The sequence below is a fragment of the Fusarium sambucinum genome, chromosome IV (genome assembly GCF_050947815.1).
Source record: "Fusarium sambucinum isolate potato_lamoka chromosome IV, whole genome shotgun sequence".
Lineage (NCBI taxonomy): Eukaryota > Fungi > Ascomycota > Sordariomycetes > Hypocreales > Nectriaceae > Fusarium > Fusarium sambucinum.
Window position 1 is genome coordinate 7,668,243 of NC_139291.1, and position 549,132 is coordinate 8,217,374.

Consider the following 549,132-nt stretch of genomic DNA (forward strand, 5'->3'; position numbering starts at 1 on the left):
GAGTTATTAGTTAGCATTTTCTTGGTGATATCTTCCACCCCGCTCTAAACCTGGTTCAACTACGAGATCTTGATGCCGTGCCATGACTAGCTTGTCAAGGTGCCAAGATACATGCTCGAGTTCTCATTTGAATGACTGGGTTCTGTTATCTTTATTGCCGTGAGTGAAAGCCGGTCGTTTATTATCCGCGGAGTAGTCTTGACCGCTGTTTGTGTTATATATGATAAGATTATTTATGTTAGTATCTTTAGTACCTAAGTGGAATATCCAGTCATGAGACATTTAAATAGAGAAGCTTATGAGATGTTTATATACCATCCACTGAGTAGTATCCCAAAGAGACAGTGATCCTTTATCTAAAGCATCGTCTCTTCTTCACATATAAATACATATCACTTTATTGTATTTTTTTTTACTTCGAATCAAAGCCTAAGCCTTTTTAATATGATCGACATTTTCAACTATTACTAAGAACACATATATACACAGACGCACGTCTATGTGTGTATAGTCTGCTTACCTCTATGAAAGTCTAATTCTTGTCGATATACCTGCCTCTGAACTGCACAGTTGGTCCATCTATGAAGGTCAAAAGCTCAATAGTCCATGACAACAATATGGCCATCACAACAAATGGTTTTCGTCAAGATGGCATCTCCTTCATGGCTGGATAGATGGGGTATACAAGAGGAATCAAACTCTTTTATAACTCAGGTTGCACGTCCCGGCACTTGGTGTTACCCAAATATATGCAGTCAAAGACTTAGTAATATATTTGAAGCCTCTCCTGCAAGTAAGATATGTATGCATGACTGTGCATGTATGCACATTCGCCGAATTCCGAGAGATATCAGTGAACTATCCGTCTTATCCGGTACAACAGGGACCAAGTTACATTTCTTTCGTTGTGAAACATCGCCTAACAAAGCACGCTTATAGATTGCCCGCACACCAAGCTTAAATCCATGCTTCTCACCATACCGACGAATGCCCGTTGGAATAATCAGCCAGGTTGCCGATCTAGTATAGAAGGCTGAATAATCTCTCAAGTGCCGAAGTCCCGTCGGCTCCTGGAAACCAACCCGCCAAGCGATCTCTCGGGCCGTCCTTACGGGGCCTAAGCGTGGCCTGGAGCAAATGCTATTGGTACAATTGCAACCATCCACAGTCAGCAACACCAAAACTTGGATCTACCAAACAACGACAACTTGGTTTTTTCGTATGTCCGAGATTAGGCATACGCGGCTTTGTCCGCTTGATTAACTCTACTGACTTTGTGATACTACACAGAATGAGCGGAACTTTTGTTCAAGGTGCTAGTAACAACCAGGTCAAGGCCAGCCCTTTGCGCTGACATCACGACTTCGGCGAGCTCGGATTCAGGCAATCACTACGATGATCGTCTCGATAATCCGTGCGCCATCGTTTTTCGGTCCCGAATTCGGCAACAACCATCATAACCAATCCCACGAGGCTGTTACGATTATACTATGGCGAAGGCCTGGCTACTCAGAAATGGCTATAAGTAGCAGTTTAGTACGTTTGTCGTTTCTTTCCAAGCATCAAGCTCATATCATCAATCTCAGTGATCAGAGAACTAGCCTTCCTCCACCATGACACTTCGAAACGCTTTGTTCAAAGCCTTGCTGGCTTCTGCCTCCATCTCCTCGAGTCTAGCCCGCCCAGCGCCCCAGTAAGTCCGTCCATAGCTTAACCACGTTATTCTACAATCTAAACTCGTACCAACAGGATGGGAGATTATGGAGAGAACAAAGGTCCAGTAGGAGGAGTTGATCCCCCGACTCCGACCGTTACCTCGACGAGCGGTTCTTTGTATGGTGACTCGAGTCTACTAGGTGGCAACGCTCCTCTGCCTGACCCCGACAAGTCTGATTCGGCCGTGGTCAAGGATCCAAAGCTTGTCAACGGTCAGGAAGCAGATGCCAAGCTTGGATTGTATCTCGACTTTGACGATGCTGATGTTCCTCAGCCAATCCGTGGTGGACTAGGTGCCACTGATCCTGGCCCTCGAACATATGAGTACGAGAAGCTGAACCCTGATCTGTATGCCCCTCCAGGCACAGATTCTGGAGATGTCCCGAACGCCATGTGGCCACTGGGTCTTTCTCACAACCGTCTTGGCAGCGAGCCTGGCGCTGGATGGGCGAGACAGCAGAACCAGGCTGTGCTTCCCGCTGCAACCGCCATGGCCGGAGTAGACATGCGTCTTGCTCCTAATGCCTACCGCGAACTCCATTGGCATACCTCGGCTGAGTGGTCTCTTGTCACCAAAGGCTGTCTCCGTATTGCTGCCATGAACGAAGAAGGCAAGAGCTTTGTCGATGACGTTTGCGCAGGCGATGTCTGGTTCTTCCCTCCTGGTGTTCCTCACAGTCTCCAGGCTTTTGATGAAGGAGTCGAGTTTCTACTCGTATTCAACGATGGCCAATTCTCCGAGGATGAAACATTCCTGGTGTCTGAGACGTTCCTGCGAAACCCTGTTTCTGTTCTGGCCAAGAACTTCAAGACCGACACCTCTGCCTTTAAGAATATTCCGAAGGATCAACTTTACGTGAGTGTCTTACCCTGAACTGTGTGATCCCATGCTAATACACATTGACTACAGATCTTCAACGGAACTCCTGCGCCCAAGGATATTAAGGAGCAGACCGTGACAGGCTCAGCTGGTAAACTGGAAGGTAACGAGTCATACACGTACCATTGGTCTCAACAGAAGCCACACACCGTCCCGGGCGGTTCTGTCAAGATTATCGACCCTACAACGTTCCCCATCGCCGAGGGCTTCTCAGCCGCTCTCGTGGTCGTACAACCCGGAGCAGTCCGCGAAATCCACTGGCACACAACCTCTGACGAATGGAGCTACTTTCTCCAGGGAAGCGGTCGTGTTACAGTGTTCAAAGCACCCGAGTCGGCTCGAACCTTTGATTTCACAGCCGGAGGAGTGGGATACATCCCAGCTGCCAACAGTCACTACGTCGAGAACACCGGAGACACGGATTTGATTTTCCTCGAGGTTCTCCAGGCGCCCAAGTTCTCAGACATCTCTGTTGCGCAGTGGTTGGCTCTGACGCCGAGACAGGTTGTCAAGGATCACCTTCATGTTTCTGATGAGTTCTTGGATTCTTTGCCAAAGGAGAAGGAGTTTATCAAGGTTGGAGATGTGAATATGACAGCCCTTGCGGGTGAAGGAGAGAACTAGGCACGGTTGGCTTTGTTTGAGATGGCTTAGTGAATGATTAGAGTATGGTGATTGAGAGTACGAGTTTATTCAAGTTGATATCATCCTTACAGTCCAATAGAATGCAACATTATATGATGACAATCTGTTTAGGCTCCTGGGATCACTCCCCCGATGGCGCGGTGAGGTCAAGATAATATAAATACTATATTTTTTAAGTGTCTAACTGGAGAGACTACAGCCCATGTATCATCTGGGATCTGTAAGTGCCCTTCTCTAACAAATCAAATCCAACTTGCCAGTCGTCTTGGATTTCGACCGCGTGGAAGATGTGAAAGTCCTCTTTGTACAGCGGTTGACCGCAGCAGCCTGAGTACACCGACAGTTATATCAAAGAATGTCATTCTCTAGATTACTTGTCACATTCAATTTGACTCCCTCAGCAGTTGTCTCGGTCTGGAACTCGATTGTTGATAGTTTGTCCGTACCTTGTTGAGGTGCGTGTCATCGCCGGTCTAGGGTAGTTGAGGTTGGAAATCGCCAGACCAAATTGAAGCAAACATTCGAGCATATTATAGTTTATTTGTGGCATGAAGAGATCATAGTTACCTTGTGTCATCAGAAACCAAGTCCCAAGGCTGTTGTGGTGGACAATGTTGTGCTGACTAAGGATTTGGTGATGTGATTTATGGTGTTGAGGTGGTTGGGACAAGCTAAAATACAGCCGCACGCAGGTTTCAGCTGTCATAATCATTTGACTTTAAAGGGTCGACCAGTCGGCATTGTTCCAGTATTGTAGCCGTTATCAGAGGTGTTTTGATGTTACCATATTTATTTCACGATATTAATACTGTTGATTGGAGTTGGTATCACTGTAGAGCTCAGCCGTTCAAGAGCCAAACTCAACAGCTGGTAAAAAATCACTTATCTCTAGAATGAGTTCAGCCTAGGATATTGTCAAGGATGAGTTTATGTATCCGTATTCGGTGTGATAATATTTGTTGATCATGGCGCTTGCCCAAGACATTTCTGATAAAGCGGTGAGATAACCATGAGGGGGATTCTTTGGGGTTTGCTTTTGGTGGGATGACTAGCTAACGTCGCAATTTGCCTGCGGTCTGGTTTCTGGTCATGATAAAAATTGCCAGTAGACAATCAGCAAAATAGATAGGTAATTATTGTACCTATTTACTTGCGATACTCGACTTCAAATCGGTCTGTAGTTGAGAGTCAAGCAAGACAGTTGTTGACAAGGTTCTCGTTTCCCTATCTTTAGCGCTGTAGGTGGAGCCACTTCCCATGAGCCCCAACCAATTGGGGGACTAGGGGACCTAGAGGGGGGAGGGACAGAGCATGGGTCAAAAAGTCCAAGTCACACAATTGATCTAATTTGCCACAAAAAGGAGAAGCGAGATAAACAATTTGAGGAGAAAACAAACAACAAGACCATAGCAACAAGGCAACGACGAAAACAAGAGATTTTCAAGGTAACTACGCTACATATCTACTGACAGTCACAATTGACTGCACACCACAGTTTCAGTTATTTCGTAGCCTAAAGAAAAACAACTGGTAGCCATAGCTCCAGAGCTTGGGTAGCTTAGCTCACCTTAGTTAGCTACCCCCATGAAAACATGGACAGTGGACATACCCACATAATCGATTGGCAGACAATTAAACACGAGCTCTTCTTTTCCCACTGTACATTACACTACCATCATCCCCTGCTCTACTGTAAGACCCAGAAGCCCATAGCAACTGAAGCAGACAAGAGAGAAGAAAAAAAAGAAATTGCAATACCAAATATTCAATTATCCGACACCAAATAAGTGACCTCTTTCCATCCAATTATATGTACATAATCATGCCACTAGTACCTCTACCGCCTCTTTTCTTTCCTTCCCGTTCCTAACCCCCCCTTTGTCTTTCCCCCCCCTCCCTTCTCCTTCCCCAGGCACCGGAATTCTCCTTCATTTTACTTTTAGGCACCATTTTACGTGTGTTTTAAAGGAGACTTGTCTTTTCTTCTGCCTCATCTCACTGAACTGACTGTTTGGAGTTACCACACACACGCGACACGACACACTCAACTAAAATCCCTTTAATCATACAACAGTCAAGATGCGTGAGATTGTAAGAATTATTCACCTTTGACTCTCTTTGTCATCATCCAAACTGACTTTTTTCTCTCCAGGTCCACGTCCAGGTCGGCCAATGTGTAAGGGCGAACCCACCACCAAAAAAATTGCTTTGAGGGATATGTATTGAGTTGATGATTTTTTGCAGGGCAACCAAGTCGGTTCCAGCTTCTGGTAAGTATTTTTATAAGCTTTTTAAGCTCAATTGAACCTTGAAAACCTTGAGCTAACCATATTTCCAGGTCTACCGTCTCCAAGGAGCACGGCATTGATGGCAGCGGCGCGTGAGTCAACAACGTCACCGACTTTATGCCTCACCTTTTTTCTGACATCACTTTAGATACCACGGTACCAATGATCAGCAGCGTGAGCGCATCAACGTCTACTTTGCTGAGGTGAGTCCCGTTTGCGATCGCTAACTCGCGATGCAAATTTCAATGTGAATTCTAACTCTCTCAGGGTGGCAACGACAAGTACGTCCCCCGTGCTGTTCTGGTCGATCTTGAGTCCGGCCCCCAGGATGCCATCCGCGCCGGTCCTCTTGGCCAGCTTTTCCGCCCCGACAACTACGTCGCCGGTGAGGCCAGTGCCGGAAACAACTGGGCCAAGGGTCATTACACCGAGGGTGCCGAGCTCGTTGAGGAGGCCATCGACGTTGTCCGCCGCGAGGTCGAGAACTGCGACCACCTTCAGGGTTTCCAGCTGACACACTCTCTGGGCGGTGGTACCGGTTCCGGTATGGGTACCCTTCTTCTGTCCAAGATCCGCGAGGAGTTCCCCGATCGCATGATGGCCACCTATTCCGTCATGCCCTCGCCCAAGGTTTCCGATACCGTTGTCGAACCTTACAACGCCACTTTGTCTCTGAACCAGCTCGTCGAGAACTCTGACGAGACTTTCTGTATCGACAACGAGGCTCTGTACGATATCTACGAGAGGACCCTCAAGATTGCCGACCCTTCGTACGCTGACCTCAACTACCTGATTTCCACCGTCATGGCCGGTGTGACGACATGTTTCCGATTCCCCGGACAGCTCAACTCGGATCTGCGAAAGCTCGCTGTTAACATGATTCCTTTCCCCCGACTTCACTTCTTCATGGTCGGATTTGCCCCTCTGACTGGTCGCAACATGAAGACCTTCTCCCACGTTACTGTGCCCGGTCTCGCTCAGCAGATTTTCGACAACAAGAACATCATGGCCGCTGCTGATTTCCGCAACGGACGATACCTCGCTTGTTCCGCCATCTTGTAAGTTTTGGAACTGTCGAAATTTCAAAAAACAGTCACTAACAAACTTCCCAGCCGCGGTCGTCTCTCAACAAAGGAGATCGAGGACCAGATGCTCAAGGTTCAGACCAAGAACTCCGAGTATTTTGTCGACTGGATCCCCAACAACGTCCAAACTTCCGTCTGTTCCGTGCCTCCCCGAGGCCTCGACATGTCCGCCACTTTCGTCGGCAACTCTACCGCCGTCCAGGAGATCTTCAAGCGTGTCGACGACCAGTTCTCAGCCATGTTCCGACGCAAGGCTTTCTTGCATTGGTACACAAGCGAGGGTATGGACGAGATGGAATTCACCGAGGCCCAGTCCAACTTGCACGACTTGGTTTCCGAGTACCAGCAATACCAAGACGCCGACATTGACGACGAGGCTGAGGAGTACGAGGAGGGTGAGCCCGAGGAGTACGAGGGTTGAATATTGGTTGGGAACGTTGGTTAACATCATGACTATCTGGTTTATATCCTCACTACCCCAAAATGTTTCTCATCCCCTTCTTCGTTATACACACATTTAAAACAGAAATTGGTTCATTAGGCCCAACTAAATTGGCCATATTAATATCAGGCGTGTTTTCAGAGCACGATTTCTAAAGACTCTTTCCCAAATGGGTTCCCAATCTTTAATTCATAAGACTACTCTATTATTTATGCTCAACATACATATTCTCGAAGCTAATCTTCTTCCATTCTCCAGTCTCGGTGTTGAGGGTAAAGTTGGTGTGAGTGATTTCTCCATAGCGAAGGGCACCAGACTCAGCACGGCCGCCAGCAACAGGTCGCTTCAGATGGTTCTCACCAGAGACGACAGTAAAGTTGGCCAGGGGGATGTCCCATGAGTTGCGAGAAGCGACAGAAGGAGAACCTGAAGAGATTAGTACTTGTTCGAGCTGTTCAAGTTGAAAACTCACCATAGAATCGAGATGACACCTGCTTAGAGTTGACGTCCAGAATAAAGTATCCGCGGTAGTAGCCCTCCTGCCATTGTAGCTCGGGGTTCTTAGCAATTCGAGATCGAGCGGCTTTACCAGCGGCGGGCTCGATTGGACCGTCGATACCACTAGAACTGACAGCAGTTCCAGCAAACTCAACTCCGATGCTTCCAGCGCCGGTCTTGTTGTCGTATTCCTTTGGTCCCAGCCAGACAAGGTCGGAGACCTGCAGTATGTTAGTCAAAGCCAAACAACGTATCGTCAGACGTACCCAGTTCTGGTGGCTGTCACCAGCGAGGAAGATGTTGTTGCTGATGTCGTTGTCGTACAGATGCTCGAGGGTTCGGTTTCGGTTTGCGACATAGCCCTGCAAGAGTTAGACATGGAACAAGACTGCATTGTAGTTTGACTCACACTCCAATTATCACCAGAAAGAATTTCACCAGAACCATAATTCTCGGTGATACGCGAAAAGATGATTTGGTTGCCAATGATTCGCCAAGCGGCACCTCGCTCCTTGGACTCGCTCAAAGATCTGTAAAACCAATTCTCTTGACGACTTCCCATGAGAGTTCGGCTGGGATCATCTCTAATCATGTCGATATATTTATCGTTCCAGTCGAGCGAGGTGATACTTCGGTCATAGTTTCGTGTGTCGAGAATGATAAGGTCGAGGAGCTTGCCCATCTTGAAGGATCTCCACACTCTGAGACCATCGTCCAAATCGGTTTGGCTGTAATAAACATTAGTGACATTTGAGCACAACGAGCAAAGGGTAGCATACCGGATAGGCATCCACTCAAAGTAAGCTCGTACAGCGTTCACCTTCCGGGTATCGACGCTGACTTTCTTTCCAATTTTCAGAAAAGAGTCCTCTGTATTGTTGAGGCCAGAGAAACCATCTCTGTAACCGTTGTTTGCAAATTCTGCATCTTGGTTAGTTTGCTTCCCCTGACAGAGTGCTCAACATACCGTGGTCGTCCCAAGTTGAGATCCAAGCAAAGTCCTTGGACAGAAGCTGGAGATCCGGGTCGGTGCGGTACTATAATATATATCAGATTCCGGCTTAACATATGTAGTGACGGTCCGGCATACCTGTCCATGGCGGGTCCGGTAGTCGTGAAGCGTAAAGATCTCGTTGATAGGATTGCTGGCTCTTTCGCCGTCTGCCGCATACTCGTATATATAATCTCCCAAATGAATGACATAGTCGTGCTCATCCTTTCTAGCAGCATTTCCATAAGCGTTGAAGTAACCATTGGCTGCACTGGTCAGCGAATTTCAAACTTAGAGACGACGGGTAATACTCACGATAGTTACTGCAAGAGAAAACCGCAAAGCTTAAATCGGAAACGTCGTCATCCGCAGTAGGAGCAGTCTTTGTACGACCGATAGGGCTTTTGTTGTTAGAGTTGCAGACGGAAAATTGATAATAATAAGTGGTAAGAGGCTCCAAGCCATCAGCTTCAACCTGAGGGAGTTAGTCTTGTTCAATGGAGCCATACTTTGGTCCTCACCTTGATGGTATAATCGATATCAGATGTAGTGTAGGCTCGACCCTTAGCCACCGACTTTACTTCATCTCCAGAGGGCTTAGAGTCAAAGACGTTCCATTCCACGCAGATAGGATGGGGATCGGCCTTGATGTACTTTTCAGTCTCGTGGCTGTATAGTCCTGCAGTACCGTCGACGGCTTTGGTGCTAAGGCTGGAATTAAGATGAGGGGCGATACGAGTCCATAGGATAACGCTTTCAGGCCAGGGATCTCCAGAAGCGACACCGTGAGTGAAGTTTAGGTTGAAGGCGTCGTAGGGTGTGTTACCGCGTTTCAAGGAACGGCGCTTGATTAGAGGAACGTTCATGCCAAGTCGATCATGACGACGAGACGGACTAGCATAGTTCAAATTGCCATCAAACTCGGCCATGACAGCCGTAGCCAAAAGGCCACCGGTACAAAGGAGCGCAGCAGTCTTCATGTTGAGTTTGGTGAAACCGTTGACAAAGAAGGTTGGAACCGTTTGCGTATCCGTCTCGTCTGCTTTTAAACATGAGCCGTTGCCATCTAAACCCCGCGCTCGTCATTAGTATGCAAGTTTCCATAGAGAGACCGTTATCAACAGCCAACAAACTAACCAAGCTTGCACACGTTCCATGCAGTCTATTGCATCACCGTTGGTGTTCCCCATCTGTGACACCCTGTGCAACTGGGCCCTGGCATCTGCGTTGACGAAAGAGGTAGAGATGTGACGTTGTGAGTGACCAGTGGGAAAGATAAGAATTGTAAGCATCGAATGTTATAGTCAGTTGCAATCCACGTGCATGTTCGGAGGTTTTTATCGTCGAGAAGGTGCAGTAACACCGTGGTGTTGTTCCCCGCGCTCATTGGTTGTGTGACTGATACAGAGAGCTACCAAATTAACCCGCTCAAGAAGCTTGATAAGTGGCATAAATTGATTTACGAGTCACTATCTAGTCGTTGAATAAACCTCTCAGTCCTCTAGCAATCAATTTTTCTGATGCTCTAATACTAAGCACTCTCTGCGAGTCCATGTCATTAATTCACATTTGAGTTAGGTACGTACGAGCCTCACCATAAAAGTTGGCCGCCAGAAGCATAAGAGACGACATTAGCAGGCCTAAATTATGCCACTTAGACTACAATTCTGAGGACATTTATTCTTATACTCTAAGCGATTAGACTTTGAGAAGCCCCCCCATCAGATTCTTATGCTCTAAGATTCAGTAGGCCAGCTTTTCGTCTACCCATTGGGGTACATAAATAAATGTCCTAAAATATGACCTAAATGTCATAAATGACTGCCATAAACTGACCTACTAATTTCGTCTCTTATGCTCTGACATTGGGTCTCAATTGCCTCGACTTGTTATGCGAGCCGGCAGGTGCCTCAGACCTATCTAGTCAAGCCGCCCTTGCGGGTCCCCCAGTTAGCCTCCTACAACACAACCGTCACAATGGAACGACCCACGGAGTTCGACAACCTTGTCCATCAGTACCCTCTAGGCAGCGATGTTATCCGCACGTCCGAAGGAGGTGTCTGCCTGTATAAAGTCTACAAAAACGAGTATACGTCTTCAAATGGCGAATCTGCCGCCTTCTCCCTTACTATCAGACGTATCAATTATAACGGCCAGATCTTTGGATGGGAGCATTCGCGACTCGTTATCCCAAATTTCACGGGCTTACGATCTGCCTGTGAACTTGACCCTTCACCTTTTCCGGTATACGAAAACACTGACGGTGCCGTCATCAAGAACAGCTTGGAGCAACGAGGCCAACATTTTGAGAACCTCAAAGATATCCATTGCGGTATGTACTCTGGTCCATTCATTCTCGCAGGTTCTTCTACAATGTTGAACAGAAAAGAGGCGAGTGAGTGGCCTTGATTACCATTATTAGTTATCTGACTTGGAATAGTTGAGAAACGCAAGGATCATGATCGACGCCGAAGCGTTTCTGCAATACGCAAAAGCCGGAGAATTGGTCCTACTCCCCCTCGACGAGTCCGAGCTTATATCTCAGGATGCCGGCAAGGCAATACCCGACTGGCCTAATCTGTGGCAATACTGCCCAGATTATGTAATGGGGTTTCACTTGGAAACAAATCAATGGGGTTACTTCTATATCTTCAATATCGAAGCCACGAACTAGCAGTTGCATACCTTCGAGCAAATTACCTTCCACAATGATCGCCACAAGAAATACCTCCAGAACCTTGTTGGATTTGAGGACTCTGCTTTGAACGATATCCTAAACAAATTCGCAAAGGGATTGACTATACTTCTGACAGGCGAACCTGAGTCTGGGGTCACAAAGAGATATATAGTCACAGCTGGTAAATATCAATACACCTATCCAAAACCTTTTTCTGTTATGCTGACAAAGACACAACACAGTTGCCGAAAGGATGAAAAGGTGCCATTTTGGCATGACCATCGACGAATTGGGCAACCGCAACGAAGCCGAAGATAATCTAAGCCGGGCCCTTCAGCTGTCGGAGAGATGGGAAGGAATCTTTTATCTTGAGGGCTGTGACACAATCCTCCCCGATGATAGCGGCCACGTTGCCTCCGTTGTCTTTCGAGTGCTCAGTGATTATTGCGGCATTGTGTTCTTATTAGCCAATAAAGTCTCAAGAGTCAATCCGACTTTTGCCTATGGAATCAATCATACCTTGAACTTCGATCTTAGATAGTGGTTTATTTTATTAGTGGCCTCACAACCTGACAGTTGGTATATGTAGAAATAAGAAATCACTACTGCCCAAGTCTCATGGTCCTAAGTTCCTAAGTACCCTAAGATATCTGGTCTACCTAAGCATCCTAAGAAATCTGATCTACCCGCCGGTCGGGACAAAGTGACGACCCCCTCTCCTCTGTAATCAACTCAGACCTACGGGTAAGCACTCTAAGAAATTTGGTCTAAGTGATGACCTACTGTTTTATCACTTGCTTACATAGACCAATTATCTACTGTGCCCGGCATCAGCGTGCCAGAAACGTTGGCCGCTGGAAGCATAAGAGACAAAATTAGTAGGCCAGCTTATACTACTTAAACCACACTTCTTAGACTACTTATTTTTGTACTCTAAGACTTAGGAGGCTAACCCGGACCCTGAGGCCAACCCCTGCTGCGTGTCAACACGATACAGCCAGTCAAAGAGGCCACGGAAGACCCATTTTGGATAAGCGTAACATCCCGGCAGAAACATGACGACTACCTTCACCCATCCCCCAGGTCTATATATGCATACCGCCCTCTCTTCGTATCAGATTTTGGATTACACAAACGTTGAGGTTGGCTTTGCACAGCAGTCACGTTTTGAAAGGCTCCAAGATCTCGTGAATAAAGTTGACCAAAAATCAGGCATACAGTATCCGCCGAAACCTGGAAAATAGTATCTTCCGCATCAACAACACAAGATGAACTTGTCAAAGACGCCCCTAAAGATTATTCGAATTCGTTCCCTCGAGGAGGCCTATAGACTCGTCGATCTGGCTTGCGAAGCCTTTGCAGACGATCCCCTCTACGCCCTTATCCTCCCAAAGCGCTTGGAGCAGCCTGAATGCTTCCGAGAAGCTTGGTCAACAAACTTCCGTGAAGAATATGGAAAGAAGGGGTCAGTCATACTCGCGGCCAAGAGGGAAAGTGATGGTGAGCTTGTTGCCTTTGCCGTTTGGGCTCGTTATGGGACTAGCTATCTCGCTCAGAGCTGGCAAGGAGATACCTGGGATAAGAGTGAGTGGACTGTGAGGAATGGCAAGGAAAAGTGCTGATGGAATTTGAAACAGAACTCATGAGACTTAAGATGACAATGGAGAATTTCTACGGCTCTCTTACCGGCGGTCCCGATCCCAACATCGTTTCGACAGATGCTATGAGCTACCTTGTCGCTAGCGCAAAGGAGGCCGAGAAACTCTACCCTGCCGAGCGTTGGGGTCTTTCGTGGTTAGGGGTATCCCCAAAGTGTCAACGGACCGGTATTGGAAGACGTCTCGCACAATGGGGTATCGATCGTTCTGAAGAAGAAGGGGTTCCAGCAGTGCTTGTGTCAAGCGAGTCCGGTGTACGGCTTTACGAGAAACTGGGATTCAAGGAGATCGGTCGAGCTGCTTATGATAAAGATGGAAATACTCAGCCTGTGATGCTGCGGCCGGTGGATAAGAGGGAAGACACAGATGGCGAAGAACAGTAGATGATGGCAGTTCTTCTGGTATGGACTGAGGGGATGATGAGGTGGCTTTCAGCGATATTCACATATGTTTTCATTCCATGGACTTTGGCCGGGTTATCTGGCAAGGGGGATTTGATAGACGGCGCTCAGGCTCTATGTAACGGTATGTAGACCTCATTTGATGATTTGTACCCAACTGGACTTTGTTTCAACCTTTAATATTTAGGCTATAAGATAAGTAGACTAAGAAGTATAGTCTAAGTAACATAAACTGACCTACTAATTTCATCTCTTATGCTTCTCCTGGCCATTTGAGATGCTCTGGGGCCAACCTATATGCTTTCTGCCGAGATGTTACGCTTATCCCAAATGTACGTAGAACGGGTCTTGTCTCTCCTGAGTAGCTGTGTCGCATTGACACGCGCCAGGGACTTTAGCCTCAGGATACCAGAAAAGTTGGCAGAAGCAAGAAGACTCAATATTAGGCCGACTCCAAGGGTACTGCGGAGAAAGGAAGGTCAGGTGGAAGGCACGCCGAGATGTTTCTATGCACCGAGGAATCCTTGATATGATTCTTGATTCTTGTATACTCGGTACTTCTCGATAACAGCTCGTGTAGGTTGTGTTGTCCTGAGGAAGCGAATCCCGTGAACACTAGCAAATCTTTACTGGTTGACAGCTCGATGGCGACCACCAGACGGCACATACTGCTTCTTCCCCTCTTCGCCGCTTGGCTGTGCATGTATCGCTCTGGTCTTCAATACTCGCGGTATGTGATACTTCGTGATGGATTTAGATGTGGTTGAGCATAGATCACTTCAGTTAACTAAACCAGAACTCTGATGTTGTAAAGTGAGGGTGATTAGGCGGAGAACGAAGGTGTATGAGTGCTTTGTTGTATTTATGGAGGGCGGCAGTTTCTGTGATGATATACTTGTTAGCCTCTTCATTGAAAGGAGCTGTATATAACTCGACCATCTTACCCACAGGAGGTATTCATTGTATTTTCGGTATTAGATGTTTCCTTGGCGCTTAATTATCAGTTGAGCTATGTGGGCAGTAAGTAGTTCAAGTTGAAGCTTTGCAATAATGATGAAATCTTGGGTTTGAGAAACTGTATCTTGAATTGTTTCCTATGACAATGTACCATTCCTCCGTATAAACGATTTCCATATCAATCCCATGCTTCTGATAGCTTCAGAGACAGACTCGCCACCAGTTATGACCAAGATCGTGTTCCATATCTGTATCGTCCATCAAGTTCAGTTGCATTGCCGATTCAAATCAAACTATTCGAGGCAAAGCGATGTTAGTTAAAATCCAATTCGAACAGGCCAAACTTGATAGGAGCAATAGGGGTTTTACAAGCAGAACTTACTTTGGTATCGGCTGACCTGTTGTTCAAGATGCCATAGTTCGTTGGGTGATAGCGGTGATTTAGTAAGAGGGTATGATGATAGTTTGAAGCGGCTTCGGCCAGTGGCATGCTCAGTCATTTATTTGATAGAGTGGATGTAGGGTCGGTTGTATGGGGTTGGGAGACCATTGACATCGAGGTTGATGTCAGCGCCAAACTCGGTGATCATCCTTAAGAACAAGTTCTCAAGGGGTTTGCTACCACTAGCAACGTGGTAGTTAATAATAGCCTTTGCAATGTACCGGAGTACCGTGTTTCCGTTACAGTCGGGACGGCCCCGGAAAATAGGGTGCGTGGGGCTGATCGTCGGGAGGTTGCCGGTTGCCGTGTTTGGGGAATAAGTTCCAGCAACCTCCCCAGCATTCAGCCGGTCGCCAAGTTCGCTAACGAGGCTTTTAAAGCGCCTGCGGCCAGTTGAATGGCCGGCTTTTTAAACCGGTTGTGGCCAGTTGAATGGCCAGCCATCCATTTGGAATCACCCATGCACGCTTCCACAACCGTTGAGACACCACCGCATATTTGAGAAGCGAGACAACTTGATTTTGAGTTTGAGCCCACCACCCCGAAGGGGTAATGGGACAGCAAGCCCGGCACCAAGCTGCCTCGCTTCTCAAATATGCGATGATGTCCCAACGGCTGGCCGTTTCTAGGAACGGTAAGGATAGTCCTTAGCCTCTTGTTGGGCCTTTCCACTCCGCATCGATCGACCATCACGCTACACCTGAAAAGCAAGACAAATTGATCTTGAGCTGAGCCCACCACCTCGAAAGGTGATGGGACAACAGACCCAAGACCAATTTGCCTCGCTTCTCAAATATAGCGCGATAAGTCAACGACTGGGAGTTTCTAGAAACACCAATGATTGTCTCTCGGCTTTTACCTGTGATAGTCCAACCACTAAACCATTACAGCACACCTGAAAAACGAGACAACTTGATCTTGAGTTTGTCCAAAACGATGGCCGAAGCACAAGGTAGTGGGGGTACAAACTCGAGACCAAGTTGCCTCGCTTCTCAAATATGCTGTAATGGTTCAGCAGCTGTGGAAGCGCGTAGGGTGGTTTCCCGGGAGGGTGGCGAATGCCAGCCTTTGGAAGGCGGTTCGGCAACCGGTTTTTGCGTTACCCAGACGCCTCTGACATGCCGATGTAGTAAAGGCAAGAGGATGGGAGGGCCGCTGAAATTTGACCTTTGTTGAGGTCATCTCTGGCGGGCGTGGACGGCCCCGAGGTAGTGACTTGAGCGGGCTGCTGAGGGGGTAAGACAAGACGACTTGAGCATACGACTTCTGACTTACTTTCTAAGGCCGGGAGGGCCATCTGAAATTATATAGAGGATTTTGTGCTTCAGGGATCGCTAGGATCGCTGGTGTTTGGGTGATTTGGGGCGTGGCCCCCAGGGTCAAGGCCGGTAGGCATTTCACTGCCGACTTTTGTATATATAGAGAAAAATCTATAGTGATACTCAGGGCTTGATGGAGGTGATAGTGGAGGATGTTTCATCTGAAATGAAAAAGTCAGCGAGGCAGGATGAAGTGTTTCCCCAAGTGAATCGTACCATCAGGGAGCCGGTGACACTCCGCGTTTGCGGCGGCATTCTTTGATTTCAAGAAAAGTCTTGACGAGGAAATAAAATCAAATGAGTTTCTGTATCGTTTGTGATTTTTGTAACAAGTTTGGGTGTGTTTGGGAAAAGTAATTTTTTCAGACAAAGGATGTTGTGGGAGAACTCGGGAGGGGAAAGCCACAGAAGAAGAGGGAGGGAACGGGGGGAGAGCTTGGCCAAACTTGGGGGCCACGCAAGACAGGGATCTACAACCAACCAGAGAGCAGCTTCGACGATTTGATCCACTACAGCTTGACGACGTCTGACAAGACACTTTCAAGTTTTGATACTGAAGCATATTCTTATTCAGATGAAATTGCTATTACTTTACCAACAAGTGACACATTCATCCCATCTACAATGCCTCGCATAAGAGCCCCTTCAAACCTTCCTGAACTCGTCAAGACGACTTTTACAAAGGCCAGATCAGAGGGTGATTTGCACTACTTCCCCACCCAAGTCGCCGTTCTCAACGTCGACTCTATCCCAGTGAGAACATCTCTAATCTCATCCATCAGACATATACACAGAGACGTACTAACACCTCTCAGTTTCAACTACGCTTCTCTCCGTCCCTGGCCAACAAACCCAAACCTCCGCCGAAAGACATCTCCAAGCCTCAAAAGCCATTTGATCCCTTCGAGAACCCCTTACCCGCTCTCAAAGTCTCAGATCTTGGCCCTTTTCACTACTGTGTCTTGAACAAGTTCGCCGTTGTACCCGAGCACTTCATCCTTGCCACCAAAGACTTCAAGCCCCAGACTCACGTTCTTGAAGAGTCTGATCTAGAAGCTACACTGGCTTGTATCGAGGCATACGAAGCTGCTAGAAGAACTGAAGCCGAACAAGGGCACCGAGACGGAGCATTGGGCGGCGGAGATGGTCTTTACGCTTTCTTCAACTGCGGTGATCACTCTGGTGCTAGTCAACCTCATCGACACATCCAGCTACTCCCAATTGCACGAATGAAGGATGGCTTCGAGATCGATACCCCCTGGGCTGTTCTAGCCGACCAGCTCAAAATCAAAGTTGCACCTTTTGCCACCTTCGCCGAAGACATCAATCTCAACATGACTGGCACCGAACTCCACGCTATCTACCTCCGACTCTACCGCAAGGCATGTAAAGCCGTTACCTCTTATACCAAAGACACCACCCACGAAGGTGAAGCGCCCGCCGATGGACCAACGCTGATCAGTTACAACATGGCCATGACCAAGTCAACACTTGTGATATGTCCTCGTCTGGCCGAGGGAGTCAAGCTGCAGAGTCAGGATGGTGATATCTTGGGTACGGTAGCTTTCAACGGTACACTGCTTGCTGGTACGGCCTTGGTCAAGAATGAGTTGGAATGGGAGGTCTTGAAGAAGGATCCTGACACACTGCGTAATATACTTGGAGATATTGGCGTGCCTAGTTCCTTTAAGTAGATCTCATACTTCTTTATTATATAACCGGAAATCACATTAACTGTAGTCTATCAAGAGTAATAGCTCTACATTTGTCTAGCCTGTAGAGTTTTCGGTTTTACCTAAAGACAATAAACATATAAAGAAATAGACTAAATACCTAAATAAGGACAAAATACCTAAGAAGACAAGATGAAAGAGGGTTTAGAAGAAGGGACGATCAGGAACAGGTTACTAGCCAAATGTGCAGTCTTGGCAGTAGTCAGTCTGCGTTGCAACAGAAGCATATTTGAAATACGTTTACTTCGCATAGCGGAGTGCTTTATCTTGCAGTTAGCTATTCTCAACATGTCTATTCCCGCTGGTTCTGCCGTTGCTGGTGGTAGTGGAGATGGTCCGATTCCTCCCCATACCCCTGGTGGTCTCTCTGGGCATCGCTCCGAGCGCGCCATAGGCAATTATCTCGTTAAAGGTGATTCCGACGATGAGTCCCTTGATCTCCCGGACGATGTATACTGGCCGTGTTCTGAGTGTATCGCCCGTCTCATTACCAACGGTTCGGAGCCGTCCTATCTCCCTGGTAAGCGCGCCTCGTGCGCAGAGTGCACGAAGCATCGCACCAAGTGTCGTTAGAAAAGTCACTTATTCGCGACCCAAAAGAAATCTTGATAGTTAGGTATAGTCACGTCAAAGTCAAAGTGGTAAACAGTTTGTGCAAGATTGATTCCTTTAGCTATCTAGCTATAGCCTGCCTTTGTCCCTCATCCGTTTCCATTTCAAATGTCATTGCAAAGAATATCAGTAAAACCAAACACCTATTATTACTCGTTCATCAATGCCTTGTAGTAGCGGGAGACGGCCATAGGAGAAAACTTGAAAGAGCCCGCTGGGAGCGAGTTCGCCATCATAGTGGCCACCTTGGTCCAGGGTACCGCATTCATTCCTTCCACAGTCGTGGTATCCAGACCCTCCCTGTGCTGAATAATGTCGACACTGAGACGCATGGCGGCAATCTGGTAAACGAAATAATCAGTAAAGTGTATTGTAATGAGTTTTATAAAGAATAACTTACATGCCGAAGAGTCCATTGGTCGCTTGTGTCTCGTGGGCGCTCGGCAGCGGGACGAGTTGCATTTCTATAGATGCCTCGCACCGTCGATGCGGTGATTTCCAAATCACCCAGGATGACAATGTTGTCGTAGGACACATCGTACTCACGAAGCAGCAAAATGTAATCTCGTCGCTCGTCTCGGTCCGTCTTCGAAGGGATGATGATGCAATTGTGGAAATCCTCCGAGTCAATGTCAGGGTTCTCCTCAGTGATTCGCTCAGCAATCGCACGACGCTTGGGGGACATTTGAGACATCATGGCAACAATGCGATCCTTAATAGAGAGCTCGGCAGGCTCAGGGGACTCCACCTACATAACATTTAGTAACTGTGCTGAATCCCAACGTCGCAAAATGTAGTAAATTTGACAAAAGGAAGTAGAGCATAGATGAAAAATGGACACTTACATTGGTGTGGACGTAGGGGTGGGCGACAGGGTAGCCAGCAAAGCCACCAGAAGCATACATGGGATCCATGCAGGCGCAGTACATAGGGTAGTACTGGGAAACAGCGTAGCCATTGTAAGCGGCCTGGTAGTCGTCGACAAAGGGGGCCAGGTAATCGGCAGGAGAGACAAAGTTGTAATGAGCCATGTTGAACTCTGAGGGCTCTTGTTTGATTTCAGTGTCTTGTCTAAGTCAGCTCTGAGCAGGTGGTGCTAAAGAGAGGCAGATAAAATTAAGGAAGAGAGGAATTACATACCTGGAGAGCTGGGAGATGAAGCCGCTGATGATGTAGAGGATAGTGGTGATGGATGAAAGCTTGTTGTATATGAAGCAAAGCTTGAAAGATGTTGTGACGAAGATGGGAAAGCTGAGAGCTGTTGTGATGAAGACAAAGATGAAAAGGCTGAGTGGAAGTCTTGTGTGGGAGAAGAGTCAGGAAAGAAAAATGCTGAGCTGGTGGGCGAAATATATCCAGGCCCAGGAGAGTAGCTGTATCGATTCATATCTGAAAGCTGCATTGTTGAAGAACACCAACACTTTTGAATAGGAACCATATCGTCAAAGCTCGTTTAATCTGGTCCAACCGATAAACTGTTGTGGATACAGACCAACAACTCCTCGCTGTAAGAGGCCCTAGACAATTGTCAACTTGGGGAATAGAACCAATGATAAGGTCAGGAGACTAAGAACAATATGCACAGAGAGTGCAAAAGTGACAGGGGTCTAATAGAAGTGGGCAGTGCTAGTAGAGACTTGAATGTTGAGGAATGAATTGGAGCGTTTTCAAAGAGGGGGCTGGTGCCGGCTGATATAGAAGATCAGAGCAGACACTGGAACACTTGGTCCAACGCACAATGCAGCATTGATATGAAGAACTGCATCTCAGTACGGATTACACAAGCCCCTAGTTTCCAAGTGTCCAGAACAGGCTATTTCAGCGCTCAAAATGGCAATAAAAATGGTCTGCGAACTTGCAGTAATGACGGGTAACTCAAGCAGTATGACTTTCACAAAAGCACCGGGACATGTAGACATGGGCAAGGGTATAAGCATGGATATAGACTTGTGTATATTGTGGGCGCCGGTGCCATGCATTGCAACCATGAATAGGCTGCCAGCTGCCAGCTGCAGCTGAAGATCGGGGCTAAGACAGGCACAGGGACTGGACAGGGGGTATAAGAAACGCTTGGATGAGGGGTGCCATACGCCCCTCTGATGTTTGAGGGGTGACGTAAAAGTAGTTGACGTACCTTTGGTGGGATGTAACGATACAGGTGGGCCTCTACAGCGAGGAGGATCATCATTGTGGTTGATGTTGATGAGAGGAAGAAGAAAGGAAGAAGACTAGAATAGAATGGAGGAAAGAAGAGTCTATATAGATGTGAACTTGACGATGATTCACGATGGATTCAGATTTGAGAATGATTCATAATCAGTTTGAACTCGTTGGGTTTTAATGATTCACTGCTATTAAACGTCGAATTAATTGACAGACCTTTGGTGGGATGTGATGCTGGGGTGGGCCTCTACAGTGAGGAAGGTAGTACGATGGTTGATATTGATGGTAGGAAGAACGGAAGAAGAGTTGAATGGTGGAAGGCGAGTCTATACAGCTGTTATGAAGGCAATGATGATTTACGATCTATTTGAATCCATTCAGTCTTGATAGTTTGCAATCGACTGAAATGATTGAGACTTGATAATTTGCCGTCACTTTGTTATCTTGAGTTGGAGGATGATTTACGGTTAGAGATTCTATTTTAGAGGGAACTAGAACCTACTATTACTTACAGTTGGTGATTCTATTAGAATTAAATGGCTAGATCTCTGGGTGGAAAGGTCAAGGAAAGACTTGGTGTTGAGGTTATTACGGGCGGGAAGGCGTAGTCGGGAAGGCATCTCTAATCAAGGATGGCCCCGACTTTGATTTCCTCAAGACAACAAAACTCCAAAACACCAAAAACACCTTGTCGGAGTACATCACCAAGCTTGGACAGCAAAAAGTACCCCTGGACGAGAAAAGACAACAATCTTGGTCAGTTCACTCTTTGCTAAGTCAGAAGTGAACGCACAAACAAGAGCGCAACTAAAAGCTCGTCCTCCCAAACATCAGTACAAGTCACTAACCAAAACACCAAGCAACAGGTATCAGGCGACATCAAGCAACCATGTACACAACGAAAAGACCGCAAATTCGGCCTGTACTCCCTATTTCGTTCTTCGTCTGGCTGCATAACAACCCCCACTACACTCCTCAAATCTCAACCCAATCGATTTCACTGTCGAGATACAAAGCATCACGGTCACTGCTACAAGGCCGGCCTCAAGCATACCATGTAACTCAACTTTCCAGATCGCTAGAACCAAGTACAAGCTCCCAAAGTGTCTTCTACGACACGTTTCTCATTGTAGCGTTATACAGTTGCTAATCTTTACTTTACAGAAACGCCGACTGAAGATCCTTGTTTCCCGTAAAAAGGACCCTCAAAGCAAACTCAAGCAAATACCATCAAAATCATACTACAAACCCGTTTCCGTCCCGTCGAATCGCCTCCTCCGAATATTGCCTCATCTCTCTTCTCTCAGCGGAAACTTGGGGTACTTATCAAAAGAACGTAGCGCCGGGTCGTCCAAGGCCGCTTTCCTATCCTGAGAGAAGACTGCATACCAAGTGACTGGATTTTAAAGGTTTCACGGCATTTGCATATCAAGCCCGCCTCGTGGGGGCCTAAGCCGCCCCCGTTACCATCCAAGATGTCATTTTTGGGCAGTTGTGGGTGGTCTATCCCATCCATGTCAGACGCGGCTACTTACTGCAACGGTCGTCTACCAGGATGGAGGGAGCTTGGACAAGGTACTTCAGGGACTGTACAGGTGTACAAAGGGTGAGGCTGAAGGGGGAGGGAGTGTTGGTATATGTTTCAGTTCCTCAGCTTTTGTGCTCTCAGCCACACACTGAGACAGAACACACACTAGCTAATCAACGACATCCTACCTGCCGGTCACCTTTCTTTACAGTATTCGGTTCATTGACTAACCAGGCACTGGGACTCTTCAGGAAATACAATGATGCGGCCTCTCTTAGCATTGGTCTGGAGCACGGGAGCGAAGACAGCAAGCAGCGACAGATCCGGAAAGGCTCAACGGCGATGAGATTGGAGTGGACGGCAACTACGGGTTACAGATACTGTTTGTTGAAGATCTGGGTTTCCTTTCCAGGAACTTGAAGCACCACGCTATCACGACGATGTAAGAGAGATGAATACACACAAGCTCCCGAGAACCCAAGAACTGTATTTCCATGTTTGTCGACATGAATTGGCTATCATTTTTCCCTAGATGATACCCTATGATGCATCACCTTACACGATGGCTTCACGGAAAGACGGAGCCCGTTCCCCTCAGGCGGCTCAACAAGCCAGGCTTGCACCAGCCTTGGAATTCTTTTGTCGGAGCGCCGCTGTTCACAGATTGGGTGCAGCTCATACGCAAAAAGGAAAGGAATAAGTATCAAGTATCATGTTAACAACACAAAGAGCCGAGCCTTATCTGGTTTTCAAGAAGAGTTTTACAATTGGCTAACATCGCCAAGATGCAAGGAGTTTCTGTCGTCATCTTTCACTTTGCTCTTTTCTTTTTTGCAAAGGGGACCTTTTTTGAGGCCCTTCAGCTCTACGAAACGGGATAATCCCCGAGATACCGAGATGGAACACATGACCTGTCAACTTAGCATTGACATACAGATCGAATGCACAAGACACAAATCACTTGACCCAGCAGTGCTGCAATTGCACGTATTACGTACTATGCATCAAATGTACCACCTACTACATCTCAGTTACCAGAATCTATATTTCCGTATACCGAAGACATGGATTAGAATTGCAGGGCAGACAAGCAATCTCAGACAGATTCCCGAGTACCGTACCGCGGGAAATCTTCCCAGGTAGCCAGGGGCCGAAACAAGGGCAGCCGTTGCACGGGAATAAACGACTAAACGCTTTTTGGGACCCGCCGCCTGTTGAGACAACAAGGACTTGCAGGGGTCTTTACTTTGCGCGTCGCAGGTAATCCAAATGAGAAATGAAGTGCACCCTGCCCATCTCAGTTTGCTTTGCTTGCATATCTGGATCGCACCGGGTCCATGGTTAGATGGTCGATTGGATCTGGGATCTTGCTTTGTATCTAACTATTCCCCGAGGATCGGTCACATCTGGGCATCGAAGTCGTATGCGTCGGAGCAATAACATTTAATTCTACTTTGAGTGCCCTGCAGTGTTGATCTGACCGGAGAGTTTCCCCGTCCGTTGATCTCTTGGACGCTGATCAAACACAAGTCTACCTATGATACTCAGCCGGACATGAGTGGCCTTTTGTTATGTGGGGGCACTTTTGAGAAGATAACCTTTCTCTTTTCTACCAGGACTGCATCAACCGTTGACGTTGTCGCTTTCCCTCGTGCAGCGGCTATCCCAAGAAGAAGAAAACCAGCCTCGTCATGGTTCTGTCAATCTGTCATGTGGCACGTTGTTGATCTCTGATAGCGAGTAATTCTTCTCCTCGTTTTCATGCTACTGCAGTTCGTCAGCAGCCGCATGTTTGTGGGTGCGCAAACCCACGAGATACCTACAAACCTCCCCCAATCGCATTCTCCGTCGTTTTTGTGGCTGCCGTCAGTTCTGAAATATGTGGGTGTTGTCATTTCTGGATTGTGTTTTGTACTCGCTTTTGCTTTTTCTGGAAAAATTTAGTTGAATGGTTGGAAAAGGGGAAGAAAAAAAAGGAGGCTAAAGAAACTCTCAATGGAATGGGCCGTGCCGCTCACACTGGACTTTGACACTTGTTAGTCTACGTACTTTGTTTTTCTTAATTCTCATGTGGCTGAGTGAGATATGACAGGAAGTGACAGTCCGAGGAGCCACGATGCGAATATGCATGCACCGTTCTAAGACCTCCTGCAAGTCTCAGGTCTCGTCTGTAAGATGTCATTTTTCCTTGCTACAGTGGGGTCTTTTTGAAAGGCTATCTCAAAGTACTTGGTTTCGCTACCTCAGGGTCTCTTGGAAGTACCAGTGGGATGACTCGGTTGGGGATTGTATGCCAAAGTTGATAGTACAGGGTAGCGGAATTACAAGTCCAGCTTACAAGCTTACAACTCAACAAACAAGCGACGGTTAAACTGACAAGGGCTGTTAAGGGAACAAAGACAATAACATCAATGGCACCAATGGCATCAATGGCATCAATTTTGACGTGTATTCTACGAGACAAGACCATCTCTAAAAACTCAGTTCAATGTGTGACCATTATCGTGCAAGCCGTAAACTCCTTCCATGTTGTTTCTATAGACGATACGCAAACCCAGACCTCCCATTAAACAGTAAAGCACCACTCTCTATCCGTCTATAACTTAATCTTCCCACTCCTCATCAAGTTGGTCGATCAGCCGGTTCTCGGCATCTCGGTCCTGCTCTCTCCGGCTAGGACTTGAGTGCACTTGTTGATAGCCACGTCGAACAGCCATACGTCGCAGACAGGCCGTGAAGCAGCAAGAACAAAGTTCCTATAAAGAAAAAAGGCAAAATCCCATCCGTCAGCCCCATTTTCTCTCGCCGTTGTATTTCCCAGTTTTACAGACAGTTCAAAAAGAAAGGGGGAGGATAAGAGGCAAAAAAAGATATTAAAAAAACAACTCAGGAGTATCGCTCGGGTTTAGAAGAGGAACCAGAAAAGGATTGACGCACGCAGATGAAACTCCAGATGCCTGCCCAGAGACTGTAGTTGGGAAGCTGGCGCCAACCGCGCGCGTGAGTGACGGTGCGGTTGTAGAAGATGCCGCCGAGGAAGTAGACGAGTACGGCAATGACAACGATAAGACCAAAGATGCTGCCAGGCCCGACGCTACCGGGCTTGTGCGGCTCGGCATGGGCGCAAGCGTGAGAAGATCGGACTTCAAAGAAGTAGGCGCACTCGTCAGGGTCCGTGCCAACAAAGGAGAAACTGGCCGATGTCTGACCAGGGTCTCTGTCGCAGTGAAAAGAGATGGTAGTCGACTTGCGTCTTCGGGTGTCTTTGGGCTTGGGCTCTTCCTCCACTGGCTCTTCGGGCTCGGGCACGGGCGTGTAAGCGGTCGCATCGTCGTTCTCGTCTTCGAGGGGAGAGTCGCGCTGGGCGGATCGCTTGTAAACGGGTTCCGTCTTGTTGGCGTCGGCGCCGCAGGGTGATCCTCCCGTGTACTGAAGGACCAGCTTACGACCTCGACTCTGCAAGTCCATTGATTCGAAACTGTTTTTTTCCTGTTAGCCGGCGCATTCTCCAATTGGCGCAAGAAAGACACCTGGGGGAGAGTATTGTTCAAACCAACCCTATCGAGAAGACCTCGCCTCCCACCTGATAATATGCGCTGACGTTCTGCCACAAAGGAGGTTCAACACCATAAACATTGGTGACGGGCTCGACGACGGCGCCGCAGAGGTTCAGTGTAAAGTTCTTGCCATAGTCGTATCCCTTTGAGGAGTAGTCCTTTGTCACAGCCCACTTGTTGGTGTTCTTATCGGGAACGACGGCCATGTCTGGTCGTAGATCGTAGAAACCTCCCATGCCGGTATGCGATGTTGCGGTACATGCTGGAACTGGTACTGTCGTCGAGGGTACCTCTGCCATATCTGCGCTGACGGCAGCGGCAAAGGATAAAACGAATGGTAACGTTTGGAAACGCATCGTGAATCGATCGTGTTGTGTTATCGTAGGGAGACAAGTTGTTGAAGAGAATGAAACTAAGGGAGTGAGTCGGAGTTGGAATGGATGTCGTTCCTTCCAAATAGACCAACAGATCTACTGTCGGCTATTAGACGAAGGGGTTAAGAGTAAAACGTCTATGAATAAATGTCGCCAAAAGAGACAAGTTAGAATAAAACGATCAATACAAAAGACAAGGTCAAGATGATAATAAAAGAAGTGTTTCCTCCCTGATTACGCGTTATGACCCTGCATCCAAAACCTCAAACTGTCCTCCATGTCACTTTACGGATACCTCAAGGGGCTTTCTTCCGAGCTTGTGATTGGTTCATCCATTATTAGAACTCTTTGTCAAAATCAACGGGTCTTTATTTGTCCGATGACAGCATCATTCATCGTCGGAGAGTCGGCTATAGAGTCTCCGTTGGTTACACTGAAACCGAGTTCCACACAAGCTCTGATTTGCTGTAATCCGATGACGAAGAGACAAAGCCGAATACGACAAGGGTTTCACAGGAGGAAAAAAGCGAGAATTCGATACCTGGTCCCCAGCTCTCAACGCTATACGCCAATGCCCATGGCGTATAGGGGACGCTTAGATTAGATCAAACTAAAAGTCGTGTAATTTCGTCAACGACTCTCTCCCTGATGGCTTGTTTTGTTTCTCTACGTTTTAAAAACTTAAAGACTTGACATTGTCTTTCCAACAGTCTTGGTTTTTAACCAGTTAACTAACTGTTTTTAAGTTAATTTTCTACGGTTGTTCCTCAATTCACAACAACCTTAACCATGGCCGTCAAGCCTAAACAGCCTCTTGCGCAAGAGCAGCACGGCTACGAATTCTTTGGCCCGTAAGTCAATCCTACTTTATCTCTTTTGAGTCAAGTGTAACTAATACAATTATAGTCCTGGAGCTTTTGCCATCTCATTCTTCCTCCCCGTTCTCGTATACGTCTTTAACTTTGTCTGCAATGACATCTCTGGTTGTCCCGCGCCCTCTCTTCTACAACCCAAGACTCTTTCGCTCGATGCGCTGAAGCAAGAAGTTGGCTGGCCTCACAATGGAGTTGCTGGTCTTGTTAGCTGGAACGGAACAATCGCCGTCATCGGATACAATGTTTTGTCTTTGATCCTTTACCGCGTCTTGCCCGCAATCGAGGTTGAGGGTACTGAGTTGAGCTCCGGTGGAAGACTCAACTACCGATTCAACAGTTCGTCATTCTTCAAAGTCCACATATTCATAACTAACCTCTGTTAGCTTTGTACTCTAGTACTTTCACTCTCGTTGTCCTTGCCGCCGGAACCTTTGCTCAGGGCGCCGAATTCCCTGTTTGGACCTTCATGTCGGAGAACTTTATCCAGATCCTTTCGGCCAACATTATCTACTCGTATCTCGTTGCGACATTCGTCTACGTCCGAAGCTTCAGCGTTAAGCATGGCAACAAGGAGAACCGCGAGCTCGCTGCCGGAGGCCACTCGGGTAACATGTTGTACGATTGGTTCATTGGTCGTGAATTGAACCCCCGTATTGAGATTCCTCTCATCGGTGAGGTCGACATTAAGGAATTCCTCGAGCTCCGACCCGGCATGATGGGCTGGATCATCATGAACTGCTCCTGGTGCGCTCAGCAGTACCGCAACTACGGTTTCGTGACCGATAGCTCTATCCTCATCACCGCTGTCCAGGCTTTGTATGTCTTTGACTCTTGGTGGAATGAGCCCGCCATTTTGACGACAATGGACATTACCACCGACGGCTTCGGCATGATGCTTGCTTTCGGCGACATTGTCTGGGTGCCTTATGTATACTCGCTTCAGACCCGCTACCTCTCCGTCCACCCCGTCTCGCTCGGTCCTCTGGGTCTCGCCGCGATGCTCGGCCTTATCGGTCTTGGCTTTTACATCTTCCGATCGGCCAACAACGAGAAGAACCGCTTCCGCACCAACCCCAACGACCCCAAGGTCTCCCACCTCAAGTACATCCAGACCAAGACGGGTAGCAAGCTGCTTACAACTGGCTGGTGGGGTATGTCCCGACACATCAACTACCTTGGCGATTGGATCCAGTCGTGGCCTTACTGCCTTCCCACGGGTCTCGCTGGCTACCAGATCATGAGCGCCGGAGCCAACGTTGAGGGTGCCTTTGTTATGCGCGACGGTCGTGAGGTCGTTCAGGGTGAGGCCAAGGGATGGGGCATGTTGATTACCTACTTTTACATCCTCTACTTCGGCATTCTTCTTGTTCACCGCGAGCGCCGCGATGATGAAAAGTGTCACCGCAAGTACGGTAAGGACTGGGAGGAGTATCGCAAGATTGTTCGGTCTCGAATTGTTCCCGGCCTTTACTAATTAATGTATGGAGACAAAAACTGGAGAGAGGCCTAGGAGACAAAGGTTCTTAATGATCTCGGGCGGTTTACCGGTTCGAGGAATGTAATGTAGTATAATGGGGTCATTGATTAATATGGCTGGGATATCGTGAGGTTCCCTGAGAGAAAAATTTGCACGATGAGAGCTTACACACCTTCCTGTATAGGAATTGAGCTACTGCGTCATCTAACTAATAATGTTTGTCGTTTTTAAACATGTGCAGTATGCATACAACCCAAGGCTCGTGTCTATCCAAGGCCAATTGCCTCTTGCATGTCATGTCCATGATCCCCAACTTTCAACTGCGCCACTTCTAGACCGTTACATGTAAACCAAGGCACAACCGAGCAATCCGTATTTATGTCGTAGCGGAACAAAATCTCATGGATCAACTACGGTAGAATAGAAATAATATCACCAATATGGAATAGATGGCCCAAGAAACGCATCACAGGATCAACGGGCCGCAATCCCACGGGCGTTTGTCGGACACAAACGATCGCTTTTGACTAAGAGACAGGGATCTCTTGGTCCCATTTTGCGGGGAAGAATAGTAAGACCCGACCCTCATCGTGGGGAATGGGGAGAGGCATAACAGCTTGTAGACAGTCGAATCGAACCGGTCAAGATAAAAGAGGAGACGTAATTTTGTGCTACCGAGGCATATGTCGTGGGATCACTTAAACTTTGACCTAAATAGACAAAGTGAAGCAAAAGGTAAAAGCATAAAAGATTGTACGACCTTTTTGGGAAATTTAGCTATGCCGATCCATGGCGACCCGACTCTGACCTCGAAGTGATGAGCTGGAAAACTGTAGTGTAACGTTGTCAGACTTGAGTTACCATGATTCACAGAGTATCCGACCATAAACTCAACCTGTAGATGTATAGATCCCTGTTCTTAATTGTGAGACGGGTAAACAAAAGAGCATCAACCAGAAGGGAGATGAAAAAAGAAGACAAGACGATGTGACGTCAATGATGGCCCTGCAAGAATGCTACCGCGTCTTTTCGATGCAAGTCAAGGCTCAAGTCTTCTGATCAGTCTGATAGAAAGATGATTTCTCCTCTTTCAACATCGGCCCTTTTACCCCACGACCTAGCATAAACCCATAAACCCAAGACCCTGTTCAATAAGCAATTGTCCAATCCCAACCATGATCGACCCTCCAGCGGCGTGTTTTTGCTGATTTGTGGGGTAAAGAGAGACAGACGACTTTGATGACGATGTCCATAAACTCCCCATTTTTTGGGTATTCTTTGTCTTTTTTTGCACGGGAGAACCGGCCTCGGGTGTGATTAAACTCTGAAAGGAAGGGATTTGCAAAAAGTTTACAGTGGAGTGGTCTCTACATGGTTTAAACTCAAGGTAGTAGAGTAGCATGCATGGATGCGCGCTGAACTTTGTAAAATGACCACAGCATCTGTCGTGCGTTTATTATTTACATTTTGACTCTGCATGGGACAAGCTTTGTCTGTTTAATATAAAATCGACTATCCCTCTCCCTCTTTTTTCTCGTGTTGACCTACATCTTGTGTCGTCTTTAATATTACAACCTCCAGGGTCAATAACTAGCCTCCAATATATTGGACTAGCCCTGTAAACTCCTGTCAGTCACTATTTCCCTCCCTCGCTTGCTCTCCTTAAATAGAGAAGCATTTATTATTCTGTTAGACCCAAATTACTCACTGAATATTATTATAGTCGCTTTAGTTATATCTACAGCAAGAAACCGACAAGATGAAGGCCAATTGGCTTGCCGCAGCCGTTTATTTGGCTGCTGGCAGTGATACTGCAGCTGCCGTCCAAGTCCCTGATACTTTGGCAGGAGTCAATGTAAGTTACTCCTTTCATTTCATCTCACCTCAACTTTTGCCAGGCCACAACCATTTTGCTTTTCTCACGATATTTGTATTGCAAACGCGATATCTTCACAAAAACAAGCCTCAAACATGTCTCTACTTCTGATCATTGAACTTGTCTTCCTCGCTTACATCGCCATAATCCTCTACTTCTTCCCTTTTCTTGTTCTTCTCTACGCTTTTGACTGGCTTTGTAGCCTTGACATTCTTCTCGCATCCCGTTCCGATCTCTAGATTACTCCCCGAGGCGCTTGATCTACTTGTAGAGATGCGCCTCTCATTTCTTGTGTCGCCAGCTGCGATGGTTGCTGGAATAATGGTTCTTGATCTTCATACTGACAGTCAAAAGCTCGTTGCGCGCGACACACTCGCTTATTCTCCTCCTCACTATCCTTCACCATGGATGGACCCTGAGGCTCCTGGTTGGGAGGAAGCCTACGCCAAGGCAAAGGACTTTGTGTCCCAACTTACTCTTTTGGAAAAGGTCAACTTGACCACTGGTGTTGGGTAAGTAATGAGCGACAAGACATACTTCAATCCCCAGCTAACTCGGTCTTCAGATGGCAAGGCGAACGTTGTGTAGGAAACGTGGGATCTATCCCTCGTCTTGGTATGCGAGGTCTGTGTCTCCAGGATGGTCCTCTCGGAATTCGCCTGTCCGACTACAACAGCGCTTTCCCCACTGGTGTCACTGCTGGTGCCTCTTGGAGTAAGGCCCTCTGGTACGAGCGAGGACGATTGATGGGTACCGAATTTAAGGAGAAGGGTATCGACATTGCCCTTGGCCCTGCTACAGGTCCTCTTGGTCGTCACGCTGCCGGTGGACGAAACTGGGAAGGCTTCACGGTCGACCCCTATGCCGCTGGCCATGCTATGGCTGAGACCGTCAAGGGAATCCAAGATTCAGGAGTCATCGCTTGTGCTAAGCATTACATCGCCAACGAGCAAGGTATGTTGGAGTTACTTTAAATCGCTATAGGAACAAACTAACCCTCCATAGAACACTTCCGTCAACGTGGCGAAGTCAAGTCTCGCGAGTTCAACATTTCCGAGTCTCTGTCTTCCAACATTGATGACAAGACTATGCACGAACTCTACAACTGGCCCTTTGCCGACGCCGTCCGCGCCGGTGTTGGCTCTATTATGTGCTCTTATAACCAGGTCAACAACTCGTACGCTTGCCAAAACTCCAAGCTCCTCAACGGAATCCTCAAGGACGAGATGGGTTTCCAGGGTTTCGTCATGAGTGATTGGCAGGCTCAGCACACTGGTGCCGCCTCCGCCGTTGCTGGTCTTGACATGACCATGCCCGGTGACACTGAGTTCAACACTGGCTTCAGCTTCTGGGGTGGAAACCTCACCCTCGCTGTTGTCAACGGTACCGTTCCCGCTTGGAGAATCGACGACATGGCTACCCGAATCATGGCCGCTTTCTTCAAGGTTGGTCGATCTGTTGAGGAGGAACCCGACATCAACTTCTCCGCTTGGACTCGAGATGAGTACGGCTTTATCCAGCCCTACGCCCAAGAGAACCGAGAAAAGGTCAACTTTGCTGTTGATGTTCAACACGACCACAAGCGCCATATTCGCGAGTCTGGCGCAAAGGGAACTGTCATCCTCAAGAACTCTGGCTCGCTTCCTCTCAAGAAGCCCCAATTCCTTGCTGTTATTGGTGAGGACGCTGGCCCCAACCCTGCCGGTCCCAACGGTTGCGGCGATCGTGGATGCAACAACGGTACTCTTGCCATGTCATGGGGTTCTGGAACCTCCCAATTCCCCTACCTCGTCACCCCCGACCAAGGCATTTCGCTCCAGGCTATTCAGGACGGCAGTCGATACGAGAGCATCCTCAACAACAACCAGTGGCCCCAGACACAGGCTCTTGTCAGTCAGCCCAACGTCACTGCCATCGTCTTTGCCAATGCCAATGCTGGTGAGGGTTTCATTGAAGTCGACGGCAACTACGGCGACCGCAAGAACCTCACTTTGTGGAACCAAGGTGATGAGCTCATCAAGAACGTCTCCGCCATCTGCCCTAACACAATTGTTGTCCTCCACACCGTCGGCCCCGTTCTGCTGACCGAATGGCACAACAACCCCAACATCACCGCCATTGTTTGGGCCGGTGTTCCTGGACAAGAGACTGGTAACGCCATCGCTGATATCCTCTACGGCAAGACCAGCCCTGGACGTTCCGTCTTTACCTGGGGTCGCACTGCCAAGAGCTACGGTACTGAGGTTCTTTACAAGGCCAACAACGGCGAGGGTGCTCCCCAAGAGGACTTCACCGAGGGCAACTTCATCGACTACCGCCACTTTGACAAGCAATCCCCTAGCACCAACGGAAAGCGCGCTACCAACGACTCTGCTGCTCCTCTCTACGAGTTCGGTTTCGGTTTGTCTTGGACCACCTTTGAGTACTCTGACCTCAAGGTCCAGTCTGTCAGCAACGCCTCTTACAGCCCCCCTGTCGGAAACACCATTCCCGCCCCCAGCTACGGCAACTTTAGCAAGAACCTGGATGACTACAAGTTCCCTGCTGGCATCCGTTACATTTACAAGTTCATCTACCCCTTCCTCAACACCTCTTCCTCCGCCCAAGAGGCTTCCAACGACGTCGAGGGTAACTTTGGTGACACCGCCGGCGAGTTCCTCCCCCCCAACGCTCTCAACGGCTCATCTCAGCCCCGTCTTGCTTCTGGTGGTGCTCCTGGCGGCAACCCTCAGCTTTGGGACGTCCTTTACACTGTCACCGCGACCATCACCAACACTGGCGATGCTACTTCTGACGAGGTTCCTCAGCTTTACGTCAGCCTTGGTGGTGAGAACGAGCCCATCCGTGTCCTCCGTGGTTTCGAGCGTCTCGAGAACATCGCTCCTGGTGAGAGTGCCACATTCACCGCTCAGCTTACTCGTCGTGACCTGAGCAACTGGGATGTCAATGCCCAGAACTGGGTGATCACTGATCACGCCAAGAAGATCTGGGTTGGTAGCAGTTCTCGCAATCTGCCTCTCAGCGCTGAACTGTAGTGGAAAAGGGATTCATGGGGTATTTTTCTTGAAGCTGAAAGGTTGTCTACGGATATGTAAACGGTAGAATAACCTTGTGCCAGTCACGTCAATGGCCAGCATAATTATTTTGATAAAGCATGAAAATAAATTTTTCGTTTATACATATGATGATATCCCTTTTGATTTGTTCAGCAGTACCCTTAGTAACGACATCAGTAATTTGTAGAAGTTTCAGATCTCGATACGTGATATGATGACTGCCTCGCCTCGAATCCTTACCATCGGCTACCAGATATAATAATGTATAGCCTCCAAATTATTACTCGCCATTGCCGCCGGCGCTCGACAGTCTCTTCCCCGCCCTCCCCTTTATCATGCGCACATGGAGGAGAGATTGGCAACTATTCATACCTATATAAAATGCCTATTGACGCCCCCCTCAGTTGCCAATATCTAAGAGTGGTTGGCAATAGGGAGCATAGGAAGGGGGCACTGGATGCATGGCCTGTCTCCCGGATAAGAGACATTGTAAAGTTCACTCTGTAATAAGGAAATATTGCGGACATCATCCTGCTGCCAATGGAAGCGATGGGCCTGCTGTTGACCTTGAAAGACGAGCATCCCAACCGCCCAACACTGTGAGTTTGGGACAATACAGAGGTTCACGGAGTTCAAAGACTATTAACAAGATATCAATGATGACTCGGGTTTACCTCTCAACCAAACCTCGTTATCTTCGGAAGCGTATCGAGTACAGTGAGGGTTGAGCCAACTTGAGGATCCATGTTTGGAAATCTTGAGATGTAATATTGTTGATTCTACAATCGAGAGTGCCATTGGTATAGGCAGATATGGCTTTGGATATGATCGTTGAGAGAGATACGAATGTAAAAGGGGAAAGGAGGCAAGGGCTAGTCTCGATTGTCGGTATTTCATTGGGGAAATCTAGGATGAGTCATAGGTTAGTACATTTCTAACAGAAGGCAAAAATGATACCTGTTGCATTATTATTACAAAGGACGTAATGATGAATCTGACGTAGCAAGGGCAACTGGCGACGGAACTTGACCTGGCAGTTGTTGGAAAGTAAAGCTCCATCTTCACTCATACGGCACAGGAAACCGAAGCCTTTGGGTGTTGTATTGTATTTGTGGCAGCATAGAAAAGTATCACGATGCTCGGGGAGACCGGTGATACTTTAGTATTCTACATCCTTGACATACAGGACCAAGTACCGGCTTCTCGTAGATGGGACCCTGGTCCACCAGCACCAATGCCATGTGCACGAATGACAACATGTCATTACTAAGTAGACGTTATAAGGTGGCTCGCAAGTATATCCAAATAGAGACAGATGCAACGAACCTTTGATTTCTGTAGATCATCCCGCAAATCCAAACTAATCGTCAATCTTTCTTTTGTCCTTTGCTGGCTTTGGTGTTATAGGCCGGACAGTCATGCACAAGCCGCTGTTTCTGTCTTCGAATGCAACAACTAGCCGGTTCGATGATGGTAGCTTCTTCTTGCACCGCTTGCACTTTTGCTCTTCTGCCTTGAATCTCGGCAATCCCATGAAAAGAACATTCTCAGCAAGGCGGCTAACACCACCACGGTAGGCAGGGGGTAGATAGTGCGGAACGAGCATTGAGACTTCTTTAGACAAAACGTCAGTGGATGGTCACATGGTTTGTGTTTCACACTCCTGAGACATGCGTCTTGAAGAATCATGAGTAGATTTCGGAGATGACGCACCTGTGTAGATATTGCCTTGATATCGATTCTTGCCTGTGACTTGAGTTCGTAATGATGTTTAGCAAATTGACCAAGCTTTCACGTAAAGTTTGTCAAGATAGATGCTTGAGGGAATCGAGTTGATATTAGGCAAATCACAATTTACCGGTCAAGAAACATGATCACAAGACTGTGCATGTACGTCGGTAACGTTCATCCGTAGACGGTAACTCCTATGGTGCTGAGCATCACCCGTATCAACACAGGATCCCAATCACACAGCGGTGATATCAAAGCAATTTCAGGTGGTAGTCAACTGACATGTGCCCAGATGCTCTCTTCCATCTCTTGTCAAAAATGCCACCAGATTAGCTGGTATCGTGGTAGATCTGCCGACACTCAGTGTGAAGCCCGTGATGTAAGTTGTCCTTTGATGGTACAAAACAATTGCCGATGAAACAAACGTCAGCCCATTGTCCATGTGGATGGAAGAGTAGGAAAAAGAGCAAGTCCTACCGAAAGGGTCATTAACGTCTTGGTGCTACGTTGTATGTTTGATTCTAAGCTTTTCACCCAGAAATAAGAGGCAAATATGCTGCTTGCCGCCTGAATGCTTCCAATCGGTCCGAAACTGGTTTTGAGTAGCAATCAAAAGGATGATATTCGAGATACGCCTATCGTTGAGATCAGCTGGGTGCACAGTCGCTTACCAAGGATACTGACTGGCTGGAAATTCCTAAGTTTCCATCGTATATCACGTCAGGCAAGCTCAAGCCCTCGACAAGCAGATGATAGTGATCCCAAGTTGGTAAATGTTGCGAAGGTAGAAGGGAGTACATTGTGTAATGATCAAGGTCATATTTAAATGCACTCGGGCCCTCGTTCCAAAATGTCGATGGTCTTCGAGAGACAGAGACAGATCGCGGAGGACCCGAATCTTGCAAGAATCAGTGGTTCACTGTCTTGCTTGTCAAGGTGAGCACCATCTTTGTCGTGTTTGATGCTGAGTTTGCGTATGACTGATAAGCTTTGGAAGTAGGGCTGACAGGCGAGGGCATCTTGGTGAACCAAGTTTGTGGATTGTCTGCAGCAGATCAGTACTTCTGTTACCTGTTATTCCAGCAGCCTTCTCTTGTACCTCTGTTGGATGCGGGCGAAACATGCTTCGTCAGTCTGTCTGCTGATGGTTTGCGTGTTCGGTCCTCCCATGTAGGGGAAGCCTTCGATCCTCATCTTATCCTTCGACGTAGCATCGACACTGGTGCCGTGATCGAACATCTTGTCCGCAATAACGATGAGATGCTTTGACACGATGGGTGAGACTGTTTCGACTGTCAGACTAGATGCCTTGTCGACTCCAGCTGCGTCAATGTTAGCACACTGTATTTTCTGCCGGCAACACGGCAAGTAAGTACGCCTTTGAAATGGTCACACTCTTTTGCTAATAAGAGTAATTACAGGCGAAAATTCATGTAACTGCATTGTATGACACAGTCCCATACTACCTTTTCTGCAGAGAGGGCGTCGGGCGTTTAGTTACCTTTGACAGCGAAGATCCCGACGTGAGGCAAAGTTGATACCAGAGTTGAACTCGCGCAACTTTGCATCAGAGTCTTGGAACGATCCAGAATCTGGGAGAACATGATTTTGGTTTGACTGTCAATTTTGTTGAGCTTGGGATGGAAAATGCGTTTAGGAAAGAAGGAGGGAGCAGTTGACAATTCGGATGGAAGGTGGAACTCGCAGCCTGGAGAATAGAAGGAAAGAACTGTAGTGAGCTAGCCTACGTGTTTTGGGCGGGTGAATCAATTAGAACTTGCATCATTTCCTTTACCAAATACACTTGTTTTGTTTATTCCACGATCCTGTTTTATCGACTTGATTTCTACGAGAAATAACTTGATTTTTATTACTGTAACAGTGGGGTTTACATCTTTCAAAAGCGTCCAAATCGCATTGCGAGTCTGATTCAACAGTTCTACCAGCAATTTAAATGTATTTACCCTTAATTCCCTCCTGAGGCCTCCAGCTGACCTTGAAGAAGCTGCCTGATCTATCATCAGTCATGGCCCAGACAGCGACATATACGATGAGATCAGTAACGAGAAGTACGACTAAACACAAAACCTGGACTCATTTACCATGGTGAGAAAGCTCCGGTCGGCTCGCTACTTGGCTACCCCTTGGCGAAGCTGCAACACAAGAAGAGTTGAGTTAGTTCTTTGAACTAGAACCTCACTTACACAATCACAGGCCTGCAGTCGTTTGTTGGTCATTTGACGATTTCGCCGTTCCTCCGATAGACACCAATCACCGCTATCTTCGTCTACGGCTCCTGCGCACCGCAAACAGTCCACAGCATCGCCCGGTTTACCTTGAGATTTCAAGGGATAAGAGCCTCACAATCTCACGATGACAAACCTTTGAGTTGTGCGCCAAGTATTTGGGTTGAAAATAGTGTTCAACAAACGGAATCGGTTACAACGTACAGCGTACAACTTCGGGAAGTGCAGCCACAATCGAGGCTCATCAAATATTCAGACTTCAACGTCATTGTTTCTCTGAAACACCGGTTCGCTTTTCCTAAGGAAGCAACTGTTTGAGAGGGAGCCTGATTGCCCGAGACAACTCGAGAGGAACACTGGACTGATATGCTGTCATAGTTTGAGAGCGATGGTCATGCGGCGATTGTGGTCCCATATCGTAAATGGTTTCCCGAGAAAGATGTCATCCCACTATCAATGGAAGAAGAGGATGGAGGAACATACCTCAATATGGTTGAAAGTGTTCTCCATTGTATTTCCAAGTGGAATACACGCCATCGAGTGTTTGTTTTATTCCTATTGTGATTATTGACAACATCTTTACTAACCTTTATGCTTTTCTAGGAAGTCAAGTTATGAGCACCCGTTCTAACTATACACTTCGGAACGGCAGCCATCAATAAAGTACGTCACTCAACAGGCATCCAGTCTCCATCGCATGGCAAGCCGCATCAGCTTCCGAGGTGTAACGAGCCCACGTTTTGCTAAAAGGTGTCAAGATAACATCCAGGGTGTAACGAAAGCTTAAACCGGGCAACACAAGCCAAACTATATAAAGCTGCAAGCGAACTGCGGCTACGGCTCAATCCGTTCGAGCGACTGTCATTCTGTACCAGAACCTCTGCTGGCAATATATAAACCTCGGGCATCCTGCTGTCGAACTACCTTTCAGTTCAAGTTGTTTCATCGAACATTGGATGCTCATATTCTATCATCCTTTACTTCATCTACTTCAGGAACGCAAACCCTGTTGAGCGATCTATCAGCTCTAGAATTTCTTCTGGTATTTTTATTCGATCCTGATAACACAGTATCTCCTATCAACCTCACGCTGTACTCTCACCTTCACTATGCCTTTTCATTCCAGCAGTGGGAGTAGTTATCGATCGATTCGCAAGTGTCGAAAGAGGCACTGTGATAGAGAGGTAGCGTACTATCAAAGTAGTGACAAGAGTTCCTATTACTGCTCTAAACGTGAGTATAGCGTCGAATAACCAAGAAGAGTTCCTAACAAGTCATTAGACAGCTGCCATGCTTCTTACAAATGCCGCACGCCTTCAGAAGACGGAGAGAGGTTCTGTGAATATCGTGAGTTATAAGTCATCTTATTGACGCAAAAGACTGACATATACAGACGCAATTTGTGGCAGCCCGGGATGCAGCAAAAGAATATCAGACGAAGACAAATCCTTCCGTTTCTCCAAGGGAAACACTACGTTGTGGATTTGCTCAGAGCGTAAGTGCCATGTACTCTGATATTCCAAAGCCCAGCACTAACGCAGTTCAGATCGTTGCAAGGCAGATGACTGCTACAAACATCGCCGCGACTCAAACACCAAGTACTGTGAAGATCACGCCAAGGAGAACAAATGCGAGGCTTCGGACTGCTCTTCGGATCGAAGTTCAAAACACTACTGCGACAAACACTCTTGTCAGCATCCTCACTGCACTCGGAAGACGTTGGCCTCGGGCCGGAGCAAAGGAAAATGCCGTCACCATCAGTCGTGTGCGTCGTCGGGATGTACCAGGCATGTGGACTTGGATTCCAATAACGATCCGAAGAAGTTTTGCGCCTACCATTGTCAATGCAAGATGGCACGATGCCATGGTATCGTCCAGACGGGATCGTCGTTTTGTGCCGAGCATGAGTGCTCTATTCCAAGCTGCAATCGACCCAGAGACCTTGATCGTGCCCCTGGCACTCGGTTCTGTCACAGACGTATGTATTCTTCTCTTATCATCTTCAGGGGCTAACTTTCATCTTAGACAGGTGTTCTGTCATCGAATGTAGGAGTTCTTATGTCGACTCCAAGGGTTTCAACTTCAAGAGGTGCCCTCGACACACTTGCGAACTATCAGGATGTAATCAAGAAGCCCGGACTCATGGTTGGAGATCCCCTTTCTGTTCTGATCACCGCTGCCTCAACAACGACTGTTTGAATCCAGCCAAGATCAAACATGGTTTCTGTCGGAAGGATGCATGCTTAAAGCCCGAGTGCGGCCTGCCTAAGGCTGACGGATATCAAGACTACTGTCTCAATCACATACCCAAAACCCCCTCAACCCCAAGTGGTTATTCGACACCAGCTCTTCCACCATCTCGGTCTACTGGAAGTCCTTGGGCCTTGAGTAGTAGTGGAAGTAGGCCTTATGTGGTCTTTTCTCCGAAACCCATTAGTATGAGTGAACTGCTACGGGGTTCTAGCAGATCAAGGTCCAGGGAATTGCGGTATATGCAGATGAACGATGCATTTAGAGATAGTACTCCGCGGCATCAGCGACATTAGGGTACAGTTCCAGTGGAGGGTTTGAAATTGAGGCCACATTGAATATTGTATCAATTTGAGAATGTGGGGGAAGAATAAATGTTGGGAAATTTTGAGTTTGTTCAAGGCTGAGTTTTGGATAATTTTTAATCAGGATACAGATAATGTAATCTGCACCATTGGACCATATCCTCATTGATAAGGCTGATTTAATATTTCATCTGTCAGCCACCGAATCACGCTTGGGTTATATATCACTCACCTGAGTGTAAAAATCAATCACACAGAACTCTAGGTGCTAGTGACTGGCTAATTTCGCCTCCTCTCGCTGGACAAGTGTGATTATTGACCTATTTCTTTGTTAGGATGGAGCACGGGGTTCAATATGCTTTGGCCTGGACGCGTATAACCTTCCAAGTACGCGTCGATAAACTTCAAAAAATGCACCGCAGCAGGATGGGGAGGGAAAGTGATTCCCCCCAGCTTTTGGTTCCTTGGGCTCATCTGTTGCCTTGCAGAATTCTTTCTCTTTTTCGACTATAAAATCTAGAACAAAGCATTGGGTAGATCCTGTAATCATATAAGTACTAAACAGACATTTGTGTGGTCCTCCTTAACAACAACTTCAGATTCAAACAACATGTCTTCCACACTAGATCGAGAACACTCTACAGACGAGTCCCTCTTCGGGTCATCACCATCTCCCTCACCTCCTTCTCGAGAGCCCTCCACAGATGAGTCTCTCTTCGGGTCACCACCATCATCTCCCTCACTACCCGTTGAGCCCTCCATAGTTGAATCCGCTGCCTCTGGTTCACCCGAACCACAATCACCTATCTTATCAGATGGAACTCCCGACGAGATGTTGGAATCCTTCTGCTCTGTTGAAGAAAGTGTGGTATGGGATCTAGCCAACGACAAGTCGCACGAGATGGACTTTGGTGTTGAGAATTGGGCACCCAATCAGGAAGCACAAGACACCTTCAAACAACAGGCCGAGATAGTCAACGCCGTATACGCCCGTATCCCAAAGCCGGAGAAGGGTAGAGATCTCAAAAAGCTCACAGACGACATACTCCTCGAGGCGTATGAAACCGTCAATGGCCTCAGAATTCGAAAGAGGAAGCCGAAGACCTTTGGCCAACTAAGCGGAGACCATCAAAACGGCGCAAGGGTCCAAGGCCAGCAGTTTATTATGGAAAAGCAGGCAAGAAGGGACAAGAGGAAGCGGGAGGAGGTAGAGAGGTTGGAGGCTATGGATACGAGTAATAGGGCGAGGACGTGGCAGAATGGGTTCTTGCCTAACATACAACCGCAAAGTCAACCTATGTCTTTTCAACAGAGTCAACCCATGTTTTTCCAGCAAAGTCGACCCATGTATTATCAACAAAGTCAACATACGTCGTTTCAGCAAAGTCAGCCCATGTATCATCACCAAAGTCAACCCATGCATTTTCAACATAGCCAGCCCACGCATGTTCATCAAAGCCGACCGATGCATCTTCAGCAAAGTCAACCTAGGCCTATCCAACAAAGCCAACCGATGCATCTTCAGCAGAGTCAACTGATGCATTTCCAGCAGAGCCAGCCTATGCCTTTCCAACAAGGTCAACCCATGCCCGTCCCCTCTTTTGGAGTTGGAAACGCCCAGAACATACCTGACGGAGTCTTTGATAATGGAGTTTTTGATAATGGAGTCTTTAATGGTGGATCTTTTGACGATACAATCTTTGATGGCATAAATGGTTTAAACTGGTGGTTCCTGCAATAAACAGCCTCGAGGATATAGTTAAGATATTAGAAACTTTGACCATTAATAAAAGCATTATAGATAATATCTGCAGGCCAGTTTACATTGCTCTACCCTGAAGCTTGTAGGCCAACTTTTCTATTCCTCGTGAGAATAGAAATCTAAAATCTTCAGATTCGTGACGTGACAGTGGGACTTGTGATGGGCATCTTGAGATAGAAGGTTCCAGATAATTGTGATGGAAGTGCGTGTTGATTAAAGTTAATAGCACGCGAGTGGTACAAAACCTGGGACTATAAAGTGGTTGATGCGAGAAATGTTAAATCAGCCTTACCAGTGATGTTATGACTCAATAGCGTAGTACTAGAACCCTAAAGATGGGAGTGGATAACAGAAATGGCCACCTGACGTACTGTTTTGTTTTTGCCTCTATGACTACTTTTTGTCTTTAATTCCCAAGAAAGTTCAGGTGTTGTCCTGTAACCTGAACTGAAAAAGATGGGCCGGCTTGAGATGAGCCCGACAGAGAGGGAAGAACCATAAGGAGAAGGTGACAAGTTTCGGATGACAAGAAATGGTCAAGCCAAGAAATAGTAATCAATGCTATACATAAAATGGTAAGACTTTACAGGGGTTTAATCGAGAAATCTGCATCACCCTGTTGTTTGGATGTTTGGTCTAAGGGTTTTATCATGGTTACATCGGGCCATCGACCGAGGTATGAAACAAATCTGAGATGGTGCCAGGGGATGAAGAGAATAGAGTTGTTGTTAGAAATACAAAGAATAAAGAGTAAAAGAGATGGAAATTAACATATGCCATGCAATCAGCTTAATATCACATCTGTCAGCTCACTATAGATAGTCGTATGTGCTGTGACTATTAGATACATGCCGCGCGCTTAAAGAATACATCAATTGGTCCCTTGTATCTATAGTTGCACTTGTTTCAACCAACGAGACGCATCCGCGACCGGGTCGTCTTGGCCCCGACCTCAAAGAGTGTCTTGTCCGTAAGTCTAATTGGTCACTTCCCTAACCCCTGCTTCATCCCATGCATCAAGACATCCCATCTTGTGCTCTTTTGTTGGAATGATTCGCTCTTTTAGAAAGCACTCACTCAGCTCAGTCTCTCTCTCTCTCTTTGTCTCTCTCATCTCATTCTTTTATACATCTCCTCGCTGGCGAGTGAACCTTTTCCCCAATTTATATTTCTTTGTAATACCAGAACGAACCTCTCTTTAATTTTACTCTGGTTACACTGTCAAACAACCACAAACCCCACCAAATCTACATACCTACTACAAAATGGGCGGCAATCTTTCCTCCACATTCGTTCCAGACCTTTCGGGCGTCGTCCTCAGCCCCGAAGACAAAAACTCAGACCTTCACCTCGCCGTCTTCTGGGGCGCCTCTCTCTACGCTTGCGCCATGATCTTTGCTACATGCGCCCTCGTCGACCGCTGGAAGGGCCCTTACGACCGCATTCGGACGACGGGAGGTTCTGTAATCGGAGCCCTGTTATTATCCACGGCTTGGCCTGTCGTCATGGCTTATTTGCTGTTTAATCCCGCGTATGCCGATTGATGAGAACCCAACACTTTGGCAAATGGAAATGGGAAATGGGAAGCTGGTTATGAGCGATACGGATGGACGGACGGCGCATTTTGGGAGATGATGACCTTGGTTACTGATGGCAATGGATAGCATATTAGGTCAGACCTGGAGTTTGAATGCATATCACATCGATATTATAACATCTAATACATATTCTTTTCTATATCTCCCATCTTGAATCACCCAGGTAAGGTCAGCCCACAAGAGTATTACGTCGACTTCTATCCGACCGAGCATCCTTTCTCCCGATGATGGTCTCAAGAGCTTGTGTCAAAGCTTTGGCATCATACCTTCCACCACGTCCTTTCTCATCCTTGGGTCCATACAACCGCGTCGCGTCAATACCCAGCTGTCCAAACTGCTGCTTGTCCACCTTGGGCGACGTCGGACCCTCGATGTAAATCACATGCGACACATACTGGTTATAATCTTCCTCTGAAGGTTTCGGTAGACCGCGTGAGTCGGCGAGAGCATTGGCAATTGCCCCGACAAAGTCCAATCCTGTAAACGGCGCCGTAGAAGGACCTGTCTCTCGGTCGGTGGTGCCGTTGAGAATGAGGATCTTGTTGCGCACGTGCGGGCTTGTGATGGCGTCTCCTACACCGCGCAGAACAAGACTGGGGATTAGTGACGTGAATAAAGATCCGATGCTGTATACTACGCTGTGCACGGATCCGAGGGCGTCCAGGACTCTTGGGTTGGCGGGCATCTTGATCTCTTCACCGTATGGATTGATGTACCACAATCGCGAGATTCGGGCCGGTAGGTCTTCCTCTTGTTCTTTTGAGAATGCAATCGCTGGTCGTCGCAGCGCTGGCAGTGTACCGGGTAAGTTTGCATCCTCTACATGGTGATGATCGTGATGCCATGGTCCCTGTCGCGACACAGATGGACTATGCACGCCAGCTGATGTCCCCGGTACGGCAGCCGTGGGTGCACTCGGGTGAGAAATGTCATTCTGACCAGTAATTATGGTACCATCTTCAAGGCTGGCAGCAATATGGCTCGCAAAGTTGGTGTTGAGCGCCGGAAGGACAGCTATTCTATCCGGCACAGAGCAGATAGAACTCAAGAGATAGATGGCAGCTTCAAAGCTACCAGTGAATAAACGCGCACCGGTAAGAAAAAGGTTTCCAATACTGGCACCAGAATAGTCAAAGCGACTACTCGGTTTCATGCGCTTCACAACTTCAAGGTTGAAGCTGTTGAGGTAAGATCGGATGAGCTCCCGCTTGGGCGATGAGATGTCGTCCCACAGTGGATGAGTAGCTTCTAGAATCTCAAACCATTCCGATCTAGCAATGGCGTAGTTCTTGGGAAGGCGGTGATTGAAGAAGTGCTTGATAGCAACGGTCTCGGGGTTTCCGTTGTCATCTGGGATCAGGCGAACGAGACGAGATCTAACATCTCCGATACCTTATTTGCTGTTACTACTAGGACCAGGACTAGGGAGGGAGAACCCTGCCACGTGGTAAAACTAACCTGGTCCACCAAAGACGCGAATGATCTCACTACTGCTACCTCCGTTATCAGAGATGGGGATCACGTAACTGAGGGTACACTGATTCGCTTCTCGAACGCTCTCGAAGACATCGACGAGATTGTTGGCGGCGCTACCGCCTGAAAAGACAACTATGCCTGTAACTGACGGTGGGCGGGGGGTTCCACTGGGGGAGTATGGGAGCTGGAGACCCAGATTGACGGTTAATTGAGATGGAGTGTGAGCCATTGGGGGATGGATCGGATGTATTATGTGATTGTTTTGAAGGACCAAGGACCTGGGGAGTTTGTCAATATGTTGATGACAGATGACAGTTGGCGGGGGCAGAACAATAAGCCCCATTATTGTATCACCGATTGATACCCTAGAGTTGTTTACTTTACAATCATGAACCTCATATTCTTGAACGTCATTAACTGTAAGCTACATACTGTACGATGTTCAAATGCCATATTCGTGTTATGTCATGCAGATAGTTGCTGTAATGCAATGCACACGAGTCATCAAACCAACGTGGCATAAAACTCACTGACAAGACATACCCATTCTTCAATCAGACTTTTGTCTACTATGTAAGAAACCCGGCGGTTCTACTCTAGAAAAAGACAGGCATTGACAATCTCGGATCCGCGTGGACTCAATGTGGATCAAGTTTTTTCTGAATGGCTTCATCGGGATTCTTAGTCCAAAGCCCGCAATTGGTCTCCATTCCCTAGTCCACTTAAAAAAAAGAATTCTATCGGCAGTTGAAGATTGTCGCATTGAAACAGTAAAACGTCAAGTATCCACTGCTTGCCACTAGATACGGGTTGGTTACGTCAGTTTCAACACTCTAATTCGCATCTACATCGAACCACGATTCTTACAAATCGGCTTCTTGCACGGACATCAATTTGTTGTCTTACAAATCTCCATATTTGAGTCTTTGCTATTATCTAAAGAGTTTTATCCTACGGTTGTCGGTATAGATTATCGAGATATATAAAGACCACATCGAACCGTCACTAACACCACTTTCCTCCTCATCAACAATCTTCATTCTCGATAACTACAAACACCAACAAACTTCACATACAATGTCTCAGTCTATCCCCCAAACCGTTAAGCAATGGATCATCCCCTCTCGGGATGCCAAGGACTTCAGTGGCATGAAGTTCGAAGAGGCTCCTGCTCCTGAGCTCGGTGATGGCCAGGTCCTCGTCAAGCGTAAGTCTTTATCAACACTCAATTGTATACAAACCACTAACCTCTATTAGTCCAGGGTGCTTCCCTCAACTACCGTGATCTGATCCTCCCCATTGGACGCTACCCCTTCCCCGCCAAGGACGGCGTCGTCCCCGGCTCTGACGGTGCCGGTACCGTTCTCGCCGTTGGCAAGAACGTCACCCGATTCCAGCCCGGCGACAAGGTCGTCACTCTCTTCAACCAGGGCCACATCGGCGGCTCTCTCGACAACCTCAGCGTCCAGACCGGTCTCGGTGGTGTCATTGACGGTACCTTCCGCTCCGTCGGAGCCTTTGACGAGCACGGTCTTGTCCCCATGCCCAAGGGTCTCGAGTTCCACGAGGCTGCCACTCTCACCTGCGCCGGTCTGACCGCCTGGAACGGTCTCTACGGTCTCGAGGGCAAGAAGCTCCTCCCCGGACAGTGGGTTCTCACCCAGGGAACCGGTGGTGTCTCCATCTTCGCCGTCCAGTTCGCCAAGGCTGCCGGCGCCAAGGTCATCGCTACCACCAGCTCCAGCGAGAAGGCCAAGCTCCTCGAGAAGCTTGGTGCCGACCACATCATCAACTACAAGGAGACTCCTGAGTGGGGAGCCAAGGCCAAGGAGATCACCGGCGGTGCTGGTGTCGACCACATCATCGAGGTCGCCGGTCCTTCTTCCATGAAGCAGTCCCTTAACGCTGTCAAGATTGACGGTGTCATCTCCATCATCGGATTCGTCGGTGGTACCGGCCAGAACGACCCCGGTTTCCTCGACTGCCTTTCCAACCTCTGCACCACCCGAGGTCTCCTCGTCGGTAGCCGCGCTCAGATGGAGGACATGTGCCGCGCTGTCGAGGCCAACCTTGAGAAGCTCCGCCCCGTTGTCGACTCCAAGGTCTTCAGCCTCGAGCAACTCCGTGAGGCTTACGAGTACCAGTGGTCTGGTCAGCACCAGGGCAAGGTCTGTGTCAAGATTGAGTAAGCGATGGAATAATGACAAAAGCGACGCCTTAGCAAGGACTGCTTTGGCTTTAAAGTTTAATATATAGAACCAATTGATACCACATTTTCACATGAATCACAATGACAAAGGAATCTTGAAGTGAAAAGTCCCCGAATGCGCGTTAGTGTCCCATTGATCAATAAATAATTACATGCCGCCTGGCATTTACCGACGCTCAATTGCCTTTCATAGTTCCTCCTAATGCCAACCATCTAATCCAACAATCTATACCAATAAACAAATGAAACCGAATGCCATTTAGAGAACGAGAGCGGCGACACCAGCCACAATACCACCAAACATGCTGTATCTGTTGGATGTTCCAGCGTTGACGACGACTGAGCTGGGTGTAGGAACCGGGACGACAGGAACACCGGGAGTCTGCGGGACGGGTAGAGGAACGGGAGTACCGCTGGGAACCGGGAGAACAGGAGGAACAGGAGAGCTGGCCATGGGAGTGTCGACAGGGGTGTCGACAGGAGGAACCGGAGAGCTGGCCATGGGAGTGTCGACAGGAGTGTCGACAGGAGGAGGAACAATAACGGCGGTGGAAGATCCCTCAAGGACAGGAGGCTCCGTCGCAGCCGTGTTACCACCGCCTTGAACGACAGTAGTAGCATCGCCACCAGCCAGAGTCAGAGTATCGGTCGAACCACGAGTGCTACCGCCTCCCTCGCCATTGCAAACGCTTCCGTTGGGACAGCAGCCGTACTGCGCATTGGTGCCGACTTCGCAGTACGCCGTAGGAGGACAACCGCCCTGTTTACTAGGGCAGCATGTCCAGTCTTGCTGAATACAGCCGCTACCACAGTCCTTGAGACTCTGCTCCGAGCAGGGGACTTCGACGACTTGGCGGACCGAGAGAAGAGGGAAGCTGGGCGAGTATTGAACCGAGGCGAGAGCGCCAGAGGCGGAGAGGGCGATGAGAAGAACCTTGTTGTACATTTTGGTTGAGTCGGAGCGAAAGTGTTGTTAATTCTTCTTAGCGAATGTCGAGTGAGGCTGTAGTGTTGTACTTATACGAGTGAGTGAGTGAGTGAGTGATGGTGATGAGAAAAAATTGAGACACATACCAAGACTTGGGGGTTTATATGTCTTGCACCGATCGTGTATTTTGTCCTTATAGATCTTAACTCTAAGTTAGCATCTCCCATTTCCATGGTTCTCTTCTTTTTTTCGTGCGTAGGTTGCCGCGTGCGGCGCTGGTGATGTCGGCTTTTGCTTTTGGTTAAAGACATGTAAGACATTCCAGCCACGATTGCATCCACTCCTCCCGGAAGCATCCACTCCCTTTTCCCATACCGGTGATTTGTTTCCTAGCTTTATTCTAGCAAGCAATCTTTGTCTCGTCTCATCTATTTGTGCACAATCCGATCTCCAACATGGATAGTTGCCTGTGCGACACCACGTTTCCTCTTATGCGTCCGGCGCTTTGTTCCTTTTTCCGTCCCCGGGCGTTTCTTTTTAATGGTCGTTGATATTCAGGGCCAATTGCCTGAATGTGTGTAGGTGACGGTATCTGTGGGTGGCTGTTTTCGGTAGTGCTGGGGTAACCAAGTTAGATCAGATCGGGAGCTTGGGTTTGGGGCTCGATTGTCTGGACGTCAGAATATGGGACTTCCTTGTTGGTGAAGAGTTGCCGTACGAGATGGTTTATGCCAAGTCGTATGTTGATGTGGTTGATGTCATCTCAGGCAATACTGACTTGGCACTCTCTGATCCTGTGAGCATTCTCGTATTATTAGTCAGGTATATGATCAATCGATGTCATTAATTAAGAGACACCAAGTAGTTATTTTTAATTCATCCTCAACACTACTTCTAAGGTTTTTTTTTGCACCCATCTCTTGATATCAGGAAGACCCTTGTTCAGAGTCCTGCTCTCCTGAATGTTGATACCACATTCAATGTAGAATCCGTAGACATCTGTAACTTATTTTATTTATTGTCTCTATTTGTTCCCATCAAGATCTATCTAGTCTACGTTACTACTTATTCCCTGAATGTGGTGACAGAATGCGGCTCAACCCTCGCTCCCAACCCCAGCTTCTTTACTGTTGCGCATTAAAGACAAATTCGACGAGGTGTCAATGTAGGATCTCAACTAATGGCTAAAAAAGAGACCCGTCGTCAGCATGGACGCATTAGGAAATCGTCCCTGCTTCTAAATTCCAGTGCCTGTCGAGCTCAAGACACCAACCGAATAAAGTTTCAGGGCGGCAAGCTTTAGGTCTGATCGATCTTGACTAGTGAAAACTATTAGAGATGTCGGCCAGGAACAAGATTTATGAACATGCCGTTGCTTTCCTGCCCCTGGGCGTAAACTGCCACTTGGATTGAGGGAACTGGTTGAACGGTGTGGCGAGAGAAGATTGATATAACGTTCTCTGCTTGCTGTATATCTGGTTAGCTATTTGGCCTTCTTGAAGATATCCTGTAAGTGCAAGTGAAAGTGCAGGGCAAATCTGTCTCGCAGGGGAATAAAGTGCATGATTCATCGGGACTTGAGTGCAACTGGCTGAGACGTCTCAAAGGAAGGAAGTATGTCTCACAAACATACTCACAAGAACAATCTCTTCTTTCTTGATCGGCCGTTATCCTTCAGGTGTCCTTCTTGTCATGATGTTATTCAAAGATATTGGCCAAACTATCATTAGCCTAAGGGACAAACACTACCGCACCTTCTTTGTTTCGTCTTGAGAATCACAAGATGAGTAATTTCAGGTTACGAGGAGAGTGAAGAAACACCCAACCAGAATCCCTTGTGTAGTCGTCTGTGTCTGTTAGTCAGCCGATATCAACACCAGGCAAGAGCCACCAACCTTTCATCGACCTTCCCAAGTACCAGGCAACAATCCCAAACAATGGAAATTCCCGATTCCTTCTCATGCATACAACTCTCAAGTCTTATTCCTCAAAATGATCATAGATTTGCTCGCAGTCACATTACCGAAGCGGTGAAAATATCTATTACTCTCCCATGACGACAGTATTCCAACATATCAAGTCATTTCTAGGTCAGTTTTCCTCAGCCGTTTTCAATCCGGTCAATTCGATTGGATCCCAGAGATTTATCATTTATACATTGCTTAGCACCATGACCTATTCAATCTGTTTGGCTGCAATCAATGCATCCAAGCCATGCACCCCGAAACGACGTGTCAATGATCCGGAGCTTCCTCCGGCTCAGGTGCATTGTTGATATTGGAATGAAAAGATGGAAGTATCAAGGCGCCTTGAGGGTCTATAAAACAGCGTTTGTCCCCCTCATCCCCCTCTTGCTACGCCGTCTCTCGATCCTTTATTCTAATCTTCAAATAGGCCATATGCCAACCATCTCCACCATGAACAACTCCAACCAACTTGACCCTCGTCAGCATCCTCTACAAGCCATTGGCGCTGCTATTGGTGCCGAAGCACAGGGAGAACGTCGGGCTCCTCGTTCGAGTCATTTTCAAGGTGCCAATGAGGGGCCAGCCGATGTCATCGCCAAGGTCTCGGGTGCACAGGGCGGAGGGAAGAGGGAAGATGATGGCCCTTACTTTACCAACAACGAAGGCATTCCTTTCCCTGACCCGTATGTATTTGATATTCGTATGCCTTGACGTATGCTTACCTTTATCCAGAGCTCATAGCAAGACTGTTGGGGGTTTGCCTCTCATCAGTGATACATTCTTGTTGCAGTAAGTCCCCCTCCCAGCTACAATTTCAAATCTGACCTTGAGATAGGAAGCAGCAGCACTTCAACAGATCCAAGAACCTAGAACGTATGTATACCGGTTCTTCCGTTGACCACCACCAGCTAACACATGTCAGGCATGGTTCATCCTTGCGGCTCTGGCGCTTTTGGTTACTTTGAATGCACCAAAGATGTCACTGAACTCACTGTAAGACAGATAAACTATGCACATAAAGACATGCTAACTGATCTTAGAAAGCCAATTTCCTTTCTTCAGTTGGGGAAAAGACACCTGTCTTTGTCAGATTCTCTACCGTCACTCTTGGAAGAGAGTTCCCAGACGAGGCTCGAAACCCTCGAGGCTTTGCCATCAAATTCTACACTATGGAGGGGAATTATGACCTTGTAGGCCTCAACTTTGTAAGCTGTGTTCTTGACCTCCATGATTCCGACCTGACCTTCTAAGCCCGTCTTCTTTTGTCGTGATCCTATTCAAGGACCAGATGTCATCCGCTCACAGTCCCGCAACCCGAGCAACTTCCTTCTGGATCATGACGCCCTCTTTGACCTTCTCGCCAACACTCCCGAGGCCAACCATGCCGGACTCATGTTTTTCAGCGACCACGGAACTCCCCAAGGATGGCGCTTCAACCATGGCTACGGCTGCCACACGTTCAAATGGGTCAACTCTGATGGAGAGTTCGTTTACATTAAGTACCACTTCATCGCAAAGCATGGCCAGAAGCAGTTTACCGACAGTGAGGCTATGCAAATGTGTGGTGAAGATCCGGATTATTCCAAGAGGGATCTCTGGGAGGCCATTGAAAAGGGCGAGGAGATTGAGTGGACAGCACATGTTCAAGTCATGGACCCCAGACAGGCGGACCCTGATAAGCTCGGCTTCGATCCTTTCGATGTCACCAAGGTCTGGCCCAGATCACAATTCCCAATGAAGGAATTTGGAAGACTCGTGCTCAACAAGAACCCTGAGAACTTCCACAGAGATGTGGAGCAGGCTGCTTTCTCGCCTGGAAGCATGGTCCCCGGTATTGAAGACTCGCCTGACCCTCTTCTTCAGTTCCGCATGTTCTTCTACCGCGATGCTCAATACCATCGTATCGGCGTCAACCTTCATCAAATACCTGTGAACTGTCCTTTCATGGCCAAGTCCTACGCCTCACTCAACTTTGACGGTCCTATGCGTGTAGACGCCAATCACGCGGGCAATAAGCAATATGCTCCCAACAGCTTTGCTCACAAGTTTAGACCTGATACTGCCGAAGCTCCCTATCAGGTCAACGATAATGTTGTAAGCCGGGCGAGCCACTACTGGCATGAGGGTAAAAAGAACGACTACGACCAGGCCAAGGACCTTTGGACGAGAGTCATGAGTGATCAAGAGAAGAAGAACACTTGCTACAACACGGCCAAGGGTCTCAGACGTGTCAAGTATCCCGAGATCCAGGTAGACAATCCCATATTCGACTGAGTATATGCAGAGCTGACATTTCTATTAGAGTAAGTATCTGGCGCAGGTATACAACATCTCGGAGGACTACGCACAAGGGATTTACAATCTTCTAGGTAACCCTCAATTCGAGTTCTCCAAGGTCAAGGAACTTGCTGAGACTGCGCAGGAATGGTACAAGGAGCCAAAGTTCAGACCCGGCCCTGGCTCGAAGCTTACAGGATACCCTCCTGAAGTACCAGTGTATCAAGCATGAAGAATATCAGGGTTGGATCAATAAGGTCCATGGATCAATTGAACGTTGCTTCCAACACAATCGTATCATTTAACGTGACTACCAGGAATGGAATCTATGATGCTCACAGCTTGAACCCCTGCAATATGCACACTGTTGGAGTTAGCGGGGATAACTAGTTGTCGCGACAAGCTCAAACATGAATCGGGATAAAATCGCGACTTTCTATAAAGCCGAATAGAGGCACTAAATAAGAACGAAGGATTCGAGTGGAGATTCCATCAACGGTAAGCCTGAGTCGAAGTCGATTACTCAACTGTCATATTCACGGCTAGGTGTAATATAAGAAGACCTTGCATCTTCTTCAACTTGGCTCTCGAATCCATGCCAATCAATCTCAGAAACAAAGATGGCAACAGACGAACTCAAGTCCATCCTCCAAACCGTCATAGACGACTTCCGAGGGTGGCCTCTCGCGCCAATAATGCACTTCCCCAATGAAGCAGGCCTCGATTTTGAAGATATCTACTTTCCTTCCGACGATGGCGTCCCTCTGGAAGGCTGGTTCATCCCGTGTAAAGGCTCAGACAAGATCATCATCGCCAACCACCCACACTGGTTCAACCGCGCAGGATTACCTTCACACCTGGAACCTTGGAACAACCTCATGCCTGGAAACGACTTTGAAGTCAACTTCATTCCAGACTACAAGATCCTACACGACGCGGGGTACAATGTCCTGGCGTATGATTTGAGGAACCATGGTTTGAGCGGGCAGGGGAACCAGGGACTGTTTGGCTTCTTTGAGTGGCGCGATGTTCTAGGCTCACTCAAGTATGTGCGGGGACGTGAGGATACAAAGCATATGACTATTGGACTCTTTAGTCGCTGCGCAGGCGCAAACGCGACCTTTTCAGCCATGAGACATCGACCTGAAGCCTTCAAGGGCGTACGTTGCATGGTTGCGCCACAGCCGATATCCGCAGGGTCTTCCATCGGAAAGCTCATCAAGACGATGGGTGCGCCAGAGTCTTTCATGGAGGAGGCTGACCGGATGTTCTTTATGAAGACGAGTTTCCACATCAACCAGCTCAATCCTCCAATGGATGCGAAGCACACCAACGTGCCAACCTTTTTGTATCAGGTGCGCGACGATCCTTGCACGACGCCTGCGGATGTACAGTCTATTTACGACAATATTCCAATCGACGAGAAGAAGTTGAAGTGGATTGAGGGGACGGATAAGCGATGGGATGGGTATACTTACTTTCAGAGGGAGCCGGATCAGTTTGTGGAGTGGTTTGCAAAGTATATGGACTAAATAGTATGGTAACCAACATTACAATGTAGTAGATTATTTATTCTATGAGGTCTAGTGAAAGAAATGGGTATCGTATATAGGTTATGCTAAAAAGGGAAATCCAGTCTATGGTGCTGTGAGAATGGCAATTTGAGAGCTCCGACGCCTCTTTGGTTCCGGAACCTATTGCAGTTAGACCTCCAACCTGATCATTCATGATAGATTCAGAAGCTTCATACCGTATAAATATTACCATTCCTCAGCGGCCTCATCGACTCTCCATCGCTGGGCACATCCCGATCATCGCTGTCAGATGGTCTATTCTTGACCACCACCTCAACTTCTGTTCTCGTCGTCTTCTGAATACCGCCTTCCATCCTATTCATCTCGATGTCATCATCGCCAGCTTGGCAAAAGGTCAAGTTTCCTCCGATGAACATGGCTGAAGGGACGTGGCTTTTTCCAGGTTTATTGCTGCTCTTTTGTTTCGGTTGGGTGTTGCCCGACTTGGAGCCAGAGTAGTCGTAGCCGTTGCCGTTGCTGGCTTTTACGACTTTGATGATGAGATCGGCCATGTTCATTTCGATGTGGAGTTTGACTAGGTAGGCGAGGGGGTGGAATTGAACATAACTAGAAATTGTTAGTGAGGAAATGGAGAGAGGGGGTGAGGTGACTTACACAATGTCGTTGGGAAGAGACATCATGGCAATAAGAAGGACCTAGTTCTGAGTTAGTATGCTGTTTCCGTGTGTCGGGCGATGGTAGACTTACATCCATCGTCATGGAAATAGCAATCATGCCCAAGTTGTACCGAAACAGACGGGTATACTTGGTGAGACCATTCGCGATAAGCCTTGATCGCACAAGATGGATAAAGTAGAGATTGAGTCCAGCGTCGACGAGCAGAAAGATGACCTTTTCGATCCGATCCCAGACTTTGTTGATGTTTGCCCACGTATCATTGATCTGCAATCTCGCGGGGATCCAAATCATAAAGACACTGACGTTAATACAGAGTATAATCAGAAACGACCAGATCTTGAGCCATTTTGCTTTTTGTCGATTAACCATGAGTATCGTGATTCTGTTGATGATGATTTGGATAAGGGCTTGGATTTGTATACACCAAAGGAAGACTACAATACTGTTAGCTACTGCCGTGACTGAGTGACATGATAGACATACTCAAAGCGAAAAACACTGGAAACCCGCCAGGTATGTAATTTCGTAAATAACACCAGGTGACAGCACTCATGGCACAACTGCTCGTCCACTCTAGCCACACTAGAATAATGTAGTGATTCATCTTTCGACCTCTACTCCACGAGTCCATCGTTTGTCGAATGGCTTTTGTAGAGGTAAAGATAGCGACGCCGAGCGATATGCCCCAGGCGATGCTGGCGATGTTCATATCATCTGAGCCAGCGTTCACTTCTGTGAACCCTGGACCTTTCCACAAGTTGGTCATGTTTGTTGAGGGTCTGCACCGGCAGATAAAAAATGACAAGGAAATAAAAGAGCGTGATCCGGAGATGTAAAAAGAGACCCTAGTCAATAGGGAAGAGAAGCAAGCAAATGGCAGAGGAAGGAATGTCTGGAAAGGGAAGAGGATTTGTTGCATACATATTAAATCAGGAATAAAAGCATCGACGCCAAGTGATCTGATTAGATCTTATGGAAGGCTGTTGATCATATTGAAGGAAGAAAGCACGGATTAGAGCATCCATTTTGCCGTGAACGAAGGATCCTGGTTCACAAGGCGATGTCCGTGGTTGGTTCGGGGATAGATACAGACTATCTGCAGTGATGTCAGCTTCATCTTAATAGCATGACAGCCCTGTACTGGGCACTAATAACGTTCCAGAAGACTGTAGTCTGTTTCCAATATGTCGACACGGAGCAGCGAGTGTCACTGACTTAGTACTCACTAGGGGCGAGTCATGGTGGATCCCATGTTGGGCGGCCGCATAACACAGCTTCATGAAAGTACGAAAATAAAAGGAAATACGGAAACTAAAGCCGAATGATGTTCGGTTAAAGGGAGGTGTAATGATGAGAAGTTGGTGATTCTTTGACATTGGATAAGGCTCTTATCAGGCAGAGAAGCAAGCCATTGTCTCGGCTCCCCCAAGCCATCAAAGACAACACAATCGTCTCCAAGAAGCAAATAGATTAAATATATCGGCTATCACAACTGATCTGGTCTCGTCCGATTAATTAGTCGACATCTATAATTATCTCCGGCCAAATGGAACCTTTTGTCAGGTCCTGACCATCAGTACCCGTGAAATGCGATTGGCGCTGCAAGATTAGTGTCTAACGGGCTTACAAGCCTCTTATACAGACCCTGTCCTTGCTGCGGATCCGCTATAGCTTCAGAAGGATGAGACGGATCGTTACAGAAAGAACAACTAACAAAAATTCGGTCATGGCCGTAGCTTTGAAGGATTGTTGATTACATGGCCAAAGCCCCTAGTATTGGCTAAAACAAAGATGATCGACAATCGGCGGAAGCTGGAATCCGTACAAACATGAAGAAGGGTCTAATCTGCTGTCAGTACAGGGTGACTTTCCTACCATCTCTTCGATCAAGATGCAAAATAGTCTTCATCTTGTACTTCTCATATCATGAATTATTAATTATATGATGCTAATTAAATTACCATGAATCGTTCGATCAATACACACGCCGGAACGCTAACATTAATCATGACGATCACCCCGCAGGAACCTGACTACAACCCTCCTTCCTTCCAATACATCACAAATACAACCTTCAAAGTGCTAAGCCACTCTCGCTCTCACCACTTAAAAATTCCACTTCTTAATCCTTCATTGCACTCTTTCTAGAGTCTACTCACAAATTATGCCACCATGACGAAAAGATCTCGCGCCTGCGAAGCCTGTCAGGCTCTCAAAGTCAAATGCGAGTTTCCCTCTGAATCATCAACTTGCGATCGATGTACTCGCTTCAACATCACCTGCGTTCCTGCCGCTAGGAAATGGCAGAGAGATAGAATCTCAGAGCTGGAAGATCAAGTCAAGTCTTTACAGGAGAGATTGGATGGGGCTTCAACGCAGGCCATGTCGAGTTATGCTGCTTCTACAAGGGCCACTTCAGTCTTTTCCACCGAGGGGAACTGGTCTACAACAAACACTCAACCGTCTGATCTTGGGTTTCTGGATGCCCATCTAGATTACGAGTCCCAGATCAAGGGCCTGAAGGCTTGTTCAACCACTGCTGCACAATTCTGGTATCTTATTCCCCTCGTGGACAACAGTTCGGCACCGTCACGACTGGATTCTCTGAGGTCTGAAACACCCGTCAAACTCATGGCCTTGTTCGCCGTCTCTCCCTCGGAATCCGAAATCGATCCCCAGATCCAAGAAGAACTACGAACAAAAACACTCGAAATCCTTGGCAAGGCCGCAGTCGGTCTCAAAAGCCCATCAGTCGACCTCATCCAAGCTGCCCTAGTCATGAGCCTCTGGATACGACCCTCTCTCAGCATGAACCACGCAAACCCTATACAATTGGCTTTTATTGCCCACGACCTCTGCGTTGAACTTGGACTGGGAGGTTCAGAACTGCAGACTTCCGCACCGGCATGGTTCTTCCGCATACAGGGACCCCCGACTCTCGAAATGCAAAAGACATGGTTGGCTTCCTGGATGACTTCAACCATGGCTGCTTTCGGTCTCAGAAGAGCGCATGTGTTTGACTGGGGAAGGTCGCACTACGAAGCCCTCCACGCCCTAGAGGCTGACGGCTCGGAACCTTTGTTCTTAGAGATGCTTCACACAGCAAGGCTTCACGCTCGAATCGCTTCCGGACTAGAACTATGCAACGTCCACGCCTTTCACGATATCGACTCTGACGTTGCGACCAACACGAAAGCCCAGATGTACAACGATCTTGATGCCCTGAATAGCAGACCACTTGCCCACGATGTTCAACTTTTCTTTTGGCAAAGGCTAGCTGCAGTCTACGTCAACGAGCCAGTTCTTCACACAGCCACCAACAAGATCCTCTTTGGATCTCCGTATGTCGCTGAACGCATCGGCGTCAATGACTTTGCCTGTCCGGCCCAAGTGACACCAAACACAGCAAGGGCACTCATAGCCCTGTTGGAAGCGTGCCACTTCACCATCGATGCGGTACTCATAATGGAACCCAGCCTGATGCTCAGCCTACCATCTCTCTGCTTCGGACCTGCGGTGAGCTATACGCTTTCGATTCTGGTCAAGTTGTTTGTGGCAGTGTCTGCGCCAGGGAACACGTATAGCCAGGTACTAACCCGCGAAAGGATACACGTCAGAGAAGCCATGAAGAAGCTCATCTCTGTTAAGGAAAGGCTACTTCATCTCGATCCGGACATGGGCAACTGGAACACGAGGATCATTGGGTCTGTCGAATGGTTGAGCATATGGTTGGACGACTACGAGAGGATCATCAAGCAATATGAGTCCAATCTGGAAAAGGGAACAGCCGAGCATGATATTGGCGTGCTCAGCCCCAATGGACATTTCTAAACATGCCATTATATCACATATTATCACATTTTTAATAATTAATTCATTGTCAGTTGTTCTGGAAGCGAGTTGAATGGCGAGCCGTCCAATGATATTACAACTTACTGCGCCGCATAAATTCCCCGTCTGCCAAAAGCCCAATGACGTACACGACTCTCAATACCGTTGCAGTACCGGCATTAGGATTGAGGCAGTGCCAGCGAATCAACCACAAGGCTACGGAATTAAGCTTGTCTCTTGTCTTTATTTTCTTCCCTTCAGGGTCTTTGTGGGGACGGTAAATTTTGGCCGTTGAACGATTTCAAGTTCAACATCAAACACCCTGTATCAGACAAGCAAGATGAGAGTATTTTGCTTACAGACCTCAAGTCGATGATGCTTTGATTCAGGGGATATTGGAATTTGGGATTGGAATTTCGAAAGGGGATCGTGACAGGCTTCAAGATGCGACAATGTTGTGTATAAAGCTTGAAGAGAAGCTCTACAAGTGTCTCTTCAACTCATCAGCTTCATAGTCATCTCCAGCTTCACAGCCATCTACAGCTCGCTTTATAAACACCATCCAGCAAAATCTCATTCACAATGAAGTTCTTCAGCCTCGCAGCCCTTGCAACCGCCGTTGTCGCACAGAGCGACCTGGCCAGCATCATCGCTTCCCAACCAGACCTCTCAACTCTGGCCGAACTTCTCGCTCTTGTGCCTGACATCGCCGAGACTCTTGTGTCTGCAACAAACATCACTATCTTTGCTCCCACCAACAAGGCTTTCGATTCTGTCCCCCGTGACATCCCTGAGGGAGAGGCCATCTCTCAGAAGAACGACACCATCGCCATTGGCGCTCTTCTTTCCAACCACGTCTTCAAGGGTTACTACCCTGCCAGTGCTGCTTCCGACATTCCTGTCTTTGTGCAGTCTCTTCTCGACAGCAGCTTTGTCAACTATCACCAGCCTTTTGGTAATTTTACGGGTGGCCAGTACAACGGTATTGTGAAGGATGGTGATGATGTTGTTGTCATCTCTGGCGAGGAGACCTTGTCCTACGTGACTGAGGCCGTAAGTCATACCCCATTTCCAATACACACGCCTGTACTAACAATTGGCAGGACATCAAAATCGGTGACTCTGTTATCGTTCACAAAGTAGACACTGTCCTCAGCTTTGGCGCCCCTCTGCAACTCTTCACCCGCCGCGACAACCTTCTCAACTTCAACGCTGCCGCCAACGCGGCTGATCTGCCCTACAACCTTGGCAACATTGGTTCTGACGAGTCCGGTCTCCTCAACATCTCCGACTTTACCGTCTTTGTCCCTAACGACCCTGCCTTTGAGAACATCGGCTCAGTCCTTGAGGGCGCTGACCTCGAGACTCTGCAGCAGGTTCTCAAGTACCACTTTGTTGACGATGTTCTCTTCTCCACAGACCTCGCCAATGTCAGCGTTCCTTCTTTCCAGGGAGCTGACTTGACTTTTACTGTTGCTGAGGACGGAAGTGCTTGGGTGAACGGTGCCAAGATTCTGTTTACCAATGTCCTTCTCTTCAATGGTGTTGCTCATATCATTGACACGTAAGTCGCTCATTCACAACTTACTTTTGACCTATACTAACATATAACAGTGTCCTCAATCCTGCCGATGCCCCCTTTGACCGTGCTGATATCAAGCCCACCGCCGAAGCCACCGACCGTCTGGCTTTCCCCTCTGCCACACCCGTCTCCAAGCTTCCCTTCTCCGTCATCACCTACGTCGGCGAGACTGGCACCTACACCACCCCTGAACTCCTCCGAACTCTCCAGGCCATCGACGTTGACGCTCTCGCAACTGCCACCGCCACTGCTACCTCTGACGCTGGCGAGTCTGCTTCTACTCCTACCGATGTCACCCCTGTTGTTAATGGTGCCAACACCAAGGTTGCTGCTGGTGGAGCTGGTCTGTTTGCTCTTGTTGCTGCTATGATGATGGCTTAGATGTCTGAGTTGAATGATGCAAGCCTGTTGTAATGGCAAGCCTGTTGTTACCCTTTTGGCTAGATAATACGTCTTTCTTTCAAGATCCCGAATTCCCCTGGTCCGGCTAGATAGATTAGTACTTAATATTCTGCAATTGACTTTTTCTTACAACTTTCTCTACTATGAGTGAACGGCTATGTCCTAGTCGAGGTGTAAAGGAACAAGGGCTGAAGATTGGTAATCCAGACCGTGGTCGGAGATCTTGGATGTCCGAGAGTGGAACCCCGGGTTCGGTGACGTGGATCTACGGAGTACCGAGTTGGATCATTCGATCGCAACATTTCTTCCTACTTTCCTCCCTGGCTAGGTACTTCAATCTAGTTGTTGTTTTATCATATAGAGATTACTCAGACTGCCCGGCATTATTTGTTGCGAACTCAATGCCCTCGTTCTAGAAGTTTCGCCATGAATATCCCTCGAGCGCAGGCCTATATGAAAGCACCAATCCGACCCTCATCAAGCTGGAGCGTTACAGCTCGTCGTGTAGCATGTTGGTCGCTCTTTATATTCATTTGTTACTGGAGTGCTGAATGGTTATCAGATCGTCGTGGTACTCTTTCCCAACTTGGCCCATTTACTACAGTACCGGCAAGACTCTACCAAAGCCTGGCCGCAGCATCCAGGTCATCGAGTCTAAAGCTAAAAGAACAACTTATTCCCAACATGGGTTCTCGGGGAAAGAATGTGGACAGTCTTAAAGAACATCTCACGTATGACAAGCTGGACAGACTACGCAACTTCTGGTTTGAGCATTTACCGCAGGATACTGATCGTATCATTGCTGGATCAGAGTATCAAAAGAGATGGTTCGTTTCGGATAAGCAATTCGATGATGTCTGCGTGTAAGTCACTCAGCGTCCAATCAACCGAGTCGTCTAACAGGTTTATAGCGCTGAATTTAGCCCTTTGCTAGAGGCCATTCGCAACATGGGTGTGACGTCTGGAAAACATCTTCTATCCATCGTCAAACCTCGCAATTCTCTAGATTGGTTAAGTCTGATCATTCTACTTGATCAAATCCCTCGCAACTCCTACCGCGGCGACAAAGCTTCTGTATGCTTTACTTACTTTGACCCTCTCGCTGTCCAAATCTCCCTCGAGGCAATCGCGCAGGGTATTCCGGACAACGCACCAGAGATCCGCTGGGTTTTTTCGCATCGCAATTGGTTCTACATGCCATTGATGCACTCTGAGGATTTATCAGTGCATGATGAAGCTGTGTCGGCGTTTAACCGCATGAACGAGGATATTCTGAGTTTGACAGAAGGAACGGGAGGTTCGGATGAGTATGAGAGAAAGGCGAGAAAGGTTGTACAAGCAGATCAAGACAAGGCAAAGAATGTAGGACAAATGAGTTTGGGGTTTGAGGAGAGACATCGGGTGATTATTGAGAGATTTGGAAGGTATCCGCACAGAAACAAGGTCCTCGGACGAGAAATGAGATCAGAAGAGGAAGATTTTCTCTCAAGTGGAGGAGATACATTTGGAAGTTAGATAGTTATACTCTTTGTAGTATAAAGGTATTCTCGTTCCCCAAGATGCGATAATAGGACATGACCACGTATAATCGTATTAAACACGTCAAAAGACATAGACCAATCAAATTCAAGAGTGTGACATCCTTTCCAAATGCCGAGAAGCCACTAAAACCTTCCCCCCTCCAAAAGAAGCAATTTGGAGGGGTTGTCCGGAAGTTTAGTGATCCGACTTTAATGGGGAGGGGCTTGTGGGACAGTTGTTTACTTTCAACGTGTTGTGTTGTGTGTGTTGTTTGTTTTCCAGAAAAATCATGAAGAAAAAAAGCCACTTTTTTTCCAATTCTCTTTTCCCACACAAACACTTGATTGACAGATTCAAACTACAAAATGGTGGTCACTACTAGAGCAAGTTCCCGCGGCGCAAGCGTCGGACCTGACTTCGCACCAGAATTCAATACCGAACTACCTACAATCCCATCAACACCAACAACACGCAAGAGAAGCGCCGCCAAAAACTCTTCTTCCAACGGTACAACGGCCTCGGCCAAGAAACGTCGTCTATCCGTCCAAGAACCTAAAAAATGGAATCACGCTCCCTCTTCAGCCACCGTCTTCTGGCTCGCCTTGTCTCTACCGCTCGTGGCTTGGGATAGCGGTTATGTCCTTGGTCGTCCGTATACCATGCCTGGAGGTCATCTTCAGTGGCCTTTGTACATGCCATACGCTCTCTACGGACAGGTTGATCATGTTTATGGCTGGAAGGCTTTTGAGGCCAAGAATGGATTTACGGGTGCGCAGACGGCTATGAATATTGTTGAGATGATCTTGTACTTTATGTACTTGTGGATGATTTGGAGACGGGCTGATAAAGTCACCAACAAGAAGGAAAAGAAGAAGAGGACTGTCAGTGGAAGGAGTGGTGCTTTGGCTGTCCTTATTGGGTTCAGCGCAGCTGTCATGACTCTGAGCAAGACTGTTCTATACTGTAAGTCAACTCGTACATCTACCGTCAGCAATACTGACAAACATCCAGGGGCCCACGAGTACTTTAGCGAGTTCAGCAACATCTCTCACAACACTCCCGTCGACATTCTCACTCTCTGGATCATTCCCAAGTAAGTACACAATTTGTCAATACAGATTCAACCAACTGACCTTCTCCAGTGGCATGTGGCTTATTTTCCCAACGTACATGGTTTATGCTTTCGGAAAGAATATTCTCGATGGATTGACACTTGCTTCTGGCCAACCAGTGAAGCAAAGGACTGAATAAACGTTCAGGGCTGAAGGGACTATTGTATGAATAATGGTAATGAGGGATGGCTTGATGACGTGAGACCTTGATACATCAATTGATCATATAAGTTCTTTTACATCCACAGAACTTACTCTCAGGCGATGAGACAAAAGTGATATAAAGTCCAATTGCTAAGCAGTTGGATTGTAGAATTTGCTATCTGACCCTCAATCATTGCCACCGATATGTTCCACCAAGCATAGTAACTAATAAACTCATCTAGACGTCCAGCATGTGTCCTATCATCTCATACAGAAATATAAAAAGGGGTATTCGCTAATAACAAAAAAAGAAACATAAAAAAGAAGACACGCGTAAGCGTAGAATGTTTTTACCACCACTCTTTTTCACCTCATATCCGTCAATCCTCCCAAATCAGCATACTGCTCCCATGCTGGCATCGTATCATCATCCGTCTCGGACATCTGTCCAGGGCTATCCATAAACGTCTGCATCGCCGCCCAATCCGCATCTTCGTTAAGGATGAAGGGTTCGTCCACTTGCGTCTTTATGCGCAGTGGTTGAGGAAACATGCTATGGCGTCGATTCGTCGTTGTTGTATCCTTCTCTACAGAACTGTAGCTGTCGGAGAACATAGCGCTGATCGGTCGTCCGCCACGCTTGGAAACTCGGCCTGACATGGAACGTCCGATCATGGAAATAACGTCGCGGCGTCTCTCGCGACAAGCTCTGACGTCCTTGGGGATTTCGGGCTCGATGTAATGTTCCACCAGGGGAGAGTCTAGTGTGTCGAGGGGAGAATCGAGAGTGTCGTCGCTAGTTTCAAGACTCTCAGGCGAGGAAGAAGGTGAGGGCGATGATACAGCTAATCCAATATCATCCATATTCAACTCATTGCTGCTGTCAGTTCCGGATTCTATTCCCAGACTGACGTGGTTAGTTCCGTTGCCATACCCATGGACGACAATCTCGTGATACGTCGGACGAGACGGCGCGATGGACTGCGGTGGTGTGCTGCTAGGCGACTTGAACATGGCGATAGAACGTCGAAAGGTTGAGGAACGGCTGAGAGCCTGGGAGAAGGAGTTTGAGCGTGAAGGGCGTGATGGCATCGAGACTCTGCGCTCGCGGTACCCACTCTGTGTCTGGGGACGATCCCGCTGGGTGAGTGCAAAGTAGTCAATGTCGGGCTTAATCTCAATCTTCCCATCATCTCGTCCATGGATATCATCTCTGTCTTCGTACACAGTCCAGTCCATAGGGCCAGTGACATACTGCGTCTGGCGCTTCAACATATGCCCAATATCGCGAGGCGTGTCCCATGGCGGAAGACCTTCTGTCAACGCAGACAGACTATAATAAGCCTCGTGGATCTCGTTTTCTCCCAACTCAGGCGCCAAATCAGTTGCGTGGCGAAGGACCTGATATGTCGCGTAGATGAGAACCCATCTGACCTTGCGAGCATCCACCAGCGACACCTTGTCCTGCTTGTCAGCCTTGTTGGGAGACATGATAGACTCCTCTTCGAAGCGCTTATACGCCCTGACAAGATCATTCTGTGATACACCAGGCTTTGTCAAGTTCGAGGCGTTAACCAGCGCTGCGTGCGCCGTCACCTTGCGATCGGACCTGAGGGAAACACGTCCATATAGCCACGCCTTACGCCGAGAGTTATGAGAGTTTGTATCTGGCAGTCGCGGCAGAGGATGCGTAAGAGTCTGGTAATCGTGTTGCGAGTCAAAGGACTGGACTAGTTGGATAGTGCAAATTCCTCCATGAGCCGTGGGGGGCAGGGCATAAGATTTGGTGCACTGGTCGTCAACCAGAAGATCATATAGCGCCTCAAAGTCCTCGCGCATAATTCGTAGAATGGCTGGGTCAAACAGATTATTGTCAGGATCTGTACCAGCAGGTGGATAATACCCGAGCTTGGCCGTGTAGAATGATAACAAAAAGCTTCGGAACCGCTCGAGATGGGCTCTCGCACCAGCTGCGACGCTCAAGTGCGCCTCTGAGAGTTCTTCATCGAGAAACGTCCTCAACATTGTCGACGATCGTGTCATGCGGTGATCTAGTTCGAGATGTCTTTTTCGAATAAGTTTGCGTGTTGCAGGACTGAGTTCCTGCAAGATACAAACGTCAGTGGCTTATTCCCCAGCATTCCATAAGAAAAGAGAAACATACCATGAAACCGGGATTCTCAAACAAGTATTCGCTCATACCTACGCAATGAGAAAAAGCCCGAATGTAAAGCTCCCGCATCTGAAAAAACTCTGCCAGCTGCAACATGGCCAGCGCATGATTAGGCTGGTTCGCCATATCAAGATAACCCTCCTCATCAAAATATTCCATCATATCCGTAACGTTGTCTTCCACGCCGCAGCGAAACTCGTGCATGCTGTGTAAAAGACCAACCGCTGCGCTGCCTAAACTCGTCCCGACCATTGATCTGCGAAAAATCCAGGCGAAGAAGTTGCGAGTGGCCAGGTGGTAGTTGAGCGCCTGCGTTTTGTCGGTAGAAGGTGGCGGTGGGATGTACAAATCGATTCTGCGCGTGGGGTTTTCTCTACTCCATCTTAAGAGTTCGCGAAAGCTAGGTTTCTTCTGGTCGGTTTCCCATGAAAGAAATCTTTCGATGAGAGGATAACATTGGGCGTCGAGGAGGGATGAGAAGGGGACTTTGAAGGATGGGCCTCGTCTAGAATGTCCTTTTGCGTGCAAGTGAACCATGCAATTTCCATTCCGAAACCATAATTCAGGGTCCTATTGAGTATCAGTTAGATGATCAAAAACAAAAAACTCTTTGTAACTCACTCGACGAATGTTGTCCCAGTTGGTACAGGCTCTTGCAGCACCATCCCACCGCATAACTATCGGACGGTCATCCATTCTCCCATTCACCATGGCACTGAACCGAAGAGAACTCTGTCTAGAATTCAACATGGTCACAGGCATGGTGAGGGGGTGTTGTATAAGTGTAAATATGTATGTATATATGTGATATATTGGCGAGCCTTGTCGTCAAACGCCGCATATAATAAATATCGATTTAGCTGAAAGCGGCTGAACAATCAATGCAGCGAGCCGTGTCGTCGGGATATTGCAGCAAGCCTTTTGTCTGTCGTTTCTTTCGTCTCGTTTGTTTTGTTTTCAGCTTCAAGAAATGTCTCTCCTATGTCGGCTGTCTCGTCTTTTGAGTCAAACCAGAGCTGCGACACAAAAAGTGAGTTTCCGTCGAATGAATAGCAGAGTTTAGCTTTCTCGTCATTGAACATCAAGTGATAGGGCCATGTTGAAAGAAGAAGACGTCAGGCACAGGGTTCCATGACGGGTCCTACGTAAGAATCAAGACATTCAGTAACAGAATCAGATCAGATCTCTCCCCTCCTCTTTGATTAGGTCAAGGGGGGGAGAGATGTTAATATTTCGTCTCTTCTACTTAGTACGGCCAACTCGAGCTCGTCAAGGCGGACCCTGGACCTTGGTTCAATGTCCGGGAGGACAAGACAAGGGCCCCCGGTCAGTCGGGATTTGAGTGGGAGACTAAAGTCCCAGAGAAGAACTTGTGAGACACTAACTATCAAGCCATTGCGTTTAGTGTAGCGCTGGTGTCGTCCATTCAATTCAAAGTCATGACGATCCCTGTCAACCAGAGGTAAGCTAGACCAAAAGGCTCTGATCAGTAAGATGAGCTGTCTTTTTCGGATTTGACAACAGAAGACACTGCATCTGGTGGTCTCGAGAGTATCTCCATGCGATGTTACAGAAGTTGATGGAACAAGAGTCTTGTTATGGCTATGGTCCTCTCAAGGATGAAGGTGTGAGTTGTTCGGTTACAAGGTATCATTGAGGCCAAGTCTCTAATGATATGTACATCCACCATTCGTCAGCCCTCGATCCAATGGAAATGCCAAGTTAATGTCTTTATCAGACTCTTGGATCCGATAGATCGGAGCATCTTCAACACCACTACAGCTACCTAGCCCATTACATAGTTTACCACCCACCACCAAGCTACCTAGTAAAACTCAATGGTGTGTTTCTCTGCATCAACAATCATGTAGGGCAAAGTCACACAGGATGGGCATCACAACATAAATGTTGATCATCATTATCAATCCAACGGAACCGGTCTTTCCGGGATGAACTAATGGGATGATCGGATCGTCCATCGGGAGAGAATTAAAGAAGAGAAAGTGGCTTTAATTTCATAACCGAGAACATGGAAATTGGGTATCCTGAATTAATCTGTGACGCACCAGGTTTTCGGGAATTAATAAAACCAATCTTCTACGCAAATCCTTCCTCCACGGGTCTTGTCTTTGTTGGATTGGACTCGAACTTGACTTCAGTTAGAAGAAAGAATGGAGTCTGAAGATTTATGATCCACTTGATCTCTTTCCTTTCTTCTTTTTCCCCAAAGACATGGACATGGATTGTAATGAATATCCCTCTGTCTCTGTATTGGAGCCTGTAGGCTATCGAGTTCTCAACGGCCACTGAAGAATTGAGTTGTAAGCTCAGCCGCACCGAGTCCCAAGAGGCGTTCACAGTCATGCAACAATTAAACCTTTTTGGGTACTTCAGCCAAGCCTAGTTTATTGCTTTGACCAAGGGGCAGCCGCTCTCCATCCCAGGGGCATGATGAGATGCAGCCAAGCTAAGACCATTCGATAATAAGCTAAGGCAGTATCAAGTAAGCATTTACTCAACACTGAACCAACAAGTGGTGATTCAAGCATGAGGTGTTCTTTCATCATAAACTCAAACTGCCCCGCATTTTCGTCGTGTACAAGACAAGACATCAAAGCCGAGACAATACAAACAAAAAGCCTTGAATACGGATCCCGAGCTCGGACAAAATCGGTCTCGGACACAAACGAGAAGCGAGAAGCGAGAAGAGAAGGAAAAAAAGAGTCAAGTTTCTAACACAGACCAGCCTTGTAGGGATCATCGTTGATCATTATCTCGAGGTAAGGCGACAGAGAGAAAAACTTTGTTGGCAAGGTTAACCTAGTCGGCAAAAACTGTCAAGAGCTGAACTTGAGACGGCCACTAAAATGATACCGTTAAACCAAGCGTTAAGTTCCTCGCATTATTAAGTTTAAACGGTTCCCTCCCTTTAATTGAAGCTGAATGAAGAGGATGCAGACAAGACAAGACTTAAAATCTGACATCTTTTTGCATGAATTTTTAAAGATCAAGTTGAAACAATAAGGGTCTTGAAAAGATGGTATGACCCGGACAGAAAATACTAAAAATAAGGGTTGTACATGGTCAGCGCTCAGGTCTAGACTAATTAATAGAGAGTGTTAAAGGTAGGGATAACTATAAGGCTTAAGAAATGGCTTTTCACTTTAGTTTGAACTTCAGTTGACACAAAGGAAAGAACATTTATGCATAGACGGCTACAACATGAGTGTGGCGTATAAGTTGTGTCTGACACCAAAGTACGACCTGAGAGGAGCGGCATGAGAGCAGTGGCGCTGTGGTTTGGACTTCATTTGAAGAAAGATCTTTATTCAAAGACAAGCTTAATATGAATTCAACTGTCAGGTTGTCTATATACCTGTTTTGTCAATAGTGTGCTGTATAAAAGCAGAACAGAGTATGACCGGAGATGCCACTACAGTACTTCAGACACTAATTCGACACCCATCTTGTAGAGTAAATAAAACACAATAACATCTTGTACAATATTCAATTTAATATAATCCCAAAACATCACAGAGCTCCATAGGTCATCTAACCTTGAATTAAATATCTCCATAAGTAGGCTGTTGTTGATCGCAGTGCACATGATTGGCTTCTCACCGAGTCATGCTGGGCCTTGGGTACAGTATAGCTAAGCTCACCGAACCCAAGACCCTAGTTTCACTTTCAACAAAGCTCCCCTCCAAAGTCAACACCACAACATCACGTCACCAATGCAATCACAATGGCGCCCGTGATACCATACACATACATCCAATGCCCATGTTCCGATAACTCTCCTGCCGACCAACAAACCCCTCAAACACCAACTTCAGCCTCCGCCGAGCATACCTTTGACCCCACCGATCCTCGCTCAAACTACAGCCTCTATCCTCTCGAATACCTCCTCTACTGCGAAGACTGCCAGCAGATCCGATGTCCGAGATGTGTCAACGAAGAAGTCGTCACGTATTATTGCCCTAATTGTCTCTTTGAGGTTCCCAGCAGTAACTTGCGAAGCGAGGGTAACAGGTAAACACCAACCAAACAAGAAACGAAAGAAAAGAAAAGCCTGACAGAATACCCGCGAATAGATGCACTCGAAGCTGTTACCAATGTCCCGTATGCATCGGACCTACCCAGGTCATGGCCTTGGCCCCGACCGAACCTCCACCACCAGGAGCCGACCCTTCAGCCCACCAGAACAGCAGATTCGCTCTGTATTGCCAGTACTGCAACTGGACTTCGACCGAGATAGGTATCGACTTTGACCGACCGAGCGGTATATTCACACAACTGGCCAAGGTCAACAATGGCGGCCAGCCTAGACTCACAGCCAGAGAGTTCAAAGAACGTCGCAAGGATAACCCAGATGAGCCTCCGCCAGCCGACAAGGAAATTTATGCCGAGCTTCAATACGCCAATCTCAAGTCATTCTACCAGTCGCAGCTGGCCGACACCAACGCCTCTGGTGCTTCTTCGCTTAACGATAGTCTGGGCTATGGCTCACCTGCTGCGCTGACGCGGATTATGGCCATGTACACCGGTCACGGACACTCTCGCAAGCGCAATGGTCCTTCAGACGTGATGCGTGAGGCTCTTTCAACCGAAGAAGGTCTAAAGCTAGCCGATTTGGATGATTCCGCTCAGATTAAAAAACTACACCAAGAGGGGTTGGATTCGACTGCTACCATTGAGCAAAACCTTTTACAAGCAGATGTTCAGAGATTCCAAGATGGTCTACGTCCCATACCGTACCTCCTCCGAACGAAGCGCTCCAAGCGTTGTTCTATATGCAGACACATCATCTCCAAGCCCGAGAACAAGGTCACATCCACACGGTTCAAGATCAAACTCGTCGCAAAGTCGTACATACCTACCATCACCATCAGACCCCTCAATCCCACTGCTAGTCCTGTTCCCACCACGCAGCGTCCTCAGATCCAACATGAGCTTCCTCTCAAACCTCTTACTCCTCACCACTACATCACAACCTTCAAGAACCCCCTGTTCGACGGCATCAAGGTTACACTTGCCACACCAAACAGCACCCCTGGCAGATTCTCGAGCAAAGTCACCATTCTGTGTCCGCAATTCGAGATCGACGCCAACACGGACATGTGGGACGACGCTCTGAAAGACGACGACAGGGACAAGAAGCGCAAGGGTGAGGAGAGCAGCGGTCAGCCTGAAGCCGGTAAGATCTGGGAGCGAGGGCGTAACTGGGTCAGTATCATTTTGGAAGTGGTGCCTTCTTCGCTACGACTTGATGACAAGGTCGAAGACAAGAGCCCCATCAAGGAGGACGAGGACATCCTCGAGATACCCATGTTTGTTAGAATGGAGTGGGAGGCAGACTCCCAACAAGATGTGGGTACAACATCAGCAAAGGAAAAGGAAGGCCAAGAAAAGCGAGAACTGGCTTATTGGTGTGTGTTGGGAGTTGGCCGCATCGGTAACGATTAAGAATTTACATAGACACACATAGACATGCACATGAGACACGTAAATCTAGATACCCAGATATTGAGAAAAGTCATGGACAGAAGTGTTTAGGTTGTCTTGTCAAATCATACGCAGCTTGTACCATTTATCAAGCTACTTTCTTTAAAGACGCCGAGCCCCTTTTGATGACCAAACCAACCATGTTTAAAGAATAGCACTCCCAGCCCTTGAATTGATGTGTAAAGACATTTGGTATTTTGTTTTTGCCTCGTACTACTAATTCATCTCTGAAGTAGACGCACCGACTTAGTAGTCAGCGGGACCGCTCTGAGGGAACTCGAAGTTGACGTTGCGGCCTGTCAAGCGACGGTAGACCTCAGAGTAGGTGTCGAGGCGGTAGTCAACACCACCACGCTCCTTCTCGTCAAGGATGACCTTGAGGAGCTTGGAACCGTCCTCCTTGGTGCGGACGCGCTTGCCGACGATCTCGACGGGGTAGGTGAGATCCTCGAGGATGGCGTCGTGGACGGCGGTGAGAGTTCGCGAACGGGGTCGCTTCTGCTTCTGGTTGTTGCGAGAGCGGGCAGATCGCTTGGGGCGGGGCAAGATGCGGCGAGAAGCGAGGATCAGGACGTGGCGGTCAGAGAACTTCTTCTCGAGCTCACGGGTGAGACTGGAAATTATTAGTTGGTGGTTCAAAGTCCAGGAAAAGGGATATCTTACCGCTGCTGGACGCGGTGGAAGCCCTGCAGGGAAGGGACGGGGACAAAGATGACAATAGCCTTCTTGCCGTGGCCAACCTCGATCTAATTAAGATCCCAAGTCAGCATGCGAGCTCCAGGACGAAACCTTGGACCGCTTCCCGTCCTGTTCCACAGAAGTCAATGATACTCCGGCTGGACACTACCTCCCCGCCCCGACGACATGGGAATATGTGCACTCAAGCTTCTTCCATTTCCAGTCTTTGAGTCTCAACAGATTATTACATCTTTGAGAACCTTCTCGACGAGGAAAAAAGCAGTGTGTGCCGCGGGTCGTGAGGCGGGAAAAGAGGAGTGGACGCTAGGGTCATGCCATTGCAAAAGGACAATTTTCTTGTGTGGGAACAGGATTTCTCGAAACGAGTACCTAGGTTTTTCTGTTTTGTTCACGGTATTCTCACCTCACGAGCAGAGACGATCTGGAGAGGTCGGAGAGCGACCTTGAGATCGGAGGTGTTGGACTCGAGGTCGAAGAGAGCCTGGGCGATGCTCGACTCGAGCTCGGAGGGGTTCTGCCTCGAGGGGCTGTTGGGAGCGATCTTGTTAAGGGCCTGGGCGCTCATTTTGACGGCTGGTTCGACTACGTGGATTGACGACGACGGAGTTGAGTGGTGTTGCGAGGGCCGTTGTAAATTTTGAGATGGTCAAGCCAGAATGGATGGTCGCTAAATTGGGGTTTTCAAACCCTGTGCGATTTGTGCGTGGTCCGTGCGCTTATCGCTAATCTTAAATCTAGATGCCTGAGGTTTGAATCTTGATGGAACTTGTTAGATCGTTAGTGGGTCTACTCGAAATAGATATCACATCACTTACACGGCATACTTCATTTCATGGCTTGATACGATTCACGTTCATGAGGTAACTCGTAGTACAGGTTCTTTCCAAGACATGATTTCAAATCAACTCAAACTCGGATCTAAGACATGAATGCCGTGCAACTGATGCAGCTCAACCATACCCAAGACAACTTCAATGGGATACCTTCTCCGAAACGTCCGACAACAAATCAGGATAAAACAATGCTTCTTTATAACAGATCGCCATGAAAATGACTTTGTCCGGTTTCTAGTGTTACACATTTAACCCTCACCGCCCTCGGGGTCCTCCTCATCCTCGTCACCGAGCTCCTTATCAACATCCTGCTGCACCTTTTCGCCTGTAGTGTCTCTTGCGATCTCGGCAGCCTTCATACCGCCAGCCGTGAGCCACAAGAAGTGATTTGTCTTGAACTGGTCGATCTGGTTAAAGAACATGTGGAACCTGTAGTATCCTGTTAGCGCCTGTCCAACAACTGTATGCGTCAATACTTACGAGTTGTCCTTCTCCTCCACACTAAAGATTCGGGTGTAGATCTGCTTGTCCTTGAAAGCCTGGATCTTGTCATCGTACTTTTCAAAGTCAATTCCCTCCTTTCCAAGTGACTCGGTCGCCTTTCGGTTGTAGTTGTGGAAAACGGGTCGCTCGAGCAAAAGTCCGAGACCAGGGGCCTTGGGGATAGCCATCTTCTGGTTCTGGTAGCTCTCCTTCATACGCTCCATAGGGGTACCGCAGCGGACGATCAGACTAGCCAGACCAACCATCTTGCGGATCTGGTGCATCATGAAACTCTGTCCGTGAACCTTGAGGGACAGCCATTCCGTATCGTTGATAATAATGGGCTTGGGATTGACAATGAACGACTTGATGTGTCGCTTTGCAGAGGCGTCGAAGAATGACTTTTGAACAGTGTAGTTGTGGAAGTTTCTTGTGCCGTTGTACATGTCGAGGGCCTCCTGAAGGCGGTTCAGACGCTCAGTGCTGACTCGGTATCGTCGCTTCGCGGCCATGTAAGCAGCCTTGATGTCCCGAAGAGCAAAGTCAATGGGGCCAAGCTCGCGGTTCTTGGGCTTGTGGCTCTCCAGAACAACGGTGGTTTGGGCCTCGGGCTCAGCAGTCTTCTCGGTAGCCTCTGCAGCAGGTGCTTCAGTAGCGGCCTGCTCCTCAGTCGGCGCCTCGCCTGTTCCTCTTGCAGCTGCCTTTTGTGCAGCAATCTCTTCATCATCAGTGACGTGAACCTTTTCCAAAACAGCGGCTCTAGTCTCGGGATCCAATCGAGCGAGGATAGGCTTGATCTCCTTCTCCTCCACCTCGGTCCAGAAGTCCTTGACATCCGCCATTCTAGCAGTAAGCTCGTCCTCAACGCCGTGCTCCTTGGCCAACTCGACCAACTTGCGGCCCAAGAAGGTCTCGGGGTGAGGAGGAAGAAGGCAGTAACTGGGCATGAGGTACTCGTACCATCTTGAATCGCAAGTCTGATAACAGCTGAAGGCGTTGTTGGTTCGCTGGATACCCCAGATTCGGATCTGGTCTGGGAGTTCGGCGTTGATCTTGTCGACAATGTCCTCATCCTCGATGATGAGCTTCAAGCTGATAACATTTCCAGCTGCGTGCACACCCTTATCCGTTCGAGCGCATCGAACAAGACTCGACTTCTTGGGGTCGTCGGCGTTGGCCTTGGAAATGGCGCCTGCAGCGACAAAAGCCTTGAACAAGTCGGCCTCGATGGTCTTTTCGTTACCATTGACCTGCATTCCCTTGTAGCCAGTGCCTGCGTAACCAATCATGACAGCAACCTTTCGCTTGGGTCGTCGTTCCTCGGCAGCAATCTCATCCTTGGAGAAGGGGTTGTTGCTCGATTCGCCATCCGCAGACTCGCCCTTCTTGTTCAGTTTGCGACGCTTGAACTCCTTGAACTCGTCATTCTTCTTGCGCTTGTCGCCTTTCTCACGACTAGTATCTAGTTAGCGCCGTTGGCAACTGTACTCAATCCATTAATTGAGAAGAAAACTTACCCCCACTCTCCTCGACCTTTCTCTGAACGTCCCTTGCCGGGCTTTCTGTGGTCATGGCGCGGGTTGCGACGGTTGCCATTCTCATTGTTCTGAGCGGCATTGGAGTCGCCTGACGGGCGAGCGTCATTGGTGCCACTCGTGGCAGGACCTTCGTTATCTTCCGCCATGCTTGCATCGGTTGCGACAAGTATGTGGTAGAAGATGGGAAAGGAAAAGTGTAGCTGTCGCGTTTGACACTTTTTTGGTGGAGGAGATTTTCGATGCGGGTGAGTGGGGCTTCCCGTTGCGGTCCCGGCGGGGGATCTCGTCATTCGTTTTGGAGCTACCCTGGATCTAAGTTGTTGTGTAAGTGTTGTCGTCAACAATGGTTGTATTTCCTGATTTAGTGTTGTTATTTCATTATTACCTGTTGTATAATTACCTTAGTTGTTGTTGGACTTCTATCACGACTACAAGATGAGCTCAGAAGTAATCTCTTTAAAGTTGGTCATTATCCTTTACAAAGAACAACCGTTTTAAATCATGCTGGCTACATCACATTGTTGAAGACTTGATGGTCATGTTATGCCATGAAATACACATGGTTATCGCACGATTGTCAGCGTGTGAGATGGATGTTTATCTTAGGATCATAAGACCGTCTCTCAATTACCTCGGATCATATTGATGATCATAGCCAGTCGACCAGATAGACAGCCTCAATGAAGTACAAGGTCAAGGGCAAGACGACCACACGATGTTGTAGTCAGCAGAAGCAGTATAAATGTTATGACAAGCAAAGGTAGGGTCTTGGCCGAAACAATTTATATATTTCATCCTTGCAAAAGTTCGCATGAACTGTCACTATTCCCAGATCATATAGATTGCAAGTACTCATTCCATTTCAAAACATCTATTATACATGTAGACTCGCTCATTTATCGCTTTAACGCTTCAGTAACTCGTCTAGACAGAGCTTGTTCCGTCGTCAGAAGGAAGACCCTCCTCATCGCCAGGCTCCTGGTATGTGCCTCCAGGCTGGGCAGCACCTCGAGTACACTCCTCGATGATGTTGCTCTGATCAATGGCATCCATCTCGTCGCGCTCTATCGTCATGTTAGCATAGTTCGATTAAAATATGGAAAGTGTTTGACTTACCAAGCTGAGCATCAGTGTCAGCCTGCTCGGCGTCGATGGGATCCTCAACTCGATCGGAGTCGGCTTGGACAGCAACGGGCTGGTCCTTCTCACCAGGGCGAGAGACGTAAGAGTTGTCCTCGTAAGAGGCAGAGGGGGCGTTCTCAAGGTCAGACATGATGGTTGTTGTTGTTTGGTGGTTTGGGAAGGTGGTTGTTGTGAGTGAGAGATGGGTGTTGATGGGGTTGATGGGTGCTGTGATGAGGAACTTTTATTCTCATTTGAGAAGAGCTCCCATCTTATACATCTCAGCTCTACCCTTCAATTGTCATATCCGTTCTCACTAACCACGACAGTTCCGTCATTTCTCCTATCGCAGCTCGATCTATCCATGACGACATCAAACGATGGCCGATTCAATGAATCATCTTCCAGGAACAAACAGCACAGAGCGCTCCTAGCCCAGCTGCAAGCACTTCCGAACCCGATCTCTAGTGCCCCTGATCTGTCCCATCAACCAGGGGCGATCTCCGATCCGAGAGCTTAATCGTATTTTATTCAGATCAGTCGCCGCATGGCTGGGAGGATGTGATGCAAGTGGCAATATTCCAACCGCGAAAGATTCGCGTTTCATCACATTCGACGCGTTAAGTGGTGGTTTCATGATCTATTGTCTGGTGGAGTTCGATCTTGGATGTCGTTAATGAGACAACGGCAGGGCGATTTGTTAGTGGTATCAACGATCTATGATGCTGAGGTGCTACTAGTGTTGATATTGAGGCCAGTGCTTCCATGCGCTGAAGTCATTGCTGTGAAAGATAAGGCAAGGGCTGGCAGAAGCAAATTACAGACAAAGACATATTGTCTAGACACGATTGAATCATGAATGAAGTCATGGTAATAAAAGCGCAAAGACTGATATGGGCAAGGAGAGATATTGTGTCTGTGTCTCTGGGAACCAGTCGCATCGGGGGCCAGTGTATTTAGAATCGCTCGATCATCTTATTCTAATAGAAACCATACTGACAGGCAATGACAACAGATGAAAGAAACAAATATTGAAACCTTGATTGCAGTATTGATTGAAGCTTTACTTGAAGCTTTACTTGGAGCCGAGGAAGACGAGGTTGCTGTGGCCAGCAGCAACCACTGGATCTATCTTCGATTGGTTGAAGCTCCGATGCTATTAAAGCTTGCTTATTAGTTATTACATAGTAGTAGTTACCATTTCCCGCCCATGAACATTGTCTAGAGGTGCGACGGCCTTCACTGCAATTTTAACCCCCCTCCGGGCCAGTAGTCAGTCAATGTTGTGGCGGGCACGTGAAAGTATCCAATCGCTCTTTCGTTCACTGCAATTTTAACCTCACTCAAAGCCATAGCCAAGACCTCGTGGTTAACGCCGAGTGGCTATGCATTTAATCGTCTCATTAATGTGAGAGATGCGTGCAAGATATACAAGGGACGAAGAAAAAGAGACGAGGATAAAAAATTTAAGAGATAGCAAAAGAAATATGATGAGACTGGGACTCGAACCCAGGAGGATTGCTCCACCAGGAAATTGGTGTTAAGGTTAACCTTAACCTGGCGCCATAACCAACTCGGCCATCTCACCGAACTTGTTGATGGAGCAACAAACTCTAAGTTTAGTATACAGTCGCTTGACTCACACGCATCTCGTTGTAGGGTGAGTTGATATGCATGTCAGATATCTTGAAAGGCACCTTCAAAGGGGCTGCAGTTGTCATCGTTCGCTAATCTTACTGTATCATCCCTGACTTGTCATTTGCTTACTCCTTGGATGGCTGTTGATCCAAACAGCAGGTACTCACTCAGTTACCCTGTTCATCTTGCAAGTCAGCATCTCATCAACTTTAACACCACACCCTATCCAATCTCAACCAAAACACCATGCGAATGGAACCAAACTATCATCTAGGCATGAAAACTCTGATCAATAAGTGACCAACTTGCTGTCAAAACCTCTAGTTGCATGAAGACGCCCGTTGCATATGTTCCGCGTCTCAGCAGTCGAATCACAGGCCTTGATAGGACAAGATATTTGCTTTGCCTTAATTTCACCACACCGACACAGAATGTCGCAAGACACTGAGTACATGCCAGTCAGGGGCTACAGGGGAACTTTCGGTGGTCTTGGGGCCTGAAAATACTCTCCTATGTTCAGGACAACTTCAAAAGTCTCCGAAGTTGAAGATTGCTATACTATGATACGATGGCCATTGGCCATGATGCGCTGTCGCGTACGTGTCGTTGCTGGGTTTGATCCTGCAAGGTCCAGCAGAAAGTTGAGGAAATACTGAAATATGATACACTGAACGCTTACGGAATCAGTGTCCAGCAGGGTTCCCATAGCAGAGAGTTGGCACGGGCTCACCTTATAGTTCGGCGTAACAACTCATCTACGATGATGTGATTAGAAAGTAAAGTTAACAATGTCGGACTGATAGCATATTGGCTGCTTTACTTGGTCATGTCAGTCCAAGGTAAAGCTAGATCCCTAATATGCCGAGGTACGCTCCTAGGTGAGGATTGTTTGTAAAGTGTTTCTCAGGGTTGATAAGCCAATGTGTCGATTCGGACGTCGGAATGGCGAATCATTGATGACAAAGCTTAATTCTTGAGTTACGACCATGGAAATCACATCATATCAAGGGGCAAATTTTATATGACTCCAAAGCTAGATAGTTGGTGACAAAACTCCAAATCCAGTCTCGAGATATCCGGTGTTGTGGCTGTCTGTGGCGCATAATTCGGTCCAGAACCACATGATGCAAAAATTTACTCTGACAGGTTGCCGGAGAGAAAACACGACGTAAAAAGAGGAGACACGAAGTGGAAATTTACGACGATGGGGGCATTTTATGTAATAACGACGAGGATATTGCGGCAGTCAAAGACCCATATTCTTTTCCATCTGCCGACAACCTTTAGTACTGCTACACTATAAGCGATACTGCAAGTAAACATAAAGTGGATTGGATTCACGATAAATGATAATTGACTGGGTATTAAGTAGATATCTGCTCGCTATCGTCAATTGAGGGTCTTAGGATTCAGAGAAAAGGGTTCAGATAGGCCCATCAGTGACCCGTTCTCGTGCAGGACCTTGAGAGCCCAAGCGCGAATAGCGTCAAGTCCCTTGATGGAGTTTTCGTATGGCTTTCGGAAGTCCGTAGAATAATTTGTTGTTGATGTTGAAGCTTTGGATTAGTTAATCTAATAAAAACTTCAAGTGGCAAATGTCACCATTTTGAATCTCAAATAAGCAGAGCCTCTAGACTTACCAAGACCGACTACCGTGTTCTGTACGGTAGATCCGCCGTTTACAGCGAACAGCCCCCAGACTATCCGGCCGATCGGTCGCTGATAACGCCATCCAAGTCTCAAAATTCGAAAGAGCTTCTTGTGAAATGATTGGACGAAAGACGCCTCAGGGCTCAAATCAGTGCGGACATGGAAGCTGATGACTGGTGGGGTTACACTGGAAGTGTTGGCGCATATCTCAGAGGTACTGTGCTGTACTGTACTATGTTGATATAGGTAGGTAGAAGACCAAGACAGGAAATCGATTAGATAGATAGAAGATAGGAAGTAAAGCCATCGTGCTATGCTGGGGTCTGTCAAGTTCTAGCATGGATAGATAAAAGATACTGCACCTATTGAATCGATACACTGTATAGCGAGAAAAGACCCCTTGCTCCCCCGCCATTTCCATCAAATACCAGGTATCGATACGTAGAAGTACCAAAGGGGAAATTTGTCACTTTCCATTCGGAAAAGAGGGTCCCCTCCCCGACGACCCGAACTTACTCTTTTCTCTCCCTCACAAAGGTTGTTGTTGCTTTGCCTCCAAACGTCACATCCTCTCCCACTTACACCTTGACACTTGACACCACCTATCGGCCAGACTGTGGTTTCAATATTCATTCGCTACAACAAAGTACATGCGAGGCCACCTTCGGAGACAAAAGAACAAATCATCGCCAATTTCATCTCCTTCCGTAATCCAATTAGCGTCCAAAAAGGCCAAGGACCACCTATTGTTGCACTGTTTCAAGTGGACCTTGGACATAGCGCTTTAAGACTCAGCACGCCATCCACCAGTCACTTTGCCTCAGAATAGATCCCTCCAAGCCTCCCCAGATTCAATCACAACCCCGACTATCCGGTTACTCTTCAGACAGGGCGTTGCGATATTGAACCATATCATCGCGCAACTTTCAATTTCCCACCCCTGGGTCTTTGATAACAGTCCAGTACATACATACACATACCTCTGCGCCATGGACAGCCCTGCGCTCGTCAACACTGTTCGGGGCCACTCCGACTCTGTTGCAGCCCCCGAAACCTCAACTCTATCTTTGAATCATATTTCTACTGGATCGTCTACATCTCATTCCTCCGAGTCAACAACAAACCCCTTACAAAGACATGCTCCTGTTTCTTCGGTGGCACCCGATACAACCTCGTCACTCTCCTCTACCACCAACGGTGACTCTTTGAAAGTCACCGACACCGATACCGATCTCGACTCCGAACAGCTTGAGGACAACTCACAACAACCTTCCAAGAATAACTGCGACCGACAAAGATCCGACCAAGAAATCAACCCACGACTCGTCAAGATGCCTTCCGAACTAGTTGGCAAGACTGTCAGTCCGTTCCTCAAGGAACACATTCCTGGTCTCTATGCACCCTTCGGCAAAGCATCGATGCCTTTATCTCCTCCTCCCACCAATGATACAACCGTTGTACGAAAGAAAGATCCCAACAGCAAGTTCTGTTACCGTCACAGACCCGATTCAAAATGCCGGCGCGCAGCTGATGAGTCCAAGATGGGCTTTATCCAAAGTGTGAGTGTCTCTTACTCAAGCTTAGCTATTGTCTTGCCGATCGCAGTGACAGCTGCTAACTCACCGCTAGGAACTGAACAGTCTATCTTCCGCCGACCAGGAGGCCATCACCCATGTTTGGTCTCTATTCTCGGCTGCTCCATCAAAACATCGTGACTTGATGCTACAGGGAATTATTACACAATGCTGCTTTCCACAGCTCTCTACAGTATCACGCGAAGTCCAGGAGCAGCTCAAGATTGATTTCCTTGCTGCACTTCCTACCGAACTCTCCTACAAGATCCTATCCTACCTCGACACAGTCTCCTTATGCAAAGCCGCTCAGGTTAGCCGTCGATGGCGAAGCCTTGCCGACGATGATGTAGTCTGGCATCGTATGTGCGAACAACATATTGACCGCAAATGCACAAAGTGCGGTTGGGGTCTGCCCTTGCTCGAAAGGAAAAAACTTCAGGCGTGGAGCCGCCATCAACAAAACCACCGACAACCGAATGCCGCCGACGTGGTTGAGATCAACGACGAGGCTGAGACAAAACCTAGCGACTCACGAAAACGTCAGGCCACCGACGACGAACACGAAGATTGCGATCGATCTGTCAAGCGCTCTCGGGCGAATCCTTCCAAATCGCGACAACAGCTTGAAGCAGAGCGCAAGTTTCGCCCATGGAAAGACGTATACCGCGATCGCTTCAAGGTGGGGTACAACTGGAAGACAGGCCGTTGCTCTATCAAGACCTTCAAGGGTCACGAAAATGGCGTGACATGCCTTCAGTTCGACGATAACATCCTTGCGACCGGCTCTTACGATACGACCATCAAGATCTGGAATATTGAGACAGGGGAAGTTATACGCACGCTACGAGGCCACACGTCGGCAGTTCGCACTCTTCAATTTGATGATTCCAAGTTGATTAGCGGTAGCTTCGACAAGACCATCAAAGTGTGGAACTGGCAGACTGGAGAGTGCTTGAATACGCTCCAGTGTCATGGTGAGGGTGTGTTGACGGTCCACTATGATGGTTGTACCGTGGCATCTGGCTCCATCGACAAGACGATCAAGGTTTCTAGCTTCAAGACCAAAGAAACATTTACTCTCCGTGGTCATACTGACTGGGTCAACCATGTACGCATGGACTCGCCCTCTCGTGTTGTCTTTTCGGCATCTGATGATCTCTCGGTCAAACTCTGGGACCTTGAGTCTAGGCAATGCATCAAGACATTCCTTGGTCACGTTGGCCAAGTCCAGCAAGTTCTCTTGATGCCTGCGGATTTTGAGCCTGATGAAGTGCCCAACTTGGATAACACCGATGCCGTTTCAGTATCTAGTGGTCGAAGCAACACCCCTCCCGCAGAGCCTTCGGAACAGATTGCGGATGCTCGGGCGTCATATGGTTCGGGGTTCACATCCAATCCCGACCGGCCCCTTCCTCCGCGCTATATGCTCACTGGTGGACTTGATAACACTGTTCGCCTGTGGGATACTGTCAGTGGCAAGTGCATCCGCAGTATGTTTGGTCATGTCGAAGGCATTTGGGGTCTCGTCGGTGACACTCTTCGCGTCGTTACTGGTGCCAATGACTCCATGACCAAGATTTGGGAGCCTCGCTCTGGAAAATGTGAACGCAGCTTCACTGGCCACGCCGGTCCTGTCACCTGTGTTGGTCTCAGCGACAGCCGCATGGCCAGTGGCAGTGAAGATGGCGAGGTCCGCATTTACAGCTTTGAGGGCGAGCGTGTTGAAGAACGCGGCACACCTTCATGAACACAGACGGATATTTAATCCATGACGATGACGAACTGCTTTTAAAAAATATTTGCCATGCCTCAACATACCAACAGCATTGGCCGAGGAACATGTGTCATTACTTATTTTTATTTTCTTCTACCGGCCTTTGATCTTCAACATTTAAAACGGCAGCGGGAGTACTTTAATCGCGACTAAAAGTCGCCTTTTACGAATTTATTGCATTCAAGGGTGTTGGAAGGGAACAGACAAGTCCTTGCTAAGACAAGGACCAGAGGTCTCAGGTTATTGATATGGGATGGTTTACCGGTGTTTAGGAGTGACCCAACAAACATTTAAAAGCGACAAAATGAATTAGTTGGATGAGTCAATATATCGAAGATTCTTCGATTGAAATAAAGCAAAAATAAATTGATCTAAACTATCACGCTGTCTTGTTCATGTGAAATCTGAGTAGAGCAAGATGTCTCTTGTCTGCCCGAATCCATTGCACCACATAACTACTCGTCAATGCATTGTACAGAAAGATTACTCGTTATGCGAATCTTTATTACAGTGCCTGTATTGGTGGTTCTTGTAAAATAACACGATCGTTGAGTTTGATGCTGTATCGTGAGATGCTCATTGCCTCACAATATATCTCATCGCTGTAGTTATTAGAATTTCATACATTGTTCAATGAATGACAATGAATAGAACCGTCAATTCATCAAGTTGCCCATAATTGTCTCCTTTTTGCTAGGCAACTACATAAGTAGGTCTGCCTATTGTCAAGGCCATACCAACTCATTGTTCACGAATCTCCCCCCGTTTGTAAATCTTGGTGCATCTCCCCGAAATCTTTCTCTTCAGCACCCCTAGCCGTTTGCTTTCCCGCCCTCGGTCGTTCATTTTCTCTTTGACACTGAGTGTGATGCTGTGTTGACTACAAACACTGTTCAGTGCCTTTGAGTGCAATGATGCATTGAACAAACTGCAACGATTCTTTCTCAGAGGGCATTTCAGAAAAGAAACACCAGGGATTCACAAGAGTCTACTCTCTTCCTTTCGGTATATTTCTTGGGATTGGTGAGTTTCGACTTTTCAATTCTCCAGAACTACAAACCTTGACGATATCTTCTTTTACCAGACTATTTAATTCAACATGTGCAAGCCGGTGCGATACGTTTACCGTAACTGCGGTCATCCTATCGTTCAAGACAAATATGTCTGGTCCGTCGAACGATGCCTCCTTGCGCAATGCTGCGGTAGAGACTGCTGGATTTCGAACGATACTCCCCAGCATTTGATCCAAGATACACCATGGCCTAACAACAATCTCGAGCCTTGCCCTATGCCTCATGAGCCTTCTCCTACACCTCACCAGCCTTATCCTACACCTCAACAATCTTGCTCTACATCCCATGAGAGGGGATATTCGACCGAGAGCGCTACTCTCCCTGCGAGTTCTACCAATGGCGATCAACCCTCTTACGTCGAATTCATGTTTTCACCTCCTACGCCTCAACTCGAATGGCTAGACGACGAGGAAGTGGACCGTATGATCCAGGAGTTCTATTTTCAAGAGGATTTACCTGCTTTAACGAGCGCCGCAATTGCCGACGAGAATGTATCCTACTTGGATGGGGAGGATTTTACCCTCTCAGACGACCTTCTTCTCCTAAACCAGGATGATCACCGACAACTCGAAGCCAGCTACGGAGATTATGAAGCAGACCCCTTCTCCGCCGAACAACTCGCCTACTTTGATGAGATCGTTGCTCAGACAGGTGAACAACTCTCGTTTCCTTCGGTACAGGATAACATTGAATGGGGGCAAGTGCAAGCTGTGCAGGCGCCTCTTGACCAGTACAATTTTGGACAGGATATGGATTTTGAGTGGTGCTTCGACGAATGGTTTTAAAAGAACGACTTGGGGTGACTGGCGAAATGGATATTGGAATGGGAACATGGACACTATAGGCGCTGGGTTATAATGATAATGATAATGATAATGATAATGGGTTTGGGCATTGGGTCGGAGCATATTGGCAGGCGTTGGAGGGACACAATGCTTTGGGTGGTGAATTGATACTCTTGGGTTATACCTCGTCCTTTAGGTCGATGCAGGTTCATACCACTCATCAACTGAGTGCTTCTGGAGTGCTCAAAAATAATACATGCACGGTGAAACTAAAGACAACTCACTTCTGAATGCCTCGTCGCTTTGAATGGAGTTCAATTAGGGCTAGCAATCATAAAAATACATAATAGCCGGTCATCGTCAATAACAAATAACATCCAATCCCAATCAAACACACCAACGTCTTTGTTCGTGTCCTGCACCTTTTTCACACTTCTCTTCGATTCATTCTTGTAAGCTTCCTCCGCGTCATCCATGGCATTAAACGATCGTCATTTCATATAGGGTATCGCCCGAAAGAGTATTCCTCCCAGTCGACTCACTCTATTTACAGCTCATCCTTACGCTGAAAGTTCTCCTTGACAGCTTCGGTAGCACCGCTAGCTGCGCTGCCAACCCGGTCGCCAACAGATGAGGCAGCTTCGTTGGCTTGGCTCCTGAGGCTTTCGGCATTGGCAGCGGCAGTAGCGTAAGCTGCTTGGAATCGAGAGAGGACACTGTCAGTGAAAGAAGGCTCCTTGCCACTGATGAGCTCAGAGACAAGACCGCTTACTGCCTCGTACTGCTTCATGGCCTCGGCGGAGGCGGTTATGGCTGATGCTGCAGCTGCCTCAGAGGCAACAGATGCCTTATCAGAAGCAGCGTCGGTGGCCTTGGAGGCGTAGGAGTTAGCGTCACCCCAGACATGCTCGTACCAGGCAATCTGTGTTTGCTCGCCATAGACCTGGCCACTGATTTGCTCAACAACGCTGTTCCAAGAGTCACCAATAGCCAGACCAGCGCTGGAAATTTGCTCGTTGGCAGCATCGACGACGGAAGAAACGGTATCATCCACAGCCTTGACTACAGACTTGACAGTATCATCAGCAGCCGAGTAGGCAGATCCAGCCGCATCGGCAGCAGCTTGAGCAGCTGAAGCAGCCGACTCACGAGCCACAGAAGCAGCGGAAGAGGCAGATCCAGTAAGGTCGGTGGGAGTAGGGGTGGCAGTCAAAGAAGAGAGAGCAGAGGATGCACCGGCCAGGAAGCTAGAGTATCGGTCTTGAGCCATACCAAGGCCAGCGAAGTAGTTGAGCTTAGCCTGCTGGAGGTACTTGTCAGGAGCTGAAGAAGGAGTAGGTGTAGCAAGTCCTGCAGCGATGAGAGCACTCTGGTACTGAACCTCAGCCCACAGACGGCCTTCGTTCAGTCGCTGGGACGCAATAGACTCAATGCGCTCCCAGTCGAGCCAGGTGGGAACAGTTGTGGTGGCAGGCAACTGCGAAGCAGCGGTTGTAGCGGCAGACTTGGCCTTGTCGAATTGATCACCAGCAGCAGAGACTGCCTTATCATAAGAGTCCGAGACAGAAGACAGGAGCTGCTCATGAACTGGCTTGGGGGTTCCGTAAATCTGAGCAGAGACGACAGAGAGGGCGCTCGAGTATTGTTCAGACGCACGAGACACAGCGTTTGAGTACACGGACTGAGCAGCGTCGGTGGCGCTGGCAATCGCATCCGTATCGACGTAGTCGTCGAGGACAATCTGTCGGTGAGGAACTTCCTGGGCAGCAGCGCCGAGGAAAGCAGGCTTGACATGCTCATACTGGTCAGACAGAGGGGTTTCGTCTCGGTGCATCACAGGGTCCTCCTCGATCTCGACGAGTGGCTCCTTGCCATCAGCCACAAAGGGCTCTTCACTACCATTGCTGACTATCGAAAAGGGGTCACCGATAAGCGCTTCAGTTGCTTGCGAGGCAAGGGGGTTCGACATACTGCTGTCATCTGACTCTGCGACATTGGTTGCTGAATCAATCACTTCCGAGAGTTCACTTGAAGCTTCTTCGCTAACGGCGGTGGCGGATTCGGATGCTGTTGAAGACAGCGACTCAATGGTCTCTGAGGCTTTTTGGGCGACACTGCTGACGCTCTTCTCGCCCTCAGAAACAACACTGGAGGCGCCGCTGGCGATAGATTTGGCACTGTTTGATGCGGCCTCGGTGGCCTTCTCGATCACGTTAGGTTCGTCAACAATGGACGAGGCGCTCGAGCTAGCAGCTTCGGCAACTTGGGTGGCTTCTTCCTTGACAGGCTCAGCATTCAATGAGCCCCAAAAGCTATCCCAGCTTTCCTCAGCGACCTCTTCAGCCTCGGCGGTAGCTTCTTTTACGGCGTCCAAGGCGCTAGAGGCAGCGTTGTCTTCCTGAGCAGGGGTCTTTTCGTCAGCTTCCTTTGCTGCAATAGCTTGCTCGGCAGCAAGCTTCATGGCATCGCTATCAAAGTTGTCTGATGCGTCTCCGGCAGTGGCCTTCCAACGAGCGACTTCCTTAAGTCGAGCCAATTCCTTGGCAGCGACAGAGGCGATTTCCATGCCTTCGTCTTCGACTCGTGCGGCGGCATCCTGAGCCTCGAGAAGACCAGGGTGGGTAACAACCAATTGCTTGAGCTGTTCGGTCCACTCGTTGAGAGTAGCCTTGAGCTCATGGTACTTGGCCCAGTCCTTGTAGGTGATTCCGTCAGTCCATGCCCACCTCATACCGATCTGCTGCAGGGCGAGGTTTCTAGTCTCATCTAGCACTTGGAAGTGGACGTCGGCAACAGTGACAACAGTTTCCTGGAGCTCCTTGTCATACGTTTGGCGCCACTGTCGAATAGCTTGTGCCTTTTGCTTGATGGTCTTACCAGAAGCTCGCACAGCGGAAACGATCTCTTCATCTGCACCTTCTCCCTTTGATCCGGCGAGAGTTGAGATCTTGCTTCGCAGACTCTTGAGTTCATTATCAATTGTAGCTTCAAGGTCGTTGAAAAGCTGCTTGCCACGAGTGTTGACCTTTTCCTGAATCACACGCTTGGCGATTTCACCAACGCGCTCTTCCAAATCGGTAGCACCTTCATCGGCCTGTGTGGCAAACTTGGTTTGCCAAGTCTCCAGGTCCTGAGCCACCATCTCCCGAGCCTTGCGTCGATTCGCGCTCTCATTCTCAGTGGCAGGAGGGGCCTGTACGGGGTTGATGTACTCCTGGGAAGGAGGCTCGACCACAGGTTCAGGGCTCTCTGTGGCAACAGGAGCTTGAGATGAGGATTTAACAGCCTCAACGGAAGCAACAGATGTGGTGCTCTGCGTAGGCTTCTGGAAGGAAGAAGAGGCTGTTCCGGTCACGTAGCTGCATGAGTTAGAAAAAGTTAACACTTGAAAAGTAGGATATCATACCTGGCAGCATAGTTCTCTTGGATAGACTTGGACTTGTTCTTGTAACGTCCCAAGCGCTCACCAATGCGAACAAGTTGCGGCTCAACGCTCTGAGCATAGACAGATCGAATGTGGGGCCAGACATTGCTGTCGAGGAAAGAGTAGGTCTTGTTGTAGGTCCAGTAAGCGGTAGGAAGCGCAGTGGTCTTGGTAAAGTCTGAGGCTGCGTCGTAGCCTCGAACAGCGTACGGGTGAACGTAGGCATAGCCTGGCTGAAGATATTCGTAGTAGACTTGCAATCCATTGGTACGAGCGATGTCATAGTATGGACCAAGCTTCTCGCCAGCTTTGTTCACATGGGGTCCAACAGACTGGTCGTAATGCGCACGTGCAAGAGCCTGGTACTTGACGAGCTGGGGTTGTCCGTTCTTCTCCCATTGAGCCAGAGTGTGCGCCCGCGCCTTCTCGGCCCAAGGAGCTCCATACTGAACAGCATACGCACGGGTGGGCTGCCAGACCTTGCTATCAACGGTGTCGTAGTAGGGACGAGCAAGCTCGACGTAGGGTGCTGCGTAATTGTCGTAGTACGGTTGAACTTGGGGTTGCACAGTGTTCTTGATCTGGAAGTAAGGTTTGCAGATAGAGGGGGAGGTCTCGTTACACTCCTCGAGTGATGAGGGGCATCGGAAAAGGACAGTGAGGATGGCGGCCCATGTCGCGAGTCTAAGATAATGTGGTCAGCTTAGGTGGACGGCGATGCACTGACTGCAAGGATCGTGAAAAAGCAGCCAGATAGCAAGATAAAGCGCATTGACGCGTAGAGAACATACCTAGCTACGACATTGAAAGTCCATGCCAAAATACTTCTTCTCTGCTTGATTGGTCTTCTGCGGCCAGCAATAGGCTTTCCATTCGACTTGCCGTTCATGTGGCCGTTGCCGTTCATGATCGAGCCGCCGGACTCGGCCATGATAACGAGCTAGCTAGACGCGCACTGCGGAGGATGGTTGATGAAAGACGTTGAACGATAGCCGAGTGGGCAAGCGAACGGTAGCAATAATCTCAGCGACAATGTACGCGAGAAGTTGCGCCGTAGAACAAAAGTGTCCTCTGAAATGAACAAATGGCCTTGAGGAGAATCAGGTCAGTTCGGGGTTATAGAGAAATTTCGGCCTACGAAAGTTTTGGAAGCTTTGGATTCAATGCTGGCTTGGCTTACCTGTGGTGGGCTACCGAAGGTGCAGCAGGGGTCGTGCTGTACTAAAGTGTCGAGTATTAAGCAAGCGAAAGGGAAGGGGAGCTATTCTGCGACACTCTCGAGACAGAAGCGAGACGGTGAATAAAGCGACCGAAGAAATCAATATAAAGCTCTTGGCTTTTGATGATGTTGAAGAGTGAAATCAAAATAGAGGAGAAGGAAGGGATACAATTCACTGATTGACGTCGTTTACAGTTGCCTTGCCTTGATCTGGAATCAATCCTAGGTTAGTAGGCACTGTTAGTGTTAGCTCGCACATCACTTCTGTGAAGTGGTGTCATCCAGTACGCCATGTCCCTATTACTCCACCAAGTTCAGCCGGCAACAGATAAGCTACGCTCAGCGATTTGCATCCTTTACTGCAGCTTCGAAACAGTTTGCATGGTTGCGACGTCATTAGTAACTGTCCAAGCTTGCTTTACCCCGGGCCCTCTTTGATGTCGCAGACAAGAGAATTCGTCATGATTGGCTCGTCTGGGTCAAAGTCAAACATAATACGTCAGGGAGGCTTATAACAGGAGTCAACAATGGTTCTTAATCGTTGACTAGCTTTGCCAAGAACAAGAAATAGTGTCGGCTAAGCTTATGAGAGGCTTGAATGGAAGGTTTTTGACAGTTTTTGGATGCTCGTGTCTGCTGCAGTGACATACTGAACAGGCCTGAATGAAGCGTGCATGGGATGAACGGTATAGCCGATAAACATTCCCATGTGATAGCGATGCTCCAAAAAGTGACAGCCAGTTACCCTAAATAACATCATTTATTCCTCTGTCTAACATCCAATATAGTGAAGTGTTAAACTGAACTCCAACTTGGTTGGTATCTGCACAATTCTGTTGATAGTCAATTATTTTACAGCATTTTGAAGAATCTTTGATGACACTTCATTGCCTACGTAACCAAATGACGATATTAGGCCCTGCAGCTAATCTCAACCACGTTTCCATCCTACCTTAAAACAACATCATACCAAAGGCATGGCCACTGTAGAAACTGTTGAGTAACTATACAACAATCTCCAATTTTATCAAAATAGAAAAGAAATTGCTTCATCAAAGAAAATTGTACACCTTGGATCTTCATCATGACATCAATCCGGATTGCTAGCACGTGAGGTCTTAATCGCCGGAATATTACTGCCCCGACCCGCAGGCAATAAGGCCAGACACTTTCAGGTGGGTTCATTCAACTCAACTGTGGGGTGGCGGTTAGTGGCTCCTCCTACAGCACGGGCAATTATTAACAACCACGTCTCTCAACACTTTGATCAACTCTCTTTATTACGAATAACTCTTACGACACTTTGCAATATCCGGCGCCTGACGTACAGGAGAATTGAACTTGTACTACACCTTAGGTCTCTAAGAAGGTTGAAGCCTCCAGCTCAACACTCAACACAGTTGATACTGTACTTCCTCACCGGTACATTTTCCCGTTCTGGAGTCTGTCTCTCCCTTCAGACCCCTCGGATACTATCCTGGTAGCTGGCGCATGCTCCTGTCGGCAACCCTCCAACAATAAGCCCCTTGTGGGCGCGATCGATTTCTCCCGATTCGCTTTCGACGAGTTGTTACTGCCATCATGGAAGACCCAACTTCGGTCCCAAAGGCCAAGAGCCATACCCGTAATTCGACTCGATCCGACGACTTTCCACAGCCATCCGATGGCGCCCTTGGTATTTGTCGAATATGTCGAGGCGAAGGAACACCGGAGGAACCATTGTTCTACCCGTGCAAGTGCAGCGGTAGTATCAAATATGTCCATCAAGATTGTTTGATGGAATGGCTCTCACATTCACAAAAAAAGTACTGTGAGCTTTGTAAGACATCCTTCCGGTTCACCAAGCTATACGCACCCGACATGCCCCAATCTCTGCCCGTGCACATCTTTATTGGACACATGGCAAGATATCTGTTGCAGAATGTTCTCGTATGGCTCCGTGGAGCTTTGGCCATTAGTGTTTGGCTATGCTGGTTGCCGTATTTTATGAGAACCGTATGGTCCTTCATGTTCTGGATCAGCGATGAAGGGTTCGGCAACTCTGCGGCGTCTCACGCCAATGCAACCTTATCATCCAGCACTGAAGCTCAAATGGCCTCGGCTCTGGATGCCGATACATGCCCTTCGAGCCCCTTATTTGCACCCACGACGACCTCGGCGGCTGCCAAGGCGTTATTCGATGGTTTGTCAGATCAGAATATTAGCGATTTCCTTGTCCGAGTTTTCCTGGGAAGCTGGGGTTTGTCTGGCAAGCCCGAACGACCCGATGAACTTGAAACCGCCAACACGACTACTTCTGGATCTGCGTCTATACCGCCAACACTGCTTGGGGAAGTAAGCTTCTTGAACAATCTTACTCGCAATCCCACAATCAACCGAGCAGTGATTTCAATTCTCGAAGGCCAGGTAATCACTGTTCTAGTCATAGTGTGCTTTATTTTGGTCATACTGGTTAGAGATTATGTGGTCCAGCAACAACCGGAGATGAACATGCGTGCAGCATTTGCAGCCCCCGAAAACCCTTTGGCGCAACAGGAACCAATGCTAGTTCGACCTGAGGATGTGGAAGATCTACCTGGCCCAGACGAATCGGACGATGAAACTCTTGATACTGGAGAACCCATTGCGACCGCCAACGATGTCGACTTTGCTGTCGAGGTTCAGGCCGAAACACGACGACGCAGGCGAACAAACTCTGAGCTCGTACCTCCTGAGGGTCTTGCAACCGGATATGCCGAAGCAGATGCTGGAGCCCATCTTCCCACAGATATCAGCCCCGCCGAGGAACGTGCTAGTGTCTACGATTATCTACGTATCTATCGCCAAGCCAACGGTGACCATGAAAGGATTCTAGAGATCATCCACGAAGAAGGGCTTGAAAGGAAACTGTCATATTGGGTTGATGTCACTCGTCGGGCTCTTCGAGAAGGAGACGATACTCCTGGTATCAACGCCCATGGTACAGAATCTATTCGAGGGCGTGCAGGGAGCTTTGGTTCAACTGCTGCCAGCTCCTCCCGAAATGCCTTCACACCTGGTTCCGATGCATCCCCCACCCCAATGGATGCACCTGTCGAACATTCCTCCTCCAAAGGCAAGGAAAGAGAACAGGCGCCATTTCTTCCTGACGCAGAATTTGATTCGGCCCCTATTGGATCGTTGACAAGTCTTTCCCGACCTCGGGCTGTCTCGGATGGCCCTCAACTACAGGATTCTGTAAACCCATTAGCCAACAACAGCTGGTCGTTTGCTGGATTGCCCCCTACTGTTCAAGATGAGCCGTCATCTGATGACCGTCATGCCCAATCAATTTTCGCACCTGAACATAGCGAGAAATTGATCCATGATGCAGGGGATGAAGCTGGTCCTTCGAGCCGGCCTGGTGCCTCCCTTGATGAGAGAGATGTCCCTGAAACTGAATCGTCTGAACCGCTTCAACCGCTTCAACCGGAACTTCAAAGACCTCAACAAGTCGATACTGTCCCAGCAGCCGAAGATGACCGACCTGCTGGCTTGGTCAACCGAGTGACAGATTTCATGTGGGGTGATCTGGATGATGTTCAACAAGATATACAACGTGAAATGGCAGTTAGGGCTGTGGCTGCCGACGTCGCCGCCCAACTTGATGATACTGATGGTTGGGAAACCGAGCTTGAAGATCTTCATCCAGAGGTCCCACCTCCTGAACTTGGTGTAGCCGAGAATCCCGAAGAGCCTGAGGATATGGGTGATGCCCCCGGTGCCGGAATTGACCAAGAGGCCATGGAAGACCTGGAAGATTTCGAAGGCGTTATGGAGCTCATTGGCATGCGCGGTCCTGTCGCGGGACTCTTCCAGAATTCCATCTTCTGCGCAGTTCTCGTCTCTGTGGCAATATTTGCTTGCATTTTTGTCCCCTACAATTTCGGACGTGTCAGTGTCTGGATTCTTGCCAACCCCACGCGCCTCCTCCGCTTGATATTCGAGTTCTCAAAGCTCTTGCAAGACGCAGTTGTCATGGCAGTTGGATTCGGTGTATGGGTTGTCATCAACCTTGTCGACATGTTTACCGGTATCATTGGAGGTTTTATTGGCGCCAAAGTCCTGTTGGCGAGGAAGGCCTCATGGGCCCTCTGGACCAGCGCTGGTTCACGAGTTTTGGACTACACTCTTATTGAATTTCCCATGTCTGCTGCAGAGATGCAAAACTTTTCCGCCATCAGCCACAGTGCACTCCTTTCTGTCAAAAGCAACATTGGCACACTCTTTACAATTGTGAGCAAAGCCTTGGGCTTTATCCTTGGCGGTCACTTCTTGAACAGCAACTTGTCCATGGAGACCGTCACCTTGGTAGCCAATACTGCCTGGGCCCAGCTGGCTGCTCTTTGGTCTGCGCTATTGAAGCCAAGCTCATGGGTTATCAATCTCGGCGAGTCTGAAGGACCTCTCATCGTCAACCCCGAGCTGGCCCACTGGTCCGGACTAGACCGATTCTGGGCTATTTCAGCAGGCTACGCAACAATCTTCTTTTTGGGTGCACTTTATCTCAGACGTGGAAGCCCATTCTCTCGAGGACACATCCTGCAAGCCTGGGAAGCTGGTATCATTGATACTCTGCATCAAGCGAGCGGCATTATGAAAGTCATCATGATCATAAGTATCGAGATGCTTGTGTTTCCGCTTTACTGTGGACTACTCCTGGACGGCGCTTTGCTTCCCTTGTTCGAGAACACGACCTTCAAGTCTCGACTCCTTTTCACCTACAACTATCCCCTTACTTCGGTCTTTGTCCACTGGTTCGTTGGTACTGGATACATGTTCCATTTCGCACTCTTTGTATCGATGTGCCGTAAGATAATGCGTCAGGGTGTTCTCTGTGAGTCCTCCAGCGCCATTTACGAAGACTTCAACTAACATGGTACAGATTTCATTCGCGATCCAGATGATCCCGAGTTTCACCCCGTGCGCGATGTTCTTGAGAGAAACCTCACCACTCAACTTAGGAAAATTCTCTTCTCAGCCTTTGTGTACGGTGCACTAGTCATCGTTTGCCTGGGAGGAGTGGTGTGGGGTCTCTCATGGGCAGTCCCTGGAGTTCTTCCAGTCCACTACTCGTCTAATGAACCAGTGCTAGAATTTCCAGTGGACCTTCTGTTCTACAACTTCCTTATGCCGCTTGCCGTCAACTTCTTCAAACCAGGAGACGGACTCCACGCCATGTACACATGGTGGTTCAGAACCTGTGCCAGAGGCTTGCGACTCACTTATTTCCTCTTTGGTGAGAGGAAGATTGATGAAGAAGGAAGCCTGCAGCTTGGAAATCCCGCCGGACACCAAGAACTCCCCTGGTACAAGACCTTGTTCCTGGAGTTGAATAACACATACAATGTTGTACCCAAGACATGGACCGACTTCTTCGATGGCGGCGATGCCAAGCCAAGGACACCTCTCAACAATAGCGAAATTCATTCGCTTACTCGTCATAAGAACCACCTGAAACAAGCAAACCAGCTCGTCGAAAGTGGGCATTTCGTTCGGGCGCCTGCCTCGGATCGTGTGAAAATCCCTAAGGGCAGAAAGGTTTTCCTCGAAGTCGACGAAAATGGCCTAAGGAGTGACGGGCAAGACGATGCTGATATTTACGCCGGCAACCAGTACCAGATGGTATATGTCCCACCACACTTCCGGGCGAGAATATTCCTTTTCATCTTTTTTATTTGGATTTTTGCGGCAGTAACAGGCGTCGGCTTCACCATCATTCCGTTGGTGTTTGGCCGACGAATGTTTAAGATGTTGATCCCGCAACACATCCGAACGAACGACATCTACGCATTCAGTATTGGTGTTTATTTACTGGGCACTGCAGCTTATCTGGTCTTTCACCTTCGCAGTGTGTGGACAAAGATCCAAGACGGCTTCTCAGCTGTCCGTGCGTCCCTCACTGCTGGTCGTCTTGAGCGCCGGACCGCTGCAGTTTTGTTGCAAGGAGTTAAACTGGTATACGCCTACTTTTTTCTATACATTGTTTTCCCCCTGCTGGTCTCGGGACTTATGGAGCTATATCTTGTGCTACCTTTGCACACCTACATGCACCCCCCTACAGCAGAGTCCGTTCAAGCATCAAGAGCGGGAGGCCCTGAAGCAAGCCGTCATACGGTTCGCGTCATCCAAGCTTGGACACTTGGCTTGCTCTACTTGAAGCTCGCAGCTCGAATGGTTACAGCCATGTTCCCGGATAGCCGCCCTGCTCTAGCTGTTAGGACCATAACGCAAGGTGGCTGGATGCGACCCGATACTGGTGTTTTGACCCGAGCTTTCATCCTCCCTGGCCTGGCGCTTGCTGGAACAGCCATCTTTGGACCTCCAGCAATCGCTGGCACTTTGATCAAATATAATTTGATTCAGGGCACGCAGCCTGGAGAGAATGAACTGGCGGAGGCTGCACGACTTGCAATTATATATCGACACTCTTACCCAACCGTGGCGCTATTTGCGCTGCTGATCAAGAATACAATTGGGTTAATCAAGGTGTTTAACGGTTGGTCCGCTCGCATCCGCGATGAGGCCTACCTTATTGGGGAAAGGCTGCATAATTTTGGTGCCGCTGCTGCAGGAGCGGGAAGGGTTAGAGGTGCATGGAGAGCGGGAGGGGCAAGACTATAAAGCGAATATGAAGACTTGGCGGGTATGATAGACGTCGATTAGAGATATTTTGATGTTTCAGCGTTTGTTGTTTAATTCATCAACATTATTAGAGCGTACAAGAAGGCACAACATATGTCACTGTGCATTTGGAATGAAGCCACAAACATGTTACCCTGCACGAGAGTGGGTATCATGACTTGAGACAAAACACATCAAAGTATTGATTCGTTCAGATGACCTTTTGTGTGCTGTTGTGTATTTAAAAAATGCCTCTTTCTTTTTGTATTACCCTGATCCTGGCCTGTCATCTCAACTTAGGGCAAAGCGGTGAAATATGTGTGCATCATATTGATCAATGCTGGCATCTTTTTATAGCCCTTTTATGAAACTCGGGTCTTAGACATAGTAGGTGGCAGATCCCTGTCAACGTCACAGAAGGACAATGCGTGACCCCCAGAATAATGCACAAAAGAAAGTAAAAAATAAGTGAGAAATATAGATGGGCTGCAAGACATGGATCTACTAGTCCAGAACACCTGGGTCGATGCCAACGCATACATGAAGGTGAAGGATTATCAAGTCAGGCACAAAGAGTCATAAGGAGAGTCACGTGTATGGATCTGTGACACTTGATTGCTGTCCAACAGTGGGGTCCTCAAAGGAACGAAAACGCTCTTGTTGCCCATGGTTCCCATATACCATTCCTATATAGGAATAGTGCATGATGCTGGCGTAAGGAGAATGGGGGGGCTGGTTGGTTCTGTGAAGTGTCGCATCAACAGACAGCGAGGGTCACAGGCTAAACATTCAACATTCAACAACCTTTGATATCCCGCCGCGCGACGTTTCCTATCCATGGAACTTCCGCTCTTCAGCGGCCGCGACTACTAACTAACAAGCAGCAGAATTCTAGCGATCGACGCAATCTAGCTGAGACTTTTAGCAAGTGCGGTTGCGACTCGGCTTCATTAACATCCAAAGTCTCTCCCAGTCTGTTTCCCTTCTGATCAACGCTGGGTCCTCTTGGAATCGGTGAGCGACATCTGCCCGCCACTTCGCCCAGGAACAGGGCGACTGACTATGGCGACAGTTGCGCAGTGACAACATCAAATCACTCAACGAATTCACCGACGACTTTTTATCTTTCTTGTATTTCGTATCGCCTGCGCCACCTTTCATCCCGTCCCCGACATTTCTTCGATAACGATCATTACCTCCTTTTCGGCTGTGTCAATGCGATAGACAATAGAAACGACCACCACAACATTATACCCCATCTCTACCACCCACTATGACTTCTGAGCCTCCGTCGTCTCCGCCAGGCGCTGGGGCCACCGTTGAGGACACCCTTGGATGGTACAAGGCGCAATATGAACAACTAGAGTCCGAACTCGCCGAATTCAGAGATTCCAGCAGAGAGCTAGAGCAAGAGTTGGAGAAGGATATCGAGCGAGCAGAGAAGCAGGAGCGTTATCATCAAGAAAAAGCCGAAACTTTGGGATTTGAAGTGGAAGAGTGGAAGGTATGTCATGTCGACCCATTATTCCCCACAGCCTCCGAGACAACAGCTATGGACATTTGGCTGACTCTACCGCTTTGCTTGCGTTGTACAGAGGAAATACAGGGAATCCAAGACCGAGGCCAACGCATCTCAGAATGCGCTCGAGAAGGAAATCACAACTCTTCGAGATACAAACCGAACTTTGCAATTGAAGCTGAGGGATATCGAGGTTGCCAACGATGACTTTGAGCGACAGGCGCGCAACACCACGTCATCCTTGGAGGATATGGAATCCAAGTACAACCAAGCGATCGAGAGGGCGGTGCTGATGGAGGAGGAGATTAAGATGGGTGAGCAGGAACGTGAACATCTACGCATCGAGTCGCAGCGTCTGCGTGAGGAACTTGGCGACCTCAAGATCGAAGCCGAGGTTCTCCAGGACAAGATCAAGAAGCAGGAGTCCAGACATTTGTCCACCATCTCGACCGACCTTTCTGTTCTTGCCTCGCCAACTTTCGATGGCCATCCCGCCTCTCCCGGTTCTACCGCCAGCTCTCCTCTCATCACAACACCTACCGATTCCAAGTCACTAACTGAGGACGGTGATACTCTTTCCGAACTCCCCGATCCGCCTTCGCCTCCCATGTCTGATGTTTCTGCGCCTCTTCCCAAGGTGGCAGCCTCAAGACCTTCGGCCCACCGCAGGACTGTTAGTCGCTCTCGTCTGCCTTCGACCGATGTCAGCACCACTCCCAGGCCTTTTTCCAAGCCTCCTACTGCGACGACCCGTGCGCCTGGCAGCCGTATCTCGACCGGTGGCACCACCACAATGCGCACTCCTGCCCAGCGAGCCGTTGGACCTCGCTCTGCTTCGAACAAGCTTCCCACCTCAAACTCGCTTACCCACATCCGAACACTCACAGCACAGATGCAGCGACTCGAAGCTCGCGTGCACTCTGCACGATCTAAGCTTCCCGGGCCGAGTCGCACGCCGCCTCGAGCTTCACCCAGGACCAACGTATACAGCGCCACCAACATGCCTGCATCGATTACGGTTCGATCTCGCAAGCGCACTAGTGGTTCTGCTGCGTCTTCGGTAACAGGCGATGATCCTACACCCGCCAATATCCCAACATCAACACCGAGGGGTAGCCATGTTCCCCGGCTTAGCACGTCCGGAGTCAGTCGCCTATCGTTTGGAACATTGCCGAACCGTGGAGCCTACGATGAGATCAGCAGGCCAAGCTCACGTGCTAGTGTCACTTCGTACGCTAGACCACCCTCACGGGCCGCTGGCGAGGGAATTCCACGACCAGTTTCACGGGCATCACTTACAGGCGTACGAACACCTATGGGCCGATCTCGTTCCTCTATGGGATTCCATGGTCACTCGACCAGCATTAGCCAGCTTGACGTAGAGGAAGAGGAAGAGGGCGAATTCCGAACACCAAGCCGCCGAGGCACATACTCAAGCCAAGGCGGCGAGATCAGTGGTATTCCCATGCCAGCGTCCCGTCGACGAAGCGGCAGCCGACGGATCAGCGCCAGCACAATGAGGTCCAGTGTCTCTGGACCTCCGAGAAAACAACTGAGCGACCTGGGAGAGACATACTAAGCAGTTGACATATAACTCTGCAAGTCTTTCAGGTCGCTTTTGTTTTATTTTATTTTACTTTTACAGCGGTTCGAGCGGTTCACACAAATTGGTCGCATTTCACCACTCACATTTGATATCCGTTTCTGCAAAGCATATGGGTTGGACGGTACGGCATACTTTTACGGCTGGCGCTTCAAGACGGCGAAGACGGTGTTGACGATGGTTACGGAATTCCGATTCTTGCTCTCTGGCAGACTTTTGTTGCTAATACTTCTGCTTCTTTGGGTACATGGGATTTCGGCACCGGGGTTTATGGAAGTTATGAAGAAACGGATGGCATTTATCATTTTTTATTTTTCTTTGTGTTACTAGAATGGAAGGGATGAGAAGGGGCCTGGCCAAGGTGTATATCCGAATCACATCACCTACACAAGGGGCCTTGGAGAGACGGGGGTGTACCGCTCCGAAAGCGAGTCATCGACCGGGCAGATTTGCTTGGATGGTCTCTATTTTTCTAAAAACGGCTTGCCAAAAAGGAGCGGGTAATACTGGGGAAGAAAGCGATATGCGAGGCTACTCTTTTCTTACTGAAGTAAGGTTGCTCGCACTCGCGGGGGGGATGAGCGGACATCAGTGGGGAGTCGTACGATGTCTGACAAGGCTGAAGCAACGGCCCGCGGGCTAGTTCTAGGATGGCCTGGACTATTATTATACCTTGAAAATATTATTTCCTTTGTTCAGAGAGAGAGAGGGAGGTGTAGATACAGATTGTAGAGGCGTACGATACACATACATTAGTACTTAGTTTACTGTACAGTAGTATCTTCAATTGGCTCGAGATCTGGGGTAGATGAAGCCTAGACTGGGTACGCCTAATACATGCTGATCAAATTCATGACAATTTCACTAGCCATATGTGATGTGAAGTGCAATTTATTTAGACATGTTTTTCATACAAGAGATTTGGGTTTTTTTGCGTGGAATTCACTTTACGAATCCTAGATCGAACTGTGATCTGATCTCACTATCTGAGATGCGGTTGAGAGGATGCAAGGTGTTGAGCCGAGATAAGTCGGTAGGAGCAGCGGATGCAACGTTGACTGGTCAAACATGGATCTTTATCGCTTGGTAAATGATGTATGCACACAGTTGGAGGATATAATAGTGTGTGGTATCAAACTATGTAACAAACCACACGGCTTTGTCCGACTCAACATTAATGCGAGATGTGTGTGCGTATGCGCGTATGCATTTACTACTCAAGGATACGAATTACGTATCGCCGAGCTTCGGCTCCGCTTAACCACCAAGTACCAAAGATCTGGGATTCAATACTGACACAACCAGTTGCATTACCGACATTTCGCGACTGTTGGGGATTCGGTCAACGCCCGCGGACTGCGAGGCTGCGGCTCTGGAGATTGAGGATCAAATAGAAAAAGAAAAAAGGGACCCCGAAAAAGAAGGGGAGCTGTTTAATTGGGCGAAGAGGGGGACAGGATTGGGGAACTCAACAATTGGGGAGGAGGGCCCTTTTTTTTTCTTGTCTGAGGGGGGTGGGATAATTAAGGTAGAACGCTAATGGGAAGTGGGGGACTTTTTTATTGGTGGTGTTGGTGAATCTTAGATGCTGTATCTTATCTTGCGTGGAATGAGGAATGTTTGGTGTTTTGTATGAGAGATTTGACAGACAATCGTGAGTATTGTACAGTGCTTTAGATCTACGTAAGCTCGAAATGCTGGGAAGACAAGTTTATGTCTGGAGATGAGATGTGATGCCAAGACAGGGATGCTTGGGCAAGGGAAGTGGAGGTTAGGCTGAAGTTGTCTTGGTTTAGATGAGGCTCAAGAACACCCTCGGACTACAAACTGAAAAGTACCCATTCCAATAGTATTGCATAATTTATTAAAATTATCAGGCTTCAAAAGAAGTAACAATATTGTTGCCCAAATGACTGAACGGGCAATTGATCACTCACAGTGCAGTTCAGCTAGATACTTCTTCAAACCTTCCATATCAAAACCCCTTGTCCCTGAGCCGAGCTTTCTCGATCTCGCTCCCGCTCGGTAAAAGCTCAGGTCAACGGTACCGGATCACAGGAAGTGTCACGACGTCACCGGAAAGCGTTGGAGTGCAGTCTCAACGCCGTCATGAGTAACCACTTACCCCTGACTGGTTCTCAACATGCGGCTTGCGTCTGTGGCTTTAAGTCCTTTTTTGGAGATTGATAGATGATAACGGGTAGGGGTGTGTATGTACATGGGAGAAGAGATGGTTCAGCCTTGGGGAGTGGGATACAAGGCTGTCATGCGAGGCACCACTCTGCTGACAAGACCAGAGCTTTGGATGAGCATACCCTGCTGGCATTCTCTGGCGATGACGGCGATACAGTGCAATTAACTGAATATGTTTAACGAAGTGCTTAGCTTTACTTACTGCGGAATGAGTCTGACCTACCCTCTTTGCTCTTGCCTACCAAGGTATTAACTGTGCTTTAGAGGCTGATGATATGAGAACACCAAGGGATCAAGGCTTGGGACAGAGAATGAACTAGTTTGACGTTTAACTGTGATTCCAAGTCAGCAATTGTTGTGCATCTTGACTGATATGGTGACATGTGGTATAAGCTGGTGGTCGGGTTCCGAGCATGTAAGCCACCTGAAGATACACATTAGGTCATGCATCATGATAAGAGTCTATCGAGCACAAAACTTCAGTATATCCAATTGAGCCGTTGAATTGTTAGCTGATATATTAAATTATTACATCACCGTCTTTTAAAACAAATAGCCTTTCGTGTTTCTATCATCAAGGAGAGTACCGGCTTACTATTCATTACGAGGATATCGTACAATGGACCAAACTCAATTGTCATGATGGTTCCCTTCTCCAATAATAGCATACTGAAATCATGATACCACCCGGCTTCCGAAGCGGTTTCCGGCGTATTGTTCGGTCTCCGTATGAAACTGCCTTTCTCAACCAACCCCAAGTATGGACCAATGCTCGCAGTATTGTGTACTAACTAGAGTGTCATTTATTATCTTTACCCCATCAATCAATATCATGGAGACGCGCCATGGCTTAACTGGGAATGAATGAGATGAATTGATACTTACTGTGCTGCTGTCATGATGGTTGTGTGTGGTTGTTTACGGCCCCACCTTCACCCGCAGCAAAAATGCCGGCCCCTCAACCTCTCTCAGCCTCTTCATTAGACCCTGGAGTATGTTTTTGCCCCTCCACGACATTTCGGGTTTTTACAAAGCCGACCAAAAGAAAAAGGATCTCAACTCCACTGTCTAGGTAGTCTACAGTATGTAGTGCGTAACTAAGATATTTCCATTGGGGAATAATGATTGCTGGTCTCATTTCACTGGACGACAGGGGTATACCCAGGCGGGCTTGTCTCCCAACAGTTCTAGTTTTCCCACGTTTCCCTTCCCCGCCAGGTGCCGAGAGGAGCTTCCTAGGCTCGCCAGCAGCCAACAGCAGTCAACAACAGCAAACCAACAACCCGCAAGGGGAAAAATGGAGTGGGGAAGTATTTGCAGATCCATTGAATTGGTCTCCATCCTTGTACAGTGCAGATGGGAGTTAGTGACTTGGTGGCAGTAGCTTCCAATGGCTTCTTTTTGTACTTGTGTTCAACGTCTCCCACCTACTTTACGACTTCAAGAGTTCTCTTCTCTTTCTACCTCTCCTCCATCCTCACCTACAGTCGGGCAATTCAGAAGGAAGACGAACAAGTCTAAACTCTTGTTCTCTCCACATAATCAAGTTCTTGGTCCTCCTCAGCCAGAACCTGTCTTCCTCTCCCTCTATCTTAATTTTACCTTCTACCCTTCTGTATTTTTAGCGCCTATACCACTCAAAAGGGACACCTGCTTTTTCCCTCCCCAACAGCAAACCTAGAGACCCCGTCTTTGGTTTTTTCTTCGGCCGGAGCTACCCCTGCCCGTGATTCCCCTTGCGCGCCCGCCCGCCACTTTACTTTGACCGGCTCATGACGATCTGAGAGAGACGATTCTTGATCAATCTCCTCAAATTTTCGACTTTTTTCTCCCACGAATCTCCTCCATAATCTCTCCTCTCCTCCTTTTCTCTTCTCTTTACACATAACACAGCAGCCATGACTGAGATCTCAGCTGGTGCCCAGGAGGGTGCCAATGGGCGGTCGGTGCCCTACGTCAATGGCAAGCAGTCGTATGCAGAGAAGTTCAACATCGCAGACCACTTCATCGGCGGCAACCGATTGGCGAATGCTCCCCCGAGCAAGGTCAAGGACTTTGTTGGCCAAAATGATGGTCACACTGTCATCACCAACGTAAGAAAATTCCCATTGAAACAAGATTCAACAGATTTCCGACAACCCCGCCAATCTGATCTTTTGACGACATCAACTAACACAATCTTTTACAGGTCCTCATTGCCAACAACGGTATCGCTGCCGTTAAGGAGATTCGATCAGTCCGAAAATGGGCTTACGAGACGTTTGGCGACGAGCGAGCCATTCACTTCACTGTGATGGCTACCCCCGAAGATCTGCAAGCCAACGCAGAATACATTCGAATGGCGGACCACTACGTCGAGGTTCCCGGCGGCACAAACAACCACAACTATGCTAATGTCGAGCTGATTGTCGACATTGCTGAGCGTATGAACGTCCATGCCGTCTGGGCTGGATGGGGTCACGCCTCAGAAAACCCCAAGCTGCCAGAGTCGCTGGCTGCATCCCCCAACAAAATTGTCTTTATCGGACCCCCTGGATCTGCCATGCGATCATTGGGTGACAAGATTTCCTCCACAATTGTTGCACAGCACGCCGCCGTGCCCTGTATTCCTTGGTCAGGAACAGGCGTCGAAGAGGTCGCCGTTGATGATAAGGGTATCGTTACCGTTGCCGATGATGTCTACGCCAAGGGATGCGTCACATCATGGGAGGAGGGTCTCGAGAAGGCCAAGGAGATTGGCTTCCCCGTCATGATCAAGGCTTCCGAGGGTGGTGGTGGTAAGGGTATCCGAAAGGCTACCGAGGAGGAGGGCTTTGAGGCTCTCTACAAGGCCGCCGCCAGCGAGATTCCTGGCTCTCCCATCTTCATCATGAAGCTTGCCGGCAACGCCCGCCATCTCGAGGTCCAGCTTCTTGCTGATCAGTACGGAAACAACATCTCCCTGTTCGGCCGTGATTGTTCCGTTCAGCGACGTCACCAGAAGATTATCGAGGAGGCTCCCGTCACCATTGCCAAGGCCGACACATTCAAGGCCATGGAGGATGCCGCTGTCCGTCTCGGTAAGCTCGTCGGTTACGTCTCTGCCGGTACAGTCGAGTACCTCTACTCCCACGCCGACGACAAGTTCTACTTCCTGGAACTTAACCCCCGTCTTCAGGTCGAGCATCCTACTACTGAGATGGTCAGTGGTGTCAACCTGCCCGCTGCCCAGCTCCAGATTGCCATGGGTATCCCTCTCCACAGAATCCGTGACATTCGACTCCTCTACGGTGTCGACCCCAAGACCTCAAGCGACATCGACTTTGAGTTCAAGAACGAGGACACTGTTTCCAGCCAGCGACGACCTCAGCCCAAGGGCCACACCACCGCCTGCCGAATCACCTCCGAGGACCCTGGTGAGGGCTTCAAGCCTTCCAACGGTGTGATGCACGAGCTCAACTTCAGGAGTAGCTCCAACGTCTGGGGTTACTTCTCCGTCAGTTCTCAGGGTGGTATCCACAGTTACTCTGACAGTCAGTTCGGTCACATTTTCGCCTATGGTGAGAACCGTTCTGCTTCAAGGAAGCACATGGTCATGGCCCTGAAGGAGCTGAGCATTCGTGGTGATTTCCGAACCACCATTGAGTACCTCATCAAGCTTCTCGAGACCGAGGCCTTCGAGGACAACACCATCTCCACTGGTTGGTTGGATGAGCTTATCTCCAAGCGTCTTACCGCTGAGCGACCTGAGACCATGCTTGCTGTCACCTGTGGTGCCGTTACCAAGGCTCACATTGCCAGCGAGGCTTGTATGACAGAGTACCGAGCCGGCCTTGAGAAGGGTCAGGTGCCCTCCAAGGACGTCCTGAAGACTGTTTTCACCATCGACTTCATCTACGAGGGTTACCGTTACAAGTTCACAGCCACTCGTGCCAGCGTTGACAGCTACCACCTTTTCATCAACGGTTCCAAGTGCCATGTTGGTGTCCGTTCCCTGAGCGATGGTGGTATCCTTGTCCTCCTCGACGGACGATCTCACAGCGTCTACTGGAAGGAAGAGGTTGGTGCCACCCGTCTGTCCGTTGACAGCAAGACTTGCTTGCTCGAGCAGGAGAACGACCCTACCCAGCTCCGATCTCCCAGCCCTGGTAAGCTTGTCAAGTACTCTGTCGAGAACGGTTCCCACGTTCGTGCCGGTCAGGCCTTTGCCGAGGTCGAGGTCATGAAGATGTACATGCCTCTCCTTGCCCAGGAGGATGGTGTTGTCCAGCTCATCAAGCAACCCGGAGCTACCCTCGAGGCTGGTGATATCCTCGGTATCCTCGCTCTCGATGACCCCAGCCGCGTCAAGCAGGCTCAGGCTTTCGTCGACAAGCTTCCCCCTTACGGCGAGCCTGTTGTTGTCGGTGCCAAGCCCGCTCAGCGCTTCTCTCTCCTCTACAACACCCTCCAGAACATTCTTCTCGGTTACGACAACTCTGTTATCATGGCCAGCACCCTGAGGGAGCTCATTGAGGTCCTCCGCGACACCGAGCTTCCCTACAGTGAGTGGAACGCTCAGTTCTCCGCCCTCCACTCTCGTATGCCCCAGAAGCTTGATGCTCAGTTCACCCAGATCATTGAGCGCGGCAAGTCTCGCAACTCCGACTTCCCTGCCAAGGCCCTCAGCAAGGCTTTCCACAAGTTCATCGAGGACAACGTCGATGCCAACGACGCCGGCCTTCTCAAGACTACCCTCGCTCCCTTGACCGAGATTATCGATATGTACATTGATGGTCAGAAGAGCCGAGAGCTCAGCGTCATCAAGAGCATTTTGGAGCAGTACTACGAGGTCGAGGCCCTCTTCATGAACCAGCCTCAGGAGGACGCCGTTATCCTGAAGCTGCGTGACCAGCACAAGGATGATATCATGAAGGTTGTCCACACTGTTCTGTCTCACAGCCGCGTCAGCTCCAAGAGCTCTCTCATCCTTGCTATTCTTGAGGAGTACCGACCCAACAAGCCCAAGGCTGGAAACGTCGCCAAGAACCTCCGCGAGACCCTCCGTCTTCTTACCGAGCTTCAGTCCCGACACACCTCCAAGGTCTCCCTCAAGGCCCGTGAGATCATGATCCAATGTGCTCTCCCCTCTCTTGAGGAGCGAACTTCTCAGATGGAGCACATCCTTCGCTCTTCCGTCGTTGAGTCTCGATATGGTGAAACTGGTTGGGACCACCGTGAGCCTAGCCTTGATATCATCAAGGAGGTCGTTGACTCCAAGTACACTGTCTTTGATGTCTTGACCATGTTCTTTGCTCACGATGATCCTTGGGTGTCTCTGGCCTCTCTTGAGGTTTATGTCCGCCGAGCCTACCGTGCGTACCTCCTCAAGCAGATTGAGTACCACCAGGACGAGAACGACAACCCCCAGTTCGTCTCTTGGGACTTCCAGCTCCGAAAGCTTGGCCAATCCGAGTTTGGTCTTCCTCTTCAGTCTGCTGCTCCTTCTACCCCTGCTACGCCCAGCGGAGGCGAGTTCAACTTCAAGCGAATCCACTCCATCAGCGACATGTCCTACCTCAACAGCAAGTGGGAGGATGAGCCTACTCGCAAGGGTGTCATTGTTCCTTGCAAGTACATCGATGAGGCCGAGGATCTCATTGGCAAGGCCCTCGAGGCCCTCGCTCATGAGCAGAAGCAGAAGAAGAAGAACACTCCTGGTCTGATCCCCGACCTCACCGGCAAGCGCAAGCCTGCTCCTCTCAAGCAGAACGAGGAGGAGCTCTCTGCTGTTATCAACGTTGCCATTCGTGACGTTGAGAGCCGCGACGACCGAGAGGCTCTGGAGGATATCCTCCCCATTGTTGAGCAGTACAAGGATGAGCTCCTTGCCCGTGGTGTTCGGCGTCTGACATTCATCTGTGGTCACAGCGATGGCTCTTATCCCGGATACTACACTTTCCGTGGACCTGAGTACAAGGAGGACGACAGTATCCGTCACAGCGAGCCTGCCCTTGCTTTCCAGCTTGAGCTTGCTCGTCTCAGCAAGTTCAACATCAAGCCTGTTTTCACTGAGAACAAGAGTATCCACGTTTACGAGGGTATTGGCAAGAAGCATGACACTGACAAGCGATACTTCACACGTGCTGTCATCCGACCTGGCCGTCTCCGAGATGAGATTCCTACTGCTGAGTACCTCATCTCCGAGGCTGACCGTGTTGTCAACGATATCTTTGACGCTCTCGAGATTATCGGCAACAACAACTCTGATCTGAACCACGTCTTCATCAACTTCTCTCCCGTGTTCGGACTTCAGCCCAAGGAGGTCGAGGAGAGTCTCCAAGGCTTCCTTGACCGATTTGGTATCCGTGCTTGGCGACTCCGCATCGCTCAGGTCGAGATCCGCATCATCTGCACTGATCCTCAGACTGGCGAGCCCTACCCTCTCCGTGTTGTCATCACCAACACCTCTGGTTACGTCGTCGATGTCGACATGTACGCTGAGCGCAAGTCGGAGAAGGGTGTGTGGGTCTTCCACAGCATTGGAGGCACTCACGAGAAGGGTCCCATGCACTTGATGCCCGTCTCTACCCCTTACGCCATCAAGAACTGGCTCCAGCCCAAGCGCCACGACGCTCACGGTATGGGAACTCAGTACGTCTACGATTTCCCCGAGCTTTTCCGCCAGGCCATCCAGAACACTTGGACCAAGGCCGTCAAGGCTCAGCCCAGCTTGGCTTCCCAGCAGCCCAAGACCGGTGATTGCGTCAGCTTCACTGAGCTTGTTCTGGACGACAAGGACAACCTTGATGAGGTTAACCGTGAGCCTGGTACCAACACTTGTGGTATGGTTGGTTGGATCTTCAGGGCTCGCACCCCTGAGTACCCCAACGGCCGACGATTCATCGTTATCGCCAACGATATCACCTACAAGATTGGTTCATTCGGTCCCAAGGAAGACGAGTTCTTCCACAAGTGCACTGAGCTTGCCCGCAAGCTTGGTATCCCCCGTATCTACCTGTCTGCCAACTCTGGTGCTCGCCTCGGCCTTGCCGATGAGCTCATGGGCTACTACAAGGTTGCCTGGAACAACCCTGAGAAGCAGGACGCTGGCTTCAAGTACCTCTACCTTGACGACGAGGCCAAGACTCGCTTCGAGAAGGATGTCATTACTGAGGAGGTTACTGAGGATGGCGAGAAGCGACACAAGATTGTTACCATCATCGGTAAGGAAGAGGGTCTTGGTGTTGAGTGCCTGCGTGGCTCTGGTCTCATCGCTGGTGCCACTAGCCGCGCTTACAACGACATCTTTACCATCACTCTGGTAACTTGCCGATCCGTTGGTATTGGTGCCTACCTTGTCCGTCTTGGTCAGCGTGCTGTCCAGATTGAGGGTCAGCCCATCATCCTGACTGGTGCTGCTGCCCTCAACAACCTGCTTGGTCGTGAGGTTTACACCTCTAACCTACAGCTTGGTGGCACTCAGATCATGCACCGCAACGGTGTCTCTCACATGACTGCCAACGATGACTTTGCTGGTGTCTCCAAGATTCTCGAGTGGATGTCTTTTGTACCCGAGAAGCGCAACAGCCCCGTTCCTGTCAGCCCCAGCGTCGACGACTGGAACCGTGATGTGACTTACTACCCTCCCCAGAAGCAGCCTTACGATGTCCGATGGTTGATCGGTGGTCGTGAAGGTGAGAACGGCTTCGAGTCTGGTCTCTTTGACAAGGACTCTTTCGTCGAGGCTCTTGGTGGTTGGGCCAAGACTGTTGTTGTCGGCCGTGCTCGTCTCGGTGGTATCCCTATGGGTGTTATCGGTGTCGAGGTCCGATCCGTCGAGAACATCACTCCTGCCGACCCCGCCAACCCCGACTCTATCGAGCAGGTCAGCAACGAGGCCGGTGGTGTCTGGTACCCCAACTCAGCCTTCAAGACTGCCCAGGCTATAAACGATTTCAACAATGGTGAGCAGCTTCCTCTGATGATCCTTGCCAACTGGCGTGGTTTCTCTGGTGGTCAGCGCGACATGTACAACGAAGTCCTCAAGTACGGTTCTTTCATCGTCGATGCCCTCGTCAAGTACGAGCAGCCCATCTTCATCTACATCCCTCCCTTCGGTGAGCTTCGTGGTGGATCTTGGGTCGTCGTCGATCCTACCATCAACCCCACTGCCATGGAGATGTACGCCGATACCGAGGCCCGTGGTGGTGTCCTTGAGCCCGAGGGTATGATTGGTATCAAGTACCGCAAGCAGAAGCAGATCCAGACCATCATCCGCATGGATCCTACCTATGCTGGGCTCAAGAAGCAGCTTGAGGACTCTAGCCTGTCTACCGAGCAGACCGACGAGATTAAGAAGAAGATGGCTGCCCGTGAGAAGGAGTTGCTGCCTGTTTACTCTCAGATCGCTATTCAGTTCGCTGATCTTCACGATCGTGCTGGACGTATGAAGGCCAAGGGTGCCATTCGCGATGTTCTCGAGTGGAGCAGCTCTCGACGCTTCTTCTACTGGCGTCTTCGCCGCCGTCTCAACGAGGAGTACATCCTGCGCCGCATGACTTCCACCATCATCAGCACTTCACACCAGGCTGCTGCCAAGGACAAGGAGACTCGCGAAAAGTACCTCCACCTTCTCCGCAGCTGGTCAGCCATTGTTGATTGGGATTCGAACGACCAGGCGGTCACTGAGTGGTATGAGACTGAGCGCAAGACCATCAGCGAGAAGGTCGAGGCACTCAAGTCTGAGGTGTTGGCAGCTGAGGTTGCCAACGTTGTCCGAGGCCACGCCAAGGCTGGATGGACTGGTGTTCGTGAGGTGATGAGAGTCATGCCCGTTGAGGAGCGGGAGCAGATTCTCAAGTACCTCCAACAGTAAAGGAGATGGAACATATTTGAGGAAGTTTTATGAAATGGGATTAATCCCCTGTGTTATTTTTATTGGCGATTTATGTTACTCATGGTTCATGTCATGTCATTAAGACGGTTAGAAATGAAGGATCATAGACAGGGGAATGTGTATGAGGCGTATGGTACTGGAATAGTTTCAATCTGTTCAATATCCAATTTACTAGTTCAAATTCATTTCAAACTCGTTCTCCTTGTGATTGTGACTGAAGACTTGGTGGAATTTGTTTTGAGAATGCATCGATGGAGACATGCCTGGTATAGTGTAGTAAATTTTGATGAGGAAGTACATCTGCACAGCTCTTTACCTCACTCCACGCTGTATCGAACTGCGATGGTCTTTGTTATATTGTAATATCATAGAGTAACAAAACTTGTCCATATTCAACAAACTATTCATAAAACTAGGGTATTTAAGACGATTCCACCAAACAAAGTAAATCCTACTGTCGCTGTCACCCACTAACGCCTATCCCAAAACTACCGCTCATACTCAACGTCTCTTCAAATCGATTTGACAATCCTCCCAGATCACTAGACGTATCGAGTCGAATAGGACTCGAAGAGTTCCTCTCACTCGCCCCAGAGCTATAATTCGATTGTGGCGATTTTCGTCTACCGGCAGTCTCCCTCACCGGATCTGGAGAGCCCATCAGCTGTGGAGGCAGATCCTGTTCTTCTTCTTCCAGCAAATCTTCCAAATCATCTTCGAGAAGGTCCGCATGCTTTTTGGAGATGGCGCTTGTTATTATTGTGTTTCCTCCTGGGAGCTTGACTTCGTGAGCTTCGAGTGTATCTGCAATGTCTTGGAGGAGTATGTCCATGGGGCAGATGTAAGCTACGCGCTTGCGCTGACTCCAGGCGAGGACGTGACCACATAGCTGTCCGTCGTCACGGCTGACGATCCAAGCTCCACTATCACCAGGGATACCAAGAGGGACCCTGTGAGGGGAGTCTTGCTCTGCTTCCTCTCCACTGGTGACTTGATAGGCGTGGCTAGGCGAGACACGACCGTAGATCTTGACACTGGTCAATGCAGGCAGGATCTTGCCGGTTTGTAAGCCACTCGTGCGAGCCATGCACTGAACCTCCATATTCGGCAATGACTCTAAAGGAACTACATCAGTAGGTCGTAGTGATGTGGGATTCTTTGTGTCAATGCGAGGGATGGTGTTGTCGTCGGGCAGTCTATCGTGAGCAAACTCAAAAAGCGCCCAGTCGACTTCGTGCACAAGACCAGAGGCTTGCTTTCGACGAATACCACTCGAGGCATATACCTCGCCAACACTGTACGTGTCAATGTGGTCTTCATCTTGAGTGTCGGAGTCAGGATAGAAGCCTTCTTCCACATCGTCCAGAGCTGGTTGCGTCACGATGTATCCATCACCACATCCAGGCTCGATGCCCGGAATGTCACCTGGCTCATTGTATTCCTCGTCCTCGTCTTCCTCCTCCTCTTCATCATCGTCGTAGTCGCTCGTAATATCGGAATCAGAGTAGGCCTCTGATTCAGTGTCGGATAATTCGTAGCCAAACTCATCATCGACAGTACTGTCGTCGCCGGATTGCGCATACCAGTCCATATCTGGCAAAGCGCTGCATCTCAAAGTGTCGCTTGGTCCAAAGTCGCGGTCTGGGTCATCGAGCATGTGATGGACTGTCATACCGTAGGGCTTATCATCGACGATGACGAGACCTCCAAGGCTCACAGGTGGTAGATGGCGATCTCCAATCCAAGCTCCGATGCTTGCTCCATTTCTTGGGCGTTCCTGGTATTCGGGGTTTATAGCATCCACATCATCCGCTTCGCCGAAGCCCTTGGCACTTCTTCTAGCCATAGATCTAAGGACAGAATTGGCTTGTCGACGAGATCTCAAGACGTGGCCTCGGCACACTTTAAGTCCAAAGCCGGTGGACCCTTCGAAGAGATCAACAATTCTCTTCTTCAGGATGGCGCGAACCTTGCCAACAGAGGTACACACAACAAGGACAGTGGGCTGTGTCTTTTGAGGACTCGGTCCGACCGATTCGAGGGAGATCTCGACGGATTCTGGGTGCTTGCGATAAAAGTGTCGGAGGGCGTGGTTGATCTGAGGCATGACGATCTTGTTCCACCTATCAACGACCTCTGGTGCAAGGGGCACATGAGGATAAAGGCGTATCTTGGTCTCGGATTGTTTGTCCATGGCATCTATAACATAGTTAGAACATTGCACGAAGCATTTGATGGTGAGCATTGTTGCATACCCTCGTTATCAACAGCGCTCTCAACCTTGGAAGCAGGGTTCTCTGCCCCCAAGGTCGGCGCCGAAACTGACATTGGTTTCTCGCTTGGAGTTTTCAATGGTGGCTTGAAGTCCTTTACGTCTTTTTTATCCTTGTTCATCTTCGTAGGAGGGATCTCAGCGGTAGACGCAGTCGCTTCGCCTGGGTTAAGCTCCTTGTCGAGTCTCTCCTCCAAGCCACTGACGCCGTCCAGAATACAGCATGCTTCCAAGAAGCGACTACATCTGACTTGAACCGAAGACAACAAAGACTCGCCGGAAGATCGTCCCGCAAGCTCGTCATCGACTGAGGTCCAACATGCTTGAACTGCCTTGGTGTATAGACTACCACATCTGATTGAGAGCTCTTCTAGGGCTGAGTCGGGAATGCTGCTGGAGTTATCGGGTACAATATCCTCGAGTTTCTTCCACAAGCCGACAGAAAGTAGCAGCGTGGCCAAAGAGTACAAGTCGAGAACCCTCTGGTCGGGATTGTTGGCGAGAGGGGATGATTGGGCGTTGCGTGGATCTAGCGGATGCTTGAAGAGAATTGGTGACGACGAAGGGGCATCTTCGGAGAAGAGGTCAAATGACGAAAGGAAGGGACGTCGGATGTCTACCTCGCCGTTGACTGCGCCGGGTTGTGATGTCGCTGCATCGCAGAATGAGACAGTGGTTGGTACAATGTTTCCGTGGGTAATGCCGCGAGCATGCAGATCGAAAATGGTGTTCATGAGATTGTGAGCCAGTCTGAATTTGGCTTCCAACTTGGGCTCTGATCCCGGCGTTGAGAGGAGATCTCCCAGAGTAGGCAGATTATATGAGGGGTTCTTTGCAAGACCCTCGAACGAAACGACGTTGAATGATGGAGGAAACCGGTAAACAAGACCGAGTCTTGAGTTCTCCATGTCCTCGAAATATCCGAGTAGTCGAGGTAATCCAGTCCATGTGCCAGGGGACCTTTGAGAGTCTTGCTGCAGACCGGCAGAGAGCTTCTCGAAGCGCGCCATAGGAGGCATGATACCTGTACTAGCGTAGATGGAGTCAAAGGTAGCATACTCAAGTAGTAAAGGCGCCCATGGCTCGCGAGTTGTACCATGTGTGAGTTCAGAGTAAGCAGTCTTGCTCATAAAGACAACCTCTCGAGAGGAGCTTTCGTCGCCCTGCTTGTGGCGCAAATGTGTCAATTGCTTGGGGTCAATTTGCTGGGGTGTTTGCATGCGGGTGGATTCAAAAGGTCGATAATCGTCTGTCGCCGTGGATTTGAAGGGTGTTTTGGACGATCTCCTAGGGATTCCGGCTGCTCGTGTGCGTGAAAGATCGTATAGTGTATCAATTGATGAAGTCAAGTCATTGACCAGGTCTTCGAAATGGTTCTTATCCCATTGTATCAGCGGCGGCTTTGTGTCTTTTGATCCAGTTTGCGGTGCTTGAATCATGCGTTTCGAACTCAACCAAAGAGGTTCCGCCTCTGCTAGGGTATCTTTGATGGTAGACATGATGCTTCCGACGACTTCGCTCAAACCAGCTTTGGATAGAGATTCGTCAATCTCGGACTGGTTCGGGTCAGACCACTCAACGCCCCAACTGACAAGACGATCTTTTTGGACACGCAGCTTTCGATGTAGAGCCTTGATTTGAGGGTCTTGTTCATTTTGAATGGGTTCTTTGACAAAGTCGCTTGACTTTTTAGTGTCGTTGTACAGTCTGCTGAGGCGTTTCTGGAAGGGTAGCTGGAAGCCACCCAAGGGTAGAAAAGACTCCATTTTGATGATCTGTATTGTATGTTGCCAGTATTTTTAAAGTATGAGATGGAAATTGGTTTGGATATATGCAGCTGTTGCCAAGCCGATGATATAAGAATGCCTTGCTTGATGTTGAAATTGGCGATCTCGATGCGGGGCACTTTGGTCTGGGTCTAAGTTGAGACTCAGCAGTGATTGGTGTCCATGATATTTCTTTAGTTTGACAAATAAAGCCACATGGAATGGGAGCAGAAAGGTAGGCAAGTAAATGTGTTGATAACTTGGATTGATTGTCTTATTTTTTGTTGAGAGAATCAATTAATTCGGTTGCCTAACTATAAAGCGGATCTTGGCAGGTGCGGCCTATTCGCGGTCTCACAATAAGAGAATGCTGCTGCCTGAATGATCTACGACTATCTCATTGGCTGGGATCCCTTGTCATATTACCTGCAGGTGTATCACGTGATATCCCTCATGAAGAATTCAGTTGCCTATCATCCTAACCCTTGTCCATCATCAGATATTATCTACTAATCCACGCTGTAAGACATTATCAATTTGTTTATCTCTTGATATCTTATCTATGGTACGAGGTGGGGTTTCTGCCAGGTCTCATCTCATCGTCTTTACATCTCAATCCAACATTGACCTTTTCTCTCAAGTCAGTTTGACTGAAGAATGACTTGTAAATTGCAGTCATGGGTCACCAAGGATTTCACTTTACAATCTTGTACACAAATTAACTCGTCAGTGAGGGGAGAAAGACATACGTAGGCATGGACGTTGGTCCTTCGGACTAACACAACTGCGCCCACGTATTTTACATCACCATCATTGACGCGCAATACAACGACACTCTTCATCGTAATCGCCGCGATTCATCTCCCGGACTACTCCCACATACCATTTGTTCTAGATATCGTGGTGTGTCCAGGCTACTCCTTCACGCCCGTAGCCCAACACTCATCAACGCCCAACTATGCCTCGGATACTTCCATTACAGGAGCCTGATTGAACTTTACCCGTTGCCTGTATCTATCCAGTCGTGATAGGTTCTTTTATAGAAGCCTGATCGTACTCCGCCCGTCTTGGCTGACTTGGGCAGTTGGTGTGTAGCATGCCCAAGCAAGCGGAACTGGCGGGATGTAGAGTCTTGTGATCAATTGAGAAAATTACGATACAAGAAAGGGGGGTCTCGATGTAAAGTAGGACATGTCGTTAACAGAAACCTACACGTCGAGTATGTCCAGATTAAATCCTTGGTTAGAGTCGGAGATACTGCAAGACGATGCTTTCCTTAACCCGCTATGTTGTGTACGCAATCGTTGGCTCAGTAAGAAAGTAACAATAGGGAATAAAGGATAATCGTTCCAATGACTGCTAAATCTAATATCCGGACATGCAAGCTAACGCTTTTGTACTCTATATGGACCACTAAATTGGAAAACAAAAGTTGATATCGCAATTTTACCACTGATCATTTATACAGACACCCTTCACTAGCCTTCATTTTCTTCATCATTACTCTGACTCGGCCGCTTTCCCTCGGGAATCATATTGCAGGCAACAGCAAACGCCATGGCAAAAGGTACAAGAACCACCCAAGCCAGATGACCCCCAAGAATCTGGCCGCGAACACCTACAGCGTAAATAGCCGTCGCTACACCAGGTACAATAGCCCTGATACCACTTGCCAAACTCAAAGCAAGAGCATTCAGTGTACCCACAACCTTTGGATCGGGCGCTGCATCGTTCAGAGCCAGTTGCACACCTGTAAAAGCCATGGAAACACCAGGCCCAACGACACTAACTATAGCAGTCAAGATCCAGAAGGCGACCGTGGCGTCATGCGTATGCGCGCGTAGGAGTGTGTTGAGAATGATGAAGCCGACGAAAAACCCGGGGTATGCGTATCCGCAGAGCTTCATCACGCCGCGCGTGCCGAAACGACGATGAAGAATAGGGAAGGCCACCAGTAGCCACACCGCTTGGCTGGCGCCTTGAACAGCCATGTATATAGAGATCTGGAACGAGTCGAATCCTGTGCCGCCGAGATCAATAGGGGTGTAGAGAACGACGGGGATAATGGCTGTGAACGCAAACGCGAGGAACATGGCGTGGCCGTAGACCCAAAGGACAATAGCCACGGCAGGAGACTTGATAAGCTGCCATGTAGATGACGGTGGCTGGGTAATTATCGTATGGGGCGAATGTTTGGGCTCGTGGAGGGTCTCTTTTAGGAGGAAAAAGCTGGAAATACAGCCCGTCGAGCTAATCGCACCAACAACAAAGCCTTGTAGTGCGTAAGGATAGTCGATAAAGAACTGGATACCCCCAAAGACCTTTGGGAATTGATGAGCAGGGTCTGCAAGGGCACCACCGATAAGAGGCCCCAGAAAGATTCCCACGTTTCCTCCAAAAGCGAACCAGCTAAATGACTTGGCTTGTGTGTCGGGGGTGCTCAACTCAGAGATCATGGTCCTGATGACAAGACCTGAACCCGAAAACACACCTGCCATGCATCGAAAGAGAATCATCTGCCCGATAGTCTTGGACATACCGAACAACACAGGACCGACAGCGGTGCCGAACATAGTGATGAGAAGAACGGGTCTCCGACCGATCCGATCGGCAAGACGACTCCAGCTGATCAGGACAACCATCTGCGTAGCTGAGAAAAGAGACTCAATGAGTCCACTGTAGAAACCCACATCACTCTTGGGGAGATTGCCGTTCTGCTCTACCATCTGGGCGATAAATGGAAAGATGGAGAAAAAGGCAATAGGCTCCATCACACGCGCGTAACATAGCAGCAGGATCTGGAGTGTCGGGAAAGGCTTGGACAACGGCTTCGTGTCTGCCGGCGCCGTAACACCTTCGGCGGCGCCATCCCCGGAGGTCCCAACGGTTCCGTAGTCCCCAGTCACGGAAGCAGCGCCGGACGACGCGGTGCCGATGAGAGTGGAAGCTTCAGTATCGGCATCAGGGGCAAGTTGGCCGCCGACAAGTAAAGGCATTGTTTCCGCCGCATTTCCGCTACTGCGCGAGCCGGGACTCTGGGATCGGGGTGATTCTGCAGCCATCGCGTGGGGGAGAGAAGACAAAAACGCGATCTATCTCTATTCCTGCCTTCAGAATGGTGTTTCTCTATGACAAATGCCAAGAAGTAAAGCACATCGGGTTGGGTGGACAACTTTCGACTATGTGTAACGCTTGGCTCCTCGATCCTGACCTTGTTTTCTGCAGTAGCTACGGATACAGGAGTTTCCGCCGTCTTCAAGATCGATGATGATCGCGATTCTGAAGGAGTAAGATTGAATGCGACATGTTGGCGACAGTTTTTATGGATCTCCCGCAAAGGTGCCGACTTGCCTATTCTGGTAGACCTGAAGGGATCATTGTAGATGATCACGTGCTCTATAAAAGTGCAGGGTAAGCTGATTTGTCAAGTGATACGTACCTACCAAACGACGAAGACGTTAGACGTTGAGCATAAGACATGCTAACTTGATCGAGAGTTTGGCGTTCAAATAAAGTGATGCTCTGGAACAAAATGATGCCCTAGAAGTTCTTCTAAATGCAGTACCTCGACAGTACAAGACCTACATGGTTCGTAGGTACCTATGCAAAGTCAGCAACATAAGCGTGCATCTAATTCCTGTCGAAGCCGCCTGTTCTCATTCGTATCACTCAATCGCAGCGTGATTGTGAAATCTCAGTTGAATTTTACACACAGAAAATAAAATGAAAATAAGATGCCGCGGAAACGCGGGATTAGGAACTAACGAACCGGCGGGATTCTAGCGAGTCAGTATTGTGATGGACCAGGTTAACCCTTGATATTGAGCCACACAATGACAAGTCATATAGTGACACCGAGGAAAACGTGCTGCCTGGTCTCGTTAGCACATACAAATCAAACAGCTCAGCTGCTATGCAGCCTCTCTAGAACCCAGGGCCGAAGCACTAAGACCGCGGTTACCGACAACAGATGCTACCGTATTCTTATTGATAACCATCCTAGTGGGTAGCAGAAAAGTTGGCCTCCCAAGTCTTAGGGTAGAAAAATAAGTAGTCTAAGGACTATAGCCTAAGGAGCATAAAGTGACCTACTAATTTCGTCTCTTATGATTCCAGCGGCCAACTTTTCTGGTACCCTGACGCCATCCAAGCACTCACCCATCTGTGGCCGTTTACTTTATTTTCAGGTCATCTAATAAATGGACTGGCTTCCATAGAGCAAGGCATGTCGATCATTTGTGATTCACGTCCACCCCAAATGTATTCAACCTGCAAAATGCCATTGGCATCCCGCAAAGCTAAGCAAAAGTGCATCTTGGCCAAGATAGCTATCGAAAACGATACTACTCCTCCCTCGTCGGCTCCAAACCGCCGATGCACATGCCAACGGTGTGCGCAGTAGTGTTAAAGATCCGGTGCATATAGCCTGGGATCTATAAGCAAGCGTTTACTCTCGTCTCAAGATCGACAGTGGGCTGAAAACGTGCCACCCATATATAGATACCCATGCATTGATTTAGGCACATGTCAGATGTTTGTTGCACACCAAAACAAGGATCTGCTGCAAATCATGTCTTGGTGTTTTCACGGTGAAGAATACCCAAACCGAATGAGCTTGTGTGATGCAAAATGCAAGATGCAAGTTTGGCAAACCACTGACCGAGGTGGTTTTATATTTCCTCTTTGGTACGCGACAGTTTCAGCTACCTGTCATGTGTGGTAGACTACGACTAGGATAAGTTAACTTGGCCATGGATATGTTTTTCCATTACTTGACGCACAGAAAACGACAACATATGTCCGTAACACCGATCGAATCGGCTGATGTTATTCCGTAAATGCAGAACATCCATGTATGACAGACAATACCTTGCAAGGGATCCCCTTGTACATGCGCTACCATCACCCGCCCTTCCTTCATCACTGCAAATCTGAGAGTCGGGCAATTGATAGCGTCCGACTGTGCATGAAAGTTCGCCTAAGAGTCTTCATCGGTGACATAAAAACTTACATTGTGTGGAGCATAGCATATCCATTACAACCTTGATTTCTTTCTACAACATAACATGCAGCCCAGTGAGTAGTGTGTTGGGAGTAAACAGCTAACCAACCCTACTCTCAACAGTCACCTGCATCATTCATCAAAGAGCTGTCCCTTGGCGGCCTACTTACTATCCACAAATATTATCTTATAGCCGAGGGAATACGCACGTTTGATGAGCATGTTAGCCCTGTTCTCGAAATGACGGCCGGGACGGGAGCTGTACCCGTGTCAAGGCAATCGAGACTACTGCACCCATGCCATGCCCCAAAGGTCTAAACGGGAAATAAAGCGAGTGTGGAGTTTGATGCTGGACACGCGGACTAGGATTGTGGATTTATATTCAGGGTCTGTTTGCCTATTTGGCCGTTTACGTCTAGTACCGACATAAAGACAAGAAATTGTCATGTACTGATAATTTGTACAATGGGTTTCTTCCGTAATGGTTTCGGGTGATGCCTATGGTAGCACTAGCTCTCTAGCTAGCAGTAGCGTCGTCTTGTAGTCGAAATATCTTCATTACGTAGCGAAATTGCTCCCCTGTCCGGCATAGAGATGACATTTACATATGCAGGGTCCATAACGACCTTGAGACAAGACTAGTTTAATGTGTTACGTAGGTAGTCAGTACGTAACGTAAAGCAAAGACAAGAAAAGAGAAGAGAGAGAAAAGTGACTGATCGGGGAGTCGGAGCGACAAGGTTAGTGTTTGCATGCATATCACATTGTTTGAGTTGTTTTTATTGGCCATCTTAATCTCTTGGACTTGATTTATGACATTCTTTCTTAGCTTGGGTTATTCATTTATTTGTTGAGTTGCTGTGCCTCTTTTCTTGTTTCCTTGCAGTTGCGGAACCTAGTCTTTTCTGGAACTGCGGCCCGTCTTCTTCAACGGCCTCGACCAGGTTCTTTTTCTTGTTACTTTTTTTTTTTATCTCTTAGCTAAAAGTCATGGCTGTCATAAACTCTGTTCCTGAATTCCAATTAGGTTCTGTACGTAATCATGACGCCGTGTCACCATTGTTCTAGAATTTTGGGTCTTGGTCGTATCCCGGTCTGTCACTGTTTTGGACGAGTCTCATGTTGCATGGGGATCACATCGCTTGCAGCTGTCACTGACAGCCCCAGACTTTTTTTCAGCCAGGGTTTGATAGACTCCAAGAATTATGCCCCCAATTCCCAAACACTATCTATCTCTATTTAGGTAAAGTGATCAACTTGGCAGACACGTAGCAGTGGTAAAATTCCGTTCCATTCTGTTTTGGGCAATGACTCATTTTCCTTGTTGGGAATGATTCCTTATTACCGACTGGTGTTGCCGACTTGTAGCGCCTTGTCAAGCAAGACAAGACTGCTTCTTTACAACACACAACCCAACTGCATATGCGGCATACTCAGCGGGCCAACTTCCTATTGGATTATCATTCTGTAATGCAGTTTGCAGATGTTGATGCCATTCATTGCGGCTGGGCATCGGATATCGCCTTACCCGAGGTGGTATTTCGGTCTTTCTTCTTCTTCTGTCCATAACTACAGTCTCAATGAGAGCCAAAGGTGACCCATTTCAGTCAAAAGTGTGGAAATCGGAATTGGCGCATGCGATAAAACGGAGGAAAAGAATAAAGTTAAAACTCACAGTGATACTCAAGCAAGAGCCAGTGATATCACAACTTTGACTGTGATGGACTGGGGGTTCGGACCTTAAGCTAGGCGATAGGACAGGGATACCCCCTTGCTTCAGATCCCCTTGCCGAAGATCGTTCGACTGTCTCAAGCTCAAGGCCAGGCCAAGGAGAAATTCCCGGGGAACCACTGTACGTACTATGTACATATGTGCTGCAGAAATATGGAGCTAATTAGCCGAGCGCCAATTAATGAGACCAGGAATCCGGTCTTGTCTTGTAGTGTCTGTGTCTGAGCACGATGGAATTATTCCCGGATGTGGCCTAACTTGTTGTTCTGGACTTGGAATGAAGCGACGAGAAGCTAGTCTAGCAAGGTAGTCGGCGCGAGAACCCCTGAGCCTCACTCGCACTCATGTAATGTCACCATACATGTGTTGCATGCTTACATATCCGTGCCAATATCCGTTTGCGCGTTTCGTTAGGTGAGGCTATCACCGCTCGACCGGCCGAGCAACCGGTGGGAGAGAAAGCCTCATTCTTGTTGTCTCTTTTTGCTGTTCTTACGAATGGACCACTCAGAGACAGTAAAAGTAATCGGACTCCGATGGTTCCTTTTTTCTCTTGGCTCACCTCGGTAATGAGGTCCAGGTAGTACATGATGTCAACAGCCACACATTATCACGTCCACAAATCGGAATCATTCTTGGCTATCGCGCCAAATGAATGCTGTGCTATCACCACCTAAACTTGTTTCGGATTCAGCCTTTCAACGACGCCATCTGCACGTGGCTGCAGAGTTTACTGTGCTGCAAATCCTCTAAAGAACCCTGGCAATTGACGTGGTAAGTAGGTACCCGGTCAGCCGCTGAACCGGTCAGGGCAGGGCGGTAGACAGGGCTGGAGCTTTATGTTTACTTTTTTTGACCTTATTTTTTACGTGAATCAAAGACAACGGAGATAGTGATCACCCTTGTCTCAAACGTTGCAGATCTTGTTTTTTTGGTCTACTAGTCAAACCCGATCCAAACGGCCTCCCGAGACATTCAGTAGGGCGACAACTAATCTGAGGTTACCTCCACGACTAGGTCCAGACTGTTTGCCTCTATAGTTACAGGGATTGTGGAATAAATTGAGCTGAGCCGAAACAAACTTGACAGAGATGAGTTAAGGACATTAGTACAGGGATCGGCCACACCCACAGGCGTTGGGGGCTTAAACTTGACAGTCAGCAAAGCAGTACTGTACTTACAAGAAACTACCGAAAGACACCGTCCCACTACTAACTTCCTCTAGGCCCAATACCAATTCTGGAACTACCTACTGAATTATAGACTACTACCTCTTCGTTGAAATTATTGATGGTGTAATTACACAAGGATCAAGACGATCACATGACATAGTAAGAGGTCTAGTCACGTGACTCAGTTTAATTAACTATAGCATTAGGTAAATTTATTTTACTTTAGTATTTTAACTTCACACTAAACTCTTAACTGCATACACAAATTTCTTCCTTTAACTTTAACTTAAATAGAGTTTTCTATTTAGGCCACTATAGCTAGATATATAAGAAAGCTATTACTTAGAATACTTATACTTATCTTTAATAGTCTAAATAAATACCTTTAGTTTTATTAACTATAGCTTATATTAACCTATTATATTATAAAATATAGTCTCTCTTATTATAAAGGTATTCTTTCTCTTAATCTTGCAATATAGTATATAAAGCTATTGCCTTTCTTATTAAATTTACTATAAATCCCTCTAAGGGATAGAAATACTAAGGAATTATAAGACCTTATAGCTAAATATAGCTAGCGCTATACTATCTTTAGTTAAAGGTTTTTAGCCTATGAAGATATATCTTAGCTTTATTATTATAAGGTTATATAAATCTTAAAATAAGGCTAGGCTAATATATAGTATTTTAATAATTTTACTATATATATAGTAAAATTACCTTATATATTACCTAGCTATAAGGCTATAGTTATAAGGTTAAATAGTATAATAATATAATATTAATATTATAATTATAATCTAGGTTAGCTTATTAAGGGTAAAATAATTTATTTTTTTATTATTATTTTTACCTTTTTTTACTAATAGTTTTATTATATAAGGAAAAAGAAAGTATTTACTATTATTTTATTATTTTATATAGCTTTATTTTAATATAGAGTTTTATTAAAAGCTTATCTAAAAGTATAGCCTTATAGCCTTATAATATTATTAAATTATTAGATATTTACTATTTAGGCTATCTTATTTCTTTATAAAATAATTAAAAGTCTCAAAGATATAAATAAATAGACTACTACCTTCCATTTCATTCACGGCCTCCCACCTCATCTTATCATCGTTGCCTCATTACAACCCAGCACATCATCCACAACCAACCAATTCTCCATCTCCCTATCTTTCCGCTGCAAGCAATCACAAAAAACGAGTCCAAGATTCACCGACAGGACCACTTTCGACTCAATTGTTGGTGATAGAGCAGACCCAAGAAGAGCTAGCAAGGTACTCCTCCTCTTAAGGGTCTGATCCCTCACGCCATCCACTTCATCCTTGAACCCAAACCAAAACGCCAACATATAGCTCTGACCCAACCCCATCACCGAAAGAATCAATTTGTATCGTCCGTGCAATCTATCCGAAGAGTTACATATTCTACCACGCCAAAGCCTTGATCAGAATACCCAGAAAGGAAGAGATTTAATGTGGACTTATATATCATCATCATCATTTCGTTTCCCAGTTATGCTTGACACCTTTTTGGATACAAATTGAGACTGGGCATATCAGTGCTGCGTACACGAAAGGCTTAATACGACCAAGAACTCACTATTACCACTACTATCTACTTAATTGCATAATCATGCCTGCGATATCTATCGCCATCCAACCCCCTTCTCGCGCCCAGGTATCCACGATACTATATCCTCCCCTGGTTGCAGAGTTTAACTTTAAAGGGTCAGCTCCTGGGTTCTACTTCTTTGCCATGGCTGTCCTTCTTACACGAAATGGGGACATTGTAGAGCACGGTCTATCAGGGACTACATCGGTGACTGGTATGGACGTCACTTCACATACGGGATCTTCAAGAACTACGATTTATTTCCCTTTTACCGACCTCAGCCTTCTGTATGAAGGTGCCTACAAGATTCGAGTCGATGTGTACAAGGTCGCGTATGAAAATTCGGATGGGTATATTTTTCAAGATCAGATCAAGACCAGCCGCATTACTGCTGTGAACGAAGATGTGTCATTGGGAACTGCCAGTATGTCCTTTTTTTACTTTGATACTTTTGAATTCATGGGTGTACTAATTACTGCCAGGTTCTTCTGAGCGTAATGTGCTTCGAGCCCTTCAAAGCGCTGGCGTACAGATTCCTTAACTAAAGAACAGCTTGCCAAGGCTACTGAGTCTTTTCACACCACCTTTCATTATCACGAGACAATGGATATGAAGGGAAACAAATACACACTAAGATTTCACGACTTTTCTATTTTACAGCTGGTGTAGAATCTGAGCATGAGTTGGCTATCAGGCATGTTATGCTGTGCACATACAATCAGGTTATTGACGAGCACTACAGTGTGTTAGATTAGTGTTATAATATGGTTTATAGACCAATATGCGACCAGCAGATGATTATTGAAATTGACTTGTCACTCATCGTAGTTTCATTTTATGCAGTCAGATTTCAAAAATCATACAAAAAGACCCTGCCAGCTGTCCTCTGAAGACGCCGACAAAAGGCCTGGCTTATGCGTCATGTGCAAATTTCGGGCCGAACTAGGTAGTGGAATAACTAGAGTGCCCTACCCTGACTGCCTAATCTATGCTAATATGTCTTCCATGTCATTAAAGAGCGAGATCCAGGGGGAAATCACCCCATATGACATGTCTGGTACGTCCCTTTGATAAATAGGCGCCTGCCGCGCTATGTTTTCGAAGTCGACGAGCTACGGAGACTTTATTCCGGTTCCGTGAAGGGCTTTTAGGCGAGCTTTTATGGAGGGGTCGCTGTGTAACTCGCGGCTATTAAGATTGTTAGAACTGAGCACTAATCGAAGCTGTAAACATCCGGACGATGCCCGAGGGTTGTGAAACTCTTTGATTGGTTCATTACAATGAACCGGACCAGGATCCGAAGAAAAAGGAGGGGAGATTACATGCTGGTAGAAGACGAAGAAGAAGCTGCAGTATCGTACGTTGAGAAGCTTAAAAAGAGTATATGTTGTTATGTATTAATGACTGGGAATAACCGGAAGCAGCCGTCCCGAAAAGATTAAATATTCTTGGCACTATTTCATCAATACGAAACAATTATGACATGCGTCAACCTTTTGGCAAGTGAAGACATACACAAGATGGTTGATGGTCTCGTTGAGTCAAGATCTCATCTCGGTGGATACACTTTCAAGATCGAATAAGTATACAATTCCATCAAACCCGGGGATTAGTTCCGATCTTTACAGATCAAGGGTGGATCAAACGTCGATCTGCGCCACCATAAAGATAGTTTGTACCATAAAATAAAATAAAAGAGGGCTTGGTGAAGGCGTATAAGTTCAAAGTACATAGCTATTGGCCTACTTCTACTAGACGCCAATACAACCGCAAATAGGTAGAACAAGGGACTCCTATAGGTCTCAAATTATCGGTCCGATAGTCTGCATCATCTCCAAGTTTTGAATTTAGCTGAAAGATGTCATAATGAGATAAAAGAGAGGCGGAATATTTCCGGCTGGCATTGATGTTTGACTTAAAGTGCCTGCTAGGTATTGCATCATTTGGCCCTGGTTTGAACTATTTTAACTTAATCGGTTACTAGGTATTAGTAATAAAATATTCTTAGTATAGGCGTCCATCATGTAAACTCTTATTTGGCTGGTTAGTAAGTAACCTTGTCTTGTCGTGAATCGGCTTTTACGATGATGTTGGATAGATCACGTGAGTTTAAGACTAAGATCGTGCCTGCTTTGGTGGATCTTCCGGTACTTCCGTGCCATCTCAGAAGCATCAGATTATGCCCGCTTTCTGTTAACACTTTTGTACCCCACCAAACCGAAATTTCTCCAAGATCCCCTCACAACACCAACCAATTCACCAAACGAGAAAAAAGGCCATATCGTAGCCTACGTATCCGGCATTTTTAATCCGAGGTTAGGGAAGACAAGCCAACTTCCTCAAGATGGTGTACTACTTCACCTCCTCCGTCGTCGAACCGTCGGGCTTCGTTTACGTCGGCAAGGACAAGTTCGAGAGTATGATCTGTACCCAAAAGTACGAGCGTTCCCCGCCGGCTGAGACTGGATGTTAGATGAGGACCTTATTAAGTTTGGCTGGGAAGAGGATATCTGGTAGGTCTTCTGTGCGCGGATCAACATGTCGTTTACATGCTAATGAAGTACAGGGTGAGATAACAATGAGCTCTCACTTGAGAACAGTGGTACTGATTCTGTTTATTAGTTTCACGCAGATAAACTCTCCAGCGCACATATTTACCTACGTATGAGAGAGGGTCAGGCATGGGACGACCTTCCCGAAGAGTTGATCATGGATCTGGCCCAATTGACAAAAGCCAACTCTATCGAAGGTACCTCCTGTTTCTCACTACTCATCCAAGCACCCGTCTAATCACCACCAGGCAACAAGAAGGACAACGTCACAGTCATCTACACACCATGGTCCAACCTCAAGAAGGATGGCAGCATGGAAGTTGGTCAAGTCGGCTTCAAGGATCCTCGCAAAGTTAAGCGCGTACTCGTACCCCAGCGCGAGAACCCCATCGTCAACCGCCTCAACAAGACAAAGGTGGAGAAGAAGCCCGACCTGAAGCAGGAACGTGATGATCGTCTCAAGGAGCTGAGACAACGCGACCAGGCTGTCTTTCAAGCAAGGGTAAGCCAGCAAGAAGACAAAGAAGCCTTGAGATAATGTTGACTGACACATCCTTATAGAAGAAAGAAGAGGCCAAGCAAGCGCAGGAGTGGAAGGAGAAGAAGTGGCAGAAGGACCACGCTTATGATGATATCTTTACTGATGATCTCATGGCTGGTTCGAGTAACCAGGACCGTGACGAGAACTGGGAGGACGATTTCATGTAGGCTCGTTCGAGGGGAAAGAGAACTTTATCGCCGATACAAGCGCATCTATACATGGTGTTAGCCCTAGAGTATTCGAAGGGTGGCAAGCCGGAGACAATGGCCCATGACTCTCTTTACTTGTCACAAACGATAAACATGGTATTGCTGGCACTGATATGTGATGCTTATTCCTGAATTGTTTCTACTGCTGAGCGCGCATCTATGCTATCTAATCTATGCTAATTATCCAGATAATTAACCAAAGCTCATATCTTGTTCCAAATTGATCATGACCAGATCCATAACATCGCTAAAAATACTTTTGTACATGAATTAATACCTCCTTCATAATTGCCCGCGAAGGCGTCTACTTCTTATACTCAATCCCAAACACAGGTGAATACGCCTCGTCCCAATCCTCTTTCTTCTTCTCATCTCCAAAGATTCTCAACGCCTTGTATCGAACGACGTACTGTCCCGCAGGCGCAAATTTACCGTTGGCAAGCTCACCAGTAAAGGCCTGGGAGTTCGCACCCATGGCGTTCCAGAGCATTGGAAAGTCAACGGGTTCACCGATAACACGCGCTTTGGTGTCGCCAGATGGTTTTTCGGTGGTGACGGGGATGATCTCGGCGTGTAGCTTGGCTGAACCGAGAGCGAGGAACCACGTCAGACCGGGAAGAGTGTCGGTTTGGTTGTTGGCTGTGCCCTGCTTAGGCAGAGTCCAGGTTGTGTTGGCAGGCATGGGGAAGCGGTTCGGATCAGTTGAGTTTGCGATCCACGTGTCTTGGGGACCGAGAACCTTGGAGCCGTGCAGCGAACCACTAAGGCCTTGGTATGGTAGTGAGAGAGAAGTGCCGTCGGTGCCATTGATAGCTACGTAGCCGGACCAGACGGGTAGACGAGTTTCGTTCAGACCCTTGGGAGGAGTAGCAAGGACTTCGATGACAATACTTTCGCCGGCGTCGATCGTCACCTTGGATTCGCTGAACTTGATACTAGCCTGCTCTGTTGCGAATTCGTTGGGAAAGTCATCGGGATAAATGGTGTTTTTGACGAGCGTGAACATGGTGACAGCAGGGACGTGAGAGATTTGCAAGTCGATCTGCTTTTTTCCCGTGTTCTTAAGCGTAAAGTTCAACGAGTCTGGGAAGTTATCTGTGTCGTTGAACGAGATGCTTGAAGGAGACAAGAGAACCTTGGCATGGGCGGCATCGTGAGCCTGAAGAATACCAGCACCTTGCTGGGGAACAGGCGCAAGAAAGTCATAAAACGCCTTTCCATCGTTAAGCAACTGCGGGTTGGCGTTGGCCGAGAGCAGGTTTTCGATGAGAGCTGGATCGCGGGTACCTCTGACTTCAGCGATGAGAGCCACGATACCGGCTACGAGAGGCGAGGCCATCGAAGTACCCGACAAGACGGCATAGCTTCCCATTTCGCGCGGGTACGTGGACAGAATCTTACCGCCAGGAGCACCAAACTGTGGCTTCACGTCCATCTCCCACGTAGGACCCCATGAGGAAAAGGCACTGACAGCACCGCCAGTGGCATTGTTGGGGTTTTGTTCGAGAATGACATCGCCGTTACTGCCGTCCGACATGTTCAAAACAATCTTCTTCTTACTCTTGAGAGCCTGAATCCATTCCTTGCCCTGTTCTGGCGAGACGATACTGGCTGCCTTGACACCCTCGACGGAAGACACATCAAAAGGTGACAATTCCTCCTTGTTACTGTAAAACAAAACATACTTTGCGCCTGCTTTTACCGCATTGGCAGCTTTCGCATTGAATGTACAGGAACCTCGTCGGAGAAGAACAATATACTTGCTCAAGTCGGGTGTGTTTTTGGGGAATTCATCACAGCCATCGTCGTGGACACCCGTATCATAGTTGAGTGCCCATAGAGGAAGCTTAACGTCTTTCCAGGCGCTGGGCTTACCAGCCAAATGACCAAACTCATGCTCAGAGCCGCCATCGATGGAGTAACTCGAGGCGTTAAGCAGTGACAAAGACTTAGTATTGTCAAAGGATCCGACAGCAGTGACCTTCTTTCCATTCGCCGCCGTGCTGGCGTAGAATAAACCTGCAGAACCTGTATTTCCAGCTGCGAGAACACAAGGAACGCCTTGCTCAACGATTCTAGACACGGCTACAGCCCAAGGCTCTTCGGACCAACCAGATGGGCCACCGATAGACGCAGAGATAATATCTGCGCCGTCTTCAAAGGCTTGGTTAAATGCTGCGATGAGGATGTCATTTCCAGCCTCGCCATTGCAGCCGAAGGCACGGTATGATCCGAGTTTGACTCCGGGTGCAGCGCCTGTAAACCCCATAGAGTTCTTCTGCGCTGCTAGAATACCAGCGACATGTGTGCCGTGGCCTGCGCAGTCCATAGGATCATCATCGGGTTTGGCCTGGTTGAAGCCGTCGTAAGCGTCGCCTACAAGATCAGTGCCGAAGGAGACAAGACATTTGGGACCGAAACAGCCTCCCAGAGCTGGGTGTTTATAATCAACCTGATCATAACATGTTAGTTGCGTCAACTTTAGAGGGTACGTCTTGACTTACACCACTGTCAACAAGGGCAACCTTAAGCCCCTTGCCCGTAACACCCTCATCTCTCAGCTTATCAATCTGCGTCATGACATGAGGTGTATATGTATCATTCGAAAGATCTCTCTCCTCGAACCCTCTCTTCTTAACTGCATTGTACTCCATTCCCGGTGTACCCGTCCAATGAACCTCTGGTTTAGGTAGACTAAACACCTGAACGGGCCATTTCTTCTTGATACCAGGCATCAAAGCCATCTGTGCGGAAATATCCTCGGCATTGTCGATGTCGTTGAGTTGGATGGAAGCTCCTTTGAACAGCTTGTAGTTGTACTTGATGCGAGTCTTTCCGGCTGTCGAAGCTTTGGCAAAGAAGTCGGCGCAGTCCTGGGAATAAGAATTAGCGATGATCAACGAATAAATACGAGATGGATCTGGCTACTCACATGATCCTCTTCAAACTCAAAGATATAAGCACCAGGTAAACGGCCGTATCCCTTGTTGACAGCGACCTTGTCAAAGTCAACAGCGTTTGCCACAGCAGCAAACAAGGCTGCAACAACGCTTAAGCGCACCATGATGAGAATGCACTGAAGCAAAAACACCAATCTATCTCTTCGTATTCACTCACGACAACACGAGAAATACAACTAAAAGAGACGAGATGAATGGAAAAGCCTGGGGTAAAGGCTTGAGCTAGTCAGGCCAAACCGGCACGGGGCGGACTATATACGATCATAGTCATAGCAAAGACCCATTGTTGACGCTATCATGGCTGGGGTGTTCTGATCCTGATCCATCAAAATATGGGGAAGTGGGTTGGTTTTTCTCCTTTGCCAAGTTGTTTAGCCTGAGTCAAGACAAGGCAAGCAGCAGACACGAGATGGAATACAGCTGAGCGAATAAGAAACAAGAGTATATTTGAAACAATTGTCTTAAGCCAATCAATAATACAGTATCTTGGATAAAGACAAGTGTTGGTTGCGCAAGGAAAGCTGGGATGATGGAAGATAACATGAGATCGACAGGAACTGCAAGGATCATGATATTGTTTCTGTCAGTATCCGTAGGCAACTAGTGCTAAACATAGATCAGACCAGCCATTTCAGCTAAACTAGAGCCGCATGTGCGATTGCGCGTCTCATGCAGCTGCACAGGACTGAATATGGTCAACTCAAGATAGACTCATAATTACTGTCTATCGATCAGTATCACAAGAAACTCAATAATGGAAATAACGCATGATATGTAATTCCGCTAAACTTGAAACTGCTACTCAGCCTCGCTTCCTTTCTTCTACTACGCACATCCCAATCTGCCCCACGATCAACAGGAGAGAATGACGATGTGTGCTAGCACAAGACCGTTATCAACTACTAGTCTACGTAGACATCTAGAAAGAAAAAAAGAGAATATTTCTTTGGTGTCTATTTTTTTTTAGAGTGGACTTAATATGCACAAACTCCCGTGTTGTATGGAGCTGAACCTCGTATCATGACGTTCTAGCCTTGGTCTTGTACACGTAGCTTAGCCCAACCGTCCCGTCTTACCACGCACAAAAACGCCACAATATGCAGGGAGGCAGGGCTATATCCGTCCCTGTTTTTGACTTTTATTTTTATGTTTGAATCATGTTAAACCTGCTTCTTCTTATCGCATCGTTGTTAGCGTATAGACAGGTAGCCAATGACACACGATGAGATTCTGGACCAAGGAGGTGGACATATCAACAGGAGACGATATCATTTTAGAATTGCCCCCATATACCTCACTGTCGGTTAATCCGCTAAAAAATCTACGACATCTTCTATGCAACATGAATTTGTTATTTGGTTGATATAGAGCCATAATCCTCTAACAGCGCAATCACCGCTCGAGTCTCGGCCCCGATACGCTCCGGCCCGTCCCCATGTGTCTTCAACGGCCATCCCAAGGATCCGTGTCAAATGGGCTGCGTTCCGAGTAACCCGATGCTTGAGACCCAACCGCTCGTACACCATCTGACCAAAGCTTCTAGAACATGAGGCTGTTTCTTGTCCACATTCGTAATCGCTGCACATCCTCTCCTCAAACAAACAAACCACCGACAATTCAGGTAGACGGAGTACAAGGCTGCCGGGCACATCAATCCAGGCCAAGGTCTATGATACAGGTAATAAAAACTGAATTGCATAAAGAGCGAGCATTTCTTCTCTGGGTATCTCATTGTAGCCCTATCTCGAAGCCCAACTCCCAAAACGCCGCCCAGAATCAGTCACGTCTACGCTTTAACTTCAACGTCGGCGAAACCGTCTCAGCCCTCGACTCCCTGTAACTCCTCGGTGACGTCGCACGCATCGAAGATGTAGGTGAGCAGAGCGCTGTCACGAAGCTGTCTGGTGAGTCTCTACCCAACGTCGCTGAATTTTCCGGAGTCCTTGGTTCCTCCGTCGCCTCCTCTGCTCTCTAATTTCCAGTCGAAGGCGCCGGTTCCGTCGGTTGTGTTGTCGTCGCTGTAGCTGTAGCTGATGACGATGACGCAGCAGCCTGAGGCTCATAAGATCCTCCAAATTCCTCCGCAAGTTTTTGCATGGCGTTCGTGTCGAAATTGTCTAGCAGACGCGATACTTCTTGCACGTCGCGGTCAATCTGGACTTCCTTCTCTTGGCGGTGACCGTCGGCTCTATCGAGAGGTCCAAATACCCAGAGTTCCTTGATCGTACGCGAAAGAGCCAAAAGCTGTTTAATGTTGTCATGCTAGATTAAGTAAGTCGCGGTGTGTCATCTACGCGATGTGCTGTGAACCTACCAATTGGTCAAACTTTCTTTGTGTCCTTATCTCAGCAGCTGCCATTGTTTCGGGATCTCTGTAGTTGAGCTTTGTCGTTTGGGCTTCAAAGTCTTTCTGGTTGTCCCTGTCCATGCCTTGAATTGTAGCGCAGTTCATGAGATCACGATAGCTTTTGAGGATCTCAAAGATGAGCTTGTTGTGCTTGTCTGGAGGTGATGTTAGCTATTGATGGAAAGCTTGCGAGTGGTTTCAATTTACCCAGCAAGTTGGTAGACAATGTTGAATCCATGCTAGCGATTAATGTTTCCTCAGATGCGTATTGGTTAGTGATGAAGAATGGGTAAGGAATCTCTGTTGTGATTTGGAGAGTTAATGTTTATGGAGACGAGTTGATGAGCTTCAAGCTGAAGTTGAATGGGAAGAGGTGGGGGTGGGGCTTCCGGTGGGGGACCAAAAGTTAGGCCTTGGAAAGTTTGAAGACAATGGAATGTGGTTACTTGGCCTCATTTGTTGATATCATACTGGCTTTCGTTTAAAACTATCTTTTGGTACTGTTACAAAAACCTCTACCCAGTGCAGACATAGCAGATTGCCAAACCCAAAACCAGACGCCCTTCCCATCCCATCCCGTAGTGATCCCCATAAACCCAGAGACAAGACAAGGGACAATAATCTTCAGCTCCCCTCTTCAACACGCAACCCATAATGGTCTAGAAAATTAATCGTTCAACAGAGTTTCGTGATAATGAAGAAACCCCTTCAGTCGTAAAACCTTCAACGGCGCAAATTTACTCAAGCCTGACCCTCCCAGCCCCGGTTTTCTCCCTTCCAACCAAGCTGAGGCCAACCCTTGGGAAGGGTCGAGAAGGGAGGAAGTGTGTATTGACCTTCACATTTGTCTGCTTCGCACTTGAGATCGCACATGCCATAGTTCTGGCAGTAACACTCGGCGGCGGTTGGACAATGGACGGCTTCTTTGCCAAACATGACTGCAAAACATTAGTATTCTGAGGACTTCAAGTATTGGGCGGTGTAGACATACTGTGCCAAGAATATTCAAGAACTCTGCCACTGAGAGCATCTCCCAAGGCAGATACAATCAACCACTCGCGGAATCGCACATACTCGGCGCGGGGACGAAGATGAATAGTTTCGCGACGAACGGCAAACTGCGAGCAGCAAGAAACGCCAACTTCCTCGGGAACTTCAAGACTGGGGAATAGCTCCTGGAAAGCAGCCTTGTAAACGTGACGTGCGTGTACGGGCTCGCCCTCCTTGCCAGGGGACTCATCCTTAATGGGCCTGATCTCTGCGGGACAGCCAAGAATCCATACACATCGCAAGTTGGCGTAACCGACCTTCTTCAGGTTGTCGAAACGGAAGTTCTGGAGGAGGGGAAGAGCATCGTAGTCGGGGTTGTCGTTGTGCCATTGGAAGCGCTCGGCGTGGTGGAAAACGATGTTACCGGGCAGGGAGTCGTATCGGTCAATGATGTAGCTACAGCGCATTAGCAAAGGGACCAGAATGGGTGTTGAGAAGATCATACCTCAGAAAAACCATGGCCTCTCGTCCCTTATTCATGGGCACAGTCAGCTTGGCCCTGTTGTCGTCGACCACGTAAATATTCTTCTTCCATTCAGGGAGGTATTCTTCGAGCCAAGAAACATTCTCATGCTTCATGCTAGCCACCACCAACTCAACATCGTCATCGCCGAGGTTCAACGTCGGATAATCATTTCTATGCTTGCGCGCTGGTGTATTTGACGGTAGAAGGCTGTCGCGGAACCAATAGAGAAAGATGACGAAGAGGACAAAGGCGACGATGGGTGCTCGATTGGAGCGTTGTCGAGGGGCCCAATGACCAGCCATGGCGAATCGATGGCGGTCGAAAATAGAGGCTGTCAAGGGATTCGGGGGGTAATGGATTTGGTTAACAGCGACAAAGGACAAAAGAAAGTCGAGAATGTCCTGATGTTGAAGTTGAAGCAAGGATTGATGATACTCGTAACAGTTGGGTTTCGTTCTTAGGGGGGTCCTGGATCATCCCTTGAATGACAGCTGGAGCTCGCCCTTGGCCAGACTAAGCAAGACCCTTCAACGCCGCAGTGGCTTAGCTTGACCGGATATGGATCCAAGATCCCCTGTCATAGTGTGATTTTGTGAGCCACTTACTTCAACATGAAGATCCAGGAACATTTTATCGCTATTGTTTCCTGTCATTTGCATCATCAATGTTGATTGGAATGCAAGCAAATGTTCGAGGTACAGATAAAGATCATTGGGCTACATACAGAGAAAAAGCGATTGGTTCAATTGTTACACGGCGCAATCGATGCTAGAAGCTCCAATGATCATCATAGACAAGCACAAAAGGTTCAATAGTTTCAACGTATCAATCATGACATTACCCTATAATTGACTATGTTTTGCGAGACATCAAGCATATGACTGGAGAGCAAGTCAATGGTAACATTGTCACCAGCCAATCAATTGCATACTCCAGCTTTGAAGTCACCTTTGCTCGCTTCATCTTAGTCTTGGCTTTGACAACCCTGCGATCGTCCATGATCAACAAGATCTTCTGAATCAACGTTGGAGTCGCAGATTTGACGAAACTTGTCAGATTTTTGCTCCACTTGGACTTTTCTTGTTTTGACCTCAAACAGGCGAATCGTCAAGTAACACGATGCCGTCCAAGGAGACTGTAAATGTTCGGCGCATCAACTAACTTTTAGAAGACCCCCATCAAAAGTAAATGTTAGGCGCAAGCTGTGCACGCTCAAATGATGCTATTCTCTTCAGCCATTCTTTTTATCTGGCGAGACACTTTCGATCTTGATAGAAAGAGAAGTGCCCTTAATGGTAGCACTCCAGAGGTGCAACGTTCATCGTTTATACATACTTCTTTTTGGCTTGTGATAGTTGCATTAAAACTTGGTCATTTGTGAAGCCATCACTGCTCGACTATTGCAAACGGCAAAAAATGTAGAAGAATAATGTTCATCTGTCAGTGTTTGTCGGTTAATATCCAGAGCTGGGAGCCCATTTTGTGATATAGAACTCTTTGAATGCTGAACATGCTGGATATCATGCCGTTCATATCCTCGGCATTTGATGACACAGCCCTGGTTTGAAGTCGGGTACATCAATCATCACCTGCCTTGTCTGGGTCTTTCATATGAGTCTCAGGACAATCGAGGCAAGGGATGTTGGTCCAGTGACACACATCAGAGTCCAAGGCCAGAGACAAAATAACGGTAGTAATAAGTCAAACGAGATTACACACAGCATGTGACTTTGAGTCTTCTTATACAACAGACATATTAATACGAGGATAACCGACGTATTGGTTGAATAGTCCGCGGCTCTTATGGCCTCTTCCCCTAGACCAGTAGTGAAATTGCCTACGGAAAGGAAGCCATTCTCGTATTGCAGGGACTCTGCCGATTTGCGGGATACAGTGCTGACCATCCAATCTCGTTCAAATCAGAGACTAGCTGAAGTCCCATGTTAGTGCTTATTGCTGCAAACTTGTCCCATTCGAGAGACGTTGGTTTATTCTCCGCGCCATTGCAATGAAATGGAACGTTAGTGCCGGACATTTGAGGCTAACGATGAAACAAGATTCAAGCTCAAACAACAGCAAAAGAGACGAACTTTGAGTTGAAAGTCGAAAGAGCATCAATTGGGTTACTATAACGGTCTCAAGTATAGCAGAGGTCGAATTGAGTCGAGACCAGATGTATGGAGTCAATCGCGGTGATTAATATGGATCGTGATGACTCTTTGTGCAGTTAAAATTCAGCTCGCTCGCTTGCTGACCGCATGTTGACAAGGCATGAACCCGCTTGAATCGATGTCCATGTCAGAATCCTGGCTTAATGAGTCGGGGGCCAAAACATGGGCTGGCCTCGCCTCATATTGGTGGTTGTCAACAATTGACCTCAGGTCAACTCTATTGGGATCTCACAGCGTCTACAAGGCTACTAGTTTAGTCTACTGCACGCTGCAAAGCAATCCAACTCGAAAATTAAACCCAAAAAGAGACACAATCACGGGGGGTAATTATTTGTCTTGAAATGGGAATTTGCCAAGTCGTTTAAGTGCATAGGGCGCGTGCGAACAATCTTACGTGCATCGACGCGAATGGCTCACTCCAGACGGCCAAGTCGGAGACGAGGATCTTGGCTTTTGCGTGGCCTTGAATGGATGATCAACAGACGGACTCACCATAACGAGATCAGAGAAAAGCTTGGTACTTTAGTGCAACGCGTATCCCGCAGTGGAGCCACTGGAGAGGTTTTTGGAAGAAATTGCTCCGCAAGGATGAGAAGCCAGGTTACCAGGACTGTGTACAACACTGTGTGTGATGTCTGTATGGGGTGGTGAAGCGTAGATCAAACAAAGAAGGGATGTCATCTGTATGTATGAACAAGGAGTGAATAATGATATGAGAAAGACAGGATATCTGTACTTGACTATGTACATGGTAGAACAGAAAAAGTTGTTGGTTTAGTCTTTCTACGAAAAAACCAATGAGGCGATGACTGTCGTAAAATTAGAACACCAGTGACCTCCTAGTGGAAGCTTAGCCACGAGTCTAATCCCACCATGGTCTCGCTAATTCGGTGATGAAGGACAGCCAAAACCCCGTGGATATCCTTTTCCCATCCCTTGTAATTGGACCCAGATGTTCTTTGAGTCCAACCAGGGGGGCTGTGTAACCTATTTTTTGCTCTTTTTCTTTTTGTTGAAAGTACCCATTGTTTCGCAAGGGAGGTTTTGTCACTCATGGTTTAGTTGACGACTCCACGTCACGGACCTCCTTTTAATCAAACAACCAATTGAAGATCAAGCGAGAGTCATTGGACATGTTCCTCGAATGTCCAGAGGTCATCATCGAAAGTATCGGATGAGAAACCATGTGCGAATAAAGTCTCGCGACTGCAATTAGGTTTCGTCCCCCTGAAACTCGCATGCATTACCGTGGTGGACGTTGCACCATCCATATCGATCGTGTCTCGCCATCCCTAGAACCTTCGATCGACTCTTCGATTGCCCGTTACAACAGAGTGTCATGACTTGTGCAGCACTGGGCGGGTTTGCATCTGTCTCAGACCTAGACGTGGCGCTTGTTTACAATAACAACTAAAGCCTACATGACGAATTGTGCTCATGTTTTAGTTCATTGTCTTTGCCGCCGCGAGTAAATAAAAAACCAACATGCATGAAAGGGGCGAACGCGTTTCAAATTTTCTAGTTGTGCGTTGTAGGCTGGTAGCGCTGACAGTACAGCGCATCCATTGACAGTCTGCACAGTATGAAAACTTTATTGAGTCTTGACGGATCACTTACACTGCTGGTTCTCTTGCCCAGGCGGGCCCTGCCGCTGAGACCACAAAACTCAGTCCCCCCAGAACGAGGCGGCGCCGCCGGTGTGGTGCGCAGCAGCCAATAGCCAGGCGAGACGGATCGGACGTTACAGGGGCTTTCCTTTGTAGGATTGGTGTGGGAGCGTTCCTGAGTGGCGGCGGCATTGAGACCACCTCCACTTAGCATCTGCTCCCTGGTGTGCATGCGTGTAAGCCTGTAAGTCGGGGTTACAGAAAACTTGACTCTTCTTGTCTGAGAGACATAATAATTGAGTCATTTTGTTCCATCTTTATTCCATTTTTGAGCTGTTTATTTTCCGTATCCTACTAGCAAAGGTCTCAATCCTTCTGCTACCCCCTGTCAATAGCTTGTTTGCTCCTGGGTCTCCTCTTTCCTTTGGTTAAAATACTCCAGACCACCTCCACCGTTTCTTACATCTTCTTCTATTTGATCCTATCCTTTTCCTACTTTCGTTTATTACTGCAGTTCATCACCACACGACCTAGTTTACCTATTCCCTAGGCATCCTCTCTCTAGGACCTGCTGGCAGGAATCGCATTCTCTACACTGTGAAATACCTACACTGACATCAAAGAATATTCGACAACATGGGCGACAGCTACTCTGCCACCTCTGGCCATACTGCCACTACGGCTGTGACCAGGCCGACCATCGACACCACCGCCGCCACACAGGAGAAGCTTGATCCTGCGCGCCTCCAAAGTATGGACAGCTCTAGTGCGAAGCGTATGCACAGTCTCGAAATCCCTCTCGACAACATTCGCTCTCCCCCTTCTCCTGCTGTCGGCGTCAACCCTGCCCTCTTCCGCAAGCAAACTTCCCTCGATCTCGACGACTACTTCACTGGTCCTCGCGATATCCAAAAGCACTCAAAATGGCCTCTTGTCATGCAGATGCACGGCTCCATCATGCCCAAGCTTATCATCCCTCTTGTTCTTATCGGCGCTTGGTCGACTGCCATCACAATCATTCACTACCACTACCCTAAAATCCAGGTCAACTCTGTTCTGCTCACCATTCTGGGTTTCGTCGTCGGTCTTAGTCTGTCTTTCCGATCCTCGACTGCTTACGAGCGTTATGCTGAAGGTCGTCGATACTGGGGTACGCTCACCATGGCCTCCCAGACTCTGGGTCGTGTCATCTGGATCCATGGCAAGGACGTCCCTGACCAGGACCCCCGTGAGACGGTTCTCAAGAAGATCGGTGCCATGAACCTCATCGTTGCATTCGCCGTCTCTCTTAAGCACGCCCTGCGATTTGAGCCCTACAGTGCCTATCCCGATATGGAACATCTCATCGGCCATCTCAACACCTTTGCCAAGGAAGCTACTGCGGCTGATCCCGACGCTTGCTCATTGAAGAAGAAGAACATTTTCAAGTCTGTTGGAGAGTACCTGGGCGTGTCATTTGCTCAGAGCAACCCTCGAAAGGCCCTTAAGAAGACCGACAAGCCTCTCGGTAACCTGCCTCTCGAGATCCTCAACCATCTTGCTGTTACTATCGATCGTATGGTCGCCCAAGGACAGCTCGACATCCCTATGCAACAGACTCTCGCTTATAACAATCTCACATTGTTGAACGACTGCATGACAGGATGTGACCGAGTTCTCAACACTCCCCTTCCCATTGCCTACACCATTGCCATCAGTCAGATTACTTTTATTTATGTCTTTGTCCTCCCCTTCCAGCTTGTTGGGCCGCTCAATTGGATTACCATTCCCGCTTCCGTTGTTGCAGCTTACATCATTTTCGGACTTCTCTTCATCGGCCAAGAGATTGAGAACCCCTTCGGACAGGACGTCAACGATCTTCCTCTCGAGATTTATTGCGACCAAATTGCTGCTGACTTGGATGTTATCGCGTCTCATGATAAGCGCGAGCCGGATACATTCCTCCTTAGCCACAACAGCATGCCTCTGTACCCAGTCAGCACCGCCTCGTCCAACGCTTGGATGAAGCGCAGTGACGAGAAGCTTCGTCAAGCTATCAAGGACAAGCCCAACACTATGTTTGAGTGGCGTAAGGAGATCGCTCGCAAGAAGCAAAGCGGTGCCAAGTTTGGTACCAACGACATGATGACCTCTGGTGATCACAATGTCTAAGCAAAAGTTTCCCTTTATACCCTTTCTAATGCATGTTGAACGGGATTCTCAAGGGAATGGCCCACAACTACGGCGCGTCAAAATAATCTTTTTCTGGGTTCGGTTCTTATTAAATTGTACGGTTCATTCTGAAGAGTTCAGTGGCCTGGTCTGGTCTGGGTTGTCAATTGTTAGACAATAGCGTTTTAGTCGTGTTGAATCTTCAAATCCAAATTGATATCAAATATTATCTGCAGCTCCGGTATCGAAGTCGAGTCACAGCATGACTCAAATATTGAGGTCATCTTTTTAACCATGAGTAACACTGAAATGCAGTCACAAAATCTGGAGGGGTAAAATCGGAGCGGAATTACAGGGCAGCCGTGCCCCGCGATTTTGGAAGCTCTGCAGCGAATGACCCGCAGTCTAGGTACTGCAAGAAAGAAAGAGTCAAAAGCCTTTTAACCCTTGAGCCCACTTGAGTCACACTCGGAATCGCCATTGATGCTCGCGCGGCGCTTCACTCCATCCACACTTTTTTCTTCTTCTTGTTCTTTTTATAAAGCCTCTTCTCCTTTGCGACGGTCTTGTATACAACAATCCCGCGCTCTTTCTCATCAGTCCCTGTATCACGCCTCCAAGTACTCCTCCTCAAGACATATACGCACAATGGCGACCGACGGTAACGCCCTCGCCGACCAGCTCAAGCAGCTTGGTATCAACAGTGTCGAATCTTACCCCAACTGTCATCCCGACACCAACCCCGTCGATATCTACCGATCTCACATCACAGGCCTCCTGGCGCCCATTACTGGTGTTGATCCCAGCATCATCTACCCCGCCATCCAGTGGACTCAGACACTCGACAAGGGCGATGCCATTCTCGCTGTGCCTGCTCTCCGTGTGAAGGGCAAGAAGCCTCAAGAGCTTGCTGAGGAATGGGTCTCCAAGGTCAGTCGCATTCTGCTGCCATTGTCGACTAAACTGACCAAACGATGTAGTTCCCCGAGTCTCCTCTCATCGAGAAGCCCACTACTTCTGGTCCCTTCATTTCCTTCTTCTTCAAGCCCGACAAGCTCACCAACATGCTGATTCCCACAATCCGAAAGCAAGCCGGCAACTACGGAAAGAACCCCTACAATGGTCTCCGAGACCCCAGCGACCCCAATTCTGGCAGGAAGCGAATGATTGTCGAGTTCTCTTCGCCCAACATCGCCAAGCCCTTCCACGCTGGCCATCTCCGAAGTACCATCATTGGTGGTTTCCTCGCTTCTTTGTACGAGAGCGCTGGCTGGGAGGTCACCCGAATGAACTACCTTGGTGACTGGGGCAAGCAGTACGGTCTGTTGGCTCTGGCTTGGGAGAAGTGGGGTAATGAGGAAGCTCTCAAGGCCGATCCTATCAACCATCTGTTCGAGCTCTACGTCAGAATCAACAACGAGATGTCAGACGAAAAGTCCAAGATTAAGGAGAAGCAAGACGCCGGCGAGGACGTCTCTGAGCTTGAGGCCAAGTCTCTGGATGAGCAGGCCCGAAAGTACTTCCGACGAATGACAGATGGTGACAAGGAGGCTGTTGAGCTATGGCGACGATTCCGAGACCTCAGCATTGTTCGTTATAAGAAGACGTACGCTCGTCTCAACATTGAGTACGACGAGTACTCTGGAGAGTCCCAGGTCCCTGAGGAGGATATGGAGAAAGCTGCCGAGATTCTTGCCACAAAGGGACTTACTGAGGATGCCAACGGAGCTACTCTGATCGATTTCTCCAAGCACGTCCCTGGAAAGGCCGGTAAGAGTCTCGAGAAGGTCATTCTGCGAAAGAAGGACGGCACTGCTCTTTACCTCACCCGAGATATCAGCGAGCTCCTTAACCGACAGGAGAAGTACAAGTTTGACAACATGATCTACGTTGTTGCTTCTCAGCAAGATCTTCACTTGAAGCAGCTCTTTAAGACTATTGAGCTTATGGGCCACGAGGACATTGCCAAGAAGTGCCAGCACATCAACTTTGGTATGGTTCTCGGTATGAGCACCCGAAAGGGTACTGTCAAGTTCCTTGACGATATCCTCCGTGACGTCGCCGAGAAGATGCACGATGTCATGAGGAAGAATGAGACCAAGTACGCTCAGGTTGAGAACCCTGAAGCCGTTGCCGACATTCTCGGTATCAGCAGTGTCATGGTTCAGGACATGTCTGGAAAGCGGTATGTAACCATGAATCCTATGAGTGATCTTCACTAACAAGACTAGAATCAACAACTACAAGTTCGATATGGATGTCATGACCTCTTTCGAGGGTGACACCGGCCCTTACCTCCAGTACGCCCACGCTCGTCTGTGCTCTATCCGACGAAGGGTCAACCTCAGCGACGAGCAACTCGCCACTGCCGACCTCAGTCTCCTCAAGGAGAAGCACGCTACCGATCTTGTCCGACTTCTCAGCCAGTGGCCCGACGTTGTCCAAAACACCCTCAAGACTCTTGAGCCCACCACCATTTTGACATACCTGTTCAAGATGACTCACGTCCTTAGCTCCAGCTACGATCACCTCCGAATTGTTGGCAGCGAGGATGAGCTCCAGAAGGCCCGTATGGGTCTGTACGATGCCGCCCGAATTGTGCTCTACAACGGCATGAGCCTGCTTGGTCTCTCCCCCGTTGAGCGGTATGTTGTCCTTTGAAAGTTTGAAGAATATTATGCTAACTTTGAATAGAATGTAAAAGAATAAATTGTAGAAGATAAGATGAAATAAAATGGTGGACAGGAATGTTGGGATGTCGAGATTTGCCTCGATGGCTGGCGCAATAGATGAGAATATGAAAAGTTATAATATACCCATTCAAAGTATATCTGTCATTGATCTGTCAAGTGCTTGAAGAATGGCTGATAAATGGGTCAACATGCAACTGAAGGTAGTCCTGAACATCAGACGACACCAAGGTAAAGGCAAAAGCCGGAACGAGACTGTAGGGGCTGATGTGTTTGTTTTCTTCATCTTCTGCACCTGTGCCATTTTGTTTCATTTGAGCTGTCGTGTATTTTACAATAGGGTATACTCTGTTTTCTGTCTCCGGATCCTAGCAGAAGGCAACATCTTGTACAATTAAAAATATTTTCTTGTTAAGCATGACCTGTGCTATCGCTTCTTCCCCATCTGTAGTCGTACAATAGTAATGGCCCCGAAATCTCCTCTAGGATATCGTTCCTCCTCAGTGATTTTCTTTCTTAAGCCACCTTTGTCCTGATCTGAACTCCATGCCAGCTCTTGACAAGATCACCCAAAGCAGCGTTAACCATGCGCTGCTGCTTAAGAATTGTCTGGCCCTTGAAAGCAGGTGATGTAATATCGATAGCGTACATGCTCCCGCAACCACCCGAGACGTCCTGGACGAGCAATTCGGTAGGGTTGAGCTTTTCAGACAAAATCTCGGCAATGGCAGCTTCGGCGGGGCTCATGGAGGGAAGGTCCGGTTCTTCCTGAGCGGCAGCGGAGAATCGAGGGATAGAGGTAGAGATGAGTCGGCGAGGTGTTGTTGGTGTTTGTGGTAGACGGGTGATGTTGATGGCTGTGGGAGCAGCGCGGATGAGGGTTCGTGCTGAGCGCATTGCTGCGCGGCGACATGTGCTGCAGATCATGATAGAGTACTCGGATATAGCTTGGAGGAGGTGTGGTATGGATCAATTGGTTGCGTTTGAATTGATTGAAACAAAAGTTGATGACGATGGAGAGGAAAGATGGAAGATGCCGATGGTCCGGTTTAAACTACCTAAACTGGGTAAAGAAGTCAAGTTACCCACCCGGAGAAAAAAGTTGTGGAGGGGTTTGTAATCCGATCATGGCGGTTAGTTGAGCCGAATGATACCCATAATCAGAACTCGTAGATAATAAACATGTAATTGAATTGTCTACTAATAACATATATATATTGAATTGTTTAATTAAAAATCTAAACACAAAAGACTGACAGAAAGAGTGGCAGAATGAGCTGACGAATACTCGTTCTAGATGCAAGCCTCTCTTTCAAGGGTGGGACCCAAAACTATTGCTCTGCGACTTCTCAAAGCGAGAATCTTTTTAAACTAACCAATTCCCCTGGTCCATCACCTCACTCAACCCGTCTCAATTGCCAAGACCATAATTCACTTACACCATGCCACGCAAGGTACGAAGAAAATATCATCTCACTTTACCTCACTCAAAATACTGACAAAACTCAGGCGCGAACCCCAGAGTCTCTCGCTCTCAATCGTGAGAACCAACGTCGTTCTCGCGCTCGTCAACGTGAGCTACTAGACGATCTTCAGGGCCGCGTACGTGAGTACGAACGTCGCGATGCTCAGGCTACCCTTGAAATGCAGCGCGTAGCCAGGGTTGTGGCTGGTGAAAACGCGGTTCTAAGAGCATTGCTCGCTGCAAAGGGTGTTGCTCCTGAAGAAGTCGAGTCTCATCTTGAAGCTGTGAGGCATGACGATAAGACCACTGTAAAAACTTGTGTGTCTTCGTTTACGCCTGTGTCGACGCCCTCATCTGCCACATCACCTGTCGCCATTCCCTCAAGACCTATGCCGTTCATCCAGACTCAGTGTCAACCTCAAAGCTGTGGTCCCAGCAAACCCCCTATCAATTTTCAGCCTGTAATGTATTCACCACCGACACCTGTTACGATTACGAATACATGCACTGAAGAGTCAGGCTGCTGTCCCAGACCACAACCTCCGCCGCAACAACCGCAACAGCCACAACCAGAGATGCAGTATCCGAGATCGATTGACAAGATTCATTGCATGGAAGCTGCTACAATCCTTGCACAAATTAAAGGTCATTCGGATGTTTCTAATGCACGTGCTGCTCTTGGATGCTCTGACAATGAAAGCTGCATGGTCAGAAATACGGATTTCCTCACCCTAATGGATGAGATGACATGATGTTATTGTATGTTGCTACAAACCACTACAAGCCTATATCTTCCAGTTCCATCGATCAGAGATCCAACGAAGCAGATACACCAACCCCAAAAGCACCGGAACTTCTATCAACGGCCCAACCGTCGCCGCGAGCGCCTGATCACTGCTTGGGCCGAACCCAGTAATGGCTACTGCAATTGCGAGCTCAAAATTGTTGCTCGCAGCAGTGAAGCTCTGCGTTGTCGAAAGCGGGTATCCAAATCCAAGGCGTCGGGAGATGAGCAGTGTCGCAAAGAAGATGACCACAAAGTAAACGACCAGAGGCGCCGCGACACGCACGACGGACACGATCTGGTGAACCACTTGATGGCCTTGCGAGGCAAATAGGATGAGGATGGTGTATAGCAGACCGATAAGAGACCAGGGGGAAATGATGCGTATAAAGACTCGCTCATACCACTCGGGCCCAGCCAGCTTGCGCAGGCAGAAACGAGTAATTATAGCTGCAGCGAGGGGAATGCCGAGAAAGACTGCTACGCTTGTGGCGACAGTCGAATATGACACTTCGAGATGGCCTTCCTCTCCACTGATGATGCTGATGAAGAAGATCGCCATTGGCGCGTACAGAGCCATCTGGAGGATCGAGTTTATAGCCACGAGGATAGCGCAGTATTCATTGTCACCACCGGCGAGACCATTCCATATCAACACCATGGCGATGCATCGTGCAAGGCCGACGAGGATGAGACCGACGCGGAGTTCTGGCTTGTCTGGGAGGAAGGCCCATGCCAGGCCAAGCTGGGGCATGTTAGCGATGTTTTCAGGTTCTGGGAATCTCGACTTACCATCACGAAGGGTGCAACGATCCAGTTAATAAAGATACTAAAGAGGATTTGCTTCCAGACGTCGCGCTGGGAGAAGACCTCGTGGAGACTCTCATATCGGACTTTGCACAGGATGGGATACATCATAACAAGTAAACCAATAGCTGCAACATTTCAATATTAGCTTAGGCTTCCCAACTCTGGACTGGGTACTTTACCTATAGGAACCGAAACACCAACAAATTTGCCCTTTTCCAAAGCAGCGCCAGTAGAAGGGACAAAGTTACCCAACAGGATACCAATAATCATTGCGAGAAGAATCCATAATGCGAGTAATCGGTCAAGCCATCCCAAAGCCTTGAAAGCAGAAGAACTTCCCTTCTCTTCGGTATTTTCTGTTTGTTGTATGTTGTTTTCGGGGTCGTGAGTAGAAGGGTACTCTTTTGTATGTGGAGGAGAATCGGTATTCGACATGTTTGCTTCGACACAATATCGTGAGTGTTACTGTTAAACATGTATGTATGTGAGAGAGGATATAACAGATATTTAATATAACTGCCGTCCGAAATCTGTCGCAATACCACCATCGTTATCTGATTTTCTTAACTTTTTGATGGGTATTCCTCATTGAGCTGGTGAAATTGACCAATCACAAACGGGGCATGACAGAACCCTCCTGTAGCGGAACCGAAGGGAGGCGGGAGTCGTAACTTTGGCCTATCAAGTTGTTAGCCTTTTTTACCATCTTTTTATTAGTGATGAAGCGTGCTTGAGTTGAGAACCATGATGGGTAAGCCACATGGTTCAAGTAGATTGTTAAGCTGGCCAAGCTTTCGGCTTGCTGTTTCCACTTGCCTCGTCTTGGTGTAAGTGGTGGAAGGGAGCTCAGAGCTTTGTAACACAGTCGGCCACTGCACTTCAGAGTCAATTCATCTTCGAGGTGTTAGTATTTAAAGGCAGACGGTCTTATATTCTGAGCGAACAAATCAAAACAGCCTTGAAATTGTCTTATGCGACAGGATAGATGCGGGCGGATCCCAGTCCGGTGTAAATATCCATGGTGTTTAGTCCTTGCAGAGCGGCTTACCATATAATATTGAACATCATCACCTTCAAACAAAACAATACTACTGATTTTCTCTCAATTGACCAGCGACCTTTTTTGCCTTGATGCTGCATTGTACCGTCGCCAACTCGTGGAAGGTGCGGCAAGCAACCTGCCTCGTGGTCGGGAAACGTGCCTTCCCGCAGACCACGAGATTCATCACCCGCCAGCGCATGCCTTCCTTCCTCTCATCTACGTTCTCCTCCAGAAGTTTTCTCTCCTCCATTTCAGAACTTGACATCTCCACCATCTTCCTCATCGCCAACCTGGCCTGCCTCTCGTTTCGTTCGCATCACATTCATTTCTCCTTCATCACACTCATTTCTCCTTCATCACCACTTCATCATGTTCGCCCGCCTCTTGATTCTCATCTTTGGCATCATGGCCGCCCTTTGCCAGGCATCCTACAAATCGCAGCAGTCGTACGAGAAGTTCAAGTACTGGGGATGTGCCACTGTCGATGCTGCCGGCTTCAGCAACCCCGTCCCGCTTCCCAATGGTGTCTTAACCCCCGAGATGTGCCAGGCTGCTTGTGTCAACCACATGTTTGCCGCCGTATCCCCCAAGTAAGTGCCGGAAAAACTTCAACATGATGGCTAGCTAACTCTTCAAGTGCCTGCCGCTGTGGAGACGACCCCAATGCCATCAAGTCCATCAATGAAGGTTTCTGCAACAACCCTTGCTCCGAAGATCCCTACTCTCCCATGTGTGGAGGAGGCTGCTCTGAGGATGATTCTGACATCTCAAACCTGTTTGTCATCCAGAATGCTGTCATTCAGGCCACCGAAAGTCAGCCTGAGAATGGCATTCCGGGGAATCAGCCTGCACCATCCACCGTCGTCATTACTATCACGTCGAGGGTATCACTTGCTTCGGCTGCACTCCCAGTGCAAACCTCTTCATCATCATCTGGACAGGATGAAGTAGCTCCTTCGCAGCCACCTATTGTTCAACCTACTGAGATTGCAAGCCCTCTTCCTTCGTCAGTATTTGTCCCTGTCGACCCCCCTGCTACTTCTCCTGGCCAACTCCTGGAGTCAACCTCGACCTCAACTGTCCAAGTTGCATCCAGCCTCACTTGGCTTGAGGATGAGCCTCCCACTACCCCGGTAGCAGACCCAGATTCGCTCTCGGATGGTTCCAAAGTTCTTTCCGCGCTTCAGACAGAGTCTCCCACTAGCGAAGTTCTAGTGACGGACACTGGTTCTGTGCCTACCCCTTCCCCTACCGTCAGTGAAGTGAGTTTCTCAGAGGCAAATCGATTCAAAATCCCATTGGTGGTCACACTGAGCGAACTGCTCCTCATCGCTGTGGTGCTGGGTTGAGGTTGAGGAGTGGTGGCCATTCATCAAGGATGGAGGTGTGGTAGCATAATGATATCGAGTTATATCAAGGCTGTCTATGTTTAGTGGATTATGGGGAATCTTTTTGTAAGACAAAGCAAAGATCAACTGGCCAAAACTATGAGCACATTGAGTCTAGTTGTACGACCTGAGGTTTATCCGACGACGGTCCTCGAATAATACAGATGATACAAAAATTCTAGTATTTCTATTCAAACAAACACTTGATTGTAATGACCAATTATACAGATGAATCATCAGTCTCTGAAGATATCAATTGATAACAACCACTTTCAAAAGAGCTTAGGGTAAGTGGAGCTCCAATGATCTGACGTAAATCTTTTGAGGCATGAGCTGGCAACCCCACTGTAGCTCCAAGCGTGCGACGCCAGAGAAGTGGCGGGGTACTTGACAGCGAGCAAAGGTCGGTCGACATCTCACCTACACCTACATTTCAATGTTATAGACAAAATGCAGTCAGGAATATCAGGTATGAAGATACAGGCTCTAAATAAGAGCCAGAACTAACTCTTGTAGCTTCTCAGGAGCTTCAGAACGAGTTCAACTCGTTGCTGTCGTCAACCGGCACCTTTGGACTCCTCGCAACCATTGAGAAGGAGTCCATGGTCCCTATCACCACGATCCCCTCCAAATCAAGCTCCTTTTCCGATAACCTTTCCGCCCTCGAGCCTCATCTCAAGACTGATGCCGCCCTATACATTATCCTTCGTCGTCACGAAGATGCTCCTCGATTCATAGCCATCACCTACGTCCCCGACTCGGCAAAGGTGCGCCAAAAGATGTTGTTTGCTTCAACTCGCTTGACTTTTGTCCGAGAGCTGGGTACAGAACACTTTAGGGAGACTATCTTTGTCACAACATCCGAGGAGTTGAGCCCCAAGGGCTTCGAGAAGCATGATGCGCATAACAAGATGGCTGCCCCTCTCACCGAAGAGGAGCAGCAATTGGGAGAGGTCAAGCGTGCTGAACAGGAGGCTGGTTCGGGAACTGGACAAAAGGCTATTCACCTGAGCAAGAACTTTGCCATGCCAATTTCTGAGGACGCCATTGCTGCTCTGAAGGAAGTTGGCCAAGATGGCGGTCGACCCGTTACAATGCTGGTTAGTAGAAAAAGTCCCACGAACAACGCATCCGGAAACTAACCGCTTATACCATTAGAAAATCAACCCCTCGACTGAGACAGTGGAGCTCGTTCCCGAGGCACCCACGCCGAGCGGCATTTCAGAACTGACAAAGGCCATCTCTTCGACCGAGCCGCGGTTCACCTTTTACCGGTATACCCACACACACGACGGTTCCGAGTCTAGCCCCGTTCTTTTCTTCTACACCTGCCCCTCGACGCCCGGAAACAAGTCCATCAAGTTCCGCATGATGTACCCCCTGATGAAGCGTTCCGTCCTCGAAGCCGCCGAGGGTCAAGCTGGGCTTGTCCTCGAGAAGAAGTTTGAGGTGGAAGATCCTAGTGAGATTACCGAGCAGTCGGTTCTTGACGATTTGCATCCCAAGACGACGTCTCGACAGGGCTTTAGCCGTCCTAAGCGACCTGGTCGATAGATATGAGATAGTATGAATTGTTACGAGAATGCATTTGTGTGAATCAAACTACAAACTTTTGCTCATGAAAGATGTTGATGATATAAAAAAAGTCAATTGTCCAAACTACAAATGCTGGTATTTATCCAAAGATGCATGCGCGCAGTAAGAACTAAAGCCACCCCCATTCCTATGCATGGTATATCTTCCTCTATACTTTTGGTCCTCTTCTGTTGCCTCTCATGTACAGTCCCTAAATACATTTCCCCTAACTTGAAGCGTGATATGAAGGAGGTCTTGGTATATCTCGTATGGCCAGACGTCTGCCCTCAGCAGAAGGACTGTTGTTGATGTTGATTACAGTCGTTTGTAACCACTTTACTCCTCATACTTGTTTCCGACAAGGGACAAGTTACTCCTTTCCATCTTGTCCTTCAGGAATTCGTAAACTGTAAAAGTAACGGCTTGACCAGGAGCGACACGCATAATTCGGGGTGTAATACCCTTGTACAGAGCATAAAATCCTTCTTGCCTGAATAAATGTCAGTATATTCCAAATCTCCCTTTTCAATGGCAGAACTCACTTGAACATCTCGGAAGTAATTCGAGTAATACGCTTCCAAGCACTGACTCCAGGATCAGCAGGTCCTCCCCGTTGCAGACGTGTCTTGATAGTATCGATAGGAGCGTTACTCAAAGGACCCATGGCACCAGAAACAAGACCACAAAGAGTAGTCTGGTAGTTGGGCAAGTTTGTGTTCTCGTACTGAGGCTGAGCCTGCTTGAGCCAATCCTTGAAGTAGCTGTAAGCAGTAAAGTTGACAGCCTGGTTGGAACCTTGTCTCAACGCCGTCAAGCTCACACCACGGTACAGTGCGCTGAAACCCTCCTCCTTAACAACGGTGTAAAGCGCATGAGCAGCATTGCGGTACTTGGGAACGTCGAGGGGATCCGCCATAGAGTGATGCTGCGCTTGGAGACGAATCTTGATAACCTCCATAGGCGTCACGACGCAGACAGCTTCCGTAACACCAGCAGCCAGACCAGCGACAAAGACGCTCTTACCAGAAACAGCACCTGTCTCGTCGGCGAGAAACTGCTTGTATTTCTCAAACGAGGTAAATCGGATAGCCATTTTGGGAACGATACCGGTGACAACGGCTCCGAGACCCTTGTACAGACCGAGGGGTGTCTCCTTTGCGACGATGGCGGCGCCGGTTTTGAGGAAGCCGCGCTTAGGGGCACCTGGTTGGCGAGCGCGCTTTGAAAGCTGCATGCGAACCTTGATTGTGTCTTTTCATGCCATGTTAGTGTTTTATTTTCTAGGTTTGCGCCTGGTTTGGCGCATTCCGAGGAGCTTACCGAGAGGATGGCAGGCGAGAGCTTCCATCATACCAGCACCACCACCAGCTGCGATTGAGTTAGTCTTTGATCATTTACCGTAAAGACCGTTATTTTTGGGTTTAAAACGTACCGATAAGGTTAACGGCCGCTGAAGGCGGCGTCTTCTTGCCATTGCCATTGCCGTTCTTTGAAGACATTGCGACAGATGTGTTCTTTTACTTTTCCAAGAGATATTGCGCCAGATAGATAATATGTACGGAATAATACAATATAGACACAGGTCGCGTGGTATGTTTTTATCGAAAGTCCGGGAGTTTGCGCCGAGTCGTTTAGAACCGAGGTTGTGGGTATTTCGATACCGACACTGGGAGAGAGAGGAAGCAAAAGACCAGAAGAAAGGGAAACAAGACTAACAGAGAATGAAAAGATGGGGGAAGAGGAGGAATTTAAGAGAGGAAAGTGAATTTATGGCATATGAAGACAGAATGAAACCCTTGTCGGTCATGGACCGAGCTGTTAGTTTTGAGCTGTTAGCTAGCTTTCTTTCTGGGTTCTTTATTTACACACCTTTTTTGATGTCCGGAGAAGAGAACCCCACATTTGACCGGGGAAAAGAGAGTTGGAGTTTGGGGGTGAATGGAAGGTATCGGAGATGATTTACGGGAAATGTGGTATGATTCAGTGTCAGTATAGTTGTATAGTACATGTTATTCAATATTCACTGATTCAATCGTGTGTTATGCAGAGTATATATCATGATATCTTGTGCTAGTGATTCACTGTCTAGAATTGGAGTAGACATATAACATCTCTCAACTCACACCCTCCCATCATCAGAAGCTATTTTCCTCATTCTCACATGCAACCTGAGGACTTGGCTTAGAACAACATAAACTCTTGAGTACTCCAAGTCTGACGTCGGCACAAACCTTCACCTCATACCGAGAGACCCTTCATAAGCCCCACTACTGGTCCGGGCAGGCGGAGGACCGGGGTAGGTGACCATGATCCATGTGGCCGAGAACGTACTGGATATTTTAATTGTTGATCACGAGTAAGAGAAAAGAGGATGACTCAGTAATACAGAAAGTGTTTGTTTTGTAGAGTCACTTATTCATTGTTTGGTCTAAGAGATAAAACATGACGTCGGTACTTTGCCGACGGGTAGCCGAGCTTGTGATATTGCGGGGTCCCATACTCTGTAGTTTTTGGGGGATGATGGTCTTTGTTTCTACGGACAGTATCCGTGTATTGTTAACTCTATCTTGGCAGGGCATTGGTATGAGATAAGGAGATGAAATGTGTGTAGAAGAGTATGAACTAGTTCTAAATATCTTTAATTTATTCTACTCGTCGGCAACACATGCCTTTTATTGTGTCTGGTTAGTTTTCGTATTCTCCATTCAAGACATCTTGAATAACCAACCAATCATCAACATTCCCCCACAGTCGTTATACATCCCTAAATAAATTCACACCCTCTCCAAATGTTCGTTGGAAATTAAAACGTACGGCCGAGATTTACCGAGGTCTGTAACCAACTCAGCAAACCTCTATTAAATTTTTAATTATTCCCTTCGTCTTGAATTATATATATCCTTTCACAAAAACCGGAAATATGCTACCGGGGACAAAGACAAGTACTCCACTGGCAGGACATCCGGTAATTATATTCCAACGTCTTCGTCTTTGATAGGGACGGATATAAAGCGCATAAGACATTAACCATTAATAAATCTCCTGAGCCGCGGAACATTGCTTTACCAATTGTCATCCGTTCTATTCCGATTACATTTACATGCTCAAGATCCGATAACCGTCCATGTCCCCGTTGAATATTCCCGACAACTCGGATCTGAAGCTCGGAGATTCGGACATTCACTCGCGGAGCCGTTTCCGTTAGATTGGACCCGTACCCGAACCGCTCCCCGCTACCGCTGTATGGGTCGTGACTCTTTGTGACCCCCAAACTCTTGAATACACAAACACTCAACGAGGATTTTGATATTACATGGAACATGATTTCAGTGAAAACCTCTTGTTTTTATTATTGCTGTTTCTGTTTGCTCTGGGTGTCTGATGATTGATTGAATGCTATACGTGAATCATAGACGTTCTTGCTGATATATGAATCACAGACGCTCCCACAGTGAATCACAGACGCTTTCACAGACGCTTTCAAAGTGAATCACAGACATCTATGTCATCTGACTACCCTCCATTCCATCTCTGAATCACCAACAAGAGCGTCGATAGACTGACGTGCTCAACGACGGGCATGAGCTTTCGGCGATAGGGGGCGGATCGAAGCTGTGTCGTGGGATGCGTCCGTGTCATCCAAGAGTATTTTGTCCAACGTTGTTGATTGTATACGTCCGGATGGTTGCGCTTATAAGCCCATGTAGCTGGACCAGCCGGTGATTACGGCGATGAGGCATAGCGAGATCGTCCCTGGCAGAAGCCCAAGGATATTGATGGAGGCTGAAAGGTATTGAGAGGGCGCCAAGGCCAATCTGCGTCTTGGTTAGAGTGGTGACGGGGATGATAATGCGGATTGATGGGGATAGTGGTGATGATGGTGGTGATGTTGATGGTGGTGCTGTTGAATTGTTTAACGCCGGGAACGTCCTACTAAGGATGCGGCGATGGTGGTGATGATGTTGATGGTGATAATGATGATGGAAGAAAAAAAGAAAAAGAAGAAGAGAGGTTCAGAGCACGGGGAAGCTGTCCTTTTATCCTTGTGAACCGCCAGGCCATCTTGTTGTTTTTAACAGTCTGTTTCCCCCCCTCGTACTTGCCCAGGGAAGTGTTTTGAAAGTGATTTGGCAGGTACTAGCTGGAAGCGAAGAGCGTCTGCAATTCAGAGTAAGAGTGTCGGTGATTCAGAGAGGTGAGAGTGCTTGTGATTACCTAAATGATGATGAAACTGGGAAACAGGCGCATGACAGAGGACAAGAACATCTTCGACATCGATGGGATTTTTGAGAACCTCGTTTAGGAAGGACGTTAGGGAAAGGAGTTGAGCGAGGCTACGCATGGGTTAGGCGCTATCTGACAAAGGACAACGCACTGGGTGGCCATTATTTTCATGGGATCACTGGTGAAAGGACATGAGGTGTAGTTTTTTGGAGTTGATAACAGCCACAGTAATGTATAAATATAAAACACAGTTGTGATTTCTGTCGTCCAGGTGTTCGTCTATTCCTGGACTTGCCCGGTCTTAAGAAGACACAAAGCCCATATGCAGAAGAGTAGTGCCTCTCCCTTGTCTTCCTTGGTTCCTTCATCCCCTCCACTTGCAAGAAACAGAACCTTGGAGTCAGCATTACTCCTTGTGACTGAAGTATCAGTTTCGCCGTTTTGTGTAGGCTTAGCACTACTGGGCTTGAAACCAAGATCATGGCGCGGGCAGCATGAATTGTCCAACTAAAATCACAAGCTATGCGATCACGGCGATTCAGGACGAGTATTCGCTCTTATTCATTATCCCCTTTTACTATATACTACGCCGCCCCCAAATTTCTCGCCGGACCACACTCAACAACCCGTCCTCTATCAAGCCTCAAACACCACGTCGCATCCTGCACAGCTTCAAGACGATGCGCAATCGTAATCACAGTACTCTCCTTGAGTTCCTGCCTCAAGATCCTCTGCACAGTCGCTGCAGTGCCCCGATCAATCGACGCCGTCGCTTCATCAAGAATAACAAGCCCGCTTCGCCGCAGTACTGCTCTGCAGATACCCACCAGCTGTCGTTGTCCCTGACTTAGGTTCTTACCTCCCGCGTCGATACGAGAATCGAGGGCCCAGTCTTCACCGAGAACACGATGGATGGCGTTTGTGCATTCTTGTTCGGAGAATTTAGTCTCTGGGTCGATGTTGTCGCGGAGTGTGCCAGGGAATAGGATTGGGTCTTGTTGGATGAATGTCACCCGATGACGCAGCGCTGTGCGGTTAACTTGTGCGAGATTGATGCTTCCTATCGTTACAGACCCTGAAGCTGGTGCTTGTGTCGCGAGGAGGGCGTTGGCGATGGTTGATTTGCCGGATCCTGTTCTGCCGAGGACAGCACACGTTGAGCCGCCAGGGATTTCGAATGAGACGTCGTCCAGAACGGATGGAAGATCTTCGGCGTATTTGAACGACATGGACTCAAAGCGGACGCTGTCGCATGGTCTGGGCCAGTCTTGAGGCGGTTCAATATCACCACTTGGTTCCTCTGGGACACGATTCAATGCATCTACTCGTTCAAGCGATACAGCGTCTAATTGAAGAGCTGCAAATTTCTCGCATAGTTGTTGAACAGCGACCATGGCGATGTTCGTCTGTGTGAGGACAAAACCGACCGCGCTAGCTGGTGTACCCATATATACCATTGAAAGAACGAGGATGGTCCGCATGATGGCTGAAGACATACCAAGTCGGAAGTCAAGCCAGAACGTCATGCTCCAGAAGAAATGGTCGTGTTTCTGAAAGTCGTCGACTGCTTCAAGGTGCTTATCCTGGAAACGTTCTTCAACCTTGAGAGCACGAATAGTGACGAGACCATCTTGCATGACTCCGATGTTGGCGATGATGGGGGTCAGATAGCGCATCTCCATTCGGCGGAGAGAGCGTGAGGCTGGGACGTATATACTATAAAAGTACGAAAAGAGAATCCCGACGACAAAGATGATGAGAACGAGAAAGACCTGATGTGTCATGATTGCAAAGAGACTCAGAGCGAGGGCGATCATGTTATATACGAACGACTCCAAAGGCGCGAGAATGCCACCGTCGACCATACCCATGTCGGAAATGAGGCGGTTCTTCAATTGACCTGTTGGCGTGGTATCGTGGTACCGGAAAGATGCCTTACTAACCCTGTCGATGGCGATTTTAAAGAGACATTTAGCTGCACGGATACTGATCGACGCCAAAAGCACTTGAGCGGCTGCATAAGCCACGACCTGAGCGATGGAAAGTCCAGCCAAAACATACAACCACGGTCGAGGATGCTGGCTTGGGTTAGGAAGACCCCAGTAGTTACTCGCAACAATCCCTTCCAGACCAGCAGATTCATGACCCCAAGCTTCAAGAAGACGAGCACGAGAAATATCGCAGTATCGAGATAGACCATAGAACGAAGCTAGAGCAATCCACAGATGCCAACCACCTGCACTCATATACTTTTGGTAAATAGTCAATGGAATGGCTCCTGTCTCTGTGACTTGCTCGGGGGCGTCTTTGGATCCTGGGGCATCTTCAGAGGTATGGTCCTGTGAAGTCTCATGTTGCTGGACATCAATAGCACCAGAGTTGACATGGTGAGGATGTTCTAGTTCTTGCTTTAGCTGTTCTTGCGTCAAGACATGCGCATAACCGTCTTTTATATCAACGACTTGATCAGCGTGTTTAAGAACAAGATCATCCCGATGTGTGACTAGTACAATATTTCGACCTTGGGCGAGAGGACCACGGAGGAAGTGCTGGACGATATAACTCGCTGTGTCATGATCCAAAGCCGCAAGAGGATCATCCAATAGAAGAATACGGCATTTGCTGTACACAGCTCTCGCCAGAGCAACGCGCGCTTTTTGACCTCCCGAAAGACCAATACCCGCTTCCTCAAGTTTCGTCTTATCGCCAAGAGGAAACGTCATAAGGTCTGGAAGTAAAGCGCATGCACTGAGAACACTCCGATACCGCTCTTGATCAAAAGGTTCATGGAAAAGAATGTTGTCTCTGATGGTCTTGTTCTGTAACCAGGGGAGTTGCTGTGCGTAAGCAATCGGCTCATCAGCTCGTGAGAAGACTCCACTGCGATGTTCAAGCTCGTTGAGGATAGCAAGTAAAAGACTTGACTTTCCAGAACCGACTTTTCCTCGAATGACGTTAAGTCCTGTTGAGAATTTGAGAGTTAGGTCTTGTAGAACGAGATGGTCGGTGGCAGGGCGCGAGAATGAAGCTTTGACGAATTCGATATCGCGATCTTGTGAACCGCTGAATGCGTCTTGGTCTCTGTCTGGTTCCGACATGTATTTGTTGACGCGCTCAACAGGAATGGTGCACTTCCATACTGCAGAGATAAGATCGAAAGCTTCTCTCGTACTCGCCTCGAGTTGGGCAAATAGTTGAAGTGAAGGCCAGATGACATCGTTTGGTAGTCCACGGCCGAGAATAAGTGTGTACAGACAAATACTCGCAAAAGGATAGACAGCACCACCAAAAACATTAATCGTCGAGATAGCCGCGTTGACAATCGAGATATGAAGTCTCTTCCTCATTTCGACATCCCTGAACCGTAAAATCCTATCACGCCACGACGATGTCCATCCGTTGAGCTTAAGCGGGCGACTAGCCTCGACAAAATGCGCAACGGCCTGTGCTCGTCGATCTGAGTGGGCTGTTCTTTGACGCTCGAGTTTGATAACCTGTCGGACGAGAAGGGAATTGCATGTGATAAAGATGACCATGAAGCCGAAGCCTACACAGGAAGGCCAGCCCATTATGTCGATGAGGTAGTAAATGGTGACGATAACTTTAATAGGCGTAGCGACAACGCGTGCGAATTCCCAGAATCGTTGGGATATCTCGTAGGTATCCCCGCGAATGAGGTTGACGACTTTTGCGTTGGAAGCTTGGTTGTCTTGCGATGGTTGCAATACTGCTGCCTTTTGCTTTTTACGCCCGCGGCATTGTTGAAAGAATTTAGAGAATTTTCCAGAGTTATTCGAAGCGTCTTCTTCAGTAGAGGGATCTTTCTCAGTCATTTCAGATCCTGGTACAGCTCTTGTAAGAAGTTTACCGAATAGACCGATAAAGGTCTCTCCACGACTCCTTTCGTATGCTTTGCGCGAGTACCATCCCGAAGACGTTCTTGCAATTTGGCGAAGAGTATCGATGGAGAGAATAACCATACACCATAGACCAGCCTCTGCAGGATCACTCTTATCGAGAGCCTGGTAAAGTTTACTTGTGAGACGAAGATTGGAGACTTCAGCGACACGTTCAACAATAGCTGCAAACGTCGATATAAAAAGATCCAAACCGTTAGCTTCGATAAGACATGGTAGAAGTTTACCCTTGAGTGTGCGAAAAGCCATATAAAGTCTCCAGTGCTGAAATTCGTATGGTAGCTGCCACACGTCTCCAACGGCAATCTCGCGCTGGCCGGCGACTTTGGAAAGAGGATTGACCCATTTCATGGTCCAGAATTGGAAGAGCGTGAGGTTATCTTCTGGACTGCGGACTTGGTTCGATGGAGGAACTTTGGTGTTGCCGATATCCAATGAGCCCCAGAATGGATTGCGAAGGGGCATGTTTCCGATGACCAAGATAGCCAAAGCTTCGAGAACAAGATGTGCAATCTGGAAAATGCTGATCGAGCTAGTCTTGAAGCTGAGGTAGTAAATTGCTCGAAGAATAACTGCAGTCGCCATCATGAGTGTGTACTGCATCAGCAGTAACTTCGGTGCTTGAACAGGAAGATCGATAATCGTGAGAAGGGTCGTCACCGTCCATGGTACAAGTCCCATAAACGAAGTCTTCTGGCGAGAATGGACAATAGCACAGCTAATAGCCACACCCAACCCAGCAAGAGAAATAAAGGTCAGACATAACGTCCAAAACGTCCATTTTCTTTGCTTTGCGTGAAACGGCGCTGTTTCTTGAGCAAACGGTTTTAACCATCGTGGAGTTAAACTCAGCAACGGTTTTCGGCAGAGATAAAGTAAGAATATCGTGCATGATACAACATCGAGGCCTAGCAATAGGCTCATCTCGCGCTTTGGCCATGATTCGGACCATGTTTGATACAAAGGCTGCTGGGCTATCGGAAAGTTGAAGAGCTGCTTTGAGAAGCTGGCGTGGTAGAGATCTACAGCTGCCATAATGGCCCTATAGCCAGCTTGTGGCTTCGACGTTCAATTTGGCGTAAGGTTGACGGCGAAGCTGGATAAAGTTTTTAGCTATAAGCTTTTGTTGTCGGGTGGATGGTTGCAAGATTGGTTGGATGCGCAAATTTTACTTGGAATATACAATGGATAGATAGAAAAAAGATATATGGTCAAGAGAAAACGAGTCGATACAAACAGACAGACATGAACATATAAACGGAAAACGCGGCACATACAAATGATGCTTGTAATATCGGGGCTGGGCGATTCACACATAAAACTCTATTCGTGGCGCGTGCAAAACAAACACAAAGAATGATGAATAACTAGCCATTGGCTCACAGCATCTAATCAATCAGATAAACGACGAGTACATTTGTGCGATAGGGTATCAATTGATGAACTGAGAGAGAGTGGTAGTGAGTGAGAAGTGAGGAACTTGCTAGCGGTGAATCTTTTTGTTTCGCTCGGCCTTTAAATCAGACCCCAGCAAAATGTTGAATGTCCAATGAGGTGCTGTGTAGATCTTGTGGGGAAGAGTCGTTGTTGAGCGTGGATCATGACCGGATGGGGTTTGGTACTTTGGTTTCATGGTATGATGGCATGTTACTAATTGTTGCGACGAGGTAGGATATGATCCCATGAAATGAGGGCAATGGCCACCATCTGCGGTAAGGCGGCGCAGTGAGTGAGATGCCCCAGACACGTCGTATTTTCATCTCATCATGAACGGAAACTCTCTCAGTGTGATATTCAACAGTGCAAATAATCAATCTCCAGTTGCATCTAAATAAACAAAGCGCCTCCAACGAATGCCATGGACAACACGGTAATCATGCCAACGCCGTTGGCTGACCAAGATTGCGGCGCCGCACCCGAATCTTTAGTTTCCGTAGAAGACGCCGCTGAGCCAGTGTTTGTGGCCGTACCAGTTGAAGACTCCTCCGATTTGGATCCGCCATCCACGAGGGCAGAAAGTTTGTCGTCGTCGGTGAAATATGCTTTGACCGAAGATGCATTCTTACACTCGCTAGGCGCATCGGCCTTGCCCTTGACAAAATTGGCAGCAATGCACTAATATGATTAGCCATGTTTATGGTTTGTAGGGTAGACACTTACCTGGTAGAGAAGACCATCAACTGCTGAAGACACAACATTCACCCAACCCTTCTTGCCGACGTATTTCTCGGGAATTGTGACCTGGGGTTGACAGAAATCACCGAGGCCACTTTGTTGAACGATAGGGAAGACTTGTTCCCAACCGCCTGAGGCCTCTTCATCAAGAGTAACTCTGAAAAGCCAGTTGCCTTGTTGGTGAGTAGAGCGAAGAGCAATGGCTTCGCCTCCGACGTGGAAATCGACGAGTTTATCTTTGGAAAGGTCGGGGGTGAAACCACCACATGGGGACTTGTCTTCGTCCTCGTCTTTGAAGCCGATTGTGTCAGGATATCTGACTTCGAAGTGGGCGAGGGACAGACCGCAAAGGGCAGCTGCTGAGAGGAGGAGAGAGGAGCGCATTGTGAGAAATGTAAGAGAGAGAGAGAGAATTGGAGTCGGAAGGTATGGTATGGCAGAGTCAGCTTAGGTGGTGGGCAGTTGAAGGCTTTTGTAGCAGGCGGATACCGGCAAGGGAAGGAGGGAGAGGCTGAACTACTTTCCTTCTAGTCTGGGGTGGAGGTTGCTATATGTAGGCAAGTACCTCGGGTGCTCACTCTGTATGCTCTGAGACCTCAAGACTGAGAGCTCTTAATGTAATTTCTCGACTTGAAGAGTTTCATGTAATGGATAGAATTGTATTCTTACAGACAATTCTTTGCTGTAGATGATACATATTCTTGTACAACCTCAACTTTCATCATGATTGCTACGTCATTGAGGCTCTGTGTTCCCATGATGGACAATCAAGCCAATGCAAGCCATGTTACTAGTCTGAAGCTATTCCATGCAGTACTCTCTGAAATTGACCTAGAGTTAGATGTCTATATATTCTGCAATCAATTCACAGCATTGAACCCGGTTTCACCAGTACAAGTGTCCATCACCAAATAATGTCCATGTAAGTGAGTGGCGGAGACGCCCGCCGAAGAGAGCACATTTACCCCAAAAGTCTAGAACAAAAACCAGGGTCCAGTAGAGTTATCCAATCAGATATCATCGTGCACGGGCCCTGAGGTTATTTGAGCAAGTTATTTCTCTTATAAGTGAGCGAGTTTTTACTCTATCAGAAGCTATCACTAAATAGTGACTCTTAAACAAACTCATAGAGGCATTTGTTACATGATCTTGCGCTGTAACGGATACACGGCATCAAACGGATAAAACGGAATAAATTAGACGATACCTTGAGAGTTTACAAGGCACGATTAGACATGATTTGTGGCTTGAGACTATATCGTATCTCTTACATGCTATCAACTTGACTAAATGGGATATCCCATGTACGCCCGTATAAATCAGTTAGTCACTATTCCTGGTGTGGGTGGCTTACAGTAATTCATCCTTCATCCTGGGTCTTGATCCGCGGGGTTCAACTTGACTCTGACTTTCTCTCTTATCATCCACATCGATTCTTTTTCTTCAATTTGGCATCTAACCTTCTAATCACCCTTTGATCCTAATACCTTGGCATTCCTCATTACCAAATCGCCAAGTCTTCAGTATTATATCAACTTGCTCAATTATTCTCACCACTGTGCCTCAATCGTCTCTCAGTGAACCGCAGTTGCTTTATCGACAGAGCTCTGTTTGTATACGACATCATGATCTTTTGAACAGACCAGACCATCATCTTGACTGAGATTTAAGAGGCTGGACCAGAAACATCAAGTCTCTTCACGACGCTGGCCGTCGCCCCTCTGAACTAACCTAAACCACATTTCTTAACGCCCGAGGCGTATCATATTCATCATGGACATGGACCACATGCATCATGATCCCGGCCTGCGGATGGAAGTCAATTATGCCTTTGCTCGTGCATATTGGTATATCATCGCTGGTGTCGTGGGCGCACTTGTCGTCATCCGCGGCATCAACCATCTAGAAGCTCAGCAAAGGTAACACAATCATAAACTCACCACCCTCTCAACTAACGCCGCAAAGATTAAAAGCATGTCGCGATCCAGCAATAGACCATCCAACCCGACCAAGAGGAATCCCAAGTCAAGCATGGGCGACAGCAACAGCCACCTTTCGAGAAATGGGCCACCCGCAATACTACATCACCACCAAAGGCTTTCAATGGGCTACACCACTACCTCTCGGCCGAATCATTATTCTAGCATGCTACTGGGTCGTTGTCGTTTACATGATGAGCTGGCAAGTAGCAAAGAACGACGTGTATTACTGGGAACGTATCGGTTATCGCAACGCATGGGTCACTCTGATGCAGTTTCCCCTGGTCTACCTATTATCGACAAAAGTCAACGTTATTGGATTCCTCGCAGGTACCAGCCACGAAAGGCTCAACTGGTTACATCGATGGGTTGCGCGCACAATGTTTGTTACTGCGACGGTCCATGGATTCCATTTCTGGACCATGTGGGTACGTGCTGAGTTCCTGGAATACGCCCTTGAGATCATGCCTCTGGTCAAGTATGGACTGGCAGCATGGGCCATTCTTCTCTGGAACGTTGTAACTGGTATCGTGCCTATTCGCAGACTTTCGTATGAAGTGTGGGTGGCCCAGCATGTTGTCACCAGTATTGTTATGCTGTGGTTGCTCCACAAGCATATTCCTGCCAATGCCCGTTGGCTTTTGTGGATGAGTATTTCGTTTCTTGTTTTCGATCGCGCCATGAGATGGGTGCTCCTCTTGTGGCAGAATGTTCGTCTACGGCCCCAAGGAACAGCATGCCAAGGAATGAAGCATCTCGGACATCGTGTGGCTGCTCGAGTTGTTGGACCAGCGACTACCGTAATCACCATCAAGGACGTGCACTTCAAGTGGAAGGCTGGACAGCACATTTATCTCTGGCTTCCACGTCTTGGTCTATTCGAAGCGCATCCGTATACAATTGCTTGTGCGCACAAACTCGAGGGAACATGTTGCTGCAACAGTATACAGCTCGTCGTACGCGCACACGCTGGATTCTCCAAGCGTATCCACGAGTATGCGACAAAGAACGCAGCTTCTGAGCTTACAGGCTTCGTATCAGGACCGTATGGTGTTCCCCCGCAGTGGGACATTTACGAGACGCTGGTACTGATCGGAGCGTCGACTGGAGCGAGTTTTGTCGTTCCCATTCTCGAGAGTATCGCGGCCGCGCAAAAAGCTAATTGCACACGGAGAGTCGAAGTCGTTCTCACAGCAAGAACAGCGCAAGAAATAAAATATTACGTCGAAAGAGCCGAAGAAGCTGGTCGAATGGTACGCGCAAAAGGCATCGCGGTCAGCATCCACATCGCAGTAACAGGGTCCAACAACCAAGGCCCAATTTTCGTTTCTCAGCCTGAATCAGAATCGTCAAGATCGAGCGACTCTGACGACATCCAACCCGTCAAAGGATCTACAGGATGCTGTTGCGGTAGTGGCACAGACGAGAAAGGGTGTCTGAGCGATTCACCGTGTCGCGCGGAAAAGTCCATCTCTGTGCCAGAGCTTGTTCGGGAATACACGTGCCGCCCAGACATCGAGGCCATGATTCGAGAGCCAGCAGAGCAAGCTTGGGGGGAGACAGGGGTTGTTGTTTGTGGTGGTCGTGAGATTGTGGCGCGGACGAGGAATTGTGTTGGCCGTTTGAGTGATGAGCGAGCAGTACATAAAGGAACAGGTGCGCAGGGGATATATCTTTACGTGGAGGAGTATTCGTTCTAGGATATTAAACAATAATGACGATGATTGAGACCATAATGAGTGAAGAAGAACAGGGGTCATGTCATTCCTTTGGAGGTGATGGTGGCTAGAGTGTACTGTGCCTAGTGGGTAGCAGAAAAAATGGCCTCCTAAGCTTTAGAGTATAAAAATAAGTAGTCCAAGAGCCACAGTCTAAAGAGCATAAAGTGATTTACTAATTTCGTCCCTTGTGCTTCCAAGGGTCAATTTTTCTGCCACCCAGTAGTGTGCCACAGCAACGGTAACAGGGGGGCCAAACCCAAACAATGGGCGGGCCCTGAAACTGCTTGTTATGCATCTTTCTCCTGAATTGCCACTTTTCTTTCTTAACATCTCCTCCATTCCAAACTAACCATATCGGAATGCAACTCCAAAAGTCGAGTCAAGTCTCGAACTGATCCTCCACCTAGTTCCCCCCCAGCGGCTCGCCAACCCCTAGTTCCCTTGCACTACACTGACCACGGCTAGTCCGGCACTCTCTAATTGGCTGCACCAGCCCTTGAGTCCCCGAATCTCCATTCCCTCCACTTCTTTTCATCAATTCCTACTCTCCATTGTTAACCAGGCTACCTCTTTTTTTGTTTGCTTCATCCCGCTCATCGACAACTCTCCGACTGACTTTTTGCTTTCATCTCTGTTTCCTGTTTCTCATGCTTCATCTCTGAGATTTTGTCTCTCCACCATGCCTTCGAGGCGTCGGTACCACTACCAGGCGCGGCCTTCAAGGCCTTATGCCCTGGTTCAAGCAGGAGTGAGGTTAGTCGCTTGGATCACCAGCCTCGCCGCTATGCTCCTCCTTGCATACGTCTGCAAAGAATGGTCATCCAAAAGTCAAGTCATTATCGCGGGTGCTGTCGGCGTAAGTTGATACTCTGATCTTAAACCCTCTAGGTTACACGAGGCTGACGCGCTGTAGTGCGCAATCGCAATGCTCAACGACAGCTGGGAGATTCTAGCGGTGACAGACACCTCATTCTCAGTCCCCAGATTAGTCACTTCAAGAAAAGTTCTCCACGACTTATTCGCGCTGGCGCTCTGTGTTGGTGGCATCATAATGATGTGGGTATCCAACATCAGCATCTCCTCCGACAAGAAGCCCGGCCAGAGGAGGCAAGAACTGTGGCTTATGGCTGCACTCTGGGCATTAATCGCGGTGGTGTAGGTTTCATACTCCTCACACGTCGAGACTCATGTTACTAACAATGATGATACAGTGGCTGGAGATTAGTCTTTGCAGTCTGGGGCTGTGTTGATTGTACTGGTGATGCCAGACGCGCAGCACAGAGTCGACAGAGACGGCGAGGAGGCCGAAATGATCCCTGGCACCAGATGGGAATTTTGTGAAAAAGAGCGACATTTGCATTACATTACATTACGATTGCTTGGATGGGGAAGACTAACTTGATTTACGACATGCATTCATCAGACGGCGCATTGAGTTTTTGGAGTTGGACCTCTTTCGATAGACATTGCCGACGACTACGAATTTTTATTTACCATCGGAGGCGGAACTTTTGTTGGCGTCACCAATCTCATTAATCACGACACTCCTACTGGCCTGGCAACAATTTTACTTACGTCTCAATGGCCAAAGTCTGGCCATCAACATACCATTACCGCGAACCACTTTGCTCCGCTCCGGATATTACATCGCCACATCGAAACGACCTGGAGATTGAGTTTTGGGTTACTTATCAACAGTAACTGATTGGCCTGGTTGATCTCGGATGAGGGCAGCACTCGGTTATACACGGATGACTCCCTTGGATGGTCAGAGTCTCTCACAACCTTTCCGAACAAAATGGGTATTGGAGGTCTCAAGCTGGATGGTTGATGGAATGAAGAATTTCTCAGAAAGACGATGTTTTCGTTTTGAAAGAGTTTCGCTAGACTGAAGCGATAGGGGAAATTGTCTCCATGGATAATATGGCAACTTTTACGGAGAAGGCAGTCCCGACTTTCTCTGCTGTGGATTGGATAATCTCGACACATCAGCTCCAGGCAACCCGATTCCAGGAGGAGAAATTGTTAAGGAGAAAAGAGAACTCTGCTTGGGACACTCGCCGTCGTCTCGTTCAGTTGCGTTACCGCGCAAAACCCATATCCAGGTGCCGGAATATTGACCGGCTTTCAAGGACATGGCATACAGAATATTACAGACTTAGTCGGTTTGTTCAGCTCTTACCGCTTTTCTGGTTAGATACCGAATACCAACACTTACTACCTATCATTCGACATTGTGTCTCTATTGCTCATGTGACAAGTTCCTGGATCATGACTACGCCCAAGCGGTTCACGTTTATGTTCATGGCTTGGGGTTCCAAAGTCTCCCGGACAAGACTGTCCGGCGTGATGTATAGACTTTGCCAATGTACTCAGGAGACCAATTGCTTGGTGATCATGACAAGTATAGAGTTCATCATGATCATTTTATGGCGCCATGGCAATTCTAATTGCTTATTTCTTTCTCGCTGTTCCCCTCAGCGAAGCTTCGTCCAAATACTTCCTAATACCCCGTTTCGAGAGATTGACGATCATCCAGCAACCAACGAATTGACTTCACGATGAGTTCGCAAACGGGAAAACCGATCGAAGTCCCATCCGACGATGCGGACGCCATTCTTATGGAAGAGATGTCCCATGGCCCAAACGATGACATGGTCAAAGAGAGCCTGGCGGATAAACTCGCAACGCTCCTCGAACAGCACGAACATGACCAGAACTTCCCCGACAACATCCTCCAACGGGCGAGAAGCTATCTCGAGAATAAAAATGGCGAGCAACAGGATGAAGAAGTAGCTCATGGCATTTATGCCGAGTTCCAAGCCCAGAGGGATCTAATTGTCAATAATTCCATCTACCCGGAAGTTCGAGCCGTCGTCGAGAATACAGACGATCCGACGCTACCTGTGGGAACATTCAGAGCGTTCTTTCTGGGAACAATATTCGTGCTTCTAGGGACGTCGATTGAACAATTCTTCTCCCTTCGAATGCCGGCTATTAGTCTGTCGACATACATGGTACAATTATTGTCCATGCCTTTGGGTATGCTGTTGGCAAAAATCCTTCCGACGAAAAAGTTTTGCATATTCTCTTGGGAGTTCTCTCTCAATCCGGGACCTTTTAGTCAGAAAGAACATGTCTTGATTGCTATCATGGCAAATGTGTCTTTTGGCGGTGGTGCGGTTGGCGCATATGTCGTTTCCATCATCCAAGTATTGAAACTAGACACTTTTTACGGTGAAAAGGTTCTATCAAACAGCATCCCCTGGCAGGTCATGACTCTGCTGTCCACCCAATTCCTTGGATATGGATGTGCAGGTCTGGCTCGTCGGTTCCTCGTATACCCATCATCGATGCTGTGGCCAAGATCGCTAGCAAACATTGCACTTACCAAAGCTTTGTACAAAGACAACGGAAACAGAGAAGAAGCAGCAAACGGCTGGAAGATGACGCGATACAAGTTCTTTTTGATCTGCTTTGCCTCCATGTTTGTATACTTCTGGATCCCCAATTTCCTCTTCAAGGCTTTGGGTTTGTTCAACTGGCCTACGTGGATATCACCACGCAACGTCACTCTCGCCCTCATCGCCGGATCTACCTGCGGTCTCGGTTTCAACCCCCTACCCACTCTGGACTGGAACATTGCGACATACCTCGGCGATCCTATCGTCACTCCCTTCTTCACACTCATGAACTACGCAAGTGGCATGGCCATCATCGGCATCATAGTTGCGCCATTGCTCTACTTCAACAACGTGTGGGACGCGGCTTATTTCCCCATCAACAGCAACCTTGTTTACGACAACTCGGGCAGTCGATACAATGTGTCTCACATATTACTGCCCAACTTTACACTCAACCAGACGGCGTACCACGAGTACAGTGTCCCCCTCGTGACGTCTACCCAAGTGACCAAGTATGCGGCTGCCTTTATGATATATGTTGCCACGCCTGTACACATGTTTCTCTGGCATCGCAAGGATATCATGAATGGTATACGAGCCTCTTGGAAGAGAAAATCAAGGGATGACGAGTTTGACGATGTGCACAATCGTCTCATGGCTGCGTATCCTGAATGTCCTCACTGGTGGTACCTTGTCATCCTCGTTACGTCTTTTACCCTCGCCTGCATCTCTGTCAGCGTGTGGCCAACCGGCATGCCAATATGGGGAATCATTCTAGCCGTACTCTTCACCGTCACGCTGCAGGTTCCTATTGGCATGCTCCTTGCTGTTACAAATATGGAGCTCTCAACAGGTATTCTTGCCATGGTAATTGGGGGTCATGTATTGGAAGGACGACCTATACCAAACATGATCTTCAACATGTTTAGTTACATGTCTACGCATCAGTCGTTGAACTTTTCATGTGATCTCAAACTTGCGCATTATGCCAAGATTCCTCCCCGATGGGCCTTTGCTGCACAGGTTTACGCAACCTTTTTAGCTGGGTTTATTGGCTTAGGTGTGAATCACTGGCTTCTTCGCAACGTCGAAGATGTATGTCAGTTACACCAAAAAGACCGCTTCACCTGCCCTCGCACACATTCCTATTTCATGTCCTCCGTCATATGGGGCGTCGTCGGTCCACGCCGCCTCTTCGGAACCCAAGGCCCATACCGCGCCCTCACATACACCATCCCCATAGGTATCACATTCCCCATCGTAGCATACTTCATCGCCAAGCGCTGGCCCAACTCATTCTGGCGTAACGTCAACGCACCTATCCTCTTCGCAGGACCGATGGCCTGGGCGCCTTTCAACTGGAGCTACATGCAGGGCACGGTAGTCCTAGCATTCGTATTCAACTTTTTTATTAAAAGGCGATACACTGCGTGGTGGGAGAAGTACGCGTACGTGCTGACGAGTTCGCTCAGCGCGGCTATTGGTATCTCAGGGGCCATCATGTACTTTGCTGTGCAGCACACGGGTGTTGTGTTGGACTGGTGGGGGAATAGGATCCATGAGCAGGGTGTTGATAGGCATGGTTTGGTTGGAGATGATGGAAAGATTGTTAGGTGTTCGAGGTTGCAGGTACCTGAGAAGGGTTACTTTGACATTGGATTTGACTGGAAGGTGTAAGTGGTCTGTATTGGTTCAGAATAGTAACATGCACGCCTGAATTAGTATCAGTAACTCCGCGCGTCAACACTCGCCCCCATACATATTCCAAAAAGGGTATTGTCTTCGGTTTGATGTTCAGCCGCGCGCGGGTGATGAAACATGTAGTCAACACTTTGCCACTTGTGAGATATGTATAGCACTTGGGATCGCCAGTGAGTTACAGCTATGTATAGCAACACCTAGAGCCAACATCGAGGCAAATCACCAATCATATTTCAAGTCCTATGGGGGCCAAGAATAGGCAACTAGATAGAAATAAACTCTGATAGCCGCGTGGTCGTTTATATGCGGCCGGCCGCTTGGTGTTGAAGAAAAATGCCAAAGCGCATACCCTGGAGTCGTTTGCGATAGGGTTTGACAGCGCTTGTCTCGTCCGAGGGAGTGGTATTTCAGCCAGCCCATAAAATCGACCTAATATGAAACGATGTGACAGTATTCGCTAGAGACCTGAACTCGTGGGTGGGCTATCGAAAGGTGCAATGGATCGAAAGTAGGCGACAGAGTTGTGAGTTTTCCGAAATGGTAAAAAGAGGCAGCCGATAGAAATATTTTTACGATGTTCAAAATAGATGTTAGAGTAAACAGAAAATGATGACGATGGTGTTGAGTAGGGTAATGAGGTATTATCAGTCTCGGATTATACAGCAGCTGCTGCGCCTACTTTTGCTGTAGCTCTACTGTGGAGGAGGCAGTGTCGAGAGAAAGGGAACTAGTAACTGGGATCAAGGTCAAGGTCAAGGTTCTGCCTTACAGGGCTGGAAGACACTATTCCTTTTTTGTCTGTCTACATGGTCAAAGAGTTTTGGCCCGTGTTGCCTTTTTTCTTCTCTGTCTTGTTCAACACCAAATGCATATCTGCAGATTTGTCATGACGATGATTACGAAACACAGAAAATTTCGACTTTGCACAAGGCTCTATGATGGTTTGTAATTTGCAAGATAAATTTAGTCTATTGGTTCAAATAAAGAGGCAGCCAGAGAGGTAATCAGACCCTTGCTTGGGGGCCGTTGGGGGCCGTCGGACTGAACAGACACGGAGTTCCATCGGAGAGGACGAAAGTTTTATCGGTCCATACCGACAGGCATTCAGATCCTTATTTTATGGATGCATGTACCTCTAGAAACGGTAATCATGAACCAATGGAGGGTTACCTTGCAAGGCGACGACTACTGTGCCGTATTGAGCTGGCAAGGCAAGACTTTGTAAATGGAGGTACTCGACTTCATAGTCCTGGAGTGGACTAGAACAACAAAGAATTTGGATCTTTGGTTTTTAGACGTTTCATGTGGTTTCTAAAATGTATCCGCAATATTCATTTAATCTGTAATACAGAGTATTGTGTAACGCGATAATGCGCAATTGCCAAGAGAGTTTATATTTGACATGACGAGGGCGCGCCCTTAGTAATCTACAGTGATTCACAGTCAAAGCTTTTTAGTTACGGGGTTTAGAGAAGATGTTCATATGTACTCATTTACACAAGTTGGTTCTGTACCTGTGCGATGCGCATCAAAAACTAGCTCCCGCTTCGGGACGATGCATGCCAGTAAGACAAGAAGGAAGAGGCATCCAATCGATCCTTGAAGATGATCAGAGATAAAAAATGCAATTAATTAATGCGAGGCTGAAGTAGAAATGAAACCATGCTGAAGAATTATCCTAGCTTGTTCTAAGGCTGAGGATGTAAGACTAGAGTCGATTTCGAAGTGGATCCAACCAAGCCTCGATTGCACTGCCTGGGACCCTCTACAGTTCAGTACCTGAGTACCTACTACTCTGTAGACCTACTGACAAGTTGAGTCAGGCCTTGTAACGAATGCAGGTCATTTAGTACTTTGTTCTTGTTGGTTAGATCAAGTCCTGGATCGAGGCCACAAGGCTAGCGCTAATCGAGGGGACACAGTCCTTGATGACTCAATGCCCGAGGATGTAATGGATCCCATGATAGCAAAAAGACTTTGTCTACAGAACCGATAGCGCTCACCGAGGGAAAGGATTTGTACTACTTTTGTTCTGTTTCAACCATGGCCGCGCGTTGTAGACCTGTAGTCCTAGATTAGGCACTGACAATTAATTGTATCATTAATTGACCGTGACCTCATTTCGATACCCGTCCCTCCCCAGTATTTTTCTTCGATCTGATCATAAACTAAAGAATTAGTTACTGAGCCTCAATTCATGAAACCAAACGATGTGATGGTATTCAGACTAGAGTATCTAGGCCAGTGGCTGAGAGAGTGCCCTGGGGAGTCATCGGCATGGGCAGGTTCGTGGGTCTGTACAGGGTCATACTGCAGGGGTTTGTTAGTGGCCGGACGGTAGGCAGAAACGGCTGTTCTCCACTTTCGCCCACCAAGGCTGCCTTGAAGCGAAGCCTCAGGGAGGGAACACCACCACTACCTTAGTACATACCGCAGGTAAGTGATGGGAATGTATATAGCGATCCATTTGCGAACCACAAACAGGCATCAACATCTTCATTTTTACAGTTTATTTCACTGTACTACTTTAGTCCAAATCACACTAAAGCAAGTCATTTACTAGTACTACCTGGCTTACACACTCGGTACTCTTCCTCCCTCACTGCCACCCATCATCCCGGATTTCTATATAACCTCCACCACCTGCACTTCTCAACAACCAAACAAACAACTCAATTCATCTCAATCAACAATCACTATAAAGTCTCTACCTTTATCCACTATCAAGCTGTCATCCCAACAATCACCACTTGTTATTGACAACATCATCTACAACAATCGTCGTCGCAACTCCAACACAGCTTCACTACTTGAGCATCGTCAAAGAAACTACAATCTTCCTCCGATAATCATCCAAGAGGATCGCAATCAGCGTCTTCAACAACACAGCACCGACACAATGTGCACCACAAACATCTACACATACGTCCACCCTGACGGACGTCGAGAGCAATACTCTCAACCCGCTCTTTGCTCAAACTCTCGCCATGGTCAGGTCTGCTCTGCCAACTATCTCTTTGAGCACCCTCACCAATACGTTTCTGCTTATGATGCTTCTGCTCCATACTATGCCTCACAACTGCCTCCTACTCCCCAGCCTTCGACACCTTCGGGATCATACCGCTCAGGAGACGAGTCAGACCGATCTTACTCTAGCTCCAACAGCAAGAAGGATCGTTCTTCAGGAGTCTACATCAACGGCCAAAAGGTCCTCGACCTGAACCACAAGCGTCGAGGATCTCGACACCAGCAGGAGCGCATTGTCTTGGTTGACAGCCCTCGCACTCCTCCTCAACAATGGTCCGCTCCTCACACTGCTCCCACTTCACCCAACGCAAACACCTACATGGTCGACTCTTCAAGGGACCCCTACAACCGAAAGCCCGTCATTGTCGATGAGCGAACTCTCCAGCCTGAGCGCCGTGTCCAGATCGAAGTCGTCGACAACCACCACCACTCCAAGCACCACCGTCACCACTCCAAGGAGAGCCGCCACTCCGACGACGATGAGCGCCGCCGTCGCCGAGAGGACAAGCGACAGCAAGAGAAGGAGAAGGTTCTCCAGAAGCGCATCGCCGAAGCCAACAAGGCCATCAACGAACGCCCCGTTGCCCTTGCTCCTTCCGCTCCCAGACGCTCATCCACCTACAAGCGTCCCTCAGTCGAGATCCCAGTTGATCAGCTGAGACGCCTGAGCTTTGAAGAGGAGCGCCGCGATGACAAGGCTCGTCGCATTGCCCGCCGCGAGGAGAAGAAGGAAGAGGAAGCTCAACGCGAGCGTCTTCGTGAGCGCATGCAACCCAAGCGACGCCTCACAATTGGATCTGGAAGCAGACGACCAACAGAAATCTACGAGCCAGTGTACCGCTATGAATAAGCGATGAATTTGTTTCTTTTCTTTTTGTCTTGTATCATCTGTTTCTACTATATGGGATTATTTCTTTTGTTTAAGCGAATGGGAAGTTTAGCGATTTGACATTTATTTTTGAGATTTGGATTAGACTTAAGGGAACAACTACTCTTTGTATACTTTTTGGGAATTATATTGGATAACAGTACGGCGAAAGCAAGCCAGGACTACAGGACACTAGCTAGATGCAAGACACAAAACAAGACAAAAAAAAAAGGAATCCGGATTGGATTTTGTTATCAACTTTTAGTTATTTTCAGCGAATCAGTGATACAAGTATGCATCGTAGAGTTAAGTCTTGGGAATACACAGTCAAGTGTTACCATCAAAAAGACGTCAACACAACTCCATATCTCATGACTTGGCTTGATGGTGTAACTAAAGCAGGTACCAAAAAGACACAATCGAAAGAAAAAGAAAATATCGCCATGTCTCATGATGTAAGTGTAAAGACTGCACACCAAAACATCCAAACCCACACCTGTCAAAGCGAACCACAAAGCAAACTCCGGTCCCGGTAATAAAAGTGTAAAAAGGTGATCGATCTACTACATGCATTAAGAACAGGGATAATTGGAACCAAAGTCCTTATCCCAGGGTGGGGGTGGAGAAGAAAAACACCATGATTCGAAAGATGGGGTCGGTTTGGGACTTTGGTAGAGCTTCATTTGAGGGTGAATGTCTTGGATACGAGAAGTTGTTTATGAGGATGCAGAATCACGGCGTTGTTAATGCAAGATGGGCATTATGGAAATTACAATAATTTAGAAGTACCGAGGTAGATGGTGATCAAAGTCCTAACTATTTCTTATCTGCCACAATTAGGATTAATGAGTTGCAAATTCCTTTTGATTGCCTTGTCTGCCTAAATTGTCCTACATATTCCCCCCCTCACACCCTCACCCCTTCTCAATTGAATCAACCCCGCTTCAAAATGTGCCGATCGAGACATTACCCGTCCAAGGGTCCTGTGACACAGTCGCACCCGGAATCTCAAGGCATCCATGGGAAAGGGTAGTTTTGTACCGAAATGTGTGCAGGGGTCTTGTCTCTGATTATGTATGTCTTGCTTGTTTGTGTCTTTAGTGTGTACATATTGTGAGTCACTGGAGTAGCATGTTTAATAGAGTACTCTTTGGGAAATGGCCGATAAATGCACGTCAACTTAAAATATCGGTAGTTGGATGAGGTTTATGAGTAAAATGTTTGATATAGATAATGACAGACTAAAAGACCATCATACGAATGTAAAGTAATAAAGGCAGGCATGTTGAAGCCGAGCCATTGCTAAGTGAAGCAGTGTTGGAACTACTCCCATGCAACAGGAACAATGTTGAACTCATTCCCAACTTGTGTTGAACCATATCCCTCGTGATAAAAGCAACATTCTCAATTTAGTAGTCACTTCCACGACTAATAACCTCCTTGTTCGACTCTCGAAGCAGAATTGTCTACCATAATTAGCATTTACTCATCATACAACCAGAAACAAAACTTACGTGCTCAAACTGCGCAGAGTAAGAACCCTTGATATCTGCAAGCGGTTCATACGCCTCCAGAATTCCATGCGAAACCAACGAGTTCAACTACACCATGTCAGTATCTCATTTGAAGGTCAAGGGTGAATACTTACACCAGCGAGATATCGATCCTGACCAAGACGATCAAGGTAACGACGACAAAAGACAATAGTCCCGAATTGTTCTCGAATAACCTTGTGTAACTTCGTCGCAGTCGCAAAAGGCAACTTGACATTCTTGGGCGCATCATGCTGCAGACCATAGCCATAAATACCAACCTAAAATCCTCATATCAGAAATGAACATCACAGACAAGTCGGTAAAACTTACATCGTCGTACAACTTTCCAGTGCCAGTCGTTCCAAAAGTCTCAATAGCAAACACCTCTCCCTCCTCCATCTTAGTCTGATCCCGGTTCTTGATAAACGGGATCGACTTTCCGCCGTGGATTTGGTAGTGTTTGATGTTGTGCGCTGAGATGTTGCGAACTGGTTTAACGGGGTATGTCTTTCCGTTGATTTCGACTTCGTAGCTTTCCATTGCTTCTTGGATTTCGGCGCTGACGTCGCAAATACGTACGTCGATTCCAGAGGCCTGTATAGATTAGATGAGATCTGTGTCAGGGATGGTTGTTGCGTACCTTAATACCACTGTTCGTAGCATCCTTGACAGCAGCTAGCAGATTATCATACGTCGGATCAAAAGACATGGTAAACGCACTGTCTACAATCCATCCATTGATCTGCACGCCGAAATCAACCTTCATGACATCCTCATACTTGAGAACAACGTCCTTTTGGCCGGGATTGGGCGTGTAGTGCGCAGTTTCATGGTTCAGACAAAGGCCAGTCGGAAAGCCCATTCCAGACTTGATGTTGTCGCCAGGTTCAATTCCCTGGTTTCCCAGAAGCGCACGTACACCGTCCTCAACACCATTGGCAATCTCATTGAGAGTATGTCCAGGCTTGACATTTTCCTGAGTCCACTGCCGAACTTGACGATGGACTTCAGCAGCTTTGCGATAATCGTTCAGAAAAGCAGGGTCCTCAAGATGTCGACGACCCTTGTAGCGAACTTCCTCAGCAGTAGTACGAGCCGTGTTAAAGTCATCAGAATAACTCTGCAGTTCACCAACGGGATAATCCTTGTTTGCAAAGAGCTCACTCAGGGGAACCCTGGGAGGTGAAGATTGCTGGGTAGCAATCTTCTTCTTCTTCTTTGGCTTTCTCTTTTTCTTCTTCTTAGCAGCTCCTTCGGCGATTATCGATCCGGAGGTAACATTGATATCATCATCATCGTCGTCGTCATCACCCCCTTCGCCTCCGAGACTACCATCTCCGTCACGGGCGAAATGAGCACCTTTTGGTTCTCCGCCTGCGGAGGATGGCTTGGATGAGAGAGGTCCATGGCCTGGAACATGTAAGCACGATTCATGTAGAGAGAATTATGAGATTTTATACCATTTCCTCCATTGTAATCGTCTTCAGATGTCTTGGCGCCCATTTCGACATGAACGCTGATTCGATTGTGGAGTTTTTGGTTGATGAATGAGTGAGATGATGTGACGATTGACGATAAAGCTGGGGTAGACGGTTAAATTGCGGCAGAAACTGAGTCGATGCTCGCGTGATGCATTCTGTAAGCACTAATACGAGAAGCATTCTACTGTGCAGGGTAATGGAAGAAGCTGAAGTCAAACAGTTTTTAATCTATCTCAAAAGCTATAATATCCACGTATTTGAGGAGCAATTAATCCATCAATGAAATATGAGAAACTCAACATTTCCAGTTACCTACTCCTGACATATAACCGTCCAGTACAGACAAATCCCGCAAAAGAAAGAACCGTATCAACTCATGGAATTCGGCAAAGCCTGTGGATCCCAGGAGGTTTCTTGATTTGACCAATGGTGAGGTAGGTTATGAGGCAAAGCCAGCAAACAGGAACACTATAACTGCCAAAGCGGTCAGAAGTTCCTCCCAGCCTCACCTCTTTAAAATGATATAAAGTGACAGCGCCATGCTGTGGTAATTGGCCGAACCAATAGTTAAATCGTTCGGCCATCAGTCCATAAAGGAGGACTTTGACGTTTTCTTTGAGCTGACTCGTCAGTTTAAGGATTGATAAATCATCCTCTTTCTGCCTACTGACGTTGCCCATTTGCAAACATCAATGATGAATGGCTAAAATGCTTCATCCTGCAAGCTCTCTGACCCGAAAACACAACCTCGGTTGCGTTAAGAAAGCCGTCGAAATAGCGATGTGCGGCTGCAGATTGAATCGACGCCAATCTAGCAAGATAGTCGGAGACCGAATGTAAGACCTTGGCAGTAAAATAGTACCCGTAATTGCAAGACAGCCAGAATTGTTCTGAAGTTGAGTCAATGCGGTGGGGAAGAGGTAGCGAATCTGGTTGCAGTATCAACGGGTCAAAGTCCAGATGGTACCCTGCATCAGAATCGATCCAATCTGTCGGAAAGTATTCCTTGCAATAGAGAAGACCTCTCATCGCGAAATCCTCTGGGAGGGGCCTTGGAGCTTGATCGCAGCCATCAAGGGTCGGCGAATAGCAAGCTCCCAAATAATATAGATCTATACCGTTCTCATCCAGAGTCTCGATTGGAGAAAGGATTGAACTGTTGAAGTTTTCGCTTTTGTCGGATGAGAACAAAAGTCCGTGAGCGCGGGCAAATGCTGCATCAATTGGGGCTAATCGAGTTGGGCTGTTGGGGAGAATAGGGTCGAATAAGGACATAATACTCTCTCTTGCGCTGCTGAAAGGCCTTGGCACAGTGAGTGCCTTGTTGTAATAGTAAAGTTGTTGGAAGGCGTTGGGTCGGGCAAAAATGGCTAGATGATGATAAAGCCGTCCAGTGTTGGGGAAAGCGTCAGATGCCTTACTGTACCAATGTCTGGAAACTCCGGCCCAGACCTTGCGGTCCCGGATGTCATCATCTTCAATGGCTATACGACATTTCCGAATTTCTAAATGGCGTACCCATTTGTCTGCGAATTCAGGTACTGTTTTGTAGAGATGGGCCATCATACGATAGGCCAAGTATATGAAAGTAAGTAGATGTTCATGCGCGAGAGATGGTGGTAGTCGATGTCGAAGAAGCTCTAGAAACGAATGGGTTCCATGTTTCCACATGCGAGCTGGCATAGCGTACTTGGACGCTAGTCATCGAAGGGCTGAATTATCAGAAGGATGCTGACTTGCAAGAAAGAAGTCATGGTGTTCATGGAGTACTGTGCGATGAAGAGCAATGAGAGCCTGCCACTGCTCATTATTGAGCTTGCTGTTGGTATCTGCATTGGCTGCTGATAATTGAGCCTTGTCAACCTCGATGCACTTGGTCTCTACCATAACCAAGCCTGCGTATATACCTTTGACCTCTGCGACCAGCTGGTCCTGGGATATAGGTCTAGTCTCTGGCTGTCGCATCATTCTGGAAGTGTCGTCCTCGTCGTTCCATTGGAAAGATTTTGACACAATAGTTAGTGGGTTTAGCGGAGTTAGAATGGGAGAAGAGGAGGTAGTGGTGGATTCCGGGCTTGATTGACTAGAATTGACATGGTGATGGATACTGGAAGCAGAAGACCCGAGTCTGGGAGCGATGGCTGAATCCCGAACATAAACATGCCCCAGATCATTAGACCATTGCGTGCTAGCTGCATCCAGCACCTGGAGACGAAGAAATTAGCCAGAGCTATTATTCTAATCGAATAGTAACTTACCTCTGAGCAACCATTCGATTTGTGACGCAAACGACGATTCCACTTAGCATCCAGAGAAAGAGGGTCCTATGATTATAAGAGATTGCCAAGGTCCTAGAAGTGGGAGCTGCCATACACACATGTCGCGATGGGAGCCCACGAAAGGCGTTCCTCCTGACTTCGGAAGATGAGGACCAGGATCGCGAGGGTTGCGTTGGATTGGAATAGCGGTTGGCTCATCTCAAGCCCTGTAAGCTTTCTAATTGTCTTTGGTCAATACCCTGATGATACGGGCTTATTGTTGAAAGAGCGTCGGAATTGAGGAATGGCTGTGTTTCTAGACAGGACGGACAGTCCAGTAAACAAGAGATTTTTGGAAAGATATAGGTTATTAAAGCAAGGGATAAGAGAATGAATTAGAGCAAAGTAATTGGAATTCATATGAAGAGGGGGATGCGACAGGAAAAGAAGGGATCATGGATTGGTAGTGTTTTATCTCGGCGGTACAATTGATGGGATATTTGTGAGGGGGGTAGTTTCTGACCCTGATAAAGAAGAGAATTGAAATATAGAGAGAGGCCTCGTCAACCGGGCGAACTACTCCAACGTATAAGGCAACTTGGTATCTTACGCAATGGTGGCTTGCTTATATCTCCTCCGTGTCTACTCGCGGTTGGTCAACTCAGTTTTGTCTTTCTTGTATATTCAGATCCGCCTTGGCTTGCCTGGTTCGCCGTTTGCCTTTTATTGGACTTGGGTGCTATGTCGAGTTATACTTGGAACCCCCCATCCAAATTCCCTCCAACCTCACTCTTCTTAACGACACTCAAAGGTGAAGCAATCATAAAGAATTATCCGAATTACACTTTTCTAGTACATTGATTCTAGGCAAAGGTCTCTGTTGACCCGACCGTTTCTTTGTCGCTGTTATTGTTACCCCGATGTCGAGTGATAGACTACACGCTGAAGCGCTCACCTACTGTCCGACGACAAAGATTGAATTTCATGGACATGAGCCTATAAAGCAGGACAATTGTAGTCGAAAATCTCGAGACATCATCATACGAGAGATCGTTCTCATCGCTGGAGCTTGCACATCAACGGCAATATTTATTCTCGTACCAACACTTTTCAAACCCTCATCCTGCCTTGGAAACATTCCGGTATGTCGCCTACTACTAAGCAGCTGCTCATCTAACCCGAACTCATTTCAGGCCTGCGATCCCAAAACCCTTACAACGCCATCGTTTCTTCCCTCTTCTCTTCAACCAGCCTTCACTTGCGAGGCGCTATTACTCATAATATGCGTGGCGGTATGTCTTCACTGGACATGCGTGTCGCTGCTCTTTCAGTCGGCACGATGGCGAGAACGATACTTCCCTATGGTGCTGTATACAGCCGGAGGAGCCACGATCTTGGCTGCACAAGTGGTCAAAGATCCAGCAACAGTCTTTGTTCAAGTGCTTCCCTTGGTGTCAGACATTTGTGTTATTATTTGCCTTGCCCTTAACTGCATTTCACCATGATTCTTTACTGGAATACCAAAGGGTTATATGGCGCAGAATGGACTTGCTAAGGACACGGGAGAGTGACTGGTTTATGTCATTTAATAAATGGGCTGTCGATTTCAACATTTCTTGGTTCATCCTATAAGTTCTTCAGATAGATTTCTTGTTTTGTCATGGTTGTCTGTAGTGTAAGAATGCAGGTTTATGTCTTGATCTGATTATTGAGCGCACATCTCATCTTCTGTGACAAGAATCACTATTATGCTGATAATCTATACAATTTAAACACAAACTGGACCATCTCCACCGAACCGACCTTGTTAGCGATCATGCTCGTCTACGCACAAAGAGGGAAGAGTTGTTGTTAAATTGTTTTACGCTGAGAGCGTCCTTCAAAGGACACAGGGCATCTAGCTACCTACCTACCTACTAGGTATAATACTTGCATATGGGTTCCTTCCGATTACAGGTACTGCCTAAGGCCAGAAGTGTTCATCGAATAATGAACATTTGAGTTGCCTCCTGGAGATAATGACTATTCCGTGTGATGTCAGACGTCTTCGGGTGCTTCTGTCGTGTTGTACAAAGAGGGAAGGGAAAAGGAGGCTATGGTAGAGATCAAAGTTCACTTCAATTGGAGATTGCAGATGATTGGTCAAGTTGAAGTTCGTTAAGTCAGGAATTTATCACCATGTCACAAATTACAAACGTGACTGAGGAGTGCAAGTAAAAGTTTGGGATTTGTCTGTCAAACGAAGGTTATAGGGAGAGCCAATAATGGTTTGACGAGCGATGATTTGTGTAGTAGATATGAGAAAATGCAGAGTAGTGGACTATTGTCAATAAAATCCAACGACTAGTTATTCGTATTGCTAATACACTAGCATTCCAAAAACAAGTCGAGACACGACTCAAAATAGCTCATTCACGATTGTTAAGTCTCCACGGAAACAAACAGACTCGCCTTATTCCAGAAGTATTGATGGATCCAAGCGGGTCTCACTGCAACTTCGTAAAGATACGAGGACCCTTATTTTTACGAGTCAAGCTGTCTTGGCGGATCGACAATCCATTATTCGTTCAAACTCGGGTATCTCATTGCATTCAAAACATGTCTCGTCAAATTTGGGTATAAATTCATAAACTCCGACGTATATGCCCATTCATCCCACGCCTAGACCTAAAATATGTGACAAGTACAGTACTAGTCAAATGCCGTGAAACAATATGCATGTCCTAGAAAAGAAGAAGAGAAATTACATGCACCTCCTATGTAATATGCCCCAAACCAAAATGTAAGATGAATAATACCAGAATTATGCTGCTGGTTGAACGGCACCGCGTGGTCGCGGTTTGAGGGTTAATATGGGAACGTCCACGTTATCAAAACGATAACGGGATGTCTTGTCTTTGAGTAGCTCGTAATGTTTCTGTAGTCGGCTTTCACCAACAACTAGCTCGAAACCAACGAGGAAACAGAAGCTTATCTCCAGTCTAGCCAATTCTGCTTCGCTGACGCCACCAACCTTTGACATCTTGGCATGAGGATAAGACAAGTCTTCAAGAGCCTTCATCGCTACTCGGAGACCAGCCAGTACCAAACGGTGGGCGTTGCGTCGGGTAACGGGAATGGCTCGCTCCTCAACGGCTAATCGGTGTATGTACAGAGACGTTGCGAGGTATACCGCGGTGCTCATTGGGCAGAATTGGTGTAGACGTTGCAGGTATTGGTTGATAGTAATGGGAGGTTCGTTCTTGCTGTAAAACTTGCGCGTGATGGCGCTGTGTTGTAGGTTTACCGGCTGAGAATCGGCTCCGACAACAACGTATGGCTCTGATTGAGGAGGAGGCGACATCAGACCTGGGTGAGACTTCAGTTGTACACCATCAATATCCTCAGGCTCTTTGAATTCAGGCTTGGACTCTTTCGCAGCCAATCTCTTGGCCTCGAGTTCAGCCTGTTTCCTTAATCTTGTCAAACTTCTGTCCGAGTATGACCGCACGATATTTTCCTTCTCTGCCTGCATACCACTCATGTGAGGTACGGTAGGAGACTTTGGAGGTGGTGTCGGAGGAACATCACCAGTTATCCTAACAAGAAGTTCAACTCCCGCAATCAACAAAGCGAGTGCTTCTGACGGCGCCATCTGGAAAAGGTCATGATCGGCAGGCTTCGGCGCGGAGGGGGTATCGTCGGCGATCAATTGGGGATCTGTTGAGGGCACCGGAGGAGGAGGAGGTCGATCGATGATGGAATCAGGATGTCGCAGAGGAATTGTACCGGCTTGCGCCTCGGTCGTTAAAGTCTGGTAAGACATCGCTTGGTATGTTGTTGTTTGTTGTTATTGTTGATCAAGATACAGAAGTATTGTCGCGTCTCAATCGTTCAAGGCGCTGGGCAATATCCGGGTCGACACCTTTCATGATCTTTCAAAAAAAGATGTAGCAAGGGATTTTTTAATTTTCTGATCACGGGCTGGGCCTAGTTTTTGTTGTTCGTTTGGGCGTTAAGTCGAGCGCAAACTTGCGACGTTCAAGTGGGACGAGAATGCGGAAGTGGGCCTTTTTGATCTGGACCTGGGACCCTTGAAGGTCTACCGGTAATCCGTAAAATGCGAGTAGAACAGGGTCCGTGTATATCGATGTCAGGTATGGAAATCGTATCGTAACGGTCGAGAGGAGAAGAGGACAATATAAGCCGGACCGACTACGTTAGCGTGCCGAGGGGCAAAACAAGAGAAATGAGATGAGGTGTCCGAGATGAATCGGTAGGTATTGTTCGGCATCAAAGGACGGGAATAGGCGAACTAAGAAATCTTGGCGAGATGGAATGCGATAAACAATGTCATCTCTTTGCTTGTTATTTACTGTTGAGGCAACTATCAGCGACTGCCTAATATCACAAAAAGAGGCAGCACTTGCCCGCACATGCAAGTTGGAATCTGCATGCGCATGCACCTGCCGTCTTTCAAACTAACCATGCACTTGCGCCTTCCCCCCTCCCGAGCTTGGATTTTTTTGTCACGAGCACGTGGTGCGGGGGAAATTATAAGATGAGATGTTAGTTTAGTGTTGATCACCCTGATCAGAGTTGCATTTCCCATATTTTATTTACTAAATTCGGTTGTTTATGTTAAGTAAGTGTCAGGAGCTAGTTTAGTAGGTTTTCCAAACTCAGAAGCTGGTTAAAAAAGATGGTGTTATCTTACGGTAGTTCCCGACAAAGTATCGTGATCTTGACTGAGGTTAGGTACAATAGGATCTAGAACAGATGATAAAAAAGAAAAGAAAGAGCCGCAAAGAGATGATGATCTTCCATGCCAAGCCTCTATTTAGGCGTCCTAGGCGTCGTCTGATGTTTTTTCCCGGCGTCAAAAATGCGGCGTTGAATGCGGGCACTCCGCGCCTGTCTCTGCTGACCTTGGGCCGCATGAAAGGAACAAAACACCATTAACTATCATGCAATTACGCGCTCACTTTTCTTTGCCACCTTTTCTCTTTTCTCATTGGAATTGAGGCCAATTTATTATCCATGAATTAGAGAGTAAGTGGCAATAAAAAGCAAATGACTTACCAACTAATGCGAATGCGGAATACTGTCGGCTGGGTTAGCCTTATCAATTCTGCCTGTCACTAGTTTCAGACCCTGGATAATATCGGAATCCAGGCCCGAGTATTTAATTTTTAGCATTAATGATCTGCAATAGTCCTGGACTAATGTGTCGCCTGATCAATTTACAGGAACCAGCACAAGACATTGGGCTCTGCATGAAACATCCAATGCCCAAAAAGACAGATACTCTTGACAAATACGTGAATGGATTAATTTGACTATGCCCCTCCCAATGCAGCCTAAAAACAACAATGGCACTCAGCCTCAAGGTCTAGAACCTCCACATTACATCTTCCTTTAGCAGTCCGGTGCAACCTTGCAGTCTACAACTGCCGTTTGTCCAGCCTGAACCTTGGCGATGGCTTCCTTCAACACGCTCTCCAACTCAGACGCCTTGTCAACCCTTGCAGCGTGGATATCTCCACCTGCAGCAGCCTTGGCGATACCCGCATAATCAGGTACAGGATCGAAAGAGATGTTGATCTCTTCATTTGTGGCCTTTGATCCAAGACCATCAGGATGAACCAGCAATAGAGACCTTCGAGGAGCGTTCCAACCTGTCACTTGTTAGCCATGAATTCACATCTGTAAGGTAGGTAACTTACCCTTGTTGTTGAGCACAATAGTCAGTACGGGAATCTTGTACCGTCTTGAAATCCAGTACACGCTTCCAGGTACGGTAAAGAGATATGTTCCATCTCCAACAATCTGCACCACAAATTTACCCTTGTTTGTACCGCCGTTCTCAGCATCTGTCGCCAACTTGATACCAAGCGCACCACCACCAGACCAACCAAGACCGCCACCACCGCAGTTGATCCATGATCCAGGAAGCGTGGGTTGCACATTATCATGCACGAATCCAGTGTTGGTAACGGCTTCAATAGCCCAGATTGTATCTTCAGGGCAGAGGTCCTTGAGCTTCTTGGTGAGATGTCCCGTACCGAAACTGCCGTCTGCAAGAGGCTCGGCGCCCTTGGCGATGGTGGCCAGTTTGTTCTTGTGGATATCCGCACGTTCCTTCTCTACCTCAGCGGCGTTGGTCTGGAGCTTGCTGGCGAATTCCTTCTTATCCAGAGCTCGTGTGATTTGCTCGACTGATGTCAAAGCATCAGCCTTGTAGCGCGCGTCAGCTTGAATGTAGTGAGTGGGCATCTGCTGCTTCAGGGGATCAACATCGATGTGGAAGATCTTTGCATCCTCTCTAGGCTTGCAGCGGGTTTGAACCCAGGGGACATCACAGTCCAAGACAATGATCGTATCCGCAGTGGTGACAGCATCATCGACGCCAAACTTGAGACCTATCCAAGCGGGATGGTCTGCTGGGAAGCACATATCGCAACCACCAGTATCCAAAACCCTTAATCCCTTGACCTTGTCCGCCAACTCCACAAGCGCAGCAGGAATCTTGTGGTTTCGTCCACTGTATCCTGTCACCAATAGAGGGGCTTTAGCACCAGCCAGCGCATCTGCGATCTTATCCACAGCACTTGATGGAAGTCCACCCAGCTCAACTGGTTCCCAGTGTTCTTGCTTAAGTGAGTAAGGCTTAAGATCAGCCTCAAGAATCTCTCGTGCACTGCATAGATACACGGGTCCTTGGGGATCTGATGTGGCGAATTGCAGAGCTCGGTTAACCATTTGCTTGACGTTGGCTCCTGTCTTGATCTCTCCAGTGTATCGGCAATATTGAGAGACGATTTGTTTTTGGTCCGGTACATCTTGAATCCAGTGGATATACTCTGTACGACTTCCGCGGTGTTCGCCTTCTTGTGTGAATGGTGATAGACCAGCGAATACCAACACTGGGGCTCGGCCTGTAGAAGCGTTGTGGACAGCTGCTCCGAGACCTTGGGTACCCACATCAACGTGTACAATGACACACTGAGGCTTGCCTGTTAATCTGGCATATCCATCAGCCATAGACATGGCCACCATCTACATCCGTCAGCTCAATTCACAAAATGATAAGTCTCATACATACCTCATTGGGACATGTGATAATCTTGGGAAACTTTCCCTTCTTTTCTCTTTGTCCTTTAACCATAGCCTCGATGATACTAGGATGATCTGTTCCTAGGTTGACGAAGCAATGTGTTATACCTGCATCCCAAATCGCCTCGAAAAAGGCAAAAGATGCTGTGTACATGTCTTCACTTGCGGTAGAGTATGGACGAGCCATAACTGCTGTAGGTGAGACATTGTGAATTGCTGCTGAGGCTTTGGGTGTTGCTGATAGAGATAATGATGTGTTTCGCCCATCTCTTTGAGAAATGAACGTGGCGGCAGCTACACTTTGGTATCTTCGTACTGAGGACTGAAGTTGTCCCGGACGGTACCTTGTGAGGCCTGCGGCCAATCTTGAGCGTTGTAGTAGTGTCATTTTGAGATTGTATCTGTTTTTATGTTAACATATGAATCTGAAGGATAGAAATGAGCAGTCAATGGGCAGTGTCAGGTATGAGATCAGGGGGTAAGTGATATCATGCAAAAGAAACATCAACCGTCCTACCTTTCATAAACGTATAAACCCAAGCCAATCAGCACTCAATATGTTTACAGATGGTGTATATTGATCAATGTAGATGAATATGAAGAAACCGAAACAAGAACAAGCTTCCAGGCCCGGGTTTTGTTGCCCGCCCCTCCCCCGCAAAAACGGCCCCTTTTTCCAATGAACCATCGTTGACTTTGTTCACGAACTCCATCTAAAACGCCCTTTGTTGTGTCAAGCGGGTCCTTTTTTGTGTCTTGACAAGCCGTGTCTGGCCGTTCTTATCACGCGGCGAGTGTTACAAGCACTTGGTCTGAGTTACGGTGACAAGATAGTGCGGGGTTGGGAGGGGAGACTAAGGTCAAAGTGTGGACATAGGGCGTTTTTGACAAGGTTTTTGTTATTGATGAGATGTAAGACATTGGAGACAAATTTACAGGGGTTGGAGGATTTGAGGCCGAGGACAAGACGTGACTATGTATTTTACTTGGATGTTTGACCACTCTCGTCTTTGCTAGAGAGTTGTCAACTATTTTGTTAATGTCTGTCCGTGTCGTTACCCCGGATTTTGAATACTCCACTAACTTAGTTGACGCCAGAAGCTTTACGCGGGGAAATCATGGCACTAGAAAGCTGAAGCGGGTCACAGTTCATGATGTTACGTGATAACAGACAACTCGTGACAATACAAGATATCGGTGAAGAAAATAGCAAACAATGAATAATGTATACTTCAATCTGTTCAACGCCGGCCTCTATCGGCATCCATCGGAGCCGTGGTTTGACAATCTCATTCCTCATTCGTCCACCATGTCATCTCGTGACAGTCCTTCAATTACACCAATTCCGCTTCAATCGGCCGGCTCAACGCTCTGAGGATTGCTGAACACTTCGGTTGGGTCCCACACCTTTTTCAACTCCCGTAATCGTGGTAGATTGTCCGCCCAGTAGAGCTTTTGAGCCGCCTTTCGGTCCGCCCATGCATCGATGTAACCGGCGTAAGTGGAGAGGGCGCCCGGAGCCGACCGCTGGATCCGCTCATGAACTCCGTCCAAGAGATTCCGTGTCGCTGCCGAGACTTTCCCCACTCCGATGCCGTAGGATTGATACATGATAATACTGTTTCGGTGTGGGTATGCCGTCGCACTGACAGGTGTTTCCATCATTGCGCCGCCCTCAGTGTTGAAGATGATTGTAACAGGTGACAACCCGCTGCGGTTATCTTCCAAGTATTTGAAGAGGTCAGTGATTGCCGTATCATTCAGTAAATCCTGCTCACTGAGCGACAGCGATTTGGCGTAAAAGGCTGTAGGTATACTGGCCAAAGCACATCCAGTTGTCTCTGCATCGTGAAGTAAAAGGCCCGCCCAGTCCGTAAGCCATACAGCGCCTTTGCCGGCTCCAGGAAGTCGAGCAGGAATGCCGGTAGCCAGGTATTGAGTCTTTGTGCCAAAGAATGTTCCGGTGATAAGTGCTCCAAGAGGTTGAACAACGAAGAGACTCGCAAATCGACGGTCCAGGTTTGGATCTCCCACCAATGCCTGCCACTCTCTGTACAGCTCGGCCGTTTCCGCATGCGAGGCGAGTGCAATGTTGTAGCTGTATTGGACGACTCTTCCAGGTTCTGGGTGGGTTCTGACCATGAATTTGGTTACAATACCAAAGCTTGCGCCCGCGCCGCGCATAGCCCAGAACAGACCCGAATTCTTGGTGTAGCTCGCTCTCTGAATAGAACCGTCCGCGGTTACCACTTCGATTTCGAGGAGATGGTCGAGCGCGCTTCCCCACTGGCGAGATATTGGTCCTAGACCGCCCTGTCGATTTGTTAGAAACGCAGATGAGAATACAATAGACATACCACTGTCAAATGCCCTCCAGTGCCTACTCCTGGACATGTTCCATGGGCGATGGCTCGTCTCCCGTTTGCGTGCAGATGCTCATCCAGTTCACCTAAGTTCATGCCTGAGCCAAACGTAGCATACCACGTCTTGTTATTCATGCTGAAATCTTTAAACTTGACCATGTCGATAGAAACAGCTCCATCTACACCCCCCAAGCCGTAATTTCTACACGATTAGCTTTGCTTTTCTCGCCACTCAAGATCCATACCCATAGGAGTGACCTCCAGACTTTGCCTGTACTTTGTATCCATACTTGTTGGCGCACTTGACAGTTTCGGCGACTTGGATCACAGTGTCAGGTTGTATGATAGCGGCTGGGACGACTGGAAATTCGACATTGAACGGCTTCGACCACCAAATAAAGCGTGGATCGCTTGGGTACCTGACACAAGCGCTACCGTTGGTGCAGATGCTGTTGAGACAGTCTTGGAAGGGGGTGCTGTTTCCGTTACCCATATTGGGAGGTGATGCATAGAATAATATGCTTGGTGATGATGATGAATGATGATAGAAGAAAGCAGGCTTTACATCACCACAAGTAGGGAGATATAGTAGATGCTGAAGGAGACAATTCTTTCCGACACCGCAGTCAAAATTGCTGCTCCCTCGTTGGGAAGCAAACAATAAATGCTCGTGTGACCTGAGCCGCCAGCCGGCACGCGGCTGCTCAAAGGAAGGTCCCAGCTGAGCTCTTGTTTAGCTCACTTTATGACACTTTAGATCAGCCTTATGCCTTTTATTTTCTCTTAGGTAATTTAGTCATGCTGCCTTGCATAGGTAAATATCCTAATTTATTACCGGTTCCCAACAACTTTAGGAGTCAGCTACCTTAACTTAGTACCTGGAGTAACTGCCTCTCACAGAGATAATATCGTGTATTTGTACTAATACCACTGAAAACTTGATTGCAAATTCTTGAGAGCTATCACTCCCTTGTCTAGTACAAAAGTGGCATATTCCCCATGCCCTTCCATATCCCTCGAAGCGCGTTTCTTGATGTTCAAGTACTCAACCCGATCTTCCAAAGACTCCCCAATTGCGACAACGACTCCAAGATATCGAAATAGAATGGCGTTGAGAATCATCCGGCACATGCGCCCGTTGCCGTCCAGAAAAGGATGTATCTCGACGAATCTCAGCGAGTATTTTGAAGCAACTGAAAACGGGTCCAAGACTTGACTCCCTTCATCGAGTTCCTTCTTGAGCTCGGCGCACATTTCGGTCATCTTGGCTGGAACGAACTTGGGTGTGACAAACATGGTGCCGCCCGCCCCAACATGAACTGTGCGATATTTGCCAGCATACCCCTCGTACGGCACCTCTGGATATTCGGGGTCGTTGATAGGAATACCTTTACAGAGGATCGCGTGCGTGTCCTTGATAAGAGATTCCGACATGTCTTCTCCTTCGAAAACAAATCGGCCAAGGATATGATGATAAGCTCGCATGTGATTCACGACTTCACGCAGGCCTTGGATGTTGTCTGAATCACTGTTCACCTCGGGGTCCACCCCTCCAAGAACTTCGTTGCAGTGATTAAATGTGTCTGCCCAGCATAGTCCGGCCCGCTCTATCATATTACTCCCGTATATGGCGTGAATCAGCGAATCATTGACCCGTTTTACAATGTTCTCTTTGTAATTCGGAGCCCTGTAGTACGCCCTGTGGTTCGCTGTTATGTGGTCGAGGTGTCCCGTGGCCTTGTCGAATAGGAGCTCTGGGTTCTGGTCGTCTTTGTAGGTACGGTAGCTATTATCCGAGGAGATATCTACTCGTACTGGAGGCCAGCTTCTCGTGTCGCAGTCGGAGTCCATTTTGGTTTTGTGGTTTGACAAGATGTTGAGTTAGGTGTCAGTGATGTGTAGTGTTTAGGCCAGAGAAGAGTGGATAGGAGATGATGTGCTTTATTTATACTATGGACGGAGGCAATGAGTCAGATTTAGTGTTTATGTTAAAGTAAATATGGACTAAGTTTTGCAAATGTTGACAAAACTTCATAAACCTGGACTAAGTTTTGTCTACGTGTCCCTAAACTACAAATAATCATGTTGCAGACGATATGAGAAAGATCAAAGCACTGCGACTCTTGTCTAAAATTATGGTAGGTTGGTAACCCAAGATGCCACCCAAGAAGGCAGACCTCTCGGAACTTGTGGCATTGATGAAGTTGCACCTGGCTCATAAGAAGAGTACGAACATCATCCACCAGTTAGAGGGATAATAGTTCCCTCGACGGATGTCCCCCGGCTTTTATTCCTTCAGGTCACTTCATCGCCGTTTCTGGGAGAGATGCTGGGAGGACAGGAATACTGAATTCTGCTTCGAGATCTGGTAAATCTGTATAGACAGCTGCTATATCACCGTAATGGTCATTGTCTTCCAGCTGCTCCAGGATGGTAAGAGCGACTTGCTCTTGATGCTCTTGTTTACTGGCATCAGAGGAATAGTTGTCGTTATCCAGGTCAGCCCCAAAATCTCCTGGTAAATAGTCAGGGCATCTGCCCATGATCTATTACGCTCTAACAAACACACAAACACACACGATGGATCCCCTATTACATCTACATCCCGTCATCGCTACCAAGTGCCATGTGGCCTGGCCATCCCTTCCGAGTTCCCCATTGGGATTCTCACAGGGACCCCTCCTCTCGGTGAGTGATGGTCTAGTACCCACGAGATAAGCTTTCTATGCTTGTATGGCTAGCCAATCTTGTCGGATAGACTTTTGGAAGTCTTGCAGCATCTTGGTACGCTTGACGAGGCTCAGGGGTAGAAGAATGGGGATTGGAGCCAATGAGATCGCCGATGCGCTTTCTCTTGTGACTTGGTCTAGACGGGTATCCTATGTTGGTTGTAAACTTCTACTTGATCTCACTTGATTAAGACAAGTTAAAAATGAAGATGCAACAGAGAAAGAAAGAAATTAGAAGAGGCGCCACTTGAACTTGAGTTTGATTGGCTTTGTATTAAGTGCTGCACCGTTAGGGACCATGGTCTCAGATGTATGCTGTCACTGTAAGTCGTCTACAGCGAGGGTTGTGCCCGTCGCTTGAAATGGCATTGGCTAGGTCCATTGAGAGCTAGCAATTCAGCAGAAGACTCTCAAAATGACCAACGCGGCGATACAGAGGTGTTTGACACGTTTAGTAACCTCCTCCAATATCTGAATTTTCTACGCGTCTCTTCCAGTACCGTAAATAAGGCTTTTGCTCTCCAAGCTCACGGGACTCTTACGAAGGCATATATCACTGTTGGTAGATAGTTCAATCTTACACTCACGACTATCCTGATCAAATACGGCACATTTCCAACAGCAAGGTACGCGCACGACAAGGCCTCTTTCGTTGTGGTGTTGGAAAGTGTTGTACGCCACGCACCCTCATCAGGCTTGAAGCTGAGGTAGTAAACTGCGTAGAGAACAAGTGCAGTTACTGTTATTAGCGTGTAATACTAACAGTAGTTTCGGCGCTTAAACAGGAAGATCGATAATCGTGAGAAGCGCCGTCACCTTCCAGGCCCCCTTTAGCCTTTCCGTATGAGATCCTCACACTCCGCCTTCGGTCTATTAATCCTGCAGCCATTTCGACTATCTCCACGCCAAAACTCTGCTGTTATAACAGCGCGATCTTTCAACATTGCTGTTCCGGTAGTCACAAATGACTTGAGGTTCCAATGTGCTGCCATCCGCCTTTTCCTGGCATATCAACATCCGTAATCATTTTATTTAGATCCTGATACGTGCACTGACTCATCAGAGCATCCAAGAAGTTCTCCGTGCATGGCTCAATGCGAATGTTTAGCCCGGATCCGCCCAAACGCTCGTCAAGGAGACGAGGCTAGGATGGCCATCCCGTATACATGCAGACTTTGCAAATCAGCTTTTCGTTTCAGAATCATGAATTTGTCTGGATTTGTGCCCAACCCTCTATCTAGCTCCGTGAATGCCAGTTTGACCTCTGATTCTGTCTTTTACCCGTGGTCAGTTTCCATTGATCAGCACACCGATTGCCAGCTCACTTGTTTTTAGATGTTACGACGTGAGTTGGCAAGTCACGGAGGCGGAAGACGGAAAACAGAAGAAGTCGGAAAGCTGCCGGTGTCAAACAGTGCATGGTTGTTGGAAGACAGCAGGTAGCGGCCAACAGCAGTGTCGTAAACGCCCGTGGCCGACAACAATGCATACGTGCACCTGCCTGTTCCCGCCGGACAAAGACAATATTCCTGCCCCTCGCCGTACGAGGAATTGCTAAACAAACTCTGCCGCTTAAGAATTTCGTTGGCGAACTAAAGAGGCAACCTCGAGGCAGCATTAGATGCTTGATGCCAAATCGAGGTCATAGCAAAGCATACATCATAAGTGAATATAAACATATTCTAGAGGATATTATCCTTCTGACCGTAGGATGTTCTGGACTTTTAGACAATAGCTAATTCAAGCTAGGATTGGTAAATGTTGGAAAACTGATTCGACAAGGGCAGCTTCCGCGGTCCAACAATCTTTTGTTCGCTCGTGCTTGACCAAGCACTTATCCGCAGCAGAGAGGCACTTCGCGTTTTATGAGTTTTCAGTATGCACCTCTCCATTTGACAATCAATTCTCGTCAACCTCTGCCTAAATTCTCAGGCTATAGGCTTTCAGGTCGTTTGTGTGCGGCCTTGATATATTAGGTCTCCTGTCACCCGTGATTCACTCTTCTTCTTCAACTTTTCTTCCTTCACCTTCTTCCTTCACATTCTTCCCTCATCATCACACAACGACTCAATCATCCACAACACACACATACACACAACCACTTAACGCAATCATGAGCAACTCCCAGACCGGTAAGCTACTATACCATCCGACCCGAAGAACCACTAGAGACTGAAGCACTGCGACCGACCGTTGACAGTCGGTCACTTCACAAGTTACCTATGCTAACACTCTGTAGCTTCCTTTGACGACCGTTTCAAGCGAGCATGGACTCTTTTCGAGGAGAACAAGCGGGATGAAGCCAGAGCTGTGGCCGCTGAACTTCTTCGCGAAACGCATATCGGACCTTTCCACCAGGCCGGGATGCGAATGATAATGATGCTTACCCCGAGCGCACAAATGCATCAGCATAGGTTTGAGGCGTTTCGTCTTTGGACCGACAAAGGCGCTGATCGAATGTCCGACGCCGAAAAGGCGGAGATTGGGCGTCTGCTCCAGCAAGGACAAAAGGTTGCACAGTCGTGGGCTGAGCAAGAGATCCAGAAAAAACTGTAAGTCACAGGATCTCACCAAAGTATTATTACTGACATGAATACAACCAGGGACAACGGCTGGACAAAGGAGCAGCTGAAGGACCTCGAGAAAGCAACCTGGGAGAAGTTCATCAAGGGGGAGAAGCTTCCTCATGTTGTCTACCAGGAAGATGAGTGTCTCCCAGGAACCTTCAAGTACACCAAGAAGGATTCCTGAGTTGGGTGCATTATCGGGGGTAGATAACTTGACGTGGATTGAGAACAAAACTTGAGAATAATCGGGCATACTTAGTCGTTACCCTTGCTCACCATTTAAAAGGCATGAATACGTAACCATGGCTGCCATCTTCCTTTTGTGATCACAAGTGATGTTAAGCACTCTAGTTTCCGCAGTACTAAGTCGGCTGTGCTATTTAGACTGTAAATATAGGTCATTTGTTTCTAGAAGTCAGGGGCCATATTTCCCTTTACCCAGCAGTCTCTATTTACTAGATAAAAGAACAAAGTTGGTGGTGGTTCTTCGGGCACTGTTAGATGCATTAGACGCTACGACGTTTGAAGACACCGCACTTGATTACGGTGTAAACACTTGTGTTGAAGAGGTTGGAAAGACAGGGGAATGGTAGAAAAACACCGGGAACTTCAGTATTCGTCATCATAAAGGACAAAACATTCATCATTTATGGCAGTTTAAATGGAGATGTCAGTGTCTTTATCTCTTGCACCTAGTACTGTCGGCCACCAGATTACCCAAAACTTAAGGCCTATGAGATTAATCTTGATAAGTGATAACATCTCTTATGGATCTGGGTATGGATGGACTTACTGACCGTGTTAAAACAAGGGTAGTTCTTGAAACACCTGTATGTTCAACTCCGATACGAATGAGATAGTTGGATGTATGATCGTTGCCTGGTCGGGCTTAGGCTTGGCCATTTCGAGCATGACTCGCCATTCCACATACATAACTCTGATTCCCATTTTGTCTACTCTGTGGGTTTGAGTTGTATCGGTAGTGGTTACATCTCATGAGAATCGGATACAGAATCGGCAGTTTCTTCATTGAAACTTTGACAGTGACGCCGAATGAACCAGGGGATGATGTTATACCAATGACGTAATGACGCTGCTTTGACGATTGCCCCACGTAACAAGTCATGAACATTAAGACACACTATCGGATATTATACGATAATAACGTAAAAGCTATATTGAACTTTAATTTACTGAAAAACGCCATAAAGTTTGCAGGCACGGATTTGTTAAAAATCGACCCGGCAAGATGGGAATGTTGTCGATTGTTGACGATCAACTACCCCGGCTTTTTGAGATTTATCCCCTGTCAGTATCGAATGTAGCCGTCATCGAATTCGAGATTCCACATTAATAATTACAAACCAAACTTGACCCATTTGACACGGCAATTGCTCTAGCCCATTTATCCATGTTGAGCCTCATGTCAAGCTAGGAACATACCCGGAAATAGTGGGGTCACGGACTGTTTCCTCCCTGGCGTAACGGCTCCTAAACAAGGATCGCGATCGCGCCTGCCAAAATGCATCTCTAACTTCTTTCTTGGAAATTTGAGCCTTCTCATAGGTCAATGCTGATTGTGCTTGACGAAACATGACGACGTTTCCTCAACATTTCCAATTGTGCTTTCCCCGCGGAGCGGGGGGATATCGAACGAGTGACGTAAATTCAACGTGTTTATGAAGATGTTCAGAATTGTATAAAGCACCCAAATATTTGTCTTCTCTAAATGTCGCGTACACTTTGTCAACTCTGTTAATAAACACCAACAAATCGACATGACCGAGCAAGTTACAGGAGCTATCAAGCACGCAGTCATGGGTCACAAGAACGATAAGATCGACCAGCTCAAGGCCAACACGGTCGAGCCCAGCGAGAACACCAGAATCACCTCCGATTATGGTGTTAAGCAGAACAACACCGATCAATGGCTCCGCGTTTCGACTGAGGACCAGACTGGTCCCTCGCTTTTGGAAGACGCCTTTGGTCGCGAGAAGGTATGCACATATACACCCGGGTCATGGCGCATTGCGCGAGACCATCATAATCCAATATTATATCTTGATTCCATTCTGACCTTCTATACTACAGATCCACCGATTCGATCATGAGCGTATCCCCGAGCGTGTTGTCCATGCCCGAGGTGCTGGCGCCCACGGTACCTTCAGGCTTTTCGAGTCAGCCGCCGATGTTACCAAGGCTGGCATCTTTACCGACACCTCACGAGAGACGCCCGTTTTCGTTCGTTTCTCGACTGTTCTAGGAAGCCGCGGCTCTGCAGACACTGTCCGTGATGTTCGAGGTTTTGCCATCAAGTTCTACACTCAGGAAGGTTCGTCAAACTTCAAAGTCCCTGCTCTACAACCCCATTGTACCATGAACTGTCCTCTCTTTTTGAGAGATTTGCGCTCCCCTTTGCGGCATTCCTTTGTCTTCTTCCCATTCTTTCCTTGCGCGCAAGTGTCAGCAGGCCTTCTAGGGCATTGTGTCCCGACTTCAACTGGTCCAAAACACCACCCCACCCACACATCACCATATCACCAAAACATCACAATTATCAATTCGTTTAGAGAACAGCTAGCTAATAATGCACAGGCATAATGGACTTGGTCGGGAACAATATCCCTGTTTTCTTTATCCAAGACGCGATGAAATTCCCTGACGTTATTCACGCCGGAAAGCCCGAACCAAACAACGAGGTTCCTCAAGCGCAGTCCGCGCACAACAATTTCTGGGATTTTATGTTTGAACACTCTGAGGCGACTCATATGCACACATGGGCCATGTCTGACCGAACAATCCCCCGATCGTACCGCATGATGCAAGGTTTCGGTGTCAACACCTTTACTCTCGTTAATGAGAAGGGCGAGCGACGATTCGTCAAGTTCCACTGGACACCCGAGCTTGGAGTCCACTCACTTGTCTGGGATGAGGCTCTCAAACTTGCTGGTCAAGACCCCGACTTCCACCGAAAGGATCTTCAAGAGGCTATTGAAAACGGTGCTTTCCCCAAGTGGAAATTTGGTATCCAGGTTCTGGAGGAGTCTCAGGAGCACGATTTTGACTTTGATATCCTCGACGCCACCAAGGTTTGGCCTGAGGACCTCATCCCTGTCCGATATATCGGCGAATTCGAGTTGAACCGCACTGTCGACGAGTACTTCACCGAGGTGGAGCAGGTTGCTTTCTGTACTAGCCACCTTGTTCCTGGCGTTGGAGCCTCTGACGACCCTCTTCTCCAGGGCAGAAACTTCTCGTACCAGGACACTCAACTCAGCCGGCTGGGAACCAACTGGGAAGAGCTTCCCATCAACAAGCCAGTGTGCCCTGTGATGAACTTCAACCGCGATGGTGCCATGCGACACACCATCTCCAAGGGCAAGGTCAACTACTGGCCCAACCGCTTCAGCCATCAGCCCCCTGCCACAGCTAGCGAGGGTGCTTACGTCGATTACGCGGCAAAGGTTGCTGGTATGAAGCAGCGAACGCTGAGCAAGAAGTTCAAGGACCACTTCTCCCAAGCCCAACTTTTCTACAACTCTCTTTCCGAGATCGAGAAGGCTCACATCCAGGCCGCTTACTCTTTTGAGTTGGACCACTGTGATGAGGCTATCGTCTATGAGCGTTTGACTGAGCGCCTTGGTGAGATCGATGGAGATCTTGCCAACGCCATTGCCGAGATGGTTGGCGGAAAGAAGCCTTCTAACCCCAAGCCCAACCCCGGAAAGAAGGCCAAGAACCTGAGTCAGCTGGACTTCGTCCCTGAGACTCCTACCATTAAGTCTCGACGAATTGCCATCCTCATTGCCGATGGTTACGACCCTGTCGCCTTCAACGCGATGTACGCCGCTATCCAGGCTCAGAGCGCTCTCCCCTTCGTCATCGCTCCTCGCCGATCAGCCATCTTCTCTGCTGACGAGGATCCGTCTTCTTCAAAGGGGTTCACGCCTCCTCACCATTTGGAGGGACAACGTTCTACCATGTTTGACGCCATCTTTGTTCCCGGTGGTGCAAAGTCCATTGAGACTCTTTCCAAGAACGGTCGCGCTCTGCACTACGTCCGTGAGGCCTTTGGTCATCTGAAGACCATTGGTGGTACTGGAGAGGCTGTCGACTTCATCAACAAAGCGATCCAGATCTCTGAAGTCGCTCTGTCCTCCACTGACGGCAGTGGTGTGGTTGACAGCTACGGTGTCGTTACTCTCAAGAATGCTTCGCCCGATAGCCTCAAGGAGATTGTTACCGTTGCTTCTGATGCCAAGGGATTCCTGGAGAAGTTTGTTTACAACGTCAGCTGCCATCGCAACTGGCAGCGAGAGTTGGATGGTCTCAGCACCATGGTTGCGTACTAATGAATTTACTGAAAGATACCTTTTAATGAATTGTTGAAATTGGCGAGTTAGTATATTAATAACAACACTTTCTGTACAATTGATTGTCTTTTGTGACCTTGCACCGTGTGCACTATTCGACTTGACTCAATCCCAGTTAGAGATTCACCAGCAGTTTGACGACATACATTACTTGTGAAACATTTGCTTCGTTTATACCCGGATGTACATGATATAATTGTAGTTTTATTTATTATGAAATATCCCAATATCCACAGTCCAGTCTCAAAGACACAGCCGCAACGCCATCGCGCACCAGCAGCAAAGCTAGGATATCCTTTGAACAACCAATGGCGTGTAACAAAGTGAGCCTCAAGTACTACGTCTTCATGTTCTTTTTTTTTTTTAATTATGTTACTCGCTGGCTTCTTGGCTGGGGTGGCCCCAGTTTCGACGTCATCTACGTCATCGAACACTGCATCATTCCCTGCTTAATGTGTCGTCACTATCGCAGAACACGGGCGCAAACAATAAATCGATCAGGATTTAAAAGAGAATCTGCTTGTGCAAGAAACCAGCATCTTCTCTTCCATTTCTGGTTCATCTAATTCCATCCTAATTTTAGAAAACTGCCGCAAAGATGCCTGGAGAAGTGATCGACCGACCAAACCCTGCTCCGTTGGATAGCTCACTTCCAGATGCGGTCCTGGACCTTGCAGCAAAGCCACCCAAAAAACAGCTAGACAAGAAGATCGCCCAGTCGCTCAACGATTTTCAACATGCGGCATGTTACATTGCCGGGTGTAAGTTTGCCTGCCGGGGTTGCATTATACATATGGCTAATATGGACGTCTAGCTATGATCTTCTTGAGAGATAATGTTCTACTCGAGAGAGATCTCAAGACATCAGACATTAAGCCTCGCTTGTTGGGTATGTGAGACTCATGTATTGACGAGATCCGACTAACATCTAAAAGGACACTGGGGAACATGCCCTGGTATCATTCTTGTTTGGTCCCACTTGAACCTCCTCATTCGCAACCATGACCTGGAGATGATCTTCGTCATTGGGCCCGGTCACGGTGCTCCTGGTGCTCTCGCATCACTCTGGCTTGAGGGATCTCTTGAGAGGTTCTTCCCTCAAAAGTATGGCGTCAGCAAGGACGGCCTGCGCAACCTCATCACCGGTTTCTCGGTTCCTGGTGGTTTCCCTAGGTAAGACATGTTCCAGGTTTGATTCACAACCAAGCTAATCCGTACAGCCACATCAACTCTGAGACACCAGGATCTATCCACGAGGGTGGTGAACTTGGCTACTCGCTGGCCGTTTCCTTTGGTGCAGTCATGGATAACCCAGACCTGATTGTAACCTGCCTTGTTGGAGATGGCGAGGCCGAGAGCGGTCCAACTGCAGCGTAAGTCATTCCCAGCGAAGCATTACATCTGCTAATTGTGTAGTGCCTGGCATTCTATCAAGTACATTGACCCCGCCGAGTCCGGAGCTGTTATTCCGATCCTTCACGTCAACGGTTTCAAGATCAGCGAGCGCACCATTTTCGGGTGCATGGACAACAAAGAGCTTGTCAGTCTTTTCTCCGGTTACGGGTACCAGCCAATTGTCGTGGAGACCCTCGAAGAGATTGATGCCGAGTTTGCTGGTGCACTCGAGTGGTCTGTTAGCGAGATCAAGAAGATTCAAAAGGCTGCGCGAGATGGAAAGCCTATCACCAAGCCTCGCTGGCCCATGATTGTTCTCCGTACACCCAAGGGCTGGACAGGTCCCAAGAAGGTCGATGGCGAGTTTATCGAGGGATCCTTCCACTCGCATCAGATCCCCGTTCCCGGAGCCGGCGAGGATGAGGAGCATGTCAAGATCCTCCAGGACTGGTTGAAGACTTATAACACAGACCACCTACTCAAGGATGGGAAGCCCGTAGACAGTATCACGGACATCATTCCCCAAAAGGACGAAAAGAGACTCGGACAGCTGAAGAAGACATACGACCCGTACCAGCAGCTGCAGCTCCCTGACTGGAAGTCCTTTGGAGTTGAGAAGCTGTCGGAAAACAGCTGCATGAAGCAAACTGGCAACTTCTTGAACCAGGTCATTAAGGAGAACCCCAAGAGCTTCCGAATCTTTTCTCCTGACGAACTGGAGAGCAACAAGCTTAGCGCAGTGTTTGAGAACACTGGCCGAAACTTCCAATGGGACGAATTCTCTCGCGCACAGGGTGGCAGGGTTATTGAGATCCTCTCTGAACACTGTTGTCAGGGATGGATGCAGGTAAGAGTCGCGAAATACTAGATTGGTTATCATTACTGACCTTCAATAGGGCTACACACTTACTGGTCGTACCGCACTCTTCCCCAGCTACGAATCCTTCCTTGGCATCATTCACACAATGATGGTCCAGTACTCCAAGTTCAACAAGATCGCTCGCGAGACCAACTGGAGAGGTGACCTTAGCTCCATCAACTACATCGAGACCAGTACATGGGCGCGCCAGGAACACAACGGTTTCTCCCACCAGAACCCATCATTCATCGGATCCGTCCTCAACCTCAAGGCTGAAGCTGCTCGTGTCTACCTGCCTCCCGATGCCAACTGCTTCCTCAGCACAATCCACCACTGCTTGGGTTCGAAGAACTACGTCAACCTCATGATTGGCTCCAAACAGCCCACCGCTGTCTTTCTGTCCCCCGACGAGGCCGCGGAACACTGCCGAAAGGGTGCCAGTGTCTGGGAGTTCGCGTCCACCGACAGTGGAAAGGAGCCTGATGTCGTGGTCGCCGGTATTGGTGTTGAGGTGACTTTTGAGGTTGTCAAGGCTGCCGAAATCCTGCGCGAGTGGATCCCTGACCTTCGAGTCCGCGTTGTCAACGTTACCGATCTTATGGTACTCGCTGCCGAGTCGCGCCATCCTCACGCCCTCAGCCGAGCCGACTTCCTCGACATGTTCACCGAAGACAAGGCGATTTGCTTCAACTACCACGGATACGCCGCCGAGCTTCAAGGTCTTCTCTTCGGACGTCCTGGCCTCCATCGCATGACGGTCGAGGGATACAAGGAAGAAGGTAGCACTACCACGCCTTTCGACATGATGCTCCTCAACTGGGTCAGCCGATTTGACGTTGCTAAGCGTGCACTCAAGGGCGCCGCCGAGACCAACGACAAGATCAAGGCCAAACTTGACGAGACTCTAAAGAAGATTGACGGTCGAGTTAAGGAGGTTAGAAAGTACATTGCTGAGAATGGCAAGGGTAAGTTTTCTCAATTCCCTCAACGCATTCAACGCTAACAAATCACCAGACCCCGAAGACTTGTACGATATGCCCAAGTTTTAGAAAGACTTGTGAGCCAAGATAATGGAAGGTAAAAGGAGTCCTGGAGACAATAAACCGGGATTATGATCTCACGATAGTTATGCAATTACTTAATAATATAATACAAGTTCTTGATATGGAAGGGTACCAGAAATGTTGGTCTCTAAGCTTTAGGATACAACAATAAACAGCGTAAAGTCTGACTCAAGTAACATAAACCGACCTACTAAATCCGTCCCTTATACTTGCAACGGTCAATCTATTTGGTGTTCTGATGATACCATAGGAACGGGCCAGATGAGTTCGTCGTTGTGATGAAGATCAGCTTAACAACATATTGTCAAAGCATTCAGACAAGTTGCGCAATGTTGGATTGTGTAGTTTGGAAAAGTGTTAAAACAGACCTGTCTGTGATAAAGATTCCGACCAGTAATAACTAATGCATACAAATCGAGGGCTGAACCACAGACGGTGCTTCAATAGAAACGACTCACCCCTTGGGTCGGATTGTCTCAATGTACTCAAATTTAGGAAATCTGCTTCACAAGAGTTTCCATTGTTGAAATAGTTCATTCAATCTATACCATGTAACGACGGGTCAAGAACTAATCATGTGATAGTCTAGTCTACAGAGTGTAGTCCCCTTTTTCTCCATCCTGCGGCCGACTCATAATTCTATTTGGATCTAGTCTCCTGGAGTATTGAGGTTGACTTGCTGAGGATCCAAAAGGAAATGCAAGCTTAAAAGTAGATTCCTCGAGTGGGGTCTCCTCGACGATAGGGGTCCCAAGCAGGTAGTACTTTCTTACCCGATTCCTTTATAGCTGTGCCGTTTGTTGCTGCATGGCTATTTGCTTTCAACTGTGCTCGGTACAAAATGTTCGTCATGGTATCAATTGGCGTCCAGCGGTCGGTCCCAGAATGTTCATCGTCCTTTGTTGCATCATCGTCCTTTGTCTGGCCGTCCGTTTCTTGGGTACCCCCATTACTGAGTGTACTTGATACCGTAGAAATAGAGATAGTTGCCTCTGCTGGTGCCGTGGCAGTGCCGTTGGCTGGGCACTTATCCTGGAGATGCCGCAGAACAGCAACCCAGTCGTCATTGTTGCATTCTATCTTGCCAAGGTCAATAAGTCGTTGGGCATCTTCGAGAGGCATTAGGCGGAACTCCGGCTTTTTCCGGACCGGGCAATCGTAGTGACATTCCGGTCCTCTCATATTGGATCCAGCATCCACCTTTTGAGTGCTCGCCTTTCGTTGCAACATGCCGAAAAATTCCGAATGTCTTCGTTTGCTCGCGGAGCGGTTCAGTCCTGCTGTCAGAAGGGCTTCGGGGGTGGGCTCTTGAGTATCGTCGGCCGTCATCCGTACAGGATTGGGCTGAACAGACTTTCCTTTAGATCCAGAACCCGCGTTTTTGCTGCTCGTTTTTCGTTGCACTTTGTTCTCGGGTTCGTATTTGGCAATTCGCTGCTCTTGAATGACTCTCCATAGGTAGTCCTGTGGTCTCAGTCGCTTTGTACTCATTTGGCGTTTATGCTCGATAGAAGGTACAGGATAAGCCTTGGCATACTTGTCTTTGGATCCAGAAGAATCGCCGGCAATACACTGAGATGCAGGCTTGGAAGACGATGCAGGCTTGGAAGATGGCTGTGAGACGGCATCGACAAGGGTGTTGAATTCTTCCTTGCGGTTGTGCTTGAAGACGCTGTAGTAAAATGCTTCATAGCGTTCATGGCGAACCAGATCTTTGGCCCGGGGTCCGCGCTTCCTGTCGTCCATGTTAGCCTCCAGTCTCTGCCAGTTTCTCGAGTCACATACTCCATCTTCTTCTCTCGAGCTTCCCAAAAAGCATCGATCTTCTGTGCCTTGGCCAATGACTTTCGGGTATTTTCGTATGCATCCCGCAGTTCATGATTTTCGATAGCCAATAACCTATAAGTAGCACAAGCTTTTTCAGCATGGGAAAGACCGAAAGGGTAGACGCCAAGCAGGGCGTGGAGAGAAGCGAGGTGGTACAATTCCATGGCAGGATAACATAACAAGAGCTCTTCGGCCATGACTTGAGCTTCCCGGAGGTGTCCCTCTTTGAATTGATGCCAGACTCTTTTGACTCTGGCATCAATTGAAGCTTTGATATGTTAGAAGACATCGCGATGACGCTATCGGCCAAACTTACTGTAATCCACATGTTTGGGGTTGTTAGGATCAACAAAGGTGTTCTTGTCAAGACTTTCGGTAGAATCGGTAGAATCGGTAGGAGACTGGTAGGGATTCTGGGTTTGTGATTTGATGGGTGACCCGTTGTGGGATGTGGCAGCTGTCGCATATGATGACTCCCCGGATGATTTCTTAGATGACATTTCGGGTGAGTGTTTGGATGGCCCAGATGATGACTCGGATGCCCTGGGGAGTCGGGGGTCGAATGACCAAGGGAATGGCTCGAATTCGTCCATGGGTGGGTAGTTGGATGGCTCAGGTGATGGATCGGATGTCTTCGCGATTAGGCCGTGGGATGGATGATAAGATGGGTCGAATTCGTAGAGGGATGGGTAGATGGGTAGCCCAGATGATGACTCGGATGCCCTGGGGATTGAGTAGTTGGATGGCCAGGAGGGTTCTTCAACGTCTGACCCGCGGGGTGTCACGTGTAATGTCATGATTGTGGTGATGATAGACAAGATTTAATCAGTGGATATTTGATGGAAGAAGTTGTGATGATGATGAAGAGTTGAAAGAGTTGAGATTCAAAAGGGGGGCAGAGGGTTGGGGTTTTATGAACGCGCTCTTGCCCCTCTCATCTCGGTGATGTTGGGCAAGAAGCTTCTGAGCAAAGTCAATCCCCTCAAGGCAACACCTATGAATGGTGCCTTCCTTATGTCAAAGTCAAATTGACACCATTGTCCTGCCAGATTATCATCAAGGTACCAAAGAGGTTGGACACCAGAGCTTAAGAGACTAAATCCAGGTCACTTTATGCTAACAAGACCATACTTCTTAGAGTATTTATTTTTATCATTTAAAGCCGAATGTTTAATTCTTCTACTGTCCACTAGATTGTGCAGATGGCCTCTCGATGGAGGTTTCTTGCTACTGGGATAGAATGCAATAGTCAGAATGTCAAAATGGACATCTCGGGTGGGCAACCAGTTGTTCATCTAAATGTGATTTGATATTATTGTTTAACTTTGGTAATTACACCTCAACTCCCAACCTCCCAGCCCAAACTACTTTGTCAGTCCATCAGACTCAGGAGGTCCCTTGTACACGTGTCTAGCATGTACAACGTACCAAACCGCCGAGATGGCCATGAAGCCAAAAAAGACAACAACAGCATAGTTCATAGTAACCGCATTAACGGGGATCGCAACGGGCAGGGTAAAAAGAAACATCTCGAAGCAGATCCATGCCACAGCTAGAACATTGATAATCCACCCGAATTTATTTCCAAAGGTCCAAGGGGCAGTGTTGACACCAGCACGGCGGGTAAGCATGGAGAGGAAAATAGGAATTGCGTATGAGGCCGCAAGGCCAATGACACCGACCGCGATAAAGGCGTTAAATGCAGAGCTTGAACCAAGATAAATAAGACCGAGAAGCATTTCGATGATCGTGGTCAGGGTGAGAGCCATGATAGGTGTGCCATGTCGCTTATCAACCTTGGACCACACTCTGGAGAGGGGAATGGCTCTATCACGTGCGAAAGCCCATGTTGTTCGAGAGGCGGCGACCGTAATAGAGATGGAGCAGAAGAGTGTCACGATGAGAACCAGAGCAACAAGTGCCATGCCGCCGGCTTTGCTGCCCGTGACTCGGTAGAAAATAACGGGCAAGACTTGTCCGAGTGGTGCTTCGAGGAGTATTTCCAGAGGAGGAAGTGTGGCGCAAATGGGGATGATCTATGGGCGGTCAGTTGGCGGTTATACTCATGTTTGAGATACTTACAAAGAATAATCCTGCAATGCAACCAACCGGTACGCAAAGCGACATCGCTCTAGGAAGTTTCACGGTGACATCGCCACATTCCTCAGCCATGGCTGTGATCATACCGATAGCAGAGAACCTGAACCGTGTTAGAGAACGACACGTAATATCATTAAAGTAAACTCACGTATAGGCCGAAGGTAAAGCGCCAACCCAGAACCCAAATTTCCCCCATCCTGACAAGTTTGGATCAAAGTGTCCCTTTATCGCCGTCAGTTTACGTACATCACAAATATTGCAGTACTTACAAGCGTGTAACTCGGCGAGTGTCTTCCATCCTTTGCCTCAGTCGATAGGTAGACACAGACAATAAAGATAGTAATGGCTGTGAAAGCAGCACAAAATGTATCAACTGTTGGAAGAAACTTGTTTCCAAAAGCGACGATTACCCAGGTAAAGACACAAAGACCGTAAAAGATGAGCACAAGCTTCCATGGTTGCCAATCGTACTCGGGAAGGAAGATGCTAATACCGCCAGCGAGCAGTGAAGCGAAGCCAAAGTTGACTGATAATGTGATGGTCCAGTTACCAACGAGCCATGTCCAACCTGTTATGAATGAGAGAACTGTTCTGTATTTTGGTGAGGCGATTTGGAAGGACCAGTAGTAGGGACCTGCGGACGTGGGCCATCGGGCAGCGAGTTCGCCGAGGGATATGGCGATACATTCGTCGAGGATACATACAACGATCCAACCAAGAAACATGGCCAGTTGACCACCGCCATAGACTGCATTGATGAGAGGTGCGCCGAAACCATAAGGGATCTATCATGTCAGTGCAAGGCTACCAATAATTTGAGACAACACTCACAGCAGCAATTGCTAGCGATTGGAAGAGCAGAGTAAACATGGAACGATTCCTTTGAAGTTCAGGCTTGTAACCCAAAGCTGTGAGATCAGCAGCATCGCCGCTTTGAGATGCCCGCTCAACGTGTTTGGGCTCATAGCCACCCACGCTTCCTTTATCTGAAGACGGACTCATATTGATAGAAGTGAAACAATCGAGATAGAATAGAGAGCAGAACCTGTCTGGGTTGACAGAAGCGTGTCCCAACACAGGACCGCGTTGTATTTAAATTGTGACGCCTCCATTATAGTGACACCTACATAGGTTAGAGTCAATGGCATCCAGAGCCTGTTATCACGAGCTTCCTCGTCACTGTCCAGGATACAGCTTAGCTCTAAACGCCCCATTGTTTTCCCCAGATTCTCGACAGGAGATTTTTACCTAGAGAGTCTTAGCTTGAAGAGCTATCAAGGGTAGGTTTTACCCCGCTCTTATACATGGGACCAATTGATGATTTGCGCAAGGGTTGATGGGGAGTTTGGGGTGCGGTAACTCAGCCCTGATGTGGAAAGGTGTGTTTGTGACACGGGTAGAGATAAGGGATCAGATATGGGCAGTAACAGCTCTCGATGGGAGCGGAACAGGATATGTTGATATCCATGCCTGAAAGAGGTAATGCGGTTGATCATCCCCGATACATCCGTGGAAGTGATGGGAGATCAATTCTTGGTTGAGACAACTATCTGCTCGTGCAATTGGGTCCCAATGTCAATCAAAAACAGTCTTGTACGACGATACTGAGACAATGCCAGATTTGATTCATTGGCTGGGGCCGGTTGTGAATTTGAAGTACAAGAAGATAACCTGCCGTTACTCCCGTGAAACGATAACAGGCAGCAGCCGGGCAATGATCAAACCCTTGAGGCCTACCCACAATGATGTTACTGGCCCTATCAACACCAATAATGTTTGTTAACAATCATCGGGACGTCGCTCCAATCTGGGGATCTCTTGCCTATTTCAACTCGGAGTCCATTCCTAGACAGAGTAAAGACTGAAGGCATCCGGTTGACTCTGTAAGAATTGTAGAGATAAGGCTGGTGAAGTAGACCATCAATTGCGGCGTCGATATAGGGTAAGAGACAGCGTCTACTCACTCCCTTGCACTTGTAAGCTTAAGAGCTACAGCATCAGCAGAACTTGGACTGACCCTTGGAATTGGTGACAACCGTTGGTCGCATCGTATAACATGTTCCTGGCGCTTGTAATGAAAGAGGAATTGCTACCGTTGATGCCCGTCTTGGCAGGTTCCTCGCCCAGATTTCCCCACGATTGAGATCAGCCACGAGATGTGCGGGCTGACAAGTAAACCTATCCCCAAACAAGACAAAAACTCCCGGCTACTCTGCACTATCTTGGAGACCTGCGGGGGTTTGATAACGAGTCACTGTGATTGCCATGATCATGAGGTCTTATGACGACTCCACAAACAACCCTCAATGGTGAGGACACCCTCATGGTCTTGGCATGCTTATCTTGGCTGAACATAGACCATAGAGCTGGTCAAGATAATTGCCTCTTTCGTTCATGTTAACCTCGACCACGCCTATCAACGAGCGCCAAGGTAAACTAAACACGTTGCCAACCGGTAATTGGGGAGGGTGGCTTATCTCATGCATCAACGGTTGACAGTAGGTAATTGAACTACTAACAACATTCATCTCCCAAAGTAATAGTTAGATCATTATCTAATTAATTCCTGTGGAATTATAGATGCTCAGGTTCAGAGTTTGAACTTTACATGGTTAACACAACGGGACAGATGCATCGTCGCATGCACAGGTTAGCTCTAATAACAGTTAAAGACGGAACCGTTTTTAAAGTACACGTGTGCGGGCATAGGTAGCCGTTTACAGAACTAACTGCTCCTTGGTCGTGCAATACTCTTCATTTTAATACAATTGTGGCGTAGAGGTTGGCTGAAAGATGTTTGAGACATGTTGATATCTGGATAGCTCGTATTGCACCGAGTATCTTATGGCAACTGCCGAGTTTCTTTATCCTTCGCCTGTACATTCCAGACATCCCAATCTTTAATTGATCACGTCCCAACTGGTGAAGGTTCATAATAGTAGTGCTCATATTATCTCATAAATCTCAAGACGCCATCATTAGTCGTATTAAATATCCCTCGTTCCTCATATCCATACAGGCTCAACAAACACCAAAACTCCAAGCAATAACCACAAACTAAAACTTGGGCATTGTTCTCCTCGTCTTTGATCCTGTCCCATTGAGTAAAAAGTAAACAGGCAGAAACAACAAAGACATCATAATACACAACCAAGTGCTATACAACTGCCAAATCCTCCACAAAAGGGGTCCTAGTCCAGGACACAAGAATTGGATGCAGTCGTTGACGGGGTACAAATCTTCCTGGCTAGCGATGTAGTATCTTGGACTCTGCCGACGAGGTTTTGTGTCCTCGGGCGCTTCATCCTCGTCTGAAGATGACTCGGGTGATAATTGGGTGAGTTGTAGAACCGAGACGAGTCGCACTGGTGCTTTGTAAAGAGGCACAAACCAGAGAGCGAATGTTTGACGGAGGGAGACGTAAAGTAGACCACTTTTTTGATCAAATGCTGAATATTGTTAACATCATGAATGCATTTTACAGAGAGTTGACTCACCCGCAGAGTCGACCTGGATGTCAATGTGCGGACTTAGAGTACGATACCATCGGTAAATTCCTAGTATCAATTGGATTGATTCAAGACCGCCTGCAAGAGGGACTTGTCCTTTTGATATGGATGGAACATGACAGAATGGGTGAGTGAATGAGGCATTGGGGAGAAAGTATTCTCTCAGAGCGGACTCTTGGACATCTGGTGTACCCTGGGTGAGGGACTTGATGACGCCGCCGATTTCTTTGACTGTAAAGCAATGTAAGTAGTCAATGGAGTTATTGTAACCTTAACTATTACCTGGATGCTCCATCTTGAGTTTATTATGATCAAAGGTATTGTTTGGAGGTCGCAATGGTTGATCAATGTTCTGTGAATAATGCTTGCTTGGGTGGATGAGCTGAGGTTTATAGAGCGAGGCGAGGCCTAGAAATAAACAATTGGAACTGAGGCTGGAATGATCAAGTTATTGTTGTTTCAGTCATGTTATCAATGGTCTGATCTCCATAGTATTTATCACTATCTATGTCTCTCAGTCTATTCAACTCAACCTTGGAATTTGAATCATTGACTCGTCATGGTCATATCACATTTGACATGTGAAAGATTGACGTCATGACCCCAGCAACATCCATTGAGTTTCACATGAAAAACACCAGAGACAAATTCTCAATCAAAATATTCCTCATTCTTCAACAATCTCATCAATTGTTGCCATCATGCCTTTCAATTCGGGCCTCGTTAACCCAATCTTACATCCTATCATCTTTATCTTCCAAATCTTTCAATGGATCACAGCTAAACTCCTCTCACCTAAACCACCCAGTGAAAATGCGACGCTGGGACAAAACAGACCTAAAATTGCAGTCATTGGAGCCGGTATCACGGGTGTTACTTCTGCCGCTCATTGTATTGGCCATGGCTTTGACGTTGTGATTTTCGAGGCTGGGTCAAAAGATAATGTGGGCGGTATCTGGAGTGTAAGCAACGACCACCCAAGTTCAAGGTTATATAAGCTAACTGTACTTGCAGAGAGTCAATGAAACTTCTGGACTTCAAATTCATTCACTAATGTATCGCTTCCATCCTTCTGTCCAGTGGAACCGAGGCTATCCTGATCGTCAGCAAATCCTCAGCCAAGTCAGACAACTCTGGGAACGCTACGGACTTAAAGAGCGCACTCGCTTCAACACCAAGATTGATCGTGTTTACCAAGACGAGCAAGGAAGATGGATCGTCAATGATCCTTCTCTAGGTCGCTTTGGTGGTGTGATTGCTGCTGTTGGTACTTGTGGTGCACCCAAGATGCCCAAGATTCCTGGCATGGACAACTTTAAAGGTCCCATCTACCACTCTAGTGATTTGACCGGGTACGTACACAGCGACAGATTAAGATATGAAACTAACTTGTGTTTAGAAAAGATGTCAAGGGTAAGAAAATGGGCATCATTGGCGGTGGTGCTTCTGCAGTAGAGTCCCTCGAATTCGCATTTGCAGAAGACGCTGCCAAAGTAAACATCCTCTCACGCTCAGACAAGTGGATTATCCCTCGCAATATGGTTGTCGACGCTCTCCTCAGCTTCAACATATTCGGTCAAGAGACAGTTCTATCCTTTATCCCCGAGTTTTTCCTCCGCAAGTTCTTCTACAGGGATTTAGAGGACATCGCACCGGATAAGAGTCATGGCTTGTTCATGGAGACACCTATGGTCAACTCTGACATTATGGATAAGCTAAGAGAGGGTAAAGCTGAATGGGTCCGCTGCGATATTGATGAGTTTGTCCATGAAGGAGTTCGTGTTAATCGACGTGCCAAGGGTGTTCCCCAGGGCGGTCCTGGCCATGAAGAAGTCATCGACGCAGACGTTATCGTCATGGCTACTGGTTATAAGAGACCTTCTCTCTCTTTCCTCCCCGACGACTGCTTCAGAGAACCTTATCCACCACCCAACTGGTATCTCCAGACATTCCCGCCATCACACCCTTCCGTCTCAGCCATCAACTGTACCTACGTCAACGCCATCGGTACAGTTGGTAACTGGCACATTGGAATCTACACCAGAATCCTACTCATGTTTCTCATGGACCCATTGTCTCGACCCAGTCCGTTTTGGATGCAGCGCTGGATCGATTTGACAAAGGCTCTCAAACATACCAGTCCGACTGGCGCCTTTGACTTTTTTACTTACCTGGAACTTCTCTGGTGGTTCTTCTTTTGTGTTGTCATCAACCCCTTCAGATGGAAATGGGCCATCTTTGTCTTTTTGGGCGTTGGTTTTGGACTTCCCAAGGCTGTGGTCAGCCAAGAGGAGAGAATCACCAATGGAAATGGGTATCATGCTAGAGACGAAGGAACAAGTCTGTGATTCGTGTTTTTCACGACTTAGCTTATTGTTCATCACGTTATGGACATTTGTAAAAGCATACAGATCTTGGTAAAGCCATAGTCTCGTAAATTGTAATACGTATCATGATCAACATTGATACTGCGTGGTATACTGTAAAACACTGCTATCTAGTTCCGTTTATCTCTTTAAAACATTATCGCTAACTGTGGAATCGGTCAAAGCCAATACTCCTCTCATCGTGACGCCATGTGGAAAAAGAGCCCGTGATCCTTGAAATGTAATCGAAGGGTATGTTTTCTGTTCTTCGTGGACGTCCTCTTGTGTCTGGATTGACATCATACTGTCCTTGAAGTTTGTTGAAATGCTCTTTGTAGAGCGACGCGGCGCTTGTGTTTAATTGTTCGTAAAATCCATCAAGTCCCTGACTCTTCCAATAGTTCTCCTACACCGCTTGGCCATATGTCACGACTGTTTCCCTGCTGACATCGATACCGTTGACACTATGAGTCCGCTTGGTGCTGAAACTGACGACCGCTGGTTCAGGCTTCTGTGTCAGAGACCGACAACGATCAGCCGCACTTTCGATGCTTTCGGCATCTTGTCTGAATCCATCCGAATCAACAGAAACACCCTGCTCAGGATCCCTGTACCATAAACGCGTCTCTTCATCTTGAGGACCATCTGACTTTCTGTGAGATAGTTCATATGAATCGACGGCGTTTTGGCAGCCACTTCCCTTCTCCTGATTGTTGGAGCTGTTCTTGGGGGACTTGTCCTGAGAGCGAATCTTGGACTGGATAAGGAAAGGGATGTAGCGTTTGAAGAATGGCTTAAGGGCAGGGATTGAGATAATGAAAATGCTGAGGTTGACCTCGAGGAAACTCAGGATGATCTGTGGCGGTAGCTCCCAAGTGTAGTCGTGACTCTTGATCATGGGAAGAGTGATGGTGAGTCGTCTGAGAGTGACACCGATGATGGAACCTCCTGTAGCGAAGAGAAACGCGAGACCGAGCTTCTGACGCATGGGAACCTGAAGAGGTTTGACGATCCGGAAAGGGATTATCATGAGGAAGAGGTCGACTGCAACACTGCAGGCGATGAGGTATATAGCGAGGACACTTAAATCAATGCACTTGTCCTGCTGGAGCGGATCAAAGGTCGCACTTATAGGCCAACATCGGAAGATAATTAACAAAACGTAGGTCAAGCTGTAGGCGCACACCAGAGCGACACATGAGTATACGGCTCGGCGGACGATCTTGTCGATAGAGATTCGGAGGTAGAATGCGAGGACGGAGAGTTTGGAAAGAACAATGCTGGCGCAGTAGAGGAGGTTCGAAGCGGTGCTGTACTGTCCGAACTTGGGGACATATGGACGGATGGGGACATCCCATGTGTGATTTCCGACGCCAACATCTAGGACTACTTGCTGTTAGACAAAAGGGAAATCGACAACTTAGTTAGAAAGACTTTACTTACGTGTAAGTGCCATACCAAGAAAGCCAAAAGCGAAGACGAGACTTGCTATACATAGGTCTATTCGAGTTAGCATGGTCATCCCTGCAAAAGTGACAGAAAACTCACAGTCATCAACTCCCAAAGAACTCTTGACCACAAACTTCCTTGTAAGGATTCGAATAACGACAATGATGAACGCAACACCAGTAGTCGCTATCCCAGTAGGCAAGACAGCGCCAGCACTGGTAGGCGGGTTCTCAACGGTTCTAACTTCTCCCGGCGGCGGCTCCATGAGGTACAGAGGAGGAATCATGGGGATGACCATAGGAGTAGCCATTGTGAAGGAGACAACTCCTTATATACTGCAGGACGATCGACGCCAAGAAGATATATATTGCTGAACAAAAAGTAAAAGCGGCGTGGCAGTATGTAACATGCAGGCTTGTTTTTTAATATAAATAAATGGGCACGGTAAGACATGCAGCAGTAGCACGACTCGCAATGAGGATGAGAATAGGAAAGGTGCAGAGACCATCTCTTTATATATTTGACAAGGAGCAAGGTTCTAACAAGACGACCAGGCTGCCTCAGACTCCGCTGTATACAGGATCTACAGGTCAACTCATTGTATGAACTGGGGTTCTCTTCGTATCTAATCCCTATTCTCACATAGTATACTATCACTATTCTGTCACGACGAGACCATTTAACCGAGCGAGTTCCAGTGGAATCATTCGATTTGGACAGAGGAAAAGTGACATCTCATTTACAAAAGGAGAATGATACAAGGCATTGCATAATCAGAGGCGAAAAGAAGAGGAAAAAGAAAGAATAGATACAGAGACACCTCTAATTGCTTTTGTCTGTTGCAGTTCTCCATTTTGTAGCGTCCTCGTCTGAAATAGTATTGTAACCCTGTCTATAAGCGAGCCTTGGCAACCCATGTCAAACAGAAAGAGGATACTTGTGGGGAAGGAAACAAGGGGACATTATTCTCATCGCGGACTCGTTTTGTATCCTTGAGTTCCGTTGTGGGCGGTATCATCTTCAAGTAAAAGTTAAAGATTTCGGAAGATAACGAAAAGCAGAATCGTATTGTATGGCCTCAATTTATTGAGTGAGCCAGTCAAAACGCTGCATGTCTCACCGGTTTGTTTCTTGAGTGCACGGCTGTCAAGTAACCCGGTATTGGGATGTCTGTCACTGCAGCAATCACAGCGACAAACTGCATATACCAAGAAGGCTGAGTTTGTACTACACATCTCACGTGAGTCAGATTTGGTGTGGTCAGGGGTGTTGTCGTGTATGTGATGCATCACGGCAGTTCGTATCATCTCTAATGGATATGACAGGGTTGAGTCTTGTGGAGGATCTACTGGAACTTAATGGCGGCGCCTGACAGGAGGAGACTGATTGTTGGAACTATTATTTATCAGTATTTTTCTTTTTTCCCTTCGGAGGTCTTCCATATCTACAGCATTTCGCCGGTTGATTGCGTGTTCAAAAGTGTTGCTTCTTTGTGTCTTTAAAAATGAAGATGATCACCTTCCGTACCTTGATAGTAGTTATCATGACAATTTAACCGGTTCAAGGCCTAGATCCTGACTGAATGCCTTAAAAGCTGTAGGTTAAAATAAATCTGATAAAAGTTCAGACGAAAGAGCCCGATCTCGAAGCCATACCTCGCTACCAACATGAACCGTTCTGTCATCAAATGTCATGATAACCCATCACTTGTCTAAAAGCCATTCCAAGAACTATTCCCTATTCTCACATGTCGAGTCTTCCGGCTTACAATTACTCAAAACAGATAAGCTGCCACTTATTTTTCGTTTCTTTTTCCTCTTATAGTCAGCATTTCGATACCCCTGTAATGGATCTGGATGCATTGACACACTCGATCTTGAATGGCTCTTGGCCTGAAATACTACCCTGTTCCTGGTTTTTAGATGTGAGACACTCTTGTCTTTTTTTGCACAGACGTTTCTTGTTATATTAATCTATCTCAATCTTGGTGGGCATGTTGGTGCTTGATCTTGCTTTGACTCTGCACTTTAACTGCCGCAGCTTGAAGAATACCGGCAATGCTATAGATCGTCGATCCAATATATTGCAGGTTCTAGACGTCATCTGTACAGTCGATCATAGTCGTACCTATAATGCCTCATGGTGGTCAGTCATTTGGCAGGAAACGAGGGCGTCCATAATCACCTCTAGGGACTGTCCTTCTCGACTAACACCAGACTGGAATAGGTATTCAACCGGGTACGCGATACGCAAGTGCTGTACAGAGTAGTAGTTGTCTCTGATCGCGGGGCTAAAAGAGGTCAAGCTATACTGGCCACAGAGGTTGGGCCATACCATGGGAAACTTGGCGGTAGAATTCCAAAAAGCAAAAAGAACAATTCATTGAGTGAGCTAACATGTTGCCAAGCTCAAAGCCACCCCCATAAACTGCTGTATGGCTACATGCAGGTACAATTGCAAACAATGTCTCAGTTCCTTCTATGCGCATTGAGGCTTATATCACCACCTCACACCATGTGTCATCAATATCGATATCATGATATCTTTTTCTCGGCATGTCATCTACGCTTCATTCAATGATTCTCTAAGAGGCACTACCTTCGATACCCTGATACATTCTCGAGATGAGTGGAGTAGACGAAGAACCGTTGATCAAACCGTCACGGCCCGCTCCAACAACCCTTGCAAACTAGCCTTGTCAATTATGGTATTCCTTGAGAAGTCAAGAGAGACAAGTCTAGACACGTTGATAGACCATGACTCGACCCAGGGTCCATGTTGATGATAATGTCAGTTGCCTTGGTTCTCTGACCTCATAAACTCTCTCATTGATATCATCTTTTGCTTGCAAGACCTGTCATATTCTCATACCCACTTTCCTCGCAACTATTTCTTTACAAGGAAACCCCTGGCAGTAAATGCCGCCAAAAATGCATCCACTCAGATATTCATTTTGGTCATATATCAACACTGTCCGTATTCTTGCCGCGAAATGTTATATGCACGATCAAATCTGGTTAATGAAACCGTTGCGATCGATTGCATAGGATTTGAGTCAACAAGAACAAATGCATGTACTGGCATGTGGGCTGGGAAATGTTTAGTTTGTGGCGAGGTCCCTAGCTAGTAGATTTCATATATCATAAAGACCAGGGCCATTTAGCTTACAACAAGTTCCAGCCAACTCGGCCGGCAAGCCCAACAACCCTTGACGAACTCAACTTGGTAAATAATTACGCCTTTCGTACAAGTCTCAGTTCCATCGTTCATTGTCGTGAAAAGTCTATCCCTCAAGAATTCTCTCGGTCTACCTACCACTCTCGCTTGGTGGCGGAGAAACAGGAAAATGTCAATTGACCTGTCATGTTTCAGCTTTTCAACAAAGGTGTCATTCGGTGCTCGCTGTTACATACCTATGGAACGTGTTCGCGCTTTGACAGCATCACTTTGAAGGAGACTAAAGAATTACCGGGATACAGTACGAACTAACTAGTGTGATCACCCTTTCAAGAACAGGAGAAACCGTTGAGATCTACATCTGTAACGTATTTGACAAAAGGTCGACGCCACAAGATCGACTTGACTCGTGGCCTCTAGGCCTGTCTTGGACTTCAACTCTGCACGGTCGTGGATCATGCTCGGCCACGAGGACTGTTACAAGCTAACTCATGATGGGTCGCTCGGTCACAGGGTCTACTACAAGTTAACTCGTGATAACTCTGAAACTCGAAGTTTTGTATCCAATATCATCAAGTAACACACTACCCTCTGAAGTATTAATATTACATCCCACTGCTAATGTACAGTTCTCATCATATACCTCATTGGCGTTTTCGTCTACCTGAGCTTCACTCTCTCAACACGCAAGATATAGTATAATCAGTTCGTAATGCATCATGCCTTCCCCATCATTTATACCATTCCTTGGTCAGTGCATGTCATCTTCTTTGTGGTCATATAACGTAACCCGCCCAGTCAAAAACTACTCCCAAAAGAAATATAGTCTCGGTCTAGACATCTTCTGTACCAACAGCCTCGTAACCTCCTCGATCTCGTCGACCCGTAATTGTCATTAAGCTTGGACTCTCGTACATGGCAGTGTAATCGACTCTCTCGCCACCAAGCACTGCAGATCCGTTCTCTCGCTGGCCAAAAATAGGGGCAGGATCACACCAAAAGTCTTTGCAGTTGGCGAGGCAGCCCTTGCTGTAGGGGTTCTTCTTCTTGCGCTTGTTCTTGCCGGACACGGCACCGCGTCCAGTGATGGTCTCGATGAAGGGGTCGACACCAAGAGTACGACTCAGTGACTTGAGCATGCCACCCTTGTGCTTGTGAGAGTGAGCAGAAGGGGGTGCTGTAGCAGATAGAGATGGGTGGTTGGGGTCGAGAGGTGCGCCGGTAGATGTGAGAGCGGTGATATTGGTGCCGTCGCGGATACCAAACATGTTCTCGTATGTAGTCATAGCCCGGGCGACCTGGATGAATTGAGTGAACAAAAGCATGGTGACCCAAAGCAGTTGCAAAGTGATCCAGATAGCCAGGATCGAAGTGTATGAATCGGCGTTAATGTACTTGCAAAGGGTAGGGCTAAGAACATTGCAAGTTTCCGAAGCATTCTTGCTAACAGTGTCAAAGTCTGAAGAACATTAGTGTCTGTAGTGTACATCCGATAGCTTGAAACTTACAGTAGTACAATAACCAGTCGTATGAGACGATACCCATAGTAAGCGAAATCAGGTAGAAGAAAAAGTGACGATGGTTGTTAATACCAACACAGTTGTAGACCCACGGGCAGTGGCTGCAGAAGTCAGTATATGCATAAATCCAAAAGACAAGCTACTTACTGATCGTGTTTGGCAACGCATCGCTGACAGCGACGGCAGTGCTTACTTCGCAGAGGCGTCTGAATCATGCAAGTAACACAAAAGTTGGTCTCGTCGTACTTCCACTGAGCAAGGAGCTCATCAATGACAGCCTTTTGCTCAGCAATGCCGTTCATCTTGGGAACGAAACCGGGGTCGTATCTCATGCTGGCGATGTAGAAATACACAGTAAAGCCGAAGAAGATGGCAAAAAGGAGGTTGAGTAGGCCATGGCCTTTGCCTTCGCTTGCGCCGAGTGTTGTCGCAAATAGGACTGTCGTCAACCAGTTTACACCCGTCCAGAAAAGTGTAGCGGCAAAGATGCCAGTTAACCAAGGCTATAAAATGTTAGTGGTCATTCGTGATAAAGATTCGTCATTGCGTACCGTCTTGTGGAAATGTCGCATATCTGAAGGCGCATACTCCAACACTTGCTGAGCAACCCATTGAATACCGTAAACAGCGGCAATTCCAATGGGCACACCAATGTACACAGGCGCACTCGACATAGCAACGAGCATAGCCCACACCAAAACAAATGGCCAAATGAACAAAAACCTAGTAACAAACATCCTCTTGTCCTTCAAGAAGTAACTAGCACCAGGCCAAGGAGGCACCGCAGGGTGACCGTCCTCATCAAAACCGCATTCCCGAAGCGCTCTGTGCCAGGCAACTTCGGTATTGAGCTCCTTGGCCGTAACAGAAGGAGTCTTGCCCGTCTGTGTCTTTGCAAATCGATCGGCACCGTACTCAATAAGTTTCAGGATGCATCCAGGACTTCCCTTGACCAGAGCCCAATGCAGCGCGGTGAAGCCTTGTTCGTCGGTCGCGTGGACGCTTGCGCCCCAGCGGAGGAAGAGATCGACGCATTGGGGAAAGCCCTTGTAAGCAGCCCACATCAGCGCCGTGTGGCCAAAGGTATCAATAACATCGACGGGAATGCCTTGATGCAAGAGCAGAACGAGGAGGAGGACGTTGCCGTTGAATGTCGAGATGTGGAGGGTGTTGTAGCCTTGAGCATCGGTGATGAGGGGGTCGGCGCCGTGCTGGAGGAGAAGATTGACGGTATAGTAATGGCATCGCTGGGCGGCCCATTGAAGGGGAGTTGCGACGGATTCGCCGCCTTTTCTGTTGATTTCGGCGCCGTGTTCGATTAAGAATTTGCACATCGCATATTGATTGTTAATCGAAGCCCACTGCAAAGATTGATTAGCTCATCATCGTAGTTGTCGCGTCGCTCAACACTCACATGTAAGGGCGTGATACCCTCATCATCATGGTAGGTCGCATCGTACTCGCCCGACTCAAAGAGCTTCTCCATGGCCGGTACATCTCCTACCCGAGCCACCTGCATAATATCATCCGCTTGGTTCTGGACATCTCCCGGCAGACTACCCATCTCAACCTCGCTGTTGAGCTTGGGCGTAGCAACGTTCGCCTTTCCCGACATTTGAATTGGCGCGGCTGATCCGGCTGATGTACTGGTAGTGTTTATGCTCGCCATGGCAATTGTGCCCATAGGCTAGGGCTCTCGTGCGACGTTGAATAGCAGGTAAGGTAGGTAGGTAGCTTATTTCACGTGAGAGAGACAAAATATGATTGAAGCTTGGTTTATTCGTACAAGATAAACATTGTCATTCAAGACGTAAGAAGAAGAAAAAAGAGAAACAGCGCAAGACAAGGAGAGAAAAAGTGTAGGCCGGAATAAACTGGCTTGGCTGAGTCTTGGCTGAATTTTGAAGGAGAAGCGTGGAGTAAGGCCTACGTATTACCTGGAAGCCGTGATGCCGAGCGCGGCTGAGCTTAGACCCTCCCCTAATGGAGAAGACCGACCGCCTTGAACTTTACTGGGCTAACATTTAATTGCAAAGCCAGGGTCTTTTGTGGCTGATTACGTCCCCTATCCATTTCTGTTGTAGTGACTATTGGCTACTCCGTACATGATCTTGTGTGGCTGAGGCTGTGCGTAGTGGGGAGCCCGGTCTAGGAGCTCTCCAGTGGGCTGGCCAGATATCATTTTACAGCTTCTACCAATTTGACAGCAAACATCTTGCTTGGAAGCTGGCAACGTCATCCAAGCATACAATTAAACCTCCCCAGGTTTCTCTCGTCCCTTGCATCGCCTCATCCGGCTTTGATACAACGTTGCGACAACAGGCGCCAATCGGTGCCGCACTTCCGTTCACCATGGTCAACTTGGTCGAGGTCTTCGAGGCCATCATGACCCCCTCGCTCACCACCATCATTATTGGCGCTCTCATCATTCTTGGTGCTCCCATCATTCTTCACCTTCTCTTGGCCGGCTCAAAGACATATACCGTCCCTCCCAGCGTTCTCCTCGTCGGTCCTGCCAACGCTGGCAAAACCTCACTCCTCACCCTCTTTGAGCGCGGCGCCACTGGTACCGAGACGCACACTTCTCAAGTGTCGCACGACGTCGAGCTTAACGCTTCTACCGATTCTGAGCACAAGCACTCGTATCGCAACCACGATGTTCACGACGGCACCTACACAAAGTTCCTCCTCATCGACACTCCTGGACATGGCAAGCTACGAAACGTGGCCGACGGCAAGCTGAACCAAACCGAGAAGCTCAAGGGTGTTGTTTTCGTCGTTGACGCTGCTGCTATTGGAGAGCCTGAGGTCCTTGCGCCCACCGCTGCCTACCTCTACGATGTTCTGCTGTTCCTGCAGAAGCGCGCCACCACCAACACAAAGACCAAGACTTCGATCCCAATTCTCATCGCCGCCAACAAGATGGATCTCTTTACTGCGCTTCCATCGACTCTTGTCAAGACCAACCTGGAGTCCGAGTTGACAAGAATTCGTGCTTCGCGAAGCAAGGGATTGTTGGATTCCGGTGTTGGATCTGATGATATTGGTTCAGAGGAACAGGATTCTTGGCTGGGCGAGTACGGTTCTTCCAAGTTCACCTTTAGCCAGCTCCAAGAGTTCGATATCGACGTCGATGTTCTCCCCGGAAACGTCACCGGCGATGGTCCTGGCGCAGACAAGTGGTGGTGGTGGATTGCTCAGCGCATATAAACGACGGAATATTCACGAGCAGGGGGTTCAATTGAATGACACAATTATATTAATGACATTTTTAATTTACGTAGATGATTCCCGTCGCAAATGCCATGTAGATGTTGAGTCTACCGCCCAAAAAATGCAATTCTATCAAACAAACTTATTCCACCCAAATAATCCATCTCTTTTCTTCTAAAAGGTATCCTTGGAACGCCAGACGTAAATGTCGTTGAAAACATGAGTACTCGTTCCTGTCCTCTCGCGAGGTTTTTTTCTTTCTCTACAACTTCTTGTTAACCATCCATGTGAGGAGATCAACCTTTGTGACGATAGCGATAGGCTTGGACAAAGACTGGGAGTCGCCAGATTCTTCGGTGACAACGGCGGCACTGTTCCACTCAAAGAACTTGCTGAGGGTGGTGAGGGGTGTGTCCTTTGTGATCTCGACAAACTGCCTGCGCTTGCCGGGGTTGATGGGGGAGGCGAACTCGCGAGGGTCGGTGACGATCTCGTCGAGACGGGCAAAGTCGAACATGACGTCGGACACGGGGCTCTGGGCTGAGGCGCGGCCGCTGGAGATGTAGCTCAGGAGGTTACCCAGGGTGACGAGACCGACGAGCTTGGTTCCGCTGGCGTTGAGGACGGGGAGCTGATCGAAGCCCTTGTCGCGCATGGTCTCGATGGCCTCGGAGCAGGTAGAGGTATCACCGACGGAGGTGACGGGCTTGAGACGCAGAGCAGCAATGGTGGCGCCCTCGTAGGGGTCAGAGTTCTTCTTGTCGCCGTTACCGTTGACGGTGGACTCGACTCCGTTCACGGGGAGGAGGTTGTTGGCGGCGAGCCAGTCATCGTCGGCGAATTTGGAGAGGTAGCTTCGGATGCTGTCGGGGAGGACAACAACGACTACATCACCCTTCTTGAAGCCGTACTCCTTGACGGCGAGGAGCATAGCAGCCATGGCAGAGCCGGAGCTGCCACCGACAAGAAGACCCTCCTCGGAGATGAGTCGGCGAGCAAGGTGGAAAGACTCTCGGTCATCAGTCTTGTACCACTTGTCGACGATGTGCTGGTCGAGGACATCAGGGATAAAGTCGTATCCAATACCCTCCACCTTGTAACCCTCGTTGACGTGTTCCTGGTTAAGGAGCTCAGGCAGAGCAAGGATACTTCCGTGGGGGTCGGCAGCGATAACCTTGATGTCCTGGTTGTGCTTCTTGAGACCGCGAGCAATACCAGTGATGGTACCACCAGTACCAGCACCAGCAACAAGAGCATTGATTTTACCACCAGTCTGCTCCCAAATCTCCTGGGCGGTACCGAACTCGTGAGCGTTGGGGTTGTCCACGTTGCTGTACTGATCGAGAATATGGGCGTTGGGAAGCTCCTTTTCGAGACGTCGAGCGACACCGATGTGAGACTCGGGAGCGTCCCAAGCAGCCTGTGTAGGAGTACGGATGATGGTAGCGCCAAGGGCACGGAGGACGGAAACCTTTTCGGCCGACATCTTTTCGGGGAGAGTAATAATGGTCTTGTAACCCTTGATGGCACCGACGAGAGCCAAACCGATACCACTATTCAACAGTCAGCAAAGCAGTCGTAGATGCTTTCATTAGTGGTCTTACGTGTTTCCACTGGTAGGCTCAATAAGAGTATCACCAGGCTTAATTCTTCCGCTCTTCTCAGCCTCCTCAATCATTCGCAGAGCGATTCTATCCTTGACGCTACCACCAGCGCTGAAAAGCTCAGGCTTAACGTAGACATCGCACTCGATACCCAGCGACTGGGGAATCTTGTTGAGTCGAACAAGAGGAGTGTTGCCGATGAGTTCAGTCGCAGAGTGGACTGTGGCAGCGCGAGGCGAGACGTGAGGAACCTGAGACGCCATGTTTGCTGATTTCTATAATTTGTAAAGAGAGAGAAACAAAGAGAGAGGAAGACAAGAAAAAAGAAAAGACCACTTTATTAATAAATTAAAAAAGCACGCCACGAGACGAAACGATTGTTTGCTGTGGCGGGGCAGGCGGCGGTATGACAGACAGAAACTAAACTTTTTGCCCCGCCAATGCCGAGATTATCCTGTGGAAACCGTTCTAGAATTCGGCTAGAAAAGACTCGATTTGGTAGGCGGTGAGTAGAGATAAAAGCCGTTAGAGTTACCCGGTAGCTTATCGCCAAAAGTTAAGCTTAATAGCATTTACAACTGTCTAAGTAAAGAGGCTTCATGGTTTAAATGGTTAATGATAGAAGCAACATCTTGGGTAAACTTAGTTCTTCATGGTTACACAAGATGATATCATGAAAGTGAGTTACTAAATCACGTCATGATGTTATTGTAGTACTAACTCTCATGATATGAGTACATTCTGATTACCTGATAAACGACAAGACTTGGTCATGAACCCTCCAACCACTATTATTTATCTTTTCATCCTAGTCTACTTAGTTCAGTAAGCAGACTATCTCCCTCTCCCAGCATTTCAAAAGTCCTTGAGCACTTTACAATAGTTCCTCCCGCCACTTACCCTCGAACCTATCACCATCGCCCCGGTCCTGGCTTCACCCCCGCATTTGTTTGTCCTCCCTTGTAGATCTTATCTTGACGAGCTGTCTATCAACATGGGTTGAGTGAGCACCAGTCGATGCCAAGACTTTTTAGTACTACGACCTGCCATTTTCGCATCCTCTGCCGATAGGCTAAGTCTAAGCTAGACAGAAGCTGGTGTTGCCTTTTGTTAGAGACAATGAGTGATTGATCATTGTAATTGGTCTATGTCATGGCTTGTGTACATCTTTTTTATCTATATAATGAAGGGTCTGTCGCATTTGGGATCTGCTCATCAGAGACGTTGAGAATCAATTGGTCATCATGAAGTTCTTCAATGCTTTGTTCTACGGAGCTCTCCTCTTCTCAGAGGTGTCAGCTACCAAGAAGTTGACAGCCAGTCAAGTCGAAGGCGATATTAAAAAGTCCAAGTAAGCACTCTTCTCCCATCCCATCGTTAATCAAGCCTAACAACTATAGACTTCGAAAGACTCTTGTAGACCTCAACAACATTGGCAAGAAGAACGGGGGTACGAGAGCTTTTGGCTTCCCCGGATACAAGGCTTCAGTCGACTACATTTACAAGGAGCTTAACAAGCACAAGAAGTATCTCGACATTCACATTCAGCCCTTCAACTATACCTTTGAGCAGACCAGAGATATCCAAGTGCGAGGACCTGACGGTGAGGATGTCTATGTCATCACTCTCATCTACAATGTCGGTACACCTGCTGGTGGTGTGACTGCTCCTCTTGTCCTTGTACCAATTGACGACGAGCGTGGATCTGGATGCTTCGCCGACCAGTGGGAGGGTGTCGATGCCAAGGACAAGCTTGTTCTCGTCAAGCGTGGTTCATGCGCCATCTCAGACAAGCTCAAGCTCGCAAAGAAGGCCGGTGCCCGTGGAGTTATTCTCGTTCACAACGCTCCTGGTGAGGGTATCACCAGTGCCACTCTTAGCGCTGAGAACCTCGAACTCATTGTCCCTGTTGGTGTCATTCCTCAGGAGGTTGGAAATGCTTGGAGGACACGCATTGAAGGCGGCGAGTCGCTCGAGGTCACTCTGCTGGTGGACTCGTTCTATGAGACCCGCGAGACCTGGAACATCATCGCTGAGACAAAGCAGGGTGATCCTAAGAATGTTGTCATGATGGGTGCCCATCTTGACAGTGTTCAAGAAGGTCCTGGTATTAATGACGATGGTAGTGGAACAGCTGGTATCCTTGAGATTGCCAAATCTTTCACCAAGTACACTGGTTACAAGAACAAGGTCCGCTTCGCTTGGTGGGGTGCCGAAGAGTAAGTAAACCAGTAACTCACACATTTGCCATTTACTGACACAGTGTACAGGAGTGGTCTTGCTGGCTCTTACTTCTACGGCGAGCAATTGACCGAGAAGGAAGCCGACAGCATCCGATTCTACTTTAACTACGATATGATCGGTTCTCCTAAGCCCAAGTACTGGGTTCAAGCCAGCAAGCCCGCTGACAGAGTCGGTGGCGATATCCTCGCTGCTTGGCTCCGCAAGAAGGGCAAGACTGTTGAGTGGGAGTAAGTACCAACAACTCACCCTCAAAGTATGATACTTACAGAACAAACAGGGAGTTTGGTGAATCCTCCGACTACGCCGCCTTCATCGCCCTCGGTATCCCCTCATCCGGCATCTTCACTGGCGCCGACGAAGAGACCGACCCATGCTACCACTTGGCCTGCGACACCATCGACAACATCCACTGGGAAGCTCTCACCCTCAACACCAAGACTGCTGGTCGTGCTGCTGCTCAGTTTGCGCTTAGTCTCAAGGGTGTTCCTGCGCGTGACAAGACTACTCCTAACCCCAAGGACAAGAGGGCTATTGCTGCTCGTTTTGAGCATTGGCAGAAGAAGAGGACGCTTGCTAGCAACTCGCATAAGTGCAACCACAAGACCAAGGAGGTTATTTGAGTTTGATGGGTATTGAGTTGGGAGGGATGAGTGATGATGAGATGAGATGATGAATATTCGTGTATATAGTATATTTACATTTTGAGTATTATTTTGCGATTATTAAATGTTGTTTTAGGCATTATCTCGTGACTCGTGAAAGAAAAGCTCGCTCGCTCGTGCTATCGTAAACATCGTCAACCATTGACCATATAACCCATGCGAAGATTCATCCTCCTCGTCCACATTCCCTCATTTGACAAGTGATGATCGTGTTTGTCGCCCATCGTAACTTAGAGCTCATAACATATCGTAGTTCATCACCGATATGTCCGAGGAAGATTCCCTGGCCTCCTGGGGTTGGGAATAGGAATAGCTCTGTAGGTGGGAAACTTTGGTCCCCCAGGAACTTGCTCTCTGTGCGCCGCAGGAGGCGGATACTGCACCGGCGTAGGCCGACTAACAGGAACAGGCACTGGTCTCGTCCAGTTCTCATGCGGCATCACAACCGACCAATCATCCTCAGAACCAGAGTAACTGCGATAACTCCTCCGTCTCTTGACTTGTTTTCTCGGTCGACGACAGCAACAGCATATCACGACGAAAGAGAGGAGAAAAAAGCCAACGACAGCACCGACAATGGCCCCAATTTCAGTGCTGCTTAGACCATCGCCACTGTGCTGCGAGGTGACAGCGACGGGACGGTCCGTGGCTGCAGCCGATACCACGCCTAGTGTGACGTACGTGGTGTAAGTTGTAGAGGGGAGCTCAACAGTCTGAGTTATGACTTGGGCCTCTTGGCGGATGACCATGTGGGGAACAACCATGGTGAAACAAAAAGTGAAGGTATTCACAGAAAAGTGCAAAAGAAAAGAAAAAAGTCCGGGGGCCGCACAGCCTTATTTACAGGAAAACAAGAGTTTCAAGCTCTTGTCTCACACAACAGGCAACCATTCCGCAAGACATATAGTCTGCTGATGCTGGTGTCCAGCCCTTTGAGATGGACCCCAAACTGGAAATTCCAAGATGCTGTATGAGATTACTAACCAAGTTGGTAAAGAAAAAGGACACTCGATGTAACTGTATCTGTATGCGTTGAATGGTCAGTTGGTACATGTTGACCAATAGTAACAAGATGATTGTTGAAGAGGGGGGTGTGGTGATGCAGGCTGAGCCAGGCTGCCGAAGCTAACAAAAGATGACTGCGTCGAATTTGCCTTTTTTGCGTTGTTTTTGTCTTTTATTTCTTGATATTATTACTGTTTGGTGGTTCGCAAATGGTGTTTGTGGGTAGTGTTGTCTGTTGATGACTATATCGGTGACAGGTATTACTACCAAAGTACCGAAGATGATGGAACTTGCAATGAGACAGAGGTACAGGAGAAAACTGAACCACGCTTACTAGATAATACTTCTCACTGTAGACTCTCTTGAATCTGGGCGAAAGAGACAGGTGATGTCAGGCTGACTCTAAAGATAAGCGAGGCCGATGAATCGTGTTTTGTGATAAGCGGATGTGACAAAATCTCACCCAAAGTCCAAGAATATCTAACGACCTGAGAATTAATTGCCGATTAACTAACTTCTGGATAACTCTACACTCAGTTGTCCATGGCCCTCTCTAATTGCATGTCTTGTTCTTCTTGGTCAATACAACAAGAGTCATCTCATAACCATCATGGCAATGCTCAACCTCAAATTTCTCCTTCACAAACTCAACATCCCAACCATCATCTATCGTTTCTCGGGACCAGTAATTCTCGCAGAGCATCTCGCAGAACTCCTTGCGCATTTTCTCGCCTAATTTCTCGCACCGGAACAAACTCTGAAGCCACTCCACCGTAACCTTTCGAAGATTAGGTGCACAGATTTCAGCTTCGGCAAGAAATGCCTTGACAAAACATTGAGTTCCCCCTATATCTTTAAACGCCTGATAATCGAGGGGAACATATCGTGCACGGTTGTACAGATATAGCGTTTCGATCGAGGCTGGAAGAACATCACTGAGACGATCATTCACCAATCTGCAATCGTCCCAAAGGAATATGGTGGCGTCGTCGTCGTCGAACGGGGGATATTTGAGTCCTATGAGATCAAAGCACTCAATCTTGACATGTTTCAGGTTTGTGAGCTCGCGGAGTGTTCCAATGTGTCCTTCCAGATGGTTAAAAACGTTGGAGTTCTTAAAATGAAAAGTTGAGACGGAAAGTTCTTCGAGATTGCCTCCGTGCTTTCGCAGAATGTTTCCGAATTCTACCAGATTAATAGCCATGTAGTAAATTGGGTCACGACTATGGTCGTAGTAATTACTACTGCCAGCATGACTTCCATCATAACCATTGCCGTCGTCGCCACTACCGCCATGATAACTTGTACCGACATGGCCAAGGTAATTTGACCTTTCAACCTTTCGATACAAGTCTGCAAATTCGAATGACAGACTTTTCAGCTTGGGACAGCGTATCATGATGGATTTGAGGGCATTGGCGTTTAGTATAGTATCCTGGAGGTCAAGGCACTCCAGGTTGCTCCGATGTTTCGGCCAGAGGACTATTCTCTTCTTCCCCATGTACCAGTCGACGCCAAAGGTACGCAATGTTTTCACATTTGGGTTGAGAAGGATTGGTTCGATTAGCCAGGCTGGTAGGAACGCTTTACGTATGTCTTCTGCCCTGACTCGCACTTCTTTCAAGTTGGGAAAGGGATCGAAGCCTTCAGAAATGTTCCTTGGAGCGTTTGTGATGGCTTGCTGGTTGGCATTTGGTTGATCAGGGCTGGAATACACCTCTACACCCTCGCGAAGAGAATCAGGGCGGTCTCCCATCAAGGTGGCAACCCGCCGTAGATTCTTTATCTTATCTTTCAAATCCGCCCTGCCGCTCAACAACCAGGGAATACAAGGTTTGGCGCGGGTCATAGTGTAGTCGACAAGCTGGACTTGGGGCGTCATCAGCATGAGAAGAAAAGGAGCGCCGGCATGGCTGATACACCTCTTGAAACAACTTGCCAGACTCGACTCTAGCTTCAAGTCATCCAATGCTCTTTCAGTGCTGGCGTCGCTATTGCGTTGAGTCCCCAAAACCTTGAGTGCGCGGATGTTTCTTCCGAGAGTGCGATCGTTGTGTAGTATCCCTACGAGAAACTCAAAGGGACTTTTGCTTCCCTTGTCGTAGCCGGTTTCAATCGGGATGGACCGGTACAGTAATTGTTGGGCGATACGTCGAAACTGACGGTTGACGAGACAAAGTGCGAGCAGTTCATCCCGACCAGGTCTTATCCTTTTCGATCCATCCTTGGCCCATTCATCGTCATTTTGCCAGCCCTTCCGCGGCATGGGGTATTCGAAATGGGAAAATATGAAACTCCATATTTCATCCGTCATGTGCATTTTGAAGAAGCAAATTGGAGGAAGAGGTAGAAGTAGAGGTAGAAGTAGAGGTAGAAGTAGAGGTAGAAGTAGAGGTAGAAGTAGAGGTAGAAGTAGAGGTAGAAGTAGAAGTGGAGGTGAAAGTAGAGGAATAAATAAAGAAAGGTAAAAGAAAAGTCAAGGTAGAAATAGAGGAGATAAGAGTAGAGGCCAAGGGGAAGAACGAAGAACAACCCTAACAATAGGTTATGAAGTATAAGCCCCGCACACCAACTCTGTTGGTAGTATCTTGAATACATATATCGCGACCACTTCAGTTACAGCATGGTTAATACTTAGAGCTGTATGCGCCGGTACAGGTTATAAGAGGATCTGTTCACCCCAAGGTTCAGTTATCTCTGGAAATACAGCTAGTAAATCGTGTATGTCTATCCAGACCGAATTGACAGATGTGCATTGATGCCATTTCATCAAGTTTGGCCTGTGCAGGGAGGGCAACCTTATGGTTTATAACGCGAAGTATAAAATGGTTAGGCAAACTTGGGTGGACAAACGTAAATGAATAGGTTAAGCCACGGGTTTACAAATACCATTTAATACTGTCAGCCTGAATTGCCCTAAGCCTGATCAAAAGAATTATTTGTGTCCTTTTGAGAACTGTACTATTTACAGACGTTCTTAAACTGAACATCAAGATTATTTGTCTCGAACTGTGTCTCTTTTACCTCTTGGTGAATATAACATGAGCCATCTCGCAACCTTCTGCGTACATCAAATAGTCAAATTCCTCCTTCACTAACGTGATATCCCACCTATCATCTATCGTCTCTCGAGACCAGTCCCTCTTGCAGATTTTCCCCCATGTAGATTCACTCTCAAACCACTCCACCACGACCTTTTGAAGATTAGGCGCACAGGTCTCAGACTCAGCAAGAAATGCCTTGATTATCGGGTTACTCGCATTTGCTATATGGGAACCCGGGAATTTGGTAGGTCGTCGCTGTCCGTTGTATAGATAAAGCGTCTCGATTGAGGTTGGTAGGATATCGCTTAAGCGCTCTTCATGTAACCCGACCTGATATGAGTCGTCGTCGATGTTGCCGATCGCGAATTCACCTAGGAAATCCCCGTACTCAAACTTGAGATGCCGCAGTTTTGTGAGTCCGTGGAGTGATCCAATACTTCCCCTGATAAACCATTTATTAAAGTCATTCTGGAAGTGGGAAGTTGAGAAAGAGAATTCTTCGAGATTGCCTCCATGCTCTCGAAGAACGTCTCCGAATCTATCCACGTCAATGTCGAAATCGTGAATTGGGTCACTATCGCCATCATGAACCTTCTGACACAGGTCCGCCAACTCGACTGACAGACTCTTCAACTTGGGAAAGATTGTCATAATGACTTTGAAGGTACTAGCGTCTGTAACAGTCTGCTTGAGTTCGAGACATTCCAGGTCGCATGGATACCATTCGTATCCCGGTCTAGTCCACCCACATATATACCAGTCGATGCCAAGGGTGCGTAGAGTCTTGACATTTGAGTTGAAGAAAATTGGATCGAGCGAGTAAGCTGGGACAAATGCTTCGCGTATATCTTTGGCCCTGATTCGTATTTCTTTCAAGTTGGGATGCGGGTTGTAATGCATACTCATAGACCTCATAAAGTCTATCCTCCTAGACCTCATAGACCTCCAACAGCCTATCCTTATAGACGTTATAAAGTCTATCCTTATAGACGTTATAAAGTCTATCCTTATAGACGTTATAAAGTCTATCCTTATAGACCTCATAAAGTCTATCCAAAATTCCGGATTCCAACCATAATATCTTTGATCGTCTTCCGTCAACCTCCACTCTTCACTACAAATATAGGAATAATGCAATCCAGCCAGGCGTCTTGCATCATCTCTGGGAAAGCCCACTGAACTTAAAATACCGCCCAACATCCAGGGCAAAGAAGACGGGGGTTTGGAGACCATGCCGTCGAGAACGAAGTCAATGAGCTCGATATGAGGTGCGAAAGCCAGGAGAAGAGAAGAAGCACAGCAACGATGGAGACGCTCCGTCAGCGGGTATTTGATATAACTTTTCACATCCACGTGCGACATGGCTTCATAAACACTCTCCATGGTCTCGTACATATACTCAGCCTTCGAAAACCTGAGTGCGCGGATGTCTCTTCCGAGACTGGGTTTGCCCGCGAGGGTGTGGAGGAATTGAATATAGAGAGATTCATTTCCATTTGTCAGAGAGAAATCGGTATCGATCGAGATGTATTGGTATAGTATATGTTGCGCAATACGTCGAAACTGATGGTTGACGAGACAAAGTGCAGCCAGTGCGGGTTGGCCATGTGTTTGCCACTCATCAGTCTCCCAATTATAGTCCTTTCCACAGGCACTTTGCGGCGCGGGACACTCGAAATAAGAAAATATGTTACGCAATATTTCGTCAGGTACGTGCATCATGATGAAGTAGAGTAGATGAGGATACGGAGAGAGTGAAGGGCGGTTAGAGCGACCTGCAGTTATAAATAATTAAAATGTAGCTGAGACATCTCTCAACCCCGCATATCATCTTATACCGGCTATTGCTATCATTTGGAGACCGCTGGAGTAAGTACCCTGGTATGTGCACAATAATAAAAGCTATGGACGGATCTGTCTATTCCAAGGTTCAGTTGTTGCTGGGCATGATGATGATTGGGTGAGTCATTTCATCTTTTTAAAGCAAAGAGAGATGCTTATATCAATATTTTCCTAAAGGTGTAGCAACACAAATAACAGTACGATAGTTGAGTAAAGTCACGAGGCTTTTGCAGCGAAAAAGGCACGGGGATCTGTTAAAAGCTACTCAGGTGGGAAGACGGATAGAATAATATACTTGAGTGGGTGAATATAAACAAGTACCATTGCCACGGGTTCACGAGTAGCATCTCATGCTATCAACCTTGTAGTTTCCCCAGGTCTGATAAAGAAGAGTGCCATCGTCCCTTTGAGAAATTGTAATACTTAAAGATGTTCTTGATATTGTTTTAAATACATTAAGGTCTTTTATAATGAATTAAATTTTAGGCAGTTCAGAGTTATATATATGAATCCTCAAACAAAGCTTGCTCAACCATCAATACTGGCCATCGAAATTATAAAACAGCTCAGCATTCCGATTACAATCACATCTTAAGACCTCCCTAAGGCAAGTCTTGAACAGGCGCCGTATGTCCCTCTCAAAATCCACATCTTCATCCTCGAGTTCGAAACCAAGCATAAAACATCGAACAATGAGTTGCCAGCATTCCTCAAGATACCGATCCAGCTCGGCCTTGTTTTCAGGATCAAGTGGCTTCCCGTCAACAGGTAGACTTCGTGTAGGAATATACTCGGCCCTTGAGAAAATGTCGTCTGCTAACTCTGTTGGTAGACCTGTTTGATCAAGCATCCATCTGACGTGAGGGACGTCTTTTGGATGTGGTTGATAAGAGACTAGTTTCTCAAAGTTAAGAAACTCGCCGTAGGTCATTAGTCCGTATGGGTAGAAGTCCAATTTGTAGGCATAAGGGTTGATGGGCTCGGAGTCTATGTTCCATTCGGGATTCCTCTCACGCATCCGGGACACATAGGAATCATCTACCTTGAGAGTATGCATCCACCGAGATATGTCGTATGGCCTTGGCCAGAGCCTGAATTGCCCGTCTTGAATGCCAAATACGTCTCTGTGAGGATATGTCGCGATCTCACACCCTGTGGATATCGTGCAAAGCCGTATGGTCCTCTGGTATGACGCGAGGTTGCGGTAGTCGTCAATAGGTGAACCGTCGTCAGTCTTCCACGTTTCTGGAAAGCAGTAGAGGATGTTGAGATTTAGATACATCATGATAGCATACTTGCATACCATATTCCATCCCAGATCTGCATCTTCGCAACAACATGGAGCAACGTCCCACCATTTATGCAAATAACACTCATCAGATGAGCAGACTTGTAGTATGGGGTCCATTTCTCCGAGGAGTATCAAGGTCTTGACGAATTTCAGATTATCATATGCCTCGCTATTGTGTGCAAAGAACTGAAAACAGTCGCTGGGATAGTAATCTCCTTGGAACGCTGCGAGTTGACGCTCTTTGAGTGGCAGTACGCATTCGCACTTGTCAGAATCATTGACATGCGGACATAGTAGTCCTTGCTCGAATTTGGCTGATACAGAGCCATCTTTATCTTTGGGATACCAGCGTCGGACTGTTGGTGTGATTTTGTCGACCAGTTTGTCCGTCAAAATAACTTGATTCTCTGGAGGATTGTCATACTGCATTCGTACACTTTCGTCTTGTTCTTCACCAGTCATACTTCTCAAGAAGATGCCAGCGTCGAGAGGGTCGTATTTTTCAGGGTATTTCTCGCGCTCTCGTCGCGCATCAAAAGATGCACTTTTGAAGAAGGCGTCAAGGAATTTGGATAACTTTTGTGCTGTCTCTGGTTCATCTCGTGGGTGTAGGTTGAGAGCATCGTGCTGACAGGGGTTGGTAGGCTTCAAATCAAAGACTGAAGCCAAAGTTTGCCAAGGCAGTCTTTCAGCTTGATGGGTCATTTTATTTGGGATTGTTAACTGTAATGTCAACGATTAATGAGGGGATCGTGAAGCATATATAGTCTGTGTTTAGACTGCACCGAGCTGAGTTGGCTACGCCGTAGGCTAAGGTGTAAATAGAGTCATGTAACGTGCCTAACAATACAAGGAGGATGCGCTTGCAGGGTAAACGACACAAATACGAGGAACGAAGTGAGTCACATCAATAAGACGCCTTTTAGTATTATAGACAGTGAAATGGTTGCGATTATAACCTCGTTTTAATTATTTTAGTGCCTAATTACAGAGTAACAAAGAAAGAAATGGCTAAGAAATTCTAATTAAGAAAGAACAAACAATTGGGTGCATCGTGTCGTGTTTACTGTCCGTCCCTTTTACCCCACTGCTTGTCTCATTCAAATACACCAACGCTCAACTAAAACTCCTCGAACATCATCCAGTACATCAAAGTCAAGACCATCTTGACGGAATGCGACAATAATCATGTCAAAGTCACGTTCCAGTGCTTCAACAGTCCAGTTTGATTCGGGCAGGCGCTCAATCTGAGGCACAGCCTCCTGCGCCACCAAAGGGTCAGCCCAAGCGACGTCGACCTTGTTTGTCTGCACCAAACTCTTTACCAGCTCAAGACCAGGCGAGTTTGCAAGATGAGACTGTCCACGCTTGAAGCCGATTCCGACAACGAGAACGCGGGGCTTTAATCCAGTGCTGTCGCTGTTGCAGAGACGAGAGACGGCGCGCTGCGCAATCTCAGCTGGTCGGGCGTGCATCTTTTCAGCAGCAGCTCGCAGAAAAGGGAATTGGCTGTTGGATAGAAGGTACCATGGATTGATGGGGATGCAGTGTCCACCAACTCCCAGACCTGGTGAAAAGGGCAGATAGCCAAAGGGTTTGGTGGAAGCTGCACGACAGACCTCGTACGGGTCAATGCCGTGTGAACCGCAAGCGTCGGCCATCTCGTTGGCATAGGCAATGCAGACCATACGTTGGCAGTTTTCGTACAGCTTCATCATCTCGGCGACTTCTGGCTTCGATACAGGAACGACATTGTTAAAACTCTTGGAGTAAAGACGAATGATGGCATCCAGTGACCCAGGCACAATGTCGTCAAGTCCAGATACGATTTTGGGGATGGAATGCGCTGGTGGTTCGACCCGCCCTGGGTCAACACGTTCCGGAGACATGCCAGCGTAGAAACCGCGTTCTTTGGCCAAGGACCCAAGAAGAGCTCGTGTCATTCCCACGGCAACTGAACTCTCCACCACGACGACTGCACCCTGACGTCCATATAGCCTGACGACGTTGATGGCGCTTTGGAGGAAAGATGAGTCGATGGTTTTGTTCTCAAGAAGAAGAGTTGGCACCGAGATGAGAAAGTGAGTGGCCTCGGCAAGGTCTGAGGCTTTGCTTGTGAACCTCGCACGACTACCGACAGGTTGCTTCTGAGTCAACTGCAGTGTCCTGGCTTCTGACACATCATATCCAAGGACATCATGATTCCTCGAAAAGACATCGACAAGATGTTCGCCGACATAGCCAACACCGATGACAGCCACAAGTGGCTCAGCAGTTGTGTCGATACAGTTTGTCACGACGTTCTGGAACGCATCTTCAGTCTCAGAGATCTCACTGGGAGGTGTGATGTCGTAGTATTCTCTGCTGGAGAAGTTCCATGACTTTGTGTCTGACTGGTGGCTAACAAAGGGCAGCCCCTGGACGAGGAGACTTTTTGAAAGAACCTGGGTCATGATGGTAATGATCGACAAGGTAGCGAGTGAATGGAGTGGAGTGAAGAGAGGTCCGGAAAAACCATTGGGGCTCAACGGCAGCATATGTATCCATCCAGGCAACTCCAGGCTCGTATCAAGGATATCGATCGACTTTTCCAGACATCATAACACATACAGACACACGGCCGGTTAATCCAGAGCTGTGCCGTCTTCTCTCTCCCCACGTCAGCTTAGTGCCCGTACTGAGAGGCGTCAGGCCTCAACTCAAGGGGACTTTTTTCTCAAGCTACCTCGATACCCCAGGGCGGGAGCTTGGCCCCAATGACTGGAGTACTTACTGCCCCTGATCAGCTTCATCATACGAAATGCATCCAACCACGCAGGATCTTCACATCCGCAAACAACATCCCATCTACGATTGAGAAATCACAGCCAAACCCGAAACTAGTAACCGCCACCTCGCAACTCTGCCTAGAAAAGAAGGAAACCTTGCTCAGAACCATGAAAGCCTCACAAATTCCTTGGCCACTCCCTTGATGCCATGCAAGGACTCGACTAGGCTGGAAACACTGCATCTCTTTCAGCTAACGTGCCTGAACTGTCATTTCTCTTTAAGCTCAGCTCAGATGTTGCACAGAGTAACAAGGGTTTATCCCAGGTCCTGGTCCAAGGATGATGGATTGGGTCTCTACATGGAGATGCTGTCCAAACTAAGGAAGCAAGTTCCCATTCCCGATCGATTAGCGCGTGAGGACTCTTCCAGCCGCGCGGAAGCTCACATAAGAAGCAATTTCAGACTGTCCTGAACTGACACAATTCATTTCTAGACTTTGATCTGAGACTTGCATGTATCCGATGAGACATAGCTCAAGTTTGCGGGCTGACGAGTGTCTTTCCGATGCCAAGACAGTCCTGCAGATGTCCATTACCAATTCACCCGCAAATCCATTTTTAAATCCGGCAGAGGTCAATCGGTACATCAGAGGGCCACGGCTTATACCCCCTGGAATGCCGGTCAAGACGGAAGAGCAACCTAGGAACAGATCTTCGAGGTGCATAAAATGTGGCGCCCAGGGGACACGCTGCAACATCAACCCGACAACGGCAAACGGGAACAATTATCAAACTTGGCAAGGCTGCCAATTCGTTTTTACAGGGAACGGTGACACAATACTGCTGTAGTTTAGCTGAAAAAAGCATGTTGGCAGAACACGTCAATCATTCATCTGCCCGAAAGCATTAAGCTCGAGATTCCCTGCAGTGTTCCCGAAGAATACTTAATCCAATGCCAATTCAACTAAAGTCTTGTTGATTGGACGACTCCGTATAAGCAGCTTACTTTTGACCTGTAAAGTCTGGTACGACGATGCACAAGAAAGAAAAATAGAAACTGCAATCAATACGAGTCTGCCAAGACCAGTCGGATAATCGGACTCGAAAGCTTGAGAAAAGAGAGTGGATAGCTGCATGTGCCTCGCATCTTTGTTTTCCCAGGAATCATATTGTTCCTCAGTCACTCTTTCGACTTGAAGTTCCATGGACTGATGAAAAGGTCCGAGTGTGATAAGTGACAGTCTTATCAACTCATGGTTACGAATTTATTGGAAGCATACTGCAATATCGTCTGCACACTGGAAGTATTCTCCACCGTCGCATATGCCCAACGCATGGTCTACTCCAACGAAGAAAACAATAAATCAGAGACAGGCCTCACCTGATGATGGCTGGCGGCTGATTGTCAATGTTGCTTCGACGTGGATCTCTACAGTTTGTCCATTGGGCATGGTCTGGGATGGAGGTCCAGGATATCGGGCCAGTACATCCAACACAACCTGGCTGGTTGTAGCCTTCTCGTGTTCAATCTATGCAAAGACTTTTGGCGTTCGATACGTCTGATATTCTGAAATTAGTTATTGTTTGGCTGAAGGAAGCTGCAGTCATGCCCGGCCGGCCTGTCCAAGTCAAAACCCATGTAGATAAAACTCTGTCTCCGCTCAACGGGCTTCACTACAATTAAACTCCGGCCGCTCGCATCTCCCTTCCGTGCTTTACAACCATTTTTGCATCATTCATTTTGTATTCTTTCTTTTTTGTTCTCGATTACTGCATTTCACAATGAAGAACAGCTGTTTCATCACCCTTGCCTCCTTGCTGTTGCATGCAGGGGCTGCTCTCGCAGGACCTGTTTTTGCAGTCGACGACATTCTCTCCCCGCGTCATTCGAAGCTGAGAAAGCGTGCTGAGTGTGGCCCTGGGATTGGCTCGTGCAATGCTGGTTCCTGTTGTTCGGAGAGTGGCTTCTGCGGAACGACGGGAGACTTTTGTGGTGGCTCGGCTTGCCAGCTCGACTACAGTGATTCTTGTGATACTTTGTAAGTCTTTTTTTTGCCTCAATATTGGAGTCGGCAATGGGGAATTGCAAAGTCCGAGCTCTGCAGAGCATGAAAGGCTGACGTTGGACCAGTTTCGGACCGAGTGGAAGCAGCACGGAGAGCATTTCTCGACCCAAGATTGGCAGTGTTCCCTATGGTACGTGTTGAATGCCCGATGCACCATCGTGATGCTTACAGAATCTCTGTAGGAAGCATCATCAAGACTTGCACTACACCTGGTGTGATTGCTCTTACTTTTGATGATGGTCCGCTCACCTACACCAATGACATTTTGGACCTCCTTGACTCGAAAGATGTCCAGGCCACGTTCTTTGTTGCTGGTAACAACAGGGCCAAGGGCCACATGGACGGCTCTTCTAACCCATGGCCAGCTGTGATGAGGCGCATGTACTCTGCAGGACATCACATTGCCAGCCACACCTGGACTCATCGAAATCTCAACACGGTCAACAGCACCATCCGAACTTCTGAGATGATCTACAATGAAATGTCCTTTCGCAACCTGTTTGGTTGGATCCCGACTTACATGCGTGCCCCGTACCTCGAGTGCAACGCTGGATCGGGTTGCCTAGCTGAGATGTCCAGACTCGGATACCATGTCGTGGACCAAAACGTTGACACAAAGGACTACGAGAATGACAGTCCTCAGCTGATCCAGAACTCAAAGGACAGGTACTCCGCGGACATCTCTCCCGACTCTGCCAGCAACCAGTACATTGTTCTAGCTCATGATGTTCACGACCAGACCGTGCACAACTTGACTTCGTACATGATTGATACAGCCCGCAGCCGCGGATACAGACTTGTCACTGTTGGAGAATGTCTTGGTGACCCTCGGTCGAATTGGTACCGAACTGCCTCGCGAGACCGAGATGCCACTAGCACTTCGACTGCGGCTGCTACTGAGACTGTACCACCCACCACAGTAACCTCAACCACCAAGGCTACGGCCACAAGTGGACTTGTCATTTCGCCCAACCCGCAATGCGGTGGTGACACTGGCTACACTTGCCAGGGGTCTGCATTCGGTAGCTGCTGTTCATTCTATGGTTATTGGTAAGCTTGTTTTCTTTTCTTTTTGCCTCCCCAGGTACAGGATCACCCTTGTTGACGTTATTCTTAGCGGTTCGAGTGCGAGTTACTGCGGAACAGGCTGCGACGCCGACTTTGGAACATGTACCCCTCCTTCAGGTGGTGGTATCCACGACACTACAAACGGCGTCTGTGGCTCCGAAGTCAATGCGTCTTGCAGAAACTATGGATCTAAGACGTGTTGCTCCCAGTACGGATACTGGTAAGTACCTCCTATCGTAAGATTAACGAGTCTCACTAACAACCACCACAGCGGCAATAGCGCGACTCACTGTGGATCTGGATGTCAGAGTGGCTTTGGTACGTGCATTTGAAAAGAACAATCTAGATACCCGTCAATAGTGTGATATCTCGGGGGGGATCCATCCCGGTGTGACTGGGACGGGAGAGGCTTGTGGAGATTTGGGTAATACGACGGAAACGCTACTAGTATTTACTTTCTTATCCTTGTTTGAAAGGATTAATGTGTCACTCTGTGGGCGCGTATTATAGGCTGAGATACTTGATTGCTTTAAAAGTTAATATATATTGTGTCTGATTTAACCGGGAATATCTGTTTGATCTTGACTAAACTAATCTCGATTGATCAACATGACTTTAAATTTTAGTTTGTATTTGCTTCTCAACAAACTGTCGATCTGCATTCATGATCTGATGTCGTCAACTCAAAACATACGTGGCACGGCCGCAAGAAAATCATGCATATACATAAATGTGACTCGAAAGTTCCTGAGTCTGTACTTGATTAGTGGCTTGCAATGATAGAAGGGAAAAAGAGAGAAGAAAAAGTCGTATTAACGCGTCATGACAAGATATATCGTAACTATTGTTTCACTTCTCTGCAATGCGTCGCCCAAAATATCATCGTCCAACCAACCATTACAGAGTCCGATGCAGTGGGGGTAGCTTAACAGGTTCATAGATGAAAAGAAAAGACCTGCGGGCTGGCATTTACGGTGACAGCTGCGACCCGAAGGGTTACACGGCGTATCGGGACGAAATAAAGTAAGCAAATATTCGGCACACACGAGACAGGGGTAAGGATAGACCAACAGGGATAAGATCAGGTACAGGGAGGAGACTAGTTTAGGCAAATCGGGTAGCGTAGATCATGGTGCAGAGCTAAAAGGCGGGAGGAACAACAAGCGTGGCTTGCATATTTACGTGTTTGGACTTTTATAAATTCCCGTATAATGTCACTAATGGGCTACTGCAGGTCCAGGGTATGGCCGAGGTGAGGCGACGTTGACCAGGGGAATAAGAAGGATAAGCTCATTGGGGGTGGTGTTGAGGGTAGGTTATTTTTGGAGTGTCATTAAGATGTGAATGCAACTCTGAGGGTTACAATCCATACTTGGAAACATGCTATAGTTCAGACTTTCATGTTTTATGTCAAACTCACACTTACAAGCTAAAGTAGACTTAACAATGCTATTGTTCTATACAAAAGCAAATCTCCACTACCGACTTTTCATCTTGTCTCAATGACCAGTCACTTCAACCCTTGATCGAGATCACCTAGTAGACTTCCTATTCAAGAGTCGAGGCCTTACCAGACCATATTTCACAGCTGTCAATACACATTCAATATTCTGCTATAAACCATGGTATAAGCCGTGCTGATTATTGCGTCTTTCGAGTAAAGATCACGATCATTGACAAGCTTCATCCCAGCAACACGGAGCCAGCGCATACCCCATGAATATGTACGGTAATTTACCCGCCAAACAGTAGAAGAATAAGTTGAGTTTCGGGAAGGAAGAAAAGATGGATCGGCAGTGACACCAACCAGGGGTTATCAGATGCCAGCATCCTTGACTGCATTTTCTCCCCGCCAAGGAAAATTCCAGCATCCCTGGCACGAATCATCTCTTCCCTGCAAAAATAGAACTTCTAGAGTAAGCTGAAGATTTGTATATGCAAAGCTGAAGGCAAGGAATCGTCGTCGATCTCTCAATACTTCTTCCATGTTCCTTGCCATCCTATCCTATCACGAACAACACGTTTGTCTTTTCCAAACACGGCAACGGAAAAGAAGAAAAAAAAGCCTCTATCAGCTAGTTCAGCAAAAGGGAGTAGAGGCGTCGTTGCATATCCCGTTTCTGGACCCAGCAAAGCCGGTCTGTTGTTGCCCTTGCTTGCTTCTCCCTTCATCGTGGCGTTGGAGAAAGCAAGTTTAGGACTTAGATTAAGATGCATAGGCGGGGATACCGGCGCACCCTCGTATCGTTTAGAGCTGTGCTGTCGTGCTATGCGGAGTCCCTAAGCAGACTATGTGAGAAGAATTGGGAAACAAACGGTTAGTTTGGTGAGGCGTATCCTGTATCCGTGAGCCAGGTAGGTACATACACTCATCAACTAGCTAGTGTGATGAGGCCTGATTATTGCGCTTTGTTGTTTGTACAGGGGTTTAGTTCTGGAGGCGAACTTTTTTTCTTTTACTTTCGTAGACTGAGAATCTTGCTATAGCTTCATTATCCCCCCGGTTTTATCTGTTGCCTTTCTCTTGGATCTTTGGTAGCTCATCACTCACTTGTCTCTCTTGGATATCAGTATTGAGGTGAATCTTCCTTCGCTTGGTCTTTGGCCTTGTCACTCGCTATTGTCTCTCGTTGTTATCGTTCACTTTACTTGGAAAGTCTTGACATCGTTTCGTGAGTTACTTACATGGAGTTGTATACTGTTCATGCACTAATGGTTTCAGATTCGATCCTCTTTTCACCATCAGCATTCAACATGGCCAGTCGAATGCCTACCAGTGGACATAGGACGTCGTCTTCCTCTTCGGAGAGAGGAAACATGTCTGTCCAGCAAGGAAAGAAGCCTGTTGTCCCAGGCATGTCAACCGATGACTCCAGGCCATCCACTTCTTATCCTCAAGTGCCCCCGAACCCTCTTCGACCTGGATGGACCTTGTCTAGAGACTCTGTAAGTTACATCAACTACACCCAATTTATTCATATCTAACAAAATGTAGTCTGTCGTTCGAGGCATCAATGGCGACTTCCATCCCGGCGCGCAAACCCCCATGTCAGGCATGACCCATGCATCATGGCTCACAAACAACGGCAACGAATCGAACCTCTCCTTCACTTCGTCCATCATGCAAGAAGAAGCCAAGCTACGCTGGGACTCGGATGAAGAACTCAAGAAGATGTCCAAGAGCATGCTCCGTCTTCAGAAATGGAGTCTCATCATTGGTCTTGCTGGCATCAACGGTGCTCTCATCTACATCGGTTGGAAGTACTACCAGGTGTACTACTTCTTCCTCGTGCTTCTCAGCTCCAACACCGTCTTGCAGTCTTTCATGTGTATTTGTATCATCCTGCACTGGTTCTGTACACGCGTGTTGTGTTTTTGGTGGCGACCCAAGGAGAATATTCCTGCTGAGCCGGAAAAGATGGTTATGCTTTTGCCATGCTACAACGAGACATATCAGGAGTTGACAGGCTCTCTCGATTCTCTGATTGCGCAGAAGCATATTGATAACCATCCTCGTGTCATCTTTATCGTTGTCGACGGTAATGTGCGTGGCCCAGGCATGGAAAAGACTACACAGGAGTATCTCCTCCAAGATATCCTCGAGCCAGGTCCATCACGAACCTTTGAGAATGGATACCGTGCCCGCGATGGCCTCTTTATGCCTGTCAAGACTCAAACTGGTTTTTACAAGGGTATTCCTTACGTCTTTGTCGGAAAGCGCTACAACCAGGGCAAGCGAGACAGTCTCTGCTTCGCGCGTTCGCTTCTTTACCACTTCAAGCAGCGCTCAGAGAACGTGGTCACCATGTTTAACAATGACTTGTTCGAGTACATTGGCAACAACTTTATCAACGCTGGTCTTGACGATGTCACTTACCTCTGTGGTATGGACGCCGACACTGTATTTGACGAGGACTGCGTCTACGAGATGATCAAGGAGATTCGAAAGAATCCCAAGCTTGTCGGTGTTTGCGGTCATGTCTGTGTTGACTTTGACGGAAGTAACTGGGGTTATTGGTCTCTATACCAATCCGTCGAGTACTCTCAAACACAGGGTCTTCGTCGTATGTTTCAGTCGCGCATCACTGGAAAGGTCAACTGTCTTCCTGGATGTTGTCAGCTCATCCGTGTTGATGAAGCTACGTTTGGTGATGCTGTTCTTCGTGAGCGTTTCGGTTACTGTCCCAAGCCCAACGATATCATGACACAACATATCATGGGTAACTACTCCGAGGACAGTATTCATGCGTCCATCATCTTTAGTCTTTTCCCTGGCAAGCAGACTGCTCAAGCTCTTCGCGCCAAGGCCATGACTATCGTGCCTCAGGACTGGAAGGTCTTTCTGTCTCAGCGCAAGCGTTGGGCTTTGGGCAGTATCTCCAACGAGTTCGTCATGATCTTCCGACCTGGTATCATCCTCATTGAGCGTCTTCAGAGTCTCATTGCTGTTATCACCTGGGCCATCACACCTTTCATCATCGCTGCCTTTGTCGAGCTTCTCATGGTGTTTGCTAAGCGCGGCAAGGAAGTCATGTCAGACCCCGTCTTTCTCGGTCTCATTTGTGTTTTATTCTTCCGATATGTAAGTTCCATCCTTCTTTACATCCTCTACAACAAAACTAATATTCTTACAGCTTTATTCTTTCTGTATCGGCTTCTGGCTACCGCGCAACAACCTCGAGCGAGCGCAATACTTTGTAGGCTACGTTATGCACTTGTTCACATCGCCATTCATGAACATCATTATCCTGGTTTACTCTCTCTTCCACTCCGATGACTTCAAATGGGGCAAGACTCGTGAAGTTATTCGTGGCGAAAAGGACACTGATGATGCTGGTGGCAGAGGAACACACTAAACAAACAATGCAATTGAGTTGCACGTCTTTCACTTCTTGGTTTCAATATTGAATTTGGATATAAAGCTTAGGGGGCGAGGGAAAAGTAAATGGGGGCTTGAGCATACGATCTAGCCGGTCACATATTAATGTATATTTCTACACGTTATGATAGAAGGATCTAACTCTTGGGTTTCATGAGATAATTGAGCACTACTATTACTTATGAGCACGCATGAATTGAGCCTTGATTAATTGAAGACGTAGATTCTTGGAACACGTTTATGATTGGCATTCTGACAAGAGGGTTACCATGAGATACTTAATATACTGTGACTGATGGTTGTAAATGATCAACATCATTTCGCCTGATGATAGAATAATGATGACGAGTAGTATTCGATCTAGATGAGGCTATCGTAATATATGTATAATAACTTCCAATACTGTCACAACGTAGTGGCTTCAACTCGGCTTAAACATGCAAGTCGGAGCTCCTCCCGAACCAACTCCGAACCCCCGCAATAGCTTCTCTCTTACGTTCTCACAAACCCCAAACAAACACTCCATCATCAAACAAACTCTTTAGCATCAAAATGCCGCTTCCAATTCTAGATCACTTCGCAATCCTGGTCTCATACCAAACCCTCCAAACCGTCACAGAAAACCTCAAAGGCTCTCTCCTCGTCATCGACGGCGGCGCCCACGCAGATGGCCTCACAGTCAACAAACTCATCCATCTCGCCGACGGAACCTATCTCGAATTCATCGCTTTCGTAGAAGGTGTCGACCCTGAAAAACGCCGCGCTCATCGCTGGGGAAATCTCCAAGAGGGCAAGATTGCTGATTGGGCTCATACTCTCAACAGCGAAGCCGACTATGCTGCTCTTCAAAAGAGAGTCGCTAATGCTAGGAATGGGGTTACATACGGTGATCTGACTTCTCTTCAAAGACATAGACCTGATGGTGTCTTGATGAAGTGTCTCGTTTCGGTGGCTCTTAATCCAGAGGGTGGTCGAATCTTTCCGGGGACGATTCCTTTCTGGTGCGTTGATGAGACGGAGAGGCATCTGCGGTCACCATTCAAGGCTGATGGTGGTGATGGGTTGCATGAATACACAAAGCATCCTTCTCATGCACAGGGTGTATCAAAAGTTACTGTTCTACTGCCAGAGAAGGATATCGCGACGTACAAACCGATTTACGACGCTATTCACGGTCAAAAGGCTTCCGAGGGAAATGAATACTCATGGCCGTATGACCTCCCTGCTGGGCCCAACGCGGGAAGCAACAAGGTTGTTTTATCGAAGCTCGAGGGTGGAAATGGCAAGGCAGAGATCAAGTTGACTCTTTTGGGAACAAAGGACAGTCCCAAGTCTATCGAGCTTCTCCCTGGACTGACAGTCGACTTTGAGCAAGCGGCATAGATGTATGAAGCTGGACAGATATAGCACCATGTTTAATCGATGATAAAGAATCAATTAGATACTCTCACGGTGAACTTTCTACTCCAGCAAGCAGTAATTGCATCTGGGATGATATGCCACATCAGCTTACGTCCCTTCTTGGACTGGTGTAAGCTGAATGCGAAATCCTCCAAGCCTTCAACTCACCCGAGATGCCGATTCCTAGGTTTAACACATGGTTATCGGGCCAGGAAATAAGCGCTAATGATACAGTCAACACTAATAAATCCACGCCGCTGTGCTGTCAGCTTCACAAGATATAACCAGCTAAGGACGACCTTATGGGGCATTCCGTTCCTACCGAAGCAGTATATAAACTGTCATTCATGTGTCTAGATGTGTAACGGTCCAAATAAAACCACTCTTCCTACTTTCGCTTCTACCAAGGCAGCCAAAATGACTACTCTCTATCAACAAAGTGTTCCCGTACTAGTCAAGTACCTTAAGAACCTCTCCTTCATGCTCCAAAAAGGCGCCAAGTTCTGTGAAGAAAAGAGTCTAAAACATGAAGAAATGCTATCATACCGTCTCATTTCCGACATGAGAGGGCAAGTCCAGTCTCATATTAAATCTACAAAACCCAACTAACATGTATCAGTCTCCCCTACCAAGTCCAATCATGCTCCAACACAGCCAAATTCGTCGCATCACGCTTCGGCGCCCCCAACATCCCCATCTTTGAAGATAACGAAGAAACATTCGAACAACTCCAAGAGCGTATTGCCAAAACAGTCGAGATCTTAGAAAGTGTAGACCCGGACCTTATCAACGGCAAGGAAGATCTCGAGATCATCATGGAGTCCAAGATGGGCAATTTTGGGTTCACGGGACAGAGGTATATAACCGAATACGTCATTCCAAACTTTCACTTTCATCTTACTTCTGCATATTGTATCATGCGTACTCAGGGTGTTCCTCTGGGTGCTTTTGATTACTTGAAGGACGTTTTTGAAAAGGTTTGAGTTGAGTATGCAGACAAGAGAGGGTATTCATCAAAGGGGGGCGGTATTTGTCCGCGGAGGAAATGTCCCTAAAACAACTCAATTCAAATGCTAGACTTATACAAAAACACATAAAAAACACCTTATAAAAAGAATACTTATTCATTATATCTCAAAATGTCTGAACCACCTTCAACTCGTGTGCAGACCCCAGATGTCGACTCCTCTCAAGCGGCACGAACCACCCACGTCCAATCCCTCATGGACCGTCTACGCAGCAAAAGTCCCATCTACAAATTCATAATGGCTCCAGCGCAACTCATCGGCGCAAGCCAGGGCATCGTCACCACGCGCATGGTACTAAACGAGAATCACCTGAACAGCAGCGGAAGCCTACACGGCGCTGTATCAGCTACTATCATCGACTTTGTCACTGGTCTAGCCATTGCGAGCTGGGATCTAAGAGAGACAACTGGTGCGAGTGTGGATATGCACATTAGCTACGTCAGCACAGCGCGCTTGGGGGATATGGTAGAGATTGTTTCAACGGCGGATAAAGTCGGTGGAAGTGTTGCGTTTTCATCGATAAAGATTTTCAAGGTTGAGGCGGATGGGACGTTGAAGCTTGTTACGCATGGACAGCATACAAAGTATGTCAAGAATTCACAGCCAAAGCCTTCATTAGTATGATGCACGAAGGAACCTAAATAGAACAAAAGACGTGTTTTCACTTTGAACTCCAGAAACCCCTTGGAAATAACAATGTGCAACCCAGACCTGAGAAATCTTTGTGTTGGTTAAGATGCCAAAATCCAATAGCTCTCTTGAGCTTGTTCTCTGTGGTCCCAGTATCGCATCTTTCAAGCAACTGCGTATGGCAGCCGAGTATATCCCCCATAGTTTTACAGTACAAAAGAGAAAAGAGGTCCGGACAGTACGCGCCAATAACACAGAATACGGCGCTGCTTACTCGGCACGCGAACCGCTGCTGTGACGGGCGCGCTTTCGGGCGCTGCTGGTGGCAGGGTGCATTTTGTCGTTGCGCTCTCGCTTGAGCTTGTCGTCCAAGACACGGGCTGATAATTGTTAGCATAAACTCCTTCCACAACAGAATTTCTACACATACTGAGAACATCGTATCCGAATTGGGGGTGCTCCAAGCACAGAGCCTTGAACTCGTCCTCGGCCTCGGCACGGAGGGTGTGCGAGCGCGTAGCCCAGAAGCTCGCGACGGGAGCGCGAATTGTGATATCGTCGTTGTTGGTAAAGGCATAGACGTAACGAGCGTATGCGATCTCGCCCTTGGCTGTCGAGTTGACGCAGTGAATCTTGGAGCTGGAGAGTGTCCTGAGACCGTCGACGCCAAACTTCTCGGCGAGTGTGTAGATACGGGCGTGCTTGAGGAGCTGGTCGCCGCTGTCGTCGACGGCGGGGATCGCGGAGTCGGACTCGAGGACGCGCTGGCCGGGGAGCTTCTTGGGGAAGTACTCGCCCGTATAGAGGTACTCGAGGAAGCTTCCAACAGTGTCGATGTCGTATTCGGGGAGCTCAATCTGACGGGGCTGCGGGGATTAGAATGAATTGGTTTAACAGGTCAGTGTACTAACGCTGCCGTCCTCGACAAAGGCGTCGCAGATGTCCTTAAAGTAAGGACTTTGTGTCAAGAGACCTTGATGCGCTGAGAGGATAGATTGATCGCTTGAACCGATGAGGAGAGTGACGATAGGGCTCATAAGGTAATTGGCAAAGGTAATTCGAGGCTTGGCGACTTCTTCGACAGGCTCGAGGGCTGTTTCGTCTGCATTCTCGTTCTGCTCGGCCTCGCCATTGTGGGCGTCCTCTTGGGTATTCTCTAGTGATGTCTCTTGCGTGTTCTGGGCGGTCTCGGTCATCTCGACGTCGCCGGTAGGCTCCACCGAGTCTTCATGCTGATCGGAAGGCATGATTTCGATTATGAAGGAAGCAATTGTGACTGAAAGGAGCGGCTACGGTGCTGCTCAGGAAATAAACGAATGAAATAGTTGCAAGTAATCGTGGTTGAGCGCGTGTGACGTGACGTACCGAAACACGAGATTCTGTTGAAGATGATTAGAGCAGTTACGCGCTAGTCTGTAAGCGGAAGCGAGCTTGAGTGGTGGTTTGAAGCCTTGCGCGCAAGGCATCAATGCTTGTCATCACAGCTACCCTAGACATTTCTTCAATTAGGCCTACCAAAGAGGGGACTCACCTTTAGCACTCCGTATCACGAAACACCCGCTATCGGCCTGCCCCGCCCCCACCAACAAGTGAGTCTACAATTGGCAAATGATAAAAAGTGAGTCTGAAGCAAACACCACCAAGTAGTACTAGTGCATCTCATCTACCAACAGACAATATTCCATTGTTCTTCTTTCTTTGTTCTCAAGCCACCAGAATACCAGACCGTTGAACCTCGAATTATAAAGGATGTGTGCAGCACAGGTAAGAACAAGAACAGTCTCATTGTTACACTCACCGTCCTTCTATCTACAGCCATGGATTATACTAATCTTCTCCGCCAGCTCGATATACGGCCAACTGCCGATGAAGCTCGAAATGCTTACAACCAAGAATGGACGCCTTCTACTCAACCAACGCTTCTTCCCGTTTGCGCATCTGCCCCTGCCGATTTATTGACTCCCTCTGCTATCTACCTGAAGCTATCCTCTGGGTAAAGAACCACAGTGCTTCCACCGTCAAACACCATCCTCTGACTCACCACTCGCAGCGCAACCGCAGAATACTCTTTCCTTCTCGAGAGTGCCACAGGTAGCACAGAAACTGTTGGAAGATACAGTTTTATCGGTGCCAGTAAGCTAGTTTCCTAAAGGGCAATCATGGTGGACAGTCTCTAAAGTCTTTGTTCTAGACCCTCGAAAGGTGCTGGCTACCGGCGAAGGTTACCAACACTCTGGCGACCCTCTCAAGACCCTCGAGGCCGAGCTCTCCCACGACCGTGTTCTCGATATCCCTTCGTTAAGACTACCCGCGCTATCCGGCGGTGCCGTTGGATATGTTTCCTACGATTGCATTAAGTACTTTGAGCCTAAGACGGAACGACCGCTAAAAGACAACCTCCAAATTCCCGAGGCTTTGTTCATGCTCTTCGATACCATTGTCGCTCTTGATCACTTCCGTTCGACACTGACTATCGTCACGCACATGAAACTACCAAAGAGCCCATCGGACGATCTTCAACCCGCCTACGATGAGGCCTGTGAGACCCTCAAAAAGACCCTCGACATTATTTTCCAGCCCGAGACACCTCTGCCCAAACAAACACTTGTTCCACAGTCCGAGTCTGACCAGCAATTTTCGTCAAACGTTGGTCGCAAGGGTTACGAGACTTTCGTTACAGAGCTCAAGAAGTACATTGTCAAGGGCGACATCATCCAAGCCGTGCCCTCGCAAAGATTCCGTCGCAGCACACAGCTTCACCCTTTTAACATTTACAGAACTCTTCGAACATTGAATCCCTCGCCATATGTCTTTTTCCTGTCATGTGCGGACTTTCATATTGTTGGTGCTTCGCCAGAGTGTCTCATGAAGACTGATGGATACGCACCTCTACCTTCGGATTCCCGATTCGGATACTCAGCAGCTGAGGCTCGATCAAGGCCCCGTATCGTCAACCATGCCATCGCTGGAACAATTCACCGTGGAAAGAATGCGGCCGAGGACGACAGATTGGCAGCTGAGCTTCTGGCATCTAAGAAGGATCGCGCTGAGCACGTCATGTTGGTCGACCTTGCGAGAAACGATGTGAACCGAGTTTGCCATCCTACGACCGTCAAGGTCGACCGACTTATGCGAATTGACCGCTTCTCCCACGTTCAGCACATCACCTCTGAAGTTTCAGGAGTGTTGCGACCCGAATGCACACGCTGGGACGCCCTACGATCCATCTTCCCCGCCGGTACCGTCTCTGGCGCACCCAAGATCCGAGCCATGGAATTGATCTACGACCTGGAGCAGGAGAAGCGAGGAATTTACGCCGGAGCTGCTGGATGGTTCGGCTACGACATTGTTCGCGTTGATGAGAACAGCGAACCCCAGGACAAGATCTATGTTGACGAAGGATCCATGGACACGTGTATCGCCATTCGAACAATGCTGGTCAAGGATGGTGTTGCATACATGCAGGCCGGTGGTGGTATTGTTTACGACAGTGACCCTACGGATGAGTGGATGGAGACGATGAACAAGCTATCTGCCAACCTTCGTTGTGTGGAGCTGTCGGAGAAGTACTTTGGTGATGGAGTGAGCACCAAAACGGTGGAGGAGATTATTGCCATTGAGAGGAAAAAGGGAGAGGAGGAGATCAAGGCAGCTGAGCAGTAGTACTGTTTATCTGCACCTCGGAGGCTGGGAGGGCTGCATATTAACGATTCGACAATCGGCACCGGCTCTCGCCCTCTATTCCATACCGTTACAGGAGACTCAGAAGGCACCACATCAAAATCATCCACGAATTGCAACTCGAATCCGAGAGGGCTACATATTGGCGGTTTTGGCAATGACGGGTATTTCATACAAGTACTAGCCAAACTCTAGGGAAAGGAAACGAAATGAAATGTATCTGAACTTGAGAATAGACAATTCCTTAGTGAACATTTGAGCTTGTGACATTGTTCAATTGATGTAATGGATGTTCTCATTAAAGTGAGTTCCATTGTGTAGAACATGCTAAGAGTTCATTGTTAAACTTGGACACTTTCTTCATCTCAAAGGAACATATTCATGACTTTAAAAACACCATCTTTGTTCCTGATCTCATACAATAGCAGAACAACCAATATTTTGAGTATAAATAGGGGATATGGTCCATCTTATTGTATTTCAACAATCTCATCACCAATCTTGAGTAAACAGACTTCTCATTCTTCCGGCAAGAATCTAGAAATCATTTACCTCACTCACAACATTTCCAGGAAACTGTCATTCCGACATCTACACCATTTACCAGTAAGTACCCCCCTACCTACCGACATCATGTCTTCCATTCAGGACTTTTGGCCCCCTATCGAGGAGGCTATCAACATCAACAACGACCCCTCTCAACCTAACACGACTTCTCACGTCCAATGCCCCATCTGTTTGGAGGCTATTGCAGTGACAAGTTTCCCTCCCGTGCCAGAGCGTGAAGGCGACGTTTTGGATACCGACCCAACCCTTGGAGAGATTCTTCTCTGCGGTCACGTTCTATGCCAAGCATGTCGTGTCCAAAACGAGGGGACTTCCAAGTCGTCCTGGGAGGACCGCAAATGTCCCATGTGCCGTACTTCCCTACAGTGCATCGACTGCGGCAAGCCTTCTCAAGTGGTACCCATCCCCAAGGAGGGCCCTGCTTCGACAGTCCCTGCAATCCTGACCGGCGGTAGTCGGTGCAGAGATTGCAAGGCTATTGCTGGGTTTGAAGAGAGTATTCAGCAAGGTGAGTGGCCAGAAGGTCTTACGGACTTAGAACCTGGCTTTGTCCCCCTGTTTTACCACTTGGTAACTAAAATGCAGCAGCAGAATATGATCATCTGTCAGAGATCTATTGTCAATGCGTTTTCTACCATTGTTGAGGAGGAGTTTGGACAGATGATGGACAAGCGTTCAGATCGGATTCACGAGATGCACGCTGCTTTGGAGGGAGAGAGTCCTTGGTTCGAAGGAGAGGATTCTTCTGACGACGATGAGACTGCTATTCCTCCACCTATTCCGGATTTACCTTGGGCCCAGATGCCTGCAAGACGGGCAAACGGCCAGAATGCTATGGCAGGTTCGCAGGCAGAGGTACCAACTCCACATGTTCAATGGCAAGATTTGCTTGCACCACATGTCGGAGAGGAGGTCACTGCTATGCTAGAGGCGTCACAGCCTCCGGCACAAGGTCAGCAGCCCGGACCACAGGAAGATGCTACAACACAGAGAAACGTTCAGAATTTTCTGGGTTCACTGGCAGCACGACCGACTCCACGAGCAGGCCTGAGGGAACTCTTTGGGCCTCGCTACGAAGAATGGCCTGAGCCTATGGGAGCACCGAACAACAGCCCGATGCGTCTAGTCTCAGTTGCAGCAAGACCATCTACGCGGGAAGGTGTTTTGGCAGAGGTCGTCGAAACATATGTTCCTCAAGAGTGGGTCAACGTGGGAAACAACGAGTGGCAGGCTTTTGGCTTTGATCACGAGGCTGTTGACATCCATGTAGACTCGAACGACAACGATGATGAGGAGCATCGCAGCGTCGACGACACCAGTAGTGGTGAAGACGCTGATGATGAGAGTGGAACCTACAACGATGACGCTCCACCAGACTCGAGTGGTAGTGAAAACGAGGACGACTCGAGTGACAGTGAAAGCGAGGACGAGGACAACTCGAGTGGCAGTGAAAGCGAGGATGAGGACAACTCGAGTGACAGTGAAAGCGAGGATGAGGACAACTCGAGTGGCAGTGAAAGTGAGGACGAGGACAACTCGAATAGAAACGAAGATGGGGATGTCGAAATGACACTCTAATTCTTTGACTATCTATTCTAGCTCGCTTACTGGAATTCGTCCGCACACTGCGGAAGTTCTCCAGGTCACAAGGTAAGTAAGTAAGGTATTGCATTACAATCATGGCGCTTAACTTTTCAGTCTCTGGTAGACAGAGTTAACTGCCATCAATACTTTTCTTCAGAGGAATGAACAAGGTAAGGTGTTGCTGACTGATGTCGTCTCTGGAAGACGCGTGTAAGTCACGAATCAAAATGGGTCCCCGGGTATTACAGGCAAAAAGGTAAGGTAGAGAGGAAAATGATAGTCCGTCTAGTATCCGTAAACGCAGACGAGATCATCCCGGGCCGGGTATGGATATGACGGCACGGTAGACGGCATATAGGAAAATGGAGTCTTTTTATTATTATTTTATTAATTTGTTTACTTTGTGATTGATTGATGTCTAAGTGTATGTATATGCGGGCGGTGAAACAAACAGCCTTCCTTTCAAATCCGGGATTAAATTGGAATTACGCATTGTACTAAAAAAGGGTTTCAGTTTTGTGCCGTCAGAGCCGTTATTGTCGGACGATCATTGTAGATTGATGAGCATAAACAAATTAATTGAACACTGCTGTAGTAGTATTTAGTTAGGACGCTTAAGCCAGTGATGTTGCAGTAATCATAGGTACGTCAGCGTCGAATAGCCAACGGTTAGTTCAAGCCACGCAGGTACGCGCATACCGAACGAAGCAGACAGGTCAACGTGTTGTGTAAACAGAAGAGATTTTTCGGATATCGGCTTGAGGCTTGAGGCTTGACATGGAGAATCAACCATGAGTCAATACGATGATCGAAAATGCCGGACGGAATATATATGCCGAAGAGATAAAACAATATATATGAAAACAGAGGAAAAGTCAAGAGGGAAAGATAAAAAGTGGAACAGGATAGCATCATCTCACCGCGCCGTGCCGGTATCCGATCGCGCCCAATCGACCCCGGCAAGTCGGCATCTCGACATCCACCATTTCCAAACGCCCAGTTTTTAGTCTGGGGTGGTTATAGAGTCATCAGAGAGAAAGAGAGAGACAAGACAAGACAAAAGATATCGAAATATTAAATAAATGAGATGGATAGACATATCAAAAAAATAAGTTGATATTGTAGGTAATTATCAATGTTAAAAACCCACTGTAAACCCCCTAAGCCCCCTAAGAATTAAATGCATGTCACTCGCTTCTACAGTTGTCGAAATAGGTGCACACACACCCCCGCCTGTTTGCTTGTCTCGGATGTACGGCTTGACCTATTGCACTGTTCACATCCATTGAACCCTTTTTTTGTTGCCGTCTCTTCCAGACCTTGCCTTACAAACTCCCCATGCCAGACCTAACATCAGGTATAGCATAGCATAGGTAGCATTTACTAGACTAAGAATAGAACCACCATCAAACTTACAGTTGCTTCATTCCCCTGTAACTACTCTCTCTCATCTTTCCTCACTTCTCCAACTCTCTCTCTCATCCTCTCAACTCATCCACTTACTACTAGTTATTCGTCATTTCGTCAAGTGGCTCCAAACTTTTCGTTCCTGGTTTTTTTTTTGTTTTGGTCAACTTTTACAGTCTACACCCCACCCCGTCCGTTACTCTCGGGCTTCGCTCTCTCGTCTACTCCCGCGGGCGACTGTCACTCTCCATTTCAGCCCCAGGGGCCTCTTCTAGCAGGCCCATTTAAGCCAAAGGGGGGGAAGACCTGGAAGCCGGCGCCTTTCGCCAAGAATTCCTCATCCCGCTCACTTCTCATTTGCAACTTCTTTAAACCTCCTCCTCTTGAGCCTCACTTTTTACTCGCTCTCTTTTCTTTTTTTTATTATCACAAATTATTGGATGATACCGCGATAGATGCCTTCCGCTCTGCAGGCCGACATGGATCCCCTCGCCGTCGTCGGCCTCCCTACCCCAACCGCCATCACAGGCCTTCTTGAAGTGGGCGCCGCAGCCATCGACATCCTCAGCGATCTCAACATCTCGCCTCAGCACGACACACTCGTCCTCAACGCACTTCTTCGAGAGGTTAAAGAGTGTCGCTCTTCCGTACACGCCTTCTACAAAACCCTCAACCTCATCGAGAACGGCCAGATCCCAATTCCCGCTCGCGCCGCTTGGATCTCTCTCGAAACCCTCGTCGCGACTCTTACAGATACCGTCCTCGCCTTCTCACGCCTCTCATCGCTATGCTGCGCCGTCGATGAAGAATCTACAACGTCCAGCCCGGAAGATGCGGCTAAACATTTCGAGAAGCGCATCAAAGCACTCTGCGCGAGGATTCGGTGGCATAACCTGTCGATTGCTATGATGATGACAATAGTGAACTGGTAAGTTTGGGGGAAAAGAGCAAAAGCAAGGCAAATGGCGAGACAATTGGACAAGCAAGACATGCAGGTTATACCCTGTTAATTCCCACTTTCTTGGCTTGGCACACGGACCTCTTGTTGAACAATGGAATTTGGAATTGGGAACATGTGCTGACTGACGGAATAAATAGCCCCGGGGAAAAAGACGCAAAGAACAGTCGCGACGAACTCGCTCATCGTGTTGCTCGACTACTCACATTCAACGTCGGCCTCTCTGCTCGATTACGACATACAGCAAGGCCCGGATCCGGATCCTCGGCCGCCAAGACGACCGTCTCAATCACCGAATCCCCCGAGATCACCCCCGTCAATGTGGGGCACCGCCCTCCGGCTTCGTCATGGTCAACATCGTCGTCACCATACTCAGGAACCCTCGCCAACCTCACCACACCAAAGGCTTTATCCAAAATTGTTCTGCCTATAGAGTTGAGGGAGTTGCGTGATGATTTCGAGTACTACACCGGCGCAGCACCATCACAGGTCGGCAGCTGCGAGTTTCCCACTGGTGGTGTGTTGGTTGGGACTCCGTACAATGTTACATCAGCGTGATGAGGCTTTTGTCTCGAGAGTATATCATGAAACAAACTCTCCTCCCCCTCCTGTCATCTAGATAAAAAGATGACAAATATGCAAAGTCGGTGTTAAGGTTGAAGTCGTTCCATTACTATTGGTTGGGGATGGATTTAGACAGGCATCTTTTTTTGTTCTGGGTTGTTTTTATGTGTAACGATTTCTTGTTTCTTCCACATGGAGTCGATTTAGCTTAGCTGGGCATTTGCAATTATTTAACGTAGAGATATCCATCCAATCAATTAATCAGCCATTACTAGGAGTGCGTGTGTGCTATGAATGCTACAGAAACGAACTAATGCTATGCTATGAAACAGACAGCCACTTCTTACATAAAGAGCTTGCTGCCGTGGTACTTTGTCTTGTCGGAGTATGTCTCAGTCTGGACAGTAGCCTCAATAGATCGCTCAGGGAAACCCTTGAAAGACTTGGCGTAGGTAGCGACAGAGTGAGCAATGAGCTGTGGGGTATTACGTTAGTGTTACTGTATCAAAACATGTGATGATTTTGACTTACCTTGGTGTTCACCTCCCAAGCAGTGTAGTTGACGTTGGTCAGATCGTCACCGATCTGGTGGTAGTTCTTGTCATACCAAACACCAGCCTCTCCACCAAACATCTCAACCTCATCCTCAGTCTTGACACCCTCAGCACCAGTAGCGATACCGCCAGCGGGAATACCACCACGGATGAAACCATCGTAGTCACTGCGACCGTCAAAGGGAATAAAGGTGTAGTTGAGACCCTGCTCCTCGTACCAGTCAACGTACAAGTTGCGCAGCTCCTCTGATCCCTTGGGGTTGGCAGCGTTGGTGGCGTTGTAGATCTGGTAGGCAAAGTTGGGACTGGCCATCATGTCGTAGTCCATGAAGAGACGAATCTTGCGGTTCTCCTCCTCGGAAAGGACAGAGACGTAGTGGTCGGATCCGAGGAGACCTTCCTCCTCGGCGGCCCACCAGGCGAAGCGGACACAGTTGTTGACGCGGTACTTGGTCAGCTGGACGGCAACCTCAAGCACAGAGATACTGCCTGAGCCATCGTCGTTGATACCAGGACCCTCGGCAACACTGTCGCTGTGACCACCAAGCATAACACAGTTCTCAGGGTCGCCACCACGGGTCTGAGCGATGATGTTGGTAGTAGAAATAGTCTTGACCTCGGCGTCAATGTAAGCAATACTGTCAACCTCCTCGCCATCCTTGATCTTCTTGACAACAGCCTTGCCCTCATCACCACCAAGACCAAAAGTAGCGATGTGATCAGGAGAAGGAGTTCCCAGAGTTCCGTGAACATCACCCTTCTCGTAGTTGTACACAACAGCCGCGACAGCACCCGCCTTGCCAGCGTTGCCAGACTTTGTTCCAAAGGGACAAGTTCCACGGAGGATGAGCGCAATGTTTCCCTCGACGGATTTGGGATAATCTGACTCGTCGCATCCTTCGTTGTCAACGAGAACAAGCTTTCCGTAGACAGGTTCCTTGTTCTTTGTAGGAGGAGTCAAAGCCAAGGGGGCAGCCTCCTTGGGAACGTCATTGCCGAGAACGAGTCGCGATTCAAAGACGTTGCCTGAAACGGCAGGGAATTGCTGGTTCGAGACGGAGTAGTAGCCACCTAGCTTGGCCAATTCAGCGTGAATGTACGACAGCGTTCCGAGATGACCTATTCACCAGTCAGTTAGTCAATGATAAATGCCGATGTCGGCGATAACTTACCCTCGCTGCCGATGACGCGAGTAGGATGACCATACTCTTCCTCTCCATTCTTAGCAATCTCATACAGATCCTTCGCTCGCGCCTCAAGATTCTCAGGCTTGATGCTCTTCTGCAACTCCTTGGTATCAACCAGAGGAAGATCGTCGCTAAAAGGACCCCATGAGAGCTTTGGGACTTGGAGGTTGAGAGGGATCTGAAGAGCTGAGACGCCCGACAGAGCGGCCGTAGCAGCGACCAGACAGAGACCCTTTGTTGTCATTTTGTTAGTTGTTGTGATGATGAAGGAAGAAGAAGATGGATGAAACGGTGAGGTAGAAGAAGGGTTTCATTCAGGTCCTGGGGGCAGGTGATACAAGCTCCAGTGCTTGTGACGTGATGATCTTGAGCTACTGCAGCTTAGCTTGGTTGCCCTGCCAGGAACCCGAGGCATTGCTTATCTTTGCCTGGTCTGGATTTCAGGGCTGTTTCCCCGTGTCTTGGCGGTGACCTTACCCTGGAGGTCTTATCTTGATACCATTATTCATGCGAATGAAGATAACCAACACTTGTATAGAACTTATATTTGACTACAAGGGTTGTATCAGTTGAATGTAGGACTTTACTGTATAATTTAAAATGCTGATATGTAAATGTTCTGTTTAGTAACGAACAACTGAGATATGGATATTATGTCATGTCGGTTGGTCAGGAACTTATTGCATGACACTCACCGATTAATCTCTATTTATTCTCATTGGAGACGGTGAAGAAAAAGAATACGAGATAGGCAATTTACATAAACATTAGAAGAGTATATTGACATGCAGGGATCTTGTATGTTTAGTCCCGGAATCCTCGGTCTACTCTGCCTACATGCAGCCACCGCATTCCATGAGCCTACCTGCATATCAACAAAGTTACCACTTAAATAAAACACTTGTGTATAATTAATAAATGCGCATGCAACATCTACTGTACCAACCCTCTTCCTTCAATTGGCCACTCAGTCTTACACCCAAGACCTACCATCTCACACATCTTGGCTAGAACCCGTCAGCCCAGTCAACCAGCTAGAATAGATAGGGTGCTTACATGAGATCAACTGCTGACGCTGACATGATGAGGTGTCAAATCGAAATAAAAACTCTTTCCTTTCTCTCAAGTTGTTACTCAAGTTCATACACTTAATTACAATGCATCCTGCTTATACACTTTACATCGGCCTTGGGGCCCAAGTGACGGAGTGGAAGAATGATGTCTACTACACAATCAACAAGGCTTTCTCGGAACCAAATGATCTCCAGAACCAAGTAAGCTGAGTGATGAATACAGGAGAATGTATACTTACATTAGCGTACAGGTAGATGAGAAGAAACCTCTCATCATTGAGAAACGGGTAGAGGAAGGGCGGTGATTGGAAAAGCAATGGACTGAGAAGAAGTAACTGACAATATCCGAGCATGAATGAGCTAGGAGGATATGTTTAAGCCTTCAAGACAGTGCTGTATGGACAAATAATTTGACACCAAGCATGGATTCGCATGTCACTCATCTCTGCCCAGACTACTCACAGGATGAATTACCAAAACAGGACATATCCCAAACATCACTGCCTTCCTATTCGTCCCATTCGCATGCATGTACTTTGACCTCTATACCAACAATTCAATTCTATTTCTATTTCTTTTCTATTCAGGAAGACTCATCTGGACATGCCCAGCCTTCTTCGTCGCCCTCCCTCCAAATCCCCACCCAATCTGATGCGCAACCTGAATCTCAATATCCAAATCATCCGCCCAAGCCCAAACAAGACCAGGGTTCTTTTGAAACATTCGTCCCGCAGCAACAAGATCAACTGGTACATCATTTTCGTCTTTACCACCAGAAATAAGCTCCTCGGCTTGAGTTCCTGTTTTGATACTGCCAACCGTACTGACGAGAATCTTATCGCCTACTTCTTTCTTGATGTACTTTGCGAACCCGGCCTGATAACCTGGTCCACCCTTTACTTTCTGCATGGGGTGGTTACCGCCACTTGATACATCGATAACATCAACGCCGCGCTCAGCAAAGAGTTGAGATAGTTTGGCAGCTTGGTCAACGGTCCAGCTCTCGCCGTTGTACTCGGGGTTAGTATCGAGCCAATCCGTAGCGCTGAATCGCACAAAGAGAGGCATAGTCTCTGGGATAACAGCACGAACTTCTTCCACAAGTTCAAGCGCAAGACGAGTTCTGTTCTCGAAACTTCCACCGTACTGGTCAGTTCTCTTATTAACGCTAGGCGTCAAGAAAGAGCTGACGAGATACCCATGCGCAAAGTGCAGCTCAATCACGTCAAAACCAGCAGTAACGGCACGGATGGCAGCTTTGACGAAATCCTTCTTGAGCTGGTTGATCTCCTGGATAGTCATGCTTCGAGGCGTAGGATGATGCTCGTTGAAAGGTTCATTGCTGGGTCCTACGACATCATCGGGCCAGCCATTGACTTCCTCTGTAGCTGTGGCGCCGGCGCTGAGCCATGGGGCTACACAGCTTGCTTTTCGGCCTGCGTGGGCGAGTTGGATAGCGATGTTTGTGTTTTGGCTGTGTGCAAAGTCGACGTTTTTACGGAGAGTGTCGACGTGGGCGTCTAGCCAAATTCCAGCATCCCTTTGTCTGTAAGTTTCCACACGATACGAAAGTCTGTTAAAAACTTACTCGGGTGTGATACGACCATTGGCCTGCACAGCAGTGGCTTCAACCATCATAAGTCCAGGCTATTCACGTTAGTTACCGTTTTTGTTATTTGGAGAAACGCCACTTACACCACGCTGAGCCATGCCTCCGTAATGAGTAATATGCCAGGGTGTCATAAAACCCTCATGACAAGAGTACTGACACATGGGGCTCACCCAGATCCTGTTCTGCATCGTAACACCTCGGATCTTGAGAGGTTGGAATAATCTAGGTACAGGTCTTCCATCCTCGGGTTTGATGGCCAGACCAGCGGGGGGATCTTGTTCTGGGGTGAAAAAGGGAACGCCTTTGGCTGCCACGTTGGGAATGGGATGGCTGCACTTTTCAGTCTTTGCAGGTGCAGGAGTTTCAGGCCTCGAGACGGGAATGCCGTGATGAGGGTGAACAATTCGATTGGTGAGATAGGCAGCCATTTTGAGATTGTCGTTGTTGAGATTGAGATATCACAGTCGATGAAACTCTATGGGAATGACAGTTTATATATCTTTACATTGCTGAAACATAATGCGCCAATGACGTTGTGATTATCAATCTCGTCATTAAAAATCGTCAAGGTGAACTGTCCTGGGGAACGTGCATTAATTTTCGGCTTTATTATTCGGTCGGACATTTGAGCGGACAATTATTTAACGTTGAAGCATTTATAATAAATAACGTTGCCCAGATGGTGGGTCGATTATCTATACTAGGTAGGTAGTAGTAATAGACCAAGAGGTGTAACCAACCTGATCACTCTTTGTTGAAAATATACAAATAAATCCCGCTCGCCTCAAAAACAAAAAAAGCATATATGTACGATCTGACCACGATATCAAGGGTCAAGCAACCTACTGTTCACTCTTCGTAACCTTCCGCTCCTTCTGTGACCCAAGTCTTGTTCTGTCGCTGGAGCAATCCTTCCAATTAAGCCAACTGTGCTGTGCCGCTTTCGTCCTCGTTCAAGATCCTCAGTCTCTTCCGTATTCGCTTTGAGGACTCCAAAACTCTTGCGATTTCTTATCCTTCGCTCATCATCAGGATCCAAGAATCGATGAATTGTGCGATGATCCAAAATTCTTTCCTCCTTGTCATTAGGTCCGGCTTTGTCCGTCTTTGGCCAGATGTATCCGTAAAGCTTTGAGTGTCGTTCGCAGCGAGGACATGAAGCTCGTGTAAAGTATGCGTTTTGTTGTACAAAGTAACCGTCGCAGATGGTGCACTGAATCCAAGCCATCTCGGGTTCTGATAAAAGTAGCGGTGTAAGGAGGTAATCGCCCGGTGTTCGTACTCGAGCTGGGGGTGTGTCTTCCTTGTAGACACGACGTTGTGCCTTCTTTCGCTTTGGCTGTTCCTCATCAGCCGCTTGGCCCTCCTCGACTGCCTCAATGCTGGTTGCAATCGGTGCAACTGGTTCAACTGGTGGAGGTACCACTGTTGCTTCCTCCAACTTCTTGGCCTCAGGTTCACTTTCCATCTCAGACTCTAGTGGATCGTTCAAAATAGCTTGAATAGACATAGTATCCAAACTGCTTCGATTGCTCGACGTAGTCCCATTCTTCTGATGTGGTGATCGCGAACCCTCCGTGCTCTGTGGTGAGACGGGTGCGATCCTGCTTTGTTCATTGTTCTGCTTTGATACGCCCTTCAATGGTGTCTGCATAGGCTCTGGGGTCTCCTTCTCAGGTGAAGTGACATCTGTCTCGATAGCTCCACTTGAATCACTAGCCGTGACAGATGTGCCGCGCGATGAAGAGTCTGAGATTATCGGCTGGATCCCAAGCTTTTGCCGCTTCGCTGGTGTCTTGGGCGGTGTAGCCAGAATATCGTGCGTTCGCTTGCGACTGGTTTGTTCGACAGATGGAGATCTAATAGATGATGAATCTCGAGCCAGTAGTGATCCTCTCGAATTGGCCTTCGTAATCCGTGGTCGCATATCGGGGGTAACTGATGGTGTTCGTGAAGAGCCAGAAATACTATCATCTCTTCGTCGTCGTCGAAGTGAGTAACCATCCGACTGACTCTGCTCAATGCCTGTTCGAACTGGCACTGTCCCCCCTTGTGGCTCCCAAGCATTCCTCAACAGGTCCTCACATGTCTTGCACAGACACTCACAGTTGTTCTCGCCAAAGTAGTTATCTCCGTACGTGACTGTGATTTCCTCTCCTGCTTCAATCGCTCTCGTTGCGATAATCTCGATCCCTGCATGGCTCGTCCTCATAAGTTTAGCGTTTGCGTCGCAATCGTGATTCGCAAATCGAGCAGGTCCCATGAAAAGGCTTGTGCACTTGCTTCGTGAACTAACGACAATGCTGAAATCCTTCTTCTGAGACGAGATTGCCCGCTCCTCCTCTGGTGTGATTACGACCTGTACACCTGACAAATACTTGATGGCTTCGTTGCGCCGTATGGCTCGTCTGGCTGTTACGGCTGCCTCGTGGCTGACAATCGTGTATCGGTTCGTTGAGCTGACCTCCCAAGGACAATCCGGAAGATAAATCTGTACATAACGTCTGAGATGTTTTCGGAAATCGTCCTTCTCCTTGTCGGTTTTCAATGCATTGTGAAATCTTTTGAGTCCGTTTGTTGTCAACAATTTCTTCTCGGCACTCTCCAAATCCTTCTTCAGAACCACCTCTTCCTGAAGAATCTTGCCAATTTCTTCCTCCTTTACACCTCGCGAGGGGTGATAAGATGTGCGATTCTTGGGAACTGTTGTCCAATAAAAGACCTAGCTGTGTTAGAGTCGCATTGCCTTTTAATAGGATACTCAATCGTAAACCACTCACATGATCAACCAGGGCGTCAGTGAGAATGTCATCATATGCTGACACTTGAGCCAGTGTCATGCGTGGCTTCTTGTTGCCCGCAGTCTGTGAAGGAGGCATCTTGCCAAACTCGAGGTCTCTGTCAAGAGACTCGTGCTGTTGATACTGCCGTCGGATAAAGGAGCGTACGTGTCCCTCAAGAGACTAAAAGTCCGAGCGAGAAAAGAGCGGAGATGTCGATCGGTTCACTGAATCACAGCCTTGTCGGAGCCACGATCGTTGCTTTTCAGCTTCTGCCAAGCACAAATGCCAGAGGTGAAGGAGAGAAGAGGATCTCAATGAATGTTGTTCTAGTTAAGTTCATTCGTGCCGCAACGTCATAGCCTAAGCAAGGGCAGTGGAGATTGAAGTTTCTTTCGATAAAGAATGATATAAAGGCAAATTATGCTCAGAGTCTGGTGAGGGAACGGCGATATAACGTATAAACCTCTCAAGGAATCGGACTTGAAGGAGGGAAGAGATGACCAAGGTGGAATGACATGTTAGTGTCTCGCCGGCCTTGTAGGTTAGGGGTTGATTTGTACAGTCTTCCCTGATCAAGGCCGGTTTGGGGGCATTGGCCAGGCGACGGGTGGGGCGGTGTTTAATCGAGTGTTTAATCGATATGTGGCTGAATCTCAGCTGTGGCTGTGTGCACGTGATGCTAGTCGAAAAGTTCAGTTGGGCAAGTTGACGATATCCCGAGTTGAACCGTGGTGAGAGTAGAGCTATCGATCCTCCGCGTGCGGATACACAGTCAAGATGATTCAATTAAAGGTGATTCCAATCCAAATTTATATATCCTTATACTGACTATGTAGACAATGCTTAACTGCATCGACAACTCGGGCGCTGCCCTTGTTGAATGCGTCTTGGTCGTTGGCCAAAAGCGACATGCCCGAATCGGTACGATAACCTCCCACGATAATACCTACGACTCGAACGATTGTCAGCTACTCGACCGATGACTAACTCTACTCAGGTGACCGTCTCGTCGTCGTCGTCCAAGAGCAGCGTGGTAGCTCCTCCGGTGGTATGGCCGGTATGTCTGCCGCCAACAAGGTCAAGCGAGGTGACATTCGTCACGCCGTCGTCGTCCGAACCCGATACCCTACACAGCGCCCCGACGGATCAATTGTCAAGTTCGACGACAATGCTTGTGTTTTGTTGAACAAGTCTGGTGACCCCGTCGGATCACGTATCAACGGTGCTGTTGGCGCAGAGTTGAAGCGCAAGAAGTGGAGCAAGATCTTATCCATGGCTCCTATGCAGGCATAAACAATTACGACACGAATTTGAGGAAGTGAGGGGATGGGTGATGATTTATAAAAACACAGGATAGACTACGGGAGCGAGGTTGGCTGACAACAGCCGTGTACGAGTGGAATACTGTACAATTATGAATACCATACTCGGGCATATGCGAGGCGTTGATGCGAGAATAAAAACACCTTTCAGCTCATGACATTCACAATATGTTCACACAATACATCACATAATATGGGTCGTCAATTATTAAAACCAAGACTGCAGACTGCAGCTGGTTGTAGCTCAATTTCTTCCTCCAAGCACATATACTGCCATTTGCAGCAATACAGGATCAAGTTTAAAATACAGGTTCCATTTCCTTCTAAAAAGCACCCAGCGCCCATGACAGAAACCTTGTCATAACCTTTTGTAAACGCCTTGCCAAATACAGATAATGCGAACATCTTGCACAGCGACGTGTCGGTGCCTGGGTATCGATACAAGGTCTCGCTCAAGTGAAAATGTGACCGCATTCGCAGCAGACGTAAAACAGTTTCTGACCTTGTTAGTATCGAGGTGATTGGCATGTTGACCATGAACAACGTACCATGCCGGTTTCAGCGCTTCGCTGCTGAGACTGGAAGAAGACAGCTTCGGTGTGCTGGCAACTAGGGCAGGTCTTTGTAGATCGCGGGAGCTGCAGCGCGCAAAAGAAAAATAAAGTCAGCCAGCAGTCTTTAAGCGATGACAAGCGGGTTCCAAAGAAAACGCGAGCCACCCAGTGCTCCAACTGCTGTTTCCAACTCTTAAACTTTGTCATGTCACGGTCGGTATGTTTTACCGCCGGTGTATAATACCAAAGCCCGAGCATGTGCCAGCCAGCCCAAAAGTAATAATGTTCGTGCCAATAATGTCGTCATATTCATAGTCGTCGTGATGCGGGTGTACAGTTCGTGTTGAAAGAGAAAACTCATGAGTCGGACATCATGGAGATCTCGTCAAGAAACTCTTCGCTCACGTCGGAGAAGAAGTCATCAGACTCTGTCTTGGCGTCATCAGAGTCCTCGTCCATCATCTCCTCATCGTAGGCGGTGAAAGGGTCCTCCCATGGCAAGGTGAACTGGCACATGCCCGTGATGGGCTGACTGATCTTGTTCAAAGAGGCAACCATATGGCAATCGGGCTTGCCGCAAGAGGTGCAGTAAATGACTCCACCACAACCGTGGCAGAGAACAGGTGGAAGGTCACTAACCGTCGGATCGGAGCCAACATCCTGGGTGACACCGGCGGTCTCGCCAGCCGAGGTGTTGAGGTTGTTGCGGAAGACGCAGGTAGACTTGGCGTCCTCGGTGTACTGGCAGGTTCGGCAGGTAAACTGGAGCTTGTGAGCATCCTGATCCTCCTTAGGGTACAGCATGTTGGAGCATTCAGAGCAGAATCGGAAAGTAATCTGCTCGAGCTTCTTGTCACTGTCGGTGGCCTCGTAAGAGGTGGTGGATTGGGGAGTCGCCATTGTGTCGGTCGCGTTGTTGTGTAGTGGTTCGAGTATGAACGGAATGTTTTTTTACTTATTGTAAATGCAAAGAGCAAATGCAAAAGTTGAAATGCTTTGTATCTTCAAGCCGTGATTAAAGACGAGTCGGGAGCAGAGGTCGAAATGTTGATGTAAGAGGAAGAAGAAGGGGAGAGTTGATGGAAGGTAGCGTGCTAATAAAATAGTCTAGGAGGGGAGGCTTTGATTTCCTTGTCCCACTTTTCCTTTCGGGTACTGAATTTGAGTTGACTGCCTGGTTTTTTGGCTTTTGTGTGGTTGGGCTGAGTTTGAGTTGGGATAAAACAACCAATATATTGTAAGGAAATAATTGTCAAGGTTTATGAAGATTGTTTTAGAGTTGAATAATATCTAGTACAGAAGAATAATTCGAGTCTAAATTATAGAACAAGAGGAGACAGAACAAAGCTACAAGGTTGGGCGGCTAGGTGATCGGGTTTTGTAAGGGGATGGGTAGCGAATGACTCTTGAACAAAACCAAGGCACAAACGTTGATTCCAGGCATACAAGTCAGTTCCATAGTTTCATCCCTCCGTGGCCTCGTGTGGGCGGTCACACGTGGGCGGGCAGACAAAAATCTGATTTCTTTTGCAGCGCCTTGCTATGGCTGACTCCCATTCCCTCTATCTCACGGTCTGAAATGCAGGTGGCAAGGCAAAAACACTGGGGACTTTCCTTTCTGACAGGGTTTAATTGTGGTGACTCACGGCTTGAACGAGTCGATAATTCTTGATTAGGTATGAAGCGGTGATGCCTTGGGAGCATTTCATCTAGAGGCAGCCAGAAGATATTCGACAAGGCGTGAATATACACCGTGTTAACTTTCTCATTGGTTAACTTTGTAACTAAATATTCCCGATGCTTACCAGGTCTAGGTTTGTACGTTAAAAACACAAGGCTGGACAAACAGGGGCTGTTCACATCATCACTTGTGCGTTAATCAGGCACAATGTAACATCTGTCACGATAGGGACTGTATGCACACAAGAGACACGCATCAAAATACTACTTGGTGATTGATCAGTCAACGTAAAGGCGGATGCAGGAACACGCTTTCCTGCCACATCAAACGATGTAGGCGCGGGACAAATGATCACTAAAGGGCACATGAAGGTCTCGAAGAGGTCCACGAGACCATCGCGATCGCACCAAGACAGTATTTGAGACACGACCAACAGAAAAGGCCTCAGGCGTGTCCACGTGTATGAGTACGTACCCATTATAGTATGCTTCGTAGTGAGGATAAACAAGCACCAAGGTCCAAGTTAATCACGACTAACAATACTCAAAGCCAACTTAGACCATCAGATCTCAGTAACCTTTGACGGAAATATTGAAGCCTTGAGCCTCAACTTTATACGTCACTAGAGCGGTGTTTAACCAGCTAAATTACAGCCCACTTCCATGTTTCTCAGTAATCCACTTACACAATAGTACATCTCAGTCCTGTTTTGTCTCAGCATTGAGTGAGCTTATACTTACGGTGTGAGTCGAGACTCGAGTTAAAGTGTTTAATGCAAGTAATTATTTGCGCCACGCACTTTAATTCGACAATCATTTTATAAGTCTAATTAATCAGTGTTAAACTTTAAAAATCGTGTAAAATCATCAAGTAGGTCTAATTAAATTCATCTGTGCTGTTTTGACGGGAATACGATCCGATCGATGCTTTAGTCCAACGCTTACGATGAGAGCTGATGAAGGTGTAAGTCAACCCTATAGCATAGCATCAAGCAAGCCATTTCTGTCACAAAATCCAATGAACCAAATCATTGGAAAAAACCTCTCAAAGCAATTTCAAGCCTTTCACCGCTCTAGTCTTTATGATCCAAGCTCTCATCGCATTTACTTACAACCTGCTTCCATTTCCACGCACAGATAGAATCCCATAAAACTAGAGCCTTTTTTCTTGGGCACTACCTATTGGCTGGCTACTGGGTAGCAGAAACAATGGCCTCCTAAGACTTAGAGTATAAAAATAAGTAGTCTAAGAACTATACCCTAAGAAGCATAAAGTGTCTCATTATTTTCGTCTCTTATGCTTCCAGCGGTCAATTTTTCTGATACCCTGAGGGCTGGCAATTAAAATCAGGGCCGCACCACGTAGCTTTTTAACTTCTGGACAAGGTTCAGGGCTAGAAGGAGAGTGACAGGCCTGCATATCATTCCGGATTGACTGGATGTCAACGTACAGCATGTATGTACACGTCCCTACTGCATATCGGGTAGGGCAAGGGGATTTGATGGGCTGGGGATATTGATTTAATGCTTTCCATTGAGGCATAAGACCTACAACCTGACGGCAAGAGATTGCCTTCAAGTTGAGGTGGACACTCTATGGTAGACACACGTTCACAAACCCAGCTTGAGACTCTGTGTTTTTAGTTCCCGGTCCTGGGTAGCAGAAAAAATGGCGTCCTAAGTCTTAGGGAATAAAAATAAGTAGTCTAAGAACTATAGCACAAGGGGCATAAAGTGACCTACTAATTTCGTCTCTTATGCTTCCAGCGGTCAATTTTTCTAATACCCTGAGGCCCGGAAGTAAAGGAAAAAGAAACTTCGACTCCTAATATTAGTGCTACGAGTCTGGTGACAACGAAACCCCTTGTTTGCGCATCCACTACAATCAGCCCCATGACCCCCAAATTGAAAAGATGTCTCTCTATTGGGTCAAATCTATTAACCAAGTTGGATTTTATCCCTCGTCAAGATGAAAAGGCGTCTTGGTTCAAGGGGAGTATCACTGCAGGGTAGTTCTTTGAACCTATCAGTGAATAGACTAGACATGGACACCCCGCGTCAAACCCCGCGCGCTGGTTGCCATGTAGCGTTGCTAAGGTGAGAGGGGGGCTATGGTCCATGGAACTACTGGAACAATGACGTGCCGTTCATCCCGCAGAAACAGCAATGGATAACCCATAACCAGCTCCATCAGCTCCAGCTTACTTTACCAACATACCTACTTTTTCTTTCACTCAAGACGACAATTCGACCATACATACCACATCTACGACGTTGTACTCAGCTCCCTTCAAACTCTTCTAATACCCACTAACAAGTCAACACCGACATAATGGTAAGCAACACCAAGCTCCCTACGACTCCTCATTCGTTCAATTCCATTGACTTCCATGGATGGCCTCAACTTTCCCCATACAACTTACTAACATCTGCGCAGGCTGACACCGGTCTTCCTCCTGGCTGGGAGGTCCGACACTCCAACTCCAAGAACCTCCCCTACTACTTCAACTCGGCCGAGAAGCTGTCGCGATGGGAACCCCCCTCCGGCACCGACACCGAGAAGCTCAAGCACTACATGGCCACAAACCATAGCGCTGGTTCGCGTCCTGGTGCAGTTCCTGGTGTCCCCGAGGGCAAGATTCGCGCTGCCCATCTTCTCGTCAAGCATCGCGACAGCCGACGACCCAGCAGCTGGAGAGAGGTATGTAGCATGCTACCTACCCCAATGGTCCTTCAACAGCTGACTAATTCAATCGCAACAGGCCGAGATTACTCGCTCCAAGGAGGAGGCTTTCGAGATCATCAAGGAGCACGAGCAAAAGATCAAGTCTGGAAGTGTCAGCCTTGGCGAACTTGCTCTCACCGAGTCCGACTGCTCTTCAGCTCGCAAGCGTGGAGATTTGGGATACTTTGGCAGGGGAGATATGCAGAAGGAGTTTGAAGATGCTTCTTTTGGTCTTTCTCCAGGCAACATGAGCGAGATTGTCGAGACGGCCAGTGGTCTGCACTTGATTGAGCGGTAAGTCTTTTCTCAAAATGAATCCAGACCTTGTTACTGACTTGTTTCACAGTTTGGAATAATTGGAAAAAAATATATAAATTATCAAACGTTGTAAATTGACAAAGCAGAGCGCATCGTTATCGTCCCTCTCCCGCAGACTTCAGCACTTTTAAACCCGTGACGCATATTATGAACTTCAGTGAGGTTGTGTATTATCAAGTCTTGTCTTTTTACATTACTCTGCCTAGATCTAAATTTTTACAGTACCCCATCCACAACTGGCTTGCTCTTTTTCGCCCTTCTATCCGTCTTTCTAAGCAAGTATATAACTCTAAACAAACAGGCATATTCAACGTGCGTCAAACGTCTATCCTGGATCTATCGCCGTCTTTTCTTATTTTCTGGCCAAGTCCAAAACGGCTCCCTTGAAGGGTTCTACCGTTGTGAAAACCACCGTCATGACACCGGATACCGTCATTGCGAGAGCAGCGTATGGAGCAGCGCGACTTTTTGTTTCGTACAGATATGAGACACCCATTGCTGCGCCATTGATACCGACGGCGATGCCGGCGGAAATGGTGAAGGGGTCGTCGCCGCTTGCTAGATCTTGCTGAGCTGTCTTTAGCAGGGGTTTGAGGCTTAAGCGTGAACTTCTGCCGTCTGACTCAGAGATGCTATTTTCGGATCTGAGGTTTTCTCGTTTGACGCCCAACTTGTCCAGTACGAAGGGGTAACAAAGTTGACCCAAGATCCCGTTGCTCACCACGAGGGCGGCGTTAACACCGAGGTTTCCGCCCAATGCTGCCATTGCTGGCTTGGCGAGTGCCAATGTTGTGCTTCGTGCGGCGAATGATAGCGCTTCAGACGGCTCTAAACCGATCAAGCTTCCTGAGAGAACAGAAACAAAGACATTGCCGGCTGCAGCGGCTGTCGCAATCAACACTGTCAACAGTCCGGCCAAGCTGAATAGCTGCCGCTGACACTCGTACAATTTGAAACCCCATATCAGGATACCACACTCAAGAATCGAAAGCGCAGCATCACCAGCACCAAACCACGGAGTGCGGTCATCCGAAAGAGGTGTTCCTGTGGCCACCGAAGTCCAGAGGACGTAAAGTGGAGTGCCGCTGCTGAAATCCTCCAGCACCTTGGACAGACTTTGGAAGCCATATGCTCCAGCCTTGGCCCGGGTGTATGCCGTCATCAAAAGAGTCGTGAACAGAACAGGATTCATAAGCGTGACGATCGCGTTCTTGAAGTTGGGCATGTCGGCGCCTATCTTGGCGGTTCTGACTTCTCGTTGGAGGCGTAGGGTGAGTGCCCATATGAACCACAATACACACCCATCGAGAATGCGGTCTTCGTTGGCAGCGGCGGCTATTGGTGCGCCGACGATGAAGATGCCCATGAATGAGGCCAATAGTGGGAAGTTGGATGTCCAGAGGTGCCACACTCGGGAAGCATCGATGGGATCTTTGAGGGCGATGGATGATCGTTGACTGGCTGCTGTGGAAGGGGCAGTCTCTCGGTCGGGTGCTGGTTGGTTTGTCTTTTCGCGACGACCCAAGATGGGCTGGGGTACTTGATCAAGAGTCGAGTCGGAGAGCCAGCTGTTTTCGATCCTGGGCGGGACTTCTGTGTGAGCCTGAGGGAGGCAGAAGTCGTCTGAGACTTGGTTCCATCTTGCTGCAAAGGTCATGACGAGAAGCGACAGAGCAAATACCATGACCCACGAAGCAAGATTCGTCACAACTAGGGAAGGGAGTCAGTATATTGTCCAGCATTTTCCCGCATCAGTACGCACCAAAGTTGCCAATGATGCAGGCAATGTCACGGCCACCGAGAATATCGCTCTGGTTGAGCATTACCAGAGGGATAGGAAATCCCAAACCCAAATGGACGTTGATGAAGTCCACCTGCAATGACGGTCAGTTCTATTCGACAGATGCAATCAGGGTCTTTACCTTTGACTTTATGTGCCTTTGGTAGACATCATCAACACCACTGAAGCACAAGTAGGCGAAAGCCATACAGCAAAAGGTCAAAATCATACCAAAAATGGAAGAAAAGAACTCGAGATGTATGGGCGCCAGCGCCCTACTCAAGCCCCAAATGATGAGCTCACTCATGAGATAAATCACAACGACCCAGCCAAACTCAAGCACATTGCCGGCGAGGAAGTTGAATCGCTTCTTCCAAATGTTTGATAGCGACATGTCTCGGATGGATTGAAACAGTGTTTGGGTCAAATGGACCTCTGGCCTCGAGGTGTCGGCTTCATTTGAGGGACTGAGACAGCGGAGGATTTTAGAAACGTTGTTTCTAAAGGTGGACATGGTGTTACTTGGTGATAATACACAGCCCAGAAGGAGGAGGATGAGGTGGTTGGACGTTTAGATACACCCTTTCGCAACCAAATTTGCGGAAGGGTGAAGGATAATTAAAAAGGATCTGAGAGGACTCGAAAAAGGTCATAGGAGTAGAAAAGGGAAAGGAAAGGTTTGGCAGTGGCAGGGACCGTTGTGGATAGCTTCGGGCAGAGGTTTGGCACTGGCAGTACTTCATTACAGTGAATGGTACCATATTCCGGGTACCCAAACATTCGATTTCAGGTTTATTTTACAGCCGTTTGAACTAGTATGTCCATCAATGTGGGCATATCTCCTTTTGGAACAAGATAATGTAGGAACCCGAAGAGAATCCCACGAATCTAGACTAAATGGGGGGACAGGATGTACTAATCAGTTTGTTGTTTGCTCGGGAAGAACGGGATCGGGCCTTTGAAAGGGAGAATCTATCCGTGTCGAGACTTTGTAGATGTCTGTTTGAAGGAAGGATATTTGTTTTACTTTTTAATGGTACGAGGTGGGTTTGTTTGACATGGGGACGTCATACGGGATTTGTGAAGTTGAGACACGACTTAATTCCCCGTGGGGTTTGATGTACAGAAAAGGGCTGTAGACTCGTGTTACAGAGATATGATATGTGATATGAGTGTTGTATGACCGTTTGCAGGAGTTGTGATGGTGACGTCCCCTGGTCACGACATGGGCTTGTCAAACGATGAGAGGTGTATGAGACATGAAGTAAATCTGTTTGTTAGGCGTGTCTTTTCTCTTATTTGAGAGGACATTATCCTGTCAGAATGACAGAGTAAAGTGAATATTTATTTATATAGGTAAACATCATTATCTCCATCAATGGATCCTCTGTACAACACAGCTGCACATTTATCCCCTGCATTGACTGATGCAAGAAAGAATGCACAACTGTTACGATCTATTCTAGTCATCGTCAAGTCAATAGTCCCAAAATACAAGATCCTTACCAATGCAAGATGTGCTGTAGATGTTACATGTTGTGTTGTGTTATGTTTGTGCTGTAACCCCACTGAAAATGATCGTCCTTCAGGCTGTGCTATCCCCTGAAAAAGAAAATACAGGGGTAGTCTAGGTTTGACCGCCCAATGTCTCGGATCTTCAGCCGACGTCGTCAATTTGTTTTGTTTCAACAATTGAAACTGAGGTTATCTCCAACGTCAACTTGAAGAGATACAAGCTTCGCGACACGACACACTGCAGCTTTTTCACCGAATAATTGACGACACTCAGATTATTCATTATTTTCTTTCTTCGGATACCCGTTGTATTTTCTACTCATGTCGAGATCGACATTGGAGATACATCTTTGAGGCTCTTTAGTACACCGTGTCACTGAGTTCATCGCATGTTTATTTACTGCAAAATTCACTCATGATCAAGTCAAATTGGTTTTGGTTGACATCACTCTCAATTGTACCGCCCCCCATCAACAGAAATCTACAAACCGAGACGTTGGCTGTACAACATTAAACCCTTCATCAACGTTACCTGAGAAAACGCCACTTCGCTATTCCACAGGCTCAAAATGGATCTCGGCCCCAGGGATCGCGCAGAAGCTCTGCTGCTCAAGGCTGCCCGCGCGCACGGCATCCCCGCCACAAAGGACGACATCCGCAGCGCCCTATCCGACACCACCTTTGTCGAGTGGGCGAATCTGCATCTAGCGACAGATAATCTCCTCACGGGTGATGAGTTGGCACTGTGAGTCGTGACCCTATTCTTGTGTACTCTTGTCTCTGACTTCATCTAGGTATACTGCTCTTGACAAGAGCGGACAGGTCGATCGGCTCGCTGACCTGCATGACTTGGGAGAAGTTCAGGCGGTGAACGAAGATGACATTCGTGCAGCCATAGAAGAGTTGAATCGGTCTACAGAGACTATCACTAAGCAGACAGAGACGTTGCGTCAGCAGCAAGACGCTCTTGCGCGCTTGGTGAAGAAACGTGATGAGGCGGAGCATGAGCGCAGGGATCTGGAAGAGGAGCGTCTTGACAAGACAAAACATGCTTTGAAGAAGCTGGTTTTTGAGGTAACACAGGCCCCCTCTCTTTCTTCGTCATCGTGTTGATCCCGTTTTAGGTCGATGGTGAGGCGCAGAGTCTCGAGTATCGTGTTGCGGATTTGGAGCAGATTGCCAAGACCTCTCGTTCTAATGTGAAAAGAACCGTTGATACTGTTTTACAATCTGATGATAAGCTCTTGTTGAGCCTTCAGAAACTTGGCTGGGAACTTGATCAGCAGGACCCTGAGGAGGAAAAGAGGATCGAGAAGCTACGGGAAACTTGTATGAGGTATGTTCAACCCCGTACCTTTTGTTAACTGTACTAACTCTTGCAGATTGATCAAGACAACTGTCGAGACCCTTCGTACAAGACTAGACAGAATCTATCTCGAAGCCATCCTAGAAGCAGAGCGCTCAGGAGATGTTAAGTCTGCTACTCAAGACGACGTCAAAGCCCTCGAGGAAGAGCTCGAGTCACTTTACTCTGAGATTCTACCTGTTGCACAAATGTCGGCTGAGCAACAGCATTTGGAACCAGCTCTCAAATCAACAGATGCTCAAAGCGGACAAAGTCTGCGCCGCTCAGCTGTGGCAGTGACATATGTATGTCCCTCCATCATAACCGCAATGCCCATGGCAGCACTAACGTTGTACAGGTCAATGAATGTCTGGATCATCTAGTAGACAAGATAACACTCCTCACAGAGAGAGTAGAAATCCTCAAGTCCCACAATGCAGCAGCATCCTCCATCATCGCCACCGCCAAAGCCGAATCATCCGCCTCTCTCTCCCCAGAGAAGAAAAAGTCTCTTCGAGCAGCTATGCCAGCATCGCCTATTCGGAACCCATCACCCATCCGCATGCGCGCCAGCACAGTCGGCAACCGTCGCGACGCAACTAGCAGAAACAGACGTCGCTCCTCCGGAATCCTCGACGAACCCGCCATAGAAGCTCTCATGCGTGATCTCTCTTTGTCATTACCCGACACAGAGGATGCGTCCATCCAAGACCAGGTATCTGCTCTGAGCAAGGCTTTTAAAGATCGCTCGGATAAGACGGCGGATGTGATGCGTGGTGCACAAGAGAGCTTTGAGACGAGTGTTACGTCAAGACTTGATGATGCGAGGTTGGCGATTCAGCTGTTGCGTGATAACATATTGGCGGAGAGTCCGTTTGGGCCGGTCAAAATGCTTGATCCTGAGTTTGAGGAGTCGGTTGTTGCGTTGGAGAAGGATGTGGAGGGTTTGAAGGTGAAGGTGGATGGGATTGTTGATAAGAAGGCTTTGGCTAAGAGTGTTAAGAAGGATGAGTTTGTGCATCGGTGGGCTTAATTTATGGGTGCTGTTTCGAAGGAGTTGTTATGTGTAAAGCACTGAGGAGAGGCTTTGCCATCTCGCTAAAAGGTCTACTCAATCTTAACTCGGGCATCTTCAAGTAGATGAATAACATATACCAAGCATGATCATCAAAGGTGATTCTTATAGTAATATTAAACTATACATGCAACCAAGCATGATCAATAAACATAGGCTGCGAAAATATACTATCCAAAGAATACTGCTCCAACCCTTCATACAAATCCCCCGCACCCACAAGAGTATCAGCCATATTAATCTGCCGCTGTTCCGTCCTCCTCTCGCCAACAGGATGAACAAAAGTCGTCTGCACACTCACAGTCGTCTTGGACGCATCAGCCTGATTACCCACCACTTCTCCCGTCGTCGGCTGTGGAGCTACAGCGTCCATGATATCAGAGTCAATAAGCTGCCAGATCTTTGAAGGCTGGAAACTTATCATGTTGTTATCATGGGCTTGGCTGGACATGCTTTGTAACTGATGTAAAAGTTCTCGCTGCTACTTGTTAGTCTTGGAAATTGGAGGGGGTGGTTGATGGACCTTTTGAATACTCCTTGGAGAAGGATCTGGCATACTTTCTAGAAAATCGATGCATTTTCTGTAGTTTTCCTTTGATGTTTCTGAAACCTTTGTGTCACGAGCATATTGGAATAACCACGGAATTGTAGCTGTCGCAGCTACCAAGTCCCCGATTAATGGATCGTAAACCATTAGTCCTCGATCCATGCACGTTTGAACCAGCCTCGTAACCCACGCTGAATGAAACATGGCTTGATCAACCGTCTGCTGAAGAAACAGTCGAGGTTGCGATGGTCGATTCGCTCGTCGCAAAGTAACAAGGTGAATAAACGGATGATTCAACAACGCCTGCGTCGCATGCGCCGTTATCTGGAACAATAACCACGGCGCCCAATATTCCCTATGTCTCTCAAACTCTTCTGGCGTTCTTTCTGAAAAGCCCACATTACGAACAAAATGTATATGTCCAAGTCTTGACTCAAGATCATAAAGCGTATTGGTTAATTGGTAAAAGTTGGAGTTTGTATCAGCAGGATTATCCGCCTTTCCTATACGCAGAGCATGAAGATACGATATCACATCTCCGCAGAAAGATACAGCGCGTACAGCATGGGAAGTGATTCCGGGATCTGTTCTTAGATCATCCCGGATGGTGACCAAGTCTGGTGCGTACTCTTCATCGCCTATGTATGCTGGTGGTGAGGGCTCGCGGGCACTGCGAGGATATTCTGGTTTGGAGTGTGTTTGGGATAGAAGTGTGAAACGAGGTGTGAAGCCTTTTTCTAGGATAAAGACACTCCAGTAGCAGCGTAGACTGGCGTCGCTGGGGGAGTCGGAGTAACATGCTCCGCGGACGAGTTCAAGTCTTCCGACTGCTCCTATCGTCATTAACGCGAGGGCCGGTCTTCCTTCTGTGGGTTGATGATTAGTTTCGTGCTGGTAAAGTGAGGGTTGTAGTACCGAGTATATCGCCCAGCGCGAGTAAACACAACGCTTGTGAGATTTCCAACTGAGCTGTTCCTCGCATGGCGAGTTCCAATACTGTATCTCGCGCAGCTCTCGCATGAGAATGGATAAGGTCCGCTTCCTTAGCGCTGCTCGCATCATACGGAAGATTCGAGAGTGCAAGCGCGAGAAAGATCCATTGTAAAAACATGGGAAATCTCTCGATGCGTTCTCTTAGACCTTGAGGATCGAAGAGAGGTAATGGCTGGAAGTACAGCCGTCTTCGGTATTCTTGTACTGCATTGTCAATTGAAGCTGACGATGGGCTTACTTCTGGTAGAGAAGACCTGATGATGATTAGAGGGTACAGTAGTCAGGATGAGGAGAGGTACCAAGATGATGAGGGTTCGTCGTGGATGTTTATCCTGTTTATGCGTCTTGAGGTTCTTTCTATCGTGGAATTTGTCCTGTTTCTCTGTCTTGGTAATGAGTCGGGTGTCAAGGCTGAGCCAGTACTTGACGAGGCGGCATGCGGTCTGTTGATGTCAGTCAGTCAGTTACAGGTAGAATCGCTGTTTCTTACCCAAGAAGCTCATTTATCCCATCGGCGTCCTCTCGGAAATTGACAACTCGATCTCTGGGTCTTTGTCAGTACAGCTTACAAGAGGCATTAGCTGTCTCACGCTCTAGATGTCCTCCTCTTTCTCTTAACAGTCTCTCTATTCCTCGGCAAATAGACACAATCCTGCTTCAAACGCTCACAGAAAGAACATATAGGTCTTTCGCCAGTACATTTCGTCTTTTTGCGTCTGCGTCGATGAAGTCAGTATCCTACTTCGTCAGATTTGAGATCCATGCCATTGGTACTCACCGGCAGCTCTCACAAGCACGTCGCACGGATGATTCGGAATGAGATGACATGACCACTTCGACGGTGGGTTTTAGAATGACAGGGTATACATGTACATTGGTTAGTCGATACTGGGGAAAGGCGTGTAAGTTGTTTGGTGAGGATTGGGGGAGATGGAATTGACTCCGTGCCCACCAAGGACAAGTATCCCGACACGTGACCTTGGAGTTGGAGATGGAATTGGGGTCATTGAAGTTCTCATACAGGGAAGAATTGGTAAGATAAATTTCTTTTCTTTTTTTCAGTCGTATCTGAGCATTTAGTATGAGTGTTTCTTGGATAATATGTTTATTAGTGACTCTAACGTTTAGTAGGGAACTATCGTGGTAATTCTCCGTACCCTCTCTGTTGAGATACCGTGAAACACGATTGGTCAATGGCTCTTAACACGGAGTTTTACACTACTTTTCCGTTGTCTCCTTGACATATCGTCTACTATAAATCCAGATCTTTCCTTTACTCATGTCCTCTTTCATATTTCACTCTTATTATACACTCACTTATAGTACTGTTCCTACCATATCTTCAAAATGACCTCCAGAAAGCCAGCAGCCAAGAACGAGCCCATCGTCATTGTTGGAGCTGGTGTTTTTGGCCTCTCAACCGCCCTCGAACTCAAGAACAGAGGCTATCAAAATGTCACAGTCCTAGATCGCTATCTCCCACCCGTTATAGACGGAAGCAGCGTTGACATCTCCCGTGTTATTCGCGTGGAATACGCTGATCCCTTCTATGGCAAAATGGCTCGCGAAGCCCTCGACGGTTGGACGGGTCAATACTCTGACCACTTCCACCAGTCAGGCTTTGTGATGCTCACGGACAAAGCAGGAAACTCTTTTGCCGAGCAGAGCAAGAGTGCTAACAAGTCTTTGGGAGATACATTGGAGGAGTATGAGGATGCACACGATATTCGCAAGCCGTTCCCTGCGGTTCAGGCTAAGCTTGATGGTCTGAAGGCGTATTATAACAAGACTGGTGGTTGGGCTGATGCTGAGTCGAGTATACGCCAGTTGGCTATGGAGTGCAGTCTTGCTGGTGTTTCCTTCGTCACAGGTGCAAGAGGACGTGTTTTGTCGTTGCGGTACAGTGGACGTAAAGTCACTGGCGTCAACGTCGCTGAAGGAGAACCCATCACAGCTGCACAAGTTATCTTGGCGACAGGAGCGTGGTCAAACAGACTAGTTCCAATCAGCCATGCTTCGTCTGGCTCAGGTCAACCAGTTGGCTTCATTCGTCTGACTCCCCAAGAAGCAAAGAAACTCGCAGACATGCCCGTCATCATCAATCTCAGCACAGGAGTTTTTGTCTTCCCTCCTACACCAAAGACACACATTCTCAAGATCGCACGCCACGGCTATGGATGGGCGACAGAGTTCGACGCCGAAGATCCTCTAGGCCAATCCCGAAAAGTCTCAACCCCCAAGAGAGATGAGAACAACGCCACTGCTAATTATCTCCCCGAGGATGCCGAAAAAGCTCTCCGTGAGGGTTTGCAACAGCTTGTACCAGAGATTGGTAACCATGAGTGGCTGAGACAACGTCTTTGCTGGTACTCTGATACGCCTGAGGGCGACTTTATCGTGGATCATCACCCTGCTCGGGAAGGAATCTTCATGGCTACTGGTGGTGCCGGACAGTGAGTTTACCTTGATCATGACAGGAAGAAATGTACTGACAGATTATGCAGCGGGTTCAAGTTTCTTCCTGTGCTGGGACGATATATTGCCGATTGCTACGAGAATAAAGCTCCTGAAGAGCTTCGACATAAGTGGAGGCTTAGAGCACCGACTGGGAAGGACATGGTGAAGCAGGGTGATGGTAGCCGAAGTGGTCCCCCATTGCGCAAGTTGACAAGACTTGAACAAGCCAAGTTATAGAGGTAGTATTGATGCTACTGAAGTAGATATATAAATAGAGTAGAACAATCTTTTGCTAGCATGGACTCATCACTTAGCAACTACTTGGGTCTGAGGCTGTACATGTCACGTCTACGTTTACGAATGGCCCCTACGGTGGTGCTTTTGTGCTGTATTATATGGGATATGGACATATGTGTGACATGGAGTATCCCATCGCTTTGGTGACTTGACTTTGAGTCTGTCGACCATCCTGCTGACATCTTAGCCAAGAGGAGCACATGTGAAAGCATTCTTGACAGTTCCGCGATCGTACTGATCAATCTGCAAATGATGTTAGTCTTTGCTTTGAAGATGTGTGATGATTCACTTACAATATCGACAACCGCCGAGTAAGTTCCTGCAACCAAAAAGACAAGACCCATAATGAAGATGATGAGGTTGACAATAGCCGGGAAGATATTCTCACGGCTGTACCATTTGCCCTTCTTGAGTAGCATGAACCACATAACAGCAGGCCAGTACAGCGTGAATCCAGAGTTGAGAAGACTGGAAGTGATGGCGATCAAATCGCTAAAGAAAGGAATAGCTTCCGCAATGATGAAACCGATCCAGGTAAAGACGCTGATGATCAACAACCAAGAGATCCATCCCTTGGGAGTGTTGATGTACCTGGCGATGGAGTTTTCGTGGATTCGGCCATGGATATAACGCCCAGCAACAGTTGTGTTGATAGAGCCGCTGATGAAAATGACGGGCAAGGCGACGCCAAAAGCAACCTTTGCGACTGTATGACCTGCAGACAAAAGAGCTGGAGACTTGACATCTACACCAACGAAGGAGTAAATGAGAGCGCCAGTGAGGGTGTAAATGACGATTTCTAAACCGCCGAGCGTCCAGATGGACTTCATGTAGTCGGTAGGCGTATGCATCTCGTCCATAAAGCTAAACTGCGAGATGGAAAAGCTGTAGGCGAAGAAGATGTTGCAGAGCGCAATAAAGGCCTGCGCAAAAGTGACATCCTCTCTGGGCCAGGCAGACCAATTGACTGGTTCAGACGATTCATTCGACTTGATACCTGTAGCGATGATGGTGATGCCGATAGCTGCAATGATGGATGCAAAGTCGATATAGCCCAGAATAGCAACCTCGGCAAAACTAGGAGGTACCGCGAGAAGAATAAGGATAATGGCAGAGATGACACCCCAGATAAGACTGCACATGTCACTCTCAGTCAGAGTCGAAAAGGCGATGGTTCCTGTCAAGCAGTGCGAAGCTGTGAGGAGGAGGAGCTGGAAGGTGACCATGGCGCCAAAGATTTCGGCTCCCCAACGACCAAACATGAGACCTCCTGCAGCAGGGTAGTGCTCGACATGAGGGTACTTGACCTTGACCTGGCCGACGATGTACGAGGTGTAAATGGCGATGAGACCGATACCGACGGAACAGATAACGCCGGCTACCATGCCGAGGGTAGCAAAGGCGCCGGGAATAGAGAGCGAGCCGAGGGCGACGGCCTGGACGATGAGGACGATGGTGAGGCGCTTCCAGCCGAGACGGTTGAACTTTGCCTTTCCATCGAGAATCTTGCGCTTCTCGAACTCGGTGACTTCGCCGATCATTTTCTCGCTAGTAGAGTCATCGTCTTCACGAGCGATAGGATCTGAAAGAATATTGTTGTCTTGAGGATCTTGTCCTTGAGTATCCTTTGTCTTTGTCTTGTTCTTGTTGGCGGCAGCTTCGACCGAGGTAGTAGTTGTGGGGATCATTTTGTATTTTGGCGTGTTGTGATCAGTCTATCATTGTCACACAGACAGTTTCAATTCCAAGTCGGACTCTGATGATTGTCTGGTAGAGTTGAGTTGAGTGGGTGAAGGAGATGAAAAGTCAAGGCGGGAACCATGCAATCTTTGTAGGGCAAACAACATGATGGAGTGACTCCCCCCTTTAGACCGACGTCGGACATTGTCACAGCAGATTTGATCCTCGTCTTAGAAAGCTGGGAAGAGGCGAAGGAAAAAGTTTGTCAGTCCATGTCATGTCACGATCCATGAATGGAGTACAAAGTGGATATTCGCATCGTCTTTCTAGAAGCAAAGCTTCTTTATCAAGTTTCTGGTTGGTTAGTTTAGTGATGCTCCACTAACAAGCGAATCAGCTAACGTCAGTAGCTGAGAACTATTTTTGCAAGACTTGTAAGACTTTTCTTGGCTGTCAACTATACTGTCTATCATGAATGCTCATTCTTGATAGAGGCTACAATCACTCATTTATTAATATTTTATTTAAATTAAAATAAATAGAACAGAACAAAGAAATACTATTCTCCATGTTGGAGAAGCCAAATAAACATCCTGGAGAACAAAATAGACCGATGGCACTTGGTGGATTCTCTTACTCAAAAATCGGTCCATTTTACCTAATAATTCCCATAAAACTTCAAAGCGGAAAGCGGAGGCCCCGACTCTGTTCTCGCCCCTTGAATGAAATGCTAATCCTTTGGATCTTTTGAGACGCGGAGTCGATCGTTTAATGCTGGGGAACAGATATTTCAGGTTCAGGGTCTAAACTTTATATGGTCAATAAACGAGAGAGATGCATCGTTGCATGCGGGTGTTAGTTCATGACGGTTATAAACGGAACCGTTTTTGGAGTATACAAGTCAAGACATAGGTAGCTGGTCAGTTACGGAACTAATTGCTCTTTAGTCGTTTGAGCATCTTTTTCAGCTCATATTTGGCGCCGAGGTTGGCTGAGAGACTTGAGACATGCCATGTGCGATACCTCAACTTAGCCATCGAGTTGAAGGAAGAACGTGGTAGTTATACAAATGACGAGATAACAAAAAAGAATGACATTGCTTAATAGGGTATCTAATTAAATCCTCAAACATCATACAACAGTCTTGCATCTCAAGCCAATTGGTGCCCTTTCCCATACAAACTCCTCCTCGACACAAAGCTCAAAGTTCCTCAGAACATGACCTTATAGCAATCTCAAAGCTCCTCAAATCCGCAGAATACCAAGATCTCGTAGCATTATCTTTCAATTTGACTTTGATCTCATCAATGACCCTCTTCAGCGGTCCTTTAACCGGCAGATCATGCGCAACATACCCTTCCACCAACTCCGTCGGCCTCAAATCCCACACTTGGCTCTTCGTTCTGGCTGATACAAAGAGGGTATCTCCCTCTGCAAGTTCAAAAGGGAAAAGTAGCATAGGCGCTAGATAATTAATGCCCATGATAATCTCTGTGACTTGGCAATCGCCGCATTTATCTGCCACCACGCCTCCCTCTGAAAGCGTGGGCGGAAACTTCCAGATTTGTTTGACAGTGGTTGGCATGGGCATACCAGTGTGTATATGACCGCAATCTATGTGAAGTGAAAAGTCGGCGCGGCAAATGGGACAGGCTATGGGTTGATTGTTCCTGATGAGGTCGTCGATCATTGTCATGGCGCACTTACTACCAAACATGTGTCCGCAGGGAAAGATACGAGCTCTATGCGAAAAATGAGACATTTCTGGATCGTAAGTATGTTCATGCTGGAAAACTGTCATGTTTTCAAGACATATTCCGCATTCAAGATTGAGGTTACTGTAGGAGGATGGGTCTCGAAGGAGAGCGTCTCTAAGGACGGGCCAGTATGTGTTACTGAGTATGGGTTGGTTGACTGAAGGTGTAGGTTCTTGGTTGAGGATGTTGTTAATAGACATGATGCCTGTAGAGCGAAGAGCCATTTTGGTAAGTAGTTTAGTAGATGAAGTAAGTAAGTTGTAATGAGATGACACGAGTTGACGAGAATTCCATTTCGTATCATTTGGGACTGTGATTAAGCTATGCTTTTAATCCTGAATCCCATTGTTGTAGTTCGTTGACAAAGAAATCTGCTGTTCACAATCCTTTCAACTACTTGCAATGCTCTTGTTAACAACGTTTCTCGCCATACTACATTGTTAGTCATTGTATTCTTCAACAAAGAGTCTCTGCCAACTATCTGAGCAGTCTCACACTTGGAGTGGTTCATGAAGGTATGCTGCTCAAGAAGTCTGATTCAGAAACACTCCTTCATGGGAAATATTAACTACTATACAGGAGATCTAATTGCCAATTGGAGGAAGCGAGATGATTCATCCGGTACTACAGCCATCCAAAAACGTTTCGCGACCATTGAGGCGAAGCAATATGGCTTTAATCAGGCTCCTTTATTATGCCAACAACGGAAGGTTGTAGTAAGTTTACTGTTCTAATGAACACAACTTCCCTATCTTTACTCCATTGAAGTTGTCAAAAGGCCCGCCCACAACGTCTCTGTATCAAGTTCAAGCCACAACCTGAACAACATGAACATACCCAGTGTTCAACATGAGATTCCTGAACACTATACTAGCAAATACCAGTTGATTTGGAGGTTAGAAGAAGATATAAATAAGTTTTCTCACCGTGCATCTACTCACTCATTCTATTCAGCAACTCAACTAGATCGTTCTAAGTAACAACATCTTGAGCACAGACAATCGTACTCTACCTACAGTAAGTCAACAGAACACTTCACTACGGTAAGCGATTCACAGAACAACTCCTTACGTAAGTTCTTCTCAGAAGTAGTCGTCAAAATGACTTCCACCAACAACCTCCCTCTCATCTCGGTGACTGCGGACACCGGTGAAACCACTTTTCGTTCCATCGTTAACAATTTCTGGCCTAGCTTTAAGCAAGAGGTCGAAAGCGATGAGCGGAACATTCGACCTCATGCACTGCAATGCTTTCTCTGCGCAGAGCGGCTGTTCACCCAGCCAGGTCAAGTCCGGTATGATGGGCACTATCCTTGGATCATCCCTTGTGGACACATGCTGGGCTACAGCTGTTTGCAGAACATGGCTCATGATATTTTGGGTTTCTTTGACAAGAACCTAGACTTGTCATGTCCCATCTGCCATGCTGCCGTTCCACTCCAAGGATGTGGCTGCAAAGCTATGGGAATGCAGGCTCCTCTCGACAAGGAATTCTTTTCCACTGTCCCCCCAGTTTCGGCTGAATGTGGCCTCACAGCTACAAGTTGCGGGATCTGTGAAGGTAAGTCAGTCCTCCAAGAGCTCCGCGAAGTCGCAGCTCTAGATCCTCCCATCTTCAAACGAGGAGAGACAATGAATCTAAGTCTTGTCGTAGAGCCCTCGGGCCTTGGCATCGTCTACCAGAAAGACCACTACCAATTGGTCAACCCCGGTGGCAATCGAGCTAGGAGGCAGAAGATGATGATGGATTGGGAAATTCCCAAAGATGTGAGGGATCTTTGGGAGGATTATGTCAAGACATGGTCTGAGCAGCAGCGGCTATGGATCTTTCCTCACCCCCGCTTCTTTACCCTTTGTGCCTCTGTGGAGAAAGAGAAAGACGAGAAAAAAGAAGACGAGGAGGAGGAGTTGTTGGAAAAACTCAAGGATATGTAGCGAGTTTGAAGACGCAGGGGAACAGTTCCTGGAGGCAGGCACTCCTTGAATATGTTTTGACGGTATGGACACAGGTAAGTAGCGATTCAATCTAAAGAGGCACGCCTTTATCCCTCCAACACTGTTAATATGTAATGTCATGGTGATACTGAGACTTGACCTAGTAAAAGCACACTACTCGCATAAACAGAACTTCACATTTAAAAGACACAAAACAAGAGTTTCCTCAAATATTTCACAGTTGAGTTGTATTCACAACCACAGGAGGCTACCCAGAACTAAATATCTACATCAATGAATAAACATCCCCTCTTCCCCTCAAGCCCGAAGCTTGCAAATCAAGACCTCATACTAAAGCGAGTTTGACACGCTTAGTAGTCCTCCTCATCATCAGCAGGGCACTCCTCGTCATCATCAGCGACGGGCTCCTCATCGTACTCATCATCACAGTTCTCATCCTCATCAGCGACGGGCTCCTCCTCGTCATCGCAGTCCTCATCGTCGGCGACAGGGGCAGAGGTAGGCTGGGCGGAACCAGAGTCGGCAGCGGTGCTGATAGCGACGGCCTGGAGAGTGGTGGCAGCGGGCTTCTCAGCAGCGGCAGTAGTAGCGGCGGGCTCCTCCTCATCACAGTCCTCCTCATCGTCCTCGGCGGCGGGGGCAGAAGTAGCGGGCTCCTCGGCACCAGAGCCGGAAGAAGCAGTAGGAGCGGGAGCAGAGCCGGAGCCGGAAGAAGCGGAGGGGGCAGGGGCGGAACCGGAACCGGAGCCACCGACGACAAAGTCAACACAGGCCTCGTAGGTCTGGTCGATATCGGGAGCGTCCCAGAACCACTGAAGAACACAGTCTCCAGCCTTGGTGCACTCACCACCCAGGCTCTCGGGGAGAGTAACACTGAAAGCAGTGTTGTTGGCAGCGGTACCAGCGTTGGAAGCGTAGTTCTCAAACTCAATAAGAGGCTCGCCGATCATGCTGTCAGAAGAAGTCTTGACAACAGAGACATTGGCGTAACCAGTGTGGGGAGCAGCAATGTTGATCTCAAAGTCAATCTTCTCGCCGAGGCTGTAGCTCTGAACATTGTCCTTGTTATCGTCGAACTGGAAACCCTTGCAGAGCCAGAGGTTGCAGTCAGTGGCGTCAAAGCTCTGACCAACAACTTGCTTGATGCCCTGGACGTTGCCGTTGATGTCGGAGGACTGCTGGTAGAAGGGCTGTTCACCACAAGCGGCCTTGAAGGCATCACCGGGCATGCGGGGAGCGGGAGACTTGATGAAGCCGTGAGCGGCGACGAGGGGAAGGAGAGCGAGGATGCTGGCGGAGTTCTTCATTTTTGCGGTAGTTGTAGATTTGTAGTAAAAAAAAAAACTGAGTAAGTTGTCTTTTTTCGTGGAGTGTCTCTAGGACCAGAAGTTGATTGTTATAAAGAGTGGTAAATAATATAAACGGCCGTCAAGGCTCGAAACGAAAGTGAGTTGATTGAAAAAGAGAGTGAAAGTGAAAAAAAGAATGTCGAAATCTGGTCCTTCGAGGTCCGTGAAAGAATAGAGGTTGAGTAGTAAGAGAGAGTAGAGTAAAGAAGAGATGGGTTAAACAAGATATATACTACGAACCCCCCATGATGGAGGACAGGGTTTAGACAAGAAGAGGATCTGATACAAACGACTCGGCCGACTCAAGCGAGACGGTGGACCAAAGCCTGGACCCTTGTTCGCTCCGTAGTTAATCTCAATCTTGTTGATGGCCCATGTCTGGTCTCATTCAACGGGGGGCGGTAGAGGAGACAAGCGCCGGGTGCTGGTTAACTCTAGTAATTAACTTTAATAACTAAATATATATTAACTTTACAATCATGTTTATTAATTCTTTATCACATATTCTCATCAACATATATAAACAAAATGTTTAGTTTTGTCTATCAAACATGACCCCTTCTGTTTCGTCTCACCAAACACCACGTTCATCCTCACAAGAATAACCTTGCTTGTACACCGTTGCCAAGGACCGACTTCACCGGAATTCGAAGCTCGCACCAAGAACCAAAGATAGAAGATTCGTCCGTCTCTGTTATTTTCCCCGCCTGACAAGTTATGCAGGTACAAGACAGAGACAGGCGGGCCATGTCAGGGCGTTTGGAGCCAGCGCAAGGGGCAGTATTTTTATTGGTGGAACTACAAGGTTTGTTGTTTGAGCCTCAAGATGGGACAACATCCACCCAAGATCTGACAGAACATTGAACCAATGACATATTATGCCGCTGACCTTGACTTGATTAAAGAAAAAGAAGGATTCTTCCGTGCGGTAGCGCTTTCGCTTACGGGTATTGCTTCAATATCTGGACAACAACCCTTTTCTACATAAAAATAAACCCCTATGTTCACGAACTACACTGACTCAACTCAAGGACAAAGCATTCCATCTCTATCCGTACAATACATACACTCTATATTATAGCACAACTCAATTCATCTCTATAGACATTAACCGGTTACTTACATCCTTGAACATATGTGGATCTCCATAAACCCTGTACTCTTCACGATTCTCATCCATGGAAAAACTATTGACCCCTGTCACGTCTCCCGAAACTCGAAACTGGTCTCTGACAAGACCAAGAGTAATCCGCGTTTCAGGCCAGGCCATGTAAAAATATCAGTGGCTGTCGTTATCCCTTTTTTTACCCGCTGTCAGTTCATCCCTTGTCTTTTATCGGAAGACGGCAGACAGCTATCACGACAAGACACAAGATTCAGATGACAATTATCCGTCAATTAATTATGCGACTACATAACTTTCTCCTCTTCAAAGGTATTACAATGCACTTGCATTCCATGCACATGCATCCCATGTCGAAACGTGCAAACACAAACCGTGAGTAAATGCATCATCCCATCATCAAACATCAACAGCCCAATAAAAAGGCCGAAATATAAATACAATCAACATCTGCCGTAAATAAACACACGCCGTATGCATGCATGATTTTAGATGGGCTCATCGCGAGGCTCAATAAGCACCTCATTGACAGCAACGTGTGGGGGTTGACAAACAGCGTAGACAATAGCGCTGGCCACCTCTTCAGGCTTGAGAACCTCGGCGCCTGTAGGCTCACCGTACTTCTTCAAAGCCTCCTGGTCGGTCGACATTCCCAACAAGTCTGTGGCCACATTTCCGGGCTGCACAGCTGTGACCCTCAGACCAGAACCCGCTGTCTCGAGACGCAGAGCCTGTAGTGTCGCCTCAACAAAGAACTTGCTAGCCGAGTAAACGCCCAGACCAGGGAATACCTTGCGTCCAGCATCGGACGAAATGGCGACAATGTGTCCAGATCCACGAGACAACATACCCGGGACTGTAGACGACAAGGCGTGCAAGAGGCCCTTGCAGTTGACATCAACTGTGCGCTCCCACTCATCAGTCTGGTTGTTGGCCATCATGGTAAAGTACATGACACCCGCGCAGCTGACAAGGATATCGACAGGGCCAAGCTGTTCGCTTGCCTCCTTCATCAGGGACTCCACCTGGGCCTTGTTTGTGACATCGGTCTTGTGGATCAACACTTTACCACCGTAGACGCTAATCTTCTTCTTGACGTCTTCCAGGGCTTCGGTCCGTCGAGCCGCCACGGCCACATGCGCGCCCTCCTTGGCAAGGCCAGCTGCCACAGCGGCGCCAATTCCAGAAGAAGCGCCAGTCACCACTGCAACCTTGCCTACAAGGCGACCCTTGCGAGCCTTCTTGGCACAGCCGTTGACTTGGCCTCGGCGAGGAGGTCTAGACAACCAACCACGAGCGTAAAAGTGTCGCATGTAAATCTCGAGAAGACCTTCGTTCATCTTGGGGCGAGGAACATTGTACTTGTCAAGTGTAGGCTGTGTCTTTCCATCCTTGAGCACAATAACCGACTTGAGAACCTCGTCACTGGGCATACCACCTCGGAGAATGTCGACAGTGAAAGGATCGTTGCCAGTCTTCTTGTTGCCACGCTTCTCCCACCACAGAGCAACCCACTCATCCCAGGGTAGAGGTTCGGTAGGGTAACCCAGCTTGGCCAGAGTGGAAAACAGGTCCTTGGAAGGAACAGGAGCAGGATCACCAAGATGGTAGAGAGTCTGCTCGCTGTCTCCAGTGTGGTTTGCAAGAGTGACGATAGCATCACTGACAAAGTCGGCAGGAGTCATCTCAATGTACCAGCCCTCGACATCGGGAGCGCGACCGAGCTGGAGGGACTCAACAATAATGGCATTGATCAAATCCCAGGCATTGGTAGAACCAGAAACACTGTGACCGCTGATAGTTCCGGGGCGGTAAACTCGCACGGGGATGCCTCGGCGGCTTGCCTCGTCGACGAGCTTCTCAGCAACCCACTTGGTCTGGCCGTAACCATCAAGAAGCTTGGTAGGAACATCATCAACATCAATGACAGTGTTCTCACACCATCCAGTGTGGGAGGGAGGGAGCACACCGTTGGTAGAGACGTGGTGAACAGTAGCGCCACTGCGGCCAGCAAGACGAAGGATCTCTCGAGTACCGTTGACGTTGGCATTTCGTAGAGCAGCGTAAGGGTAGACCAAATTGACGGTAGCAGCAGCGTGGACAATGACCTGAACACGAGTTGATAGCTCGTCAAACACTTCAGGAGAAAGACCCAGTCGCTTTCTGGTAAGTGTACCAGGTAGGATCTCAATGCGCTCCAGCAGGTAGTCCTCCCAAAGTCCAAGATCGATCAAGTTCTTTCGGATACGAGCCATACCAGCGGGCGCACAATCTTCCACGGGCTCGGGGAATCGCACAAGACAGATAATTTGTGCGTCAGTAGAGTCAACCAGGGTCTTGAGGAGGAAAGCACCAAGGTAACCAGTGACACCAGTCAAGAGGATAGTCTCGGCATCCTTGAGAGCACGCATAGGGGTACCGTTACCCTGGATGTCGCCGGGGAGAATAGAGTCTGCGCGGAGGACAGCTGGTAGATCAGCCTGCACAGCAGCGGTGTGGCCGTCACGGGCTGCCTTGATTGCTGCAACATGTCCTTCCAGAGTGGGTGTTCCAGCCAACGGAGCCAGAGGGACAGGGAAGCCAAAAGTCTTGGTGAGACGTCCAGCAAGATCAGCAAGAGCCAAAGAGTGGCCTCCCAAGTCGAAAAAGTCGTGCTTTGGTGTGATGATGTTGGCAGGCATGTTAAGAGATGCAGCCCAAAGCTGAATAACGGTCTCGGTCTTGACCTTGATGTTCTGCTCCTTCTTGGGGGCAGGTCTGGGCGATCTCGGAGATGGTGGCACAGGCAAAGCCTTGAGATCAGTCTTGCCAGAAACACCATGTGTAGGTAGCTCATCCACTTCGACCCAAATAGTAGGGATCATGTAGTGGGCAAGGTGGTCAGTAAGAGCACGTCGGGCAACGGGACTGTATCCGTAGTCGTCGATAAGAGGAATAGTTCGCTCTCGAGACTCGCCCTTTTCGCGAACGATATAGGCCACAATTTGTCGCTCCAAGCCCTCGCCGTGAGCCACAACGGCACAATCGCGAACAGCAAGATGCTTTCGGATGGCGCTCTCAACGGCGCTAGGCTGAACAGTATAACCACGAGTCTTGATCATACCACCAACTCGGCCAGTGATCTCCAAAAGTCCATTGGGGAGAATGCGAGCCAAATCGCCAGTTCTGTACATGCGAGCATCCTTCTCTCCGGCAAAAGGATCCATTTGGAATGCCTTGGCTGTCGTTTCTGGCAAGTTGAGGTATCCTCGCGCCAGAAGGCTACCACCAACGTAAAGCTCGCCACTCACACCAGGCTCAACTCTGTTGCCAGCCTCATCGAGGACGTAGGTGTGCTCAGGGTCTGTAGGGAGACCCACGGGACACACTTGTGTGTCGAAGTCAACAAAAGTCTTGATGTCGCCAACAGCAACCTCGTGGGTCTCACAGGCGCTGTAGACGTTGAGAAGGCGTGTTTCGGGAAGAGAATCGACAGCACGGCGAACAAGATCGGTAGTGACAACCTCACCGTTCAACCAGAGAGAACGAAGTTGGGGGAGCTTCTGACCGAGCTTGGGGTGCTGGGAGAGGACTGTGGCCAAAAGTGTGGGAGTCATGAGGGTATCAGTGATGTTCTTTGAAGATAGAAGCTCAACGAGAGCAACAGGGTCGTAACTAGCGTGGTCAGGGATGGCGACAGCTGTGGCACCTCGAATAAGAGGCCGAAGCATCTCCCAAATGAAGAAAACATTGCAGGCCACTCTGTCACCGGGCTTGAGGTCGCTGACGGCGAATCGCAAGTCATATGAGCGGATAGCGGCTCTGTGGGGGTTCATGATACCCTTGGGCTTGCCAGTGGTACCGGAAGAGTACGAGACAAAGAGTAATCGCTCAACATCGTCGTCCTCGGGGAGTGACCGTCTGTCGGTCAAATGAGGTGAAGATTCTCCTCGAGCTTGCTTGTCGGGGCTGTCGACAACAATAACTGGAGTCTCAGATGTGAGGTTGCTGGAGTGCTCCACTTGAGTGAGAATGACAGTTGGCTTCGCATCTTCGATGACATCTCGTAGCAGACCAGGAGGGTAGGCGACTTCGAGGACCAAAAAAGCACCACCAGCTCGAAGGGCAGCAAGAGCAGCGATAACATAATCTGCACTTCTGCCCATGAGAACACCGACGAGATCATCGCGACCAACACCGTAATCACGTAATCGCTCAGCTAGAGCCCAAGTTTCTCTATCGAGCTCTGCGTATGTGAGGGATCTTTTCTCATCTTCAAGAGCCACGGCATCGGGAGTGGCAGAGGCCTGCTGCTCAAAGAGAGCAGCGAGATCCTTGTTGACATCAATGATTGTCATGTTGATTGTGTGTGAATTGAGAAGAAGAAGAGGAGAGTGATGGGTTTAAAGATAAAGATGGCAAAAGCGGTGGGTGGGTCACGCGACCAGCCTGCAGACCCGGGGAGACGAGATTGAGACTAGGAGGAGATGTCGGTGACGGGTCCGGTAATATTCAGGGCAGTCCCCCAACAATTCCTGGGTAATGACCAAGTGGCGGAGTAGGCGAATCCTTTTCTGGGGACACAGTAGACTTTTAAACCGTGAATGGAATTGAATAGAACAATCCCAATTCCTCACTACTAGGTGAAGAGAAGTTGGCCTCAAGACTGTTTCTATCTTTTGAGGGTCTCGCGGGGTCAATCAAGGTAGTGAGATGAGGCGTTGTCTGTGCTGTCAAGTACTACAACATCACCCCAGTTGAAACGAAACAATGGAGATACTGAAGATGAAGAACAATAACAGAAAGTCCCTAGACCTGTGAATAAGAAAGAAAAATATGTAAAAAACAGAACAAATGGAAGCAGGCAGTCACATTTTATCTACGACACTGGTACTGTACATCACTGTCCGTAAAACCCCCCACGAAGAATTGGCTGTCGATGATTGGGCTTAGGCCGAGTTATACCGCCAGATCTAGACACCTTTTAGGTATAGCTGCCCGCCAATTTTGGGACCTGGGGGAGTCGACGTGGAGGGGACTGAATGTGCTTTATGTCTCTCCATGATTTGGTCAAATAATTAATTGTCTTTATTGAAAGTCATGTTGTAATAACATACAATCATTCATCTTATCAAGATGCTCGAAATATTTCAAGTCTGACAACTTAATCCCTGTCAATTGAAACAATGTCTTCTCAACCAAACAACTGGGCCACTTTCACATGCTAGAAACAATCTTTTATCCCCTACAACATCCCTGTCTCTGTCGTGGGGCTACTGTTGTAGGGTAACCTTGATCGCTTAGAGCCAGCAACACGTTAAATTAAGGATACGACAACTCATATGATTGGAATACAATGGGATAAATACGATGGAACCAATTCAAAGTCTTATAACTCATCAAAGCTCTGATTGTAGACACAAGAAGCAGTGATGAGGTGGTTGAACTGTTGCTGCAGAGTAATGATATGCACAATGTGTTAATCCCAGCCATTTGAACCGGAATCTTTCCCTCAAATCAAGTCATCCACATATCCAACTGCGGGATTAATTAAGTTTACGACTATTTTGGTTACTTCTCACGCGAGAACTTGTGGAAACTGGCACACTCTTCGGATCTCGCAGGGCAGACCACGTATTCTTCTATTCTCCCCCTTCATTATCATAAACACATAATGACTTGTTAGTGTTCAGAAAACACAACAGTCACCATGATGATCCCTCAACAAAAAACTCAATCAATTCCTTTTGTAAACAACCACCAATCACTTTTCTATATCGCGATTCTCCCCGTTGACTTTATCCTGATTGGCGCCGACGACCCGAAGTAGAGGGGTCGGACCATCGCCGCCACCGTTGAGCATTGCCCTATTGATTCTCGTGCATGACGCTCGGGGAGTCTGTTTCTTGGAGGGCTGACGAATTAGATTGGTTTCAAGGTGAGCTTGTTTTGGGGAGTGAGGGGGATTGGAGTCTTGGCTCCGGGTGCGAGGGGGGAAGATCCAATGTCATGCGTAAAGTAGAGTCAAGACGCGCAAGTCATTGTTCTATTCTTGACAAATGCCTTGGATGAACGTGCAGAGAGGAAAGCGAGGGTGGCATTGAAGCATGGGGTGGCCACCATGTCCTGCATCTCTGTCTTGTTAGGTTGTGTTCCATTTTCCATCAAAAAGGTTAAGGCTTGGCAGACGACGTCAACCATCTTACTGCGAGGAGCCTCCAGAAGCCAATAGCAGCTTGTAAACCTCAAGCAAAGACTTTAACCTGTCATCACTGGTCTACAGAAAGAGGCTATTAATTGAGCATACATCTAAGCGATATTTGTATAAATGATTTCATCTCTCTATGATTACATCTGGAACCGGTTGGGGAGTAATAAATTGACTTCTAATGGCAAGACTGTTACAATAGATGATCCATTAATGGCCGATTAATTTTATTTAACGCCCGACACCAGTCAGAGGGGCGATTAAAAGACGTACAATGTAGCGCCTCATTCAGCACCCACGTAAATTTTCAACAAATGGATAATTAATGTGAGCGATGCAGAAGTAGTAATACGCATGTAGAAGTGATTGCGCACTGTTTTTCTTTACTTCTGGTGCCATTGCTATCTCAGGTTCTGCTTGCGATGGGTGGAGTGTTGACATATCCTTCCAACAGGCAACTCTATGCAGACAAGACTCTCATGACCATAGAAAGGACCAAGAAGAACTACTGAAATTAATTTGCGCTTTTCTGATGTTTATTTAAACACTAACTGATGTGATGTAAGTTGCTATTATCTGCATTGCTTAGAGAAGTTATTAAGTAAGAAGTTGTAAAAGAGGAAGCATTCTGGTTTTCCATAAGAAATATCAGTAGGATTTGTTTTTCACTGCAATTTTAATGCCCCCTGAAGTATGGCAACTGAATGCATTCTTTCGAGGCAGAGCCGCATTTGTTTTCACTGCAGTTTTAACCCTCCCCCAGCCTGGCCATTCTATTTTGAACATTGTCAAAAGATAAGATAAAGGAAAAAAAAAAAGACCCACTCATACGACGCCCTTTGTCATGTCTTGTCATTTCAGGCTGGGCCCCATCATGTCAAAACACAACGCCCTTTGCCATGTCTTGACATGCTCCTACCAAAAAATTACCAAATAATTTCATGTTTTATGCGGGATGACTTCCCTAAATCGTGACACCCGCCCATGCTTTGACGTAAAATTAATTCATCGTACGTTGGGGTGACATGATGTCTGTTATATTAACCATCCACCTCCCCTTCCTCTGGCCTTTGTTCGTTCTTCTATGTTTCTGTCGGAATATTTATTCCTTACCTTGACGACGATCCCAACGACGACCGAACCGAATATTTACTTCGACTTCACATACAAAAGAGAAACAAGTTTTCAGGGTATCATCATACGTCTCATTATACAACTATTACACTGCTATACGCCAAAAAAAAAAGATACGAGAAACTTTTTGCTACACATCCAAAACAACCGAAACTCCCAATTCGACTTCTTCGCTCACATCTCCTCTCGTCCCTTGCTCAGATCGACTTCCATCAATGGCACAATCTTGGTGCGGCAGATGAGCTTGTGGCCGACGTAGAGAGCGGCAAAGAGCATCAAGCTGATGTAGTTGGAGAAGAAGTCGGCAGTATCCCACTCGATAAAGACGGTGAAACCACAGGTAATGGTGATGAGAGCTACGAAGAAAGCACCGTAGTACGACAGGTAAGGCTGAAGAGGTGCAAGGTAAGGAAGCTCATCACGAGGGATACCCTGTGCAGCCATGATCTTCTGGAAACGGATATGGCACACATTGATCAGAACCCAGGTGATGAAGCATGAGGTGGAACTGACATTGAGAAGCCAGTTGAAGACCTTTTCTCCGCTGGAGGAGAGGTTGATGTAGGCGATGAGACCCATGACGGAGCATGAGGCAACGGCGAAGTAGGGGGTGCCGTACTTGTTGGTTCGCTTCATGAAAGCAGGGGCAAGACCATCCTCAGCGAGAGCAACCATGATACGACTGCTGGAGTAGACGTTGGAGTTGGCTGCTGTGAGGATGGCGGAGAGGAGAACGGCGTTGATGATGTCGGGGAGGACCTTGACACCAGCGCGGGTAGCCACAACGACAAGAGGAGAAGCAGAAGCATCCTGAGCACCGCTATCGAGGGCGGGGTCATTGGAGGGCACGTTGATACCGACGAAGAAGACGGTAGCCATGAAAAGGCTGAAGATACCCCAGAAGGTCCAGCGAATAGCCTGGGGGATGGCTTTGCGGGGGTTGGCAGTCTCACCAGCTCCGACACCGACAAGCTCGGTTCCCTGGAAAGAGAAACCAGCAGTGACGAGAACAGCCCAGAAGCCGACAAACTTGCCAGTGGTGCCCTCAATATCCATGTAAGTGTTTGCGACGCCGGGATCGTTCCAGTACTTGAAACCAATGTAGCCCTCGTCACCGACACCAGCGTTGACACAGATGGAGAAGATGATGAAGCCAATGATGGTGACGACCTTGATCATGGAGAACCACATCTCAATCTCGCCAAAAATACGCACGGGGACAAAGTTGAGAGCAGTAAACAGAGCCCAGAAGACGCTGATCCAGATGGCAATGCTGAGCTCAGAATCCCAGTACTGAATGATGATACCTGCAGCGACAAGCTCAAGAGCAAAGGTAATTGACCAACTGAACCAGTACAGCCAACCCATGGCGAAACCTAGAGTAGGATCGACGAAACGAGCAGCGTAGGATGTGAATGAACCAGTGATGGGAATGTAGGCGGCCATCTCTCCCAAGCTGACCATGACGGAGTAAACGACTGAACCCATGAAAGCAAAGGCGACGAGCAGAGAGACGGGACCGGCCTTGACGAGAGCTGGACCTACACCGAGGAAGAGACCAGTTCCGATGGTACCGCCAATGGCGATGAATTGCAAGTGACGAGAGCTCATGGCTCGGTCAAGACCAGCTTCACCAGTCTCGACATCTTCCTTTTCGGCCTTTGGTTTCTTGTCGTTGCTCACACGAGGGGACTTTTCGTCCGCTGATGAAGAGTCAAACATTTTTGGACGCTAGTGATTATTTCCTATTACGGAAATAATTTATTTTATGTGTGACGAAGTGAGGCTGATGATGATGATGATAATGCGAAACGCATAAAAGAAAAAAAAAGATTATCTGCTCGCTTGGGAGAAAAGAGGAGAGAGAGGGAGGGAGAGAGAGAGAGAAAGTCACACGAGATGAGATTGAGTGATTGAGCGAGCAAGCGAGAGAAACACCGAGGCCAAGTGGGCTTGTTATGTAAAAAAATTGAAATGTCAACCGGAGATGGCATATGGATACGGACAAAGTGTGCATACAAGGGGATCGGGAATAGATTGAATGGGCCCATTAGAAAAATTTCGATATCGGAACAAGCCAGACTTTCTCTGTTGGTCAGTGTGTGTGTGTGTGTGGTTCTCTACAATTGATCTCTCTCTTTTTTTTGCCTCTCGGGAATGAGCGAAATGCAGTTTTTTCCCCCCTTCCTCTTCAGTGGTGATCACTTTCTTCCAAGGATGTCTGTTATTGATCATCTGTTTTGCTTTCAACCCCCAACTTCCTCTTACAATTATACGTATCATGTTACTTGTCTCAATTTAATAAACATGTAATAACCACGTGGAAAGCTCCGAGATGCGACACTCTTCGGTCAATGTTGCAGCGAAATATCGCGAGATTTCTTATGTCGTTCTGTAGTTTCCGGTTCGTTACCGGTTCAAGTTCCCGCCACTAAAAACAAATCCCTGTCCCATGGAAGGAACGAAAAATTCACTTGCACCAAGGAACGTCAGGGGTCCATCTCTACCTATTGGAGTCCTGGATGCCACTAAAAAGAGAAAAAAATCCTTGCCACGGCTTTGTCCGCTGCGAGAATTAAAAACGTCCAATTAAAAGTACAGCTGCCTCTACAAATTTTAACAGTAGTGGCTTGATTCTGCATGTCAAGAAGCCACGCGATGACAAGCTTCGATTTGTTCCATGCAGCTTTCTCAAATAGGATAGCTTTTTGCTGACGGATGGCCTGATATGGTTTGGAACTGTCGATATTACCAGCAAGGGTTTTTGAAGGGGGGCTAGTAGGGGGAAGAGAGAGAGAGATTTTTTTTGCCAAGTAACGCGGCTCTTTTTCGCGCGCAATACCGACGACAACCTCCCATCTCCGAATATCTAAACTGTGACTCTTTGAATGCAGTCATATCGTCCATTATCGGAGTGCACTGACCGGTATGTAAAACCTGGGAATAAAATGGATCTGAAAGACTGGGTATGACAAAGGTTCCTGGTAACTGGTTGTTGGCGTTACGTACAGATTATGGAAATAAGCATCCATGGTGTTGAACCGTTTGAGGAGAACCTGGTTTGCTTAGAGAGTCGAGATTGGGTCTTTTGTGTTTTCATTATGTACAAACTCTGTCTTCTCCGCGAGTTCCCTTTCCCCAACGCTGGGATGGGGAACGACGTTTAGCGATTACGGGGTGAGATAGTCGCGAATTGACTCATGAGTTGATCGTGTTCCGATGTTTTGGTACGGGTATTATTCATGATGCATATTGTGATAGGTAGACTTTACTTATAGCTTAGTAGTCATTCAATCGGATACCCGCCTGTCATCCCCAGTCACAGTCTCCTCCAACCATCAATCCCTCAGTCTCACAGCAACTGATGGCACGCGTTCAAATGTCAGCCCCTATCCTTTATTAGTCCCCATCCAAGCCAAGCTCAAAAGAGCTTGTCCCCCATAGTTCGACAATCTTAATTCTTACCTCGTTCTCCACCAAAGCTACGACCAACCGTCTCACTGACAAACTGTTTGACGATGGAGTTGTGTAATGGCTTTGAGCCGTTGCAGATATCGTATGGGGTTATACCCATTTGAGCTTGGATCGTGATAGGAATGCTAGATTCGGGAGATCTTCCCGCAAGGGGTTTGTTTGCATGAAGTGATGTCCATGGCTCATGCCCGATAGGTTCAATATTGGGGCTGCTATTCTATCTTTGACAGCTTCCTTTAATGAAGGATGTTGGTTCTGTTTTGTTGGTTCTCGTGGTTCCAAAAGGACCTTTGTTGAGATTATTTCTGCGAATATATCGCCGAGAGTAATGAGCATAACATCACCATGTTGGTTGCGGCGTAGTGCATAGAACCTCAATCTCACACCACTCGTGGTTCGTGATCGGGCAGCGACGCAATAAGAAGGTCATCTTGGGGGTCAAAGAACATCAGCATCGAGATGTTATCAGCTCACTACCATGCATGCATATGCGCTCAACAGATCTTTGCACGACATGTTCTGTTCTTTGGGAGGACATGCGAGCATCCATGGCCAACCAAAAGACGAAATTCCGTGTCTCAAGGGAATAAGAAGACGATGGAGATCAACCGGTATTTCCGTATCCAAATGCAGCTAGAGGGGACGTGATATACACCGATTCGTCAGATCCAATGGAAATCTACACTACAATTTTAACCCCCATCAAGCCTGCCGCTCTTGCAAGCAGAAACATTCCCTATAGGCTTTGCCGACCATAAAATAGTTCATAGGCTGACAGGCAGGCCGTTTGGTGTCGTGTTACGATCACTTCTTTTTCACTGCAATTTTAACCCGCCCTGACCAAGGTTGACATTCAGACACTCTTGTCAGTAGATACACAGTAGAAAACATTCTCCGCAAATGTTACTGATGATAAAAGACAAAGTCATCCACGACACTGCGGCCCGTCAATCGTTCTGGCCTCTCTAAAGCACCTGCAAACTGTCAACTCAATGGGATTGAAGCGGCTAATGCCAGGCACTGGAATGACTGAGAGTGTCGCGACGCATGTGATTGATGATCTCTAATTGACAACTTCAACATTAGGTTTGAGGAGATAGGCAGAAGACGATGATCTACCACAAGCTTGAACGCTCTTGAAGTAGACTGCAGAAAAGTTTCACATCAAACATTAGAGGTACTGATGATGACAGGTCAGCCTCAGCATTCATCATAATGGTTTGGTTGCTGAAGCCGAAGAACACTACCCTCCTTTTTTTGCACTGCAATTTTAACCCCCCACCAAGCTTGAGAGTGTCATAGGTAGAAGAGGCTCTCTGTAGACACTACAGATGATACGCAGAAACCTCGAGTCGTCCACGCAAGTAGGTCAAAAAATGATAGCGTATTGAAGTCCACATCAACAGAGCTTGATATAAGTCGTCGCTCACTTTTGACAGTTTAATGACACTTTGTCCATCGCTTTCAGTGTCACTCCTATTAATACTCTTTTTGGGACAACATGCGAGCATCTAAACTTCATGGCTTTTGGGGAAATAAAACGGATTTGCCATGCACAAACCCTGCCTGTTCTTGCACTGCAATTATAACCCCATCAAGCTCGCTCCTCCGTGGAAGTGGGTAGGAAATACCCAGGCCTCCACTGCACCTTTAACCACCACCAACCTTTACGCTGTTGTAAATAGAAAATACCATTTACACACTGCCGATGATAAAAGGCCAAGCAATTCATTCGACACTGCGGCACGTCAATCGTTTTTGCCTTTTTAAAGCACTTATGAACTGTCAGCTTAATCGGATTCAAGCGGTTAATACGAGGTACTGAAGCTGCCTGTGATTGATGATGTCTATTTAACGACTTCAACATAGGCTTGAGGAAATAAACTGAGGACGAGGATCGACCTGTATTCCTGGGTCGACCTTTGTAGCACGACACATGTAACAAGGTCGCTTGCACTGCAATTTTAACCCCATCTAAGCCTGACAGTCATCTGCAAACACTACCGATGACCAAAGGCAGAGTCAGAGTCATCCACGACACTACGGCCGCCAATCATCCTAACCAGAACCTGCAAGCATTTAACCCAATTGAATTCAAGCGGCTAATGCCAGGTACTGTAATGGTTTAGTGTTGTGTTGACCCGTGTGATGATCTCTATTTAACATCAACATTAGGCGAGCTGCATTCGTTACAAGTTACAGAGGACAAACATTACAGAATGCTACTACAACACCGTCCTGTCCTGCCTCTCAACTCAAGACTTCCATTTGAAAATTTGCATGTTACATCTCAGGCACTTAAGCCAAGAAATTAAGCTTATCATGCAAACAGAAAGCAATCCCCTTCCTTGAAAACCCTTGAAACAAAAAGCCTGGCACATCGGCAGGACGGCACTTTGCGAAGCCTCTAGCGGCTCTTAGCAGTTCTTGTCCAGAGCTATTCAGCTGCTCAGGCCCTGTAACCACAGGGGGTCCCGACTCTCATTGGATGAGAGAGGCTTGGCTATACCGCATGCCGTTACACTCGTCGCTTTAGGTTGGACAAGCTGGCGCTTCAATGACCTCATCAAGACGAGCCAAGCTGCTGTGATGTCTTTGATTTAGAGGCAGTCGCAATCTTGGAGGCCCCGCCTGCCTTTTCTTGGGCGTCGCGCTCAATCTCATGATGTTTGCAAACTGAAAACCTTTTCTCTTTGAATCCATCTAATCAACATCATCCATCGACATAATCATTTTCGCGTCTTCATCAATTACTTGCTCAATTACCGGCAGTGATTAATTAGTTTCGGCTTTTGCATTTACGTATTCCACTACACACCCCTGCGCTGATCCCTCAGAACCCAATCGCGACACGGAAACAAAACACCCAATTTCCCATCGATAACTCCATCGAGTCGTCGCCATCATGGGCGAATCTGACGCTTATTACAACGGGGGTCAACAGCAGCCTTATAACGGCGGTTACCAGCAGCAATACCAACCTCAACCTCCTGCTGCAACTCATCCGTATCAGGCACCGCCGCAGCAACCGTACCAGCAAGGTCCTCCCCAGAATGGCAACGGCAATGGCAATGGCAATGGCAATGGCTACATGCCCGCCCAAGGCTACAATGGAAACGAAAAGGGCTCTTTTGATGAGCAGTTCAAGATTGCGAAGCCAAAGTACAACGATCTCTGGGCTGGTATCCTCTTGATTCTTGTATTCGCCGGCTTTGTCGTTGTCTCTGGTCTCGCCCTTCAAGGTTACGCTTCGAACAAGGGCAACGCTGGTGGTGGTATCTACAACAACACCAACGACTTCTCTCTCAACACGAATGCCGTTATTCTATTCATGTTTGTTCTCGCTGTTGCGTTTGTCTTATCGTACGCGTACGTTTGGACGGCACGACTCTTTCCCAAGCAGTTCATCTGGGTCACTGGTATCCTCAATGTATGCTGGGCTATCGGAACAGCCGTCTTTTATCTCTGGCGCAAGTACTGGTCTGCTGGAATCGTGTTCCTCATCTTTGGTCTATTCATGGCGTTCTGCTTCTGGACGTGGATCTCGCGAATTCCCTTCTCCGCCCTCATGCTCAAGACCACCATCGACGTCAGCAAGAAATATGGCCATGTTAATCTTGTCAGTCTGATCGGAGGCATCATCGCCACAGCCTTCTCAGCTTGGTACGCCATCACTCTTGTCGGAATCTACGTCAAGTACCAGCCTTCCCAAGATAACCCTTCTTGCGACGACGGTGGTTGCAGCAAGGGCAAGGTCATTGGCCTCATCGCCTTTATCACATTTGCCATGTACTGGTTCTCCGAGTGGCTCAAGAATACGATCCACGCAACAATTGCCGGTGTTTATGGCTCTTGGTACTTTAACCCCCACAACTTTCCCAAGGATGCCACCCGCGCCTCTGCCAAGCGCGCCCTTACATACAGCTTCGGCTCCATTGCTCTGGGTAGCTTGTTGGTTGCCATTATCCAGTTCCTTCGTCAAGCCTGCAACGCTGCTCGCAACCAGGAGGCCGCAGATGGTAGCATGCTCGGATACGCCCTTTTCTGTTGTGTCGGATGTTTGTTGGGTCTTTTGGAGTGGGCTGTTGAGTTCATCAACCGCTACGCCTTCTGTCACATTGCTCTCTACGGAAAGGCCTACTTTGCGGCTGCCAAGGATACATGGAAGATGATCAAGGACCGAGGTATTGACGCTCTGATCAATGTAAGTAAACACATCATGATTTTCTTTACAACCACTAACCTGTGTAGGACTGCCTTATCGGACCCGTCCTTTCCTTCGGCGCCCTCTTCATCGCATACGCCTGCACCCTCCTCGCCTACCTCTATCTTTGGTACACCGACCCCGCCTACAACAGCGATGGCCAATACACCGGTGTCGTCTTGGCCTTTTCCTTCCTTATCGGCTTCCAGATCGCAAACGTTTTCACCACACCCATCTCCAGCGGTGTCGAGACCATCTTTGTCGCTTCTGGTTGGGACCCCCAGGTCATGTGGCGCGATCACCCCGAGTTGTACAACGAGATGTGCAGGGTATACCCCAAGGTTCAGCAGGTCATTCGGGACCGCTAAACTGGAAATGTCTTGTATCGGAAAAGAACCGATTTACTGCTGGTTGACTTGGTATGACACCATAGAATAATATTGGAGGAACTTGTGCTTTTCGCAAAGGAACCCTGCTATGTGCTTCACTTAGAGGCACCTGTACCGCTTCAGAATATGTAATGATCCATCATAATACATAATTACCCATCCCCATTACTTGTACTTCCTTCTTGAACCTATGCTTTGTCGTTGACTTGTGCTGAGATCGTCATTAGTAAGACCACTTACAACAACACCAGACATTGCAAGTTCATAAACGCTACATCCCAACCACAAAAGAACAGAATTGGACCCCGAAATTGCAAAAAACAAGGAGCAGTCGAACGGGTGAATGTAGGTTTTTTAGGTTTAGAGCTTTTATGAGAGTTATAGGTTTTAGGAGCGGATTCCGCTCGACCACTCCTCGTCAAAGGGTATAGAGTTGAACTCTTATATCAAGGTTAACCAGGTCCCACCAGTCAAGCAAGATTGCAAAAATGCAAAAGACAAGGAGCAATCGAACGGGTGAATGTAGGTTTTTTAGGTTTAGAGCTTTTATGAGAGTTATAGGTTATAGGAGCGGATTCCGCTCGACCACTCCTCGTCAAAGGTATACAGAGTTAGATCAATATTTAAAGGGTATCCTGGTCCGGACAGTTAAATGTAAAGAGTGGTATTCCAAAAAGAACCGCTATCCGAATATCCTAACGCCATACCCAATACTCGCTGTAAATCGTACATCTGTTCTGTATCCCAACACTACCTCCTCTCCCATCCTACTTTACTACCGTCTTTCCACCCGTGAAAGTCTCTCCCTCGCAGCTTCAACAACACTCTTCTTCAGCGCTTGACCTTGTATATCCTCCCCTTCACCATCGGGAACGACAGTCCACTTTTTAGCAGACCCTTGCATTCCAGCCCATAGATCCGTGGGAAGGTACTCTCCTACATCCTGTCTAAACGTCTCGCGGGATGCGCCATCAGCTTCGAGAAGCTTATCGACGTTTTCTTGGGCTTTGCGCCATATACTTCGTACGCGATCATCTACCGCGCGTCGACGTTCGACTTCGAGTATGAGACTGTCGTAGGCACTTGCGTACCTCTCGTAGAATTCCTTGAGTTGTTGCATCTCCTGTAATTTAGAGAATACACTCTCCTTTTCCATATCCCACCGAGACTTGAAATCTCCTTCTGCGGCGAGGTAGTCTGCGAGTCGATCGCCGATTTCGCCGAGTAAGGCATATGCTTCGAGCATATTTGTATATGCCTGTTTTGAAATGTCGTGCTGTTCCTGCAGCACGAGGTAATCCTGCTCCATTGCCGTGAGGCGTTCCTGTATTTCTTGAACTACATCTTCTACCTCGCCTGCGTCCTGGACGACCACCTTGAGCATTTCTGCACGGTCTTTAGCGGTGTTGGGTTCGAGGTCGGATACGTTGGATTCCTGCTCGGCGATAACACCAGAAATGGACACGCCGTCGTTGCCCTGGGACTGTGTTGCTTCTGCGGCTCTACGACGCGCGAGAGCGACACCGCCTTCTGTTGTTCGGATCGCTGTGACGCACATGTCGAAGTGGTGCGTTAACGAAACAAGGAGTTGTGCCATGTTGGCTGAGTGGTCAACCAGGCTTTCGAGGAGTTCGATGGAGGGTAAGTGGGTGTCGTCGTGGGACAAGGTTGGGGTATCGGTAATGATCTTTTTGAGATTGCGAATATCGGTGTCGAAGCGGAGTAAGTCGCCATCGAAAGACTGTTGAATGACCTACTCTGAGTTAGCGGGTGATTGACGATGGCTTTGTTGAGATGGGCTTACCTGTAGCTCCTGGATACTTTTCTTCATAGCCTCTCTGACGCCGTGAACACCTCCTTCATCGATAAAGTCAAGCAGACTTCGTCTCTCTTCACCCTCGGGACGAAAAACACCTTCGACGCTCGTATCACGGAGCATCTCCATGGTATGTTCCAACCCCCCATCGACCAAGTCCATTGACCTGATAAGCTTTTTAAAGTCTCTCTTCCCCCAATCATAAGTCCCTTGCAGACTCTTCCTTACTCTAACAAGTATGGTGGTTTGATCGAGTATAGATTCTTTTAGAAAGCCCGCCTGTGCAGCTAGTATGGCGACATCCTCGTGGGACTGTCGCGCAGCGTTTGCGATTTCGTTTGCGCGCAGGACCAATGTCATGGAAGAAAGCGATCGTTTAGCGACGAGGAGATGTGTGACGAGAGTATCGATAGAGATGGAGGGCGCGTTGGGGTCTGCATCTTGATGCGAGCGTGATGAGTTTGAGTTTGAGTGTCTCGAGAGCGAAGTAGATTGTGGATGCGAATGACGAGACGAGGCTCCGGATGAACCTTGTCGCAAAGAGGTAGCAGAGGAAGAAGCCATGATGATGAGTGTATGGGGTCTTTTTGTAAAAAAATGCTAGTTAATCGCCCATGGCTACATATTGAGTTTTCACAATGGGATGACTAGAATAGAGAATGTAAGGGGGTTAACGATTGGATAATGAAAGAAAGAAAAGTGAAGATGGGAGAGATGGGAGAGAGCTTGGGGATAGCGATGACGGAAGTTGTGATAAGCTTCCGTTATCGCAACGGGTCCACTTCCTTCTAGGCAGCTGACGCGCCCTCCAAGACCCAGTGTCTGACTCGTTTGTGGCCCGTCCTCAAGGTATCAAAATTGACCGCTGGAAGCATAAGAGACGAAATTAGTAGGTCACTTTATGCTTCTTAGAGTATTATCCTTAGACTACTTATTTTTACATCCTAAGATTTAGGATCTGCTACCCAGTACTCTGTAGTCTGACTCGTTTATAGCCCGTGTTCCACCTAAAAGCCGGTCTTGTTTAAGCGTCTAGGCATGGAAGTTTTAGGCTGTCTCAGGTGTCTCGGGCCTCCGGGTATCAGAAAAATTGACCGCTGGAAGCATAAGAGACGAAAATAGTAAGACACTTTATGCTTCTTAGGGTATAGTCCTTAGACTACTTATTTTTATACCCCAAGACTTAGGAGCCATTTTATCTGCTACCTGGGCAGTAGCTTGGGCCTGTAAATTGGTCTCTGTTTGCGACCAAGAACGTGGAGTTCGGTACCACGTGGAAACATAAACAAAGGCCGACAATGCCGACATTTGTATCACTCATGTCGCAATTAAAGACAAAGAATGCAATGTACAATTATAACTCAATTGCTCTAAAACCAATCTTGATATCTCTGTTTAAAACAATCGTCCATGTTCCTTAAAGAAATCCCCAACGCCTTTCCTCATCAATTACCCAAACGTTAATCATCATCTCGATATCATGTACGTTCAAGACGTGATCATTCTAGAATCTTATCTAATACGCTCTGTGAAAATGCAATGTCGTGTACTTGTTTCTTATCGGCTAGAAGGCCCAAACTCCAATCGACGATCGTGCTCATATGGAGTTGGAGCTGGGGAATTGACCCTGGTTGTGAAAGCGGAATCAATGTGGAAGTAACTCTTGATAGAAGAGTACTTCTCACTAGAAGTGCCGTCATCTTCCATGAATCTGTCATCCTTGCGAATGGTGGGGGTCGAAACCTTGCTGTCCTGCTCGGACTTGATCTCGGAAGACTTCTTGTCTACGACGCGTCCGCCTCCAGCGTTGGATTGAGCATTGTCGAGATCAGCAGCTCCCTTAGAACCCATGCCTCCCTCTAGAAGCTCACCACCCTCCATGACGGTACGGAGCTCGAGGTTCTCATCCTTGGAGTAGACGCGAACACCAACAATGCAAATGGCGTTCCAAGGTTCAGGCATCTTCTCCTCTTCAGAATCGTACTCGTCCTGAGCAGCAGCGGGGTTGGCTTGTGTCAATCGGGGCTTGCGGGCCATGTCGTCACTGCTGTACAGAGCCTCCCAATCTTCAACAGGGGAGTCTGATGATTCACCAGCAGAGTCGTAAGCAGGTCGGGCGCGAACAGGAAGAGGCTGCTCCTCAATAGGAGCGGGAGGAGCTCCGCTGACAGGAGGTACCTCTTGCTTCTCTTGAGCAGCATCAGCTGTTGTCAAGTCGACACTCTTGGGAGTAAAGTGAGGTGACCCAGTTGAGCATGAAATGACACCATCTTCAAGAGAACTCTCTTCCTTGTCATTCGACAGCTTGATCTCCTCTGTCTTCCTGCTCAAAGCCTCATCATCAGCCTCCTGGGCCTTCTTCTCAGCTTCAGCAGCCTTCTCGGCCTCGGCCCTGGCAAGTCTCTCCTTCTTCATCTGCTCTCGCTCAGCCTTGACCTTGGCATTAAACTCCTCATCAAGACGAGTCTGCTCAGCCTCCCACTCGGCGCGACGACGCTTTCGCTTGTCAGAGTTCTTCTTGATCTGTTGCTTAGAGACATCGCGGTTGGTAGCGCGCTTCTCCCACATTCGGCGTCGCTCCTTCTGACGACAAACAGAGGCCTTCTTTTGATCCTGCTTCATGCGCAGCTTGGTCACCTTATCCATGTGATCCCAAGCCTTGCTGTGGGCAAGATCGTAGGCGTAACCAACCTGGGCGAGCTTCTCATTCTCGACCCTCTGAGCAGCTTCACGCTTGACAACTTGCTCAACGGATGGGGCATTGGAGTCACGCTCACCAGTCACCTTGAGGTAGACGACGTAGTTTCCAGAAGGAAGATCAGGTAGCTCGACAGATACCGATCGCTCCATGAGGTAGTTGCCATGAGATCGAACAATGTAATCCTCAGCATTGGGGCTGTCCTCGTAGTGAAGTCGGAAGTGAATGCGGAAAGAGTACTGGCCGTGAAGACCCTTGAAGTATCGACCATCAAGCTGCGAAAGGACCAAGACAAGGGGGGTATCTTGCGTCACCTTGATGTGGAACTTCTCATGGTAGGCTGCCTTCCAGGGAACATCAACGCCAATCCATCGCTGACAGGATCGCCAATCGCTATCGCGGAAGAGACGGGTACGGTCGAAGTGAGAGTACTTGCGGATGAGATCCTCGTAGGAGATCCAGAAGACTGAGTCGCTACCAAACTTGTGGTCAATCTCTTCCTGGACCTCAGCGGTCCACTCCTTGGAACCATCACTCCAAGCTCCCTCCCAGATACCCTTGCGAACCTTGCCCCAAGGGTTACGGAGCTTGACTAGACGTTGACCAGACTTGAGGGTGCGGGCGTCGAGGACAACGTATGCGTGTCCCTCGGAGATACCATTGCGCTCACCATAGCCGTGCTCAAGCAGACCTGTGGAGGCACCAAAGAGAAACTCTTCGTTGACTCGTGACATCTCCTTGTCCCAGAATTCGTCAATGTCGAGGATATCCGACGTCAGAAGCTCGGTAGTCACACCGCCAGACAGATCCTCAACACCCTCGCCGATCCAGCCACCAGCCAATGACGCATAGTCGCCATGAGCCTTGGCGTAGGCCTTCTCGAAGAGAGGGACCCAAGTCTCATTTTGGTCTCTGCACTGGGCAAAGAAAAGAGCCTTGGAGCCAGTCTGATAAGTCTTGCGATAAACATTTTCGTTGTCTTCGCGGTCGATTTGCTGCAAAAGATCTCTCTGCATGCTAGGTGAGTCCCAGCATGGTGACTTGAGATAGAGTTTGTCGTCAATGATGGAGTAGATCCATTCGCCATCACGGTAAAACACAAAACCATAAATACCGATCTTTGTGTCATGCGCGACGCAGATCCTCTGTAGACCTTCTGGTACGCCGGCGAGAGCTGTTAGGCCAGCCATGATCCAACAGTCGCCTAAGCTTCCCTGCTTGACGTCACCACCGCTAACTTCTTTCATGAAAGTTGGCTTCTCGAAAATTTCATGCACTCGCTTGACAGCCTTGGGAACAGCAGCTTTGGAGCTCAATAATGTCGTCCTGTTGAGCTCAAACTTTGTTGTTCCAAGGGCATTCAAGCAATGGCCCTTTTCGTACTTGAGATCCCAGTCCTGGTCTGCGTTAGCGCCTCATTCATGCATGGGTAATCTGGGGTTTCCAAGAATAACTTACCAAGTCCCAACCGGGGTCTCTGTATCGCATATTCACTCGCTTGCATTCTTTAATGATCTTTTCGACTTTCCGTCGACACTCTTCAGCAGCTCTCTCGTAACCGGCCGATAGGATCTCATTGGAGTGGTATGTAGCGGGAGGTTGTACGGGGTCGAAGGGTAGGACGGCGAGGGCCTTGTGGAACTTGCGCTTGGAGAACTTCTTCCAAATCTGGTTGATGGACTTTTGAGGAGGAAGCTTCTTCTTCTTCTTCTTTGTCTTGTCGTTGCTGTTATTGTTGCCAGCGGGTTGAGCGCGAGGCCGACGGGGGTCGTCGGACTCTTCTGATGAACTGTAGCCGTGCATGTTGATGGCTGAGGACGGTAAACCGTTTGTGAGAGGGTGGTCTCCTAGTGATAGGAGTCGAGTGTGAGGTAAGAGGTGAAGGGTACGTCTTTGTTGAAGAACAAGACAAGGACAGAGACCCAACAGAGTAGTAGTAGAACGATGAGATATGGTAGGAACAATGTTCCGATAACAGAGCAGAAAGTCAAGAAGAGTGAATCAGCGAGGTCGGAGGACAGAGGTTATATATAGGCGACAATAACTAAAGAATTGCTGGGTGAAAGGAACGGTAATGTTATCGTTGGATGGGACTAGCCATCAGCCACCAGCTTCACAACAGGGTCCATCAACTCAGGACCCAGCCCTGCAGATTGTACTGTGCAGCTACACCGACAGACAAAGGGGAGGCCATGGCGAAGCTCGTCATGTTCCTCGCGACCCGAGCTAAGGCAAGGTGTTGAGGTACAGTACCGAGTACATACGGTATCGACAGATATTCACGAGAGACACCATGACGCACGGTGCACTTTCCGCACCGGGCAAGGGTCTGTCTACCGTGTGGATTGGCGCAGACGAGCAGCAAGGGTCTTGCTGGCGTCTCCATCCCCCCCGGAAGTGGAAGTATAGAATGTACCTAGTACCAGAGGAAGGACTGTATAATGGCTTATCCCAGCAGCCTACCAATTTCACGTCGAGACGGACAGGTGGTTTCGAGCCTTGCATGACACCTGGTGTAGAGCGTTCCCCTTTTGCAATGCATAGATTCCAGACCGCTCTACCAAGTTGAATGTCCCTTGGCAGACCTGTCAGTCGACCATGCGACTCAGTTGAAGGTGTGGACTGGAGTTTTGATGACAATTTCTTTCAAGACGGACAGTCCGATGACCGGTTCAAACCCGCTGGTTACAAAGCAGACAGTGCTGTACTGTACAGCAAAGCGAAGCAAAGCACGACATTGCATACCGAAACTTTGGCGTGTCAAAGATCTGTTAATCTTTGCCATCCACCGTCGCAAAGACCACCAAGTTTCCTCCATTCCGATTCGTTGACACAACGAGGCTAGAAGCTCCTGAATCGTTGAGCCCGGAAGTAGGGATGTGGGTCGTATTTTTCTAGGGGTCCAACCTAGAACAATTGTCAGGGTCCTGGGGGCATCCTTGTTGTCTCCTTTAAGGTACTTTGGCGAGGCAAACAGTGCGGGATGGACCCGGTTGTCAGAAGCAGGGACGGAGCATTCGAGGCTGCATGTCTCATCTCAGCCTGTGATAGGCGCAGAGGCGCATAGAAACTTGTCGTAAGGACCGTGTTCTCCTGAGGCCTTCAAGGCGATAAATGACTGGTCGCCAATGTCTCACGGGTCAAGGTGGCTGGAACAGTTGGTACCAAGACAAGTGATGCTTTTTCCATGAGTCGCTAAATCCGCCGCCTGCTTCTGGAACAAAGAGGCGGAGAAAAGAACAGACAGTTATCAGTACAGACCACGAGGTACTGTACCTCATCGATAGGGTGATAAGCGATTGACCTATAAGCGGTGACGGATTGGCCTAGTCTGTGGTGGCAACACTTCCGACAACGGGGATCTGACTCCCTTCACTATCAGTAAGAAATGGCGAGCTGAAGTGCGCAAACCCATTCTCTTTGCGACTCGGCGCCGTTTGTCGACCGAATGAGAGTTTTCCCCGCATTCTCGATCTTTAGCAAGTGTATTAATTACGGAGATCGAGAGGCCTTGATTAAGGAGGCGCACGACAGAGCCTCAAGTTGGACAGCAGACAGGCAGCGCCTCGGGTGTTGTGGATGAAAAGGGTGACTCGAGTTGGCACACGAGGTCCGATCGGCGGTTTTTTAGCGCTGTCGCGTAGTTCGGCTCAAAAGTCTGACTCGAGTATCGACAAAATCTGGGGTTGGCCTTTGAACATGGATTTGAAGCATGGGACTTTGGATGGGCCTAGCCTCTAGCCTAATTGTTTCCATTCCACATGGTCAAGTAGATGCGACGCTGACATGATCAGGCATATCTTGGTTGAAATTGCGACTCCAATGTAGTAGTAGGATAGGCAACATCGTTGCTACCTGGGGCTGATGTTGTGCGCGGCCTTAAATTGTCGTTCAGCCGCATCGTTGGTGGTCTTTTCTGGCGGGGAAGGGCATCTGCATTATGCATGCAATGGTGCACAAGGTTGAAAATGATAAACAAAGGTTGTCTTATCGTAGTTGTCTCGACTTTGCCGTAAATATACCCCGTCGTTAGTCACGTAGACTATCATCAACTGGACTTAGTAGGCAGGTAGGTAGATCCAGTGCAAGCGCCGCTTATCTCCCCGGATTTTGATCGTCTTTGTTTCCCCCTCAAATTGTCGGATGCTGTGATACCCCCACAAGCTTATCCCGTCGAAGATTGTAGGGTATGCAGTGTGACAAGTTCGTCGCAGTGAGTGTCTTGCTTGGGAGGAGGTGCCGAGACCATGTCCAAGGCCGTTAGTGCTGAGCGCGTATAGTACTTGTCGATAGCAGGTATCTAAATGACGCAAGATTTGCTGTGAATGAAGAATTAAAGCTTTGACAGTAGCGCAAATGTTGATGTTGTTTGATCAAAGATAGTGGTTCGATGTCAAGTTTGTGTTGGTGCAAGTAAGTAATTGTGGGGTTGGTCATAACCACAGACAGCCGAGGCAGGAACAGAGAGCTTTGGAGTTGGTCTGTTTTATTTATTATTATTATTTATTTTAATTTATATCAAATTCTTTAAAACTGAACCAAGTTTCTCTTTCTTGCACATATCCGTTTAGAAAGTGGTGTGAATTTGAGACGTTGATGTATCGCTGTTTCGAGTAATTGCAGATAGTAAAGTATGGTGTGTGAAAGACTCACAAGAACACTGGGAGTGTGTCATCTTGTGGTATAAATAAAACAGTAGACAAAAACTAAACAAGAAAAATATGTAGTCTTTCATGGTCTGTCATGACATACCGATAAGTCGTTCTGGTCGTCAAGATGCTAACACGGGCGTTTCCCGAAGGCCATGCTCGTCAACGGGACAAGTCCGCACGATGAGTTATATAACTTCAAGTCAGTACCTCTTCTTCTCGAGACTCATCAAGTCAACAATCTCATACATGGACATACAAAATGACAGTCGTTCACATTGGTATGTCCCTCAAACCTCATTCCTCTTAACACGTGCTCATCACTCAGTTCTCTTCAAATTCCGCGCCGAAGTGGATGAGTCCCATCGCCAAACATTCATCAATGAACTCAAGACTCTCAAAGCACTATCATGCGTCAAGGATCAACGTCTAGTAGTAGGCGGACCATCCATCACGGACCCCATCGCTCGTAGCAAGGGCTACCAAATCTGTCTATTGAGTTTCCACCAAAGTCCTGCTGCGTTGGCCGAGTATCAAGCGAGTAGTGAACACCATAGGCAAGTTTATCCTATGTCCATATAACTGTAAAGAATTCATGCTTATGGTTTCTCACAGGGTAACAAGTCAGTATTTATGGCCGTACGCGGAGGATGTTACGAGGTTCGATTTCGAGGTTGATGAGAAGGATGAGGATTCATTTGAGACGAGTTTCGGTCTTGTTAGATAAAATTCATACTTGAATGAATCAAAGACTATTCATATAAAATAAATTGTGTTGTAAAAATCCCTTCATGTTCAGAATTAGGTGATATCGTGACATGGAGAAAACATCAAAAGATAGCCTTCGGCGGCCGGCGGCCACAAAACTAACACAGCCAGCTGGCCCATCAAAAGCGCCCACGATTGTATGACTGAAGTAATACGCAATCACTAAATTATTATCGAATAAAGGTTATTATTAATTATGTGCATGTATTTAAAACAATTCCCCTCTTGGACCTTTTCCTCCGTTTTCCTTGTTCTCTTTCTGCTTCTGCTTCTGCTTCTTATTGTGGTAAAAGTGTCTGCGCCATCCATCTTTTGCGTAGGTATAATACTTGTCCAGACGACTCTGTATAGTCAGTCAATCGCCCACCCTGATTGTAAACTATTTATACTTACTAACATTGTAACACTGCACACAGTATTTTGTTTTATTCATGTCGTTTTCTGATTCTTTTCTTTTCTTCAACACCACACTTTTTATCGCGATACCCTCAATCCCACTATGCACACTCTCTTCCGTCGACTTCGCCGATTATCGAAACCCAAATTTCTCAATGGGATTCCTAACAACAGCATCTTTGTTATCGCGACCCTCATCGGAGTTAATGCTTTAGTATGGATCGCTGTCGCAATCGTTCTACACTTCCACCCCGCTCTCATCTCCCCGGCGGCTCTGTCATATGTCCTCGGCTTGCGCCACGCTTTAGACGCCGACCACATCGCGGCAATCGATCTCATGACCCGACGTCTTATCGCCTCAGGGCAACGACCCGCTACTGTGGGAACTTTCTTTTCACTCGGTCACAGTACCATTGTCATTGTAACTTGTATCGTCGTCGCTGCCACAAGCGGTGCTCTGAGGGACCGCTTTGATGGGTTCCAGCGCGTCGGTAACATAGTAGGAACTAGCGTCAGTGCTGCTTTTCTAATCATTCTTTGTATTGGAAATGGCTGGGTTCTGTATAAGCTAGTTCAACGTCTTCAAGCAATCCTTCAAGATCGGAGAGATCGTGTCCATCTACAAGGGTTCGCAGAAGAGGAAACTCAAATCCAAGATCACTTTGCTCTTGAAGGTGGAGGATTCCTAACAAGGGTGTTTAAAAGACTATTTCGCGTTATTGATCGTCCATGGAAGATGTACCCCCTTGGTGTGGTCTTTGGGCTAGGTTTTGACACCAGTTCAGAGATAGCTATTCTGGGTATCGCCAGTATCCAGGCTGTGCAAGGGACAAGCATCTGGCTGATTCTATTATTTCCAATTCTATTTACGGGTGAGTCACAATCATAATTTGCGGGGTTACTGCGTAACTTCAACGCCTCCTCAACAAGTTATGTCTGTTGACGTTTTCCAGCTGGGATGTGTATGCTCGACACGACCGATGGCGCGCTCATGATGGCTCTCTACACCTCGAATGCCTTTTCCAGAGACGTCGTGGCGATTCTATACTACTCTATAGTTCTAACCGGCATCACTGTTGTGGTCTCCGCCTTTATCGGAATCGTCCAGCTTCTCTCCCTCATTCAGAACGTCGCTGACCCTCAGGGACGTTTCTGGGATGGTGTCTCTGCCATAGGCGATCACTTTGACATTATCGGCGGAAGTATCTGTGGTGTGTTTGTCACTGTTGGCTTGGGATCGATACTCTTGTACAAGCCTTGGAGGCGACGTGTTGAGAAGAAGAATGCGCAAGCCCTTATCAGTCACGATGGAGTCATTGCAGGTACTCCTTCACCACTCGTCTCTCCTTCAACAATAAGCGATAACAACGGCGACTACATCGGAGTACAAAATGTACAAAGAATTATATAATAATAAGTATAAAACTGCCAAGGTTTGCGACAGACTTGCGACAGACCCTCTTTTGCGACAACACAAAGCCCTGATGATGAAGTCAAAGTTTCTTTGCGCTGGTACTCAAAGATTTGCATACGCGTTCAAGCACACGAGGAAAAAGAAACTTCCACGTTTAAAGACATGGAGAAAAGAAGCTTCCATATAGGTGTTTATAACAATAAATGGCCGATTGCATTTCGTTCTGAGGTATAAAACTCCTGCTTCTGTTCCCAAGTCTATCCCATTTTTGCTTTCCCAACATTCTGCTCATAGGTAAATCACACATTCACCCAGTACAGAAGCAGAAATGGACCCAAACGCTCCCAACAACCGCAACTACAACGGTGGAGTTAACCGCCATATAGTCGTTGATTTGACTCGGGTCGACGATTCGCCAATCCAACAAGTGCGCTACGACGAGTCAAATCCCTGCGGTCTTACTGTATATATTGGTAGGCATGAGGGTATTTGGCTGCCTTATAATATAGAACAGACGTCTGCAGCAAACTCCGAGAGCACCCACTCTGTTGATCTCGACTCACTTCGTCAGTCGACAGAGCCATTGGAGGGTGACATTCCTCAACCTCACCAGCCCGTCGCCCCCCAAGTGCCTCCCCCCAATCGAGTTCCAAAGAGAACCCGAGAAGACTTGGAGGAAGATCTGCTTGAAGCTCAAGACCCAAGCAGCAAAAGATCATCGTTTGGGGGCCTCGGGAGTCGCCCAGATGGTCAGTGGTCTGGTAATCCCATGCCTCTTTTTGACCAGCCTTCCCAGGGAGGAAATGGTGATCCCCAAGGGCATCGCTTACGCCCGAACGTGCCTGGTTTTTGGAACACGTCGGCGCCCATGGGTAACTCATACCCCGTAGTAAACGATATGGGTTATGATACCAGGTTCGCCAGGCCATTTCCCACGAGCCAACCTCCGCCCGGGGCTTTTGTGCCTCATGCTTACACAATGCCTGCTAATGGCACGCCTGGTTTTACGGTAGTAACCCAGGCTCGCCATTTCCCTCCTGCCCCAGCCAACTATGGGCCGAATTTTGTCAACACGGCTGGTCCACAAGGCCAGTTCCATGGGTTCCATCATCCAGTACAGCAGGTGGTGCCGAATAGGGCTCAATTGAGGCCACTGGCGCCACAGATGGGACCTCAGATGAATGGCCAGGTGCCCCATGTGAACGGAGGATATATGCCTCCGTCAAATGGGGCACCTCAGGGGATGCATCCCATGGTACAGATGTACGGGTCCCAGATGCATCCCATGGAACAGATGCACGGGTCCCAGATGCATCCCATGGCCCAGAGGCCAGAGACTCCGGCGCCCGAGACTCGGATGTTAGAGTCCCAAGTGGAAGTGCCTCAGACAAACGAGGAACATTCGCCTCAGGCAAATGTGGGAGATACCACGACCCAAATCGATGATGAGCTGCACCAGACGTCTACGCCCTAGTGGATAGCAGAAACAACGGGCTCCTAACTCATAGGGCATGAAAACAAGTAGTCTTAGGACTATAGCCTAAGGCGCATAAGATGACCTATATTTCGTCTCTTTTGCTTCCGGCGGTCAATGTTTCTGATACCCCGAGGACGCCGTCGCATTATCATGGGTAAAAGGCCTCCTCGAGTTCAAACGTTGAGTCTCATTATGAAGGTTATCCGCACCATCTACCAGGTATCTAACATCTCAATGGCTCTACCCCAACCTTTGCCGCCTCAGCATTCAACGCATCAATCTCAGCCTGCACAAGCGGAATTCCAGTCTTCTCCCTCTCCTTTCGATTCAACTGCTCGATCTCACCAGGGAAGTAAATCCTGTCAACACCAGCAGCCTTTTCCGACCCAACTACCCGTTCATACAAGTACTGCATCCTCTCGCGAAAGTCGTCCAGACTCATGAAGAGGTCAGGCTTTATGGCAACCAGGAAATGGCCAACATCTGCTGGCTTGGATGGATCATACGGTCCAGTTACGTGTCCTGCAAAGGCAGAACCCGATAGAACTCCCGAAAAGACATCCATCATTATTGACAGCGCAGAACCCTTTGGGCCGCCCATTGGTAACATGACACCACCCAGGGCAGCTTCGGGGTCATCTGTAGGTCTTCCCTCTGAATCGAGAGCCCAGTCCAAAGGAATCTTTTCACCTCGTCGCTTTGCTTTGTAAATCTTTCCTCGCGCTGCCACGGAAGGTGCCATGTCGAGAATGAAGTTCTCCATTGGTCCTTTACCTGGCGCGCCACAAGCGAGCGGTGAAACACCCATGAGTTTACTCTTGCCACCAAAGGCAGGAAGAGCAGGACTCGAGTTGGTAAAGACAAGACTCATCATGTCGGCATCAAGCGCTTGTTGCACCAGCCAGGCACTCATTCCAAAGTGGTTAGAATGCTTGATGCTCGCCATTCCGATACCAAAGATGCGCGCGGACTCAATTGCAGCAGCCATTCCTTTTTGAGCGGATACAAAACCGAAACCGTTTTGGCCGTCGACTTGAGCGACTGCGGGAGTTATCTGGGTCAAGATGGGTTGTGCTGTGGCATTGAGGACGCCTTGACGAATGCGCTCCATGTATGAAGGAATACGGTTCATGCCATGGGTGTCTACACCTCGTAAATCTGCTGCCACGAGGCATTTGGCGATGATGGTGGCATTCTCTGAAGGGATACCGTTTGCTTGGAGGACATCTTGAACAAAGCGTTGGGCTTCTGAGGCTGCGATGGGGATTTTCTGGGATGCTTCTTGGTCTGCCATGATGTTGATGCAATTCGGAAGAAGTGGTTGATTGGTGCTTGTTAATGAGTAGTTGTTATTTCCTGTTTTATATTTTAATATTTTGATCAAGATGATGGATCTTATATGAGTGAATGAGCGAGTGAGATACTTAATTATGTCTTGCGGGCAAACCCCGTTTCTCCAGAATGCTACTAGCGGAATCTCCCCGCAAGACCCAGTACAGTACGGGATTTTCCCATTCTTCAACCTTACAACCTACACCAACACAGCTACCATGTCGGAAGATAACAATAACGGAGATAATGCGAGACAGTCACGTACGAGAAGTGGCCAGCAAGGCCGGAAGAATCCCCGCCTTCGTATGGCCTGTCTCCGATGTCAAAGACGAAAGATCAAAGTATGCACTGATATCCTACGAACATGAACACCATCAATTGACTAATTGTCTGTAGTGTGATGGGGATTTGCCAACGTGTAAGAATTGCCGTAATGCTGGCGCTACCTGTACAGATGGGGAATCCGCCCGTCTAAAAGACCTACCTCGAGAGTGAGCGCCACCATTCTTTTGCATGGCATACCAATTAATGTTGTAGATACATATCGACATTAAAAAACAGGATAGCTTGGCTGGAATCAATTATCAGATCAAGATGTCCAGACGTAGACTTATCCCATGACGCGCCCTCGGATGTCGAAGCTTTGGATGATACCATTATTCAAGACACGGCAACTGCATCACCACCTGCGCGAACAAGCACTGCCAATGTATCTGATACAAACCAGCCAGTAAGATCTACAGGAGCTGGTGCGATTACTCACGAGATTGGGTTGGTCTCTCTGGGGACAAACCAAGATCCGAGATACATTGGCCCTTCGAGTGGTTACTTTCTAGCTCGAGTCATGCTTGATTCAGTCTCGAAACAAGATGAACGACTCGGTCGCGGGAGTAGAAATACTCCGTTTCCTACAAAATTGGTCGAAGCTATTCAGGGACCTCTACCTTTACCACAAAGAGACATGGCGGCGCAATTGTGCGATGCCTACTTCAGCGCCATCAATCTACAGTACCCCATTCTTCACCGTCCGACATTCAATACTATGCTGGAACAAGTATACGAACAAGACAATCCAGACCCGGTTGTTAGATTCCAGATCTTCATGGTTCTAGCAATAGGCTCAGCTGTCTTGTCCGGTCGCATCAGAGCTCGCATCCCAGCAGAGTCATATTGTCTCTCAGCACTCCAATACCTCGACGATTTAAATCTGGAAAACTCTTTACAGGGCGCACAATGTCTTTTATTACTTTTGGTATTTACCATGCATAGCCCTTCTGTTCGATTGAACGTGTGGTATTTAAATTACCACTGCATCGCTGCGTTGCTTGACCTCGGACTTCAGAGAAATATTAGCGCGGGGGCTGGTATTTCGTTATTGGAGCAGGAAATGAGAGCGCGTATTTTTTGGGTTATTTATACGTTTGATCGGGTAATTGCGACTATGATGGGAAGACCTATTGGGATAAGAGATGAGGCTTGTGAACTTCGAGTGAGTGTTGATGTTCAAGACAATAGGTGATGACTGACGGTTCTAGATGCCTATTGGGCTGTCTGATGATCAACTTGCGACACCGTATCAACAGACCACAGAAATGTCAAGCGAAATGGCGTTTGCTATTCATCTGTTTAAAGCTGCCAAGCTTAACTCGGAGATCAAGTATGTCGCCCAGAGTATTGTTAGAGACTCACCCAGATATGCGTACCCAAGGGATGTGGACATCAACGATTGGCAAACTACAATGCTACATCAACTAGATGAGTGGGCAAGTCAGATACCAAGCCAAGACGACCATTCCGCTATTTACTTGCGAACGACGTGCCAGATACGATACCACGGTCTTCGGATGCTTTTACTCAGACCAAGTCCCGGTATACCCAAACCCTCCAATGAAGCTTTGGTACAGTGCCACAAGAGTGCGCGCGAGAGTATACAATTGTTTGACCAGCTTTACAAAAAGGACCTGCTTATTCATAGCTGGACTACTTTCCACGGTCTTGTTCTGAGCACAATTACTCTGTTGTACTGCATAAAGGTCGTCCCCGATATTGCTCGCGCAACAGAAGTAGATGGCTTAATGGCTGACATGAGTATATCCCTCAGTGTACTTAGTGCAACGGGGGAACACTGGTCTGGGGCAAAGCGCAGCAGGGATATTCTGGATGAACTTGGCAAGTCAACTATTCGGCACCTCAGTGATCAAAATGGTCTGTCGAATGGTGTCAATAGTCGTTCAATGTCTCAGGCCATCAACAATGGACCTGTTCCGACCGAAGCAATTGACGTTACAGGGCTAGGTTTACCGGGCGCATCTATGGATACGTCATTGATGAACACGGATAGTATGGGATTTTTGCAAAATCCGTTTGATGATTGCATGTTTAACGATTCATTCGCTGGATACTTTGAGGAGACAGATTCCATCAACGTGGACAACATTGTACGAGACTTGTTCCAGGACTTTATCCCTACATACTCTACCGAATTATAGAATTTGTGGCCTTGGAGGCCCTTCAGCTGTCAAAAAGTCAAAGTCGGCGCCTTGCTGTGCTTGGTTCACGCTTCGCATGTACAATCCTCGATACCCTCTCATACCCTCTCTCTTAACCCAAGGCGCCGCATCATTCTGCTCAAAACTCTTGACTCTCTCCTCAATTCTTTGAGAAATCTCTTCATCAGAGAGATCAACAGACAAACTGCGTTTCTCAACATCCAATGTAATGAGGTCGCCATCTCGGACAATACCAAGCGGTGACTTGGGGTCTGCTGATTCAGGCGATATATGAAGTCCAATCGTCCCTCCAGCTGTACCACTCATACGACCGTCCGACAACCGAAGCATGTCCAAAATACCCTGCGCTGCAATCTTTCTCGGGATAGGAATCATGCCCGCTTCAGGCATACCGGGGTTCCCAACAGGGCCGATGTTTTGAAGAACGAGGACGCTGTCGGGAGTTACTTCAAGATCGGGATCGTCAATCCGCTCGGCCATATCTGCAGAGTTGGCAAATACGACTGCACGACCTGTGTGCTGAAGGAGCTTTCTGTACTTGGAGGCGCTTGCTTTCATGACGGCGCCTCCAGGAGCTAGATTGCCTCGGAGGACGACGAGGGAAGATGCTGGGTACAGTGGTTTGTCAAAGGGTTGGATGACGCTTAGTTCTTGTGGGACGGGTATGAGGGATTGATGGGCCATTTCTTCGCCGAGGGTTCGGCCGGTGACTGTTTGGGCGTCGAGGTAGAGAAGAGGTTTGAGTTGGTGGAACAAAGCGAGCATGCCGCCTAAAATTGTTAGTCAGAGACAATACATAATTATTTGTAAGTGGGCATACCTGAGTTATGGAAATCGGTCATGTAGTTATCACCACTTGGCTTCAGGTCGACCAACAATGGTGTTTTGCGACCTATCTCATCGACAGTGTCTAATGTGATGGTTCCCGCAACCTTGGGATGTCGCCCGATGATAGCCATGAGATGGACCACAGCATTCGTTGAACCACCGATTGCCTGCAGCACAGTAATGGCATTCAAGAAAGACTCTCGTGTGAGTAAAACTTGCGGTCGCAGACGTTCAACATCTTTGCATGCAGCGACAGCTAATCCACCAGTTGCTTCTGCGATACGAAGTCTGGAGGCTGATACCGCTGGGGCTGTGGCGCCGGCAAAGGGCATCATTCCTAGACCGACGAGTATGGATGCCATAGTAGACGCTGTTCCCATGACTCCACAAGTTCCACCCTTTGCGCTGTCAGATACAGAAGTGAATGGCGCGTTTAAGACTTACAGTTGGGGCTAGTTCATCGTTGATGGCTGATATATCTTCAATATCTAGACTGCCAGCTCTGTACTTGGCCCAGTTATTGCGGCAATCAGTGCAAGCGCCGATACGTACACCACGGTGACTACCAGGCATCATTGGGCCAGTTACTAGATGAAGAATTGGCTTGTTTGCGGAGATACCACCCATCAATTGAGCAGGTGTAGTTTTGTCGCACCCTGCCGAGTAGTCAGTACACATCGCCATTGACACAAGACAGGGAACATGCCTCCTATCAAAACAACAGCATCACAAGGCTGAGCGGCAATCATTTCCTCTGTATCCATACTCATCAAATTCCTCAAATACATACTCGTCGGCGAGGAAAACGACTCATGGATACTAATGGTAGGAAAGTCAATCGCCAATCCCCCGTTGAGCTGCACGCCTCTCTTTACAGCATCGATGAGTTGGGGGATATTAGCATGACAAGGATTGAAACTGGAGTATGTATTAACAATGCCAATAATTGGTCGCGAGAGTGCATCTTCACTGTATCCAAGAGCTTTGATGAATACTTTGCGCAGGAAGAGTGAGAAGTGAGGGTCGCCGTAGGAGGCGAGACCTTGACGGAGGCCGACTTTGGAGGTTATGGGCTTGTCGAGGTCATAGTCTGGGTTTATGGGGGTATTGTTTGAGTCTGTCATTTTGGCTCTTTTGATGGACCTTCGAGTATTGTAATTGATGAATGGGATCAATGCTTATTTATTCCTACTCCAAAGAGGTTGAGTGTGTTGTGAACGGGGTAACCCCGCGCCGGTCATCACGCAATACCCGGACGTCTCCCGTCTAAGTGACGGAGGAGTCCCGAGTAGTAATAAAACAAAAGAGATAAAAAGATGCATTCATTGCCACAATTCTCATCTCAGTAAACTTCATCAGTATCGCATTCTTCATTATTTTTATCATCATGCTCAACCTCAAGAACAAAGTAGCTCTCGTCATCGGTCTCGGTCAAACGAATACCGAAGGTTGGGGTATCGGTGCAGCAAGCGCCGTTACCCTTGCAAGACAAGGAGCCATCATCTTTGGCGGAAACAGAACAATCGCTTCAACTATAAAGACGAAAGAAACCATCCAAGAACAAGGTGGACAATGCGACATCATTTCCACAGACGCTACAGACTATGCATCCGTCAAGGCTCTCGTTGACGCTTGCATGCAGAAACATGGAAGGATTGACATCTTGTTGACAAGCGTTGGTCAATCGCAACCAGGAGATCCTGCATCCATGACAGAAGACGTATGGGATTCCCAAATGGACATTAATCTCAAAAGCGTCTACCTTGCATGTCACCATGTTCTTCCAATTATGGAATCACAGGGAGCTGGTTCAATTATTTGCATCTCCAGCATCGCTGGTCTGCGGTACATCGGCAAGCCACAAGTAGCGTACAACACAACCAAAGCAGCGATACTGCAATTCGTCAAGGCTACGGCAGTTATATACGCACCAAAGGGAGTGCGACTCAATGCTGTTGTTCCAGGACTCATGGATACACCCTACACGAAGAGTCTTGCGCAGAGGTTTGCGACACCTGGAGGTTATGATGAGTTTTGTAGCATGAGGGAGGGACAAGTTCCCATGGGGAAGATGGGCGATGCGTGGGATGTTGCCAACACTGTTGTGTTTTTGGCGGCGGATGAGACGAGGTATATCACTGGACAAAAGATTGTAGTCGATGGAGGAATAACTTCATCTACGGGGCGAACTTGAATGGCATAGCGTCTGTTTTCTCGAGTTTAATAGACCTTCTCACAACATGCTTAACACAAACTTAAATGGTAGCATCATCGATATGTAAACGTCCAAAGTCCCGGACTCCGAAAGCTTATCTCGGTGATCAATCGCTGTCTCGGTCGGGGGGCGGCCGCCAGGAACCTCAACCACCATTCCCAAACCAGCACAAGAGCCAGCCTCAAAAGGAACAACGCTGCCGAAAGAGCCGAGATGTGTTATTCCCATCACTGCCAAGGAATGCTGTGTGGCTGGAAGTGGACGCAGCACAAGTAGATCGTTGTCCGAATCCGGTAGTGTAGATTTCCGTCGTGTTTCAGCGAGGCTGTCATGGGAATGCGAAAGGACGGTTATATGTCACCAGTTTATATAGAGGGTCATGGCTCTTAGCTTACCCACGGACTCACCCTTATGTATGGACTTAAGGCCGGGAGGGGAGTCTGAGTTGAGGCGATATTGAGTAAACTAAGCCTTAAGGTAGTGCCCGTTCACTGTCAAAGCGTCAATCCCATGGACACTTCCAGGACACAGGATGACTTGTCCAGCTTTTGTTCAGTTGTTTCATGGCTTGGACATGATGACAGGTACCATCTCAGCCTTCGAAGCCCATCGCAATGCAATGTGATAAATCGTGCGCCTCAGTGTAATCCCCCCCTGACTACAAGTTCAACTTGACGTTACACAAAATCCTATCTCAAGCCACGTCGATCCTTCCCGTCCAAATACCAGGAACCAACACAATCTCTCTAACCGTAAACGAGTTACCAGGAGCTTTTCCCCCGTGCCATACAAATCCGATGCAGAAACTCTGTGTAACCTTGTCAGATAACGTTTCGATGGGTAAGGCAATAAGCTTTTGGGCAAAGGGGGAAGAATGGGGGAGGTCGGATGTTGTTTGGAAGAGAGTATAACTATCGCATATCCCATCGAGTTATTAGACAGTCCAGCGCTGGTCAGCTCCTGCCAACACAGACTTGTTCTTTCTCCATCGTCAAAATGAAGTTTGACACAGTCTTTACCGCTGCGCTTGCAAGCTACACCCTAGCTTCACCCATCATCATCACCTCACAGACAAACACTCCCTCAAACCGTGGCATTTCTCAAGAATTCGCACCACTTATCGGTGTTGTCTTACCTAGTAGTTCAAAAAAGGTACCACGCGCTATACCAGATCATATTCGACGCACAAGCAAGAACCATGATAGTGTCATTAAACTCATGGACTTTGTAACTACACGAGTACGCACCGAATGTCAAGATATAAGTAAGTACAAACGCCACAGCAATTATACAAGATTGGCTACTAACAGTTCCAAGATGTTGCTGTCAAGGCAGTCAAGTTTGAGGGGTTAAAGAATGAAGCCATCGCGACAACAGTCCACACCATGAACACCATCAGAACACTCCTCTCCAAATCAGTTTCTCAATTGCATACCACGCTAAACATGGTGTTTACCCAAGAAGAGCGTCGCAATTTAATTGATGATGTGCACATCATCACGAGCGAGTTCTTCAAGACCACACAAGATTACATCGAGACATTGGGAGGCGCATCGGGAGGTCGCTCATTATCCCGCGCAGCGCATATGCTCACTGATGTACTGGAGAGCATTGTCGCTATTGACGCAGGAATTGCTTCCGATATGAGTCGCAAGCTAACACCTATTTTCTCTGAAGTTGGTGACGATGATGAAGATCTGTTGAACGTTGTCGTGAGCTCTATAACGAGCTTTCTGTCGTCAATTGAGCCTGCTACTACGTGTAGCACTGAAGATTGTTTCAGCGATCAAAACGAAGAATTGAGATGATGGCGATGCATTATTTTGGGAGTATTTGTGTGCAATGAATTATGATTTGGGTTATGAGTCTGCATTCAGCGATGGAGTAATGGAGGATTAATGATTACGAACTCATGAGAACCTGGTTAGCTATCATCACTGGATGATCACATAGCTTCGTTATTTTTATTTACCAGTGTCATTTCAAGATGACCAATTGATTTGATTCACAGAAACAAGAGTTCAATTGAAGGTTTTGTGAATATTCACTACGCCGAGGGTATCAATCAACAACTGCAAGCAAATACAAAGTCCAATATCCAACGCAAGCGTTGGAAAGATGTCCCCAATCGTTACGTCTCTGCGTAGCGACCCAGTCAAACTCATTTTGACGTTAAAATGAACCATGACAGTGAGCTCTCAAGATATCGCGTCTCTAAGACTCCCCACACCCATGTCTGTCAAGGTCAACCTCTAAAAGACCTTCCACCTGAGATCGCTGAACCAGCCCAGTCAATGCGCCTCTAAGCATCGTCAATCTGTGTCCCCGTCTCATCATCATATTCCGTAACCTCTTCCAAGGCGGCCAAACTCTCATTATCATGCCCAATCTGTCTCTGAGCATGAAGTGCTGCGATGCGCTTGTTGTCGGGACGAAGTATACTCCACATCTCGGCCGTCACGGCGATAGCGCTGGTGTCGGAGGTACTGCGCGATAACATGGCTTTCATCCATGCCAATTGCTTTCCTGCAAGGCGCCAGACCATGCCATATGCACGTTCATACTTTAGTTTGAACAGAGCGGATGCTTTGAGTAACTCCCATTTGCTCAAAGCCGGATCACCATTCCAAGGGTCGAGGAGTGGCTCGACAACTCTTGTACTCAGCAAATAGGTGGATGGCTTGTACGAAGACCATTTTTGGTGCAGCTCTTTGACCTTTGACGAATATTCGCTACTCGTGCTGTCAGCTTTCCCTCCTGACATCGCAACCTTCCAATCCATGGTGATGGCATCAACTTGCGCGACCATGTCTATCATGAGTCTATCAATTGTCCTGGAACCTTTCCTCTGTTCATTGTACTCGTTGTAAAGATTGGTCAATTCCTTGTCCCATGCCTGAACACTGGGGGCTTGGAGGGCATCGTAGAATTGCTTCAGCGCATTATCGACAGTGTCTTGAGCGACCACAAACTTGAGAAAGTCGAGGATATGGATGAACCCATTTTCGTCCTTGTAATTCTGTACAGAACTCCTTTCCTTTTCGTATTCTGGCTCTTTTCCGCGCATTTCCATGTCTCGTTTTAATCGGTCATAGTCTTCGCGGGTGAACAGCAAGCCTTGCTTGGCCTGGTCAACAAGCAGAGCGACCAACGTGCTCAAAGCAACTGCCCGTTCACTGTTGACTCCTCCCTCCAAGTAACAGAGCCTTTCCTTGAACTTGGTCGCGATACCCAGGTACGTTGGTTGCATATTGAACGAGATTGCCGACCGTAAAAAGTCCGTACAGGCAGTCTCCATGTCGGGAGTTGTGTCGAGAATTGACTGGAAGCTTGGATTGGACTTTCGGAGATATCCCTGTCCTACTAGATCTGGCTCAACAGGCTTTGGCGCATTGCTAAAGTTGCGAACAATATCAGGATCCCAGCAAATCCAAGCCTGATCACCATCGTAGTCGCCGCCCGAAAGCATGTCGGCGAGCGGCGATTTGCCCTTTGACGAAAACACAATGACGTCCTTCAATCTCTTCAAGTTGGGTCGGAACACAGCCCTCACCTTTTGTACGTCGCTCACGAAATGAGCTGGGGCTCGGGCAACCAGGATGTCCATATCATCTAGTAGCGTGTCTGACTCACCATCGGCTTGGAACTTGGAAGAGAAGGCAAGCTGCACCTCACCTTCTTCCAATGTCCCAGTAAAGTCAACCACCATGAAAGCGTATGTAGAGCGAGGGATTTTAATGTTCATCTTGGCTTTGAGTTGTTCTGCCTGTCGCTTCTGATTGCTCCATACAAGGTCTCGTAGAAAACGGCACTTGGTGGCGTCGAAACCGGCATCAAGCAAGAATGACACTATGTCTTCATCATGATCTGGCAACCCTCCCACGAAGGGGACATGTCCAAGATTTGATCGATTGAAGCCGCGATGCGTCCAGCCACGAAGACTAGTAGGATGTGTCATGGCCGCAAGCTGACCCCCAATCTCATCTTGAAGACCGTTGGCTAAATGATTAGCTATGATGTTGCGCATGTTGCCGGGCTTTGGTGCCTGTGCTTCAAGAACTGGAATGAACTGCGTGTTGAGTGAGGCAGACCTCAGCTCCCTGGACCATTCTCGTACTTCAAACATTCTATGGTAGACATCTTTAAAGTCGCACGCCCATTTGCGTTGGGATGGATACGTCTCAATCCAAACATCGTCATCCAATCCATCATCTTCAACATCGACTATCCACATCCCTTTTGCACTGCCAATACGAGCTTGAAATGCGCATGGAGTCTCCAATAGGCCAAGATGGGTTGCGATTTTACGTGCAAGACTTCGAGACATTCTGGCGATACCGTCACCCATATCCTTCTGCTCTTCTTTATCTCGATTGCTCATGAACTTGCGAAAACCCAGCATGGTGTCGCGATGTCGGAACTGGTGGGGTTCAAGAACGATGGTGGGACAAGTTTTGCTGAGACCTGGGAAGAGTGTTAGATGATCCATGCAAAAGGTTGGGGAACTAACTGAGAGCAAGTCGCGAGAACAGTTTTGGTACAGGTTGTTGAGCATTCGCCTCTACATTTATTGCCCACTTCAAAAGATCAGATCGCCTCATCTTTGTCCGATGTCCAAGGGACATTGCTTCTTCGAGTGATGGAAACTGGCTTTCAGGCAGCCGAAAGTTGTTACCATCGGTCGCAAAGAAGTAGACGCGTTCTTGCATGATCGTGAGGGACTTGTGAGGAGGACGAGGGTCTTTTACAGACTTGCTTGCGCCACGGTTGTAGAATGGAGACCAAAAACGCCCAAGGAAGTAGTGTAGGTTATCATTGAGCCATCGAATGACCTTATCCGCGCCTTGATTGACGTTCTTGATCGCATCGGGAGCATCCCTAGAAGTTGGGGATGGCATGATGATCTCCATGAACCGGTCCGCACCAAAGCGACGGGCTAGTCGATGACCAAGTTCCAGGCGAGGTGGCTGAAGCTTGAGCCTGTACAAAGGGCCAGAGTCCTCGGTATTGACGACAAACTCTGCAGCAAGAACAACATGCTTGTCGTGTGAAGCAAATGACTCAAGAGCTGCGTTCCATACAGCACGATCGCAAGGCGCTGGCAATCCCGCTCCGATAAAAAGACGATGTCGAAAGATTAAAGCCCTGAAATGAGTTTGATCGTGCCAAGTTTGATCGGGTTTGTACTCGAGGTCCCATTGAGACAGATCCACGCGGCAGTGAAGCGCAGCACGGGTCAATTCCCACAAGATTATCAAAGGTGCCTGATTCAATCCGGGAATGGGAAACTTGGGCCAAACATTTCGCAGGCGCTTTGTTAGAGCGCATGAATCGGATGTCGTGTCAAAACCTGATGCATCAAGAAGCAACGTATCCAACTCGTTCATCTCGGGCAAGCTAGAGTAGGCTGTTCCAGGACTACTAGACCGGATTGTCTCTCTTTGCTTCTTACCAAGATGCTGGCTTTGTACAGGCTGAGGCATCACCGGAGGAGGGAGCCGGGGTTCGTCGACAGACATATCGACAGGCTCTTGGAACACTTGGGAGTCATGTCGCCTGAACGAGGATGGCTTTGGTGGGTCGGCATTGCGATTGGACGTACTTTCGGGGTTAAATTGGAATTCTTTGATCCTTTGTGAGAAAGGGATTTGGGAGTCTCTGTAATTGGATTGAGAGGACTGGAAAGAAGTTCGCGAGCCTTTGAAGGAAGAATTCGTCAAGACGGTTGTTTGCGTGCTAGGCGCGCCATTTGTGGATGCAGAGAAAACCGTCGGGGCCAGTGAAGCTTTACTGGAATTGAAAGAGGCTGGGCCAAAGGATAAAGACTGAGGTTTGGTGCTCGAAAACGATGTGACTGGACTTGCGACGCCATTGGGGAATGAAGCCGTACCTGACCGACGAGCGGCCCGTCCCGCAGGTCGACCATCCAAGTCCACAGCTCTAGACCGGACTGGGATGTCATCAATACTGTCGACGGATGGGGAGTCAAAAGAGTTGCGACTTCTCTTTGAACTGTAATCCTCAAACTCATCAGACCTTCGCTTTGCAGTTCTTGAGCGCTGTTGACTGGTGATATTGTTGTCGTTCAACAGTCGTAGTAAGTACTCTTGGAGCTCGCCCCGTTCCTCAGAGGTTAATCTTTTGCGACGGCCATGTGGGTCACCAAAAATACTCTTGATCGGGGTCGTGTCAGGATCGCCATGGGGCTTTCGGATCCAGTTGGTCAAATAGTCGTCTGCTTGTTCGCGAAACCGAGTAAGACATATGGATAGTCGAGTCGGGTCTTTGAACTTGAGGAATTGCGCGCGATAATAAATCGCATCGCATCTCTCCTGTTCCTCATCTCGGCGCTGGTGCTGGCGCTTACTCGGCGACAGCGTCGGGTCGGGAATTTGGAGCTGAAGCTGGAATTCTGAGCTGATGGCGCGAATTGTCCGATCAAGCTCCTCTCTGGCTTGAGCTTTTCTGGAAGATGAAATATTGCTAGACATGGCGACCGGCGCCAGTGGTGAACCCAATGCCAAAAGTCGAACGGTTAGAGCGTTCCAACGGTTGTCAAGTAAGGGAGAGTTTCTGATCTGCGAAAGAATCAGTGAAGAAGGTTAGCGCGCGCACACATTGAATGAAACGAGCCTTGAGATCCTAGATCTCTGTAACCGCCGAAGCGCAACAGCCCGTTCCGTAGCAAGCGAAATGTAGTTTTATTTCGATAATAATAGTCACAGCCTCGAGTGACCATCCAAGTTCAATGTAAAGCAATGTAATAACAAATTGGTTATCACAGGTGGATAGTAATTGGACGATGTACCATAACGGAGCCAGATGTTGGAGAGTGGTGGAAGCATTTTGAACAAGACCGGCAGTGAATCGGTACCCCACTGCGGGTAGCCGTAAGTAAATATAGACTGCAGGGAAACAAAAAAATACGATGAGAATATCGATGCATTTTGATTGTTTGAAGATTGATGCTAGCTGTTGTGCAAGAAAAGACAATTCGTGGTGTTGACGTTGTCTTTCTGCTACCCTGAAGGAAGGAGAGTGGCACAGATGATGACCTAGTGAGGCATGGACAGCAGGTAGCGCTTCGTTGGAGACATTCGAAGTCAGCCAAAGCACAAGGCTAGGACACAAGAAAAGCACGAATATGAGTCACAACAACCAGATCTAAAATTATATAAGTTTATGTTAAGAATGAAACTATTTAATTCTTGTCGTGTTCTATCCATCGCCAATTGGCAATTGACAATTGGCAATTGACAATTGACCAGCCTATTGAGTCCCTTGGACTGGCCGACGGAACGGGTCTTATTTATCCGACACATCGGAGGTCGGCTTCATCACCGATCTCGTGCTTCAATTCCCCTCCCAGTCCACCAACCAGAAAGAAAAGGCCAAAAGATCAGCCGTCGTCCCTCTCATATTTAAACTAACACCAATTCGAAAAGCCGAACCGGCCCCGCCCATCACCGCCGTCTCTTCCCCTCTCACCCACTATCGCGCATGGAGACCCTCGGGGTTCGGCATTCGTAAACCCTCATCTGCAATCATAACATTGCCTCGCCATTGCTATCGCGACTTTTGTTTGGCTCCGAGCCTTGATTCAGAGCCCAGAAACCCGCTTAACAATGGCGGAAAACCCTAGTCCAGATGAGCATGAGCGCGTGGTCATTGATGACCTGACCCCAGAGGAGGCCAATCGAATCATACATTCCCATCGAAAGGTCAGATACGGTAAGAGCCTTGCGAATAACCTCATTTTGGGAATATTGGTACTTATTATCGCGTTAGGTACCGCGTGTTGGCCCTGTCGCCAGCGCAAAGTAAAGTGCGACAACAAACAACCGTGTGAAAACTGTGTCAAGAGAGAACACCCTCGATTATGTTCTTATAAGCCCAATCGCTCATCAACTTCCAAGCCGACGGCATCAGGTGTTGCTTCAGAATCTAATCAAACCGTCGTTAATCGAAAGAGGACACATTCATTCTCAGAAGTCCCTCGTGAAGAAGCCATACGCAAGGTTGAGCGTCAGGAAAGTTGGCCGCGCGCCCTTGGTAAGTGTTTGGCTGGTGTCTCATCGCACCACCAGGCTAACAAAACACTGCAGCAAGCATTGATGAACCAGAAGTGGGAGCAGATCGATATCTTGGGCAGAATAGTATTCCTGCCCTACTGCGCGAGCAGTCTTCACCAGTTCACAAAGGCGAGGGTCTTGACATTCGACAAGACATGCGGTCCATTCTGGGACTGGACACATCGGCGCCTTTCCCGCTGATGTCGTCTCATCACCTTCAAAAATTGACACAGGACATCTCAAATGAACTACCATCCGACCGTGAGGTCATGAAGTAAGTCTCGCGTTTGCGACCGTGGGTATTTGAAGCCCGTAAGCTTACAGGTTACAGGCTGTTCAGGGCGTACAAGGAAATACCGCAGCCCTTTTGGGGTTTTGTGATGGATATCGACGACCTCGAGAGCAAGCTCATGATTTACCTGGAAGAACGTTCACGGAATGCGACCAGCGGAATGAAATCGACCAAACCCGTCACAGCATCATGGCTCGCCATACTCTTTGCCGTGTTGGCAGTCGGTTCTCAATACCACGAATCTCCATACCATATCCGTACGCGAGACTCCCAACGGTTCATCCAAATATCCTTCCATTTCCTCCGATTGGGCAATTTTCTTCTTCGGTAAATACTGCTTGCCGCCTTTGACAGCACATCGCAAACTGACGTATAACAGACCTTCGTTCGACTCGATCCAAGCTCTTCTTCTTACATGCTTTGTTCTTCTAAATGATATGAAAGCCGAAGCCTCGTGGGCTTTGATGGGATTGACCTGTCGCCTTGCCCAGTCATTGGGTCTGCACAGAACACCACGTAACGAGAGTCGCGATTGCACGCCGCCAAACACACAATCGAAAGAGATGGTTAGAAGGAGGTTATGGTGGAGCTGTGTATGGCACGACACCTTGACGTCGCTTTCTTTTGATCGGTAAGTATTGTATCTCCATGATTGGACTCACCCCTAACGATGTAGGTCACCCATGACCAACTTCCCGTGTTGTCCAATTCCCGTCATGTCGCCAACGCCAGACGGAAACTACTCATACCTCGAGACGATGTACCATCTCATGGAAATAATTTCCCGTCGCTTAAATCCCGATGACATGATGAGCTCGACATACGCCCAAATCGTTGAAGATTGCGAAGCAGTAGAACAACTTCGAAACCGCACCACACCACAGTTGCGGGCCAAAGAAAACTGCAAGACAGCGCTCGACCGTCTACAGCACTACGCAATTCGCCTTCACACATCATTTGTCATCTCCGTTGCGTGTCGTCCAGCGCTCCGCAAAGACAGCGAGTTTGAACCTGAGCAGCGCAAAACACTAGCGGATCGCTGCAAAGACAACCTAACCGAAACCGTCCGAATGTTTTTGGCAATGCACCAATTGTCTGCAATCCCCACGAGAAGCTGGGCATTTACGTACCATGGCCTCTCGTCGGCTTTACTACTGGGTATACTTTGCGAAACAAAGACAGACCCAGAGGTTCGACAATTGCAGGGTGATTTGATCGCTGCCCTGTCTGCCACTGCCGCCAAGGACGTTAGCTCCCCGGAACCTCATGTCATGACTACCGACAAGGATATTGAGCTTTCAGGCCCACTGTACCGAGCATTGACGGCCCTTAAAAATATCTACGACCACGGCTCAATTGTCCCATCGCATCTCAAGAAGGAGGGTGACGCCTCTGCCGCTGGCAGCGGGAGCCGTACGCCCCAATTCCCCTTTGGGAACACTGGACAATATTCCGGAAACGGCAATTCAATGTTTCGCAACGTCTCCCAGAGCGCCGACCCACGTGAGGACGCTGCGCTCGCCATGGCAGAGATGCAAAACGGAGGAGCATCAATCCAAGACTTTGCTGGGTTAGTATTGTGCCGTCAATCTACCGTGATTTGTTTCTAAACGTGTCTCCTATCAGACTTCCATATAGCCAACAGATGCAGGCTAACGCAAACCTCAACATGGACAGCATGAATGCGATGAATGTCGATCCTACGCAATACATGGCTCCCATGGACCTTTACGAATCAATTTGGGGTGGTATGTCACATAGTTTTCGCTCCTCTTTTTCTTATTATTATTATCTGTCATTACTCTCGAGACTAATCCGTTACCAGAATCACCAGACCCTTGGAACACGGGAATGGATTCGTTAAACTTTGACTTTCTGGCTCACCCCCCACCAGGCCAACCTCAGCAACAGTTCTACTTTTAGCCATGGTATCCCGAAAGGTCTCGGGCTGTGACGACATAGGGACATTTTTATTTTGTTACAATAATGATGGATATGAGGTGAGATTGCATGTTAACGATATTTATTTGACGCCATGGAGCGAAAGACCCATGAGATGGGCACTTGACTTTTTACTGAATGTAAGAATAACTGAGCGAAATCATCAGACATTTCAACATAATTTCCAAGTCATTATTCTCTCTCTTTTTTTTGTTTTTTTGTCCTTGTCTCTTTTTATCTTTTTCGTATGCTCAATCCACTTTGCAGTCCCATTCCTGGTACAAGACCACCGTTACGTCTCGACGCAGGAACCAGAACGCTCCGAACCCTTTTTGTTCAAAAGGGTATAACGCAAACCCTTTTTTTCCCCTTCCCGCGGGCGCAAGTCGAAATGATGAAGACATTGATTCGTCGCCGAGGAGAAGTCTCCGACCGAGATGGTTTAACATTCCCTCTTTGCGTGTGGGGTCTGTGTAACCGCTCGGTTTAGTGCGATCTGAACGCTTTTTTCTGCGTACTGAACGATCAAAGAGAGCTCTGACGATTTGTATTTTTTTTGCCTTCATTTAGTGTCTCTGCCAAGAGAGAAACATGGGAAGGGAAGAGGGTCGCGCAAGGTTGATAGCTTCCCCGGATGAGGCTCGTCAATTGTTTCGGGAGCTTGGGAGCTATGGCCTGGCTTATCGGGGCCTTTGCGCAGGCGCGACAAGAGGTGTAGAGGTTGTATTGAGATGCTTATTTCTTGCGACGGGATGAGGTAGCGACGATCTTCTTCTTGAGATGTTTGGGCATCTTTTCCTTGCGCTTCTCACGCTTGGCTTCCTTGACGGCTTGCTTGTGGGCCTGAGGGTGGTCAGTAAGATCTGTCACATTGGAATGAGATATGGAATACAAACCTTCTTCTCGTCCTTATCTTCGAAGCGACGGCCTCGGGGAGTGCCCTTTTCGAAATCGGCCTCATCGTGCGAGTCGTCATCAGAGAGTGATGCACCCTCGTCTGAATCAGATGTGGAACCTTCCTCCTCATCACCCTTCTCGACATCGGCCTTCTTGGGTGCAATGACCTGGTCGGGCAGCAAATTACTGTAGACAAGATCATTACCCTGACCCTGTCCAACTCTTTGAGCATCCTTCTCAATGTCGTAGACCTGCTCTAATGTTTGAGGAATGTACTGGTTTCTGAAAACTTCATTGTCGACTTCCTCTTGAGCAGCATTGTCCTCGCCAGTAGTCTCAGCTCGATTCTCGTAGAGAACATCAATTGCCTTCTCCATGTCGGGCTCCTCCACGGGCCCTTCGGGAGCGGTGATGAAGTTGAAGATGGCGCGGTCGGCCAACGTATCAACGCCCTTGCGACGGAAGAAGTCGCCCACGTTCTTGATGTCCATACGGAGGAACTCCAATGACCGGGGGTGGTCCGGCTCCACACTCTGCGACACATCAATGATGTAGAGTTTACCCTTGTGATATAGAATGTTGTACTCGCTCAAATCGGCGTGAACAAGACGGCAGACTTGGTAGATCTTGCGCATGATGCCAAGCAGCTGGACGTAAAGCTTGTGCCACTGCTGATCAACATCGTCTCCCGTCAGGGTAGCGTCACGGAGGCGAGGGTACGCCCAGCCCTTGCGGTCGCCAAGGAAGCCCATGACAAGGACGTGAAGCTTAAGGCTGATGGGCTCAGGACAGGGAATACCAGAGTTGTAGATCCTCCTCAAGTTTCGGAATTCCTTCTCTGCCCAAAGTTTGACCATCTTGCGGTTGTTTCCCTTGTCAAAGCCACTCTTGAAACGGTGCTCGCCCGTGATGTAACGCTCTCTGTCCTTGAAGCTCAGAATGGCTGTCTTGTAGACCTTGATGGCTTTCTGTGTGGGTTCGCCTGTGCTGTCGTCGATAAGGACGGCGCCATAGACGTTGGCTTCTTTTCCTGTGGAGATGGCACCGTGGACTTCGCTCACGAAACCTCGGTTGATCATCTGGAGCAGAATCATTCGGGTGCGCTGGTCAAGAACCTGGTCGCTAGTGGCGCGGTCCGCCTTGTCCTTATCCTTTGAATCACCACCATCTTGCTTAACGGAATCGAGCCTGATCTTGGCGGCGTGCTTGGAAAGAGCTGAGACTTGGTCGTCCACGCTCGCAAAGGTATTGGCAGTAGGCTTTTGCTGGTTCGAGCGAAGGGCGACTCCCTCGTTGGTACCGCGCTGTCTGTTGTAAGACTTTGTCAAGTCTCCCGCACCAGCAGACCAATCGTTGTCGTCAAAGTCCTGGTCGTCAAAGATATCATCAAAATCGTTGTCGTCGTCCTGGTTATCGAGGGCAGCGCCATCGTCTCGTTGGGTCTGTAGCTCGCGGGGTATCTCTTCGGTCTGTTCATAGCCCTGATTCGCCGTGTAGGTGTAGGGCGGTTGGTGGGGAGCGGCGGGATCCATGTTTACGATGTGCTTTGCGATGGAGGCAAAGCGAAAGCCGATCAATTAGTTTCGTCGGGTGGACAATAATTGAAGGCGTTGGAATTTTTGTGCAACCTTGAGAAGTTGTCGCGGGGTGGCGGGGTCGAAAAATCCGTTATCTTATCAAGGGTCTACAGCGCCTGACAGTGGGTTTAGGGACTGGCCCGACCGGGGGCTATGCCAGAAAACTACAGTAATTGGAATACTCAGTTAATTGTTTGCGGGTGTTTACTGCGGTTCTGGTACTGTTTGACACCTCCAAGTATTTGAGTAATTGCCATTCTAATTCTATCATTTGTTTATATTAAAAATAGTATCCTTCACATCAGAATGTCCAAGTATAGGTCCTCTCAAAGATGACAATTGTTTTAAGAATTTTGGCACCTGTCGTCCTTCAAAAGATTTAGTGGACCGTAAGTACCCTGGTGAGTCATGGAGGGGTAATTTGCAGCAAATCGATGGGTCATTCATTGGATGACTTGCCGCGCATCATCACTCACTCCACCAGTTCCACATCTCTATCTCCATCAGAAGGCATCGTGATATTCCATCTGGGTTTACAGACAAACACAACAATGACAGGTATCGACAAAAGTCAAGAGCCCCAAAGCGGAAGGGACCGAGCCTTTGTCATGCATTGACCAGCCACTTTCCTCTCTTCGGAACAAACTTCCTAAACCACGCTACGATTCACGTTTCAACTCCACCACCGGTAGCATCGTGATATCGAGTCAGTGCATTCTTTGTCACCTCAACCGAGGGACCGAGGCAAGCTAAACTGGCGCCAATGAGGCTATTTCTCGAGCCGCGCAGCCGCGGAGTTGCCATCATCACACCAAAGAATTAGACAAGCGATCTAAGGGGTGACAGCTACCAAAACGAGTAACAACCCGGACGGCTCAGAGGCAAGAGAGCTTGGGCCTGATCGGCAAACTTATCACAGAGTCTTTGACAAATCGAAACATCGCTGTGGTTGTGATTGCGAAAACTCTTTCAAACTCAAAGGTGTCCTGCCAAGGACAAGGAAACGCCATGCCATCGCGACAAACAATTGGACGTCATCTGTCAAATGCCCGGAAATATGCAGGTACAATGCTTGGCGTTGACGATGTTCGAACTGCCGAGGGCAAGAAAAGGCACAAAAACAATAACATTGTTGTAGATCAAATGATCTATCGCGGGTCCTTTTCATCATTATCACACCATCACGTTCATAACCTCCGCTGATCGCTTCAAGAGGCATGGCCAGCAAGCCATTGTCGTTGACGCGCCGGTCGAAATGCTTCCAACACACAAACCCAGGACCCTGGCAAGTGAACAAGAGCGATCTCAACGTCAGCACGGAGACCCTGCAGGACCGGAACAAAGTCAGACAAATCAGACGCAGGAACCAGGAACCAAGAACGGACATGGCAAGCCATATTCAGTCATGGCTCGGTCATGGCTCTGTTGCCGCAACTCGTGGCATCCATAAAAGAGTTTAAATCGCCTAGTCATATGCCCACGGAATGCAGATGCCATACTATACTATACTGGATCCAAGAGCATTCCACGCGAACCCATACTCTCCAAGGACCACATTCCAGGTTAAGCTCTCTGGGATGGCTTCACTAGCTCGAGACTTGCCCAGAATGCCATGCTAGGGACCTGGAAGTGCCTGGGAAGATGTCTTGAGCCTTGATCCGGAACTCTCAACCGCCTCCCGAACCCACAACCCATTGTCTTAAAATACCAGACCACGTCCCTCTTCTGGATTCGCCTCTTGAAAATCATCATAACTCTTTTTCTTTAACCTATTTTTCACCATGAGATTCAGCACGGTTTCTTTTCTTCTACTCGCCGGCTGTAGCACGGGTATCCCTCATGAGATCCGTGGTGGTGCTCATAAGGTGAACGGTGCTGGGGGATATCCCGAGAAGCCTTTAGGAAGGACAGCGAAGAGGTCTACAGACCTTCAAGTTGATGCCTCCCGGGCTCTCACGGTTCGAAGCGATGATTACGGTGACCCAATTGACGGTACAGAAGAGGAGGACATTGATCACGAGGAACTGGAGGAGATTGAGATGGGCAAGGGCTTGAAGGGCCGAGCTATTGATCCCGAAACTGATCCCGACTCTTCTCACCTTGTGCCACGGGCCAAAGGTGATAAGGTCACACTTGATCAGGTCTCAAACTCACGCTACAAGAAGCCGCACGCCGAGATTGCTCTCATTCACGCTTACAACAAATACCGAAGGCCATTGCCCAATGATGAGCTTAAAAAGATTGCCGCCCAGGAAGAAGTCATCGTGAAGAACAAGCTCGGTGGTAAGGGTTTAATCCGCATACATGTCAATCATCGCTGACATCTTACAGGAATGACGGGCACTGCAGCAGCTACACCTCCCCAGTACTACGACTCACAATATGTGGTTCCTATTCAGATTGGTAGCCCACAGCAGACTACCTTTGTGAATTTTGATACCGGCTCATCTGATCTGTAAGTCACATTCAAGGTTGCTTAGTAGAGCACACTGACAATTCACAGATGGGTCTTTTCCACCGACACGTATCAACCTGATCAGGCGGGTCACATCCTCTACAAACCTGACAAGTCGAAGCTTTGCAAGCGAATGAATGGTCAGACGTGGAGCATCAAATACGGTGACGGCACCGGTGCCAGTGGAATCGTCTACCAGGACAGAGTGCGAGTCGGCGGGACTTATGTCAACAATATGGCTGTGCAGTCTGCTACTGAAGTGTCTGATGGTATTGCCTCGGACAAGTTTGCTCATGGCATCCTGGGACTGGCCATGTCGAGCCTCAACACTGTCCGACCTACTGCTCAAAAGACATACTTCGACAGAGTCCAAGATTCTTTGCAGGTTCCGGTCTTCACTGCGAACTTACAGAAGGGCATGGCTGGGAACTACAACTTTGGGTACCTCAACCAAAGTGAGTACTACGGATCTGTGGGGTTTGCTTCTGTGACGAAGGACAGTCCCTGGTGGCAGATCACTGTTGAGGGCTTCCGTGTCGCTCAGGGTGCACCGTGGCACAAGTACAAGTACTCGGCCATTGTCGATACCGGCACCACTCTTCTTCTTTTGCCCGACTATCTTGTCAAGTTCTACTACAAGAAGGTCAAGGGCGCCTACATCGATAATGACTATGGTGTCTGGGTCTTCCCATGCACAGCCAAGCTTCCCAGCTTCTACTTTGGCTTTGGCAAGTATCGCGGCAAGGTCCCCGGTCATTACATCAACTATGGTCGTCTCACTTCAACGGTTTGCTACGGTGGCATCCAGACCTCGGAGGGTATTGGCTTTGCCATCTTGGGAGACATTCTCCTCAAAGCTCAATTTGTCGTTTTCGACCTCAAGAAGAACCGAGTCGGATTTGCCAACAAAAACACAGTCAAGGCGTAATTCTTTCTTTCATTCAATAGTTAGAAGATTTGGTAGAACACAGCTGTGAAAAGATTTGTTTGCATTGGGAAGCGTGGGCGTTGATTGTTTGGCGATGGGTCTTGGTGCCTATCATTCATTCTTGTCAATTTAATTCTTAGCTGAAAGTTTAATAATGCGACCAGCGCTTTTAATGACTCCTCCCTTCTATGGCTTTCGTTTTTGTATGGGTAGAAATGAAATAAACTCTGTATGCATTCCGTGTCCGGCAAGTTTGTTCCTGGCCTGAAGGGATGGTCCTTCCATCCAACAGCTTGGTATTCAACCTTGTTTTATTGGTAATCAGTGATTATGTCAGTTCAAGTCTTGGAAATGTAAATATGGATCCTGTTGACGGAGTTTGTGGCAAGCTGACATGGAGATAGAGGATTCAGGGTCGCTTGAGACCTCATTCGTCCCCCGCTCAGTAAAGGATCCGCCAACCTCACCACCATGGAAATGCAACGACGTAATAAATTATGCTTAAATACAACGTCTTGCTACCATGACAGAAGAAACCCCTCTTGAACTCTCAATTGAAAACCTCAGAGCATTGAACTGTCTCAACGGTCATTCCAAAATGACACAAAACATCCTCATCCTAGGCGCCGGAGAACTAGGCATCTGCGTTCTCCAAGCACTATCCCAACATCCCAAGCGTCAGCACCAACGAGTCTCAGTCTTGATCCGTCAGGCAACCCTCGATTCAGCCGCCCCAGAAAAGAGGAAACTCATCCAACACATCAGAGCCCTCAACGCCGACACAGAAGGAGCCGACGTTGTAGCAGCCAGCGTAGAAGACCTAGCAGCCATCTTCACAAAGTACGACGTGGTAGTCTCGTGCAACGGCATGGGTTTACCATCAGGCACACAACTCAAACTCCTCAACGCTGCCATCTTAGCAGACGTCAAGCGTTTCTTTCCCTGGCAATTTGGTATGGACTACGATATCATTGGTCAAGGCAGCTCACAAGATTTATTCGACGAACAATTAAATGTCCGAAACAAACTGCGCGCGCAACAGAACGTGGACTGGACGATTATTTCTACGGGGCTATTCATGAGTTTTTTATTCCTCGCTGATTTTGGGGTCGTGGATCTATCTCGAAAAATTGTTCGCTCGTTGGGAAGTTGGGAGAATGAAATCAGTCTCACTACACCTGAAGACATTGGTCGTGTGACTGCTGATGTGATTCTTGATCCGCGGGGTATTGAGAGGCAGGTTGTTTACACAGCTGGTGATACTATTTCCTACGTGGGTCTTGCGGATTTATTAGAGGCGCATTTTGGGACGGAGTTTAAGCGTGAATTGTGGGATTTGAGTGTTTTGAAGAAACAGATGGAGGATGAGCCGAGTGTGATGGTTAAGTATAGAGATACGTTTGCGCAGGGACGGGGTGTGGCGTGGGATAAGAAGGGGACTATTAATTCGGAGAGGGGGATTGAAGTTACTGATGTAAAGATGTATCTTGAGAAGATGGACTTCAAGGTTGGGGAGTAAATAAGTGTCAGTGTACTCAATTGAACGTGGTTGTATTGTCAAGTTGAGATGCGATGATGATTCGTTTTGGTGTTTGTAAATGTAAGACTGACTGACTGCACTGTAGCCGGGCGGTTTACAGTGGTTGAATGCACCTGTCAGAATGGGGGACTGGGGCTGAGTTTGACGCGTGTTTTAGTGACGCAGTTTCACTGCAATTTTAACCTCTCCCAAATCCATCTTACTATACAGATGAGAAGAAAATGCATATCGAATCAACCTCGGCAAATAGCCTTCAAGGTTAAGATGAAAATGCGGTTGTTTATTGTCAAGTTAAGTTGTGATGCATTTTGGTGTGGGCATGTAGGACTGGGCTACAGTGGCTGTGGAAGAGCACCAGCAGGGGGAGAGATTTTGCCTCTCTTCACTGCAATTTTAACCTCCCCCGAGCTCACCTTACTCAACAGACGGGAAAAAATGCATTGCAAGTAAAATCAGCCTTATCTAGGGAAACCTGGTATACGACAACTCGAGAGAGGTTAAAAATGCAGTGAAACCGACTCTTTATAAGTTCAGCACATCCCCAAATCACTTTCCAATGAGAAACGAGTAGGAGTCGGCAGGAAGGCCATATGGTAGCATACATAATTAATACAAAATCCCAGTAATATCTATGGATTGCAGAATCTGTATGCATATTTGTCCTTGTATTTAGTGATAAAGAGGTTTCTCGTGTGTGGATGAGAGTGTAGTTGGGAACAGAGCTTGAGGCTAACCAAAGCCAAGGTTCACTTACACAGACAGTGGTCGACCGAATTCGCATAACCAGATCTCTTCCACAATAACGTACCATTAAAGTGAATAACAATAAGTGAATATAGTAGTTGCAACAGGGAATATTGGTCACGATGAGTCGTATTACACATTTGTTGGATGCCTTCCTTATTTTAAGAGACGTTGTGGTTACAGTTCTAGGCAATGCCTTGGGTGAGGTTAAAATCGCAATGAAGCGTCCGACCAGGATTAATTGACGTCACCATCGATACCACTTTACTTCAAACAAAGTTGCAGAGCAAAGGAAAAGTCAGTATTGAACTTTGGAAATCGCAAGAAACCAGAAAACCTTGGATACTTGCCTACGCTTTGTCGTACAGTACAGTGCAAGTTTTGACACACAACAGCCCGAGAGAGGTTAGAAATGCAGTAAAATTCCCGATGAAGTAGTTAGCCCAGGGTACCAGAAACATTAGCCAAGAAACAAAAGACATAAAATTATTAGCAGCTTCAACTTCTTTGACCACATTACCTGGGCTGTTTACTTCTGTAGCTTAAAGCTTGAAGGGTGGTATTTCTATCACCCATTGCAATCACCGATTTTTATGAGAACGAGTGGAACATCAATAAGTAATGATATTAGACCCAGGAGATAAACAGTAACAAGAGCAGTTCTCAGAGTCCAGCAAGGCCTTGATCACTGCTGAAACCTAGTAAGATCTATGAGGATTACAATAATGGCATTGTAGATTGTTCCAGGAAGAAGAGGTTTCGCGTATACAAACAAGAGTTCAGTATGGGGAAAGGCCTTGAAACCAGCAAGAGCAAGCAATAAATAACTTGGGGTGACTTGAAAATGGTAGTCAAAAAAAAAAAAAAACATGCACGGGCAAACACTCTGTGACCTTGAGAGGCAGCCGAGGCCAACTTGCCCGATAACAACTGAATTGATTGATACAGCCGTACCAGAGCAGTTGTTTGGTGGCAACGTTTTCACTGCGATTTTAACCTCTCTCAGGCTATGTGTGCCCAAGAATGTTGGGCGAGGTTGGCTTCAATCCTAGGTGTTTAGAAGACTAGCTAGTGGACCCAACTTGGATATGATAACAGCCCGAGAGAGGTCAAAAAACATGGAAATAGTTTAATGGCAGACTCCTGACAATATTGTTGCAGGCAATGCAGTTATCTTATACAAGACTATCGAAGGAGGTCAAAATTGCAGTGAACATGTTGGCATCAGTTTGACTTGACAACAACTCGACAACTTGAGAGGTCCAAATGCAGTGGTCGGGCCACGGTTAGGACGACAGTGTTTATTTGACAGTAGCCATGCCCTCAATCAATGCAGTCCTACATGGGTTGGAGTTATGGGGAAGAGTCAATAATGCAGTAAATGATCCGCCTCGGCTCTGTCCCTTTCAGCCAACTGGATGCCTTGGTTACCTGGTTTAAGAAATATTGTCATGCAACACAATACAAGACCTGGGGGTTAAAAATGCAGTGAACGTAACAAGGGATTGCCGCATTTAGAACTTTCTTATCTGTGGCTGCCTTGTCACCACATCGTGCCTTTATCCTCGGACAACTGTTGGTCAACTCCAACTTTCTGCACCAACGGGTGATCAAACAATCTCCCAATGCAACGCTCTAACACGGACCAATAACAACAAACCCTCTATCGTCATTTCATGCCTTGTCCCGTTTCAGAAACTGGCTTCCCCAGGTTTGTTTCCCTGTCTTTGTCTCCAACCTTGGTCAGCAGGCTACAGTACAAGAAAAAGAAGAAGAACCTTGGTAGAAGACCAACACCCGGGCAATTCTCTAGGCAACTACATGTACCTTTTGTGCTGTAATTATACGAAAAGAGTACTTACATGACGACACCCTCTTTTTTTGCTTATCATCAGCGTGAGCCATTCTTGCTATCTTGTCCAATCGCGATTCAGTCACACGCATGTCTTGCCTAGCACAACAGCATCTTGATGTAGCATCCCCACGTTTAACAACATCATGCGCCTCGCTCTATGCCTCGACGATAAGGCATTTCTTCAAAAACCTGCTTATCGTGGGCACTCCTAGTTTGCCTGTCAGACATGAATCCGGAGACGGCGGTTCAACTGCGCCACTCGGTTATCTCTGGCATGCCCGGATCAAGCAAGTGAGTCACGTCACGGCTGTTCATTATGAGCCATCATCCTCAAAGTACCTACTACAGCCGTGCCCAGCGTCGCTTCAGCCTAGTTTAGGTACCCTGACCAACAATTAGTGAGTGTAATGCAATGGTCTGGGGGTCCCTAGTACGGGGCATATGACTCCTCCGGTAACCAATCAAGACGATATCGCACTTAATACGCCTCTTCGAGTCAACATGATACCATCCATATTAATACTGTCGCCTCGAGTCTTCTAGTCATCTCTTCCATATTCTTTCCATAGTAATCGTGCGCCCTTTCGTGCGAGCACGCAACGTCTTACGCCATTTGTCACGCCCTTTGACAAAAAAGACACATCATCTAACCTTCATCTTCCATCTAAAAGCACATACTTATCTTCTATAAGTTAATCGTCGTTTCTTCACCATGGATCCTCTGTTACTCAACAGCTCGGGTGATCTCCCAGCTTCTATTTCGGAGAATAAACACTTTCCCATTTCTTCGGCGCCTAGTATCGTCAAGACCCGCGCCCACACATCCCGGAATCACTTTGTCCGCGCAACAGCCAAACGTCAAGCCCAGCACAAAGGCGCGAACCTATGCCTCGATACTGGACTACCGTGTACAACGTCGAACTGGGGTGAAGCCACTTGCCATCGCTGTGGTCAACAAGATACTACTACCGCTTCCGCGCGCCGTCCTCAGCTCGAAAAGATCTTAAACTTTGAGATCTCGACAGGGAATCTGCAGCGCGCGAATCCACGATGGACACATGTCCACCGTAATCGCACGGCCCGGAATCTTGCCCATTCTAACGGACTGGGTGGTTCCGATGAGCTAGAGGGGAGGGACCTGGCCAGAAGTAAGGTTTCTCTCCCCAGCGACCGATACCGTCTCGTCAGAAGACCTACACTTGAAAGAGAGGAAGCGTTTCGGGATGCCTCCACGGCCAGAGGGAATGTCTATCTGGGCCGAAAGATGCCCATGACTGAAGATGACCAAGTTGCTGAACTGTATCGCATGGGTCTGCTGTACGATGATGAACAAGTTCGCGGCGAGGGCTTCAATCTTGAAAGCATCAACCACCAAGAACCCATCTACTCCATCCGGACTGCGAAGCCAACCCGCAAATCCAAGCGCTCCCAAAGTTTCAGCTTCAACCAGCCTCTACATCTAGACCTCTCTTTCACAGATCTGGGCGGTGATCAAACCATCGCCCAACTCCTCTCCTCTTCAGACGACGATACTTCCCTTCCCGACTCACAGAGCCCATCGCAGCGCACATTCGCTCCTCTGCGCGTGATATACGAGCTCGACGGGTCCCAACCTTCCTTTGACGTTGATACATCACAACCACCGGATCTTATTTCGGACGAGATACTTTCCGACTACGATTGCTTTTCCGATAGCGAATTTGATGATGGACCTCGTCAGCGGGAGATTTCTGACGGTGCAGCGACTCCGACTTCTGATGCTTGGGTAGTGCTGGGTGACGACTCGTAGCAGGTCCGAACTTGAGATATGCCATTAGTGATCTCGAGATAAAAATGATGGGAGAGCCTCATCGCGGACTGGTCCTCTATAACCCTTGCATTTACCTTGGAGCGTTTATGAATGTTGGGGTGATGTGGTTACTGGTGCTCGCTTTTGACAGGCTTGAGCATCGTGACTGGATCGGTGGAAACCTACTTGCTTGCATTTGTCTAAGCGATATTCTTTCTTATTTAGTAGAGTCCCGGCCGGGATTTGCCTTATACCTTGGTACATAGTGTACAATAAATAGGTCCAGAATTGTTTCCGAATTGGTGCACCCATACATGCTGACTTGATGATGCTGTACAATTGAGATGTTTCTAGTGTTAGCCAAGTCGAGGCCACCGCCCCTGCGTCGCTTGTGGTACATTTGATGAGGCTGTTAATGTTGCCAATACAGTCCATGTCTTGTGTAGGTACCTAGGGCCGAAGGAATGTGGGACTTGACCTCGCTGCCTAAATGTGATGCTGATCTCACGATGCCCTCAAGGGTGAAATGAGCCGCTGTCTTAACCACCAGCTCTTCAATTGAGCACATTCAGTCGCACAAGCTCAAATAAATAAAGGACGTGTAGAAATGAAATGGGAATTGAATCAAATATCATCGGCGTCTTTTTTCGACCCGCAGGATACATACCCAAAGTCTCCGATCGGAGCCTTTCACATCTCTCCGTTTTGTGTATATAATGAAGAACGCCAACAAGACCAAGAAGCATATCATCAAGACATTCATACATCCAAATCACTCACTCTAATTGATCTACTATCCAAAATGTCCAAACTCTACGACGTTCTCATCGTCGGCGGTGGTCCAGCCGGCCTCTCCATGGCCTCAACACTCGCCCGCCAAGTCTACTCAGTCCTCATCCTCGACTCAGGCATATACCGCAACGCCCCTACAAAACACATGCACAACGTTCTTGGTTTCGATCATGTTGATCCAGCTTCTTTCCGCGCTAAAGCTCGTGATGATCTCGAGAAACGTTACCACAGCGTGGAGTACCAGTCTGCTACGGTAAATACCGTGCGCAAGACGGACGATGGCATCTTTGAAGCGGTTGATAAGGATGGAAAGACCTACAAAGGGAGGAAACTTGGTCTTGGGACTGGTGTGAGGGATGTTTTTGACGGTTTGCCTGAGGGTTATGCTGATTGTTGGGGTCGGGGCATGTAAGTGAACTCGTTCGATGTGAAGGAGGACTGCTTGCTAATACTTGTCAGCTTCCATTGTCTTTACTGCCATGGCTTTGAGGAACGAGGAGCAGAGTCTGTAGGTGTCTTTGCAGGCGGCATGATATCCAACGCCGACATGCTCGCTCATATAACACCCATGGCCAAACGTCTCTCCCACTCAGTAACAGTCTACACCAACACCAACACCTCCCTCATTGAGCCCATTCAATCCAAGATCCACAGCAGTAAAGTCCACTACGACGACCGAAAGATTACTTCTTTCGCGCTCGTGAATGGTGGACCTTCTGTAAAGATCACCTTTGAGGATGGAACATCCAAGATAGAAGGGTTTGTCGTCAATCACCCCAACGTCGTACAAGCAGCGCCTTTTGCAGAGCAATTGGGTCTCGAGAAAACACCCACTGGTGATATTAAAGTCGAAGCGCCCTGGAATGAGACAAGCTTGAAAGGATGCTTTGCGTTTGGGGATGCGGCAACGATGCTTAGGAGTGTTTTGCAGGCGATGCATATGGGGGGATTTGCGGCGCTGGGAATGGCGATGCAGTTGCAGAAGGAGTTTGATGAGAAGGATGAGCTGTGAGTCGAGTTTGTGTTTGAGATAGCAATTGTGTAATTGTTTGGGTTGATGCTTGGTGTTTGAAGACTCGGTCCAGGTTTGACAACGTGTGAGACTCACAGCTTTGACAACTTGAGCGACATGTTTGCCCAATTGGCCAAAGTGTTTCGCATCGAGGCCCGAGTGTCAATTGATCTAAGCTGTGTGTATTATGAATGGCTCTTTTTTCGAGATGGTCTTGTGTTAGTTTGTTCTCGGCAGTGGCTCATCTGGATCATCGCCAGCCGTGTGTGTTTGAGATTGATCCAGACTACCAAGACCGGCAACGGCGGGATAAATTAGTCTACACCTGGTGGACATGTCCTTGTAAGACTTTCCCATGATTGTTTTGTTGTTAATTGACTTTATTAGCCTAAACCTTGAGAATACTGCAAAACCTTCTCATGATGTCAATTGTGTCCATGATGGTAACTTGCTGCTACTCTGACATCAAAAGTACGTACACTCGTGTTCATTCCGCTCTCCGCTGTTATTAATTACATCCGGCGCTAGAACAAAATAGACCCGGTGCTTTTAGCTGGTTTGTTAGTTAGTGTACCGGTCAGTGTGCTTGTCTCAGTTGATAGTCATGTCTATCACAATCCGCTGCTAGGAGGGGACTGCAACGGCCCAGACGTATCATTTTTTGAGTCAATTGCAGACTGGTTCCCGAGACAATTTGTCATGTATTCCCTGCTTTCTGGGTTTGTCTTGTCTTGAATGCATGTAAGCGGGTATAAGAGCAGTCAGCATTACATGTTCAGCTCCAACAGTGGCAAGTAATAAACAAGGACAATGCTGCATAACCTTCTGCAAGGGAATTACAAATGAGAGAAAAAAAGAGATCTAGACTTCTTACCATGCAGTAGACAAGTCGACTAAACTGCATTCTGCATTCACCGAGTGGACTCTGCAATCTCTGGGGGAAAGTTCCCGTAGCTAAAGTCGAAGCGGAGGCAACTTAATGGACCTCTTACATTAGCTGCGACAAGGCGAGGGAAGATCTCAATAGCCAGCCCGCACGTTAGTGTCCGTGTTTGTATTCTCCGGTTGGTTGACCATGCTCAACTTGTACTACTGCAAACGAGACAGTGATAGCGTCAGTGCCCCGATGATGGTCGGACCACTCCACATGACAGGAGCCGTCATGGATGAGATCGCGACTGTAAGAAACAACAAATGCAAATAGAGACACACAGACGGAAACAAAAAATACTGCAGCTTTTCTAATGCAGTCTAGTTTAGTTTGGCCGTTTGTGCAGGGTCGATCAGCGGATGACGAACAATTTGTAATTTCACCTTCTTCATGTCTTGTATAAAGTGTGGCCATGATCGCCATGCGGGAATAACAATGTATCAGTTCATCTCCCTCGTGTCTTATCTTCTTCCAGTCCTTTAAAAACCCAAAGAGGGTATTATTACATCATGATCAAACCTTTGGCTCTCTTTTCTTTTATTGCCGTTGCTTCGGCGCGCAAATGCACAAACATTACAGTCCCCGTGTCAATCACCTCTGAGAATGCAGTCTTTAGTATTGAGGCGCCGTTGACAGAGATTGATGTTACAAACTTTGCTATCAATCTTGCTCGACAGGGCGGTACTCCATATCCGTTAACAGTCCAGACTGGTGTAAGTTATTGAACAGCTTACTTCAATTGATGCTGACTTGTAGTAGAAAGCCAATGTCACCGGCAGTTATGACCTCGCAGCTACATACTGTCAACCCGATGCCGGTCCTGGAGATCAACTCCAGATTATGACACATGGCATTGGGTTTGACAGAAGTTACTGGGACTTTCCCTATAATAATTACAACTACAGCTACGTTGAACGCGCGGTAGACGAGCACGGCTACTCAACCCTAACATGGGACCGTCTCGGCATCGGTGCTTCATCCAAGGGCAACCCCGTCAACGAGATCCAAGTCTTTCTCGAGATCGCAGCTCTCAAAGCCCTCACCAAGCACGCCCGTGAAGGATCTCTTCCTGGTGTCGGCTGCGGCGGATACTCCAAGGTCGTCCACCTAGGTCACTCCTTTGGTTCCGTTATTACCTATGCCCTCGCCAACGAAAGTCCCGAGCTCACTGACGCCATCGTCTTGACGGGTTTCACTCAGGCGACAGCTTACCTACCCTGGTTTGCGCTCGCAGCCAACTTTGTCCCCGTTGTTGACTCACCTATTTATCCTCCTGGATATGTCGCTCCTGCGTCGACTGTAGGCGTACAGACTAATTTCTTTGCGGAAGGTGACTTTGATCCTGAGTTCTTAAAGGTTGCTTTTGAGAATGGTCAGCCTGTTACACCTGGTGAACTTCTGACTCTTGGTGCACCGGCGGGCGTGAACAACACATATACTGGCCCAGTCCAGATTGTGACAGGATGTAGGTCAATCCCAATTGAATTGACGAGCAACGTAAACTAACAAATCCCAGCACGCGACATTCCCTTTTGTGGTGACAACTGCTACTCGACTACCAGCGTGGGCGTCAAGCTTCCTTCATTGCTCGACTACTCCAAGCAATTTTTCACTCAAGCTTCACGCTTCAACACGACAGTTGTTCCAGGTGCTGGACATGGATTGAACTTTGGATACTCACACCCGTTTACTTATAACGCCATTTTTGACTTTCTTTCTGAATGAGCTCAATTGAGTTGAGCTGGACTTGTACTTAATTTGTTTGCACATTATTCACCTGTACATAGCTTCATTGCAGCTTCCAATGCACTTCTTTTTCTTACTGTTAGTCCCTGTAATGGATAAATGATAGCCCGTTCTTCAATTGATCCATTTCTTCATCATGAAATCTTTTATCGTTCCATTTTGTTCCCATCTGTCATCCATCGCAAGTGGAGGTTGTCCCTGCACAAGCCGCCACCAACCGACCCCCACTACCAAGACCCTGTAACGGGAAGGCAATTAGTGAACTGCGACCACTAAAACGTAAGGAGCTTCCTGTCTCGTGAATGGCTTCCGTCATAACAAAAACTCCGAGGATAGCGGGGTTGTCTTTATCTCGGTCGTATCCTCGTTTTTATTCTCCATCAGCAACTTTTCTCTCTTCCTCGACTTTGAGAGTTACACGACATAGACGCGAGATCCGCACGCAACATACCTCGTCGAAAATACCCCGCATCGAAACAGTTAGACCGTCTTCCAACATGGTCGCCGAAAACTACGATGCCGTCCTCAAGGGCAAATACCCAGGCAAAGCCCACGCGAAGCGCGTCGTCGACCTCATTCGCAAAGACGTCTCCGATGCCAACGGCATTATTTACCTCGAGAGTCAATTGACTCGCATGATGGAGGATAGTGACGAGCCCGAACCCTTCCGGTGCGTCATCCCAGCTCCTTATCTCTACAAGAACATGTTCTGATCATCATCCACCAAAACAGTCAACGACGATACTTTTACTACCTCACCGGCTGCAACCTCCCCGATAGCCACTTTATCTACGACATCCAATCCTCCAAATCGATCCTCTTCATTCCCCCCATTAACCCCGACGACGTTATCTGGTCCGGTCTCCCCGTTAGCATCGACGAAGCCCTCTCGCAGTACGACGTCGACGAGGTCAAGCTGACCACCGAACTCAACGCTACCCTCGCCCACCTTGGCGCCGCAAACCCAAAAGCCTCCGCTTTTGCTATCGCGAAGCAAGTTTCCGACCATGTATCCTTTATCGAATTCGGTAACAAGAACTTTGACGTCCTCAAGAACGCCATCGAGGTGTCGCGCGTGGTAAAGGACGAGTACGAGGTCGCTATGCTGCGAAAGGCCAACTATATCTCTGGCATTGGACACCGAGCTGTCTTTGCCAAGGCAAAGGCTGCCAAGAACGAGCAGGAGCTGGAGGCTGCTTTCTACGAGCGATGCATGGCTCACGGTTGCAAGAAGATGTCGTATGATCCTATTGCTGCTGCTGGAAGGGCTGCTGCTACCCTGCATTACGTCGGAAACGATGCTCCCACAGAGGGCAAGCTCAACCTGTTGATGGACGCTGGTTGCGAATACAACAACTACGCTGCCGACATTGTGAGTGTACCCTATTGTGATGTCAGAATTGAGCTGACCTGTTAGACACGAACATTCCCTCTGTCGGGCAAGTTCACCAAGGAATCCCGTCATATTTACGAGACTGTCCTCAAGATGCAAAAGGCATGCATAGACATCCTCAAGGAGGGTGTTCTATGGGATGACGTTCACGTTCTCGCTCACCAGATTGCCATTGATGGTCTTCTCGAGGCTGGTATTCTCCAGGGTGACAAGGACGAGATCCTCAAGGCTCGCACGAGCGCTGCTTTCCTCCCTCACGGCCTGGGTCATTATCTCGGCATGGATACCCACGACACTGGTGGTAACCCCAACTTTGCCGACAAGGATAAGCTGTTCCGATACTTGCGCGTGCGAGGCAAGCTCCCCGCTGGCAGTGTTGTCACAGTTGAGCCTGGTGTAAGTTTCTGAGTCAAGGTTTGATGTAGTCACTGACATTGTTAGATCTACTTTTGCAAGTTCATCATCGATCCTTATCTCGAAGACCCCGCGCACAGCAAGTTCATCAACAAGGACGTCCTGGACAAGTACTGGGATGTTGGTGGAGTCCGGTAAGTTGTGGTGCACCGTCACGCTATCGATGCCAATTTTGCTAATCGCTATTAATAGCATTGAGGACAACATTCTCGTCACTGAGACTGGACATGAGAACTTGACGGATGTTCCTAGGGAATTGGACGAGATGGAAGCTTTGGTGTCTGCAGCTTAATTGACTCTGCCCCAACAAAGCGTGATTGAACCTGTGACAAGCCAGTGACAGCAATCTATTTAAAAACTTAAGCATAAATAAACCATGAATGACGAGACTTCTATAAATACCCACTTCCCATCTCGCTTGGCTTCCCCGTATCAAACAATTAAAAGTCTCGATGGAAACATTCTTTGTCTGGATACTGTGTCAATATTAACCCCTGATTGACCAACACGGTGCAATTTCTCCCTCTAATCTGATGCACATACCTCAACTCAGCTCTCCCATTCCCATCAACTTTTGAGTTTCTAGGTGATACACAATGAATCCTTACTTTCCAGCTTCACCCTCCGAAATGGAGAAATATCCGGCCCCTCCGCAATTCCTACGGAAACCTGTTGCGCCGCCGCCGACTCCGCCGCCCGTGTACAGTGCTTATCCTTCGCCGCAATTCGGCTCCGCATATGCACCACCACCAACGTCTACGAATGCTTCACCTTGTCCTTCACCATCTTTAAAGACTCATTTTGGGTCGTATAATCCTTCTCAACCTTCGCCAGGCGCATACAATCCTTCTCCAAGCGCATACAGTCCTTCTCAGAGCTCATTCAACCCTCCTCCAGCTCCATACAGTCCTACTCCAAATCCCTACAATCCTTCTTCACCTTCATACAACCCCTCTCTAATTCCTCCTCCCCCTCCTCAAAGACCTCTTCGACCTGTACGTTCTGCTACGAACCTCACCGGCGCTCACGCTCCTCAGCAATCGGGGTTCTTGGATCCAAGAGGGACTCACCAGGTTGACTTTGTCGTTGATGACATTCCCACTCCAACATCGCTAAGTCCCGGCCTGTCAAACGACTTCACCCCAGCGCATGAGATTCGTCGTGTAAAGAGTTCTTCAGCCCTCTCAGCCGCTTTGTCAACACAAGAAGAACAACCCAAAGACTCATCAAAATGGAAAGCCGCTTTGGGCGAAGCGCAGTACTTTGCAGGCGGTCTCATCAGTCATCCCGCCGAGTCGAACAGGCATTTCAGCATCATTCGTCACTCTCACGCTTTAATCTGGTATCGCGGTCCCGCTACATCCGTACCCATTACAATCCTCTCAGATGAACCTCTTCCACCTACAAGGACGATATGGATGCAGCAAAAGGGCTACTCAGGAAACGTGGGCATGTCCCTCAAAGCCTTGATGGGTACGACGGGAACTTGGCTCAACGTCACACCCGCTACAAGAGCCAGCGTCGAACACCTCCCCGAAGCTGATGAACGTGGTATTCAACGCGACTTGAAACGCTTCGTCAAGAAAGCTTCGGGGAAATTGAAGAACCACATCCCAAGAGAGACACACATCGTGCGTATCCCTGCTGCAGCGACAGATGGATACTTTCGTCTCGTCGTCTGCGCTGGTGAAGATAATAAGAAGATCCTCTGCGGAAGCCCCGTGTTTCGTATAGCCAGCACATCTACAGATGTGAGCACCGTTCGTGGATCGAGTCTTAGTACCATGCCTTTGGAGATGGGCATCAAAGTCGCTACTACGATTGGATCACAGGTTGCTAAGAAGTACACCGGTGTTGCAGGAGCAGTTGTTGAACAGGGAGCCAAGCGATTGACGCCATCCAACGCAGCGATTAAAAAGGTCGCGCACACAGCGTATCACAAAACGGGTTTGGGGAACGCTGTGAGTGAGACTTGGAAGAATGGGAAAGCAGGACGATATGATCCCTTGGTCACTGGGAGTGGTCTTGACGGCCCGTTGCAGATTATTGGCAACGATGAGGGTCCTGAAGCACCGTTTCCATATAAATTCGCTGGGAAGGTTGTACGAGGAACGGGGACATCTACGAGGGAGTACGGTATTCCGACTGCGAATCTGAGTGAAGTCGGAGACGATGTCAAGATGCGTATGGGAGGTGTCTTTGCAGCATGGGCACGCATCATACCACCAAACAACACACCAGCCGAAGACTTTGACGATGACTGGCACGAAGCCATCGTTACAATCGCACCTTTACGAAACGCTCCACCAGGAGTTGTCCAGCGAAACAAAGTATGCGTTCACATCTTGCATGACTTTGAAGACACGTTGTTCTTTGAGATGAGGATGAAGGTCATGCTTATGGGTTATCTACACGCCGCAACATCTGGTGAAGATATTGTAGAGGAACACTCTAGCGATGTAATGACTACTACGGCGAGTTTGGGCAGGGAAGCTTGGGGTCCAGAGGTGAATCTATCTGCGACGAGAGCGGCCAAGAGTGATAGAGGGTTTAAAGAGAGATTGGGTGATGCGGCGGGGGTTGTGCAGGGTGGTTTGGATAGAGTGCCGTCGCATTGGGTTGGAGTGAGGAGTGAGGGTGCAGAGATGAGGGATCAGGTTTATGGGAATGGGGGGTTGTGGGTTGTTAGGTGATGATTGGGTGTTGGGTGGAAGTGAAGACAGGACATTTGAGTGGAATGCTTCTCAATGATTGGATTGTTAGTTCAGTTACTTTGAGATGACATTGAAGAGTAAGCGAATTATAATATAGAGGAATGTTTAACTCGAGTATGTCTTTGAATGTGAATAATTGATGGTTGGCTTTAGTCTGGCGCTTCGTCTTAGTGAACCATCTTCAAGCCATAGCAAACGAGCAGCCAGTAGTTGAGCGTCCATCAACTGACGTATACTATACTAATTAAGCCTCTATTAATTTAGCATCCATTAATCGGACTTGCCCAATATTGGTTGCCGCTCTCCATTCCTCAACGACAAAACCCACAAGGTGAACAAGACCATCCATCCATTCTCTGCACAACCAGCCAGTTTTGTTAGGCTTTAATTCATCGCCAAAGCGTAATTTGTCTTGATCTCTCGCTATGCGCAGCTCATTATCAGAAACATCACAGCATTGTCTTGTATCATCTCAAATCGATTCACCACGTCTTCTCCAAATGTCAGATTGTCCCGCCATCAATTGAGCCTTAACAAATTAGACTACCACGTCGATAGGGATAGATGGGTATCTAAATCAATTAAATTCCTTGCCTGATGCACTTATCTAGTTACATTTCATTCACCATGCTCTTTACAATAAAAGTCCCAAGGTGGATGGCTGAGTTCGTCTTAATGGCCCACTGTCAATTAAGACACTGTCCGCTCGCTTTACCACCGAAGCTACAATAAACAAGACCATTTTAATAAATCACTATTAATTGATCTCTGTCATATAGTAAGAATATATTTCGCTACTGATGTCTAGCTATCGGCATCAATTAAGTCAGTGCCTCATCCAAAAGACTCGTCTTTTGGTAATCTCAACCACAAGGTAACGAGACCGTCTGGGCCTCCATGTCAGATACAGGACAAGCGTATTGCATCGCTCCCAAAGCATACGTCAATCAAGCCAATCCCTCATCTCATGGACGTTTCCAATGTTGCATTCCGTCCACTATGAGCTCTGTGATAGAAGCCTCAAACTGATTAACACGCTTTAATGGCCAACGTCAATTAAGCTTGACATACGTCGCTCTCAATGTCTACAGATCAACTTCAATTGACCTGCCGTAAGCTCTACAACCCTCAGTAAAACTAAGAAAACACCCGTTCCTGATTTCCAACTAAAAATATCGTATCAAATGGGTCCTCTGTCTAATAGATATGCCCAGTGTTGGCTTCCATGTGTACAATAACAGAGACCCTAAAACATGACCAAATTGAACTTTCATACATCGCTACTGATGTCTGCATCGATTGAATGCCCTGTCTAACAGGTTTGTCCATTCTTGCTTTCTGCCTACCATGAGCGCTGTGTCCGAAGCCCCAAGGTGAACAACACCGTCTTTATGCGACATCAATCAGGCTCTACAAAAGAGTGCTGCCCTGCTCCAAATGTTTAGGTATCGACATCTTATCTAATAGGCATACTCAGCGCTAGCTGCCATCTGTCATGTGTCCAACGAAAGTCGTCACAAGGTAAGAAGACCGCCTTGTACGGGACCCTCCCTCAATTGAGCTCAGACGAAAAGATCACCGCGTCGCGACTGATATCCAGAGCATCAATTGAACTCCTTGCATGATAGGCTCAGTTTCCAGGTATTGGTTTCCATGTACCATGCGCTCTACTAAAAAAGTCCAGGTGTAATCGATGAGGCGTCATCAAGAGTGTCGCATCGCCCTAAATTTCTAAACACCGACATCAGTGAATACCTCCATACCTACAGGTGCCTTGTCTAGTGGACCTATCCACTGATGACTTCTATCCACCACCATCAATTGAGCTTTCGCAGAGAAGAATACCACGTCGCTACTAAAATTTACCAAGACATTGATATCAATGAGTCTTTTGCCGTATGTACCTATCTATCAGTATCTTTCATCTACTATGCTGTGAGCGCTACAAAGTGAACAAGACTCGTCTTACTTTGCGTTCTCCCTGCTACAGCGACCAGATAAAACATCTCAGCTCATCTACCGTGATCCTCAATTCTAGAACAACGAACCGATAGAATTGAAAAATAATTATAGCAATCAAGTAATTAAGTATGCGACTTCCCATTTCAATGTTAATATCTCGCCCGGTGGATATTGTCTACCTGTGACAAACGATGGCAAGCAAGCACTGTTGCGTGGTGTTCTAGGGTACATAAGAGTCCTTGGTGAAGTAAAGACTGGCGGACGTATTTTCATGGCAATCAATTGTGGTATTCTCTAATCTAGAACATTTGAACTATTAAAATACCAAGAGTGAATTACAAACAGTTATTACCCAGTGTGTTCAGATTCTCAATAATGAGCATAGATCTCAACTCCTCCCTGCCAATCTGCGTCTCCTACCGTTTAAATCAACCTTACTGACTGTCGCGTGCCCGCGATCGGAAACACTCCTCTGGCGTCTGGAACTCATACTCTTTCAGGACTGAATTCTTGTAAGATTCCCCTTCTATATCAACAAAACAGCTGAATGGCACTCTGCATCCCAATAACTCTTCAAATTCGTATTCCTCATCTCTGGCTTCATCCGCAACCCTCTGGTAGTCTACAGGAACTCCCGGGTCAAAGTCGCAGCGAATTACCTCGGATGTCTGGTTCACCAAATGCATAATGGCTTCCTCGAATCCATCTTCCAAATAGGCGTCGTACCTCAATGCTTTCGATTCCTTGTCTGTAAGTGTCCCAAAAAGGTCCACATCCGCACACTCACGAAGGGCCTGGCACCAGGCAATCCTCTTGTGGATCATTTGCTGAAAAGCCTCTGAGCAGGCATCTGCGTAGGGGTGTGATTCCAGTAGCAAGGTTAGTGATCCAGCAGGAATGTCTTCTTTGCCAATTGCAACAGCGTCAAGAAGCCACCGTGAAACATGTGAAACTATGTGACTGGTGTCAATGGAGCACGAATCGTCCCCATCTCCCCAGTTGCCTACGACTTGGTGGATTGAACTGTCTGCGACACCTTTGGTATCGATCAAGTTGACGCGACGTTCTATCCGAAGTAAAGGGTTCTCCCTTAGGAAAGGAAGTAGCCCATTGGCATGAAGGGACATCATGTTCACAGATGGGGCATCTTCATGGAGAATTAGAGAACGGATTTGGGTTCGTTGAGTATCGGAAAGTAGACCGAGGAATCGTATAGCAGCGGCAGCAGCAGAGAAGTTGATTTTTTGGCGCCCGCGCATGTTGAATCGGAGCAGATAAGGTTCGTTGTGGTTGACGAGTTGGTCCACTGGTACGTTTGCGTGCCAATCTTCCTTGGTTTCGCGTAGCCAGTTGTGTGACCACGTATTTGGAAGGTCCCAAACAAAATCAGGGATCTCAAGGCGGCCCATAGCGTTTCGAAGTCGAGATTGTGAGGGGATCTCCCAGTAATCGAAGTGGAGGTCGAAGAATTCTTTTGCAGGATATTTGCCGACCCAATGCGGCAAACTTGTGTACACCTGGTTGCCAAATTCCTCCGGGTTCTCGTCGGCAATGAGCCTCAGACAACGAGTCAAACACTGGCGGACTTCTCCCGAGAACTCGTCCCATCGTGGGTAGGCAGACTCGTACTTGTCGTATGGAGAGGAACGGCTGTTGAATGGAACACCATGATGGACCCCAGCATAGCCAGGGTAGTTATCCGGATCATCACCGTCATATTTGCCGATGCGCCAGTGATAGAATTCCCTTATAAACTGGCATGCCGCAGATCAAATTTTCAACAATGATCAAATCTAAGGTTCTCTCAAGACAAGGTTTCTTCCACGGCGTGACTCTTTCGGCATGAACCTTATGATAGAGGCTACTGAAAATGTTAGCAGGATGTTTCAATTGAGCGAGTATACTTACTGACTTATAAAGGAAGCTTCTGTCACGCTGAAGACAGCAGCAACTTCTTCCTCTTGCAACCTCAGTCAACTGGCAAGCCAACAACACTGCAAGTTAGCATAATGATCAAAACAAGAAGCAATCACCGGCATACACACAAGTCAAAGACATCTGTTCACACAGGTTAGCATCAGCAAGTACAATACAAGTCAAGTAGCATACCTACTCACCATCGCCCAACCAAGCAAGACCAACTACTCCAGAGAGGAATCAGTGGAGGCAAGGGAAAAAAGGCAAAGCCACTCACAGTCAGTCGATCCCGGTCTCTTCAACATGTCAGCGCAAGCTTGTAAAAGCGTGTCAATTGCAAAACATACATACCTTGTTGCACATAGCTAACCTGTCGTAGTTCTCGTACACGATGCCGACTACTACTAAGTCAGTCAGGATTTGCCAGAGAGATAATCATATGCATAAAAACTTACTCATCAAGCCAAAGGCTATCGGTCCCGGTCACTACCCCGATAGCTTGCATTCTAATGCGATCAAGACTGCGGTCAGTTGCAATAGAGATGCCAAGCTGCGTACGGAGGCAATGAACCTCTGTACGATAAAGAAGAGGGATGCCCTCGCAAAGGTCACTATATACAGTATGTTAGTTTAAATGTCTTAAAAACCAGGTTAATTACTTACGGCTAATAGCCTTTACCTGCGAGTTGGATCTCCTGATCTCGTACAAAAAGGATAGGCAAGAGGAGGAGGAGAAAGAGAGAGTTGAGATAGGAAAGAGGCTGGAGGAAATGCGGCGGCTTGAAAAGGTCATCTCAGAGGAAAAGGTTGAACCGTCTAGACGGCAAAACAAGTTCCTTGAGGCACTTGACGAGCTGCTCCGTGAAGTTAGCTTTCGGAAATGATAACAATGATGTCGTTGAGAGTACTTACACCGTCTCGTACGACGAGTGGTTCGACCGGTTAGAGAGGCAGGTGATGACGGCGGCTGAACCCTTTGAGTCATAGCTGGCTGAAAAGTCAGCAAGATAATAAGTAAAATAGAAAAGAGCCATAGATGAAAGAGCATCGTACAGACCATGCTGGTCGTGGCCTGAGACCACAAGTACGCGACTGCAAAGGGCAGCTGGGTCAGCGTCGAGCTCGGGAGTGGAACATGGCAAGAGACGAAGGGGCCATACGGATGGGGTGTCAAACCTGCTGAGCATGGTGAGTAAATGATTGAAGACCGGGCCACGAGGCGTGATTGGGGTAAACAAAGTGGAAGAAAAACTTACCTGGAAGAAGTCTAGACGAAGAAGCCCGAAGCCAAAGGCTGTCTGAATCAGTCATGAGCCAAACCAATCTCGACACGTTCAGTGTAGACTCACCTCGGTGCGGATTATCTAGTCAATTGACCAAATAACGCTGCTTCTATCGTGAGAGATTCGTGATGTTATCAACTAGGGTGCCCCTCAGAGTCTAAAACAAATGGAAAAAAAGGTGAGGGGCACTTTGGCGTATTGTGCAAAGAGGACTGTATCCGTAGGTCTCAGAAGAGAAAGAAATACGAGAAAATAGATACAGAAGAAGGGGAATAGGATTAAACATTAACGGAAATGTCCTCCTTTGCAGTGGGTGTGCGAGGTGTCTAAGACATGGTGTACCGATCATAGAACGGTGAGTCCTCGCGAATGTGGTCGTACTGGGCGCCGAGTGGGAAGTAGACCATAGCCCATTGCGTAGCAAGCTTCGCATGGACTGTAAGGAGGGTGTTCCAATCCAAGGCGCCAATGCGATCGACCAACTTCTGTCTTGCACCATCAAGTTCTGGACAACGCATGAACATGTGGTAGACAGTCTGGCTTCGATGCCCGCATGTGCAAGCTGGAGACAGAACAAACTGTGCTTCGTGCTGATGGTCAGCTGCAGGGCTAGGTGGAGCCAGATGTGGAATGCCCATGTCAAATAATGGACCGTTCAAGGCGATCTTCTCGGTGCGTAGTTCGAGCAGCAGTGTGCTCTCACCCCGCCGAAGACCCTCGTAAAGGCGAAGATTCTCAGGACCCCAGTCCTCCTTTATGCAGACAGGACGATGTCGAGATGAATGGCTGTCCGCTCGCTGACACCGGTACTTGTTCCATTCCTGAGCGCTTCTCCTCTCAGCATCCTCGCGTGCCAAAGCTTTGATAGCTTTCTTACGCTTGTCTCGTACACGCCATACCTTGAGAAACTCGTCCTCATCGCCTCCCTTCTTCGACAGAAGCGTCTCAGCAGCTCTGGTTGCCAATGTGTAAGCCGCTTCGTCGAGAATGTCTGTTGACAAGGTTTTGTACTGGCGTTGAGGTGATGGCTGGAAGCGTGGTGGGCGGACATAGGGCTTGGTCTCTTGCATCTCCAAGAACATGGCTCGCCCAACCTGTGCCTTTTCGTAAAGGTAGACACGAATGCTGGGAATGTACATCTCCTTCATGACGACGTGTTTCGATGTTCGTCCAAAAAACCCTGTCACGACCTTGAGTGCCTCATACTGAATTGACTCAAGTCGGTCCACCTGTCTCTTCAACGACTGTGGCATTGTTTTTTCTGGACTGTAGAAAAACCAAGCTGGACACGCGTAGGCGATTATGGGCATGATGCAACCCAGGAAGAATTCCCTTGCCTTGTGGACTGTCAGGCCAACTTTTCGCCTGGCTATGAGTTTGAGAATTCTCAGCTTCAACCTGACTTTCCTGCGAATCTCGTTGACGTGTGCTTCGAACCCTAGCCTGGGGTCGAGAATGACTCCAAGTATCTTGACCTTGTTGTTCTTGAAGACTTTGTCGTTATCAACGATTCCAGGAATGTTGGGGACAAGTTTACAGTCGGCGCCCTTGTCTTCAGGGTCCTTGAAGTGCGTGATGGTGTACTTCTTCGGAGAGAATTCCGTCCCCGTCTCCTGCGCCCATTGATCGATCGTGCGGTGAACTTTTTCCAATGCCGAGCAGTTGTCACGGTAAGATTCAGACCTTACGACAACATAAGTGTCGTCCATGTAGGCGAATGGTATGATGATGGCACCGTCGATGGACAACGCTTCCAGCCTCTCAAGTAGAGGGGCTACAAAGAACAGGAATAGGAGTGGTGAGAGTGGAGATCCTTGTGGAATGCCAATATTGATTCGCGTGGGACCAGAGATGACACCAGGGAGTTTGAGCCTGATGTCGCGTCCGGAAAGGAATGACTGCATCATACGGATGAATGGCTCGGGTATGCCCTTATCTGCTAGTGCCTGGAGCACCAGTGCGCGGTTGACTCGGTCGAAAGCACCTGCAATATCGAGCCCCATCTTGGTCATCTTCATCAACTTCCCTGCCACTCTTCTGACTTTCTTCCTGTTCCAGTCGCGGTGGATTATGCGCAGCAAATCTCTGAGACACTCTACGGTCGACCTCCCGGGTGCACCGTACTGGGAGGCAGGAAGAAGAGAATGATCGACTGCAACCTTCTTGAGGCGGTTGGCCAAGAGCTTCTCCAATAGCTTCCCACCGGCGGCTAGAAGTGCAATAGGGCGATGGCTCTTGGCCGTATTGTAAGACAGCTGACCCATCTTCTGAATGATGATCATAAGGGCAGATTTGCAGCAGTCAGGGAAGTAAGAAAGACTAAGGCAGGCCTGAAATATGATGGCGAGATAGGGAGCAATCTCATCTCGTACAATCTTCAATGCCTCGAAAGGGACTGTATCAAGACCAGGTGCCTTCCTCCGGTGTGACTCATTGATGAGGCGTTTGACCTCCGCCTCGGTCACGGACAAGTCCATGGCCAGTTCTTCGCGTTCTGGGTTGATGGTGGGGTAGGGAACAACAGTCATGTTCTCCATTTCGGGTGTGTTCCGCCCCTTCCATAGCATGTCGAAGAAATGCTCGATCTTCTCGTCATCGGTTGTATATTCCACACCTGACTCATCGACGAGAGTGGGTATAACATGAGTAATGCGTGACTGGGCCCATCGCTTGCCCAGCCTGGCCGCCTTCCAAGTGCCATATTGAGACTCCCCAAGAGAATGAAGATAGTCGCGACGCCGGTTAGGCTTCGTGGCCCGCTTGAGACGCCGTTCTCTCGTACGACTGTTCACATGAGGAGGTTCTGCGCCAGCGGATGGAATACCGTCACCCTCAAGAAACTGGTGGGTTTGGTGATTCATAGGCGTCTTGGGGGGCGGGTTTGCCTCAATGGTGGGAACAATCCGATCAGTAGCAATCTGCAGACTCTTGATGACCACGTCCATAGCTGTATTGCAACCCGTCGCATTCACGATCATGTCCTTGAGCTCGGGAATAGATAGTAGATGTCGAAGAAACTCGGATATGAAGAGCTTCTTATCCACCTTGTCCCACAGGTAGCGCAGCTGTTTGTCTCGGGACGGATCGATCGTCAAGGCCATCCGGCTCGCACGATGGTCGCTGTCTGACCATGGGTTTTGTTCATAGATCTCACACGAGTCGACATACTTCTCCAATGGCGAACTGACAAGTGACAGGTCAAGGGTTGAGCTGATCTTCCTTCTGCCTTGACCCCTCACGAACGTTTCTGAGCCAGGGGTTGTCATAAGTACCATGTTGGCATTGGTCATGCCCTCCTCAAGTAGTCTCGCTCGCGGTGAGACTCTGTTGGGGTCTCCTCTGTAGAGTGGGCCTGACCATGACGGGTGGTGAGTGTTGAAGTCTCCCATGATGATGTCGAAGCCCGACACGGTTGTCCTGTCGAGCATTGCAGGAATGTCAAGGGTCTGGCGAGGCTGATTGGGGTCGTAAATAGCGTGAAGCCGAATCTCGCCTATGCCTGTCGCCAAGTGCAGAGTGGCAACCAGGTCCCTGTTGACATCATTATACCAACGGAAATCCCATGATGACCTTGGGATTGAGCGGTGTATAAGAAAGAAAACTCGGCCCATCTCCACGGGTAATGGCGCAGAAGCAGGGCGTTGGGCCGTGTTGGAGTTTTGAGCGATGGGGGGGTGCCTCATAACGCCAGTTGGGATCGTTGGGGTTGTCTGTCTCGACAAGAGTTCTGGAAGTCCTCATGACGAGGTGGTAATCGCCGAGGGGGGACCAAGGCAACAGTTGCGAGGGATCAGAGCCCACTATGATATCGGGTTGACGCCAGCCTTCAGTTTGCTTGTTGAAGTCGAGAAATTTCGTCTCTCGGGACCTAGAGCCCTTGAAATTGGCATAGTCGATGATGAGGGTGCTACTCTCGACGGGACTGTTGTTTCGGTCGATTGGCATTTCGCGTCGAGCCTGGGCGGTTGGCCTAGATGTTCCGATGTGCGCCATTGCGAGAAGCTTGAGTCGGTTCGTGGTGAATCGAAAAGAGGGTTGTGGAAGTGAGTAGTGAGATAGAGTAAAGAGACGAGGTGATGGCCGAAGGTAATGACGGCCGAAGGTAATGACGGGAGGGCAACTGTGACTCGTATGTACTAGAATGTTAGCCGCAGAGCAATGAGGAGGAATGAAATACCATGAAAGACTTACAAATTGGCTGGCTGGAAGTCAGGGGATGGAACAAACAGGTAGGGGTTTAATTGACTAAATGTATTAGTGATATTGAAGATACCAAAGAGACAGGCGCCATACCAGTATGCATATGGAATAGCGAATTGTGAATATAGACGGCGCCTGTATAGGCAAGGATGAAAACGTCAGGTCTCGCGATGTGATGTTATTGGTAGAGCTTGGTTTCTGAAAGTGAAATCAAGACAGTTGTGGTTCCCGTAGGTGAATAGGTAGGAAGATAGGCGGTTGGCGGGCGTTGCAAGGTAGGAATGGCGATTGTCCAAGGCAGAAAATACAACAGCCGGCAGGATGACTTGTAGATTTGCAAGGAGATAATGAACGATGGGAAAATGGACGGTGAAGAAGTATCAAAGATTGATAAAGAGGAGTCTTGATGAGGATAGTAGAAGAGTGTTGATAATTGACAATAAAGAGTGTCAAGGATTGACAGTAGAGTGGCGTTGATGACAGATGATAGATGAGTCGGTGATGAGGTACACAGTAGACGATGAGGAAGTTTGAACAGAATTTAAACCCTAGAGTACCCAGGCAAATACGCAACAGGTGCTAGTGATGGTGATATGCCATTCGGTTGCATCTAAAAACATCGCCTTACATTCAGTAATCTCTTCCGTCTTCAGCATCCAGCTCATGGATAGACTCGTAATGATAGCGTAATACTAACTCCTACTTGCTCAAGATGAGATCAGACCAGCGAGGAGAATGATGAGCGAGGAGAATGATGAGCGAGGAGAATGGTGGGTTGCATCCCATGGGTTACAGTAGCATTGAAGTCTAATCCTCTCAGTGTATGTACTTCTTATTGGATATTATTTTAATCGCCAAATCCCTTTCACGTTTGTTTGAAACTTTGCAAATCATACCTATTTTGGACTGGTGAGAACGTCACTCATTTGCCCCCAGCGTGTGCTATCGGAGACAATCCCCGTCTGTAGTTTCCACTCTCCGCTACGTTTATACGTCGTGACAACTTACCGCACCAGGAGAATGTCGTCTTGAAATGCATACATACCCCCTAAACATCCTCCTTCACTATGACCTTCACCTCCTATTTTGTACTTGTCGACAGACTCATTTTTTAACTTCCATGGTTTGAACTGTGATATCTTCTGCCATGCTCTCTCCAAACGCCTCATCCTCAATTGCTGCTGAGCTTCACGCCATTCGGTTGCACATGGCCAAGATAGACGGCATAGAGCAACAGCTAGCAGACCTCCGGAGCAACTTTCATTCATTCCGAATCGAAGTTCAACAGAACATAAACCAGAACCAGACCCGTTCAACCAAACAACACAATGCTCTTGTGACAGTTTTGGAGTCGATTGGTTCTCCCTCTTTCGCAATGGCCTAAATTGACGATAGCGCTTTGCCCAATACCTGAGCTTGTGTAATAATCATGCAGTACATCACTTCTTCTACTATCAGCGCAGAACACGAATTCACTCCAAATCCCTCAATCAGCTACGTCTTCCTCGTCGACAGTATGACAGCTTGCTAATACTATCTATAGTCAACCGATCTTCATGGTTATCCGTCGTTTCCAAAGGATCAAGAATCACAGTCTCCGTCTTAATGATAGCCGCAGCGTCTTGCTGTCGTTTCCATGATGGACCTTTTGGCAGAATGGCCTGTGAACACGGCCAGCGTGTCAACGATGTCTACACATGAGAGGGAGGCTCAAACGTTCTGGGAAATGTCGTCCTCCCTAAGCGCTTCTTGCTCTGTAATTTGTCTACCATAGAAACTCACTCTAGTCAAACCGAACTGAGATTACCTTCTCCAGGCGAGCGAGCTAACTCGACCTCAACCTGGTAGACAATGTCTCTCTAGTTCTAGATCAAAGCTACACTGTAGAGAATACAACATCTGTATACGAATAGTCACGAAAGAATACACCCAACACACAGTTCATGCATTTCCCAGTCAAGTAGTTGGTGGTTCAATATGATTCACGAAGCTCAATACTCACTTCGTGCCACTCTACAGCGAATGGCCATAATAAGTACTTGTATTCCTTGACTCCTTCAGCTTTCGCCTGGGTCGCCCCAATTGCATCAACGTTCTTGACAAAGGCTTATCTGTCTACTCAGATTATTTAAAGAATGTTCTTTATAGTTCTTGCTAATTAGACCAAGTTTCCCAATGTAAACGCAACTGACAGGACAGCTGTCTGAACTCTATGCTGACAGTAACTAATAAAAGAAGCCTCTGTTAACCCATACAGACAGCAGCAAGGTTTACCTCTCCCAACCCTCAATCAAAGCTCAGCCCGTTACGTTACCACCACATCAATCGTCCTATGGCACGGGAAGACACTTTTCTACGGCCAAAGGTTCGACGTACTGGCAGTACGGGGTGGTCTTGTGAACCAGAACCGTCGTCATCGTTACCCCATCTAAGCCGGTTCGCAAACCATGCCTCGATGTCTTAATCGGTGCCATATCTCCCTACTGACAGATAAATATTAAGCGCAATAAAACACAGTTCACACTATGGCTTTTTTTCTCATAGACAAAAACGCTGTAATACCTGCTCAGCAGCTAGCTTCCACTTGGTCTTCATTCAACACACACGACAAGAGACACTATTCATCGACCATCGAGTCTTTGGCCAACATACCAAGTTTTGTCAGTTAAACCATTCAGATCACCAATCCAATGCCTCTTTCCAACATTATTTTAGTTTACTTTAACATTAATATGCAAATCTCTGTGCTTGACTGGGGTACGAGGTGGTCCAGACGACGTGGATGGCGTGCAACGTAAAATCGAAGAAGAATGAGGGATACAAGACTGAAATTGTAGAGACCTGAGAGCAAGGGGCAATTGCAATTCCCTACTTCGAAAGACACTTATCTGCTCAAATCATAACGCTGAGTTGGCGCAGCCTTCTCTCTGTAGGGTATAGACCACCGAAGAGCTTTACAACTGGTCATCTTTGGAAGACACATGTTGTTCATAACTATATAATAATGATCTATAAACATCATTCAGTTTGTCGCTTAACTATTTCCTTCATTTTTTCTCTTTAGCGACCGTACTACTGAAGAGAATGACGCTTCAAGTCAAGTCGTGTATGACATGTACGAAGGCTCTCGTTTCCCATGCCCTTGAGATGAAGGCTATAAACTGCAGCCATTCTAAACATACTTGGCTTGTTTAATTTAACTCACTATGGTTCCAGTCCGTAGCGCTATCAGACTGAGTACTTTAATTCTTCAATCTCCAAGTGACTGCGCCGAATTTACTGATCATGTCAAAGAATGACAGGTTGGGTTTGACTGGGACCTCCGAGCTCCAAGGCAGTCCAAGTCTACTTTGACCGGTCACGGGCCTCATAAACAGGGTAAAATTTAGTGATGATGAAGTACTTCATGAATAAAGGGCGATTTACTTAGAAGACCGCGCTATCAAGGTCCAGCGAAGTCTGACGATGATTGAGCGAAGGCCATACCTTGGCGACACCGTCAAACAGAAGCTGTGGGTAACAGGGCAGGCAGAGTTAAATTATATGCAAAATAAGATTCAATATTAGATGGTGCGATTCAATACTGGCGTCCTTGGCCTTCCAGCTAAACTGTGAACTTGATCCCCGTGACCATGGAGGCCAGATCACCAGCATTCTTGAAGGCTGGCAACAAACCTTCGTAACCTCATCGATACTCCTCCGGGAATCAGGAGATTTAATTCAAGAACTCGTTGCTTATATATTCCGACAATTCTGTATCCGAAGTCATCAACTGGGGAGTGTCTCGTCCCTGTCGCTCTCGGGCGGCGGTCATCAACTCATCTTTTCCACTCGAAGAGTTTCCCCGGATATGATCCCTGGCACCTATTTAACTTGATACCCTCGTATCGGACATGGAAACGCTAGATGTGTCTCTCAATTGCTTTGATCCAGCTACACGCTCGGCTGCTGAATGTTGGGTGCCATCTGTCCCATCCCCAGAGCAGACAGTTCTCTTTGCCCATAAGCCACCACACCCAACGCTGTCTATGAGGGTTTACAAGACACTACCTCCAGTAATTACTTTACCCGAGTTGAAAGTGTTCTTAGAAGGCGCCTGAATGTTATTGTGCAGCTTGTCCAGGTCATCCTGTTCTTCGCATGGTAGGGTTTGTCCACAGAACATCGCATCCCCCAGTATCACGACTCTCTAACTGCGTAACCCGACCATTGACTATTTAGCAAGCAAACCATGCCTTTGAAATGTATATCTGACAGTCTTTGACTTGATCCGTGATGTAGATGGGAATTATGAGAAGGAAAGCGCCATTCAAGAGGTACACGAGGTGTCAATGTGAGTGCAAGATTCCGGCATTTATCAGCTTCCAGTCGCCTGACAGGACAAACCAGTTTGAGATATACCATGACGTACGACGTTCATAGTATTGGTGTCTAACTGGGCCTGTGGTGGCCGCTCTCAGTTGTTATGCGACGACTGGGCACAAATTCAGCAAGAGACATCAACAAATCCCGACATAGTGCTTTATTCTAGATGGCGGAAGTGTTGCCAAGGAGATTCCGTAAGCCAGGGTCCTTTGAAGAGATTGTGATTGCTACAGCATGCGTTACCGTGCATGTTCACCAAATTGATCGAGGTCCGTGTTATGCCACAACGGGGTCCGGGTAAGGGGACATCTGTAGCTGATATACGAACATATTACAGCACATCTTTCATTTGTTATTAAGTCTACATGGTATGTAGAAGTGATTGATGAGGCATGACCTAATGACCTGACGTGAACTTCGATCAATCTGGTGCAAATATACCCACAACACTACCAAATTTTGCGAGTATTTATTTACTTGTACTCACAGCAAAAGGAAAAAAGAAATCGTTGAACTCTATCAAAAGTAAAGGTCTCGGAGGGAGTCGAACCCTCGCTGGCGGAATCAGAATCCGCAGTCATAACCGTTAGACCACGAAACCTTAAAACCCGTAGTCTTACGGTTATGACTGCCAGCGCCAATTCAGGATTGAGAACCTGTGTTGAGAAGCTCGGATCGTCAGCAAGTCGCCCTCAACAGAACAGTGGAATATTGAGGCTGTTCCTCTTTTGCATTAATAATTTAACAATTCGCTGTTATAATTACTTGTTACCCATTATCTCTTGGCTTTGACAATAGCAGCAATGAGTAACCATGGCTTGAATGGAAAACGATCCTTGTTGCTTTCCATTTAAACACAAGCAATTAATTAGGTGGGCCAGATATCTATCCGTGTAATACCATTGGTGCATTACGGCACCAAGTGGCAACTGCTCATGGTGAACAAAATATCGAACAGTTTAATTTCTCTTCTACTTTAGGTTGCCATAAACACACACTTCAACGTCTCTCACGAGGATTAAAATACCAGATGTCATTCAGTCGACCCTGATTAAATAATAAAAGACAAAGACGAGTTCGTAATAGTCAACATCACAAAAGCCGACCGAGCCGTGTTTCCGCTGACATTCTGTCTTGTAAGACGCAGATCGCCTAACCGATCAGCACTAACAGGTTAAGTTACAGAGCAAGACACCGCTGTAAAATCCTTCAAGAAATGCAACTGTGTCAGTGGACTGGCTCGGACTTTTAGCGCTTATCTTTCTCACCACCGTCTTCATCTCGAGGCATAAGCTACAACAATTAGGCTAATGATTGAAGGCATATAATCAGAGTGGCAAGAATGGTGAGTATACTTATAAGTATCGTTTCCCCAGATCGTTTCTCAAGTAGTTCTGAGTCCAGTATAAATGTCACAAAAATAACAGTCATGGCCGAACATCCAAAGCGCAACAGGACCCGAGTCGCTGATCTCGCCGCAGGGTTCCCCAACGTCCCAGCTTTTGACGGCGAGGAATCACTCGACAAGTCCCAAATCGCCTCGGAATTTATCACGGAACTCTCTTCTGCTGTTTCCAGTTCAGACTGGGACAGATTCGCTGACCTATTTGTTGAGGATGCTTGGTGGAGGGATGCGCTTACTCTCACCTTCGACAAGCGTACGATTCATGGTCGATCCGCGATACAGTCAGCATGGAAGACTCTATCAGAGAATCACAAGCGCAAACCCTCTGAATTCTCCGCTAATCCAACGGGGATCTGGGGCATGACTCCCCAGTATATGCGCTTCAGTCCGACGCTTGCTTGTTTGGATGTGCCTTTTGGGTTCTGCACTGAAGAGCCGCGCTCTAAGTGCGTTGGTCAAGCCAAACTCGTTCACGTAGATGGGAAGTGGCTCATTTGGATCTTGAGTACAGCTGTTCAAGAACTGATTGACCACCCATTTGAGCAATTGCCTCGCCTATCCAAGTCCTCAGTTGATAGTTCTCAACGAGGCAAACCATCTGCCCAAGGTCTACCCAATGTCTCTGGTGTTCTGGACGCCGTTGTCATCGGTGGAAGTTCCAGTGGCTTGGCCAACACAATCATGCTCGATTCTGCTGGCGCCGACATCGCTGTATTTGATGTAGAGCTCGAAGCAGGTGGTAACTGGTCCACGTCGCGATACTCCAGCGTTGTTCTTCATCACAATAGGAGCATGGTTCAATTGCCCTTGTTCCCTATCCCTTCTGACGGCTACCCGGAATACATGGGAGGCAAAGATCTGACGAGATACATGTCATCTGCTGTAAAACAACTCAAGCTTCCTTTCTTTGGGGGTATCCAAGTCACTGGGAGTGCCTGGCATGAGGATGCTCAGTATTGGGTGATTGATCTAAAAGACATTCAGTCTGGCAACACATCCACGATCAAAGCCAAGAACCTCATTCTGTCTAATGGCTTTCTCATCTCAAAGGCAAACACTTACATTCCACCTCTTGAAGGTCGAGAACAATTCCACGGTCCGGCTCAGCATACCTCCGAGTATCGCGACGCAACTCTATACAAAGACCTCGATGTAGTTGTCGTCGGGTCCGGAAACTCTGCTCACGACGTGGCCAAAGACCTCGCCCTCAACGGCGCAAAGAGCGTCACCATGCTACAGCGAAGTCCGACGACACTATTAGACTTTGACATGTTCATTTCCGTCGTTTCAATGCGTTATCAGGGTCAAATGCCTGTTGAAGCAGCAGACTTTCACGAAAACTCTCTACCTCTGGGAGTGATGCGCGACATGGCTAGTGGTTTGATGTCATCTCTCACTCAAACCATGGAACCGCGTCATAAACTCCTTCAAGAAAAGGGTTACCAGATAGAGAAGCAGGTTTGCTTACCATGTAGAGCATTCGAGGAACGTGGAAGGTCTATTTACATCGATCAAGAAAGAGTTTTTGACTTGGTTTTGTCGGATCGCATCCGCATTGCCAATGGTGAAGCAAAGGGACTGACAGAACAGGGACTCATTGTATACGACAAGGCTGAGAAAAAGTCAAAGACAATCCCAGCTGGAGGTGTAGTTTTTGCGACGGGATACAGAAATGAGGATTTGCCAAAGAAGTACGCCGATGCTGGTTTTATCGACAAGGAATCAGCATCTCATCTTGAGAATGTGAGCGTACCGAGCGTTGATGATGAGGGCGAGCCTCCTGGTTACGTGACATATTCCGGCCGTAAGTTTTCCTCCAACGATTGAAGATAGTACTAACATCTCTTAGATCCTCATCTTTACTTTGCTGGTATTGGATTCTGGATGTGTCGATGGATTGTAAGTATTGTTCCAAGTAAAGGTTTTGACGCAGCTAATTTGGTGATTAGAGTCGCTATGTCGCTGTGCAGGTTATGGCTGATGTCAAGGGCGTATTTCCTGAACGCTATGTTCGAGGTTGATGATAATTAATTGCCTTGACGGGAGGTGTGGTCTTTATTATTGTTTATTTATTCTTGTTAAGAATAAGTTCAAAGGAAATAATGGACGATGGTGAACAGCTTTTGCGCATCCGACTTGGTTGGTTCTGTCTCTTGTTGCTTGAGAGGTGACACTGTCTACAGTGCTTACAGCAGTAACCTTTGTGTTCGCCCAAGAGTCAAGATCAACCCCGTAACGTCCTTTTCCAGGTAAAAAACTGTTCAGTAATTACGGTGGTTAAAGCAGTAATATGAGCGACAATATAAATGATTCAATCTTTCTTATAACAAATTTCCATTAAAATACAAAGGCTGTATCCCATTCATGGTGAAAGCTCCTCAAATATTCCCACAGGAGGCTAGTCCACTGAAGCCTGTTAACTGTAGTAACTCAAACATCGCAAAAATGAGAGGCCAAGTAGACGAAAACGAGTTACGCTCTTGTGCTACACGTTTACTGAGGATACAGTTTCAATAAAATCCAGCATGACTTATTATGTCAGTTATCTGCTACTGTAGATATCAGTGACAACAGAAATACATTAACGTCTCTCAAAATAAAATTTTGTACGTTTTATAGCCAGTTTGCATTTCGCGACCCAAGCTGCCTACGTTCTGTTACAGGGAACTACACCAGATTCAGGGCTATCGAATGATATATATAACTTTTTAATTGACCGTATATTGATAAATAAATAATAAGTTGAAGTGTGGTGTTGAAATTCCTCCATGGACGAAAACGGTGTGGTGGGGTCAGACTTTTGGCCTACTACCGTAGTCCACTAGAACCGGGCTGTAACTCAAGCGTCCCGCGCAAAACAAATTAAAAGCCGATCAGGTAGACGAAGGTGAGTTACACGACGGCAATAGTTCAATGAATTCAGCATTTTCAAAGCGCTCACTCGGATCTATGAGTTATAGCGACAACAGGAATGCATCAAGAGTTGAGATGATAAATTCTGCACATTTACAGAGCTGTTATTCGTTTTGCGAAAGAACCTCATCCCCTGTTGCACTGAGCTAGTCCACTAAAACTTGTGACTCAAACGTTGCAAAAAATGAGAAACAGATCGGGAGGGCAGGCGAGTAAGTTAGGCCCATGGGTTACACGTTCACTGACGACAACAATCCAACAAAATTCAGCACCATTTTTATATAGTTTATATTTACTTAGAAGTGATGGCGATAGTAGAGAGATACAAATCGCATCAAACTGACACGCATTGCAGGATAAATGAAGTTGTTGAAGATGGTTACCATGCTCAATGATTAAGTAGAGCGGGCAGTCCACTGGAATATCACCTAGTCTAGAATTTGGTGGTTCGAGTAACGTGATTTTCAACGCCTAACATAGACTGACTTTCACTTGAAGCTGAGAACCCTCCAGCTCCTTCCATACTCGGGCGGTCAGCTACTACTTCTTCTTCATTCAACACATACAACCGCTCTTCAATCGACCATCGAGACTCGATATTTGACCGAAATACCAAGCTTTTTCATTTGATACCTAGATCTCCTTCTGATCCCTCTTGCTGTCATTAAGCACAAGGGCAGCTTCACCAACGCAATGCCTACCCCGCTGTAAAATATGCCCAATAGATGAAAGAAGGGATTCCAACGCGCACTCTTGGTTGGACAATGATCACCTTGAACTGAAGATAAATATTAGATTAAATCCATCACCAAGCTTTATGCTACCCATCTACATCTAGAAGGAATATCGAAGCAAAAGAATTAGAACAGCATTAAGCTGATGAACGGTAGGAAGAATGGTGTCGTTGAAGATGATCAGTTCAGCGGCGCACTCGTCCCATCTGTGTACCTCGCCCTCGACAATAACACAACTTGAAATCTCGCCCAATTATCCATCCATTCAACATTCCATAGAAACAAGAATCCAGGCTCATCATCACTTGTTCCCTACTCAAACTGCATACCATGAGGTTGGGTCAAGGGGTAGTCTAGCCAACTAGAACCTGCGCCCTGCCCTGTCTTAGACAATACTCGTGTTTTCACCAATGGTTCCCAACCCTTTGAGAGAAGAAAAAGCTTGTTCGTTTCTAGATTGCGAGGTTGGAGTGACATATCAAAGAAAGGGGAGGATCAGAGTGTGAGATGGGCTTGTGTGCATTGTGAACGACTAAGGCTACTCAGTGGGGGAATGGAATAGAGGGTTCCATTCATTCCTTGGAGTTGGGTTGTCCTGGCAGTGGTGTAGGTACCCTAGAGACTGGAGTCTCGAGTGTTGGTCTTTATTAAACTTCAAATGACAGTTGCGACAAACGGTCATTTGAGATAAATAAGCTTTTTGGCTTGGCAGACGTTGAGAATTCCCAAGGTTTACAACGATGTAGATAGATGTTTGATGTTCAATTGCCTTGCCCATCTTGAGTGAGTTCTGTAGGGCATGTCCTTTTTCCCTCCCTTCATCTCTTCAATTGACAGCTGTCAAATTGAGTTGTACCCGTTTCACGGAAACAGAATTACTTGACCGCAAACATGAACTGACCAGTACAATCGTTCCCAACCGTTGTGAACATCTCAGTGGGTGAAACAATTTGCCCACCAACAGAATTGCAAACGTGTTGGCCGGGTTCGTCATGGCATGTTGAACTGTTTCGGTCCATTCCGTCTACAGGTTTCGCCAAGAATGACAATGATTGCGGTCTTGAGTGGTCAATTCATGTCTTTTCCCTCCATCTTTTTTGCTGCTTGTCTTACCAGCTGGCTGTCTCTGGTATTCGTGTTGCTATAGCGCACAGGTCAACCACCACCTGGGGATCAACACAAGCAGGAATTTGGTAATTTGCTGTCATTCAATTGAGAACAACATCATCATTACAAGAATTTATTTGGGCGACACAATAGTAATTAATTTCTTGGATTTAATTGAGAATATCACCTTCAATACTGAAGAAACTGTTTGTGGTTGTCAATGATTCTTGGCTGACTCTAGAACCTGGATGCGCCCGTAAGGCTTGAAACAATTACCAAGAGGACGAATCCAAGGGCCTGGAAATAGCAAGAAATCCACCAACTTCCATCACAAAATTGTCATATCAAGGGAGCAAAAAGGAGACAATTGCTGCGCTTTGACTTGACGTGGACTACGACGCCTTGAATTAAACTGCAATCAGTATAGCCAGCGCTCTCAAAGAATGGACTCGTTTTATTTCTCGTACTGAATTCAGTTCTGGTGAGACAACTGTGACGGACTATCGCCGTTTAGTTGGACAACAGTGGATAATCTGGTGTTGCCCTGCATGTTTTAGCGACAACAGCAAGGAATGCTTTTTCGCATGCAGGAGTGAATGAATTCCAAGGGGAACAATTGCAGCAATTGCAATTCCCAATAAACGAAAACGGTAGAGTCTGAATACTCACTCAAAGGGTGACCAAATCTTGTATATAACATGGACAAACTTCCTCCCAATATCCTTCTCATCTCATCCTCACTCTCATCTTCCCATCGAGGACCAGGTCATTCTTTTACAATCACAACAATCACATTCACTTTCTGAATCATTTCAACTCACTCAATTCACTCGTTTTTTAATCACTTTTTGCATTTTTTTCGGCTTACCTAATCGAAAATGCGCTTCACTCCCGGATTACTCTTGGCCTTGGCCTCGAGTGTCACTGCTCAGCGATTCACCAACTCCAGTATTCCCGCTACTGGGTCTGCTACTGAGTCTGCCACTGGTACCAGCACCGATCTCGCTCCCACCAGCTCTGCTGGACCTCCTGAGCCTGTCGACCTCAACGGTGCTACTCTTGGCCCTGGTGCTTCATTCGTCAACTTCCCCGATGGTTCAATCGCTATTGCTCTCAGAGCTGGGCCTAACGGTGTCGCTTCCTTCTCCGTTGGAGCTGTTTTCCCCACTGGCATCACTCTCGGCGATTTGATCTACGTCTTGTTCAATATCCTTGTTGAGCTCCTTGACAACAGCCGCAAGCGTGCCGACGGTGGCTGCACCCTTGATATCACTGCCGACGGTGTGAGCATCTTCTCCGAGGGCCTCGAGACCACCGATGGCATTAGTAGCCGTTCCTCTTCCAGCACTCCTGCTGGTGACGCCCCTCCCAACCTTGAGTTCGTTCAGTCTTGCGGCGCCAACCCTACTGCTTTCACTGTCGGTAACGTCAAGGTTGCTGCTGGCGAAGGATCTGACGGCGGTGGTGGTAACGGCGGCGGTAACGGTGGCAACACTGACACTGACACCGAGACCGGCACTGCTATCGTCACTGAGACTACTCTCACCAACAGCGAGGGTGAGCCCACTGCTACTGTCACCGACACCATCATCCCCACCGACACCGAGGTCAACACCAACTCTGAGGGTGCTACTACCAACTCTGAGGGCGAGACCATTGTCCCCACCGGTACCGAGACTGACACCGAGACTGCCACTGAGACTGAGGTCAACACCAACTCCGATGGTGCTACCACCAACTCTGAGGGCGAGACTGTCACTGCCACTGGCACTGAGACTGCTCCCACCTCCACCGCTACCTCTGCTGCTGGCTTCCCCGGTTCCATCGACAACTTTGTTCTCTTCGGCTGTGTCGGTTCCACCAACGGTTTCCCTACCTTTGAGCTTGCCCAATCTTCCGGCTCCATGGACCTCGACGAGTGTGCCGGCCTCTGTGTCGGTCGCAGCTACTTTGGTGTTTACGACACCGACTGCTACTGTGGTGACGAGATCGACGGCGACGACACTGAGCGCGTCAACCTCGACTCTTGCGACATTGAGTGCCCTGGTGATGACTCCGAGTTCTGTGGTGGTGATGCTCCTCTTGCTCGCCGCAGCCGCTTCAGCCGCCGCCAGTCTGGCATTCCCAACACCATCCTCCTCACTGTCTACGTCAACCTCGGCGGCCCTGATGTTACTCTCACCGATGTCATCACTGCTACTGTGACCGACCAGTCCACCATCACCACCATCTTCACAACCACCATCGACGGCCCCTCCACCACCCAGACCCAGACCGTCACTGCCATCTACGTGTGCTCCAACGGACACTGCTACGACACTGACAAGGGCGGACGCATTGTCTACGTCTTCAAGCCTTACCCCGGTGCCGACTGTGATGGCCAGTACGTCTGGATCTCCGAGGCCTGTGATTGCCAGGGTGGATCTCAGTACGTTCCCAAGTACTGCACCAACGGATCTTGCCACGGCCTTACCGTCTACAAGCCTGAGCAGTGTGATGACTGGTACAACTACGACGTCTGCTACACTCCTGTCGACTGTGAGTCTTGCGAGCATGGCCAGGTCATCTACAAGCCTTGGGAGAACAACTGGGGTACCCCCGACCACCCCAAGGTTCCTGAGCTTCCCGTCTGCTCTTCTCCTCACTGCCCCGAGACCGAGCACGGTTCCAAGCCCGCTCCTCCTTGCTACGGTGACCACTGTGATGAGTCCGGCTCCAAGCCTCACCCTCCTTCTGGTGGCTCTGACTCTAAGCCTTACCCTCCTTCCGGTGGCTCTGACTCCAAGCCTTACCCTCCTTCAGGTGGCTCTGACTCTGGCTCCAAGCCCGCTCCTCCCTCCGGTGGTTCTGACTCTAAGCCTGCTCCTCCTTCCGGTGGTGGCTCTGACTCTGGCTCCAAGCCTGCTCCTCCCTCCGGTGGTTCTGACTCTAAGCCTGCTCCTCCTTCCGGTGGTGGCTCTGACTCTGGCTCCAAGCCCGCTCCTCCCTCTGGTGGTTCTGACTCCAAGCCTGCTCCTCCCTCCGGCGGTTCTGACTCTGGTTCCAAGCCTGCTCCTCCTTCTGGTGGCTCCGACTCTGGTTCCAAGCCTGCTCCTCCTTCTGGTGGCTCCGACTCTGGTTCCAAGCCTGCTCCTCCCTCCGGTGGTGAGTCTGACTCTGGCTCCAAGGGCTCTTCCGGTGGTGAGTCTTCCGGTGAGGCACCTTGCTCTGGCGACCACTGCGAGCCAACCATCGTCAGCTCCGCTGGCAAGCAGGCTGTCGGCGGTCTTGCTCTCCTTGCTGCTGTCGCCGCTGCTCTTCTCTAAGCGCATCGCATGCATTGGATCATAGCTTAGCATTCAGCCTTCTTTTCTGGACTTGACTTTCACTTCTTCTTCTGCCTTTTTCTCTTTGGGAAGATGGATAGATATCTGCATTGCACAATCGAGGCGGTTTGTGGTTGGAAACGAAAAACATTTTTAGAGCAGGTGTTTTAATGGGAGGGAGTAATTCGGGGGTTAGGCTACTCAATCTAATACTTTTTGACATATATTCTTGACCAATGTGACTTGTGATCTTTGCTCTCGACTTGTAACTCTCGACTTTGCTTTGATAATACTGGCTGTTAACAACCAACCCTTGTACACGCATGAGTGGAGAGATGGACGGAAATGTAACCTCGGAAGTTCCGCTGAGTTCCGAACGAACAAGTACATGGTTGAAATCTGTATTTAAACATTACAATAACAATATCAACTGTCAAGGCGACAATTACCCCAACATTAATTAAACAAAGTCAAAGATTCTCCAACGACAACATGACTGCTTTAAGAGTTGACCCCGCAGGTGAGCACTGAGTGATGAGCAATTTTATACCCGGTCCAAGACGAATGCTGATGACCTTGAAAAGACGCACTGCAACTTGCAGCTATCACGTTTGACTGGGGAGACTGTCTTGACACCAAGGTGAGAACACTCTCATATCCAACAGACAATAACATGTACCTAACATATATCTAGGACTGGACTCGTCTAGAAGCCATACTCGCCCCAGAACTCAACGTACATACCCTCATCTCACCATCTCGTCACCATCTAACTCTTCACAGGTTGACTACGCCGAGGTAACAGGACAAACCTGGGACGCAATGCCAGCCAAAGAGTTCATCGCCATGGTCTCAGCCCCAAGCTTTGTTGGAGATCCTCTAGTTGACTCGCAGCATTTCATCGGAGGTTCAAAGTATGAAGCTATCTCGGCTGATCGTGTTGTTGGTAAACATCAACTACGGGCTGCTCATCAACGATATACTGGACCTGATAAGAAAGTCGTTGAAGCTAAGGGTCATTGTCATGCTTTGATGCAGCATACGTATGTCAAGATTGAGGGGGAGTGGAAGTTGGCGGGACTGAAGCCGAAGGTTTATTGGATTGAGTTTGACTTTGATAAGATCTTTAAGAGTAGTTCATGAAGGGTTGCATCAGAGTATGATTGGGAGGAATATATACTTCATGCCTTGTCTCAAAGTTGTGCTATTTATTCAGGACCCTTGGGACGGGAATGCTTGAGAGTAACTCGTGATGATGAAGCTTTCAAGACTTGGCTCGATTTTAATAGATAGTTAATATGAATGTTTATTACTTTGAAATCTGGGCATTTATCTTAAAGCTTTACTATCTGTAGGTCTTTAGAGGATCTGGTAAAGAAATTAAATAGTGAAAGACTTGCTTAAAGTCTATTATTTTTTTTATAATCCTTAAGCTTTTGCTTAAGCCTTTTTAATTTCCTCTAGGTTTTTAATAAAGGTTAATTTATCTATATAAATTAAATTTTTAATAATAATTAAATCTAAGGTTTTCTTAAGATAAGGTTTTTTCTATAATATAACTCTTTTAATATAAACCTTATAATAAAGGTTATAAAGAAAGCTTTTATTATATTAAAGATAATAATAACTTCTTCTTTTTATAACCTTAATTAATTAATAAGTTAATAATAAGTTAATTAATCTTAGTCTTTTATTATATATAGCTAACCTATTATAATTCTTATATATAATATTAATTATTATTATTAAATTAAAGGCTATTAATTTTAATTATTATTTTAATAGCTTATATTTTAATATAATTAAAAATATAATTAAAAAGCTTAAAAATAAAAGCCTTTTATATATAAAAGCTAAGCTTCTTTATATAATAAAAAAAAAAATATTCTTATAAAAATTAAACTAATAGCCTTTACTTATAAATTAAATCTTTTAATTTTATATAAAGAGAATAAAAAGAAAAGGCTAAAAGAAATATAATAATTTAAAAAGGTTATTTTAAAGGAAAAGGTTAAGCTATTTAAAAAGTAAATTATATTCTTTAAGGCACTTAATATAATAATCTTATATAATAACTAATTTAACTAATTAAAAAGGTATATTATAATAGTAATTAAGGCCTTTAAGTTATAGCCTATTAATTATAGCTTAAGACTATAAATATGCAATAGAAGAAGGCTAGATAAAGAAGCCTAAAGCTAAAGGCTTAGTGCAGATTATCTAGTTAATTAACTAAATAATACTGCTTCTATTATAAGAGATTTGTAATATTATTAACTAGGGGCTCAAAGTCCATGAGGTTTCCCAACTCTTTATTGATACCCGGTGCATGATAATAAAGCTAACCTCTTATAAAATGCAGTACCTACTATATGCACATTGACTTGTGTCTCAAGTAAGTAGACGACCATCAATGCATCATGTTTGAGTATAAATAGCTACTCATGAAGACATAGTTCGAAATACGGAGTGAAGTTTTAGGAGTCAGTTGGCAGATGCTAAACTGGGAACGAGTGACGGTGACTTAGCAAGGTCAGTATAACCATTGAAGCTAGAAGATACGACGAGAAGACGTTATCATTGCTGGTAAGCCGGTGTCCCCAGCAGACAGGTGTTGTAGCTGTTCTGTACACTGTTGCGCCAGACTCATCCATAAGAGAATTCGCATCCAAACATAATTGGCAGTCGCTATCCAGGTATGTCAGCAATAATGCATATTAATAAAATAATGACAGGCCCAGTTATTTCGATATAGAAGTTCCAACCTGCTGTGGCAACGTTGCCTTGTGGTAGGCCAAGAGTTACGGCGTTTTGGTAACGCCATCGGTTCATAGTGCTTGAGAGGACCAGTACTTGCTCCTCACAAACTTCAGCTTTTGACATTCTCAAAAATAATAGATTGATTCCAAGCTTCCCTGGTAACAGCCCCTCACAATATTAGGAAAGGTAGCTGCTGGAAGCATAAGAGAACGAATTAGCAGGCCAGTTTATATCATTTAGACTATGATCACAGAGCATTTATTCTTGTACCTCAAGACTTCAGCGGCCAACTCCCCACTCGATAGTAAAGTGATAACAGAACAGTTTATCAGTTTCCAGAGACAGATTTTGTCTTGTCTAAGATGATACATTCAGCACCAGGGTCTTGTGATGTATTCTCCTCGTGGATTACAGGCGTAACAGTTTCTGCAGGTGTTTGAGATGGCATACTGCGGCAGAACAACGCCCTAGGGAATCTAGAAGGTAAATCAGATTGCAATTATAGCGCTGCAAGGTCTGCCAGCGGCACAAGCTATGTTTTGTCGCTAGTAACGTAACGCAATACCTCTCTGGCGCTCTTTGACTGGCAGTAGCAGGGGATGGATAGTTGAACGTAAGGATGATTAGTATTCTTTTAGTCGATGAAACAAGTGTCATGTCCAATATGGGATCCTAGGATCTGTGGCTCCACTAGATTTACGGTTTACGGCCATGAAACTACATGATCATAGCGTCAGAGAGAAGGCATATCTCTAAATTTTCCCACCTGTTCAATGTTGTTGAAATTTACAGTATTGGAAACTTTTATCTCCAAGTATACGCTTACCACTACGCACCCACTAACCCAATACAAGTTGATGTCACTTGCAAAGAATAAAAACTGCCGCTAAGATTAAAACACGGTCAGTCATATGCCAGTATCGCCATTTCTCATCTTGATAGCATCTTACATTGCATGATACTATCAACAGACTCACAGCTTCCGAATGTGACTCCTCCGGGGATCGTACTGCCATCAAGACTGCAGAAATATGAGACTTCCCCCTACATGACTTTCAAATTTGAGTATCTGAACTGGGTGAATCAAGATGAGACGAGTGGCGTCAGCCCTCACAATATTTTCCGAGAAGAAATGCAAAGGCAATCTTACCATTAAACATTATCTCCATCTCAGCATTAGACACCCCTGAAGCCCACAGGATTTATGTACCTGAGAGTGGAGAGGTTATCTCTACGCGTAATGCTGTAAACGGGTGATCTTACAGTCGTCGAATGAAAGGGTTGTGAAAGTGATGTGGTGGAGAGCAGCTTTCTTCTCTGGAACTGTGAACTTGTCACAGTGCCACTTGAATGAACAGGACGGCATAGTGGAAACCCAATATCGGGAAGGCATGATTCAGTCCACCCAACGAGATGTTACTACCAAGGGATACCACACTGCCACCATCTCTCCTGTCCCAAGACTCTCAAGCTCACCCCTGTTATTGGTTACTTTTCTACTTGTAGTCCGTTCCATGAGGGTCGTAGACACGACGAAATTGCTACTGGCAGTTACACCGGATTAATTATGCTGCACACGACGTGTTGCAGTTAGGTTCTTCTATACCACGCTCGTCTATATCGACGTTTGAAAGTGTTGGGCAAAGGTCAGGGCGTAGTTGTAGGGTACTGCCTGGCACAGCAACAACACCGGGAGATCCCTCGAACATGGCATCGGTATCTTAATAAACCATACCGGCCAACAAGAGAAATATGCAATGCTATGCCATACAATACAGTCCGTTTCTTTGTCTGCTTAACTACTGCAGAGGTCGGACAGCTCAGAGATCAGGTCGGTTACCTCTTGTGAGGGATGATATTGGCATTGCAAAACTGTACAGTAATCTACAAAATAGGCGACATCGCCGAACGCACCCAGTAAGTGACTTACAGGCGGAAAAATCTAGACGACAGCCTACTTCTTGGCAAGTAGACATCACAGCCAGACTACAGTATATTATCTCTGAAGTTCTATAGCCAATGCGTCAGGTATCTTTGGAATACCTTGCTAGTGGGTAGCTTTCTGTAGATGTCATCCTGGCACGCTTGCTCATGCGTATCTCATACATGCCCTCGATAGCTACCGAGTCTCAGGTAATGGCTAGCCCAGTGGCAGTGACGACAATAAGAAGATCTTTAGTCAAGCCTCCGAGTATGATGAGCCCTACCCACTACGCCAGAACATCGTCTTTATATTTGGCATATTGCTTTTGGGATTCTGCGCAAAGCCAGAGTGTACGTGTCCGGTCGTCCCCAGATTGCCTCTGTCTCGATCCAGGGCTAGTGTCTGGTATGTCAGTATCAGTACTCATGACTGTCGACGATGCAGGAGCCAGAGTTTTTATAAGCTCTAGATATGCTCAAAGAAAGACTGCTATAATGACAAAAAGTTTTCTTTCTAAAGAAGAAAACAAGAGTGGTCGATTCAGGAGTTGTTGGATCTACAAAGGCACTATCCGTACCGATGGTGTCGTCGCTGAGAAAGACTCTGTTATAGACCTCAAGATTGACGATAAAAAATGGAAATGCCGGTGTCCGTAGTAACGATTCAAGTGGCAGCGACGATGGCAATTAAAATAAGGTTTTCCAAAACGTTACTCCATTTACTTAAACATTTCGCAGTAATCCTGTTTCTCCTGGTATTCGGAGACAAGACTCAGATGGCACGTGATCTATCACCAATTGCCGCTTTTGGCTAGCTTGGTCCATTTTGGGTTAAGGTTCGGCACGAAGCGTAATGGCACCATCGCCCGTTCCCGTTCCCACTGCGAAAGCGCCTTGGACACGTGCTTCCGGACCCAAAAGCCGGCCCCCCTACCTGTAGTGTGGAGAGCTGAAATATTTACAGGTACCTTCAAGTATGGTCGCCTTCGCAGTCTTCGTTTACATTCAACTAGCCACTAGGAATGCAGGCTGGCTGTCGTCCTGTGTCCTTCATCTGAGAGTTCCGCAGCGCGGTCGGGCGAGTTGGCTCCTCCCCATAAGCCATTTGCTTATGCTGTCTCCTTCACTCGCCCGTTTGAAACGGCCTCCGCACCAATACGATGATGATTTACGCGCTGTGGCTGACGCCATCCAATCAACATGTCTTGGATTACTGGACTGCGGCTGTGTTGATGCCAAGACAGTGTCAGCCTAAGGCTAAATACCCGACCTCAGCCCAGTCAGTTCCTTCGGGGCCATCGCGCAAACCACTTTTCCGCAGTCATATCGTCAACTCCTGCCCTTTAAGAGACGCAAGCGTTTGACGGTCTTTGTTGAATTGCCAACTACCTAGTTACCACGAGAAACTCCGCAACAAACAGAACCGACTCCCCAGTCCACATTCGTCCTCCCGAAGACCCAGCCGATCCCCGCCATGGCTGCACAGCCAATTACCGAGACCAAAAGTCATGATGATTACACTGTGGGGTGGGTCTGCGCTCTACCCAAAGAGCAGACCGCGGCGACGGCCATGCTGGACCAGAGACATACGGATCTCCTGAAGCCGTCGACCGACCCCAATACTTACACCCTTGGATCTGTTGGCAGCCACAACGTTGTTATAGCTTGTCTGCCTAAAGGACAGATCGGCAACAATCCGGCAGCCACTGTTGCCGCCTTCATGATCTCCACCTTTCCTTCCATTAGGTTCGGACTGATGGTTGGTATCGGCGGCGGTATTCCACCCAAGGTTCGACTCGGCGATGTAGTCGTTAGTACACCGTCAGACGGGTTTCCCGGTGTGGTCCAATGGGACCTCGGTAAGGCGAAAGAAGGCGGCAAATTCGAACGGACTGGGTCATTGAATAACCCCCCTACCGCGCTGCTTACGGTTTTGTCAAAACTGGAGTCGGAGCATGAGTTAAACGGGCCCAAGATACCAGCATACTTAGACGAACTGAAAGAGAAATGGCCAAAGCTGGTGCCAAAGTATCTAAGGTCTGATTCACTTGAGGATGTTTTGTTTCGCAGGGACTATGGCCATGTTACCAAGGGCATGGATTGCGACGCCATTCCTGACAGCGAAGAGGAAGAGGAGGAAGAAGAAGAGAATTGCCGATTTTGCGACAAGACCCAAGTCATCAAGAGGAAACCTAGAGAGATGCGTGTGCATTATGGCCTGATTGCATCTGGTAACCAGGTTATCAAGGACGCTGCTTTCCGGAAGAAACTTACTGAGGATCTTGGCGGGCATGTTCTTTGCGTTGAGATGGAAGCGGCTGGGTTAGTCAACAGCTTCCCTTGCGTTATCATCCGAGGAATTTGCGACTATGCAGACTCGCATAAGAACAAAGACTGGCAGGAGCATGCTGCAGCTGTGGCTGCAGCGTTTGCAAAGGAACTTTTGGCGCATGTTCAGCCAGGTGATGTCAACCAAGAGCGTCCAGTGAAGGAAATACTTAACCAGGGTTAGTCATTCTTGGTCGAGCTGATAGCATATGCCTAATGATAAACACAGTTCGTGGTGATACATTCGCAATTCGAGAAAACACCACACAGACCCGGGTCAAGTTGGACAGAAAGGAAGATGTTGAGATCCTGGATTGGCTCACGCCCATCGACTACGGCCTGCAACAAAGCGACTATCTTAGCAGACGACAACCAGGAACTGGGAATTGGCTCCTCGAATCGGAAGAGTTCCTGGGTTGGCTAGCTGCGAGCAATCAGACGCTGTTCTGCCCTGGTATACCTGGGGCTGGGAAGACTATCCTCACGTCCATTATAGTCGATTTCCTCAATTCAAGGTTTAACAAGGACTCGGAGATCGGCATCGCATATATCTACTACAACTTCCGACGGCATCACAAGCAGAAGATTGGGGACTTGCTGGCGAGTGTGCTGAAGCAGCTGACTCAGTGCCGGAAACCCTTACCAGAGAGTGTCAAACGACTCTACGACCAACACCAGGCCATCCGAACTCGGCCATCCCTCGACGAAATCTTAGGGCTCCTTCAGTCCGTAGTAGCGATGCATTCGAGAGTTTTCATTATCGTTGATGCACTTGACGAATGCCTAGCATCCGATGGATGCCGGATGAGATTCCTATCGGAGCTTTTCAACCTTCAGGCAAAGCATGGGATAAACATTTTTGCGACGTCGAGATTCATTCCAGAGATTATGGAACAGTTTGAAACTAGCCCATCAATAGAGATTCGCGCAAGTCCCGACGATGTGGGAAGATATCTCGAAGATCACATGGGGCAGTTACCATCTTTCGTCCGACAGGACCGACAGTTACAAAAAGAGATTACAATGGGCATCTCAAAAGCCACCGATGGAATGTACGTTATTATAGTCCGAAGGGTAGTGCAACTACTAACGATCCGCAGGTTTCTTTTGGCACAACTGTATCTTGGCTTTCTTCGCGATAAGCTGACAGTAAATGATATCCGAAGCACAATGGAAACTTTCCTGAAGCAAGGCCAAGAACAAGGCGAAGATCACAAGGTTCAAGTACTCGCCTCTGCGTACGAAGAAGCCATGGAGAGAATCAACGGACAAATGCCAGGAATGAAGATACTTGCAACCAAGGTCCTGTTATGGATCACGTGCGCAAAGAGGCAACTTACTACATCAGAACTTCAGCATGCCATCGCAATAAAGACAGGAAAGTCTGAGCTTGACTATGGCGACCTGACGCACATCGGAGACATGGTATCAGTATGCGCTGGACTGGTGACAATCGATGAAGAGAGTGGTATCATCCGACTGGTCCACTACACAACGCAAGAATACCTCAAGCGGACACGGGAGAGATGGTTTCAGGACCCAGAGTCTATAATCACCACAGCCTGCGTTACCTACCTCTCATTTACCGTCTTTGAGGCCGGGTTCTGTACAACGACGCACGAGTTTGAGGAGCGATTGCGCTCAAATCTGTTCTACCATTATGCCGCGCACCACTGGGGTCATCATGCTCGCAAGGATGCAACATCAAATCAAGCGGTCATCAACTTTCTCGAGAGCCAAGCTAAGGTCGTAGCATCGTATCAAGCGCACATGGTAGCCAACCAATACTCAGGTGACGTATATTTCAGTTCATTCTTGCCTAGGAAAATGACGGGACTCCATCTGGCATGCTTCTTTGGATTAAGCAAGGCTATAGATTCATTACTTGGACTTGGACACAGTCTGAAACTCGAGGATACTAATGGTCGTACGCCTCTATATTATGCCGCCCAGAACGGGCACAAGGCCGTAGTCGAGCTGCTACTGGTAGCGGGAGCTGATGTTGATGCTGCTGGTCAGGATGGAGAGACTGCGCTCTATAGGGCAACTCGGGGAGGCCATCTTGAGGTTATTGAGAAGCTGCTATCAGCAGGAGCTAATATTAATGCTGGTAATAGTAATGGAGATACTGTGCTCTTTATAGCAGCTGGGGAAGGTAATCTTGAGGTTATTGAGAAGCTGCTATTAGCAGGAGCTGATATTAATGCTGCTGCTAATGGAAGGACTGCGCTCTCTATAGCAGCTAAGGAAGGCTACCTTGAGGTTATTGAGAAGCTGCTATTGGCAGGAGCTGATATTAATGCTGTTAATAATTATGGGGAGACTGCACTTATTATGGCAGCTTGGAGAGGCTATCTTGAGGTTATTGAGAAGCTGCTATTAGCAGGAGCTGATGTTAATGCTGCTGCTAATGGATGGACTGCGCTCTCTATAGCAGCTAAGGAAGGCTATCTTGAGGTTATTGAGAAGCTGCTATCAGCAGGAGCTGATATTAATGCTGCTGCTAATGGATGGACTGCGCTCTCTATAGTAGCTAGGGAAGGTAATCTTGAGGTTATTGAGAAGCTGCTATTAGCAGGAGCTGATATTAATGCTGCTGCTAATGGAAGGACTGCGCTTATTATGGCAGCTGGGGAAGGTAATCTTGAGGTTATTGAGAAGCTGCTATTAGCAGGAGCTGATGTTAATGCTGCTGCTAATGGAAGGACTGCGCTCTTTATAGCAGCTAGGGAAGGTAATCTTGAGGTTATTGAGAAGCTGCTATTAGCAGGAGCTGATGTTAATGCTGCTGCTAATAGAAGGACTGCGCTTATTATGGCAGCTGGGGAAGGTAATCTTGAGGTTATTGAGAAGCTGCTATTAGCAGGAGCTAATATTAATGCTGCTGCTAATAGATAGACTGCGCTCTTTATAGCAGCTAGGGAAGGTAATCTTGAGGTTATTGAGAAGCTGCTATCAGCAGGAGCTGATATTAATGCTGTTAATAATTATGGGGAGACTGCACTTATTATGGCAGCTTGGAGAGGCTGTCTTGAGGTTGTTGAGAAGCTGCTATTGGCAGGAGCTGATATTAATGCTGTTAATAATTATGGGGAGACTGCACTTAGGGCAGCAGATTACCAAGGTCATATTAAGATCGTCGAGATATTACTAGCAGCAGGAGCTAAGGAAGACTAAATCGGCTGTCTCAATATACTGTCTAACTCCTTGTACTTGCACGTTTATGGGATCATGGAGGATGTACTGGAATATGTCAGTGACGAATCTATGGTTAAAGATAACATCGCAGTCTATTAATATCACCGAGACTCTCAGAGGATCGGCACCGTTCGAGTCGCTTATAGTAAGGGCCCTGAAATTAAACACATGGAAGATAATCAGAAACCCTTATCACCGAGTAGTGCTAGTTAGCAACTCTAATGTCCTATAGGCCCTGAAAACGCTCATTCTCTTTCCCACTGATCCTCAGTCATAAATCCTTCAGCCTAACCTCAGCACCGACTCAGCTTGAGGCGACAGGAGCTCAGTTCCAGAGACGAAAATGGATTATGGCATGCCTTAGTTTCGTCTCCGAGTTATTCGTTATAGCCTCTCGACCGTTGACATATCCGCAACACTTACAAGCCGGGTTTTTATCTGAGTCCCAATCACTCAGTAGCAGCCTCAATTCCATGCATCGTTCTGCTTGATATAATTGGCAATAGAGAAATAAAACCCAATGTTGATAAGAATGAAACCGGAAGCTTCAAATTTATATACGATTGACCTTTATTGAAACAGCAGAGAGATGAAAAAACAAGTACCATATCAACATGATAAGTTGAGTGGTGTAACTCTTATCTAATCTTTGCTGACTCAGAGGCAACTAAAGCCGATACATTCCTTGTCTGTTCAAGACAGTCGGGTGACCGACCAGTGGCGCAGCTGTGGCTGTTTTTCTCTGCACCGCGAGTTAGATTCATTCTCTGCTGTACCTCTGGGGAAATGTTCTTAATTTTTCTTCTAATAAGCGACGCATCTCCATTGATTAATACAGTAGCTTCCCATCTTTTGCATTTTATCAGACCGTAGCAGGAAGATCGGTGGCAAAAACTCTATGACCCAACGGGTAACTGGCTGCCCGTTACAGCGACAAGACCTCCACTTCAGAACGAGAGACTGTGTACTTGGGGATCAATCGCCGCGATAAAACAACATATAAGAGCCTACTAAAAGACAATAAAAAAAGGACAACTTGAATGACACGGCCGTAAGAAGTAGTAAAAAAAGAGACAATTTGGAGCTGTATTAATTGACCTTTACTGACGACACTGGAAGCTCTTATCTTATCAGGTTCATCTTATCGGCCTTATCCATCTCAACGGCTTCATCAGGTGACCGCAAAAGGTTAATTGAACAGCGACAAGACCGAATTCCTCATTCAAGTAAATCGCAATCCTCCCGCTTCAAAAAGAGAGACTACCACAATTGGCAATTCATCGTGGCGATAGAGCAATTAAGCTTAAACCCTCCAAGTCTGATATCGGGGTTTCGTCCGACGGAAATTACCTATCTGGGACAATCCTCCCACCATGTCGTTCTTTGCGCGGCAAATGACGCGAGCCTCAAGTGGCCCGCTAAATGCCTATCTTGATCTGCTATCGCCAGGATGCCGATTTAGAAGCACATGAATGTTACTAGGATATTAACGAGAAAGACAAACCCCTTGTATATAACTGCTGTTTCATCTTTAATGTTTTTTTTTTCTGTTCATCATCTTGACTTACAAGACAATGGCGACTACTGAAACACAAACACAACCAGCCGAGGTTGGATCTTCATATCCTCCTCAGACGGGCATCTTCAAGCACATTTCTGGAGTCATTCCTTATTTCAAGAATCCACGACATGTGTTGCTTCTCAAGCTTGACTGTCTTCTTCTCACATGGACGTTCATCGCTGGTATCATGAAGGAGATGGATCAGTCTGCTACAACGCAAGCTTATGTTTCGGGAATGAGAGAAGCATTGGGTTTATATGGAAATGAGTTGGTCATGTTCAATACCTTCTTTTCCATAGGATATGCCATTGGGCTTGTTCCTGGGCAGTTGGCTCAGACGAGGGTGAGTGATGACAGTATCATTGAGTTTACAACGCTAACTCCATGATAGGTTCGACCGTCCATCTTTCTCCCCACCTGTGAGATTATCTGGGGTCTTTTCGTCTTGGTGTAAGTCCAACATCCAAATCTCAACATATACACCAAAACTCACTCTCTCGCAGAACCTGCCAAGCCAAAAGTGCAACCACAATCTACGTTCTTCGCTTCTTCCTCGGCCTCTTCTCCGCCGTCTTCTGGCCCAGCGTCGTCTCCCTCATCTTCAACTGGTACACACCCAAAGAACTCGCCCTTCGAATCGCCTGCTTCAACGTATCCGACGTCGCAGGTGCCATGTTTCTCGGCGCTCTTCAGGCAGCTCTGTACCGTAACTTGAACGGTGCCCATGGCATCGCTGGATGGCAGTGGTTGTTTATCGTTTCAGGCGTCATCACCATCGCTCAGGGAATCGTGGGCTTCTTTGTCATTCCTGATACGCCTTCGTACACTCGTGCCAGGTGGTTGACGGAAGATGAGAAGAAGCTCTCACGAGAGCGTATGGGAGACTTTGGAGCCAAGACTTCAAAACTGATCCCTACTTCAGTTCTCAAGAACAAGTTGCGCAAGCTGATTACTCACCCTGTCACCTTTTTCTTCCTCTGCGCGTTTGTCATGAACGCTTGGGCACATCGAGCAAACGCGTACTTTGTTCTGTACATCGAGAGTCTCAAGGACAGCGCAGGAAACCGCATCTACAGCACGTACCAAGTCAATATCCTTCCCTTGGGCGGTTATGCCATGCAGATCTGTACCAACCTGATCCTCAACGGCTTGTCGGACTGGAAGCACTGGAGATGGCAGATCAGTTCTGGCTGTGCCTTTATGCTCGGTATCATGCTAAGTGTTCTCTGCGCCTGGCCATCAGACAACAAAGTCGTTATGGGTTTCTACTTCATGACCTACGCTGTCAACGCAGGAAGTCCAGCCCTGATGGCATGGTTTGCCGAGTTGATGCGCAAGGAACCCGAAGCGCGATCCATCGTTGTTGCTCTTACCGTCATGATTGTTTACATTGGACATGCAACTATTCCTCTTCGTGCTTTCAGAGTTTCTGATGCGCCTCAGTATCCGATCGGATTCCCTCTCACTACTGCGTTCTCGTTTGGATCTGTTTTTGTGCAGCTTGGGTTACTGTGGTGGTCTAGAAGGAACCCTCAACTTATGCAGAATGGTTATGAGGGTTCTTCTATCGATTCACGAGCTTCTGATGAGGAGAGCTCTGGTGGTGTTGATCAGGATGGGGAGTACTCTAGCAAGGAGAAGACGAGTCCTGTTGTTTCCAAGCTTGATGGATGATTCGAGGCACGTTCTGTTCAGTCTTAGCTAGCTTATGTTTGTATGAATGATCAAGTCCCTGTTTTATGTCGATTTTCGTTCAGTGATCAGTCAGTTTGTGGGACTGTGGTTTTGTGGCACATATTGTCGAGTCCATGGAACATGGCGTCACTTGCCTTACTCATCTCAGATGTGTAACTCGTCAAGCTTATGCATAAGCATAATCCTTGTCCGACCCTGTCTCGGCCAACACCGAATCAGATGCACAATGTTGTCATCTGCCATCTTCTATGTAACCCTACAACCCTATCTCGAAAAAGGCTACAGTAGCTGTGAGTGAATGGTCCAATGAGTCCAACGGAAGCTTGATACAGGTCACACACACCACTCGTAAAGGCAGGGATAGTGGTTGGTGGAGGTCGCTTTCTGATTGCTCGTGTGATGCTGGCTGTTCACGGGTTCCCATGACTGTTGACTCTTTTGGGATACTGGAGTACCAAGATGAGCATGGCAGTAACACAGAGGGTCACACATGAGGGTTTTTCCCGTAATCTTGGTCTTGCTCTACATATAAGCATGATGCAAGGTTGTTTCAGCTGTACCACTTATTTTGCACCCTCATAAGCCTTGTCGGTCAAGTTCTGAGTCTGGTGCATGTGAGCAAGGTCAACAGCAGACCACCACTGTCAACAATAGGGAAACAGCTTCGTGGAGAGATACTACGGCAGACCTAAGGCCTTGATTCAGTTTGTTGAGCTCAAGCCTAAGCATAGCAACGAGTACAAGTAGATACGGTTTGGGTGGATGTATAGCCTTGAGGCACCTCGTCACCAGCAACACACACCAGCTAGTAGATAGTATAAGAGATGGCATCTGAGCTTTACAGGCATGAACACCATGAGAGCACTGATCTAAACAGCATGGCTTGGCTCACAAGCTTCGTCTCTTATGTTGACAGTGACCAAGTTTTCCGATACCCTTGAGGATTATGAATGCACATGGTGTTGAGTACCTTGATGGCCTTGGTCAATGATGGTAAAGACGTGAAGTTTGGCTCAAAGTGGATGAGAAATAGCCGACTTCTTATGGTAAGCGGAAGCACGTTATGTGACAATGCTTGGACTTGATCGGCATGGGCTTTGTTAAATGGTATGAGGAAGGTTGTGTTGTGAATACTTAACACACATGTCAGCATGGGAGCGATAAAGCTATGAGGGCAGCGTGTTGATAGACTGGGGGATGGTACGAGACCTCTGCCTACCCGGCAGCATCAATTGACCAAGTCAGCGAGGTAGTGTGTGCAGCAATCAGCAAAGGCATCGGTGTTCAGACACACAAGCTCGATCAAGAGGATTAAAGCAGCAGCTCAACATGTATTTAATTGTAACTATCTTGGTATATTTCTAGCCGACACTCAGATCACTCAACATACGATCCGGATCCAGAACTAGGTATCTATGGGTATCAAGCAGACAGGCACGACTTCAAATCCCCTCACGTATATACGATACTGAGTTCAAAACACATCAAATCAAATGCCAAAATAAATTGCCAAAGCATGTATATATCTTGTTCGCCTCAAGAGACATTCTGGCTCCTCTAGTCCTCGTTTGTGGGGGGACCAGCGTAGTTCTTGTGACCCCAGGCCCAGTACCAAATTCCAGAGACCAAGCATGCGAAGACGAAGACGACGGGAGCGTAGTTGACGGTTTCGGGGGTGACGGGGATGACGGAGGGCATGCAGAAGAGAGGCATAGCGAGGAGAGACCAAGCTGAACGAGTTAGCAAAGAACATAGTGATTGAGTGTGATTGAGACATACCGATAGCGATAACGTTGGCGACAGCGCCAAACTTGCCAAGGTAGAACTTGCCGGTCTTGACCTGCTTGCGACCGGTAGCGAGACTGATGGCAATGGGAGTAGCGTAAGAAGCAGTCAAGCAAATGACACCAACACCAGAGAAGGCGTTGAAGGCGGCAGAAGAACCGAAGTAGATGATACCGAGGATGATCTGGACAACCATGCTGAGCATCATGGCGTTGAGAGGAACGTCGAGCGAAGTGTTGACCTTGGACCACCACTTAGCACCGGGGATAGCACCGTCACGAGCGAAAGCCCATGTGCATCGAGAAGTGGCAGTTGTGCAGCCAATACCGCAGATGATGGCGAGGACAATAAGAGGGAAGAGGAGTCCAAAGGCACCACCGGAGCTACCAACAGCGGTCTTGATGATGAAGGGCACTGGCTGGGCGGAGAGGATGACTTCTTGGAGATCGGGGAGGACGAACATCAACGGGATGATGAAGAGGAGACCGGCGAAGGTGTTGATGAAGATGGTGGCGACCATGGCCTTGGGGACCTGGACCGAAGGGTTCTGAACTTCCTCACACATGCTAGAGATGGGTCAGTATTGTTATTGTATTATCGCATGTTGTCAATTAAACTCACGAGATGATCATTCCAGTGGAAGAAGTAGCGTAGGCAGCGTGGAGGAGACCGACACAGAAAGACCAGCCCTTGGGCCATCCAGAGTTGGCCTCGAAATGAGTAAAGACATAAGAAGCATCGCGACGGCCTCCCTTGGCCATAGCAAGGACACAGACGACAATGGCAATGACACCAGCGAAAGTCCAGAACACAGCAGCGGTCTTTAATAATTATCAGCACGCCATTCAATCACGAGAAACGATTCACATACATCAATCCATGGGAGGTATTTGTTTCCTAGCGCAGAGATGGCGTTGCACAGGAATGTAAGGCCGAGGAAGACAAGGAAGACCTGGTAGGCCTCTCCAGACATGACACCGACACCGGGACTCGACTCGAAGACATTGACACACGAGACAATGAAGAGGGCGGTACCGAAGTTGACAGCGAGGGTAATGGTGATGTTTCCGACAATGTAAAGCCAGCCACAGATCCAGCTTGCAATGCGACGCCATCGAGGAGGGGAGAGCATGAAAGCTTGGTAGTAGACACCTAATTATCACGAGGGAATCAATCAGCGACATGTTTTTACAAGGCACAGGACAAGCGAGGGAGAGAGAAATGTACCTCCAGCTGTAGGATAAACACTGGTGATTTCACCAAGAGAAGCAGCGACACAGACAATAATGAGAGAGACGGCGAGCCATCCCCAGATAACGTTGACAGGGCCACCTCCAATCAGAGGGTAGGCCAAGGTTGTAGCGAGACCGTAGGGAATAGAAGCGAGGACGAAGGACATGAAAGCGACCTGGAAAGTAGAACGGTTTCGCGACAGCTCAGCCTTGTAGCCAAGGTTCTCGAGGAGCTGATCAGCAGCATCTGGGTTGCCTGAACCAGAGGCTTTGGAGTTTCGTCGAGGCTTTTGGTCAATTGCGGGCTCCATGGCACCGGTGCTGGTGCTGCCCGAGTCGTGCTTGGACATGATTGACAGAGTGAATGAGAGTGAGAGAGTGTGTGTGTGAGGAGGAGAGACGGAGAGGGAGGTGAGGTGAGGGGGATGAGGGGATTTTAAAAAAGAAAGAAAAGAAAACAAATGCCCAAATGAAAAGAGAGAGGGAAAAAAGATCGAATTGAATCTGGGGAAAGAGAAAAATGACGGACGGGGGGGCTTGAAGAAATTTGGAGTAGCGCATTCACGGGAAACATGGGGGGACTAGGTCTAGGCTAAGTCAGTGGCAATCCAAGAGAAAGGGAACCATGGATCAGGAAATCAAGGACGAGACAGGGGAATGGAGACAATGAAATGGATCCCTCTCTGACCGAGACCCATTCCAAAAGTGGAATAGACAGACTGAACGATACGATTAGAGAGTCAGACAAGCCAAGACTCTAACAAGGTCAAAGACCAACAGTCAATTCACTAAATAAGGGTATTACTGCGCAATTGTAATTACAGGGAAGACAAGAAGAACATGGCAGTGCTGGTAGAGAACAGAGCCAAGTCTTGACAGTTCTTTAAACTAAACCACAACCAGTAACTTGCCATATCAAACCTGTTGGTTCTTATGCCTCTGATAGGCGAGTTCAAACTCTCTTAGCGCAAGACAAAAGAAGTCACTCAAGCAACCAACCAATGCTATAGGTCACTACGTCATGAAAACAGTGGAGTTATTACAAGCCCCCCAAGCGGACAAGCCGACAGACACAAGGTTTCGGCTTCAACCTCAAACTGGAAGGAGATTAACCTTACAACCAGTAACTCTCTCTCTATGCCTCTCCAACGTTGAGAACGGGCCAAGCTTTCAGGTAACAGTTTAAATTAATTACCTGACTCTCTTTTCTTCTTCAACCGCGGATTGCGCAACAACATGTGAAACAGGTACAGGTGGAAGGACGAATACCCTGTACCTTGCTCATATATGTCTCATATGCAAACAATCTATCGCTATCCAACTCAATCGATGACATGAACCCCGACAGGCCGAATTCCGGTTTCTCGTTTGACGATCACTCAGCTTTGCATTCCCATACTTTACCTATTTTGGTGAATATCCTGTATGTGATCGTCAGGGTATCAACACCACCACCACCCATTTATCCTTGCCTATCTTCAAAAGTCGCGTGCCGTGTATGCATCCAAGATTATAGCTGATACCATCGTGAGTATCTAGGTTGAAACAAGATAAACGCTTTCTTTCCCCTCCTTTATGATAACGATCAACTTATTCCTATCTAAGAAGTCCGGCGACATCCCCCTCTATCCCGTCACACGTGACCGGTACTCAAACCTGGAGATATTGATAGCTGATGATCAATACGCTTGTCATGACGGGCCGTTCCTTGCATGTGTACTCCGTATGTGCATGTATGTACTTGTAGTAGTCGACCAACCCCGTCCTGCATTGTAATGATTAACCCCGTCCTCCATTGTAATCAGCACCACCAGCCTTCCTCAACCGAACCACAATATCCCTCTCATCCAACTCGGACTTATCCCCCGTCGTGACCGCAATGCTATGATGCGAAAGCTGCCTCTTGACATCACCGCTCTCAATGCTAACACGAGCCTTGCGCATGACCTTTGTGTTTTCTCCAATCCAGACCACCAGCGCAAACTTAACACGCGTGCTCTCCTTATCGTTGGCGTACTCGACTCGCACGTAACCGTATTGGACCTGACCATCGTCAAGCTCTCCCACCAGCTCTGACAGACCGCCCGTGCCCGTCTTGGTGAGCATCAGCTTGTTGCCCACGGCCGACGCGTACGAGATTAGGAGCCAGTTGGTGGCATCCTTGTCGGAGCGCACGGCATCGTAGGCGGCGGCTATGTCTTGTGCGTCGAGACCAGACATTATGTTATTATTCGTATCGATTGATTGGGATCGGTGTGTGTTGAGGATCGAATCGGATTCGTCGCGCAGAGGTGGGAGGAATAAACTGGGCCTGGTACGTAGTTTCTAATATCGACCAACAAAAGGATTGTATTGAACGATAGAACAATTAAAGGGTTCAAAAAGCTTGGTCTTTCTCGTCGAATGTTTGACTCTCAGGGGCCAGTTCCTGTTCCCTTCTTTTTCCCCCTCCTCCCCTAACCTTGTCTCTCTTCAGGGCAGGGTTTCTGGTCTGGGAAAAGCTCGGATATCTGGTCTGACCAACGACAGTGCGCTTTTTGTCCCTTGTCCTGTTATTGGACGTTAGTAAGAGAAGACGCTCTAGAAGCATGGCGATCCATATTTCTCACCATGACGCTAGAAAAGAAACGGACAGACTCCGTCGTCTTGGCTTTTATCATCTTCAAGTCGGTTCAGCTCTTCCATCCCCCCTGAGCGACGGCTCCTCTTACCGGAGACCCGTGCGACGACGAGATACAACCTCTCTCTCCACGATTAATGTTATTTTCCAGTACGTAAGAAACACGATTAGCTATTCCCCTCCCCCGTGGGCAACTAGTTCAAGTTCAAACGTCGGATTATTGATTCACTCAGGGCTGAAGAGGGTCGTCAAGTTCATGAATGTTGTTCTTTTCTGCTTCTGTGTCTCAGTCACTTAAACTGCATGACACTACCCCTTTTAACTAAGGCTGAGCTATGTTCATGACAGGTTCCATTTGTTGGTCGATTATTCCTTCTTTGAGGGATATATTACCGATATCTCCCTCCCCTTGTTTCCCAGTGCATGGTCCCCCTGAAGATGATCAATTGAGAGTTATTGTTCGGCAATAATCGCATATTCAGTGACAGTCGGCCCGAGAATTGTCTCAAGCCGACAGTGGAGTTTTTACGAGTTCCAACGGGCCGCCGTTTCATTTACAGGACAGCGATTACGTTGAGCATCCAGTTAATTGATCCATAAAGCGCAAGTAAAATGAGAGAGAATTTGTACTAAAATATGACGACAGTCTGTCTGTCTCTGTCCGCATGAACCTCAAACCCCAAACACTGTAGATGCTATTTTCGTATCTGCCCAGTCCAATGTCGTACAATAAATGCATGAAACCCCTGTTTATTCTTCAACCAACAACATTCTAGACTCCTTCCTCTTTCTCTCTTTTCCTCCTGTGGCTTGCAGGATGAGAAGATAAACTGTCTGACTCCGACATACCCATGTTAGTGGATTGGGCCCGGGCTAGGATCCCCCTTGGTCCCAGTGAAATTGACCCTATAACAACGTGGAAAAGAACAGCAATTTCGTAATGGATAAAGAAACCGGGCAAGTTAACAGACAACTTGGAATTGGCATTTCTTAGGTTGTGTTGGGGGAGGAAGAAGTGGGCTGTTGAGCAATGCTTTTGTATTGTGTGAGAATGAGGTGCTCTCTTGGTCCTCTGGAATGACTTGGCTACAGGGCAAAGGAGGAAGTATTGGACTTTTGAGACCAATACTAACGAATCACCAAGTAATAAATGAAGATAACAGGGACGAGGACAATAATTAATTAGTTTGTTATTGTTTGTTATTCATTACTTACTAGTATCTTTATCTCTTCTCTTTCTCTTTCGTATCTCTTGGGGTTGTGTTGTTCATCCGCGCATTTGTCGCACTGGACTTGATCCGCTGGGGACATCACGTTAAAACGCACAAGTCGGACAGCGACTGACAAGACGCTCAACCTTCCTACCACGATCTTCAACCTTTGCGATATCTCAATTGATCAATCACGGGATTGTTAATAGATATTGGTTCAGATACACTCAAAAGTAACCCTATCACAGTAAAGCCAGCGCAAGTCCAGTCGTGCTTTCTTTTCGGAAACGTTGTCTTTATCGCCCTCGAGCTTGGTCAAGATTGTCGATGAGCTCAATTGAACCGAACATGAACAATTCCAGAATACCCTGACAACAGTAAACGCAACCCCGGTAAAGATTGAAATCGAGAATAAGGATAACATATAATTAAACGGAAACACGACGAGCCAGTCCAACGTTTCAATCTGTAGATGCGCATGCGTCGGATAATAAAGTATCGTCCAGGTTAATGGGCGCAGGCAGTGCTTAATGCTAAGGCTTAGCGAAGATGAAGCAACGGAACGGCAATTGTCTCGTGTCAAACGTGCTACACGCGCTTTGGACACCTTGAACGTTAATCGCAATGCTTAACGGCTGCGCGCTTCCAGATTCAATGCATTGTATCTAAGCCACGGGGCTGTTGTGTGTCTGATTCAGTTCTGACGCTTGGTGGAAAAGGCACGGATGCTTCACGACATTGACAGCAACCAGCCAAACTTGTTAATGGACAATTCTCTATCTTTCCAAGAAAAATGAGTCAATAAATAAATCTCCATTTTTAGTAAGCAATAGATATGTAATTAACCGTCGCGACAATTCGGTTTAATGACACCCGATTGCTTCTCGATGATGTTAATTGCGACGTTTAAATACAGGCCCTGATAACGTGGGGTCACCACTAACATCACCACTAACAAAAATCCAAGCCCTTGAACGCCGTGTATCTAACAAAGCCGTTATCGCTTCGCATCATATCATGAGCAGAAACCCCATTCATGATTCTAGAAACTTAATACCGAGGTTAAAACTTCAACTACCGTATCATTCTGACGAAACGCTTCTGCACGTGGGCCACTAGAGGATCATATCATCACGATAACGCAGCGTCAAGGGACCATGTGATGCTCTTATTCTCTCGCCGCCCATCCCGGAACCGCAGCAATGCATTTAGGGACAGTGTTGAGGGAGACTTTCTCACATGGTGGATTGGACCCTTGGTCCAAGGTGTCGCTATAGAGTAGATTGAACCCTGCTTCTAGATTGAAGATGAGATGATCTGATGGTATCACGACATTCTGCCCTGTGGGGGTGCGTGATCCAGGGTCGCGGAACTCAAGGGTCTCGGTTAGAGCTCTGACAAGAGTGCGATACGAGCAATGCGTGAAGAACTAATGCATCAGTGAGGGAAGAGAGGGTAGGTGTAATGATCATATCATTCATCAATCTGTCAAGGTCTACCTAGCATCGCCATGTTGAACCCGACGCTATGTAACTTTTGAAGCGCAGCCAATACGATACTGCTTCCTACCAGACGTGGTCATTTCCATTTCTCAGTAGCGGGGATTGTTTCCGTATCCCTGGCCTTGACCTTGATCGTGTCCGTACCCTTGGTCTTGCTGGTAGCCTTGGTTGTAACCACCAGATTGATGCTGTTGTGGCGGAGGGGGATACTGATCGGGGCGGTAGTCTTGCTGCGGTTGATGCTGTTGAGGTCTGTACTCATCAGGTCGGTATCCCTCCTGGTGCGAAGGTCTGTAGTCTTGGTTGGATTGGCCGTGCTGTGGTCGGTACTCGTCGTGTCCTTGGGGTCTATACTCTTGACTCTGAGGTCTGTAATCTTGACCTTGTTGAGGGCGGTGTTCTTGACTCTGGGGCCTGTAGTCTTGACTCTCGTGAGGTCTGTAGTCTTGACCCTGTTGAGGCCTATAATCCTGACCTTGATGGTGATCCTGCTGGAACTGCGAAGGAGGGTTATAAGGCTGCTGTCCACCCTGTCCACCCTGCGAAGCCGGCACCGGCTGATTGGCACCACCAAGGTTCCCAGCAGAAGGCGCTCCAACACTAACACCCTCATTTCCAATATCATCAGGCACAGAGATCTTGACCTTGGGCAGGTACTTCTGCACCTTTTGCTCCACAATGTTCTGAACAAACACCCAACTCTCGCGCTCAAACTTGCGATGTCCACCATTGACTACACCAAGGATACTCTCACGCAGCGTCTCTTGTACCTTTCGGACAAGACCACGGATCTTATTGACAAGCTTCGCCTTGATGTCATCCCCAAAACCACGGTCCGCTGAGCCTCCAGGTCCAGCGTCGCGGTCCAGCTGTGAATCGAATGGGTTACCGCCGAGGATCTTCTCAAGAGGGCGCTGGAATGAATCGGGTAGAAGCTCAAAGAGCTGCTTCTCAATTCCACCAAGGATCTTTCGGAACTCGAGACGAACTTCACGGTGGACTCGCGCAATTCCTGTGCTGAGCTTGTCGCTGATGACCTTTGAGAAACCGCCGCTCTCACCATCTCCATCAGCGCGATCGCGATCATTATCTCCAAAGCCTCGCGCAGATCCCTCGTTGGACTTTTTGTTGCCAAACAGTCCTCCGAGACCTTTAACAAGATCCTTGACTTGATCTTCAATCTCGCCCTTGACGCCATCTCCCAAATCCCTTGTACTTGTATTTCCTCGAAGCCAGCGCTTTATATGATCGAGAGCGATTCGTGTGAATTGTTCGGCGATGGGAGCGTGCTGTTCGCGAAGCTTGGCGCCGACTTGTTCCTTGATCTCGGGGCTGATGAGACGAGCTTTCTCTTCAGGGTTGCGCGCTGCGTCTTTGATGGTACCGCTGAGGATGCCTAGAAGACCATCGAGTTCGAAACCCTGGCCTCCAGAACCTCTGCCGTTGTTCTTCTCGAGATGGTCCTGTACAGCGTCCATAGCGAACGAAAGGAAGCCCTTTGCACCGCCTCGAGAAGAATCACCACCGCCACGAGACCTCGTATCATCTCCTCCTCCACCCTGTCCCTCAGTGATGTCAAAAATATCCCTTAAATCATCGCCTGCTTCGTCCGTGATCTTAGTAAAGCTACGCGTAAGCTTTGCAATCTCGTCGGCAAACGGCAAGGACTGGCCACCGTAGGCATCGGGGGCATTGTCGTCTAGGCTTCGGCTATCGGAAGGTTTCTTGTCCTTGTCGAATAAGGAGCGAAAGGCGTCGACGACTTTGTCTTCGAGACTGTCGATTGTCTTTTGCTGAAAGGTTTCTAGCTCGGTGGTGATGCGGGGTTGGATCTGAGGAGCGAGAGAGTCAACGTACTCGTCGACCTTTTTGAAGAGGACTTCTGGGACGCCACGGGAGGACATTTTCGTAGGAAGATAGACGATAAAGAAATAAGGTTATTTTGGTAATGTTGGGCTTTAACGCCTGGTGATGGAGCTTGAGCTTGAGGAGGAGCCGAAGCTGGACTGAAACTGGATTGAGTTGGAGGGGGGGAGCTGAGGTGGCGTGACGTCAGCTTGGTGGGCAGTCAATTTGGTGGGCAGTCAATTAAAGCTGCCAGTGTCACTTTAGCCAACGGCAAGCATATTACAAGAGCAATCCAACTTATGTAATACTAGACCGGAATAATCTATAGAATATACTCTGTTACCTTTACCATATTAGATGAATTAGACAGTATCTCTCTAAATTATTCCAATGCTTGCGCCTGTACGATAACCCCCAGTACAGTCAAGCATGATACGGGCTTGATTAGCGACCGATCCAACAACTAGATTTGCAGAGAGGGTGGACCGCTGCAACAAGACAACCACATAATCTGATGTCTGCCCAGATAGCGACAGGGCCAATCACTAATTTTACAGAGGCAAGTCAATCACTCTGTGAACTGTCAAAGTCACGTCAACCAGAGTCAAGCGCATTACAATAGTAATCCCACTGGCATAAACACGACATAGATGAGATTATACTGTACTCTGTTGTTTCTGCCTTGCCGAATCAGTTACAGTAGTTCTTTAACTTATCCCAGTTATCACGCCGTAAAAACCAACCCTCTACAGTTGAGCGTTGAACCTTACGCTTGATTACGGGCCCGACCACCAACTTTACAGAGGGTAAAAGCGCTATAACAAGACAACTGCTTGCGACACTAAACTTCCATCCATACAAAGCCCGGGAAACCGCTGTAACGGCAAACCACGCAATGGATCCAACAGAGTCTCATTCTTCACCACCATTCATCGCTAATAACTGCACAATCCATTTGTTCAAATCACACCCCCAATCCATCGCATCGCATCAACAAGGTAGTCATGTATACAGGGGCTGTGCTGAAGCGATGATAAGAAAAGTCCAGACCGTAACTCATTGTTACGGTGTGACCAATTACCAACAACGGCGGCGCTCCGTTACCGCGGCCAAGTCCGTTTTACTTTTACAGGCTCTGCATCTCCGTCTTATCGCGGCTCACCACATTCAATTACACAACCACCAAACAAACACATTCACATCGCAACAAAAAATATAACAGAGGTGCAAATGATTCTCTTAAGCTGTACCTGCATTGCATTCTGGCAGCCTTGTATAGTAGTATAATGTATATCTGTTATGACCAACTCCTCCTTCCAAAAGGCACAAATCCATTGCATTGCGTTCCTCGCAAGGAAGCAAACTTTTTGTTTCCATTCCCAAATCAATCACTAACAATTCATTTCCCTTTTCCTCTGCGCCATTGTACAGTCTTCGCATTCAATCAAGTCATCGTTGTAGGCGCAGTTAAGAACGCACTCTCGGAGACATCGTGACACGCGTAAAACCAGGCTTCGCTCTCCTTCTGCGTAAATACAAATAAAGCAAGCTCATTCTGTTGCGCGCTCAATCCTTATTAAGACCATCTCTGCCCGTTCAACGGAGAGTGGTCAAAGATTGAGGTGACCAGACATGATGATTAAAACAGCAGAGTCAAACAAAGGCGGTGGTGTTCCGCGATAGCAAAGAGAAAATGAAACAGAACTCGCAGGTAAAAAAGACCCAAACTCCAATGCGGATGCCCGGCGCGCCATGCCAGGCTTGCACAAGTCCAATTCCGTAAACGCCAAACAATTGTGGCCGTAAGCAGTGTGAGCATCCATCAATCATTGATCAAAGGCTCGTGCTGTTTCGGGTCAAACAGCCAGGTAGAGTAGTGATGTGGGCCGACAAGCGATGTTGACTTGAGGCCCAGTGTGTGCGGTGAATTAATGTCGATAGCAATACAATCTTGGTGTAGTGTTGTTGGTGGATCATGAACAGTCCAACTTCATTCCACGGTCAGCGACATGGTCCTATCCTCGGATCGCCGTAGCATGGCCATCGCCCGACCAGGGAAACCGGTCCATCATTTGTTGTTGGACATGGTACGACAGGTCATTAGATGGAGTACCATCAAAAGATACAAAGGCAGGTGAAGCCGACCGTGCAGTGGCAGAGGGTCTCGGTGAAGGCGATGTGTTGTTGGCACGGAAGCCATCCTTGGGTGTTGAAGAGCCCGACTGTGGGCTGAAAGCACCACCCAGTTGAAGGGTATGGTGAGCGGCGGGGCCGGCGTGATGGACGTAGCCATTGGGGCTTCCAAGCGAGGTCGTATGGCGGTGGTTGCCAGCGGTGGCGGGGTCGAAGCGAGCACCACTGAGGGTGCCGTCCATCATGCTAGGGCTCGACTGCTTTGATCCAAACTGCACAAGACTGTTAGTAACCAACTCTTTCATTTTGCTTCTGGATTGCCGTGCCATCCCGATGGGCTGGATGAACGATGGAACGATTCTGGCGCACAAGGGATGGGCGACGGGCACCAGAAGCGATGGGTGAGGCAGGGCGGACTTCGGGGGCACGTACAAAGCAGTACTTGTTAACCAGCTCCTCGTATGACGAGCTGGAAATTGTAGAGTTGGGAGAGGTAGCTCCGGTAGCCATCGTAGGGCTCTTAACGGTAGAGGGAGGTTGAGGGACAGTGAGGATGGGCTTGGGACTCCGGATGTTGGCCTTCATGTAAAGACCATCCTTGTCCTGGGCGGCTTCCTTCTCCCTAGCAGCCTGGACGGCAGCGCTGAGGGAAGCACCAAAGTCGTAACGGTTGGAGAAGGCGAGGCCACTGGGTGAGCCAAAGTCCTTAGAGAGGTTGTCGCTGGCCAGGTTGCCAGCCGACTTGGACTTGAGGCGAAGACCACCAGTGCCGTTCTCAGACTCACCAAGAAACTCGTGGATGGGCTGATCGTAGTTAAGCTTCGCGTCATCACCAAACTCACCGAAGCTAACAGGCATCGACTTGGGTCGAGGGACGTTGGTGTTGCTGGTGCGTCGGTTGCTTCGGGGAAGACCGGCCGACCGAGAAGAAGCGCCCTGGAAGTTGTTCTTGCCATTCATAGGGAGATGCTTCTTGCGGAAGTCGACCTGGAAGTTGGAGTTTGTGTTGTTGTCCCAGTACTCCTGTCCACCGACAGTGTAGCGAACGCAGAGGAACAGGGTCTTGGACTCGAGGTTGGCGGTGTCGGCGAGCTTGATGGAAAAGGTAAAGCGGTCATGGCCAAGCGGTGTTTCCCGGGGGCGGATCTCATGGCTGTAGTCGGCGGCGACCTCCGAGGTGGTCTTCCAGTAATCCAGGGTGAAACGGCATGTAACAGCCTTGTTAAAGGCAATGTTGGCTACAGCCACTGAACCCAATAGAGTCTTCTGGTCGGCCGAGAGCCAAACCTTCTCGAGTCGGACAGGCAACGACTTACGAGCCGTAGAGTCGTGAGGGAAGTTGGTGGTGAGGATCTCCCACTCGAAAGGAGGGGTACGGGCAGCCTGCTTGCCATTGCCAGGGAAGGGGTACTCGGTGTCACTCTCGTAGCTGTCGATAGGTGAAGAGCCAGCGCTCACAGCAAGAGGTCGATCCACCTGGAGGAAGTGTCGGACATGCTCAAGATGTGAATCGAAGTGAACAGCCTTGGAGAAGATGGGGGTACCAGGCATGCTTGAGGGGCGACGGCGTGAAGAAGGACGAAGTGCAGGTCGGACGAGCTCACCAGACTTCTTGCGTACCATTTGAGGCTTCTGAAGCAAGTCTTCATCGGTCTCCTCTTCTGATACTGACTGTGAGTTGTCCTTGTTTAGACCAGCGTTGGGTTCGGTAGCTGATCGAACGTGACCCTTCTTGCGACCCTTGGCAAGATCACCAAGTGCACTTGTGCTGAAGCTGAGGTGCATGTTGTCTTTGCGGGGTCGAAGCTGTAATGTTTCTGTGCTGTCTTGGTGCTTGATCTGTTGTGTTCGTTCGGGAGATGATGTGCGCTGCATGGGGATTTGGCTGACGGCATCTCGTAGAGCCTTGTCAAGCTTTCGTCCTCGGATTTGGGGACCTTGCTCCTCATCGTCACTACCGGAGGAAGCAGAGTCAGGTGGGGAGATGATAGCACCCATGGGCATCGTGCGCTCGTCTGTCACTGGTGGGGGTGATTGCCGAACGCTTGAAGGAACTGCTGTGCCCATGCTCTTGAGATCCTCCGATGTTCCCTGCGGTGTCAAAGTCCCTGTCGATCCATCGCTAAGAGCAGAAGCTGAAGGTGTTCGTCGATGCTTTGTAAGATATGAGGCGGATCGTGGTAGGCTAGGTCGAGGGCTCGATTGAAGCGATGACCTCCTGCTCGCTACAGGTGATGTAGGGGCTGAGGAGGCGGGAGATCGGTGGGTGGGCGGCGTGTAAGGCATTCCCAAGGTCGTATGTGGGATTTGAGGGAGAGGTGGTGGAGGAGGTGATCCGTGGAAGCAGGAAAGGATTTCCGGGAGCTTCACCACGTAGAGGTAAAAAGAATCGACAAAGGGTGATAAGGTTGATGATCTTCTCGTCTCGAGCGAGATGAGACTGAACGAGGTTGCGGGAGGAGGATTGTCGTTTGGTGCGATGCGATGGAGTTTTTGCTCCTAGCGCTTTCGATGAAGATCAAGGCAGGTGTTGATCGAGATCAGGTCTAATAATGGGGAAGGTACTGATTAGCATGGTTAAAAAACAGGGAACTTTTGTGGCGATGCGTAATTAAACGGAAAGAAAAGAAGAAATGGGCAAGAAAACAAGATGGAGTAGCCAAGAAATAGATCACAGATTGTTTCCCAATGAATAGAAGAATGAAAACGGGCAATGATATGATGTGGAAAGTTTTTTTTAATCGGATTGCGTTTGTAACAAGAACGGGCAGGCAAACAGGAGGGCTGTGCTTTTCGCTGTGGGTAATGCTGTGCTGGCGAGCATTACAGGGAGCACAGCGAGTGCATTGCAGTGCAGTGTAGTAGTTCAGTGGGTTTGGTTGGCGCCCAGGTGGGCTTTGGGTTAGTGCCACAACTTACACGATTGATCAATGCGTACACCAGGAAACAAACAAACTTGTCGACTCCAAGACGAGGAAAATGCTCTGGCAATATTCCAGCAACAGAGCAAATGTGTGATCCACGAGGAACAGTCGGCAGTTGATTGACGGTGGGTTGAAAAGGTATCACAGTGAAGTGATACTGCAGGTGGATTCCGAGATAACGACGTTGAACAGGAATGACAGCGGTTGTCGTCGGATTATGAGGCTCGTTGAGTTGATGATGAGTAGGAGGAGGTTGACATCAAATAGAAAAATGCAAACAATGAACCAAATGAATAACAAAAACAACAAAATGGCTTTCCTGCTGATGATACTATTGTCAGTAAATCGATCAGTCTCTTTCTGGGGTGGTCGTAAACTCGTTGAACAGCAATCAGAGCTGGGGGTGGAGATGCTGAAAGGAATCGAGGATAAAGGGCTGCGGGGAGTAGGTGGTTTTGAGTGTTTTGTCCAGTTGCCATCCCTCTCAGGCCAGGTCCCAGTTAAAAAAAAACCAAGGTACGAAACTTAGTACGATTGTTCTGGTTTGGCTTGGTCTTGATCCTGACCTGACCTTGGTCGCTTCCACTGCCTTGGCCTTTTTTGGGTACTTGTCCCATGGAGGTTTAGTGAGGTGTGTGAGGACGAGGACAGCGCCGGGGCCGGACTGAGCGGCATGGACTAGCACGACAAGGTTGAGAGCCGCGTAGGCATGGGCCGTCTGATGGTTGGAGTGGTAGAGTTGCAGTAGAGGCAATTGGGATGGGTGGAGGAAGAGATGTGGTGGTGGGTGCCAAACGGCAGGGATGGGGCAGAGGCAGGATGGGGCAGGATTTGAGTTGCATGCCCAGGGGTGGGATAACGAGGTTTTTGGTTGGGATGGGTAGGGTAGGGTTTTGAAGAGAAAGACAAGGGAAGGGGTGGCATCATGTTGATGCTGTGCACTTACGAGTTGTGTTGTTGTTGTTGTATTAGACAGACTCTACTACAGTACAATATGCAGTGCAGTAACAGTAACAGTAATATTACAGTTGCATCCAATCAACAAACTCTCTCAACTCAAAGCTCTGTTGCATTGGCTTTTGGCGGGGTTCAAACTGAAGAGAGTAGACGTTTCTCCGTGGGGTGGGAATGGGGAGAAGAGTATGGAGATGGGGATGAGGATGGAGTTGTGGAGAGTTGGGAGAGAGAAGCGCCGAGATGTTGACAATTGAAGAGAGACCTTTTTTAAAATGCGTGAATTGATGCTTCTTGACCTTTTGAGGCGGAGGCGAAAAGAGGAGAAACCCCTCCAAACCGTAATAAGAGCGGGAAGAGAGATAAAGGCGTTCTTGGTGTTGTGGATGAAGACAAGATTGGCGTTGTTTTTGGGTTGCGATGGCGGCGGGGTTTGGCGACTGCCGATTACTGCTGGATATTACAGTAGTGGAAAAGCCTCTTGTAAACCCAAAACACTCTCTTGTTTGAAGAGAAAGATTTAAATTTTTATAAGATTGATGACAATCCCATCCCAAGTCTGTTATGCACGTTGTACGTACAAGATGATGTTACCAACTGCTGATGGTTACCGGATCCAGTACACACGGGCTGTTGGGGCAGGGGAGATAGTTTGCAGGAAAAAACGTCAGATGGCGGAATACAAAGGAGAGGCGAATAATTCTCTTGGTGAATGCGTGGGGATGTCTCGGCTTGGCTTCTTTGCATCTGATGCCGATGCTGGTAAAAAAGAATGTGAATGTGTATGATATGAGGTTCTCGACTGATGTTGAAACCAAGTGGAGATGATCTGAGCAAGGCCGTCACGATAGCGTTAGATGAGGTATCCGTATCGACCGATAAAAAAAGGCCAAGTCAGATAAAAGATTTCTGTAAGCGGAGATCCCCAAAATGCTACGAGAGCATGGACTTGCTGATGAGCATGGGTCAAGGGTATATTGGCATGGGTTTGTTGATGAGGTCCTTGTTTGGTTTGGTATGGTTTGAGGATGCGCCGGAAGCTTAAGCTCTCAGTGAATTGAATTGAATTGAATGGGCGAGTTTACAGTTTTATTGGTGTTGTTGGTTGTTGCGACGATACAGAAACGGTAGCATCGGTATGCTGTTAAAAGACAAAAACCCTGATAGTAATGACAATAAGAAAGTAAAAAAAGAAAGAGTAAATGGCAACGATTTAAATAAAAGGTTTATTATACGAAATGAATAGGATTGAATGAATAAATGAACAAGGCTGACACTTTTTGCAATCAGTTTAATCTGATGGTGTTGCATGCAAAAAAGCTGAAAACAGAGAAGAAACAGAAGTAGAAAGGGAAAAGAGTGTTGGAGCAACGAGAAGATGCGACATGGAATTAAAAGACCTACATGAACGCAAAAGAACATAAATTGAGAAACATTCGCCTTCAAACAAATCCTTTCATCTTAAACAGTTGTTGTGGTGAGGATTCAGATATCTCAACCCAACAGAGACATTTTGGTATCGTGAAGCAACACGGCGATCAAGAACCACTGGAAACAGCACTGACCGACCAACCAACAATCGAGTCTGTTCTTTTTTTTCTGTCGGCGCACACCCATTTCGGTCTTAGTCTCGTCGCTCCCAAGGCCGGGGGGGATGTCAGTCAGATCATCGAATCACAGATAACCATGGCGCACGCCAAGTTACTCGTGCATTCTTTGCACCCCAAGCCCATTCTTTCTCTCTCTGGGTGGTAAGAAGAGGTTGCATTCAGTCAATCGGTCAAGACAGGCATTTTCTTACTGGGTATTCCATTCTGTCTCAGCGACAAACAAACAAATGAGATGCTGGGCGTAGGCAAAAGCATACGAGGCTGATCTCAGCTTGCATACGTTTTTCTTCATCATCATCATCATAATGATGACGAAATCGCTTGACGATAAAAATCTTGAAGCTTTGAGTCTACTGCAATCATACTCCGTAATTTTCATGTAGAGCACGGTCTTTGTTGAATGGTAAGCGAGAGAGAAAGAGACAGCGACATCCATGCTTGTGGATTTCTCGCTCTCAGACTCATCACCAAAAAAAAAGGTGGAGTTTTTTCCTCATCTCAGTGACACACTCTAGAGTTCCATTGAACAAGCCCACCCCAGACGATTAACGGTTTAGCCTCGATAAAACTAGTAGCTACTAAAGTTAGGTACGCTTCAGCTGTCTCTGCGTCTCTTTTTCCGCGAGTCTATGGTAACTATCGCGGCGGCCCTGTCCTTGAACTGAACTCTCCCGCTTTGTCCGCTCCGTATCTTCCGGGGACATACGCGCGCGCCGAAAAGGAAACAAGGCAGTCAGACGGGCAGAGAATCACCAACTTCGGCAGATAGATACAAAGTAGCATTCCATGAGAGATGAATCTCGATGAGAAGGAATATCTCCCACGGCACAAAACTCAATACAGCTCTCACCGACTCGTTATTACACAGTACGGTAATAACGGACGCCATTCCCAGCCCATGGCGTTTTTCCCCCTCACCATCCCTTTTTTTCCGCTACAGCGCAGTCTTGAGTCTTGTCTGACTTGCTTTGAGCCTCCGAAATCCAAGGCAGAGCCCCTTGTTTAAAACACGAACAAAAATTCCCAAAAGCACAGATCAATAAAAAAGAAAAACGAGGCCAATGCTCCGGCAGATTATGGAGTCGTTGTGGGAATTAACACCCCGACCAAGCGATTGGACACGCGATTGAGGATTGGGATTGTATGCATACATGGAACGAATGAATGCCTTCGCTTAAGACAAGCTAAAGAGTAAAGGCCCCAAAATGTACAAAACATGTCGTGACACGGTTGTTTTGTCGTCAATGACGTATGTCGTCACAGAAACCATGCCTGCATTCTTTTCATTGTCTCACCACGCGAACAACAACAGTCTGGAAGCATCTGAACCCATCACCAACTACGGCACAGCACAATAAATACCAACCACGTTTTCCATCAACCCCAGACTTTTTTCTTTAATTGTGATGAATGCAACGCAAAAGATCTACCGTACCGCAATAGACAGAGAGACAGGTGTCCTTGCTCCTTGGCTACATACTCATCCCCTTGTCAAGAATGCCATGTCATGTCATGCCGTGATACATTCATCAGTCAGTTACCCGCATCTCTTCCAATGGGAGTTGAACTAGCCTCCCCAGTCTCACGATGCCTGTAGCATTGTCGGTGGTTCCCTTGGGAGTCGAGAAGCCCAAGGTATGGGGAATCGTGGTCGAGACACAATGCGAAAAAGCAGATGTTCCTTCTCCCCCCTCGAGGTTCTCAACGTTCGTGGCTTGTATTGTCTTGTCTTTGATCTGACACAAAAAAGACACCGACCGCCTGTTCGCGTCTGTTCTGTGTGTGGGGTGTCGAGTTGGGGTAGGTAGAGACAGCGTCCTCCTCCAATTGAACGGACTGGCACTTGATGAGATGAACTTGTGAACACAATAAGTGTGCGCGTGAATGAAGATTATCTTGACCGCCGGCAGAGTTGAGAGTCATGATTCAGTTTGACTACAATACACTCGTAAGCAGAGTCAACGAGACCGCTTTTCTGTCACCATTCCCCCCTCTGAAGCAAGCGCCAATAGCTCGCAGACGATGGCGGTTTGTCTTTTGCATGCAGATCGCACCATTCCCAGATGAGATGATGGTTCTGGGGCTGCTTAGTCAAGATGTTAGCCCTGTCAGAGGTTCATGTCACGATTGAAGGGAATTGGTCAATAACGGTTTTTGTGTCTATGGCATGATGGAGTAATAATTTTCGCTTCGAGCGGCAATCGTTCTGACAGGCCCCCCCCCACGTAGTATTAGTCTAGTCTTGAGCTTGTTTGTCTTTGCCCGTTGTGTTAATTAATTACGAGGCGAAACCACAGCGACGGAGACGAGAAGCGAGAGATTAGTAACAGAGAGAGAAACGGATAAGACTTGTGTGATAAAGAGTTTAGTGTGATAGACAAAGATAACGATGGGAGCACAGACCAGATCGCCCACTCACACTCAATCGGGGACTGTGCACTCAATTCGACTGGGACTGGACCGGACTCCTGTCAGGTCCGTCAGCCTAGAGGCTCGAGTGTGGTAGCCTAGCTTAGTTATTTTGGGCTGAGCGTTTTGTATGGCCAGTTAGAGTTTTTCACCTCCATGTTGGTCCGACAGCCTTTCCCGATTGTGGTTCGTTATCAGCTTCATTCTAGAGTCATTAAACAGTGCCCCGAGACTAAGTATGACTGACAGACAGAAGGGTGGTGGGGAATTTGGAGGTATTTTACCCTTCTTGTCATTTAATCACCAGATTATATGCCTCGAGTTTTTAAATACCACCGAGTCTAGCATTACATTATATTCATTTCGAGACAAAAGACCGTAACTCTAGGGTGAGTCGGGATGGAATTAAAGACTCGTTGGTTTCAGCACTAGAGCACATTCAGTTTAGAAGCGACAAGCCCTGGGGACCCAACAATGAGATGATTTACAGCGCCTCGTAGTACTAGCTGGTGGCTGGTGGGGGCGCACAGGCTCATCTTAACAGTTTTGGGGGCTTGTTGGGTGCGGCGACGTTAGACCACTCACCATGGCTTACTTTAGTGGCATGCACTGACTATCTTCACATGTTAAAAAAACACAACGTCTCTCATTCAACTCAATATCACGCAACCGCCATCACTTCTCACAGAAACAGTTGCTAAAGAGACCCTGAATGATGTGATGGACCAACCAGAAACTTCCCTGTCTGAATGGCCACCATACCTTTAGCATTTTGAACGGGGTCTGTCGGGTTGCTGACAGCCATCCATTGCCACTGCAAGGTGACAGCTCCTCCCCCCAACAATTATCTACAGCGCTCGATATCCAAGCACAACACCAAGACCTTTGCATCGCCACCCATTAGTCAAAATCGCCAACCTTTTGTCTCCTTCTGTCGTGCCGCATATATTGTTCATCCCACCATAAACTTTTGCCTCAATTACGTCGCCTAGGCCATGTTTGTTGGTCCATATGCGCACACACCAATTTGGAACGTCGCATTCAGCGTTAAAGAGTCACCAGTTCAATTGACGATGGCGCTAAAGAAAACCGTTTCCTTCTCCCTTTTTTGCGATATGCATGTATGAGCCACTGTCGGGTTATTTTTCCCAGAGTGGCTGTTTAAGAAACAAGCCCGGCATGGCGAACCAAAGGGAGGAATATGTAGTACAATTGGACATTTTTGAGATTGAGTCCCAGCAAGAACCCGATGAACCCCCTGCCCGTACGATAACGCACGGGAGAGCAACAGTACAGAGCACATATGTAACAGGGATTGGGATAGCTTCATTAGCTGAGAAGAGCAATTATCTCTGTGTAACCTGACACCCTCACGCCAGAGCCTCTGATCATCATGGTGAACTGACGACATGATAACCCTCCGATATCGCTTTGCCATCATTTCTACCCGTCCTGTTCCCTTTAATTTTGAGGCAATTGGGATACTCGATATCGACACTACCTCCATCTTCTTGGGCAAGGCTGATAGGTAATCGCCCCTCCTCGGTGAGAGTAGCGCGCTACAGTTTAACTGCAGTTGCTAAAAACGGAGGACCCTCAGCTTATCTGGAGGTTTCAGTAATAAACTCTTGGCTGACTACCTCCACTAACAATAAACGACGGTCTTCCCCGCGAATGCTAAAATGAATGAAGCATCTCCTGCATCTGTACTGTTACGTTTGCGGTTTGATAGATACCTATCACTAATACAAACAGACACCCTTTCTGCAAGCACAACGTCTCGACAAGTATTGGTCTTTTTTCGGATTCGTGGCTTGATTGGTATTTTGAGGTCTCGCTAAGCATGCAGTTCATCAACAGGGAAGACGTTAAACGAGACAAAACATGGGTGGCATTGACCACAGACTCAGAGGCTCAGGGCGACTCTCAACTCAACTCAACAGAGAGTAAATAGAGGGGCTGTCGTCGCAGACCGAGATTGAATCGAGTCCAAATCGTATTTTCCATGACCCGCAGTGAAGATCTGCACGGGCTAGACTGTCTAGGCTGAGACGAATTAATTGTTTTGAAGTTGAGAGGTTGGACCTTAGCATCCACTGAGAAGGACTCGAAGATCCCCAAAGGCATGATGGCTTCAATGGCGTTGTTGATCAATCCAAGCCATTTGTTCACATTCAAGGGTCCTAAACAATTATTGCCGATTACTTTCCGTAAAGAAAGTTAATCTCAAGCCGAGATCGAGCATCATTTCCTCTTTCTTTTTGAGATATTTAAAAACTCTTCAGTGAGTAATCTCGCAATTTGCCACTGCCAAAGGGGGCGCGTTACATTCAACCTCTTCAGCTCAACGACCCCGGCGATTGAGTGAGTGGGTATACCACCTGCAACAAACAGTCAAGAAAAGGGACGAATTCCTCTTTGTAGTTAAACAAGAGTAATAACAGGAAAACCCTGAATTAAAGAGACAAAAGGTAACTAACCCCGACCCCTTTGAGATCAGGACATGCTCCATCCCACCAGAGTTGTGGGTACGGTTACAGGGACCCTTATGCCCTGTGCTTTTTTGACTCTTGAGCCAAGATGATGATCTGATGTCTTTTCTCGGGTTTGTTCAGAGAGGGTATACCGAGTAGCAGGCAGCCAGGCAGGGTAGACAGGAAGGATCTCATATCATGGCCGTGATTATCTTTTGGTGTTTTGCATATTCTAGACAAGCCTCGTGGGGCTACAACCACCTCATCGTAGACACAGACCCTTGGCGAAATAAGACAAGACGAAAGTCAGAGACACAGACAGTAATTCCAAGGGAGATCATCATCATCAACAAAAAAAAAAGGGTCCAGTTCATGTCTGCTACCCTGATCGTCGTTGATGATCTCCGCAACGATAATGCCACAGAATCTTATGATGAAAGTGTGAGTGTGTGGGGGTGAAAGGCGCGTCGTGATCTTCGTGCAGTTGTACCTTTTTTGGTGCTCTGGACACCCTCACACTCTAGAGGAGGGGGGAAGCTTCAGGACCCTTCCGTGGCGATTGTGAAAATGATTGCCAAGGACCCTTTACGCGCACGCATCCTGTAGGGACCAAAGCAGACCAAACCAAAACTGCATTTGAACCCCGGATTCAAGAGTTCCCAAACCAAACTGAGTTTACTGTACAGCACTACCTCACCGACGTTACCATGGGTGGGAAGCTGTATCAGTGAGACATGCGCCATGATACGCAGCCACATCCGCAACCAGAAGGACGCCTCCGCCGTGAGGGGGCAGAGGGAGGTCGTTCAGTAAAAAACGGCAGACTCGTTATTATGCAGGCGATATATTAGGTAGAGCGAAACTGGTGATGATGACGATGCTGTGCGTTGCATTGCGTATGCTCTTTTCTTTGAGCTGCTGCAAGTCAACCGTTCGTACAGACGCTTGCTTATCATGATGCGCTCGGCATTATCACGAAAGTCTGGGGATTGAATGCGGGGGACAGTAGTTCAAGCTCGTGTGATCTACCATCTGCTTCATGTCTTGTATCGTGCGAGTGCCGTTTATCTGTGGAGATTGATGGTATCATCATGATCGTACGTGCCCTACGATGTCCGTGAGAATGAGTTTCGGCTTGAGCCAAGTCCGCTGCGTGCCTTGCGCATTGGCCCCGGATCTTCCGCCCCGATTGAGGCTACTGTACCTAAGACCATCCGGGGTGGGCCAGCTTACCATTGAATGCTGATGGCTACAGTTTCATCAATTTTTGGTGATGGGTGTCAGTAGGAATGAGTGGATTGAGGGATACTGGTTTGAGTCTGTCTTTGCGGATGTCTTTTTTAAGAAGATGCAAGTCACCCTACAGACAGACACTCTACGAGATGAAGCACCCCGACTCTTGAAGCTGCACGGATGAACGAAATGAGACTTCTCCAACCCCGCGCCAGAGTAAAACCCCCTCTTTGACTGAAGCAAGCCACCATCTGATGAGCAACCATTCGTTACAGAGTACATTGCACTAACATCAACGACTCGTGAGACCGGTGTTAACCATATCGGGACAAAACAAGAGCTACAGTAACCTCTGTCTCTTTCTCTCGGCCGACATCAAGAACCCGATACTACACGTGATGGGAATTCTGAGAAACCTGCTTTATCGGACGATTCGGAATCTCATGTGATGAACCATGGGAATGTTTACTCCGGTTTACCAGCAATTGGCATTTATTCCCTGTATTATTACTAGCGAGGGTCATGGGTTTCATGATAAGTACGGTCACGACTTGACTTGACACTCACTCCAAGACCAGAACATCGAATCATGGTGCGGGGAAGCTCTCCATGGGATGGCGTCGTCTAACTTGAGAGTTCAGAGAGCAAGCATTCAATCTAGACCTATTAAAGTCGTTTCAGCTGCCAAGGCTGATTGACTGAATGGGTTCTCGTTCAATCTGCACGGCATTCTTTTTCTGTCTTTAAACAGTAATTTAACCAATTAATCCTGACTACCTCTCATCATATCTTGTCAGAATGCAAACTCCATTGCGAGCTTCCTACAGATTGAACTACTTCCCCTCTTCCTCCTCTCCTCCCCTCCCCCTGTCCACTCCCCTCCCTCCCTCTCGTACCCGTTATCATGGCTCGCTAGCTCGCTAAGCAACGGTATGGCCCCCCTCCTCCTCCTCCACCCACACACACCTTGGCAAGATCCTGGCTCCTTGCTACCAACCACGAACAGGTAATCGCCTCAACACCAGAGAAAATGTGTCTGTACATCGCTTTCGACTGGTTTAAATATCCCCGCTGATCTACCCTTGCTTGCCTTTTGCCCTCCAACTTCTTTTTCCCCTGTAGCGGTCGGTCAGATAAGAAACCGTCCGGTGAAGCCAAGCCGCATTGGCTTTGTTGAAACCGGCATACCATACAGAGACGAGGTTACTGTAAATTAGATTGTCGAGATTGCGCGACCTCGTCTATTATCGTTTTGCTTTTCTGTCGATATGCTCCACAGGATGGACAAGGTACTTTTGGTCAAGGACTACAGTTACAGTACATACAGACAATCTCCAGGGCGAACCGCCCATTTTTTTCTTCTCATTCGAGATGGTTGCACACCATCATCTTGAGGCTCGGGCGATTGATCAGCAAAACTTGTTCTGTTGTGGATAGTTTACCTCTGTTCTTGTCCAGGCACAGGGACTTTGTCTAAACTTGGTTCGTTTAACGTCTGTCTCTCTGTCTATTCCTGGCGACATATCCATCTCTCTCCAAACGACTGTTGCTTTACCTTTTCCCCCAGGCTTCCCCTTAAAATCTCTTACCCACGGGGGAGTTGTTCCCTTTCACTTTGTCTCGAGACGAACGAATGCTTAATGACGTACGTTACAAAGGCATCATGGTCACTACCATCGAAGTCTAGTATGTGAATCGTTTAAAAATACAGATGGGAAGTGGGCCAATAATAAATTGCTGGGGTTGCACGGTTACTTCTCTTTCTTTTGCTTCAGTTTACTTGCCAATTTCACGCCAAGCTTTTTCTCTCTACAAGGTATGATTGATGCTGGAGTCCACTGTCTGTTAGGGCAGTTAGTTAGTCCTACACTGTTATGTAGGGAGCCCTTGTCCTGGTCTGGCGGCCGAGCACTACTGGGGCTCATCTCCATCGTGGTGATCGTACAAGAGCCTCTTGGAGCTCCAGTCATCAAACAAATCCACTTTGCAAACGCCCTTGTGAATGAGCCGCAGTTTTAATTCTTTCATTTTGGCTTAGTGGAAGGTGATAGAGAGTCAGAGAGGAATTGAATAGCCGCCCGACATGACTTGCAGCACTCTCAAGAGGTTTCCAGCGGCTCAATAGCTTGTGGTGGCTTGCACTCATCACTGTCTGTGTCTCCATTCACAGCAATATCCCTCATTTTTATCCCTCTTTGGCTCGTATCCTACGTAATTGTTACTATTCGTGATGCATCATTGTTCAATATTTCACGCAGAGTTGTCACCTCCACGGGCCCAGAGTTGTTGAACGCGGAGGTGGAACAAGCCTGGAGAGTTTTGCTAAGCGTATTGGTGGTCACATCGGGTGAGAGGTGAGCCACCACCACTGCAAGCCACACACACACACCAAATCTCAACGGTTATAGGGGACTCTCTCTACACACACTTTGTAACCCCTGGGAACTCTCAAATGCTTCAGCAACTTGTTCACCGCCTCAGCCATGCATCTCTGCTTTGCAGTCTTCAACTGTTCCTTTACTGTAGGTACAGTTACATGCAATGCAGGCCCTGAGACACTTCCCGCTGTGTCTTGCTGCTGTATCGTGCATTTCTTGCATGTCAAATGACTTTGTTTCGTTAATTGATTGCGTGACAGAGCAGATACGATGCACATAAAATGTCCCCCTCGGAGGTGCTTCCTTGATAGCGAAGCTTATCTATCTCCTTGTAAACTCTGTTGCGCGCCATTGTCCGCCTCACTCATCCAGTTATAGGGCAACACCAACTGAGATCTGATGTTCACACACTACAGAGTACCATGGGACCATTGCGACAACGGCTCATGCTATGTGCCATTGTAAAATGACAAATCACTCACAATTGACTCTTTCAGTACCCCAGATTTCCGTCGCTTTGACTCTCGCCCCGTCTGAGCATTCAATGTACAGTCGGACTGGCGGCCGGTGAGCAGTTTGATGCGCTAAGAGGTGCTGTGAAGTGTGTATCTGACCAGTTCTAGATCTCGTCTTCACACCCATATTGAACGGCCCGGGCCATATGACTGACTCCAGAAAGGCGAAATCGCGAGTAGCAATTGGATGCTTTATCACTCTGATAGATAACAAGTTGCTGATAGATAATTGTAGAGTGGCGGCTCACCGAGCTTTGCCGTTGCTCCTGTCGTTGCTGTGTACAGGTCTAGGGTATTCAGAACGTGACGCGCTGGTGTTGAACGACCACAAATGCCAACACGTCCGGTGAAGAAACACCAATGACACCAGCTGCCAAATGGTGATCTTTCTTCCTTATCATCATCTCATGCACCCCGGATTTTGACCGCAGCGACGCGATAATCTTCCATTCAATAAGCTGAATGAATGTCACGTTAGTTGACCGGTTCGACCGGAAATACACCATCCGAATTGCCCATCTCGAAGTCCAGACAGCTTCCAACCCGACGCACCGTCACCCGTCAGCCAAAGCATGGTTTGGGTAGTACCGACACGAGGCCAAAAGTGGCTATTCGTCTTGACAAACCTGCAACGGTGCGGTTCATCGCCTTCGTGTAGGAAGGGAGCTTCAGGGACGTGTACACTCTTGGTGTGACACGGCATGAGTGTATATATGCACAGCAACCTCCAACCTCCCTTCCGTTCATTTGCCTCGCATTATTGTCACTTTTTACCGGTTGAGTTTCACTGCTTCTGTAACAAAACAGGCTGTTTGTGCTGACATTGAGCTCTGCTGGGGATGTCACATGTTCTATGCCGTGATCCGCTACCCGACAGTGTCGCTTCCGAGAAGGATCTAGAAGAGGAGACCGAGCGAACTCCGTTGTTAATAATGAAGGAATTTAGAGGAACGAAACAAGACAAGTAACATGATCTTGCCACTGCGCTGTACCTCTCTGCATGATGGGGGACGAGGGATGGGAGGGCAAGAGAGCCGGTTATACATGACTGACTGATTAGAAATGTACAGTAACGTTACGATGTCGAACGGAAGATTCAGATTTCCGGATGAACGGCAAAGGATCTCTTGGAAGTTCTTCATTCGCAAAGGTGATGGCCTACAGAGCGGTTTCTTGACGGCAAGACACCAGTGACACTCGCTCATTTATTGATATGGGTTACCGTCGCGCACAAATAGCCGTCACTTATGGATTCTCCATGGCAATGAGATCTCTTTCAAGCAGTAATTAAGTAATTCTGTCGTGCGGATCGTTCGTAAGAGTGGGCGGCATGCCCAGCATATTGAGGCATGACCATCACCCAGTCGCCAACGGTGAGAATTCTGGAGCAGTACAACACATTTCTCACTATAACCGACGTTATAATGTATGGGGAAAGTGCGACGGATGACATTAAATTGTCTGGCGTTCATGCAGTGCTTGTGTAGGCTTGGTCAACTCGTGATTGCATACTGGAGTACTTGGATTGAAGGCTTATAGGCAATACCTACACTGGATAGAGACTAGGAACACCATTGGCTAGTACTTCTGTTAATGTATGGAGCATAAACAATTGGTGATATTAAATTATCGTTAATGCAGTACTTGTGTAGGCTTGATCAACTCGTAAATGCGCACTGGTACTTGAGTTGAAGCCTTGTCGGCAATGACTACACCAGATAGAGACCAGGGACACCATTGAAGTATACTTCTGTCAATCACTGGAATGAATAACGACTGGTAGATGAATTATTGAATGTGTTACTGGACTCTACAATTGACAAGTCGAGCCAATTCCTTCGCTCTTGCTCAGTGACCATCACAGAACACATCAACCGCACAGTCAATTCGACTGGCGACAAATGAACCTGTCGCATTTAAACAGTTGGAACTTGATTCTGTATTTCATTCCTCAAATTCATGCGATATGGCCGTAAATCGGGGCCCAGATGGACGGGACCGGGTGGTTCGCGAAAGCAACATGTTGGGAGGCTACGGGGTAGGCAGCTTAGACTTGGTCGTGAGTGAGCTTGGTTTCTGGCGACGCACCGTCACGCGCAAACGCCTGCTACATGCTCGGCCACCACAGTCAGAGATGTCGTAGGTGTTAAATCGCGCATGATATGTCTGTAATTTAGTTGAGGCAGTCAGTCATTGCGTGTACAAAACTCTTTGACACGAGCGCAAAGATTGGACTAGAGTGGGGTTCGAACACAAGACTTTTCAGTGCTGAATGGGTCGGAAGATACTTGTGCCGGTCGGAGTCATTTTTTTTGCACTGTTTTTCCTCCCACAATGGCCTCAATTGACTACAGCTTTGCCCTACACCTGAGCTTGTGCCCAGTTTATAAGACGTTACGATGACCAAGTTCAAGCGTCACGCGCAATCGCAGCCAAAGCATGGGCCACCGCCGGCCAGCGGTTCATCCAAGGCACCAGTTGCACCACCCGTCCGCCGCCCAGGATGGACCGGACCAAGCTATATACGGAAAGTCGTCAAAAAGACACCCGCAACGGTCAAACAGGATAGCTCGATAGAACAGATCCAGAGTCTATCTGTGAAGCATCAACAACTCATTCTTGACACAATCAGAACTGCGTTTCCTGCCGTTGATGAGTTCAGTGCATTGACTCCAGTGTTACGTGCCGTCAGGGAAGCCCTTGAGGAACAGGACTACGGCAAAGCTTTCGGGACTGAGGAGTTCCTGGAGGCATATACAATTCGCTGGAGTCCCAGTAGAGCGTTGGTAACTGCGAATGTGTTGGCTTGGATGTGCAGTGAAATGAGTGAGACTCCATGGGTTCAAGAGTTCCTCAACAATGATGGAGAGAAGCCATCCAGGATCGTGAGCTTTGGGCGAGGAGGATCTGACTTGTTAGCATGTGTGGCATTACTCAAGCACTCTCATCAAAGCAAACTCGACCAAGTTCCCTACGACGGTAGTGCTATGGTTGATCTCAACCTCATCGATAGACACGACTGGTCAGGTGTTGTCACAAAACTACAACACACTCTCACACACGCTCCTCCTCTTTCTAAATATGCAAGCGCCAAGGCACTCGCCTCCAATGTCCCTGCTATCCCAACCCAAGTCTTGAACCCAGCAGTCAACCAGCTCGACATCCTCGAAGGCGGAAGTACAGATCTACCTGCGATGATTGGACCCAACCCAACACTTATCACTCTCTTCTTTACACTTCACGACCTCTACTCAGTCTCAATATCCAAGACTACGGCTTTCCTATTGAAACTGACTTCCGCAGCGCCTAAAGGAAGTCTATTGCTTATTGTAGATAGCCCTGGAGCTGATGTTGCACTGCCTGATAGTACCAACAAGGGACAGGAGAAGAGATACCCCGTTGAGTGGTTACTCTACCAAGCTCTGCTACCACCCAAGGGCAAGGATTCAGAGGAGGATGACCAGCCGGCGTGGGCGAAACTTGTTGAAGGTGGTCATGAGAAGGAGTACAAGCTACCTACAGGACTGAAATACCCAGGAAGTCTAGAGAATACCAAGGTCCAGGTGCATCTACTGGAGCGTCTATGATAGCTAAGCGTATCTCAGAAATATCATCATGAAACAAAACGTCTAAACATCCTTGAGTCGTTCTATGTTCCTGTCCTCTAACTGTGTTAATATGTAAACTCTTTAGACTTCGTGGTCACAAGATGTAGGGCAGGCAAGAAGATATGTTACAAGGCTACAGTCTGTGGGTTATAGAGTGGGACAAGATGAGGACAATAGCTGACATTGACAGGACATGGAGAATTGAGCCTCTTTGGGGAGAATTACCTTCATCTATATACTTCTAATCTACCAATTCACTGAATTCTGCCTGTTTTAGACATCTTCTGCTTGCCCGGTCCTTGGTCTGTTGTTTGGATAATCTATCTGCAGTCGTTTCCAACCAGAGGATATATCGTCTGGCTCGAAAGCAGAATAAATGTCCATAAAAGGTGATACTGATGGTGGGAACAAAGGCACAAGCTACGTATCTACGGGTAAACATACTGGCTTAGCCTTTATTGCTTTGCTTGAACAAGCCGTTGTATATCTTTTCGTTCGAGAACATCTTGCCGTTACGTTTACATGTCTCTTCAGAGTGAGTGAGTTGCCAGCTATACCTCCACTGCTGCCGCCAACACTGGAAGCGGCAGGGAGAGTTGAATTATTGGTGACGAGCAGCTGAGCTCGCACTGCTCGTAGGGACGGCCCAGCAACACCGTGGCATAAAGCCAACTCTCTCTTGTTGCATCAGGACGTACTTCTGCTGCGATATGCAATCTGGAAAGTAGGTACTTCCTGATGTCTACAGAGCTTGTTCACGCTGGTACTATACGAGAAACAAGCGCCATCAAGCACAGAGATGATCTTCCACAAGCTGAGGTATGCCGTCCCTCATCTCATGATGTCTTGAAGTATACAGGACTGAGATGACCTAGTAGTTATTTATAATATCTATATCTGAAAGACGACCAGTTATAAACCTCTTTGGCGTTGTTCTAAGAGTTATTTAGTTGTTGTTATGCTGCGGACAGATTGCTGCGTTAACTCAGCGTTGACTTTTGAATGGAAAAGTGTCCTCCAAGATGATGGTTTACTGGACCTTCACTCATGAGCCCCCATAAGACCCTGATGCCGACTCTTGGACAAGGCAAAGCCTCAGTCTGGGTATATGTCTGCTTCCTTTCGCTGTTCCTTGGCCTATTGCTAAGTCTCTTGATAGGCCTCTTGTATAGTATTTCACTAATCGTCAGAGGGAGGATTTAAGAACTACCCTCCACGTGTAGCGTGCAGCTGGATTACCTCTGGTGGCTCTTTAGGGACACTATAAAAAGCATCCTTAAGCAGAGGGAAACATGATACACTACTTAATTAGTGTACCCGGTCTTCTTCCATTCTGCCTTGCCTTGCCTGCCACCAAGGTCATCCGAAACATGACGTGCTGCAGTTCACTAGTTCAGTACAGAGATCTATATAGAAGTGTTACACTGGACTGCGGCGATGCTGGGAAGATGGGTTAAAGCGGGAAACTGGGCATGTTGGCCATTGACTCGACGGTTGGCGAGTGTCTGTTACGTCGAGTATGTTATTTGTTGATTTCTGTACTTTACTAGCAAATGCAAGCAAATGCAAGTCGTCGAGTATGTTATAGGGACAAAAAGTAGACTAGCTACTAAGTAGGTTTTACAACGCTTTTGCAAATATGAGAGTTACTTTGTTGTATAAAAGGTAGCCTATTAGCTATAGGATGAGGGATGAAGCCAGTTTAAACCACTGATGCTGACTCTATCAACTTAGGCAAGGTAAAGTCTTGACCTAGGCATAAGTATTCTGCCTTTGTCGTTTCTTCGGTCTCTTGTAGAGGACATGTTCAATCTTTGCAGCGGGGGAAATTGATAGCTGCCCTCCTCGGGGAACCGGCTCCTTGAGCAATAGGTAACCCTATCTATCGCCAATAGCTCTGGAAAGATCTCTGTAGCGTCTCTTCCCTGTACGGCCTAGATGATCTACTTAATAGGTCACTTTACAAGCTATAGGCCGAAGTAAGTGGGTTCCCCAGTCCGTACAAAGCGGAAGCTGATCCAGAACCAGAGATATCGTCTACCCACAGACACTTAGAAATTAAATGTCGGAGTACCCAGCGTGATAGCGGTGCCGAATATATATCCACGGAGAAATAAACAACATAAGCCAAGTATGTTCAAAATGGATTCTATTCATAGCCCTGAATTCAAGAGTACGGAAAACGAGAAGAAGGACACTGGGAAAGAAGGCTACCTGTGTCAGTATCAACTCATTGCAAATAGCTGAGTACGACAGCGCTTACATGTGACCGTGATCCATTGACGTCGGGTCTGTAAGTATATATCCCTTATTTATACTTACCCAACCTCGACCATGAAGTAATGAGGGCCTTACTCTACATATTGAAAGGTTGACATCTAACCAAGCCCCATTGATGTTTCTTTACAAACTCAAGCTAGGGCTGATCATACCGAGTTACGGGAGGCTCTTGAGGCAGCGTTTTCCGTTGACGAGTAACAATAGGATCACTTTGGGCCAGTAGCTCAGATGTAATATTTCATGAGTCGGTCGCTACAGCGCCGTCTGGGTAAGGTATCTTGACAACCCGATGATTTTCCAGTAAATTGAAAATATCAATGACAGCTACTCATTGTTTATCAGCCAGCCTATATAACACAGGGAAGCGATTGAAACGGCAAGATCTGGGGGAATGCCTTAGGTCGGTGGCTAAGATCGTTCAATACCATGGAAATTTACGTTACTTCAACACCTCGATCAGAGTAGAAACCTCGCAACTAAAGGTTTTCTAGAGTAAGGTAGGCTATAAGAGCAATCCTTGGTAATATCTCTTTCCAAAAAGCTCAAATTGAGCGTGGCTTCTATACTCAGCGTGACTTGTCTACAAATGAGGACAGACTAACTATGCAGGAAAAACGAGAGCAGCATTTAAATGTCAATGGACGGGCCAAGATTTGGCTTGGCTGTGCCTTCGTCGCGGAATCTTCGTTCGTAACTCGACTTGGACCATTACTTCATTTAGATATGTATTGTTGATTATGGCTTGCAAGCAGTGTTCTGGCTGAAGAATACATTGGCCGAGAGGGAAAAGGTCTATATATACCCGATTATTCAACATAAGTCCACCTCTGATAGAAGCAGGAGGGATACTTTGCCCGAGAATGCCTCGCTGGGAGCGACACTGCGTCGATGAGCTTGATGCCTCAGCGTTTGAAGACATCCCTCCTATCTGGCCGGGTTTTGTATTGTCACGAGTAGGGCACAGCAAAAGGGAGGGCAAGGCGAGGTCTACAAGATAGGCTAGGCCATGGGAGGATGGCAGAGGTGTGTGTTGGCAAGGCTCAGCGTTAAGGAGAATCGTTTGGGCATGGAGGTCATGGTATCAGTCGTCAGCCCGCTACTACCTAACAAATATTTATCAATCCAATCGTGGTGAAAACAACAGAAAGAGTTAACACGTGTAGCACGCATGTGACTCGTCAGAGGTTATCAACACCCAGGGGACAGCACTGTCCTGCGCCACTCTGTCGGTATGCCATTGCCATTACACTAAATCCTGCAGCTAATAGAATGTTACAGCGCAACAATCGACGGCAACTCCTGTTGTATCTGTTCGCCATTCATCAAACTCGGTACTCTTGCCATGTAGTCGCTTGCGCCTTTGAGAGGACAACACAACCTTTCTACCAGTGAAGCAGTCACTGCTAGGGTAATAACTAATCTCTATATTAAGGGATACATGAATGAAGCTTCTTGTTTGCACAGTAGCTGTTTATACCTCCTGCAACCATCAATCTTCCCTCCTTTGATCCATAGCAGTAAACGTGTCGCAAAATCTCTAGACAGATATGATAGTATCAGATATACCCCACGTCAATGGATGGGACGAAATCTTTGTACTTGGCGTCTGGTCCCTTGCCTGATTCTGGGTTCTTGTATAGCTTTGTTGGCAATTCCAGCTCCTTGTCGAGATAATATCTCTCGGCTTCTTCTTCCTCGGCAGACTCATTTTCCTCGAACAGAAGCAGAGAAATCCGTCAGCGAAGCCAGCTGGCCTGGCAGCATACCTCTGGTTATCAGAAGAGCTGAAATACTAATGAAGCTAAACGAGAAGATGGTATCAAGCGATGAACTGAATGTCAAGGAGGGATATTTCCAGCGGTCATAGATGCAGGGTATAACCGATACTAGCTGATCTGCCTATCAAAATAGATCACCCACGTCATCAACCTTAGCGTCGCTGTGAAATCTGCCTCCCCAACGGATCTATTTCTCCCCATCTATCTACAATGTATGAATGCTACAGTTACCAAGTTACTCTTGAAGATTCACAACCAGTCGAGCACCAGGTTCCCCGAGTCAAGTTGTCGATAAACTCAAATATAACAACGTGGTTACACATGAAGAGTTTTAGCATGTTAATTCGACCCCTTAATAAGATACGAAGTCGATAGATGGAACATGTCAAGCGTAATGGTATCAGGTTATCAAAGCTCCTGTGTGTTTCTGGGTTTGATCACTCAGCTGTGAAAGTGTAGAAGTTGGACTTAATGCTTCAAGATTGAATTGCCGGTACAAGACTACTACATAAAACTAGAATCTTGTTTGAATAAACAGCAGCAACTTCATTCTCTTCTCACTATCAATTGAATAGCATGTCCATCGTGAGAGATTACCTGGTGCCCGATCAATCCACTGAGATGCAACTCAAGCTTCATCAGTCAGTCGTCGTCCCTTCGCTCTACATTGCTAACCGCTTTCGGAAATCTTGTAAAACACAATGCCAGCTGTCCAATGAAGGGCTGTCGGCAGCCCACGCTATCCGACTAATGCCCTTCGGCAGGACTAAATCGAGCTTGAGGTGCCGCGTACAGGGGTGACTCTGGAATTAGCACACCTGAAAAGTCAAATCGATAGGAAACTCGGAGTCAAAATCAACTGTGCCTTTCCCCCAGACCCGGATTTTGTAGTTGTGGTGATCTCACAAGCACCTCGGCACATGTCAATTACAGCTACGACTTGAAAACCTGGTTCAAGATTCCCACCAGCTTTTATCCACGGTGATATGCTACAGGAGGTAGGTAACTCTGTCTGTTCTTCGTCATTTCGATAAACAAATTTCAGCTGTGTACCTTCGGTATCGGGTTCAATGTTCTGAAGCCATAGCATTCTTGTGGTGACTAGACAGCCAATGCGTTGGAAGCGCAGCTCACGTGCAATTTTCTATTCCATGTCGGGAAAGTTTATCAATGCGCATCCCTCATATCCACACTAGAACAAAAACGGGAATGTTTTCCAGACTTTCCTAAAACGGTCTTGACTGCATTCTCCGCGCAACCGCCATGCAACCAGAGCGAACTAGCACGCGGATGACATAAGCCGAGCTGGGCTACCGGGATACCCCTGTCTTCTTTCTTCTGTCTTTTGTTTAACACGACATCTCTGTCCAAAGATGGAAGTCCGCATCCTGGCTTGAAAACCGAAAATCACCAAATGACATATACGATGACTGGTAATCCGTCACAAAATGAACACCATCCTATGCTGATACGCAATCATTGTTAATAGGGCAGAAAGTCAAAATACAAACGCTTCTACTGATTGTTCTGGCTCCTCTCCTCTTTAGACGCCTATGTCAGGTCCTTTAACTGATATTATACATATGTCAGCCACATGTCAACCACATGGACAAGATTGATCAGCCGTGCTGCTCCGTTGATGACTGCATGCAGAGACTGTGGATTGGCGAGAGGCTGGCAAGTATACACTGATAATTACGACTATTCAAGGACGATCGTACAAGAGATGAGAGCATAACGGAAATAATGTCTGGACGAAAGGTAAATTACATCTGGTTCAAGTAATATGGGCGTCACTGTGTGTCAACAACGGGGCAGTCGAAGGATATCCAGCCGATTGTTTTACTCATGTAGGAGTGATATATGCCTGTCTGGAAGGTCTGTTACAGGACACTATATGGCAATGATACTGCGGGTCTTTCTGCATTGGCTTGCAATGATTCCCCAGGTAAAAAGGCAGGCTGTTCGAGACCGTTTGCGACGTCTCAGGCTCGGCGTAATGATCTAAGAGATTGAGTGAGGGATCAGCTCTGCCAATCTCACCCTTTTAAAGCTTTACTTTAGGATTCAATACCTTAGTGAGGCTAGTAGCTCTCATCAATAATCACTCACGATGTACAGTTTCACCGTTGATGGCCTATTTGTATCGTCATCATACGTCTTAACTTGAAGCACTCTTTAACCAAGTCTCCTTGACCTTAGCATGTGGCAAGATGTTGTAGTCCCATTGCACGTCGGCAACAATTACGACAGCTAACCTAAACTTCCCATCCAACCTAACACGACAACTTAAGCTGCACCTTTTTGCTTGCGACAAACGTCGTGTACATGCCTAACGTTAAATGCGCGTAGACAACCTTGAGAAGTTTGGAGTTCCTAATTGTTAATTGCGATATGGTTGCTACAGCCATAGCGAAGGAATACTGTGGTGCTAATGGCCATTTAGGTACCCGCATCAACAGATCCTCAGTGCGCAAGTTTATGCTGATACCTTCCTTCTCCAGATGCCCGAAGCAGAAGACTCTAGACTTGTGGTTTGGATGCATGCTGTCAGCCAGAGCTTCTCAAACCTGTGGTGTCTTGTGAGTGCATTTTCCAGGTGCCCAATTTGATATACCTACACGTTGCCTGATTCTGAACAGCTTCAGTCATCGTTCACGCTGTAGTACGGTTGATCACATATAATGTCATGCGTAATCTAGCTACGTTGCCCTATTTCTTGACGCGCTCCGATATTTGTGGTAGACTACCGCCACGCCAGTACAGTTCAAATAATAGGGTACAAGCATCCAAAATACAGTCTACACTGACCTTATGTCTATATAAATAGAGGGTAGTTTAAACTGATATGAGCAGGGAAGATCATCGAGTTTTATACCTAGGATAAAAGGGCATAAGCTTATAAGGAATTACTCTTAATCTATCTCTTTTAGTGACTACCGTGAATAGCCCTTGCTATATAATATATCACCAAGGTATAAGATTCGTCGATAGAGAGTAAGATGTCGCAAAAACTAATAATATAATTGATAACTAATATAGATAAGGAACTTCTCTTTGAGGAAATACAGTCCCGAGACAATTACTGAACATAACAAACCTAAGCAGGACGATCAGGTGCATCTTTAACTGACTTATAAACACATCAATCGACAAAGAAGGCATTATAGAGTTATTAACTTCCTATAGGTAGATTTGCCGAATAGCTATGCATAAACCTATTACTTAGTTATTATTTAACCGAGGTTACCCTGTTTAATGCGATTAGCAGTTAGTAAATACTAATTAGGCTTCAAATTGCAAAAGATCATTCAAAATAAGTAAGGGTAGATTCTTTTAGATTGTGAAAAGACATTAAACTAAGATGAGGAGCTTGCCAAATAGCACGTCAAGTCAAAAGATAAGCAAAATACAGGTGGATTTCAAACACGAGTTCAACAGAGATGCTATACCAAGATTTGACAAAAGAAGAAGCAACCGCTTTATCTACAAGTTCCTTGTAAGATAAAATTTACAGTGAAGCACTTTAGCGACCAGTCAAGAATAGTTCATCTTATTGGGAGGTCAGACACCGTGTTACTACTACAACCTTGTAAATAACATACGCGAAATAGTCACTCATAGAAGACCACGACTAGAACCTAGATCTGTTGTTTTATGGTGCATACGCCAACGGCCATGCCTCGACGTCATAGACCTGCTGACTCGGCCAGCAGGATCTGGGTAAACTTCGGAGATGGTACATAATTATTTGGTCGGCTTATTGAGTATTCGATCAGCACAAGTGGGGGCGGGACGGGCCGTACCGCGCCATTCCCGAGCCCCGTGCTGTCGCGGTCATCGGTTAAATGTCGGGAACTCCGACAGAAACAGAAGGTCAATTAAAAATGCTCATTTACATGTCAAATAAGTTGCCAACAGCGGATAGTCAACACCCACTGGAAACAAGTTCTGTTTGTTAAAAGTCCATAGACGTTTATCAAAGTCATCCTGAAATTTAGATGACCAGCATCTAGACTAAGTGATCCGGCCACAAGAGCTGGGGGAATGCTGACTCAATCTTCGATATCCTGCCGTATCCTGGCCTCTGATGTAAAGTCGAGAAGCCGATCCCTTGCATTTAATCTGGCGTGCATCAGGAAGACTGTTGCCTCTTTGTTTTTCTCTACTTCGATGACGCTTGAAACAAGTTTGACATACGGTTTTCATTTCAACTGTGAAGGAAATACCTCCAGTATTTGCTCCAACATCAGGTTGTTGCAGCCCTTCGGTCACTATGTCAATGCAAAAGTTAAAGGTGGGAGAAGTGATTTCATGATGTTGCAAGTCCACCAGTTAAATATAGTTCATTCCATATAAACAAAGTCAACCATGCTGAATCGCCTATACTGGCGGTGAATTCTAAAATATGTGTCCCGTTAGATGATTAATTTAAGAAAATTCGCATTGTCCAATGACTATTCCCCTTTACAATCAGTTATATATGCTATCAATAGGTTATTCCTTTCTGCATCCCCAGACTAACAGCCGTCGTCTGGTTGAACTCAGTCAGTATTTTAAAAGTGTTGTCTGTTTCGATACCCCGAGATAAAGATGTATAATCAAGAATCGAAGCAGAAACTTTCTTCATGCTTTGATTCAAGATTTCTTCCGAAGGGCCAAAGAAAGACTACATAGGTATGAAGCGCTCTCGTCCTGTGGAACATTTAGTATTAAAGCCGAACATTGAAGAGTGGTGTAGCAGGGTCGTTATCACGGAGGAATAGGTCGTTATGAGGAATGGTGCTGACTGACAAACTAAGCTAACGACAATCTTGAATGTATATCACCATCATTCTGTTATAAACCTGTGAAACATATACAGGCCAATGGTATCATGTTGAATTGAAGCTTACTAGAGGCCTTCGTAATATGTACCGGCAATGTAACCTGGCGACGAGGCTCTACTATCCTCATGGTCGTAGGTCAGTAGATCGGGGATAACTCAGAGACGGAAGACCTTGCAAACCATTGGGTCGACCACCTACTCTTAGTTGCGATGGAAGGGAACGTATTGACGGAAAGGGCCATCTTCACTCCATGATCACTTGCGAAGCTCTTCAAATACCAATCGGATGCCTTCGACCTGACTGTCTTCCTAAAATTAGTGTCCAAGTTCCATGATTGCCTTGTGGAACAGCCCTAATTAGTACTGGGGTGGTTTCGATCTATCGAAACTCAGCACAGCTCCAAGCTACCCTCGATTATACCCATCTGAGAACATTTAAATTTAGTCACCTTTACACAGATACTATAGCCATTACTGCAGACCAGGATACGAATTGGTTTGAAACGCCAATGCACAATCCATATATGTGTCAAGATAATTGACAGATAGTTTAGTTATCCATAGCTCTACAATGTGTATGTATGTGTGTTATTTTTAATACTTTCCCATCTGAGCGACAAAGCAGAGGTTTCTTGATAGGCCCACCTGTCTTGCACGCACGTAATTGTTCAGGCTTCTGTACTTTGCCTTTTAGGAAAACTGCGACGGGCCAGATTTCTGAAATTCCCAGTCTCCTGTACATTCACATCACGCCAATGCCGTAGGAGAACGGATTGACCGTTTTCACTAACTCGGACATCCAAGATTTGAACAGTATTTAGTCATCATGGAAACTCCAAAAAGTAAACGATTTGGTGTGTCGATGAGTAGGGCGAAGCGTTTAGAAGTAGATAAAGATTCGGCATCAACCAAACACAAAGGCTGATGCACGTAGTCAGTAGCACAATGCCTTTAACGTCTGGGTCTGCGTCCACATAGCAGACAATAAAGTAACTTCAAGGGTCTGTAAGAGTGAGCAAATATATTAGCTTAGGGTGCAAGGTATCCGGAAAATGCCCCATAGAGCTATGTATAGTGTCATCAATATCTATTTGTCGAGTTCATGCTGCAACTTGACTGCTTCCGTATTTCTTCTTCAACATAACGAAACATGAATGGCCTAGCCAGACTTGCATTCTCTATACCTCTTTTGCATCCGCTATCGACGGCCCCTCGTACCATGGATGTTCTTCTTTGATCTTATAAAACCCTTTTACCCGTTTTGTAACCAGCGACGTCGCCTTTGTGCTTGGGTCGTTTGTTTCGATTACAAGAGCCCTTACATTTCTCATTGACAGACTGGATATTGGTTCTATCGTGTTGGCCGATATTATTTTCGTCAGTGGCAGGATGATATGAAGATTAAACGGGCATCAGAATCATGGTAAACACAGAGCCGGACGTAAAAGTAGGTGAGCTACTGGACCCGACACGAGACATAGAAGCACTCTTCGGGTTGCTTACTGTTTATCTCTTGTGCCCTCGCCAGTCAATACTTTGATATGGCAAAGTAAAATGATGCGAAACTAACTATTGTAGTACCTACCATGTGCCTTTCTTCGCACCTGGATGGAGTAGAAGTAGCTTTAACTCCCACTAACCCCAACAAAGCCTAGACATAGTCACAATGGAAACACCGTCGCTGTACTCCAGCGTTTCAACGGAAAACCTCCGACCTTGTGCAAGGTGTTCCTCTTTTCAGCCATCTCTCCCTAAGCATTGCAACGCACCCAGCACCTACACTCTCATCACCACCCTCAACAAGTCCATTAACCTCAGCAGTAGCAGAAATTTCGAACCATCTCATACAATACGTTGTCGCTCGCGCCTTCAGACCTGGTCTAGTCCATGTATCAAAATTACCCGCGCCTCACTTAGTTAATCTTCAACAGTATCTCTATCCAAGTGTCTGGTAGCTCAGAGTGTCATTGATATTCTGCAGCAATTGGCTAGTTTCTAGGACATATCATCCACCCATACCTGCATATAGCCATTGGCTGAGCATCTGCTACTACCCATCTGGCTCCGATCCTGAGCCTGACTTGTAGCATCATTTTCCTCGTCAACCTCCTGAGAAGTCTGATGATTATTTGTCAAGGGTTGATTGATAAGGCTTCGGTTGATTGAAGACGACGATGGCAGTCAGGAAAGTGGCATAGGAAGAAAGTCGACCGTGTGATCAAGAAGACGTAAGATTCAGAATGTCACTTTCCAAGCTTTCTGTGGACGGATACGCATTCTAAATTGGTCTTTTGTGTAAAACGTTAGTACCGTTTGAGTCATATCTGCTTATCCTACCCGATGTTGCTTCCTGGCCAAAATGTGCAGTGGTGTCCAACGATCTCTGTCTTGCGCATGGCTATCTGCTTAGAATTCTTCTACCTGCTGAATTCTACCCGAGGAACCATATTTAGTGCGAAAGTAGAACTCATTTGTTCCTTTCTCGACCATCACACATGCGCCATCCATCTTACGAAGAGATGCGGAGACGAAATTGCGATTGCCTCTCTTGGCTGCAAGATGAAGAAGTGTCTGCCTAGTCTCGTCGTGAAGATTCAAGATATTGTTGGTTTCATCTTTGCGTATCACCACCTCTACGATGGAGTATAGTCCGCATCCGGTGGCATAGTCTAAGCCAGTCCGACCCTTGGTGTCCTTAGGCTTGCTATATTCCTCAGCAGTAGATGGATCTGTTTCATCATCGAGGAGCCTTGTACCTCTTCTACTACGCCCATTTCCACCTCTTCGATAAGTGCTTCATCACTACTCGGTATCTGAGCCGGCATTTCATGATATTCCTTACTCTTCACTCGAGACTGAGCCTTATCGGGTCTACGTTTCACACAATGGATCTATACAGATTAAAGTTTTCAAGTCGCAAATGAAATGAAGGTTTGTGCATGATGTATTTTCTCAAGAAGACGATGCGTGACAGAGCAGTAACTGAACTTTATGATTGCGACTATCATCGAAGATGTTTCCAATTGTATGCATAACAGCTGTTTCTTACTCCTCCAACGGTCGGCTTACCTGGTAGGGTCAGTCAATGCTAGTATTTTCTTTGATCCATAGAGCTAACTATACCTGAGTTGGTGTGGAATTAAATCTGACCTCTATTCATCTAGTAGTGGGCAGATACTCGAACGCTGATCTAGGACTCAATGCAGTATCTTTAGGCATATACGAACATCTGCCACCCACCAGATGGTATGTTAGTATGTGGATCATAAACTTGTGGGCATGGGCGATCCATGCAGGGAACGACCTGCACTTAATGCATTATTAAGCTCGTAGTCCGGAGCATTGACTGCTTAATGACCATGTCCAGGAACACGATACCCGAGAAGAAGACACGCAGTCTGGATGTGGCTCTCCCCATCCTCGACCTACTGATTACTGCATGCTCCTATTCTCGCTCAAGCTAATTCCGGCACCGATGTTGACAGCGTAATGCCAATACCTGTTTCAGTAATCACAACGACTGACAAGTAGATTCTCTCATCTCTGACTAATGTGTTAGCTGGCTTGCTGTTTCGATAGTAGATAGCCATTTCATGGATATAATCGCAGACATCTAGCAAATAGTCAGCCTGGAATTTGTTCGGACAAATGTGTTAGTCGTGAGTTAATTCCCAGTACTGGTGATTGCAGCTCTCAGCACCAGTGCCAACTCGTGTCTGTTCCCAAGTGCTTTTTAACCAGTCGGCAATAGTGTTCAAATGCAGTAAGAGCCTTCATGTCCTAGTACAATGAAGAATGACGAAGAGCTTTTATCTCTTCAGAACAGATGGAGTAATACATATATGGTAGCATCGTATCATTCCGAGTGTGAGTCTCCGTTAATGCAAGAATAATCCATCTTCATCATGGGACGAAAAGTTGAACCAGACCTCTTTTACAGGTAGCTAGATATCTGACTCTGGTAGATGTGGACGATCTTCTAATGGGAGTTTGTTGCCTCTATGGTGGTGATGGTGTGGTTGTTCAAGGTAACAAGTGACTTGAGGAGAGCAATCAAATGAACTAGAATTCGTCAAGTCTGGCTGGACTAGAGGTGTTTGTTCAAGTATAGAAACCTAATACCATAAGCCAGCATATTCACCGTCGGTATTGAAGGCGCTTCTTAGAACTCAAGACGAATGGTTAAATTATATGATGTATGTGAATTATACTAAGACAGCAATACTGTAGTAGTTAGACGTCTCTCGAAATCCATTCATTATATCTAGGAAGGCGATTATTGCAGCCGCAGTGTGGTAGGGAACACGGGTAAATGTAACCCTTCCAGTGGCATTCCATTTCATTCACACATCAGGAGCGATTAATTGCAATGGGCAAATTCTAAATCACACTTATTTGAGAATATAGGATCTAGTATGCAGCCAGATAGATTGAGGTTAAAGAATGCAGAGACTTCATTGCCGTAATGCTGGAAGTTAAAGGTCTGGAAGTGTCTATTGTTTATTTCATAGAAGTGCAAAAGTATTGTCAAGAATCAACGGATCCAAAATAACAAGACAACTATTTTCACAGTATTTGGTCAGCAGTCGGACGTGAGCGCCATGCCCATTGTATTGAGCCCAACCTCTCAGAGTATTGAATCAGCACCGTTGATTCAGAGTCTGAGGCTACTTTGTCTCTTCTTGTCTCTGATATGAACTTCTAGTATGGAGCAAGACTGGACTTGACGCCAGTATCAAGCGCTGAAGAGGCGATAACTTGGGTTTTTCATATAAGGTGAATAATTAAACTCACTCCATGTAAGCTGAGGTATACAATTATCATTGCCGTGACCTACTTATAGTAGGATATTAAGGATTAAATAATCTTAATTATTTTTTATAATCCTTAAGCTTTTGCCTAGGCCTTCTTAATTTCCTCTAGGTTTTTAATAAAGGTTAATCTATTTATATAGATTAAATTTTTAATAATAATTAAATCTAAGGTTCTCTTAAAATAAGGTTTCTTCTATAATATAACTCTTTTAATATAAACCTTATAATAAAGGCTATAACTTATAAAAAAAGCTTCTATTATATTAAAGATAATAATAATTTCTTTTTTTTATAACCTTAATTAATTAATAAGCTAAATATAAATTAAAGATATTATTATTTAATTAAATAAAATTAAAATTAATTAATCTTAATCTCTTATTATATATAGCTAACTTATTATAGTTTTTATATATAATATTAATTATTATTAAATTAAAAGCTATTAATCCTAATTATTATTCTAATAGCTTATATTTTAATATAATTAAAAATATAATTAAAAGGCTTAAGAATAAAGGCCTTTTATATATAAAAGCTAAGCTTTTTTATATAATAAAAAAAAAAATACTTTTATAAAGGTTAAATTAATAGCTTTTACCTATAAATTAAATCTCTTAATTTTATATAAAGAGGATAAAAAGGAAAAGCTAGAGAAAATATAATAGCTTAAAAAGGTTATTTTAAAGGAAAAGGTTAAGCTATTTAAAAGGTAAATTATATTCCTTAAGGCATTTAATATACTAATAATCTTATATAATAACTAGTTTAATTAGTTAAAAAGGTATATTATAATAGCAATTAGGGCCTTTAAGTTATAGCTAATAGAAGAAGGCTAGATAAAGAAGCCTAAAGTTAAAGGCTATCTTAGTGCAGATTATCTAGTTAATTAATTAAATAATGCTGCTTCTATTATAAGAGATTTATAATATTATTAACTAGGGTCGAATAATCTTAAAATTTGCCAATGATATCTTATAGCACTTGCTGCAGACAGCGACAATAGGATTTAAAATACTATAATCTATGTGAATTGCTAAACCAAGCTTAATAGGAAGCTTATATACTAGATCCCATTGGAAAATAGAAGGTTCAGAACATCAGTCTCTGACCAAGACACCGATGATAGGATCAATCTTCCATTGACATCGATAATATCTTTTCATACTTCTGCCTAGGACTTATAGGGACCTTAGGTGTGACAGCACGTATCCGCGTAGATTGTCTAGAGGCTAAGACTTCGGTCTCAATTTATAGCCATAGGATGCAAAGAACATATCTTTAAACATTTAAACAATGCTATAGTTAAACTGCCAATGGCCTAGCATGTCCAGGCAGTAGAATGCAGGATAACAGCGTTTCATCTATAGTAAGTTGCTAACATTAGAAAGACACAAGCGTCCATTCAACCATATAGGGCACTGAAATCTCGCAGGTCTCTTGTCCAGAGTAGTAGAAAGGAAGTTAAAGCCATCAGAGTCTGAGGCTTTATTCTATACTAGAAGATAGTCTTCCTGGGATTCTTATCTACCTTGTGCAGGTGTCAACACGGTATCAGTGTCTTCGCACATAAGAGTAAGACTGGAGTGAAGGATAGGGTATATTCATGTCTATTATTAACACAATAGCTTTGTGGATATTGCGAGGGTTAGATGGAGATAACCAAGGCTTGATATAAGGTTAAGGGTAATTAATGAAGGTAACCATGGAACACATGAAGGATACGTCTTGTTGATATTGCCGAAGAGCGCTGTATAGTCTTTACTATCTTGTGGTGGATTTGCCACTTTAATTAATAATCCTTTGCTTCTAAGGCGAGGAGAATATTCTACAAGAGAAAAGGAAGATATTGGGATCGCAGGGTGAATAAGTGGACGAGTAGTAGCCTGCCATTCTACCAAACCTTATATAATTCAATCCAACGTGAGATATTTCACTAACTGAGAATCGTTAATCAGGTTTACAATAGAAAGATTCTATAGAAAGGATAATATAAGTAAAGAATAGGAAGAAACATTGTTTAGAGTACATCAAGTACATTCTACTATGTTATATTATTCTTCATCCCAACTCAACACCTCATTTGCCAACTGATCTCATAGCACATGGCAATTAATTAATTCCAATCAGGCCACAATGTCGAAGAAAACTTCTGAGGGCAAAACAAGCGCAACTGCTATGCTTGAGAACGTGTTGAAACTGCAGCGCAGGAGCAGTACATCTGCAATGCACTTGCACTTGCACCCAACTTGCACCATCAGCACACGTCAACGACACTACCTCTATGATTATTTTGGATCAATTAGAGTTCGGCATCAATTGGAGTTTCCCATTGTTCTGATGTGTAACCGTTGAGGTTACGTTGGCAATACGTTGGCGGTGCAAAATTACAACATTCAGTCAAATGGATCAAGAAAACGATAGTACTGATAATGGGTACCAATCCAGTCTGCAGTCGAATACGCCGAGATGAAACGTTTGAGAATAATAACTCAGAGGTTTTAGTGGTGTGGTCGGTTGATTACATCCTTCAACATACAAAGGGACTGCGTTGGAAGTGCAAAACAGTTGCAAGCTTTGAAGTCAACGGCGGTTTTCCTAAAAGAAAAAACAAAAAGACATGTTTCTTTCTAAGAAAAGAACACGCTGACAAGTAGTGTTCATTTTCCTATACTGGATCTAGCAGAAGATGTTTCAAAAATTCAAGACATTCATTAATAGTCAAAAAGATATACAGGTAAGTAACGTGAAAGTATCCAGCCTCGTTGCATCAATAATGTAAGAACTAATGGAGCGCCTCTTCGAGAAGATGTCACAGCGATATCCGTCTTACTTGACGTCGTAACATTTGAACTTCATATTCATCAAGACGGTGTGCAGGTGCTCAAGCCCTTGGAGATTAGCATGATGATGTTGCGTCTCAAGAAGAATAACTACCAAAATATCCAGTGCGAGATAATATGAGAAGTGTTTCACCGTGTTACTATGAGAGATGAGTAAAAGTTTTTGCCGAACTCTTGTTGTCATGTATAGTCGTGTGCCATTACGGCCGTTATTACTGATTACCCGTTGTTGTCAGTTCGTTGAACTTTTGCTCTGGAGGTTGCTGCGCATACATTGCTTTCTGGGGACTGGAACGCACTCGTCACATAAAAATAAAGGAAGGGCAAGATATGACCATCCAGAAGATCGGGACGAAGCCTGCGAACAGACTTCCAACGTGGAAGGGACTGTTACTACCAATACGGAGTATGACGATAATGGCAATAATGACTACGTTTCGGATTCAAACTATAAGGGTGACCTGGTCACATTGATTAAAATGATGATTCCTCTAAGTGTTGGCTCCACAACATAGTTAATACGGTACCTGTCCCTGTTCTAGTGGCACACACTGGTTCCATGTGCAATATCACTTCCATATTATGAATTACTAGAGTTTGATGCGTGATTCCAATCAAGAACTCTCAATGACAATAAGACTTCGAAGGTGATAAATACCGATTGACGCAATAGCAAACAAAAACGTGAACGACACTATGTGCAACTCAATGGCCGACAGAACGCGTTTTGGCAGGATTGCGGAATATTTGGCAGGAGTGGGTGTTTCAGATCCGAGTATGTAGTAAAACATAAGATTTATCCTGTTTGCGAAATAACCAAGTACGACAAACGGGGTGTGGGTCGTGCTAGGCGCGGTAAGTACTGCGGCGGTAAGTACTGCGGCGGATGCGAACTGCGCTATTTCTGTTCTTTTGCGAATATCTAGCTTTGCTGCGCATCACATATGATGTCTATACTGATGGGTTTCAGTCGGCTCCTACGATTGCGGGTGTCATAGTAGCTGCGAGCAGCACTCTGCAAGGGGTGGTTGCGTTCTGTCAACTTCCCAGGACATAGGGATTCTTCTTGCGACTGCTCTGAGTAAGATTGGGGAAGCATTCAATGGATGATTGTGAAAGTCATTGTAAGAGTAGGGGCATGACAGAAAGCAGAATGTAGAGACAGGTACGTCGAAGCGAGGAAGAACCAACAGTGAAATAAACAGCAGCTCTGCGCCAGCAAGGTCACTTTCACTCCCCCACTCCCGGCTAATATCACTTCTGTCCAAAGCTCTGACATCAACTCACCTCTAGATAATCCCATAGACTTTACTATTTGCGGAATGTTCTTTACTAGCCCTTGCGTAATAGTCAGGATGCTGATCGGTCTGGTAGTAGGTTCGAGAATGGAACTGTTGCTTGACAATCAAGGGACGGATACTGAAGGAAAACATAGCTCCAGAGGCACCTGGAAAGCAATCCAATCCTGATGGCCGGGTTCGGAGTCACTAGTCCACAAGTTTCGTTTCTTTGTCAAATGTGCTATCTGAAAATACTAACCAAGTTTCCACGACTAGCCAAAATGGCAATATGACAGCTCCAGTACCACCCAGCGCCTAACCTTTATATATTCGGCTCGATGTTGCAGGACACGACGTCGCTGTAAACATGACTGGGCTTTATGGCGTATCTCTTTTTGCGACCATTGAAATTGATAGTGAGCTTGCCAAAATGTATATAAATTTCGACTAATGCCTATTGTAGTTAATTGAAAGTGTTGGGTGATTTTCCTAAAGTGACTATGGATAGATTGCCATTCGCTTACACTGTTAACTGAAACTTGAGCCTTTTCAAGTATTTATCAGGGCCTCTTGTCTACTAGTAAATACGACGTTGTCTTCTGGTGGCTTTGGCCAAGTCGCGAGGAGCTCTCCACTGCAAGGATGAATCTCACCTATTATGATCTCACATCCATGGTACTAATACTCATATTAACTTGTAGAGCATGGCATATTGGGTGCAGTTGTGGATTATCAATGCAAAGGGCCCAGCCTGTTGTAATCACCTCACATCACGCCCGTTCTTAATTCTGTCGATAAAACCATATCTTTCATCCTCCATCGAAACACGTTGTCAACAACGCTTTGGCGTAGACTGCTTTAAATTCATCAAAGATGTTGAACAAGCGGGCTACCGGAATGACGATCACACCTTTGCTTGTATTACGTCGGAAACACGTACTCTTGAGATAAAGCGAAAAACGACTGTCAGCTGTGTTAAAATGTCTGGCAGTGTTCGTTCTACAGAACCAGCATCTCGTAGGATCTCGTTACAAACCAAGGCCATCCAGTTGCGCATATGCTGGGCTGATCAAGGCAGAGGAGGTCCATAATTGACGGTGTACCGCGGCGGGATGGTGAGTGGAATGAAGCATCTTTTCCGCTGCGAGAAGGCAGACGAGAAGTCCCTGATGCCTCATGGTCAGAAGCCGAAAGTCAAATAATGAAATCTGTTCCCATGAGGTGTTTCAAGACACGGCTCAGCTAGCCAAAATCAAGACCATCGAGTGTCACAATTATCATACGCTACGGTGCTTCAAGGTTCTAAAGCAGGGCAAAAGCCCTGCCAATAAGAGTTATTTGTGTTGGGCCCCTCGATGGAAACAGCATTCCAAAGTTATTGGTTCCTTAACAGCTGGTCTAAGATATGGATGATACTGCTTCGAGGTATGCATGGGACTCTGATGTAACCTGTGCTAAGACTACTGCTTCCAATGTTCATGAAATAACGATATCACTTCCCTCGAATATTCTTGCAAAGACAGGACTAGGTGCAAATACAATTATGTTTTCAAGAACGCTGGGGATTAGATACTTGTGGGTTACCGCATCATGCATCTTGTAATCAGAGGTACCAAATTTTAAGCAGCCTCAACCCAACTGGTGATAACGAATCACGAATAGGGTCTAGATCTATCTGCTATGTTTTGTTGAATGAATGTGTATTTTGCCTCGTCGGCGGTTGTGTCGCTACGTTACAAACCTGCTCACTCGGCCAGGAAGATTCGGGTAAAGCCCGGATCAGATATCTAATTACCCAGAGCCAGCCCCAACCTTGCCTGCTAGTCTGGACGGTAGAGGCTCACCCAAAGCATTGAACAAGGCGGGTGGTAAAGAAGTAGCAACATTGCTGATACTACAATGAACTGGACATCTCGCCAAGTATGTTGATGGGTATACTGGGATTGGACTTACGTGCCTTCAATTTGAGGAATATTGCTCTAATGTCGGCAGGAAATATGCTACTTTATGGAGCTTTGACTTGACTGACTACCCTGCCCCTCTATCGTTACGGGGGAACTTGAGATTTTTATCAGCAGGAAGATACTCTTATTGGGGAACTCGAACTTTTTAAAAGATTTGATCAAGTCACCGAGATCCTCCATTTATTATTCTTTCCTCGACCAATGGTCTCAACTATCAGTCACTGGAAAGGCCACATCTGCTTGTCAACAAAACGCTTCCTAGCACGGTCTATGGGTCACGATTTTAACCTTAGGTTGAACTAAAGCTGATGTTAATGCTATCATCTCTGAGTTTTCACATAATGTACAGTCATTCCATTATACTATTGCTAACCACCTTTGCATCTGGCAATGGACCCTGGCCGAGTCCAAATCGCCATTAGTCGTCTCTAAGTACAAACGTCACCAATGAACATCTTCTTGGAATAGTTCAGGTGGCAGTTACTATCGTCCTGTTTCAACAAGAAGAGGGCCCGGGGAACTGATATCTGGTCCGTTTATGCCAACACATTTCAGGATTACTTTTAGTCGTTTTGCTACTTCCTACGTGTTTGTCTGTGTCGAAGATGAATGTATCAATTCACGTCAGTCCAGGTTTAAGCTATACACGATGTGCTACCACGAGACGTAGACCCTGACTTCTTTCCAGAGGACATTTCTACCATTTTTGACGATAACAGTGGACATGATTCACAAGTTGTGATGACCCTCAGGCTGTACCTGCATTATCACTTCCAGAATAACCAGGTACCATTTAGGACATGCTCCAAGGTGGTCAAAAGCCGACAACGACCTATTTCTCAAGGGATATTGGATGTACTAGAGATACCTGTCACCCAGGAATGAATGATGTACCTATAGTGACACCAGATCTCACATCTACAAGGACGACATGAGGGTAAGCGCCTCAATGACCAAGGTGTGGTTCCGAACAGAGAAATCCGAGTCCGACCACACCTTGCCCGTGACCGAGAGTCCATAAATCAGACGATTCTTGATCGAATGCTATGAATCGGTTCCTGCGGGTGCATAAATGACGCGTCGAAATAGCCGGATTACTCCGCAACATTCAACGAAAACCAAGGTAGTGTCTTTATACCTGTCACATCGAAGAATTACTTTGCTGCAGTAATCCAATATCCGTCAAACGATAACTGACTAACACATGAGTCATCCGACGACTTGTCAATAGTTTCAGTGGCACAGGTGCGTGGCGGAGCTACACCCAGCACTTATGACGACACAACTTGGATCCTTGTAATTCCTTGCTTCGCAATGGAAACCATATTTTCTTCGACGTAATGGAGACTTATGTTTCATCGACTGAGTTAGAAAGCCATTTATGATAGTTGGATTGCCAAACCCATTGCGAGATCTAGTGTTCAGGAACTCCCTCCTAGACTGAATCAAAGAGACACAGTAAGAGTGAACTATTACATCTGTCGTTGCTCGGGATATGAGCATACGGGGATAACAGCACCTAGTCTTCTGTTGTCACATGGTATGCTCGTTCTCATTGAGGAATGTATAATTGAATTGAGTTTGAGAGTAATAATCTGTCATTCAAGCAATGGAGCTGATCTGGTATTATACAGTTTTGTCAGTCTGATGCTGGCCGCACCTCATATAGCAATTTCGGGCCGTATAAACGCTACTGCCATATCGCGTCGTACTAAGATATTATGCCCCGGATTGGGACCAAATATACTAGGATTATACGGGAGAAGGTTGGACGGTAGGGGGCTATTGTAGACGTCCAATAACAGTTTATTGTGCTTGGAAAATAGATTACTTCTTTCAATGTCATCTGGAGTCAATTCCTAAATGAAAGCAAGACAAAATCATTATACTACCTAAGCAAGAGCAGTCGTCAACGTTAACATCCTTGTGAAGCACTAAACACGATGAGTAGAAGATGAATAACACGGAGTCCATTGTTGAGTCGTTCAAGCATAAAGAAGATAACACGAACTTCTCGTCACGTTGCCCGCATCTGTCTTTGACAACTAACTTGATAACGGATGACAACCAGGGTCTAGATGTATTGCATTGTGGTGCATGATGTTGTGTTTTGCGTCGTCAGCTATGACTTTGAGGTACAGACAAGCTGACTCAGCTAGCGAGATTCGGGTAAGCCCCGGATCCGGTCTCTGATTACCTAATCGATCTATATCGACGACGCCTTCACCCATCACATGTTCTGCATCGCAAATCACAGTATCATGCGGTTGAATTTCACAAATTGGGCATTTCTATAGACATGCGGAGGCCTTTCTTTGCCCATCCGTCTACGAACCTATACATGAGGTCTCCGAAAGCTGACAACTCCAGCTGCAAACAATTATACTGTAATGCGACAGTTAACAAGCAGGGAGACAACAGTTCGTCAGGTAATTCCAAGATCTTGTCAAATCTCTTAATATGCCAATGAAATACTGTAGTTTAACTATTAACATTAACTGAGTTCTGCCTCATCACCAATCTCTTCGACTTTGACTTTGGAGCTATAAACTCGTTTTTTCACGTTCATCTCTAAATTGTATTAGAGTGCTCCGCAAATCGTGGTTTCCTTGACGAGAATTACGCATAATTCACTTCCAAAGTCGTTGATTTGGAGCATGCATCAAACTTGCAACCATCCTGTAGGCTGCATGTACTGTGCGAGAAGTTGAACGAAAACGGAGTTTCATCTAACACAATTGTTCGTCCGGTCACGGGGGACTTCCTTTACCATCTTTGTCAGCATTGTACTCAACTCAACACAACGCTTCTCGCTCTGTGCCCCGCCGTAACAACTTAGCTCAATCAACAACCTTCGTGCGCGCACGTATCCTTGTTGTTTTCATCTCCGAAGAATGAATTACCTGGCGCAACAGGTTTAAGTTAGCATCAATTTACAGTGTTTACAGATTGAGGGGCATTTAGATTTTCTAAACACCTCAAACTCGTATCGAGTAAGTTCAACTTCGTCGACAAAGCGTCCTCGAGGAAAATACAACAGCTTGCAAGTTGCCAATAGGTTTACTCAGCAATCTTTACAGGGACATAACAAATTGATGTGTGTTATCTAAACAGAGGGTAAAGGGAGTGGGCTTCATATTGGTTCCACGTATATTGTATCAAAGTACGGCTATTCCTTTGAAGCATTCTCAACAATGACAAGTAATTTCAACAAATATGTCCGATACAGGTTTTGTAATTGACAATAGTCCCACCACTGTATATAGTTATGGCTGAAGACCGACTACTATCCAAAGAAACTGACAGCACTATGTCTGATGACAACAATCGCTAAGGCTTTATGGAAGAGTCGCAGCAGTTCAAAGATGCCGCCTGGGTCCGCTTGGATTATGTTTTGCTAAGTTTAATATTTGAAGCTACGTTGTCTCTTTTATGTTTGAAAGATGTCGACTCTTACTTAGTACTTACCTGTTGGCTCCGTGGGCGCTAAGGAAAATGAGAAGGCCTGGGCGCAAGCTTACGACATCTTGAGTAACATAATACTAACTTGATTTGAATGTGTCGTTAACGAGATTTACTTAGACAAATCTGAGCTTTGGAATATGAAGTCATTGTCCCCAACAGCTATGATGGCGATGAATCACCACAGGCCGAAGTCTCCAGTTGAAGCTCGTCCTTCACCGCCACTGTCAACAGTCGATCCTCAAGAGCCACATCAATCTTAACCAGGTCTGCAATTACCATCTCTGATCAATTGTTCCCGCGTGTATTCATTTTAATTGCATGCTCTTTACACAGTCCGGCACAATATGATCGTTGTCCAGAACCAATCGTACCATCAACCAATGATCAAACTACGCAACTCATGAGATATATTGTCAATTATAAATAAACCTGAATATGGAACTGACTTATTGTGGTCATTCAATGAGATATTGAATGACACAACTACAAACCCAGAGAATCACTTGGAAATTCCCGGATGATACAGGTTCCGTTTGACGATTTATACACTTCAGTAGGTAATTACTGTCGACATCTTCTGATACGCCATTTCTATAAAAGCAACGATGTAAGAGAGCTTCTATCCCACTATGTAGCCACAGTAACCATGGAATTGAACCCAGCCACTGGGCAACTGCGGTGAAGGTTTTGGCAAGCAAGGTCACTGCCACATTTGTACGAACTGGTCGCCTCTACTGCCAATTGGGTGGCTCAGTGATGCGGACTGGCCCGGTGTGGTGGACAATTATCTACCGCTCAGGGTCGGAGAGCTCTGTAAACATTTGCTTTCCTTCTCCAAAGACCCCTGGTATCCTTACGACGTCCGGGTCACCATGCTCACTGTTGTCAACGTTCTTCGAGGAACCACATCTCCTTGACCATGATCGCTCCGACCTGACCAAGTTCAAAATCTGCCCTTCTTAGAATGAACTTTATTATCGTTGGAACCCCAGATATCATTACCTCTCAAGATTCCCTACATGTGATAGCCGGATTTGTTACCCTCAGGGATACATTATCACTTCCAGGTGTCTCCTTAGGGACGGACATCGTAGACTTGAAACCTGCTACGGGAGGGAAGATACGCAAACATTCTTTAATAAAACATTTCGCATGAGTTCACATGCACATGTTCAATCTTAACAGACTTATTTTCAGCTGGTATACAAGCACGAGATCCTTGCTTTTGAGTTAGGTCACATGATTGTAGTTCATATCAGCTTAAACACATTTGTGATACCACAACATCGCTTTCAATCCCCGATCAATATATAGTTCCACGTGTCGCTGTCTTTTGACCTAAGTCTTTCAAACTACATCTTCCAAAATAGAAACCAGGTAACAGTATTCGGTGGTTTATCCGATATTACGCTGCTGAGGACACCTTCAGTATGACTGTCTCAAGACATGTGGACCTTACGTGACGTGAGTTCCAAAGTATACGCTTAATAGCTTCTACTCAAGCAGATCTATTAAAGTCGGCTCCCCACAGTGATACTATTATACGAATCACTAGAGTTCTTGCATGCATGTCAAATCCAGTAGGTTACAAGGTTGCGTGTGACACTAAAAGATAGCGTTAAGTCTTTCAATTGAAGTTTTCATGATATCAATTAGTGAGCGCAACGGATTTGGATTCTTCAATCTTTACAGCTACGAGTTATGTCAAACAATAATGCCGGTTGAAGTAAAGTGATTGATGAGTTGAAAAGTCAGTAGCCTTATTAATCTTGATTATCTTATCTCATCGCGCAAGATCTAATCGTATCAATCTTATCCTTATCTTGTCTTATTTTATCGCATGAATTATATAGATCTTATCTCAGACCAACCATGTTTATTGCAGTCAAATTCTATTTCAGGTATTAAATCCAACAAATCTGTTTTCTAACCCAGGTAATAGTCAAGCTCAAATGAACACCATTCATGTATCCTCCTTACTCTTCTCTTGTGTACTAAATATCGTGCCTAAACACCAAGTGAAGAATGGATGTTCGCCGATAAACACAACTGGAATGTTGACCTCTAGCGCCTTGGTTTACAGAAACAGTGATTAGTACGGGAAAGGCAATACAGAAAAGACATGCCCTAGCCCACTGATTACTTTTCTTGAAATTTCATTTGTGCGGACACATAAACTTTTTTTCATAACCTTGAAGAAACTGAGAAGAAATAAGCGAAAGTCAAGAGATTGAGAAAATGAAAGGCAAGGGTGGAACGAGAAAGATCACAATACAGAAACGAGGCTCCATCAAGTGTTGTGTTGCCCATCAAATAAAGCTGTTCATTAATACCCAAGTAAGAACTATATGGGTTGTCAAACAAAGGAAAATACAAACGTCCCGCCAACACCCTTCAACAAACAACACTTTCTCATTGCTATCTTCCTTCAATTTCAACCGTTGTGATGTCCGTATCATCAGAATCAAAACCAGCAGCCCACTTCCAGTTGCACTCAGTTTCAGTGAAAAAAGTAATGTCCAACGTGACATTTGGTCTAATCGTGCGGCTCGTCCGGCTGGACTGTCCAAAGCAGCGCTCCCCACCGTCAGTGTAAGACAAGTGGCCATTCCTTTTCGATTCACTGAGACAGATTTCATCTATCCAGTCAAACATGGTGGTTTGGCACCCATAGAGCTGACCGCCAATCTGGTGGGATGCGCCCTCAGTGTCCTGATAAGTTAAAGAGCGTTGTCCGTCACTCCAGATGACGGTACACAACCTGGCTGTCAAATCACCAGCACCGACAATGCCGAGAAAAGATGCGAGAGTGAGCCCAAGATAGAACTTCATTGTGACTATAGGGGGTAATTAGTTTTGGAGATGAGTTGATGCCGACAGGCATGACTTACAGAAGATGGTGATTTTCTGGTTTGGTAGTGGATTTGGGTAAGTAATTAAGATGGTGAGTGCTGAGAAAACCAAAAACGACGGGAAGGACACTAATATATATACTCAAAACTACACTAATAAGGGTTCGATATAAGCTTCACCTTTGGACGCAATTGTCCATAGCAACCAAACCCTTTTGTTAATCTTTCACGACCAAGCCCCACCAAAATTAACACTCTTTACCTCGACCTCACGGTCTACATGCTATCAAAGCTATATACGAACAACTGAGTTTGAACTCAAAATGATTTTATCTTTGACTCTGAAGGTAAATGTAATGATTGACAAAGTTCAAAATATTTCTCGCTCTTATAAGAGCATCCCCTCCTCTGCATCAACGAGAGACTTCATCTTCGTTCGCTTTATTCAAGGACCAACCATTCAGCTCTGTACACTTGTCAGGCCTTTAGAAAAGAATAACAACACCTTCAGCCAAGAACAAGAATAAGCACATATCTACCATTATGGTAACGATGAACACCATGCTAGCACCATCCTCTACTGCCCTTGAAGGTCAGCCCATCAAGAACCAAACACCTCCTGCTCTGCGTCTACCAACCGAACTTTACCATATGATATTCGATCATCTTAACCCTGTCGACAGCACATGCCTCGGACTTACCTCCAGGGACCTCTACCTAATTTACCGCGGATACTTCAAAGACCCGGTTCCACTGGATGCTTGTGGCGGTATTCCGAAAACTGGCGGGTTATGGAGGCAACAATACGCCGGTCGTGGGGGAAAGAACGATTGTACGAAGTGTAGTCGACTCAAATGTGTCTTGCACTATCATATAAGAGACTTCTTTCCTTCGAACCAACATTACTGTTGCATTTGTCAAAGGTTCATGACGATGCAGAAACCTTGGCGCGAGGAACTATGTGCATCGCATTACGGTGTGTATATGGCGCCTAACGTTCCTTTCCTTCCGCGCCACCACCGCGATGCTTACAGAAAGCAAAGACGTTTTCACAGCGGCGAGATATAGCTTAGCTACGTTTGAAGTACATATCGGGCATTCACCACCATTACGTATCTTCTCATATTCTCTCAATGAACAAACGACATACGGCGGCAAACTGAGACTTATGACATTGCAAATGAGACTACGCTCTGACTGAAGAATTTTAATAGCGAGTCTGTCTCAATTACTGAATACTGGGTTCGGTGTTAAAGGTCGGGAAATGTTAACTTATTTCGCAAAGCTAGAGGGTGGAAACATCACAAAAGCGAGATACGAATGACATTTGTGATGGCAATCAGTCAGCAGAGTTCAGAATGATAAATAGCTGAAAGGGATTAATAAAACGAACTGTTGGAATTCTTGTGTTTCAGTAGTATGTTCGTTGCTACTAGGTGACGGTGATAAGGTAGATGAGTCAACTTCAAGAGATGGCACAGAGAATTAAAACAAGACGTAATCTTCACGTTGAGAACCTAAACATCACTATTACAGTCATTCCCATCCGCGTATTCAGGCACCAGTGTCGTATACGTAATCACTTTCTGTTAAGTCTGTATTCCACAAAGCCAATGCTGCCAAATGCTTATGTGGCGAAGCCGTCCTTCTGCAGCAGGTACGGTAAATACAAGATATCAAGCAAGAGCTCATGTTTCATTATCAAGGTAAGGACTGTACAAGTTGGTCGACCAGATACAAGACTCAACCCACGTCACCACTCTTCAGGCAGGGAGTCTTGGTCGTCGAGACAGTTGACTGTATACCCTCGATGCATCAAACGATGTTGTCGTCCACCTCATCATCAAATTCAGAGTCAGCAGACCTCCAGTTACATCCAGACTCGGTCAATGTAGTGGTGGTGCAAGTAACACCGGTTCCACACGGACTAGTCTTTTTGCTGGACTGTCTGAAACAGCGCTTTGTGCCGTTCGGGTAAATTATGTGTGCCCTCTTCCTGGGCAGGTCGATGCAAACCTGCTTGATCCAGTCGTAACTGGTACCCTTGCAACCGTCGGTCCAGTTGCCGAGACCGTTGGCCTTGCCGGAAGTGTCAGGATAAGTAGAGGTGCCGATTCCCATACGGCTGATATGGGTAACGATTTTGGGCGTGGCAGCTTCAGCAACGTTGAGGATGGAGACGAGAGCGACGGCGAGAGCGACCTTCATTGTAACTGGATCGGACAGGTAGTTTTGATGATGGGTAGAGAATGATTTCCAATCTACTTACTGAAATGAATAGAGTTGCTTTGTAAGACGTTTTGGGTTTGTGGTTGAGAAGATGGGCGATGAGGAAACTCTTTCAAGACGTGGAATATCCTCTGTTTTATATTCAGATTTTGTGTATTCTGGTTATACTCAATGGCGCAGCACTACTGTTTGTACGCAATAAGAGGTTGTCAGCCCCCAATGATTGAAGATGCGAAGTCTAGACTCTGGCATGTTCAACACTGCCAAGCCTTGACGCCGCAAAGACATTTTCTGTTCTAGGCTAAAGTAAATGCATAAGCACGGCGTCTTTAATTAATGGAAGACTCGGCCGCTGGTAATTCGAAAGACTAGGCTGTGAAGCCATCTCGTGTCATCTCTGTTTCATTTTCAGGCTGTTGAATAAAGTCTTATTGTCACGTGATACCTGTGTCTCTCGTGTGTTTTGTCTATTTACCTTACCCCAGGATTAGAAACAGCTTTGAGAGGAATTGAACGTTACAGCAAGGGTTTCTGCAAATTTGCACTATAACTCACTTAAAGAATAAACTTCAACGCGACGTGTCCAAGAGGTGAGAGCAATCATGGGCATGTCTCACAATCTTTTGTCCAGAATGCAAGTTGACACAGACTTCATTGGTCAACACGCCAATGGAATGGTGATGAGCCGGTCGCCACGGCGGCCATTCCGCCTCGTAATAACGATAATTCCCGGTCAAATACGGTGTAAGACATTCTCATTAGTCCACCGCAAAGAATACCCGGTTTGTCTCACTTGAGTATGATACGGCCGGCATAAAAACATCCTGGTTAACCCCCCAATACGGCTCGATACCGCGTATGCGCCCACCGGGACTTTACCCGGCCTCAGGGTATCAGAATAACTAACCGCTGGAAGCATAAGGGACGACATTAGTAACTTTATGCTCTTTAGACTTTAGTTCTTAGACTACTGAGTTCTATACCGTAAAGCTTAGATGGCTATTTTGTCTCCTACCCACTAACCCAGATGCTAAGGACAGGAACAAAATTCAAGAACAGAAATAGCCGACGCTTATAATGAAGCTACTTGACAGTTTTCTGCAGATTATACGCATATTGTAATTCTAGAGATCGGAACGTCGGGATGAGACAACATGCTGAGCCGCAAGAGCGAAGAAATGCCATTGATCTTGGCTCCAGACTCCATTACCCCCGCTCCGGAATCAAGACGTGACACCAAGACGCATCAACAAAAGGCCAATGATTGCATTTAGCAAATTTGAGATACTCGAGAAATAATCCTACATCCGATATTACATGGTAAACCCCAATTCGATGATCAAGTATGACGTGCCAAGGCATGAAACCCCATATAGAGTCCTCCCGAAATGAGCAATAACCGAACCGGTTCAATGCACATAATACGGAGTATTTCGCTTGCTCGCAATTAGGAACAGCCGAATACTCAGGTTCTTTGCAGTTAAAGTCCGGATTACTTGACTGTGTTGTCTTTCCAGTGATCAATGGAAGACGAAGAAACACCTTGAAGTCCATCTACCATCTCACTTGTAATAAACAATACAAATATCTCAATCAAACTTATCAATTAACTACTTGTGTACTATCCCAATATCCGACTCTTAAAACTACCAGGTCAAAGGTCGTTGGCGAAAAAGACAGGCTTGGCAGGATGGCGGTTGACTCTGAGGCTCAGCTGATCAGGTCGCGAGTAATGCCCCACAATATCCAAATTCTGCTTCGCCTTGTACTTCTCCTCCAAATTGATATCAGCGTACAAAATCCCCTCTACACCCGGGTCCAAAGCCTTGACAAGTTCCTTTCCAAAAGGTGAGAAAATCATAGTGAACCCGCCTCCATTCTTCTTGGTGTAGTCAAAGCCCTTGACATTGGCTTTCTCGTGATTCTCCTCAGTTAGGATCTGACTGGCCAAGATCACGAAGCAGGCGCCTTCCATAGACACAATGTGGGAGAAGGCTTTACAGCATTCGGGTGTGATGTGGTAAGGCCAGTCTTCGTGGTTCTCGGGGAAGATGGATGGCCAGCTGGAAACGTGGATGTCGACGTCTTGGGAGTATTCGTAGTATCGGAGGAGTGCTTGAGTGTGTTCCCAGCAGTTGAGGCCTGCTACCTTGCCGAACTTGGAAGGATAAACGTTGTTCAAGGATTCGCCTTGTCCGTCACCGTAGATGGCGCGTTCAACGTGGGTTGGCTTGATCTTTCGGCGGTGGAGAACAATGGTACCGGTTTCGTCGATGTAAGACTACAAATGTCAACAAAGAAGACAATAATAATGAACACATGTTTGAGACTGACCTGAGCAATGTAAAGAGTACCCTTGTATCTCTCACTGTACCCCAAAACAACAAAGACTCCTGCCTCACGGACAGCCGCTCGAATCTGGTCCATCTCGGGAGACTCCCTCTCGAGGGAGTTCTTAAAGTACTCATTGACCCAAGCGGCGTTTTCGACAGGCGAATTGGCCCAAATGCTCCTAAGAATGAATAAGCTGATCTGCCCATGAATGCAGTCATGTGACGTACCATGGATAACCTGGAATGAACACTTCGGGAAAGCCAATTACGTTGGCACCTTCGCTTGCGGCATCTTGGATAAGGCGAATGGATTTCTCGACACCACCTTGGAGGTCTTGCCAGACGGGCTCAGCTTGAATAGCGGCAACCTTGATAGTCTTGGACATGTTGAGGAACTGGGAGCTTGAAGGCAAAGTTAAGAGTAAGAGTTCTGAGTGTAGTATTGTTGATCTGAATTGCTGTTGATGAGTTGTAACTACCAAACAGCGGCTTTCATCGGTATTTATCTTGTGGTGGTCTGATCATGACATGATGTTTCTGCGTGACTATCTGGAAGAATGTTTCCCGGATACGCTGATCCTCCAATTGGTCTTATCCGGGCATCAAGTTCCCACCCGCTTATCTGGCCGGAATAGTGAAACCCGGCACAAACCCCGCCTTTACCCCAGACAAAACGTGGCAGCTATCTCATCCGTATCTCCGAAAGTGCGGGGGTTGCCTATCATAGATCTCGTGGGAGGGGTAGTTCTGAATGACAATTGGGTACCTGCAGATACGAGCTTAGCACACACATCACACGACAAGGTGCGAAGGTCACGTTGAAACCATGACCAGTATGCAGATACGAAGGGAACACGGGTAGCTTCACAGTGAAGAGTTATTGTGGAATCAATTGACCAACAGAGACTTCTTCTTCAAATAGAATACGAATCAAGACTACCAATACAATAATTTCATTCTAATGATAGAAGCCAAGCGAAGGTTCATCAAAGACTTGACCATACTCCCACGACTCAAAGATATCATCCAAAGAAATCCCTTCCGTTGTCCCAATATGAGCTTGAGCAACTACCGGCACATCATCCATCTCATATCTCTCAAACTGCAACCTACTATCCTCGGGTATCTCATCCGCCAAACCATGTGCCCAAATGTCAATCTCCCATTCGAGAGCAAGTGACTGAATAGCTCGAAGTGATCGATTCGCCCAATTCCAACTAACGTTGGTCCCATACAGTGCTACGATGCACGTAGTAAGACATCTCATGGCCTCACTTCTTCCGACGTCTCCCGAGGACTTGATGTGGAGGAGATGGATGATGGAGGCTGTGAATGCTGGGTGTACTGCTGAGATGGGTACGTGTTCCTGGCGCTGTCAGCATCGACGATCAAGATCAGATAAATGATGGTACTCACTATTGTGTAGTTCTTGATGAAGATTTGTAAAATTCTGGCAATTCTGACTGCTGAGTCTTTGACTGACTTGGAGTGGATATCACCACCTTCAGGGTCATAGAAAATAGAGTTCTTCCCAGGATTGAGAAGTTGGAAGAAAGGTCGATGAAGAAGCAGGATGGTGTGGTGGTATTGTAGACTGAAACATGTGTCAGTACGAACAGTATCATATGGAGGAGGGTACTCACTGAAATTGATAGATATAGGGAGGAGAGCACTGTAGACTCGAGTTGGAGATCTTCAAACTCTTGGGCAGTCGATCAAACAATCCCACAGCTTCCAGGTGGGCCTTCATAACTCGATCTTCACGTTCCTTGTCTGTCCATGCATATCTCTGAGCGTACCTATGGTCTGTCAGCCTCGGTGGTAAATTGCACGGTTAAGTGAACCTACAACTGGTCAATGACTTCAGAGGTGATCATCATTAAATCGCAAGTATGCATTGCATTTTCATTGATGTGAGAAGTAGGCCAAGGAGTCGATGACCTCAATTGGGCCTCTGTGAGTAATGGGCTGTCTGGTACCAGTCCCTTCGATTTGGTTGTCGTGATATTGTATTCCTGGATACTGGCAGGTCTCCCCATTCCAAGACAGTAGAGCCTTTGAGAGAATCAGTGAATTGTCGTGAAAGATGCATCGAATGTGGTTCTTACTTGTCAAGGACGTAGATTCCCCAGAACGTAACTGTCCGTGCTTCCACATCATCTTCAGTGATCATGCTCTTTACTGCATACGATGAACAATCACAATGGAGTCCCAGGTTCATGGCCATCCTCGATGCCATTCCAATGTACATAAACCCCAGGCCTTCGTTGTCGATGGAAGCCCAGTAAAGGCCGAGTAGTGCTGCAGCTTGAACCGTCGTGGTAGTCGGAGCCTCATACTCATGATGAAGCATGGTCCTAGCTTGAGCAGCAAATGCTTCTCCAGCTGTGTTGGCGTCATTGGGGTCAGTTCTAAGCTCCAGTCTTCGAGAGTACCTGGAAGAAAACGCCAGCATGGAAAAGAGAAGAAGTGGCGTGCAGTATCGGTCAACATGATCCACATACAGGTCCCTAACAAACAGTTCTCTGGGGACGATGTACTGCCAAGAGTTCTGCCACCTCCAGTACAAAGTGAGTAGTTCGTCACGGAGCTCATCGGACGGTTCAAAGTAGCCGGGCATTGCCCGTGCTGCTTCAATACCTCGGTTACGCGCCTTGAGTGATGAGGGGATCTTGATGGAGTGATTCTGAATAAGGGAAAAGTTACTGGATGCGCCAAAATAGCGCAACTCTCCAGTCTCACCAAGAGTGAAACATCCAAGAGAGTTAGCCAGTTCATCCATCACATCACCCGTCGAGTCAACGGGTGCAGGGCTCTGCGATGGGTCCGTGGTGGCTGTTATCGCTTCATCGTCATTGGGACCACAATTATCGATGGACACTGGTGACTCCGGATGTTTGTTAGCCAGCATAGCCAGCTGCTCCTCAAGGCTAGCAACTCGGGCCTCCAATGCGGTTATGTAAGCATTAGTGTGGCGTCTGATGCGGCTGTCAGCATTCGGGTAAGACTGGGTACAGGATGTACACACTTCCTGTTGCTTTCGGCTTGGGTATATTCACAGTCTTGGCCTCGGTCACCACAGGCGGTGCACCGCGGCTGACTTCCGTCGCACTACCTCGGATAGACGAGTTAGAAGCCGATACGTTCATGGTATGTGCAGCATCGTACGATAAGCACATGGATCTTGCATCGGAGTGTTACCTTTGTTCTCTTGACTCTGCATCCATTGCATGCCAGAGATGCCCTCTTCCTGGGATTCGGGTTCTGTGGGGTTTCTTTGACACGTGGGTTTGGATCAGACATGATGATTGCGAGATTCAGATATGATGTGATGTCAGTTGGAGTATACAGTCGATTTGGTTCAAGCTTATGACGGTGAGAATGAGGTGAAGTCGGAGTCAATAAAAAATCCCCCACTGTTATTTCTAAACGAGGGAACAGGACAAGTCAATGGGCGATAGCTTATCGAGTCCAGCCAAATTAAAGTTCAAGGCTAACACATGTCGAGTTGGACTGATGGATCTACTGGGTGATCCCCTCACTTCTCTAACCCGATTGAGAGGAGAATTGTCAAAGCGTCAGGTACTGTCGTGCGCCGCCTGTGTCTTGGGACCACACAATGCCTGTAGACAAGCACCATCTTGACGGTTCCCAATCGGTTAACTATGGACCACCTACACAGAGCTTCCCAAAAGCTCAATGTCCCATCATTATGGGCAGAAGTAAGCGTCCCCTTCAGGTACAGTCTTCCTGATCTGAAGCACAATTGAGAACATGGTGTGTAGTCTAGTGTGAGCCTCAGAGTCGTAGCCCTTGTCGGAAATATGGAGAGACATGGGTTCATCTCCAGATTCAAACTAGTCATTTCGGTAGTTCAAACTCGACCCCGCCTGGATAACAGTTACCCGGAGAGCCCGTCCAATCAAGTCAGTTTGTCAATTGGCAAAGCCCGTCACAATAACACGGGGACTCGAACCAAACTGGACAGAAATATCAGCACAGCTTTGGGCGATAGACACGATCAAGAACAGCAATTATTTATGTCACCCCCTCAATCAGTACCAGATTTTATGCGACGTGACTCACCGTAAAATGTCAAATTTGTTCTTCATGCACGTCGTATTCAGAGAGCGATTATCTTACAAATGCCGAGAAGCTGATACGTGTTTTCCCATCAATCAATTGAAGATCTTGATGCCTAATCTAATCTACCATTCTATCGGCTTGGATTCTACAGGGTTGTCGAAAAACGGCGGCAACTTTGAAGCCTCCACCGCTTCAACCTTGAAAAACTGACCCTTGTCAAGCTTCAGAAATCCTGTGTTCTCGTAACATCCCACATACTCCGCATCAATCTCATCTTTCTTGAGGATACCAAGATCCACCCATAACAAAAGATCCCCGCCTTCCATCTCTCCACCAGGTCCATACGCCTTCATGAAGTTGCGACGAAGTGTTACGTGGGTCTTGTCGTAGCGTCCCATGTGCTCCATCTTGGAGATATCCTGCCAGATCAGAATTTGTGCCTGGCGAAGGTAGTCAAGTCCGGGGAAGATGCCGCTTTTTGATGTCGCTCCGAGTTTCTTCTCTACTCCGAAGCCGTGGCATGCCCTTGCGATGACCATGCCTTGCTCAGTTCCTGCTGTGACAACGTTGGTGACCCATTCTTTTGTCAGGCCGTCGAAGTTTTCGTTCCAGTAATCGCGCTCTCGTTCCTCCATGGCGCCGTAGACCTGGCCTTCAACGACCATGCAAAGGTTATCAGGAAAGTCGGTGATCTTGACCCTTCCAGGCCGTATCTTTTCAGAGACGGGCTCCTGATTCGCGTAGGTGGGAAGTGGAGAACTGAAGGTGTCACCCTCAAAGTCAGGGGTCATGCGAGAACGGTAAGCTCCCCAGTACCCGGTCTTAGTGGTAAGCGGTGACAGGCTCCCGCAATGACCAAATCCATATGGACCCTTGCCGGTACCCTCGTACATGGCTCGAGTGGCAGGAAGGCTGAATGTCTCTCTCCAAAAACCTGCATCGTCAGGGAGTGATGCCCAGAAGGCTGAGGTGTCGGCTTTCTCCCACCACTGTTTGAACTTTTGAGGCGATTCCCAATAGCTCATCCAAATCTTCGATGGGAGGTCGTTTTGTTCCAGGTGTTCAACGAAGATGGCATCTTGATCGATCAACTTGTCAAAGCTCTCGATGAGCTTAGATTTGGCAGCATCTGGCGCCTCGGCATGATATTGGCAACCGAAGACGGAGACAGTGAAGTGATGAGCTGTTGGAAAGCGTGAACGAAGCATATTGAATTGTTGTGCAGGGAATTAGATGTCACTCTCCAGGGAAGCTACGATGATGATGTCTATATATAAGCTCCGTGACAATCCCCGCCATGTGTTCTCTGATACGTGTTCCTGAAATCCGATAGCCATTGACCTCCACCTAGTTCTCCAACCTCTAACGGCTCGGATACGTGTTATCCCAAAACTTTAAACACTGGATCTTTCGAAAACACAGACATTGATGAGTCTGGATAATAAATATCCGGCAGGGCAGGGGTCTCGTGAAATCCACTATCTGTTAGTGCGACAAGTCAAGGGACCAATTAAGCAAAATGTATTGTAATTTTTGCCCCTCTTAACAAGGGTATTTGACTTCCAACATGTCCGGGATATGAAAGGATTTTGGAGAACAGGCATGAGTTGTCGCGTTCAATTGCGAAAAGCAACTCAAAGGATGGGGGGATTCTGACTCGAGTAACGCCACATCTGTACCGGATAGATCCCCGTGAGGTATTCTCGGACAAGGGTTCAAAGTAGCGGTAACGGCGTAGGATCTAAGCCTTAGATCCAAATCCAGGTGGTGGGAGTTGGTGACGTACATCTTCGGACATTGAACAATGGTAGGGCTGTAGCGTAAGACCCACCATCCATAAGGCAACCCTCTCTCAGGTGAACATCGTAATAAAGGAAGAACGGACCTCATAGAGTCACCAGCAAGCCTTTCTTTAGTTCTTCTGATCTCCCGATTTCCACATGACTGTCGTTTATCTGCTTTCCCCTGCGTCATGGCGTGACTCTCACGTAGATAGTGCTGTGGGGCTGGTTGCTTAGATCTTATTGCCGATGGATGATGGTGCAATCCCCATGACATCTTTGAGGCTCTAATAACCCGATCCTCACTGACTTCTGCATGAACCTTGCATTTGCGAGTAGTCGCATGGTTGGTGTCTATATCCGAGTTGGATCCGCTCCACCCATGGACGACCTTGGTCGAAGGTAGCTCACCATCCCCAGTGTCAGCTACTCTCCCCTGCACATGCAATGCAACTTCGATATACTTTATATCCTGTCAGGGCCAAGGGACCTAAGCATGATCAAACCTAAAATGCCACAAATCTTCCGATTCGCAAGCCGAGGGTTGTCACATATGTCCATCCCGTCAGGGGAACTACCGAATGAGACCGGAAAGTGATATGAGAGAAGCAAAGGCCAAGCATCAGTGGCCTTGTAAAAGTTTCTCTTCATGTCGGAGGGCCATCGCCAGTAAACGGAAAGGACGCTCAGCAGAAGACTGGCAGTGTCTGACTACCGTATTGAGTATCCCGACCCGGTCTCTACTTCACCTCCTGCCATCTAAACATTTCTGAAGAATGCCAAATATCAGAACTCAACCTGAGAGAAGGGTGACTTACGCCTCTCTATACCCTGATCTTCTCCAGGCGCACGTGTCTGTCTTCCTGCTGTCGATCCTCCATCGTAGTCAATTGGGTCTCCCCAGGCTGCTCAAGAATAAGAATACTGACACAGGCTCTAGTAGTTACATTTAGTTTGCATTAAACGCGTCTAATACTTCTAAAAAGACAAATTAATGGTGTCTTGCCGACTGTACGCGAGATCGTGTGGTCAACTTGGGTACAGTAAGATCACGTGCATCTGGTTGGGTGACTCAGCTTCCAGCGAGAACGAAGGCAATTTGACGCGCCTGCGACCAACTTGGGGCAGCTCTCAATTGAACAACTCAATAAAAATAAATAATACCTGATCATGAAGTCCATCAAGATATGAAGGGGAAATATGCAGTTCAAACCGACGTTATGTTACAGCTGCTGTGATAAAACATCAACGCTCGTGCATTTTTCGCGTGTCAAACACCTAGCGATAGCCTGAGTAGGTGTGGAGAGGCTCCTAACACGATAATCCGTAGGTTGACTCTCAATTGGCGCTCAATTAGCCAACTAGATCAAAAATTAAATAAAATCCAATTGACATAGGAATTAAAATGCGCGCGAAAAATGCGCACCAAGAATCGACATTGTGACATGGCTTTTTATGGGAAACATCAAAGATCGTACATTATTTACGTGTGGAACAACTGACGACAGTGTTAAGGTGCGCTGAGTGACGCTGCCAGACAATCCATCGGCTGACAATCCATCAGCTCTTAATCGACCACTACCTCAAGTAAAAATAAATTACACCTGATCAATTAGTCAATTAATATATGGCGATAAAACGCGCATAAGAAAAACGAAGTATTCTCGCAATTAATGCATAGAAACATCAACAATCGTATATGTTCGCGTTTGCGACAACTGTGAACAGCCTGGGGAAGCTGGAGAGGCAACTGACAACTCGACCAACGCAATTAAATTTTAGACCAAACCAAGTAAACAGAATGATTAGACTGCTATCAAAAGATGCGCATTAAAAAACGACGTTATCTTACAACTATTGTCCAGAAACATGCATCCCCGATTCGTGTTCTGGAACTGTCGACTGCCCTGAGTCGCCAGGCAAGACGGCTGACAAGTCACCCGCTCTCAGTTGACCAAACCAATTGAAAACAAATCACGCCCGATCAATTAATGAACCTAATTGAAAATAAATCGCGACCGGTCAATCGGTCAATTAGAATGCGGCGAAAAGATGCGCATTAAGAAATTGACGTATTTTTGCAACTACTGTGTAAAAGCGTGCTTGATCCGCGTTGGAATAACTGTCAATCGCCTGAAGCCGCTGGGATGCTGTTAGAGTACGCCCACCCGGAAGAACAACTCCATGGATTGAGGCTTCAGGCGTTTATGGATCCTCGCTTCCAGAACTTTGACCATGCGGACCCTTGATGACGTGCATTTACTTCGATCACGGTCGCAATGGGATGGGGAGACATTCCCGCCCATTAATTCACTGATGGGGACAGTGGAAACGTTTGGTCGTAGCCGAGGCACGGTCGCGACAAGAGACAGGCCTGCCAGGGCACGGTCGGGCAGAGTCAATTGATCCATGGGGCAAACATCAATTAAATACGTATTAAAATAAATGTTCAATTCTTTTATCACCAACTGCGTATACATAGATAATTATAGAACCCCCCTAATTATTGACAGGATGTAGAATGATGGAAATCGCAGAGAAAAGACGCAACCTCAATTGACGAATCTTACAGCTGGAAAGCACCAGCAGCGAAAGAGGAGAAGAGCAGAGCACCGATGGCGAGGCCAACAGTGCTGATGCCGCTCTTGGGCGCCAAAGAAGGAGCAGCGTTACCAGTCTCGGAAGAGGTCTCACTGCTGGAAGAAGCAGTGCCGGTAGCTGTGCCAGAAGAAGCAGCAGAAGAGCTATCCTCATCATCACCATCCTTATCATCATCGTCCTTGCTGGAAACAACGCTCGCCTGGGCGGTAGCGGGGACATCGGCGTCCTTGGTCTTGGTGGTCTTCTTGCTACCGCTGCAGAAAACGTCGGCGTCGGCAGCGCCCTCACCGAAGAGGCACTTGGAGAGTTCGCCGATGGTCTGGTCGAGGGCGACACAGTAGATGCCGCAGTTGTCGTAGTAGCTGACAATCTTTGCGTCGCCACAGCACTTCTCCATCATGGTGAGGTATTCATCCTTGTAGGGAAGAGCGCAGGTGTTGTCCTGGTTGGGCTGGTTGAAGAGCTGAGCGGCGCAGGCGGTGCTGGCGCTGGGGGATGAAGCGGAGCTGACGGTGGTGGACATTTTGATGAGTGATTGATTGTGATGGAATTAAATTATGTAGATTAAAAGCGACCGTAGGAAGAAAGAATTAACGAATGTCGGTTGTTAATTGGAAATGCGATGGTTGAGAGAAAGAGAAGGGAGGAGGAGGAAAAAACAGTACGCGTCGACAAGCGAAATAATGGATTGTTCGCTTCCAGGGTGGTTCCAGGCCTCGGGCAGCGCATTAAGGGGTTAATCCGGGGTCGATCAGCCTATCATGGTTCGTGAAAGCGGCTCCAAATTTAGAATCCCTCGTATCACTTCCAGGATGTGGGAACACGCCAAGGGGAAAAGGATCCAGTTGCCAGGCAACTTAGGGAAAGGATCAGAGTTTGTGAGATTTTGGTTCAACGGTTATTGCACGCGGATATAAGACGAGTCTGTCTGTTGTTTATCGCAAGAGAGAATGAAAATGTTTGCAATAACGAGAGGGACTTTGGAGGGTGCAAATTAATTGACTGAATGTTCTTTAATTATTTTGCATATCTTCATTAGTGAGATACGCTGACATGCCCAAACATAGAGCCCCTGTCAAGACCAAGATCAGATCAGATGGTGGGAAATTAATTGCGTCATGCACGGACGTTGGAAATTTGTGAGACTCTACGCAGGCTTCATTGAATTGAAGTATTGATGTTTAATTGACTACTGCCGTCAACAACACAATAAAAAATGCCAACAAGCACCAAGACATCTTGTGAACAAGACAGAAAGTCCAAATTCAGTACAGCGATAATAAATATTATGCGCATGATAGGTGAACATGCATCCTCTCAATGGTCGACCGTGGGCGGAGGTTTGAGTGATTCTGCTTTGTCGCTGCAGGGTAGCAGACAGAGAAACAAGACCCGCTCTTGATATCAGATAGCCAATCATACCCAGGTGCGGCTCAATTGACAATACGAGCAAGTTACAAGGACTGTCCCACGGGAACTACTCATCAATTTGTCCAGAGCCAACTCTCAAATGTGGTGTTTCCATCCTGTCAACTACCCGAATTACCAACTACTGGAGAATATGAAGCTGCGTGTGGTCATAATAAAAATGGCTTCAGAGTACTGTCCAGATAAAAGCGAGTCTGATAGGGGTGAAGAATGAAACGAGGAAAGACAGAAGGAGCTCAGTAGAATCTGGAATTTTCATCAAGGAAGCCGCCATAACCGGTGCCTTTAGAGCAGGTATCTACTCTTACTCTTACTGGGTTTTATTACATTGCTTGTCTGATCAAGTTGTCGTAATACTGCTTGTGATTGTCTGTTGTGATGTGAATGATGAAATGACTTGATGAGAATATGAAGAGACTAACTACATACAAGAGATGCGCAACTGAGCTACATAGCTAAAAAATTCAACTACCCTCATGCCCTTGCATTCAATCTTGTTGTTCTGTCGATATCAGGCCCTACATGTGGACTGACATACCTGCTAGTTTCACTCGAGCAACCAAGACAGAGCATACACTCACTGCCAGACCACCCAAGCTGTGTCCTCACCGTCACTCTCTAAAAGCCTCCAACTTGGTCTTCCCATAATACAAACTCCAAGCCCAAAGCGAGTCAACAACAATAATATCAACAAAACTAAAAACAAGACTTCCCCCAAAAACAAACTTGTAATACCACCAAGCATTACCATCATTCAAGTCATCCACCTGACATACGATGGCCCAGGGAAGCACGTAAAGAAGATTACTCGCGAGACTCTGATAAAGATACCATCTCGGTCGTGTCGCAACAAGGATAGTGGCAAGCTGTGTAGACATGGCGTAGAAGACATAGCACCAGTCCAAACTCCGCCACATGTATGCTGTCACTTCGGCTACTTCGTCTGAGCCGCTGATGTATAGTGCAAAAGGCTTGGCGCCGAACAGAGTGAGGAAGACTGCTATGGGGACTTCAAAGATAATTGCGAGTGTTAAAGACCGAAGCGCTGGCTGTATGATGCCTTGCAAGTCTTTAAGTGATGCACGAGGTTTTCGGGTGCTGATGTCCACTCGTCTTCTCCAATCTCCCCAGTTATGCCCAATGAACTGTAACGCAGTGGCTTCCAACGCTTGCACGGGCACCATGATCAAACCCCAGCGGATGGTGTTGAAAACACCCCAAGCTGTAGCATACACGGCGCCGAGGGCAACGATGGTACTGACAAGCCAGAGATACAATGCATTCCTAACAGCTGACTCGGTAAAGAAGATCAAGCCAGGAGGCAGAAGAATCTTGAGACAGTCGAAACTTGGTCGCAGCTTTGTCTCTTGGGGATCGTGTGGTGTATGCTTGACAAAAGACCACGTGTTGGACCACAAGAAATAAACAAGGCCAGCGATAGCTGCGACGAGGTTGCAGACTAATTGGATAGTGCCTTGCATGTTGACAGTGGGTGTGAAGGAACCGACATGGAAGCGAGAGATGATAAGAAAATCGAGGATGATGTTAACGGCGAACTTGACAGTGCTGATAGCCAGAGGAATGTCGGGTTTGTCTAAAGCTCTTGTCGATGTAGAAACGGCTGTCTCCAATGTTCCGGCCAAGACAGTGAATGAAGTGATTCGGACATAAGTCAGGCTTATATCTCTGACTTCAACTGGAACAAAACTCTTTGAGAATGAAGACGCCGCGCCTAAAAAGATAATGCTCAGAATGAGACCAATGAATGTCTGAAATGTAATCAGAGTATGAGTTAGCTGCAAGCGCTGAGCCAGCGACCTCGATGCTTTATCGCCAATGATAACCCAAGCAGCTCGAGGTAACCCTTCATTCACAGCTTCAGAAGCCGTGTTCATATACGTAAACGCATCCGTCAATACAACCATTGACGAGTCAATGTTCGCGACCCATAGCTTAGACAGTGTGCCATAGAGAGCGGGAAGGATGAAGGACGCGAGGTTGAAGAGTAGAGAGCCCGTGTAGTGTGTACGATGAAAGGCTGATGGAGAGATTAAGAGGCGGACACGTCGGGTGATGCTGTTGAAGATCTTCATGCTTGAGGAACATGGGTTTCATTCCCTTTGATGGTGAAGTTGGAAGGATGTAACAGCGGGGAAGTTTGTGCTTGGGGTTGTTGATGGGAATTATTGGAGTTGCCCCTCTTCAGGTGGTCGGCCTCCCGCATAAGCAGCGATACCATAAATGGTAAAAGTAGGAGAGAAATTCTGTTTCGCGAGATAAGAACCACAACATGAGCAATTCTTTAAAATTCCAAGCCGGGGTCGGATTCATAATAGAACCGCTGTCGTTATATACCGCACATTTCCCCGGAATTGAACGGCCGTACCAAGGCCGGGGCAGATTATCGGGACTCACTTTATTGATCACTTATGTATACTATCTAGAAATGATAATGAAAGAAATAAAGGATATAACTGATCGGTCCAAAGTCCATCATACCACTCGTTGAAAGCCAGTTACTTACCACCCAATCAATCCACCGAGGCAAGAGTCATTCAATAGAGGTACCTTCGCTCCACATTGCTTACAGCGTTCGCAGGTCTTTTGCGACACAATGTAGGCTGTTAAAAGACAAGATAGCGGCAGCCTATACTATTCGACTAAGGCCCTTTATATAACTAAACTCAGCCAGCTATCACGAAATGCCTAAACCCTGAGAAGCTAGAAACGCTACGCAAGCAAGCTATCGACCTTTGCACGACTGAACGGCAAGACAGCCTTGCTAAGATCAAGGTGATACATATGTTGAAGTGCCTATACCTGTACTTACAGGGTGGCGTCGTGGTGCAGTCGTACAATCTCATGGAATTGCATGGTAATAAAGTGTAAAGAAAGACTGCTGGCTGCTGCTGAAGTGATATCAACGGGTCACTCATTCTTCTCTGATCTTACAAGTGACCATCTTTTGTGAGTGCTGGAGTAGGTAGCTCTGAGTTCCACCAAGGAGCTCACTATAAATACCCGATAGACTGGATCTTTCGCTTTCTGTTTTGTAGACTAAGAATAAGATATACAGATAGCAAGAGAACATTAGTTGGCCTTACGGCGGAATCTGTTTGGTAACTATTATCTGAACAAGGTTGATCGTTAATGACTACCATTCTCTATTGGCCCTCGCTCAACTACCGGGCGATCGCCCACCCACCATCTGTCTTGGCTTAGCTGTCAAAGCGCTCGGATAAGGTAATTAGTTATTTACCGAGCCATTTACCGTCGTGCGTTCGGATGACGGGTTCGGACTCAGCCGGTGCTTGGACACTCGAAGGATTGTTTGTGCCTTTTTGACTTCCTATTCTAGAATATTCCTCGGAACGTTAATGGTGATATGATAGGATCCATTCGTCCCCAATGGCAAGCAAATAATTTCACCGATATTAAATAGCATTCGAATATGAATGGATGGACAAAGTCCCTTTCCTTATTCTCAACTCATCAATAGCTCGTAGCTTCACTCCAATTAGCTACCATCCCCAACAACAAGTCAACTCTATGGTCCCTGCTTCAACAATGAAGACCTACGCATTCCTAACCTCACTCTTTCCCTCAGGTGCTCTAGCCCAGAGCGCTGTAGCTGATTGCCACCGCGAAAAGTCCCCAGATTGGAAAGACTGTGAGTCTTGAATCTGGCATCACACGGGTGATCAAAACTGACATTGCCGATAATAGGCGACAGTCTCTGGAATACCCTAGGCTGGACAGCTGGCAGCCCTAGGGAAGTTACCCGCAACTGCGGCAGAGACACAGACAGCAAGTCTGGGTGCCTTGTTAACTACGAGGGCTCACTGTGACATCCAAGAAGATCGTCGAGAGTCAATGCAGACGCGATGATCTTGGTGGTCGTTTCACCGACGGACCCAACAAGTAGTTTGAGATTATTCGCTACACGGGTATTCATAGTCCTCGTCGTCGTTCTGTACTATTTGGTTAAGAAGAATATTCTCTCGCCGAATAATAGCGCATCTTTGGAAAGGATCGTGACGTTGCCTTTTCTAAGGTTATTGACCCAGATGACGGCAAGGTCGAGAAGAGAGATGGCAAGTGGATCAACCTTGTCACTCGCCAGGGCGTCATCAAGCCTGGTGAGCGTAAGCGAGTCAACGCCAATGAGCGTGCACCAGGAATTGAGTAGATCTGGGAAGAGTCTTCATCCTACAGCATCGAGGTCGGCGCCACTGCTGGCGTGTCTGCTGGCCTTTTCAATATTGTCGAGGCATCGGTGCAGATCAGCACTAGTTACACTGAGTCGTTCAGTGCCTGTAGTTCTCACAAGTACAGCAGTGGAAAATGTCCCAACAACGCCAATGTCTACTATGCACTTGTGTACACTATATACGAGGGTAAGATTTCTCATCGGGATGGCGTGTACACGATCTGGGTTGTCCAGAATGTGAATGGTGTGCTTGAGGGACGATCTGTTGTTGAGCGTGTTGGAACTACTCCCGCTTAATGGAGACGCGGAGATAGTTGAAACGTTGGGTATTTGTTTCTTCGAAGGAGATGGACTGGGTGGTGGTGGTGAATGGACGTCTGGATAGGCTTCAACAGGGACCTCCCCATCGTGCAGTACTTAGCAAGGATCGAGTTGACTGCAGCATAGGCGAGGGGAGATATGACAAAGCCACGGCAAATAATAAGCAGGATGGTCCAACAGACGGACAAAGAGACAGACAAGCAAGAGATGTCTAGATAAGGCATCTACGTGTGACTTGTAGGAAATTGGGTATATAGATCAAGGAAAAGTCCTCCGTAAAGGTCTTCTTCTTGACATCTAGTTATCTTGCCAATGTCAGCTTTTGCAACGATTTTGTCCGTGTTGATGACTCAGATCCTTGAACCTCTTAACAGGAGATATGTAGGTTGGATTATATTTCATGTAGGTAGAGAAGTACTTGTTAAGTGTTGCAACAATATTCATTTCACTGTAAATCCCTTAATGTATCTAGTTTATGGACTTGTAACAGTTGTTCAAGCAGCTGAAAATGCAAATCTACTCCTTCTTAAGTCACATGCCTGTGGGTGATTAGGCGTACTTTGAACTGCTCTTTATAGATAGTTTTAGTGTTATTTAATGCTGTTTACTCTTATTATCCTAAAATAACAGATAGTAGTTAAGTATTTATATATAAGTAAATAAAGATAAAGGATAAGTTATTATTATTTTTATAATCCTTAAGCTTTTGCCTAGGCCTTTTTAATTTTCTCTAGGTTTTTAATAAAAGTTAATTTATTTATATAAATTAAATTTTTAATAATAATTAAATTTAAAGCTCTCTTAAAATAAGGTTTTTTTTATAATATAACTCTTTTAATATAAACCTTATAATAAAGGTTATAAAGAAAGCTTTTATTATATTAAAAATAATAATAATTTCTTTTTTTTATAATTCTAATTAATATTATTTAATTAAATAAAATTAATTAAGTTAATTAATTCTAGTTTTATTATATATAATTAATTTATTATAATTTTTATATATAATATTAATTATTATTATTAAATTAAAGGCTATTAATTTTAATTATTATTTTAATAGGTTATATTTTAATATAATTAAAATTATAATTAAATATAATAAAGATATTAAGCTATTTATAAAAATAATAAACCTTTATATAATAAAAAAAAAAGATATTTTTATAAAAATTAAGCTAATAGCTTTTATTTATAAATTAGATTTTTTAATTTTATATAAAAAAAATAAGTAAAAAGAAAAAAAAAAAAAATTAAAAAAAAAAAAAGGCTAAAAGAAATATAATAGCTTAAAAAGGTTATTTAAAAAAAAAAGATTAAACTATTTAAATAATAAAATAAATTCCTTAAGGTATTTAATAAGCTAATTATTTTATATAATAAGTAATTTAATTAATTAAAAAGGTAAATAATAATAATAATTAAAGCCTTTAAGTTATAGTATACTAATTATAGCTTAAGATTATAAGTATATAAGGATAGGGTATTAAACCTGCTAAAAGAAGTCTAGATAAAGAAGTATAAAGCTAAAGGCTTAGTATAGATTATCTAGTTAATTAACTAAATAATGCTGCTTCTATGGTGAGAGATTCGTGATGTTATTAACTAGGGGAAGGACAAGTTATAGTAACAGGGGAAGATATCAATAACGAAAAAACAACATCCAAGGTTTCTAAAATGTATCGGACATCAGGTAAAGGTCTTCAGAGGGTGGCAGCCTTCGAAAGTTCTTAATGTTCAAGCTGAATGCTCAATGGGTGTCGTGTTATGCGTCACCAAGTGACCCCCCACTCAGACATACATTTGTGATTTGGAGTACTCATGGGACATTGAAACTGGTTGCAAAATCAACTAAGATAGAGACAGGAACGTCTGGTAAAGTTTGGCGACTTATACGTGGTCTTGAAAAGAGATGTGAACGTGATAACAGCAACCCAGAAGAGGAACAGTAGTCAAATTCGATAAAGCCAGAGGGCACAACATCAGTAGTTTTGACCGACGATACAACCAATACGAAAGATGCGCTGTGCACAACAAAGATTCAAGGTCGTAAGGTCAATCGGGAAGACACGTAAATAGCGTACCTTGGAAGCAAGACGGCGACCATTTTCTGCTATTCATCTAGAGTGGCCAACAGCAATTACATTTCTTGGGCTGGCGTGAGGTATCCTTGGCGACGGGATAACAATTTGCAAAGGGATGGGAGCTGAATAGTCAAACCATAGAAGTTGAACAGTGTTAAAATAACAATACGAATGTTCAGAAAAGCAATAGGCTCAACGTCAATGTTGGAACGAGGTATTAATATACGGCTACCCAGGTTGTATAGTTACGCTATTGCATCAACCCTCAGATGAAACAAAGAACAGTGTAGAGGGTAACTCCATTCATTCATTGGATGTTAGTACTTCGAGATAAGTCGGGCCATTGTTACAGACGACAAGAAGACAGTCGCAGGCTGTTTCATTTTATTGACCTCTTAGTCCTTGTACTAGAATCGCAGTCAGCGTACGTTATTTCTTAGTCGACCTGTCGGAAACACCTGGATCGTTCCAAATGCCGTCGTGAAGCCATAGTCATTTTAGTTGCTGGTGAAGTCAACACGAATTCGCAATTCAAGAATTCACCACAGAACGTGGCAAACCCGCAACCTTGCCGTTGATCTTTGGTGCAGTTACTTGCTGTGAGCCACAGTGTTGAAGGTAGCAGTAATCTTGCGGTCCTCGGGTTAGTTATTCCGTCGTTCCGTGTTTCGATTGCCTTGAAGCTACTGAATCTGTCAAGCCTCCAGCAAAGCCTCACATTAGAGCGGAGATCATTATTGTGAGAAAGATGTAAATATAGACGTTTTCGTTATTTTGTTGCCCATTTCCTAGGCGTTAGGGCGTTCTAAGAAATAATGTACATCATTCGGGTTTTCACGTTTGTTCAGAGGATTACTAGACGTAGAAGATGTCGCTACTATGGGACGCTATGATTGCACTAGAGGACAGACTCTGCTAGAGTTTCTGAAGACGGAAACTGGAACTTAACTCGTGATCTCTTTGAAACCTCTCATTAGTTTGAGTATTCCCAAATCAAACCATATGGAGCTATTGAGACATCACATTGCCTACTGAAACCGTAGATGATAACCATTCAGAGACTTTGACCTACAGAATGGGTTGAGGAACTGAAGTCTACTCATGAATCGAGGCACTCGGTACACTTGAGCATTATTGTTGGTCAATTCTTGATAGTACGATTGGTACCCAAGTTGGGCCTGCATGGAAATAGTCCAGCAACTAACTGTTTTTTTTTGTTTAATCCGCCGCTAATGCTGATCTTCTACTGGCGGTTTGTTTAAATAGATTGCAAACTTTCATCCTCGCCAAGACGTAAGAAGAATGACATGTAACATTATACCAGATCAGGTTGTCACACGAGACAGTTGGCGTCAGAAGAACTCGACGGGGTTTACTGTATGTGTTAAGAAGGGAAACGAGGTGAGCTGAGTCAATTGCCAATCTAGCCAAATGTGTAGACTGCCTCTATTGGATACTTCATCATGACGATAAGGCATGTATTCGCTATTCAAGGTAACATCTTCATTGATACTGCTGGCGCATTATTGAAGGTAATGTAGATTATCCCTAGGGTGGTTGGTAAGACTGACTGACGTCAATTCAATCAGGTAATGAAGTACAGCTGTCGCTGCAGATCTGCAGTCTTGTATAAAGCTCAAAGGTAGGAACATCGCGACTCGAGCCATTCATCGAGACTCTCTTTGACAATCACTCACCTACGATGCAGACTTGGTGACGGATAGTTTGAGACGTGAAAACTTTCGTTATAACACCAGCCACGATCTGTTCTGAAACTTCCCTTACCCATACTCTATTATGGTAGTGTTCCAACGTTGTTCAACTTCATGGGACATTACGGCACTTCCTACGGATACAAGCTGATACGTAAACGTTTTGTAGCCCTCAGACACATGACAACCGATGGTGAGAAACCCACATAGCTTTGATATGATCTAGCCCTAGTTGATAACATCACGAATCTCTCACGATAGAAGCAGCGTTATTTGGTCAATTGACTAGATAATCCGCACCGAGCCTTTGGCTTCGGGCTTCTTCGTCTAGACTTCTTCCAGCAGTCGCGTACTTGTAGTCTCAGGCCACGACCAGCATGACTTTTCAGCCAGCTATAACTCAAAGGCTTCAGCCGCCGTTATCACCTGCCTCTCTAACCAGTTAAACTACTCGTTATATAAGATAGTTAGCTTATTAAGTGCCTTAAGGAACTTATTTTACTATCTAGACGGTTTAACCTTTTCCTCTGAGATAACCTTTTTAAGCTGCTATATTTCCTCTAGCCTCTTTCTTATTTTAACTCTCTCTTTTTTCTCTTCCTCTTGCCTATCCTTTTTATATAAGATTAAGAGATTTAACTTATAAGTAAAGGCTATTAGCTTAATCTTTATAAAAGTATTCTTCTTTTTTATTATATAGAGGTTTATTATTTTTATATATAGCTTAATATCTTTATTATAATTAATTATAGTTTTAATTATATTAAAATATAAGCTATTAAAATAATAATTAGAATTAATAGCCTTTAGCTTAATAATAATAATTAATATTATATATAAGAATTATAATAGGTTAATTATATATAATAAAAGACTAAAATTAATTAACTTTAATTTTATTTAATTAAATAATAATATCTTTAATTTATATTATTATTAGCTTATTAATTAATTAAAGTTATAAAAAGAAAAAATTATTATTATTTTTAATATAATAAAAGCTTTTTTTATAAATTATTTTTATTATAAGATTTATATTAAAAGAGTTATATTATAAAAGAAATTTTATTTTAAAAGAACCTTAGATTTAATTATTATTAAAAATTTAATTTATATAAATAGATTAACCTTTATTAAAAACCTAGAGGAAATTAAGAAGGCCTAGGTAAAAGCTTAAGGATTATAAAAAATAATTAATATAATCTAGCGAGCTTATGGCATATTGCCGTTAGAGCTCTTCCGAGATTTTGGCCGGGGCGGGAGCCAGATGATGTCAACAGCCAATCATGCAAAGTGAGTGCGCCTGCCATTTCGAATTAATCTTCGACGACAAATGCGCGTATAGACAGCCAAACATGGCTTCAGCCCGCCATGAGTCATTGAACAGGCATTGTTCACGTATATCCTGTACATGATATGACAATTGGTGAGACGTTGGGAGGGCCAAGACACCAAACAATATCCATCTTTGCATATCGAACACTGTGATGGTGTTTGAACTACCCATTGACGTGGTACAAACCATTATAAAAGACATGGTGCGCATCTCGTAGGGATGAAGAAGTAGGATGCACACAAGATGCGTGGCACCATGAGACGGCGTTCGATCACAATGAGTGATATAACTACGAGAGACTCTTGGGTAGTAAATATCCGGAAGTTCGCGGCCTCTGTTTCACTGCTGAGTGGCATACCAGCTTCAAGCCCACAGAATATTCAATCATCCAGACGAAACTCGATGTCTAAGTCTTCAATTGTTCCGCAACTGGCAATCCATCCAGATTTGGAGACAGTAGTGACTGCCGTGGGGCTTGAAGAGAGTATGTTGGGAGTTAACTAAAATGTCGAAGATAACTATAGTCCTAACGCTGCTCCAGTGACAGTCATGACTGGCTGAAGTCTCCCCCCAAGGTCATTACTACTTTGTGAAGGAAGTTCTGATATGTCATGCCAGGCTGGAAGTTCACAAGCACTCGACAGTTGTTTGCGTTTCATTGCGCCTGTATGAGTTACCTTTCATGATTAAATCTACATTGCTCTTAATCAAGATACCAGAGAGGTGTGGAAAACCCACTTCTCAACTTATTTCGAGGAATACTCAATTGCATTTTGTATCTATTCCACCTCTCTTAGTGTGACATTCGGGGTCTGGCATCATGCGACAGACATTCCGGCTAAAAGTCAAATTCCAGAATGTAACGTGGCAATAGGTTTTGAAATTAGAATTTGCTAAAAGCATGACTGGGTCGTGCCCCTTCTGGTGTTATTGAGAATATGTTTTATTTCTTGGGGTACATATAGTTGAACTCACTGGTCTTCGTAATCTCACAACATTGTGCAGCTGTTCCTCGAGCTGAAGCCCGATTTCATTCCCATACCAAAAGTCCTGACTAAGCAGACAGTTGTCTTGCTACTTCAATGCAAAGTCGGTACATGTCTCTTGCACGCATCTGACATGTTTTGTGCAAGTACGTAGCACGCAGCATACACGCACTAAAGACGCCTCGGCCCGGCACGACTCAAAAAGCAAAATATTTGACCAGCCGGTGGCAAATAATGCAGTATCTTGTGTCAAATAAGAGGATTTGATGCATTTCGACAAGTGCGTTTTTTGATGCATGCGCGATGGGTGCGTGGCAGTTGCAACATGCAAAACAAACGTCTTTCTCCTGCTTACATTACACGATAACTGTTAGCCAAGTCTTCTGGTATGATTCAGTTTAAATCCATTCTGCAGAGCATCTCGGTCTTGAAAGTGTAAAATGCTGTTGGCCATGTACCACACTTGCAGAGTAGTTGCATGACACTTGCACTGTATTCGAAGCGCATTACTGTAAACTATTGAAAAACATGCTAGTAAAATACTGTTGGACTGATGAGAAACTCGCCCACCTCTTTGTATTGGAGCGTATGCCCTCTACGATCCCTGGTCATAATTATATCTTGACGTGTTAGTGTAATCTAGGTTGTGTTGGTTGTTCTATTGCAGATTGATGTCGAAACGGGTTCGTTTGTATCATGTTTGCAATAAAATGATTTGATCTGGAGACTTCAAATTGTATGGTGCGCTGATACACTGAATATCAATCTGGTATCTCAACGCAGTCAACAATCATCGGGAACACCTGCATGGGTCCGCTCTCTTCATTTGAAAAACGCTTAGTAGAATAATAGGTATCTCGATGTTTGAACCTGCCCTAGACGCAGCAAATAGAAGGCGAACGAAGCTAATCCAATTTCTATCGTCGTCAGCCACATAATAACATTGTCCCTGTTTCTCTACGTACGTAGTGGTTCAACGGGACGAAGGGAGACCGGGTGTAGTTGTCAATTGAAGTGAGTAAACTAGTCACTATAGTCTACGCATATGCTTGACAATTATCGCGACGTATGACCAGGCATCGTTTGCCAAGGTTTTGGACTTGGGTTGTTGTTGATGGTTGGTGTAGGTCATAAATAATATTGTAACGACGTTGGCTGACAGGGAGTATTGGGAACACATCACAAGTATGTGAGGCTGTCTTGCAATATGATTATTCTTTTTGTTTTGAGCTCAATATCGCGATATTATCGTAAGGTTATTTTCTAGCTTTTAAACAGATGTGCATCTGTCCGATAATGGTTATGTTGTGTGATGATGCATTGGCAGGTGTTACGAGTTTGTTACATCATGTCAGTGTTCGTTTCGTAGCATAAACGTTCATCGTACTGTGTTCGGAAGAATCATTAGTTTTTCAGTAAGCCAATACTGTGTGGCAGGCACGGAGAATCTTGACCAATTTGGTGCGTGGGTTCAACAAAACATCACCTCGGGGAATAGGTATAAAGAGCCTGTCTACATTTGACCTTAGGGTATTGAACATCTGTTATAACTGCCCTTGTCGCATAGGGCCGATCGTGATTGAAACTATGCCATTATCCTCCCTTCATGACACAACTAATGACGCATTGTTGAAACATCATGTCGCTGTTGACGGTTCCTACGTACACGCATGACATACTTGTAAGGTCAGATCACCCTCGGCGTATAAGCTAAGCTCCATACCAATCTATCTTGTCAACGTTCAAGATTTCGTAATCCTCATTTTTGTCGACTCTCGTGTAAACGATCGGTTTGTCACTGTATATAACTAGAATCCATCCGGGGTACTCTCAGTTGCTCCTCTCGTACCATGGCATTTCAATACTTCGTTGTACTCTCCGTCATTCATCTCCCACTGTGTCTCAGTCCCATCAATGATAATAAGCCGTCATATCAAGTGTTCTAAGAGCCTCTGTCCTCATCCTGGCTAAAGGTTAATTAGGAAGCTTGGGCGTTATGGCAGGAAGAAGAAAAGAATAGGCATATGGGGCGGCGGTAAGATGAGTAAAGGTAACTCAAGAGCGAATATTACTTCATTTCTCTTGCCAGCAATTATCATAAGTGTTGGCAGGCAATTAAGCAAATAGTGCTGATTCGTCTAGACATGGAATGAATGGCTCGACAAACCCTTGATACTTTCCGGTAGTTCGGATGTATGCGGCCTCATTGATCGTTTTGGAGAAGAAGATACTTTCGTCTCGACGGGCAGAGTCCTCTTCCTGATTCATATGGTCAATATCAACTTTTACCCATGTAGTGCAATTCTCTGTAACTCATAGACTAGACCCACATAATATAAAGACCAAGATGAATTAAAGGGAGAGTAACTGTAGATGGTAGAAATGAGACATAAGTCAAGAGCTATAGTAGCAGCTGGGCATCTGTACGCCGTACCTATCATGTCGATATTGTGCAGGCGAGACTAACGATGTCGAAGTCACATAAGATTCGATCTAACAAGTTCCTGTAAGGACACGACTTAGTTGTTGAGATTATATACTTTCAGGATTCATCTGGAACCCTGGAGACGTGCTCATTGCTTTAATTCACGAACACTGGGTATCCTGAGATGGTGACCGCGTGCCCAATCGACGAACAGTTGCAGTACTTAAACAAAGCCATGTAGTCATCAGGTATTGAGCGGACGAGGCCGCATATTAAAATGCCGTCTGGCCACGTTGGAAACAGAGGAGCTTTTCAAAAACACCATAGAAAAAGTCTTTAAGTTATCATTTTAACGTCGAGTTTCCCATCTTCTTAGAATTAAGCTACAAATGTAGTGGTGGCTACCCATATTACTTAATTCTACTGGAACGGTAACAAATATATTACTATATGAACAATGCATATTTACGAGACACTTACATGTAATGAGTGACGCACGACGCAGCAGATCCTGAGTCATGGATACTGATAAGAGCACTTAAATATGAGCCCGAGTGTAGCGTTGGAATCAATACCGTTGGCCGTTTCATGTGCCCTTCGTACAAATAGTTGACCAAGGACCGGCATATGCTGGACAACAACATGCTAAACAAAACATCGAGAAGATTAGGACGTTCAACGGGCCCATTAACATCAAATGTAAAAACGGGTACTTGAAATCTCCCGGTCCTAGTCGTGTAGGTTTCCGAGGTATTATACAAAATGTGAAAGGGCTCCACTACATATACGAATGCTCTCACCAAGCGGTAACGATCTTGAGCCTCTATATCGAAACATTCGCAGACTCGTGCAATAATCTGATCCTGTATCTACATTCCAATACGGTCTGAATAGGTATCTAATCCAATTCCTTTGCATAAGATACAACAACGTCATCGGTACTCAGTCTAATGGGGCTGTGAGAAGGCATGTCCTACTACTGTGGGCTTTTATTGACAATCTGCTACGAGTTCGACAAGTAGCTTAAGACACATAGCCCAAGACCCGATATCCACGTCAAGGTGAACACGTACATAGACAAGAGCATGGATTCGTACATGGACATTTTCTCCGAACAAGGCCTTCTGGAAGCCGGCCATATAAATGACACCACGACCATTCGCAGTGCTATTCGTTGGTATACTGTTGTTTAGACGTTCGCATCGTTGCATAGAATTAGCAGGCCTTTCTTTCTCGTGAGGACTACTTCCGCTTCTGCCGACAACAACGAGATAGCCTTGAAAATCGTGAACGGATCTATGGGTGCTGTAATCGATAGCGCCCAATCTATTATCATTAGACACGTGAACAATCTTGCCCAAGACGAATGAGGCAGAAATAAAACGACTGAGATATGTGGATCCATACCTGATATAGCAGCAAGAGTTGACCCTGAAACTCAAAAACAGTGTGATAGCCACACTTCGAGACGTCACGAATTGAAAAAGAGAATAACTGAAATGGTCTCAGTACAAATGTGCAGATCCATGTCTTGTAAACATGTGAGACGACGATGGCTCTTGTGCTTTGTCTCATTTCCAAACCTGACGGTCCCCATCGAAAACTTATCGAACATTCGACATGTATAGGTTTCTTTTGAAAGATGATAAGTTGTTGCGATACACAGGCGATGCAGCTTTCTTGGCATCGTAGTGATTGGAATGAGATGAGCTGGACCGTGCAAACCTTAATCGTTACTTTCCCCACTTCTGGAAGTGAAATGACCAGGGGGATTCCAGCGCTGCAAGTAACCTGCGTTGCCACTACGTTACATATGCAAGTATCGTGCAAGTCGTTGGGCTACTGATTCTCAGAACAATGAATCAATTTCGTATTGAACATTTCAATTACATGGCACTTGTGGACTTCCAGCGGTCAAAGCTACCGGATTGACGGACCTACAATATACTGGCAGTTCACCTGCCGCTAACTCACAGACAACCGGCCACGGTCCAAATGTCATCATTTTCTTCACTACATCCAATAGAAAGGTTCGATATTGGTCAATCATTTTCATCCCGCAGATAGAATGACATTCATGTTCGATTTGATTGGCTGCACCATCTTTGCAGCGAAAACGCAATCAGGACGCAACGTTGCGTGCGTCGTGCAGGGGTGGTGCATGGATTCTGCATGCACTCGATTCAAGTGGATCGTCTTAGTTCATGGTGAACAAGATCCTCAATTTGTGTTCTTGAAAGGTTATTCCATCATTCAGCAAACAGTTTTGCATCTCAAGGACATTTGTTTTACTTGGATCATACAAATAGTTGTTGAAGTTTTAACCTTACACAGAGTTGACAAGTGAGACTACAGCTGGCGTCCTTTCTTGTTTTAGTAATAGCACAATGCAATTACAATATGTCTGTTTATATTATGCCGTATTTCTAGCGCTTGAGTTTAAAGATTTTATATAATGTAGACGATGGATATCTACTGTTGATGAACGACTGGAAATGGGTATCTAGACACGTGTTGCTCTGGTCCTCCACGGTGACATATTATCCCATTAGTGAAGATGAAAATCTATTCCTGTTTCGGACCTGCCATCCTTGTCATATTTGTCTCTTCTGCTAAGTCTTTGTCTGTCTTGAAGTTTAATGCTGTAGACAATCATCTTCACAAACATAGGTCGCCTAACCCTGATGTTCATTCCGTACCATGTGCTACACAACCATTTGGAATGGTTAATAATTTCCATTCTTGGAACATAGGACTAGGACGTACCTTTGAAGAGTTTGAAATGCTCGGCATGGACGGGAGATCGTGAAACGAAACATGAATATTCGGAATCTGAGGATGACAATGAGAAATATCATTTCCACATGGAATGTACATAATATCATTTGATAGATAGGACTGGAATTCCTTCCTCGGAAATGATGAGATTCTCCAGGGTTTATTTCGAAAAACAGGTGCTGCTCTTAGTCTCTTCCCACGCCTTTGACTTCGAAGAATGACGACTTATATAGCCATACTAACGAATACCCAACTGCTTGCTCAATCATTACCACAATATCTCAGGTTCAGTTTCTCATATTCCCGTTCAACGCGCTCGCGTTCCTTCTTCTTGTGTCGATTGCATAACCCTTTCAAGTGTGGACCGTATTTCACTTTCGTTTCCCTTTCAGAAACACAAAAGACCTTTCGGCATACGTAGCAGTATCTTCTTTCTACACCTAGACGCAGAAATTGTCGAATATGGTACCAAAGAACGCAGAAATTGGGGCCACAAATCTGACATATGAAGTAATGTGGGCGATTAGGGGATATATGTTCCCAGTCTCTCGTGTCTACGGCGAATGGCCCAATGCCGAGTTTGTTCAGTGGTAGTGAGTCCGGGAAGCGTTGGCGATAGATGGGGTAGAACTGTTTCGAGGCAAGTCCAAAGCAGACGATATCGAATGGGTGGAGCTGATTAAATATCATATTGTGTAGCTCGGCTGGGAGATTTAAAATCGGCTGCGGTGGATTGCCGATGACAAGGGCAGTGCCGTCTGAGGCTGCAGTATTCATAATTGCTGGAACAGAGTAGAGTAGTGGCTCTTGCGGTGTTGGGTTGAACGTCTTTCCAGTTGCTGGTATTGAGTTGGTTTGGGAATCTGTATTGGAAGACGGTGGTGAAGTACGAAAAGGTTGGAGTTAGGTGCGGAGCAGAGAGATATTTATATGTGTCAGAGAAGCTTATTTCCTGATGCCTTGGCGAGCGTGACTCTTAGTTCAGAATGGAAGTTTATGGTTCAGGAATTTATGTTTATCTGAGGAATTCATCGTTAGCTGCACAAAACCAAAGAAGCCTGAATTAATGCTTGTATCAGAACAAATGCACTTCATCATTTCTTCCCCTATTTAATAGCATATCCGTCCCAAAGAGCACTGTTATTCTATTATAACATCTCTACGTATCCTACAGATTCGCAATGCAATGAATGCTGTAAAGGTCGGACAATCTTTGGCGGCTATCATTTGCAAATATCTTTGAAGGGAAATTGGAAAGTGACTTGGCAAAACCCAAGGCATCAGTTCAATTCTTAATTGTAGTTCTTCAAGACATTGATACATGCAATGTGTCGACAGGAAGCATGTTGCAGCTGCGAGACTGTGTTTAGGTAACAAATATTTAATTTCGACGTTGGATGTCTCAATAAGAGTTAATAGGTAAGAAGCATTAATTATAAACCTTGAAAGCCATGAGTTTTAATTATCTACCATTAGAATCAGATAATTCGATCCTCTGTCTCTTGTGTTCTAATACATCTAATACATCTGGTACATTTGTTGCTTTCCACAACTCGTCAGACAAATCCAATGAATGCCTCAAAAAGCTGTGGGGATCGCCATGAGCGTCTATTTGCAGACGTAGAACCTCCGTGCACCAAAGACGATCGTTCGTAAATTGCTTGAAATGTGATTTACACAATTGAATACGACCGCTGTCATAATTCTTCGACCTGCGCACAAATCTCCTGCAAATATAGCAATATTGCCATTTTGCGCCAAACCAACTTTCGATATGGTAGTGCAAGAGACAAACTGGGCTGTTGCATTTCAAGCAAAATGCAGTACTTCGTTTATGCTTGCGGAGATTTGTCCACCCCCATATTCCTTCTATAGGCCCGTCACCGCGTGTGTTAAGTGAAACGGGAACTTTGAAGCGTAGACGGTAGATTGGATATAACTCGTTTGAGCTGAGCCCGAGGCTCGTGCTGTCAATTGCGTCGAGGTAATCGAATATCATGTGGTGAAGTTCGCGAGGAATACGTAAAAGCGGGCATTGCTGTCTATTGATGACTTTCTTTTCATCGGCAGATAACATGGTGTTTTCCGTATCACTGGTCAATAGACCAGAGAACAGGATGTGAAGTTGACGTTTTTGAAAATCGTTCATGTTGACGTTGTTGATGGACAGGTGTTAACTATGTGTGATAGGAAGAACGTGAAGAAAGAAGAAGTTTTAGAAACAGGAAGAGACGGCAGCGCGTTTATATATTTCAAAATAAAGTTACTACTCTACACTTTACCCATTAAAACTCTCTGTAGGGCATTATTAGACTTGGAAAATTGTGAACAACCATTAACCAAAAGACGCCGAAAGCATACGTAAGTTTGAAGAGATTGGCTTTAAAGGTCTAAGAATCGGGGTACTAATGATTTGTTCAAACACACGCACTTAGTTTAGGACAACATTCCTTTTTTTGTTGAGTTTAAAAGACACATGATAAGTTTTGAAGAATATTTCTAAATCTGACCTGGTTACTATTTGGTTGGTCACGGGCTATGCCAGGAAAAATATGAACTCCGTAAGATAAAAAGGAAACAACAAAGGAATTCACCAATAAGCATCATCTTGATGTCACTCATATCATAGAACAGTCTCTATACGTCCATTCCAACTCTTATTTGGCCTCGGCGTAGGTCATCTGAATACTGACACCCTTCTCGTTATGAGCTTCAGCAACAGGTACATTGACAACAGTAACCCGAGATCCGGTATCACTCCTGGAAGTGACATTACTGCTGGAAGAGTCCACCTTTGTAGTGTTTATGTCAACTGAAGGCGCATGCCAGAGAGCGAGGGTATACTCTGTTCCGATCATTGAGGTGAGATCACCGAAGCCGTCGAAGGGTGACTTGATGGTGACGGTACGATTGAACTTGACTCCAGTCTGTTCATTAGACGATCGAGTGATCTTGGAAAATTTAGTAAGAGACGTTGTTTGATTGTTATAGCAACGTACCTGGGAGATATTGACTTGGCAGTATTTATTGGCTGCTTTCTCATCGCTGACCTTGAGGCCGGGACCAACCAGTGGAGCACTGTCTCGCGAGATACCGTCGTCGAGGTACATGATATATGTCTATCAAGCGTCAGCTTAGACTAATATCAGACTCGTCAAGTTGTACTCACGTTATCCTTCCCAGGGTAAACATGTAGAGTAATCGGATTGGCATCCTGTGCAGGAAGCGAAGGATCAGGGATGTAGTCCCGGACTTTGATCTTAGGAATGATGGCGCCCTCACGGATATACATCGGTGTGATGTAGGGCAGTTGAGAATCCTGATCACTGATGCGACAGTCATACTCAATTCGGCTTCCACCATTGGAAGGTTCAAGCAGAGGAGCGCCAAGATCTTCATCGGGTCGCAAGTTCATGGTGTACCACTTGTCTGGGTAGGGGAGATACAACTTGCGGGTGCGACGCTTGGATTGGGGGACCAAGGCTGGTGCTACGAGGAGATCGTTGCGGACCATGTACTGGCTGCGAGTGAAGGTTTGGTTCTGACTGGTTAGCAAGGTACAGGTTCGAGGTAGGGGTGAACTCACATCAGCACTAAAGAGACTTCGGTCGATGTCGTCGGTAATGACCTGGAATGAACATTAGCAACATCTTGTGCAAGAGTGGATATGACTTACCATGGCTCTTGCGATTGGCAGTCCAGTAACCATATTCTCAAACATAGCATCATACATCAGCTGCATCAAGCTGTATCGCAGTCGAATCAGGTAACGACAGACCGGAAGCACAGCACGGTAGATCATCGCTTCCTGTCCTTGGAACCTCGAGCTGTTCTCCTCGTAATACTTCTGGTACGCATACGGCTCTTGGAATAGCTTACCATCCTTCCTCATTGTTCCTTTCCTCGGACCATCAATCCAATCACGTCTCTTGGTGTAGTGGTTCCTAAACCATGGAAGAAGCGAGTAGGCAGAGTACCAGCGGATGAGTAGTTCAGGGTTGGCAAAGTCACGCTCAGAGTCGATAAACTCGAAACCACCGACATCTTGGCCGGAGATAGTGATACCCGACATCCCAAGGGCAAGAACCTGGGCGACTGAGATATCAAGAAATTCCCATGTAGAGGCGTTGTCACCTGTCCATAGACCAGCGAAACGATGACTGCCGACGAAACTTCCGCGACCAATGATGAAGTTGCGTCTGTTCTCACGCCACTCGAGAGCTGGACTGACTTTGTGGATGTTGTTCAAGCCGTGATAAGTGGCTTTGTGCAGATTATAACTGTAGAGTGACCAGATCTCGATGGCCTTTTTGCGGGTGGCCTTGGTGGAGTCTTGAGACCAACCATCCGAGTCAAGGTTGAGACGGAACGGGAGACTGCTGTCGTTAGTGGATGTATCGTTGGAAACTTGAAGTTGACCTCACTTACCCTTTCATATCACCGTACTCTTCAGCGATGCAAGGTCCAGTCATATCCTGCCAGACGAAATCCAGTCCACACTCAAACAGATACTGATACTGTTTACCCCACCACCTTCGAACGTCCTTGTTGTTCAAGTTGGGATAGTGGCCAGGGTGACCATTTCCCCATCCATAGAAAACACCTCCATGGAAAGGCTTCTGACTGTTGAAGTTGTCTTCAAACTTTGATTTGTCTTCTTCGAAGTAGGGAGGTTTCTGCGTGTTGGGGTTGAGGAAGATCTGATTTCCGACGGACCATCCCATATAACGCTGGTCCCACACGTTCGGAGCCGAAGGATCAACGTCGCGGTCATCTTTGATGAAGCGTCCATCCTTTATACCGTCATTGAGAGTTGTGTAGGTGTCACTGGGAACCGAATTGATGTATGGAGTAATGTTGGTGCTACACTTGACACCCTGCTCCCTCAGAGTCTTGAACATCTGAACAGGATCGGGGAAGTGCTTGTCTCGTTTGTCAATAGTAAATGTACGGTAGTCATCCTGCATGTCTACATCAATGTGCATACCATCAATTGGAAAGCCGCACTTGCGATACTCAGCGACTGATTCGAGTACGGATTCCTGACTGTCGTAGCCGTAGCAGGCCTGGTGATAGCCGAGAACATAACGTGGCTTGAGACGAGGTTTTCCGACAATGGAAGTGTAAGAAGTGATGAGATCCTGCATGCTGTCTGCAGCGACCATGATAGCGCGAAAGCTGTTGAAGCGCGTCGCGACGCGAATTGCACCTGTATCCTTGACACCTACATCAACACAGATGTGGGAATAATTGTCAATGAATGTGGAGACCTGTGATCGATATCCGGGGTGGGAGTCAACCTCGATCCAGAATGGCTCTGAGTGATAAAGAGGTTCACGATCATCGTGAGGTCCTTTTCCATAAACGTTCTGGTACCTCATGTTGTCAAAGTCTGGAGATGTTAGTATTACACCAGCACCAAGTCAATGATATTTGTACTTACTGAAGTAGTTCATGTAGGTCTTCTTCTTGAACAAGTTCTTCCCACCCTGCTCACCAAAACCCATAAAGTTCGCAGTGACTGACTTCTCAATAGACAGAACTGTAGCTCGTTCGGTATACTGGAGACCTCGGGGTTGGGTCTTCCAAATCATGGTAGCCTGTGCGCCCGCAGTTCGAGGAAGCTCCAGTTGTTTAGAGCTTCCAGAGGTGACGCTCTGAAGCTCTGGGAGTTTCTCGGCAGGCGGGTTGCTTTCGAGTACGCGAACGACGATGATCTGGAAAGGATCTCGTTGTATCCAGATTTGCAATTGGACTTGTCGATTGGGGGTGTTGGGGTTCAGGACGGACTGAAAGATGATGTATTGAGGATCTTCGACCATTTCAACACCCCACTTGATGTTCTCCAGACCATCGAGGGTCTGAATGAGACCACCTGGACCACCTAGAGTGTCCTTGATAATGGTCCGGCTATTTGACGATTAGTGACATCTGACAAGTCGATTGGTTTTGGTAGCTTACGTGTTGAAGTCGGTAAAGTCCTCACCGCTTCGGTTGTTAGGGTCGAAACGGATTTGCCAAACCTTGGGTCTCATAAACTGAATTAAGAGAAGAGAGCCGTCTTCAAAGCGGAAAATGCGACCGTGGGTGCAAGCAGGGTTCGGCTTTCCATCACCCAGAAGTTGGTCATTCTGATTGAAAGTGATTGTTCGAGGGCGCTTGACTTGAGTAGCACCCGAGTCAATACCCTGGAAGAAATCGTCCGACTTGACAAAGATGTAAGGATCAAGAAGCTTTGTATCCTCTGCCCAACCCATGGTGATAATTCAACTGGGTTGCTATCTTGGAGTCTTAACGAAAGATTTGGGTGGCTGACGGACAGTGATGAAGAGGAAGAGAGTGTGGAATTGGGAGAAAAAGAGATGGGTGAGGCTCTCGTATTCATAGACGAATGAGTTTGTCTTGGTTGCTCAGCTTTCCTGTTGTGCAACAATTTCACGGTCTGTGATTGATTGAGGATGCTGACATTCCAGTAATATTGCGGTGAAAAGGCCCTTCTTACTCACGTATGCATTCGTGTCATTGCGGACATAAATTGACCACCGTTATTGGTCAATTGTTCATCGCTTAGCGAGTGCGGATGTCCTGAACTGATGCTACCCTACAAAGACATCTCCGGTCAGATCCTTCATCTAAAGAACCTCGTCAGGGATATCGTAGTCTCATGCGATATGGACGCTACTATCACTAGAGTAATTGCAAGGCATTACGTCTCGCTCTGTCTGTTACGTTCTTGTCGTATTCATTTATGTTACGCGACGGTGTTCAAGTGTGAATGGTTACTTCATTTGACCGATGCCTCGAATAGGAATAGTGCCGAGAGTCAACTCAGAGAGGGGAAATCGGGAGGCCAGATTGCGAAAAGAGGTAGACAGCGAGCACGACACATGTTAATTAGTGATAGGCCACGGGGGCTGGTAGATGAGGATGTCAGAGTCTTGTTGCGATTCACAACCGTTACAAAGTTGCCACAAAAGACTTGGAGATGAACTGGAGGAGTTGCAGGAAATGTGGCACCGTGATTGGGTGATATTCTAGTCACGTGCGCGGATCCTTGGCTCAACGCCACGGGTCAGCGTCCGTTTCTTAGAAGGGGAACGATGACTCGTAAAGCCCTCTCTTCACTGTACTATATGTGGAACGACAAATCGCATGTCATCAACTTCTGATGCGCTTGAATACATGGATTGATTTGTTCCATCTCAATGGACTGACGCAGATGTTTGTCCACCAGCTTCTTCAATAGACTTGTCACCGTTATTGTATTCCAATAGATAAGTCATGCGTGATCTACTTTTTAGCTCTGCTTCAGCAAAGTTGGAGAGCGTGCATGGAATTGAAATACAAAGGTCTTGGTGATTAGTTACAATAACCGACTCCAAGACAAAAAGGCGATGAAAACTTTATCGAAGCCGTTTAGTCGACGCAATTAGCAGACGGAAATGACAAATCCCTATTTCTTGGTAAAATTATCATGGAGATTGAGATTCATACTGCTGAATAATAATAAGTTAGATTTTGATACAAAGGTCTCTACCTCAATGATCCAATCTAATCGAGAATTCAATAAGATGTAATGAATTGGTGCCATGTACCGGGCTGTTGGTATTGTGTTACATGGCTCCTGAATTTAGGGCGGGGTATCACCACATTCTGTCGCGTATACTAATTGTCTTACACTAAACTGAAACAATAATCTTGAGAAACGAGACACTGCATAAATACAATCTTGTAATACACACCACCTTGTAAGCAGTTATTCCTAAGTTGGTGGTTTAACATTCTTCTTGTCTGCTGTACTCATCAAGGCACAGCTCAATGACCAATTTGAGATAGTAACATCGTCAATGTTATTAACAGTTTATAGGCAGTTAGTTCGAGCTGAATCTTGAGACAATATCCTATTCATTGCGAGATACACCTTCACAGAATATCTCAATGCTGAGTGTAGACGTAAGCGCATTGTCTAAACGAAGTGGAATATCAGAAGACACGCGTGGAATGCTGCTTGACGGTCTCCACCAACTTAGCTATGCCCTAATGGCCAAGTTTGTCTATCTGAGCGTATTTCATAGAAGCCTCCCAGTAATGTGTAGTAGCTCAGTCACTGACGTTAAACATACCATTCTTTGCGGTTCAAGACACTACAGTACTTCGCCGTTTCTGGTTCGAGGTCTTTGAATCCAGCTACTAACTGTCAATTTGCAAGTCCGGCTTTTTTCCATTACAGGTCACGCATGATATTGGTCTTCGTTCCCACTTGCTTACAGTTAACATTGAAGTGCTGGCCAACCATCACTGTCTTTTGTTCGCCTGAGGTTGGACTAATGATAGCAAAGGGATTTGCCTCGAAGTCACCATTGAATTGTAGAGCATACGCTTGTTATGCCCATGTCAGAGAATGTGCTGAAACACATGTTCGGATGGCCGACACTACCGTGAGAGTCACGTGATCCTTGTCATCAGAAAAAGAATCACGAATCTAATTGCGTCGCCAGACTTCAAGATTAGACATGCTCAAAAGACAGGACACAGCAAAGATGTATAGATTGATTCAAGAGAACACGAGTTGGGCTCGGTAGATCTTCTATTTCCCTAAATTCTCTACGGTAAAATAGAATGTTTCTTCAAGTCTATTCTATATGGAGTGAACATCTGCTTCCAAGGCATGTCGCAAAGGATGTCTCCCTACAGCAGCCTGTCGTTGTTTCTTCAACCCACTAATGCTTCATTTGAAGGAGGCCACGCAGGCCACTGTTGCACTGGAGGTAAATGGCGTTTCGGTGGAGGCCAACAGTCCTACAAACGGTACTGCTGGATGCCGCGTTGGCCGTCAGATTCCCTGGACTCGCCATCACGAGGTGCCAGCAGTTGCTGGGGATGTCGTCTTAACGTACTTGATGTGGAGGTGACAGTTTCTGAGTTCAGGTGACCAGTTGTGGCCGAAACGTATTTGCAATGCAGTTACAACACTATAGATCCAGGGCCAGACGATAGTTGTGTGCGGTACACGTCTACGGAATATAAATTCTCGTAATGTTCAGCGTAATCCTTGACTTTGCAGGCAAAGTGTTGCAAGATTAGCACACTATACATAAACGTTAGATGAAGACAGCTGACATCTCGTCAAATTCCATTGTGGCTCCTTTATCAAACGTGGGTCCGCGTTATTGTTACAAAGGTGGCGTAGACTAGACTCTTATGAGGCAATTACAGCTTGCAATTAAAGTAGATGCAACCATCATGCACGTGACAAGCTGTTGAGGCTTTGTCCTGGGATAACCTGTCTGCAAATCAAAATAACATCAATGTTAAGAATGACTACTGTTCCATCAAAAGTAACAGACATGAGAACAAAAATATCAACACTGACATACCTAGGTACGATATGCAATTAACGTCGAAGCCTGTGCTACTACTACCGGTTCAATGATGATTGACGCGACGATGGCATTAACTGGCGAAACGGTGCAATAACTCGTCGATCTTTGATGTTATCTTTTGAGATGTCTTGTTATTGGTAATGATGGGCGTGTATTACAGTTCCGTTCCGGGACCCACCGATTAACTCCGTATACGGGAGTCCGGACGCCTGAACGCGGGAAAACTTCGGATCTAGACTAGAAGCTCATCATGTGCTCACCTACATTATCGAGTAGATGACTCGTCTCATAAAGACTGACAACGAAACAAAACAATGAGATCAATGCATATAAGACATTAAATGCCATGTCTGTATTCCAGTATCAAAAGACAAAAAGATATTCAACACCCATTGGAAGGCTGGCTAAAACTAGAGTTATCCTGCACAATTGCTTGATGGAATTGCAGGAAAGTCAGGTTGATATAACCTGAACTGGTTAACATACAACGTTCTTTCTCATCGGGTTTAACTTTTTCATTCAAACATTAAGATGTTGTTGTGTTGGGATTGGAAGGGTCGTTGAGACTATATGGTGAGGTAAACCATGTCCGCCTGATGGTGCATTACCTTCTCAATGTCATAAAAAGATGTGGTGTCAAGTATTTTCTTTCATATCTCCTGAAAGCCATATGTTATCATCCCATGACATTGGTAAATATTATCAATTGCTTGTACATTGGTCAATGAAACTTGATTTCTCAAATTTTCAGTGATCCAGGCCACCAGCGTAGAGGAAACGCCCGTTGATTATAATGTTGTTTCACGTATCGTCAGCAGTGGGGGTTAACAATACTACTTTAAGGCCGAAACATGTGTTCAAGGCGTAAAACAGAAATTCATTGCTGATTGGGACTAATATTTGTGTGATTCTGCAAGTACGTACGAGAGTCCGCTATGACCCGATGTGAATGATTGCGTAGATCGGTAAAGACAATCGAACAAATTTGACCTAGGCGAAAAACAAGTGGAGATGTAGACTATATAATGCCGATGCCGTTGCTTTTTCAACTCTGCGCTGAGGGTGCACGGAGCGTGGCGCCAGATTGCAAGATGATTGCGATGGGAATACCGTCACGCTGCTGAAAGCGCCACGTTGCGTTCGCAGTGCAATGTGAATGCGTGGGACCCACTTGCGGAATCAAACCACGCTCTTTGACTAGGGAGATCGTTCGGTAATTTTTGGACTTGTCTATTTCACCGAGCCACGATCCAATGACCAGCCCACGGTGTTTCAGCTTATCTTATTGGGCATCATTCCAAATAACATTTCGAACCATGGTTTTTTATATCAATCTTCCAAAGCGTCAACACATTCCTCGAATAGTTAATCTTCTCCGTCAACGTCCTGATTGGGCGGGAAACATGTCCCTCGTGTCTATTACAATCTTTGTTAAAAATTTTACTGTCATTCTACGTCTACTCCTATCCTCCGTGCCGCCCACCCCGCTGTCTACCCCACCGTCTTCCTTGCCGAAACCTTCTTCGCCGTCTTCCTTTCTGTCTTCATTTCTGTCTTCCTTAGCATCTTCCTCGTCGGTCACTTACCATACCCGGTTACTTCCCTTTGCCATTTTTTGTCATATATTCTATTGCGACAAGAGTATACGCTGACTGATACAAGTCCATTGATAAGAAGTTAAATTACGCACCACCTTATCTATTTACATGTACAGGAAAAGCAAGTATAAACGCAATGGTTAAGAAAGTCACAGAAATTGTACAGTCATCAAAGAGATTTATCAGGCGCATTACCGTCATCCGATTGGTAAAGTTCTGTTCTTGTCGTCTTTGCATTCCCCCCAAGCTGGCGCCACTGCTTTATATGTAGTACAAGTGGCAGTAACATGTACTTACCAATCACTCTCTCATCTAGACACAATATAAGTTTACCAAAAGAATATATTGCGAAACCGAGGTCTAATTGGTGGTTTAAAATTAGAGGTCAAGTTAAATCGTGATTTCTTCTCGATCACGTTGGAGCACGTTGTCCCCACATAGGTCTAGTCGGCACTAAATATATCATTTCACGTTACCGGGATTATCAGGTTTCCATTCCTTTCACGCAGTCTCTATTACGTGAAATGGAGCATCTGATAGGGAGCTCGAGAGCAATGAGACCAAGGCACATAACTTTGCCGCATAATCAACACCGAGTCAAAGATTCAAGTTTTTTTTAGGAGACCGAATATGGCTACGTTTATCTTCATGGTTAATACAGGCACGAAAATAGTTTATTATGTTTTGCCTTTTCTTGACAACAAAACATAGGAGGTTGCGATCCTTGACGTTAGTGTAAATAGTACTGTTTATCCATCAATATATAAATGTATCAAATTTGGTAGTATGTTTCTCAGGGACTGTGAAAGATGCTCTTTACCATATTTGGCGTGGTTGTTGCATGGTTCTCGCGCGGCTGTTCTTTGAATTATTAATCACTCACTGTACGCTCGATTACAACCTAATATGTTAACGATATGACAAAGAAAGCTACGAATTGGAAACATACAAATCGTTGATAAAAATACGAATATTGAAATAGTGAAGATGAAACTGAACATTTATTACCGATCAAGTTCACGCTCAATGCCCCGGTTCCAGAGGTGGAGCCCGCTGAGTTTCCAACTGAAATGATGTGTACTTTGTATTAATATAACATGGTTCAATTCATAACACTAACAACAATACCATTGATGAATGAAGAATAAGCAAGTAGTGATAGTGATGATACAACGAAAGTCTTTTAGCCAATAACATGATGACTTTCACGGGGCGTGGGCGCTACGAGTGTGCTGCAACTACAGTGGTGTTGCAAGTAGGCGGCGCGAAGACTACGCGTAGGAGACACACATGATACCTGATGAGTACGTGTACTCTACACGAATGCTGCACGAACACTGCAATGATTGAGTTAATACAAGAATGTCTCGTTGACGGATTAAATGTAGTTTTTCCATGTTTAATGTTTTATATTCTATCGAGAAAAATCGTAGATACGATAGATATCCCCGATAAGCGAGAGATTTCGTCGTCCAGTATCTAGACATTGATCATTACACCATGGTTTCTTTTATTTGACCTGTTTAAATGGAGATCCGCTAAGTGAATATGGTTGGTTAGTTATCATGAACCTTATGAAGAAACCGCATGATTGAAGAGCTAGTATTCCGTTTCTTTTTTCTTGTCTCCGTTATGTTGACTGGTTATTGCTACTGGCTGTCTCAAACAGCTTGAAACAAGCAACTTCGCACCTGAGCCACATGATTGGTGTGCATTCTTGGTTATCGAACCCGAATGATAATAGTCCAGGGGTGTGAAAAAAGTTAAGCCGTAAATATCAAGAACGCACGACGTAGAATAGAATTCGAAGGACAACCAGTTCTGTAACAGCCATATAGTAGAAGACATGTTCAAGACTCTACTTTTTCGAAGCATCGCAATGGTTCTCATCTTTGAGGTGGAACATCTATGGATTAAATAGTAAAGTCGACGCACTATCCTCCCTTCACTTGTTGGCCACAGGTTTGACTGATGATGTGTATTGATAGTGAGGATGGCACGAGGAACTGTTGAGTAGCTTAATACCGTCTGGGCTGTTTTCATGGTTGTTTTATAATAAAAGCGGTTTTCAAAGAGTTATGTTAGTCCCCAAGCGAAACAGTTCTTACATGTCATACATGTTGTTCAACTTTGCAAGCCTCTAGCAAGAACCTTGAAACACATATCAGCGCAGTACTCTCATCCTTCTAACTTTTAGTGTTATTTTGATAATATTGCGCAACAAGGTCTAAGTAACTCTGTGGTTATATTCGCATGGATTGTAGTCTCTGCAAATGTCCATTTTTAGAATGTAACCACAAATCGGTATATATTAAGAGCCAACACAGACCTAGATGTAAAAGCAAACAAGGTATCCCAGACGACATATCACAAACTCGGTCACCCTGCAATTTGGCCTAATGTCGACATGAACTGTCTGTTATAAGACTTCAAAGTATAAAAACAGTAGCAACACAACCTTTAATGTAAGTAATACTCGTCAAAATCACACAGAATCAACAAATGATTGGGAAACATAATTATGGTTCTGTGACATGTCGCCTTTAACCGACTTTGTGAACGATGTTTCTAATCTTTTTCAGTTTCTTTCGCTCTTTGGTCAAAGACATGCAGTGTTAACGTTGTTTTGTGTATGTATTCGACTATGTGCCGTTATCTGGATCTATCTTGGTGTGGCCTACAGCTGTCCCATCAACGAATAATTCCACGCTGTAGTGAGTGAAGATTGAGACACATTAATGTGGAGATCTCATGAGGCCAGACAAATAGAAACAGGGTTGCGAAGCACCAACCCCGCATCCCATTTTGGCCGGCAAAATGTCTCAAATGTTTACTTTACTTTATTGTCAATCACATGGGACTGGGAAGTACCTCGCAGGCATATGGGAAAACGACTTGATGGTGTCTCTCGTCTGGACCATCAGGACAGACCAGCCGGTACAGAGGTGGTCCGAGTACATGGCGCCATCCTGGTCCCCTTTCTCCGTTGGGTATATTAAAAGGTATGATGGGCTTATAGAGGCAGGATATTGGTACTGTCAAGATGAAGATTACCACAAGAGGGTGGGACAACAGAACGCCCACATCTTGGAGGCGCAGTGCATCCCAACTGGAAGTGATCCAACGGGTTCTGTCAAAGACGGATATCTGATTCTTTGGGGCCCAATAAGGAAGTATGATTCCGACGCACCGGATTGCTCCTGGTCTGATGAGTCCTATCTAGACATTTGCACAGTTTGGGATTGGGTTTCTTGGGATCGTTCATTAGAAGAGGTTGACCGTTCAGAAATATTATTTATTCTGTTATGTGCAGATTTTGAAAAGGGATATTTCAAAGCTTTATGTTTGTTGCCTTCGAGGACGGAACATGGATCCTACACTAGAGTTGCATTATTAGATTCGCATTGGGGACAGCCAGAACTGGCGGGCTTCTTTAAAAACGCAGACGAGGGCACAGTCAAGATTATCTAGAAGCTATCTTAAAAGTAGGTCGAAGCTAGCCTCTAAGTACAAGTTTGAGTTTTACCTTGTTAGCAATCCAATATTACCGTGTCAGGCCATTTCACAACGTAATCGTAGGACTCAGTCATGCTGACGTGTCCAAGATCGGGATCAAGAAGACATTGAAACCTACCTAGGCCATTTCATTGGGCGTCGAAATCATCAAATGATGTCAAACAACGTTGTACGGACTGGTCCTTTCGTTCAAAAAGGCTCTCGAGACGGTGGTATTAGCATTTTTGAAAGGTGGTTGTGGAGAGGCTTGAAGTACAGACTTCACAAGTGATGTTGTGGAAAATGATGCTATGGGGATATTGTATACGCATTTAAGTAGCACTGTTATATGTCTCCTGTTAAAGAGATCATTAAGCTTGCCCTAATCGATCTCATCATATACGTTACTCTATTGACAATGAGTCGTGGCATGGATGATAACGTGATATTCCAAGTGAGTGGACGGGGATAGGTAATTGCAACATAGTAACACTTGGGTCTGCTCAGTATCGGAATTGTATTTTGGCAGATAACAATTTCGTATCAATGTCTGCAAACCTCCTCGGCGCTCTCTCTTGTTTTACTGAGGTGAGTTGTTATCTTCCGGCCCTATCTGGACAAAACGATGAGGTTCAAAACGCAGCCTTCCTCGTGCTTTCCCCCGAGTTCTTCGAATAAATTCCAGCATGTGAAGAAAAACTCTGAAGACTTTATAGTAAGAAATAGTAGCGTCTTAGAACTGACTTTGTCCAATAGCTGACGATGCATTTTCTAGCATTTTCTAGCATTGTATAGGGTTGTAACTGGCTTGTTTGCAATGATGGGTAGTGGCTGTGTCTATACTTAGGATGGTGAGGTTCAGTGGTGTGCAGATGAAGGATTGGAAAGTTCATCTGGACTTCAAATGAATCACAGCTATAATGTCAGCAAATGTGATGCTGTGATTGGTGGAGTGCGCAGTCACGTGGAAAACTACTCCGTAGGCGTAGGCCAAAAAAGGTCACCGCCTCGTAGATCTTTTAGATGGCGAAATTCAAAGCTTGTGAATCTTTGTTATGCTTTATATTGGAGATAGTATAGGTTGGAAACATATAGACTAAGCTAAACGTTTTATAAATCGGCTTTGCAAAGTCACCGCAATGTTATTCCATTAAATAATTGCTAACCGTTACAGTGTAATCATCTATGTTGTGCAAGTCGTTTATCTAAATGTCTTCCTGGCCCAATTCTTTTTACATTTTGTTAACACAATGGTATTAATTGTGGTATACTTCCGGATATGACATTCTGCAACCAAATCTATAGATAGACTCATACTGTTATCCGCCCTGTTCAACAACCTAGTCCTCTCTATATTCAACCGGTTCAACTACGTTTATGCCTTCTTCGTCGGTTCTGGGAATATATGGTCCCGCATGATACGGCGATTGTCAGTATCAGTGTAATCAACTGTGCAATGAATCCTCTCCTCCGATCCGCTGGTATGCCAGCCGTTGCTAAAAAAAAGATTTGTAAATTAGTAATGGATAATTAGAGTGTTCAAGCTAAACATACACAACAACAGCTCCTGCAGCACCGGGTTGAGCCTTTGTTAGAACCAAGTCTACGATACGTAGCTTCTCGGTCTGGTTCTTCTTCTTGCTGTACATGTTGCTTGGACTGAATACGACGTCTCTCGTGCTTATATGACGATAAATACCGGGAACGTTTGAGGGATCGTAGCCGGATCGCTTGGCAACGACGCCATCCAGGACATGCTTTGTTGCATGGTGGTTTCGTAGTACCGAATTGATTCCACAGATAAGAATTCGTCTTCCAGAAAGAAGTAGCATGTCGGCGAGATACGACGAACAGAGATAGGCTTGGTGAGATCGTTGTGGTAGTCGATGGATCAATACTCTGGGAGATTGAAATCAGCAGGTAGTAGATGAAATGTTGAAGAATTATTCTGGATGTGAAAAAAGACATACTACAAATTAATTGTATATTGCATCAAAGCGTCTGCAGGTCACCGTGATGTCTCATTCACTTGCCAGCAAATTATTTGTTCAACCTGGCTTGAACATCTGGCTGCTTATCGATGGATAACTACTTGCGATGTGAAGGATTGCAGTGACAAAATCAACATGCAATCGTTATATAGTCAGCCATAATAATTACTTATGCGTCAACAAATTCACATTGCGGTACAAGCAGCACAACTATTTACACTTGACACATGCTCTACATTTTACACGGCGAGAACGGTCAATTCGATTGGCCTGTAGTGGTAATGGATAACTGCTTGTGACACTTCAGTTGATAATTGCTGCGTAAGGCAGCCACCCTGTGCTTTTGTGTGTCAATCAGTACATGGCGGCTGGTGCCTGCACGTCCCGTGTTATACCAAACATAGATCTTTCTTAGGCAGAAATGATTCACAATTCTCTTTGTCCCTCCATTCGATGCGCAACCCTCTTCGTCAACTGTCTTCGCGACTCTACGTAGACGTCCAACCTTTCAAAACACAAAGACTTATCAACCCCAGCCATCATTCCATCACGTCACCATATACCATCGACTGCCACGTACTGCCTACCTCAAAATCGACAACAACCTTCAACCGCTCTTGCAACAAGTAGCTCGATAAGACCTATCAGGTACTATAAAAATGAGATGGATGCTTTTCAGTGGTCTATACTTCAGGAACCGAGACTTGGATCGTGTGCGGCGAACGGCAAAATGGATCGTCGCGGAGGCAGAACGAAGGCGGATTCGTCGGGTGGTGATCTGTGGCGACCTTTTGATCAGCCGAACCATGCAGCCCACAAACATTTTGTCCGCATACTATGGCTTCATTAGAGACTTGAGCGATGTCGTCCCACATGTTAATGTTTTGCTCGGCAACCATGATCTACCACACCACCATGGTTATCAGACGACAGCTCTCGAAGCACTCAACATCAAGAGACTCGCCCCACATGTCTCGATTCATGGAGATATCGATCGGCAGGAGTGGGACGGACGACAAGTCTTACTTCTGCCACTTCGCGAAGATAAAAGCGAGCTCACAGGGTCTGTTGCTGCGATTGATCCTGACGAAGCGAGCAAGACGGTTGCGTTTACTGTCCTAGCTTTCAACAATGCCATTCTGCAAAGTTGTACCCCACACACAACGAATTCTATCACCTACCGTGGTCTGACATGCCCGACTCAATTGGCGTCTCTAGTCAGAACATTCACTGGACAATTCGACTATTATCGGACTATCACACAAAACAACATTCAGAGCAATGGAGTTGACCTACGAGGAAGTATCACCTACTTGGGCTCACCCTTGCAGTTGAGCTGGAGAGACCTCAACGACGAGCAACGAGGCGTCGTTGTATTCGATCCTCAGACGCTTCGGCATGAACTACTTATCAACCCGCATGTTGTTAGCTACACATTGGTTGCAGTGGACCGAGTTCTCAACGGTCAGGTCTATCAAGATGCCATCAAGGACAAACATGTCATGCTTCTGGCCAAGCCTGCTCATATCAACTATGTTACAGCGCGGGATTCCCTCTTTTCGCTGGGCGCCCGAAGCATCCGGGATGTAACTCGAATGAACACCAACCAGATGCGGTTGAAAGACCTAGCGTCAACAACTCCCACAAGTGATATTGAAGTGCAATATTCAGAGGAGCCCTTCCAGATTGAGAATAGCCTAACAGAGCCGAGTCACATCGCCTTAAAATCCAACCTATCCGCCCTACCAACAATCAAGGCGCTCGACATTGATGCTGAGGCTCGCGAATATGTCGAAAGCTTAGACCTAGATGCATCTCTTGGTTCACAACGAGATGATCTGGTACGAGCTGGCCAACGTATCATTCAGGCCTCCCGCGCGATCACACACCAAGACGATGGGCTGCAAGTCAACTACGAAGACTTTCTAAACGATTCCTACCACACTCTTGGAACGCGTGCCTCTAATGGTCTGACAGTCGCCAAGAACAATATCTTCGTCGCAGAGCCACGCACCCTCACAATCACCAACTTCCTAGGAGTGCAACATACCATTACTATCCACTTTCGCCATGATCTCCCACGTGGACTTACTTTATTGACCGGCGATAGTGGGTATGGCAAGAGCACGCTTGGGGAGGCTATGGTATGGTGTCAGTTTGGCCGGTGCATACGAAATGGACTGGAGGCCGACGATGTCATCAATGATAGTATAGGCATGAATTGCTCCGTCACGCTAGAATTCACCAACGGATATGCAATCACAAGGTATCGGAGACATCAAGTCCAGGGGAACCGCGTGGTAATTACACTGAATGGTGAACGTCAACCACAGGTTGAACATCCTGATGCACGGACAACACAGGCTGCAGTCAACGAGCTTCTCGGACTCGATTACGAAACGTATGTGAGGACGGTCGTGTTAAGTCGGGAAAGTACAGCCAGCTTTCTAAACCCGACACCGATACAGCGACGAGACCTGATTGAGACTTCACTCGGACTACCGATGTTGGATGAATGGGGACAGATGGCACGACTTCTACTCAAAAACATCGACCTCAAGGCTACTGCAGTTCGTAAGAGTCTGGGGGAAGTCACTAGAGCGATTAATGATAATGAACAGAGGCTTGTAGAGCTAGAGCGACAGCAAGAACGACTTGCTAATGAGGAATCCAACGCCGTTGCATCTTTGGAGTCAATTCGGCGCCAGCACAAGGAAAAGTCTGATAAGATCGAACGGCGTGCTCATAAAGCTAATCTTACTCATGCAAGCCCAGACCCTCGCATTAAAGTCTTCGCCTTCCAGAAACGGATCCGTATCGAACAGGAGACACTTGACCAGCTATGGGCATCTTATGCTGAACTTGATAGGCAAAGATCTGTCGATACTGCTAGATGGGTTGCAGATCTATATGATCGCGTTCGTAACAAGCTCAAAGCCATCATGAGAGCTCCTCCGAGAGACCGACGAAGACTCTTCCATAGCACCTACCGGATTGTGCTCAAGTTCTTGTTGATTGCCATCAGGAACTGTCGTTTCATGTTCACAAGTTCTGAAAGCGCCCACCGACAAGTAATCATGGATAGTCTTGTCCGCGAGGTTGATGAACGCAAATCCCGATTGAAGGCTGTCAAACGCGAGGGGAACCGCGCAATCAATAATGCTCTGACGATGAGCGAAAAGTCATTACGACTTTCCAGACAAGCATGGACACGTGAGGTACGACAGCAAACACATCGCAAGAGACTACAAGAACAAGTCACCATGAAACAAAGCAACGTCGCTGTATACAGGCACTTGGCTGAGGAGGAACGTCAGTCCAAAAGACGTTTGCAGTCAGAACACGAATTACTTCTTAACGATCTACGAGCAATTGCCCGTGACCACGAACTCTTTGAATTTTGGGCTTCTGCGTTATCACAACGTGTGAATAACCCTTCATCTGCCGCCTCAATCAAATCGAAAGAGAAACCAACCATCGGCTTTCGTGACCATATCCTTTTGAAGGCGATATCAGAGCTCAATGTCTTCCTCCCAAAGATCCTTACAGTCATGTACGGCGATGCACAACATTTAAATATGGCAACAGGGATGCTATATTCAATTTTCTGCCCCGATTCTGGGTCTGAGTTTGCTCCATCTGTCCTCAATTCCAAACTTCCACTCAATACGTCCTTGTCGTACGGAAAGCGGTCTGCCTGTGAACGCAAGCGAGTTGACCTGGCGCTCTTTTTCGCATTGTTACACCTTGGGAGAGCCAAAAGTGCACACCACGCACACTACGTTCTTCTTGATGAGGTGTTTGATAACTTGGACAACGCTGATCAGGCGGCTGCCATAAGATGGCTCAGCGTCATGCCAGAGACAGTAATGGGTTGGGTTGTGGTAATTACTCATAGCCAGGTCTTGATAGAGCGAGATCTAGGTCACGATTCAGGGAAGGGACTAGTTGTGCGGGCCAATATGGGACAAGACGGAACGGAATTTTCTGTCAATGGTTGTATAATTGGCAGAGACTGATACGACTCAAGTAAATATGCGTACCATGATAGAATATTCGTCAATTTTGTCATCTTCTAATTGTCAAGGAGTATCTAAACTTTCTTTCCCTTGAATGTTATGACTGTCCCGCTGAAAGCAACTCCCAATTGAATGTAGAGGTGAGAACGTATTGCTAAGAAATTATATAATGAGATCCTCCCAGGTGGCGTAATAAAGGTAGCCGGACCAACGAGATTGTCACCAGATACAATAACAGCGACAGGGCTAATGACAATCGCAAAGAAGATGCATTCTATTAGCTGGGACTTTCTATTCAGTATGACAATGTTCTTTTATATTATTTCCTATTTATCTACTGTGTCCTCAAAGTATTTAATAGTTATACGTGATCTTGTGACTCATGAGAGCACTACTGTCGTGACCGGTAGTTAAAACGCATCTGTTGAACAGCTTAGTATTGGAGGCTTTGGTATTGCATTTTCAGATCGTACAGTATTTAACCGGGCAACGTGAGGCTGTATATAAGGTACATGAACCTTTGCTTCACCATTAGCCCCGATACATGAAGCAGTCCTGCACCAGTGATAATAGTCGCGGCGTTACAATCGGGACGGTTAGTCCTATTCTCAATAGGTTACTAACCAAGTCAGTTTTGTAAATCGTATTTGCAGTGAAGTACTAAGTGATGAATTGAACAACCTTTGAGCTAGTTGATTGGAAAGTACAGAAACAGGATTAATCATAGGAAAAGAAGAATTGAACGGCGTATCGCTGTCAAGTCTACAGTAAACGGCGCTCTGGAATCTATGTATTCACACGATAAGATGGCTTTTTCCTGCATCTCATTGCCATTATTTAGCGTCACATACTACATGTCTGGGCCTAAAACTCGCAAGAGAAACTTGGAAACGAATCTCATCAAGACCGGAGCTCAAGAAACGCGAGCTAGAAAACCGGTCCGATGAGACTGTTGCCATCGCCGCCGCAAGTGCCGAGATCGATGCGAGTTGGAAAGAATACTTGATTGGATATTACCCATCACAGAGTATTTTGCCATTGAAATTTAAGGCAAGTCAACTCGGAAGTTGAAGTAGAAGGTCCTCGGATTGGGCTCATTGTGAAACAAATATCCAACGAAGGCAATTTAGATGACTCGTACCTCCTCAAAAGCTTGACGAACATCGCGAACCTTCTACAGAATTGACGACTGATAGGTAGTGCGCTGTTGAGGCAGGGTTAGACAGAGCATCTCACTCTTCTCAAGATCCTCAGGAAGTGAACGGTTATATTTGGCTTATTGGTCAATAAGCCCACATGACATGGGTAGGTTATCAACAAGGCACTGCCTACCGACTTGATGTGATCCCAATACAATAGTTGGTCAGGCTCTTGGGCGTTGACAGCATACCTCATGCGACAGCAGTTTTCACGTAGGCATCCCACCAGTCAGTACGAGTTTAACAGGCCGGAGGCGATTCATATTTTCGATTCTGTTACAACACGATGCAGACTACATACACAAAATAGGCCAATAGTGACTGATGAATAGATTAGCAGGAATTAACAGACAATAGGGGTCATAGTCCACCTAGAGCTCCCTACTCACCGCAGTCCCTAGTTCAAGGCTGGCCTACGGGACGGAGGCATGGAGATTGAAACTCGGTCAATTGCTCTTCACCACCAAGGGGTGTTTTATTTTTTATTTTATTTTTATTAATTTCTATACTTTACTAGCAAATATAAGTAAATATAAGTCTAAGCCTCTTAATAACTTTAATATTTAATAAAATATTTATATAAATTAAAAACTTATTATTTTAAAATAAGATTTTCTTAATAATTAAATTTCCTATTAAGAATATATATAACTATTAAAGTAATAATTAAACTTTATAGTAAGGGTTATATAAAAGAAGCTTTTAAGCTATATATATAATAGCTATTTCTTTTTTTTATAATTATTAATCTATTAAAATTATATTAATATTAATATACTTTAAAGAAAAGTTAATATAATTAAAATAAAAATAATTAATATACTTATTTATATAGTTAATTAATTATAATTTTTTCCTTTTAATTTATAGTATTAATTATATTATAGATATAATATATTTACTCTTTAGTTATTTAACTAGATTATATATACTATTAAAGCTTAATAGAAAAAATAGATTTTTATTATAATAATAATTATAACCTTAAGCCTAAGGCTATTAAGGCTATTATAATATTATTATTAAAAGATTTTAATCTTATAAAAGAGGCCTTTTTAATAGGCTAGGATTTTAACCCTTTTAACTATAATAATATTATTAGGCTACTTGCCTTTAATTATTAAATTCTTTTATTTAAAGAAAAAGAGTTTAATAAGGAAAAAGAGGCTAAGAGATATTATCTTTATAAAGAGCTAGATGCCTTAATAAGGCTATATAAAAAGCTAGAGTTAAGTAAGGAATTAAAGGCTAAAGAGAAAGATTTCTTTATAGCTATAGATATAGGGTATATCTAATAGTAGCTAATTTACCTAATAAGGCAAATTACTTATATTATTAATATCTTTAATTAAAAGGTTAAGGTTATTAATATAAGACTATAAAGGTATTATATATAAAGGTAATTAGAAAATAAGGTAGAATTAAAGGTTAATAGGTTTTATTAAGGTAATTTATAATATTAAATTAAAATAAGGCTAAATCTAAAGGCTAAATTTATATAATTAATTTAAATTATATATAAACTTATTATTTTAATTTACTCTACCTTAAAGAATAATAAAGTATCTTTAATTATATCTTTAACTAGGGAACCCTTTTAATTATAATAATACTATTAGGCTAGTTGCCTTTAATTATTAAATTCTTTTATTTTTATTAAAGGAAAAAGAGTTTAATAAGAAAGAAAAAGCTAAGAAATATTATCTTTATAAAGAGCTAGGTGCCTTAATAAGGCTATATAAAAAGCTAGAGTTAAGTAAGGAACTAGAGGCTAAAGAAGAAAATTTCCTTATAGCTATAGATATAAGGTATATTTAATAGTAACTAATTTACCTAATAAGATAAGTTATTTATATTATTAATATCTTTAATTAAAGGGTTAAGGTTATTAATATAAAACTATAAAAGTACTATATATAGAGATAACTAGAAAATAGGGGTTTTATTAGGGTAATTTATAATATTAAATTAAAGCAGGGCTAAATTTAAAGGCTAAATTTATATAATTAATCTAGATTATATATAGACTTATTATCTTAATTTACCCTACCCTAGAGAATAATAAAGTATCTTTAACTGTATCTTTAACTGGGGAAGGGGTATTTTATATTGTGTCCCGGACAGCGAAGTGGTATTTAGAGTAAAGCTATAAAGTCTCTGCAAAGACTAAAACCAGCCTCGGACAGTTCATTAGAATCATCTCTTCTGTCTATTATATGTTATCCCGCTCGGTAACAACTACGGATGAAGACGAGTCAAGGATCCTTCAACCACACCATTTTGATGTAATAAGACCGGAGTATATGCATTTGAATTTCCACCTCAACCCCGCGACTCATCCATAATAGATCTAATGACAGCCGAAAAGGACTTTGAAGGTCGATCTAATCCTTATTATGCCAGTGAAGTAGGTATGGCACTGTATTCCCGAAAAGCAGAGATAGGGCAATGTGATTTGAAGCTATGAATACAGGTTGAGTTCTATAGTAATATCGTGTCTGAACATGTAGTTCTTTTTCTGCTGAGTAGAGACGTGACATCTTTACGTCTGAATGCGGGACTGGCAGTTAAAAGCGAGTATCCAGCCAACAAAAACCTCAACGCATAACTTGGCCTGGATATTTCGAACAGGAAAAACGACACACGACCGGCTTGATTGACAGTCTGGGTGAAGAGTAAAAACACCTTATGACAACGGACGAAGACTCTGTTGATCTCAGCACTGTGGGACGTATCCTCGTCATCGACATAGCCTATTGTAGTAAGACACAGAGAACTGTTGCTTTTTAATAAGAACCATATAAGTTACCACGTCTCAGGCGGTTCTCGGTAATCTATCTAGGGCACAACCATCCCCACAGTACTTATCTGTCTTGCACGTCATGACTCCCATCAAAATCCCACGACCCTCTGACGACACGATTAGCGGAAGGTTAAGTGATAATCTGTTCAAAAAAAGAACTCAGCTGATAAACAAACATCTGGGCAATCATGCCAAACCTTATTCGTGCATGCACCACGGTATAGACCCGAAGGCATATTATTCTTGGGATCCCAATACAAGTTATTTGGCCAGCAATAATGGCCTTTGTCACAACAGGTTGAGGAAGTCGTGCCGTTGCCACATGGCTTAAAGCCAGGACTGGCCTCAGTGCCGCCAGGAAAGTAACAGGTTTGAGCAAGGATCCATGGGCAGAAAAGGAGCAGGAGAAAAGGCTTGGTAACATTCATCATTAGATGAATGCGTCCGTGAAACGAATTCTGGAACAATAATAGATCAGGTGCCACGAATACTAATTGATGAAGCGTGTAGAAAAGCCGCAACACTTAGAAGGGGAAGTGAATGTGACGCCATGATGCGAGAAGTACAAGGGACACTGGTTTTATGCCTAACCGTTGACTGTTGGAATGACGTACAATTACAAGAGAAAACAAGACACAGTGCAGAAGGAGACAAAAGTACATACTCAGCCTTGGTGTGGGCGGCCATTTCATTCGTCAATGGTATTCTAGTCATAGAGCCAGCCTCCTCGTCTATAGAATCAGGTGTTAAGATCTCTATTACACGAAGTAGATTAATAATAATATAAATAACTAAGATTAAGGCAAGACCATTTTAAGTAAATACTCAAATTAAATTAAGGGGGATATAGTGCACTACTATTAATAAAGATTAAATAGCTAAATAAAAATATAAAGACTAAATTAACTAGAGATAGAGATAATATTATTATATTATTGCAATTATATGCTTTATATATTATACTATAACTATTAGGATTATTATTTTTATACTTCTTAAGCTTTTACCTAGGCCTTTTTAATTTCTTTTAGGTTTTTAATAAAGATTAATCTATTTATATAAATTAAATTTTTAATAATAATTAAATCTAAAGTTCTCTTAAAATAAGGTTTCTTTTATAATATAACTCTTTTAATATAAACCTTATAATAAAGGCTATAATTTATAAAAAAAGCTTTTATTATATTAAAAATAATAATAATTTCTTCTTCTTATAACTTTAATTAATTAATAAGCTAATAATATATTATTTAATTAAATAAAATTAATTATTAATTAATTAATCCTAGTTTATATTTTATTATATATAATTAACTTATTATAATTTTTATATATAATATTAATTATTATTATTAAGTTAAAGGCTATTAATTTTAATTATTACTTTAATAGCTTATATTTTAATATATTTAAAATTATAATTAAATATAATAAAAATATTAAATTATATATAAAGATAATAAATCTCTATATAATAAAAAAAAGAAATATCTTTATAAAAATTAAGCTAATAGCCTTTACTTATAAATTAAATTTTCTAATTTTATATAAAAATAATAAGAAAAAAAGGCTAAAGGAAATATAATAACTTAAAAAGGTTATTTTAAAGAAAAAGGTTAAATTATTTAAATAATAAAATAAATTCCTTAAAGTATTTAATAAGCTAACTATTTTATATAATAAGTAGTTTAATTAATTAAAGAGATAAGTTATTTTTTTTATAATCCTTAAGCTTTTACTTAAGCCTTTTTAATTTTCTCTAGGTTTTTAATAAAGGTTAATCTATTTATATAAATTAAATTTTTAATAATAATTAAATCTAAAGTTCTCTTAAAATAAGGTTTCTTCTATAATATAACTTTTTTAATATAAACCTTATAATAGAGGTTATAAAGGAAGCTTTTATTATACTAAAGATAATAATAACTTCTTCCTTTTATAACTTTAATTAATATTATCTAATTAAATAAGATTAAAGTTAATTAATCCTAGTCTCTTATTATATATAGTTAACTTATTATAGTTCTTATATATAATATTAATTATTATTAAGCTAAAGGCTATTAGTCCTAATTATTATTTTAATAGCTTATATTCTAATATAATTAAAACTATAATTAATTATAATAAAAATACTAAGCTATATATAGAGATAATAAACCTCTATATAATAAAAAAAAGGAATATTTTTATAAAGATTAAGCTAATAGCCTTTATTTATAAATTAAATCTCTTAATTTTATATAAAAAGAATAAATAAAAAGAAAAGAAAAAGAGAATTAAAATAAGAAAAAAGCTAAAAGAAATATAATAGCTTAAAAAGGTTATTTTAAAGGAAAAAGTTAAACTATTTAAATAGTAAAATAAGTTCCTTAAGGCATTTAATAAGACTATTTTATATAATAAGTAGTTTAATTAGTTAAAGAGGCAGGTAATAATAGCAGCTAAAGCCTTTAAGTTATAGAGACTATATTAGTTATAGCTTAAGACTATAAGTATATAACTAAAAGAAGTCTAGATAAAAAAGCCTAAAGCTAAAGGCTATCTTAATATAGATTATCTAGTTAATTAACTAAATAATATTACTTCTATTATAAGAGATTTATAATATTATTAACTAGGGAAAGAGATAGGTAATAATAGCAGCTAAAGCCTTTAAGTTATAAGGATAAGGTATTAAACTTACTGAAAGAAGTCTAAATAAAGAAGCCTAAAGCTAAAGGCTTAGTGCAGATTATCTAGTTAATTAACTAAATAATATTACTTCTATTATAAGAGATTTATAATATTATTAACTAGGGATAACTATTAGGATAATCTATAACTTCTTGTAAATCTATATATCACCGGTTATATTGCATATAATAAATACAATAGATAGTATATAATCTATCCTTGTAGCTCATGTAAAGTCCTTGACTGAATAGCCCTTGCATCTAACTCCGCTAATACACTCCCAGGGCCGGCGTTAGCTTCTGCAATTAAAGGGTTAAAAACCGCAGTTCGTTTATTCCTCTTACCACCGGCCTTATTGTCTATGTCGGATTTTCTCTTCATCCGTTCCCTTATTATTGCTTTTTTGCGGCGGAATAACCACCAGTGGAGTCCCAGGAGGCTGGCAATAAGAACAGCTCCCTCCACGACGCCACCAGTTATTGCGCCAATGGGAGGCTTGGGACGATGAACGCGCGGAATATCTTCCAGTGTGAATCTTTTTGCATATTCGCAGCAGTTCCTGTCTCCCTTGACACTTTGGCAGCAGTACTCATCGCTGTTATTCCCGCACCGTGAAGGTTTCTGGAATCGTCTTCTTCCGTCTTTGGATATAATTAGCAAAACATTAATTAATCGTTGTATTGATGCACTTACGCCATAAACAGATATCTGGGCAATCATACCATTTTTCATTTGTACAGGCACCCCGGTACATGTATTCCGTCCCATTGGCATCGTGCCAACACAAACCATTCTCTAGACATCTATCGCCATAGTCTGAATTGCAACAGGTCGAGTAAGCTGTAACGTTGGAGCTACACGGACTGTAATCGCTACCCACGTCGTAACCTTTTCCTTGAGAAAACTGGTAATAACAAGTGTCGGCGAGAGCCCATCTCAATAAAGTGAACAGGAAGTAGCAATGGTTAAACTTCATTATTCGAAGGACTCTGATCTGAAATAGTATCGGCGGACCAGAATATGTACAAGAGGAGTGAAGGAGTCTCGAATGGAATTGGGAACGTGTTCTGAAAGGTAAAGATAAGAAGCGAAAATTGTCAAGCTTAATCTGTCATGGGAGGGAGACGAAGGACGCAAGTTCTTATGTCCGACCAGAAACGACTGGGCTGACGTCAAATATGAAACACATCAAGAGACAGTCCAACGAGAGTACTTCAGTTACATTTTACATGGCTATTTCACAGGTCCATGCGACTCTGAGTGTAGTGTCAGCAAATAGAAAATCACTATTGAGAAGACAATGAGGTAAAGATCGTCGTCTCCCATCTCAGCGGCTCATAATGCCAGAAGGGGACACTTTTAGCCCCCAAATCCTGATGCGCAAACAACAAATACGAAATTAACATTGGGGGCTAAGGCTGTACTGGATTAGGAGTCCTGATTAGTTTTGTTATTGTCATCGTGCCGGCAATCATGATCCAAATTACTTTCAAATGGTCATGTCTCAGCTATGGTATGTGCCAATTACCCTCTCGACCTAGTGCCAGACATGACTTTCCCGTGACTCTGAGTCCTTCCTGTCTTCATGACACGGCATAACTGATAGAATAATAGATCGGCATTCAAAAATGGCAACTCAACCTGTGGTTCCTTAAGAGCAGTAACTGCATTGACTTCAGGGACGTTTCGATTAATACCCCAAGCCGACTCATCTATGATACAAGAACAGATTATTAACGTGTGGATACAATGTTTCAATGGATTGATGGAAAATACAAGTTTAATATAAATAGAGGAAGATATTGTTATTTATGCTATCATGTGATAGATCACGTGCTGTCATGCGTGATACCCGTCACGTTCAAGACTCAATAACTCTACAAACACGAACGCTCTTCTCAGGATATGCAGTAATCAAATCCAAGGATGTTAACATATCACTGAGGTCAGGCTGAAAAGGCAAGAGTAGTACAAGAATTGTTATGTAAATTGAAGACAGTCTAGCTGTCACGAAGTATATACACGAACTATCATCCTTACCACTTGGGCTTCTGGAAAGCCTTCTCAGTCAACTTAACAACAAAAGCACCACGCTCAATAGTGTTGATGAAGATGTAACCTGACTTGAAGAAAGCATAAGAAGACCAAGTTCCAACAAACGCAACACTACCACCACCTTGAAGAGCATCATCCTCAGGGTAAATGTCAAACCAAGCAGCTTCGTAGACACCAGCTCCAGTGGGGTCAGAAGGAATAGATCGACCATCGAGAACGCGAAGACCGGCACCGTAGTGAGATTGGTAGATGTAGCTGTCCTTGACGTACTGGTTGTGGTCGATGGACTTGGTGGGATGCTTGAAAAGACCGGTTTGCTTGGGGTTTTCGAGATCGCGGATGTCCCAGATGAAAGTAACGGGGAAGCCATCAGCTCCTGGACCGGCACCGTCCCGCTCATCGAGTTCGTCGTCCAAGACAAGGAACTCTTGGTTCTGTGTGTCGAGAACCCAACCCTGATGAGTGTAGGAAGCGCCCTCGTAGGAGATACGAGAGATGATGTTGGTGACATTAGCCTTGTCAGTGACATCGTAAATGGTGAGAGTGTCCTCGTTGTAACCGTAGCAGATGTCACGTCCTTGGTAACGCTTATCAGGTCCACGGTAGACAATGCACTGCGCATCGTGGACATATCCATCACCCTTGGCGCAACCAAGAGACTTGGGGTTGGAAGGATCAGTAAGATCAAAGAAGTTGAGACCAGAAGCACAGTTCTTGTCATCTCGGGGCTGAGCACCAACAGCAACAGCATACTTGAGCTCCTCGTTGACAACAACGTTGTGAGCGCGACCAACGGGGAGAAGGGCGTTGAAGTGACTGGTGAGGTCCTTCTTGGCATCGAAGACGACGGGCTTCTTGGGGTCGATCTTCAAGAGCTTGGTGAGGTCGAAGATCTGAATGCCATGGCCGACGGCTTCAGATCCGATGATGACGTAGTTCTTGTAAGTTCGGATCTCTCGCCATTGGGATGGTACAGAGTATTGAGGGAGACGACCGAGGTAGACGAGTTGACCCTTCTTGGTGATCTCGGCGAAGGCGGTTCCGTCGTATTGACCGATGGCGACGAATTCACGGCCGTTGTCAGAGGTCCATCCCCAGGAGGATGAGCCTCGACCTCCAGTGCTACCAAGATCGGCGTGGCTGAGGAAAGAGTAGAGGTCGGTCTAGAGAACAGTCAGCGATTGGGAGACAGTGAGAATTTGGAAGTGACTGACGTTGTGGCAGGCAAAGGTGTTTGCGGCATCACCCTTGATAGCCTCAGCGAAACCTCGAACACACTTGGTGTAGCCAAGCGTGGGGTACTGCTCGCTAGCGAAAGCACCAGCGGCCTCTTGCTTCTCCCACACAGCCTAGAGAATGTTAGCCGATACATTACACATACATCGTGTGGGTGGACATACCTGCTTGCTGGCCATGAGCTTGTTGTGCACTATTCCAGTGTCATAGAGTCTTTGAGCCTTGTCCTCGTTGACCTTGATCTCCTTGGCCTGAGCATAGGAGCCAAAGGCGGCGAGAGTGCCGAAAAGAACAGTAGACTTGACCATGGTGAAGAAAGACCAGGAGGGAGTGATTGTAAGAAATGAAGAGGATGGAGTGGGGTATCGAGGTAGAAGCTCATGGAGGAGGGTTGTCCATTTTATCCTTGACGAGCCGCACGTTCAATCGCGGGAATCTTGGTCATACCGACCTTGATAGATCTCCATCTCTCCCGAGTAGTGTCGTCCATGGTACCTTACTCTTTGGGCCTCTAGCCGAGGAGTTCGCGCTTGGAGATCTACACGAAGGACCAATAAGCTATTGAGTAGGGTTACAATCCGTTCATTGTTTATTCTTGGCGACGGTGACGACATTTTCTTGTCTGCCGGATTGACCCCAGATTCGGAAGGTGAAATGGCAGGGGTTCGTCTTCTTATCAGAGCCTATTTGCGGTTGACAAATTTAGAAACGACCAAGATAACACGGACAACAGAGAATGCGACCCAAGACCAATGGTGAACGGCTCAAATGGGAATATTGGTACTTGGCTGATGGAGCAAAAGCGACTGGCGAAAAAAAGTTCCGGTCGCTGTGACTCCAAGAGAGAATGTCTCACAAAAGTGCTATCAAAACAGCAACGCGATAACGTTCAATTGGACAAAACGGTGTCTTGGGCTTCGCAGAGTCACAATCAACGTGGAATTGATCAAGCGACCGATACCAAACCAAAAGTGGTAGGTGAATTGAGTTAAGCTTATTGGCTACCCGCTCTCCAATTACTGCGTTGAGACAATTCGCCGATAATCTTATCGGGAAGCTTAAAGGCGCAATACGACACTGAGAGACTTGGCATTGCAAAAGGTCTTGGATTGATTGGATGGAAAATAATTGCCAATGCCGAGTCCGTCTTGTGTTAAGGAACCTCTGTTTAAATATACATCATTTGACGTTGGTGCGTGCCCCAACTCGAAAAGCACGCGACTACCCCTGACGATCTGAATGATAATACCGTCTAGTAAATGTACCTGAATCCTGATTCCCTCAATTGTGAACCAGTAGTCTTGCCGCTCTCTTCCGTAATGGCATTTGCTTCGGCCTCGGCTTTGTCCAACTTCTTGTTCTCCCATTTGTGGACATAACGTAGCATGAGAGCCAGCAACGCGACAAGAACACAAATGGCAGTGTTGGCGCTACCACCTGGAATGTACTGTGGACCATCGCTGCTGGGGTACATGTATGACCCGTAAATACTGGCCGTGTTACCAATCATGTTGCAGATGGCAATTGTGGCTGAGCGCTTAACGAGAGGGCGGGGAAAAGAATTTGCGACCCATGAGACAATGATTTGGTCTGTAGGGTAATGTCAGTAACTAAATTGAATAGAGGTGATTGAACTTACATGAAGACACGGCACCCATTGGCATGAGGAACATGGCAAAGAACCGCGCACCGACTACTGTCGTGGCTGTCGCGATCGCATTACCAATTGCTGCGACAAGCATGAGGCAAATAATGTGTAGCGATCGGTCATTTGTTTTGGCAGAGCTCAAAGTGACACAAACCGACAAGAGGAATGTCGCAAACTAGTCGCATCAATTAGCCATGTCTTGGATAGAAAGCGGAGCCAATTACTTACCCAAGCTGGAGCTGTGAGCCACAGCGTGACAATTTTCCCGTACCCCAGTGTCCCCACAATTGTCGGAAAAAAATACTGGAATGTCTGAGAGATGAGACTGACGTGTTGGAGAAGCACAAAGAGATAAAGACGATAATCTCGCACAGCCATCTTGACACCATCCCAAACTGTATTTTCACCATAAGCATCGACTTCATTGATGTCTTGAGCCAATCGCCATGCTGCGAATGCACGCTCTTCTTCGGTCAACCATTTTGTAGTGTGGGGATAATTGGGAAGGATGAACATGGCAATCAGGGAAAAGCCGATGGCTGCGACACCTTCCTATCAATCATCGCGTCAGTAAAACTTCCTCAATTGACCGATAACAAGACTTACAATGATGAATAACCATCTCCAACCTGCTTTTCCATGCGCGCCATCCATATCGCCCAAGATAGCCGCGCCAAGAACACCACCAAACATATTCGCAAGCGCATTCCCGGAATAAAGCCATGCGATTCTTCGAGTAAGCTCAGCACGCGTATACCAAGAACTCATCAAAAACACTGCACCCGGAAAGAACGGCGCCTCCACAAATCCAAGAAAGAATCGGATAACAACCAGATGTGTAAACGTTTGCGCGCCAGCATTGCACGTCGATACAACGCCCCAAAGACAGCACGAAGCACTCAGATACAGCGAAGGTCGCAAACGTGTAAGAATCAGGTTCGAGGGTAATTGCATGAGTAGGTATCCGACGAAGAAGATAGATGTCGCAAGATTAAAGTCTGTGCCTGACATTCCCAAGTCTTCTTCGAGGGAACCTTGTCGGGCTTGGGCGAGGTTGGAGCGATCGAGGAAGTTGAGGAGGTACATGATCACGAGAGTGGGCATGAGACGTGTGTCGACTTTTCGGAGGAGTTTCTTTTCGAAGCCTTGTCGCCATTCTTCGGTTTGAGAGGGGAAGTCGAAGTTGTTGAGATTCTGCTCTTGTCCCGCTGGGGAGGGGTCACCTTCGTCCATTTGGACGGATGGCTTGGCGTTGTCCATGTTGAAGTGTAAAGTTGACAATGGGGATCGTGTTGGTAGATGCCGCAACTACGTCGTTGTTGATGAAAGGATGAGAAATGCCAAGTAGGACAAGAAAGTCAATCATTCAGGTCTATTCCCCTCTCAAATCATATTTAAACAAAAAGCAAGCCACTTCCACTCACGTCACGCAGCATGAATGAGGAGAAACGGCAAACACGGCAGTAGCCTCGGTATTGAAATGCGCCGAGTCTCCAACAAAGCAAGTCATTCAATTCGTCAACAGCTCGAAATGTAACATGAACAGGTCCGTCGGACCAAAGGCGAGCAAGATCATCAAGTTGGGAATGCTGATCTTCCCCCGCAATGGGTATCGTTTACCCCGCGTTGCGATGGTGTATGGGGTAATTGGGCAGGGTCTATGACTCAAGAATGAGAATTGACTTCATCCGCTGGGAGGTGAGTGGTTGAGAAAACATGCTTATTGGAAAGGTTGGGAGATGGATGCGACTTCCGAAAATTGGACAACGTTGTCATTGTTTTCGGGTACTTGTCCGGGTTTGTTCTTGTTGATGAAGACAAGCCATCGCTGAGGGACCCTGGCGAGTATCTCCACAACGGCTGTCTGATATCTGGGGTAACAATCCTTAGCGTGGTGAGTTTAATGAGACTTGTCCATATAATTATCCGAATGCGGAAAACCTCACATGAGTGATGTAACATTGTGAAGTCCAACATGGTCCGATGAACAACAAAAAGGTTGGCCTCGGAGCACTCGGGCATATAACAAGAAACCTCAATGCGCAATCCGAAGAACAAAAATGGCTAGGCTGAAATATCTACACGGAGTGTAATGCACCTTGTCTGGATATCTCTTTGAACCCATGTTGACAGCTGTGACACACATTCTCATCAATGGCACGTTAATCAGGCGGATAGTTAAATCTTCTGATGACTCATTTGCAACTACTTAACTGAAAATCGACGATAAAGTCCTTCACCCCAGATTTCCTACATGAATAAAAACGAGAATCCTCGGTACTTTGTCGAAATTAATAGTAGCGTCGATATTCCAAGGCTACCCCGCATCGGACATGTCTCGGCTTGAACAACAGCGGACACAGAATTAGCTTCCGAGAACGCGCGCGTTGTTATGCGTAATCTGCTGTTTTTCGCAGAAAGAGCACCACTAAGATCACATAAATGCGGGTTACTGACACCAAACGGATTCTCAACATCCAGCATGTTAGAGAGGGACATATGAGCCTTGGATTTCTCTATCCAACTTAAGAAGCGGGGAGCTCTTTCCTCCAGCCGTGCAGCCTTGCACGTGATCAGGATATCCACTAATCACATACCTGCATCTGCTCATAGAAGTTCCTGTCTGGTCTGTCCCACCGTGTGCATAATAACTGCAGTTTTGCCATCGATCTTTGTGAAATCATTTCATAGCAGGTGATAGTTTAGTTGCTCAATAACACATGATGAACATCAAGGGTAATACGAGGAGGCATCTAAATGGTGAGCTTGACTGGTGAGACATCTCAAACCCTAAACCTAGGGCATGTGAAATCGTTGAGTATTATCGTGATACTAAAATTCACATGTAACTTACTACTGCACGACTGAGATCAACTGAGACGATCTGTGAATAGATCGACATGATCAATCCAAAAGTCTCGACCTGGGAAGGGGAAGAAAATATATATCTTCCTGATTCCATTAAGAGACCCGGCAATCCAGAACTTACATCTAACTATGACATGCAAACCAATGCAGGATCGTCAAGTAGATTGAGTTCAGGGCAGCTCACTTGAAGTGCCACTCCTGACTTTGAGAGTTATATACATCGTCCCGACCCTTTGGGATCCGTGTTCACCTCTTCAATGTTGTCTGAGTTGTTATAATCCCCCACAGACTCTCATAACAGCAACGATATAATAAGTTGATTATACACGTCGTCTTGATGTGGCTCATTCTATTCTTGCAGGTGACGTAAAGACTTTAGGAGAGCATTGTTAACCAAAAAGCAAGTAGGATAATTAAGATGAGAAGATACAGCTGATAACTACATCTACGCAAGGAAATCCACTATAAATTAACATACTAACATATGCGTCAAATGGAAAAGTAAGAACACTAGCTCCCGAGATCGAAACGTTGTTTCTAAACATCAACCATATCCTCATCCTCTTCGATTTCCGGTCCATCATTCGAATTTTCTCTTTCTCTTTCAAGCGTTGTCAACCCTTGAGAATACTCCTCTAATTCTTGAACATTGAAATCTAGGATGCTAAAGTCTCCGTCCACATTTCCTATAACAACCTTGCCTTCGCTGAAAGCAAAGCAGTGCTGTAGATAAAGGCACGGGAGGTAAACAATGCGTCTCGTAAAGCCGTCTCTATCTGTGTATTGGAGCCAGTCACCGAACAAAGACATTGTTTGCTTGGCCCGATCCCAACTTACTCGCTTGGATTCCCCAGTTCGAGTATTGATAGCTAATGTTTCGGAACCTCTGCATATGCTGATTTCCATATCACCACCTGCCAATCTTAATGGAAACAAAAGTTCCGATCTATATCTGAAATTTGAAAGAAAACTCCAAACTGGATCGATTTCCAAAGGATCGAATGCCACTGAAAGCGGTTGGGTGGTGCATATCGATGTTGGCCTCGAATCCCTGTGAATTCTCCAAAGTTTGACGCAATTGTTAATGAGCACAGCAAGCATCGTTCCATCGGACGAGAACACCATGGCCTCGGCAACCGAACCTCCACTTTCGGGCACATCAAAAAGCCGTATCATAGTTTGAAGATTCCAAATTAGTAAAGGGCAGTTGGTGGATGAAGTCGCTAGTGTCATTTGATCTGGAGAAAGAGCCATTGCCTTGATAAGACTGGACCTGTTAACAAGACTGGGTCCGTCAATGCTGTCATTGGAGTGGCTTTCGCTACGCGTGAATTTGCGTTGACTGGAGAAGTCCCAGATACGTGCCTTAAAGTCATCAATGATCAAAAGCTCATAACTTTCTGGTAGGAAGCTGATATAGTTAAACATAATCCAAGGCGTCGTGATAGGCACCACGTGACAAACATTATTGTTGTAGTCCCAGACGATGAACTCCCCACTCATAGCAACAAGAAGTTGAAAACCTCGGGGAGTGAAGCAAATGTTTGCTCCGTATTCAGGTAACTCCAGTGTTCTTTGATAGGATCTTGACTTCACGTCCCACAAGTGAAGTTTGTCGTCGTCAGACAATCCTGCTACAGTCGCCCCGTCTGGTGACACGACTATATCACGGACCCTGGATACGGGGAATTGATCGTATCGCAACTCGCCAAAGCGTCTTCCGTATTCTAGATTCCAAAGGATGAGGTTTCCATGATGTCCTTCAAGGCTAGTTGATGATGGTGCGGCGGCGAATAGTCCGTTTGTCGAAATGGCAGTCTTTTTGAGTAATGGACATTCCTCAAGCGTAAATTGATGTTGTCCATCGCCTGTTTCAACATTCCATATGTTCACTCGTCCTTCTGAAGAGATTGAGTAGAAGTTTCGGCAATCCTGGTGAAAGGCAAGAGCAACCACATAATCATCAAGAGAATAACACCTTATGAGTATACCCTGTTCAAGGTCGTATAACCGTATTTTGCCATAGCTAGTTTGTATCAAGGCCTTGTTGGTAAGTGAGATGGCACATAATGTCTCGTAATCGTAATCATTAGGGGTTGCTTTATCTCTGCCGGTTATAGATATCGTTTTCGACAACCTAGGAACCCATTTTGTTGGATCGCCTATGATGCTACGGACGAATGGAGCCCGGATATTGCAAAAATATTGCTTCATCTCATATTTTGGCGTATAGAACATCGAAGCCGAGAGGCAAGTTTGTAACGAGAATGTATCTAAAACAACCTCTTGTCTCCCAAGAAAACGCCAGGCTTCCATCAACAGGGCTGAAACGCGATCTCTTGACTCTGTATGAGAAGTCTGTATTTCATAGTGATGAGCCTCCAGTTGGTTGCATTTGTTATATTGAAACAAAACATACCGTGGTGTTTTTGAGAAGTAATGAAATATAGTCACTTGCTTTGTAAAGTGCCATCATCACTGCCATAGTCTCGATCCATGGAAATATAGCTTTTTTAAGATAGACTTCCATCTTCCCGCAGGTTTCATCATCAAACATTTTGCTTTCCAGCCAATGGCTAGCCCATTCGATACAGGCGTACTCGATGTAGTCATCGAGATGCGTCGATAGGTCGAGGGCCTCATCGCTTTCAAACTCGGCGTCGAAGTTGCGAAGCTTGGTAACGTTTTGGAAAAGACTAAAGGGTGGGTATGGAGGCTCACCCCGGCTTAGTCGTTTAATACATTCTTCCGCCAGAGTTAATTGACCTTTGTATAGGCCTAAAAGAAGTTGGCCATCTTCGGGCTGATCCTTTGAGAGAAGAAAGTCCCTAAAGGATTCATGAAGTATCATTATCGGCTGTTCGTTATCTCGTGAGACCTGAAGTACTGCGTGAAGATTTGCCAGCCAATGTTCGATGGAACATAGGTCAATGCAAAGAAGCGAGGAAAGCGTTGTCGCTGACAGTGGCCATCTAGCACAAGCAATCGATGCCAAGAACTTTCGGAGGTCTTCTTTGTCGTCGTCATCGTCAGCGTTGTCAAGTAGGCCATCCTTGAGAATTGGTGTGTATAGTCCACCAAGTTGAGACTGCTGGGTTTCGCATTGCGTGATCCAGTTTCCAAACCTTTTGACTGTGTTTAATGTTCGCTTCTCATTATGGATATATCTGAGTAGTGTTGAGGCGTAGATGAAAAGCGGTGTTGGGGTCGTGGCACGTTCTACCACAAAGCTGATATCATCGTTCTGTGGCCATTCTCCTTCGATACGCTTCGCATCCTTGATTTTCGCGAAGCTGGAGGTCAGATATGCCCTGATATCCTCCTTGGTCTCGGCAATCGACTCTTGATGCAACGAGATGGGATGGTGAGGGATACTTTGGAAGATCTCCCGGATATAGTGAGCTTCTCGGCTGGTGAAAATGAAACGAACCCAACCTCCCGCTGGTCCCTTCATTGTTGACACCTGCTGGATTACCTGTGAAATGTTCGTAGCTTCATCACACTCGTCAATGGCGTCGATCACGATGACTCTTGGCTTTCCTCTATTGAGACTGAGTGCTGAGAGAGGGTTGTGAATGAGCACGTTGAATTGGATGTCAAGACCTCTCTGGTGTGCATCTTCATCATTCGTATGAGACCTTTCCAGAGAATTCCGAAGGGAGGCTTGGAATCTCGGAATGTTCATGGCAAGCTGATTTGAAATGGTGGGTAAAAGCCGAGCTGTTCCGTTACGATGGCTATCTTCGGCTCCACGCCTGAAGAAGTAGGTCGCTGCCAATATACCGCGAGATTCGCAACGCTCTGCAATAGTTCGAGCCAAAGTTGACTTGCCGGTGCCAGCGGGGGCACCGATCCACATGGTCGTTTCCTGGGGCTGGGCGTCGTCAATCCAAGTTTCGACTTTCTCGATGATGCTGGCTCTAGTGTGTTCGTGACATCTGGGGGCCTCTCGCACTTCTTTGTTGTCAAAGCGCGCTGTTGGAACCTCCGAAAGGGATATTCCAGGCGCGTTTGCTTCTTTGATAGCTTCCCTAATTTCCCGGGTTAGTCTGGTTTTTATATACTGAGTGACATCGACTTACTGGACAATGCTTTTCATCTGCGACCAAATCATGTCCTTTGATGTTGGTTGGTTCCGAAAGCCATCGATCAACAACAAAACATCTTGTCTCTTGATCGTTTTCGAGGATGTGTCGCCGCTTAGAAACGAGAGGGGTACGTTGGGCGTGAAGGCTGTGTTCTTGGATATGTGCTCCATCAAGTCTGTTGAAATTTCCTCTTCTTCAATATCCTCAGATGCAGAAACTGTCTTTTTAATGGTACTGATGAGGTTGGGGTCTTGAGAATCTTGAAAATAGAGAAGACACATAGAATAACACAGAGACATAGCATGGGCCATGTCAATTACCATCTCATCCTTTCTGGAGAGGTTTTCCTGAGTGCCTTTGTAGAGTAGAGGGTGTGCCAGCCTGTTATACAGACGTTCCGAGAGACACGTGACCTGGATTTCGAACATGACATTCGCATATGGTGCAAGATGGTTCGCAGTCTCTGGCTTCACAGAGATGTGGTGGTTGCAGCAATAATAAGCACCAAACCATGGGGTCCAATTCTGTCCAACAACTCGATCTGCATGGAAGGGTATGGGGTCCTTGTCTTGGCTGAAGGAACTCTTGATCCAGTTGTTGACGTCGTCCAGGTGGGGTGTGAAGTCCACAATGATTCGGATGCCTACGAGGTCATGTACATCCGTTCTGATATCTTCAAGGCTGCTGTATGGTTGCTCGCCATTCTTGATCCGAGCGGCTTCACGACGTTCGATAGACTTCTTGATTGATCCAGGTGACTTGACTCGGCTTTCAAAGTCAGCAGGCACGTTAACCTCAGCTTTGCAATATTCCAATAATTGCACCCGCATTTTGTCGTAATGTCCTTCGACGTCCTTCCAAAACCGCTCAACAAATACGCCTTTCATGTTGTCGCTGTTTTGAACTCCATCAGTCCGTTCTTTGATGTATCCAATGAGGAACCCATCGCGGCTCTCGTGGCTCGTAGCCCACTCTGGTGTCTCAGCCATTGTGTTTCCGTTTGTTGAACAAGTAAATTGGGAGAAAAAGAATAGGTCTGGAAGCGCACAAGATATCGAAAGTGCCACGGATTTGTGTGCGATGATGATTGAAGAGACAAAACAAAGACGAGAAAGTCATATCATGCATGGTAAGCAAACCCCGCTCGGCAATTTGTAGTTTCAACCCACAGCCTGATTTCTGTGTTGGCTGTGTCTTGTCGCAAACGAGGCTACCAATGATATGTCAAGGCCAAGACCTAAGCCTCATTAGGCAACTGTTGGGCAGCCGGCTTCAATAGCGCTTATTTATCGACTACATTCCAATTGTATTTGCGCTCTCCTTCACCATCTTCAAAGATACACATGGTTAATGGTGAATATCGCAACACTGTGACACAATCCGACTTTATTATTTCTTTGAACTACAACAATGACCAATCCGTCATACCCTGAGTTCGTAGAGCACTGTGTGTATCGCAATCCATGCATGTCGGGACTTTCTCAGCACCTCAAGAAGCCAGCAAATAGTCCGAGTCGGATCGTCTTCATCGACTTCCCATCAGATCCTACCAATCAAGCTCCTATGAAACCAACATCAGCAACAGTGCAGCAATGTGTACAATTGACAACTGCTATTCCTGCAAACGTCACTCGGCTTCTATTCATCGAGAACATTACTCCCGCTATCATCAACCAGATTGGGCCGTCCTTAGACATCGATCCATTGTTCTTTGCCGATTATATCATCACCGACTTCAAAGATCTAGAAAAACAACCACCGCCACCGGCGCTCGCGATTCTGCCATCTCTAGTCTCAGAAAAGCCCTATTTACATCTACATTACCAACAGATACTGAGCTTGGGCAGCTCTGAAATGTTCAAAGATAGTTCTTACGCGCTGAAGACTGACTCAAACATTCCTCGAAATGTCCGCCGTCTGGCTCCCTTGTCAGGTAACCAGCTCGCTCTAGCCCGTGCGAGCTGTTCTATTTTCTTCAGGTCCATCGGAAGCTCATCCATTGGTAAGCTCCCAGAATGAAATTGGCCTAAACATGATCTGACAAAGCTAGGTTTGGTCCTCATTGACCGCCCTATAACCTATGTGCTCGAGACATCTGGGTCCAAACAGTATCTCAGGCACCAGGCCAAAGCCCTGTACTCGGGGTTTGAAGACTTTCAGTCGTCGCAGTCCTTCTCGCATTTCAAGAATGGCCAGATCGATCAGGTTTGGGACAAGACGTCGATGCTTGACAGTCTGGTTCACTACTTCTCTACACGACCGTTCCTTGGTCAACCCAGCATTCTTAGTCTCAGCTACTATCCCATCCGAATTGTTCTTTCAGAGTGGAACTTATACATCCACTTGACAAGTCGTTTCTCCAAGTACTATGAGTACTCTCTCCGGAATATGGAAGCCCGACTACATGATGAGGATCTAGTCGACCTTCAACGCTGGCGCCGTCGCTGCAAGCAAAGTCGACATAAGTTGGGCCTTCTTTCAGAGTATGTGAGTCGGTGGGGAGAGCATGAAGGTGATGCACAGAAGTGGATTTCAGTTCAGAAGGATATCCATTATCTACGAGAGCAGTTGCAGGACTATGGTCAGTCCCTTGAACAGATGGTCTCCATAGCCACGTCCATGGTCCAACTTCTCGACTCACGCCGATCCATTATCGAGGCTGTTAGTGTTAGGCGGCTAACCTACATAGCGTTGATTTTCATCCCCCTGGCTTGGGTTGCAAGCCTGTTCAGTATGTCTGAAGAGTTCTTACCTGGCAATGAACACTTCTGGGCTTACTTTGCAGTTGCACTGCCAGTCTTGGGTGTAGTTCTTTTGTTGTCGTCGCTTCGATATAAGAGGCTCATGCAGGTGGTAAGAAGGTACTGGGCTAGGTTTTAGTACACGACATAAGTCGTTACCTATTCAAAGAGGAGATCAGAGATGAATATCAGTCTTTCCCAACAATGTTTTGTTCAAAACGATTCCATTGCTCACCCACTATTGCTGCAAAATTCACAATCTTCGGCCCCGTCCTGTGGTTTACTGGTAAATCAAACAACGATGTGAACTGCACGAAGGCAAATTTTTATATGTTCTGTGTTGGTCACTTGACGCATAAAGACAAGACTCTAAAACCAGATTTCATGTATCAATCCATATACCTGCAAATCTGTCAGCTCACGATGCAATCGAGAGTCTCATTTATGTTGACGATCATTGTCATAGTAATGGAATGGGAAGACCTTTTGACTACACTAAGACTAAGCGAAGTCAGGAATATGGCCAGGTCAACCAGAGGAATCATTGATCCCGGGTTATTCCTCCAGTTGTTAATTTGGTATGACAGCGATACTCTCCATAACGTAGATAACACGAATCGTTTGCCTATCACCATATACAAAGCACTCCAACTATGCCTGGTATGCACCCGTCGCATTTTGAATCAAGTTCAAGACTTCTGTAAGGTTCATTAGTATATGTGTCGTCGTCTAGGCTTCTATTGGTCTCATAACGTTGTTAATCTCGTCTTAGAATGCCACAAGAATTGGTCATAGGGGACACGAGAGACCAGACTATCAGATGCTTTTATAACATTTCAATCAGACTTCCTAGTCACTCAAGTCGCCCAGTTCTCTAAGCATTTTGTCGGTCAGCAACTTGCTCATCTCCTTGATGAAAACACGTAACTCCGCTGGAGGAACAGAAACACGGCTCAACGATGACAGAAGACCACAGACCGATAACGTCACAGATAGTGCTGGCTCGTTTTCACGGGTAGGGAACGAAGTTTGCCTAGAGCGAAAGTTCCGAGCCAGAATAAGCAGGCGACTCGGGGAGATATCCCCAGCAAGCATCGAGAGAACCTGACCCAATCTCTGTGCTCGATAATTGAGAACTGACCGCTAATGATGTTTAGTTATTCGTAGGCGCCCGACGAGTAGTCAGACCATCCACGGGAAGCCAGGCTACAGAGACCAAGCGAGTGACCACAGTGTGTAGAACATCTACATCGAGTGATAGCGGGTGAGTGAAGACCGCAGGCAGGCCATCCATCATGCTCGGTGCGTGTCTGAGTTAATATTGCCTGCCAATAATCTCGTATTATCCTTTTCTAAGGGCAAGCTGTCTGTGATGAGAACGAACGAAGCGCCAGGGAACAAAAACACCAGCAGCGAACCAACATGCTGCAACAAAGACAAAGACCAGACTCCAGGAGTGAAGCACACAGTCCATCTACAACAAACCATGTGGCTGAAAGAATTACATGGTGACTGGCGGTCAATGGTGTTGATTGACATCATGGTTAATTACATCACAAAACAGTAGCAAGTCAATTATAGTAACCGAAACGACTTTATATCATGGGCTAACTGGATGGTAGAAGTGGCAGCCCTCGAGCTTGAAGTAAAGTATCGTCCACCTACAGACGACAAGGGGACCACGTCGTTAAATATATCTACCTGGACAGCCCTGGGTGGCTTTGTGGAAGCTAACCAACAGTGTCATGACTGATTACATGAGCGAAACGACTGGCCTGGACTTAAGAAGCAGTTTATGAAGACTCCGCTACAATTTATTGCAGGCATCGCAATCTAGGTTGGAAGGAGAGAAGCACAGCAACGGGGATAGTGAATTAAGCTATTGCTGAATATTAGGCTCCAAGGTATTAGACATATTAACCACTGGAAGTGTAAGAAATAAGAATAGCAACACTTTATGCTTCTTAGGGTATAATTCCTATACTACTTATTTTTATACCCTCAGACTTCGGAGGCTATTCTTTCTGCTACTAAGTAGACAGGGGACTACTATCAATAGTATTTGTACTGGTTATGGAGCCCAGCCTATGCTCCAACCTCAAATGCTATAATCTCAACGTCTTTATTCCTTTGATAGAGGACAATATTTCGATATGTCGCTTATACTGCTCATAATTGTCGACATGCAATCACCTGCTACTTTACTGTAAAGATATATGCAAGAATAGTTCAAGGACATATCAGTATACTTAGGTACATTCAGGACGCTATTCGGCCATAATAACACACCTCGAGAGTCTTCATAGTTTAGTAATAGCTCATTATCAGGACAAACTCGACAAAGATCGAGCATTTCAGAGAACGGGGACCACCTAAACACGTCCAAGTCGTGAGAGATGACCTATATAATGCTGCTAAGACTAATAAGCCATGACTGATATTATTTCGCGCAGCCTTTGGCCAGGTGCTGATATACCATTACCTATTGTTACAGTCATTTTAGCATTTCTAATATCGATACCACTACTAGAATAGACAGTTCTAGTGAGTAGCAGAAGAATTCACCTTTACGCTGTAGACAATAAAAATAACTAGCCTAAGAAATTTAGCCTAATCATCAAAAAGTAAACTAATAATTTAGCTCCTTATGCTCTGCCGGTTAACCTTTCCGGTACCCTGATTCAGTCCTCCTACCACAGAGTCTGAACGGTGTCGCCTTGGCTAATCTGTCAACAGTACTATAGCATCATACGATTCGTAACTGACGGCGCAGAAGACAAGCGCCTCTTCCAGGATGAAATGGCTTCCTAACATTCGCGTGTGACTTCTTCCAGCTGAGAGTCTAAGGTTCATATCTACTCAATGGTAGGAATACTGACAATAAGGTATTCTTCCTCAGTCATAGAGCAAAACCTCACAACAGGACTGTCATTGTCACCGTAGAGAAACTTATCCCACTTGTTTCCTATATTACTTAGCGCTTCAAAAAAGCCGTCAAACGGGCTATCAATGCAACTCATGGAGAAAATAGTACAGTTATTTCCGACAAGTATCAACCACACCCTTCAACGCCAGGAGCGACTGTGGCTAAGTTCAAGACCAGGTCTAGCATGAACACAAGCAATGTAGTTGGTTACCTCCTCGATCACATTTCACATTGAATCTACGTGCAACCAGGCCTTCTGAAGCTACTTGAGTTATAACCTAAGGCCTTAAAGAATATGAACTAATCCCAGATGAAACTGATTACTACTATTATGGTCTGTAGATGAGTTGTAAAATGAATAACAAGGGCACTAAACATTGACAGAGAATGAGGGCAGGATTGCAAATGTACGAAGCTCTACCAAGAGTGTGTTAGCTAACTTTCGTCCCGTATAACTGACATCAGTCTAGCTCCTTAGTCACACTGAGAAGATTGCTAAAAAACTAATAACTACTAGAGAAAGTAGCCAAAATACCCGACTTTTATGCTGACTTGTGGTGTCCGTCTCAGGTCTATCCAGTGAAGGGATATTCTTCGGGTTGAGAATACTGTCGGTGGAAGACGGAACAGGGTCCGGGGATATATCGACACCACCGAATTCAAGAGGAGTGTAGGCCTTCCACCGACTATCTTTGAACTGAAACTTGACAGTCGGGCGTTTGGGTAGTACGGGCAGAATGTTCAGCTGCGAGCGATCCTTTTGTAAGGAGATGATCACAACATATTCAGGTCTATGTTTGAAACATCCCTTCACTTTCGCCATAACCTTTGAGCTTGGTCCAAGGACTCCAGGAAAATACCATCGACGCAGCAGTGACTGGAGATGATACTTAAAACCCGCGGTAAAATGTAGTTCCCATATTATGAAGAACCATGAATTAGGTAGGCCGCTTCGGTAGACTTCATTATTCATAAAGCAACACTCTCCGATTACATACCAATTTGTACCAATGTGGAACAAAGGAGTCAGCGCTCCAAGGGAGTTATAGATTGGTAGGTGGAGATGTAAGCCCTTTTGGAATAAGACTTTCATGATTGCGAGATGACGAGGATCTTCGATGTCGTATCCTAAGCGGCTTCTAAGTTTCCAGATCTCCGAGTCCTCACTCCTCTTGAGATAGTCCAGATGGCCAACAATGGTAGCATATAAGACGTTTGGGAAGAAACCATGGTGATGTTGATTAACGTCGACACCTTGTTGATTGAGTAAAAGCTGACATTCCTGCCACCTTCCATGGAACGCAGCTGCAACTAATGCACTTCCAAAACCGACGTCCGTGCTGAGAGCTGGATCTGCTCCAAATTCGAGAAGACATTGCACCTCATTTATCGTACATCTTACTGCTGCAATAGATAGAAGTGTAGGGAGCACAGAAGTAGAAAAGGTCTGATTTATGTCAGCCCCTTTATCTACAGCCCACCGAAGAAAGCGTTTTGGGTGACGCAGCGGAAATATAAACCTTGAAAACCAATCTCTAGGCTTTGAAAAATGAAGAAATGATAGCAAAAGAATTTCTTTGCCATGGCCGGCGTTAAGGTCTGTACCGGCCTGTATGAATTTCTCAAGCTTGTTCATGAGGGTTGTAGGGTCACGAGCATTGGTGACCGCTTCTCGATCTTTTTGATAGCTGAGGTCTATATCCGACCCCAAATCTAGCAATAGTTGCACGGTTGACGTGGTTGACACTCTTGGCTCCCTCAACCTTTCGTAACGATGTAACGCATATGTCAGTGCTGTCCGTCCTTTCACCCGCATATTGACATCGGCACCCAGCTCAACCGACAGGGGAATCAAGTTTTCCTTTCTGTTGCGAGCAGCAAAGAATGCAAGGTTTGTGGTATCACATAACTCTGTAGTGGCATCAAGTAACATGCGCACGATCTCCTCAGTTGAGAACTGCATGGCAAACTCCAGAGCGCTTCCATGTCGAGTTCGTAAAGCCACACTCGCTCCTCTGTCAAGCAGCTTTCGCAAAACAGTCTTTCTGTTCTTATCACTTGACCATCTCAAAGCACTCTTTAGTGGTGTATCAATCTTATGCCACGAGTATTCATGCGACAACCATGCGGGGGCTGAGTTCAGATCCACATCGTTTACATCTAAACCTGCCGCGAAAAGTGCATCCAGAGCCGACATATAGTTTGCCTTGATGGCAAGTTTCCATGGGCGGAGCTGGCGAGAGTCAACTTTGACATCTTGGGCCAAAAGAAATTTCCAGATACGTTTATGTCGGAAGACAATGGCCATTGAAAGCAATGAGGGACCTTGATCAGAATCAGCGCTTGACGTCGACCTCCGTTCTTTCCACAAGGGTTTGAGCAAATAGAAAAGTCCAAATATAGCTGCAATTTCCAAAATCGAGGATCTTGAGCGAACGGATAGTACGCAACGCGACGTGTAGCATTTTTGATTTAGAGACCTTCGCTTCAACAAATCCTGACAGGAGTTCTTCCACGACCGAAAAACATGACTTTCCATTTCTACCGACCCAAAGAATGCTCTAAGCAGAGAAGCTAACTGCTTATTTTTACTGGATGACGAATCAGCCTGGCCAGCGTGATGAAGAACCTCGCAGAGAACATAGTCGTTCAAGTTATGGTCCCACATATGAGGGATTCCTTGTTCAATCTCAAGTGCAATATGCTGAATGTTGAATCCACGGCGCGCAGTCTTTTGTGGGTTCTTAGCTTCGGATATGCGGGGCTCGAGAAGCATTCTTAGACAAGTAGTGGCAGCATGACGGTGAGCCTCGACCATGCCGTAATGGTGTTTCTCAACGTACTCTCGTGCTGACAAGTGGCAAAAGCGCCAAACTTCAAACTCTTCATCGTATATGAGCAAGTTACCGCCGATACCCAGAATGTCGTCGTTCGTCAGCTGTTCGATGGGTGTTAGATCATAAGCATCTGGATCGATTTGCAATAACCTGGATAGTTCGGCAGTTCCGAGAGGCTCAAAGGCGCAGAGAACCCATTTAATCGCTTGTCTCGCCTGTTGCTCTTCATGGGGCGTTCTTTGTCCTATTTGATCCCATATAGCATCATAGGCTGCTCTGAGGCCTTTGGGCGCATTCGACAGATGGGCTTTGATGATTGATTGGTTCCAAACAGTAGATTGACAAAGCTGCTTTACTTGCAATGCTGCCCATTGGAACATGCCCTGGCTTTTATCATGGAATACTGTTTCAATATGTTGCTGAAGATCTGAACTCAGGCTATTCCACCGTGGGTCTTGGGACAGTTCATCGCGAACAAATGAATTGATGTCGGCTTCGTTGTCAGTGGCCTGTATCTCAATGATAGGCTTGTCTTGAAAGTGGCGTCGAATGTCATCGTCAGTCCGACTCGATATGAAGACACGAGTCCCTCTGTTTCGAAGACAAGAAACAGCCTTCATAAGCTCTGCTCGACTATCCCTCTCACACTCGTCTAAAGCATCCAGAATGATAGTGGTTCTCGAGTAGTCACCGATGAGTGACTCGATCAGGGTTTGACAAGTTGATATGTCAAGAGCCATACCGCTAGTTTGAAGACGGTCAGGAAGCCCTCTCAGGGCTTGGTGAATCTTTCCGCTTTCCGTTTGCTTCACTGGAGTGGAAAGCTGTCTCAAGATGCTGCAGAGGATGTCTTGAGGGTTTCTCCTGTTCATCTCATCACGCTTACAGTAAAAGTAGGCTACCGCCTCGTCAAGTCGGGCGTTCTCGCAACAATAATCGACAACCTTAGAGACCAAGAATGTCTTTCCCGCTCCAGCTACAGTCTGTTAGAATGTAATCATAAATGGCGAATGTTCACTTACGATTCCCATATAATACCATTAGAGCTGCATCATCGCCCTCCCACTCAAGGAACTTCTTCTTCCTCAGAATCCATTCACAAGTACCCGCGGTCCTCTTTCGTTTAACTTCCTCGTGGTGGCTTCGGAACAGAATACCAGAGATCTTTTGAAGAGTCCTTAGGCGATCCTGCTCACTCATGTGGACCAGTGCGTCCAAGACGCGATCTTCGAGATGTTCGATAGAGAGTTTGACCTCATCCAGCAAAGTCAAGTACTTGTGGGATGAGTTGTAAGCCAGAATCCTCCCACAATCTTGACCACAGTTCAAGACCTGTTGATGTTGCGCTTTCAATTCGTTAAGGATACCAACGGGCTCGGATGAATTGAATAGTGCCACAAACTTGCGCATCCCCTTCTTGAGCATGAATGACGAGTAGGAAGACTCAAGTGCGGCCAAAAGTGACGAATAAAGCTTGACTAGTTCTTCACTCAAATTGTTGACGCATTGCTGCCCTAGACATGACGCATCTTGACTGTCTTCGAGATGCTTCTTGTTGTTTATATAGACGACTTCTAGAACGTGTCCCGAAATGATGAAATGAGGGACTGACGACACAAGTTGGATGACGCTTTCTGTGTACTCGGTATCTGCCACTATGGCCTGCAAATGAAATTAGATCCTCATAATACAAGCAATGAAGCCTCATACCTGCAAGACAAAGCGAAAAGCCGCCCACGGCAGAGCCGCGTGGACAGGGTCGAAAGACGATGCCACATCGCCAATAGCCTTGAACTTGTTGAGCCAGAGAACCATACGGTCGAAATACTTTCTGAAGTCCCATCGATGGCTCTTCGTCTCTACGACAAATAGACGGCGCGCCTTCTCGAACTCCGTCTTCTTTTGTTCCGTTTCGCTGATGAGCCAATCAATCTGCTCTGTTGCTGTCAAGCCAGGTTTTGCATCATGTTCAACACTCTCAAGCCACTTCTTGACATTTTCTGGAAGACCTTCGCGGGATTTCACCCAAAGGCTTGTAGTTTCGCTCATTGTGACTGTTGTGTGTTCAAAGCTGATGTGGTAAGCAAAGCGGGGAAGACAAGAGATCAGAGGCCTCACGTTCGGTCTGCAGTCAGCCTTGCAGCAGAGCCGGGGAAGTAAGCCAATCACAAGTGTAATATGGCCAAGGGGGTTGAAAATACCTGCCAGGCAAAGAGTTGCGACCAGAATTAAAATGTCTTTTTGATACTATCTACTGGGTGGCACGAAGAAGGGCCTTTTAAGTCTTCGGGGATAAAAATAAGAAGTCTAAGGACTATAGCCTAAGGAGCATAAAGTAACCTGCTAATTTCGTCTCTTGTGTTTCCAGCGGCCAACGTTTGTGGTACCCTGATGGCTCCTGGAGGCACACAGGATTGTTATTTAGTACATATCAGTCCATGTCTGCCATGGCCTACTCACTAACAGGTCAATAATCTTGGTAACCCGTTTAGTTCCTTCGCGAGATGTCTGAGAAATAACAAGCTACCCATATTAAAAGCAGTTCTACGTGCATGACGTCGGGAAAAAGTATAGCCGCCGGCGGAGAGGAACCACCAGACCTATATTGTTACTACTTCCGTGATCGTGTTAACACTCTTGAGCAGTATTGACTGTTGACTGACAACGGAGTCTGAGCGTGTTATGGGCGAGGACATCGGTACGGGATGTCGCAATAGTAAAAGAGACAAAACCAGTACGAGGGTTTGAACGCCTTGGACTATCGTTATAGCACTATTTGTATTGATAACTTCATCCTCTTTTGCCAAGACGGCTGTGACCACAGGTGCTGATACTGAAGTCGAGACTGCCATCTCGATAGTGACCGGTAGGAAGGGAGCCAGAATCGCCACTGACTCGTCATAGTACTGACTTGTTATAAACACACAAACAACGACTAGAACACACTTCACTACAACATTCACCACACCCACGACTATGACTGTTACGAGCTACTCTACCAGCACAGTCAAAACTCCCGACAACTTCAAATATCTCATAATTTCTGGCTAATATGTCCACTAGCTCAAATTCAGAGATTTAAAGTAGCTTTCACCTCGTGCCGCCTGTTCTCAGTACCCTCAGCGGCTAGACTGCACCAGGACTGTTCCTTCAACCACGGTCAAAACTGTCAGTAGTACAGTCCAGGGTATGCGTGCGACCTTGCAACCTAAGACGAAGACAAAGATTGTTGTGAATAGAGATCGTCACTCCGACAGACTATCCTCTAAAGGTGACACAGACCAATGTTGTGATGGTCTCACCCGCAGTTACTGTACATGATACTGTTACACGGCAAACTATTACTACCGAGAGAGGTAAGCTTTACTACTATCAACCATAAATACAAGCATCATAAAATAACATCACGTAGTCACGATCCGAAGCATAATTCCAGCCACTCCCTGCTAAGAAGCTTGTGGCTCAGATGCCATCTCAAAGATAGCAAATGTTGGCATTGCCATTGTTCTAAACATACCAATGCAGGTTCCTGCCTACCAGCAGTACTACTTCAGCGGTGACACCTCAACCTCATATCCATGTTGCATCTAATGTATGAAGAACCCTAAGTGCTTCCTCGCCCAAACATATTCTAGAAGTATATCTTGTTATATCTACTTATTAACATCTGCCAACGATACCTGTCCCAATAGCCAGTACCTATGGGCTTCCTACCAGACCACCTCAGGGTCAGTTTTCTACATATTTACTAATGGTCCTTACGTTTACCTGGAATACACAGGTCACCAACTTTGATCCGTAACAGAAACGAAATCACGTTGAGTAGCAACATAGAACTCAGATTCTTACGGCTTCTTACCCTCGAACGGAATTGGGAACTTACCGAGCCAGCAGGTGATGATAATTTAGGAGTGGCGATAGGCAATAAGTTTGCTATTGCTTACGAAACTACGCCACAATCGGACCCTGACTGAGACTTTCATCCATTGACACTCTTCAAGTCACTACTGTCATTCTCGTTACATCGGAATCTTAATGATGTAGAGTAATCATCTTGGAAGTCAAAGTTGCCTAGACCTTCTTCATAGATAGCAATGCCATCTTGAATGAAGAACAGTATTAGATACTCACTAGAACCTTCATTCTCTGTTTTTTCTTTATTGATCAAATATCAGTGACAGAAGCGTAGTTCCCGTCGACTTTGAACAGAGCGGAACGCCAACTGACAGACAAGTCACTTCATGCCATTGCTGCTCCTCGACTTATCATGCGCTCATCCTCACTCTACCATGCTCATACGTCCGCCTGTAACTCTTTCAGTAATTTCGATTGAGTTGACATTCCCAGTGTCTTTTGCGACAGTTATACCTTCATTAGACAAGATGACATGGATGATGTCAACATCTAGAAATCTCTGCAGGATAGCTGGATTATCAGTCAGTTCCTAAAGGATAAAGTTATCGACAATCCATAATAATAACCCAGTTCCAGTTAATCGTTTTATACTATGCCCATTCTAAGCATAATGTTGAGGATCCTGTAGCCATTACTGTCTTATTCCACCCTAGTTTATTACTGTAATTGCTAAAGACTTATTGACAATGAGGGTAATTAAATGCCTCACTGTCTTGTCTCATTTGATCTTGTTGCATCTTATCCACTATCGCTTATCTCTTATCGTCTCTTATCGATTGTATCTTCCCGCCCCTACTGTGCTTATCGATATTGTCGCTATCTTATCATATCTTATCGCCAGCTATCTTATCTCACCACCAACTCTGTCAATTAGACAGCAGCCGTCTATCTGTCCATAAAGCATTTCTACCTATCCAGTCTTGAACAACTCATTATAACTCACTTCATATACTCCAAAAGTGCATTTTGATATCACAAAAGATCAAAAAGCGGTATAAACAACTATAAAATCGTCCTGTCATCCCAAAGAAGCCCAGACCGGAGACGGATAAATTCCTCGTTTCAGACCCCTCCGTGGAAAAACTACCAATTCTGTCTCAGGTTGACCAGCGTCCGCGCCCGACAAGGTAATTGCGGGCATTCAATTCCGAAATAACCGGAACATCCCAGCACGACCCAATTACGACTTGCGCAAAGAGCCGCCCTGTTTCAGCTGTGAATCCCTAATATCGCCTGCAATTTATCGCGTAGAATGTCATAAACCCTTTATATATATCTCTTGGCCTGTCCTTGGCAGCTTGTCTTTTTGTTTCAGTATTCTATTCACTTTCGATTCTTTATTCTTTTTCCGTTCTTCTACATATTCTATTCATCATGCTTCGTCAAATCGCTGTTGCTGCACTTTCTGTGCTTCCTCTCGCTCTCGGCCAGGTCGCCGAGGATTTTGAGAGTGGTTGGGATCAGGTAGCTTGGCCTACTTATGCTCCTGACTGTGATCAGGGTGGAAAGGTTGTTCTTGACAAGACAACTGGTCACAGTGGTACCAACTCTATCAAGGTCACTGGTGGCCCCAATGGTTTCTGTGGACACAAGTTCTTTGGCACCGATGCCATTCCCAGTGGTGACGTCTACGTCAGAGCCTGGATGTAAGATACCTTGGTTGAGATGTTGCGATGTTCACTCACTAATAACTGTACAGGAAGTCTGAGAAGGCCCTCGACGATTCCCACGTTACCTTCATCACCATGCCCGACGCAGCCCAAGGCAAGGGCAAGCACCTCCGCATCGGTGGCCAGAGCAAGATCCTCATGTTCAACCACGAATCCGACGACGCTACCCTCCCCGATCTCTCCCCCGACGGTATCGCCGCCTCCAAGAACATCCCCGCCAACACATGGCAGTGCCTCGAGTACCACCTCTCCCCCGACGGTACCATCGCCACCTGGCTCAACGACAACCCTGTCAAGGGTCTCGTCTACAGGCCCAACAACCCTGCCTCCTACAGCAACGGCTGGAAGAACAGCAACCCCAAGCCCAAGATCCAGGGTGTCTACTTTGGCTGGGAGTCTTACAGTGGCGCTTCCAACACTTTCTGGTACGATGACATTGCTGTCAGCTCTAAGCGTGTTGGATGTGCTGTCAAGAAGTAAGGGCTTTGAAGGAATGAATGTATATAGGATTGGATTAGGACGTTGCCGGGTGCAACACTTCTTTGTATCTATTTTACCAGAGTATTTATCTGCCAAATGCAAAACTCAGTGATGTTTTGACACAGTCCCACAGTGGTGCTTCCCACACTTGATGGTATGATGACATTGCTGTGAGGTCCAAGCGCATTGGATGCATATCTGATCCGTAGCGCGAGTGTAAACGACAGTAAATGAATTATGCGGGGTAGTAATGCTTATCTATCCTAGCTGTAGGAAGCACTCTTGGTTGTATCTCAACAGGCATGTGACCCGGGCTTTGCCGGCAATCAATCTGGTTCGGACCGGACTTGACCGGTTATAGTGCCTCTCACCTCGTACAATGTCACGTTACCCGCATCCGGGTTATCGCTATCATTAGAAGAAACAGAGATACGGGAGTTGTATTGGCCCACTGTAGATCTCGAATGCTCACACGACATGCAAGCGCTGTGCCGACTAACCGATAAGCTATCGTTCAAGGATTAAGCTTATTCGCTCTCATGAACCACGGATTTGCTTATATCTCGCGTGACCCCAGATGTCGTGGTGAAACCTCCAAAGTTGATGGCTGTCTTGACATATTGCAAGACATAACTTGAGTCAGAAAATTGACCATCCGATCAATTGAGAATGGCTATTCCACAAGATGAAGGTATCTCCAACCTGAAAAGGAGCTTCGATGTCTCGGAGACCAAAGCCGAGATAAACGCCGATGAGTTGCGCCTGGCACAAATGGGTTCGTTACATCACCTCTGTTCCTTCATACAGCAATCTTGCTAACTTTTAGATTCAGGCCATACACAGGAGCTGAACCGACATTTCAGCACCCTAAGCTTGATCGGCCTTGCCTCTACAACAACTATCTCGTGGACGGGACTGGGTCTTGGTCTGATCACTGAGATTGGAGCTGGAGGTCCTGGTGCTGTCATCTATGGGTTTATGTTGGTGACGATTCTGCAATGCTTCCTCGGTGCCTCACTTGCTGAATTTGTTTCATCCTACCCTACTGAAGGTGGCATGTATCATTGGATAGCAGCCGTTGCGCCGAGAAGAGGAACTGGCATCTTGAGTTTCCTCACCGGATGGTTCAGTGTTCTCGGTTGTAAGTCAAGCGGATAACGAGAAAGTTTTAGCCCGCTAACAAAGACCAGGGATATTTACAACTGCCTCTACCAACATCATCTATGCGCAAATCCTGATGGCATTAATCGCTCTGTACAAAGCCGACCTCGAAATCAAGGCTTGGCAAACATTTATTGTCTATCAAGGTTTGAACCTACTCACCGCTGGAGTTGTCATGTTCGGAAACAAGATCATCCCTGCCTTGAACAAGTTCTCACTCTTTTACCTACAAATCGGTTGGCTTGCTGTATTGGTTACTGTGGTTGCATGCGCCCCAACGCATCGTGATCCTGAGTTCGTCTTCAGGACTTGGATTAATACAACGGGTTGGCAAAACAACGGAATTTGCTTCATTACTGGTTTGGTCAATCCTCTTTACTCTCTTGGTGGTCTAGATGGAGTAACCCATATCACGGAAGAGATGCCCAACGTATGTTTCCTACCGTAACTAATACATAACTAAGAGCTAACAAATCTGCAGCCTTCAAAGAATGCTCCCTTGGCCATTGCTATTACCCTGATTATCGCATTCTGCACTGGTCTCACCTATCTGATCAGCCTGATGTTCTCGATTCAGGATTTCGACCAGCTAACCACAGGCAATACCGGAATGCCTCTTGCAGAACTCTTCCGTCAAGTCACTCAAAAGACTGGCGGTGCGTTCGGTCTCTTATTCATCCTTTTCATCGCTCTCGGTCCTTGCGTCATTAGCTCGCAGCTCAGCACAGGTCGAATCTTCTGGGCCTTTTCCCGAGATGGAGCTATTCCGTTCTCGAAGGTGTAAGTCAATCAACTACATATCCTGATAGCGCTGTAACTAACTGTCGTATAGATGGTCCAAGGTTCACTCAAGCTTGAAGATTCCTTTCAACTCCCAACTTGCTGTCACAGCTATCGTTGCGGCTCTGGGATGCTTATATCTCGGCTCGTCAACAGCATTCAACTCTCTTCTGGGCACTGCTGTCACTATCAATAACATCTCTTATATGTTTCCGATTCTCACGAACTTGCTTACTGGGAGGAGGAACATGCACAAGGGTGCGTTTCACATGGGTCCAACAATTGGTCCCATTGTAAACACTGTTACGGTGTGCTGGCTTACATTTGCAATTGTCTTTTTCTCTTTCCCGTATGTCATGCCCGTTGGGGCTTCAAACATGAACTATACATGCGTTGTTGTGGGTGGTTTGGCTATCCTAATTGGTGCATGGTGGTTCAAGGTTGGTTCTGAGTATACAGAAAGGATGATGAAGGCTAAAGAGGAATAAGAGGCATTTTCTAATTATATTTGTACGGAATTGGATCATGACGTTGTCAAGTGCAAACCCTCTTTATATCTACATACCAAAGTATCTATCTGCCAAATACAAAACTCAACTGTTCTGCCTCCCACGAAAGCTCATATAGACTAATATCGAGAAGCCATGACTGGCCAACAAGTCACTGAGATCCAAGTTTGAAGTTCCTTCTTGTACCGAAGTATCCAACATCCAGAGTTACCATGTCATCCAAATAAGCTAGGTCAACCTTCTTGGGACTCTCATCACCATCTTGGAAGAATTTGGCAACACGTTTCGCAGTCCACTTGGGGTTCTCGTCAGCTAGTAAATGGTTAGTCGCATGTTCTCTCCAAGTGCTTTGACTCAGTACTTACCAATCCAGTGTCCAGCTTTTGGGATAACATCAATCTCTACATTCGTAGAGATGGGATCAAACGAGTCATGAAGAAGAGATTCGAGTCCCAGACTTGCCTCACCACCCATTCCAAGGAGTGGAACACTCAACTTAGTCTCGTTCAACGAAGTCTTGAAGAACTCTGCATCCTTGGAGACAGTCGTGGCAGAGAAGGGTCCCAGCATGGCCCTCAGGAATCCAGGCTTGGAGATGCTGCTCGTGTACCTGTTGACAGTCTCCTCACTGAAGCTCTCGACTCCAGAGTAACTTCCGTGGTAGAAGTACCACTGCAGGAACTGTTTCTCTTTACCCGACATGAGAAACTCGGCGAGGTCAGTGACTTGGAAGAATGCCAGTTGCCAGTTCTGGTAGAGGTCCCAGTAGGCAGCTGGGTTTGCAGATTGCTCATATCCAAAGCCTGGAAGAGGGTATTCAGCGAGTGCAAGTCTCTTGACTACATCAGGGTGCTTAATGGCTAGAGCAGTTGCCATCCCGACTCCCTTGTCATGAGCAAAAACATATGCAGACGTGATGTTCAAAAAGTCCAGCACGCCTTTGAGGTCTTCTGCTGAGGCAGCTGCGGTATAGTCACCATCGGGAGGAATGCTAGAGTCACCAGCGCCACGGTTATCAGGTGCAATAACGGTGTAGTTCTGGGCGAGGATAGGGCCGATGAATCGCCATGTCAGGCTGTGTTGGGGGTTTCCGTGGACGAGAAGTAGTGGAGGTCCTGAGCCAGCATATCGGAAGTGAATGCTGACGTCGTTGAGAGCAACACGTCCATGAGCCCAAGTGTCAAAGGAAGAAAGAGCTGTTGCGACAGAGACCAAAGAGGCCAAGGTGATGTTGAAGAATCGCATGTTGCAAGTAAAAGTTGACAGAGAACTGTTTTGAGTAGTGAATGATTTGATATATTTTCTTGCTATTCTACCATCTTTATACTTCATCTACCTCTCTTACAGGATGTAGTCCACCAAGGTTCGTAATCCTGCGATTTTTAAGCTCCGGTTACTCCTTTGGGCGAACGGTGTTCGTTTTGGGAAATATGGGCCTTGTCTTACACGGCGGACCAATCAATGCTTTCATCTGTAGAAACAGTCATCTGCTGAGTAATGTCATCGAAAATGTGATTGGCTACGCGTTGGTGCTGACAGTGGGTGAGAACAACAACTTGGGATGATCATGACAAGTTATTAACAAATACTTAACAATTGATAGACATGTCAATCTGCTTCTCAAGCGCGTGGTATTTGGAAACACAGCTTAGTTTTGGTGTTTTTACCCAGGTCAGTTGGCGATGATGTACATTTACTTGTTGGTTCCAACAGTGAGTGTCCCGATAAGCCCATGCACCGTCAATTGACAACCTGGTCACAATGGGCGACAGCGATCTGGCTTAATTGTAAGGGAAAGTTGAGAATTAAAGAGACGAGCATTTACTTTTAAAGATCGCGAAAAGGTAAATACATAAAAGAAAGCTAAACCATTGAGTCGGGTTGAGCATTGAATTAATGTTGCTACAGTAGTGACTCGTTTGCTTGTTGGTTGGTAACCACGATATTCCGATAAGACATAAGATCATGTACCACCAATTGACAACTTGGTCAAAATGGGCGACAGAGATCTGGCTCAATTATAGGGGAAAATTAAGAATTGAAGAGATAAACAGTTACTTTTGAAGAGCGCGACAAGGGAAATACATAAACAAGAGCTGAACCATGAAAAAGCGTTGAGTATTTAGTTGATGCATGCCTACAGTGGTTAATTAGGCCTGTATGTCCTGTAAGCGTCCCTCATAGCAGATGGAGTGGGAATTTACTTTTGTCGCACCACTGCATTCTACAAACCATCAGCCATCAACCTCCTGGAGCAATTAATTGAGAGCCTGATTATTCGATGTTAATTATAAGATATCGAAACAAGCGTATTTGGTCAAACGAAATGCAAAGGTAGACTGTATTGCTCAATTGCCGTGCCATATCTGTTGGCTGGTGAGCTAACCTACACCTCAGAGGCAGAGTCCAGAGACCTTCGCCCGCTGGCAATTGACTTGGCGGGTGGATCGGGACAACATTAGGTATGTGGATGACAAATTTGAAGCCCGACAAATAACGTGTCGCACACCGCTAAAGTGAGCAATCATTTATGTCAACGTCTACATCGCGAGCTTCATTCCTCCACTCAATTGACCATCCATCACCGCCGTGCTGAATTGACAATGCCGACATTGGAATCACCACTGAATGACAAACTGTTCAATTGCTTGGAGTGTACTGCTGTAGATTTGTTTTTATTCATTTTTATTTATTGTATAAGTGAAGATTGGAACGCATCGTCCTGTAACAGACCGCTCAATTGAAGCGTTGTCTGGTAATCCTTGGAGATGGACGCGATGGAGCAAACACTCCTCATAGTGGAATGCTGCAAATTCGGCGATAGTGGCAAGCACAGTCAAGTCACCTGATATGAGATTCCAGTGTCCACAGACAAGATCGAATCGAGGAAATCCGGTATTTCCATGGACCAACTAACCCAAAAGAGAAACTCCATGACCGGCTCAATATGGCCAGCCGACACTCGTCGAGTCCGCGTGGGTAAAGTCTTATCCGGCTGGAGTGTAAGCGAGGGGAGATGGAGAACCCCATCAACAACATCCAAGCGACTGGTCATTGGCCCAAGATTCCACTGTTGTAGGGTAACGAAATCACAAGCAAATGGAACATTTCATCGTCTTGAATTGGTTCCGTCAGTGAATCCATTGTTCAGACTTCGAGAACAAACAGGCCGATCCTTTCTCAAGCTTATGCAGAGATTAATTTATGCTTATTGTCGTCGCTGAAGTTTCCCGACCGTGACCTTGTCTCAACCCGTCGTCCCACTAACCACTACCACGACCATCACTAAACACGTCTCGGTGAAAACTCGCCATCATCAGACGCGACTTCTCGCGCCTAGCATACCATTCGGTCAATTAACATTCAAAATACAAAACAATGCATCTCATGAAGCGATAAACTCCTTTTCTTTACATTATCTCGGCCGTGATACGGTGTTGCTACAATTCCTCCGACAGACCAAAATAGCAAGCCGATACACGAATCTGGCGGTCACAAACGCTTATCAGAGAGTGGAGGTCAATGTCAGGCAGCACAATTACTCCAAAAATCACAAGAGACCTTTGCATGATTCTGACTTGCAGTTTAATAATCGGGAAGCGGGCGAACCGAACCGACATGTAACGTTGAGTGCTAACTGTCGTGTTGTAGTGGTCACTTTTCTCTCCCCGTGAGAAGAAAAAAAAAGCTCGGTCGCTTGGAGAAGGAGGGGAAAGCTATAAATCCGGTAGTGGAGGTTTATCTCCAGTAACGCAGTAACGGATATCCGAGGCAACCTCCCCCAAATGCATCCTTGGAGTGTCTGACCGCGCGACAGTGGATCGAACAGGTTTTTCTCTGTTTTGTTGAGGCGAAATGAGAAATACGGGGATTCATCACGGACATGGACCTATCTCATGAGCTTAATGTTCCCCAGAAATGAGGGGAAAGAGACGAAGGGGTCTTTCGAGTTTCCCACAATTTTATTAATTCGCCGTGTTTCGTTGGTTACGAGACTCCAATTTCCCCGAAAAGTTGGCCGTTTTCCCCAAATTACCCAATTTTTTGACGATTCCACTGTAATGTCACTTGAATGAATCATTTCACTTGGTCAAATCAGTCATTTGGGGTAATTATCGCAGAGGAAAAGCGCGACGCTTGATCATGAACTTTTTTGGAGGTGATGTCACGGGTTGATCTTAGCTAAACCTCTTTAACTGCCGCTCCTCCAAGACGGATAAATCGGCCAAGACTCGTGGCCAACAGGGGTAAGATCGACAATTCCTGGCCGAACCGTTTTCGTTTCTGGAAACCTTCGAGAAGGAATTAATTCCCTCGACACGTTTACGAGTCAGAACTTTGCTGTCAGCTTGGCTTTACTGTCATCTCTACAACACGAGCAGATTAACAACCAAGGTCATCCATTCTCTCATGTCGCATTCATCTTAGTAATTAACTGGATATCCTCAACATGGACACCCATGTCTTTCACTGCCGTAGATGCAGGTCCATGAGCCTCAAACTGCCCTACAGCCCAGTTCTTTTCGAGGAACAAATTCCTCTTCTGGTTACTCCGACAGAGTCTTGAGTGATTTTCCACTTTTTTCTCCAACTCGCGAGTCGCGAAAATGACGAAAGCGGAGAATCACGGACCCAATTCCCCATAAAATTAGTGAAGCCACCGAAAAGAGACCGTGCCGTAATAGCCGTTTAGACTTCACTTTTTCCAACAACACGATAATGGCAAAAATCCCAGTCTACGAAAAAAACAAGATAGCTGACCAACAACAATGGTTTCTTTCTTACGTTTCATTCATTACTCTCATAAACTAAACCCCCACATACAGGGTATTTGGCCTCCGTGATTTGAGATTGAATCCCATGGGGCTCCGCAGAACGAACACTCTTAGCTCCAACTCTGAAGTTTTGACAATCTGGGTATAAAGAACCCAGATCCCCATTTACCTATCATCTTGCTTCATTACCTTATCGCTCTTTGTTTTGTATACCCCATCACAAATTGTTCAAGATGAGCGTACCAACCTACCTTGGAGCCAGCGGCAAGTCCCTGGCCATTCTCCAAATCGCCGCCATCGTCGCGCCGTCTTTCATCCTCTTCGGCTACAACCAAGCTGGCATTGGTGGTCTTCTCTCAGAGGAGGATTGGGTCAAGACATTCCCCGAGATCGACACCGTCAACTCCGAAGGTGCTGAGAAGAGCGCAAAGTCTACACTTCAGGGCTTTGTCGTTGCTACCTTTGTTATTGGTGCTCTTATCGGTTCGCTGTCTTGTTCGTGGACTGGTGATAAGTTCGGTCGTCGCAATGTCATCTTCGCTGCTGCTGTTTGCTCCTTGATTGGAGAAATCCTCGAGGCTTCGTCTTTCGGTCTTGCGCAGTTCATTGTCGGTCGTGTCATCATCGGTTTGGGTATCGGTCAATTGAGTTCCATCGTTCCTGTCTGGCAGAGTGAGACTTCGGCCGCCGTGAACCGTGGTCGACAAGTTGTTCTCACTGGTCTCTTCATCTGTCTTGGATACGTCCTCGAGTCTTGGATCAACCTTGGCTTCTTCGAGTTCGAGCATGGCTCCGTCACATGGAGACCTCCCATCGCCATCGCCATCCTCTTCTCCCTCATCCTCATGGCTTCCATCTACTGCTTCCCCGAGAGTCCCCGATGGCTCGTCCTCAAGAACCGATCCGAAGAAGCCCGTCACGCCGTCGCTGCCCTCCGCGGTCTCCCCATCGACTCGACCGAAGTCCTTGCCGAAGTCGCTGGCATTGAACACTCCCTCGAAGAGACCTCCGACAAGGCTGCTCGTCTTGGCGACATGCTCAAGATGGGTGACGACAAGCTCCTATACCGCTTCGCTCTTTGCATCCTCCTTCAGTTCTACCAGCAGATGAGTGGTTCCAACCTCGTCAGTGTCTACGCCAACGTTCTCTTCCAGAAGAACCTTGGTCTCGACGCTGAGACATCCAAGGCTCTCACTGGTGGTGCTCTGACATGGAAGTTTGCCGCCTCGTTCATCGCCTTCTTCACCATCGATCGATTCGGTCGTCGTGTGGTCTTCATCATCAGCGGTGCTGGTATGTCGGCTTGCATGATCGCTCTCGCCATCACCACCTCTTTCGGACCCGAGAACGAGCCTGCCATGATCGCTGCTGCTTGCTTCATCTACCTCTACAACACCTTTGTCCCCATCGGTTTCCTGGGTGCCAACTTCTTGTACTGTACCGAGGTTGCGCCCATCCGTCTTCGTATGGCCATGTCTTCCATCTCGACTGCCAACCATTGGCTATGGTAAGTTCTTCTTCTCGTCTTGGCTTTTGTATCAGTCACTAACAAACTCACAGGAACTTCATTGTTGTCATGGTCACTCCCGTCGCTCTCAACACCATCGGCTGGCAGTACTACATCGTGTACGCTGTCATCGCCGCTTGTGTTCCCATCTCGGTCTACCTCTTCTTCCCCGAGACCATGGGTCGTAGCCTTGAGGAGATTGAGCTCGTCTTCAAGGAGTCGCCTTCAGTTTTCGCTACTGTCAAGTTCGCTAAGAACCGACCTCGCGAAACTCCTCAGCAGTTCCTCGCTAGCAAGGAGAAGGCCGACCACTTGGAACAGGGCGATGAATAAATGGATGATTGGATTTTAGAATGGGAAGCGAAACAAAGCGATTGTGTTTATGTTTGACGACATTTTTGATAGACAACTAGATCAATAGAATACTAGTATGATTACGACATCAACAATTGGTGCGCATTGTTCTTTATGTGATTATCAGTGACTTTTGTTCAATCGTGCGACTTGAGCAATTTTAACCGGCGATCATGGGATGAACCGGTCAAGTTTAGAGTCTTTAATTCGTGGAGGAATGATGAACATTTTCCATGCCGAAGTCTAAGCTCAAACCGGGGAATAATACCGAGTAATTTATGGGGGAAATACGACCTGAACCCACACAAGCTCCAAAGCTCTCCCATGCGCACGAATTGAAACAGTCAATTCCTCATGCCCTGGTCTTACTCCAAGACGGAATTGAGCCATGATCGACAAAAGTCTAACGTCATTCATTCTTCACCCCAGAATTCACCCGCCATTTTGTTTGTAATTCCCCCGCATTCAATTGATCATTCTCCAGGTTTTCCTTACCTTAATTCGTAGCCGCCGGTTAAACATGTCATGTCGCATCAATTCCACCCTCGGCATTTGCTATGATTCGATCGACAATAATGCGGAGAGTAAATGTCAAAACTCTATTGGACCGCTTCGTGAGCCGTTCAGTACCTGCAGTTGATCCCTTGACAAAACTCTTGTCCGACGTCACATTGTGAAAGCTATTGGGGCGGGTGAAGGAGAGGGGATGTTGGCTAAATTAAAAATGTGTATTTAAATAACCTGATCGTCCTGCTACTACATCTTGTTCTGACCTCACCATCTGCAGAGTGTAGACTTTTCATCATGGTTCGCTTCAGTTCACTTTTGGCTGCTGCGGCATGCTTTGTTGCTGCCGAGTCGGTCGATATCAAGGTCGACAGCAAGGGCGGTAACGCTACTAGCGGTCATCAATATGGCTTCCTCCACGAGGTTAGTTCCAATTGAGTTCTTTATCGCCCCATGCTAACTTATCTAGGACATCAACAACTCTGGCGATGGTGGTATCTACGCCGAGCTGATCCGCAACCGAGCCTTCCAGTACAGCAAGAAGTACCCCGTCTCGCTATCAGGCTGGCGTTCCATCAATGGCGCCAACCTGTCCATCAGCCGACTCGACGAGCCCCTCTCCGACGCCCTCCCCGTCTCCATGCAAGTCAAGCCCAGCAAGAGCGACAAGTCCAAGGAAATCGGGTTCCTTAACGAAGGATACTGGGGCATGGACGTCAAGAAGCACAAGTACACTGGCTCTTTCTGGGTCAAGGGTTCTTACAAGGGCCACTTCACTGCGTCTCTGCGTTCCAACCTCACAGACGATGTCTTTGGCAGCGTCAAGGTCAAGTCAAAGGCCAAGAAGGACAAGTGGGTTGAGCACGAGTTCTCCCTCAAGCCCAAGATGGATGCACCCAACAGCAACAACACCTTTGCCATCACCTTCGATCCCAAGGGTGCTGATGGCGCTCTTGACTTCAACTTGATCAGCTTGTTCCCTCCTACCTACAAGGGACGCAAGAACGGTCTTCGAGTTGACCTTGCAGAGGCTCTCGAAGGTCTTCACCCAAGCCTTCTCCGCTTCCCTGGCGGTAACATGCTTGAGGGTAACACCAACAAGACCTACTGGGACTGGAAGGATACTCTTGGTCCTCTTCGCTACCGTCCTGGTTTCGAGGGTGTCTGGAGCTACCAGCAGACTCACGGTCTTGGAATCTTGGAGTACCTCCAGTGGGCCGAAGACATGAACCTCGAGATCATTGTCGGTGTCTACGCTGGCCTTGCTCTTGATGGTGGTGTTGCTTCCAAGGACCAGCTTCAACCTCTGATTGACGATGCTCTTGATGAGATTGAGTTCATTCGAGGTCCTATCACTTCCAAGTGGGGTAAGAAGCGTGCTGAGCTTGGCCACCCCAAGCCCTTCAAGCTTTCTTACGTCGAGATTGGTAACGAGGACTGGCTTGCTGGTTACCCAACCGGCTGGAACAGCTACAAGGAGTACCGATTCCCCATGTTCCTCGAGGCTATCAACAAGGCCCACCCCGACCTGACTGTCATCTCTTCTGGTGCCTCCATCGACCCTGTAGCCGCTGAGGACGCTGGCTTTGACATCCCTGCGCCCGGAATCGGTGACTACCACCCTTACCGTGAGCCCGATGCTCTTATTGAGGAGTTTGATCTCTTTGACAACAACAAGTACGGTCACATCATCGGTGAAGTCGCTTCTACTCACCCCAACGGTGGTACCAAGTGGGAGGGCCAACTCATGCCTTATCCTTGGTGGATCTCTGGTGTTGGTGAGGCCGTTGCTCTTGCCGGCTACGAACGCAACGCCGATCGTATCCCAGGAACCTTTTACGCTCCTATCCTCAAGAACGAGAACCGCTGGCAATGGTCCATCACCATGGTCCAATTCGCCGCCGATGCCGCCATGACTACCCGCTCTACCAGCTGGTACGTCTGGGAACTCTTCGCTGGCCACCCCATGACACACACTCTCCCCGTCAAGGGAGACCTGGACCCTCTGTTCTACGTCGCTGGTAAGAACGAGGACAAGGGTACCCTCATCTGGAAGGGTGCTGCGTACAACACTACCAAGCACGCCGATGTTCCTGTTTCTCTGTCCTTTGAGGGTGTCAAGGCTGGTACACAGGCTGAGTTGACGTTGTTGACCAACAAGGAGGATACTCCTTTTGCCTACAACGATCCTCACAAGGGCAACAACGTTGTGAAGAGCACCAAGACTGTTCTCAAGGCTGATAAGAAGGGTGCTTTCACATTCACCATGCCTGAACTTAGTGTTGCTGTTCTTGAGACCGTCAAGAAGGGCAAGCGATTTGCTAGCTGAGTGTGGTAGTGGTGTGATATTGGTACATGACGGAAGGAACCAGCCTTTATGTAAATAGTTAGATACTCTACAATGATGAAGCGAATGGCATGATCCAAGTATCCCACTGTCGACTGCCCCTCCCACACTTGTCTAAACTGTCCAGAATGATAGTAGTTGTAGAATAATCACCGTTATCATATATAGCCATGTCGTAATCCTTTAGCTATCCCAGCTTTGCTGCAGTATGGGAATCCAGTGTTCGCAATAGTCCAACCACTAATCCTATCTTTCAAGTTGTCTAATAGCTTTTCGAAGGTAACGCTCATGCTTCCGGCGTTGGTTCAGAGTCTTGTATCCATATGGGTGGCTATTTAGAAAGTCAAGTCGCGCGGTAACATGTCCATAGAAAATAATTAGTATAAACTTATATTTTAGAGCCAAGTAGACACTTACCGAGTTGCTAAATCAAAGCCTAATCTAGAAAGACTCTGTAGTTCCTTGAGGGCTGGGAGACACAACTGCATTTCACATTTGGGCTTCTTAGGCCAAGGCAAGAGTGTTTGTTGTAGTTGGCGAAATTGACGCCGGATGTTTTCCAGGGTCTTGCAGAATAGTGTCATCGTTTTGTATCTCCGGTATGCTGAAGCTACTTCAGCATTGGGCCTATCCTGGTTGAGGTCCGCCTCAGCACCGTATTGGAATACGCGCTGTTGGAGATATGTCCACTGATCGTGGGCGTTGATTGGTAGTATTGTCCACTGGGTAGCCATTCTGTATTAATGTAAATAGAGTAGTTACTATTCATGGGTTAGAAATAATTAACGGGGAATGTATAACTCTATACGTACTCGAAATTGATATCTAATTGATGGTGCTGGTACTTTGAAGTGATGATGTTGTGATGAAAAATTGTAAATGGTGAGTAACCATCTTACCTGCCTCTTGATAAAACTTTGTAGGGAGTATCATGCGCCGTTGGGTACTTGTAGTATGGGTGGGTGCTTATGTTCTACTCGGGGCGGGAGAATGTGCCTTCCCAACAATGCCTCGACGATATGGACGCACTGTGTCTAAATACACAGTGCTACAACTTCAGTGATCAAGAACGAGTTTGGCCTCGGCTAGAAAAGTCAAATCTACACAAAGCAACATACCGCGGCTTGAATAATAATCGCAAAGCCAGTCCAGCTGTCGAATGGCGTGAGAATAGATGGAACTTTATTATTAGCCGTGGAAGTTTCGTCGGCAGTCACCGTTTCGCAGGTCTATGGACCGATGGCCCCATGTGAATGAACTTGGTAGATGAGCAAGATGGAGAACCATTGATAGGAACACGAATAGCTGGGAGACTTTACAGGGCTGAGAGAAGCATCCAGGATATAGAGCGAGACAAATACAGAGAGTTTCTGCTATACTCGGTTAACTTGTTTAACGGCCCTCTGATGACCATTATGGACAGAATAGGAAGCTTCCTTTATAAGTCATAGCCTCTATCATAAAGTTGATGCCGCAAGAGTCATGCCGTGGCTGGAAAACCTTGTCTTAAGAGAACCTTTAATGTTTTGCCACAATAGAGTTCATAATTGAAGTCATGATAGCTTTAACGTTTACACATGAACTTAAATCTCTTCCAAAAGGTATAAGAAACCCGCTTGCTTGCTTCCCTTTGGCCTGTTTCTCTTCCTTTCACCAACATCAACTAAGCTACACCTCATCATATTTGTTCTTCACAATATTGTTGCATTATAGTCAAGATCAAACCACCGTCCACCATGACATCTCTGCACTGCCTAAGCCCGGAAATCATCATAGAAATTATGATGATGTTGGGTTTTCATGACCTTGAAAATGTCATCGAAACATCACCTTTATTTCTGCAGCATTTTCTCGCCCACCGACACCAGATCCTCAAGGTAAGCGTCAACAACCTCAACAATTCCAACAACCTTTCACCTATGTTCATCTCGGCATTGTGGCTACGCTCCCGAGAGCCCAAGACTCCAGTAACAAAATCAGAGGTACAAGACGCGGAGCAGACCAGTCTACGACTTTACCGCCGCCAAAGCTTGGAGCTATCTACTTCAAGTAAACTCTCACTCTTATCCGGCGCATATCAGCTACTCGTCGAGGCCGAGTGGATTGCGGATAGTTATGCGCCACAAGCTTGGGCCGAGATGCAACGAGACGCAGAACCATACGAACAGCTGCAAGATTTCCAGGTAATGTCTGCAAACGAAAAACGACGCTTGGTTGAGGCTGCCTTACATTTCGAGACCTATTGCCGTATGTTTTTCGTCAACGCGAAGATTCTTTTTAAAAGGAATGAGTCTATACGTCAGCGTTTCTTTCAGGCCTCATCTTGTGTCAAACACACTGCATTTTACTCTATTGCTTATTACGTCTTTGATCAATATCTTTCTATGATGAGCAAAGCCACCGCTACTCTTTCAGCCTTGAATGAGTCAAACCAGAAGAGTCGTTTTGAGCAACAAACAAGGCTCGAGATGCTCAACTTTGCTCACTGTCTTACAAGTCAAGGTATCGGTCTCTTGTACAAATTACAATGCATGGGTTCAATAGCACAGACAGAATTTATGGTGGAGTGGTTCTATGAAGTCTCCCAAAGTAACGATCCACTGGTACTGATGGTTAATGGGATTGACCTTCATCGCAAGGGGACTTTGGAAACTCGTCGGTGGCAGCCATGGGAAGGTATTGAGCTTGAGTCTTTCCGATCTTCACCATCTTGGCGATACGGGGTCGCGTTTTGGGATCACACATTTCGAGAAGCGTAATACCCAAATATCTCGATGGTAGGTTGGCGATTGCTGTTCCAGTAGACGTCAGAGCCAAATCACGGCTTGAAACAATCTTGCAAGGTAAAGAGTAACTCAGATCAACAAATGTATTAGAATAAGTACTTTCACTATCCACTAAGCGTGTCAATGTCTTAGAATACACTAAAGTTAGGTGCAATCAGTGTTTGTGTTGAATGTAAAGGCATCACGTGACCATATATGCTTGCCATTCCTTAACTTGGATCATTAATCCTGTACACAAATATTAACTTTTCACGTTGATGGTCTGTTACTAGACTTTGAATCTCCCTAAATATCATTGCTTTGCTACATAGACTCTCACATACGACCATACCTACCAGAAAATACGGGATCCCGTCCGCTCTCCCATAGTCAAGCTGGTAAGGGGCGGATTAGTAGTTGGGTCGGTGACGACCAGCGAATCCCCGCTGTTGTATGTTTTTTTTTTCTCATCACAAAAACATTATTGAAGAAAGAGACAGAAAGACGTGAGCAAATGTACGAAGAATGAAAGTCAAACCATTCTTTACAGAGATCTAAGATACAAGAACAAATACAGTCTAAGTCTATAACTTTTGAACCGTGCCCAAACAAGCCTGCAATGCATACAAATATTACAAAACCTCCCAAGATGCCGATGGAAATCTACAAACAAAAAGAAAAACGCAACCAAACATACATGAGACACTCAAACTCTCTTGCGAGTGAACCTCTCAGCAGGCCAACCCTGCATCGTCGACTTCTCCTCCACAACATCACCACCCATAATGAGTGTGTGTTCCAACAGACAACTGTCATTCTCCATACGAGCACCACTGAGAAGTCTGCTCCCTGTACGAAGAACACACCTATCCCCAATGTCCACCCTGTTCAAGTCGAACTTGCCACGAGTGTTGATGTGCGCGACAACACTAGCATCATCAACCACCACACGATCACCCAAAGAGATCAGATCAGGTTCAGTGAACATGAGACTGGGTTGGCCATTGGCAAAAAGTGCACAATCCTTTCCAATCTTGGCACCAAGAAGACGGAAGTAGAGCACGATCCAGCTCGTTCCAGTGAGCATGTTCAGAATGCCATTGCCCTTGTAGCACTCCCTTCGAAGGCGCTCGATGCCAAGGAAGATCTGCCAGCGCTGGCAGTAGGAAGACTTGTCCCAGTCGTAGTTGCCAGGTGTTCGACGACCCATCAGAACCCACTTGGACAGAATGACAATGGCCAAGGCGAGGACGGACTGGATGGTGGTGATGACAGCCATGGCGATGAGCATGGTGCAGAAAATGGCAGCCAGATCCTTCCACCAGGTGAGACCAGTGCCGAGAAGATGGATGAACACAACACGGACAAGCTGAATGGACGAGATGCTGGGAGCGTCCCATTAGACGGATGTGAAGACAGCAAAGAAGGTAGAGTAGCAGAAGATGGCGAAAGGACCAAGGACGTAGTAGGGCGCAAGTTTGAGATAGAAGGCTCGACCGAACGGAGATAGATCCTTTGCAAAGTCGTCCTTGTCTTGGCTCTCATCCTTGATGCTTCCAGAGTTCTGACTGCGATCCGAATCGCTCTGGAACTTCTTCTCATCAAAAGGCATGTCCAGAATTGATGATCGAGCGCTACTTCCATTGCTCGAGTCTTCACGACCTGTGGAAAGACAAACAGCATCACCAGCCTTGGATCCAACATAGATACCGTGAGGGTAGGCACCTCTTCGCTTGGTCAAGGCACCAGAACCCATGGTAACTCGCTCTCCAACAGTGACACCGGGAAGAAGAGTGACTCGATCAGCGATCATGGCCCTGTCTTGGATGACGACCTTCTCGGATCCGATACCATCAGAGGTAACGAGATGAGAGCGTGATCCAAAGACAACGTCATTACCAACCTCGATGAGATGGTAATCACCAACACTGGGTCCAGTTCCAGGCCAATAGACACGCTGTCCCACCTTGGCACCCAGAGCTCGCAGTGCAATGGAGGTAGCCTCGTAGTGTTGTCCAAACAAGCTCGTCATACCGTGCAGCTTCTTGACAGGATACAAATCCTTGATCAAGCCTGCCCTCCAAGCTGCCACAGTAGATGTCTCCTGCTTAGATCCAGCGCGAAGCTTGCCGAAAACGCAGTCGAGAATAGACTTGACGAGCATGATGAAAGCAAAGAGGAAGAAAGGACCGAAGGTGCAGCCTGCAACGCGAGTAAGATAGTGATATCCGATTCGCGTAGGCTGACAGAACCATTCGACACTGCTTCTCAAAGGCGACACAGCTGGTGAAGCCTTCTTCAGAACCATGCCAACAAGACCACCAGCCCATGGAAGAGCAGCCACAAAGAGAGAGAGAAGCTTCAATGGGAAAGTGAAGAGAAGACCAAGAAGCCAGTGAGCGCTCTTTCTCTCGCTGGGGAGCTGGTCGCGATACTCTTCGCTGGCATCCTGCATCTCCCAAGTAGACGAGTTGAAACCGAGACAAGTGTTAGCTGGCATGGTGGTACCTGGAACAAGAATCGAAGAGAAGCCCACTGTGCACTTGTCCCCGATTGTGATCCGGCCAAGATACATGGAAGTGTTACCCTCAGCAGCAAAAGGTCGACAGTGACATCCAGTGACGTCCACATCGTCACCAATAGTGACCAGATCCCACTCTCCGATGGAAGTACCCTTGAGCTTAACATTCTTGCCAATGCTAGCACCCATGAGACGATAGTACATCTTCAGAGTCATGTCATTGGTACTGAAGAAGCCCTCGCCACAGACAGCGACAATCTTCTGCACCAACCACCATCGGGTGTGATACAATCCCCACATAGGATACATGCCCTCACGATGACGGCCGATGATGAACCACTTCGCCATGATACCGACAACAGGTGAAACGCACTGGGTGACTATGCGAGCGATGAGGAGAGAGACAACCAAGTTCAGGAAACGACCTGGGACGGAGTGGTTGGTGGGAAGCTTCTGACTGTAGGCGAGAGCAACGAAGAAGACTGTCCACTGAAAGGCACGACGGAGAGGATAAACGACGACAAGAGGGACAAGCTGAAGAAGCATCAGGAATGGGTTGGTAGAACTGTGAGTTGTGGTGCATCCCTCAACAGTGTCAACCTCTTCTTGTCCCTCACGCTTGGTCTCTAGCATCTTGTCAATGTGAGCGGCAAGTGCAGAGACAGTTCCATCGTTGAAGACGACAGTGATGGGAAGATGGATGCTGAACTCGGAACGAAGAGCCGCGAGAAGACGTCCAGCGCGAAGAGAATCACCACCAAGGCTGAAGAAGTCGGCATCGCGGGAAATGTCGGCTGGTGGGAGAGAAAGAACTTCGGCGAATGCCTTGGTGACGAGTCCTTCTGTGCTGGCTTCGAGTTGCTTCATTGAAGCCATCATCAACTCATCGAGTTGCGTCTGGAGCATGGCAACGTCGACTTCACCTGAAGAGCCGCGAGGTAGCGGACAGTCGAGGATATGGATCTCGCCGGGGACCATGTAGTTGTCGATGAAACCACCAAGTCCATGTCGAATGCTGTTGGGCAAGCTGGTATCCTCGACAACAACGTCGTTGGTCTTGGGTGTCAATACAGCATGAGGTGCACCGTCGCTGCCCTGGAGACAAAACACATCGACATGACCAGGAACAATGCTCTGGATGTGAGTCGAAAGCATGTGGTAGTCGACTTGACAGGGCGAGCTGTCGATGGACACGGACAGAGCAGTGTCAGCAGGAGGGCATGTCGCATCCCAATGTCTTCCCATGTGAGGCGTGTCATCGGTGAGGCACGGAAGACCAAGACGCTTCCCAAGGTTGATGCGAAGAACCTTGTTGTTGTTCTTAGGGACGTCATCCATGTAAGCAATGAGGACAGGCCACTTCGCCTGCTGGAGGGAAGTCTTCAATGCAGCATGGAGAGATCGGAGGTCGACACGAGGGACACCAGATGGTGTCACGAGAATGACTCCAACAACTTCCTGAAGAATATCATGAGTAGCCGAGAAAGCCAAAGTCTGTGACACTCTTCCGTAGATGGGTGAATCATCAGACTTGGAAGCAGTCATGATAGCATTCTCAACCTCGAATGGTGAGATCAGCTCACCACCACGGTTGATGACTTCCTTGCTGCGGCCAGTGATATAAAGATATCCATCAGCGTCCATGTATCCCAAGTCGCCCGTGTCGAACCATCCGCTCGCGTTGAAAGGTGACTTGTCGTAGGAACCATCAGGCTTGAGATAGCCTGGGAAGACAGGATCGCCGCGCACGCAGATTCGTCCGACGGTGTTGATAGGGACTTCGTCTTCGGACCAGTCGAGGATGGTGAGCTCGGGACCAGTGCTGATACCAGATGTACCCTCTCGGTCGAGGCGGTAGTCGAGAGGTGGGGTGGAGATGGGCATGCATCTAGTAGTGTTAGCATTCGACGTGATTGAAGATAATGTTTGACTTACTCTGTCATTCCATAACTGGGAAGGACGACACAGTTGAATGTGTCCCGGAGCTGATAGGCCAAAGACGGTAGCAAACCACCAGCGGCGTTACAGGCAAGTCTGATACGACTCTTCTGTAAAGCCTCAGGTCTTGCAGCTGCCTCGGCGACGATGACGGAGTGCATTGAGGGTGAGGCATAGTACCAAGTAGGTTGGATGGTCTCAGCCACATCCCAGAAGAGGTTGGCATCAAAGGACGGACAGCAGACTGTAGAACCGTTGGCGAAAATGGGAGCGAAGATGTTCCTCACCAAACCACCACTATACAATGTTAGCGACCATGAGAATACATGGTAGGTTGACTTACACATGGTACAAAGGCATCATGTTCAAACAGATGTCCTCAGAAGTGAGACCCCATGACTCGATGACAGCAACTACACCAGTGACGATGGAGTGTGTTGTCAGCGGTACAACCTTCTTGGTACCAGAAGTACCGCTTGTGAAAAGGATCAAGCTGATATCGTCGGCTTTGTTGGCAACTCGGTCGACCATGCCAATGGGTAGAGACTTGCCATCGAGTGTCTTGACCGAGATGCCGTCACCAGCCATCCAATCGACGACATAAACTCGAATATTGTTGTCCGAAACCCATGATGCATGGAGCTGCAACTTGGTGTACTCCTCCCTCGTTGTCAATATAAAGTTCGATCGTGCTTGTAGGATATCGGCTCGGAATTGTTCTGGACCGGCGGCGGGGTTGATGGGCGATGCTGTGTAGTATGTTGTGATAGCGATACATGTCGCAGCGAGGAGGGGACCGTTCGGTAGGGCGATGGAGACGATTGGCTTTCGACCAGGTGAATCGACGGGAAGTTGGAAGTTGTCGACAAATTGTCGCAGTTCGTGATGGGTGATGATATGATCACCACTTGAAGCTCGGAGGGCTGGTTTGTTCTCGTTGCTGATGAAATGGGCAAGGGAAGTGTATGAAGCCTTGACAAGATCTGTAGTCTGCTTCAAAAGAAGGGCAGATTCAGAATCATTGCCAGTCTTGACATCTTCGGGAAGATGTTTGTAGACTCTTTTCAAACACTTGACGAGTGAAAAGACAGGCCAAGATCCAGAAAATTGAGTCAAAAGAGTGTGAAGAAGGTAAAGAGGTTGTGTGGATGGCTCCCCTGTCGTAGGAAGTGACGACAGCAGATCAGCTTTGTCAGGGGTCATGGCGCGAAGGGACTGGAATTGTGGGCTCTGTACTATATCACCAGTAGGTGAATCGCACAGCTCCCTCAACAGAGCACCCAGATCCATCTTGCGATGTAAACGTTGATCAAGTGATTGACGCGCCAAAAAAGAGAGTACAAAAAGATGACAGAATGGGAAAATGGGAATGTCGGTGCGTTAAACTCTCAGATCTCTTCCTAATGTTAAGCGATAATCTGAAGATCTCAATGTTCTGCTTCGACCGCCTACTCAAGGTTCTTTATCGCAGGCTATATAGTCGCTTCATTGTCTTAGTTGACAAGGCATTCTCCTGAAGATCGTCTCTGATCGTCGGCATTCTTGGTTGAGTTACATTTTGCCTATGCGATCTGTACAAGGGCCCATCTCAGCAAATCTGCCTCTCGGGGAATTGAGAACCCAGCATTCCTTGTTTTGCTACGCACTCAAGTAACGTATCCTCAATAATTGAACATCACTGCCGTGATTGTCAAGGGAGGGGGCAGTCTGTGCTTACAACCTCGACCGCAACAGTCAACATCTAGATACGAGAACCAATGGTGTCAAACAATGCAATAAAAGCACTGCCGGAACTTTGTAGATTACCCAGCACTCATTATTCCGGTTACGGCCATTGCGGCTCTGTAACAGGTTGCACCGTATCTTGGCTTGCATGTCATTTCCCTATGCGGCAAGGT

The 549,132-nt window shown here is 46.9% G+C and overlaps 167 protein-coding genes across 167 annotated transcripts; 85 read left to right on the forward strand and 82 right to left on the reverse strand.

The window, feature by feature from the left end:
• Positions 1–1,613: 1,613 nt before the first annotated feature.
• FSST1_002475 (RmlC-like cupin domain-containing protein) lies at positions 1,614–3,220 on the forward strand (the record flags this gene model as incomplete). The annotated part of the gene is made up of 3 exons (XM_083228469.1): positions 1,614–1,693; positions 1,750–2,572; positions 2,627–3,220. 3 exons carry the CDS (start codon positions 1,614–1,616, stop codon positions 3,218–3,220), a joined length of 1,497 nt encoding a protein of 498 aa, XP_083092657.1.
• Positions 3,221–5,320: 2,100 nt separating this feature from the next.
• On the forward strand, positions 5,321–7,035 carry FSST1_002476 (tubulin beta chain; the record flags this gene model as incomplete). The annotated part of the gene is made up of 7 exons (XM_083228470.1): positions 5,321–5,332; positions 5,394–5,417; positions 5,486–5,511; positions 5,580–5,621; positions 5,678–5,732; positions 5,797–6,587; positions 6,642–7,035. 7 exons carry the CDS (start codon positions 5,321–5,323, stop codon positions 7,033–7,035), a joined length of 1,344 nt encoding a protein of 447 aa, XP_083092658.1.
• A 226-nt stretch (positions 7,036–7,261) lies between these two features.
• FSST1_002477 (PhoD-like phosphatase-domain-containing protein) lies at positions 7,262–9,525 on the reverse strand (the record flags this gene model as incomplete). The annotated part of the gene is made up of 9 exons (XM_083228471.1): positions 7,262–7,482; positions 7,529–7,775; positions 7,821–7,916; positions 7,964–8,282; positions 8,334–8,475; positions 8,522–8,591; positions 8,645–8,811; positions 8,861–9,020; positions 9,067–9,525. 9 exons carry the CDS (start codon positions 9,523–9,525, stop codon positions 7,262–7,264), a joined length of 1,881 nt encoding a protein of 626 aa, XP_083092659.1.
• A 997-nt stretch (positions 9,526–10,522) lies between these two features.
• Positions 10,523–11,122, forward strand: FSST1_002478 (P-loop containing nucleoside triphosphate hydrolase protein; the record flags this gene model as incomplete). Its single annotated transcript, XM_083228473.1, has 2 exons — positions 10,523–10,940; positions 10,986–11,122. 2 exons carry the CDS (start codon positions 10,523–10,525, stop codon positions 11,120–11,122), a joined length of 555 nt encoding a protein of 184 aa, XP_083092660.1.
• Positions 11,123–12,490: 1,368 nt separating this feature from the next.
• FSST1_002479 (acyl-CoA N-acyltransferase) lies at positions 12,491–13,263 on the forward strand (the record flags this gene model as incomplete). Its single annotated transcript, XM_083228474.1, has 2 exons — positions 12,491–12,806; positions 12,860–13,263. 2 exons carry the CDS (start codon positions 12,491–12,493, stop codon positions 13,261–13,263), a joined length of 720 nt encoding a protein of 239 aa, XP_083092661.1.
• Positions 13,264–16,623: 3,360 nt separating this feature from the next.
• FSST1_002480 (ATP adenylyltransferase-domain-containing protein) lies at positions 16,624–17,693 on the forward strand (the record flags this gene model as incomplete). The annotated part of the gene is made up of 2 exons (XM_083228475.1): positions 16,624–16,752; positions 16,815–17,693. 2 exons carry the CDS (start codon positions 16,624–16,626, stop codon positions 17,691–17,693), a joined length of 1,008 nt encoding a protein of 335 aa, XP_083092662.1.
• Positions 17,694–18,020: 327 nt separating this feature from the next.
• FSST1_002481 (uncharacterized protein) lies at positions 18,021–18,305 on the forward strand (the record flags this gene model as incomplete). The annotated part of the gene is made up of 1 exon (XM_083228476.1): positions 18,021–18,305. One exon carries the CDS (start codon positions 18,021–18,023, stop codon positions 18,303–18,305), a length of 285 nt encoding a protein of 94 aa, XP_083092663.1.
• Positions 18,306–18,493: 188 nt separating this feature from the next.
• On the reverse strand, positions 18,494–19,375 carry FSST1_002482 (uncharacterized protein; the record flags this gene model as incomplete). The annotated part of the gene is made up of 3 exons (XM_083228477.1): positions 18,494–18,685; positions 18,745–19,092; positions 19,190–19,375. The coding sequence occupies 3 exons, from the start codon at positions 19,373–19,375 to the stop codon at positions 18,494–18,496; spliced, it is 726 nt and encodes a 241-aa protein (XP_083092664.1).
• A 5,546-nt stretch (positions 19,376–24,921) lies between these two features.
• Positions 24,922–25,948, reverse strand: FSST1_002483 (mannose-6-phosphate receptor binding domain-containing protein; the record flags this gene model as incomplete). The annotated part of the gene is made up of 2 exons (XM_083228478.1): positions 24,922–25,513; positions 25,593–25,948. 2 exons carry the CDS (start codon positions 25,946–25,948, stop codon positions 24,922–24,924), a joined length of 948 nt encoding a protein of 315 aa, XP_083092665.1.
• An 807-nt stretch (positions 25,949–26,755) lies between these two features.
• On the forward strand, positions 26,756–28,315 carry FSST1_002484 (delta(14)-sterol reductase; the record flags this gene model as incomplete). Its single annotated transcript, XM_083228479.1, has 3 exons — positions 26,756–26,817; positions 26,873–27,177; positions 27,225–28,315. 3 exons carry the CDS (start codon positions 26,756–26,758, stop codon positions 28,313–28,315), a joined length of 1,458 nt encoding a protein of 485 aa, XP_083092666.1.
• Positions 28,316–30,077: 1,762 nt separating this feature from the next.
• FSST1_002485 (beta-glucosidase) lies at positions 30,078–33,229 on the forward strand (the record flags this gene model as incomplete). Its single annotated transcript, XM_083228480.1, has 4 exons — positions 30,078–30,173; positions 30,549–30,706; positions 30,760–31,148; positions 31,200–33,229. The coding sequence occupies 4 exons, from the start codon at positions 30,078–30,080 to the stop codon at positions 33,227–33,229; spliced, it is 2,673 nt and encodes an 890-aa protein (XP_083092667.1).
• A 1,381-nt stretch (positions 33,230–34,610) lies between these two features.
• FSST1_002486 (uncharacterized protein) lies at positions 34,611–34,856 on the reverse strand (the record flags this gene model as incomplete). Its single annotated transcript, XM_083228481.1, has 1 exon — positions 34,611–34,856. The coding sequence occupies one exon, from the start codon at positions 34,854–34,856 to the stop codon at positions 34,611–34,613; it is 246 nt and encodes an 81-aa protein (XP_083092668.1).
• Positions 34,857–35,483: 627 nt separating this feature from the next.
• Positions 35,484–35,781, reverse strand: FSST1_002487 (uncharacterized protein; the record flags this gene model as incomplete). Its single annotated transcript, XM_083228482.1, has 2 exons — positions 35,484–35,616; positions 35,666–35,781. The coding sequence occupies 2 exons, from the start codon at positions 35,779–35,781 to the stop codon at positions 35,484–35,486; spliced, it is 249 nt and encodes an 82-aa protein (XP_083092669.1).
• A 22-nt stretch (positions 35,782–35,803) lies between these two features.
• Positions 35,804–36,220, reverse strand: FSST1_002488 (uncharacterized protein; the record flags this gene model as incomplete). Its single annotated transcript, XM_083228484.1, has 2 exons — positions 35,804–36,026; positions 36,081–36,220. The coding sequence occupies 2 exons, from the start codon at positions 36,218–36,220 to the stop codon at positions 35,804–35,806; spliced, it is 363 nt and encodes a 120-aa protein (XP_083092670.1).
• A 2,116-nt stretch (positions 36,221–38,336) lies between these two features.
• Positions 38,337–39,773, forward strand: FSST1_002489 (uncharacterized protein; the record flags this gene model as incomplete). Its single annotated transcript, XM_083228485.1, has 5 exons — positions 38,337–38,460; positions 38,513–38,574; positions 38,621–38,722; positions 38,774–39,205; positions 39,300–39,773. 5 exons carry the CDS (start codon positions 38,337–38,339, stop codon positions 39,771–39,773), a joined length of 1,194 nt encoding a protein of 397 aa, XP_083092671.1.
• A 619-nt stretch (positions 39,774–40,392) lies between these two features.
• On the forward strand, positions 40,393–41,523 carry FSST1_002490 (uncharacterized protein; the record flags this gene model as incomplete). Its single annotated transcript, XM_083228486.1, has 1 exon — positions 40,393–41,523. One exon carries the CDS (start codon positions 40,393–40,395, stop codon positions 41,521–41,523), a length of 1,131 nt encoding a protein of 376 aa, XP_083092672.1.
• A 1,286-nt stretch (positions 41,524–42,809) lies between these two features.
• On the forward strand, positions 42,810–43,088 carry FSST1_002491 (uncharacterized protein; the record flags this gene model as incomplete). Its single annotated transcript, XM_083228487.1, has 1 exon — positions 42,810–43,088. One exon carries the CDS (start codon positions 42,810–42,812, stop codon positions 43,086–43,088), a length of 279 nt encoding a protein of 92 aa, XP_083092673.1.
• Positions 43,089–43,311: 223 nt separating this feature from the next.
• Positions 43,312–44,847, reverse strand: FSST1_002492 (gluconeogenesis factor YvcK family protein; the record flags this gene model as incomplete). Its single annotated transcript, XM_083228488.1, has 2 exons — positions 43,312–44,534; positions 44,601–44,847. The coding sequence occupies 2 exons, from the start codon at positions 44,845–44,847 to the stop codon at positions 43,312–43,314; spliced, it is 1,470 nt and encodes a 489-aa protein (XP_083092674.1).
• Positions 44,848–45,695: 848 nt separating this feature from the next.
• Positions 45,696–46,807, forward strand: FSST1_002493 (zinc-dependent alcohol dehydrogenase family protein; the record flags this gene model as incomplete). The annotated part of the gene is made up of 2 exons (XM_083228489.1): positions 45,696–45,825; positions 45,876–46,807. 2 exons carry the CDS (start codon positions 45,696–45,698, stop codon positions 46,805–46,807), a joined length of 1,062 nt encoding a protein of 353 aa, XP_083092675.1.
• A 279-nt stretch (positions 46,808–47,086) lies between these two features.
• On the reverse strand, positions 47,087–47,773 carry FSST1_002494 (uncharacterized protein; the record flags this gene model as incomplete). The annotated part of the gene is made up of 1 exon (XM_083228490.1): positions 47,087–47,773. The coding sequence occupies one exon, from the start codon at positions 47,771–47,773 to the stop codon at positions 47,087–47,089; it is 687 nt and encodes a 228-aa protein (XP_083092676.1).
• A 2,399-nt stretch (positions 47,774–50,172) lies between these two features.
• FSST1_002495 (catalase) lies at positions 50,173–52,231 on the forward strand (the record flags this gene model as incomplete). The annotated part of the gene is made up of 7 exons (XM_083228491.1): positions 50,173–50,405; positions 50,455–50,511; positions 50,558–50,595; positions 50,645–50,715; positions 50,763–50,927; positions 50,974–51,972; positions 52,025–52,231. The coding sequence occupies 7 exons, from the start codon at positions 50,173–50,175 to the stop codon at positions 52,229–52,231; spliced, it is 1,770 nt and encodes a 589-aa protein (XP_083092677.1).
• A 388-nt stretch (positions 52,232–52,619) lies between these two features.
• On the forward strand, positions 52,620–53,531 carry FSST1_002496 (Alpha/Beta hydrolase protein; the record flags this gene model as incomplete). Its single annotated transcript, XM_083228492.1, has 1 exon — positions 52,620–53,531. The coding sequence occupies one exon, from the start codon at positions 52,620–52,622 to the stop codon at positions 53,529–53,531; it is 912 nt and encodes a 303-aa protein (XP_083092678.1).
• A 105-nt stretch (positions 53,532–53,636) lies between these two features.
• Positions 53,637–54,978, reverse strand: FSST1_002497 (uncharacterized protein; the record flags this gene model as incomplete). The annotated part of the gene is made up of 5 exons (XM_083228493.1): positions 53,637–53,693; positions 53,750–54,140; positions 54,189–54,229; positions 54,282–54,646; positions 54,696–54,978. The coding sequence occupies 5 exons, from the start codon at positions 54,976–54,978 to the stop codon at positions 53,637–53,639; spliced, it is 1,137 nt and encodes a 378-aa protein (XP_083092679.1).
• A 1,406-nt stretch (positions 54,979–56,384) lies between these two features.
• On the forward strand, positions 56,385–58,043 carry FSST1_002498 (Zn(II)2Cys6 transcription factor domain-containing protein; the record flags this gene model as incomplete). Its single annotated transcript, XM_083228495.1, has 1 exon — positions 56,385–58,043. The coding sequence occupies one exon, from the start codon at positions 56,385–56,387 to the stop codon at positions 58,041–58,043; it is 1,659 nt and encodes a 552-aa protein (XP_083092680.1).
• A 582-nt stretch (positions 58,044–58,625) lies between these two features.
• FSST1_002499 (uncharacterized protein) lies at positions 58,626–60,006 on the forward strand (the record flags this gene model as incomplete). Its single annotated transcript, XM_083228496.1, has 3 exons — positions 58,626–59,096; positions 59,147–59,607; positions 59,658–60,006. The coding sequence occupies 3 exons, from the start codon at positions 58,626–58,628 to the stop codon at positions 60,004–60,006; spliced, it is 1,281 nt and encodes a 426-aa protein (XP_083092681.1).
• A 447-nt stretch (positions 60,007–60,453) lies between these two features.
• On the forward strand, positions 60,454–61,542 carry FSST1_002500 (DUF924 family protein; the record flags this gene model as incomplete). Its single annotated transcript, XM_083228497.1, has 3 exons — positions 60,454–60,538; positions 60,590–60,890; positions 60,939–61,542. 3 exons carry the CDS (start codon positions 60,454–60,456, stop codon positions 61,540–61,542), a joined length of 990 nt encoding a protein of 329 aa, XP_083092682.1.
• A 371-nt stretch (positions 61,543–61,913) lies between these two features.
• Positions 61,914–62,799, forward strand: FSST1_002501 (uncharacterized protein; the record flags this gene model as incomplete). Its single annotated transcript, XM_083228498.1, has 3 exons — positions 61,914–62,511; positions 62,560–62,641; positions 62,691–62,799. The coding sequence occupies 3 exons, from the start codon at positions 61,914–61,916 to the stop codon at positions 62,797–62,799; spliced, it is 789 nt and encodes a 262-aa protein (XP_083092683.1).
• Positions 62,800–63,170: 371 nt separating this feature from the next.
• FSST1_002502 (uncharacterized protein) lies at positions 63,171–65,739 on the reverse strand (the record flags this gene model as incomplete). The annotated part of the gene is made up of 3 exons (XM_083228499.1): positions 63,171–64,907; positions 64,969–65,547; positions 65,599–65,739. 3 exons carry the CDS (start codon positions 65,737–65,739, stop codon positions 63,171–63,173), a joined length of 2,457 nt encoding a protein of 818 aa, XP_083092684.1.
• A 2,983-nt stretch (positions 65,740–68,722) lies between these two features.
• On the forward strand, positions 68,723–70,443 carry FSST1_002503 (dynactin subunit 4; the record flags this gene model as incomplete). Its single annotated transcript, XM_083228500.1, has 2 exons — positions 68,723–69,009; positions 69,072–70,443. The coding sequence occupies 2 exons, from the start codon at positions 68,723–68,725 to the stop codon at positions 70,441–70,443; spliced, it is 1,659 nt and encodes a 552-aa protein (XP_083092685.1).
• Positions 70,444–70,728: 285 nt separating this feature from the next.
• Positions 70,729–71,746, reverse strand: FSST1_002504 (40S ribosomal protein eS7; the record flags this gene model as incomplete). Its single annotated transcript, XM_083228501.1, has 3 exons — positions 70,729–71,095; positions 71,146–71,228; positions 71,585–71,746. 3 exons carry the CDS (start codon positions 71,744–71,746, stop codon positions 70,729–70,731), a joined length of 612 nt encoding a protein of 203 aa, XP_083092686.1.
• Positions 71,747–72,262: 516 nt separating this feature from the next.
• FSST1_002505 (pseudouridine synthase PUS2) lies at positions 72,263–74,181 on the reverse strand (the record flags this gene model as incomplete). The annotated part of the gene is made up of 3 exons (XM_083228502.1): positions 72,263–72,443; positions 72,495–73,952; positions 74,015–74,181. 3 exons carry the CDS (start codon positions 74,179–74,181, stop codon positions 72,263–72,265), a joined length of 1,806 nt encoding a protein of 601 aa, XP_083092687.1.
• A 778-nt stretch (positions 74,182–74,959) lies between these two features.
• FSST1_002506 (uncharacterized protein) lies at positions 74,960–75,308 on the reverse strand (the record flags this gene model as incomplete). The annotated part of the gene is made up of 2 exons (XM_083228503.1): positions 74,960–75,099; positions 75,152–75,308. The coding sequence occupies 2 exons, from the start codon at positions 75,306–75,308 to the stop codon at positions 74,960–74,962; spliced, it is 297 nt and encodes a 98-aa protein (XP_083092688.1).
• A 4,126-nt stretch (positions 75,309–79,434) lies between these two features.
• Positions 79,435–81,766, forward strand: FSST1_002507 (WD40-repeat-containing domain protein; the record flags this gene model as incomplete). The annotated part of the gene is made up of 2 exons (XM_083228504.1): positions 79,435–80,004; positions 80,075–81,766. 2 exons carry the CDS (start codon positions 79,435–79,437, stop codon positions 81,764–81,766), a joined length of 2,262 nt encoding a protein of 753 aa, XP_083092689.1.
• Positions 81,767–82,892: 1,126 nt separating this feature from the next.
• Positions 82,893–83,651, forward strand: FSST1_002508 (uncharacterized protein; the record flags this gene model as incomplete). Its single annotated transcript, XM_083228507.1, has 1 exon — positions 82,893–83,651. One exon carries the CDS (start codon positions 82,893–82,895, stop codon positions 83,649–83,651), a length of 759 nt encoding a protein of 252 aa, XP_083092690.1.
• A 547-nt stretch (positions 83,652–84,198) lies between these two features.
• On the reverse strand, positions 84,199–88,006 carry FSST1_002509 (uncharacterized protein; the record flags this gene model as incomplete). The annotated part of the gene is made up of 3 exons (XM_083228508.1): positions 84,199–87,010; positions 87,058–87,759; positions 87,867–88,006. 3 exons carry the CDS (start codon positions 88,004–88,006, stop codon positions 84,199–84,201), a joined length of 3,654 nt encoding a protein of 1,217 aa, XP_083092691.1.
• A 1,869-nt stretch (positions 88,007–89,875) lies between these two features.
• Positions 89,876–94,936, forward strand: FSST1_002510 (E3 ubiquitin-protein ligase SSM4; the record flags this gene model as incomplete). Its single annotated transcript, XM_083228509.1, has 2 exons — positions 89,876–93,149; positions 93,198–94,936. The coding sequence occupies 2 exons, from the start codon at positions 89,876–89,878 to the stop codon at positions 94,934–94,936; spliced, it is 5,013 nt and encodes a 1,670-aa protein (XP_083092692.1).
• A 1,273-nt stretch (positions 94,937–96,209) lies between these two features.
• FSST1_002511 (NUDE protein) lies at positions 96,210–98,034 on the forward strand (the record flags this gene model as incomplete). The annotated part of the gene is made up of 2 exons (XM_083228510.1): positions 96,210–96,440; positions 96,532–98,034. 2 exons carry the CDS (start codon positions 96,210–96,212, stop codon positions 98,032–98,034), a joined length of 1,734 nt encoding a protein of 577 aa, XP_083092693.1.
• Positions 98,035–102,149: 4,115 nt separating this feature from the next.
• FSST1_002512 (acetyl-CoA carboxylase ACC1) lies at positions 102,150–109,087 on the forward strand (the record flags this gene model as incomplete). The annotated part of the gene is made up of 2 exons (XM_083228511.1): positions 102,150–102,344; positions 102,440–109,087. The coding sequence occupies 2 exons, from the start codon at positions 102,150–102,152 to the stop codon at positions 109,085–109,087; spliced, it is 6,843 nt and encodes a 2,280-aa protein (XP_083092694.1).
• Positions 109,088–109,571: 484 nt separating this feature from the next.
• Positions 109,572–113,146, reverse strand: FSST1_002513 (uncharacterized protein; the record flags this gene model as incomplete). The annotated part of the gene is made up of 2 exons (XM_083228512.1): positions 109,572–111,307; positions 111,364–113,146. 2 exons carry the CDS (start codon positions 113,144–113,146, stop codon positions 109,572–109,574), a joined length of 3,519 nt encoding a protein of 1,172 aa, XP_083092695.1.
• Positions 113,147–114,624: 1,478 nt separating this feature from the next.
• Positions 114,625–116,208, reverse strand: FSST1_002514 (major facilitator superfamily domain-containing protein; the record flags this gene model as incomplete). Its single annotated transcript, XM_083228513.1, has 1 exon — positions 114,625–116,208. The coding sequence occupies one exon, from the start codon at positions 116,206–116,208 to the stop codon at positions 114,625–114,627; it is 1,584 nt and encodes a 527-aa protein (XP_083092696.1).
• A 6,488-nt stretch (positions 116,209–122,696) lies between these two features.
• FSST1_002515 (uncharacterized protein) lies at positions 122,697–123,216 on the forward strand (the record flags this gene model as incomplete). Its single annotated transcript, XM_083228514.1, has 2 exons — positions 122,697–123,099; positions 123,158–123,216. 2 exons carry the CDS (start codon positions 122,697–122,699, stop codon positions 123,214–123,216), a joined length of 462 nt encoding a protein of 153 aa, XP_083092697.1.
• Positions 123,217–125,019: 1,803 nt separating this feature from the next.
• FSST1_002516 (uncharacterized protein) lies at positions 125,020–125,935 on the forward strand (the record flags this gene model as incomplete). The annotated part of the gene is made up of 5 exons (XM_083228515.1): positions 125,020–125,092; positions 125,149–125,188; positions 125,321–125,424; positions 125,476–125,729; positions 125,789–125,935. 5 exons carry the CDS (start codon positions 125,020–125,022, stop codon positions 125,933–125,935), a joined length of 618 nt encoding a protein of 205 aa, XP_083092698.1.
• A 346-nt stretch (positions 125,936–126,281) lies between these two features.
• Positions 126,282–129,041, reverse strand: FSST1_002517 (peptidase S8/S53 domain-containing protein; the record flags this gene model as incomplete). The annotated part of the gene is made up of 3 exons (XM_083228516.1): positions 126,282–128,429; positions 128,482–128,850; positions 128,910–129,041. The coding sequence occupies 3 exons, from the start codon at positions 129,039–129,041 to the stop codon at positions 126,282–126,284; spliced, it is 2,649 nt and encodes an 882-aa protein (XP_083092699.1).
• Positions 129,042–130,908: 1,867 nt separating this feature from the next.
• On the reverse strand, positions 130,909–131,522 carry FSST1_002518 (mediator of RNA polymerase II transcription subunit 22; the record flags this gene model as incomplete). Its single annotated transcript, XM_083228518.1, has 3 exons — positions 130,909–131,199; positions 131,252–131,439; positions 131,492–131,522. The coding sequence occupies 3 exons, from the start codon at positions 131,520–131,522 to the stop codon at positions 130,909–130,911; spliced, it is 510 nt and encodes a 169-aa protein (XP_083092700.1).
• A 503-nt stretch (positions 131,523–132,025) lies between these two features.
• FSST1_002519 (DUF3431 domain-containing protein) lies at positions 132,026–133,102 on the reverse strand (the record flags this gene model as incomplete). Its single annotated transcript, XM_083228519.1, has 3 exons — positions 132,026–132,222; positions 132,276–132,730; positions 132,780–133,102. The coding sequence occupies 3 exons, from the start codon at positions 133,100–133,102 to the stop codon at positions 132,026–132,028; spliced, it is 975 nt and encodes a 324-aa protein (XP_083092701.1).
• A 4,112-nt stretch (positions 133,103–137,214) lies between these two features.
• FSST1_002520 (Bestrophin, RFP-TM, chloride channel-domain-containing protein) lies at positions 137,215–138,729 on the forward strand (the record flags this gene model as incomplete). The annotated part of the gene is made up of 1 exon (XM_083228520.1): positions 137,215–138,729. One exon carries the CDS (start codon positions 137,215–137,217, stop codon positions 138,727–138,729), a length of 1,515 nt encoding a protein of 504 aa, XP_083092702.1.
• A 648-nt stretch (positions 138,730–139,377) lies between these two features.
• FSST1_002521 (arginine--tRNA ligase) lies at positions 139,378–141,390 on the forward strand (the record flags this gene model as incomplete). The annotated part of the gene is made up of 3 exons (XM_083228521.1): positions 139,378–139,659; positions 139,710–140,914; positions 140,961–141,390. 3 exons carry the CDS (start codon positions 139,378–139,380, stop codon positions 141,388–141,390), a joined length of 1,917 nt encoding a protein of 638 aa, XP_083092703.1.
• Positions 141,391–141,935: 545 nt separating this feature from the next.
• FSST1_002522 (bola protein) lies at positions 141,936–142,346 on the reverse strand (the record flags this gene model as incomplete). The annotated part of the gene is made up of 1 exon (XM_083228522.1): positions 141,936–142,346. The coding sequence occupies one exon, from the start codon at positions 142,344–142,346 to the stop codon at positions 141,936–141,938; it is 411 nt and encodes a 136-aa protein (XP_083092704.1).
• A 515-nt stretch (positions 142,347–142,861) lies between these two features.
• Positions 142,862–143,636, forward strand: FSST1_002523 (bZIP transcription factor; the record flags this gene model as incomplete). Its single annotated transcript, XM_083228523.1, has 2 exons — positions 142,862–142,873; positions 142,929–143,636. The coding sequence occupies 2 exons, from the start codon at positions 142,862–142,864 to the stop codon at positions 143,634–143,636; spliced, it is 720 nt and encodes a 239-aa protein (XP_083092705.1).
• Positions 143,637–143,669: 33 nt separating this feature from the next.
• Positions 143,670–144,913, reverse strand: FSST1_002524 (arsenic resistance protein; the record flags this gene model as incomplete). The annotated part of the gene is made up of 3 exons (XM_083228524.1): positions 143,670–144,413; positions 144,461–144,603; positions 144,658–144,913. The coding sequence occupies 3 exons, from the start codon at positions 144,911–144,913 to the stop codon at positions 143,670–143,672; spliced, it is 1,143 nt and encodes a 380-aa protein (XP_083092706.1).
• A 976-nt stretch (positions 144,914–145,889) lies between these two features.
• Positions 145,890–146,869, forward strand: FSST1_002525 (uncharacterized protein; the record flags this gene model as incomplete). Its single annotated transcript, XM_083228525.1, has 2 exons — positions 145,890–146,110; positions 146,158–146,869. The coding sequence occupies 2 exons, from the start codon at positions 145,890–145,892 to the stop codon at positions 146,867–146,869; spliced, it is 933 nt and encodes a 310-aa protein (XP_083092707.1).
• A 489-nt stretch (positions 146,870–147,358) lies between these two features.
• Positions 147,359–148,462, forward strand: FSST1_002526 (twinfilin TWF1; the record flags this gene model as incomplete). Its single annotated transcript, XM_083228526.1, has 3 exons — positions 147,359–147,377; positions 147,425–148,008; positions 148,067–148,462. 3 exons carry the CDS (start codon positions 147,359–147,361, stop codon positions 148,460–148,462), a joined length of 999 nt encoding a protein of 332 aa, XP_083092708.1.
• A 357-nt stretch (positions 148,463–148,819) lies between these two features.
• FSST1_002527 (mitochondrial carrier domain-containing protein) lies at positions 148,820–149,982 on the reverse strand (the record flags this gene model as incomplete). Its single annotated transcript, XM_083228527.1, has 4 exons — positions 148,820–148,973; positions 149,026–149,734; positions 149,804–149,851; positions 149,916–149,982. 4 exons carry the CDS (start codon positions 149,980–149,982, stop codon positions 148,820–148,822), a joined length of 978 nt encoding a protein of 325 aa, XP_083092709.1.
• Positions 149,983–153,291: 3,309 nt separating this feature from the next.
• Positions 153,292–157,659, reverse strand: FSST1_002528 (uncharacterized protein; the record flags this gene model as incomplete). Its single annotated transcript, XM_083228529.1, has 1 exon — positions 153,292–157,659. One exon carries the CDS (start codon positions 157,657–157,659, stop codon positions 153,292–153,294), a length of 4,368 nt encoding a protein of 1,455 aa, XP_083092710.1.
• Positions 157,660–158,451: 792 nt separating this feature from the next.
• On the reverse strand, positions 158,452–159,183 carry FSST1_002529 (copper acquisition factor BIM1-like domain-containing protein; the record flags this gene model as incomplete). The annotated part of the gene is made up of 2 exons (XM_083228530.1): positions 158,452–158,739; positions 158,785–159,183. The coding sequence occupies 2 exons, from the start codon at positions 159,181–159,183 to the stop codon at positions 158,452–158,454; spliced, it is 687 nt and encodes a 228-aa protein (XP_083092711.1).
• A 1,389-nt stretch (positions 159,184–160,572) lies between these two features.
• On the forward strand, positions 160,573–162,478 carry FSST1_002530 (ferric reductase family protein; the record flags this gene model as incomplete). Its single annotated transcript, XM_083228531.1, has 2 exons — positions 160,573–160,718; positions 160,765–162,478. The coding sequence occupies 2 exons, from the start codon at positions 160,573–160,575 to the stop codon at positions 162,476–162,478; spliced, it is 1,860 nt and encodes a 619-aa protein (XP_083092712.1).
• A 700-nt stretch (positions 162,479–163,178) lies between these two features.
• Positions 163,179–163,840, forward strand: FSST1_002531 (uncharacterized protein; the record flags this gene model as incomplete). Its single annotated transcript, XM_083228532.1, has 3 exons — positions 163,179–163,355; positions 163,413–163,654; positions 163,711–163,840. The coding sequence occupies 3 exons, from the start codon at positions 163,179–163,181 to the stop codon at positions 163,838–163,840; spliced, it is 549 nt and encodes a 182-aa protein (XP_083092713.1).
• A 1,220-nt stretch (positions 163,841–165,060) lies between these two features.
• FSST1_002532 (OPT oligopeptide transporter protein-domain-containing protein) lies at positions 165,061–167,580 on the forward strand (the record flags this gene model as incomplete). Its single annotated transcript, XM_083228533.1, has 1 exon — positions 165,061–167,580. One exon carries the CDS (start codon positions 165,061–165,063, stop codon positions 167,578–167,580), a length of 2,520 nt encoding a protein of 839 aa, XP_083092714.1.
• A 2,923-nt stretch (positions 167,581–170,503) lies between these two features.
• FSST1_002533 (uncharacterized protein) lies at positions 170,504–171,481 on the forward strand (the record flags this gene model as incomplete). The annotated part of the gene is made up of 1 exon (XM_083228534.1): positions 170,504–171,481. One exon carries the CDS (start codon positions 170,504–170,506, stop codon positions 171,479–171,481), a length of 978 nt encoding a protein of 325 aa, XP_083092715.1.
• Positions 171,482–172,908: 1,427 nt separating this feature from the next.
• FSST1_002534 (peptidase M24, structural domain-containing protein) lies at positions 172,909–174,537 on the reverse strand (the record flags this gene model as incomplete). Its single annotated transcript, XM_083228535.1, has 6 exons — positions 172,909–172,965; positions 173,014–173,100; positions 173,148–173,312; positions 173,365–173,628; positions 173,675–174,444; positions 174,495–174,537. 6 exons carry the CDS (start codon positions 174,535–174,537, stop codon positions 172,909–172,911), a joined length of 1,386 nt encoding a protein of 461 aa, XP_083092716.1.
• A 1,679-nt stretch (positions 174,538–176,216) lies between these two features.
• Positions 176,217–176,894, reverse strand: FSST1_002535 (uncharacterized protein; the record flags this gene model as incomplete). Its single annotated transcript, XM_083228536.1, has 3 exons — positions 176,217–176,720; positions 176,774–176,839; positions 176,889–176,894. The coding sequence occupies 3 exons, from the start codon at positions 176,892–176,894 to the stop codon at positions 176,217–176,219; spliced, it is 576 nt and encodes a 191-aa protein (XP_083092717.1).
• A 2,682-nt stretch (positions 176,895–179,576) lies between these two features.
• Positions 179,577–180,578, reverse strand: FSST1_002536 (cyclin-domain-containing protein; the record flags this gene model as incomplete). Its single annotated transcript, XM_083228537.1, has 1 exon — positions 179,577–180,578. The coding sequence occupies one exon, from the start codon at positions 180,576–180,578 to the stop codon at positions 179,577–179,579; it is 1,002 nt and encodes a 333-aa protein (XP_083092718.1).
• A 1,592-nt stretch (positions 180,579–182,170) lies between these two features.
• Positions 182,171–184,256, reverse strand: FSST1_002537 (thiamine pyrophosphate enzyme, N-terminal TPP binding domain-containing protein; the record flags this gene model as incomplete). Its single annotated transcript, XM_083228538.1, has 3 exons — positions 182,171–182,430; positions 182,479–183,811; positions 183,858–184,256. 3 exons carry the CDS (start codon positions 184,254–184,256, stop codon positions 182,171–182,173), a joined length of 1,992 nt encoding a protein of 663 aa, XP_083092719.1.
• Positions 184,257–185,218: 962 nt separating this feature from the next.
• On the reverse strand, positions 185,219–186,724 carry FSST1_002538 (FAD-binding oxidoreductase; the record flags this gene model as incomplete). The annotated part of the gene is made up of 3 exons (XM_083228540.1): positions 185,219–186,181; positions 186,226–186,433; positions 186,477–186,724. 3 exons carry the CDS (start codon positions 186,722–186,724, stop codon positions 185,219–185,221), a joined length of 1,419 nt encoding a protein of 472 aa, XP_083092720.1.
• Positions 186,725–187,152: 428 nt separating this feature from the next.
• Positions 187,153–188,082, reverse strand: FSST1_002539 (fido domain-containing protein; the record flags this gene model as incomplete). The annotated part of the gene is made up of 1 exon (XM_083228541.1): positions 187,153–188,082. The coding sequence occupies one exon, from the start codon at positions 188,080–188,082 to the stop codon at positions 187,153–187,155; it is 930 nt and encodes a 309-aa protein (XP_083092721.1).
• A 449-nt stretch (positions 188,083–188,531) lies between these two features.
• FSST1_002540 (uncharacterized protein) lies at positions 188,532–188,774 on the reverse strand (the record flags this gene model as incomplete). Its single annotated transcript, XM_083228542.1, has 1 exon — positions 188,532–188,774. One exon carries the CDS (start codon positions 188,772–188,774, stop codon positions 188,532–188,534), a length of 243 nt encoding a protein of 80 aa, XP_083092722.1.
• A 2,299-nt stretch (positions 188,775–191,073) lies between these two features.
• On the forward strand, positions 191,074–191,711 carry FSST1_002541 (uncharacterized protein; the record flags this gene model as incomplete). The annotated part of the gene is made up of 3 exons (XM_083228543.1): positions 191,074–191,092; positions 191,200–191,512; positions 191,564–191,711. The coding sequence occupies 3 exons, from the start codon at positions 191,074–191,076 to the stop codon at positions 191,709–191,711; spliced, it is 480 nt and encodes a 159-aa protein (XP_083092723.1).
• A 1,594-nt stretch (positions 191,712–193,305) lies between these two features.
• On the forward strand, positions 193,306–195,879 carry FSST1_002542 (catalase catA; the record flags this gene model as incomplete). Its single annotated transcript, XM_083228544.1, has 3 exons — positions 193,306–193,524; positions 193,619–193,859; positions 194,123–195,879. 3 exons carry the CDS (start codon positions 193,306–193,308, stop codon positions 195,877–195,879), a joined length of 2,217 nt encoding a protein of 738 aa, XP_083092724.1.
• A 619-nt stretch (positions 195,880–196,498) lies between these two features.
• On the forward strand, positions 196,499–199,203 carry FSST1_002543 (XFP N-terminal domain-containing protein; the record flags this gene model as incomplete). The annotated part of the gene is made up of 7 exons (XM_083228545.1): positions 196,499–196,661; positions 196,715–196,789; positions 196,836–197,073; positions 197,121–197,273; positions 197,317–198,142; positions 198,192–199,119; positions 199,169–199,203. 7 exons carry the CDS (start codon positions 196,499–196,501, stop codon positions 199,201–199,203), a joined length of 2,418 nt encoding a protein of 805 aa, XP_083092725.1.
• Positions 199,204–199,923: 720 nt separating this feature from the next.
• FSST1_002544 (uncharacterized protein) lies at positions 199,924–201,842 on the reverse strand (the record flags this gene model as incomplete). The annotated part of the gene is made up of 3 exons (XM_083228546.1): positions 199,924–200,953; positions 201,004–201,313; positions 201,362–201,842. 3 exons carry the CDS (start codon positions 201,840–201,842, stop codon positions 199,924–199,926), a joined length of 1,821 nt encoding a protein of 606 aa, XP_083092726.1.
• A 567-nt stretch (positions 201,843–202,409) lies between these two features.
• Positions 202,410–204,147, reverse strand: FSST1_002545 (amino acid/polyamine transporter I; the record flags this gene model as incomplete). Its single annotated transcript, XM_083228547.1, has 5 exons — positions 202,410–203,081; positions 203,128–203,245; positions 203,294–203,367; positions 203,415–203,930; positions 203,977–204,147. The coding sequence occupies 5 exons, from the start codon at positions 204,145–204,147 to the stop codon at positions 202,410–202,412; spliced, it is 1,551 nt and encodes a 516-aa protein (XP_083092727.1).
• Positions 204,148–206,202: 2,055 nt separating this feature from the next.
• On the reverse strand, positions 206,203–206,949 carry FSST1_002546 (uncharacterized protein; the record flags this gene model as incomplete). The annotated part of the gene is made up of 3 exons (XM_083228548.1): positions 206,203–206,594; positions 206,643–206,885; positions 206,937–206,949. 3 exons carry the CDS (start codon positions 206,947–206,949, stop codon positions 206,203–206,205), a joined length of 648 nt encoding a protein of 215 aa, XP_083092728.1.
• Positions 206,950–207,355: 406 nt separating this feature from the next.
• On the forward strand, positions 207,356–209,002 carry FSST1_002547 (flavin-containing monooxygenase; the record flags this gene model as incomplete). The annotated part of the gene is made up of 3 exons (XM_083228549.1): positions 207,356–207,616; positions 207,669–208,006; positions 208,054–209,002. 3 exons carry the CDS (start codon positions 207,356–207,358, stop codon positions 209,000–209,002), a joined length of 1,548 nt encoding a protein of 515 aa, XP_083092729.1.
• Positions 209,003–209,426: 424 nt separating this feature from the next.
• FSST1_002548 (uncharacterized protein) lies at positions 209,427–210,779 on the reverse strand (the record flags this gene model as incomplete). The annotated part of the gene is made up of 3 exons (XM_083228551.1): positions 209,427–210,406; positions 210,464–210,508; positions 210,569–210,779. 3 exons carry the CDS (start codon positions 210,777–210,779, stop codon positions 209,427–209,429), a joined length of 1,236 nt encoding a protein of 411 aa, XP_083092730.1.
• A 3,700-nt stretch (positions 210,780–214,479) lies between these two features.
• Positions 214,480–216,850, reverse strand: FSST1_002549 (ankyrin repeat domain-containing DHHC palmitoyltransferase family protein; the record flags this gene model as incomplete). The annotated part of the gene is made up of 5 exons (XM_083228552.1): positions 214,480–215,105; positions 215,155–215,267; positions 215,314–215,669; positions 215,718–216,527; positions 216,581–216,850. 5 exons carry the CDS (start codon positions 216,848–216,850, stop codon positions 214,480–214,482), a joined length of 2,175 nt encoding a protein of 724 aa, XP_083092731.1.
• A 668-nt stretch (positions 216,851–217,518) lies between these two features.
• On the forward strand, positions 217,519–218,376 carry FSST1_002550 (signal recognition particle receptor subunit beta; the record flags this gene model as incomplete). The annotated part of the gene is made up of 1 exon (XM_083228553.1): positions 217,519–218,376. One exon carries the CDS (start codon positions 217,519–217,521, stop codon positions 218,374–218,376), a length of 858 nt encoding a protein of 285 aa, XP_083092732.1.
• A 265-nt stretch (positions 218,377–218,641) lies between these two features.
• FSST1_002551 (cystathionine beta-synthase CYS4) lies at positions 218,642–220,246 on the reverse strand (the record flags this gene model as incomplete). The annotated part of the gene is made up of 2 exons (XM_083228554.1): positions 218,642–219,932; positions 219,984–220,246. 2 exons carry the CDS (start codon positions 220,244–220,246, stop codon positions 218,642–218,644), a joined length of 1,554 nt encoding a protein of 517 aa, XP_083092733.1.
• A 981-nt stretch (positions 220,247–221,227) lies between these two features.
• Positions 221,228–222,847, forward strand: FSST1_002552 (uncharacterized protein; the record flags this gene model as incomplete). The annotated part of the gene is made up of 4 exons (XM_083228555.1): positions 221,228–221,334; positions 221,384–222,202; positions 222,254–222,454; positions 222,505–222,847. 4 exons carry the CDS (start codon positions 221,228–221,230, stop codon positions 222,845–222,847), a joined length of 1,470 nt encoding a protein of 489 aa, XP_083092734.1.
• Positions 222,848–223,146: 299 nt separating this feature from the next.
• On the reverse strand, positions 223,147–223,653 carry FSST1_002553 (uncharacterized protein; the record flags this gene model as incomplete). Its single annotated transcript, XM_083228556.1, has 1 exon — positions 223,147–223,653. The coding sequence occupies one exon, from the start codon at positions 223,651–223,653 to the stop codon at positions 223,147–223,149; it is 507 nt and encodes a 168-aa protein (XP_083092735.1).
• Positions 223,654–224,447: 794 nt separating this feature from the next.
• On the reverse strand, positions 224,448–226,214 carry FSST1_002554 (uncharacterized protein; the record flags this gene model as incomplete). The annotated part of the gene is made up of 1 exon (XM_083228557.1): positions 224,448–226,214. The coding sequence occupies one exon, from the start codon at positions 226,212–226,214 to the stop codon at positions 224,448–224,450; it is 1,767 nt and encodes a 588-aa protein (XP_083092736.1).
• Positions 226,215–226,914: 700 nt separating this feature from the next.
• On the reverse strand, positions 226,915–227,838 carry FSST1_002555 (uncharacterized protein; the record flags this gene model as incomplete). The annotated part of the gene is made up of 1 exon (XM_083228558.1): positions 226,915–227,838. One exon carries the CDS (start codon positions 227,836–227,838, stop codon positions 226,915–226,917), a length of 924 nt encoding a protein of 307 aa, XP_083092737.1.
• Positions 227,839–229,315: 1,477 nt separating this feature from the next.
• On the reverse strand, positions 229,316–230,776 carry FSST1_002556 (uncharacterized protein; the record flags this gene model as incomplete). The annotated part of the gene is made up of 1 exon (XM_083228559.1): positions 229,316–230,776. The coding sequence occupies one exon, from the start codon at positions 230,774–230,776 to the stop codon at positions 229,316–229,318; it is 1,461 nt and encodes a 486-aa protein (XP_083092738.1).
• Positions 230,777–231,171: 395 nt separating this feature from the next.
• FSST1_002557 (nucleotide sugar dehydrogenase) lies at positions 231,172–232,524 on the reverse strand (the record flags this gene model as incomplete). Its single annotated transcript, XM_083228560.1, has 1 exon — positions 231,172–232,524. One exon carries the CDS (start codon positions 232,522–232,524, stop codon positions 231,172–231,174), a length of 1,353 nt encoding a protein of 450 aa, XP_083092739.1.
• A 2,097-nt stretch (positions 232,525–234,621) lies between these two features.
• On the forward strand, positions 234,622–236,305 carry FSST1_002558 (chitin deacetylase; the record flags this gene model as incomplete). The annotated part of the gene is made up of 5 exons (XM_083228562.1): positions 234,622–234,878; positions 234,971–235,035; positions 235,088–235,955; positions 236,023–236,193; positions 236,245–236,305. 5 exons carry the CDS (start codon positions 234,622–234,624, stop codon positions 236,303–236,305), a joined length of 1,422 nt encoding a protein of 473 aa, XP_083092740.1.
• A 2,422-nt stretch (positions 236,306–238,727) lies between these two features.
• Positions 238,728–240,829, forward strand: FSST1_002559 (chitin synthase-domain-containing protein; the record flags this gene model as incomplete). The annotated part of the gene is made up of 3 exons (XM_083228563.1): positions 238,728–238,919; positions 238,969–240,555; positions 240,608–240,829. 3 exons carry the CDS (start codon positions 238,728–238,730, stop codon positions 240,827–240,829), a joined length of 2,001 nt encoding a protein of 666 aa, XP_083092741.1.
• A 575-nt stretch (positions 240,830–241,404) lies between these two features.
• On the forward strand, positions 241,405–242,235 carry FSST1_002560 (uncharacterized protein; the record flags this gene model as incomplete). Its single annotated transcript, XM_083228564.1, has 1 exon — positions 241,405–242,235. One exon carries the CDS (start codon positions 241,405–241,407, stop codon positions 242,233–242,235), a length of 831 nt encoding a protein of 276 aa, XP_083092742.1.
• A 435-nt stretch (positions 242,236–242,670) lies between these two features.
• On the forward strand, positions 242,671–243,236 carry FSST1_002561 (DUF1993 domain-containing protein; the record flags this gene model as incomplete). The annotated part of the gene is made up of 2 exons (XM_083228565.1): positions 242,671–242,822; positions 242,873–243,236. 2 exons carry the CDS (start codon positions 242,671–242,673, stop codon positions 243,234–243,236), a joined length of 516 nt encoding a protein of 171 aa, XP_083092743.1.
• A 156-nt stretch (positions 243,237–243,392) lies between these two features.
• Positions 243,393–243,905, forward strand: FSST1_002562 (HotDog domain-containing protein; the record flags this gene model as incomplete). Its single annotated transcript, XM_083228566.1, has 1 exon — positions 243,393–243,905. The coding sequence occupies one exon, from the start codon at positions 243,393–243,395 to the stop codon at positions 243,903–243,905; it is 513 nt and encodes a 170-aa protein (XP_083092744.1).
• Positions 243,906–244,181: 276 nt separating this feature from the next.
• On the reverse strand, positions 244,182–245,158 carry FSST1_002563 (BTB/POZ domain-containing protein; the record flags this gene model as incomplete). The annotated part of the gene is made up of 3 exons (XM_083228567.1): positions 244,182–244,291; positions 244,342–244,777; positions 244,823–245,158. The coding sequence occupies 3 exons, from the start codon at positions 245,156–245,158 to the stop codon at positions 244,182–244,184; spliced, it is 882 nt and encodes a 293-aa protein (XP_083092745.1).
• A 502-nt stretch (positions 245,159–245,660) lies between these two features.
• On the forward strand, positions 245,661–247,574 carry FSST1_002564 (anthranilate synthase TRP2; the record flags this gene model as incomplete). The annotated part of the gene is made up of 3 exons (XM_083223850.1): positions 245,729–245,904; positions 245,962–246,044; positions 246,103–247,574. 3 exons carry the CDS (start codon positions 245,729–245,731, stop codon positions 247,572–247,574), a joined length of 1,731 nt encoding a protein of 576 aa, XP_083092746.1.
• Positions 247,575–248,225: 651 nt separating this feature from the next.
• FSST1_002565 (uncharacterized protein) lies at positions 248,226–249,737 on the forward strand (the record flags this gene model as incomplete). The annotated part of the gene is made up of 1 exon (XM_083228568.1): positions 248,226–249,737. The coding sequence occupies one exon, from the start codon at positions 248,226–248,228 to the stop codon at positions 249,735–249,737; it is 1,512 nt and encodes a 503-aa protein (XP_083092747.1).
• Positions 249,738–251,605: 1,868 nt separating this feature from the next.
• FSST1_002566 (uncharacterized protein) lies at positions 251,606–252,666 on the forward strand (the record flags this gene model as incomplete). Its single annotated transcript, XM_083228569.1, has 2 exons — positions 251,606–252,078; positions 252,249–252,666. The coding sequence occupies 2 exons, from the start codon at positions 251,606–251,608 to the stop codon at positions 252,664–252,666; spliced, it is 891 nt and encodes a 296-aa protein (XP_083092748.1).
• Positions 252,667–253,015: 349 nt separating this feature from the next.
• FSST1_002567 (uncharacterized protein) lies at positions 253,016–254,657 on the reverse strand (the record flags this gene model as incomplete). The annotated part of the gene is made up of 3 exons (XM_083228570.1): positions 253,016–253,147; positions 253,204–254,345; positions 254,399–254,657. 3 exons carry the CDS (start codon positions 254,655–254,657, stop codon positions 253,016–253,018), a joined length of 1,533 nt encoding a protein of 510 aa, XP_083092749.1.
• Positions 254,658–255,570: 913 nt separating this feature from the next.
• Positions 255,571–255,791, forward strand: FSST1_002568 (uncharacterized protein; the record flags this gene model as incomplete). Its single annotated transcript, XM_083223851.1, has 2 exons — positions 255,571–255,687; positions 255,738–255,791. 2 exons carry the CDS (start codon positions 255,571–255,573, stop codon positions 255,789–255,791), a joined length of 171 nt encoding a protein of 56 aa, XP_083092750.1.
• A 274-nt stretch (positions 255,792–256,065) lies between these two features.
• FSST1_002569 (NADH:flavin oxidoreductase/NADH oxidase) lies at positions 256,066–257,526 on the reverse strand (the record flags this gene model as incomplete). Its single annotated transcript, XM_083228572.1, has 3 exons — positions 256,066–257,032; positions 257,075–257,133; positions 257,182–257,526. 3 exons carry the CDS (start codon positions 257,524–257,526, stop codon positions 256,066–256,068), a joined length of 1,371 nt encoding a protein of 456 aa, XP_083092751.1.
• A 398-nt stretch (positions 257,527–257,924) lies between these two features.
• On the reverse strand, positions 257,925–259,977 carry FSST1_002570 (SET domain-containing protein; the record flags this gene model as incomplete). The annotated part of the gene is made up of 2 exons (XM_083228573.1): positions 257,925–259,820; positions 259,879–259,977. 2 exons carry the CDS (start codon positions 259,975–259,977, stop codon positions 257,925–257,927), a joined length of 1,995 nt encoding a protein of 664 aa, XP_083092752.1.
• A 681-nt stretch (positions 259,978–260,658) lies between these two features.
• On the forward strand, positions 260,659–261,174 carry FSST1_002571 (mitochondrial 54S ribosomal protein uL14m; the record flags this gene model as incomplete). Its single annotated transcript, XM_083228574.1, has 3 exons — positions 260,659–260,673; positions 260,718–260,802; positions 260,879–261,174. The coding sequence occupies 3 exons, from the start codon at positions 260,659–260,661 to the stop codon at positions 261,172–261,174; spliced, it is 396 nt and encodes a 131-aa protein (XP_083092753.1).
• Positions 261,175–261,655: 481 nt separating this feature from the next.
• On the reverse strand, positions 261,656–262,657 carry FSST1_002572 (DNA-directed RNA polymerase II core subunit RPB9; the record flags this gene model as incomplete). Its single annotated transcript, XM_083228575.1, has 3 exons — positions 261,656–261,700; positions 261,752–261,812; positions 262,128–262,657. 3 exons carry the CDS (start codon positions 262,655–262,657, stop codon positions 261,656–261,658), a joined length of 636 nt encoding a protein of 211 aa, XP_083092754.1.
• A 3,112-nt stretch (positions 262,658–265,769) lies between these two features.
• On the forward strand, positions 265,770–266,518 carry FSST1_002573 (peptidylprolyl isomerase ssp-1; the record flags this gene model as incomplete). The annotated part of the gene is made up of 3 exons (XM_083228576.1): positions 265,770–266,138; positions 266,200–266,456; positions 266,509–266,518. 3 exons carry the CDS (start codon positions 265,770–265,772, stop codon positions 266,516–266,518), a joined length of 636 nt encoding a protein of 211 aa, XP_083092755.1.
• A 314-nt stretch (positions 266,519–266,832) lies between these two features.
• On the reverse strand, positions 266,833–268,774 carry FSST1_002574 (uncharacterized protein; the record flags this gene model as incomplete). The annotated part of the gene is made up of 3 exons (XM_083228577.1): positions 266,833–268,190; positions 268,243–268,354; positions 268,403–268,774. The coding sequence occupies 3 exons, from the start codon at positions 268,772–268,774 to the stop codon at positions 266,833–266,835; spliced, it is 1,842 nt and encodes a 613-aa protein (XP_083092756.1).
• A 1,570-nt stretch (positions 268,775–270,344) lies between these two features.
• Positions 270,345–272,153, forward strand: FSST1_002575 (uncharacterized protein; the record flags this gene model as incomplete). Its single annotated transcript, XM_083228578.1, has 5 exons — positions 270,345–270,520; positions 270,570–270,849; positions 270,900–271,111; positions 271,158–271,425; positions 271,479–272,153. The coding sequence occupies 5 exons, from the start codon at positions 270,345–270,347 to the stop codon at positions 272,151–272,153; spliced, it is 1,611 nt and encodes a 536-aa protein (XP_083092757.1).
• A 163-nt stretch (positions 272,154–272,316) lies between these two features.
• On the reverse strand, positions 272,317–274,563 carry FSST1_002576 (uncharacterized protein; the record flags this gene model as incomplete). The annotated part of the gene is made up of 7 exons (XM_083228579.1): positions 272,317–272,673; positions 272,719–273,608; positions 273,658–273,989; positions 274,035–274,178; positions 274,226–274,279; positions 274,326–274,451; positions 274,514–274,563. 7 exons carry the CDS (start codon positions 274,561–274,563, stop codon positions 272,317–272,319), a joined length of 1,953 nt encoding a protein of 650 aa, XP_083092758.1.
• A 519-nt stretch (positions 274,564–275,082) lies between these two features.
• Positions 275,083–276,429, forward strand: FSST1_002577 (FAD dependent oxidoreductase; the record flags this gene model as incomplete). The annotated part of the gene is made up of 2 exons (XM_083228580.1): positions 275,083–276,188; positions 276,240–276,429. 2 exons carry the CDS (start codon positions 275,083–275,085, stop codon positions 276,427–276,429), a joined length of 1,296 nt encoding a protein of 431 aa, XP_083092759.1.
• Positions 276,430–276,672: 243 nt separating this feature from the next.
• FSST1_002578 (transmembrane amino acid transporter protein-domain-containing protein) lies at positions 276,673–278,177 on the reverse strand (the record flags this gene model as incomplete). The annotated part of the gene is made up of 2 exons (XM_083228581.1): positions 276,673–276,732; positions 276,783–278,177. 2 exons carry the CDS (start codon positions 278,175–278,177, stop codon positions 276,673–276,675), a joined length of 1,455 nt encoding a protein of 484 aa, XP_083092760.1.
• A 1,193-nt stretch (positions 278,178–279,370) lies between these two features.
• On the reverse strand, positions 279,371–280,150 carry FSST1_002579 (uncharacterized protein; the record flags this gene model as incomplete). The annotated part of the gene is made up of 1 exon (XM_083223852.1): positions 279,371–280,150. One exon carries the CDS (start codon positions 280,148–280,150, stop codon positions 279,371–279,373), a length of 780 nt encoding a protein of 259 aa, XP_083092761.1.
• Positions 280,151–281,026: 876 nt separating this feature from the next.
• Positions 281,027–281,860, forward strand: FSST1_002580 (uncharacterized protein; the record flags this gene model as incomplete). Its single annotated transcript, XM_083228583.1, has 1 exon — positions 281,027–281,860. One exon carries the CDS (start codon positions 281,027–281,029, stop codon positions 281,858–281,860), a length of 834 nt encoding a protein of 277 aa, XP_083092762.1.
• Positions 281,861–282,231: 371 nt separating this feature from the next.
• On the reverse strand, positions 282,232–283,188 carry FSST1_002581 (lytic polysaccharide monooxygenase; the record flags this gene model as incomplete). The annotated part of the gene is made up of 1 exon (XM_083228584.1): positions 282,232–283,188. One exon carries the CDS (start codon positions 283,186–283,188, stop codon positions 282,232–282,234), a length of 957 nt encoding a protein of 318 aa, XP_083092763.1.
• A 1,653-nt stretch (positions 283,189–284,841) lies between these two features.
• On the reverse strand, positions 284,842–288,690 carry FSST1_002582 (non-ribosomal peptide synthetase; the record flags this gene model as incomplete). The annotated part of the gene is made up of 1 exon (XM_083228585.1): positions 284,842–288,690. One exon carries the CDS (start codon positions 288,688–288,690, stop codon positions 284,842–284,844), a length of 3,849 nt encoding a protein of 1,282 aa, XP_083092764.1.
• A 3,158-nt stretch (positions 288,691–291,848) lies between these two features.
• FSST1_002583 (amino acid permease/ SLC12A domain-containing protein) lies at positions 291,849–293,396 on the reverse strand (the record flags this gene model as incomplete). Its single annotated transcript, XM_083228586.1, has 1 exon — positions 291,849–293,396. One exon carries the CDS (start codon positions 293,394–293,396, stop codon positions 291,849–291,851), a length of 1,548 nt encoding a protein of 515 aa, XP_083092765.1.
• A 4,657-nt stretch (positions 293,397–298,053) lies between these two features.
• On the forward strand, positions 298,054–299,720 carry FSST1_002584 (plasma-membrane choline transporter-domain-containing protein; the record flags this gene model as incomplete). Its single annotated transcript, XM_083228587.1, has 2 exons — positions 298,054–299,352; positions 299,400–299,720. 2 exons carry the CDS (start codon positions 298,054–298,056, stop codon positions 299,718–299,720), a joined length of 1,620 nt encoding a protein of 539 aa, XP_083092766.1.
• Positions 299,721–300,516: 796 nt separating this feature from the next.
• Positions 300,517–302,121, reverse strand: FSST1_002585 (protein kinase regulatory subunit ATG17; the record flags this gene model as incomplete). Its single annotated transcript, XM_083228588.1, has 2 exons — positions 300,517–301,494; positions 301,546–302,121. The coding sequence occupies 2 exons, from the start codon at positions 302,119–302,121 to the stop codon at positions 300,517–300,519; spliced, it is 1,554 nt and encodes a 517-aa protein (XP_083092767.1).
• A 993-nt stretch (positions 302,122–303,114) lies between these two features.
• On the reverse strand, positions 303,115–306,058 carry FSST1_002586 (uncharacterized protein; the record flags this gene model as incomplete). Its single annotated transcript, XM_083228589.1, has 2 exons — positions 303,115–305,652; positions 305,714–306,058. The coding sequence occupies 2 exons, from the start codon at positions 306,056–306,058 to the stop codon at positions 303,115–303,117; spliced, it is 2,883 nt and encodes a 960-aa protein (XP_083092768.1).
• A 3,108-nt stretch (positions 306,059–309,166) lies between these two features.
• FSST1_002587 (Dabb family protein) lies at positions 309,167–309,631 on the forward strand (the record flags this gene model as incomplete). Its single annotated transcript, XM_083228590.1, has 3 exons — positions 309,167–309,185; positions 309,233–309,461; positions 309,520–309,631. The coding sequence occupies 3 exons, from the start codon at positions 309,167–309,169 to the stop codon at positions 309,629–309,631; spliced, it is 360 nt and encodes a 119-aa protein (XP_083092769.1).
• A 540-nt stretch (positions 309,632–310,171) lies between these two features.
• Positions 310,172–311,479, forward strand: FSST1_002588 (high-affinity nickel-transport protein-domain-containing protein; the record flags this gene model as incomplete). Its single annotated transcript, XM_083228591.1, has 2 exons — positions 310,172–310,940; positions 311,022–311,479. 2 exons carry the CDS (start codon positions 310,172–310,174, stop codon positions 311,477–311,479), a joined length of 1,227 nt encoding a protein of 408 aa, XP_083092770.1.
• A 331-nt stretch (positions 311,480–311,810) lies between these two features.
• On the forward strand, positions 311,811–312,956 carry FSST1_002589 (uncharacterized protein; the record flags this gene model as incomplete). Its single annotated transcript, XM_083228593.1, has 1 exon — positions 311,811–312,956. The coding sequence occupies one exon, from the start codon at positions 311,811–311,813 to the stop codon at positions 312,954–312,956; it is 1,146 nt and encodes a 381-aa protein (XP_083092771.1).
• A 226-nt stretch (positions 312,957–313,182) lies between these two features.
• Positions 313,183–314,253, reverse strand: FSST1_002590 (Malate/L-lactate dehydrogenase; the record flags this gene model as incomplete). The annotated part of the gene is made up of 1 exon (XM_083228594.1): positions 313,183–314,253. The coding sequence occupies one exon, from the start codon at positions 314,251–314,253 to the stop codon at positions 313,183–313,185; it is 1,071 nt and encodes a 356-aa protein (XP_083092772.1).
• A 256-nt stretch (positions 314,254–314,509) lies between these two features.
• Positions 314,510–316,780, forward strand: FSST1_002591 (transcription factor domain-containing protein; the record flags this gene model as incomplete). Its single annotated transcript, XM_083228595.1, has 4 exons — positions 314,510–314,632; positions 314,688–314,782; positions 314,829–315,780; positions 315,827–316,780. 4 exons carry the CDS (start codon positions 314,510–314,512, stop codon positions 316,778–316,780), a joined length of 2,124 nt encoding a protein of 707 aa, XP_083092773.1.
• Positions 316,781–316,802: 22 nt separating this feature from the next.
• On the reverse strand, positions 316,803–318,753 carry FSST1_002592 (dihydroxy-acid/6-phosphogluconate dehydratase; the record flags this gene model as incomplete). The annotated part of the gene is made up of 5 exons (XM_083228596.1): positions 316,803–316,806; positions 316,863–317,571; positions 317,622–318,027; positions 318,074–318,285; positions 318,336–318,753. 5 exons carry the CDS (start codon positions 318,751–318,753, stop codon positions 316,803–316,805), a joined length of 1,749 nt encoding a protein of 582 aa, XP_083092774.1.
• A 263-nt stretch (positions 318,754–319,016) lies between these two features.
• On the forward strand, positions 319,017–319,823 carry FSST1_002593 (SDR family NAD(P)-dependent oxidoreductase; the record flags this gene model as incomplete). The annotated part of the gene is made up of 1 exon (XM_083228597.1): positions 319,017–319,823. The coding sequence occupies one exon, from the start codon at positions 319,017–319,019 to the stop codon at positions 319,821–319,823; it is 807 nt and encodes a 268-aa protein (XP_083092775.1).
• Positions 319,824–320,840: 1,017 nt separating this feature from the next.
• FSST1_002594 (uncharacterized protein) lies at positions 320,841–321,652 on the forward strand (the record flags this gene model as incomplete). Its single annotated transcript, XM_083228598.1, has 2 exons — positions 320,841–321,108; positions 321,162–321,652. The coding sequence occupies 2 exons, from the start codon at positions 320,841–320,843 to the stop codon at positions 321,650–321,652; spliced, it is 759 nt and encodes a 252-aa protein (XP_083092776.1).
• A 494-nt stretch (positions 321,653–322,146) lies between these two features.
• FSST1_002595 (RNA dependent RNA polymerase-domain-containing protein) lies at positions 322,147–326,335 on the reverse strand (the record flags this gene model as incomplete). The annotated part of the gene is made up of 2 exons (XM_083228599.1): positions 322,147–324,308; positions 324,355–326,335. The coding sequence occupies 2 exons, from the start codon at positions 326,333–326,335 to the stop codon at positions 322,147–322,149; spliced, it is 4,143 nt and encodes a 1,380-aa protein (XP_083092777.1).
• Positions 326,336–327,469: 1,134 nt separating this feature from the next.
• Positions 327,470–330,131, forward strand: FSST1_002596 (transcription factor domain-containing protein; the record flags this gene model as incomplete). Its single annotated transcript, XM_083228600.1, has 8 exons — positions 327,470–327,575; positions 327,633–327,896; positions 327,950–328,190; positions 328,248–328,535; positions 328,588–328,839; positions 328,885–329,778; positions 329,835–329,956; positions 330,034–330,131. 8 exons carry the CDS (start codon positions 327,470–327,472, stop codon positions 330,129–330,131), a joined length of 2,265 nt encoding a protein of 754 aa, XP_083092778.1.
• A 753-nt stretch (positions 330,132–330,884) lies between these two features.
• Positions 330,885–332,578, reverse strand: FSST1_002597 (protein kinase RIO1; the record flags this gene model as incomplete). Its single annotated transcript, XM_083228601.1, has 2 exons — positions 330,885–330,992; positions 331,046–332,578. 2 exons carry the CDS (start codon positions 332,576–332,578, stop codon positions 330,885–330,887), a joined length of 1,641 nt encoding a protein of 546 aa, XP_083092779.1.
• A 1,826-nt stretch (positions 332,579–334,404) lies between these two features.
• Positions 334,405–336,006, forward strand: FSST1_002598 (aspartic peptidase domain-containing protein; the record flags this gene model as incomplete). Its single annotated transcript, XM_083228602.1, has 3 exons — positions 334,405–334,906; positions 334,955–335,078; positions 335,127–336,006. The coding sequence occupies 3 exons, from the start codon at positions 334,405–334,407 to the stop codon at positions 336,004–336,006; spliced, it is 1,506 nt and encodes a 501-aa protein (XP_083092780.1).
• Positions 336,007–336,529: 523 nt separating this feature from the next.
• On the forward strand, positions 336,530–337,525 carry FSST1_002599 (aromatic alcohol reductase; the record flags this gene model as incomplete). The annotated part of the gene is made up of 1 exon (XM_083228604.1): positions 336,530–337,525. One exon carries the CDS (start codon positions 336,530–336,532, stop codon positions 337,523–337,525), a length of 996 nt encoding a protein of 331 aa, XP_083092781.1.
• A 3,332-nt stretch (positions 337,526–340,857) lies between these two features.
• On the forward strand, positions 340,858–341,934 carry FSST1_002600 (uncharacterized protein; the record flags this gene model as incomplete). The annotated part of the gene is made up of 1 exon (XM_083228605.1): positions 340,858–341,934. The coding sequence occupies one exon, from the start codon at positions 340,858–340,860 to the stop codon at positions 341,932–341,934; it is 1,077 nt and encodes a 358-aa protein (XP_083092782.1).
• An 802-nt stretch (positions 341,935–342,736) lies between these two features.
• Positions 342,737–343,738, forward strand: FSST1_002601 (NAD(P)/FAD-dependent oxidoreductase; the record flags this gene model as incomplete). Its single annotated transcript, XM_083228606.1, has 2 exons — positions 342,737–343,134; positions 343,186–343,738. The coding sequence occupies 2 exons, from the start codon at positions 342,737–342,739 to the stop codon at positions 343,736–343,738; spliced, it is 951 nt and encodes a 316-aa protein (XP_083092783.1).
• A 1,440-nt stretch (positions 343,739–345,178) lies between these two features.
• FSST1_002602 (alpha/beta fold hydrolase) lies at positions 345,179–346,394 on the forward strand (the record flags this gene model as incomplete). Its single annotated transcript, XM_083228607.1, has 3 exons — positions 345,179–345,382; positions 345,429–346,134; positions 346,186–346,394. 3 exons carry the CDS (start codon positions 345,179–345,181, stop codon positions 346,392–346,394), a joined length of 1,119 nt encoding a protein of 372 aa, XP_083092784.1.
• A 323-nt stretch (positions 346,395–346,717) lies between these two features.
• Positions 346,718–348,514, forward strand: FSST1_002603 (peptidase M24, structural domain-containing protein; the record flags this gene model as incomplete). The annotated part of the gene is made up of 5 exons (XM_083228608.1): positions 346,718–347,085; positions 347,148–347,787; positions 347,833–348,204; positions 348,250–348,356; positions 348,415–348,514. The coding sequence occupies 5 exons, from the start codon at positions 346,718–346,720 to the stop codon at positions 348,512–348,514; spliced, it is 1,587 nt and encodes a 528-aa protein (XP_083092785.1).
• Positions 348,515–348,818: 304 nt separating this feature from the next.
• On the forward strand, positions 348,819–350,915 carry FSST1_002604 (riboflavin kinase; the record flags this gene model as incomplete). Its single annotated transcript, XM_083228609.1, has 1 exon — positions 348,819–350,915. The coding sequence occupies one exon, from the start codon at positions 348,819–348,821 to the stop codon at positions 350,913–350,915; it is 2,097 nt and encodes a 698-aa protein (XP_083092786.1).
• Positions 350,916–353,332: 2,417 nt separating this feature from the next.
• FSST1_002605 (uncharacterized protein) lies at positions 353,333–355,120 on the reverse strand (the record flags this gene model as incomplete). The annotated part of the gene is made up of 4 exons (XM_083228610.1): positions 353,333–354,644; positions 354,944–354,956; positions 355,016–355,039; positions 355,093–355,120. 4 exons carry the CDS (start codon positions 355,118–355,120, stop codon positions 353,333–353,335), a joined length of 1,377 nt encoding a protein of 458 aa, XP_083092787.1.
• A 1,304-nt stretch (positions 355,121–356,424) lies between these two features.
• Positions 356,425–359,526, reverse strand: FSST1_002606 (uncharacterized protein; the record flags this gene model as incomplete). The annotated part of the gene is made up of 1 exon (XM_083228611.1): positions 356,425–359,526. The coding sequence occupies one exon, from the start codon at positions 359,524–359,526 to the stop codon at positions 356,425–356,427; it is 3,102 nt and encodes a 1,033-aa protein (XP_083092788.1).
• Positions 359,527–359,641: 115 nt separating this feature from the next.
• FSST1_002607 (uncharacterized protein) lies at positions 359,642–360,091 on the reverse strand (the record flags this gene model as incomplete). The annotated part of the gene is made up of 1 exon (XM_083228612.1): positions 359,642–360,091. The coding sequence occupies one exon, from the start codon at positions 360,089–360,091 to the stop codon at positions 359,642–359,644; it is 450 nt and encodes a 149-aa protein (XP_083092789.1).
• A 6,001-nt stretch (positions 360,092–366,092) lies between these two features.
• On the forward strand, positions 366,093–368,089 carry FSST1_002608 (uncharacterized protein; the record flags this gene model as incomplete). The annotated part of the gene is made up of 3 exons (XM_083228613.1): positions 366,093–367,872; positions 367,918–367,967; positions 368,018–368,089. 3 exons carry the CDS (start codon positions 366,093–366,095, stop codon positions 368,087–368,089), a joined length of 1,902 nt encoding a protein of 633 aa, XP_083092790.1.
• A 3,611-nt stretch (positions 368,090–371,700) lies between these two features.
• FSST1_002609 (uncharacterized protein) lies at positions 371,701–374,127 on the forward strand (the record flags this gene model as incomplete). The annotated part of the gene is made up of 1 exon (XM_083228615.1): positions 371,701–374,127. The coding sequence occupies one exon, from the start codon at positions 371,701–371,703 to the stop codon at positions 374,125–374,127; it is 2,427 nt and encodes an 808-aa protein (XP_083092791.1).
• A 492-nt stretch (positions 374,128–374,619) lies between these two features.
• Positions 374,620–375,270, forward strand: FSST1_002610 (scytalone dehydratase arp1; the record flags this gene model as incomplete). Its single annotated transcript, XM_083228616.1, has 4 exons — positions 374,620–374,647; positions 374,712–374,767; positions 374,822–374,863; positions 374,911–375,270. 4 exons carry the CDS (start codon positions 374,620–374,622, stop codon positions 375,268–375,270), a joined length of 486 nt encoding a protein of 161 aa, XP_083092792.1.
• A 5,014-nt stretch (positions 375,271–380,284) lies between these two features.
• FSST1_002611 (uncharacterized protein) lies at positions 380,285–384,315 on the forward strand (the record flags this gene model as incomplete). Its single annotated transcript, XM_083228617.1, has 4 exons — positions 380,285–381,317; positions 381,368–382,190; positions 382,239–383,968; positions 384,053–384,315. 4 exons carry the CDS (start codon positions 380,285–380,287, stop codon positions 384,313–384,315), a joined length of 3,849 nt encoding a protein of 1,282 aa, XP_083092793.1.
• Positions 384,316–385,910: 1,595 nt separating this feature from the next.
• On the forward strand, positions 385,911–387,571 carry FSST1_002612 (major facilitator superfamily domain-containing protein; the record flags this gene model as incomplete). Its single annotated transcript, XM_083228618.1, has 3 exons — positions 385,911–386,240; positions 386,289–386,347; positions 386,401–387,571. The coding sequence occupies 3 exons, from the start codon at positions 385,911–385,913 to the stop codon at positions 387,569–387,571; spliced, it is 1,560 nt and encodes a 519-aa protein (XP_083092794.1).
• A 1,578-nt stretch (positions 387,572–389,149) lies between these two features.
• FSST1_002613 (amino acid/polyamine transporter I) lies at positions 389,150–390,959 on the reverse strand (the record flags this gene model as incomplete). Its single annotated transcript, XM_083228619.1, has 5 exons — positions 389,150–389,322; positions 389,372–389,943; positions 389,999–390,198; positions 390,249–390,529; positions 390,605–390,959. 5 exons carry the CDS (start codon positions 390,957–390,959, stop codon positions 389,150–389,152), a joined length of 1,581 nt encoding a protein of 526 aa, XP_083092795.1.
• A 1,429-nt stretch (positions 390,960–392,388) lies between these two features.
• On the reverse strand, positions 392,389–392,829 carry FSST1_002614 (coactosin family protein; the record flags this gene model as incomplete). Its single annotated transcript, XM_083228620.1, has 1 exon — positions 392,389–392,829. The coding sequence occupies one exon, from the start codon at positions 392,827–392,829 to the stop codon at positions 392,389–392,391; it is 441 nt and encodes a 146-aa protein (XP_083092796.1).
• A 3,202-nt stretch (positions 392,830–396,031) lies between these two features.
• Positions 396,032–397,846, reverse strand: FSST1_002615 (uncharacterized protein; the record flags this gene model as incomplete). Its single annotated transcript, XM_083228621.1, has 1 exon — positions 396,032–397,846. The coding sequence occupies one exon, from the start codon at positions 397,844–397,846 to the stop codon at positions 396,032–396,034; it is 1,815 nt and encodes a 604-aa protein (XP_083092797.1).
• A 1,959-nt stretch (positions 397,847–399,805) lies between these two features.
• FSST1_002616 (putative phosphatase regulatory subunit-domain-containing protein) lies at positions 399,806–402,209 on the reverse strand (the record flags this gene model as incomplete). Its single annotated transcript, XM_083228622.1, has 2 exons — positions 399,806–400,195; positions 400,293–402,209. The coding sequence occupies 2 exons, from the start codon at positions 402,207–402,209 to the stop codon at positions 399,806–399,808; spliced, it is 2,307 nt and encodes a 768-aa protein (XP_083092798.1).
• An 8,283-nt stretch (positions 402,210–410,492) lies between these two features.
• FSST1_002617 (uncharacterized protein) lies at positions 410,493–411,025 on the forward strand (the record flags this gene model as incomplete). The annotated part of the gene is made up of 3 exons (XM_083228623.1): positions 410,493–410,615; positions 410,664–410,735; positions 410,981–411,025. The coding sequence occupies 3 exons, from the start codon at positions 410,493–410,495 to the stop codon at positions 411,023–411,025; spliced, it is 240 nt and encodes a 79-aa protein (XP_083092799.1).
• Positions 411,026–416,819: 5,794 nt separating this feature from the next.
• FSST1_002618 (SAM-dependent methyltransferase) lies at positions 416,820–418,007 on the forward strand (the record flags this gene model as incomplete). The annotated part of the gene is made up of 1 exon (XM_083228624.1): positions 416,820–418,007. The coding sequence occupies one exon, from the start codon at positions 416,820–416,822 to the stop codon at positions 418,005–418,007; it is 1,188 nt and encodes a 395-aa protein (XP_083092800.1).
• Positions 418,008–443,698: 25,691 nt separating this feature from the next.
• On the reverse strand, positions 443,699–444,112 carry FSST1_002619 (uncharacterized protein; the record flags this gene model as incomplete). Its single annotated transcript, XM_083228626.1, has 1 exon — positions 443,699–444,112. One exon carries the CDS (start codon positions 444,110–444,112, stop codon positions 443,699–443,701), a length of 414 nt encoding a protein of 137 aa, XP_083092801.1.
• Positions 444,113–445,947: 1,835 nt separating this feature from the next.
• Positions 445,948–446,340, reverse strand: FSST1_002620 (uncharacterized protein; the record flags this gene model as incomplete). The annotated part of the gene is made up of 1 exon (XM_083228627.1): positions 445,948–446,340. The coding sequence occupies one exon, from the start codon at positions 446,338–446,340 to the stop codon at positions 445,948–445,950; it is 393 nt and encodes a 130-aa protein (XP_083092802.1).
• A 1,675-nt stretch (positions 446,341–448,015) lies between these two features.
• FSST1_002621 (carbon-nitrogen hydrolase) lies at positions 448,016–449,080 on the reverse strand (the record flags this gene model as incomplete). Its single annotated transcript, XM_083228628.1, has 3 exons — positions 448,016–448,642; positions 448,696–448,873; positions 448,923–449,080. 3 exons carry the CDS (start codon positions 449,078–449,080, stop codon positions 448,016–448,018), a joined length of 963 nt encoding a protein of 320 aa, XP_083092803.1.
• Positions 449,081–449,652: 572 nt separating this feature from the next.
• On the reverse strand, positions 449,653–451,997 carry FSST1_002622 (uncharacterized protein; the record flags this gene model as incomplete). The annotated part of the gene is made up of 7 exons (XM_083228629.1): positions 449,653–450,060; positions 450,111–450,288; positions 450,338–450,493; positions 450,543–450,749; positions 450,803–451,672; positions 451,723–451,805; positions 451,896–451,997. 7 exons carry the CDS (start codon positions 451,995–451,997, stop codon positions 449,653–449,655), a joined length of 2,004 nt encoding a protein of 667 aa, XP_083092804.1.
• Positions 451,998–452,902: 905 nt separating this feature from the next.
• On the reverse strand, positions 452,903–453,988 carry FSST1_002623 (heme-containing dehydratase protein; the record flags this gene model as incomplete). Its single annotated transcript, XM_083228630.1, has 1 exon — positions 452,903–453,988. The coding sequence occupies one exon, from the start codon at positions 453,986–453,988 to the stop codon at positions 452,903–452,905; it is 1,086 nt and encodes a 361-aa protein (XP_083092805.1).
• Positions 453,989–457,127: 3,139 nt separating this feature from the next.
• On the reverse strand, positions 457,128–457,685 carry FSST1_002624 (uncharacterized protein; the record flags this gene model as incomplete). Its single annotated transcript, XM_083228631.1, has 1 exon — positions 457,128–457,685. The coding sequence occupies one exon, from the start codon at positions 457,683–457,685 to the stop codon at positions 457,128–457,130; it is 558 nt and encodes a 185-aa protein (XP_083092806.1).
• A 1,516-nt stretch (positions 457,686–459,201) lies between these two features.
• FSST1_002625 (uncharacterized protein) lies at positions 459,202–460,683 on the reverse strand (the record flags this gene model as incomplete). Its single annotated transcript, XM_083228632.1, has 1 exon — positions 459,202–460,683. The coding sequence occupies one exon, from the start codon at positions 460,681–460,683 to the stop codon at positions 459,202–459,204; it is 1,482 nt and encodes a 493-aa protein (XP_083092807.1).
• Positions 460,684–462,049: 1,366 nt separating this feature from the next.
• Positions 462,050–463,097, forward strand: FSST1_002626 (uncharacterized protein; the record flags this gene model as incomplete). Its single annotated transcript, XM_083228633.1, has 4 exons — positions 462,050–462,260; positions 462,317–462,414; positions 462,606–462,735; positions 462,790–463,097. 4 exons carry the CDS (start codon positions 462,050–462,052, stop codon positions 463,095–463,097), a joined length of 747 nt encoding a protein of 248 aa, XP_083092808.1.
• Positions 463,098–477,099: 14,002 nt separating this feature from the next.
• Positions 477,100–480,699, reverse strand: FSST1_002627 (uncharacterized protein; the record flags this gene model as incomplete). Its single annotated transcript, XM_083228634.1, has 7 exons — positions 477,100–477,393; positions 477,442–477,561; positions 477,612–478,070; positions 478,119–478,821; positions 478,871–479,834; positions 479,886–480,352; positions 480,404–480,699. 7 exons carry the CDS (start codon positions 480,697–480,699, stop codon positions 477,100–477,102), a joined length of 3,303 nt encoding a protein of 1,100 aa, XP_083092809.1.
• A 9,594-nt stretch (positions 480,700–490,293) lies between these two features.
• FSST1_002628 (uncharacterized protein) lies at positions 490,294–490,750 on the reverse strand (the record flags this gene model as incomplete). Its single annotated transcript, XM_083228635.1, has 2 exons — positions 490,294–490,414; positions 490,473–490,750. The coding sequence occupies 2 exons, from the start codon at positions 490,748–490,750 to the stop codon at positions 490,294–490,296; spliced, it is 399 nt and encodes a 132-aa protein (XP_083092810.1).
• Positions 490,751–491,568: 818 nt separating this feature from the next.
• Positions 491,569–494,928, forward strand: FSST1_002629 (uncharacterized protein; the record flags this gene model as incomplete). The annotated part of the gene is made up of 1 exon (XM_083228637.1): positions 491,569–494,928. One exon carries the CDS (start codon positions 491,569–491,571, stop codon positions 494,926–494,928), a length of 3,360 nt encoding a protein of 1,119 aa, XP_083092811.1.
• Positions 494,929–503,642: 8,714 nt separating this feature from the next.
• On the reverse strand, positions 503,643–505,205 carry FSST1_002630 (uncharacterized protein; the record flags this gene model as incomplete). Its single annotated transcript, XM_083228638.1, has 3 exons — positions 503,643–504,824; positions 504,876–505,010; positions 505,062–505,205. The coding sequence occupies 3 exons, from the start codon at positions 505,203–505,205 to the stop codon at positions 503,643–503,645; spliced, it is 1,461 nt and encodes a 486-aa protein (XP_083092812.1).
• A 944-nt stretch (positions 505,206–506,149) lies between these two features.
• FSST1_002631 (major facilitator superfamily domain-containing protein) lies at positions 506,150–507,805 on the reverse strand (the record flags this gene model as incomplete). The annotated part of the gene is made up of 4 exons (XM_083228639.1): positions 506,150–506,487; positions 506,537–506,720; positions 506,774–507,097; positions 507,152–507,805. 4 exons carry the CDS (start codon positions 507,803–507,805, stop codon positions 506,150–506,152), a joined length of 1,500 nt encoding a protein of 499 aa, XP_083092813.1.
• Positions 507,806–509,950: 2,145 nt separating this feature from the next.
• FSST1_002632 (uncharacterized protein) lies at positions 509,951–514,490 on the reverse strand (the record flags this gene model as incomplete). The annotated part of the gene is made up of 3 exons (XM_083228640.1): positions 509,951–511,771; positions 511,833–513,444; positions 513,496–514,490. The coding sequence occupies 3 exons, from the start codon at positions 514,488–514,490 to the stop codon at positions 509,951–509,953; spliced, it is 4,428 nt and encodes a 1,475-aa protein (XP_083092814.1).
• A 421-nt stretch (positions 514,491–514,911) lies between these two features.
• FSST1_002633 (uncharacterized protein) lies at positions 514,912–516,381 on the forward strand (the record flags this gene model as incomplete). Its single annotated transcript, XM_083228641.1, has 2 exons — positions 514,912–515,503; positions 515,552–516,381. The coding sequence occupies 2 exons, from the start codon at positions 514,912–514,914 to the stop codon at positions 516,379–516,381; spliced, it is 1,422 nt and encodes a 473-aa protein (XP_083092815.1).
• Positions 516,382–519,646: 3,265 nt separating this feature from the next.
• FSST1_002634 (uncharacterized protein) lies at positions 519,647–524,054 on the reverse strand (the record flags this gene model as incomplete). Its single annotated transcript, XM_083228642.1, has 3 exons — positions 519,647–522,981; positions 523,028–523,667; positions 523,716–524,054. The coding sequence occupies 3 exons, from the start codon at positions 524,052–524,054 to the stop codon at positions 519,647–519,649; spliced, it is 4,314 nt and encodes a 1,437-aa protein (XP_083092816.1).
• Positions 524,055–527,294: 3,240 nt separating this feature from the next.
• FSST1_002635 (uncharacterized protein) lies at positions 527,295–528,070 on the forward strand (the record flags this gene model as incomplete). The annotated part of the gene is made up of 2 exons (XM_083228643.1): positions 527,295–527,566; positions 527,620–528,070. The coding sequence occupies 2 exons, from the start codon at positions 527,295–527,297 to the stop codon at positions 528,068–528,070; spliced, it is 723 nt and encodes a 240-aa protein (XP_083092817.1).
• A 669-nt stretch (positions 528,071–528,739) lies between these two features.
• FSST1_002636 (choline transport protein) lies at positions 528,740–530,499 on the forward strand (the record flags this gene model as incomplete). Its single annotated transcript, XM_083228644.1, has 5 exons — positions 528,740–528,845; positions 528,897–529,211; positions 529,261–529,661; positions 529,713–530,011; positions 530,064–530,499. The coding sequence occupies 5 exons, from the start codon at positions 528,740–528,742 to the stop codon at positions 530,497–530,499; spliced, it is 1,557 nt and encodes a 518-aa protein (XP_083092818.1).
• A 172-nt stretch (positions 530,500–530,671) lies between these two features.
• FSST1_002637 (Alpha/Beta hydrolase protein) lies at positions 530,672–531,765 on the reverse strand (the record flags this gene model as incomplete). The annotated part of the gene is made up of 2 exons (XM_083228645.1): positions 530,672–530,832; positions 530,886–531,765. 2 exons carry the CDS (start codon positions 531,763–531,765, stop codon positions 530,672–530,674), a joined length of 1,041 nt encoding a protein of 346 aa, XP_083092819.1.
• Positions 531,766–535,528: 3,763 nt separating this feature from the next.
• FSST1_002638 (general substrate transporter) lies at positions 535,529–537,135 on the forward strand (the record flags this gene model as incomplete). The annotated part of the gene is made up of 2 exons (XM_083228646.1): positions 535,529–536,802; positions 536,856–537,135. The coding sequence occupies 2 exons, from the start codon at positions 535,529–535,531 to the stop codon at positions 537,133–537,135; spliced, it is 1,554 nt and encodes a 517-aa protein (XP_083092820.1).
• An 825-nt stretch (positions 537,136–537,960) lies between these two features.
• Positions 537,961–539,992, forward strand: FSST1_002639 (glycoside hydrolase superfamily; the record flags this gene model as incomplete). Its single annotated transcript, XM_083228648.1, has 2 exons — positions 537,961–538,086; positions 538,133–539,992. The coding sequence occupies 2 exons, from the start codon at positions 537,961–537,963 to the stop codon at positions 539,990–539,992; spliced, it is 1,986 nt and encodes a 661-aa protein (XP_083092821.1).
• Positions 539,993–541,746: 1,754 nt separating this feature from the next.
• On the forward strand, positions 541,747–542,769 carry FSST1_002640 (uncharacterized protein; the record flags this gene model as incomplete). Its single annotated transcript, XM_083228649.1, has 1 exon — positions 541,747–542,769. One exon carries the CDS (start codon positions 541,747–541,749, stop codon positions 542,767–542,769), a length of 1,023 nt encoding a protein of 340 aa, XP_083092822.1.
• A 712-nt stretch (positions 542,770–543,481) lies between these two features.
• Positions 543,482–548,524, reverse strand: FSST1_002641 (non-ribosomal peptide synthetase; the record flags this gene model as incomplete). The annotated part of the gene is made up of 4 exons (XM_083228650.1): positions 543,482–544,144; positions 544,193–547,184; positions 547,232–547,531; positions 547,578–548,524. 4 exons carry the CDS (start codon positions 548,522–548,524, stop codon positions 543,482–543,484), a joined length of 4,902 nt encoding a protein of 1,633 aa, XP_083092823.1.
• Positions 548,525–549,132: the final 608 nt, after the last annotated feature.